General features: G+C 48.8%; 4 protein-coding genes and 4 long non-coding RNA genes across 19 annotated transcripts in view; 4 read left to right on the forward strand and 4 right to left on the reverse strand.

Moving 5' to 3' along the window:
* Window positions 1-947: 947 nt before the first annotated feature.
* Window positions 948-53,611, forward strand: BCO1 (beta-carotene oxygenase 1). Of its 2 annotated transcripts, XM_045381670.3 has the most exons (11): window positions 948-1,229; window positions 8,173-8,301; window positions 23,012-23,141; window positions 25,182-25,329; window positions 27,707-27,854; window positions 31,093-31,316; window positions 33,351-33,608; window positions 43,630-43,735; window positions 48,163-48,257; window positions 49,870-49,981; window positions 52,821-53,611. In XM_045381670.3, exons 1-11 carry the CDS (start codon window positions 1,166-1,168, stop codon window positions 53,048-53,050), a joined length of 1,644 nt encoding a protein of 547 aa, XP_045237605.2. In that variant the 5' UTR covers window positions 948-1,165; the 3' UTR covers window positions 53,051-53,611. The 2 variants fall into 2 exon arrangements, with proteins under 2 accessions (XP_045237605.2, XP_073883763.1); XM_074027662.1 differs by lacking the exons at window positions 48,163-48,257; window positions 49,870-49,981; window positions 52,821-53,611 and adding an exon at window positions 48,282-48,369.
* LOC141409302 (uncharacterized) lies at window positions 13,162-78,076 on the reverse strand. Its single transcript, XR_012429175.1, has 3 exons — window positions 78,034-78,076; window positions 26,732-28,032; window positions 13,162-13,533 (listed from the first exon to the last, which is right to left on the reverse strand). It is a non-coding gene; the product is annotated as an uncharacterized lncRNA (long non-coding RNA).
* LOC135968778 (uncharacterized) lies at window positions 22,114-25,920 on the reverse strand. Of its 2 annotated transcripts, XR_012429174.1 has the most exons (3): window positions 24,487-25,920; window positions 22,485-22,819; window positions 22,114-22,221 (listed from the first exon to the last, which is right to left on the reverse strand). It is a non-coding gene; the product is annotated as an uncharacterized lncRNA (long non-coding RNA). The 2 variants fall into 2 exon arrangements; XR_012429173.1 differs by lacking the exon at window positions 22,485-22,819.
* Window positions 78,077-78,214: 138 nt separating the features above from the next.
* Window positions 78,215-142,765, forward strand: GAN (gigaxonin). Of its 2 annotated transcripts, XM_005592632.5 has the most exons (11): window positions 78,215-78,532; window positions 115,310-115,424; window positions 117,860-118,210; window positions 120,251-120,468; window positions 120,686-120,807; window positions 125,690-125,802; window positions 127,289-127,438; window positions 127,713-127,849; window positions 128,075-128,203; window positions 139,805-139,914; window positions 140,001-142,765. In XM_005592632.5, the coding sequence occupies exons 1-11, from the start codon at window positions 78,366-78,368 to the stop codon at window positions 140,180-140,182; spliced, it is 1,794 nt and encodes a 597-aa protein (XP_005592689.3). In that variant the 5' UTR covers window positions 78,215-78,365; the 3' UTR covers window positions 140,183-142,765. The 2 variants fall into 2 exon arrangements, with proteins under 2 accessions (XP_005592689.3, XP_073883762.1); XM_074027661.1 differs by lacking the exon at window positions 115,310-115,424.
* A 34,037-nt stretch (window positions 142,766-176,802) lies between these two features.
* LOC135968728 (uncharacterized) lies at window positions 176,803-178,457 on the reverse strand. The gene is made up of 2 exons (XR_010583683.1): window positions 178,362-178,457; window positions 176,803-177,413 (listed from the first exon to the last, which is right to left on the reverse strand). It is a non-coding gene; the product is annotated as an uncharacterized lncRNA (long non-coding RNA).
* A 26,198-nt stretch (window positions 178,458-204,655) lies between these two features.
* Window positions 204,656-471,850, forward strand: CMIP (c-Maf inducing protein). 5 transcript variants are annotated; one of them, XM_005592633.5, is made up of 21 exons: window positions 204,656-205,170; window positions 365,716-365,841; window positions 380,195-380,245; window positions 411,826-411,987; window positions 417,375-417,416; window positions 420,496-420,558; window positions 423,956-424,036; window positions 429,645-429,748; window positions 431,773-431,877; window positions 438,050-438,403; window positions 451,879-451,944; window positions 453,264-453,290; window positions 453,541-453,589; window positions 456,663-456,770; window positions 459,706-459,822; window positions 461,671-461,811; window positions 462,649-462,696; window positions 463,963-464,109; window positions 465,636-465,741; window positions 467,153-467,223; window positions 469,889-471,850. In XM_005592633.5, the coding sequence occupies exons 1-21, from the start codon at window positions 204,871-204,873 to the stop codon at window positions 469,940-469,942; spliced, it is 2,322 nt and encodes a 773-aa protein (XP_005592690.1). In that variant the 5' UTR covers window positions 204,656-204,870; the 3' UTR covers window positions 469,943-471,850. The 5 variants fall into 5 exon arrangements, with proteins under 5 accessions (XP_005592690.1, XP_065393638.1, XP_005592694.1 ...); XM_065537566.2 differs by lacking the exons at window positions 204,656-205,170; window positions 365,716-365,841 and adding an exon at window positions 369,050-369,199; XM_005592637.5 differs by lacking the exons at window positions 204,656-205,170; window positions 365,716-365,841; window positions 380,195-380,245 and adding an exon at window positions 393,959-393,993.
* On the reverse strand, window positions 359,605-360,614 carry LOC123570498 (uncharacterized). Its single transcript, XR_006694707.3, has 3 exons — window positions 360,545-360,614; window positions 360,296-360,374; window positions 359,605-359,727 (listed from the first exon to the last, which is right to left on the reverse strand). It is a non-coding gene; the product is annotated as an uncharacterized lncRNA (long non-coding RNA).
* Window positions 471,851-490,839: 18,989 nt separating the features above from the next.
* PLCG2 (phospholipase C gamma 2) overlaps window positions 490,840-573,302 on the forward strand; it is a 239,221-nt gene continuing 156,758 nt past the window's right edge. For 3 of the 5 annotated variants that reach the window (XM_074027664.1, XM_005592638.4, XM_045382340.2), the window contains exons 1-2: window positions 538,743-538,877; window positions 544,907-545,147. Coding sequence is in view for 3 of the 5 variants with exons in the window: in XM_005592638.4 (XP_005592695.1) it covers window positions 544,955-545,147 (193 nt within the window). In the remaining 2 variants the exon portion in view is untranslated. Of the gene's footprint in view, window positions 491,008-538,742; window positions 538,878-544,906; window positions 545,148-573,302 lie in introns of those variants that run through there. The other 2 variants (XM_074027663.1, XM_065536926.1) reach the window with 1 other exon arrangement.

The raw sequence follows: 573,302 nt of genomic DNA on the forward strand, positions 1-573,302 counted from the left end.
GGCTGGTCTCGAACTCCTGACCTCAAGTGATCCACCCACCATGGCCTCCCAAAGTGCTGGGATTACAGGCATGAGCCACTGCTCCTGGCCCGTCTTTTTTACTATTCTTTATAGTTTCTGAGAAAAGTCTCTGGTTCCCATTCATTATTTTTTAAATGGGTACATGAAACATTTTATGTCTCCTTCTTCCAAAAAGAAAATAATGAATTAAGTTCCTCTTTATGATTATTAGAGGGGAGCATCAGGGTCTTTACTAAAAACAAAACAAAACATAAAACCTTACCTGTCTCTGCTGAAGGGGTTCCCTGCTGTGCACCAGACATTCGCATGATCACAGAGCTCACCTCAAAGCTCTCCTAATTCCCAGCATCTCTTATGGCCCCGACTGCCTCTCTTCTTCTTCTGATCATAAACATCTCCAGCTCTTGGATTACGTCGGGCAACATAACAGGAGGCACTGAATTCTCTCTGCTTTTTAGAACCTAGCCCAAAGCAAGATTTTTTTTTTTTTTTTTTTTTTTGAGACGGAGTCTCGCTCTGTCGCCCAGGCTGGAGTGCAGTGGCGCGATCTCGGCTCACTGCAAGCTCCGCCTCCCGGGTTCACGCCATTCTCCTGCCTCAGCCTCCCGAGTACCTGGGACTACAGGCGCCCACAACCGCGCCCGGCTAATTTTTTGTATTTTTAGTAGAGACGGGGTTTCACCGTGGTCTCGATCTCCTGACCTTGTGATCCGCCCGCCTCGGCCTCCCAAAGTGCTGGGATTACAGGCGTGAGCCACCGCGCCCGGCCTCCAAAGCAAGATTTTTTTTTGGTTAAGCCAAAAGTGAAACTGGAGAGGGAAAGCTGAGGGTACAATAAGAGGATTAAAGATTAGCTATGACACATGCCTTGGAAATTAACCTTTAACCAAACATCTTATAAATAACGCCAGCGCAGCTTCTCCTGTGAATGTAAAGAGATCCTGGGCTCTCGGAGAGGGAGAAGTCACAGCCAGCCAAAAAGGAAAAAACAAAGGCAGAAACGGCTTCAGGAGAGACAGAGATGTGAAGGAAGTGAGGAGCAGGAGAGCAGGAAGGAAACGCAGGAGGAGGGAGCAGCAGCTCCTTTGAACACAGAGGAGCATCTGTTTGCTGTTAAAATCAGTCTCCCTCGGCACCTTGAACGATGGATATAATATTTGGCAGGAATAGGAAAGAACAGCTGGAGCCTGTGAGGGCCAAAGTGACAGGTGAGCATTCTGATAAACACTGGGCTCTTTCTTCTGTTTATTTTATTTTGTTTATTATTTTTTTGAGGCGGAGTCTCACTCTGTCGCCCAGGCTGGAGTCCAGTGGGGTGGTCTCGGTGCACTGCAACCTCTGCCTCCTGGGTTCAAACCATCCTCCCACCTCAGCCTCCCGAGTAGCTGAGATCACAAGTGCCCACCACCAAGCCCGGCTAATCTGTGTATTTTTAGTAGCGATGGGGTTTCAGCATGTTGGCTCCTAGCCTCAAGTGATCCGCCTCCCTCCGCCTCCAAAAGTGCTAGGATTACAGGGGTGAGCCACTGCACCTGGCTTCTTCCTTATGTTTAGATGGACACTTTTTTTCCTGATTATATAAGTAATACTAATTGTAAATTACTTTTGGAAAGTCCAGAGAACAGTACAGAGAGGGGACACATTTTCTGTGAAAATGGTGTGCTTTTACACATTATAACTCCGTTTCCAAAGGGAGGAGAGTCAGTCTCACTGTTCCCAGGAAAAAAGTGCCGGAATGCCCCAGTGGGTACACGTACAATGGGATTAATCTGCATACTGCTGCCTGTCTCAGATGCATGATGTATTTGTGCAAACGTACGCATTCTAAATTAGTTTCAAAATGCTTAGGGGGCGTGCATGAGCTCCCACGCGTGCACATCCACCACGCACACTTGCAGGGGATTGCAGTCTGATGTGATTGTCTGTCAGAACTCACAGGTGTCAGCACCTGTAGAGCCTATAGGAGTAGGACTTTCTATCCTTTAGAGGCCCTGTGGCTCACTTCATCTTTTATATCTCTTGCTTTTTCCTCCTCTTTTGGGTTGCCACTTTCCTCGAACCATCTTGTTTGGTCTCCAAAGGGCAGTTCCTGGTTCTGGACTCCCGGAGTGGTACTCGCTCAGTTTTAAGAACAGCTGAGTCAGCTCAGGCCCGCAGACATTTTCATCTGCTAGATGGACTTCAGTTGTTCATAAGGAGAGGACAACTGTGAGTGATTTTTGTGAGAACATCAGATTGAAGCTTTTCAACTGAGCAATTGCCTTGGGAGTCTTTTGAAAGAAAAAAAAATAGCTTTTATGTATATTTTTTCCTGGTTACAAAGGTAAGGCACAATCTATAGCTATCAATCTGTATATACATATATAGCTGTATGTATATTATATATAAATTAATTAGGAGTGCAATTGAAAACATGGAAGGAAATAAAATCAGCTGTATTTCCAAATCTCTTAAACACTTAATATTTGGGTATATTTCCTTTAACTTTTTAAAACATAGGTAGATGAATCAATAGATAACTTTACTATATTTGTAAATAGTTTTTGGAAAAGCAAATATATACCGTTAAATTTATTTTTCTCAATCTGACTGTTCATCTGTGCATTTTTTATTTTTTAAAAGGACACCCAAGGCCAGGCACAGTGGCTCATGCCTGTAGTCCCAGTACTTTGGGAGGCCAAGGAGGGTGGATCACTTGAAACCAGGAGTTTGAGACCAGCCTGGCTAATATGGCGAAACCCCTTTCTACTAAAAATACACAAATTAGCCAGGCATAGTGGCACGCACCTGTAGTCCCAGCTACTCAGGAGGCTGAGGCAGGAGAATTGCTTGAACCCCAGAGGCAGAGGTTGCAGTGAGCTGAGATAGTGCCACAGCACTAGGGTCTTGGCAACAGAGTGAGACCCTGTCTCAAAAAAAAAATAAAAATAAAAATAAATAAATAAGTAAATAACAGGCACCCCAGCGGGTGAAACCCTGTCTCTACTATTTGGTTGATGCAAAAATAATCATGGTTTTTGCCATTACTTTCAATGTATTTTATTTGAAATTTTGTTTTAAATAAAAGCACAAAAATTAGCCAGGCATGGTGGTGCATATCTATAAACCCAGCTCCTCAGGAGACTGGGCATAAGAATCGCTTGAACCCAGGAGGCGGAGTTTGCAGTGAGCCAAGATCACGCCACTGCACTCTAGCCTGGGTGAGAGAGTGAGACTCTGTCTCAAAAAAAAAAAAAAAAAAAAAAAAAAAAAAAAAAAAGGCACCTATGATACCTACCTTTCCCTGCCCTGGAATGTTATGAATATTTTGTGCCCTTTACACCTCATGTTTAATGACTGCATGAAATCATTGGAAATGTTAGAAAACACGAATTCTAGAACATGAGAGGCTGAATGAACCCCAAAGATCGGCAGCGGTTCTCAAAGGTGTGTCCCCGGACCTGCAGCGTAAGCACCACCTGGGTACTGGGTAGAAATAAACATCCTTGGGCCCCACCCAGACCCATGGCATCAGACACTCTGGGGCTGGAGCTCAGCAAGCTGTGTGTTCACAAGCCCTCTGGTGATTCCAAGGGTGAGAACCATTCCTCTACATCAAGCCTCCCTATTGACAGATGGGAAACTGAGGCAGAAGAGCAGTGACTTGCCAAGGCCAGACAGCCTGCAGAGAACGGACCTCCTCACCCTCCGTCCAGGCCTGGGTTGAGCCTAATCAGTTGGTAACATCCATGGGCAGGCAGCTAGCTAAAACCTGTGCCTGGGTTGACGCATCCATGCAGGGAACACATGCAAAGGTTCTGGCTTTGTAACTGGCTGTGCCAGCACACGTGTGTTCTGAGACCTCTTTGGCAACTTAAGCATTTCCTGCCTCAGTGTTCTTTTCTGTCTGATGAATGTAGCCTGGCACGTCCCACACAGCATTGCTGCAATGATTAAGTGGTTTAATCCGCCTAGAACACAGTGGCTGGTGTGTGAATGTGCATAAATTTTCTTGTCCTATCTAGGGTTTTAATTAGATTCTCAGATGCCTCTCTCCCTGCTCTGTCTCAAGCCTGCCCCCTCTCCTGTGCCCTGGGTGCCTGTGCCTGGCGCCACGATTATGTAGGTGCCCAAGGCAAGAGACTTGACTGTCTTTTTTTTTTTTTTTTGAGACGGAGTTTCACTCTTGTCACCCGGGCTGGAGTGCAATGGCGCAATCTCCGCTCACTGCAATCTCCACCTCTTGGGTTCAAGCGATTCTTCTGCCTCAGCCTCCCAAGTAGTTGGGATTACAGGTGCCCGCCACCACGCCCAGCTAATTTTCGTATTTTTAGTAGAGACGGGGTTTCGTCATGTTGGCCAGGCTAGTCTCAAACTCCTGACCTCAAGTGATACACCCGCCTTGGCCTCTCCTCATGCTGGGATTACAGGCGTGAGCCACCGCGCTGGCCTTGGCTGTCATTTTTCAGTGTTCCACTCCACATCCCCCCATATTTAATCAAATAGAGGCCCATCAGTTCTGTGTCTTCCATGTATCTTTGTTCATCCATTTCTCTCCATCCCTGTGGAATCCCCGGATCCTCTCTCTGGTCTTCCTGCCTTTCTCAGAGGATTTCCCAGTCCACACCACGTGCAGAGAGAACTTTGGAAGCTCCAGGATCCTATTCCATTTATATCAGGGGTCCCGGACCCTCGAGCCATGGACCAGTATCAGTCTGTAGCCTGTTAGGAACCGGGCCGCACAGCATTACCGCCTGAGTTCTGCCTCCTCTCAGATCGGTGGCATTAGATGCTCATAGGAGTGCAAACCCTACTGTGAGCGTGAACCTGGTTGTGAACGCGCATGTGAGGGATCTAGGTTGTGCGCTCCATATGAGAATTGACCCCTAAACCCCACTGTCCATGGAAAAATTACCTTCCACAAAACCAGTCCCTGGTGCCAAAAAGTTTGGGGACCACTGATCTATATGGAATCCAGAACAGACAAATCCATAGGAAAATAGATGGTGCCTGCCAGGGGCTGGGGGTAAGGGGAGAAGAGGCTAATGCATAAGGGGGATGTCTTTTTGGAGTGATGGAATGTTCTGGAATTAGGTGATGGTTGCACAATATTGTGAATTCACTAGAACCCCCAGAGGTGTACACTTTAAAATGATGAGTTTTATCTCAATTTTTTTTTTAATTGCAGAAAAAAATCTGGTCCTGTCCTTGCCTATTATAACCATCAAATGTGCCCCATTCTTCTGAGGATTAGATCAGGACCCTTAGTGTGATCCTGTTGACCTTCATCCTCTGGACCCTGTTACTTCTGCAGTTTCATTGCTCACAATTTTCTTGCTTGAAAATGATGGTCCTGGCCGGGCGCGGTGGCTCATGCCTGTAATCCCAGCACTTTGGGAGGCCGAGGCGGGTGGATCACGAGGTCAGGAGATCGAGACCATCCTGGCTAACACGGTGAAACCCCGTCTTTACTAAAAATACAAAAAACTAGCCGGGCGTGGTGGCGGGCGCCTGTAGTCCCAGCTACTCGGGAGGCTGAGGCAGGAGAATGGCGTAAACCCAGGAGGCGGAGCTTGCAGTGAGCCGAGATCACGCCACTGCACTCCAGCCTGGGAGACACAGCGAGACTCCGTCTCAAAAAAAAAAAAAAAAAAAAGAAAATGATGGTCCAGTCTTACTAAACAGCTTGCCCGTCTCCTGGTCTTGATCATTCATTCATTCATTCATTCATTCGTTTATTTATGAGACGGAGGCTTGCTCTGTCACCCAGACTGGAGTGCAGTGGCGTGATCTCAGCTCACTGCAACCTTCCACTTCCGCGTTTAAGCGATTCTCCTGCCTCAGCCTCCAGAGTGGTTGGGATTACAGGCACCTGTCATCACACCTGGCTAATTTTTGTATTTTTGGTGTAGGCGGGGTTACTGACCTCAGCCTCACCTCCCAAAGTACTGGGATTACAGGCATGCCTCAGAGTGTCCGGCCTCCTGGTTTTCATCTTCTTGTTCGGGGTTCCTCCAGAGGCAAGAATTCAAGGCTAAGTGGTTTATTTGGCACTTGATCCCAAGAAACATCAGGAGGAACTCAGGGAAAAAGAGAGAAGGAAACCAATAAATGGGGCATTGTTGAGCCATTGGCTGCTGAGGCCATTGGAGCTAAATCCCCTGGGCGTGGTGTAAAACACGCCTCTTGTGTTCCCAACTGAGGGCAAGGCAACGGTGGGATTTGTCCCCGAATTCTGCATCCATCACCGGGTGAGAGCAGCTTCCAGGGGCATTACCTCTCCGAGGTGCTTCCCACTGTTCCTGCCTGTAAGCACAGCCTGCCCCACCCGCAGTCAGAACCAAGAACGCAGGCAGGGAGCTGCAGGCATTGGCAGAAAGCCGCCCGCAGGAAGAGATGAATTCTGAGACTTGGGTGGAGGCACCAACAGCTTCAGCTGCAGCACCCTGTCTCTAGAGCAGGGCTGTACCCTAGAAAGAGAACCCATGCCACACCCGCACTTTAAAATTTTCTAGTAGAAACATTGGAAAAATTCAAAAGAAACAGGTGAAATTATTTCAATGGTATATTTTATTTAACACAACAAATCCAAGATATTATCAGTTCAACATGAAATCAGTATTTTAAAAATTGCTGGCCAGGCGCGGTGGCTCACGCCTGTAATCCCAGCACTTTGGGAGGTCGAGACGGGCGGATCACGAGGTCAGGAGATCGAGACCATCCTGGCTAACATGGTGAAACCCCGTCTCTACTAAAAATACAAAAAATTAGCTGGGTGCGGTGGTGGGCGCCTGTAGTCCCAGCTACTCGGGAGGCTGAGGCAGGAGAATGACGTGAACCCGGGAGGCGGAGATTGCAATGAGTGGAGATCGCGCCACTGCACTCCAGCCTGGGCGACAGAGCGAGACTCCGTCTCAAAAATAAAAAAAATAAAAAATAAAAATAAAAATAAAAATTGCTAATGAGATGGTTCACTTTTGTTCATACTAAGTCTTAGAAATCTGGTGTATATTTCATTCTTATAGCACGTGTCATTTCAGACCAACCACATTTCAAGTGCTGATAGATACCATATTGGACAGAACAGCTCTAGAATGTTCTTTCCTTTTGCCTTTGTGAGGCAAATACCTACTCTCCCTCAAGACTTAACCAGGTTGCCTCCTTCAGGAAGCTGACCTCACCCTCCTGCTCTTAGCCCACCCCAGGGTGGGATTCTGTTTCACACAGAACCTTTTGCTATGTCTGTAGCATTGCCGCTATCTTTTTTTTATTTTTTTGAGACGAGGTCTTGCTCTGTTGTCCAGGCTGGAGTGGAGTGGTGTGATCACTGCAGCCTCGAGCTCCCAGGCTCAAGTGATCCTCCCACCTCAACCTCCCAAGCAGCTGGGACTACAGGCGTATGCCACCACAATGAGCTATGTTTTTTTTTTGTTTTTTATTTTTCGTTTTTTTTTTGGTGTGGGGAGGGGGGCATTTTTTGTTTTTTTTTTTGAGATAGAGTTTCACTCTTGTTGCCCAGGTTGGAGTACAGTGGCGCAATCTCGCTGCAACCTCTGCCTCCCGGGTTCAAGTGATTCTTCTGCTTCAGCCTCCTGAGTAGCTGGGATTACAGGCACCCACCATGACCACTAGCTAATTTTTTGTATTTTTAGTACAGGTGGGATTTCATCATGTTGGCCAGGCTGGTCTTGAACTCCTGACCTCAGGTGATCCACCCACCTAGGCCTCACAAAGTGCTGGGATTACAGGCGTGAGCCACTGCATCCAACTCTGAGCTACATTTTTTATTTTTTGCAGAGACAGTGTCTCACTTTGTTGCCCAGGCTAGTCTTGAGCTCCTGGCTTCAAGTGATACTCCTATCTCAGCCTCCCAAGGTGCAGGGATTACAGGTGTGAGCCAACGCACAACCAGCATTGCCTTGACCACAGTGGATCTTGGGTGTCTGTTTATTCATCTGTCTCCTTAATGGTCAGTGGGCAATTTGAGGACAGGGACAGTGTCTCCATCTGCCCGACATATTATACATTTTCTGGAAACGATTGTAGAGTAAATGAACAGATGCAAGGAGTGGTACTGGGACTACAAGTCTCCAATTCCTTTCCTTGAACATTTCTTCCAGCATTTTGGTTTGCAGGTGGAAATAGGAAACTAAACATTCTCTCTTTTCACAGGCAAGATTCCAGCATGGCTGCAGGGAACCCTGCTCCGCAACGGGCCTGGGATGCACACGGTGGGGGAGTCCAGATACAACCATTGGTTCGATGGCCTTGCCCTCCTCCACAGCTTCACAATCAGAGACGGTGAGAATACCCAGGAGTGTGCTGCCACTGCTGCAGCAAAGGACCGCAAATGCAGTGCCTTAAAACAGCACACATTTATTCTTTTAGGGATTGGAGGTCAGAAGTCTAAATCGGGTCTCGCTGAACTGAAATCAAGGTGTTCACTGGTCCACATTCAGTCCTGGAGGCTCTAGGAAAAAAATCCATGTTCTTCCCTTTTCTACCTTCTAGAAGCTACATTCCTTGGCTTGTGGCTCCATCTCTCTTTTTTTTTTTTTTTCTTCCTGGGATGGTGTTTTCCTCTTGCTGCCCAAGCTGGAGTGCAATGGTACAATCTCGACTCACTGCAACCTCCGTTTCCTGGGTTCAAGTGATTCTCCTGCCTCAGCCTCCTGAATAGCTGGGATTACAGGCATGTGCCACCACACCCAGCTAATTTTTGTATTTTTAGTAGAGATGGGATTTCGCCATGTTGGCCAGGCTGGTCTCGAACTCCTGACATCCGATGATCCACTCACCTCGGCCTCCCAAAGTGCTGGGATTACAGGCGTGAGCCACTGCGCCCGGCCTCCATCTCTATCTTTCAAGTAGCAGCAGAGCATCTTGTCTTGCAATTTCTCTCACTCCTTCCACCCTCACACCTCCTCCTCTGACTGACTTTCCTTCCTTCCTCTTATAAGGACCCTTGTGATTACACTGAATCCACTCAGATAATCCCAGGATAATCTCCCATCTCAAAATCCTTAATCACATCTACAGAGTCCATTTTGCTATGTCAAGTCACATATTCAACAGGTTCTAGGGATTTGGATGTGGAGATCTTTGTGGTGGGTACATTATTCAGCCAACCACAAGCACAGACTTTCCTAAAAAGAAGGCCAAGGTTCTTTTTCAAATAGTTAATCTTGCAAAATAATATACATCCTCAATGAGGTAGGCAAGAGCAGGTGGAAGAGTACAGGAATCAGACATGCCTAAAGTCGAAACAGGAAATGGACAGAGCTGGTGGCCCAGCGCGGTGGCTCATGCCTATAATTCCAGCACTTTGGGAGGCTGAGGCAGCCAGATCACTCAAGGTCAGGAGTTTGAGACCAACCAGGCCAACATAGCGAAATCCCATCTCTACTAAAAATACAAAAATTAGCTGGTCATAGTGGCACACATCTGTAATCCCACCTACTAGGGAGACTGAGGCACGAGAATCGCTTGAACCCAGGAAGCAGAGGTTTCAGTGAGCTGAAATTGTGCCACTGCACACCAGCCTGGGAGACAGAGTCAGACTTTGTCTCAAAAAAAAAAAAGAAGAGTACAGAGCTGGAAAGAGCAAAGCTTCATATACTGCCCATTAAGCAAGAGAGAGCCAGACCACTTATACAACAAGCCAAGGGGTCTCCCTGAGTGGAAAGGGAAATGGCTAAATATAGGGCATCACATAAGGCAAATTCTGAGTTCAGGTGTCTGGCTCATGGGTGGAATGTAAATTCTTTGCTGTTGACCATTGAGCCAGTTTATGCCATAAAATCATGAACTGAGTTCTTACAGAGGTCCAGGATGGATTTAGAGGGCTCTGGGTCACACAGTGGACAGATTTGTGTCCAAACGGTCCAGACTTTGCAAAATTTTTCTTTAATTTCTGTGTTCTAATGTGGGCAAACTGTGATCATGTTAAGTCTCTCAGCCTCAGTTTCTTCGTCAGTAAAATGAGCTTGTTCATCCTTCCCTGGAGAACTGTTGGGATCACTGGAAGTACTGGACATTCTAGCAAGGGCCTGACACCTGGTAGATGCTTAATAGATTAAACACCACCATTGAACAGGCACAGTGGCTCATGCCTGTAATACCAACACCTTGAGAGGCGGAGGCAGGAGTGTCACTTGAGCCCAGGAGTTCCAGGCCAATCTGCGCAACCTAGTGAGACCCCATTTCTATTTTATTTTACTTTTTATTTTTATTTTTATTTATGTTTTTGAGACAAGAGTTTTGTTCTTGTTGCCCAGGCTGGTGTGCAATGGTGCAATCTCCGCTCACCACAGCCTCCACCTCCTGGATTCAAGCAATTCTGCTGCCTAAGCCTCCCAAGTAGCTAGGATTACAGGGATGCACCACCACACCCAGCTAATTTTGTATTTTTAGTAGACAGGGTTTCTCCATGTTGGTCAGGCTGTTCTCGAACTTCCAACCTCAGGTGATCCGCCTACCTTGGCCTCCCAAAGTGCTGGGGTTACAGGCATGAGCCACTGCACCCGTCCGATCCCATTTCTATTTTAATTTATAAAAAAAAGAATAATCGATTAAACATAAAAATAAAACCCACCATCACCATCTCCGGGTTTGAATCCTAGCTCCACCATCGTAGCTAACATGGATCTAAACTGTATAACTTTGGCCAAGGTACTGACCCTGTCTGTGTCTCAGTCTCCTCCTCTGTAAAATGGACACATCAGTAGCATACCTCATAGAGTCGCTATGAGATCCAAATGAATGTGTAAAGAGCTCTGTATTATGTCTTGCACACAGTACCTGCTCAATAAGCATTTGCTCTTAATTTCATGTAACTACTGGCCAGGCACGATGGCTCATACCTGTACTCCCAGCACTTTGGGAGGCTGAGGCGGGTGGATCACCTGAGGTCAGGAGTTCGAGACCAGCCTGGCCAACATGGTGAAACCCCATCTCTACTAAAAATACAAAAAATTAGCTGAGTGTGGTGGTGAGTGCCTGTAATCCCAGCTACTCGGGAGGCTGAGACAGCAGAATCACTTGAACCCGGGAGGCAGAGGTTGCAGTGAGCTGAGATCGCGCCATTGCACTCCAGCCTGGGCAACAAGAGTGAGGCTTCCTCTCAAAAAAAAAAAAAAAAAAAAAAAAAAAAAATTTATATAACTATTAATTTCTTTTGAGCTAGTCAGCGATTATTTTTTGAATGTGTATTCTATGCCAGTGAGTTGCTCTAACATTTACACATGAATAGAGACACCATGGATGAAAGGCGCGCGCTCCAATTTTGCAATACCTTGCAGATTTTACTGTGACTCAGCTACAGAATGGGTGGGTCCATATTTTGCTGACAGCACTAAACCTTAACGATTCCTTTCTTTTCGAAACAGAAGTTCCCAATGATTCTTGGAAATAAATACTGTTCTGGATGAGGAACACAGAAGGTAAATGCACCAGTGGTGGCCGGGCGCGGTGGCTCACGCCTGGAATCCCAGCACTTTGGGAGGCCGAGGTGGGCAGATCACCTGAAGTCAGGAGTTCAAGACCGGCCTGGCCAACATGGTGAAACCTTATCTCTACTAAAAATATAAAAATTAGCCAGATGTGGTGGCAGGCACCTGTAATCCCAGCTGCTCGGGAGGCTGAGACAGGATAATTGTTTGAACTTGGGAGGCAGAGGCTGCAATGAGCTGAGTACACGCCACTGCACTCCAGACCGGGTGACACAATGAGACTCCGTCTCAAAAAAAAAAGCACCAGTGGCTTTCCTTCCATGAGGCATTGCTCCTCCAGGCTGCCAGCTCCTCCATGGTCTCTTCCTTTCTTTCTTTCTTTCTTTTTTTTTTTTTTTTTTTGAGACAGAGTCTTGCTCTGTCGCCCAGGCTGGAGTGCAGCGGCGCGATCTCGGCTCACTGCAACCTCCACCTCCCAGGTTCACACCATTCTCCTGCCTCAGCCTCCTGAGTAGCTGGGACTATAGGCACCCACCACCACACCCAGCTAATTTTTTTGTATTTTTAGTAGAAATGGGTTTTCACCACGTTAGCCAGGATGGTCTCGATCTCCTGACCTTGTGATCCGCCAGCCTTGGCCTCCCAAAGTGCTGGGATTACAGGCGTGAGCCACCGCACCAGGCCCCGGCGAGGTTTTTTTGTATTTTTACTAGAGATAAAGTTTCATCATGTTGGCCAGGCTGGTCTCGAACTCCTAACCTCAGGTGATTCATCAGCCTGGGCCTCCCAAAGTGCTGGAATTACAGGCGTGAGTCACCACTGTACCAGGCCGAGTCAGTTTTATTAATAATCTGGAATTAGCTGGGAAAACAGGAAACCCAGGAATTATGCCCAATGATTTGCTTTCCCTCCATCTTTCTCTTAGACCTAGGCCGGCGTCTGAGGGTTCATGCCCCGTTCTGCTTGGCAGGCATCACTTTACCAATCTCTGGCATAGGGTGGGAAGGCCCAGAGTCTGGGGAGCCTGCCTGAATTGTTGTATCTTCATCATCTAGCATGGGGCCTGGCCCAGAGGGGCACTTAGAAACTGTATATGGAGCTGAGATGGTACAGCGAGGCAGTCGTCGTTTCTGTAGACAGAGGCAATACTTTCCCAATAAAACTCTTCAATATTTACTACAAAGAGGGTTTGCTGGGCCCTGCCCCAAGTGTTTCATGCCCATCCACAACTCAGCCCTCCCTATCACTCCTGAGGAGGACAGCCTGGGGACTACCACAGTTTTACAGATGAGGAACTAAGTCCCAGAGAGGCCAAGTCACTTACCCAGAAGCACACAGCTAAGAGTTGGTAAAGGTCAGATATAAACGCAATACTCTCTAACTTCAGAATCCCAAGTCCTAACCCTTGTGCAATTCAGCCCTGTTCCCCCTTCCCACCAGCTCCTGCCTCCCCGTCTCTCCAGCCCAATCCTCTCAGTGCTGCCAGCTTGCCAATGCTGGTGTGGCACAGCCTGGCCTCATCTGTCCTCTCCTCTAGGACTGTGCGTGGCACCCCATTATCTAACAGTGGGAAGATACATCAGAAATGTTCAGTTCCATTCTAGCGGGTTCAGAAGAGAACACATGGGGAAGCTGGGGTCCCTGATATGCTGAAAACACAAAGCCAATAAATCTCAGAAGTTGGTTTGTGTGCCTCCTTTCTCAATGAAGCTTTTTTTTTTCTTTTGTTTTGTTTTGGTTTTTTTTGAGATGGAGTCTCACTCTGTTGCCTAGGCTGGAGTACAGTGGCGCAATCTCAGCTCACTGCAGCCTCTGCCTCCCAGGTTCAAGCGATTCTCATGCCTCAGCCTCCCGAGTAGCTGGGATTACAGGCATGAGCCACCATGCCCGGCTAATTTTTGTGTTTTTAGTAGAGATACGGTCTTGCCATGTTGGCCAGGTTGGTCTCAAACTCCTGACCTCAGATGATCCACTCGCCTGGGCCTTCCGAAGTGCTGGGATGACAAGTGTGAACCACCGTGCCGGACCGTTCAGTAAAGCTTTGAATCCTGAAAGCTGCACAGGGCTTGAGTGTGTCATAGTCCTAAAAGATAGAGACAGTGTTGGTGTTTGTAACACTCTTCCCAGGTGACCCCAAGCCCTCTGAGGTTTGACAATCCCTCCACAATGGGCCTCCAGCCTGGCTGCCCAGGTCTAACCAAGACCATGTTATTAATACTCATAATCAGAAGAACCATGGGTAGTGAACAGCCTTCGGTAATTTTTTTAAAGCACCCAGCTGATTCCAGTGTAGATGCGGTTTAGGTGCTTAAGACCAAACCTCTAACTTAGAGAAAAGACTTTGGAGCAAGAAACAAAAAGACAGAAAATCGCTTGTGGCCTTCAGCAGAGGCCACCAGAAGTTAATGCTCTCAAAACAAAGAGGGGACCAGAGGTTGTGGTTCACGCCTATAATCCAAGCACTTTGGGAGGCTGAGGTGGGAGGATCCCTTGAGCCCAGGAGGTCAAGACAAGCCTGGGTAACATAGAGACCTGGTCTCTACCAAAAAATCAAAAAATTGGCCAGGCATGGCGGTGCACACCTATAGTCCCAGCAACTCAGGAGACTGAGACAGGAGGATCATTTAAGCCTTGGAGGCAGAGGCTGCAGTGAGCTGAGATCACACCACTGCACTCCATCCTGGGTGACAGAGTGAGACCTTATCCAAAAAAGAATTTTAAATAAAAACATTTTTAAAATATCAAAGATGTGAACCAAAAAAGCAGAGTACAGAGGGAGAAGCTGGGTGAAGGGTACAAGAACACTGCTTTCTGTACATCTAAAATTATTTCAAAGAAAAAAGTTCTTATAAAGCAGGCATAGAGATTTATAAAGCAGGCATAGAGTGATTTCAAGTCTCCCTCATTTATGATATTTGTTAATTTTCCAATAAAATTAATGGGCAAAGTAATTGTCCCATCAGGATTGGAACATTGGAAAGTTTGCTTTTATATATATACACACATGTGTGTGTGCTTGTGTATGTATATATATATCTTCCCTTCTTCCCCAAAATATCAAACTTGACCTAGTTCTAGAAGATCCCAGGCAGGAACACGTCTGTTTGCGTATGTCCCTTCAGAAGGAATGTGGCTAATTGGGCTCTCCCGAAAGCAGGCTGCTGGGGAATGCATGCAGGCTCCTTCTTTAATCTCAGCCTCAAAGTCCAGGGTCAGCCTTGAGTAATTCCAGACACACATTTTCCTATGGTCACCAGGCACTCCATGCCCTGGGGCTGGATGTTGATAGGAAATGGGCAGCCTGTCCACCAACCAGCCTGGGTGCTTTGCTTTGCTTTGCTTTTCTCTTTCTTCTTCTTTCTTCTTTCTTCTCCTTCCTTCCTTCCTTCCTTCCTTCCTTCCTTCCTTCCTTCCTTCCTTCCTTCCTTCCTTCTCTCCCTCCTTCCTTCCTTCTTTCTTTCTTTTTTTTTTCTTGAGATGGAGTCTCGCTCTGTCACCCAGGCTGGATTGCAGTGGTGTGATCTCAGCTCACTGCATCCTCTACCTCCCAGGCTCAATTCTCCTGCCTCAGCCTCCCAAGCGGCTGGGATTGCAGACGTTCGCCACCATGCCCAGCTAATTTTTATATTTTCAGTAGAGACGGGGTTTCACCATGTTGGTCAGTCTGGTCTTGAACTCCTGACCTCAGGTGATCCACCTGCCTCGGCCTCCTAAAGTGCTGGGATTATAGGCGTGAGCCACTGCACCCAGTCAATATTTCAAGTGAACAGAATTCAACATTTCGGGTGAAGCACCTTAGCCAATGCCTTGTGGGTGGTGACGCCCAGCAAGAGTAACCAGTGAAAGGCAGGCTGGCTCAAGGGGAAGATTAGGGTGTCCTTAAGTGGGCCTGTGTCTCCGTGCAGCATGTAGCTGAGGACCAGTGAGTATGTGTGGCCTTGCTCACCCGCAGGTGAGTCCGCCTGCCACCCGGATTTTCTTGGACAATGCAGTTTCAACAGCCTTTGTTTACCAAGTGCATGCTGTGAGTCAATGCGCAGAACACCTTACATCACCTCATCTCATTTAAAACTGCCCACCTCACCACTTGAAGTCAGGAGTTCAAGACCCTCCTGCCCAACATGGTGGAACTCCGTCTCTACTAAACATACGAATATTAGGCAGGCATGGCAGCAGGCACCTGTAATCCCAGCTACTCAGGATACTGAAGCAGGAGAATTGCTTGAACCCAGGAGGCAGAGGTTGCAGTGAGCCAAGATTGCACTACTGCACTCCAGCCTGGGTGACGGAGCAAGATGTCGTCTCAAAAATAAAAAATAGGCCGGGCGCGGTGGCTCAAGCCTGTAATCCCAGCACTTTGGGAGGCCGAGACGGGCGGATCACGAGGTCAGGAGATTGAGACCATCCTGGCTAACACGGTGAAACCCCGTCTCTACTAAGAAATACAGAAAACTAGCCGGGCGAGGTGGCGGGCGCCTGTAGTCCCAGCTACTCGGGAGGCTGAGCCAGGAGAATGGCGTAAACCCAGGAGGCGGAGCTTGCAGTGAGCTGAGATCCGGCCACTACACTCCAGCCCGGGCGACATAGCGAGACTCCATCTCAAAAAAAATAAATAAAATTAAAATTAAAATTAAAATTAAAAAATAAAAAATAAAAATGATAAAACTGCCCATCTAGAAGGGGAGGACTATGTGATTCCCAACTTCCAGCCAAGGAGACTGAGGCTCAATGAGATTAAGAGACTTGTCCAAGGTCACCCAACCTGGATGAGATGAAATGTAGAGCCGAAGCCTTGATCACTCTGTCTACTGCATCTCAATACCCTACACAGCTTTTCTTGAGCACCTACTCTGTGCACAGTGCTTTGCAAGCCTCAAATGTCACATGACTCTGCAAGGAATGTGTCACGATCCTCATGTCACAGTGGAGGGGACAGATTCTTGACTCTGACCAAGGTCAAGTGCATGGTTGGTACCTGATGAAGCCAGGATTCATATCCATGTGGAGACTGAGCCTCCTTAGCAGCAGGAATCCTGGCCGTTCTGCTCATTGTTATATTTTCACTCCTGGCCCATCAGGGCACTTAGTAAGTAATGGCTGAAAACATGAACTCAGGGTCTAGTCAGCCGCAAAGCTCAGGCTCCTAACCGTTCCTCCATATTTCTTTCTGCTGCCCAGGAATAAATCTCCCCCTACAGAAATATCTCAGAGAGGATGGGCACGGTGACTTACGCTTGTAATCCCAGCACTTCGGGATGCCAAGGCAAGAGGATCACTTGAGTCCAGGAGTTCAAGACCAGCCTGGGCAATATAGCAAGATCCCATCTCTACAAAAAATTAAAAATTAGCCAGGCATGGTAGCACGTGCCTGCAGTCCCAGTTACTTGGGAAACTGAGGTGGAAGGATCACTCGAGCCTGGGAGATTGAGGCTACAGTGATCTGTCATTGCACCACTGCACTTAGCCTGGTGACAGAGCAAGACCCTGTCTCACAAAGAAAGAAGAAAGAAATATCTTAGTAACAATTATTCACACAGTAACTATCCCTGGAAAGATGTTTGCGTAAAGAGTAGATGATTGTCTGTCTCTTAGGAACACAGATAACCTCCTGAAGACTGGAGGAGGAACTAGCAGGTCTTTCATGATGTCCCTCAATTTATTTTATTGTATTTTTTTTTCCTTCTTTGAGATGGAGTCTCCCTCTGCCACCCCGGCAGTAGTGCAATGGTGCAATCTTGGCTCACTGCAGCCTCTGCCTCCAGGGTTCAAGCAATTCTCCTGTCTCAGCCTCCCAAGTAGCTGGGACTACAGGTGCGTGCCACCACGTCCGGCTAATTTTTTCTTTTTTTTTTGTATTTTTAGTAGAGACAGGGTTTCGCCATGTTGACCAGGCTGGTCTCGAACTCCTGACTTCAGGTAATCCGCCCGTCTCTGCCTCCCAAAGTGCTGGGATTACAGGCATGAGCCACTACACCCAGCATTTTTTTTTTTAATAGATGAAGGCTTCCTACATTGCCCAGGCTGGTCTCGAACACCTAGCCTCACCTTCTTATGTGCCAGGACAACAGGCCTGAGCCACCACTGCCTCCCCTCAATTTTCTTATAATTAGTGTTACTTTTTTTTTTTTTTTTTTTTTGAGACGGAGTCTCGCTCTGTCGCCCAGGCTGGAGTGCAGTGGCGCTATCTCGGCTCACTGCAAGCTCTGCCTCCCGGGTTTACGCCATTCTCCTGCCTCAGCCTCCCGAGTAGCTGGGACTACAGGCGCCCGCCACCTCGCCCGGCTAATTTTTTTGTATTTTTAGTAGAGATGGGGTTTCATTGTGTTAGCCAGGATGGTCTCAATCTCCTGACCTCGTGATCCGCCCGCCTCGGCCTCCCAAAGTGCTGGGATTACAGGCTTGAGCCACCGCGCCCGGCCTAGTGTTACTATTATTGTCATTGTGTCCATCCGAGTGCACAGGTGGGAGTCATTGCCACTGGAATGTACATTCAAATCCTTTGGCAGTGGACATGGAAACACAACCCCAAGAACAAAACAAATTGAAACTCTTTAAAGTCAAGATAGCGGTTACCCTGGAGAGGGAAGAGGTTAGTGACCAGGTGGATATATGAGGCTAGCGTTCAGGGGCCTGCTGTGGTCCTGTTTCTTTTCTTGAGGCAGGGTCTTGCCCTGTTGCCCAGGCTGAAGTACAGTGGTGCAATCTTGGCTTACTGTAGCCTTGACCTCCCAGGCTAAGTGATCCTCCCGCCCCAGCCTCCTGAGCAGCTGGGACTACCACGCCCAGCTGATTTTTGTATTGTTTGTAGAGATGAGGTCTTGCCATGCTGCCCAAGTTAGTCTTGAACTCCTGGGCTCAAGTGATCCTCCCCCCGGGCCTCTCAGACTGCTGGGATTACAGGCATGAGCCACTGCACCCGGCCCCAGGTCCTGTTTCTTGATCAGGATGTAGTTTGGGTGGGTAGGTCCCTTTTGTGAAACAGAAGCAGGCTGGACCTCATCGAGCTGCACGTTTCTGCAGGAGTGATTTCAATTGCAAGGTGCCGACAGAATAGTCAAACTGATTGTTCTTGCTGTGTTAGGATCTTGGTTAAGAGGGCCAGCTTTAGATGCTCATTTCTGGCCTTCGAATCCAGATTACCATTTGCTAGCTGTGTGGCTTAAGACAAGCTGCTTAACCTCTCTGTGCCTCAATTTTATTAGCTGGGAAATGAGTCTGCAGGGCTGTGAGTACCCAAGCCCTTTGTACTTCATTTGGTAAAAAAGTTGGAACCTGTAAGCACTGTTTAGATCTTGCTTTATTTTGCTGCTAATTAACAAATGACTTTATGTTATTTATTTATTTAATTTTATTTTTATTTATTTATTTATTTATTTTTGAGATGGAGTCTCACTGTCGCCCAGGCTGGAGTGCAGTGGCGTGATCTCAGCTCACTGCAACCTCTGCCTCCTGGGTTTGAGCGATTCTCCTGCCTCAGCTTCCCAAGTAGCTGGTAGCTGGGACTACAGGTGCCCACCACCATGCCCAGCTAATTTTTGTATTTTTAGTAGAGACAGGGTTTCACCATATAGGCCAGGCTGGTCTCAAACTCCTGACCTTGTGATCTGCCTGCCTCAGACTCCCAGAGTGCTAGGATTACAGGATTTATTAAATAAATGAATAAAGGCTGAGCCACCATGCCTTTATTTATTTATTTATTTATTTATTTATTTATTTATCTTTGAGATTGAGTCTCACTCTGTTGCCCAGGCTGGTGTTCAGTGGCACGATCTTGGCTCACTGTAAACTCCATCTCCCAGGTTCAAGCCATTGTCCTGCCTCAGCCTCCTGAGTAGCTGGGACCACAGGTGCCCACTGCCCCAGCTAATTTTTTTTGTATTTTCAGTAGAGACGGAGTTTCCCCATGTTGGCCAGGCTGGTCTTGAACTCCTGACTTCAAGTGATCCACCTGCCTCTACCTCCCAAATTGCTAGGATTACGGGCATAAGGCACTGCGCATGGTCGATTTTTTTTTTTTCCCAGTGAATGCATTTCTAGTTGGAGTATTCTACTTGCTTCCAGTGTTGAGTATGAAACCAGATAACACACATAGAGTGCCCAGCAGTGTTTAGCATACCGGTGCTCAACCAATGGTGGCTCTTAGTACTAGTTTCCTTTTCCTAAAATATCAAAAGGCACTGAGCGAGAATTTCTTGGAAACATGTTGTTTCGTCTAAACCCATCCCGTGGCAGTCCATATATGATGCGCATTTCTGAGGTCAACTTTTTGCTTATTGGAATGCAATGTCACTATGTCCCAGGCTTGGCTTTTCCGTGTGTTGTAATTGTACCAACACTGGAAGCACATATTGTACCACGAGAAAGAAATGTGTTCTGTAAAAGGAAAAAATCATAATGTCATTTGCTAATTAACAGCAAAAGACAATAAAACACTGCCTCCTTTAGACCCCACCCTGAGGTTTCAAACTGCCCACCAAATAAAGTTCTCAGGGCTGGTGCGGTGGTTCATGCCTGTAATCCCAGCACTTTGGGAGGCCGAGGGGGGCAGTTCACCTGAGCTCAGGAGTTCGAGACCAGCCCGGCCAACAGGGTGAAACCCTGTCTCTACTAAAAATATAACAATTAGTCGGGCATGGTGGCACATGCCTGTCATCCCAGCTACTCGGGAGGCTGAGGCAGCAGAATCGCTCGAACCTGAGAGGTGAAGGTTACGGTGAGCCAAGATCATACCACTGTACTCCAGCCTGGGCAACAGAGTGACTCATCTCAAAAAAGAAAAAAAAAAAAAGTTACCAGGCCTGCAAATCCAGTAGGACCCCCAAACCCATTTCCCAATTTCATTTCACTCGTGTCCTCCAAATCCCTCTCGAATGTTCCAGCCCAGCTGGACTCAGTGCCTGCAAGAAGGGTCTGCATTTTCCCAACTCTGGGCCTTTGCTTACGGACCTCTTAGCGGGTGAACGGGACAGCTCTGCCCTCTCTCCCCAGCATACTGCAGTCAAATTCTCATCCTTTAAGAGCTATTTAATGCACCACCTCCTCCCTGAAACTTCTCCTGACTGATTCCCAGCCGGGAAGGACCTCCTCTCACCCCTGCCCCAGGAGGAATCCATGGATGTGGGTTTGTTGTTGTTGTTGTTGTTGTTGTTGTTGTCGTTGTTGTTGAGACAGGGTCTCTCTCTGTTGTCCAGGCTGTAGTGCAGTGGTGCAATCTCGGCTCACTGTAGCCCCCGCCTCTTGGGTTCAGGTAATTCTCCTGCCTCAGCCTCCTGAGTAGCTGGGATTACAAGGGTGTGCCACCATGCCCAGCTAATTTTTGCATTTATAGTAGAGATGGGGTTTCACCATGTTAGCCAGGCTGGTCTCAATCTCCTGACCTCAGGTGATCCACCTGCCTCGGCCTCCTACAGTGGTGGGATTACAGGCGTGAGCCACCGCACCCGGCCTAGATGTGTTATTTTACATAGCAAAAGAAACTTTGCAGGCCAGGCAAACGCCTGTAATCCCAGCACTTTGGGAGGCCGGGCAGGTGGGTCACCTGAGGTCAGGAGTTTGAGACCAGCCTGACCAACATGGCAAAACCTGTCTCTACTAAAAATATTTTTTAAATTGGCTGGGCGTGGTGGCACATGCCTATAACAGCAGCAAATCGGGGAGGCTGAGGCAGGAGAATCACTTGAATCAGAGAAGCTGAGCTTGCAGTGAGCCGAGATTCCACCATTGCACTCCAGCCTGGGTAACAGAGTGAGACTCCATCTCAAAAAAAAAAAAAAAAAAAAAAGAGAGAGAGATACTTTGCAGATGTGATTAGGTGAAGCATCTTGAGATGGGGGAGGGGATCTGACATTAGGGATGGACCCAATGTAATCCCAAGAGAGAAGCAGGAGGGTCAGCCTCAGAGGAGATGTGATACTGGGACAGGGGACAGGGGTCACAGTGATGCAGCCATGAGCCAGGGAAGGCAGCAGCTTCTCAAAGCTAGAAAAAGCGAGGAACAGACCTCTCCTGGAGCGTCGAGAAAGAACTAGCCCTGTGGACATCTTGATTTTAGCTCTGTAATTTTCATTTCAGACTTTCTTCCAAACTCTGAGATAACGAATATGTGTTGTGTAAAGCCACCAGGTGAGGGGTAAGTCATTACAGTAGCAACAGAAAACTAACACAGGTCTAGAACCATCTGGTATATTTTCAGATTGGTCTCAATGGACTGGTCAAGAGATTTATGCCATGAGTTAGACTCTCTGAAGAATCTGGATGAATTACACATTGAACACAGGTCTGACCCTCTATTGGTATGCAGGATTGGGCATTAGGTCGCCTCCTGGTTGCCTTCACTATCAAACGTTACTCCAGAGAGACTGAAGTGATCAACTAGGCTTCTGGAGGCAGGGCTCCCAGGACTGAATGGGGCCCTGAGGAAACCCACCCCACATATGCAGCCTTCTAGATTAGTCCTCCAGCTCTGCCCCTTCCCTGGAGGGACACAAACAGGGTGGAAGGGATGAATGATTCCTGGTCAGCACTCTCTGACGGGTGACCCTGGGCAAGGCGATAGAATGTTTCCGAGCCTCAGTTCCCTCCTATGGAAAATGGAACTAAGAACAGGTATATTTTGCATTAGCACATTTTGCATTGCTATAAAGGAATACCTGAGACTGGGTAATTTATAAAGGAAAGAGGTTTATTTGGCTCGCAGTTCTGCAGGTTGTACAGGAAGTAAGGCACCAGCATCTGTTTGGCTTCCGGCAAGGGTCTCAAGGGCCTCAAGAAGCTTTGGTTCATGGCGGAAGGCAAAGGGGGAGCAGGCACATCACATGGTGAAAGAGAAAGAGAGAGAGGAGGGAGGGATCTTTTAAACAACCAGATCTTCCATGAACTAACAGAGTGAGAACTCACTCATCACCACGACAGCACTAAGCCATTCATGAGGGACCCACCCCATCACCCAAACACCTCCCCCTAGGCCCACCTCCAACATCAGAGGCTTCAACATGAGATTTGGAAGGAACAAAACATCGAAACCGTAACGCTTACCTATCAGGCCATACTGTTGTGAGTCAGGAGTGAGAAAATGTATGTCTAAAATTATATTCCAGGCCAGGCACGGTGGCTCATGCTTGTAATCTCAGCACTTTGGGAGGCTGAGGTGGGCGGATCACCTGAGGTCACGAGTTCGAGACTAACCTGGCCAACATGGTGAAACCCCATCTCTACTAAAAATACAAAAATTTGCTGGGTGTGGTGGCAAGTGCCTATAATCCCAACTACTTGGGAGGCTGAGTCAGGAGAATCACTTGAACCCAGGAGGCGGAGGTTGCAGTGAGCCGAGATTGCACTATTGTACTCCAGCCTGGACGACAAGAGCGAAACTCAAAAAAATAATAATAATAATTAAATTAAATTAAATTATATTTCAAATGCTAATTGTATCAGCCCTGTGTACTAAGTGAGCTTGTCCTGGTGAAATAACCACCTCCTTCCCCCAATAAAACCCCTAACTGACATTGATTTCAAAGCCCTGTAAAGCTGTCAGCCTGAGTATGCTGGTTCTTCTCTTGCAGGTGAAATCTATTACAGGAGCAAATACCTGAGAAGCGATACCTACAACGCCAATATTGAGGCAAACAGGATTGTGGTGTCTGAGTTTGGAACAATGGCCTATCCGGACCCCTGCAAAAACATATTTTCCAAGTAACTGCCTGTTTTAAATCTGAGCAAATTTCATGCCTTTTGCTCTCCTTGATGGCTGAAATAACCAGCATTTGCTCCTCTAACAATTCTCGTTAGGGTGTACGAAAATGCCACATGACTGCCCTTTAACCAGAGGTGCTACACAGTTCTTGATCACTGACTGCCAGAGAGGCTAAGAGCATTTGACAGATTATTAGAAGCCCTCCCACATGGCTGGTGGGAAAGGAATTTGGAATCATCTGTCAAAATTACAAAGGCACATTCCCTTCAGCCTAGAGATCTATTGCTTGCATACAAAATGATACATGCAGCAGGTATTTGTCATTTATGGCTGCATCTTTTGTTATAACACGTAGCTGAAAACAACCCAAATGTTCATTAAAAGAGGAGTGGTTAAATCCGTAACAGTAAAACTGTACAAGAAAATGCCATGTAGAAGTAAAAAGGAAGGGGAACGTTCTCTTTGTGCTCTACGGAAACATTTCCAAGATAGACTAAGTGAAAAAAAAAAAAAAAAAAGGAAGGTGTAGAAAGAGCACGTTATAAGACGTATTTTGTGTGAAAAAGCAGGAAGAAATCTAGATTAAATTTTGCTTGTACATGCATAAAGAAACTACGAAAGGATGCGTAGGGGACGTGGGGAAGATGGGTGGTGAGGAGAGGGAGAGATTTTTTGCTGTATATATTTTATTTCATTTTATTCATTTATTTATTTATTTAAGATGGAGTTTCACTCTTGTTGTCCAAGCTGGGTGCAATGGTGCAGTCTCAGTTCACCATCACCTCCGCCCCCCCAGGTTCAAGCGATTCTCCTGCCTCAGCCTTCCAAATAGCTGGGATTATAGGCACCCACCACCACGCCAGGCTAATTTTTATATTTTCAGTAGAGATGGGGTTTCACCATGTTGATCAGGCTGCTCTTGAACTCCTGATCTTAGGTGATCCACCCACCTTGGCCTCCCAAAGTGCTGGGATTACAGGCATGAGCCACTGCACCTGGCCACTGCATACATTTTAAATAATCTGGGTTAGGATCCATAAGAATGTGTTACATATTTGACAATTAAATTATTGGCCAGGGAATCAGGCCTGCCATCAGTATCTTCTTTCTGAAACTCTCTAGACATAGAAGAGTTATGAAAGAGTTGAAGGGTAGACTGGCCCAGAGATGGAAGATTGCTTCTGCTTTTTTAAGAACTGAAGTCAACTCTCCCATTCCAGTATCCAGCTCTAGGGCTGGCTCAGAGCAAGCACTGAATTCACATTTGCAAATAGGAAGTGTGGGGCAGGAGCCAGTGGGAAAGGAGGAGGAAGGAGTAAACGAATTTAAAACAACCATACTTACCTGGTAGGGGAGATACCATAATCAGGAATTTAAAACCATGACCTGGAGGTCCTGGAACCAATCCTCCTTGTTGTTCCAGTATTTGCCAGTAGAAGGAGCACTCCCCAGTAAAACGATCCAGGATTTGCCAATTTCACCACCGATAAACCCCTCTGGTTTTTCTTTCTTCTTGCTTCGAGTGTACCTTCTAAGCAAATGAGCTATGTGTTCTTAACTCATAATTAGTTTGTTTTCCTTTTTAAATTAAAAACTAATTTCCTGGATAAATTCGAGATAACCAGTGTGGACTCACGTTCCTGGCAAAGCCGTTATCAGCTGCCTTGTTAGGCTTTGGGAGCCGTTATGGGTTCATGTATGATTTCCGTAGCACTTCTTGACATACTTTGGAACAGTATGTCTTGCTGGCTCTGATGTCGGAGACCTTTGGGTTTTAGGGAACCCGAGAGGGATCAGCGGGTGACCATGGCATTCTGGCTGACTCACTTCTTAGCTGACTCAACCTGGGGGTGTCTTTGGGGAACTTGATATCTGAGTTCTTAGGATTCCTCAAGTGACCCATTGGGACCCAGTTGCTTTTTCTTTCTTAGTTGAAGTAAAGCATTTTTACGTTTTAGGAAAACGAAAGCCATCAAGGACAGACTCCTCTGGCTGGGTGGACACAGCCACTGACTCTGTTGATTTGCTTTTCTCCCCAGAGCTTTCACCTACTTGTCTCACACCATCCCCGATTTCACAGACAACTGCCTGATCAACATCATGAAGTGTGGAGAAGACTTCTATGCGACTTCAGAGACCAATTACATCAGGAAAATCAACCCACAGACTCTGGAAACCCTGGAGAAGGTATCAACACATAAGTAACCCAGCATCACTTCCTGACTCAAGAAAGGGAGGGTCGGGGACGGCCAGGGTGAAGCTGCTCAGCCTGCAAGGAGCTCACCAGAGGGGTCCCTCCTCTAACACGTTTGGATCCCGTGCCCTAGCGCCACACTTAGTGCTAGATGCTAGGCAGGGACTGTGTTGTTTTTATCTTTGTGTCTGTTTCAGTTTCCTGGGGCTGCTGTAACCAAGTCCTACAAAAAAGTTTGCTTTAAACAACAGAGATTGGCCGGGCATGGTGACCTACACCTGTAATCCCAACACTTTGGGAGGCCCAAATGGGCGGATCACCTGAGATCAGGAGTTCAAGACCAGCCTGGCCAACATGGTGAAACTCCGTCTCTACCAAAAATACAAAAATTAGACAGGCGTGGTGGCATGTGCCTGTAATCCCAGCTACTCTGAGGCTGAGGCAGGAGAATCGCTTGAACTCGGGAGGCGGAGGATGCAGTGAGCCCAGATTGCACCACTGCACTCCAGCCTGCATGACCTAGTGGGACTGTCTCAAAACAAAAACAAAAAACAACCAAAAAAAAAAAAAAAAAAAAAAAAAAACAGAAATTTGCTGTGCCACAATTCTGAAGGCTAAAAGTCTGAAACCAAGGTGTCAGCAGGGCCATGCTCTCTGTGAAGGCTGTAGAGGAGGATTCTCCCTGGCCCCTTCCTGGTTTCTAGTGGTTGCCAGCAACCCCCGGTGTTCCTCAGCTTGTAGATGCATCCCTCCAGCCTCTGCCTCAGTCTTCACACTGCCTCTCCTTACAGGTCTATGTGTCCAAATGTTCTGCCTTTTCTTTTTTTTTCTTTTTTTTTTTTTTGAGACAGTGTCTCGCTCTGTTGCCCAGGCTGGAGTACAATGGCATGATCTCAGCTCACTGCACCCTCCTTCTCCCGGGTTCAAGTGATTCTCCTGCCTCAGCCTCCTGAGTAGCTGGGACTACAGGCACCCACCACCACACTCGGCTAATTTTTTGGATTTTTAGTAGACACGGGGTTTCACCATGTTAGCCAGGATGGTCTTGATCTCCTTACCTCATGATCAGCCCGCCTTGGCCTCCCAAAGTGCTGGGATTACAGGTGTGAGCCACCGTGCCCAACCATGTTCTGCCTTTTACAGAGACACAAGTCATTGCATTAGGGCCTACCCCACTGCAGTATGACCTCATCTTAACTTAGTGACATCTATAAAGACCTTATTTCCAAGTAAGGTCACATTCGCAGATACCTGGGGTGAGGACTTCAATCTGTCTTTTTGCAAGACACAATTCAACCCATAACTGTGTTCATAATTCTTGGTACTGAGGGAGTTCAGTGAGAATTTGAATGAACGACTCTGTTGAAAGACCTGCGATTCTCAGCGAAATCCTACCTTCTATTGACCTGAAGAGGGAGGCATTAGGCAAAAAGCGAGGGCACAAAAATAAGTGCCCAAGCACATACGTTTCCTGGGAAGAACCAAGTCAACATTTTGGTGAAAATCAGTAGACCCACTTTCAATTTTCTCCAACTGGCTGTTCAAAAGTCCGATGTCTCTGCAATACGTTTTAACGATCTGTTGAAGAGATGAGGCTTTTCTTAGCTGTGAAATTATGTCCAGCTGCTTTTAAGCTAGATGGCATCAGTCCAACTGATGACATTTTCCACAAGGCTACAGAGAGGAAATGCTGGAAGAGAATGGGGTTATCTGACTCTGGGCTGGAGGTTGTGTATTTCTAGGGAAGGAAGGGCAGACAGTTGGTCTGCGGCTGCTCCATCATTCTGCAGCTGTGGATTGCAGAGTGAGGATGATTATTCAGCTCGTTCATCGAGCTTCACTTTGACCAAGTGTTTTTGTAACCTTTCCATTCCCAGAATAATCCTCTAAGAGAGGCCTAGAGATTTATGCTTCTATGCAATGCAAAACGGCAGAATTTAAGCCAGAATGACAGAGCTGTGGCCAAGATTAGCTCGAAGGCTACCTCTCTGCCCAGGTCATTGCTCAGATCTTTCTGCAGTGAGGAATCTTGTTTCCATGTTGAGGATTCCAGCAAGGTCAAGCAGCAGGATTGCAATGATAGCCCCAGAAGCACACCAGCTCCCTAACTCCCCTGCAACCTGTTAACTGTCTGAGCCCCTCAAATCCCCATGTGAAGTCGTATCAGGTCACGAGAGTGAAAGTCTTTAAAAGCAAATTCTGTAACGTTTTCAGATGTGCAAAAATATCCCTCATCTCTCTGAAGCTAGAATCGTCACGTTTTCACAGGATTTCAACCTTTCTCCTTTGAAAAACCAGTTGATGTCATATCTTGCAGATTGATTATCGTAAATACTTAAAAAAAAAAACAGGAGGTGTCATATCTTGCAGGTCGATTATCGTAAATACGTGGCGGTAAATCTGGCAACGTCACATCCCCATTATGATGAGGCTGGAAATGTTCTCAACATGGGCACATCCATTGTGGAAAAGGGGAAGACAAAATATGTGATTTTTAAGATCCCTGCCACAGTACCAGGTAGGCCACTCTGGGGAATCGAATAAAACACAAACAGCCAAGGCTGGCTCCTTCTGAAGAGTTCTGTTTTTCGTTGATGACACAAGACTCAGTGTGGTACTTTCTCCCATGGATTATTCAGATGACCATGATCTCAGTACTTTCCTTTAGAAGAAAAGAGGAGTTGCTGGGATTCCTCCTGGAAGAAATAAATCCCTTTACTATTCTAATTTCCTTTTATTTAGGCTCCAGGTTATTATTTTATTAGTTTATCCACCCATCTACCATCCATCCATTCATCCATCGTCTACTTACCATCTAATCATTCATTCATCTACCATCCATCCATTCATGCATCTACTCACCATCCATCTATCCATCATTCATTCATCTACTCACTATCCATCCACCCATCTACCCACCATTCATCCACCTATCCATCACCCATCCGCCATTCACCCACCTATTCACCACTTACCTAGCCAGCCACCCACCATCCATCCATCCACCACCCGTCCATCCATCCACCCACCATCCATCTACCCACCCATCTGCCCACCCATCATGAATCCATTTATCCATCTACCCATTCTCCCATCCATCCCCCCATCTACTTACCCACCATCCATCCATCCATTGAGCTACCCACCCACCCACCCTTCTGTCCATCATCCATCCATCCACCCACCCGTCCACCATCCATCCATCCACCCACCTACCCATTCACCCATATGCTATCCCTCCCTCCATCCATCTACCCACCAGCCATCCACCATCCATATACCCACCCATCCGCCCACCTATCATGAATCCATTTATCCATCTACCCATTCTCCAATCCATCCCCCCATCTACTTACCCACCATCCATCCATCCATTGAGATACCCACCCACCCACCCTTCCATCCATCATCCATCGAGATACCCACCCACCCACCCTTCCATCCATCATCCATCCATCCACCCACCCATTCACCCTCCATCCATTCATCCATCCACCCACACACCATCTACTCATCCATCCATCCACCCACCATCCATCCACCATCCATTTACCCACCCATTCACCCACCCATCATGAATCCATTTATCCATCTACCCATTCTCCCATCCATCGACCCATCCACTTACCCACCATCCATCCATTTAGCCACCCACCTGCCCATCCATCCATCATTCATCCATCTACCCACTATCTATACACCCACCATCCATCCATCTATCTATCCACCATCTATCCATCCACCCACCCAACATCCATCTACCATCTGCATCTACCCATCTATTCACTCACCATCCTTCCATCCACCATCTATCCATCCACCCACCATCCATCCATCTATCTACTATCCACCCATTCATGCACCCACCTACCCACTTATCGATTCATTCATCCATCCATCCATTCAGTTTTTCAGTCTCCTGACAAACCTTTCTATGGTAAGGTTATGCTACCTACTTTCATTCCCAGCCCCTGCAGCCAGGGTTCCAGGGCTGTTTAGGGAGCTCAGCCCTGCTGGGATCCACTCCAGATCCCTGTCCTATTCTCCAGGCCTTCTGGACCTCTTCCATATGGGGCTGGGATCTTGGAGCAAAGCCCAGACTGACTGTGATTGCATGATCCTGAGGGGGAGGAGGCGGAGGTTCTTAGCCCATGTTTGTCCAGGACCCTCCTGGGAACCACACCCAGGAGACTTAGGCCTGTGAAGACAGCTGACAGGACTCAGGAGACAGTGCAGAACTACAACAGTGCTTCCTCTGACCTTCTAGTTTAGGAAAAACTAGTTTCTGCCTGTGATCCTTGCTGCTCCCCCATCCCCCATAGTCTTGTAGAGCCCCCTGAGCAAATTACCAGGCTCTGCCTGGAGAGGTGAGCCTCCGAGGTCAGAAGGTACATGGAGTGTACTTGTTAAATAGAACTCTCATTAATTAAGCCAGTAAAGGGATATAGGGGTCAAGCTCAGAATCCTAGAATGCCATACCTGGGGATTGTCTAGGCATTTGCGATTGCCACCTTGTATTACAGAGAAGGACTGTGAGGCTCAGGGGATCAGGTGAGACACCCCAGTCACATAGCTCCCAGGAGCCACTGACATCCTGCAAGCAGAGATCCTCTGAGCACCTGCTCCATGCTGGTGGTGGCACTGGGACTCGCCGTAACCCGCTCCTCCCAGGCCACAGTGCTTTTCGTTTCAGTTTGCACTGTGTTCCATTTGTTTTATAAAGAAAATAACTATCCTACAACCCCACAGCATCCCTCCCACCAGCCAGCTGTTTACAGGGTGCACAGGTGGCCACAAGAGAGGTGGGGAAGTTTGCAGATAACTCATTATAAGCCAGCCGCAGGCCTGGGTGGGGAGGCCTTTTGACCAGTGAGTGACTCATGCTTGCAGAGGAATAAGAAAACTGAACATGTATTGAGCACCTTCCGTGTTTGGGTGCAGGGTGAGGCACATGGATGAGTGCTTTATTTTATTCTGTTTTCTACCTTCACTCTATGAGAGTCATAATCCCTGATAAAAGAGGAGGAAGGCGAAGGGAGCTGTGTTTTCTTGGCTTAACCCTGTGACTCTGACCATAATGACAGCCCATTCCACTAAGCCTAAGTTTCTCATCTATAAAATGGCCATCCTACAGCCTAGCTTGACTATCTGCATTTATATAAAACCCCTAATCATGGCTGGGCGCAGTGGCTCACACATGTAATCCCAGCACTAATCCCCAAGGCAGGCAGATCACCTGAGGTCAGGAGTTCCAGACCAGCCTGGCCAACATGGCGAAACCCCGTCTGTACTAAAAATGCAAAAATTAGCCAAGCGTGGTGGCGTGAGCCTGTAATACCAGCTATTCGGGAGGCTGAGGCAGGAGAATCACTTGAACCTGGGAGGCAGAGATTGAATTGAGCTGAGATTGTGCCACTGCACTCCAGTCTGGGCAACAGAGGGAGACTCTATCTAAAACAAACAAACAGGTGGAGGCAGGATTTAGCCCCCAAGCTATAGTTGAAGACCCCTGACCTGGAGGGCTCCCTCTTGGTTCGGTGGTTTTTAGATTGTATATGGGATGGGTGCTGAGTGGAAGGTCTCAGCCTGGCCCTCTGCAGCAGCCGCAGCAACAACCTCACTATCTGTCTACGTGTTGCTGTTTAATGTAAAGGTTCTTTTCAGCAATCAAGTCAGTTTGTAGGTGATGGTGGTGTGGTCTTAGGGGGCCAGCCATATCCTGCACAATTCCTGAGGCTTGCTTTTTGTCTTGCTAGAGGGCAAGAAGCAGGAGAAGAGCCCCTGGAAGCACACGGAGGTGTTCTGCTCCATCCCGTCCCGCTCCCTGCTCTCCCCAAGCTACTACCACAGCTTTGGAGTCACCGAGAACTATGTCATCTTCCTTGAGCAGCCTTTCAGGTTGGATATTCTCAAGATGGCAACCGCGTACATCCGGAGAATGAGCTGGGCCTCCTGCCTGGCTTTCCACAGGGAGGAGAAGGTGAGGTCTGGCTGGACTCTAGCCCAGTGGGTGCTGGCTGCCCGTGGAGGGAGGCCGGTCTGCAGGAGGGTGAAGGTTAAGGGGAGGAAGTGGCATGGAAAAGGGAGGAGGCTGCCAGAGGCGTCTACCCACCTTCCAGCGAGTTCTGGATGGTCCTTCAGAATGACCCCCAGGTCTTTGTACCCCCACGGTGATGAGTCATTGATGTGGCTGTCCAGGCAAGGGGGTGCCACCTTGGGCAAACGTGGAAGCCGTGGCAGTCCCCCTATGCCCAGCAGCAAAAGGAGTGAGTCCTCAGTCCTGATGGAGAACTGGGCTCCTCCCAGCCTCCGCCCCGCTGTAGCGTTAGGGTGGTAGCTGCCAGAGGTTTAGACATTGTAATGACAGTATGTTCCACCAGACGGTTCAATAGAAACCTCTCCTTCCATTCAGGTATACCTGAGTGCTCAAAGTATGTATGCATGTATTGCATGCTTGTATATGCACGTATGCATGTATATGTGTACATGTATATGTGCATGTATGTGCATATGTGTGTGAATATATGTATATATGCATGTGTGTATGTATGTATTACCAGTATTTATTTATTTGTTGGGTATTTTTTTTGGGGGGGTTGTTGTTTTTCAGACAGAGTCTTGCTCTGTCACCCAGGCTGGAGTGCAGTGGTACGATCACAGCTCACTGCAGCCTCAACCTCCTGGGCTCAAGCAATCTTCCCACCTCAGTCCCCCAAGTAGCTGGAACCAGAGGCACATGTCTCTATGCCTGGCTAATTTTTTGTTGATTTGTAGAGATTGGGGTCTTGCTATGTTGCCCAGGTTAGCCTCAAACTCTGGGCTCAAGTGATCCTCCTCCCTTCCCCTCCCAAAGTGCTGGGATTACATGTGTGAGCCATTGCACCTGGTCTTTTTTTTTTTTTTTTTTTTTTTTTTTTTTGCTGTTGTCACTTCACTTTTGTAAAATATCCAGTAGTTCTCAGTGTTACCTATTCGAAGAATATACAAGTATAGAAAGCCATGTATAAAATCCTCCCCAATTCACTTCCCCCTACCCTGCCTCCCGTCCACCCCATGTCTGAAGGGAGCCACCACTACCCACTGGCACAGTGTTACTCCACCTTCTCTGCCTTCACGTGCACTTTTAGTTTTTCTTTTCTTTTCTTTTTCTTTTTTTTTTTTTTTTTTTGAGGTAGAGTCTCACTCTGTCACCCAGGCTGGAGTGCAATGGTGCGGTATCAGTTCACTGCAACCTCCGCCTCCTGGTTCAAGCTTTTCTCTTCTCTCAGCCTCCTGAGTAGTTGGGATTATAGGCATGCGCCACAATGTCTGGCAAATTTTTTTTTTTTTTTTTTTTTTTTTTTTGAGACAGAGTTCTGCTCTTGTCGCCTAGGCTGGAGTGCAGTGGCACATTCTTGGCTCACTGCACCCTCCACCTCCTGGGTTCTAGCGATTCTCCTGCCTCCGCCTCCTGAGTAGCTGGGATTACAGGCATGCGCCATCATGCCTGGCTAATTTTTTGTGTTTTTAGTAGAGATGGGGTTTTGCCATGTTGGCCAGGCTAGTCTCGAACTCCTGGCCTCAAGTGATCTGCCCGCACAGCCTCCCAAAGTGCTGAGATTACAGCATGAGCCACTGTACCCTGCCAAGGCTCCAGTCTTAGATGGGACCTGGCACCTGGCAGATTCTCCCCAACTTGGTCATAGCCAGGAAGCTGGGATATCAGCACAATGGAACAAGGGGACATGCACACTGGAGAGTCTCTCCAAACACTGTCCTAGTGACTGCAAAGACTCTGGCAGCAAAGCGTCCCTTCTCTCCATGTGAAAGATACACTCATGGAAATACAATAAACAGCTCTCATTTTGGGGGGCACTTTTGCCTGTCTGGTGTTGTGGAGTAGACACAGAACGCAGAATGGGGACACAGTCCCGAGCCTAGTGCCTGGTGGAGCTGGGTTTTGTTCAGTCCCCAGATGCCACAGTGCCAGGCTGAGAGAGGGTGAGCTGAGCCCTTGGTGTGTGTGCTTTTTCAGACCTATATCCACATCATCGACCAAAGGACCAGGCAGCCTGTGCAGACCAAGTTTTACACAGACGCCATGGTGGTCTTCCATCACGTCAACGCGTATGAAGAGGACGGCTGCATCGTGTTTGACGTTATTGCCTACGAGGACAACAGCCTCTACCAGCTCTTCTACCTGGCCAACCTGAACCAGGACTTCAAGGAGAACTCCAGGCTCACCTCGGTCCCCACCCTCAGGAGGTTTGCCGTGCCCCTCCACGCGGACAAGGTAATGGCTTCCAAGGAGGTCCCTTTTCTTTCTAGAGAGATGTGGGCCCAGGTAGGAAGTTACTTTGGCCCTTATTTGATTGACATTGAAATCGAAAACGAACTGTTCTTGAAAAAGAAAAAAAAAAGGTTTCCTTATTTTTCCCAAAGTAGTACCGATTCATAATAAAAACTTTAAAAAATATAGATAAGTAAAAAGGAAAAAAAATCCCTGTAAACCCACCACCTGAGATGATCATTGTGGATATGTATGTTTGTCTCCCAGTCTCTCTCTCTCTGTCTTTGTGTGTGTGTGTGTGTGTGTGTGTGTGTGTGTATGACTCTTCCTTTTAATCATATTGTACATAATTTTTAACAGCTTTATTGAGATGTAATCGACACAGCATACTATTTGTCCTTTTATTTATTTTTTTTTATTATTATTATTATTATTATTTTTTAGACAGGGTCTCACTCTGTAGCCCAGGCTGCAGTGCACTGGCATGATCTAAGCTCACTGCAACCTCCACCTTCGGGGTTCAAGCAATTCTCTTGCCTCAGCCTCCCAAGTAGCTGGGATTACATAGGTGCCTGCCACCACGTCCAGCTATTTTTGTATTTTTAGAAGAGATGGAGTTTCACCGTGTTGGTCAGGTTGGGTTCGAACTCCTGACCTCAGGTGATCCACCCACCTTGGCCTCCCAAAGTGCTGAGATTACAGTCGTGAGCCACTGTGCCCAGCCTAATTTGCCCATTTAAACTGTTCGACGGCCTTTGGTATATTTTCACAGTTGTGCATCCACCACCACAATAAATTTTAGAACATTTTCATCACCTCCAAAACACACCCCATACCCCTTAGCCATCACCTTCTAGTCCTCCCCTCCCCGTCCCAGGCAACCTGTCATCTCCTCTCTGTCTCTGCGGACTTGCCCTTTCTAGACATCACATATAAATGGAGTCTTAGAATACATGGTGTTTTGTGTCTGACTTCTTTCACATAGCACAGTGTTGTCAAGGCTCATCTGTGTTGGAGTCCGTATCAATGCTTCATTTCTTTTTGTTGTTGTTGTGGTTTTTGCTTGTTTTGAGACAGAGTCTCACTCTGCCACCCAGGTTGGAGTGCAGTGGTGTAATCTCGGCTCACTGCAACCTCTGCCACCGAGGTTCAAGCAATTCTTGTGCCTCAGCCTCCCAAGTAGCTGGGATTACAGGTGGCTGCCACCATGCTTGACTATGTTTTTGTATTTTTAGTAGAGATAAAGTTTCGCCATGTTGCCCAGGCTGGTCTTGAACTCCTGAGCTCAGGCAATCTGCCTGCCTCCGTCTCCCAAAGTGCTGGGATTACAGGTGTAAGCCACTGCGCCCGTCCAGTGTTTCATTTCTTTTTATTGCTGAATAGGTACATACTATCTTACAGACTTCCTTCCTTCCTTCCTTCCTTCCTTCCTTCTTTCCTTCTTCCCTTCTTCCCTTCTTCCCTTCCTTCTTCCCTTCTTCCCTTCTTCCCTTTTTCCCTTCTTCTTCCCTCCCTTCCCTCCCTTCCCTCCCTTCCCTCCCTTCTTCCCTTCTTCTCCTTCCTTCCTTCCTTCCTTCCTTTCTCTTTCTTTCTTTCTTTCTTTCTTTCTTTTCTTTCTTTCTTTCCTCTCTTTCCTCTCTTTCTCTCTTTCTCTCTTTCTCTCTTTCTCTCTTTCTTTCTTTCTTTCTGATGGAGTCTCACTCTGTTGCCCAGGCTGGAGTGCACTGGCACAGTCTCAGCTCACTACAAGCTCTGCCTCCTGAGTTCACACCATTCTCTGGCCTCAGCCTCCCGAATAGCTGGGACTACAGGCACCCGCCACCACACCTGGCTAATTTTTTGTATTTTTAGTAGAGATGGGGGAATTCACCGTGTTAGACAGGATGCTCCTGACCTCATGATCCGCCTGCCTCAGCCTCCCAAAGTGCTGGGATTACAGGCGTGAGCCACCGTGCCCGGCCCAGACTGCTTTTCTACCTATTTATGTGTCTAAACATCTCTCCATGACATTAAATATTCTTTGAAACATCATTCTAAACATTTGCCTAATTGTTCATGGCAGGGATTCATCACCATTTGCTTACACAATTCCCTGATGTTGAAAAGCTCTGTTCTTGTGCTAAGAATGACCACCAGACCAGACATTATCCCCAATTAGGGTGATGTGGCCAAGGCTCTGGGCTTGACTTACAGAGACTTACAAAGTCTCTGGCTCCAGAACTCACTGACTTCATGACTTAATTAATTTAAATGAAACCAAATTCAATTCAATTAAATGTTGATGGCTTACATTGACTAAATACACATTATGTGCCAGGTACTTTGCTAAGCATTTTGTTTTTCTTACCTCACTTATGATCAAAACAACCTGTGGGAAACGTTCCTGTAGAAGCCTCATTTTGGCGATGGACAAACTGAGGCTCAGAGAAGTTAAGAAATGTGGGCAAGGTCACACAGCCCAGAGTGGCAGAGCCAAGACTGGAACCTGCCCCCCTCTGTCTCTAAACCCCCTTTTCTTTTTTGAGATGGAGTCTCGCTCTGTCACCCAGGCTGGAGTGCAGTTGTTTAATCTTGGCTCACTGCAACCTCCGCCTCCCGGGTTCAAGTGATTCTCCTGTCTCAGTTTCCCAAGAAGCTGGGATTACAGGCACATGCCAGCACACCCAGCTAATTTTTTGTTTGTTTGTATTTTTAGTAGAGATGAGGTTTCACCATGTTGGCCAGGCTGGTCTTGAACTCCTGACCTCAAGTGATCCACCCACCTCGGTCTTCCAAAGTGCTGGGATTACAGGCATGAGCCACCACGGCCAGCCCTAAACTCCTGTTTGTAACTACAAAGGAGTAGGAACTCTGCTCTTCTCCCCAGTAGCTCTAACTCCTAGGAAAGAGCCTTAGATGGTGCACACTTGGGGCTCTGCAGGCCTGGCAGATGGTCCTACAGTATCCAGGGAGCCTTCTCCCACCCTTACAACCCAGTTTCTCAGTGCAGGAATTCAGCCACCCTCCCAGCCAGCAGGCAGGGGAGCTGGCATTTGAACCTAGGTTTGTCTGACTCCAGAGCTGGGGTCCTCCCCCATCTCTCCAGTGTTTTCCCACCCATAGCCATTTGTGTATCTCTACCATGGTTTTTGTCATATTTTATATCACCTCTACTTAACATTTAAAAATCCATTTTTTTTTCATTTCAATCAATTCACTCTCTACTTAACTCATTTGAAAAGGAATACATCACTACCCAGTAGAAAGCTGGCAATGCTTGCTGCACAGAGAAGACAAGCATGAGAATAAAATAATGGAAATAAAGCAGAGGTCTTGAGCTCCAGCCAGAGGGCTGTGGCTTGCCAAGACCTGATCTCTCTGTGAAAAAGCAAAGTTTTAAAAGTATTAGGCATTAAAGACATCGTGGCACCTCATTGAGACTCTCCTTGACCTAGTCAGAATGACTGGAAGAGAAAATGGCATTGATTTTCTCCCCCATGTGACTCAGGGCTATTGGATGAACAGCCATGTCCCATGAAATCAGCACATGAGCCCTGGACCCCTGCACCGCTTGCTCCCGGAAGCAGCACAATGCAGCCCCTCAGACTGTCTCCTGGTTCCAGGAAGTACTGAGGGATAACAAGGCACAAAGCTAGTAAGTCTCAAGGCTGACCTCAGCCCAGGGATGGTACACAGAGAGGAACACGCTCCCTCCCACTGCCACACCGTGCAAGATTTTATAACCTTTTATCACACTCAAGAGTGCTTTGCTTCCTTGGAACCAAGCTAAGAATGTTAGCTTGTGTATCTTTAAAAGCCATCATGTGGTCAGGCACAGTGGCTCATGCCTGTAATCCCAACACTTTGGGAGGCCCGGGCAGGTGATCACCTGAGGTCAGGAGTTTAACACCAGCCTGGCCAACAAGGTGAAACCCTGTCTCTGCTAAAAATGCAAAAATTAGCCCGGCGTGGTGGCCCCTGCCTATAATCTTAGCTACTCGGGAGGTTGAGGCAGGAGAATCACTTGAATCCAGGAGGTGGAGGCTGCAGTGAGCTGAGATCCCACCACTGCACTCCAGCCAGGGCGACAGAGTGAGACTCCATCTCAAAAAAAAAAAAAAAAAAAGCTGTCGTGTGAACCATCTGCTGCTTTGAAACTAGCAAAGGAAAGCAAGCCCCGGGATGGGTAGCTCCTGCCACGCTTTTTAATTGCTACTTATTGTCCCTTAAATATGTCTTCTTATTGCACTTTCAAGTGGCTCCGCCTGCATATTGAAATCAGAAAGTCAGGCAGGTGGACCGAGCCTTACATGCTCTGATCCAGCGGCTCTGGCTCCATCCCATCCAAAGGTTTATTGGAGAAGCAACTTCAGGAAGATGCTGCCTTTACTCAGATGTCCTCTGGGCCTGAGGCCTTTGCAGGACATTGCTGTCCTCTCTGTCTGCAACTCTGTCCTCCTGGGCTGACACTCCTGCTCCCCCTGGCTGGCTGCACATTGGGTTCCCCTGGAGAGCCCTGAGACCCCCATGTCTGGGCCTTGGCTTCGGCCCAGACCAAGGAAGCCCAGGCCTGGGTGTGGTCTCAGAAATCCCCGGTTCTGCCATGCAGCCATGGGAGAGAACCTCCAAGGTCAGGGCTCGGCAGCATGACCCGGCAGGTGAGTCCGTATCCTCTAACTGCGCCTTGTAGCCCTTTGTCAACATTTATGTCAAGTGTAAGTAACTTGTTCATTTCCCTCTTCCTGTTCAAGCCTAAGTTCTGGGAGGACAGGGACTCTGTCTCATCAGCAGCTCATCCGCTGCACTCCGAGGATGCTCTTAAATACTTGAAATGAATGAATGAATGATGAATACATGAAAAATGGGAAGCAAGGTCTCCAAAAGGGCGCAGCATCTTCCTTTAGCCTTTGGAACCCGTCCCAAGTGAAAAGTACTTCCCACATAGAACAGGCAATAGCAAATTCTATTTAAAAGGCCAGGAGGTCCTGAATATCCCAGATTCTCTTGCTTTGGGGCCAGCTGGGGTCAAAGGAAGGTGGGGCCGGCAGGGCCTGTGGGCACCGTGGGCCTGTTTACACAGGGAGGTGTGGGGGTGCCTGAGGCAGGGCTCAGCAGTGACGGGGAGTGGCTGGGAGGGGTGTGGGCAGGGCGGGTCGTCTGGACCTTGGCCCTGCCCTGGTCCTGAAGAGCACTGTGTGAGGCCCTAGGTTCGTGTGCACCCGCGCCTAAGGGGCATTGACACGAGGAAACACTTTGGACCTGGAAGGGGTAGCTTTGACGACTGGATCAGTGGGTTTGATTTCTATCTCCAAATGCACAAATGCAGACACTCAAATAAGAGAAGCCACCATTCATGGAGGACTCCCTAGGTGCCAGGCTCTGTGTTCAATGCCTTTTCTGCTCTTAGATCCTGGCAAGAGGGGCCCCTGCTCTGGGTTTGGCACTTAGGAGGTCTGTGGGCCAGCCTTTCTTTCTCCAGCAGGACCCCTACTCCACAGGGTGAGTTCACAGGGCCAAGGCATTCTGCCTACCCAGAGGGGTGCCTCCACCCCCACCCCAACCGTACGCTGGACACCTGGGATCCCAGAAGCCCCTGAAGGTCCTAGCCTTGCTTCCAATACCCGTCTTCCGAAGGGCAGACTGTGCCACTCTGCTGTTACTGCCACAGTCCCACGAGGTGGCCAGGCTGACTGTTGCCTTGGTTGTGCTGGCTAGGGTACCCATGCAGTGAGGGATGGAGCCTGGGATAAGGCAGGAAGGAGCCAGGGGCCAGAGACTGCCTCATTCCAGCTCAGAACTCTAAGGAGTCCTGGGTTCTCAATTCACAGTCATCCTTTCAGACCAGCACGGTGCATTGCTGGAACATTCTGTCTATCCAGCACAGTAGCTACTAACCACGAGTTGTTATTGTACACTTGAAATGTGGCTGGCGCAGCTAAGGAATTGAATTTTTAATTTTACTTAAGCTTATTTTTAAATTAAATTTAAGGCTTGGCACAGTGGCTCACGCCTATAATCCCAGCACTTTGGGAGGCTAAGCCAGGCGGTGGATCACTTAAGGTCAGGAGTTCAAGACCGGCTTGGCCAACATGATGAAACCCTATCTCTACTAAAAATACAAAAATTAGCCAGGCATTGTAGAGCATGCCTGTAATCTCAGCTACTCAGGAGGCTGAGACAGGGGAATTGCTTGAACCCGGGAGGCAGAGGTTGCAGTGAGCCGAGATCGTGCCACTGTACTCCAGCCTGGATGACAGAGCAAGACTCAGTCTCAGAAAAAAAAAGTAAAATTTAATTTAATTTAAATCGCTACATATGGCTAGCGGTTGCCATTTGGGACAGCCAGCTCCACACCATCATGAAGGGCTGTGTGTCAAGACAGGGACAGAGATGGTGTTTGACTTAATTTGCTTGGTGTATTTAGACAGAAGGTTGGTGGGCCTCCACTTGTACGTTCCTTCTGGCTCCTGCGAAATTTAGGGGCTGTTAAACGCTTTGCTAATCTGCATCACAACGTTCTAAGTTATTTATGATCCCCCACATCTACGGATGAGAAAGTAACTTGCCCAACTTTGTAGAATTATTCCTGGGATTTGAGCTGCAACTGGAATGTATGCCCGTCTGGCTCACGACGTGTCTGGCCCTGGATCAGCCTGTTTTTCACAACCATTATTTAATTTAATCCTAACATCATGCTCAGATGCAGGTGGAAGCCACCTCACTTATACCCAGCACTACTCTAAAATATGAACCACTCCCCCGAGTTTACACAGACGGAGAAGCTGGCTCTGAGGAAGAGAGGTCTGCTCGAATCTGCATGGAAAACCACAGCGCTGAATTTCATAGGGCAGGCAGCATTCTAGGGGATGATGGTGATGGCTGCTTCTCGTGGGATTTCCCTTAAGTGTAGGGATTTCAGTGCAAGCTTGCAAGATGGTGCTGAATTCTGGCTGGAAAGTGATGTCTTCCTAAAACCGAGCATGCTGGCCACCGAAAGCAGCCAAGTCATGTTTGTTATTGCTGTGGATGGAAAAATTCATGGTTTATTCCTCAACCAGTCCGACCAGTTTGGGGCTGGAGTTATAAGATGTCTGTGCAGACCAACTCCCTAAGAATTAAGGCTGGAACGTGCCCAGAGGCCTGTTGCCGTCACATGCTTAGCAAGGTACCAGAAAGGGCCTCCCACCAGCTTGCAGAGCCATGCAGGTAGAGGCATTGAATGTTTGGTTTTTGTTGTTGTTGTTTGGTTTGTTTTGTTTTGTTTGAGACAGAGTCTCACTCTGTCGCCCAGGCTGGAGTGCAGTGACGCGTTCTCGGCTCACTGCAACCTCGGCCTCCCAAGTTCAAGCGATTCTCCTGCCTCAGTCTCCCGAGTAGCTGAGACTATAGGCACGTGCCACCACGCCCAGATAATTTTTATATTTTTAGTAGAGACGGGGTTTCACCATGTTAGCCAGGGTGGTCTCGAACTCCTGACCTCAGGTGATCCACCCACCTCGGCCTCCCAAAGTGCTGGGATTACAGGCATGAGCCACTGCGCTCAACCAAATGTTTCTAAGATGCCACCAATGGGCCAGGTGCTGGGCTCCTTTGTCTCTGCATTTCCTCTCATTTGATGCTTACAGTCACCCTGCAAAACACATGTCTTGCCCCTTGACAGCCCAAAGAAAAGCTGACTGAGTTGTGCATTCACTCATTAATTCAGCAATTACTTCCTGGGCACTAGGTGCCAGGCACTGAGCAAAATCTGGTCCCTGGCTTCTTGGGGCAGACAAGCTAAAAGAAGGAAAAGAGTTTCATAAAGAAGATAATTACAGCTCGGGGTCAGTGCCTTGGAGACACTGCAGATTCCGATGGAGTTGTTAGGGAAGGGGTGTTTCTTCCTAGACCTTCAGGGATGGGGAAGAGTCAGCCTCAGGGCCTTTGCACTGCCTTCACCCTCTACCAGCAATGCTCTTGTTTCTGGGCCAAAGAATCAATACAAAGGCCCCAGGCATAGGCTCTGCTTCTCTCCCTGTGACTTTGGACCAGTTCCTTTCCTTCTCTAGGCCTCAGTTACTTCTACAAATCGAGACTGAATTAAACTAATTTCTGAGGACCCTTGAGGTTCAGCTGCTAAGTTGCAGTAAACTTCTCATGCTCTCCAACACAAATGCTGCTATCCCTAAAATAGGTTGGTTTTAATTATAAAAGCCATTTTGAGCCAGGTGTACTGGCTCATGCCTGTAATCCCAGCACTTCGGGAGATCAAGAGAGGGGGATCACTTGAGCCCAGGAGTTCCAGACCAAGTTGGGCAACATAGTGAGACCCTGTCTCTACAAAAAACACAACAATTAACCAAGGATGGTGACGCATGCCTGTAGTCCTCCAGCTACTCAGGAGGCTGAGATGGAAGGATCACTTGAGCCTGGGAGTTTAAGGCTACAGTGAGCTATAATCACACTACTGTACTCAGCCTGGGTGACAGAGCAAGACCCTGTCCCAAAATAAAATACAAGCCATCTTGGAAAATGCAGAAAGTAGAGAAAAGTTTAAATGAGAAGTCAGCCATAACAATAATTTTCCGTTGTCTCGTTCCTCAGTATCTTCTAGAGCCTAACCTGTACTCACCTCCAGTAGTGGTGGCAGCTATAGAATAATAATAAGTGATAGTAGTAGTAGTATGGTAATGATAGTAATAATAATATAACAACAACAATGTCATCAACAGAAGCAGCTGACATTTATCTAGCACCTACTGTTAAGCAGGCATTCTTGTGAATCATTTGTACAGATGATGTCATTTAATCTGCACAATAACTCAAAGATGCATATGCTATTAATATACACATAAGGAAACAGAACTATAGAGAGGCCACGTGACTTGCTCAAGGTCCCATGGTTAGTACATGAGGGAAACAGGGAGTAGTAGATGCTCGATAAATATTTAATCATGCTAAATCCCTCTCCTCGCTTATACTGATGACAGCAAGATACTGAACACAGCAACATCTGATTGTAAATTGAAACCAAGAAATGTCCTTGAAGGTTGTTTTTCCACCGAATAATTTTTATTGCATGTTTGTTTTCATTTCTGCAGTGGTAACTTTTCCTAGGAGAAAATACTGAAAATACAGAGAGACATACAAAAAAGGAACTGAAGTCCCCCATAATCCTCATCATCTGTTGTATTTTTAATATTTGGTATATTTCAGGCCGGGCATGGTGGCTCATGCCTGAAATCCCAGCACTTTGGGAGGCTGATGGGGGTGGATCACTTGAGGTCAGGAGTTTGAGACCAGCCTGGCCAACATGATGAAACCCCGTCTCCACTAAAAAATACAAAAATTAGCCAGGCATGGTGGCATGTGCCTGTAATCCCAGCTACTTGGGAGGCTGAGGCAGGTGAATCGCTTGAACCCAGGAGGCAGAGGTTGCAGTGAGCCGAGATCACACCACTGCACTCCAGACTCCAGTCTGGGCAACAGAGCAAGACTCTATCTCAAAAAAAAAAAAAAAATTGTACTCACACACACACAGACACACACACACACACATATTTAGTATATTTCTCTGCCTCTTCTCAATGTAACTTTTTTAATGCAGTTGAGCTCAGACTGCATATGCAATTTGTCCTGATGCTGCTTTTACTCAGTGTTGTGTGATAAGCATTTCCCGTGTTGTTGTAAAGTCTTCAGAAGCATCCTTTTAATGACTGCTGCAGCTTTATATAGGTGAATCATGTAGTACTTTAAAAGTGAGAACTTACTCTTAGAAGCACATTAATTTTCCCTGTGAGGAATAAGGCAGGCTCAGAGTCAGAGAAAGGAGTCCTATCACCTTCCAGGTATGTGACCTTGGAGGAGTCACCTTAAATGGCCAATCCTCATTTTTTAAACCGAGACTAAGAATAACAACAGAAAAAGAACTGCTTCCTATGATTAATGTGAGGCTAAACCAAGATGACATGTATTCAAGCATTTTTAAAAAATATATACACTAAAGCAAATGTTTGCTCTGGATGACACGTTTTTGTTTTACTCTTTGAAAACTGAATTTTTTCAGAATGCAGAAGTGGGCTCAAATTTAATCAAAGTGGCATCTACAACAGCCACGGCCCTGAAGGAAGAAGATGGCCAAGTCTACTGCCAGCCGGAATTTCTTTATGAAGGTAAAATGCATCCTCTGGTCCTGAGATTAGGAAAGGGGCAGATTTTCGTGGGGACCCCAGAGGCCTCTTTACATAATACTTCCCTCCTGTGCACGTACAAGGGCCAAAAAGGAAAGGCTCCTGGGATGCCCCGATGAGAAGCATCTGGGGACATTTCTCTTTCCTCTATCTTCAGCAATGGGTAAGGCCAGCCATGGTGGCTCATACCTGTAGTCTCAGCACTTTGGGAAGCTGAGGCAGGCAGATCACTTGAGGCCAGGAGTTCGAGACCAGCCTGAGCAACATGGTGAAACCCCATCTCTACTAAAAATACAAAAATGAGCTGGGTATAGTGGCACATGCCTGTAGTCCCAGCTACTCAAGAGGCTGAGGCATGAGAATCGCTTGAGCCCAGGAGGCAGAGATTGCAGTAAGCTGAGATTGTGCTATTGCACTCCAGCCTGGGCAGCAGAGCAAGACACTGTCTCAAAAAAATAAAAATAAAAATAGGAAGGCAGTGGGTGGTTGCTGGGCCAGATGACTTCTGCAAATGCTGTCCCTTACTGAACAGGGGCTTATTGAACAGGCACAATACCTTTCCATTTCTACCTCTCAACATCCACAATATCCTGCAAAATAGCTGTTATCAGCTGCATAATATGAAGGAGAAAACTAGGCCTGAGAGACCTGGAGCTACACACAGAACGCAGACCCTCTAGAACAGGAGTCACACCCATGGAGCAGGGCTCCCCAGTCTGGGCACCGTCGCCATCTGGGGCTGGGTCATTCTTTGCAGTGGGTGCTGTCCAGGGAATTGTAAGATGTTTAGCAACATTCCTGGCTTCTACCCACTAGAAGCCCGGAGGACCCCTATCCTGAATTGGAGCAGCCAAACATGTCTCCAGACATTGCCAGCATCCCATGGGGGCACCATTGCCATGATGGAGAACCACTGCCCCAGAATATAAACCCATGAGGTGAGGATTGTGTTGCTGTGCTCACAGGGTATCAGCAGCACATGACACAAAGGCTGGCATACAGAGGTCTGTGTTCAATACGTCAAAGTACAGAATGAATGGACTTGTCCAAGGAGACTCAGCTAGAGAGTGGCGCAGTGTGCATTTAAACTGAGCACATTGGCTGGGTGCGGTAGCTCGCGCCTGTAATCCCAGCACTTTGGGAGGTCAAGGTGGCCGGATCACTTGAGGCCAGGAGTTTGAGACCAGCCTGGCCAAGTTGGCGAAACCACATCTCTACCGCAAATACAAAAATTAACCGGTGTGGTGGTGCATGCCTGTAATCCATAATCCCAGCTACTCGGGAGGCTGAGGCAGGAGAATTGCTTGAACCCTGAAGGCAGAGTAGTAAACTGAGATTTCACCACTGCACTCCAGCCTGGGCAACAGAGACTTTGCCTAAAAAAAAAAAGACTGAGAGCCTTCTTCCATCAGCTGCCCCATGCCAGGAAGTTTGGGTATCTGGAAGAGCACATCGACTTGGGGACTCTTTTAGGATGACCCTTGGATTTGACCTAAGAATCCACTTCTGTAAAAGGCATCCCATACATCCCATAACCAGTTCTGTGAGGGAACTCATACGCTTGGAGTCTTTAGAAATGAATCAATAGGTGATGCCAGGTCTGAAGGCATCCACCCCCATCCTTGCTCACCCACCACACCACATTTTTTTTCTTTCCTGAGAAGATCATGCTTATTTATTGTTGCAATATTGTGCACACTAAAAAGTGTAACAATAAACAAACTACCCATAATCCCTGCACCTGTGACAGCCCTTTGGGATACCCATCCAGTCCTCCCATCATGCGTGGATTGTGTGACATAGGCCGGGTCCCTTCCGGCGAATTCTCAGACTGCTCTCATTTCATCCCAGCAGTGTCATTCTGTTATTGTTGACATTAGATTTGTTCATGCACATCAAGGCCTTAGTGTGGGGTCTGGCCTACAGGGAGAGTCCGGCCAATGGCAGCAATATTAGAACAGCCCTAAGAAGCAGGTTCAGACAATTGCAAAATTTGCCAAAAGGCAGGCAGCAGAGCCAGGTTGTGACCCCAGCCTTCTCTTATCCCAAAGCCCATTGCCTCTGTATTTGTACTTTTGCAAAATACATTCCATATCATCTAGAATGTTCTGAAGCTGCCTTTTGCACTTAATGAATGTAACCTGAGTATTTTCCCACATCCTGAGGATTCTTCAAAGGACATGGCTATTAAGGACCAGGCACGGTGGCTCACACCTATAATCCCAGCACTTTGGGAGGCCGAGCCTTAATTTCATGTAACTATGTGCCAGGCACAATGGCAATTACAGGCATTACTCATTCCTGTAATGCCAGCACTTTGGGAAGCTGAGGCGGGTGGAGCACCTGAGGTCAAGAGTTTGAGACCAGCCTGGATAACATGGCAAAACCCCATTTCTACTTTTTAAAAAATACAAAAATTAGCAGGGGGTAGTGGGGCACACCTGTAGTCCTAGCTATTTGGGAGGCTGAGGCAGGAGAATCGCTGGTTTGAGAGGGGCCCAGGAACATCTTGGAAATCTCAGGCCTACTTTGAGGTCAAGGGCACACAACTTCTTCTTATTTAAGTATGGGAGTGTTCTATCTGCCTCACCTTCATCTGGGCCTGTCCCCTTGGAAGTTTCACGCTTCCTCATATGTGGGATTGGACATTTCCTTCCCACCTCAATAGTTCTTTCCTCTTCCTGCCCCACTGAACCTAATCAGCATTTATCTGTGGATGTATCTCTACTTCCTCTTCTCTTGGACATTGTATCTTCACCAGCAGCTGGTGGCAACTACCAGGAATATTTCCTAAGAGTTGAACATCCATTTCAGTATTCAGACTTAGAAATTCAATTTGATGCAGTAGGCATATATACATATATACACATGTACGGCCAAGCGCGGTGGCTCATGTCTGTAATCCCAGCACTTTGGCAAGCCAAGGGGGTGGATCATGAGGTCAGGAGACCGAGACCATCCTGGCTAACACGGTGAAACCCTGTCTCTGCTAAAAATACAAAAAATACAAAAAAAAAAAAATTTTTTTGCCGGATGTGGTGGCAGGCACCTGTAGTCCTAGCTACTCAGGAGGCTGAGGCAGGAGAATTGCTTGAACCCAGGAGAGGGCGGTTGCAGTGAGCTGAGATGGCGCCACTGCACTCTAGTCCAGGCAACACAGCGAGACTCCATCTCAAAAAACAACAACGACAAAAAAAAAACCATATATATATATATATATATACACACACAGAAAAAAATAAGATTTTTGATTATGTAAAAATAAGATGATGAAAATTTCTCATAATGAGAAACTTAGATTCTATCGTAGAAAGTGTAAACTATAAGGCAGTTATAACCCCAGCAATGCTTCCAAATTTTTTCTCTTCATTTGTAACCTAGTGGAGATACAGTAATTCTATAGTCAGCATTTTACACTTAACCTTATGGTATGGACACTTGCCCATGTTATTAAAATCATTATTAAATGTTATTTTTCCATAATGTTATTATATAATTCACCAGATTTAATTAACTATTCTCCGTTGACACCATTTTCCACAGCTTCCCATTCTGTTTTAGTTTTTAGTTTTTAATTTTAGAGATGGGGTTCTTGCCATGTTGAGCAGGTTGGTCTTGAACTCCTGGCGTCAAGCGATCCTCCCATCTCAGCTTCCCAAAGAGCTGGGATTACAGGCATGAGCCACTATGCCTGGCACAGCTTCCTATTTCTTTCTTTTTTTTTTTTTTTTTTAGACAGAGTTTTACTCTGTGGCCCAGGCTGGAGTGCAGTGGCACGATCTCGGCTCACTGCAACCTCTGCCTCCTGGGTTCACGTGATTCTCCTGCCTCAGCCTCCCGAGTTGCTGGAATTACAGGCATGCATCACCATGCCTGGCTAATTTTCTTTGTACTTTCAGTAGAGGGAGGGTTTTGCCATGTTGGCCAGCCTGGTCTCAAACTCCTGACCTCAAATGATCTGCCCGCCTCAGCCTCCCAAAGTGCTGCGATTATAAGCATGAGCCACTGCACCCAGCCAGCTTCCCATTTCTCATCACACATATGCACATGCATGCACACATCCACACATCAGCACTTTTTTGAAAAGAGCTTTAAGAAATTGCAGTAGCCTCTGATTTTAATCATGCAATTCTCTTTGATTTCTATCTTGGATAATTAAAGATGTTTATACACTTAAAACCTAGGTCTGTGGTATGTTGCTCCAGGCCTTTCTGATAGAGCTGGGGTAATTATCAGAGGCTCCGTCCCCTGTCTTTGACCACCTTTGATCCAATCCAGGCTCTAAATCAAGCTCAGGGATCTTGGTGTGGGAACGAATTCTGAGGAAAGGCTACCCAGTCTGACAGGAAAGGTGGATGCTCCCAGCCCCCAGTGATGGGGGCTTCATCCGCCTTCTAATTTCCTTGTAGGCTTAGAGCTTCCACGGGTCAATTATGCGTACAATGGAAAGCGATACCGGTATGTCTTTGCTGCAGGAGTTCAATGGAGTCCAATCCCAACCAAGGTACTGGTCTCTGTGTGTTCACAGGCTTTTCCTACAGTGATTGCGTCTATATGCAACGCTGAATTCTAAGGTTCTGAGACATTGATTAGAAAAGAGGAGGTCAGAGGGAGGTAAGTGTAGGATAAGATAAATTTGAAGTAAGGATGGAAAGCTGGGAGAGGGAGTGGCACCTAATGGGCTAAGGTTTGGGTAAGAGGTTATGGCTGGAGTTTATTCACTGATTTCTTTATTCAATACTTATTTATTGAGCACCAACTATGGGCTACAATGTGGTAGGCACTGAGGGTAAGGAAGTCAGCAGGGGGATGCCCAATCCCTGACCTAAGGAACTCACCCTCTCCAGCAGAGAGGGTGCAGCTGAAACTTAGAGGATTTATTTTGCTTCTTTTTTTTGTTTTGATTTGTTTTTTCCTTTTCATTTAAAAAAATATACAGAAGAGACAGGGTCTCATTGTGTTGTCCATGCTGGTCTTGAACTCCTAGGTTCGAGGGATCCTCCTGCGTCAGCCACCAAAAGTGCTGGATTACAGCCATGAGCCACGATGCCTGGCCCATTGTGCTTCTTAAGCTACCATTTGTGAAACACTTACTGTGTGCTGGTCACTGTGCTAAGTGCTGTGCAGGGATCACTTTTTTAAAACATCTTCATTTTTCATAACAAAATGGAAAATCTTTTTTTTATTGCAAACAGAGCAGAAATGTCCACAGCCAAAAATTAAGCCTCCACCCCTCCATACCCCAAGCCACTCTCCACTAATACCAAACCTAGAGGGAAATAGACCTGTTGGGAGATTAAGAGAGATTCAGGGAATTGCACTCTTAAAGCAACAAAGGGGTTGTATTATACTTTAAATGTTTGCATTGAATGTATTCATTTATTTAACTCATATAAAATTGCAGTGCAATGCCAAATATAAGATATAGTCAATATTTTAATTTTTAGACGGGGTGTGATGGCTCACACCTATAATCCTAGCACTTTGGGGGGCTGAGGATTGCTTGAGGCCAGGAGTTCGAGACCAGCTTGGTAAACAATAGCAAGACCCTGTCTCTATATTAAAAAATAATAATAAATTTAAAAATATTTTAATTTTTAAAAGAATTCCTTATGCAGTATCAGCTACATGGTGGCCGGAGGACCCATGTTTAAAACTGGGGGAGGAGGCTGGGTGCGGTGGCTCAGGCCTGTAATTCCAGCATTCTGGGAGGCTGAGGCAGGCAGATCACCTGAGGTCAAGAGTTCAAGACCAACCTGGCCATGGTGAAACCCCGTCTCTACTAAAAATACAAAAAATTTGCCAGGTGTGGTGGTACATGCCTGTAATCCCAGGTACTTGAGAGGCCGAGGCAGGAGAATTGCTTGAACCCAGGAGGTGGAGGTTGCAGTGAGACAAGATCACGCCATTGCACTCCAGCCTGGGTGACAAGAGTGAAACTCTATCTCAAAAAAAACCAAAACCCAAAAAACAACAACAAAAAAACCTTGGGGAGGAGAGTTAGCTCCTGTCCTTTCTTGGCTGTGCTCACCAGAGGTAGCTGTCATTGGGTGATTATGTCAAAAGTCTGTATCTGATGGGCTTCATTTCTGTGTTTCTCCTCGTTGGATGTACAGATAATAAAATATGACATTCTCACAAAGTCATCCTTGAAATGGAGAGAGGACGACTGCTGGCCAGCGGAACCCCTGTTTGTGCCCGCACCAGGTGCCAAGGATGAGGATGACGGTAAGACTCTAAGAAGCCAAGCCTAGTTGCTGCATGCTGCTGATGATCCTCCTTCCCACAGAGACACCATCTAGGGGCAGCTGAACCCCCAGCTCATAAAGGGGGTGGACTGGTGCTTTGAAGTCTACATCTGTCTGGGTCAAAGCTAAAAGGTTAGGGAGTCCCCAAGGCTACCTTTACTTCTTATACCAATTGCAAAGTTTGAGGGTCCCCAAGATACCCTTCGGCTTCAATAATTCATTAGAATCACCAACCTCACTGCAAGCGCTTATGCTCACAGTTCTGGTTTGCAGCAGTGAAAAGATACAGACTAAAATTAGCAAAGGGAAGAGGTGCACAAGACAGAGCCCAGCAGGGACCCACAGGAGCTTCCAGCTGCACTCTCCCAGAAGAGTCACAGATAGCACTGACTTCTCCTGACAATGCTGTGTGATAGTGCTCACAGAATATTATTGCCAGCCAGGAAGCTCCCAGAGACTCTGTATGGAGTGTTTATACTGGGGCTCAGTCATGTAAACATGGTTGCCCGCCTGTGTGTCTGACCTTTATTTAGTCTTCAGTCCTCCTGGAGATCAAGCTCATACCATGTGGCCCAAGGCCCCACCATAAATCCCACTGTAAGGGTAGACTGCCTGGTGTGGCCCAAGGCCCCCATGTATACAAAGATACTTGTACCAAGCAGGACATTTCACCAGTATAGAGGTGACCTCCCAGAAACTGAGGACAAAAGCCAGTCTCCTTTTTAGACAAGTTTAAGTTTTTTACTGCACAAAGTCCATCTCCTTTCCAGTCAGTGACACTAAGCTCTCTCAGAATGCAGAATCTTGGTTTTAAAATTGATTACAGTGGCTAGATCCAAAAGAAATGTTTTTAAGAAATGGAGTCTTGCTCTGTTGCCCAGGCTGGAGCGTAGTGGCATAATCGTAGCTCACTGCAGCCTCAAACTCCTGGGTTCAAGTGATTCTCCTGCCTCAGCCTACCAAGTAGCTGGAGCTACAGGGGCACGCCACCATGCCTAGCTCATTCTTTGTATTTGTTATAGAGAAAGGGTCTCACTATGTTTCCCAGGCTGGTCTCTAACTCCTGGGCTCAAGCAATCCTCCCATCTTAGCCTCCCAAAGTGCTGGGATTACAGGTGTCAGTCACTGCACCTGGCCTGGATCCAAATTTTTAACAATGCATAAGCACGTAAATGTTTCACGGCGCCCCTGGAAATGTGTATTTGTGGCCCACCTCTATTTTCTAGGTTTCCACTTGACTGAATGATCCTTCCCCTTTCATTCTCAGAAATGCTTCAGAAATGCCCTGCCCACAGCCCTGAGGAGGCTAAGGAGGGTAACTAGAACCATAGGTGGGGATGTCACCTGGCCACGCTGGCAATGGGGCTGCCACACCTGCAAGGAGGGCAGGCTGCCCCACTTGAGCCTGCCAGCTTCTTCCCTCAGGTGACAAGGGAGTGGTTTTCCACCTGGGTCTTGTCTTCCTACTGATCACGGCATGGCACGTCAGGCCAGCAACCCTGTGTCACTGTCATCTCCGAGGCGGGGGACCACTGGCATTGCCTCCTGCTCAGGCCGTTCTCCCACTCAGCGGTGTGGACACTTCCTTTACATTCTCTGTGAGGAGGGAGTATCATTATCTTCATTTTACCAATGGGATGCTCAGAGAGTGACCTTGTTGCCCAAGGTCACACATCCCATACATTCAGAGGTAAGATGTAAATCCAGGCCAATCTGACTTCAACGATGCTCCACTGCTCTTCAACCTGGGACCCTCTGGGGGCATTGAGAGTATTTGCAGGAAGTTGATATGCATTATTTCGTTTAACCATTGAAATGCCATTCTTCGAGCCAGGTGCAGTGGTTTCTGCCTGTAATCCCAGCACTTGGGAGGTCAAGGTGGGCAGATTGCTTGAGCCCAGGGGTTCAAGACCAGCATGGGCAATATAGGGAGACCGCATCTGACAAAAAATACAAAAATAAGCCAGATGTCATGTCATGTGCCTGTAGTCCCAGCTACTTGGAGGGCTGAGGTGGGAGGATAGCTTGGGCCCAAGAGATCGAGATTGCAGTGAGCTATGATCACGCCACTGCACTCTAGTCTGGGCAACAGAGTAAGAACCCATCTCAAAAAAGCAAAACAAACAAACAAAACAAATGCCATTCTTCAATGCCTGCAATAATTTAGTGTGCTTTCAAAATCCATCATGCAGGAGATACTCTCGGCAACCCTGTGAGTGTAGGTGAGATTATCCCACCTCTACTGATGAAGAGACTGAGGCTCCGAGAGGTCAAGGGACTGGCCCAGCCAGGGCTAGAACCAGGTTTTCTGGTTTCTTTGTTTGTTTGTTTTGAGATGGTGTTTCACTCCGTCACCCAGGCTGGAGTGCAATGGTGCGATCTCAGCTCACTGCAAACTCCACTCCCAGGTTCAAGTGATTCTTCTGCTTCAGTCTCATGATTCTCCTGCTTCAGTCTCCTGAGTAGCTGAGATTACAAGCACCCACCACCACACCCAGCTAATTTTTGTATGTTTAGTAGAGACGGGGTTTCACCATGTTGGCCAGGCTGGTCTCGAACTCCTGATCGGAAGTGATCTGCCCACCTCTGCTCCCAAAGTGCCGGGATTACAGGCGTGAGCCACCGCGCCCGGCCTACAGCCAAAGTTTCTGATTCCTAGTTTCCAGGCCTTTCCCTTCTATTACAGTGTCTCCAATTCACTTCCCTCCTGTTTTGGTTAGATACATACGTCTAAAGAGGGCGGAGAGACACGCTGAGAAACTCATCCCTCCGACTGAGGCCTGCACTTTTACAAAGTGTTTCTTTCTGTTTCCCCAAAGGAGTCATCCTATCAGCCATTGTCTCTACTGATCCCCAGAAGCCGCCTTTTCTGCTCATTCTGGATGCCAAAAGCTTTACAGAATTGGCCCGTGCCTCCGTTGATGTCGATATGCACATGGATCTCCATGGATTATTCATCGCAGACATGGACGGGGACGCAAAAAAGCAGGCCGCTTCTGAGGAACAGCGGGACAGGGCTTCCAACTGCCACGGGGCTCCTCCAACCTGATGGTGTTGAGGTTTGGACAGGGGAGGGAAGCTTGGCTGTCAGAACTCCATGGATACATTTCTTTGGATAGAGGGGAGGGCCTTGGTTACCTTTTGTACTTATTCTTTCTGTGGGTGCTTTCACAAGAGCATGGCAAGAGAGTTTGTCAATATCATTTCTTTCACTTTATTTTGGCCGTAAAAATTTTGTTTGAAAGTCAAATATTTGAAGATCAAATATATATTGATTAGATCCAGTTCTTCTAAGAAAGCTCCTTTCCTTTAACATAAAGACCTTGACCATGAATCGGAAATTATATTCAATGACATTATCATCATTTTTAGAATGAGCCACTAACCTGTTAGAGAAGAGACAGATAGTTATTTATCATTGTGCCTTCCTCTGTCTCTTTCTCTTTCCTTTGCTCCCTCCCGTCTTTCTAGTGGATTAAATTGTGTCTCAGGGAGTTCTTGCTTTCTAGCCAGGCCTGATGAGTTAAGTTATGTGACCAGGAAGGCATGCCACTTTGTGGTCATTCCATGCAAGTCATGGCATAATAGAAAATAATAAAAACTTTACTCAGACTTTTATTTTTTCATGGCTTCTCCCCCTGAAGGTCTTCTAAGGCAATAAAATAGTTGCAGAGCTTGGTGGTTCACAGCTAGCACGATGCCTCATTGTACAGGCAATGGGACTAACAGTTTGGTGTGGGACTCCTCTTTGCAGGAGGGGATTAATAGGTACTGGACATTGACCTGACTAGCCACAGCCAAGGGGCTCGAACCCAAGATTGAGTCCCAGGGCCTGGGCTGGCATGAGAGTTCTTCCCTACTGCTGAGAACTAGAGCAGTGAGCCGTGCCCATGTGCATAGGTAAAAGGAGTTTCTCCAAGCTTGTACGTGCTGCCGAGATAAACCAGGCATTTGGGGCAGCGTGGAAGGAGGCTGAAGGCCCCTGAGCCAGGTAGTGATGGGGATGGAGAAAGTGGGGAACAAGACAAGTGGGATACCACACCACTACCGGGAGCCCCAGAGTCATCTGAGTCTACAGTCAAGTGGGTGCCTGATGCATGGTGTAAAGAAACAGGCAGGCTGGATAATTCCCAGGTCATGGGATCGGGGAAGCTGGGCTTCACAGCCTTATTCCACACTTACCTCCTCTCCTGAATCTGGATTTCCTTCAGTCACCAATGGGGATTCGATGACATATCTGGAGGATGGGAAGGACTCTCTAGTGGCACGGCATGGAATCCCCCAGAGGGGCAGCTCCCTTCAGGATGGTCTTAGCTTTTGCCCTGCAACCACCATGAAGCCATACTTAGCTTCTACCAAAATGTAGGCTCCATGAGGCCAGGGAGTTAGGCTTTTACTTTTCTTTCTTTCTTTCTTTCTTTTGAGACAGGGTCTTGCTCTGTCACCCTGGCTAGAATGCAATGGTGCAACCTTGGCTCACTGTAGCCTCAACCTCCCAGGCTTAAGTGACCCTCCCACCTCAGCCTCCCGAGTAGTGGGGACTACAGCCATGTCCCACCACATCCAGCTAAGTTTTGTATTTTTTGTAGAGACAGGGTTTCATCATGTTGCCCAGGCTAGTCTCGAACTCCTGGGCTCAAGTGATCCTCCCGCCTTGGCCTTTCAAAGGGCTAGGATTACAGGCACGTCCCACCTTGCCCAGTCTTTTTTTTCTTTTTTCCTTTTTTTTTTTTTTTAATTTTTTTTGAGATAGAGTCTCACTCTGTCACCCAGGCTGGAGTACAGTGGCACAATCTCGATTCACTGCAACCTCCGTCTCTGGGATTCAAGCTATTCTCCTGCCTCAGTCTCCCTAGTAGCTGGTAATACAAGCACGTGCCACCACGCCCAGTAATCTTTGTATTTTTTTTTTAGTAAAGACGGGTTTTCACCATGTTGGCCAGGCTGGTCTTGAACTCCTGACCTCAGGTGATCTGCCACCTCAGCCTCCCAAAGTGCTGGGATTACAGGCGTGAGCTACCATGCCCAGCCAAGCCCTTTTTTTTTTTTTCCTTCATTGAAATTTTTATTGAGATAATTGTACATGCACATGCAGTGTTGAGAAATTATACAGAAAGATCTCATGTAGACTTTACCCAGCTCCCCCATTTGTAACATTTTGCTAATTTATATAGTATAATATCACAACCAGGATATTGATATTATCCACCAATCTTATTTAGATTTCCCAGTTTTACTTGTACTCATTTGTGTGTATGTGTATATAGTTCTAGACAAATTCTAGACTGCATCCACCATCACAGGCAAGATACCAAATAGCACGTCGGCATGAGGATCCCTCATGTCACTTTTTTATCACCAAACCTACCTCCCGCCCTCCTCGCCTCCCATCCCTAACCCCTGGCAACCACCATAAAATGGTGTCCTTTCAAAAATGTTATGTAAATGGCATAATGCGGTATTAACCTTTTGGGATTGGCTTTTCTCACACAGCAGAATTCTTTGAAGATTCATCCAGTCATGGTGGGTATTCATCCAAGTCATTAGGCATTGGGTGTGTCTGACTCACTATTTTATCCTCAACACTTGTAACACTGCCTCGTGTAATGTAGGCACTCGACACATACTTGTTGAATGAACGAATGCACCAGTTCTCCCAACAGATTCAACTCGTCAATGCGTCAACAAGAAATGGATGTCTTACGGGAGAGCTCCAGGGAGATGGGGAAGCAAATCCACATGGAGCCCAATGACAACACACGCAGTTCCCTGCTAAGGTTCCTCACTCCTGTTGTCCCTGACCACTCCCCTCTCTCCTCTCCTCCCTGTTGGTCCTGCAAAACCCCTCCTATCGTTCTCAGCATTTTCATTTTTGCCCTAAGCTTACATACCCTGTTCAACAAAAATGCAAGCCATGGAAATGGCAGGACAAAGACCATCTGCTCTTCCTCAGAATCGCCTTTGGGAACCTCAGTGCCTCCAACATTGATAAAATGGACAAAGGGGGACCAGGCGTGGTGGCCCACATCTGTAATCCCAGAATGCTGGGAGGCCAGTGCAGGCAGATCACGAGGTTAGGAGTTTGAGACCAGTCTGGCCAACATGGTGAAACCTTGTCTCTACTAAAAATACAAAAATTAGCCGGGCATGGTGGTGGGCACATGTAATCTCAGCTACTTGGGAGGTTGAGGCAGGAGAATCACTTGAACACAGGAGATGGAGGTTGCAGTGAGCTGAGATCGTGCCACTGCACTCCAGCCTGGGTGACAGAGTGAGACTCTGTCTCAAAATAATAAAATAAAATAAAATAAAATAAAATAAAACAAAACAAAACAAAATGGACAAAGGAGAAATGCCAACTCTAGTGACCTGAGAAAAACCTGATTAAGGGCTGCGTTTGGGTGGCAGGAATGGAAAAGAATTGAAAAATGTGACAAGCCCTCGCCCACTCATTCTTCCACTTTAAATATTTGAGAAGAGGGTAGAATTAAAAAATGCTTCCCCACCTCCTTTCTACTAGATTCCTATTGCCTAACAGTACCCAGAACTAGTCATGAAAAAGGGTGCAGTTCTGCGGGGAAGAAAAATATGTCCGTGGTTTGTTTATCTTGTTGAAGATGACAGGTAGAATACCAGACTGATGAGGGAGGCTGGCACGCCAAATCTTTCTTTCTCAGTTTCAAAAACACCAAAGGTTGATGCCAAGATATTCAATTTATCTGGGTCCTTAATTCTGACACATTTCGTATACAGACCAGGGTAATTAGCTCAAAACTCCACAAGAGCTATGATGCATGCTCCATTCTTGAAGGACCCACAAGACACTCCATCTTACCCTCTTAGCCTTTCTTGCTATGTTTCATGTGGGTGGAATATATGACCAGGAAGTTCTGCAGGAAAAATCACTCTGGATTTCTTTATTGCTTTGATAAAGCCACAGCATTTCTCAAGTGCTCTGTGCTGCAAGCGTCAGGTACACAGTAGGAAACCCAAATGTTTGCTGACCCACTAACTTTTTCCACCAAAGCTTTCTCTAATTTAATCCCAATTCTGGAATAAGCTGGATAGACACTTGGGCAATCAACTTACAAAAAATCTAAGTGTGTTGGCGCGACGTCTACAATATTTGCTCAAACACTTCCTCCAGAACAAAGTTCGGCCTGACTCCTTTAAGTAGGTTGCTGGTCCAGGTTAAGTATAAACACCTTTGATGGCTTCTTAAAAACTGTTTAAAAGACTGGGTGGTTTTTAAATGGCCAGGAGATGTCTTTCTCATGACAAATCAGGACATGCAGACCAAAAAGTCATCACCACCATTCTCAACATCCAACAATGATGAGATGTGTGGCCTCAGTACTTGAACTTCTTCCAGTGAGTTTAGACTCAGAGATCCTGCCCAGAAAAACAGCGCCGACTGCCCCAGCTCCTGTGCCACATCGAAAAGCATCCTTTGAGGTCCAGTCGCAGCTAAGAGGCAGATTTTCTTGGACACAACCAGCAAAGAGAGATGTGGCGGCACTGTATTCAGCCTGGGTGGGGAAGAGGACAGCTTCTTTCTTTCTCATAATTAAGAAAGGCTTTCCCAAGGCCGGGCGCGGTGGCTCACGCCTGTAATCCCAGCACATCGGGAGGACGAGGTGGGCAGATCACGAGGTCAGGAGATCGAGACCATCCTGGCTAACACAGTAAAACCCCGTCTCTACTAAAAATACAAAAAATTATATTGTGTTTTTTATACAATATAATTTTTGGGGGGCATGGTGGCGGGCGCCTGTAGTCCCAGCTACTCAGGAGGCTGAGACAGGAGAATGGTGTGACTCTGGGAGGCAGAGCTTGCAGCGAGCTGAGATCACGCCACTGCACTCCAGGCTGGGCGACAGAGTAAGACAACGTCTCAAACAAAAAAAAAAAAAAAAAAAGAAAGAAAAGAAAAAGAAAGGCTTCCTGATGGGCCGGGACTTGAGGACCTGCCTGAGTGGCCAGAGGGAACTGGCAAGGGGCTGGTCCTGCCAGGCTGGGAGTGCAGGGCAAGGATTTGGAGACAGACGTGGTTGCCTGAACAAAGCAGGTGCTGAGAGTCTTTCCCAAGAAAGAGCAGTGGAAAGAATCAGGCTTAGGGTTTTTTGTTTTTCCTGTGTTAAGTCTTATCTGTTCATTGTAGCACATCTGGATAAAGAAATAAATGAGAAAGACACCACAGTTACATTACCAAAAGGAAACCACTGAAATCATTTTGATATGTTTTTCTCCAGGTGTTTTTGAGTGTGTGTGTGTGGGCAGCGTTTACATATTAGTGATCACCAGTTTATAACCTACTCCTTTTCACTTAACATATGATGCAAGCATTTTCCCAGGTCACTAAATTCTTTTAATGGGTGCATATTATTCCTTCTTGGGGGCATGGCATAATGTAGACTACCCTACTGTTGGACATTTAGGTTATTTCCAATTTTTGACTATTACAGATAAGGCCCTGATAAGTAATGTCCTGCATAAAATTCTAGAGTTCATCCCCTACCCTGTATTTGGGTGGCTGTTACTGTTATTTTCTTCAGCTAGATTCCTGATTCAAAATTTCTGAGCCAAAAAGTAGAAAAACAAGGTAATGGGTGTTTTCTTGAAAGGCCAAAGGTTTGGCTTGATTCATAAGACTGAAACTGAGAAGACAATTTTGGATATTTGAGGCTCAAATGGTCAAAATGGTGGCAGGACTGAGAAAACCCATCTCTGAGGAAACTGAGAAAACATGGGTACATGGTAATATCATTTTAGTTCAAATCCTCCCTCCTTCCTTTTCCACAGTCTTTCCAATTCTCCATATTCTTCCACTCCATACAAATGCATGGTTTTTGTTTGGTTGGTTGGTTTTTGAGACGGAGTCTCACTTTGTCACCCAGGCTGGAGTGCAGTGGCACGATCTCGGCTCACTGCAACCTCCACCTCCCGGGTTCAAGCGATTCTCCTGCCTCAGCCTCCCAAGTAGCTGGGACTACAGGCATGTGCCACCACGCCTGGCTAATTTTTTTGTATTTTTAGTAGAGATGGAATTTCACCATGTTGGCCAGGCTGATCTCCAACTCCTGACCTCAGGTGATCCACCTGCCTCGGCCTCCCAAAGTCCTGGGATTACAGGCGTGAGTCACCGCGCCCGGCCACAAATACACATTCTTTTTCACGCATACATTCACACATTCGTTCACTTATTCAGTGATAAGACTGTGCTCACAGATAGTGCTGGAAAAAACCAGTGCCTCAGTGTGCTCAGGGAGTGTATGGCTTTGTGAAAAACCAACACAATACAATGGAATGGAGGTGAAAAATGGGTGTACCCTCTGCAGCCTTAGCCAGGGATGGCCACAAGGGGAAGGATGGTAGCAGTTGGCAAGGTGAAACAGGTGATCCAAATTTTAAAAGGAGTGTGTGCCTGGCCCTGGAGTCAGGGAAGCATATGAGAATCTTGAAAACCTGAACTGTTGGGCAGAAGCGGGGGCCACAGCAAAAGACAGCCTCAAGCAGACCCCCACTTTATCTGCACTCAGGTCAGAAATGAAACTGGCATTAACTAAAGGGAATTTTCCAAAGGTGGCTTCAAGGACAATCAAGGACTGACAGTCATTTATATATATATATATATATATATATATATATATATATATATATATATATATATATAGCTTTTTGGAGATCTAAGTCACATACCAAAAAACTCACTCACTTAAAATGTACAACTCAGCAGGGCATGGTGGTTCATGTTTGTAATCCCAGCACTTTGGGAGGCCAAGCTGGGAGTATCGCTTGAACCCAGAAGTTCGAGACCAGCCGGGCATACATATATAATGTACAACTCAATGATTTTAGTTTAGTATATTGTGAGTTGTGTAACCATCGCTACTACCTAATTTTAGAACTTTTATCACTCCAAAAAAAACCCCCTGTATTCATTGGCATTACTCTTCATTCTGCACCCCCCAGTCCTAGGCAACCACAAATCTACCTTCTGTTTCTGTGGATTTGCTTATTCTGGACATTTCATATAAATGGAATTACATGTGGGCTTTTTGTGACCCTCCTTTTACTAATTCTGTTTCAAGGTTCATCTATGTCATTGCACGAATTGCGACTACTTTGTACTGCTGAATAACATTCATTGCACAAATATACTACAGTTTGCTTATCCATTTATTTATCAATTGGTAAGCATTTAGGTTCTTCTTTTCTTTCCTTTTTTTTTTTTTTTTTTTTTGAGACAGGGTCTCACTCTGTTGCCCAGGCTGGAGTGCAGAGGCACAATCATGGCTCACTGCAACCTCCGCTCCCCATCTGCTGGGATACTCCTGACTCAGCCTCCCAAGTAGCTGGGACTACAGGTGCCCACCACGTCCAGCCAATTTTTTATTTTGGTAGAGACAGGGTCTCACTATGTTGCCCAGGGTGATCTCAAACACCTGGTCTCAAGCGATCCTCCCATCTCAGCCTGCCAAAGTGCTGGGATTACAGGTGTGAGCCACCATGCCCGGCTGCTTCTTCTTTTTGGCTGTCATGAACAGTGTTGCTATGAACATTTATGAAGAAGTTGTTGTGTGGACATGTTTTCATTCTCTTGAGTATATACCTAGGAGTGGAATTGCTGGGTCACATGGTGACTCTCTGTTTAACATTTTGATGAACTGCCTGTTTTACAAGGTGGTTGTGACATTTTACAATCCCACCAGCAATGTATGACAGTTCAGTATGTCCACATTCTCCCTAATATTTGGCAATGTCTGCTTTTCCTAGTTTAGCCAGCGTAGTGGGACTGAAGTGGCACCTCACTGTGGTTTTCATTTGCACTTCCCTCATGACTAATGACGTTGAGCATCTTTGCATGTGTTTATTGGCCATTGTATATCTTCTTTGGAGAAATGTCTACTGAAATCCTTTTTTTTTTTTTTTTTTTTTTTTGAGATGGAGTCTCGCTCTGTCCCTCAGGCTATAGTGCAGTAGTGTGATCTCAGCTCACTGCAACCTCCACCTCCTGAGTTCAAGTGATTCTCCTCCCTCAGCCTCCCGAGTAGCTGGGACTACAGGTGTGCGCCACCACTCCTGGCTAATTTTTGTATTTTAGTAGAGATTTTATCATGTTGCCCAGGCTGGTCTTGAACTCCTGATCTCAACTGATCCATCTGCCTCACCCTCCCAAAGTGTTGGGATTACAGGTGTGAGCCACCCCCGCCTGGCCTCAAATTCTTTTTTAATCAGGGTACTTGTCATTTTATTGTTGAGTTGCAAGAGTTCTTTATATCTGATATATGTAAACCTTCTATCAAACATATGATTTTCATATATCTTCTCCCATTCTGTAGCTAGTCTTTTCACTTTCTTGATGAAGTACAAAAGTTTTTAAGTTTGATGAAGTGCAATTTATCTAATTTTTCTTTGATCACTTGCACTTCCGGTGTTGCATCTAGGAAATGGTCATAAAGAATTACTCCTATGTTTTCTTCAAATAATTTTACAGTTTTGGCACTTACAATTATGTCTATGATCCATTTTGAGTTAATCTTTGTATGCAGTGTGAGGTAGGGGTCCAACTTTGTTCTTGTATACATGGATATCTAGTTGTGCCAACAAAAAAGTCACCATTTGGGGTTGAAACATCTTCCAGACAGGGCAAAAAAAAAGTTGCCCCTTTCCCTCCTACATTTCCTAGATTTTTCCTTCATTCCAAGAGAAGCAGTTGTAGGGCAGCTCTCTGCTGGCCCCAGCAAGGCTTAGTTCAAGACCAGAAAACCCAGATGGATGCGTCAGTGGTGGGTCCCACAGCTCTTTCTGCAGTGGAGATTTAAACGACTTCCTCTGTCTTCATCGCAGGGTCCTGGTGAGGTTCAGGTTAGTCCAGCATATCTGTGCTCCATTCAGAGTCACATGTGCTGGCGTGATTCACCAGTATTTTCTTTAGGTGAGTACATCCACTGTGTTCCAGAAGGACTGAAGGGGACTGATGTCCTGGAGTAGGTGGGAAATCTTGGGGGGTGGCTTTGGGATTGGTGGAAGGCCTGGATTGCCTGAAGGTCACCTTGGCATTGTGACTTTGTCTTCAGTCTGCCATTTGGTTGGGGAAAGCAAGAAGCCATGGTCTAGTTCAGAGTTCTTTGCATTACCATTGGAATTAGTGTAAGAGGGATAGCGATGTCCATGTTGTTTGTGCATCCTCTCTAGGTAAGGGCAGGAACTGAGCTTATTTATTACAATAATTACAACACCAATAACCGCTAAAGTCTATTGACAGTTCATGCTGGCCTGAGCACTATGCTTCAGCGCTTCACACATGAACACAAGTCTCCTATTGATGCAAAAAATTACTGCAAACTTGGTAATGCCTTAAAACAACATCAATTGATTTTCTTACACTTCTGGGGGTCAGAAATCCAAAATGAGTCTCACAAGGATGAAAACCCAGGTCTTAGCAGGGCTATTTCTTCTGGAGCCTCTATAGGTGAATCCATTTCCTTGACTTTTCCAGCTTCCTCCGTTTTTAGCTTGTGGCCCCATTACTTCACCCTCTCTCCCCCTGCTTCCATGGTCACACCCAGATAATCCAGGAGACTCTTCCCATATCAAGATCCTTACCTTGACTACATCTGCAAAGTCCCTTTTGCCCTATAAAGCAGCATTCACAGGTTCCAGGGATTAGAACCTGGGTATCTTTGGGGGTCACTATTTAGATGACCACAAGCACCCAGTTCTTAATGCACTCAATAAATATTTGTTGAGTGCATGAATGAATTTTAACTGTTTAGCATCGTTGTTGGCAGTCTCTTGGCTCAGTCCTTTCAGGAATGTGTGTTCTCCCTTCCATCAAGTTTGTTCGAATCTCTTCAGTGAGGATTTCCTGACCATAATTTAACATCACAGCTTGCCCCTCCATCACACACACTCCCAATCCCCTTATCCTACTTAAGTTTTCTTCTTCCCCATAGCTTTTTGTCATTTAATATATTGTATAATTTACTTAAGATGTTTGTTGGTATTTGTCCACCTTTCTCACTAGGATGTATGTTTCGTGGGGCAAGGAGTTTTCCATGTTTTAGTCTCAGATGTATTCTAGGCATCTGGAACAGTGTCTGGCACATGGCAGGTACTCAGTACATGTGTGTGGAATGAACGTGTGAGCTGAATGGCCTCCCCAAGCCTCATTCAGCGGCAAATCTGGTTCTTTATCTACGGTGGCCAATCTTGGCTTTCATGGCGATGAAGCCATGGCCTGTTGTGAAGCCAATCAATTGCTGAGTAACCTATGGATTATCCTGTTTACTGGGCTCCACCCCATTCCATTAACACACCGGCAATTTTGATCTCTAAAACACAGATAACCTCAATTCTCATCTCCACCAAGACTTGCGAAAGTCTGGGAGGGAAATGAATGGTTTGGCTTTGAATAGTTCTTGAAGGATAAATGTTTTAGAATTAAAATGATTGCAGAGTTGAGATAGTGAGTTGTCCCTGGCTGAAGTTGCCAGAATTTGTGATGTTGGGTGTTACTGTTTCCACCAGTGTGCCTGCAGGTAATGAGTTTGTGGTTTCTGGGGTTGGTTAGTCTCAGTTTGTTCACTGTAGAGGGGTCATGAGTACCTGAAGAGGTGTGGTGGAGGGGCTTCAGGGTGCCCGTTGGCTTCCTGAAACTGCATGTGAGTTTCTGTGTGCATGCGTGTTCTCAAGGAGAGTAGAATCCACAGCTAGCCTCGGATTCTCAATAGGGAAGTGAAGGACTTCTGCACTGCCCCAGCTCTGAGGATTCAGTGGTTCTGTGTCTGGGGATTTATAGCTGAAATTCACAGGCCGCACACAGCTCAGAAACGAAAGTCAGTCATGTGAAAGGTGTGTACCTTCTCCTTGTTCCTACGCCCAGACTAACCAATTGTGCTAAAGATGCCAAACCAGGTGCTGGTTCAAATCTCAAGTGGACTAATGTCATTTTTAAAAGACGGTGGGCATTTCTTGAGGCCTCTATTTTTCTCATAGGTGAAATACAGATACTTCTAATTTCTTTATTTTTTGTGTAAATATAAAAGTACTGGCCGGGCGTGGTGGCTCACGCCTGTAATCCCAGCACTTTGGGAGGCCGAGGCGGGCGGATCACGAGGTCAGGAGATCGAGACCATCCTGGCTAACACGGTGAAACCCCGTCTCTATTAAAAATGCAAAAAATTAGCCGGGCGAGGCGGCGGGCGCCTGTAGTCCCAGCTACTCGGGAGGCTGAGGCAGGAGAATGGCGTGAACCCGGGAGGCGGAGCTTGCAGTGAGCCGAGATCGCGCCATTGCACTCCAGCCTGGGCGACTAAGCGAGACTCTGTCTCAAAAAAAAAAAAAAAAAAAAAAAGTACTTTGAGGGTACAGAATACTAAAGAATTGCAAATAATTAATCATAAAGGGAATATATGCCGTTTTTTGTTATGTGGCAACAGACTGTCTTGTTCCCAACTCCATCCGTCCATCCATCCACTCTGTGAACATTCATTTCCTCACAGTAAGTATGAAAGCTACGATGTGTGTGACCAAAGCTTTATATGCGACACTTATCCTGGCAGGGCACAGTGGCATGCCCCTGTAATCCCAGCATTTTGGGAGGCTTAGGTGGGAGAATTGCTTGAGGCCAGGAGTTCAAGATCAGTCTGGGCAACACAGTGAGACCCCATCTCTAAAATTAAAATTAAAAAAGAACACTTATTCTCACAAAAATCATGACTAGACTGAGGTTCAGAGAACACAGACCACTTGTTCAGTCACACAAAACAGCCAGGAAGTGACTATGCAGACCTTGAACTGAAAATCTAATTCTATCTGATGCCAATGGCAATGTCTGTTAATATTACCCACCAAAATACTCCTAATGGTGGAGAACAGGGAAGTCACCTACGAGGGAAATGGAGGGAGAAGTCTTAATATAGCATCTTCAAATCTGTGTTTTACCTTAAAATGCATGCAGGGGTGCAGTGTACTCCATATTAGACCCATGCTTGTTTTCACATCAAAGAATTTCCCACCAATCTTTAAGTACAAATGATGCTTTTGAGAATGGGTGTAGCCTAGCATAGCTCTCTGTCACACTCCCCACCACACACACCATTTTTCCATGTCAGACTTTGGTGTTTCAGTCTTACGTCCTGTTGGATTGGAGGCTCCTAGAGGACAAGATCTCAATCTGATTCCTCCTTTCTCCTTCCCAAGACCTAGCCCAGTGTCCAGCATGAAACAAGTACACAGATAACGAATGTGGCAAAGACTTATTGCATCACTGCCTGAGTCAGGTGTCATGAGAGATACAGATGGTTACAACGTGGTCCCTGCTCTCAAGACATTTACAATTGAGCTAGAGAGGCCAAGCTTCCATTAATGAAAACGGTCTTCCCAAGACTCTTGGTACACAATTTTAAAAGCTTAGAACTGGCCGGGCGCGGTGGCTCAAGCCTGTAATCCCAGCACTTTGGGAGGCCGAGACGGGCGGATCACGAGGTCAGGAGATTGAGACCATCCTGGCTAACATGATGAAACCCCGTCTCTACCAAAAAAATACAAAAAAACTAGCCGGGCGTGGTGGCGGGCGCCTGTAGTCCCAGCTACTCGGGAGGCTGAGGCAGGAGAATGGCGTGAATCCGGGAGGCGGACCTTGCAGTGAGCTGAGATCCGGCCACTGCACTCCAGCCTGGGCGACAGAGTGAGACTCTGTCTCCAAAAAAAAAAAAGCTTAGAACTGTCGGCCCGGCGCGGTGGCTCATGCCTGTAATCCCAGCACTTTGGGAGGCCGAGGCAGGCAGATCACAGGGTCAGGAGATCGAGACCATCCTAGCTTTTCACCTCGTCTCTACTAAAAATACAAAAAATTAGCCAGGCATGGTGGCGGGCACCTGTAGTCCCAGCTACTCAAGAGGCTGAGGCAGGAGAATGGCCTGCACTCCAGCCTGGGCAACGAGCGAGGCTCTGTGTCCAAAAAAAAAAAAAAAAGCATAGAACTGTCATAAAGCAAGAGAAGAAATGATAGGTAATTAGACACCAGACAAAGTTCCATTAAATAGGACAAATTTTGTGAAAAGTGACAACCTGTTCCTCTGGAAATGCAGCATTGTGTCAATTAAAGAGCACACCTTGAAGTCGCAAAGTACAAATTAACGATGTTGAAACCATTGTTTCCCAAGAGGGAAAAGTTGAAAATACAGTCAGCTGCACTAGATGCTATCTGCTTTGCCAGAGATTCTCAGTCTTGGATTGATTAGGCTTGGAGGGTCACATTGAACCCATGATACATTTTGAAACACTGGGTAGGCTCTGGGCTTATCAAATGGAATTCCATTCATCAAATATTTCCCGAGTTCATTGTGTAGGCACTGGGGACGCACAGAGGGACAACGATATATGATGAATGGCTCATATACTTTGCAATGAAGCAAAGATTCAAAACCCTGGCTATACCATGAATTAGTTGAGGACGTTAGCACAGGACAGGGGTTCATGTCTCTGAGCCTCCATCTTTTTGTTTTTGAGACAGAATCTCACTGTCACTCAGGCTGCAGTCCAGTGGTGCAATCTCGGCTCACTACAACCTCTGCCTCCTGGGTTCAAGCATTTCTGCCTCAGCCTCCCAAGTAGCTGGGATTATAGGCGTGCACCACCACACCTAGCTAATTTTTGTATTTTAGTAGAGATGGGTTTTCACCATGTTAGCCAGGCTCGTCTCAAACTCCTAACCTCTGGTGATCTGCCCACCTTGGCTTCCCAGTGTGCTGGGATTACAGGTATGAACCACCATACCCAGCAAGCCTCCATCTTTTAAACCATAACATGGAGACCCTAATTCTTATCTTGTAGGTGGTTGCAAGGATTGAGGGTAATAAACATAAAGCTCCCTGCACAGGAAATTGCACTGAATAAGAACTTCCCAAAGGGTACTAGGGGAAGTGACATCCTAGAAGAATTAAGAAAAAGAGCTCTGATTTCAAGAAACTCCCAGGCTGAGGTGGGAGGATTGTTTGAGCCCAGGAGTCCAGCCTGGGCAAAATGGTGAGATCCTATTTTGAATTTAAAAAACAAATAATAACTAAATGTTAAAAACAAGAAACTCCCAGTCTGGTGTAAGGACCAAAATGTTAACAAATGTCATTAGTGTGATGGGTGTGACATTTTTTTAGACTAACACACACTGAGAATTTACTGCGTGCCAGACACTGTGCTACCCAGTTGTATCTGGATAAACTTGTTCGCTTTTTTTTTTTTTTTTGACAGCGTCTCACTCTGTTGTCACAGGCTGGAGTGCAGTGGTGCAATCTTGGCTCACTGCAACCTCTGCCTCCTGGGTTCAAATGATTCTCCTGCCTCAGCCTCCCAAGTAGATGGGATTATAGGCACCTGCCACCATGCCCAGCTAATTTGTGTATTTTTAGTAGAGATGGGGTTTCACCACATTGGCCAGGCTGGTCTCAAACTCCTGACCTCAGGTGATGTGCCTGCCTCGGCCTCCCAAAGTGCAGGGACTACAGGTGTGAGCCACCACACCCAGCCACACTTGTCCATTCTGTGCAAAACCATATAGAGCAGGAATTACAATTATTCCCAGTGAGGAACCTGAGGCTTGGGCAGCTTAAGTAACATGCCCAGTGTTGCAGAGCTGGAAAGTGATAGAAGCTGGATTTGCATCTTGCAATCTGCCTCCTGAGGTAGATTTCAACGCGCAAGCAAGCCGGAAGAGGCTTCACAGAGGTAATGCAGGAGCGGCAAGAGGTTTTTCAGGCATCAAAGTCTTAGCAGAGAAGTTCAGGCAGGAGTGAAAAGCAGAGACAAAGAGCTGGCAGGATGAATCAGCTGATTCTGTTCAGGAATTGGTGGGTCCGTGTGGAGGGTTTGGATGAAGGATAATGAACATTCAGAAAATGAGGTTGAGGAAGGAGAGAGGGGCCAGATGGTGGACACCTCAAGCACCAGGCACAAAGACCTGCACTTTTACCTGAGTAAAGGGTACCAGTAAAGGGTGTTGAAGACACGATCACTGGCATTTAGGGAATGGATTCCACCTGCCTATGTTAATAAAGGAGGTGACTCCACGCAGCATATTTGAATGATCAGGGCACATCAGATTTTCCAACTAAAGGACTACTTTTCAGTTATTGTTCATGTGCAAATCTCACTCCCTCCCCTGCTAGCCAATATGTTTCTTAAATCAAATGTTGATTCTAATTGCCTTTGGTTTCCCCTAAGTGCCTGGCGTAAGGTAGGTGCTTAATTTTTTTTTTTTTAAATGAATGAGTGATTAAAAGCAAGAGTGAATTTACATTTAGGCCTATGAGCCTCTGAAAAGAGATAAATTCTGAGCTGGATTCAAGAAAATGCATGTATTTGAGGTGGAGCATAGACCTAATTGTGAAAAGGAAAACAAAAAAAGCTTCTAGAATAAAGCAAAGGAGAATCTCATGATTGCCAAGATTTCTTAAACAGATTATGAAAAGCACCAGCCATAAAAGAAAATATTGATACACTGAACTTCATGAAAACTAAGACCATCTCTTCATCAAAGGTACCATTTACAGGGTAGAAAGGCAAGCCACAGACTGGGAGAAGAAATCTGTCTTTATTTATATATAATTATATATACATAATAAAGAACACCTAAATATTAACTTAAAAATCCAACTATTGGCCGGGTGCAGTGGCTCATGCCTGTAATCCCAGCACTTTAGGAGGCTGAGGCGGGCAGATCACTTGAGGTTGGGAGTTCAAGACCAGCCTGACCAACATGGCGAAACCCTGTCTCTACTAAAAATACAAAATTAGCCGGGCGTGGTGGTGCATCCCTGCAATCCCAGTTATTCGGGAGGCTGAGGCAGGAGAATTGCTTGAACCCAGGAGGTGGAGGTTGCAGTGAGCCAAGGCTGTGGTGAGCTGAAACTGCGCCACTGCACTCCAGCCTGGTAAACAAGAGTGAAACTCCATCTCAAAAAAAAAAAAAAAAACCAACTATTAAAAATGAGATAAAACTTCAGTAATCACCTAACCCCAAAAAGTCACCAAGTGGTCAAAGTGCATATAGAAAGGTGCTCAACATCATTATTCATTAGAGAAATACAAATTAAAATAAGACGCCCACCAGGCCACCTATATTCCCACCAGGACAGGCATAATTAAAAGACCACCAATTACTGGAGCATGTGAAGCTACTGGAACTCTCAGACATTACTGTGGGAGTATAATTTGGTACAACCACTCTGGAAAACTGTTTGGCAGCATCTACTCAAGCTGAACATATGTGCCTACCCTACAGCCCAGCAGCTGAACTCTTCACCATATCCGCCTGAGGAAAAAAGTGCATCTATTCAACCATATAGCTTTATTTTATTTATTTATTTGAGATTTATTTATTTATTTATTTATTTGAGATTGAGCCTCGCTCTGTTGCCCAGGCTGGAGTGCAGTGGTGCAATCTCGGCTCATTGCAACCTCTGTCTTCCGGGTTCAAGGGATTTTTCCTGCCTCAGCCTTCCAAGCAGTTGGGATTACAGATGCCCACCACCACACATGGCTAATTTTTGTATTTTTAGGAGAGACGCCATGTTGGCTAGCCTGGTCTCGAACTCCTGGCCTCAAGTGATCTGCCCACCTCAGCCTCCGAAAGTGCCAACCATATATTTTTTAATGTTCATAACAGCTTTATTACAATAGCCCTGAAGTGGAAATAATTATCTATCCATCAATAGGAAAATGGATAAGTATATTGTGGAGTAGTCACACAATGATATACTCACAGCAATAAAGAACCAACTATTATGCTACAAGCAACAAAACGAAAGAATTTTGAAGACATCATATTTGAGTGAAAGAAACCAAATGCAAAAGTTCAAGAACAGGAAAAACAAATCAATAGTGATAGAAACCGTAACAGCGTTTTCTTTTTTTTTTTTTTTCTTTTGAGATGGAGTTTCACTCTTGTTGCCCAGGCTGGAGTGCAGTGGTGCGATCTAGGCTCACTGAAACCTCTGCCTTCCGGCTTCTGGTTTCAAGTGATTCTTCTGCTTCAGCCTCCCAAGTAGCTGGGATTACAGGAACCCTCCACCCCGCCTGGCTAATTTTTTTTGTATTTTAGTAGAGATGGGGTTTCACTATGTTGGCCAGGCTGGCCTCGAACTCCTGACCTTGTGATCCGCCCGCCTCGGCCTCCCAAAGTGCTGGGATTACAGAAGTGAGCCACCACGCCTGGCCAGTTTCTTTTGGATAGTACTGACTGGAAACGGGCCTGAGGGAGCCTCTGGGTTGCTGGAAATGTTCTATATTTTGACGTGGCTGGGGATTTCACATGTGTGAAATGTTTCCACTTCACACGGAAACATTCATTCAGCCATACGCTTAAGATTAGTGCACTTTACTGTGTGTTATACCTCAATAAAGACATTTTAAAAAGCTAAATGTATTAAAGTATTAATTAGTTTCAAAACTTACTGGTTAAAGAAGAGGTCTGACATATTTCAGAAAACATAAGGATGGATTTAAACATTAAAAAAATAAATTAAAGGCAAGGAACTTCAATAAAAGCAGTAGACTGGGATGTTTAAAGCCCTGGAGTAGAAAATGAAGATATCAGGTGGAGTTAGAAAATAGATGAAATTCACCAAAAACCCAGCATTAATGTTAGGGAAAAACAAGCAGTGAGACTGTCGACCAGAACTTGAGGCGGTATCGCTGGTGGGCCCTGACTGGGAGGTGAAGAGACTAGATTTCGACTTGAAAGTCAACTAGAAGCTAATCATTTTTGAGCTAGGCGTCAGGCATGATGGTGGTGACAGTAATGACACATGTAACAGCTCTTAGCATTCACTGAACACCTGCTACAGGCCGGATCTTCTTGTCAGCACTTCATCACTGACGTCTCATTTAAGCCTCATAACCGCTCTGTGAGGACTGCTACGATTACCCCAATTTTACAGAGGGAGAAATTGAAGAAGCAACTTCTAAGTCAGGGAGAACAGACCAAGAGGGAGGTTGTTAGGAAATCCCTTGAGTTAAATGAATTTAAATGACTTCACAGATATTTAAACAAATCTAAGGCACAGGCAAATTACTTATGCGATGTAAATTCTGCAGAATAATCCAGCTCATCGTACACCCAGCAGTACCCTGGCTAGAATTCTAGGGAGAAGACCAGCACCTCTTATATGCTTTCAGGTGTATAAACTACATACAATACACAACTAAATTTAAAGGGTGAAAAGTGCAAAGTGGTGTACCTTGACAGGGGAGAATAAAGGTTCTTGCATGGGACCTAGCTTGAAAGAAGTTATTGGGGCAACCTATGCCCAGAGCTGCTATATTGTGAACTTCTAAGCTTTTCAAGTTTTATTTCAGGTCCTTTGAATCACTCTTGATAATTCATCTTCCTCCAAGTTGGCAATGTCAGGTTAGGCAGCAAGAGATGAAAAGGTCCAGGAAAATATTCATTCATTCATTCATTCAATAAGTAAATATTTATCGAGCACATACTATATGCCAGGCATTGCTTTAGAGGTTAAGAATACATTGATATATAAAATAAGAATCCTTGCCAGGCCTCATGAAACCTTATAATCAGAGGAGATACATAATACACTAATAAACATATATAATTTTAGGTAGTGATTACACGCAGTGAAGAAAGATGAAGCCGGTTAAGGGGAGGCTTTTTTTTTTTTTTTTTTTTTTTTTTTTGAGACGGAGTCTGGCTCTGTAGCCCGGGCTGGAGTGCAGTGGCCGGATCTCAGCTCACTGCAAGCTCCGCCTCCCGGGTTTACGCCATTCTCCTGCCTCAGCCTCCCGAGTAGCTGGGACTACAGGCGCCCGCCACCTCGCCCGGCTAGTTTTTTGTATTTTTAGTAGAGACGGGGTTTCACGGTGTTAGCCAGGATGGTCTCGATCTCCTGACCTCGTGATCCGCCCGTCTCGGCCTCCCAAAGTGCTGGGATTACAGGCTTGAGCCACCGCGCCCGGCCAAGGGGAGGCATTTATACAGGAGTGTGAGCCAAAGCCTTTATGAGGAGCTGACATGGCAGCTCTGATGTAAGAAGAATGAAAGAGCAAGCTATGAGAATCCGAGGAAAGAGAGTTCCAGGCTGAGCAGTTAGCCGGTGCAAAAGCCCTGAGGTGGGAATATACTTGGCTTGTTCAAGAAAGAGCAAAGAAGGCCATTTTGGTTGGTGCACACTGAGGGGGGAATGGCAGGAAAGGAGGCCATGGAGGGAGCCAGATCACGCAGGGCTTTTTAGACCACCGTAAGGGCTTTGGGTTTTTTTCCTAAGTTTGAAGGAAAGCCATGGGAGAGCTTTGAACCGGGAAGTGACTTGATCTGATTACCTTAGGAGGAGAAAACAGTTCATAAGGGGGCAAGAGAAAAAGCAAGGGGAGCAGTTAGGAGGCTGTTGCGGGAGAGCTGAATGGTACCTGGATCAGCGTGGTCTTGGAGGAGGTGGGGAGAACTGGCTGGATTCAGAAGTTAGTCTGCAGGGCCGGGCATGGTGGCTCACACCTGTAATCCCACCACTTTGGGAGGCCGAGGTGGGCGGATCACCTGAGGTCAGGAGTTCGAGACCAGCCTGACCAACATAGTGAAATGCCATCTCTACTAAAAATACAAAAATTAGCCAGGTGTGGTGGTGGGCGCCTGTAATCTCAGCTACTCAGGAGCCTGAGGAAGGAGAATCACTTGAACCTCAGAGTTGGAGGTTGCAGTAAGCCACTACACTCCAGTCTGGGCGACAGAGCAAGACTCCATCTCAAAAAATAAATAAATAAATAAAAGAAAAAGAAAAAAATGTAGTCTGCAGGAAGAGCTGCAGGATTCACTGGAGAAGTGGATGAAGAGTATGAGAGACAGAGGTCAAGAATGACCCGAAGTTTCTGCCCCTAGGTAAATGAATGGTGCTGCCATTTACTTGGAAAATGATTAGGTTTAGGGGTAAAATCAGGAGCTTTTGGTTTTGTTTGTTTTTTGAAACAGGGCCTCACTTTGTCTCCCAGGCTGCAGTGCGGTGGCATGATCATGGCTCACTGCAGCCTCGACCTCTTGGGCTCAACCGATCCTGCTGGGACTATAGGTGGATGTCACCACACCCAGCTAATTTTTTTTAAGTAGAAGCTTACTTTCTGAGGTGTTAAATTCTAGGTTTCTATTATTCAAATGGCAATGTCAAGCAGGCTGGTGAATATTTCGAGTTCATTGGGGAAATATGAAAAACAACATGTGAAATAATCCCTTGTACACAGAAAAATCTCAATTCTATTAGAATTCATTCCTTCAGCAAATATTTATTGGGCACCTACTGTGTGTCAGGCACTGCACTGGGTGCTGGGGTAGGGTACACGATGAATTTGGATAGGAACAGTTACTACCTTCATGGAGTTTCATTACAATTTAATTAGTTCACTGGTTTCTGAGACACATCTCTGAGTACTGTGTAAATATATAGAACCAACTCTCAAGCATTATAAATACTGAGATGTTCTCTGACTCAGCAATTTGGAAGAGCCTAGACTTTTTTTGGAAAGAAAAGAGCTATATATAGATTTGGACAAATGAAAGATTTACCCAATAAAATGTCTGAAGACTACCTTCAAATGAATCAGAAGAGACTGTCTCAAACAAATGAATGTTTATGACAAGTCGACTTGGTGTAATGGAAAAGCTTACAGGGCTGGAAAGCAGAAGATCTAGACCTCAGTCTGTTCTGTCCTGACTGGGTCACACCTATGACCTAGACTGAGTCATTTGCTCATCTGTACTTTGGTTTTCTCTTCAATAAGATGAATCAGTTGGACTTGATATTTGCTAAAGAATTTTCAGTGTTAATATTTTCTTTGCATTATTTCTCTTACTGGACTCTTTAGGTAGTTTTTAGAAAATAAAAGCCCAAATCCCCAAGTGGATTCCTCTCTTGAGGGCTCATTTTTCAAAGCAAAAGAAAGCTCTTTTTTTCCTTTTTTTGCAAAAAGAAATTGCTTTCTTGTTTTTTTAATGATTGTAAAAAATTATGCACGATCAGTACAGAAAATATAAATCGAGGAAGCACAAAGTAAAAGCTTCTAAAATAACACTGAGCTAACTGTGCTTTCACCATCACTGTATCTGTAGCAGTTATCATATAGCAGGTGCTTTAAAAACAGCTGCTGAATGAATTATTACTGTTAATATCTTGTAAACATCCTTTTTGGTCTTCAGACCAAAAACAAATACATAAATAAATCCTTTCTCTGGGTTGTTTCACCTCTAAACCAGAAGAGCTCAGTATAGCCACCAGAGACTAACACTGTTAGGACAATATCAAATCTCTTACATTGTAATATGTTTCACAATGACAGTTGATATCTGATGCCTATGGAATGCAAGGAAACAATAACATTTAATCCATCATTCTGAGAGGCACAATATCAAGGGTGGCTCAGTTTGAGCAATACCAGGAAAGGCTGCAAAAGAGTCCACAGTACTTCAGCTCAAGCAAGAGTGGCTCCGGCAGCACTGAGAGAGTAGGCTCTGCCTCCTGAATCCTTCTTCCCACACTTGGGCCCTTTTCCTGGCCCACAGCACCAGGACGAGCTTTCTGGGGCATGTGAATTCCACTCAACACGTTTTATTGGCAACCTAGCATCCATCTGATTGTCAACTACATTTTCATTCAACTAATCGTTTCCTGATTACCTCTGAACATGAATTATAGCCAGATCTTATCTGCAGACCCATGCTACATTTTTTCCCCCAAATGGAATTAGTTGCTAATGTTGAAAATCTGGAATATTCAAGTCAGTCTGAATTTTCAGAATCTCTTAAAAAGTTGTTAGATCCACCACCACTGGGCCCCTATCGCACAGAGCAATCAACTAGAGGTGAGGCGCATGTGCTCTTCAGCTCCCATAAGCCCACCTACCCCTATTGTCTGACATCCTGCATCCCATAGGTTGCTTTGCTAATTTACCTGATATGCTCCTTCTAATTATATTAAACATTCAGGGGGTACCTCCTACACATCAGGCACTGTGTAAGTCCTGGGAGCATAGGTAGATATGGCAAAGCTCCTGCCTTGGAGGAGCTCACAACCCAGCAGCGGAACTGACTTATAAACCAGTAAATTACAGTAGAGTGTGGTGAGTACAGCACAGCAGCAGGAGCATGCAGAGGACAGACCCACTCTGTCCTGGGAAGCCAGCTGAAGATTTCCTGAAGGTCATGTTTAAGCTGGGTTTTGAAGGATGAGGAAGAGTTCACTAGGCCGATGGAGTGGCGGGGAATAATAGGAACAGTGTGGGTGGTATCAAAAGTATTTATAAGGCCTTCTTCTGATTAGCTGCCTGTTGCACAGATGATCCTTTCAAGCCAGCAACTACCTTTCTCTTGATGGTCATTCCATTTCCTCCTTCTGTCAAAACAACAGGGGAGGTTCACCTCTACCTGGAAGAGCCTGCCTGACAAATCCCCATTCACCTCCAGTTACTTCAACTAAGGCAACCTTCCTACTCGGATAATTGGTTACCTGACTGTGATCCTATTACTGAAGCTCTTTGTTTTGGAACCTCTGTTATTTAAAGAATAGACTAGCACACCAAGCAATTAATAAGTACTTATCAAATATCTACATTGTGTAGAGAACTCTCCTTGGTTTTTTATCTTAAAAATGGCAAACACAAATTAACTATGAAGCAACAGAGAATACAGTTCAGAAAACATTTATTTATTTTATTTTTTATTTTTTTGAGACAGAGTCTTGCTCTGTCTCCCAGGCTGGAGTGGAATGTCGCGGTATCAGCTCACTGCAACCTCTGCCTCCCAGGCTTAAGCGATTCTCCTGCCCCAGCCTCCTGAGCAGCTGGGATTACAGGTGCCCGCCACCACGCCTGGCTAATTTTGTATTTTTAGGAGAGATGAGGTTTTTCTGTGTTGGCCAGGCTGGTCTTGAACTTCTGACCTTGTGATCTGCCCACCTTGGCCTCCCAAGAAACATTTATTAAGTGTCTGGTATTTAGGTGTTTTTCTTTTTTTTTTAATCCCTCCATCCATCCAACATTGAGTTAGCACTGTTACACACCAAGTACTGTGCTTGGCACCTGGAAATCATGCTGAGCCACGATAAACATAATATAGCAGGTGACATGGATAAATAAACCCATTACAATAAGTTTCTTGCTGGAGCAATGTTCAAAATACAGCAACTGCTTGGAGAAAGGAATGTCAGCTGCCCTGGGAGGTATTGCAGGACTCCCAGGGCAGCTGACATTCCTGGGCAGGTATCATGGAGAAGATAAGTCCGAGCTGCTTGTCTTGTGTGTTTCTTACCTTTTTAAATATATTTTTTGGCCGGGTGTCGTGGCTCACACCTGTAATTCCGGCACTTTGGGAGGCCGAGACCGAGGCAAGCAGATCACAAGCTCAGGAGTTCAAGACCAGCCTGGCCAACATGGTAAAAGCCCATCTCTACTGAAAATACAAAAATTAGTCAGGCATGGTGGCACACGCCTGTAGTCCCAGCTACTTGGGAGGCTGAGGCAGGAGAATCACTTGAACCCGGGAGGCGGAGGTTGCAGTGAACAGAGATTGTGCCACTGCACTCCAGCCTGGGCAATAGAGCGAGACTCCATCTCAAAAAAAAAAAAAGAAAAAGAAAATATTTTTCAACATCCACAAAAATATAGAAACAGTACAATGAATCTCCACATCCCCATTAAACATCCACAAAAATATAGAGACAGTATGACGAATCTCCACATCCCCATTACGTGGCTTTAACAATTAGTAACTTGTGGCCACTTTTGACTCATCTACACTCCCATCTGCTTCCCCATCCCTTTGTTGTGTTTTGAAGCAAATCCTAGACATCATTGCATCCAGGAATACTGAGCTGCATTTACAGAAGGAAGTGGAAATGCATGTGTCTTCCACAGCTGTTCCATTCCCACCTATTCTTCTGCTCTGAAAACAGTTAGATACCCAGATTCCTGCCAGTGACTCCAAAGCCTTGGCTGGTCTGGGTAAATACCCAAGACTTTATTGGAGCCTCTCAGTTGGTTGAAGGAAAAGACTGGGCTGCTTCAGTGAAAATCCTATCCTGTCTTGACTGGAATGCTGGCCACATTCTTCTGGTCCGAGGTCCTCATAAAATTGCTAATTTTTTAGAGGCTTATGGAGTACCTAACGTTTGCACAAAATGGTAGCTACATTCCACACTCCCATGTGCCCTGAGCAGCCTCCAGGGAAACTTCAGATACTGTGGGGCGTGGCCTGTCACAGCTTTGATCTTCACTGGGTTGGGAGCCTGTCTCAATCTAAACATCTGCTTCTCTACTGCCCACCCCTTCAGCATTTCCTAGCTCTCCCTGAAAGGTACAAACATGCATGCAGTTACTCAACCAGAATATTTATCCCTGACTCCCTCTCCCTCATAATTTCTTTTAAAACAATCCACCATTGTCCACCTCCCATCACCCTTTCATCCAGGTGCCCATTCCCTTCTCTTAAGTCCTGCAATACCTAAACATCGATCGCCTTTAGCACATTCATCCCCGCCTTATTCTCCACGCAGGAGCTGAGTGATCTGCACAAAACCCTCTGCTAAATACCCTTGCATGGTTCTTCACCCCTGCAGAAACGAACCTCCTTCCCACACCAAGAAGGCCCTACAAAAACTTAAGGACTCCTTCGGACTTCTCCAGCTTCATCTGCCACGTCTCCTTCCTAGCCCGCAACCAAAACCATCTTTTCTGGGTCTGTTTTCTCGGGTCTTTGTGCTCTCACCTGGGCAGCTCCTTTTCTCTCATAAATAAAGCAAGCTACAGCGACTGCGCCCTTGCTTCCATGCGTCATCTCATGGGTCCACAACACCACTAAAAAGTCGTTTTCATTTTGCAGACGGAGAAACTGAGGATGGGCACCTTATCCATGGCCACACAGCTAGTAAGTGGAAGAGCTGCAACCAGGATTCAAACTCGCGGCCCCAGAGGCCGCAGGCTCAACCACAGAATCCTAGCCCGCCCGCACATCCCTCCACCGCCGCAGGGACCTACCTCATCCCTCTACACCTTCCGCAGCACCCAGGCGGAGCTGGTCACGCGGGCGGATGAAGGAGGCTTCTGATTGGCTGCCTCCAGCGGCAGGGGAGAGAGGGCGGGGAGCGACGGTGCGGGGGCGTCGCGGAGAAATGACTTCATGACGCGGCTTCTTAAAGGCGCCGGCCCAGCGCGCCGCGGATGGCACAGGCGCGTTCCGGGGGCTCCAGCTTCTGTTCAGAGCGCGGAGAGCCGGGCCGGGCGGGCGCGCGCGCGGGACTCGGCGGCTCGAGTGGTCCGGCCGGGCGGTGTCGGGAGCCGGACCCGCTGGCAGAGGAGCGGGCGCCGCGATGGCTGAGGGCAGTGCCGTGTCTGACCCTCAGCACGCCGCGCGTCTGCTGCGAGCGCTCAGCTCTTTCCGTGAGGAGTCCCGCTTCTGCGACGCGCACCTGGTCCTCGACGGGGAGGAGATCCCGGTGCAGAAGAACATCCTGGCGGCGGCCAGTCCCTATATCAGGTGGGGAGGGGGCCGCGGCGGGCGGGCGGGTGCGGCGTTGCTGCCCGGAGCCGGAGGCGGGGCGGCCGGGCCGGGCGTGGCCCCCAGACCCTGTCTCCTGTCCCCGGCGCAGGGGTCCCCGCGTCACCGTTGGCGTGGCTTCCCTCCCGGCACGCGCCGGAACCCGGCCCCGCTGACCGCGTCCCCCGGGCGGCCTCTGTGCCTTCCGGGCCCGCGCTCCCCATGGGACCCCCGCGCCCCTCAGAGTTGTCCCCGGACCCAGGCCGCGATCCCCCGCCCTGTCCCTCCCGGTTCCCAATGCGCCAGCGGGCGCCCGGCCTCGGAGACCCGGAAGCCCCCAGATCCCGTCCTGGGCCGGCCGGGACCCGCACCTGCGGGCTGGGCGAGGCCGCCCTGGGGAAGAGTCGCCCCCTCGCCCTGGCCGGGCCCGCGGTCCCAGCTGAAGTTCGCCGGCCGGTCGCCTCCGAATTCACGCTCGGGGGCTGGGCCGGCGCCGCCAACCCGGCCGGGAGCGCCCTGCCCGCTGGGAGGCCGGACCGACAGCGCCTCGCGGGGTGCTGGCAGAGAAAACCCTCTCGAAGTTCTCCTTGGGTTGGTAGTCAGATCCCCCGGGCGAAATTCTTCTCCTTGCCAAACGTGTCTTTTCCGCTCCTTTCTGGTAACTGTTTAAAAGAAGAGTTACACGTTGAAGTAAACTGTGGCGAATTCTCAGGATGCTGTTACAACCCGAGGACCGTGAGAGCCTTGCGACTAAGGGCATTTTAATACTTTAGTAAAGCAAAACTTAACCTGATTTGCCAATTCAACTAACCAGGTTAATTAAAAGGTTGATAAGACAGTGCTTATACAAGTATATCAGATCTTGCAGAAGGCTATCTTTTCTTTTAGCAACCTTCTTGCAAACTAGGTTGCTGTTTTAATAAAAGGGAAGGGGGGAATGCTAAAAACTGGAGAAACTGCCCAGTAAGCTGGTTAAATATAGGCTAATGGTAGAGAATATCACTACAATTGACAGGTCAGAAAAAGCAAAATGATGTGTATTCTTAGCGCTTTGTCCCAGCAAAACCACCGCAAACGCTGCACTTTAACCTTTGAACTGGGGAGACATTTGTGCTAACTTAGAAGCAGTTCAAGCGCTCTTGTAACTTCTGGTTTCTCCTGGATTTGTTTTATAAATCCATTTGCGCTCTTTGGCGGTGAGGGGTGTGGAGTGGTGGGGGGGCGGGAGTGGGGGCCGAGGTATCATCGTTAGTACAGAATTGGGATTGCTAATGTGACAGACAGCTTCTAGCTGGCAGTTCAGAGGTTTGAGCAACCAATCTCAAATTGGAATCAGCAGACCATCTTCCCTGTTTGGGAAAATGCTGAAGAAAACTACTTTAGATGCGTTATTGTTACAGTTCTTTAAATGGCATCCGTTTGGCTTAAAAGAAGTACATTGCAAATCGCCTTGTCCTTGCTTGCTATCCTTGTTCATTTTTCTCCGTAGCACTTACCACTATGATGTACCCCGTATTTTACACATTTACGTTGATGGTCTTTCCCAACCACAGTGTGAGCTCTATGAGGTCGTGGTGTTTTGTTTTTTTTGAAACGGCGTTTCATTCTTTCGCCCAGGCTGGAGTGCAGTGGTGTGATCTCGGCTCACTGCAACCTCCGCCTTCCAGTTTCAAGCGATTCTCCTGCCTCAGCCTCCCAAGTAGCTGGGATTATAAACACCCACTACCACGCCCGGATAATTTTTGTATTTTTAGTAGAGACGGGGTTTTACCATGTTGGCCAGTCTGGTCTCGAACTCCTGACCTCGTGATCTGCCCTCCTCGGCCTTCCAAAGTGCTGGGATTACAGGCGTGAGCCATGGCACCCGGCGGTGTTTTCTTTTATCCACTGCTTTACTCTTTGCACCCAGAAAGAACAGTGCCTATCAGTTAATGTATTGAATGAATGACTGCCTTTCTTTCTACCACAGCAAATTCGGACATTAGCAAATTGACTCCATTACATTTTCATAGTAGATAGACACTGAGTTATACCTAATTGAGAAACGCACTGGGTTCAGAGTTTGAAGACCAGCTTTGTGCTTCCAGCTTTTACTCATGTTAGCTGTGAGTTGCTGGTAGATGACAAGGCTTCAGCTCACTAATCTGATGAGTGAGGGATAAAAATGAGTCTTCTCATTTAATCACTGACCCACCTGTGAAGAAATATGTAATAGTGTTTTGACACATCATAGGTCTGTTCCCAGGTTTTCAAAGGTAGTACCCATTGAATTAGGAAGTATCTCTAGTCCAGTTCTTTCACTTTCTAAATAAGAAAATAGGGGCTCAGTGGACTTTAGTGACTTGTGTTATGAGGTTATTAGTACTTAATGGTTGAACTAGGATTAGACTCCGAATTAATTGCACCTAGCCTTCTAACTACTCTTACCCTACCAAGTTAGAGCATCACTTGTATTTCACTGTTCTCTCTGTGTAAACTCTGTTAGCTGGCTTACAGTATCTTATAATTAAAATGCTTATCAAGCACTTTTATATACTGTCTCATTTTGGTTTCCATTTTCAACCATCTTTAAAGGCAAGGCAGATTTTTTTTTTACATTTTGTAGGTAAACATGAATCAGTCAATACGTGTTTCATCAGTGACAGATTAATTGCTTAAAGTTTATTTGGCTTTTGAAGTGATAGAATGTCTTGAGATTTTGAAAAAATTATCAATTTCAAAGCTGTTTCAAAGTAATTTGATGAATCTGTATTACTGACTAGAAATAAATTTGTTAATTTTTTATTTTTACTGGTAATTTTAATACCAGTAATATTAGGCTTTTATAATGTATTTGTTTTGTTTGAATAGCCCTTTAGAGAATTATATTGAAACAAAATGTATATATGTATTCTAGAACTTGATGTTTCTTATCTTTCCCTTTTGAAACTTAAGCATTTAGATCTGTGATGTCATTAATCTGTGAATTGGATGTTCAAAAGTTCGGTGATCTCTGAAGTTTTATGAAATTCTGATTTTGTTTAATGTCTGTGTTTGGCCTAGTGTTGGTAACTGACATAAGTGCTGGTGTGATTCTATGGTTTAGAAGCAATGTTATGACCTGGCATGGTAGCTCACACCTGTAATCCTAGCATTATGAGAGGTGGAGGTGGGAGGATCATTTGAGGCCAGGAGTTCCAGACTAGCCTGGGCAACATAGACCCAGTGTGTACAGTAATAAATCATATACATAAAAAAATAGGAGCAGTATTATGTGTTGCTTACTATGTGCCCAACGAAGGGAGCCAGTCCAACTCTGTCACACTGGGAATTAAAGTAACTTTGTTTGGCATACTATCTACTTAATATGGAAAAGTCTTTTGACTTACTGGTTTAATCTTTTACTCTACTTTATCTTTGATCTAGCTTTTGTTTTTCCTGCTGACTCCCTCAACAATCATACCATATTAGAAAGATTTTAAATATAAAAGGAAAAAGCCAGAAAACTCAACTTTGGCAGCACACCGTCATGATCAGCTCACAGAGGACTGGCATTCCCAGGTTATGTAGAGAGCATGTGTCATGCAGCCCTAGGGTGCAGCTGCTCCAGGAAGGAGGCAGGACCTCCTGGGGTCCCTCAGCTCAGTAAATGGCATGCATGCCCCTTTCCCAGCATGCTCCTTTCCCAAAGCTTTTCCTCCTTTTGGTTCCTGGGTGAGATTTTCTCTTTGTTTTGTTGGGGAAACTAAACCAAAAGTAGTTGACAGGCTGGGCACAGTGGCTCATGGCTGTAATTACAGCACTTTGGGAGGCTAAGGCAGGAGGATCCCTTGACCCCAGGAGTTCCAGAATGCAGTGAGTTATGACTGCCACTGCACTGCAGCGTGTCTGGGCGACAGAGTGAGACCCTGTCTCTTAGGTTAAAAAAAAAAAAAAGTAGCTAACAACCTTTATAAGAATGGCAAAACTGAATTCGTAGTCATAAGCACCCACAGAGTCTTTCCTTTCTCAGCAACTCTGAGACCTTCCGGGGAAAGCTCCCTGGCGCTTGCAGGAAATTTATTTTTCTTTTGAGTATTACAGTTTGCTCTGCTTCATGTCTGAGGCTCTTCCGATTCTGGCACAGTCCCATTGATCTGATGCAAAGTTCAGACCCATTTCTCTCCAGAGCTGTGGTTCTTGGGGAGTAATGTGTGTGAAAAGGATTTGAAAGTGAACTGCTATGACATTGTGGTGGCTCTGTACAGGTTCCCAGTCCTGTGGTCACTTGTAAAATTTAGGGTTTTCTTGAAACCTATTGCAACAAAAGTTTGTTTAGCTTTCAGTCCTGGAGAGAAAAAGAAAAAAAGATTCCTAAGATTTTTAGATCCTATGATGAGTCAGCTAAGAATGTAAATGGCTTTTTTTCCCCCTCTTATTTTTTGAGGTCTAGTGAGGATAGAGTGAGACGTTGGGCCTCAAATCCAGCCTAGGTCATCGTGAGCAAATTTTCTGGGCTCTAGCTTCCTTATCTGTCAATTGAGGTGGTTGGGCTACATGGACAGCAAATCCCCTTTAAGTCTAAGTTATGTAGCTCTGTGCTATTTTTGTTTTGCCTCTCGTGTATGTGTTGTGAGGAGGAGGACCTGTTTCTGTTTTTATAGCTTTATTGTATCATTTAAAGTTTTGTTTTATGTTAATGTTAAAGCATTTCTCTTCCCCTGTCATATAGAACTTTATTGGGTATTCCGTTGTATAAATCCAGGCCTGTAGAGTTGTATCGCAACAAGCATTTGTTTTATGCTGTTAATCTGGGTATGTTCCAAGGCTTAATTATTGATGAGCCTGTTTTGCCATTTAAATATGAAGTTTGACTCATAGATGATGCTGATGAAACTACTTAAGGAAACCAATATGATCTCTGTAGGAGGTCCAAGTTTCATAGTAACATGGACATTATTATTATTATTATTTTGAATATCTGAAACATACACTGTAGTTTAATGTCACATGGGCACTAAAGTCCATGAGTACTATGTGGTGTGTGCAGAGGCTGCTTTTCATTCCCAGTTTACTTTTCTTGATTAATTTATATGAATAACTGCACAGCCTCTTTTTAGATTCTTTGCTTCCCTGTTAATGCTGAAAATACACTACCGAGGCAGCAGCATCTACTAAGTGTTCCCTGGTAATGAAAGTCTGGCTGTGAAGCAAAGTGATTTCGCAGTAATGCTCAGTTAATAATGTTTTGCTTACTTTACAATATTTTCATAATCTTTTCTCCGCTTGTGCTTCGAGTTGATAGTCTTCCATAGCAGCTCTCGAATGATTGTCATAAGGATCTTGAATAGTGGTTGTAGCCTGTGAAGTTTCTTAGTGCTCAGGGGTTAGAAGCTCCAATTTCTGAGTCTCTTTTCAAATCCTGAGCCCTCTTAAAATCAAATTGACATTACCTATTTCTTGTACTCTTATGGTGATGGAAAATAAGCTGGGCCTGAGTCTCTTTTAAGGGATCTAGACTTCGTTTTTATCTACTTATTATAAGGCATTCCTAACAACTACTCAGAAGATGAAATTTGTCCAGAAGGTCTTGATAGTTAAATGGTTCTCAATGATTTTCCTTTTCTTTTTTTCCTTTTTTCTTTTTTGTAATCACAACCTTGTTTGATTAAACCCTATTCTTACTGAGTTTTTCAAAAGTGATAATAACTATGTTCAGTTTCAGAAGATCAAAGACATATTTTATCCAGGCTTCTAAGGAAACTGAGCACTTGTAAATTTCAGTTTAACACAGATTACTCATGTCAGTTTAAAGATGTTTGTTTATTTTATATAACACAGTGGTTGTCACTATTGGTAGTAGTAGATGTTCTAATTCTGGGAGGTTTTTGGAAGGTTTCAAATGATGAAACAAATCAATAAAATTCTTGTTAGACTAATACTCTAGCATAAAGGGAAGTGTGGGGTGTTCAGATTTATCATAGAACTTTCCCGAGGATTGTTACTGTGAGTAATAGTAATGTAATAGAAGTAAAACCTAGCTCTGGTTAATTTCTCTAGTGGGTAAGTCCTCACTCGTTTACCTATACTGTTTTTACTTCTGCCTCTTATTATAGTTTGCATTTTCTCCTGTGACGTCTCCTTCAATGTTCTTAAATTAGTTTTTGTTATATAATTTAGGATTGAAGTAAAATGCTCTTCCACATAGAAATTCTGGTTCCTGGCCGGGCGCGGTGGCTCAAGCCTGTAATCCCAGCACTTTGGGAGGCGAGGCGGGCGGATCACGAGGTCAGGAGATCGAGACCATCCTGGCTGACACGGTGAAACCCCGTCTCTACTAAAAAATACAAAAAACTAGCCGGGCAAGGTGACGGGCGCCTGTAGTCCCAGCTACTGGGGAGGCTGAGGCAGGAGAATGGCGTGAACCCGGGAGGCGGAGCTTGCAGTGAGCTGAGATCCGGCCACTGCACTCCAGCCTGGGTGGCAGAGCGAGACTCCGTCTCAAAAAAAAAAAAGAAATTCTGGTTCCTTAGGATTTATATTTGGATGATATAGACTAAGCATCCAGTTTATAAAACCGCCTTATCCATTGTTTAAAGTGTTAACGAGTTCTTATGATATCAAAGTGGGACTTAAAATCTATTTATAATTTGTAAAGAAAACATAATTAGGACAAATAAGGGTTCCTTTGGCCTATGAGTGCCATGCAGTAAGTTCTTCACAGGGTTGCATCATCCTTCTGAAAGATACAAGACTATCATTTTGTGTACTAAAGCTGTAATATAAATGAATGATTTGTGAGTTTGAATTCTGGATTAAGGGTGGAGATGCGGGGGTGTGGGGTGTGACAAGTGGCAGACTATGGTTGCCACCTTGCATTTGAGTGCTTCCCGTGGGTTCTCTGCCTCCTAAGCCACAATGAATCCAAAGAAGGAAGAAAATCAAAGGCTCAGGTAAAGGTGGCAGCTCTGGCTCTGTGGAGCATAAAGATTCTATGTGCATCTAGATGCCTGGACACTCTGCCAGAGTTCCTGATCCTGGTGCTCGGAAAAGCAGAGTTAAATCATCTTCCTAAGTACTTAGGGCCAAAGAGTGACTTAGCCATAGAATGATGGTCAGATGTTTGCTGCATCCATTTCTCTCTGGGAATAAATGGTGAATGCCCTAATTTCTCATAAAATTGTTACAGAAATACTGCGAAATAGAAATACGTAGTGCTTTGCCATTTGCTATTATAGTGAAGGGATTTGGACTTTTCCTCTGTTCAAATAAATTAGAAAAATGGGATACTTAGGGAAAATAAGATATTGGCGAAATGTTTTGTTAGTTATCTCCAGTGTTCACCACATACACAGGAGGTAAGACATCTCAGCAGCGGGTAGGTACCAGCAAGATGATGGCAACCAACTGGCAAGGCCACTGCCCTCCATTTCAGTAGAGTAAAGCCTAGAGGGCTTTCTGCCAGTAAAGCCCTAGATATGCCAATGCATATCATAAATGGAAGATGGGAGGACTAGTTTTTAAAAGGTGACTGTTGAATAATGGAATATAGACAAATTAAATATCTTTGGGGTTTTTTTGAAGTTGAGTTTTTATAGAAACTTAAATGTATATTTTTGCTCGTAGATATTTTGTGGTTCTCTCAACTACAAAGTGTTTCTGTTTTTAAGAACAATTTTAAAGACCATTTGATGCTTGTGATTTTTATGGTAACATATTAATATGAGTAGATATATTTTGAAACGTAGTTTTATGGTCATATTAGCATTCATCAGTAACAACTGCATACGCCTCTGAATAATATTAAATTGTTTAATTACTGAGCTCAAAATATTTGCACTTTTGTTACTTAAATTGTTTATATTGATCAGTCCCTGAATTGTAAGACACTTCATACTGAAACCTCACATTTAGGCTGTGAGTTTGATATGAGTCTTCTAACCCACAGAGAACATTCGCTAGAAGTGAAGCCAGAAGTTTAAGGACAGTGGGATTTTGAAGGACGATGAAAATCTTTAGAAGGGCCCCTGATATTCGTGTTTGCCATTCTCCTCTCCATGCCACAGCGCCTAGTCTACTTCAGTGATGGAGCTGGAAGCCAGCAGGACCCATTGGCTAATTATATAGTCTTCCATTTGGTTAGTCAAGGGAATAGTTTCCCACAACTTCTAGCTTCTCTTCCTTACATGAAAGTTGGTACAGGGATTTGACACTTACTATAACAGATGAGAGACTTCTCTCGGGATTTTTGGTGGGTTGGTTTGTTCTTCTGCTTGGGCTCCTTAACAGCTACTGTCTTGTGCTACCAAAGCTATCAACTTTATTTCCCGCCTAAAAATTGTAACCCCAGGTGTTGGTAGGAAAGGAATGGACATCTCATTTTTATCACCCGCTGAGTGGGGGGCGTGAGCAAAATAAGTTACCATTTCCTTTATTTACAGGCTTCTTTCATAGTGATTAGAAAAGGGGTTATGAAAATATTCACCGTCATCACAGGTCTTGGGACATCCTTAAGAAATGTCATCAGTGCCTTAACCCATATGCTGTGGGGATGTGTTTACCAACAGTAGATTACAGTTCAAGAATTAGCATTGTCTAAGGTTACTGAGATATACTGTGCATTGTTTCTTCACAGTAAAGGGGCCTTATATATAATTAGGGTGTTGTTTAGGGAGTTGATTACAGGTGTAGTCATTCAACACATGCAGAGGAGATAACTGGAGACATCTCAGCAGTGGCTGTGTACTAGCAAGATAGCAGCAACCAACTGGCAAGGCCACTGCCCTCCTGGAGCCTCCATTTCAGTCACTTACAGAGGATTGCGCCTTCCGGGATTCCATCCTCTTGTACTGCCTGCCACTGGAGCATGTATTCAGTGATCTCCCACAAAGAGTATCAAAACTAACACAGTATGTGGAGACCTATGTCAGTCTATTTATTTTTCTACCTCTGTGGGGCCGGAGAAGGAAATAAACATAAAACTAAAGATTTAAAGATTATGTTCGATTGCACTTATTTTTTTTTAGAACATCCCTGTGTTATGGGTAGTTTCAGAATCTCAAAAATGAGCAGAGAATAGATTTGCTGTGTTTATCAGAGTAGACACTTCTGATAGTCTGCCCTAAAAGAATTTAATTGGCTGATTTGACCATTTACTATTATAGTAGTTACCGCAATTAATCACATTTACAGAAACGACTTTCTTTAAGTAGAGAACATCAGTTCTTGGCTAAGCCTCTCTAATATGCTCGTTTGTTCATTGACCTTTCTAGATGGGGTGCCAGCATCCATGGGGGCTACCTGGGAAGGTGAGTGGTAAAGAGATCTAATTACAAAGCCATATGAGTGCACTGAAGGAAGTCCACAGAGGATGGGCATGGCTGCCGCTGTGGCCTGGGTGACGGGATCCCTGCTCCGAGGTGGTGCCATTGAAGCTGAGATCTGAGGAAGGAAGAGGCCTAGGCACGAGAAGAGCAGGGGGAGGCACCAGGACCAGGGGTGGCACCAGGACCAGGTCGCCTCTCTGGGATCAGAGCATCACATACCTGGGAGTGGTGAGGAAAGGGTGGGATGGCATCGACACAGATGAGAGGCTGGGAAGGCCTGTGGTCCCTGAGTTAGAGCTGGCATTTAGACTGCTTCCAAAGAAGATGAAACTTCTGCTGCCGCGTGGAGCTGGCTGGGGAGGTGGTGGGGTGTAAGAAAGGGACAAAAATGCAATTTATGGCATAGTTGAGTCTGATAGAGAATTTAGGCTTTTTCTAAATCCAGGGGCTATGGATGGGCAGTGATGTATTCTAAAAGAGGAATATAGCATCTTGTTTGTACATTGTTTTAAAGTCACTCCAATGTATTGCTGCTGGGTGTGCTCTATAAAAGCCAAGAGTGGAATCAGTGGCCATTTCAGCGGGCACTGCAGTTGTTCAGATGGAAAGTGGGATGGCCTAGGCCAGGGTTTGGCAGTGGAGGTGGACACAGCAGCTGGATTACAGACATTTGGCACCAAGACATGTTGGTGAGGAAAAGGGCAGACCAGGGATGGCTCACAGCCAAGGATGGCTCCCAGGCATGCTGTCGCCTTCTTCATCGTCACCAACAGATGATGTTCATCACACTTACTGTGGGCATTAAGTCAGGACAGTGTAGAAAGATTAGTGAAATACAGAGTCTGCTCTCAAGTTTTACAGCTTAGTTGTGAAAAAACAGAGTATAGAACAAAAGCTATTTTAATTATACAGATACTTCTAGCTGTAGGAATTGTGAAGGGAAGAACTACTTGGACCATCACATATGGAGGAAATGGTATTTGAACACAGCCTTGGAGAGGATGAGTAGGAGTAGGGTGGGTGAAAGGGGACAGCAGGGCCATTGAGGCAGAACAAAGGATAAATGTAGGAACATCAGGCACATGTTCAGGGTAGTGAATAGAAACAGTGGCTGGGAGGAAGGTAAGACATATTCTAGCATGCCGGGTTATTGGTTTAGATTTTTACTTTATCATCAGTTGGTGATCATGAAAGACTAGTACTATGCTGAAGCCCTACTTTAAGAAGGTATTTAGTTGCTGTGTATCTACAGGACCAGGAAGGGATGAACATGGAGCTACTAGACCGATTGAGAGCAGCACACTGGAACAGTGTCCTAGGCACCAAGGTGGCAGTGGGTCTCCAGAATTAGGGAGGAAATCAACTGAATGCTAATTGAACATGAGAACTAAGAATGAAGAAAAAAGAGACAACAGGTTTTGAGCCTGGCTGCCTAGGGAAAGTCGCAGAGATAACAGTCTGTCTTAGATGTGTTGAATTTGAGTTAACATTGCTGTTTAAACACCTTAATTATATTCTTCTAGTCCTTGACAGCTCTGCAGAGTACTTCACCTGTCTGTGAATGTGTTTTGCTTTCTGCATGTGTTTCTTGTCTCTCTGCCTTCCTTGACTTCCTACTCTTGCTTGGCAGATAATTTCATATTCATCCTTCAAGGCCCGGTTCAGGTATCTCTTTCTCTGTAAGATTTTTCCAACTCTGCCAAATAATCACTCCCTCCAGCAGGCTCCTTTAGTTCATGGTGTGTGCCTCCAGCAAGGTGTGCATCATTGCCTTTCATTTAGTGTGGAAAACCAGTAGACATATGGACTGGGTAATTTTCAAGCCCATCATCTTTTATGTCCAGGGCCTGGGGCACTCAGTCCGTAAGCAGAACTTTCATATGTAAGATAATTGAGTTGGCCAGTCGCCGTGGCTCACGCCTATAATCCCAGCACTTTGGGAGGCCAAGGCGGGCGGATCACCTGAGGTCAGGAGTTCGAGACCAGCCTGACCAACATGGAGGAACACCGTCTCTACTAAAAATACAAAAAAGAAATTAGCCGGGCGTGGTGGCACATGCCTGTAATCCCAGCTACTCGGGAGGCTGAGGCAGGAGAAGTGTTTGAACCTGGGAGGCGGAGGTTGCAGTGAGCCGAGATCGCACTGTTGCATTCTAGCCTGGGCAACAAGAGTGAAACTCCGTCTCAAAAAAAAAAAAAAGATAATTGAGTTGTCTGTGATACGTGTGTACAGTCAGCATTGCTTAATGGCACCAATACATTCTGAGAAATACATCATGGGGCAATTTTGTCACTGTTCGAACATCACAGAGTGTACAAACCTAGAGGGCATAGCCTACTACATGTCTGGACTATCTGGTGTAGTCTGTTGCTCCCAGGCCACAGACCTATACAGCATATGACTGTACTGAACACTGTAGGCAGTTTTAACACAGCAGTAAGTATATTTTGTGTATGTAAACATAGAAAAACCACAGTAAAAATACGGCACGATAATCTTACGGGTCCACTGTTGTATGTGCTATCCATCAGGGACTGAAACGTCATTACATGGTGCATGACTGTCCTGCCGAAAAAAGTAAAAGGTCAGAGTTCAGGATGCTGAATATACTACTTCCAAGTAAAGTTGAACTTTCTGCCATAACATTTTAGTATGTAGCTGAATACGTTTGTGGGGTAGGGCAAAGGGACAGAATAAACCATTTTACAACAGAGTTTAGAGTCTTAATTCTGGACTGTTTTAGATGGCATGGTCAGCTCCCACGATTTCAATTTCTGATGCCAAGAAAGCTGAGAGATGAAGAGACCGAATTCTTTATTCAGAAAGAGTAGCTCCGATGAGAGAGCGTTTTGTCTCAACATGACTAAAGAATTAATTGAGAAGCATTCATTTCCTTGACAACATTTTGGAAGACATTTTCAGCTTCAAGTTGTTTGGAGAAGTTATAGCAGTGGATTATAAATTAAGGAGGCGCCAGAAGCAAAAAGGTGGTTTTCAGACGGAGCTTAAAGATGCTAACGGGAAGTTCATCCTGGAGCTGCCTCTCTTTTATTAAAGGGAACTGGAGGGGTGTGTTGGGGGCTGTAGTTTTTGTTTCCCCTACGCCCACTATCTGCTTTCTAAAAAAGGAAAAAGGAGGCAGTCTCTTAACACTCACTTAATGCCTCGGTTTGAACTACACAAAAAGGACGAGTACAAAGACAATGATAAATTCACATGAATTCCTGCCTTCCTTTTGGATTCATTTAGGAGGTCTACTTTCTTCGAAAAGGCACAACATTTTATCTTCCTTGTAACTCTCTGCATTGGGCAAGAGAAAATGGAAAGTGAGTAGAAACGTGAACTCACTTCTGAAATATGGAGCTCTTATGGTATCTAAAGTGCTGCTTGTGTACTGTAGCAAAAAAAAAAAAAAAAAAAAAAGATGAGCCTGTTTTTAATTAGATAGGGGAGACTTATAAGAGTACCCCCCAGAGTGAAGGGGCTTGTTCTTGAGATGCTCATTTGCATGGGGTCTTAAGGTTAGGTAGAAAGAGCCTCTGAATAGCCTCTGAAATAGAACACCAAAGTAGAAAATCTAGAACTGTTTGACAGGTTGTGGCATGAATGCCTTTCTTTTATGTACCTTTCCAAAAGGTCAGGGTGTGACCAGAACAAGGAACCAGGCTTGTTTCATTCAAGCAGAATTTCTTGGCTTCACAAGTTGCTGCATCATCATTTTAATCGTCTTTGAACTCTTAAAATTTTAACATGCATTTTCAAAACTTGTCTTATAAGAGAAAAATTTTATTGACTGCTTCACTTTCAAAATTACATGAACTGGATTTACATTTTTAAAATCTATTTTATACACACAAAAAAATGGGAAATTACACTGGAGCTTAGTTTATGTTGCCCTCAATTTCTGAACAGTGTACTTAATGTATAGTTACAGTTGAAGTAGTTGAAATCTATATTTACATATTATTTACGGTTCATCTTTTTACTTGAATTCATTTTACATCTCTCTCATATCTCAGTGTAATGCCCATAGTTGTCATTTTTAATAGCTGTTATTAGGTCATATTACTGTTTCATATTATATGCTTCAGAAATGTCATTCCATTTGCCATTTAATTTGTAGGGTTTTTTCCTTCTGAATCATGACACCATAAACAAATCAGAAAAAGAGTTTGGGTTCTTTTTGTATTTTTTGTGAGTACAGGTAAACCTACTTTGGAGACTATATCCCAGGTCTGAAGATAGAAACAGATTTGTTGTTTGTTACATGAAGCCAGGTTATTGTCCAGGAAAACTGTCTTATCATATAAAGACCCCAGCAGTGTGTGTCTTACTTATGTTTTTTTTTTTAGATCTGTCACCATTTTTTAAGATCTATCAGCATTACTTCATCACTTTTGGAAATGATTTCTCAAAAATTGTTATTTCACATATCTGTTAGACTGGATTTTTAAATGTTGTGTGTTTGCTATTGTAAAAACATTCAGAGCAGGGATTGGCAGACTTTTTCTCTGAAGGGTCAGAAATAATTTTGTGCTTTGCAAGCCCCGTGGTCTTGGTCACATATTCTTCTTTGTTTTTGTTTTAACATCCTTTTAAAAATATAACAACCATTTCTATCTCCATGGCTAAACAGGCAGCAGGTTGTAATTTGTCACCCTTTCATCTACAGTATTAGATTTTTTAAAATCTGGGCATAAAATCTTGTAACTCTGAAGATCATGTTTAAAACGCTAATTAGACCTAATGATGATTTATATGCCAGTCTTCTGTAGAGCAAAGATTGATAGTCAAGGCCTATCCTCCCTGACTCTCTCATCTCCTCTTCCTCCACCCTTTTTCTCCTGTTGTTTATTCTCTTCCTTCTCCTCTATATTTTTTCCTTCTCTCCTGGATTCTTTGCCCCAGCAGAAAAGTCTGCTCATCTTTCCCAATGCCTGGCATGTAGGAGATGTGCAAATGTTGAACAAACGCATCTGTTAAAAGCAAACAGAGAAAGCATAGATTCATTCAGGGCAACTGGAATCGGTGTTCCTGGGTTGCAGCCCTCAAATGTGGCCAGATAAACTCTCTACTTATATTGGAAAAAAAAGAAAAAAGCAAACATCCTCTTCTAACAAGTGCATAATTTCCCTGACCTTGCAGCCAGGCTTCTTGAAAGAATAATATCTCTATCTTGTGCACAGTCTCGGTTCCTGGTTTTTGTTCAATCTGCAGTTAGGCTTATGTCTTACGACTCCATTAAAACTGTTCTTTAAAAAATTGCTATGTATAATTGCCAAATCAAGTGAAAACGTATTTATCTTGACCTGTCTGCTGTATTTATCACTGTTAGATCTTTTTGTTAATACGTTTTGTTGATACTCAGTCTCTCAAGGCTTCTATGGCACCTTTTGTCCCATGTTGCCCACAGCTTGCTTTTCTAGCTCTCCTCCTCATCTGTTCCTATTCCTTGATTAGGCATAAGATTCCATCCTCACCCTGCACTCTCCCATGGTGATCTCATCCACCCCAGAGATGCTACTGCCTTGACCTCTCTCCTGAGCTCCACACCCGCTGATACCAAGCCCGCTACATGGCCACCTTAAACCCAGTCAGCCTAGCTCCCTTCCCCCGCCAGTGGGCTGTCCTCCATTGACTTTGTGGGTTAATATACTACCAGACTCCCCAGGAGAAATCTAGGAGGCAACAGAGATACCACCACCTCCCTCACTCTCAGCATCTAATTGATGCCCATGCCTCTCGTTTCTACCTCTCACATCTCTGGAATCTGTCTCCTCTTCACCATTGCCACTGGCCCTGCCCATGCTCAAGTGCCAGCTTCCATCAGTTCTGACTTGTGGCAGGACCTCTCACTGGTCCGTCTGCCTCCCTGCTCAGCCCCCATCAGTCTCCACACTGCTGCCGCCAGAGTGGTGTTTCTAGAATGTAATTGGATAATGTTTAAAACTCTAATCTCCAGAGACGTGGCTGATTCAGTGCTGGGGCAGGAAAAAGACACAAAGAGGCTGGAGCATTTTGTGCCAGAAAGCACTGAGGAACTCAGAAGACAGAGGCTTTGTGCAGGGCACAGGAGCCACCCGGAAGGGACTCCCGGAGGCCAGTGCTTCAGCAATGTGAGCAAGAAAATAAATAACAATAGAACATTGCATTCTACTCCAAAGAATAAGATAAACACCCATGTGCCTGTGCATGGATAAATGAATAAATGGATGAATAAACTAATAAATGGAGGAGAGGAGATGGGTCTTTCTTATAAAAGAATTTCAATGTGTATATGTAGAAGGAATAGAGGATAGAAATCATCATTGAAGTACCACAGTTATTGTAGCAGACAAGATCTACTGATAGCTACAAAAAGGGTGAGATTTTGAGGAGAAAAAGATATTTATATATTCTCAAATTATCTCCTTTTGTATACTTATTACAAAGGGAAAAATTATAACTTAACAGTGGAGAAACCCGACAGGCACCACTTTAACCAAGTGACAAAGTTCAACATCACTAGTAACAAGACATAGCAATATCATGTTCTCCCTGGTATGATACAGACAAGGATACAAGGTCATTTTTGTAGTGTGTCTGCTAAAAATGCATAACCTCAGTGGAATTATGAGAAGTTAAACAGAACAAGCATGGTGGCTCAAGCCTGTAATCCTGGCAGGTATGCGGCTGAAGCAGGAGGATTGCTGAAGCCCAGGAGTCTAGACCAACCGGGGTAACATAGCAAGACCCCATCTTTACAAAAACTTTAAAAATTAGTCAGGCATGGTGGCGCATACCTGTAGTCCCAGCTACTCAGAAGGCTGAGGGAGGAGGAGCACTTGAGCCTGAAAGTTTGAGGCTGCAGTGAGCTGTGCTCGTATCACTGCACTCTACCCTGGGCAACAGAGACCATGTCTCCAAAAAAGAAGAAAGACAAATCCCAGTTGAGGAACGAGATGCGAAGTAATTGACCAGTGCACATCAAAGTGTTAAGGTTATCAAAGACAAGGAAGGAAGGACAAACTGTCACCAATTAGAGACATGACAGCTAACTGCAGGTTGGGACTAGATTGGATCCCAGAACAGAGAAAGGACACTGCGGGGGAGAAAGTGGTGATACTCGAATAAAGCATATAGTGTAATTAGTAGTTCTGTAACAATATTTATTTCTGAGTTTGGATAATTGTAGGGTGCGAAGGAACTCAGCACAATTTTTTAAAACTTTTTTTAGAATCTAAAATTGTTTCAAAATCAATAGGTGAAAAAAAGAAAACCAGATTCTGAAGGAGCGGCTCCATTTCCCTCAAGGCGAAGTCCAAGTTTGTTTGTGGGAAGTCCTTCAGGAACAGCTCTTCCCCATATCCCACCCTGTCCCCTCATACACATGGCTGCATTCCGCTTTCTAGCTTTGCCAAATTCCTTGCATTCTCTCATTCCTTTGTTGAAGTCGTATACAATATAGAGCAAATCTCTAAATTTAAAACGGTTCATTTGGGAAGCAACAATTACATTTTGGGACATATGCCCAGACTGGGTGGTCTTCAATACGTCAGAAGAACAAAGAGAAGACTGGGACATATTCTGAAAGAAAACTCTTGGAAGGCTGGGCGCGGTGGCTCATGCCTGTAATCCGAGCACTTTGGGAGGTCAAGGTGGGTGGATCACCTGAGGGCGGGAGTTTGAGACCAGCCTGACCAACATGGAGGAACCTGTCTCTACTAAAAATACAAAATTAGCCGGGCATGGTGGCGCATGCCTGTAATCTCAGCTACTTGGAAGGTTGAGGCAGAAGAATCTCTTGAACCTGGGAGGCGGAGGTTGCTGTGAGCCAAGATCATGCCATTGCACTTCAGTCTGGGCAACAAGAGTGAAAATCTGTCTCCAAAAAAAAAAAAAAAAAGACAAAAAAAAAAGAAAACTCATGAACTCTAGAGAAGCTTTCAGGAACTGGCAAGCAACAGTGTTGGATAAACCAGGTGGAGACGTGGTAAGTCATTTCAGCAAGCTACCAGGTCAGACTGGCTGTGGGGTTGCAGCAGGCTGTTTCAGCAGCTGGTCTTGTGGAAAAGTTAGTTCCTGGAGCAGGAGCTATGTGCCCTAAATGCTTTTTACCCTGGTCCTTGACTCAGATTTAATTGGGTGTGACTAGAATGACCCCAGTTTGTATGATCAACTTTCACACCTGGGATGTAGTCTTTTACTCTAATGCTTTTGCTGTCCCCCTTCCTTGGTGTACTTGCTCTCCCTCCAAGTATGCCTGCAAGTGCTCAGCCAACCCGAGTTGGGTGCCATCTCTGTGAAGCCTCCTGTGACCACTCTCCCGAGAGCTGATTCTGCCCTCTCTTGTACATAGCACACGCCTGCTCCACAGTGCTTACAACTGTCTTGTCTCCTTGGTCTCCAATCTGTGGTGGTTCCTCAGTCTTTCCTTGTCTTTCATGACCATAGCTCTTCTGGTGGGTACTGATCAGTTTTTTTATAGAATATCCCTTGTCTTGGGTTTGCTTGGTTTCTTATGATTAAGTTGGGTGGGAGGGGTGCATTTTTGGCAAGAACGCCACGGAATTGATACCATGTCCTCTTCGGTGCATCATATCAGGAGACCCGTGATGTTCGTTTGTCCCAACATGGGTATTGTTCAGTTTGATCACGTGATTTAAGAGGTATCCTCTAGGTTTAGGGCCAAGTGCAGTGGCTTACTCCTGTAATCCCAGCACTTTGGGAGGCTGAGGCAGGCGGATCACAAGGTCAGAAGATCGAGATCATCCTGGCTAACACGGTGAAACCCCATCTCTACCAAAAATACAAAAAAAATAAGCCGGGCATGGTGGCATGTGCCTGTAGTCCCAGCTACTTGGGAGGCTGAGGTAGGAGAATCGCTTGAACCCAAGAGGCAGAGATTGCAGTGAGCCGAGATCAGACTCCACTCCACTCCGCTCTGCTCCAGCCTGGGCAACAGAGCAAGACTCCATCCGCCCCGCCCCCCCCCCCCCCCCCCGCCAAAAAAAAGGACTCCACTAGGTTAATCTATTTTTCTTTTTATAATTAATAATTTGTGGGAGCAACACTTTGAGATTATGTAAATATCCCATTCTTCACCAACCTGCATTCACCAGTTTTAGTATCCACTTTTATTTTATAACTCAGTCATTCCTTCTGTATTTAATAGGTGGACTCTGAAATTTTAGACAAGCAGGTGGGTAGAAAATAGTACCATTTACTAATTAGGGACAACTGGGGAGGAATAGGCTATGAGCAGCCTGGGGGGAAAAGGATTTATGGAACACAGTGGATACTTTATATCATGAAACATAATGCTAGAGGCTTACATGACTGGATTAAAATCCAAACCAGAAATGATTCATAGCATTTCATTTCGTTGACATTAAGTCTATGGTTAGAAGTAAAAGTTTGTCAGCTCCTCAAGGGCGGAGACTACCAACTAGTTGAGATCTTATTTCCGAATCCATACTTAGTACCTAATATCTCACCTGGTGCAGTGAGGAGGCTAGCTACACAAAACAAACCACCTATCCACCAATCCAGTTTTCACTGGTTTGGTTACACTTTGTAGCTCTCCCTCTAGGGGTGGCTGCGTTCCTCCCTGGTCCAGTTGTGACTTATAGTTGTGCACGTCTACAGTCCCGGGGTGCTCTGTGACTGCTGTCTTCCTGCTTCCTGTCCCCCAAACACATGCACACTCTGCAGAAGTTTCATTGCACTGTCTTCCCATTTCATTTGTAAGTCACACTTGCCATGTTCTCTTTTCAGAAAACATAACCTTCCTTGAGATAAATTTCTCCTTTCTTCAAATCACATGACTCTCAAAGATACATAATTGCTATTCTCATATTTCTTCCAGATACAGATGTAATTGGACATGGTTATGCAGAGCAAAGCTAAATACAAAATGCTACATTATATTTCCTCTTCAAAGTGGATGATGTGATACCAAGAGGGGAATGGAAAGGTTTCTGTGGATCTGCCTGTGTTGTATAGTTGGGGGAAGGGAGGCTGTCGGGGAAGGATAGGACTGTGGCTGTGGCCTCCTGGGAGTTGCTTCTGCACCTCCCTTGTGAAGGTGGGTCTCCGTCACCTTCGTTACTGTGTTGTTGGTTGGTGGGATGAAGATACCTGGACAGTAAACCCTTGATTTTCCTGAAACCTTTCCTGACTTTTCACTACATTGCATCTCCGAATCTTCCCAGGCAGGGCATGTGTGATGTTGAGTAGAGAGCAGAGAAGTGGGCTGAGATGGTGTGCGACTATTTTATTCCCAAATGAAAGCCTCCTCCTATAGCCAGCCCTAGAGTCCAGTTCCCATTCGGATTATTGCACTGGGGACATTCAGGCAGCTGTGGATAGTGGAACATTTGAGCATTGAATTGAACTGCTGACTGTCCAGCACACCCTGGGTTGATATGGAGAGAAAGAATCCCCTTCTCATGGAGGACAAAGCAGCGGGATGGAGTGCGGAAAAGCTCACAACCGCTCAGCCAGTTCATGATGCCATTCCAAACAGTGTGGCCATTTGACTACAGAGCCACATGAGAATAGTCACCAACATCACGATATTAAAATCTACTGGTTCTTTAAGCTGGCTCTGTGCTCATTTATCAAGTCGATTCATATTTATCAAGTGCCCGTTCAGTACCATTTTATTTGGTATGGGGATAGAGCAGGAAACAAAACAAAGTCCCTATTTTCATGGATATTGACATTAAACAAATGCATCATACTAGATGGTGATAAATTCTATGGAAAAATAAAGCAAGGGAAGGGGGTTGGAAGCTTGTTGTTTTAGACATGGCGGGTACCTTGGCTGCTCTTTGGAGGTATTATTGGAGCAGAGACCTGGATCCAGGGAAGGATTAAACTGTGTGACTATGGGGTGGTGGTGGTGGTGGGTGGAGGGATGGTGTTCCAGGCATGGAGGAGGTCAGGACAAGCTGGGAACTTTTTTTAACATGCACATGCTTGGACTGGATTTGATTGGCCTAGTTTGGAACCTAGGAATCTGTTTTTTTGTAAAGCTCTCCTGAACATTCTGAGAAGGCAGACTGGGGAACTACTCTTAAAATCCATTCAAATGGCCGGGCACAGTGGCTCACGCCTGTAATCCCAGCACTTTCGGAGGCTGAGTCAGGCAGACCACCTGAGGTCAGGAGTTCAAGACCAGCCTGGACGACATGGTGAAATCTTGTGTCTACTAAAAATACGTGGCCGGGCATGGTAGTTCACCCCTGTAATCCCAGCCCTTTGGGAGACCCAGGTGGGCGGATCACTTGAGGTCGAGAGTTCGAGATGAGCCTGCCCGACATGGTGAAATCCCCTCTCTACTAAAAATACAAAAATTAGCTGGGTGTGGTGGTGCACACTTGCAATCCCAGCTACTCATGAGGCTGAGGCAGGAGAATCGCTTGAACCCGGGAGACAGAGGTTGCAGTGAGCCAAGATCACGCCACTGCACTCCAGCCTGGGCAACAGAATGAGACTCTGTCTCAAAAAAAAAAGTCCATTCAAATGATTCTAAGATCTGTATGAGGAAAAAGTGTTTATGGTGAGTAAAAACCATAATCTAGGTAAAAAGAATTAGTGGCAGAGAGAAATGAATAGAGGGAAATGAAAGGAAATAGTAAAGAGTCCAGCTCTGAGCTCAGTGAGAGGAGGTGCCCCCTGCAGGTTCCTGCATTTCCTCCCCTTCCCCTGCCTTATCCCCTTTGCTCTCAGTGCTCTAGTGTGAGGCTGATGGCGGTTCCCAGGCAGGTCACCAAGACCATCCTGTGTGGTGTTGTTTTCTCCTCCCCTCAGCACTCCACTAACGTGGCTTTGTCCAGTGGGAGAGCACCTTGGTATTAGCCTGCGTAGCTCATGGAGCTGTACAGAGGGCAGCTCACCTCTAGGCCCCTGACACCCAGTCCACACCCCACTGCCTGATGAGGGGCTTCCTTGGCTTTCCCTCTGAGACCTCTGGTTGTGTCTCAGACATCTGTGAAAATGCTCTTCTTCCATGTAGATGGAATTCTTGGATGGCAGGAACTGTGAGATAGAGGGGTTGATGTTTTCCCACCCACAAAAGTGGGCTGTAAACGCTTGTGTGAGACAAGGCCATCTGTTAATGGAAACATTAACTGCAAATTGATATTTCGTTTAAGTTGAATGGGTACTAAAAAGATCCTTTTTTTATTTTTATGTGTTTATTTATTTTGAGATAGGGTCTCACTCTGTTGCCCAGGCTGAAGTGCAGTGGCATGATCACAGCTCACTGCAGCGTCGACCTCCTGGGCTCAAGTGATCCTCCTACCTCAGCCTCTTAAGTAGCTTGGACCACAGATGTGCACACCACCCCAACTGGCTAATTTATTTTATTTTATTTTATTTGTAGAGAGGAGGTCTCACTCTGTTGTCCAGGCTGGTCTCAAACTCCTGGGCTCAAGCAATTCTCCCACTTTGACCTCCAAAAGTGTTGGGATTGGTAGGTGTGAGCCACCATGCCAAAAGCTTTATTTTTCAGAGCAACTTTATGTTCACAGCAAAACTGAGAGGAAGATACAAATATATCCCATGTACCCCCATCCCTACCCATGCACAGCCTCCCCCATTATCAATATCCCACACGAGGGTGGTATACATTTGTTACAATTCCTGAACCTACATTGGCACATCGTTGTCACTCAAAGATTGTAGTCGACATCAGGGTTCACTCTTGGTGGTATGCCTTCTGTGGGTTTGGACAAATGTGTCATGACACGGATCCACTATTACAGTATCACCCAGAGTGGTTTCACTGCCCTAAAAATCCTCTTCCCTGAATGTCTATTTTCAGGAGCTCCTGAAGACAAAAAAGCAGTTGGAAGGCATCTGTGAAACAAATTCCCCATGGGAATATGAATTATTAGTTTGGCGTAAGTGGGTACAGGAAGAAGCTACACAGGCCCCTCTTCAAATATCTCAGAGTCCGTTCCTGGTAGCGACACAATCCAAAGTGACATGATGACATGATTCATTTGAAATTGTATGAGTAATGCCCATGAATCACCCGCAAATTTCTGCAAATCTTGACTTCTTCAACATTACATTCTCTTGTTTTCTATTTAAATATGTTTCTTTGCTTCTATTGGAGACAAGCTTTTACATCAGAGGGGAAGAAAAGTCACGAAGACTTATTCTCTATCACTGTTACGTCATACCCCATTCAGTCACGTCTAAAATGATTCTTAGAAGACAATGACCAGGCCTATTACCTGGGTGGTTTGTTGTGGCATTCAGACACATTGAACTTTTCCAGCAGTTTGGAAGCAAGAAGAGGACTGTATGTACCCAGTGGATGACTTTGGCTCAATTTTAGTTACTTACAAGTTGTAGACCCCTTTCATGGATGTAAAACTTTGGATTTTTTTTTTTTGGTATCCACTGGAACATGGATACCAACTTCTTTTTTAGCTGGTAGTCAGTGACTTTTCTTATGTCCTTTTTTTCCATATTGTCAAGAAAATAAAATGAATATTGTTTTATTTTCTGTTCTACTGTAATAGAACAGAAAATTTTTTTTAAAAGTTTGGACAGAGGATGGGTGCTTGGGAGAAAAATAAATTTGGACCACATGATGTGCAAGAAGTATATTATAAATCCTCGAGTACTGATTGATTTGGCCAGAGTTAAGCCTCGAAGACTTACTAGGGTAGGTCTCGGGGCTGAGTCTCTGCAGTAATTCTATATAGCTCGTTTCAGCAGCTCAGTCAAGAAATGTTCAGGGATGGAAGAGACTGCAAATCACCTTAATCTCTTCTGTTTACAGTTGAGCAACAGGGCAGAGAGGGGAAATGTCTTCCCCTAGAAACGGAAAGCTGGGAACAATGTGTCATGCATGGTATTTGTATTTGAACACCTGAGATCCATTTTTATAATACTCTCAATTGTTTCTAATTTTTTTAAGAGTGTTGTAAAATTGTCAAGGTGGTATTTTAAGGTTGCTGCATTTTCTAAGAGAGTTTGTAAATTGAAATCATGTAATAATAAAAGAATATTAAGACTTCCAACAAATTTACATGTCTGATCCTGTAGCCTTCTGAGATGGGGATGGAGAACATAGAAAAGGCCTGTTGATTTGTAGGCTCACTCAAGGAAAAAATGATCAGTTATTAACCCTTTAGCTTAGCTCTTTTTAAATGATTATTATTCATTACTCATTCAGTACAGTTCATTGACTTCTCAGTTATATGTGGCAGAGATAAAAACAAAGTGCAAGATGAGAAAATTCTAGATAAAAAAGGGAAATCTAAGGCGAAAATGTTTTGGTAGGTATTAGAAAAATGAAAGTATATGGAAGGAAAGAAATGCAAAACAATGGAATAAAACAAAAGGTATATAGAGATTTAAGTTGGGGAGTTGGGGGAAAAGTGAAGACAGTAAGAATAAGAACAAGTTTGTGTAGTTACAAAATTAGAAAGGAATGGTGACTGTCCCAGAAATGCGGAAGAGAAATGGCTGTGAATGGCAGAAGGCTGTGGAGCAAGACTGCTTCCCAGTAGGTTTGAGTGACTCTTACAATCCACGACTGGAAGGAAGGGCTTTTAGAGGCCCTGATTTCCAACTTTCACTTCATTCTTGGCAGACAGATAGATGATCATCCAGCCTGATGCTACTAAGATGTCATGTGCAGGCTGGTGATGGTCTGCAAATTGTTAACCTGCCCGTGGTCATAGAAGCACAAGAGTTTAGAGACTCTGTTAGCAGTCTGACAGAGTAATTTATGTCTGTTGAATTTTATTTATCTAGGAATTAAGTCACTATGTTTTACAAAATATTCATCTGGGATTAATTGGAAATACAAAAAACATAGCACAGATAATTGGAGAAGCACATATTAACCCCTTGCTACTCAAAGAGTGGTTTGAAGACCGATAGAATCCTCATCACCCAAGAGCTCATTACAAAGGCAGGCACTCAGGCCACATCGCCAACCTTCTGAATCAGAAAAACCTTGTTTTGACAAGTTGCCAGTTGATTTGTATGAGCATCAAAGTTTGAGAAGCACTGGGCCTTAATCCTTTCAGTGTTGTACAGATACAGTTATTAAAAGTTCTTCCTAATTTTTGGTCTGGTTCAGCTTTGTCGTACCTGAGGTCTTCAGAAAAAGTCATATGTGACAGCGCTTCACATTTAAAGACTTGAGTGTTTAAAGACCACTGTCAGCTCCAAGTTTATTGTACATGTGATCATTGAACATCATCTTCACTTTGTAAACTGCTGGGCTGATTGTAAGCATACAGTGATAAAGAGGGCTCCAGCCTTAAGGAACTTGGAGTTTAGTAAAGGAAATACAGAAATACCATAATGTAGGCCAGAACTTGATATCCCATATGTCATAATAAAGTTACTGATAAAGTGCTGGGGAAATTTATAACAGGAATTTATTTTTACCTGCAAAGAGGTAAGGGCAGAGGTGCAGCCTGTGGCATGATGGAATGATCTAGGAAAAACCTGTAGGACAGCTGGCATTAGAACCGATCTTTCAAAGACGGGTGGGAATTGGGCAGGCAGAAATGGTATTGAGGGACGTTAAGGGCAGGATAGGATGATGGGAAAGTGTCAGGGGCAGATGTAAGTATCTGAATTTAAACCATAATTAAAGTTTTGTTATTTAACCTTCAGATGTTTGGAGACTTTGTACAGCAATTCATTTTTTCATGGGCTTTGGAAAGGATCACATTTTATGGAAGTCTGAAATGGTCCATGCTTATATTTCAGAAAGTCTCTTTTTCTGTCCTCTTAGCCATTGTGTATCCTCTGCCACCTGCTGAGAAAAACCTGTATTCTTTATATTTGTTCTTTTGTTGTTGTTGTTGTTGTTGTTGTTTTAAATAGAGATGAGGTCTCACTATATTGCCCAGAATGGTCTTGAACTCCTGGGCTCCAGCAGTCCTCTCACCTCAGCCTTACAAAGTCCCGGGATTACAGGCATGAGCCACTGTGCCCAGCCAAAATCTGTACTCTTTAAAAATGATCCTCTTTCATTGTGGAAACATATGACAGTAGAATAATCTTTCAAAATAATAATAATAAAACCCATCCAGTCACATGAGTCAAAAATAAAAATAATAGAAAACAATAAAAGGGCTCCTTGTCCGACAGACATCTCATACAGGCAGGTGCCACTCTGGGATGGAGCTTTCAGAGGAGGGATCAGGCAGCAATATTTGCTGTTCTGCAGCCTCCACTGGTGATAGGGTCTGGAGTGGAACTCCGGCAAACTCCAACAGACCTGCAGCTGAGGGGCCTCTCTGTTAGAAGGAAAACTAATGAACAGAAAGGAATAGCATCAACATAAACAAAAAGGACATCCAAACCAAAATCCCATTCGTAGGTCACCAACATCAAAGACCAAAGGTAGATAAAACCACAAAGATGGGGAGAAACCAGAGCAGAAAGGCTGAAAATTCTTTGGAACCCAACTCCTCACCAGCAAGGGAACAAACCTGGGCAGAGAATGAGTTTGACGAGTTGATGGAAGTAGGCTTCAGAAGGTCAGTAACAACAAAATTCTCCGAGCTAATGAAGCATGTTCTAACCCATCACAAGGAACCAAAAAACCTTGAAAAGAGGTTAGACAAATGGCTAACTACAATGACCAGTGTAGAGAAGAGCTTAAATGACCTGATGGAGCTGAAAACCACAGTATGAGAACTTCGTGAAGCATACACAAGCTTCAGTAGCTGATTTGATCAAGCGGAAGAAAGGATATCAGTGATCAAAGATCAAATTAATGAAACAAAGCAAGAAGACAAGATTAGAGAAAAAAAAAGAGTGAAAGGAAATGAACAAAAACTCCAAGAAATATGGGACTATGTGAAAAGACCAAATTTGTGTTTGATTGGTGTACCTGAAAGTGACGGGGAGAATGGAACCAACTTAGAAAACACTTTTCAGGATATTATCCAGGAGAACTTCCCCAACTTAGCAAGGCAGGCCAGCATTCAAATTCAGGAAACACAGAGAACACCACAAAGATACTTCTTGAGAAGAGCAACCCCAAGACCCATAATTTTCAGATTCACCAAGGTTGAAATGAAGGAAAAAATATTAAGGGCAGCCAGAGAGAAAGGTCGGGTTACCCACAAAGGGAACCCATCAGACTAACAGTGGATCTCTCTGCAGAAACCCTACAAGCCAAAAGAGAGTGGGGGCCAATATTCAACATTCTTAAAGAAAGGAATTTTCAACCCAGAATTTCATATCCAGCCAAACTAAGCTTCGTAAGTGAAGGAGAAATAAAATCCTTTACAGACAAACAAATGCTGAGAGATTTTGTCACCACCAGGCCTGCCTTACGAGAGCTCCTGAAGGAAGCACTAAACATGGATAGGAACAACTGGTACCAGCCACTGTAAAAACATGCCAAATTGTAAAGACCATTGATGCTATGAAGAAACTGCATCAATTAACAGGCGAGATAACCAGCTAGCATCATAATGACAGGATCAAATTCACACATAACAATATTAACCTTAAATGTAAATGGGCTGATTAAAAGACCCCGATTAAAAGACACAGACTGGCAAATTGGATAGAGTCAAGACCCATCAGTGTGCTGTATTTGGGAGACCCATCTCATGTGCAAAGGCACATATAGGCTCAAAGTAAAGGGATGGAGGAAGATCTACCAAGCAAATGGAAAGCAAAAAAAAGCAGCGGTTGCAATCCTGGTCTCTGATAAAACAGACTTTAAACCAACAAAGATCAAAAGAGGCAAGGAAGGCCATTACATAATGGTAAAGGGATTCAACAAGAGGAGCTAACTATCCTAAATATATATGCATCCAATACAGGAGCACCCAGATTCATAAAGCAAGTTCTTGGAGACCTACAAAGAGAGTTAGACTCCCACACAATAATAATGGGAGACTTTAACACCCCACTGTCAATATTAGACAGATCAATGAGACAGGAAATTAACAAGGTTATGCAGGACTTGAACTCAGCTCTGGACCAAGCGGACCAAATAGACATCTACAGAACTCTCCACCCCAAATCAACAGAATATACATTCTTCTCAGCACCACACTGCACTTATTCGAAAATTGACCACATAATTGGAAGTAAAGCACTTCTCAGCAAATGTAAAAGAACAGAAATCACAACAAACTGTCTCTCAGACCACAGTGCAGTCGAATTAGAACTCAGGATTAAGAATCCTACTTAAAATCGCACAACTACGCGGAAGCTGAACAACCTGCTCCTGAATGATTACTGGGTAAATAACGAAATGAAGGCAGAAATAAAGATGTTCTTTGCAACCAATGAGAACAAACACACAATGTACCAGAATCTTTGGGACACATTTAAAGCAGTGTGTAGAGGGAAATTTATAGCACTAAATGCCTGCAAGAGAAAGCAGGAGAGATCTAAAATCGACACCCTAACATCACAATTAAAAGAACTAGAGAAGCAAGATTAAACAAATTTAAAAGCTAGCAGAAGACAAGAAATAACTAAGATCAGAGCAGAACTGAAGGAGATAGAGACACAAAAAACTCTTCAAAAAGTCAGTGAATCCAGGAAGTGGTTTTTTGAAAAGATCAACAAAATGGATAGACTGCTTGCAAGACTAATAAAGAAGAAAAGAGAGAAGAATCAAATAGATGTAGTAAAAAATGATAAAGGGGTTATCACCAATTCCATAGAAATACAAACTACCATCAGAGAATACTATAAACACCTCTACTGAAGTAAACTAGAACATCTAGAAGAAATGGATAAATTCCTGGACACATAGAGCCTCCCAAAACTAAACCAGGAAGAAGTTGAATCTCTGAATAGGCCAATAACAGGTTCTGAAATTGAGGCAATAATTAATAGCCTACCAACCAAAAAAAAGTCCAGGACCAGACGGATTCACAGCCGAGTTCTGCAAAGAGGAGCTGGCACCATTCCTTCTGAAACTATTCCCATCAATAGAAAAAGAGGGAATCCTCACTAACTCATTTTATGAAGCCAGCATCATCCTGATACCAAAACCTGGTGGAAACACAACAAAAAAAAGATAATTTTAGGCCAATATCCCTGATGTGAAAATCCTCATCAATGCGAAAATCCTCAATAAAATACTGGCAAGCCAATTCCAACAGCACATCTAAAAGCTTATCCACCACAGTCAAGTTGGCTTCATCCCTGGGATGCAAGACTGGTTCAACATACGCAAATCAATAAATGTAATCCATCACATAAACAGAACCAGCGACAAAAACCATGATTATCTCAATAGATGCAGAAAAGGCCTTCAACAAAATTCAGCAGCCTTTCATGATAAAAACTCTCAGTAAACTAGGTATCAGTGGAATGTATCTCAACATAGTAAGACCTATTCGTGACAAACCCAGAGCCAATATCATCCTGAATGGGCAAAAATTGGAAGTATTCCCTTTGAAAACTGGCACAAGACAAGGATGCCCTCTGTCACCACTCCTATTCAACGTAGTATTGGAAGTTCTGGCCAGGGCTATCAGGCAAGAGAAAGCAATAAAGGGTATTCAAATAGAAAGAGAGGAAGTCAAATTGTCTCTGTTTGCGGATGACATGATTATATATTTAGAAAACCCCATCATCTCAGCCCAGAATCTCCTTAAGCTGATAAGCAACTCCAGCAAAGTCTCAGGATACAAAATCAATGTACAAAAATCACAAGCATTCCTGTATTCCAATAACAGACAAACAGCCAAATCATGAGTGAACTCACATTCACAATTGCTACTAAGAGAATAAAATACACAGGAATACAACTTACAAGGGATGTGAAGGACCTCTTCAAGGAGAACTACAAACCACTGCTCAAGGAAATAAGAGAGGACACAAACAATGGAAAAATATCCCATGCTCATGGATAGGAAGAATCAATATTGTGAATATGGCCTTACTGCCCAAAGTAATTTATAGATTCAATGCTATCCCCATCAAGCTGCCACTGACTTTCTTCACAGAATTGGGAAAAACTACTTTAAACTTCGTATGGAACCAAAAAAGAGCCCGCATAGCCAAGACAATCCTGGGCAAGAAGAACAAAGAACAAAGTCAGGAGGCATCATGCTACCTGACTTCAAACTTTACCACAAGGCTACAGTAACCAAAACAGCATGGTACTGGTACCAAACATACATAGACCAATGGAACAGAACGGAGGCCTCAGAAATAACACCACACATCTACCACCATCTGATGTTTGGCAAACCTGACACACACAAGCAATAGGGAACAGATTCCCTATTTAATAAGTGGTGTTGGGAAAACTGGCTAGCCATATGCGGAAAACTGAAACTGGACCTCCTTACATCTTATACACAGATCAACTCAAGATGGATCGAAGACTTAAACGTAAGACCTAGGGCCATAAAAATCCTAGAAGAAAACCTGGGCAGTACCGTTCAGGACATAGGCATGGGCAAAGACTTCATGTCTAAAACACCAAAAGCAATGGCAACAAAAGCCAAAATTGACAAATGGGATCTAATTAAAGAAATTCTGCACTGCAAAATAAACTATCATCAGAGTGAACAGGCAACCTACAGAATGGGAGAAAATTTTTGCAATGTATCCATCAGACAAGGGGCTAATATCCAGAATCTATAAAGAACTTAAATAAACTTACAAGAAAAAAGCAAACAACCCTATCAAAAAATGGGCAAAGGGTATGAACAGACACTTTTCAAAAGAAGACATTCATGCAGCCAGCAGACATATGAAAAAACGCCCATTGTCACTGGTCATTAGAGAAATGCAAATCAGAACCCCAATGAGATACCATCTCACACCAGTTAGAATGGCAGTCATTAAAAAGTCAGGAAACAACAGATGCTGGAGAAGTTGTGGAAAAGTAAGAACACTTTTACACTGTTGGTGGGAGTGTAAATTAGTTGAACCATTGCGGAAGACAGTGTGGTGATTCCTCGAGGATCTAGAACTAGAAATACCATTTGACCCAGCAATCCCATTACTGGGCATATATGAAGGATTATAAATCATTCTATAAAGACACATATACACATATGTTTAGTGTGGCAGTATTCACAATAGCAAAGACTTGGAACCAACTAAATGTCCATCAGTGATACACTAAGAAAATGTGGCGCATATACACCATGGAATACTATGCAGCCATAAAAATTGGTGAGTTCATGTCTTTTGCAGGGACATGGATGAAGCTGGAAACCATCATTCTCAGCAAACTATCACAAGATCAGAAAACCAAACAACACATGTTCTCACTCATAAGTGGGAGCTCAACAATGAGAACACATGGACATAGGGAGGGGAACATCACACACCAGGGCCTGTTGTGGGTGGGGGTCTAGGGGAAGGATAACATTAGGAAAAATATCTAATATAGATGACGGGTTAATAGGTTCAGCAAACCACCATGGCACGTGTATACCTATGTAACAAAACTGCACATTCTGCACATGTAACCCAGAACTTTAATAATAATAATAATAAAAGGGGCTTCTTGTAACCTTTTCCTTGATAGCCTAGTTTCCCCCATCCTAGTACTGTCTGCAAGACACATGCAAGTTTTCCACCAACAGGAGTTCTGGGGATGGTTTCAGGGTGTCACTGTTCCACCTCAGATCGTCAGGCATTAGATTCTCACAAGGAACGTGCAACCTAGATCCCTCACATGCCCAGTTCACAATAGGGTTTGTGCTCCTATGAGAATCTAATGCCACAGACGCAAACAAGTACAGCTAGCTCTTGTTTGAACCTGGGTTACTTTAAAATAAGAACTCTAATTTTAGCCTGAAGCTCCTCTATCCAAACATGTTTTGGAGATACCTCCTCTAAATTCGTTAGTGACTGTTAGTGTCCATCTGGGTCTAGTCAGGAGAGAGAAACCACAGAGCAGTTTGAACAAAGAAAATTTAATATAAAGAGTTAACTACAACAGGAGATTAGAGTAATGAGGGATTGGCCAGTAAGAAGTAAAGAAAACTCTTAAAAAATACAGGAATAGATATATGGAGCATCTGCTACCCCAGAGCTGACTTACTAGGACACACCCATGGCTCACTGTGTGGCAGAAAAGCCACATTGTGGAACTTGCTGGAAATCTGTCTTCTAAGGCACCAGTCCATGTCCTTAGGACTGGGCCACACGGAGGTATGTAATCGAGCTTTCCCGCCTGAGCTCCTGTCAGATCAGCGGTGGCATTAGATTCTCATAGGAGCGTGAACCCTATTGTGAACTGGGCATGTGAGGGATCTAGGTTGCACATTCCTTTTGAGAAGCTAATGCCTGATGATTTGAGATGGAACAGTTTCACCCTGAAACTATCCCCACAACTCCCATCTGTGGAAAAATTGTCTTCCATGAAAGCAGTCCCTGGTGCCAGAAAGGTTGGGGACTGCTGCTCTAAGGTGCCTGAGAAAGCTATTCATGGGAAGGTGCTTGAAGGAGGCTCTGGGGAAAACTTCAGGGTGTGGTTGCAGCTGTGCACTGTGGGAGCCTGGTGCTGGGGAGAAGACTGCCTGGCAGGAGGCAGGTCTCTTCACCAGAACCAGCAAGCAAAACTCTCACTTCCTGCAGTGTCTCTCCAGTGCCTTTAACTGAAGCTTAGCATCATGCCATTTGACAAAGGAAAATGATTTAAAAGGATCAGATCCATTTTTCCAAAGCAAGCAAAAAAGGGTGAATTTGGAGCTGGGAAGCTATATATGTTGATAATCAGTTCAGTGACTGAGAAATACAAATGGTCATGACATCCTAAGTGAAGACATGTCTGCTACCAAAAAGATTATATGATGCATTTCAAAGCCAGATACTTCAGTATTTTGTTCTTACCACTTACACTGTTTTCTCTCTTGATGGAGAATTGACTCAGATTCTTTCCTTCACTTTTAATAAAAGCATCAGGCAAATAGATACACCTAGAGGACAGCCAGTGGCAATGAAGTACCTTTTGAGTAAAATCATTAGTTCACTAGAAACTGTATGGGCAGGAATAGTAGATAACAAATACAGGGAGGAAAGAAAGTTGTCTAAATATCCTCTGTATACTGTCATACACATTACATATTCTGTGTTAAAGACCTACGAGGGCCTTCTGTCACCAGAATGGACTGGCTTCCTTCTGCTGGTACATAGCTGTCATCCCAGGATCATCCTTCACCATTACTCTGCATTCCTTTCACTTCCTTCCTGTTTGGATTACATCTTGTTAATATCCAGAATGTTCCACTTTCTTGATACATTCCTTTGTTTTGTTGGGGCACATTTTCTAACACCATCCCGAGAAAGGCTGCATGGGAAGTAAATTGTTTTGTGACTTCATATAGCCGAAAATGTCTTTGTTCCCTCCTGCCACTTGATTGATAGTTTGGCTGGTTATAAAAATCTAGGTCTGAAATAATTTTCTTTCAGAATTTTAAAGTAATTTATTTTTTGTTATTTAGCTTCCATTTACAAGTATGAAGCCATTCTGATTCTTGATCCTTTCCATATAGCCTATTTTTCTTTCTGAAAGCTTGTAAGACTTTTTTCTTTATTTCCAGTGTCCTGAATTATGATGATGATGTGCTCTGGAGTGGGTGTGTTTTCATCTGTTGTTGAGAGTACTTCCTTAGTAGTCTTATCTTTTTTGGTGGGGTGACATTCCTTTTTTTCAGATGTTGAATCTTCTGGACTGATCTTCCAGCTTTCTTAACTTACCTCTCCTATTTTCTTTTTTAAAAAACTAATAAATTTTTTAAAAATAGAGTGAAGTCTTGCTGTGTTGTCCAGTCTGGTCTCGAACACCTGGGCTCAAGCCGTCCTTCCAAAGCGCTGGGGTTATAGGCGTAAGCCATGTGTTCAGCCATCTCTTGTATTTTCTGCCTTTGTCTTTTTGCTCTTTTCTGGGAGATTTCCTCAACTTTTTATCTTGACCCTACATTAAAAGAAAAAACAAACTTTTTTTTGCAATCATTAACATGTTTTGCTGGCTTATGAATGTTCCTTTTTATATCATCCTACTCTTGTTTTATGTACACAATATCCTGTCTTTTCCCTCTGGGAAGATTAAGATGAATTTTTCTTTTTTCTTGAACTTTTCATTTTAGCATAATCCTTACTTCCTTTAAGTTACTTTTTTTCTTACCAGTTTTGGTCCTGTCTTTTATCTTTGTTAAATATCTAGTGAGTCCTGTTTGCTCAATTTTAATAGCAGTGCTCTAAAACAGTTTCTTAACCCATGTTCCCAAAAAATATGTTGCAAGTGTGTGAAGATACTGATGGCGTCAGTCTTCAGAGTAGCTGAGCAGCATATCCAGAGGCTGAGCCTACAGGCCGCCTCTATTTAGCCCAGAGTAATATTACGTTTTCTGTGTGTAATGTGACATGAGAAAGTTTTAGAAGTACCAGAGTCCTATAGGTAAGACTTGTTGAACACAGGTTTCGCTATTGTGTGATCAAACTGGGTCATTTTCTTAGGGCAGATTGATGTTCATGCCCTTGGGTCTGTACCCTTGGGCAGATCAAGTCATCCAGAAGTCTTTGTCTCTTGCTTGGAAGATATGTTCTGGCTTTCAGTATTTTAGGAGCAGAGTTGGGAGAAAAAGACTAATGGTCCAGCATTCAGTATGTAAACATTCTGTTAACTCTCAGTTACAATACACCTACCCTCAAATGTGCCTGGTGCTCCACTGTCCAGAGACCCTCAGTTGTATATTATTCAAAATATAAGTCATTTGTTTTTCACTGGAGCTAGGGAGAGTCTTACTAAGCTCTGAAGGGAAGAAGTGTATACACATGGAGGGAGAATCCGGAAATTCAGCTATTTCCTAAGACTTTGTTAATAGTTCTCTTTTTAGCTTATCTTTTACCCCCTGCCCCACCCCAACCCCGTCGTCACCTACCCAGTATTACCAGTTCCTGGAGCCTTTCGGGAGTCTTCAGTCCAATTTAGGTTGAATCTCAGCTTTGCTTACTGCTAAATTAGGATTAAGCTTCCTCAGATACTCCAAGTCAGTTACCCTTGTCTGTTTTCTAGCATATGAAATTTCAGTGACCGGGTGCGGTGGCTCATTCCTGTAATCGCAGCACTTTGGGAGGCTGAGGTAGGCAGATCAGTTTAGGAGTTCGAAACTAGCCCGGGCAAGATGACGAAACGCTGTCTCTACAAAAAGTACAAAAATTAGTTGGATGTGGTGGTGGGTGCCTGTCGTCCCAGCTACTTGGGGGGCTGAGGCAGGAGAATCACTTGTACCTGGGAAGAGGAGGTTGCAGTGAGCCATGATCGCGCCACTGCACTCCAGACTGGGTGACAGAGTGAGACCCTGTCTCAAAAACAAAAAAAAATGAAATTTTGTTAATATTATTTCCTATTCTCTTTGTATTCAGTCTACCAAAAGTCTGATTCTTTATTGACTTTATTATAGAAGTCTGAATGCAAATAATGAATTTAAATATTTGTTTCTAAGAAGTTCTCCCTGTAACTCACTATTTGGATTACCAGTATTTGAAGGTGTACTTTTCTTTTCTTAGAAAACATGGTTATTAGGTAGCAGGTAACACAGTGTCAATCCTGAGATTTAACAGAGTTATATTTCATGCCAACAGCATGTTTCAAAGCTATTTTTAAATTTCACTTGAATTTTTTTTAAAAACCTCAAATTTTCTTAGTAAAATATCAAGAATATCTGGGTATAAGTTCTTAAAACACAAAAAGCATTGACTGAAAAATTGTTCTTCAAATTCTGTATCACTTTGTTTAAGAAGTCTTTTTTTCACTTTGGGAGGCCGAGGCGGGCATATCACGAGGTCAGGAGATCGAGACCATCCCGGCTAACACGGTGAAACCCCGTCTGTACTAAAAATACAAAAGATTAGCCGGATGTGGTGGTGGGCGCCTGTAGTCCCAGCTACTGGGGAGGCTGAGGCAGGAGAATGGCGTGAACCCAGGAGGCGGAGCTTGTAGTGAGCCGAGATTGCACCACTGCACTCCAGCCTGGGCAACAGAGTGAGACTCCGTCTCAAAAAAAAAAAAAAAAGGAAGAAGTCTTTTTTTAAGTTTTTTGAAAGGCACCTTTTAAAAAGTTCATCTGTTAAACGATTAGTATCACAAATACATAAAGAACTCCTCCACCTCAATATGTGAAGGACAGTTAGTTAAAAAATGAACACGAGAGACATGAACGAATGTTTTGTGGAAGGGGAAACATGTGGCCACAAACATACAAAGAGATGTTCAGCACGTGGCTAGTAAGAGAATGCAGATGACAACCACAGTGAGATACCATATTTCACTTATTCAGTTGACAAAACTTAAGAAGTGTGACAGACTCAAATGTTGTGGAGTTTATGAATCAACAGATGCTCTTACACATGCATAGTATATGAGGCTGTAAACTGCGCCACCTACTACAGAGAATAAGTTAGCATAATTCTACTCCCCGGAGTAGACCCAAGGGACATTTTTTTTTTTTTTTTTTTTTTTGAGGCAGAGTCTTGCTCTGTCACCTAGGCTGGAGTGCAGCGGCGTTATCTCAGCTTACTGCAACCTCTACTCCCAGGTTCAAGCCATCCTCGTGCCTCAGCCTCCTGAGTAGCTGGGATTACAGGCGTGTGCCACCACTGCTCCCAGTCGATTTTTGCATTTTTAGTAGAGATGGGATTTCACCATGTTGGCTAGGCTGGCCTCGATCTCCTGGCCTCAAGTGATCCACCCACCTCAGCCTCCCAAAGTGCTGGGATTACAGGCGTGAGCCACTGCACCCAGCCAAAAAAGTATTTATCATAGTACAAAAGAGTCATATGCAGTAATAGTCGAAGCATCACGGTTCACAGTATCAAAAACCTGGAGACAACCCCAGATGCCCATTAACAGGAAAGTGGAGTATTGCACGGCAGAAAGAACAGAAGAACCAGTGTGATATGCACACCTCTATAAACTAAGTCATCTTTATAAAACAACAATAAAAAATGGATGATTAATAAATTATAAAACACCTTAAAATTTAAAATATGTATTTCATGGATGCAGTAATAAAGCAAGGAAAAATTGAGCATAGGATTTAGGATAATGGTTACTTCCGATGGTGGAAGCAGAGGAGTGGATTGGTGGGGAAGACCATCTGGTTAGAAGCGGGCTATTGACAAAGTCTTAGCTTTTGTTTTGGATGGCAGGTTTTTGGAGTCCTTGTTACATTATTGAAGATTAATTAGGTAATTCAGTCCATTAGAAAATAAGCCTAAAGAGACTGAGATTTCCAAGGTGAAATACAGATTAATGGTCATGTGGATCTTAGTTCTTTGCTCATCTGTTTTGTTTTTGTTTTTTAAGAAGTAGTATTTGGGATCCTGGGACCAATGTTTTGTAGTTGAAAGTTATAAAAATACATAGACCTAAAGTTAACGAACTAAATTTTCTAGGTGGGGATGCATGTACTGATAAGTATCTTATACGTTATAGAGTATTGAGTACATAAATATTTATAGCTATTTCTGTTCTTTCATAGAAATTTTACATTTTTTTCCCTTTCTTAGGACAAAGTTAAACTATAATCCTCCAAAAGATGATGGATCAACTTATAAGATTGAACTTGAAGGGATATCGGTAATGGTTATGAGAGAGATCCTGGATTACATCTTCAGTGGGCAGGTATGATGAGAAACAAAGGAAGGAAGACCTAAGTAGAGGCTTCTCAAGCTCAGGGTGAGGGTCTCCTTTCATCCATTATATGACAAAGTAGCACTGTCATCTTCATCTTCTGTCACTGTGTGCATTGACTGACATCTCCTACTGGTAATGGCATCCCACGTGTGTTCTTCCATGGCTCTGCTCCTAGAGAAGCAGATGAAGTAAGATCTTAGACCCAAATCCCAGTTTGTTGCTACCATTCTGAGCTCCACCTTCTCATATGAGATACTAAAGAACATGGGATGCTGCCCTGACTGCTGTCTTTTTGGTTTTTGCTTTGGAATCCCAAATCCAATCTTGCTTTGTATCCACACGACTGGGGATACAAAACTTGTTTTGTCTCCATAGCGTGGAAATAGGAACTTCCTGGGGCATTGTGGATTATTTGATAGAGACAGAGAGTTCCTTGTAGATCGTTCCCAGAGAAAGAGGACTGACAGAAACGACAAGCAGCTTATTCACGATGCCCTGGTCCTGTTGCCTCAGTAGTACCCACATCCCTGCCCCATCCTCATTCTCTCTTCCTGATGTCCCTTTCCTCTCCATGTCCACGTGAACTTCTGGAGGCTTTGTGACACCCAGGGAGGAAAATGATAAGCGATCAGACTTCTTTCTTTTCCTTTGCCCTCCTCCGACTACCCATTCCCCATGATGTGATTTCAAGCATAGCATGAGGACTCAAGAAAAATCTTCCATGTGAATCAGGGCTAGTTATTTTTTTTGTCTTTTGGTTTTTGGGTTTTTTTTTAACCGAAGGAAGAGGTCAGTGCATCTTACCTTTGCTGTGTGAGAATGCATTTCATCTTTATTCTTTCTGAGATCTTGTTCCCTACTCTCTCCTTTATTCCTTCTTCATCCCTCTTGTTTTCCTTTCTGTAGGGGCTGTTTCTCCTACATATTTTCTAAGTATTCTGAATGTATTGCTTTCTTTGTCTAAATATATTCATTCTGTCCAGAGTTAAACGCAGTGATTCTCATCCTTTTTGAAGCTTTTGGTTTGATTTCATGCTTTCTCTCTTCTCTCAACACTAGGGGGTGGGTATGTACATGGATGATTGTTAAAAGTAAATGAATTTAAGTTAATTTGGGGACAGCCCGGAGATACTCTGTAGCATCACAAAACCAGGCCTAAGACCAACCTCTGGTCCAACTTGTAAAGTCAGTCCAGCAGCAGTTATTAGTGTAACGAGTTATAAGCCAGTAAGAGCCTATTCATGTTCAGGCTTGGATTTGAAACTTGAAACCTTATTTACGGATTGACTTCTGTGATTTGTTTCCAATTTAAATTTAAAATGATAGTTGCAATGTAAGTTATAACAAACTCCTGAATTGGCAGTTTTGTTTTATTGAAATGCAATTCAGTGTTTTTTCACGTGCCTATATTTGAAGAGTCTACAGCTGCCTGCTGTCTTGTGGCTAAATGTAATGTCATATAAATGGAACATTTTCCCCTACTTGTGGCTTACTCAACATACTACTTTCCACATTTTTGTTGTTCAGTTTCTAAGACGATTGGCAATTATAGTTTTTAAGAAATCTGTGGTACAAAAAGTGTAAAATATAAAAATGTGTCTTGCTGTACTCTTCATGAAGTCTCCCTTGCATTTGCGAATGTGGGTGAAGTGCCCATGCTTTGGGGTCGTCCACTTAGGACTGTGGCAATATTTTGGAGAACTGTTTCTTTCCTGATGCTTTGGAACACTGTGAAGTGGGTGGAGAAAGAAGCATTAGTCAGAAAATTGAAGAAAATTAAGGAAAAGTAGATGTTCATAATGAGAAGAAAAAAAACTAAAAACACCCTTGTGTTAGGGATTTATTCCAAAAAGTAGTTTTGAGGCCTAAATGTATCTGTCTGTGAACCAAATTGCACTGCGTACAGAGTTTTGGGATGTGGAATGAGGCTTCTGAAACACTGTAAACCCTTCTCCCTTCAAGGGATTAGCATTCAGGTTAGCATGCCATTTAGCAGAATGGTGAACTTCATAGGTTGGGAGGCAAGATTTTCATCAGTTCTGATGCTGGTACTTAATCATATTGACTTTACCATAGAATGTAGAACTTTCCATTTCCCAAGCATTTGAGTCATTAAGGTTTTTCTCTGATTTACAGAAGTGAGCAACATGGACGGTTTACCCTAGAAGGGTGATTGGTGGTTGACATTGGTACAGCAAGGACAGAGCTGGGAAAAGTTAACCAAGCACACATTTGCTTGTGTTGGTGCCTTCCAACTCTTGGGAAAAAAAAAAAATGCTGGGTTAAACCATATGAAATTGCCAATATTCGATTATCTTTGATCTAAAATAAATGGAAATTTCATGTGGCCCAAACTAATAGATGAGTGGTTTGGGTTTTAAATGTACACATTCAAATATAAGATAATTATGCTACTTTTTTAGATCAGGCTAAATGAAGATACAATCCAAGATGTTGTTCAGGCAGCAGACCTGCTACTACTGACAGACCTTAAAACCCTGTGCTGTGAGTTTTTGGAAGGCTGCATTGCTGCTGAGAACTGTATCGGTATCCGTGACTTTGCACTACATTACTGCCTCCATCACGTTCATTACCTTGCCACAGAATACCTGGAGACTCATTTCCGAGATGTCAGCAGCACGGAAGAATTCTTAGAACTGAGTCCTCAAAAGCTTAAAGAAGTGATTTCTCTTGAGAAGTTAAACGTTGGCAATGAAAGATACGTCTTTGAAGCAGTAATTCGATGGATAGCACATGATACAGAAATAAGAAAGGTACCTGTCATTTATAACATGGTCAAATTTGCCTTTTTATTTCTTTTTAATTACAGTTATAGTTGTTTTATTTTTCTTCTTCAACGTGAAAGACTTACAAAGCAGCAATCTGAAAGATACCTGTAAAACATGTTTTCCTATATCATGAAAGCAGTTGGTTTTTGAGACCAGTCTGCAAAAGCCCATGCCACACAATAGATCAGTGAAAATATTAACCCTTGTAAGGAGTGTAATATCCTTTGCATGTTGTTTTTAATGGGAAAATGCATTTCAAGCTCAAGCTGGAGATTATAGAATTGCAGTATCCCCACCCTGGCTCTCAGCTTCCTGACCTACTACATCACTAGGCTAACCTCTGCCAGGCCTCAGGTGCCTGCAGCAGGCAGGGGGGTGACACGTGGAGCGCTGGCAGGGGTGGAGGGGCATGGGCCTGAGGAGCTTCAGGTGTGATTGACACCACGCGGGAGAAAGCAGGCAAGCTCTGGAGTTTGTGTGGCAGTGCAGTTTCGAGAGGGAAGGTCCTGGGAGTGACAGCCTGGAAAGAGGGTCTTAAAGAATATCAGCTGCTAGATCCAAATTGTGAATACCTTGGAGGAAGGAGCAAAATCACAGGACTTGAGGGTTTTGGGGGGCAGAGAGTCTCAGTCTGTCTCCCAGGCTGAAGTACAGCAGCCAGAGTGGCACGATCATAGCTCACTGCAATCCCAACCTTCCCGGCAGAAGCGATCTTCCCACCTCAGCCTCCGAGTAGCTAGGACCATAGGTGTGTGCCACCATGCCTAGCTAATTGTTTGATATTTGTAGAGACAGGGTCTCGCTGTGTTGCCCAGGCTGGTCTCAAACTCCTGTGCTCAAGCAATCCTCCCTCTCCAGCTTCCCGAAGTGCTGGGATTACAAGTGTGAGCCTCCATGCCCAGCCAGGACGTTAAGTCTGATTATTATAAATAAGACAGTAGCTCCAATTACTGTTTTCAAAATAAGAAATATATTAGGTGTTAGAGAATGGATCTCAAAATGTATAATTGTACTGTTAATTGTTCTTGTAAGTTAAAACTCGACTATTAAGTTTTGATGATGATTAACATAATTTTTTGAATTCTGTAAGCCCGGAAGTATGTATATTTAGAAACCATATTTGTAGTATTAGTTTTAATTGGGACAGGTAAGGACAGGTAGTGTTCTGTTCTCCATGTGAGTTGGGGAAATTGGTAAAGGAGGTAGAAAAATAAGAAAAATTTCTAATGTGCTCCTACTCACCAAGATCACAGTGGGACATGCTGCTCCTCACCAGCTTCCGTCCTGCCCTCTTCTTGCCTTAAAGCAAGGGACATGCTTAAGGTTGGCTGGTTGCTGGGGAAATGAGGCAGTTCTTTGTCCTTTGGTCAGTTTAAACTTCATGCTGTAAAGACAGTTGATTTTTAAAACTCACAGTTTTATTTTACATTTGTAAAGTACTTTAGTCGGTTGGTTCAAATTTAGTGATTGAGCAGTAAAAGGATATAATTCATATTAGTCGTGTTAGATATTTTTGAATAGTAATTACTGCAGAAATGATTATATAGTACTCAGGATTTTTTTTAAATTTGGCTTTTGTATATTTTTCTTGTAATATTAATGTTGATATATTATCTAAGTTTACCATATTGTATCGAGCTATTACTGTATATAATATTTGTATAAACATGATTTAACTCATGGCACATCCAAATGTGTGAAAGAAAGCAAATTATAGCTGGTATTTTCGCTCTCTTTTCCTATTGAAATGGGACTTCTTTAAGGTGTAAAGGAAGCTGCTTGAAACTTTACAGTGATACCTCAAACTGATGATTTTTAAAAATTAAACTTTTACTTATCAAGACTCTGGGCAGTAGACAGTCAGGGCCAGGAGAAGATGTTCAAGCAGGACCGATGTGTCTCACTTGCCTGGTAATAACCTGAGTGTTAACCGTTTGTTTTCCATGAGGTGGAAAATGTAGATTCTAAAAATGATGCGTTGCATTTTCCATTGTTTTCGCCCCATCTTTCTTCCCTCTTCTGCAGGTCCACATGAAGGATGTTATGTCAGCTCTGTGGGTTTCAGGGTTGGACTCCAGTTATTTACGGGAACAGATGCTGAATGAACCTTTAGTACGAGAAATTGTCAAAGAGTGTAGCAATATACCGCTCAGCCAGCCACAGCAAGGAGAGGCGATGCTGGCCAACTTCAAACCCCGGGGCTACTCCGAGTGCATCGTGACTGTTGGTGGAGAAGAGAGGGTGTAAGTATGAGGTGGGAGTTGTTTGAAAAGTGGTATATGGGAAGAGGTAGTTCCATGTAAACAAGAATTCATAATGTTTTTCAGTATCTAAAGCATAATTACATTCAGTTTTTTAAATGTGTTAAATATTCTTTAGTGCACTAAAACTAGTGATGGTTACTTATAAAAAGAACTGTACGAAGCATATTAACTACTGATCAATGATTTACTTCCTTAGTTCCCGGAAACCCACAGCAGCGATGCGATGCATGTGCCCTCTCTATGACCCTAACAGGCAGCTTTGGATCGAACTGGCCCCTTTAAGCATGCCGAGAATTAACCATGGAGTTCTCTCAGCAGGTACCGTTCTGTGGCAAATTTTCCTTAAACACCAGATCAAGTAATGTATAATCTCAAGGTTTTACAGAATGACTCAGAGCCTTTTAAAGATACAACTTTATTATCTCTACGTGATATTTTTAGTGTAGTTCTAGCTTTTGAGACCGTGGTTAGGAAAACCATGTATCTTCTGTCAGTCCTTATTTTCCACAGATCTTCAGCAAATAGCTGCTTTTCAGAACTAGTGGAGGAGCAATTACTTGATGACTTAATGTCAGGAGAGCAAACTTCAGTGAGGCTTACCACTAAGTAGCTGGAGGGCCGCACCTGGAACACAGCATTTCTTTGCACCATGGTAGTCCCATCTTTGAAATTCATGCAGCTTAGAATTACAATATGTAATTATATGAAATATGTTGTATAAGGCCGGGCACAGTGGCTCACACCTGTAATCCCAGCAGTTTAGGAGGCTAAAGTGAGAGGATCACTTGAACCCAGGAGTTCAAGACCAGCCTGGACAACGTAGGAGAGACAACTGTCCTTAATAAAAATCAAAAAAATTAGCCAGGAATGGTGGCCATGCACTTGTGGTCCCAACTACTTGGGAGGCTGAGGTGGGAGAATCTCTTGAGCCCAGGAGATTGAGACTGCTGTGAGCTGTGATCACACCACTGCATTCTAGCCTGGGTGATAGAATAAGACCCTGTCTCAAAAAAAAAAAAAAAAGAAGTTATGAGACTTTAGGAAATGCTACTTAAATAGGCAATGGCTTAAAGTTATTTACTACAGAAAATGTTTTACTTGACCTTTACAAGTTTGAAAACTGTACTTTATCCAAAGCTCTCCCTTAAGGAGGTGATAGAAAAGATAGCCATTGAGACATTGCCTTTGCTGGCTGCCTTTCTTTTCGCCATGGTCCTGCCCCCTTGTCCACCTGAGAAGTGTCATCTCACATCATTCTAATTATGGTCAGCAGCCCTCCTGCAGTCTTTATTTAATTGTCTTTCCCCAGCAACATTATCTTTAAAATTTTATTTTTTATTTTTCTTTTTAGAGATGGGATCTTGCTATGTTGCCCAGGCTATAACATTTTTAAAGCTATACTTTACCATTCTGTATCATACAAATGGCCAAGGCTCTACCATAGTATAGAAGTGGAGTCTTTTTATGAGTCCCGAAATTATTAAAGTTATTGTCAATAGTGAAGAGCTGGACAGAGTAGCCTGCAGGATGTAGGTCTAGTGTCCCTGTTGCATCATCTCAGAATTAGCTCCCTTACATTTCCCTCCAAAATATATACACATATTCCTAATTTTCACTCATACACACCTATCACAAAGGCTCCTATATCACTAATTTTTGAAAGTATCCCGGAGGGATTAGTGTTTCAGAAACTCAGCAATGGAAGGAGCAACTGTGTACAGTGGAATTGACGGAAACGGAAATGAGTGAATGAAGAGGTCCTCCCATTTGTCCAGCCTGCATTGTTTCTTTTTTTTTTTTTTTTTTGCCTTTTAAAAATTGATTTTGACTGTTTCTTGTCATTCAGTTTTTCTTCTCTACCAGTTTGAAGTTTACATTCTTGTTGATAGTCCTTTAGGAAGATTACCTTAGAAATTATAGCCTGTCTTAAATTAGCAAAGTCCAAAGTTAGTCAGTACCTGTGTTCTCTTCAGAAGTTTTCCTTCATTTTCCATGTTCTACACTCTTGTAGTATTAAAATACATTATTACTAATAAATATGTACAGTAGATCGCCCTTATCCATGAGGGGTGCGTTCCAAGACTCCCCCAGTGGATGCCTGAGACCATAGATAGTGCTGAACCCTGTACATACTATGTGTTTTTACTGTACATGCATACCCATGATAAAGTTTAAGTTCGGCACAGTAAAAGATTAACAACAATAACTAATAATAAAACAACGATAACAGTATACTGTAATAAAAGTTATGTGAATGTGGTCTCTCTCTCAAAATGTCTTACTTTACTGAACTTACCTATTTTCGGACTGAGTTGATCATGGGTGATAAAACCACAGAAACCAAAACTTCACATAAGGGGGAGCTACTATATACGCAATATGTGTTTTTTTGATATATGTTGGATGGATGGATGGATGGATGGATGGATGGATGGGTGGATGGACAGACAGACAGGTAGGTAGATAGATGATTGATTGATTGATAGATAGGAAGGCAGGCAGGTAGTTAGATAGATAGTGTTCATTTGGATTTGCCACTTTCCTTGTTCCTCCTCCTTAACTCCTCAGACTTTCCACCTGGGATCATCTCCCTTCTCTCTGCAGTTCATCCTTTTGAATTTCCTTTAATATGGGTCTTTTAGTGGACAACACTCAGATTTGATTGCCTGCAAATGTCATTATTTTGTCTTCATTCGTAAAGAATATTTTTGCTGAGTATAGCATTTCAGCTTGGTATTTATTATTTTTCAGCACATTGAAGTCATTCCCCTGACTTCTGGCTTCCATTGTTGTTAAGTCAGTGGCGAGTCTAAAAAATCTTTTCTCTGGTGTGTATTTAAAATTTTCTTACTATTTTCCATCTTTTTTCTCACTGTGCTGTTCTCTTCATTATTATCTTTTGATTATCTTCTACTCAATGACTTTTCTCCTTAACTGTGATGAATCTGCTATTAAATTTATCCATTGATTTTTTTTTTTAATTTCTACAAGTTCTTGTCTTTTTAACAGGAGAATAACTTAATTACCTTCAAATCCACTCTTATTTCTATAGTTCCTGTTACTGGAGTTATCTTCAAGTTAATTTTTATTTTTTAAACATGATAAGCATTTGTTTAAATTATCTTTCTTTTTTAAATAAATATTAGACTTTATTCTTCATCATCCAACTTGAAAAAAATCATCTTTCTGGTTACTATAATATTTGAAATCTTTGCAAGACTATTTCCTATGATCTACTTCTGCTGGTCTTTCCTTAGAGTCTAATATTTGTTATGTCTGATATCTGTGGCTGGATGCTGCTCATTTTATTAAACATTATACGTAGCAGCTGGGCGCAGCTCACGCCTATAATCCCAGCACTTTTGGAGGCTGAGGCGGGTGGATCACTTGAGGTCAGGAGTTTGAAATCAGCTGACCAACATGGTGAAACCCCATCTCTACTAAAAGTACAAAAAGTAGCTGGGTGCGTGGTGGCATGTGCCTGTAATCCCAGATACTCAGGAACCCTGGAGGCAGAAGTTGCAGTGAGCTGTGATCACACCACTGCCCTCCAGCCTGGGCAACAGAGCGAGACTGTCTGGAAAAAAAAAAATCGAAAAAAATTATTTGTAGCCGTAACTTTCTGCCTTAGATGTCCTGGGATGTTAGAATCTAAGGCTTAGATTAAGGTCCTTTCTTCCACAGAAGTTTGGCATTTGTCTCTGCCAGTTGCCTGAAAACATTACTAATTTGGTATTAACTGTAAATTAAATTCAAGGCTTATAATTTCCCAGATAGCAAGGAGGTTTAAATCTGAATACGAATTCTGGTTGGCCTTCATCCTGACAGTGTAGAACTTTGGAGAGGATCTCCTGCCAGAAGCCACATTTTCTGTGGACCTGGAGCTTAAACGTCTGTCTTTTTCATCCCGAGGACAAAAGATTTAGATTTTCCTAGATTGGAAATGCCCTCAGAGTAAAATGGTTTTCATGCTTGGTAACCTCTGTAGGTCCCAATTTTCCCCTCAGTTTTGCCTTGTTATTTTGTTGGCTTCTCCTCTTCTAAGAAAATTATTATTGTTACTATTTTTGAGACAAGATCTCACTCTGTTACCCAGGCTGGAGTGCAGTGGCATGATCATGGCCCACTTCAGCCTCACACTCCTGGGCTCAAGTGGTCCTCCCATTTCAGCCTCCTAAGTAGTTGAGACTATAGGCAAATACCACAATGCCTGGCTAATTTCATTACTTTTTGTAGAGATGAGGTCTTACTGTGTTGCCCAGGCTGGTCTTGAACCTCCTGGGGTCAAGCAGTCCATGTACCTTGGCTTCCAAAAGTGCTGAGATTACAGATGTGAGCCACCACCACCCAGCTAAGATTATTTTTTAAATGTTTTATCTGCCGGGCGCGGTGGCTCAAGCCTGTAATCCCAGCACTTTGGGAGGCCGAGACGGGCGGATCACGAGGTCGGGAGATCAAGACCATCCTGGCTAACATGGTGAAACCCCGTCTCTACTAAAAAATACAAAAAACCAGCCGGGCGAGGTGGCGGGCGCCTGTAGTCCCAGCTACTGGGGAGGCTGAGGCAGGAGAATGGCGGGAACCCGGGAGGCGGAGCTTGCAGTGAGCTGAGATCTGGCCACTGCACACTAGCCTGGGCGGCAGAGCGAGACTCCGTCTCAAAAAAAAAAAAAAAAAAAAAATGTTTTATCCAGCAAATTAAGTGTTTTTTGCGGAAGAATAACCTAATACACCATTACATGAAATCGGAAGTTCAGTTGCTCTTAGATCTTGTTTTGAATAGAAAGTGCACACAGGTGCTTCAGATCTGGGTATTCCTGGGGTTTTGAATGAACAGATGTGCGCTGTGGTGCGGACGCTGTATGAGAATCCCAGAGGCTGGGAGGGAGTGGAAGAGATGAACTGACATGGCCCAGAGCTAGCTGGTGACTGAATGGGTGACGTCAGGCTTCCTTTTTCATCATAGGGTGGTGAAAATCCACTCAAAGACAGTAATGAGTAAAGCGAAATGGTCAAAGTGAGTCACAGGTTGGGCTCCATCACCAAGGATCCAATGGGATGTAATAAAAGTCCTGAATCCAAAGAGAACATTGTTGTCGTCAGAGAGTTTCTTCAGATGCTGTTTCTATATATTCTATGGCATTTATGGGTGTTGAAGGCTCACATTTCATATTTCTTGTGTTTCCTTTGATCTTTGCAGAAGGATTTTTGTTTGTATTCGGGGGCCAAGATGAAAATAAGCAGACTCTTAGCTCGGGAGAAAAGTATGATCCAGATGCAAATACCTGGACAGCATTGCCGCCCATGAACGAGGTAAAACACTGGTTCGGTTTGTTTGATGTGTTTCTCTTTCCCCTTAGCACTTCTGTTTGTTTTGTGTCTGAGTTCAGGGAAGAAATAGCAGCCCTGCCAAGCCCCCGCCTCGTTTGCTCCAACCTCTCCTTCTAGTGCCCGTCTCTCCTCGCCTTCCTGGCCCTCACTCATTCTGGCCTCCTTCAGTTTCTGAAATCTTCCAGGAATGCTCTCGCGCCGGCCTTCCCGTTTGTCCTGCCCTGTGCAGATGCCAGCGTGGCCTGCCCCCTCCTCGCAGCACCTTCTCAGCGGGCCTCCCTCCTGCCTCTTAGCTCTCCTGTCCCTGTCTTCATACCACGTCTAACCATCTCATGGACCAGGCATTTTGAAGTTTTTCACAAAAGCTCTTTGATGGCAGAGAATTATGTGTGTTCTGGTCAGTGTTTCATTTTCAGCGCTAGAATCGTGCTTGGCACATAGGGTTCACTACGTAAATATTCGTTGACAAACGGACATGAAACACCTAGGGCTTCTGTGATCCCAAATAGCCTTGGCCTGACCCTGTCCTCCACAGCCCTTTCTGCCCTGGTCAATACTAACCTTTCCCACGTCAACCTGAAAATACTGCCCATTGTTATGCAAAAATAATTGTATTGAATCAGAGGTAACAGTTCATTTTCTTTTTGTGAGCTATTATGGGTTAAAAAGTGAGGATTTTCTGAGGAACTCACCATGTATTTCATAACCTTGTTTTGAGAAATGACTTTGGCCTCTCTGGCTGCTGTGCTGGAAGAGGGGCTGCTAGGGAAGCCAGAAATCTTAAAGAAGCATTACCGGGGCGGGGCGCGGTGGCTCACGCCTGTAATCCCAGCACTTTGGGAGGCCAAGACGGGCGGATCACAAGGTCAGGAGATCGAGACCACGGTGAAACCCCGTCTCTACTAAAAATACAAAAAATTAGCCGGGCGCGGTGGCGAGTGCCTGTAGTCCCAGCTACTCAGGAGGCTGAGGCAGGAGAATGGCGTGAACCCGGGAGGCGGAGCTTGCAGTGAGCCGAGATCACGCCACTGCATTCCAGCCTGGGTGACAGAGCGAGACTTCGTCTCAAAAAAAAAAAAAAAGACGCATTACCGGAGAAATGGTTTTGAACGTGTTACTTCCAGCTGGAACACTGGGAAAAAGAGATGTCTCTAATTTTTAAAAATAATTCCACCTTTTATTTTATACTCGGGGTAGGTATAAACCTACATGTGTAGGTTTGTTACGTGTGTATATTGCATCATGCTGAGGTTTGCAGTAAGATTAATCCAGTCTCCCAGGTACTGAGCATCATACCCAATAGTTAGTTTTTCAGCCTTTGCTCCCCTCCCTGCCTCCCTGCTCTAGGAGTCCCCAGTGGCTATTGTTGCCATCTTTATGTCTCTCTAATTTTTATGAAGTATATGAATATTAGCTTTTAATATGATCCTTGGCCTTGTGTGTTCAGAGATCGCTGATGTCGTTTCAGGCAAGACATAACTTCGGAATTGTGGAGATAGATGGGATGCTGTACATTTTGGGAGGAGAGGATGGTGAAAAGGAGCTGATTTCCATGGAGTGTTACGATATTTATTCTAAAACCTGGACAAAGCAACCTGATTTGACCATGGTCAGAAAGGTGAGGACCGCATTTTGTGGTAACTAGTTTGTGTACACATTGGATTTTAAACTTAATGTGTCTTCATATCCTGAATAAACCTTTAATATAACTGATAGTGTTAAAAGAATTAACTTTATAGAAGTCTGCCTTTATTGGTAGTTTGCCTTCCCTGTCATCAGCCACACACCAAGATAGGAAGGTGGGCGTGTATGAGAGTTTACCCTGGTGGTGGGCACCACCTGACCTGAATGAGAAAAGTTGCCTCTCCCCCACCATTGTTTTCTACTTTCAGATCGGCTGCTATGCAGCTATGAAAAAGAAAATCTACGCCATGGGTGGAGGCTCCTATGGAAAGCTTTTTGAGTCTGTGGAGTGTTATGATCCCAGGACCCAGCAGTGGACTGCCATATGTCCCCTGAAAGAGAGGAGGTACACGGATGTGGGTGAACTCTTCACTGGGTCTGGAGCCCTTACCCTTACCCTGCCTGGGTTTTGTTCTTTTCTTTCAGAGTAACCTTTTCTTTGACTTGGCATTTCCTGAGAAAGGAAGGCCTACATAGTAATGCTGCAGAGTTAAGCCAGCATAAGAGGAACGAGGGAGTGAGATCTCGCGTTGTACTGCTTGTGCCTGATACGCTGTGTGTGGCCTTTCAGGTTTGGAGCAGTGGCCTGTGGAGTTGCTATGGAGCTGTATGTGTTTGGGGGAGTCCGAAGTCGTGAGGACGCCCAGGGTAGCGAGATGGTAACTTGCAAGTCCGAGTTCTACCATGACGAGTTTAAAAGGTAACTAAGAATGGTTTCACGTAGCTACTGCAACTTTTTCTTTGTGCTTTCAAAGTTGTATTTTAGCTTTGTTTAGTTTTGTTTTCAGTCACTTGATTAAATTATGGGTTTAGGAGATATGTCTAATGCATACTAGGTATTTATTCAGTGACTTCACAAGTGCTAGTAACTTAAAATGTCTCTAAATAGAAAATGTTTCTAATATGTAGATCAGATCTTGACAGTTGCTTAAAATCATTATTGGCTCCCTATAGCTTTTAGGAAAGAGTTTAAAACTCCTTACCTTGTTGGGCGTGGTGGCTCACACCCGTAATCTCAACATTTAGGGAAGTAGAAACTGAAGATTGCTTGAGCCCAGGAGTTGGAGATTTGCCTGGGCCACATAACAAGACCCTGTGTTCTCCAAAGAAAAATAAATAAACTCCTTAACTTAGCATATGTGGCCTTTTGTGATATGGCCTTTGCTTTTTCTGCTACTAACCTGGATACTTTACACTGAGCCACTTTCCCCTGCGAAATCAAGTATGATTGTCTCAGCTCTGTGTTCATATGCTGCTTCTTGCCTAAAAGCTTCCTTCCCGCTGAGCATCCAGTTAGCTTGGCCTTTTTCAAAACTGCTTAGTTATCAAAACCTGGAGAAAGCCTTCTCACACCTTCTCCTCTGATTTAAATCCCTTCATCTGTGATCCCATGCACTCCAGACAGGTCTCTCTCTGGGGTTGTAACTGTTAACTGCAAGCAACTTCAGGGCAAGGTCCACCTTCGTCAGCTCTGTATCCTGGCTTCCAACATCCTACCTGCTTGTATCAGATACTTAGTAAAATGTTGATTAAGTGGCTAAAGCGTGGTGTCCGAGATTCTTAAAACCTCTGAAAAGTGCCACATATGTCTTGTAGAGTCGATAACATCCTTCTCGATGTCTTCTCTCTTTCCTCACGCATTTTATTGTTGTAACCACTGAACAGTATTTTTATTGCGGTAATATGTTTAAATCCTAAGGGGAAATGGGTATGCTAACCATAATTTTATTTGAGTAGTTCAGTTATGTTACCAGAAGAGGGTGCCATAACATAATGTTTAATTTCATGCTGTTTTAGATTAAGGCAGTCAGTGAGCAGTTACAAAGATGCTGGAAATGCATGTAAATGCTACCTAACTTGTATTTTAAATTTAGGATATTTGCGTAGCCTTTTTTTCTAATTATAGGAATAGACTATCTTAGGAAAGTTTATTAGAGAGCAATTTAGAGGATACTTGCTGTAGTGGGGCCGATTTTCAGACTTCTCTACATTTTTCCTTCCTTGTTACATGACTGGGAGGGCTGACGGCCCAAGGGATGAAGGCCGTTTTTTTTTTTTTTTTTTTTTTTTTTTTTTTTTTTTTTTGAGACGGAGTTTCACTCTGTCGCCCGGGCTAGAGTGCAGTGCCATGATCTCAGCGTACTGCAAGCTCCGCCTCCCAGGTTCAAGCAATTCTTCCCCCTCGGCCTCCCGAGTAGGTGGGACTACAGGCACGCACCACCATACCCGGCTAATTTTTGTGTTTTCAGTAGAGACAGGGTTTCACTATGTTGGCCAGGTTGGTCTCGAACTCCTGACCTCATAATCCACCCGCCTCAGCCTCTCAAAGTGCTGAGATTACAGGCACGAGCCACCACACCTGGCCTATCAGGTTGTTACATATTTGTAGTGGATAAGCTTTTAATACAACTATTACTTGCTTTAAGTTCATAATAATTAAACATAAGACTGTTGTTCCTTCTTTGCTATTTAAAAGCACTTCCAGGCCAGGCACAGTGGCTCAAGCCTATATTCCCAACACTTTGGGAGGCCAAGGCAGGCGGATCACTTGAGGCCAGGAGTTCAAAACCAGCCTGGCCGACATGGTGAAACCCTGTCTCTAACTAAAAGTACAAAAAAAAAAAAAAATTATCCAGGCCTAGTGGCACACGCCTGTAGTCCTGGCTGCTCAGAAGGCTGAGGCATGAGAATTGGTTGAAACCAGGAGGTGGAGGGTGCAGTGAGTCGAGATTGTGCCACAGCACTCTAGCCTGGGCAACAAAGTAAGACCCTGTCTATAAATAAATAAATAAATAAAAGCACTTCCAAATAAAATTCATGTATGTTTGGATCCTTATTCCTAAGCTCTCCAATGTTTGTAAATAGAATAAAGAAAGCTGTTAATTTATCTTATCAATGTAAGATTCTAACATGTTTAGATAACATTAAACACACATACAACACCAAATGCCATGTATTTATTTAATCTTCAAAACAGTACTCTGAAGTGTATGTAGGTACTGTTACTATTCCTATTTTCCATATGAGGAAATCACAGCACAGAAAGGGTGAGCGATGTGCCCACAGACAAACAAGGAGCAAGGAGCTGAGGCGGGATCTGAACTCAGGCATTCTGGCCCCAGAGTCCACCTTTTCAACTACCACACTAGGTTGACTTTAAAATGTAGGCTTTCCTATATTGATAGAACAAAACAACATGGAGGAGTAGTTTATTTCTTAAAAGATCAGATGCAGATGTGTTACATTGGCAGAGCGTGGAAACTGTAGTTGCCGGATGAGCAGTCCATATTCGATTGGAGACCGTGTCGATTGTTTTTAAGTAATCTCTTGTCTTTCCTGTCTTTGTTCCCTATTTTTAGGTTAAAACTTTCCGGGAAAAAAAGGCCATATCTTATTCTTTTCTGTTTTTCTGAATAAAAGCAAAACTGCTTGAAAGGGAAGCAAAGAAACTGCCATAAAGCATTACCAAGTCAGAGCAACAGCGTCATATACCCAGAATGACAGTTTCTCTATTTCTGTTCCTTGTGTCCCTATTCTGTTAGTAACACTGCTATCCTCCCAGTCATCCATGTTCAAAAAAGGGTCATCTTGGCCGGGCACAGTGACTGACACCTATAATCCCAGAACTCTGGGAGACCCAGGTGGGAGGATCCCTTGAGCCCAGGAGTTCAAGACAACCCTGAGTAACATAGTGAGACCTTGTCTCTACAAAAGATTCAGAAATGAGCTGAGCATGGTGGTCCGTGCCTATGGTCCCAGCTACTCGGGAGGCTGAGGCAGAAGGATCACTTGAACCTGGGAAGTGGTGAAAGCTGCAGTGGACCATGATCATGCCACTACACTCCAACCTGAGTGCCAGAGCAAGACCCTGTCTCAAAAAAGGGAGTCATCTTGAATTCTGTCTTGTACTTTGCAACTCATCAGTTGCCAGGTCTGGTCCTTTTTTAAATCTCAGTAGCACTTTTCACATTTCCCACCTTCTCTGCCCCGCTGCGCTCCTCACAGTCACTCCTTCATCTGTGTAGTGTCTTTAGCCTCTGGCCAGCCTTGCCTGTGCAGTTACTCATTTGTGGTTTTGAAAGACGAACCTGACAAAAACTTTTTGCTCAGAGTTTTTGATTGCCCTTCTCAAAGTTCTTGACTGTTTCCCATTGCTTACCAAGTAAAGATAATAGTACTTAGCCACCTACTCAGGGTTCTCCATGATTTGAAGTTAAGAAAAAGCTTCACCCTTTTTTAGTATCTTTCTTTCACATGTCCTATACTCCAGCTCACTTTTTAAACCCTCTTGTCTTTTACTGCCTCCATGCATTTGCTTAGCCTGGATGCCCCTCTACTTCATTTTTTACAGTATATGAGTTATATTAACTGTTCTTTGAAGTTGAGGTCTGTCAGTTTCCTCTTTTGATTCCTGAATATATAACTAGAATAGACATACTTGACAACTGCCAGAATCACCATACTGGTTCTCTGACATGGATTGGGGGCCACTGTGACAACAAGGGCTAAGTGGAAGTCCCTGGAACTTTCCTTCTCTACCAAAATAGAAAACCAGAAGCAATACTGCATCCTGGGGGAATCTGCAAACATTATGCCACCATCAAAGACTAGAAAATGCAGGAGAGGCGATGCCTATCACATCCCCACTTAATTCACCTAGAAAAAGTAGAAAAGTAAAATGGATCTCGGAAAATCTTAGAAATTTTTTATTTCAAACAGTATGTTATCAATTTTTAAATGTTTGTGTAGTTTGTTTTTAGGTTTTCCTTTTACTTGGGGTTTCTTTTACTCTTTTCTAGCTGCTTCAGGTAGAATTCTAGATTACTCATGGTAGATCTTTTGCTTTTTTAATGCACACAGCAAAAGCGTTCATAAACTTAATCAGGTGATCATACTGATCCCAGATTCTGTCTCAGACGTAATATCCTCACACAAATGTTGTATCTTTATGAGGCACAGTTCCCAGCCTTAGTATGGCAGCGATTGACATAGCTAATGTATTTTCTTCATGCCAATTTGCAAGGGTCACCAGAAGCAGTTTGCTTTTACTTGTCAGGGGCAACAGTACACCTGCACAGCCTTGCCTCGGGGCTGTGTCAACTAATATATAATGGGCTAATGTCTGCTGTGTAGTAGTCCACAGATACTTTAATCATCATGATGTTCCACAAAACATCTCATTGGTCTACCCCATTGACCACATTGTGCTGTTTGTATCTGATGGTTGGGAAGAAACAGGTACTTTCAGATGCCTTAGTAAGACTTGTGAACTAGAGGATAAGAGATGAACCCTACCCTGACCACATCTATTTCAGTCATGGTCCAGTCAAGAGGCAAAAACCACACCAGTCATTTGAATAGGGAAAATGTAATATATGTAATTATCACTAGTAAGAGACAGTCAGCTACTAAAAGACTCTGAAAACCGCAGAAATAGCTAACATAGGAAGTACAGCTGCTACCTTTAGGGCAGAGGAAAAACACCTGAGGAGGGAACAAATTAGAAAGTATCTTCCCCACCCCACCGGGCCGAGATTCATCCCATTGGAAGTGTGTGTGCTGAGGCCACTGGAGAGCAGAGCACCAGGGTGCCAGGGGCCAGAGAAACAAGCTGGAGAGTGTGCACCCCTGGTCTCCTGCAGGCTGGTAGGAGCACACACAGGAGGAGTGAGAGGAGGGCAGCCGACAGCGGCAGAGCGGCCCTTTCGCCCCCAGCCTTGCCGCAGTCTGCAGCCTCTGTGGACAGAAGACCAGCTTCTACACATGGTTCATTTCTCCATAGTATTTTCTGTTTCATTGATTTCTACTGTATTACTTCCATCCTTTTACTTTGGGTTTCTTTTACTCTTTTCTAGCTTCTTCAGGTAGAATTCTAGATTAATTATGGTAGATCTTTTGCTTTTCTAAGCAAACAGTGAAAGCCTTCAGCTTTCCACAGAGCACACTTTAGCTGGACATACTGATATGTTTTATTTTCATGACCATTCAGTCTGCAGTATCATTTTTCCTTCTTCAGATTGGATGGTTTCTGTTTCTCTGTCTTGTTTGCTGCTGCTTTCTTTTGTTATCTCCATCCAATGAATTTTTTTTATTTCAAGTATTATGTTAGCAATTCTAAAATGTTTGTGTAGTTTGTTTTTAGGTTTCTGAATTTTCTGTGCTGAAATTTCCTATCTTTCTATCACAAGCATATTTTTCTTTCTCATATTGAGCATCATTGTGGTCGTTGTGTTCAAGTCCTTGCCTGTTAATTCCAGTATCTGAGTCATCTCAAGAGTTGGTGTCTATTGATTGTTTGCTCCCTTGAGAAATGGGTTCTCATTTTTCCGGCCTTCTTTTGTTGAGAAACTCTAGACTGGATCCTGGATGTGGTTACTATTATGTTGTTGAGGCCTTGAATTTTCTTATATTGCTTTAGAGTGTTGCTCTGAGTTTTAGTCAGCAATTGACTTCGTTAGACATAAATTGCAAGCCGTGCCACCTGCCATGGATGGCAGCTGAAATCTCAACCCAGTTCTCGAAGCCTCAGTCATAAGCATACATGGTTCCAGGGTTAGTTGAAGACTTGAGATGAGTGGATGCGCACAAATTGAGGGGTGCTTCTCTACCTCTCTTCTTTCTCAGGTTCTCCACTCACACTTTGGAGATCCTGGTTGCCCCAAGACCCCTTTTCCTGATTGCTGAGTCCTGTAGCCAGAAAGATGGCTATCTTTTCTGTAGGGGTTTAGCTACCCAGAGCTGCCCCCATGAGGCTGCCTTCAGAGAAAGCTACCAAGAAGCAGGGAACTTAGTCCATACGGGTTGCTTGCTCAATCAACTTTCCATTGCTTTCCGGAATCTACCTGCTTTTCTTCAGTTTCCAGAGCACTCAGGTAGTTGTATTTTGTCCAGAGTTTACAGCTGACACTTGCAGCAGCTGAGGAGCCATTTGAAGAGTTTCTTCTGCCATACTGGAAGCAGATGCCTCACGATAGCTCTCTTTTTCTTTCCTCCTCTCCTTTCTCCTCAATTGATTGCCCTCTTTTCCTCTGTAGCTCTCTTCCTCTCTCCTTTCCTGTCATTCCCCTTCTACTTCCCTGTCTCTGAAGTTCACTGTTGTAATCCATGCTGTATTTTAAAGCTTCAGTCTCAGAGCAGTCTTAATTCTGAGTTACCAGAGGGTGCATCATTATAGCCCCCAAGTACTGACAACCCCATGTTTGAAAACATTGTAACTGAAGACACGATATTGCCTTGTTCATTGCAAAAATTACTATCGTTTAATGATACCTTCTAAGTACTAGAAACTATGCAAAATACTTTACATTGGTATTTCATTTCATCCTCACAACAATCGTTTGAGGTTGGTGACAGTATCTGGTATCTCACTGGACAGATGAGGAGACAGGCTGGGACAGCTAAACTGTTCAGGTCAGTGAGAGGATGAGTGGCATGTAAAACCTCATGGCCCTTTATACCTGTTTTATAAGCAGCCACACCTGAAGATGCAATTCAATTAAATTTTCAAATTACTTCTGTTTAATTTGAAGCCTCGTCTTTACCTAAAATAGATCACCTAGGCTTATTTTTCTGAAACCCAGGAACTGAATCATTGAGGTGCTTGGGAGAAAACCTGGTAGATCATCTATGTAATCCAGTTTCTTTAGCTTAATACAATCATTCCAGGGATGAACTAAGTTGGTTTGATTCAGAATCTGGGAAGAACTTAAATGCTGAGGTGTAGTTATTTATGTTTACGCCTAAAGACGTGAAATGTGAATAAACCAGCATTGCAGTTTGATGTTTTTCAAACATTTTCTTTCAAAGTTGTGTTCAGGGCCTCCATTTTCACTTTCAGCACAAGCTTTTAGATTTTTTTCCCTTTTCCATTTTATTGGAGGCATTTGGGAGGCAGGGGTCAAAATCTATATCCCAGTCCCAGCAAACTACCTGACACCTATCAACATTCACATGTTAGTTGAATCAAATATTAGATGAATGGCATTAGAAGCATGGTGCTTAGCTTTGTTTCTGAGTTGTTCTGTGATCATTAGGCTTCTGTGTTTATTGGAATTCTAAATGTGGAAGCTACCTGCTGTAGAAGAGTCTAGGAAGAGTGTTCATTGAAATAAAAGTAGTGCTGTTTGGGAAATAATTGTACATTTCTATTTGACATTGAGATGCCCTGGCTGCTTCACAGCATAGAGTTAGAGATGATGGAGTGATGACCATATGACTGTGGCCTCCAGTGAGGGTAGGCCTGGACCTTGGTTACTCTTAAGACCATTTAGATGCGTTCCCAAGGTCCTACTGAAGTCCGCTGTGACCTAGCTATGCCTTTTAGCTGTTAACAGATGATTGTTCCCTGAGAGAACATTATTATTACCTAGCAGGGTCTAGATTTACTCTTTAAGAAAAAGAAATAAAAAACTTTTATTTTCGAATACTATTATACACTTGTAGAAAAGTTGTAAAGTCAAAGAGTTCTCATTTCCAATAAGTCATTCACTCAGCTTCTCCTAGTGTTAACATCTTACATGACTGTAGTACAAGCATCAAAACCAGGATATTTACATTGTCCAGAATTATTAGGTAAACTACAGACTTACTGGAGTTTCACCAGCTTGTCCTTTAATGTCTTTTTTCTCAGTTTCCAGATCCAATCCAGGATTCTACATTGCATTCAGATACTATGTTTGCTTAGACTCCTTTAATCTGTGATAGTTCTTCATTCTTTTTTTTAAATTTTTTTTTAATTTTATTTATTTATTTATTTATTTTTGAGACGGAGTCTTGCTCTGTCGCCAGGCTGGAGTGCAATGGCACCATCTCAGCTCACTGCAACCTCCACCTCCTGGATTCAAGTGATTTTCCTGCCTCAGCCTCCCGAGTAGTTGGGACTACAGGTGCGTGCCACCACTCCCAGCTAATTTTTGTGTTTTTAGGAGAGACGAGGTTTCACCATGTTGGCCGGGATGGTCTCGATCTCTTGACCTTGTGATCCACCCGCCTCAGCCTCCCAAAGTGCTGGGATTACAGACGTGAGCCACCACACCCAGCAGGTTCTTCATTCTTTCCTTGAGTCTCACGACCTTCGTCCTCTTGAAGGTTATTGGTTCGTGGTTTTTTTTTTGTTTTTTGTTTTTGTAGGATCTCTTAATTTGGATTGATCTAATGATTTCTTGCAATTAGACTGAGGTTATACAGTTTGGCAATACCACAGAAGTCATATTATGCACTTCTCTGCATCATATCAGGGAGAACACATTGATGTGCCTTGTTGCTGGTGACGTTAACCTTGATGACTTGGTTAAGGTGGTATGTGTTAAAGTTCTCCACTGGAAAGTTAACTGATTTTCTTGTTGTGATTAATAAATATCTTAGTGGAGATAATCTGAGAATTTGCAAAACCATTTTCTCCTGAAACTCTCAAGCACTCATTTGAGCATCCACTGGTAGACCTGGCCTGCAGAAGTCATTACGGTGGTGTTTGCCTGATGTTGATTTTGTTTCCGTCACTCCCCTGCATTTATGAATTGGAATTTTTCAGTAAAGGAAACCTGTCCCTTTTTCCTGTTAATGTTTTCAAATTATTTATTGTATGTGGATTCATGGATATTTATTTTACTCCCTGAGTTATAAATCCAGCACCATCATTACTGATTTTCATGCTCACATAGTTCCAGCCTCGGCTGTCAGGAGCCGCTTCACCGTGGCTTCCTTGTCCTTTGACACACCCCCATCCTTTTTTAAGCACTTCCTATCTGGCACGACAGGATGCCCCAGACCCCTCTTATATTTTCTCTGCCTCAGCTCTGGGACCAACTTCTTCATAGAGCCTTAAATCTTTTCAGTGGTTATTAAATTGATTTTCAACAGAGGTGCCAAGACAATGTAGTAGGGGAAAGAAAAGCCTTTAGCAAATGGTGCTGGAACAGCTAGCTATCTATATGGAAGAAAGTGAACTGTGATTCTTGCCAGACACAAAAAAATAACTTGAAATGTATCATAGACCTAAATGTAAAAGAGAAAACTGCAAAATTTCCAGAAGAGAGCATAGGAGAAAAATCTTCGTATTGGGGTAGGCAAAGATTTTTTAGAATGACGCAGAAACTGTGACTGTAAAAGAAGAAAAGGATATATTGGAGGCCGGGCGCGGTGGCTGAAGCCTGTAATCCCAGCACTTTGGGAGGCCGAGATAGGCGGATCACGAGGTCAGGAGATCGAGACCATCCTGGCTAACACGATGAAACCCCGTCTCTACTAAAAAAAAATACAAAAACCTAGCCGGGCGAGGTGGCGGGCGCCTGTAGTCCCAGCTACTCGGGAGGCTGAGGCAGGAGAATGGCGTAAACCCGGGAGGCGGAGCTTGCAGTGAGCTGAGATCCGGCCACTGCGCTCCAGCCTGAGCGACGGAACGAGACTCGGTCTCAAAAAAAAAAAAAGAAAAGGATATATTGGAATTCATCAAAGTTAAAAACTTCTGTTCTTCAAAAGGTTCCATTAGGAAAATGAAAAGGCAACCTACATGCTGGGAAAAAGATTCATAATACATGTATCTAACAAAGTATCTGTATCCACAGGATATAAAGAATCTGACAATTCAATAAGAAGACAGTAAACCCAATTTTTAAAAAATTTAGAGACAGTCTTGCTACGTCCTTTTTGTTTGTTTGTTTTGAGACAGGGTCTCACTTTTGCCCAGGCTGGAGTGCAGTGATGTGATCTCAACTCATTGCGGCCTTGACCTCCTTAACTCAAGCGATCCTCCCACCTCAGCCTGAGTAGCTGGGACTACAGACAGATGCCACCACACTTGGCTAATTGTTGTAATTTTTGTAAAGACAAGGTTTCACCATGTTGCCCAGCTGGTCTTGAACTCCTGGGCTCAAGTGATCCACCTGCCTCAGCCTCGCAAAGTATTGGGATTACAGACATGAGCCACCACATCTGGCCCCCAGTTTTAAAATGAGCAAACCTTTTAACAGACATTTTATAACAGAACATAGGGCTGGGTATGGTGGCTCACACCTGCAATCCCAACACTTTAGGAGGCCAAGGCAGAAGGATCACTTGAGGCCTGGAACCTGAGATTAGCCTGGGTAGCATGGTGAGATCTCATCTCTGTGAAAAAAAAAATTGTTTTCATTAGCTGGGTGTGGTGGTGTGCACCTATGGTCCCAACTACTTGGGAGGGTGGGGTGAGAGGATCACTAGAGCCCAAGAGGTTGAGACTGCAGTGAGCTGTGATTGCACCACAGCACTCCAACCTGGATGAGTGACAGTGAGACCCTGTCTCAAAAAAAAATCTGTAAAATGACCAATAAGCACATGCAAAAATGCTCAACATCATTAGTCTTCAGGGAAGTGTATGCCATTAAAATAGCTAAAATTAAAAATATAATACTGAGATCTCACAGTAATACTGAGCAGTTGGAATTCTCACACATTGCTAATTGGAATGCAAAATTATGACATACCATGTTGAAAAGCAGTGGGGCACTTTTTTTTTTCCAGTAGAAAATACCCTTACCATATAGCACAGCAATTTCATCAGTCCACAAAAACAACTTGGCTCTCTAATGTTCCTGACAGCCTTATTCGTAATAGCCAAAAACTGGAACATCAACAGGTGAATGAATAAGAAAGTCTGGGGCTGGGCTCTGTGGCTTATGCCTGTAATACAGCATTTTGGGAGGCTGAGGTGGGCAGATCACCTGAGCCCAGGAGCTCGATACCAGCCTGGGCAACATGGCAAAATCCCATCTTTATGAATACATACACACACACACACACACACACACACACACAGGAATTAGCTGAGTGTGGTGGTGCACACCTGTAATATCAGCTGCTTGGAAGGCTGGGGTGGGAGGATCACCTGAACTGGTAGGTTGAGGCTGCAGTGAACCATAGTTGCATCACTGCTTTCTAGCCTGGGGCAACAGAGGGAGAGCCTGTCTGAAAAACCAACAAATTCTGGTACATCCGTATGATGGAATACTGCTTAGAAATAAACAGAAATGAATGACAGATGTAAACAACAGCATGGATGAATCTCAGAAACCTTGTGCTGAGCAGAAGCAGGTTGGAAAGCACATGCTGTTTATGACTCAATACATGCTTCATTCTAGCACAGACAAAACTCCTATCTGTAGCAACTGGCAGCATGTCGGCGATTACCTGGCAGTGGAACATGGGGTCGAGATTGGCGCAGTGCCTGATACTGCTGATGACTCACCAAGTTTGCTGTGTCAGTCTTCCAAGACGTTGTTGTCATCCTTTTGATTTCTTTAATTTTGTGCATCGGCTTTGTTTTCAGGTGGATCTATCTTAACGACCAGAATTTATGCATCCCCGCCAGTTCCTCTTTTGTTTATGGAGCTGTACCTATAGGAGCCAGTATTTATGTTATTGGAGATCTTGATACAGGTAAGAGTGTTACGGTGATTTTCTTGGAACTGTTTCCTGGTGATTCTGGGTACGTTTTCTCACCCTTGCTTATTTCCGTGGCTTAGGTACCAATTATGACTACGTGCGTGAGTTTAAAAGAAGCACAGGAACCTGGCACCACACTAAACCACTCCTTCCATCCGACCTTCGCCGCACAGGGTGTGCAGCCTTACGCATTGCGAATTGCAAGCTTTTCCGCCTGCAGCTTCAGCAAGGCTTATTCCGTATTCGTGTTCATTCCCCGTGAGGGGAATGAGGAAGCAGAGCAGAGAGCGAGATCCTGACCCAAGGGCACCATAACATAGCTACGAAAGGGAGAGCAGAGATGGCAGCTGAACTCACTCTGTGCTGGGCTTTGGTATGGTAACTCTTTGGTGGCTTTATGATGCTTACAAACTTGAGCTTCAGCTCTTGTTTGGGCGAACACGTAACTGTTGAAAAACTACCTGGGAGGAGTGAGTTCCTCCAGTTAGATGCGGCTGTAGACAATGGAGGCTAGTAAATATCAAAAGGAAAAGGGAGTGGGAATTGGTATCATGTAAAATATCAAAGTTAAAATACTAAGGTGCATTTTCCCTGAAGGGAACTCATGTCTGACTGCTGTTTTCAAATACGTAGCTTTGGTAACAAACAAAATCCATATATGCAAATCAACATATCCAAACATGCCAAGACTGCTTTTCCACTGCACTTGGAAGGATATATTATGCCTAACCCTGCCCAACAAATTAAGGTTTGTGCCTAAAATGTTAGATCGGACCGTATGCCAGTTAGTCTCCATTTATTCCTAGTACTCTGTCCTAAGAATCTTTTTAAAGCTATATCATAATGAATTGAAATGAAGAGAAAATTGCTCTTTTATAACTTTATCTTAGTAATGTAAAGCTTCAGTAAATTGATGAGTCAGGTTGCAGCCCTCATGTGAACTGAAAGAAGTTGCTCACTTCTGTGTTGACTTAGATCAAGACACGTCACGCATCCTTTCTGGGGTAGTACCTGTGGCGCTGGGAAGGGTCTCCTGCAGTGCCATTCTGCCTTCTCAATGAACAAAATCATTTTCTAAGTATGAAGATATTGGTGAGTAGGAGATTTTATAAAAGAAAGACCTGAGTCAGACAAGTAATAAAGGTCTGCTATGGCTAAAAAAACACAAACAAAAAAGCTCTCCAGACAAAATATATAGGGATCAAAAACTTTTTCACATAACCTGTCTGAAAGCACACAAAGTCTTGTTTACTACTGTTTAGGGTTTGAAAGCTTGTCTTAGAATGCGAATCTGTGTTAAGAATCTAGTCTTTGTAATAGAAGTTTCCCAGTGGCATTCGCTAGTGAGAGTTTTAGATAAATTGTGTTACGAGTAAAGTTTGGCTGGTAGAATAAACTACCTCAACTTGATTTCATTCTGTTCACAGTAGAGCAAATTAATCTTTTCCTCCTTCCCTCCTTTCCTGTCTCTCATTCCCACCTCAACTCAGTTTACCCCACTTCTCATTGGGGGAAAACGTCTTTTGTTCGTGGAACGTATCTTGTAAGATATTTTGTTTTCCACTTGAATTACACCACCCTAGTGTGAAATCGGGGACTTCAAAGTGCTTGATTACTTCCTAAATTAAATTTTATGCAATGTCAAATTTCTAATCAATTTACTATACAGTACTTCATTTTTAATTGTTTTCTACAGCTTTTTTTTTCCTCTTGGAATATGGCTGTAAGAAGCAGCATTTTGTCTTATTAACACATGTATAAAGGTATCCTTTGGTTGTAAATCGAGAACAGGAATTTCTTCCAGAAACTTCCTATATGGAACATTTGTATGCAATTAACATGCATATGAAAAACATGACTTATGTTCTCCCACCCATAGACATGAAAAAGGGTGACCTAACTGTGATTTTTTTTCTTATACCTGCCGGAAGTCAGTACAATGCTACAAAAGTTGCTGAAAGATGCTATGCCTGTGGGGTTCTAGAGAGTGCTGGGTGTGGTACATTAACTCTCCATTTTAACCAGAAGATATCGATAAGAGGAGGTGTAAGGTTTTTATCTTATGTACCAGAGGCACCAGGCCAGGTGTGCCGCAGAGTCATGTAGTTCGATAATGTTTAATATGTCAGTCAAAACCAAGTTCAGAATTGTTTTGTGTACCAGTCAGCTGTTGTCTGCACATTTTCTTAGTGACACTGTGGAGATCTTTTAATGAAAGCAAACTATGTGGCCTCTGCAAAGAAAGGAAGATTTTTCTTTTTTACAACTAGACATTAGTTTTAGAGGAAGCAAATAGCTGAAAAACTAAATTTGCTTTGGTGAAATATCCTGTACAAAACAGTACCTTGGCATTCAGCAGCTGCAATTGGGGAACATTAAAACAGTAACTGACATGCAGTTAAAGCCATGATCGTCAGCAATTCTCTTTTTTTAATTTCTGACATTTAAAGTTTTTTTTCCAGTCTACGCCAGGCCTCTCCAAGGAGACAGTTCATTATTTAGGAGTGAATGTGTTCCTCTTGCAATATTATCAGTACCTGCATGACTTGGTAAATTCATTTTATAAAAATAGTGTTGTTTTTTTTTTTAATTTCGGTTCATTGACACTGTAACTGCAGAAATTAGATCATGTTTTATAAAATAAATTTGCCACATAATATGGGATGCAATAACCAACAAAAGCTGCTAAGTGCCAAACTGTCACTTTACTCTATATCAGCATTCAAATACTGTGTTGAAGTAAAGGGTTGTATTTAATTTTACTATGCTCCAAAATTAATCATGACTCTTTTGTAAATTATAGTTATTTCAGTATTGTAAAATAAATTTTGACTCATTTCATGCAGGTTTGTGTTTTAACATTCCACTTATGCCTTGAAACATCATTTCTTGATAACTTTTTGATACTTCTTTCTTGATAAGTCACTTTTACCAGGTGTGTGTTGGGATTGGTGGCTCAGGATAGGTCTTAAATTTTACATACAAATATCTTTGGGGGAAGTGCAATTTATTTTCGGAAGGAAAGTTGTCTCAGGTTAGAATAAGTGAATATTTAAAGAATCTCTCCTAGGCTGCAGTCTAAAATAGGTAGTTTCTTTCTTTGTTTAACACATCCAAATTTAGATTTTTCAAAGATTTAAGTGTTTAATTTAAAGTGTTTTTTGTTTTGTTTTTGATAGTGCTTATATCCTGTGAGAAGAAAAAGTGTGAGAGAGGAGTGAGTGAGTGTGCGTGTGTGTGTGTGATACTATTTGACCTGATAAATGTATTGGTATGTGTTTACTTTTTGAATTGTAGTTCTAAACTACATATATTACTGTCTCCTGGTGCTTCAGATAAATTCTTGAACCTGTTGACCTTCAGTTTATACTACGGTGTCAAACTCATATTGAGTGTAAATATTGAAATATTTATAGTTTATAATAAGTTTTACTTGGTGTTCGCATTTCTCTTCTTTAGAAGGATCAAAAACAGTGTTACCAACTCGTAGTTGGTATACTGTCAAGATTTGGCTAAGAACTTTCTAAATTCATTGTTTAGCTTAATATTTCATTGCTGTAAGGAATTGATAGCTAACCGTAGGCTTTTTTCAAACTGTATAACAACCAAAAAAGAGCACTTGGGGGTATGTTGGATGTTGTTTTGTTTGTAAACACTTTGTTATATTGCACTACCACTTTAATGATGATACTTTCTTCATTGATGGTTTGGAAGTGTCATTTTTATAATTTATGAGTTGGGGGGATTCCCTAGTCAATGTATAGGAAATACATCCTTTGTACAAACATGGTAAAGAGAGGACTGTCTTTGCTATGGCACCTAAGCTACTCATGGGTAGTTAAGTTTCATTTCTAGAGAAATGTCTTAGCTACTGTGGCCCATTAGAGTTCCATTTGGTACATTCCTACCTCAGTGTACCAAACCAGGAATTCCAAAAACCTTCCAAGGAATTCTAGAAACACCGCAGTATTCCCTTCCAGAATGTTGGCATTCATGATTCAAGAGGCCTCCCGTGGTCAGATGAAGACCTTTGGTTAAATGGGGGAAGAGTGAGGTGACGCTTTGACTGTTTCAATTTAAAGATGCCGGAACCCCGTGAAAAACACCTGGTGGAAGGGAAAGGTGAGGCGGCGCTTTTCCACTGGCGGCTTACTGAGCACTGGAGTCCAGGAAGTCAGTGAGAAGAGACCAGCTGAGTGTAGCAAAACCCGCCTGGGGTCTGCCAACACCTGTCTGATGAGCACCCACTAGAAACTATGCTTGCCGTCCTGGGAGTTGAACAGTGAGACAGATGTCACACCACCCTCCCACTCAAGGTCATAAACCCACTATAGGATGGGCAAGGGCCCTGTCTTTGTCATCTGCCAATTTCAGTGCCTGCACAGAGTAGGTAGTCAGTAAACATTTGACAAATAAATAGAAGATTCTTGTGATCAAAGTAATGTTCTTCTGTTGAAAAGGGCGCTCCAAGAGTGACTGATTTTACTGGGTTTTCAGTGAGAAACTTTATATCCGGATGGGCCAGCCTCCTATACGGAGCCGAAAGTAGGATAGCATAAACAATGCCACGTGCCTCACGTACATGATGTACAATCCTGTGATCTCCGTGTGTTCTGCAGGTTTTTGAGACCCTCTGTAGACTCAGCACAGCTTGTAATGTTGATCATGTTTAATACTGGGCTTTATTGACTTCTTTTTATGTGGGTCTCAAAATCTTTCCAGGACATACCCCTTTGATCCTCACACCTCTGGGACAGGCAGGGCACTCTCCCCGTTGTACCAGGATAATCTTGGAGGCCTGATAGATACGGCTTCATTTCTCACTTTAGGGAGGAGCAAGAACCACAAGCAAAAGCCAGGTCTTCGGATGATCAGCTTACCAGTCAGCCAGCGAGGCTAGAACGTGATTTTTCTAGGCATACAAGTGTTTTTAATAATAGGATAATCATTTTTAGTATTAATACAATTTGAGCTCCCAAACATGTCCTTTGCTGGTTGCACAAGCATGAGCTGAAAGATCTTTGATTTTCTTTGTTAGTTAGCTGTAGGAAGGTTAAGAATTTACTAAGGGCGTAAGAACAGAAGAAAATGTGTTTGAAAGAGAAACTTTTTTATTTCAAAGAGCTGCATGTATACTTCCCTCTCTTATTCCTTGTAATTAGTAAGGGAAAATAAACTATGTCTTAGAATGTTGAGGAAAATATATTGCTAGCTTTTAATAATTCTTGAAATACTCTTTCCTCTTTCTGTAGTTTTGTAGAAATTACAGAGATTTATAGTGTTAGGATGGGAAGGGACCCATTTGCCCATATTCGAGAACACGAACTTGGATTGGGTGTCTGTCGTGCCTGCTGGCAGTGAAGGCTCAATGGTATTGACTGCTAGGCATTTCCTATATTTTTTGCAAGTTAGCTGGTAAAACTTGCTAAGGTTTTGTGTTTTTCAGAAGTAATCCTGTTATTATTTCCATTTTAAACATAGTTCAATATTGTCTCATTATAATAGTTCCATTTATGTGACATCTAAGGAATTGAGTCATACTTCCAAATGACTTGGTCTAATGCATACAGTTTAGGAAAGTTTGTTCTTTTTTATTTATTTATTTATTTTTAATTTCTTTTAGAAACAGGGTTTTGCTCTGTTGCCCGGGCTGATCTCAGACTCCTGGCCTCAGACGTGGAGACCTAGCTGGGACTACAGGCATGAGCCGCCATGCTCAGTAGAAAGTTTGTTCTTTTTTAGTTCTGTCATTGAAATTCTCTAAGTGATTGGATTTTTAAACTCCTTCCCTTTCTCATGAAATTAAACATCTAATAAATAAAACTGCATTATATAATTATTTAGTCAGAAATGTCTGTTGCCCTCTCTTTTTTTTTTTTTTTTTTTCTGAGACGGAGTCTCGCTCTGTCGCCCAGGCTGGAGTGCAATGGCGAGATCTCGGCTCACTGCAGCCTCCGCCTCCTGGGTTCAAGCAGTTCTCCTGCCTCAGCCTCCCCAGTACCTGGGATTACAGGTGCTTATCACCACGCTTGGCGAATTTTTTGTATTTTTAATAGAGATGGGGTTTCACTGTGTTAGCCAGGATGGTCTCGATCTCCTAAACCTCATGATCCGCCCGCCTCGGCCTCCCAAAATGCTGGATTACAGGTGTGAGCCACCTCGCCCAGCCTCTTTTTTTTTTTTTTTTTTTTTTGGTTTTGAGATGAGATTAAAACTAATTCTTTTAAAGTCACTACTCAACTGAAGTTTGGCCTGATTATAAATGTTGATATTAATTTCTTCCTGGGTCAACAAAGTTGTTGAGCTTCCTTCCCTGCAGACATTGAAAGAAAACCAGAAATTGTACATTCGTGATTTGAATTAGAGAAGGAACAGGTGGAAAAGGATGGCAACCCACAGAGTCCGCGGGACCCACTGCCTTAAGATAAAGTGAACAATTAGACACTGAATAGGATCCACGTAAATGAGCGGCCATTTCAAATCATTCACATCCCAAACGTAGGTTCTTCTGTCTTCTGGTTGGTGAATTATATTTATTAGGATCTTATTTTTAGCATTTCAGTACAAATAGTAGGTTTGGGTACCTTATTTTTATTGTTTTTACTCATCAGTTACGAATAAGGCATACCTTAGAACCTTGGGTTAAATTTTTTCAAGTTATACCAGTGAACTTGGTTTAAATACAACTGTAGTAACTTGCTTTATCATGTTTCCTGTTTAATTGGATGAGAATTACATGCACTCATTCACTTGTTCTTTGTGTTTGTAGGAAAAACTCTGTTCTCAGCTACCTCATTATGTCGTGTTGTGCTTGATCCCCTGCCAACTTAGAAGAATTCAACACATTCTGTTCTTTAACAAAAGCTTGGAAGCAGGCAGTCAGCGGCCTTGAGGAATACAATTCTCTAAGGCCTCTTCCATTTTACTACTTAAAAAACAAACAAAAAAACAAAAAAAAAAAGAAAAAAGCACTTACAACCAGGAGGAACAATAATTCTCCTAGAGTTGCTGCAAAATGATTACTTGAAACTCAACTTGAACTTTAAAGAGTCTTTAAAAGGCTGTGTTTTCATAATGCAGAAAAGTAGTATATTTAAATGCCACTGCTGTGTAAGACAGAGGGCTTGATTTCCATTCTTGTTAGCATCAGACAAGAAAATGTGTCCATCTGTCATCTGACCCAGTATTTGGGATTTGGGTACTTGAGGATACTGTTTTTTTCGTTTTCTATAAGGTGCTATTGCTTCCCAAAAATCTTTAATTTTGATGAAAATCTGCTCATTGCTAAGTTCCTCCTCACTCAAAGTGTTCCCTAAGTGCAGAGTTGAGGTTGGCAGAACTATATAGAGTTGGATGATACTTAAAATCATGAATGATGTGATTTGTTCCATGTGTCCATGGAACATCCCTCAACTTCCTCCAGTATGCGCCGTCTGCACCCCGCACGTGGTGGCCTCCATCCTCCCTACTGTCTGTCAGCTTGCCTGGTCCCCAAGTCAGGAGGAGGGAACTGAGGAGGCTCACCAGTGGTAGGCAAGACTCCTCCTCCCAGGAGATCTTGTAATGCCCAGTTTCAGGGCACAGTCGTACACAGCCCTACTTAAATGGAGGACTTCAGTGATGCCGTGGCCGAAAGAGTTATGCCCATTTCTAAAAGCCTGGCATACTTGGTATATTTTTCCTGGTGCTTAAGTTGTACCACGTATAGCCAAGTTTAACTGTCCTTAAGCATTAATAAGATTTAATTTTTATGTTTGTGCTTTTCAGAGTAAAGGGCTTGCTTTCAATAGTAGAATGGCAAAGCTTCTCCTCCAATGACAATCTGTTAGCACCCTGTTGACTTAGCTCAGGACATGAGACTGACTTAGCTCAGGACATGAGACATTTCCTGGAAGTGATTTCCATGAGAACAAAGGCTTATTCCTTTAACTTAACCCAGACTTTGTTATTTTAATTATTTTCAGGCAATCATCTTTATATACTTTCCTTGCAAACCCAGTGGTTGAGAGCGTAGGCCTTGGTGTCAGGTGCATCTGGGGTTGGGGGCTTCTGCCACACTTATTGCTCTGTGACTTGAGAAGCTCTTTAACCCCAAGGCTGTATTTCTTATGCGGAAGAAGAATAGCAGGAGGATTTACCTCTGTGGGTCGTTGGGAGGATTAACTGGGTGATGACGGTAAGCACTTGGGAGAGCGCCTGGCATGCAGTGACCGCTGTTGCTGCCACCATGATTACGTCACCTCTCAACATGGGGTGGTAGGAGGCCCTGTGGGTGAGGCCAAGGCTGCCTGCACTGAGTGTCCCGGGCCTTATAGCTTTCTGCATTCTCACATCTGCTGCCACATGATATACAAGTAAATGTATTATATGCTTGTGTTCATAAAATACTTTCTTATTTTTATTATTATTTTTTTTTTGAAACAGAGTCTCGCTCTGTTACCCAGGCTGGAGTGCAGTGGCGTGATCTCCCAAGTTCAAGGGATCCTCCTGCCTCCGCCTCCCGAGTAGCTGGGACTACAGGTGCGCACCACTATGCCCAGCTGATTTTTTGTATTTTTTTAACAGATGTGTTTTCACCATGTTGCCCAGGCTGGTCTCGAGCTCCTGAGCTCAGGCAGTCCACCTGCCCCAGCCTCCCAAAGTGCTGGGATTACAGGTGTGAGCTTCCAGCCAGAAAATGATTTACTTTCTAGACCCGTGCCACCTCTCTCCTACATCTCTCATACTTAAATTCAAGACAATTCTAGATAGCTGAAACAGCCCAAAATACATGTTTAGAATACATAGAATTATAAATAACCCTCTGTTTAGACTATGCCCAGTGAAATTCTCCAGTAATACTTAAAACTCTTTAAGTTGAATTTTTCTTTTTTTCATTGAAATAGCAAAGGTAGTAATCTATATTGGTCAAAGAAATTAGATATTTCCTCTATCTCTGTTTTAGATCAGTAGACCTAAACTATGCTTTCTTAACTTGGATGTGACATGAAATTTAAAAACAAATATGTGTTACAAGTACTTGTGTGTAAGTGCATGTGTGTGTGTGCATGTGTCTGTGCGTGTGGAACTTTCGTACCTTTGCATAAAGAAGGTTATTTAACAAAGTCGTACAAAAAGTGAACTACTTAATCATTCTATCATATCATACACATCTTTTCCTGGTTAGGTTATGAGACTGGCAGAGGTAGGAGTATATGATGTGCTCAGCTTGTCTCGATTTCAATAAGACATTTGATAAAGTCATTCTTGATCTCTGAATATGAAAAGGAAGTAGAACAGCCGGGCGCGGTGGCTCACGCCTATAATCCCAGCACTTTGGGAGGCCGAGGCGGGCAGATCACCTGAGGTCAGGAGTTTGAGACCAGCCTGACCAACATGGAGATTAGCCGGGCATGATGGCACATGCCTATAATCCCAGCTACTTGGGAGACTGAGGCAGGATAATCTCTTGAACCCAGGAGGTGGAGGTTGCGGTGAACCAAGATGGTGCCATTGCACTCCAGCCTTGGCAACAAGGGCAAAGCTCCATCTCCAAAGAAAAAAAAAAGAAAAGGAAGTAGAACTAGGATTTAACAAGGGACCAAAAAGTCGGTTGAACAGCCGTATTCAGACAGTGTTGGTAAGAACGGTTCTTTGGCAAGATCACTAAGGTGAGCTACTCTAGCAGCATCCTGTTTGACATTTTTGTCCATAACTTGTATAAAAATAGAGAAGGCAAAGAAGAGTGCTGGGCGAGACGTGTTGGGTGTTAGATCTGCAATACTCGTCACAGTCTAATGGCTAAATGTAAAGTCTTATGTCTTGGTTCAAGAAAGAACATTGCTATATGAAATTTCAGGAAAATGTTGTGGGGGGGTGGGTGGGATATTGAGCGTTTGAACGTGAGCCAGCTGTTTCTCCTGCCCTAGGGGAGGTTGGTGCGGCGACCTTCCCACTGTCCAGATCGGTAGCCTTGCTGACGGGGCACGTCGTCACCAAGGGACCTGATTGTTGTCATGGTTTTGTCTTGTCCTCCTCTCTGGTGAAAATCTACTGCAGTTTTACTCTCGGCTCCGGAGGAGAGGGCACGAGCCTCTGCCTGTGGGTCCTGACCCCTCTTGCCTTCTAAAAGATCTGCTCAGGCCGGGTGCAGTGGCTCACGCCTGTAATCCCAGCACTTTGGGAGGCAAAGGCAGGTGGATCTCTTGATGTAGGAGTTCGAGACTAGCCTGGCCAACAAGGTGAAACCCTGTCTCTACTAAGAATACAAAAATTAGCTGAGTGTGGTGGTGGACCCCTGTAATCCCAGCTACTTGGGAGGTTGAGGGAGGAGAATCACTTGACCCCGGGAGGTGGAGGTTGTAGTAAGCCAGGAATGTGCCACTCCACTCCAGCCTGAGCGACAGAGGAGGTCTCTGTCTCACAAAAATAAAAAATTTTAAAAAAAATTTAAAAAACAGATCTGCTCAGAAATAGGGGAAACACGGGATCGTGATCATAAGAGGTTTATAGGCTGAGGTGCAAGCCACGTCTTCAGAGCTTGCCCGCTGTGTCTTCTCCCCGTTTCCTTCACTGGTGAATGAGCTTTCGTTCGAACCAGCGTTGGTTTTTCTCTCCATGTTCCGCTGTGGCTCCCCACAGACCCTGCTAGGTGGAATCTCTGAGAAAACAGGCACTTCGCAGTCAGCGCATCTTTCTCTGCCGGCTTAGGGATTGCCGTCAAGGTGGAGGAAGGGTGCTTTGGCCGTGTTTGGAGTCATTGCTTTTACTCACTCTTCTTGGGATAGCTTTCCCACCCTGCCCTCTGCTCCTCTATCTCAACCCTCTTCCAGCCTGCTTTTTTAACTGCTTGAGTTATGTAACCAAAATAAAAAGGAAAAGAAAGGTGTGGTTGGGGCAGGTTGCGGGGGGTGAGAAGAGTAGCTCTTCTGGTTCCTCGGACCACATAATGCCCAAAGCAGGAGCCTCAGAGATCCCTAAGCAGACCTTCATACTAGCACTTTCCACAACCAGCTGGCCCTGGCTGGGAGAGTCAGATCTGTCCCCAAGGGTCCAGGTCAGAACTCAGGCCCAGGGCCTCTCCCTTCGGAGGCACCACTAAGGACACATCCCAGCCCCTTAGGCACCTGTAGGCTAGAATGACACCTTCTAGGCCAGCCCCAGAGGCCCTCAGGGCTCCCCTCCAAGCTGGGAGAGCAGGCAGGCAGAGGCCGCACTCACTACCTCAGCACCCTGCGCAACCCCGCGCTCCCAGACGTGCTCTACCCGGGTGGCCTCTTATGTGACAGGCCCTCTGCCACGTCCGTTCGCAGAGCCATGTGGGGAGCCTCCGTGTGGGTTCTCCTCTGTCCCTTTCCAGCGCGCATTTGCCAGAGCGGAGCGCGGCCCTTGTTTCCTTCTCTCCTCTTCAGCTCTGACTTTAAAACACACTGTGTTCCAAATCGTGGATGGGATCGGAAACTAGAACTACTTGCTTACGAGAGAGGCCACCTTTTCACATTCTTTTTAAAAGGAATTTGTGCTTCAAAAGAAACTTCAGAAAATAAATGTTAGTCTAGCGTATGCTCATTGAAATTGACTTACGTTTTGTTTTAAAAAATCATGTAGGATCTGGTACATGGGGCAGGCAAAAGGATATCATCAGCTTAAGAAAAAAGAAGTAAGCCTTCCATTTGTGTGGGTGATAACATCTTTTTCCTAGATCGTACCTCACAATTCAAGCTCTCCATGAGAACAAAGATAATCTGAATAAAAATTTTATGTTGGGAGATTTATCAAGTGGCCTTTAGTTAAGAAAAGCACAGGCTATTTATTAGCACAACTTGCTTAATTAAATAATTCGTGGCTTTTTCTGCCATTGGGGTTCTTTTCGTTTTGAATTCAGCTTTTGTTCAGTTCCTCTATCTTGTACCCCTTCAGTTCGCCGGTGACATAATGGTGATATCCCTTTGTTTTTTGTGTCGTACCTTCTGTGAATTGTGACAACCATCCAGTAATCACTGTGGCTTCAGCAGAAGTTTTGAGCAAGCTTTGCAGCCACTGTTGGGGTGTGTACCAGCAGCCTGGAAGTGATCAGCAGAGCTGACAAAAGCACCCCTCGCTCTGCCCACCTCCGCACAGTCCCGTCCTCATCAGAAACGGTATCGCAGATGCTCCTCAGGTAGGCGCGGGCAGACTCCCTGCTGTGTTACTAGTGACGGTGATGTCTGTACCGATCTGCGATCTGCGAGTGAAGTCCATTCATGACACACTAGAAGTGTGTACATTGTTTCATTTTCCATCACGGGTGTGGGTCTTCTGCCATGAAAGAGAACAGTCAAGGAAATTCTGAAAACAAGATTCGTAAATTCAATTTGACCCTCCCTAATTCAGGGCTGCTGTTTGCAGTGGTCCCTGGCCCAGCAGGTGGCTGGCATGGCTCCTGTTGGCTCATGCCAGTGTTGTGCTGGACCCTCGAATATGTGACTGTCACCTTTGTCCAAGACTGGTTTTAGCAGTCGTGGTTTGTCATTTTGATGCTTTGAATACTATAAGGAAAATGCCATGAATACCATATAAATACCACACCAAAACTCATCTTGTTCAACACAAACCTGTTGGACATATCTGTGTTTTCCGACATGGGACCTGCAGAATAGTATTTCCTTTAAATCCTGCAACTTGATTATCTAGTAGAATTCCAAATAGGTCTACCTAGACAGATATTCAGTTAAGATTATATTGTGTGTGATATTATCCTATCTTTAATAAAGTCCTACTCCTGAAAAACAGGGATTTGCAATGAAAATAATAGCTAAATGGAAGGCAGGTTTAGAAAGGTCAAAATACTGGAAGTGCTAGAAGGCTGCGACTTATAAAATTGTACTCCCCAAGTTCAGTAGGATAGTAGAGAAGTTGTGCTAAGTTGATTTCATTGAAATGTCACGTCTCACATCCTGTGGTCCAAAGGTATTAGTTTGTTTTGTGGAATAATTTTCTATTCACTTGCTGGTAAGAAATTTAGCAGTCAGAAGTAATTTTTAATTAACAACCTTTCTTTTAAAAAGTTGCTTTATGGTTTACAAGTAATACTGATGCAAAAAGCATTTGTTAACCTAACTGAAGTGGCACGCACTTTGTTTCCATGCTTCAGTATATTGTGGGGTTGGTCCCTTTTCATGAACCCAGGACCTGTGCTTGGGGAACGTTTTGCCATCATGCTGTTCTCTTGTACCAAGGATCAGTGAAAGTGTTTTATCTTTTTTATGTAGTTTGTATTGACTGGATTTTATAACTGTAAGAAAACAGAAACAGAGTGTTGTATTTTGATCTGAAATTTGTGTATATGCTAAACTAATTTTGTTTTATGTATTGGAAGTTCATTTAAAAACTTGAAATATTTTCTAGAAGGGTACCACACAAAATGAATCATCTTTAAGCTGTTTAATTAACCTAATAAAATAATTCGATGGGGAAGGCATTCTAATTGTTTCTGATTTTTAGAGTGGTTCCTGCTAAATCAGCATTATCAATACAGCTTGATTTAAGAATGGAACGTTGTCGTTTCTGTCATTTACACGGTGTGGGTGTCAGCTCCTAGACCCTGGCTTGTGATGTTAGATCCGTCCCTTGGCAGCACACCCCAGTCACTGCCTGAGCCTCCTCCATCGCTGACTGCCTGAGCCTCTCCACCGCTGTCAGCGTAAATCTCCTTGCTGTCTTCCCTGGAAAATGGTTTCAAATTGGCTTTCCTCAGAAGAGAGAAAGAAAGTAGATTTCAGCGGACTAGAGGACCTTGATATTAAGGGCTTAGTAACATGAGGCAGAATTCCATCTGCAGAAAGCAGAATTCTCGGTCGCTCCCTCTTCCTGCACTGTCCGGAGACAATAAACCTACGAAGACTGGTAGTACTTAAAAAAAGATAATTCAAATACAGATCTGCACTGAGGGCAAGGGGTAAAGAGCTTAGCAACTCTGCCGTAACGTCCAGGTTAGGTAAGGACAGGCAAGTGCACAGGCCGCCTGCAGACTCCCCCTGAAATCACATGAAAAGAGGCAGTATATTAATCTTTGGTCCCATAGCATGGCAGAGCGTAGGTGTGGCAAGTGGGTTTAAATTTTTTTCCACCTTTCATAACAAGGTCATGTGGTCCAGTGGCCTGTAGCCCTTTAAATTTTCATTTAACTTTGAGACAGGGTCTGGCTCTCTTGCCCGGACTGGAGTGCAGCGGCGCGATCTCAGCTCACTGCAACCTTCACCTCCTGAGTTCGAGTGATTCTCCTGCTTCAGCCTCCCAAGTAGCTAAGATGACTGGCACATGCCACCACGCCTGGCTGATTTTTGTATTTTTAGTAGAAATGGGGTTTCACCATGTTGGCCAGGCTGGTCTTGAACTCCTGGCCTCAAATGATCTGCTCGCCTCAGCTTCGCAAAGTGCTGGGATTACAGGCGTGAGCCGCTGTGCCCTGGCCTGTAGCCCTTTTATCTTTGGGGTGAGGGCGAGTTGCTAACAGAGTCTCCACCAAAAACCAGTGCCTGAGGCAGAGGGACGCTCTGTCTATGGAGGAAGGCACTTTGCAAGTGGAGAGGTGAGGGGTTGACTGTCACCATCCTTAACCGTGTTGACTGCTCCCAATGGTAATAACAGATCTCCTATTGAAAAACTACATGACGGAGCCCATCTTCAGCACCTCACATGTTAACTCACTTCATCCTTGCAATAGCCCTAAGAAGAAGGCACTATCATTGTGTCCATTTTACAGCACAGAAAACTGAGGCATTGAGAAGTCACTTTGCCAAACTCATGGCCCATGCGGAGAGCAGAGCTGGGATTCAAGGCCAGTTCCAGTGTGCACACCCATAATGAATGATGTCATAGTCCGGCCTGTCTCTCTGGAGACGGGACAGACCTTTTTTGAAACTGGCTCAGTTGTTGAACAGCCATGGGTGGAAAGTCAGACAGTATGTGGTAAAGGGGTCAGGAAATCCTGCTGGGGGCTGAGTCAGGACCACTGTCCTTCAGCTGGAATAGGAGCTGATGGAAGCAAAGATTTTTTTTTTTTAATACCAAGTTTGAGTGACTTCTTAGAGAAACCTGTATGTGTCTGGAGAACTTGAGGGAGTCCATCCATGTGAATTCTGCCCACTCTGGAGTTGGGGTGTGAGCAGGTCATGCTTGGGGTTGTCTCCATGGTTACTGGGCCAAGGGGAAGATTGGGTTTCCTCTGAAGATTGGGTCAGCTGGTTCCACTGGCCCCAGTCCACTGACACCAATGATCCTTCTCTACCAAGGGCACTGGACTTGAAAAACCCATTTCCTTAACTGGCTATGCAGAGGTGGGGCCAAGTGGTATCTTAGCTCTGCTTTTAAAAGTGAGGGATAAGCCCAGACACAGTGGCTCACGGCTGTAAATCCCAGCATTTGAAAGGCTGGGGCAGAAGGATCGCTCGAATCCAAGAGTTCCAGACCAGCCTAGGCAACAGAACGTGACCATGCACCTCCCCCGAACCTCCACCAGTCTGTACAAAACATTTAAAAATTAGCCAGGTGTGGTGGCACATGCATGTAGTCCCAGCTACCTGTGAGGCTGAGGTGGGAGGATTGCTTGAGGCCAGGAGGTCAAGGCTACAGAGAGCCGTGATCACACCACTGCATTTCAGCCTGGGCAATAGAGCAAGACCCTGTCAAAAAAAAAAAAAAAAAAAACATGAACACTCTCTACTGTCTTCTCTACTCTAGCATGGCTATAACTTTTTTAAATTTTAATAAAGCAGAAAATAGATGTTGGCAAGGATATGGAGAAACAGGGACCTCGTGCACTGCTGGTGGAAATGTAAATGGTGCAGCCACTGTGGAAAACAGCTTGGTGGCGTTACCATATGACCCAGGAGTTCCACCCCTGGACCTATAGACCCAAGAGAAGTGAAGACTCAAATAAATACTTGTCTCGAATGCTCATAGCAGCGCTATTCACAAGCCAAATGTGCCCACACAACCAGAATGTGCATCAGTGGATGAATGGGTAAACAGAACACAGTCTGCCCACTCAGTGGAGTATTATTCAGCCGTATGAAGGAATGGGGTGCTGACCCATGTTACAATAGGAATAAACCTGCAGCGTACCATGGGAGGTGAGAGAAGACCATCACAAAAGGCCGCTTACTGCATGGCTTCATTTATGTAAGTGTCCAGAACTGGCAGATTGCTAGAGACGAACCGCAGGTTACTGGCTGCCAAGGGCTGTGGAGACGGGGGGATTGAGAGTGACTATTCATGGGCACAGGGTTTCCTTTGAGGGTAACGAAAATGTTTTGAAACTGAATAGATGAATGCCCAACGTGGTGAGTGTGCTAAATGCCACAGAATTGCTCTCTCAAAAATGACTGACATTTGGTCAATTTTACCCCAATTTTTAAAAAGAGAATATAGGGGGCAAATAAGAAAAGTGATTAATATTCCAGTAGCTGCGTCGCTGGTGATATGAGGAAATGGAAATCCACTCTTTTTTTTCTGTCTTTATTTTTTTTTTATTTTTTGAGAGAAGATCTTGCTCTGTTGCCTAGGCTGGAGTGCCGTGGTGCAATCTCCACTCACTGCAACCTTCACCTCCTGAGTTCAAGCGATTCTCATGCCTCAGCCTCCCATGTAGCTGGGATCACAGGCATGCACCACCACGCCCACCTAATTTTTGTATTTTTAGTAGAGATGGGGTTTCACCATGTTCAAGACCAGGCTGGTCTTGAACTCCTGACCTCAAGCAATCTACCCGCCTCAGCCTCCCAAAGTGCTGGGATTACAGGGGTGAGCCACCACACCAGGCCAGGAGTCTACTTTTATACCTGCATTAGTCCGTTTTCACACCGCTATAAAGAACTACCTGAGAATGAGTAATTTATAAAGAAAAGTTTAATTGGCTCAAGTTCACATGGCTGGGGAGGCCTCAGGAAACTTACAGTCATGGACAGAAGGAGAAGTAAGGCATGTCTTACATGGCAGCAGAGGAGAGAGAAGGGGGAAGAGCCGTACACTTACCAGACAACCAGATCTTGTGGGACTCTAGCATGAAAGCAGCTTGGGAAACCGCCCTCATGATCCAGCCACCTCCCACCGGCTCCCTCCCTTGACATATGGGGATTACAATTCAGATTACAATTGAGATAAGATTTGGTGGGGACACAGAGCCCCACCATATTAATACCCAAAGTGCTGTTTCCTGTAGATGGTCCGGGGTGGCCCAGACTCCGGCTGGAGAGAGGTGGGTTAACAGCACCCGGAGGAGCCCACCCACGTGTGTACCAACCAGTGTTCCCCAGTGATCCCCCATCTCGCCCCAGCATCAGGGAATTGGGAGGAACCTGGGAAGGCAAGTCTCCTACAGCCTTTAAACTCATATTTCTGAATCAAATTCCGTAGGAGCCAACCTTCCAGTTAAAAGCTCAGGCCCTGGAGCTAACCTTGGGTTTAAATCCATTCTCCTTCACTAACTCGTTTTGTCAGCTGGGTCCCTACTCTCTCTGCCTCAAGTTCCCTGGGGACAGTGAGTGGCAAGGACCCACAGACTCAGAGCTGTGCCAGAACTCAGTGAGTTAATGCGTGGTAGTGCTGAGAACAGTGGCTGGTGCAGTCGAGACCTCCTCCTGCTGGCCGTTAAGCCTTGGGCGCTGAGCCCCAGCGATACTGATAGCTACAAACTACCCACTTGTGCACAGTCGCCACTTCCACACGGTCTCCACTGCCAGCCCAGCCTACATCTCCCCAGCTGCATCCCAGAACATGGATCCTGGAGGTGGGAAGACTCCTCACCCATCCACAGTGTGTACTCCTGAACTATTTATGGGGAAAAGGCAGTGCACACTCCCTTGGGTTAGAGGTGGGGTGCTCAGATTTCCCAGCCTGGGACTCTTGCCATAAGGGTGGATGTATTTGTATCAAGCAGGATATACTTATCAGCTGTGACCAGGAAAGGAGACACTCACAATTCCAGCACGGCCAGAGAGCAGTTGCCACAGCCGCCCCGTGTGTGTCCAGCACAGCTGTGGGGCAGGGCGGAAGAGGAAGAGGGAAGTGCAGCTTGCCTTGGCCTCCCTCCCCTCCCGTCCTCTGCACTCCCCAGCGATTGTCTAGGGCCAGCATTCATCAAACACCTCCCCTACCAGATCCCGTGGAGGGGTTGCTAAACTTAGTCATTACACTCAGAATATTCCTGAGATGAGACGAGATGGTCAGAAGCTATTAAGAAACTTGTTCCATGGCTGGGTACGGTGGCTCGTGCCTGTAATCCCAGCACTTTGGGAGGCCGAAGTGGGCAGATCACTTGACGTCAGGAGTTCGAGACCAGCCTGGCCAACGTGATGAAACCCTATCTCTACTAAAATACAAAAATTAGCCAGGCATGGTGGCACATGCCTGTAATCCCAGCTTGGGAGGCTGAGGCAGGAGAATCACTCGAACCCGGGGGATGGAGGTCTTGTTGAGCTGAGATCGTACCACTGCACTCCAGCCTGGACAACAGAGTGAGACTCTGTCTCAAATAAAAAGAAAAACAAACTTGCTCCAAGTCTCATGGCTTGTCTGAGGCAGAGCCAGGATTTGGACCCACATCTGTGTGATACCCAGGCCTGTATTCTCTCTCTGACTGTCCTTTGTCCTTTGTGCCATCTCTGTGTCATTATACACAGTACAATGAGGCTGGCACCAACAAATCTTCCTCTGCTCCAACGGGCCCCAGAGATGCAGCCAGAAGAACCTGGCCACGTTCAGGGGCCTCCCTTTCAGAGTTCTCACCTCTGCAGGAAAAAAACCTTGAGATTCCTGATCTTTGCCACCCCCCCCCGACCCAATTACATCTACACCCTACTCCTAGAGCCAGTGAATATGTCACCTGACACGGCAAAAAGGGCTTTGCAGGTGTGATTAAGGACTCTGAGATGAGGCAGTTATTCTTGATTTTCAAAGTGGGCCTGCATTTGTCCGTTCTGCATTGCTATAAAGGAATCCCTGCGACTGAGGAATGTATGCAGAAAAGAGATCTGTTGGCTCACGGTTCTGCAGGCCATACAAGCATGGCACCAGCATCGGCTCGAGAGTCTCAGGGAGCTGGTGGTCATGGCGAGAGGTGAAGGGGGAGCAGGTGCATCACACGGCGTCACATGGCAAGAGAGGGAGCAAGGAGAGGGAGAGGGGAGGTGGGAGGTGCAGGCTTTTTTTTTTTTTTTTTTAAGATGGAATCTTGCTCTGTTGCCCAGGCTGGAGTGCGTGGCATGATCTCGGCTCACTGCAACCTCTGCCTGTCAGGTTCAAGCAATTCTTCTGCCTCAGCCTCCTGAGTAGCTGGGACCACAGGTGCAAACCACCCTGGCTAATTTTTGTATTTTCAGTAGAGACGGGGTCTCACCATGTTGGCCAGGATGGTCTCGACCTCTTGACCTCATGATGGAATCTCAGCTGACTACAACCTCCACCTCCCAGTGATTCTCCTGCCTCAGCCTCCTGAGTAGCTGGGATTACAGGCACCCACCACCATGCCCAGGTACCTGTTGTATTTTTAGTAGAGACAGGGTTTCACTATGTTGGCCAGGCTGATCTCGAACTCCTGGCCTCAAGTGATCCACCCCACTTGGCCTCCCAAAGTGCTGGTATTACAGGTGTGAGCCACCATGCCCAGCCATGTGCCAGGCTCTTTGAATAATCAACTCTCGCGTGAACTCACTACCATGGAGAGGGCACCAAGCCATTCATGAGGGATCTGCCTCCATGACCCCAACACCTCCCACCGGCCCCATCTCCAACACTGGGGATCACATTTCAACATGAGATTTGGAGGAACAAACATCCACACGCTCTCAGGGCCCACTGCAATCACAAAGGTCCTTATCAAGGAGGCAGGAGGGCCAGAGAGAGGAGATGTGACAACCAGCACGGAGGCTGGAGCAGGGCACAGGGCTGAAGGCCTAGGATGCGGCAGCGCCAGAAGCTGCAAAGAGCAAGGAAAAGATTCTCCCGAGAGCCTCCAGGAGGAACCAGCCTTGCTGACGCCTTAATTTGAGTCCAGTGAGACCAGCGTTGGACACCAGACCTCCTGGACGGTGAGATAACACATCCATGTTGCTTTAGGCCACTGCGTGTGTGGGACTTTGTTACAGCAGCTGCAGGAAACCGACACAACCCACCCTCTAAGTTAGAATCTGATGAGTCCAGAGGGGAGGGACCCCGGAATAGGACCCTTCTCAGGACATCTTGGAAATGACCTATCTGCTGCCAGAGTTGGCCGGACATTGCCGTAGCTTTCCTTGGTCAGAGCCTGCTGGTCCTCTTCTCCCTAGATCTGAGCCACTCAAATGTCCTGCTCCACAGACACCACAGCTGGAGTCCCTGGGCCCACTTGAGCTGCTGGAGGCCCCTCCTTACCCAGGCTCTCTTGTTAGACAGCAGAGAGCGCAGGGAGTCCCGACAGACGCACCCTCCTGCCTTCACCAGCAATTCCTGCTCATCCTGCTCACCTTCTGTAAACTGCCCGCCCAATCCCGCCCCCTGCCTCTGCAGTCTGTTCCTCAGTCATCAGTGTCTTTGGGAGGCCCACCTTGTCACCCCCCAGCTCCAGGCCGTGGGCTTTTAACTAGAAAGCTGCCTCCCATTGAATCCAATTCAGAAATGTGGGTTTAAGGGCTGTAGGAGACTTGCCTGACCAGGTTCCCTCCAGTTCCCTGATGCTGGGGCAAGATTGGGGGGGAACCAGGAAAGCTGGCAGGTGCACACGTGGGTGGACCCCTCCTGATGCTGCTAACCCACCCCTCTCCAGCCAGAGTCTTGCACACCCCTGGATCATCTACGGGAAACACCGCTTTGGGCATGAAAATGGATTCCCCATTTCCTCAATACTGCCAGCGACGTAGCTAGTGGAGTGTTGATTGCTTGTCTTATTTGTTCCCTATTTTCTATTCCTTTTTTTGTTTGTTTTTTGTTTTGTTTTTTGAGACAGAGTCTTGCTTTTTTGTCCCGGCTGAAGTGCAGTGGCATGATACCACCTCACTGCAACCTCCACCTCAAGTGATTCTCCTGCCTTAGCCTCCCGTGTAGCTGGGATTACAGACACACTTGGCTAATTTTTCTTTTGTATTTTTAGTAGAGACAGGGTTTCACCATGTTGGACAGGCTGGTCTCGAACTCCCAACTTTCAGTGATCTGCCTGCCTCGGCCTCCCAAAGTGCTGGGATTACAGGCGTGAGCCACTGCACCTGGTCTCATTTTTTCTTTTTTTAAATTGAGGTAAAATTGCCCAAATGTCAGCCATTCTAGAGAGAACAATTCAGTGACATTTTGCACATTCATGGTGTTGGGCATTCATCGATTGAATTCCGAAACATTTTTGTTACCCTCGGGGAAACCCCGTACCCATGCAACCCCGTACACTCTCATTCCCCGCTCTCCCCAGCCTTTGGCAACCAATAACCTGCTGTTTGTCTCTAGGAATTTGCCAGTTCTGGACACTTATATAAATGAAGCCACGCAGTAAGTAGCCTTTTGTCGCGGTCTTCTCTCACTTCCCACGGTATTTTGCAGGTTTATCCCTATTGTCACCTGGGCCAGCTCCCCATTCCTTCACATGGCTGAATAATATTCCATTGTATGGCTAGAGCGCATTGTGTTTATCCATTCCTCCTTCATTGATGGACATTTGGGTTGCTTCCCCTTTTGGCTAATGTGAATAGCATTGCTGTGAGCATTTGAGTACAAGTATTTGAGTCCTTGTTTTTACTTCTCTTGGGTCTATACACCCAGGGGTGGAATTGCTGGATCATATGGTAACTCCATGTTTAACAGGAGGAACCACCAAGCTGTTTTCCACGGCAGCTGCACCATTTAACCTTCTGCTGCTGTCTCACTGCATTGAGAATGAAACCCAAACTTTGCACGTGCCATCTAAGACCCTGCAAGAAGTCCCTCACCTCCAGCTCCAGCCACGGGGCTCTCTCAGGATATTGGTAATGCATCTCCCCCTAACACTATTCTCAGCTACCAACTTCTCATCCTTCAGAGCACAGCATCAAAGTCACCTGTTTACAGAAGACTTCTCTGCCCCTCTCCTCCCACTGTGTATCAGAAGGGTTAAAATGCTGCAAAGGCCAAAGTGGTTACAAAAGTGAAGCAAAGGTGGAGAGAAATAACAAATACAAATAATCAAAAGCAGGCTCTTCTCAGCCCATTTTCACTTTCCACTGTGATTAGAGCCATGGGTTGGAGAGAGGTGTCACTTTCCTCTCAGCTCTACAGTCAGAACAACAATCACTGAGGGATTTTAATGGCAGTGGATGCACAGGCTCAGAGTTAGAAATCTGCAGAGAGAAGCCAGGGCTGTGGGAACCTGGGGAGCAATGCCCCATCTCCTGGGGACAGCTACTGCCCAGCACATGCTCTGCTGCCATGCAGAAATGTGGGCTCAGGATGGCCACACCTTCTGATTTTTCCAAAGAAGCTGGAGGTTTATGTGAAATGCTTTGGTTTCTGCATTTAAAGTTAATTCAACTTAAAAAAAATCTAAGTCTAATTGTTAAGACTAGTCCCTCTCAAGCCACCTGATGACAGAGAACTGAGGCTATGAATGACTTCAGAAAAGACCAGCAAAAGAACCACCCAGCTGAGCCCAGCCCACATTGCAGAATTGTGAGGAAATAAATGGAGGTTGTGTTAAGCGACAAATTGTTGGGTGTTTGTTATACAACAATAGATAACTGATACTCAGCCCTTATTATGGTCTTTCATCATCTTTACTTGTTTACTTTTTTGTCTCTCTTCCCTGCCCACCCCTTTCCCCACACACTCACTGGAATGTCAGCTCCATCAGCCCATGGACCTTGTCAGTCTTGTTTCTTTTCCAGTTCCCAGTGTTCATACAATGCCCAGTAGGCGCTCAATACATATCTGCTGAAGAGTGAATAAATAAATGCTTAGGTCAACAAACATTTCCAGTGCCAACCTCTTGTCACAAGACACCAGGCTGGAGATGAGGGTGATCCAATCTCTCCATGAGGAAACACGTAGCTTCCCAGACTTGTTCCTCATCTTCCATCATGTTATTTTATTTTACTTTATTTTTTATTATTTGTAGAAACAGGGTGTTGCTTTATTGCCCAGGCTGGTGTTGATCTCCTGGCCTCAAGTGATCCTCCAATCTTGGCCTCTCAAAGTGCTAGGATTACTGGCATGAGCTACCTCACCTAGCCAGTCATGGTTTTTTTGTTTGTTTGTTTGAGATAGGGTCTCACTTTGTTACCCAGGTTGGAGTGCAGTGGCATGAATATGGCTCACTGCAGCCTTGACTTCTCAAGCTCAAGAGATTCTTCCCACTCAGCACCCCAAGTAGCCGGGACTACAGGCACGTGCCTAGCTAGTAATAATTTTTGTACATTTTGTAGAGATGGGTTTTTGCCTTGTTGCCCAGGATGGAAATCATGTTCTTTTAAAGAGACAACTTAAGAACGTCTCTTGGGCCCCTGGCTGATGTTTCAGCCGCATCTTATTCTGCCATATTTCTAGTCTAGACAGACTAGAAAAGGTATGGATACCTTCACACTCCAACAAATTGTGCTTGGATTCTGGAGCACTTAACCCCGCCAAGCCACAGCTGTCTTTAAGTGGGGACCGGCTGATCCTGGAAGAGCTGCCAGGAGGCTCACACAGCAGCCTGCATGACTGTTGTGTGGTAGCCCCACCCCATGCAGCCCAGCCCCGTGTCATCATTCCAATCCTGAACCTACAGGGCATTTTCGGATGAGGAAATGAAGACACATTTATCATCCTTTCCGGGAGAGGGATTCGAGAAATTTGGCACGGGTGAGCCTGGACCCAAGCCCCAGGCAGGAGCTCAATGACCTCTGCTCAACCCCATGTCCTTGCTAGACCCAAATTTCCCCTTCGGGTGTTTTCCTGGGAATCCAGAGCCCCGCAGCCTGCAACTTTAGAAGGAAACAGGCGGGCTCCTTCTCAGCTCAGCCTTGAGTGGAACTTCCAAAGGCAGGGCTGGGATGACTTCATGTTTGGATTAGGGAATTTCAGAATGGGACAAAGCCCATCTTTATTTCAAGGCTGATGACCTAGGTCTGAGTGGGTGACCTCCCTCCTAACTGATGGGAGATGAGATCCAAACTCTCGATGCTGAGTAACAAGCAATGTAGACACCAAGGGCGACAAAGCAGCCCTTCAGCATTTCCTGACACCTGCCAGCTGCCACCCACTGTCCTGCGCACCCAGGACGCCAGCCCTGTGGTGGAGGCTCTCGCCTGGCACTTCACACCTTTGCTTGAACATGAGAAACACCTGGGGAGCTCCCACAAACACCCATGTTTGGGCTTCACCTGAGACCAATTAGAGGAGGTCCTGCTCTAATTGGTCAATTAAAATCAATCTTCCAGGTGGATTTGCAGCCAGGGCTGAGAGTACTAGGCTGGTAGGTAGTAAAATCCCACATTTTTGTTTGGTTGGTTGGTTGATTTTTTTTTTTTTTTTTTTTGAGACAGAGTCTTGCTCTGTTGCCCAGGCTGGAGTGCAGTGGCACAATCTCGGCTCACTGCAACCTCCACTTCCCAGGTTCAAGCAACTCTCCTGCCTCAGCCTCCCAAGTAGCTGGGATTACAGATGCCCGCCACCATGGCTGGCTAAGTTTTTGTATTTTTAGTAGAGACAGGGTTTCACCATGTTGTCCAGGCTGGTCTCTAACTCCTGACCTCAGGTGGTCTGCCCACCTCAGTCTCCCAAAGTGCCAGGATTACAGGCGTGAGCCACCGTGTCCAGCCCCCACATTTGCTGATAAGTCATCTTGTGCTAGGCTTTAAGGATTTTATTTTTATATATGTATTTTAATGCTTATTCTTTTCTTTTGAGACAGGGTCTTGCTGTGTCACCCAGGCTGGAGTGCAGTGGCACGATCATGGCTCACTACAGCCTTGACCTCCTGGGCAGCGATCCTCCCTCCTCAGCTCCCTGAGTAGCTAGGACTACAGGGGCATGCAACCACACCTGGCTAATTTGTAAATTGTTTGTAGAGACGGCCTCACTACATTGCCCACGCTGGTCTGAAACTCCTGGGCTCAGTGGATCCTTTGGCCTCCCAAAGTGCTGAGATTACAGGCGTGAGCCACCATGCTTGGCCAAGAATGTTATATATGTAAATATTAGTTCCTTTCCTCTTCACATGCTCCCTCTGAGGTAAGTGCTGTTATCATTATCTTATTTTACAGAGGAGGAAACTGAGGTGTAGCAGGCACAAGTGGGGGGGTCCCTGTGTGTTAGCCAGGGCCTACTATAGCTTTGCCAGGAGGGCTGGCAAGGCAAAAGAGAGCACTGGCCTCGGAATCTAGCCCAGTGTTGATCGAGGGCCTTGGACACGGGACTTAATCTTTGCCAGGGCCTCAGTTTTCTCATCTGAATAATGGGTTTGATGATAGATTTGGCTGGGTACAGTGGCTCACACTTGTTATCCCAGCACTTTGGGAGGCTGAGGCGGGCAGCTCACTTGAAGTCAGGAGTTCAAGACCAGACTGGCCAACATGGAGAAACCCCATCTCTACTAAAAATACAAAAATTAGTCAGGCATGGTGGTGGGTGTCTGTAATCCCAGCTGCTCAGGCAGCTGAGACAGAGAATCGCTTGAACCCGGGAGGCATAGGTTGTAGTGAGCTGAGATCATACCCCTCCACTCCAGCCTGGGCGACAGCGCGAGACTCTGTCTCAAACAAAAATAAAAATAAAAAAAATAGAAGTGAAGATTAAACTGGGTGATGGAGAATGGGGCATACCATGGCCACTCCAGGGGGAGCTGTTAGCAGGAGTAGTTCTGTCCATCCAAATACTAGTCAATATATCAATACATAAGCGGGAGGAGTACTTCCAACCATTAAAATAATTTGAATGATATTTGAATAATTTGAATACATAATATTATTTGAATTGATTATTGTGGGATCAATGAATCCTAAATAAAAAATGCACTAAAAGTCTGTAGTGGGTGATGGGGTGGGAGATTTAGGGGTTCCGACAGGGTAGACCCCTATTGAAAGGGGCACAAAAACTGGGAGACGAAAAGCATAGGTTCGTCTGCCCTGTGTCTTCTTTCTCACGGCAGGGGATCGGCCGGCCCTGTGACTTCCTCCCAGTCCCTGCACCAAACCCCTGAGGCCATCCTGGCATCAGACCGCAGGCCCTGAAAGCGTCCAGCAGAGGGCGCCCCAAACCCACGAGGGCCGCGGGGAGGAAGAAGGTAGCGGCCGCTGTCCTCTCCCATCCCAGGCAGGTCCGGTGCAGAAGGGACCACTGACACGGCGATGGTGGAGAGGCACGGCCGGCCGGGCCCCCTACACCCTTCATGGCCTTGACTCAGGGCTGCCCATGACCTTCAGCGTCAGAGCTCGGTCTGGTCCATGCCTGCCTTGAGAAGCTGCGCCGCCTCTGCACCCACCCAGTTCAGGGCCACCTTCCCTCCATTTGCAGCATGAGCAGGTCTGAGGTGGCGGTTCCAGGCTGAACAGAAGGTCCTGAGTTCTTTGTCCACATGTGAGGTTGGGCAGCCCCTGAACAGTCCACCCAGACACAAGTTCCCCTGTCCCCGAGCCGGAATCCAGCCCTGAGACCCCACAGTGCTGCCTCTGAAAGAGCGCTGGGACGTCTCTCTGAGCCGGAGCTCAGACTTTGGCGTCCTGCTGCTGAGGCTGGGGTCCCGCCGATGTGACCGTGGCAAGGGTTAGCTCTTTGTTCACCTGTGCCCTTACCTGTAAAATGCTGACTGTAATCACAGTGGAGCTACCCTAGAGGTTTGCTAGGAGGGTTACCTGAGTGGCGCCTGGCACGGGCCACAGAGGGTGGGTTGTACATGACTATTTTCCCCACTGCCCAGTTATTAATCCAGGTCATAGTTACTTCTTCCCCCAGCCCCACAGAAGATGGGGGCCACCCTAAACCCCACCCCATTCCAGATGAATCAAGCCATCACCATACCCCCCAAATGATCCATGCCACCATAATATGCCCTCTGGATGACTCAGACTGCCACTGCTCCCTCCCCAACACACACGTACGCCCTGATGGCCCCAGCAGTCTCCTAACTGGCCTCCCTGGCTCCAGCCTTGCCCCCTCCCGTCCACCATCCACTCTGCAGCCAGACTGATCTTTCTAAAATGCAAATCTGATCACATTACTTCCTACTTAACATCCATCAACAATTTCCCAATAACTCGGGATGAAATTCAAGCTTCTTAATGTTTGTTCTGAGGCCTTTCCTTATCTGACTGGAGCCTGGCACTCCAGCCTCATCCCTCTGAGTGACAGCCGGAGCCCAACCACGGGGGGCCCAGGCAGGAATTTTGACAGCCCCAAATTCCACTTTTAAAAATTTTATTTTATTATATTTTTAGTTTGAGGCTACATGTGTAGAATGTTCAGGTTTATTACATAGGTAAACGTATGCTGTGGTGGTTTCCTGCACTTACCAACCCGTCGCCTAGGTATTGAGCCCCCCACATGCATTAGCTGTTTATCCTGATTCTCTCCGTCACCTCACACCCCGCTGCTGACAGGCCCCAGTGTGTGTCGTTCCCCTCCCTGTGTCCACGTGTTCTCAATGTTCAGCTCCCGCTTATACGCGAGAACATGTATATTTGGTTTTCTGTTCATGTGCTAGTGTGCTGAGGATAATGGCATCCAACTCCATCCACGTTCCTGCAAAGGACGCGATCTCTTTCCTTTTTATGGCTGCGTAGTATTCCATGTTGTATATGTACCACATTTGCTTTATCCAGCCTGTGACTGACAGACATTTGGGTTGATTCCATGTCTGTGCTATGGTGAATAGTGCTGCAGTGAACAAACGTGTGTATATATCTTTATAACAGAATGATTGATATTCCTTTGAGCATCTACCCAGTAATGGGATTGCTGGGTCAAATGGTATTTCTGGTTCTAGGTCTTTGAGGAATCGCCCCATTGTCTTCCAGAATGGTTGAACTAATTTACACTCCTACCAACAGTATAAAAGCGTTCCTATTTCTCCACAGCCTTAAATATTTGCACATTTATCAAACAGGGAAACTACTTTTTATTATTAACATAGAAGATATTCCTCTCTATGGGTGAAAACAAGGGCTTTCGAACGTGCATACTATGAAAGTAACCTGTTAACTTACCAGAAAATGTCTTTTATCTGACATTTTCCTGCCCTCATCCATGGATGACGTTAGTCACATTCCTTGAAGGATGACTGGCGCTTACGTGGACCCAGGTTCAAAGTCTTAGTCTCTTTGAAGAGCCTCAACTTTTCCAGCCTGACTCTGGGTTGGAACCTGCGTGCCTGAGGTTCCTCTCAGGATCAGCGTCTCCACCGCCAGACATTCTTACGAGAATACAGGTGGGTTGGTGCTGGGCAAAGGTGCTCGCTAAGTTTCCACCTGGTGGAGGTGGTATGACTTGCGATTCCCGTCTCCTGATTCATCGCCAAGTCACTGATTCATTTCCAGAGAATCTGGACTGCTTATGGCCATCCCCCCAGCTGCTGCTGGGCTAGCTGGGCGCTCCAGTCGGCCCTGGCTCACACAACACATTCCTGGGCTCCTGATGCAGGGCCTTGCGAGCGTTCAGACCCAATGCTTCTTGCATAAACACATACACACACACACACACACACACACACACATATATATATGTATGTGTGTGTATATATGTGTGTGCATATATTTATTTTATATATAAATATATAATAAAATATAAATATAAAATATATAAATATATAATAAAAATAAATACACACACACACACACATATATGTGTGTGTGTGTGTATATATATATATATATTTTTTTTTTTTTTTTGAGACGGAGTCTCGCTCTGTCGCCCAGGCTGGAGTGCAGTGGCTTAATCTTGGCTCACTCCAAGCTCTTCCTCCCAGGTTCATGCCATTCTCCTGCCTCAGCCTCCTGAGTAGCTGGAACTACAGGCGCCCGCCACCATGCCTGTCTTTTTTTATATTTTTAGTAGAGACGGAATTTCACCGTGTTAGCCAGGATGGTCTTGATCTCCTGACCTCATGATCCCCCCACCTGGGCTTCCCAAAGTGCTAGGATTACAGGTGTGAGCCACCACGCCTGGCCAAAAATATATATATATTTTATATATATGGGTCAGATCCTGCCCCCATCCTGCCAAAATATATTTTTCCAAAAATATATATATATATATAATTAATCTGTTACTGTCACCCAGGCTGCAGTGCAGTGGCACGATCACAGCTCTCCTTATAACCTCAGACTCCCAGGCTCAAGCAATTCTCCTGCCTCAACCTCCCAAGTAGCTGGGATTCCAGGCACATGTCACCATATGCAGCTAATTTTTGTATTTTTCACCAAGATGGGTCCTTGCTATGTTGCCCAGGCTTGTCTCAAACTCCTGGCCTCAAGCCATCCTCCCACCTTGGCCTTCCAAAGTGCTGGGATTATAGGCGTGAGCCCCCACACCTAGCTAAAACTAATATTTCAAATGTTTCTTTCTATCCTGAAGTTGAATTCCCAGGTATACAATTTAGCTATTCGTGTGATTTCAGATACATCAATATCATGCCCTATTTATAATACAAAGGAGGATTAAAAGGAAGTTAATTTGACATAACATTGTATGTGGGGACATTAGACCCCCCTCTACCCCAGAGACATAAAGAAGTAGTGAGCCACTTGTTCCTGCTCAGAAATCCCCGGGAAGGCTACAGCCACAGCGCAGACGGCCACAGGTGTGCCTGTGGGTGACTCAAATATCACAGGCCGGCAGGCTCTCGGTGACGTGATTTTCCAAAATGGTGAGCAACTCTTGGTTAACGTCCAAATGAAACAAAGAACAACCTTGCCTCCATTTACGCTGTGGTTGTGCTCCTGGGAAATGCAGGGACTATGAAAACTGAGCAGGAAAAAACGGCCTTTTTATGTAAAGTGAAGTTAGATTCCAGACACAGATAATTTCAAGCAGGGTTTTCGCCTACGTGAATGTCCTGAGAGACGGCAGCCCATCCTGGGGGATGAGGACCCATTCTTGTCATCAGGGGCTGTCCATCTAGCCTTTCTGCCCGCTGCCACCACCAAATGCCAGTAGTTCCCACACTCACGTTTTGGAGACAAATTTCCAGCCCCAGTAGGGACAACCCCGTCCCCAGGAGAGCAACCCCGCTAGTGGGTCAGGTCCTGCCCCCACCCTGCCAGGTTTTCCCTCCCTCCCTCCCTCCCCTCCCTCTGTCCCTCCCCTCCCTCCGTCCCTCCCTCCTTCCCTCCCTCCTTCCCTCCTTCCTTCTTTCCTTCCTTCCCTCCCTCCGTCCCTCCCTCCCTCCCTCCCCTCCCTCCGTCCCTCCCTCCCTCCCCTCCCTCCGTCCCTCCCCTCCCTCCGTCCCTCCCTCCCTCCCCTCCCTCCGTCCCTCCCCTCCCTCCGTCCCTCCCTCCCTCCCCTCCCTCTCTCCCCTCCCTCCGTCCCTCCCTCCTTCCCTCCTTCCTTCTTTCCTTCCTTCCCTCCCTCCGTCCCTCCGTCCCTCCCTCCCTCCCTCCCCTCCCTCTGTCCCTCCCTCCTTCCCTCCCTCCTTCCCTCCTTCCTTCTTTCCTTCCTCCCCTCCCTCCGTCCCTCCCTCCCTCCCTCCCTCCCCTCCCTCCGTCCCTCCCTCCCCTCCCTCCGTCCCTCCCTCCCTCCCTCCCCTGCCTCCGTCCCTCCCCTCCCTCTGTCCCTCCCTCCCTCCCTCCCCTGCCTCCGTCCCTCCCTCCTTCCCTCCTTCCTTCCTTCTTTCCTTCCTTCCTTCCTTCCTTCCTTCCTTCCTTCCTTCCTTCCTTCCATCTCTCCCCTTCTCTCTCTCCCTTCTCTCTTTCTCTTTCTTTCTTGAGTTTCACTCTTGTTGCCGAGGCTGGAGTGCAATGGCACGATCTCGGCTCACTGTAACCTCTGCCTCCTGGGTTCAAGCAATTCTCATGCCTCAGCCTCCCCAGATTGCTGGGATTACAGGCGTGAGCAACGGTGCCCGGACCCTTCCTCTCTTTTTCATCCAGGAGGCTTCTCTTTCTTCAAGTCTCTATGTGTTATTCCTTTTTCCAGAAAACCCACCTGACCCCTGCAGGCTGGGGAAATATCCCTTCCTGCCACCGCGGCCCCATTCACCCTCCTTCCAGAACCCGAGAACCTAGTTACCTTGTCATCTTTGTACTCACACCTGCCCCTGGGAAGCCAGGAGCCTTGACCCTTCACCATCAACCCCCACTTCAGCCTCAGTGCCTGGTATTCAGCAGGTGCTCAATAAATGTCAAGTACATGAATCCCAGCAGTGGCTCCCCTTTCTGTGCTGGGCTCACTCCGTTCTCACAGGCATCCCATTAATTAGGACTATTCTCAGTCCCATTTTTCAGATGGGGAGACTGAGGCTCAGAGAGGTCAGGTGACACGCCCAAGGTCACAGACGGGACACAGATACCAATCTAGCACTTCAAATTCTCTAGAGAGTCTGTGACTGCCCCACTCAACACCCCCAGCAACTTTCCTTAAAAGACTCAAACCGCACACCTTCCCCCAACACCACCACCAGCCTCTTCAATCATCCAGCCCTTTCGGATGTACAGCCTCTGGGCTTCCGCAGACCTGCTCCCTGATTCCTGAGCACAGCCGCCTCCCTGCCTTTGCCTCTCCTCCCCCCACTGTCTCTAGCTTACCTGTCCTGCAAGGCCTATCTCAGTGCAACTCTCCCCATCCCAGTCCCCTCTGCAAGCTGTGATGTTTGAACCTGTGTCCCAGCCTTTGACATCAGCATCTCCCAGGCAGGGCTCAGGCCTTCCTCACCCCTGACTGCCTCCCTAGGGCACCTAGCTCAGGGCCTGGCCTATAGCCCATGATCACATGCCTGATCCCCCGACCTTTGCTGAGCTCCGTGTGAGCCGAGCAACTACAGATGCGAGGAGGGAACAGAGAGCAGGTGGGCGCTCAGGTGCACATGGGCCACCCTCTTCTTCCTCACCTCGCCATTGCTGCCAAGGCCATGGGCATCTGGTAGGGCTGGAGGCCAGAAGAGACTCCATGTCCAGTGGCCACCACCGAGCTGGCCCTGGTCCAGCTCACCCAGGACAGGGTCTGATTCTATTGACTTCAGCTCCTTTCTAGCCCCAAGCAGATTTGGAGTTGCCCTGCATTGGTTGCCACAGATGAGGATCAAGAGGGGGCACTGGGAGAAGCAGGGGGCCCAGGCATCTCCTTCCCAGGTCACTCAATGGCTACAAGCCAAAGTTTAGCCTCTCTGAGCCTCAGTTTCCCACCTGTAAACTGAACGTTTGGAAGGAAATGATCTTCAAGGTCTCCTGCGATTTTGATATTTTAAGATTCATCCAACAACTGTGTTTTTGAGCATCTTTGTGCCTCAAAGGCGAGATGCCGTTGGGGATGATGGAAACCAGCCAATCTCAGATTACAACCTCTCACTCCCTATCCTCCATTTCCATTTAAGCTTTCTCCTTAGTATTTAGCAACACCTAATAGACTTGTGATTTTATCTATTTGATTTGATGTATGTCTCTGTGAGCTCTAACCCAGCATGTAGAGCAGGGCTTGGCACATAGTAGGTGCTCAATAAATATTTGTTGAGTGAATGAAAAAAAAAGAAATGTTTTTTGAATCAAATGAGCTCCATGACATCCAGTGTCTTTATCAAACCCCAACAAGATTCCAAGAACAATCACAATAAAAACAATCTTTTGGGCCAGGCATGGCGGCTTACACCTGTAATTCCGGCACTTTGGGAGGCCAAGACAGGAAGACTGAGTGAGCCCAGGAGTTCGAGGACAGCCTGAGCAACACAGTGAGACCTGTCTTTACAAAAACAAACAAACAACAGCAACAAAATTAGCCAGACCTGGTGGCACACACCTGTAGTCCCAGCTACTCAGGAGGCTAAGCCAGGAGGATCACTTGAGCCACTGCACTTCAGGCTGGGCAACAGAGTGAGACCCCAACTCTTAAAAAACCAAACAAGAATAATCCTTTGAGGCCGAGCTTGGTGGCTCACACCTGCAATTCCAGCACTTTGGGAGGCCAAGGCAGGTAGATCACTTGAGGTCAGGAGTTTGAGACCAGCCTGGCCAACATGGGGAAACCCCATCTCTACTAAAAATACAAAAATTAGCTGAGCGTGGTGGCGTGCACCTGTAATCCCAGCTACTCGGGAGGCTGAGGCAGAATAATCGCTTGAACCCAGCAGGCAGAGGTTGCCATGAGCCAAGATCGCACCATTGCACTCCAGCCTGGGCAACAGAGCGAGACTCTGTCTCAAAAAAAAAACAAACTGTTGGGAGTGGGTTGCAATTAACAAGACATTCCTGTCATCTCTTTTGAGCTTCTGAGCACCTGCTCGAGGTTGTAGGCAGACCACAGTAGTGGTCTTTTAGATCCCTTTTAGTGGGGAGAGCACCCAGATGATGAGTGGGTGGCTAGGGCTCTGCAGGTGGCCAGGATGATGTTCACATTCTTCAGCTGCCACTATCCCACCCTCCCAGCCACAGCCAGTAACTCCCTGGATATTCTATACCTCCTTTCCCCCATATTTCTCTGCCTGTGCACGTGCGGTTCCCTTCACCTAGAAAAGCCTTTCCTCTTCCCCTTCCTCTCTGCCAGGTCCATCCCTGCTCTTCCTTCCAGACCCAGCAGATTGTGGCACAGGCCGAAAGCAAACCAAGTTCAGGGTCAGTGCTGGTGCCTGTGGCAGCCATGGAGGATGCATGCTCCATCCCCACCCCCACCCCGCCAGGCAGGCAGGCAGGCATGCGTGATCCCTGCCAAAATCCCAACTGCTGCTGGAAAGTTCCTGGGAATTCCTGTGTACCAGCTTTTTTTGTGCTAAACACAAAAGTCTTTTTTTGGTCATTGCACATCAAAGCATTTTTTAAAATGAGATTTCCCTAGCTCTTGGTAGGGGAATCTGCTGTCCCACCATTATTTTTTAATGTTTGATTTTTAATTTGTAAAACTTTGGGGTTTTTTTTTTGTTTTTTTTTTTTTCAGATGGAGTCTCCCTCTGTTGCCCAGGCTGGAGTGCAGTGGCATGATCATGGCTCACTGCGATCCTCCTGCCTCAGCCTCCAGGGTGCACCTGGTACCACAGGTGTGCACGACCACATCCGCTAATTTTAAAGTTATTTTGTAGAGATGCGGTCTCACTATATTGCTCAGGCTGGTCTCAAACTTCTGAGTTCAAATAGTCCTCCTGCCTCAGCCTCCCAAAGTGCTGGAAGGTGAGAGCCACCGCGCCCAGCCACTACTTATAACTTTTAAAAATCTTCCTTTATGCACATGACACCTCCCATTCAGCATAATCCATTCCAGCCTCGCCTTCAATCAGAAGCATTTTGCAAAGATGCAGGCACCCAAGGCACACATCATTCTTATTCTGTTCCATAAGATACTGCTTCTATCCTAAGAGTGTTCCATGTGGCTACACAGTCATCAAAGTGACATTTTCACAACAGCTGTGTAACCATGTAGGCAGAGGGCTCATGCGGTATGGAGCCATTGCCCTACATGGGCCCTTAACATTTCTTTCTTTTCTTTTTTTTTTTTTTTTGAGATGGAGTCTCGCTCTGTCACCCAGGCTGGAGTGCAGTGGCCGGATCTCAGCTCACTGCAAGCTCCGCCTCCTGGGTTTACGCCATTCTCCTGCCTCAGCCTCCCGAGTAGCTGGGACTACAGGTGCCCGCCACATCACCTGGCTAGTTCTTTTTTGTATTTTTTTTAGTAGAGACGGGGTTTCACCGTGTTAGCCAGGATGGTCTCGATCTCCTGACCTCGTGATCCACCCGTCTTGGCCTCCCAAAGTGCTGGGATTACAGGCTTGAGCCACCGCGCCCGGCCAACATTTCTTTTCTTTTCTTTTTTTTTTGAGATGGAGTCTCACTCCGTTGCCCAGGCTGGAGTGCAGTGGCACCATCTCGGCTCACTGCAGCCTCTACCTCCTGGGCTCAGGCGATCCTCCTGCCTCAGCCTCCCAAGTAGCTGGGATGATAGGCACACACTACCACGCCTGGCTAATTCTTTAATATTTTTAGTGGAGATGGGGTTTCACCATGTTGGCCAGGCTGGTCTCGAATCCTAACCTCAAGTGATGTGCCTGCCTCAGCCTCCCTAAGTGCTGGGATTACAGGTGTGAACCATCATGTCTGGCCTCTGATAGCTTTTTGAGAAGAAAGAAAAGGATAATTTCATTAGAATTGGTGTCCAAGCATACTCTTATTCAGCCAAAGAGTATGAACAATTTCACAGCATTAATACAAGTTGCCAAATTGCTTTTCCAAGGAGACAGTCCGCTCGATACTGACACAGGGGCTGCCTGGTCCTGCCTCACTCAGCAGTCCTGAGCAGCACTGATCATCAGCTACTTTCATCAAAAAGAACACACTGGGGGCTTCCTTGAGGTGGCTGCATGGTCTTCGATTTGTCTATCTTCCCCTCCCAGGCCACTACAAAACCCGACGGCCTGGCTTGCAACCCTTGCTCAGCAAGTTAGCCTTGGTCTAATCCCTTTACCTCCCTAACCTTGTTTCCTCATCTGGAAAATGCAGAGTGACCAGCTGTCCCTGTTTTCTCAGGTTAAGGGGGTCCCCAGCATGTGGGACTTTCTGTGCTAAAACCAGGCAAGACCCAGGCAAATCAGAACGAGCTGGTCTTCCTAGTAAAAGGCAGAGAATGCTGCCTCTCCCCAGACTCGTGCGTGGAAAAGGAGCCGAATGGATTAAAGGGCAGCTGCACAGACCCTCGGCCCCCTGCTTTGTATCCACGGCTGCTAAAAGCAAGTGGCAAATCAGAGGCTGCCAAATACCAGGGACCCGGACGCCCCGCACATGGACACCACGTGCGCCCTTCATCACACAGCTCCCTTATGCCTGGCATCGGGCTGGCACATAGTAGGTGCTCACTAAACTGATGCTGAGTGAATTAAAGGATGGTTAGCTCCTGCTTGCATGTAAACTTTCATCGTCCAGTTCTACTGCATCTTCCTAGCCTTGGGTATTATTCAAAAAATTGCAAATAGATTTGGGAGGCCGAGGCAGGCAGATTGCTTGAGCTTAGGAGTTTGAGACCAGTGTGGGCAACATGGTGAAACCCTGTCTCTACAAAAAATACAAAAAATTAACCAGGTCTGGTGGTGCAGGCCTGTAGTCCCAGCTACTTCAGAGGCTGAAGCAGGAGAATCGCTTGAACCTGGGAGGTGGAGGTTGCAGTGAGCCGAGATCACGCCACTGCACTTGAGCCTCGGTGACAGTGAGATTGTTTTAAAAAAAAAAAAAAGAAGAAAAAGAAACTCACGCCTGTAATCACAGCATTTTGGGAGGCTGAGGCAGGTGGATCACGAGGTCAGGAGATCGAGACCATCCTGGCTAACATGGTGAAACCCTGTCTCCACTAAAAATACAAAAATATTAGCCGGGTGTGGTGGCGGGCACCTGTTGTCCCAGCTACTCGGGAGGCTGAGGCAGGAGAATGGCGTGAACCTGAGAGGCAGAGCTTGCAGTGAGCCGAGATCGTGCCACGGCATCCCAGCCTGGGCGACAGAGCAAGACTCTGTCTCAAAGAAAGGGAAGGGGAGGGGAGGGAAGGGGAGAAGAGAGAAAGAAAGAAATTACAAATATAAACAAATAGAATAAAATGGTGCTTGAAACTGAGAATAAAACAAATGGAATAAAATGGTGCTTGAAACTGAGAATAAAATCTCAGTTTCATTGCTAGTCAACCGCCTCATTGCTGGGCACTCACAAATGGTCTGTGTCTGAGACCACCACAGGGAACCCCTGGGGAACTCCTTCTGCCTGGTCTCACACCCACACCCCAGCCTCCTGGCCTCTGACGGTTACCTGCTCCATAGAGCAAGTGCAGTTTCTCAGGGCTTCCCTCTTTCTTTTTTTTTTTTTTTTTTTTTTTTTTTGAGACGGAGTCTCGCTCTGTCGCCCAGGCTGGAGTGCAGTGGCGCGATCTCGGCTCACTGCAAGCTCCGCCTCCCGGGTTCACGCCATTCTCCTGCCTCAGCCTCCCGAGTAGCTGGGACTACAGGCGCCCACAACCGCGCCCGGCTAATTTTTTGTATTTTTAGTAGAGACGGGGTTTCACCGTGGTCTCGATCTCCTGACCTTGTGATCCGCCCGCCTCGGCCTCCCAAAGTGCTGGGATTACAGGCGTGAGCCACCGTGCCCGGCCTCTTGGCTTTCTGAGCTGACAGCTCAGGCAGGGACCCCCAGAGCCCTCTTCAGCTCCCCAGAAGCAACCCTGCCCTGGTTCTCTTGGTATATGTTGGGGTGGGGATCCTGGCCACACTCATTGAATGTTTTCCCATGAATTTGTTTATTCTTTGCATTTCCTCGTGGGCCTTCAGGGTCTGCAGGTTCCAGGATTTGCATATCTTGTCCGGTGGAAACGGCCTGGTTGTCTTGCTGTCAGCTTCTTTCTTTGGTGTGTTTTTGTTCTTTTCTATTACCACGAAGCGAAAGAGGGATCTGAATTGTCTGCTTCTTTATGGAAAAAAAAAAAAATAAGTGAGGAGAGAAAATTGCTTTGTTGTGTTGTTCTTTTTGATGTGTGTGTGTGTGTGTGTATGTGTGCGCTCGCAAACATGAGTAGATTGCTATTTTCTGAAATTCACCTTATGTGTGGAGAAACACAATGTTTGGAGAGGAGAAGGCAGTGGTATGTTCCCAAAGAGGGACCTTGAATTGAGAAGCGTTTGCTGGCCTGGCGCCGTTGCTTATACCTGTCATCTCAGCATTTTGGGAGACCCAGGCAGGAGGATCGTTTGAACCCAGGAGTCTAGTAGGCACATAGTAGGTGCTCCCTATGGGCCGGGGGGAGGGTGGGCAGGGGGAGGCAGGCAAGTGGCAGGGTGGGGGAGCGGTGCGTGGGAAAGTGGTAGCGGAGTGTCAAGGCTGCAGTGAGCTGTGATCACATCACTACACTCCAGCCTGGGCAACAGAGCAAAACCCTGGATTCTTGGATGCAATTGTGCATGGGGCTAAGCCCTGCCCCGACTCAGTAAACACTCAAATAGTATTTGTTAATCAAATGAATTCTAATTCTTTTCAATCCTTTCCAAGAAACACATTATAGAATACAGCTGAAACCCCTGAATTCAGGGGGTTCTTTTACATCCAGGTTTTCTCTCTCCAGGGATGTGTCACCACTCTCCAGATAAAACCTGGCATTTCTCTTCCCATGCAGGTTTTTGTTTATTTATTTATTTATTTTTATTCTACTTTAAGTTCTGAGGTACATGTGCAGAACGTTCAGGTTTGTTACATAGGTGTATACACGTGCCATGGTGGTTTGCTGCACCCATCAACCCCGTCATCTACATTAGGTATTTCTCCTAATGCTCTCCCTCCCCTAGTCCCCCACTCCCGGATAGGCCCTGCTGTGTGATGTTCCCCTCCCTGTGTGCGTGTTTTCATATTGTTAATACTCACTCGTGTTTGCAGTAACCAGATAGAGCATTATGTAAGTGGTATCATCGTGCCTGGGTCACCCTGCATCTTGCCTCTGTGGGTCACTTCCAGTCTCCTAGGGTATTCCATGGGGTGGGTTGTGCCATAATTAACGAGCCATTCATTGGGAGATGGCTGTGTTGGTTTCCCAGGGCAACCGTAACAGCCTACCACACACTGGGTGGCCCGAGCAACAACAACGGCATACTGCCTCGCAGTTCTGGAGGCTGAAGACTGCAGTCAGGTGTTGGCAGCATTGGTTCTTTCTGTGGGCAGCGAGAAAGGATCTGTTTTACGCCTCGCCCTGGGTTCCAGTAGGTAGCCTGGGTCATTCCTTGGCCTGGAAACGGCATTCCCCCTGAGCCTGTCAGTCATTTCCTTCTATGCATTTCTGTCTCTCTGTCCAAAATTTCCCTTTTTATGAGGACACCAGGCATATGGAATCAGGGCCCACCGTAATGACTCAACTTGATCACCTCCAAAGACCCTATTGCCTTTTTTATTTTTTTATTTTTTTTATTTTTGTTTTGAGACAGTTTCACTCTGTTGCCCAGGCTGGAGTACCGTGGTGCAGTCTCGGCTCACTACAAGCTCCGCCTCCCGAGTTCAAGCGATTCTCATACCTCAGCCTTCTGAGTAGCTGAAATTACAGGCACCTGCCACCATGCTGGGCTAATTTTGTTTTTTGTTGGCGTTTTTTGTTTTTTGTTTTTTTGTTTTTTTTTTTAAGATGGAGTTTTCCTCTGTCACCCAAGCTGGAGCACAGTGGTGGGATTTCAACTCACTGCAGCCTCCACCTCCTGGGTTCCAGCAATTCTCCTGCCTCAGCCTCCTGGGTAGCTGGGATTACAGGCACGCATCAGCACACCTGGCTAATTTTTTGTATTTTTTTTTAATAGAGAGAGGGTTTCACCACCTAGCACTGTGTGTTTCTTGAACTCCTGACATCAGGTGATCTGCCTGCCTTGGTCTCCCAAAGTGCTGGGATTACAAGTGCGAGCCACTGCATCCAGCCCCCTATTTCCAAATAAGATCACATTCACAGATACTTTGCTTAGGACTTCCATGTCTTTTGTTGGGTGGGACACCATTCAACCCAAAATAATGGCCAAATGGATGATTCCTCACTTTGTAACATTCAAAAACGCTTCCGTGAGTGTTTTAAACAGTCTCTTCGGGCCCTGACTTAGGCGGCATCCTAGAGCTTGTTCCCAGAGTGTGGTCCAGGGGCCAGCAGCATCAACAGCAGCTAGGATTTTGTTAGCAAAGCACATTTCTGGGCCCCAGCTCAGACCTGCTGACACTGTGGGGCAGGGCCTGGCGATCTGTGTTTTCCGGGGTCCTCCAGGGGATTCTGACGGAAGCTCAAGTTTGAGAAGCACTGCACTAGAGTGGCTCTCAAAAGCCGTGGCAGCGGGAGGGCGCATGGGTTCATCTGGGAACTAGGTGAAACGACAAAGGCCATGTCCCAAGGTGCCCGAGCCCCTGTGAGCTTTGAGGGCCTCCCAGGGGACTCACGGCTCTAAGACTACTTCCCAATCTCAGCAGCCCTTTAGAATCTTCTGAGAGCTTTTAAAAAATGCCAAAGCCCAGGCCCCAACCTGGGGAGTCTCATTTAATTAGGCTTCGGGAGGGCCCAGGTACAGTCTTCCATCAAGCATGCAGTCTGGGCTGGGTGGAGGATGGTGGCTTGGTTCCTTGTGCCTCCAAGTGCATTTCTCAGACCAGCAAAAGTCCCAGGAGCTTTTGAGAAATACCCAGTCTTAGCCCGAGCTCAGAACTTCCAGACCAGAATCTGAATTTTATTTCTTTTTTCCCTTCCAACTTTTTTTTTTTTTTTTTTTTGAGATGGAGTCTTGCTCTGTTGCCCAGGCTGGAGTGCAGTGGTACAATCTTGGCTCACTGCAACCTCCACCTCCCAGGTTCAAGGGATTCTCCTACCTCAGCCTCCTGAGTACCTGGGACTACAGGTGTGCACCTCTACGCCCAGCTAATTTTTGTATTTTTAAATAGAGACAGGGTTTTGCCATGTTGATCAGGCTGATCTTGAACTCCTGACTGCAGGTAATCTGCCCACCTCAGCCTCCCAACATGCTGGGATTACAGTCTTGAGCCACCGAGCCCAGCCTTCTTTCCAACTTTTATTTTAGATTCAAGGGGTACACATGCGAGTTTGTTACATGGGTAAGTTGTGTGTCTTGGAGGTTTGGTGTAGAGATAACTTTTTGTCACCCAGGTAATTAGCATAATAAGTGACAGGTAGTTTTTCAATCCTCACCCTCCTCCCACCTTCCACCCTCAAGTAGGCCCTGGTGTCTGTTGGTCCCTTCCTTATGTCCATGTGTACTCAATGTTTAGCTCCCACTTATAAGTAAGAACATGCAGTATTTGATTTTCTACTTCTGTATTAATTCGCTTAGGATAATGGCCACCAGCTCTATCCACATTGCTGTAAAGGACATGATTTTGTTCTTTTTTTTTTTTTTTTTTTTTTGACAGAGTCTTACTCTGTCGCCCAGACTGGAGTGCAGTGGTGCGATCTCGGCTCACTGCAAACTCCACCTCCCGCGTTCACATCATTCTCCTGCGTCACCCTCTGGAGCAGCTAGGACTACAGGTGCCCAACACCATGCCCAGCTAATTGTTTGTATTTTTAGTAGAGGCAGGGTTTCACCACGTTAGCCAGGATGATCTCAATCTCCTGACCTCGTGATCCGCCCGCCTCAGCCTCCCAAAGTGCTGGGATTACAGGTGTGAGCCACTGGACCCGGCCTGATTTTGTTCTTTTTTATGGCTGTATAGTATTCCATGGTGTATGTGCACCACATTTTCTTTTTCTTTCTTTTTTTTTTTCTTCTGAGACAGAGTTTCACTCTTGTTGCCCAGGCTGGAATGCAATGGCACCATCTCGGCTCACTGCAACCTCTGCCTCCTGGGTTCAAGCAATTCTCCAGCCTCAGCCTCCAGAATAGCTGAGATTACAGGCATGTACCACCACACCTGGCTAATTTTGTATTTTTAGCAGAGACAAGGTTTCTCCATGTTGGTCCAGCTGGTCTTGAACTCCCAACCTCAGGTGATCTGCATGCCTCGGCCTTCTAAAGTGTTGGGATTACAGGCATGAGCCACCGTGCCCAGCCCACATTTTCTTTATTTAGTCACTGTTGATGGGCATCTAGGTTGATTCCATGTCTATGCTATTATGAATAGTGCTTTGACAGAATCTGTGTTTTAACAAGACCCCCAGGTGATGCGTGTGAATATTAAAGTTTGAGAAAAGGCCTGGTGCAGTGACTCACACCTTAGGAGGGCTGAGGTGGGCTGATCGCCTTGAGCTCAGGAGTTTGAGACAAGCCTGGGCAACATAGTGACACCCCATCTCTACAAAAAAATACAGAAATGAACTGGGCATGGTGGCTCACACTTGTGGTCCCAGCTACCTGGGGAGACTGAGGCTGGAGGATGGCTTGAGGCAGGAAGTGGAGGTTGCAGCGGGCCGAGATTGATCCTACCACTGCACTCCAGCCGAGGGGGACAGAGTGAGACTCTGTCTCACTAAATAAATAAATAAATAATAAATAAATAAATAAATAAATAAACTTTGAGAAAAAGACTCACTGGCTAAAAGTCACAGTTAGGTTGAGGTGGGAAGATTGCTTGAGCCAAGGAATTCGAGGCTGTAGAGCTCAATGACCACACCTGTGAATAGCCACTGCCCTCCAGACTGGCAGCCCGGGCTACACAGCAAGACTTCATCTCTTTAAAAAAAAAAAAAAAAATAGGCCTGGCACGGTGGCTCACGCCTGTAATCCCAGCACTTTGGGAGGCCAAGGGAGGCAGATCATGAAGTCAGGAGATCAAGACCATCCTGGCTAACACGGTGAAACCCCGTCTCTATTAAAAATAGAAAAAATTAGCGGGGTATGGTGGCGGGCACCTGTAGTCCCAGCTACTTGGGAGGCTGAGGCAGGAGAATGGCGTGAACTTGGGAGGCGGAGCTTGCAGTGAGCTGAGATCAGGCCACTGCACTCCAGTCTGGCTGACAGAGTGAGACTCTGTCTCAAAAACAAAACAAAAAAAGTGCGTGGTGGCTCACACCTGTAATCCCAGCACGTTGGGTGGCCGAGGCGGGTGGATCACGAGGTCAGGAGATGGAGACCATCCTGGCTAACAGGGTGAAACCCCGTCTCTACTAAAAATACAAAAAAACTAGCCAGGCGCGGTGGCGGTGCCTGTAGTCCCAGCTCCTCGGGAGGCTGAGGCAGGAGAATGGCGTGAACCCGGGAGGCGGAGCTTGCAGTGAGCCGAGATCGCGCCATTGCACTCCAGCCTGAGAGCAACAGAGTGAGACTTCATCTCAAAAAAAAAAAAGAGAACAATACAGTGGACTTTGGGGACTTGGGGGAAAAGGTGGGGGAGGTGAGAGATAAAAGACTACAAATTGGGTTCAGTGTACACTGCTCGAGTGATGGGTGCACCAAAATCTCACAAATCACCAGTAAAGAACTTGCTAATGAAACCAAATACCACTTGTTCCCCAAAAACCTTTGGAAATAAAAAATTAAAAATAAATAAATATTAGTTAAAAAATACTTATATAGAAAAAATACACATAAAGTCACTATAGCACAGCTTTAAATTGAAAAATACCCTGATGCGATTATTACACATTTTATGCCTGTATCAAAATATCTCATATAACTCATAAATATATATGCCTACAGTGTATCCAAAAAAATGAAAACTAAACATTTTTTAAAATTTAAAAATGTGGCCGGGCGCGGTGGCTCAAGCCTGTAATCCCAGCACTTTGGGAGGCATTTTTTTTTTTTTTTTTTTTTTGAGACGGAGTCTTGCTCTGTCGCCCAGGCTGGAGTGCAGTGGCCGGATCTCAGCTCACTGCAAGCTCCGCCTCCCGGGTTCACGCCATTCTCCTGCCTCAGCCTCCCGAGTAGCTGGGACTACAGGCGCCCGCCACCTCGCCTGGCTAGTGTTTTGTATTTTTTTTTAGTAGAGACGGGGTTTCACCCTGTTAGCCAGGATGGTCTCGATCTCCTGACCTTGTGATCCGCCCATCTCGGCCTCCCAAAGTGCTGGGATTACAGGCTTGAGCCACCGCGCCCGGCCTAAAACATTTTTTAAAAAGAAAAAACAAAGTTGTCAGCAGGTTTGGTTTCTTCTGGAGGCACTGAGGGAGAAGCCGTTCAACACCTCTCTCACAGCTTCTGGGGGCCTTGGATTCCTTGGCTGTGGACGCATCACTCCTGGCTCTGCCTCTGTCTTCCTTTGCCTTCTTCCCTGGGTCTCGGTGTTGTTTCCCCTGCTCTTCTAAGAACTTGTCATCAGATTTAGAGTCTATCTAAAGATGATCTTTTCTTGAGGTCCTTCACTTAATTCCACTTGCTCAGACCCTGTTCCCAAACAAGGTCACAATCACAGATTCTGAGTGGACATATCTTTTGAGGGGGAAACCAACATTCAACCCACTGTAGGAACTGTTTGTGAAATGGGAAGGAAAGTTCCTGGTGACAATGGTGGGAGAGCACTCCATCAGCAGCCACGTTCCCTTGACACCATGCACTTCCTTCCAGCTCCTTTATTGGATAAATCTTGCCCAGTCTGCCATTTTCTTTCATTTCCTCCTGCTCCCCCAAGTGCAGTGATGAGTTCTCCCACTCTCAGAAATTTGTCTTAAGAAAATGATTCATCAGTATAGGGGAAAAAAATTCCCTCTCTTTGTTGTTGCATTGTTACTTATATTAAGAAGTTGGGGCCGGGCGCGGTGGCTCAAGCCTGTAATCCCAGCACTTTGGGAGGCTGAGACGGGCGGATCACGAGGTCAGGAGATCGAGACCATCCTGGCTAACCCGGTGAAACCCCGTCTCTAGTAAAAAATACAAAAAAATAGCCGGGCGAGGTGGCGGGTGCCTGTAGTCCCAGCTACTCGGGAGGCTGAGGCAGGAGAATGGCGTGAACCCGGGAGGCGGAGCTTGCAGTGAGCCGAGATCCGGCCACTGCACTCCAGTCTCGGCGACAGAGCAAGACTCCGTCTCAAAAAAAAAAAAAAAAAAAGAAGTTGGAAACAACTCCCAGGAGAGGAAGTAATTACTTAATTACTTCGATGACATTTATTCATGCAACATTAGTGAGAGAATGTGAAATAGACAGGGAAGGAGAGAGCAGAGAGCAAGAGACAGAAGTTGCTGAGCATGGTGGCTCACGTCTGTAATGCCAACACTTTGGGAGGCCAAGGTGGGAAGATTCCTTGAGGCCAGGAGTTCAAGACTAGCCTGGGCAACATAGGGAGACCCTGTCTCTACAAAAAAAAAATTTACAAATTATCTGGGCATTGTGGCACACACCTATAATCCCAGCTGCTTGGGAGGCTGAGGTGGGAGGATCACTTGAGCTTGAGAGGTTGAGGCTGCGATCAGCCATGATCACACCACTGCACTCCAGCCCAGGTGACAAAGTAAAAAAAAAAAGGGGCGGGGCAGGGGACAGAAGCTGTTGTCCTCCCTGGAAAGGGAACATTCAACATGTGATGGCCCAAACCATTGAGTAATGTCAATCAGGAAGTGGGCAGGAAGGGGAATCCCAAGTGTTACCCAGAAGTCTCAGCTAGTCCTTGGAGTAATGAAGGATGAGTTGAGTCCCTGAAGCAGGACTCACCACCAGGGACAGACAGGAAGGAGGTTCCCAGAGAAAGGGCAGCTTCCACAAAGACTCCAGGAACCATTCAACCTCCTGAGACCCATGTGTGGTCGTCAAAATGACAAAAAACATGGCAACAGAGAAGCTATAGTTAGGCAAAAAATACATAATAAAAATTAATTCAGGCTGGGTGAGGTGGCTCATGCCTGTAATCGCAGCATTTTGGGAGACTGAAGCAGGAAGATCACTTGAGCCCAGGAGTTTGAGACCAGCTTAGGCAACAACCTCACCTCTACAAAAAATAAAAATAAAACTAGCCGGGCGTGGTGGTATACACCTGTACTCCCAGGCACTTGAAGGTCTGAAATGGGAGGATCACTTGAGGTCGAGGCTGTAGTGAGCCATGATTGTGCCACTGTACTTCAGCCTGGGTGACAGAATGAGAGCCCCCCCAAAAAAATAAAATTAATTCAAAGAAGTGCCTAGAAAAATAGAAGTGCCATATGATCCAGCAATCCCCTTCTGGATATATAACAACAAGAATTGCAAACAGAGACTCCAAGACATATTTGTACACCCATGTTCACAGCAGCAGCATTTGCAATAAGCCAAAAGGTGAAAACAACCCAACTATCCATTGAGGGACAAATGGATAAACAAATTCTGGTCTATTCATACAGTGGGATAGTCTGCAGCCATAAAAAGGAAGGAAATTCAGACCCATGCTACATCACAAGTGAATCTTGAGAACATTGTGCTAAGGGAAGTACGCCAGTCGCAAAAAGGTATGTACTGTATGATTCCATTGACATGAGGTATGCAGTGTAATCAAATTCATGGAGGCTGGGTGCGGTGGCTCACACCCACAATCCCAGCACTTTGGGAGGCCGAGGTGGGTAGATCACTTGAGGTCAGGAGTTCGAGACCAGCCTGGTTAACATGGTGAAACCCCATCTCTACTAAAAATATAAAAATTATGGCCAGGCGCGGTAGCTCACGCCTGTAATCCCAGCACTTTGGGAGACCGATGCGGGCGGATCACGAAGTCAGGAGATTGAGACCATCCTGGCTAACATGGTTAAACCCATCTCTACTAAAAAAAAAATACAAAAAATTAGCCAGGCGTGGTGACACGTGCCTGTAGCCCCAGCTACTCAGGGGGCTGAGGCAAGAGAATTGCTTGAACCCAGGAGGCAGAGGTTGCAGTGGGCTGAGATCGCACCACTGCACTCCAGCCTGGACGACAGAGGAAGACTCCATTTCAAAAACAAAACAAAACAAAACAAATTAGCCAGGCATGGTGTAATCCCAGGGCACCTGTAATCCCAGCTACTCAGGAGGCCGAAGCAGGAGAATTGCTTGAACCCAGGAGGCAGAGGTTGCATTGAGCCGAGATTGTGTCACTGCACTCCAGCCTGGATGACAGAGCGAAACTCTCTCTTATTTAAAGAAAAAAATTTTTTTTTTTGAGACAGAGTTTCACTCTTTTTGCCCAGGCTGGAGTGCAATGGCGCGATCTCGGCTCACCGCAACCTCCGCCTCCTGGGTTCAAGCAATTCTCCTGCCTCAGCATCCCGAGTAGCTGGGATTACAGGCATGTGCTACCACCCCGGCTAATTTTGTATTTTTAGTAGAGACGGCGTTTCTCCATGTTGGTCAGGCTGGTCTTGAACTCCCGACCTCAGGTGATCCACCTGCCTCGGCCTCCCAAAGTGCTGGGATTACAAGCGTGAGCCACTGCGCCCGGCCTAAGAAAAAAAATTAATGGAGACAGAAAGTAGAATGGTGGTTGCCAGGGGCTAGAGGATGGGCTAACGGAGAGTTATTGTTTCACGGGCATGGAATTTCAGTTTTACAAGAAGAGAAAGTTCTGGAGATGGAAGGTACTTATGGTTGCATGACGGTGTGAATGTACCTAATACCACTGAAGCCTACACCTAAAATGCTCAAGATGGTACATTTTCTTATGTGTGTTTTCCTGCAATTCTTTAGAAAGGACGCCTAGTATGCTAGCTGATAGGAGGAAGGATGTTCAAATCCCAGCTATAGCTCTTTTTTAGTTCCTTTGTTCATTCAAAGAACTTTTTTTTTTTTTTTTTGAGACATAGTCTCGCTCTCTTGCCCAGGCTGGAGTGCAGTGGCCCGATCTGGGCTCACTGCAAGCTCTGCCTCCCCGGTTTACACCATTCTCCTGCCTCAGCCTCCCGAGTTGCTGGGACTACAGGCGCCGCCACCATGCCTGGCTAATTTTTTGTATTTTTAGTAGAGACGTGGTTTCACCATGTTAGCCAGGATGGTCTCAATCTCCTGACCGCGTGATCCCCCGCCTCGGTCTCCCAAAGTGCTGGGATTACAGGCATGAGCCACCGTGGCCAGCCAAGAATCTTTATTAATCCTGTTCGGTCTCCAAGACAACAGGCCCAAGAAAGCAGACAAGATGGCCGCCTTCCTGAAGGTTACAGTCAAGAGGGGAAGCAGGTGTTTAATAAAGTCAAGTCCCATCACCAACCCTTGACTTTACATCCGTTATTAGCGCTGTGACCTTGGCAAGGCAGTTCTCCTTTCTGAGTTTGCTTCCTTCTCTGTAAAAATGAGGACCGTGATGCTTACCTGCCAGAGTTGCTGGAGAATTAATGAGGCTCCTGTAAGTCATGCAGTGAGAGTGCTTAGCTCAGAACAGGCGCTCCGCATGCGTTACTTCCTTTCCGTAGCTCTACATCAGAAATTTATGCTCAAGGACACACTAGCGTCATTGGTGGTGCACAAGGATAGACTCATGCTGTATGTACATTTTTTAGTCATTCAAAGTCCTTTTATATGCAGAGATCTAGAAGGATCTCCATCAAGATGTTAAGAGGAGGTGGTGGGATTACAGGCAGGAATTTTTTTTTGTTTTTAATCTACATTCAGGGATGTGGTGACTAGGGGACTCTTGGGCAAATTACTTGACATCTCTAGACCTCATTTCAGTGTCCTCTTCAGTGTCCTCGGCTGCAAAATAATAGCGCCTACCTCATAGTTGTTTTTTGTTGTTGTTGTTGTTGTTTGTTTTTTTGAGACAGGGTCTCATTCTGTCACTGGAGCATAGTGGCATGATCATAGCTTGATGACAACTCACTGTAGCCTCTACCTTCCAGGCTCAAGTGATCCCCCCACGGCAGCCCCCAGAGCAGCTGGGACTCCAGGCACACACCACCATGCCCCACTAATTTTTGTATTTTTTGTAGAGACAGGGTTTTGCCATGTTGCCCAGCTTTTAATTTTTTATTATCAGAATTTTCAGCTGTTGACAAAAGAAGAAGGAATAGTTAATGAACCTCCATTATCCAGCGCCCATCTTCAACAATTATCAATGAATTGCCAATCTTGTTTCGTCTCTACCTCCCCAGCCCCATCCCTGCTGGTTATTTTCAAGCAAATCCCAAACCTGGAGACTCTGTTAAAAATTTAAAAATTTCTATGATATCATTAATACACGTACCATTTTTCTAAACAATTTCCTAATAACATCTAATATCTAATCACTGTTCATTCATCCTCCATTATCCCATAAATGTCCTTTTACACGTGATTTGTTTCAGTCAAGATCCACAAAGCCCTCATATTATGTTCAGCTGATAGATCCTCCTCCAAACGCCAGCATTTTATTAGGTCAATTTTCAACCTACAGCAAACGGGAATGAATTCTACAGTGAGCATCTGAATAAGCCCCTAGACGCAGCCATGAACCCATTACTGCACCTGCTCTGTCCTGTCCATCCATCTACCTGTCTCTCTACAGTCCGTAATCCTTGTAACTCTCTTTTCATCCAAAATACTATCCCCCCCTCACATTTTTTTCTTTGTCATTTATTTGTTGAAGAAACTGTGTCATTGCCCTGTAGAATTTCTCTTATTTTGAGGATCAAATAAGCTAGTATGTACTTGGTGTTTCGACTATAGTAGGTACCTAATTAATATTCATTAACTGATTATTATTGGCTTTTTAATTTTTCTGTATCTTCTTATTTTTCCAAGTAAAAAAATATCTCTCTCTTTTTTCTTGTTGAGACGGAATCTTGCTCTGTCACCAGGCTGGAGTGCAGTTGCACCATCTCGGCTCACTGCAATCTCTGACTCCTGGGTTCAAGCAATTCCCTTACCTTAGCCTCCTGAGTAGCTGGGATTATAGGCGCTCACCACCACACCTGGATAATTTCTGTATTTTTAGTACAGACAGGGTTTGTCCATGTTGTCCAGGCTGGTCTTGAACTCCTGACCTCAAGTGATGTGCCTGCCTCGGCTCCCCAAAGTGCTGGGGTTACAGGCGTGACAGCCTGGCCAAAAATATATCATATTTGAAAAAAAAAATTTTTTTTTAAAGAGTTCCTGGACTTGTCACAGCCACATTGGTTTGTGGCCACCAGGGGATCTGTCTGCACTCTTTGCTGGGCTTGCCCCAGGCAATTGGCCCATGGGAAGGTTTGCCAGCATCGGGCAGCTGAAGGTGGCAGAGCAAGAGGGAAGGGAGTGCGAACCTGAGCCAGAGGGGCTGCGGTGGAACCAGGGCAAGGGGCAAGGCTCAGAGCCTTCTCTAGGGCTGAGGATGGTGACGCCAGCAGGGAGGCCCAGAGGAAGCACCTGAAAAGGTGTGGAAAGCTGCAGAACTCCCAAGAGCTGGTGGAAGCAACAGCACACATCATTAGGGAGCAAGGCGGGTTTTAAGGGGCTGGGGCAGATGGAACAGGAGGAAAATGAACCTCCCCAGGGACTTGTCACCACGAACTTGGATGATAAGCAGATGGGTAAGAAATACACAGGACTTTGGCAGGCTCCATAAGAGGCCAGAGGAAAAAAGGAGGAGATCGGTTGGGGGAGGTCTGAGCTGGGGGCCAGGAATGCGGAACCTGGTTTTGCCATCTGTCACCTGTGTGGTCTTGGGGAAGGCTGCTTCTTCCCTTCTCTGAGCCTCAGTTCTCCCTACCTGCAAAATAGGCAAGGTGGGGCTGGGCACAGTGGCTCATGCCTGTAATCCCAGCACTTTGGGAAGCTGAAGTGGGCGAATCACGAGGTCAAAAGATTGAGACCATGGTGGCCAACATGGTGAAACCCTGTCTCCACTAAAAATACAAAAATTAGCTGGGCATGGCGGCAGGTGCCTGTAGTCTCAGCTATTCGGGAGGCTGAGGCAGGCGAATCACTTGAACCCGGGAGGCAGAGGTTGCAATGAGCCAAGATTATGCCACTGCACTCTGGCCTGGCGACAGAGTGAGACTCCATCTAAAAAAAAAAAAAAAATAGGGGTGGGCCAGAAGACCCCTATAGATTTAAAAAAAAATTTTTCTAGCCTTGGCAAGAAAACTGTTCTAGCTTTCTGATCTCTTGCTGGGGATGAGTAAGACTGACATGGCTGCTGGGATTGGGATGTATTGATGGCCCCTTTAGCACTTCTCCTTCCAAGGAGGTAAATACCAAGTACAGACTCAAAGCTGCAAGTTGCCTCCGTTCTCAGGCTAGGCATGGTGGCTCACACCTATAATTCCAGCACACTGGGAGGCTGAGGCAGGGGGATCTCTCTTTTTTTTTTTTTTTTTTGAGATGGAGTTTAACTCTGTCGCCTAGGCTGGGGTGCCGTGGCATGATCTCTGCACGCTGCAACCTCCGCCTCCTGGGTTCAACCAGTCCTCCCACCTCAGCCTCCCGAGTAGCTGGGATTACAGGCACCCGACACCATGCCTGGCTAGGTTTTTTGTATTTTTAGTAGAGACAGGGTTTCACCATGTTGGCCAGGCTGGTCTTGAACTCCTGACCTTGAGAAATCCACCCGCTTCGGCCTCCCAAATTGTTGGGAAAAAAATTGGGGAGGCCACTGCACCCAGCAAGGAGGATCTCTTGAGCCCAGGAGTTTAAGACCAGCCTGAGCAACACAGTGAAGCTCCATCTCTACTAAAAAACAAACAAAAAATGTTAGAGAAACAAAAAACATTTGTTTGTTAGACAAACAAAAAATGTTAGCCCAGACTAGTGCTGCAAGCCTATAGTCTCAGCTACTTGGGAGGCCAAGGCAGGAAGATTGCTTGAGTTTGGGAGTTTGAGGCTGCAGTGAGCCATGATCGCACCACTGCACTCCAGCCAGGGCAACAGGGCGAGACCTTGTCTCAAAAAAAAAGAAAGAAACAAAGGCCGGGCACCGTGGCTCACGCCTCTAATCCTAGCACTTTGGGAGGCCGAGGCAGGTGGATCACTTGAGCTCAGGAGTTCGAGACCAGCCTGGCCAACATAGTGAAACCCCGTCTCTACTAAAAATACAAAAATTAGCCAGGTGTGGTGGTGCACCTCTGTAATCCCAGCTACTTGGGAGGCTGAGGCAGGAGAATTGCTTGAACCTGGGAGGCCGAGGCTGCTGTGAGCCAAGATGGTGCCACTGCGCTCCAGCCTGGGCAACAGAGCAAGAATCTGTCTCAAAAAAAAAAAAAACATCCTGCAGGTCACCAAATCATGGTATGAAATGAACAGAGAATCTAATGTACACAGGCATGGATTCCAGTCCCCTGTGGCCTTCAGGGTTGAGTCCACGATTGATTGGTGGTGTCTGTCATGGTCGAAGAAATGAGAGTTAGCTTTCCCGCTTTCATACAGATCCAGGGTTTCTCAGCTGCAACTAACCTTTGAGAGAGATTTGCTTAGTTAACCCCTGAGTAAAATCTGCTTAAGATTTTTAGCCAAACAAAATAGAAAAAAAATTAACGAGGAGAGAAATAAACCACTTGCCTGAATCCCTGGCCTAGGACCCAGCCACCTGTCAACCGCTGCTATTGTGAAACCACTCGGGCAGAGGGGACACTGGCCAGCTTAGATTCACGGGTCATTGTCATCCACGCTGAATGAAACTCATTAGTCCATTGTGAGCTGTTCAGGTTTAATGCCTCTAAAATTGCCTGATGAAACTGGAGCGTGGTTGGGAAACAGACAATGGTCGGTCCGTCTGAACAAAGCCGTCCTAAGTGCTCAGCCCAGAGTCAAGTCAGGTCCCGCCCATGGCACCCGACGTGGAGCCTCAGAAATCATGACTGCTCCCTGTGAATGTTCTAGTGTGAGCTGGAGGACAGTAGGGCAGACTTGGGTCCATGCCTGTCCCAGATAAAATCGGGTGAGCGACGCCCTCGGGGCTGAATGGAGGCCCGGTGAGCAGGGCGTGCTTTGGGAGAACAAGCTGGGCTAGGGGCAGAACACATGCACTGCTGTGGTGGGCTTTGGGCTCTGCTGTGGATTGGATTGTGTGCTCCCAACATACAAGTCCTACCCCTCAGCATGTGACCTTTTTTGGAAATAAGGTTTTTACAGATATAATAAGTGAAGATGAGGTCATACTGGAGCAGGGTGGGCCCTGATCCGATGACTATGTCCTTATAAAAAGGGGAAGTTTGGACACAGACACACAGGGAGAACGCCTTGAACACGAAGGCAGAGATCGCGGTGATGTGTCTGTCTATAAGCCAAGGAGTGCCAAAGATCCCCAGCACAGAGAGGCATGGAACAGACACTTCCCCCACAGCCCGCAGAAGGAACCAACCTGCCACCATCTTGATCTTGGACTTCTGGCCCCCAGAACTATGAGAAAATACATTTCTTGTAGTTGTTTAAAGCCCCCCTAGTTGGCAGCAGTTCCATGGAACTGATTCAGAAACCTGGCTTTGAGGCCGTCTCCCTGGAAGACTTTGGGCAAATGACTTTCCTCTTTGAGCCTGGAGTTGGGAACCTGAGACTGGGGAGGCCTGGCTGTATAGAGATCACAGGCCCTTCGGACCCCTTACCCCTGACACTTAGAGGTGGAAAACTAGCAGATGGTGACCATTTCACCCTGGGCAACTGGGCTGAAGTGGCTGTTTGGGGCCAAGGGCCAGACACAGAAGCAGAGGCAGCCCATCAGGAAGGCGAGGAGCTGGACAGGCTCACAGAGAGGGCAGGAAAAAATACAGGAGAGAGGAGGCTGTCCGCTGATTCCGCGGTTCCTCCTCCGGTGAGGCCTGGTTATTCAGCTTTTGCGGGGCTCCCTAGTGTGAATTCCTTCCATCAATTACCTTCTTGAAGGTTTCATAGGGATGATATTTTAACTGATCTCTTTCCCTGTCTTTGGAAGAACTTTGAAAACTGTAGTGCGAGATACACATTTTCTCAGCAACCACAAACGGTATTAGCATTAGTGCCTGCTGTATGCAGATGCAGGGTAACAGCCTAGCAGCTCCTGATCTCGGCCCCAGGTGGTCGGCCCCAGGTGGTCGCAGGCCAGTGGGAGTGTCCCGGGGCTGCAGGAGACCCTGAGAGGCCCTGAGAACATGGCAGTGCCTCCTCCCTCAACTCTGCGTAAAAATAAAAACAGGGAGATGGCCAGCAAAGTGCCTCTGTGTTCCGTTGTTGGCTGTTAAATGCTTTGGTGAAATGTCACATCTCAGATTCTTCCCCTTCCTCATGTTTTTTTATTTTGAGAGACATGGGCTAACAGATGAATTGTAAAAAATATGACTGAGGCTAAAATAGGCAATATGGCATGGTGGCTGAGAGAGCAGGTCTGGTATCAGATTGGCCCAGTTCAAGTGTGATTTTGGGTCAGTCATTTAACCTCTCTGTGCCTCAGTTTCCTCATCTGTACAATGCACATGATAAACTTCATCAAGTTTTTATAAGGATTAATTTAAATGATTAAGTTAATCATTTTGTAGGATTAATTTAAATACATGCAAGGTGCTTACTAAAGTGGCTGGCCCATGGTGAGCCCTATATGGGTCTTAGCTATTGTTATTATTTTTTTCTTTTTTGAGACAGAGTTTTGTTCTTGTTGCCCAGGCTGGAGTGCAGTGGCATGATTTTGGCTCACTGCAACCTCCACCTCCTGGATTCAAGTGATTCTCCTGCCTCAGCCTCCTGAGTAGCTGCAATTACAGGCATGCATCACCACACCCAGTTAATGTTTGTATTTTTAGTAGAGACGGGGTTTCACCATGTTGGCCAGGCTGGTCTTGAACTCCTGGCCTCAGGTGATCCAGCCACCTCAGCCTCCGAAAGTGCTGGGATTACAGACGTGAGCCACCATGCCTGGTCATTATTATTATTATTTTATTTTATTTTATTTTATTTTATTTTATTTTATTTTAGAGACAGAGTCTCATTCTGTCGCTCAGGCTGGAGTGCAGTGGCGCGATCTCTGCTCACTGCAAGCTCTGCCTCCCGGGTTCACGCCATTTTCCTGACTCAGCCTCCCAAGTAGCTGGAATTACAGCACCTGCCACCACGCCTGGCTAATTTTTTGTATTTTTAGTAGAGACGGGGTTTCACCATGTTAGCCAGGATGGTCTCGATCTCCTGACCTCGTGATTCATCTGCCTTGGCCTCCCAAAGTGCTGGGAATTACGGGCGTGAGCCACTGTGCCTGGCCACCCGGCCATTATTTTTATTAATAAAAGGAAGAAATGCCCTGCCCAGTTCACAATGACCCACTTGACTGTCGTGTTCACCTGTAGGGGTTGATCACCAGCAACCATATTTGTCCAAGTTGGCTCAGATAGTGGCTGAGGTGGAGTATCTGGCCCAAGCCAAGTCCTTCCCTCAGAACTGGACTGAACAGATCCTAGTTCAATCTGGGATGCCCTCTCCAATGGCCACCTCCTGTCATGCAGAAGTAACATAGCAAATAAAGCCAGCCTAACCTAGAGATAAGCAGAAACATGAAGTACAGAGAAGGTCCATGGGTCCTTGGATCTTTGGCCTCTGTTGGGTCTGGCTATCTTCACACCACTGGGGCCCTGGGAGGCGCCCTTGACTCCTAACAACCCAAGTCTATTCTTTCTTTAGTTCACTCTGATTAGTTACTGTTGCAACAGAGACGTCTGGAGGCTTTGGCCTGCCTTCTCCTCGCTTCATTACATCTGTGAAGCTCTGCTCCCTGGAACTACAAGAAAATATCCACTCCTTTTTCCTCAGCCCAGGCAGGCTGGAGTCAGTTCCGACTTCATGCTGTAGTTCAAGAAAGGAGACCAAGGGTTGAGAAGCCATTTCCCCCTACCATTATATTGAGAACTGACTTCTTCCTATATCTTGTCCTGAGCACCTTCATGCATTACCTACTTAGCTCATTGTATCACCATTCAATCTCTGCTTCACAGATAGGAGTCTGAGGTTCAGAGAGATTAAGATATTTGGTTGGCAGAACCCAGCTGAAGACAATGGAGTCCTGGGTTTCAAATCTATGGTCTGTCCTCTTGATGTCTTTGCTTTTCTACCTGGAGTCCCTGGTTGGAGTTTCCGGCACCCCCCAACCCCCCGCTCTTGCTGTGGGGTTTTAGATGAACCCTTGACCTTGCCTCAGCTTCCTAATCTGCAAAATGGGGTGATATCATCACCCATCCCGATCTGAGGATTGTCTAGACTGACCCATGCAAATGGGGGTGTGGGTGAGTTTTGGAAGATCAGTACCTGCTCCACAAGTGTAAACCACTTCTCCTCCCTAGTTCCTTCTTTTCATTGGTTCTTGGCAACTGACTCAGAGATGATGGAGAGGAAAGAAAGGCAATCACATTTAAATTGGTAAATTTGAGCAGTCTCACTGCTAAAACTGGTGTGGGAGACAGATGTAATTAATCTGAAAAACACAGTGGATTTTTGTTCGTTTTTTTTTTTTGAGACAGGATCTCGCTCTGTCGCCTGGGCTGGAGTGCAGTGATGCAATCTTGGCTCACTGCAACCTCTGCCTCCTGGGTTGCAGTGATTCTTGTACCTCAGCCTCCTGAGTAGCCGGGATTTCAGGCGTGTGTGACCATGCCTGGCTAATTTTTCTTTTTAGTAGAGATGGGGTCTCCCTATGTTGCCTAGGCTGGTCTCAAACTCCTAGACACAAGTGATCATCTCACCTTGGCCTCCCAAAGTGCTGGGATTATAGGCGTGAGCCACTGTGCCCAGCCTCCCAGTGTTTTTTATTTTTAAAAATATGATCCATGGCCTTCCCTTCTGTGTAGCCAAGCCCCAGGTCCACGAGTCAACGGCAGCCTGGCATTTGAACTCTTCATAAAGTCTCTGTGAGTTTCCTTAAAAAATAAATGGCATTAAAAAAATTAAAATGAATTGAAAGCAAAACTTACTCATAAGAGGGATATCTGTGTCATGGATATATTAGTCAGCAACAAAACAGAACAGACAACGATATAAGCACCAATGTGGACAAATCTCAAATCCTTCTCTACCGAGCCAAAGAAGTCAGAAGAAAAGGAGTGCATACTTTTTGATTCTATGTATGTGACGTTCAATAAAAGGTAAAACTATCTACAGTGACTGAGGGCAGATCGAGGATTGCCTGGGGCTGGCGGTGGGTGACTAAGATTGACTACAAAGGAGCAGGAAGACATTTTTTGAGTCTGTGGGAAAGTTCCAGGTTCATGTCTTGATTGAGGTGATGGTCACATGTGTGTATATATGTGTCAAAACTTGTCAATCTGTTCTTTTAAAATGAGGTGGGTTTTTTTGTGTCTTTTGGTAGAGACAGGGTCTCACTACATTGCCCAGGCTGGTCATGAACTCCTGGGCTCAAGCAATCTTCCTACCTCAACCTCCCAAAGTGCTAGGATTATAGGCAGGAGTCACTGTGCCTGGCAAAATGGGTGCAGTTTGTTACATGCAAAGTATACTCCAAACATCGATTTGACTGGGTGTGGTAGGCTCACACCTATAATCTCAGCACTTTGGGAGGCTGAGGTGGGAGGGTTGCTTGGGCCCAGGAGGTAGAGGCTGAAATGAGCCATGATCACACCACTGCAGATAAGAGTTTTGCTATATCACCAGCCTGGGCAATATAGCAAGACTGTCTCAAAAAAATCCCCCAATGCCGGCGCGGTGGCTCACACCTGTAATCCCAGCACTCTGGGAGGCCAAGGTGGGCGGATCACGAGGTCAGGAGAACGAGACCATCCTGGCTAACATGGTGAAACCCTGTCTCTACTAAAAATGAAAAAAATTAGCCAGGCGTGGCGGCGGACGCCTGTAGTCCCAGCTACTTGGGAGGCTGAGGCAGGAGAATAGTGTGAACCCGGGAGGCGGAGCTTGCAGTGAGCCGAGATCGTGCCACTGCACTCCAGCCTGGGCGACTGAGCGAGACTCTGTCTCAAAAAAAAAAAAAAAAAAAAAAAAAAAAAATAACATTGATTTCAAAAGGAAAAGAGGCTGGGCACAGTGGCTTATATCTATCTGTAATCCTAGCACTTTGGGAGGCCAAGGGGGGTAGATCATTTGAAGTCAAGAGTTTGAGACCAGTCTGGTCAACATGGTGAAACCTAATCTCTACTAAAAATACAAAAACTAGCTGGGTGTGATGGCGAGTGTCTGTAATCCCAGCTATTCGGGAGGCTGAGGCAGGAGAATTGCTTGTACCTGGGAGGTGGAGGTTGCAGTGAGTTGAGATCGCGTCACTGCACTCCAGCCTGGGCAACAAGCGAGACTCTGTCTCTAAATAAATAAATAGACAACATGTTGCCCATAATCCCATCTCTCCGGAGATAACTACTATTATTTTGGTGTATGTAGGCAAAGCAATGAATCAACTGATTGTAAGAAATATTAGTTCTAGGAAAGCACTGAGTCCTCTGTAGTACTTTCTCAGCAACTCCAGAGTTAATTATTTGGTGACAGTGAGAAGGGAAGGGGGAGAGGCTGGCACTTCATGTTCCCTTGTTGCCCTCCCTCGTCTCCTAAAAGCAGAGAGGGTGGGGAGCTATCATTCGGCTCCCCAGCATCACAGGCGGCTGAATGTGAATCACCTTCCCCTCTCCTCCCTTCCCACTGCTGGAGCTAGAGAATGGGCTGGCTTCACATCAGCCCAGAAGGGGGAGGAGAATGTTCACCAACTTCACAAAACACGACTCCTCTTTTTACACCGGGAGAATGAGCACATTTTATTATTTGATCAGCACATTAAATGCCATCAGTACGGAGTGTCTGTTCTCTTATGCTAGTACCTGATGCCTGTTATAAATGAGACTCAGGAATGCTTTCCTGGCTGATGTAATTTTGAGACAGAATTTTCAGACGAAACTTCCGAAGAACCCCCCAAAAGCAATAGCATCATGGGTAGCTACGAAATTGGGACTGCTTAGGAACAATTTTGCTGCCTGCTTTTGGTGCTTAACATTTTATTACACACGCAGCCTCACGCCATTAAACGGACTCCAAAACCATGACTTAATACAAGTTGCATCTCATTCCATCCTGTGGGGCCCTATGTTCCTTGATGGTCTGATAAAGTTGGCTGGGAATGAGTTTGCTACTAGACCCTGTAAGTGGCATCTGAGGAGGAACGTGTCAGGGTACGAGTGTGGACAATAGAATCTCCCCGAGACTGTGACCCACAGGACAACTGATGAGGAGGTGGCTAACACCACAGCATCCTCTGCCAGCTGAGAGGGAGAAGTAAACATATTCCTTGAAACCAGGGGTGATTTTGCCTCCTAGGTGACATTTGGCAAGGTTCAGAGAAATGTTTGGTTGTTATGACTTGAGGATGCTACTAGCATCCAACAGGTGGAGGCCAGGGATGCTGCAGAACATCTCAGAGTGCACGGGACAGCTGCCTGCCACAAAGTGTCATCCATCCTAAATGTGAATATGGCCCAAGTTGGAAACCCTGCTTCCAATCCTGCAGAGATGATGTGTCTAGAGGGTCTATACCCACTTGCTGGGCAAATGGGAACGACTCAGAACAGTGGTCTAGATGGAGGGCCCATTGCAAGGGTCGTGACAACCACTGTTATTCTAAAATAACAGTTATTCTAAAATAACAGTGGTGATGTGAAATAGCTAACACTATTGCGAGTGCTTACTCTGGGTTCGGCTTGATCATCTCATTGAATTTCTGCGACCTGGGAGGAAGGTACTGTGACGACTCCACTTCACAGTAAATAAATCAAAGATACATACAGCTGGTAAGCGAAAGAGCAGAGAGCTTGTTTTTTTCTTGGCATACTTTTTTGGGGGGCGGTTGTGATTATTTTTTTGTGGGGGCGTCTGGCTTTCCCACATGACTGTGAGCTCCCATGAGGGCAGCATCATATGTGTGATGGACCTGTAACACCCAGCAAAGTCCTTGCCACTCAAATCGGTGTTAATAAACAGGTGTTTAATGGAATCAAAGAAAAGAAATAAAGAACGAAGCAGGGTAATGTAGTTTGGGAGTTAGGACATTGGCATCTCAGCTAGATCCAGCCATTCAACAGATAATCATGGTGCATTTACTTTGTGCAATGCCCTGGAGAAACAAGCAGCGGTGTCCTGAAGCCGACCTGTAATGGCTCATGACAGCTGATTGTTAATTTTTCAGAAATTTTGCAAGCTGGTTGCCAAACAGCCAGTAAAAAAAAAAAAAAAAAAAAAAAAAAAAAAAAAAAAAAAAAAAATTAAGTTATGTAAACTTACAATTAAATATCTTAAAAAGTAATACAACTCATCACTTCCTAAGTATTTTACTACATTTTGCTGGTATCTCTCTTCTTGAAGTTATTTATGTCGATTGTAGGGGTCGCCAGACTTTTTCTGTAAAGGGGCCAGAGAATGAATATTTTAGGCTTTGGAGTCCATGGGCTGAATCTGGCCGCTTGCTGGTGTATTGTATCTGTGTGGTGAAAACTCTGCTGTGGGGTGCATGTCTTCCTAACTCCATGTCAAAGGACACATGTTGATAGCTTGTATAATAATTGGCTACGGTGGTTGTATCTGCACCAGGGAAATTGTCCAACTTTATAGATCAGGCTTTTCTTTTTTCCGCAGGCTGACTGTTGAACACGACACTGGATACAGTGTTGAGCAAAACCAGAATGAACCCTGCTCGCTTGGAGGGTACAGTGCAGTGCACTGGGGTTTGTGCACCATTCTATGGTGGGGTGGGGCAAGGAGAGAGAGCTGTACAGCGGCTGGGGTGGATCTTCATTGGAGACCACTGGTTGTTAAACAGCCAGTTAAAAAAAAATATTTAGTTATGTAAAGTTACAATTAAATGAATAATATGTTTTAAAAGGTAATAAAACCCATCATTTCCTAATTATTTCAGTACATTTTGCTGTATCTCTCTTCTTGAAGTTATTTATGTCTATTGTAGGGGTTGCCAAACTTTTTCTGAAAAGGGGCCAGAGAGTGAATATTTTAGGCTTTGGAGTCCATGGGCTGAATCTGGCCCCTTGACTATAGTTGCTGATCCCCCAGGACAATAGTTGCTGAGGTCCCATGAGGGCAGCGTTTTATGTGCAATGGATCTGTAGTATCCAACACCATCCCCGGCTCTCAAATAGGTGCTAATAAACCAGGTGTTTAATGGAATCAAATAAAAGAAAGAAAGAATGAATGAAGCAGGGTCATGTAGCTCGGAGTGAGGACATTGGCATTGCAGCTAGATCTAGCCATTCAACAGATAATCATGATGCATTTAGTTTGCCCTGCTTCATTCATTCTTTCTTTTATTTGATTCCATTAAATATCTGTTTATTAGCACCCATTAGCACCTATTTGAGGGCCGGGGACCTTGTTGGGTACTACAGATCCATAGCACATAAAATGCTGCCCTCACGGGAACAGGGGAACATCCACTTACTTGTGCGGCTGCTGGAAGGCGCCTCAGCTCCACCTCTCCTAGGCTGCACCTCAGCTCCGTTGCTCTCCTCCCCAACAGGGACTTTGCCACCTCATCAAATTCCTTAATGGCAGCCTGGGTAACAGGTGTGTCTTTCCCTTCTGAGTTGGCTACAGGGGACACCTCAGAGAACTGGAGTTGAGACTGTGCCCACGAAGGCACTTTACTGCCTGTTCAGTATGGCATCCCAGCTCCCAGCACTGAGCTTGACCGAGTGAGTCCTCCACCAGTGTGGCCCGGGGTGACCCCACAGTGCGCTGTTGAACGAAAGTGGTAGTTCAGGTGAGGGCAGACGTCATCCTTTGGAACCTGGCTCACACAAGGAGACACCGCCAGCAAAAAATGCAGAAAATGACAGGTTTGTCTGGTGAACTGGCCTTTGGTTAGTGAACGAGCCCGCGAGAGCCCAAGGGGAGTGAAGGGTGCATGAACCGCCGTGCCCTTCCTGCTACTCCATAAGCTTCTCAAGTTCAGTGTTAGAAGGCGAGACTCTTAGGGGCTCAGACCATTCTTTGGAGGGAGTTCTGGGGCATTGAGCATGACTCGGGGACATGGTCCATTCACAGGAGCTCGATGGACTTGTGTCTCCTATAATTTGGGGAGCTCCAGGGATGCGGCTCTGATGGAGTCTGATGGCTGGATTAAGATTCCTTTCTAGGTTGGGAATCTGGGATACTGGAAGGTGGAGGGGCCCTGCAATGAGTTACCCAAGTCCCAGTCTAGGAGGCTGTGGACTCGACTGTCACACTGTCACAGACTGAGTACTAATGCCATCCCATCTCATCCCCCGCAACTTACTGACCTGATCCTGTGGCTGGACCTTTGCTAAGTACCAAGGAGTATGTGTTTGACAATCCATCGCTGTGTATTTGCTGTACCCTAGCTCTGTCCAGGCACTGAGCTAGTGCTGTTGCCAGACACGCGATTCTGGCTCCTGCCCTTAGGAACTTTCTTTGCAGTGTCTTGGGGGCTCCATTTCCCTGATTTGAAACTATATTCAAGAAATACTGTTATTTAAAGATGACATTGATTGAATTCAATACTTTTTTCCTGAATGCCTGCTCAGGACAACATTACAAAGATAGACATTTGTAATGTCTTCCTAAATTCCCAGAGGAGTGGGAACCACGTGGAATTTGAGGTCAAACAGAATCTGAGGTTCAAAACTCAGCTGGATCCTCATAGTTGTCTGACCCTGTCTGAGCCTCAACTTCCTCACTCTTAAGTGAGGAAGGTAATAGTTCCTACTTCCTAGGTTGGTGAGGAGGAATAAATGAGAACAAATATATAAGGCCTCCAGCATAGTATCTGGCATTGGGGTACCGGTCATTATCATGGTATGTCCTACTTAATGTTTACAAATCAGCCACTCTACTGCACTGCATTGAGGATGTCTGGAAAGGTCCTGGAATATATCAGGGATTTGCATCCTGCTAAATCTCCTCCTTCTACTGGAGTTTTATGCCCTGTATGGGTAAGGGCGTGTTCACAGATGTCCCTGAAGTGGACAGCAACTGCTTTGCCTGCCACTGGGCCACTCTGCTCAGGGACTTTGTGCTACCCCTTATTGCTTCCTTCTGTGGGGGGAGGTAGGGATGAAAGTCTCCTCACTAGCCTCCTTGCATGTAGGTTTCTCCTCTGCAACGCTCATCTGTGCCACACTGCAGCCTTTTGAAGATGCCGTGTACAAGTAACTCCTTTGCATGGCCCATGTGGTGTCTCCCCACTGCTCTAGTCCCTCAGTTTGCATTTCAGGGCGCTGCTTGCTCACCGCCTACATCTCTGTTCCACCTCCTCCAGGGACCTTGCACTCCATGGCAAGTGAGTTCAGTTTCCTGAACAAGCTGAGCATCCTCTCATCTCTTTGCCTTGGTAGGAGCCATTCCCTCTTCCTCGAGCACCTGTCCCCTTCTTTACTTGATTCCTAAAGAACTCTTAGAGTACCCTGGTTCCCCACACTGGGTTAGACATCGCCCTTTCTGTTCCTGGAGCACCAAGCACAATGTCTGTTATTGTTCTGGACTCTGACCTCCTTGCTTTGTGGTTGAGTATGAGGACAGCACCTACGTCATAGGGTGTGAGAAGAAAATGATGTGTGCATACAAAATTCTTAGCACATAGGAAGTCTCTGGCCACTGTGGTTATTATAGTCACTACTATTAATACCCTAGTGCCTGGCCTGTGACCAGCATACAGCAGGAGCTCAATTAAAAAAAATTTGAACGAAGGATCTATTCCCACCCCCTTAATGGACTGGGGGGTTTCTTGGCCACAACCACCCCCTAATACATACATATCTAGGTCTTGCCCCTTCATGCGTGGTGGTTTTCTCAAGGCTGTTCGAGCTCAAAACTTGAAGGAAATGGCAGCAAATTGTGGGGAGTTAATGAATTTCTAAATTTCTAATCTAATTGTGCCTCCCCCAGGAGGCATCTCCTGGGCAGGCTGGATGTGAGTCGTCTTTGATGAGGGATGCAGCCTGGGACCTGCCTTTCACCCCCTGCCTGAAACCCTGGCCAGGCTCGGGGAGAGGGTCCTCTGGGCAGCACCTTCACACTGCCTGTTCTTGGGAGAGGGGGTGTGAATAATTTCCACCAACGGCACAGATGCTGTGGATATTCCGCAGTGTTCACGACGCAGTTCAACACGCTGCACACATTCATGTGTTCACTACAGAGGCACCTTCACTTAAAAAGGCAAAAATCTGGGGTTTTAACGTTATTAGCTGCAGGAGCACGTGGAGGTAAGAAAACCTGGCTGAGGAGCTGAGCATTTGCTAGGTGGCCTTAGGTGCCGGCTGCTTGTGATGGCAGAAAGGAAGCTTTTTGCATCCAGGCTGCAGTTCCTGATGCCCCGGGTCACAAGAGAATGGAATATGGTTCTCTCGTGGGCTGGTGCTGGGCCTGTGAACTCAGATAAAATGACTAGGTGGGGTCCCAGGGAAGGTAAAGTAGGGGGAGCTGCTGGGGTGCGCACAAGACGGGTGGCTGTGTAGGTAGTGGGGGCTTTAACTGGGTTCCTAGAAGAGGCTCTGTCTCCAGGAGCAGAAGAAAAAAGGGGGATGGGGGGCCGTCCCCTTTCCCCAGAAGGTTTGAGAACCCCCAAGGCCAAAGCCAGCAGACGTCCAAGGCCAAGAGTTCGAGGCCTGCCGGGTCCCGCAGTGAGAGACAGGGCAGGGTGGGCTCATGATCACCGCGGGGACACTTTCAGTCGGGGAGGCGTCCGCGTCCCACGGCTCCATCTGGCCAGCCCGCTGGGCAGCCTGGACCGCGGAGGGGGCGTCGGTGGTCGAGGGTTCCAGCCCCGGTCCCTCCTACCAGCCCCCGGCCCTCGGGTATCCTTCTTTCCCCGTCCGAGTCCAGCCCGGGGGCGGCGGGGTGGGCGGGACGCTGGCCCCTCTCTTGGGCCGCCGGGCTGGGCTCCCGCCCGGGCACCCGCGGGGGCGCGGCTGGCGTGACGTCACGCGCCCCGCCTCCGCGCCCCGCCCCCTCCCCACATTCCGGGCGGGGCGGGCCGGGGCCCTGCGGAGCTCGCCCGCCCCAGCCCCCTCCCCAGGGGCTTCCCCTCCCGTCGGGCCGCGCCTCCCCATCATGGGCCGCGACCCCGCCCGGACCGCGGACTCCGCCCGCGAGAGGCCGAAGCCGCCGCGGCCGCCGCCGTTGCCGCCATTGACGTCAGAGGGGCGGGCACATGACCCCGCGGGGACCAATCGCGCGGGCGCCCCGGGCTCCGCGAGCCCAGTGCGCGGCCCGCCCCGCCCGCGGCCACTCTCGCCCGGACGGCCGCGCGGACACACGCTCCGTACACACGCGCGCGGCGGCGCGGGGCCCCGAGACACGCCCGCCCCCACCCCGCCGCCCCCACCCCGGCGCCCGCCCTCCGCGCCTGGCCCCGGCCCGCCCTCGGCCTCCCCCGCCCCTCCCCGCCGCCCGCCGAGCCCGGTCAGCCGCCGCGAGTATGCACCCGACGAGCTAGGAGGAAGCCCAGAGCACCGCAGGAAGCGCCGAGGCCGGCCCAGCCCGCCGCACGCGCCGCCCCCCGAGGGCAGCGCCCCCTCCCCTGCGGGCGCCCCCAGCCCCACACCCCCCCACCTTCCCGGGGGGTGGGGGGGTGCGGGCCGCCGGATCCGGGGGCCTCGCCGCCCCAGCAGCCCAGGACAGCCCCCTCTCCCCGCCCCCAGCCCCCTCCCCCGGCGCGGCCATGGATGTGACCAGCAGCTCGGGTGGCGGCGGCGACCCCCGGCAGATCGAGGAGACCAAGCCGCTGCTGGGGGGCGACGTGTCGGCCCCCGAGGGCACGAAGATGGGCGCAGTGCCCTGCCGCCGGGCTCTTCTGCTTTGCAACGGGATGAGGTACAAACTGCTGCAGGAGGGCGACATTCAGGTCTGTGTCATCCGGCACCCGCGGACCTTTCTCAGCAAGATCCTCACCTCGAAATTCCTGAGGCGCTGGGAGCCGCACCACCTAACGCTGGCCGACAACAGCCTGGCGTCCGCCACGGTGAGTGGCTCTGCGCGGCTGCTCCCCAGCCTCCCCTCGGGGCCCGAGATGCGCCCTCCCTGGCTGCCCCCTGGCGCTGCACCTGGAGCCCAGGGCCTGGGGGGCGGTGGGGGGTGCTGGGGGAACGGGGAGAACCAGGGCGCCCCGCTCCTGGCCTGCTCGCTGGGCTCAATTTTGGAGTCTGAAGCCCAGACCAGCCGACCGGGCTCGGGAGAGACCCTTAAAATTCTGGAGACTCGGCCCACCGCCAGGCTGGGTGCCCGGGGACCTTCTGCCCCCAGCTCTTGTGTTTCTGGTGGCTGGGACTCGAGGATGGACCCGACGCTGGGCCCTGATGGTGGTGGGGGTTCTCTCTCTGGAAGCCCCTGGCCCATCTGGATCTGAGGGGTGGGGGAGGGGAAAACAAAATACCACCCCTCAAAATAAAAAAAAACCAACACAACAAAACCTCCAAACCCCCAAACCCAAAGAATTTCCAGAAGCCAGTTCCTCTGTTTGGTTTACCCGTCCTTTATTCTCTTTCCTGCCAGGGCTGGCAGGCAGAACCGGGTGCTTCCCTTTCTGAAAATCTCATTCGTACATTGAGAGGTTGGAAGTGGAGGGGGAGGGGGCAGTGGTCCTGGAATATCTCAGGACCCAGCGGTGGTCGAGTTCTAGCCTGGAAGCTGCTTGGTCGAGCCCTGGTCCGGCATTGTCTGTAGAGTGTGTGTATACGTGTGTGTTTTGTTGTTGGAGGTTTAATTTTGTTATTGTTTTTAAATACATGGCTAGGACTGGGTCAGCTGGATGAGTCGGAGAGGAAAAACCATTGATCTGTTTCTGAAATCAGATCTGCAAATGGTGGCCTTGGTACGTGGAGAAAGACAGCTGTGGTGGGGTCGAGGGGAGAGTGGGGGTGGCGGGTAGGAGCTTGAACAGGATGCTTTGTGTTTTGAAACAAGGACAGTTTCAAATACCGGCTGTGGCTGGGGCCTGAGCTTTGCCGTGGGGGTCCCATCCTCCTTGGAGGGGTGACTTGTCTTCTCCAGAATGCACACTCCTCCCTGGGGCCACCGTGATCCTGTTTACTAAGCACAGTGGGAGGGGGCCGAATCCACTGCCTGCCCACACCTGTGCCAAGAAAACCCAGCCAGGAAACAGGGTGTCGCTTACATGGCATGTCACAAACGTGTAGCGTGTGTAGACATTTCCCTGGCATCCATGTTCCCTTGGCGGTGTGTCACAGGCCATGACACATTCCCCAAGGAATGGGGAGAGGGGAAAAGTTAGCTGAAGAATCCTACTCCTTGATCCAGTCCCCCACCCCCCACCCCAGAGCATTGCAGTACTCGAGGACTTTTATTCTGAATTTGGGGTCCGACATGCTTAGAGCACCTATTTTCTCTTTCCTGTGGGCACATTGGTGCAATATCTGCAAAGACTCCTTTCTCAGGGAGGATTGCTGGTCGCGGGGAGGCGGCCCAGTCCCCGGTCAGGCTGGTGCATGTTCTCAAGCCTGTCCCGAGCCACAGGCCACAGCATTTGGCTTTCCAATGGATGGAGGGGGAGAGAGCCTCTGAAAATTTGCCAGTAAAGAGTGTTTCCGATGTGGGGAGGAACTGGTGACCGCGGTGCCCCCTGCCTGGGATCTGGAGACCCAGATCTGGCTTCAGAATTTTCACCTGGCTCAGGGGTACTTTATTGGCCTTTTTTTTTTTTTTTTTCTCTTACACTCCACAAAATGAAGGGGAGTGGTGGTGGGGGTACGAAAATGGTTAGAAGGGACAGTGACCTGCTGTGGGAAGGCCAGGCGGAGCCCCTTCTCCCCATGGGAGAAGCCAGGAGCGAGTGTCCCGCTGCTGCCGCCCTCAGTTTACAGGAAGCCAGCTCTCGAGGCTAATGGCTCCCCACTTACCTCCAATTGCTCAAGAGGTCTGTCTGAGAGAGAGAGGGAAGGAAGAAAGACCTGAATAGCCAGAGGCCCCTTGCTCACCTTGGCCAGCCCAAGTGGGTGGCACCGTCGGTAGCGTGGGCCTCTCTGGAGAGCACCTGTCTAGTACTGGGGACTGAGGCTTATCCACGGAGCAAGATTCCTCTTGGCAGAGCCATGCTCTGGTGTTAGGAAATGTGGCAAGAGGAACTATAAGGAAGTGTCCGATGGGCGGGCAAAATCCCCTTTCCGCTGCCTTTCGTGACCAAGCACTGCAGGCAGGGGGTGTCCTTAAGTCTTGCCCTTGCCCTCTGGGGGACTCCAGGGAGCCTTGCCTCAGGGCCTGTGAGTCTGGAGGTGGGGCTGTGAGGGCTGGCCTGGCTAGAGGGCTGGCCTCTGGGGCAGAGGTGAGGTTGGGACTGCCACCAGGGCTCTTGTCCCATCATGAGACACCTGGTTGGTGTCCAGGCTCTCGGGGAAGCAGAGGAGCCCCTGTGGGGTTTCCCTGAGGCCTGGACATTATGTAATCCGTCTGCGTTTTATAGTGCAGCCTAAGCACTCTATTGAGAAATATGAGCCCAAATGAAACAAAGGTGAATTTGAGTGCAGTTCCCTACAACAAAAACCCTTTGCAGTCCTGTGGCTTCGCAGCAGCCCCATGCCCAGCCTTGAGCTCCTGATGTTCCGAGTGTGTTTCCTATAGAGTCATATCCTTACTTGAAATATCAATCATCCATATTTTAAGCCGTCTACACAGCCCAACTCAGAATCATCTGGTAAATATCTGGTTAATTGTATGGGCTTCAGGAACAAGACCCAGAGTGATTGATATGGATTAAAACCAGTAAACAAACCAAATACTCTTTTTTACCCAAACCTTCTGCAGTCTGTCTCTGTTGATCCAATTAACTGAATCGTGAGAGATTTAAGACCAGGCTTCCAGGAGCACATCTGCATCAGACTGGGATGCAGGCATACTGGGGCTCCCAGTCCCACCTGCTGGGTGACACCAGCTAGGGACACCTTTTAGTCTGGGGTCCAAGGGACCTGACAGCCCTCCAGGTTGTCTTACCAGAGGAGGCAGCAGCCTCACCCACCTGGCCTGCCTGTAAACTTTGCCTCCTGTGGGATCAGGTCAGAGCTTGCCCTGCCCTGGTCTTCTGGGCCAGTTACTGATTAAATCCTTACAGAGCCAACAGCGTGCCTAATGTGGCTTGTGACAGCTGCCAGGTCTGATGCACCCTGTGCTTGGAGACTTTGGATCCGAAATGCTCGTAAACAAAGGAGGAAGCAGACAGGCGACAGCTGACTTGGGAGGGGAGATGGGGAGGCCAGGGCCCCCTCCCTGGGGGACCCAGGACTGCACCTTTGTGAGGAAGGGCCTGTCTGCCCAGACTGTGGCCTGAATGTGGTGCCCCATACCCTCTTTGTACCCAAACTTCCCAGTCCCTGGGCCTCACTGGCTCTTCACGGCTGGTAGTGGTTGTGTTGGTTGTAAATGACAGCCAGGGCAGCCAGGGGTTCTACATAAGCAGCCGGATTCAGCAGGACCAGAATCCATTTTGCTGTTCTCGTCTCTGGGTTGAATTTGATCACCTGCTAGACATGTTTGTCCATGGGCAGAGGGCTTTGTCTGTAGGCTTTGTTTCTTCTGCACCAAAGAAGTACAAATAAGCTGCCTACCTTTTATTTCATCTTACTTTTAAGACAGTGTGGCACACGGTATTTCACAATGGTGGATCCAGTCAGAAAGTCCTTTATTCAGGGGTCGGGGCACAGGTGATAGTAGTGTTCTTTATTCTCAAGCCATAATTCATCAGTGGCTTGTTTTGAAATTTTCACCACTCTGCTGTTTGATTGCAATGTTTCCGGGCATCTCGTTATGGATGGGAAAGGAGAAGCCACCTTAATTCTCAGTGGTTTTTTTAGTCTGGTGTTTTCTTGGTGGGGAGCAGCTGTTGTCTGAACTCGGACTTTGTTTAGCACAGGCTTACTGCACACCTACTGTGTGTCACTTGCTGAGCTAAGAGTTACACATCCACATGGCTTGGTTTTTACTTGAGAATTAAAATCTGTGTCCTCCAGGGTGGTCACAGATCCCACGAGAACTCATCTGTGTCCACATGTACGCATGCTAATTGCTTTTTCACTTTTGTCACATACCCCCGCTCCCCACCTTGTGCCTAGCCTGCCTTTAATTTATTTGATGTTTCTCGTGGCAGTAAACACAGAGAATTTTTTTCCCCCTTTCCATGCCATTTGTCATAGGAGGATTTTGGAGTGTATCAAAATTGTTTCCTAGACAACTTGTCTGATTGGAGGTGGTGGAGGGGAGGGGCTGAGACAGAGAGAATAAAAAGTCAAAATTCTCTCTAAACTTTAAACGTGGTCTGCCTTCCCCAGGCTGTAATAAGTAAGTGCATTTTAAGGAAGGAGTAAGTTTTTTTTTATTTTTTATTTTTTTGAAACGGAGTCTCGCTCTTTCGCCCAGGCTGGAGTGCAGTGGCGCAGTCTCGGCTCACTGCAAGCTCCGCCTCCTGGGTTCACGCCATTCTCCTGCCTCAGCCTCCCGAGTAGCTGGGACTACAGGCGCCTGCCACCACGCTCGGCTAATTTTTTGTATTTTTAGTAGGGACGGGGTTTCACCGTGTTAGCCAGGATGGTCTCGATCTCCTGACCTTGTGATCCACCCACCTCAGCCTCCCAAAGTGCTGTGATTACAGGTGTGAGCCACCGTGCCCAGCCAAGGAAGGAGTAAGTTTTGATGCTGGCATTTGCCTGGTGCAATCTGAGATGCCTGTTATGGCCGTGGCAACATCATGCCAGTCCAGGTAGAAGGAATTTCACTGTGTGTGGCTGAGCTTTCCTGCAAGTGGGTGACAGAGATGGCAGTTGCTGCCGGCTTGGGCTGCTTGGCCCAGAGGTTGACTGGTGTCGCGGCCCTGCCTGCTCCTTAGTGTCTCACCGGGCAGTGAGACAGGGCACTTCTGGGGCATTGTCGTAGGCAGGGCTCGGGGGGACCTGGTAGAAGGCAAAGCTGTCCCAGGGCGCCTCAACTGCCGCCAGCCAGTACTGACTTGTCTTGAGGGTACCCGATTGGTGTTTTGTTGTCGTGGACATTGCAGGGGGTCAGCTTATACCTTTGATTGAAGGAATACATGAGATTAAGTGAGGCAGCCTGACGTGGGGCATCTCTGCTATGGGACAGAACAGATTTGGGTTTTGTGGTCTCATGGTGCTGGGTCTGGATTTGGAGGGTGCAGTTTCCCGGCTGTGTAACTTTTGGCGCTTTGCTTTCCCTTGCTGGGCCTTGTTTTTTCTTCATCCTTAGGGAGGAGCACCTCATGTCTAGGGTTGCTGTAAGGATTGGAGAGGATAAATAAACACCTACTAGTATAGTCAGCATGCAGTGACCAGGATTCCAACTCCTGTTTTGCTGATTGCCCTGAAAGAGCTTCATGACTTCTGCGCAAATGGAAGGAAGTATTGTTACCTAAAAATGGGTGGCCTCCAGGGAGTTCCCTGAGATGAATAGTGCATTGGGGAAAGTTAGGGGTATTTAGCAGGTCTCATAGGTAGGAAGGCAATGAAATTGTTGTAAGCAGTTTAAGAAAAATTCCTTGGGGGGCGTAGTCTAGTTTCTTAAAATAAATTACAAAAATTGAAATACTCATATATGTATCAGGTAGATTTGATTAGTATAACAAGGCATGTAATGAAAAATGAAGCTTCCCTTACTGGATGCCCACACAGCCCCTAGTGGCCCTCTTGGAGGCAAACGCTGCTGCTCGTTTCTTGTGTATCTGGACATGCATGCACACAGCTAGCTGTCCACCATGATTCTTCACTGGACAGAATATTTTGGAGACCCTCCATGCGTGTGCAGCTGCCTTATTCTTTTTCACTGCTGCATAGTGTTCTGTCATAGAAGTGTATCACAATAATGTAGGTTGACCCTCACCTATTGATGGGTCATTGAGGTTAGTCTCAGCCTCTTTGATATGGTTTGGATGTGTTCCCACTTAAATCTCATCTTGAGTCGTAGCTCCCATAAGTCCCTTGTGTTGTGTGAGGGACCTAGTGGGAGATAATTGACTCATGGGGGCGCTCTCCCCCATACTGTTCTCATGGTAGTGAATAAGTCTCACGAGATCTGATGGTTTTATAAGGGGAAAACCCTTTTGCCTAGCTCCCTCATTCTCCTCTTGTCTGCCACCATGTAAGACGTGCCTTTCACCTTCCACCGTGGTTGTGAGGTCTCCCCAGCCACGTGGAACTGTGAGTCCATTAAACCTCTTTATTTTGTAAATTGCCCAGTCTCAGGTATGTCTTTATCAGCAGCATGAAAACGGACGAATACACTCTTGTTCCTTCAAAGAAAACATTTTCTATTTTTATTCAATGGAGTTGTCTCTATTTTGATAGTTTGGATTTTCTTTTGCTTACTTCTTTGGGATGGGGGAGCTGAGCCTCTTTTTGAAGAGGGAAGGGCAGTGTTGCCTGGAGTTATTGCTACCTGGAGTCATGCTTTGGTGTGGCTAAAGGTCACCAACCAGGGATCCCCCTCAGAGGGTCTGGCCACTTGGTGTTCCCTGGAGCTGAAGGAACACAGGTGACCAAGGGTCTCCAACAAAGACGCGTGCTGACCTCCACCCGCAGGACAAGGGTCTGGGCAGTTCCACCTGAGGGCATTGCTTTTTGTTCCCCGACTTCCTGCTTTCCCCAGGATGGAAGCCAGGCCACCCAGCCCCATGGTGGAGAAAGAGAGGAAGTGAGAATTTCTCTTCCTTGCTCCTGGCTCTGGTGATGAACCACCCAGTGTATTCAACAGGCACCGAGGGAGATTGTGCGCATTTTGAAAGGAAGCTTCGCTTACATCAGCAGAGCCCTAACCGAAGGGTGATGAGATGTGTGTGTGGGGGAGGTGTTTGCTGTGTGTATTGAGGCAAAGGAGATGGCAGAGAAAATATTTCTGGTGCTGAAATTGGTTCCTGACTTCAGTAGCCATTTCCTTACCCCTCCCATGTGCACAGCACTCGCCCTGGCATTTGGGGTGTGCAGCGAGGCCACAGGAAGAGAACTCAGCAGACCCAGTGGAGTAGGGGCGTGAGGACCTGGACTTTGAAATCGGACAGGGGAGCTTAAATCCTGCCTCTGCAATGTCCCAGGTGGTGACCTTGGGCAGGCCCCTAGCCTGTGTCCTTATCTGTAAAGCGAGGATCAGAGGGACTTCCTCCTAGCATTGATGTCAGGGTAAGTGAGGTGAGGCCTGGCGGTGTTTTCATGCCTTCATTCAGCAGATAAGTGTCACCGTTCTAGGCACTCAGAAGAAAACAAGAGCCTGCCCTCGTGGAGCCTGTGTTGGTGGGAGTGGGTGACAGACAAACAACTAAGTTAAGAGCAAGTAATTATAAAATCCGATGACTGGGATTGTGGAGAAAAGCAAGCAGGGTGGGGCGAGTGGTGGGCTGCTTTGTACATAGTGGTCAGGGAAGGGGGTGATAGGACTTCCAGGGGGAAGAGCATTCCAGGTAGAGGGAACAGCAATTACAAAGGCCCTGAGGCAGGAGATGGTACTTAGAAATCACCCAGTAAAGTGGCTTGCACCTGGTACATGCTCTGTGATTATCAGTTTCCTTCCCTCTGCTCTCCGGAGCTGTTATTATCTGTTTAAAAAATTAATGAGTATGTAGAATGCGCGAGGTGCCGGGCACACAGGCAGCTCCTTGCCCTGTAAAGCTTCCATTCTATCGCTTCTGTTGTCTGTTTTTTCTTTTGTTTTTTTTTGCAAACCTGGCTACCTCCCAATAAATAGTGAAGAATAGCCCTGTAGCAGTGCTTTAAGAGACTCTTAAATGACAAAGCCCAGCAGAACTTTTAAAACCCAACTCCCTTCGTCCATAACTACATTGTAAGGATCCTAGAATCTAGAACACACTAGTGGTCTGATTCACCTCTGGTTTTGCCAGCTGGGAAGGGGTGAGGGGAAGTGTGTGGCCCAAGGACCCTTGCAGCTGGCTGAGCAGCCCTCCTGGGATTCAAACCCAGACTCCTGCCTTCCCGTGGCATCCTTTGTTCATGGCTCTGCTGCTTTCAAGCTACTGTCAGAAATGGTAGGGTGGACAGAGCAACTGAACTGATTGCACTGGGCGAACTCTCTTTGGAGGGAAGCACGTGCTCTGGATCATCCGGTCCCTGGGTGGATATAGGAATTGAGTATATGGAATCAGGCATCTGGGTGCTTCCCTTGGGCTGGGCTGGCTGCATCAAGCTCAGGTGGGGTTATTTGGAGAGGGAAGATCACACCGGGACTTCTGCTAGCTTCTCTGGGTATCCTGGGCCAGTGCCAGCTTCCTTAGAGGTCCAGAATATCTGAAAATTGGAGTACACAGTCTTCTGAGCAGACCCAGGCCTGGCTGTCCTCCCTCCCATGTTGGCTCCCTGTGTGGACTAGGCGACCTGTTTACCACCACACACATCGGTGTGAGGCTCCGCAGGGAAGGGGAGCCACAGGTATGGAAGGGGCTGTGTGTTCACCAGGCAGGCTAGCTGCCGTAACATGCAGCCCTGGCATCTGGGTGGCTTTGTGCAGCCCAGTTCTTGTAGTCCTGCAGGGGTCTCCCGAGGGTTCTGCCCCCTCTTTTTCTTGTGAAATGGTTCTGCCCTCCCCTAGGTCCTTCATTGTTGCGGGGATGGGGAGAGTGAGCACCACAGCCAACCTGTTTGTAGGTCTGGCCGCTTGGTTGGTCAGAACTCAGACACGCGGTCACACAGAGTGCAGGGGGAGACTGGGGAACATGGTTTACATGTGTGTCCGGGAGGAGGAGGAGAGCATGGAAGTGATGACTACTCCCACCCCAGGATCCCTGGGATGCAGCAGCAGACCTTGAGGTCTCCAGGGTACCAAGAGCAGAGGGGCTTCCCTAGAAAGGAAATTCACATGACCGTGGTCTCATCTGGTTCCTGGGTTTGAGGTTGGTGGCAGGTCGGCAAAGCTTGCAGTCTTCTCTGGTGGGGGATAAAGTAGGGTAAGCAAATCTGTTGTAGGAGATGGACCTAACGTACCTGGTTGGCAGTGATGTTTATTGTATCCCTACTGTGTGCTGGGCATAGTGCTCTTTTAATTTTCATAACAATCCTGCGGGATAGGTTTTTATTCCTGTTTTACAGATGCTCTCATGGAGTCTCAGATAAAGAGAGCTGGAAGGAAGTAGAGTTTAGTGTCAAAGCCAGGTCTGACCCCATGTCTGTGTGGGTCCGTCAATGTATATGCACCTGTTGGATGCACACGGAACTATTTCAGCCTCCTGCAGAAACATCTTAGGTAGAAATAAGTGAGCTTCTCAATTTAGTGTTTGCCAAGGTTGGTGGACATTCCTTTGTGATTTTGTCAGAAAAGTTAAGGGAACTGATGTGGGAAGTTGGATGCCAACTATTCGTAAAGGGTAAGCATTAGGTGTGTAACTTGAACACCAGATATTATTTGTGCAAAGTGAGTGTTCTGGGGTGCTGTGCTTGCATAGTGAGTGCTCTCAGGCATGGCACTTGGAAAGTCAGACATACTCTTCCCTCTCAAGGGACTCATAGTTAAATGGGGGTATTACAATTATGATACACTGTAGAACAAAGCACATTGCTTAGAGAGGTTTATGTCTTGTCCTGTGTTTGGGCGGAGGAAGAGACGCCATCACAGGGGTGGGTAGTTTCTTTTTTTTTTTTTTTTTTTTTTGAGACGGAGTCTTACTCTGTCGCCCAGGCTGGAGCGCAGTGGCCGGATCTCAGCTCACTGCAAGCTCCGCCTCCTGGGTTTACGCCATTCTCCTGCCTCAGCCTCCCGAGTAGCTGGGACTACAGGCGCCCGCCACCTCGCCCGGCTAGTTTTTTGTATTTTTTAGTAGAAACGGGGTTTCACTGTGTTAGCCAGGATGGTCTCGATCTCCTGACCTCGTGATCCGCCCACCTCGGCCTCCCCAAGTGCTGGGATTACAGGCTTGAGCCACCGCGCCCGGCCAGGGGTGGGTAGTTTCAAGAAGGACTTCTTTTTAGGAGACAGGTATCTGGATGGAGAGGTAGGATGGAGACTGATGGAGATGAGGGTAGCAGGTTGGAGGTGGGAATGGGCAGAGGGAACAGTGAGCAAAGGGACAGGCCAGAGCAGCCAGGCACACTCCGGGGGTCTGTGCGGTGTTTATGGGGTGGACATCATAAGACAGCATAGGAGTTAAAGATAGAGGTGGGTTCGCCTTCTGGAGCAGAGTCTACCAGCGTGGGGTGATGAATGCTGGGTAAACCCATGTACCCTGGGGCAGGTGGTGCTTTACGATGCAGACACTGAGGACTGGCTGGCCATCCAGGAGCCCGGGATGTCACAGATTGGAAGGCTTAGGAGTGCAGGGATCTCCGAGTGGCCAGGGCCAGGCAGTTAGTCACAGTAGTGACCGTGCAGTGGCCACTCATGTGATTAGTGTGTTTCCTCTTGCCAGGGGCTATGCTCTGCAGGTTCCATTAGTGATCCCTACAACCCAGCAAGATACTGTTACTCTCTCCATTTTACCGATGGGGACGCTGAGGCACTGCCCCTCAGCAGACATTGTTTGGATGAATGAATGAACAGCTTGCCTAGTTGGGAGGTCCATCCTGTTGGAGGAGGAGAGGGACCCACGGAGAGGGAGGAGCGAGCTCAGATCTCTACCCCTCCACTTGTAACCCCACAGGCCTCTGGCCCTCTGCATAAGAGCGAATTGTACCACTCCCCTGCTGCAGGGCTGTGTCCATACTGAAGGAAGGTGTGCGAGGGATTGCACGCGTGGTGTCTCCAACACATGGTCCAGCCATGGTGCACACAGCCTTTCTTGGTGTGGACACAGGCCCTAGGATTCTGAGCCCACCTCTGCGGCCTAGGAAGAGTGATGGTAATGGTGTCAGGCTGCTGGGCTTAGCCTGGTGAGCTCCTGGGGGGCTTTCTACCAGAGGCCCCTGCTACTCCAAATCCCAGGCCTGAGGTCTCCGAGCTGTGGCTCACAGGGCCCCTTTCTTGAACCTTCCCTTTAGGGAGGCCTGGTGGGAAGGCCCAGCTTGGGCCTGTGCTGTCTGGAAGGCGATCCCATCAGGCTGGAGCCGAGGGCCAGGGACACAGTTGGGCACCTTCTAGGTGACGCTCTGCTTCGTGTCTGCAGAGGGGGAAGTGCAGTGGGGTCTCAGCTGGTGGTTTTCGGGGGCAGGGCTGCCCGTTAGAAAGGGGAACGATGACTTGCTGACATCTGTTTGTTGCTCTGGTTGGTTCACGTTTCATGGCCCTGTGACTGAGGCTTGCTTCAGGGTGGGAAAATGAAAGAGCTCGAACTGTCCCAGCAGGCTGGTGGTGACTGAGCTTGGGGAGTCCCAGCAGGGCCAGAGCTCAGGGCCAGATGATATTCATGTCCAAGGTGGAGTGGAGGGGGCCGCGGGGTGATCATGATCATTTCATGCAGTCATTCTCAGACCTTTAGGCATGTGTGCATTGCATCCTCTCTTCAGCCCCAGGAGGCGTTAGCAGGGGAAACGGAGACCTTGAGAGTTTCAGGTTACACAACTGGAACCCAGGCAGCCTAACTCCAGAGCCAGTGGCCTCCACATGTCACAGTGAGTCCTTGGCTGGTGTGAGCACAGGAACTGTGGCAGCAAGGACCGAATCACCAGCAAGGCAACAGTAAGGACAGCGGACACTTACCCAGAGCCTATTGTATGCCAGGCACTACTCTGAGCCCTTTGTGCAGATAAGCACTCATCTAATCCTCACAGTGCCCTTGTGGGGTGGTGCTGTCGTTGTCCCCATTTTACAGATGAGCAAACTGAGGTCCAGAGAGGAGAGGTCCCTACTTACCCAGGTTGTGATGGTGGAGCCAGGATTTGGCCTCAGGCTATGTGGCTCCAGAGTATCACTGCATGTGGCTGGTGAGCAGGGTTTTTGGGCTGCAAAGCAGAATGTGAGAAAGGCCCCAAGCGGCCAGGCTGGCTGTGAGCTGAGAGGAGGGCCTTGCAGAAGAGGGAGTGTGTGGGCAGAGCGGAAGGGTCCACCCTGACTGGACTGGGGACCCTTCCGGGAGCTCCCTGGGCCAACTTCCTGCAGACCTGTCTCCGGAGGAACCGCGGCAGAGGATCGCTTCTCACCTGCCCTCGTTGGACCTGGGGTAGTCACCTCAGCCTCCTCGCCTGAGACCACTTGACCCTGCAGCCTGATCTGTCACAGCCGGTGGTGAGGACTTGACCACAGAGAGCACAAAGTTCAAAGTCCACTGTGGGTCGAGCCTCCTGCCCTGCCTGGCTTCTGGCCTCAGCTTCCCCGTGCCGCTGACCTTTCGCGCACGCGTCTTCTTTCTGCTTGGAACCCCCTCTGACCCGCCCCCCCGCGGTCAATCAGTGGTTTTCCAGGGCTGTCTTCCCCAGTTGGAGCCAGGGCTTGCTCCCCTGTGGCGCGGCACCACCCCAGCTGGGCAGCCAGGGCGCCTTTGCCTCTTTGCCTTCTCCACTCCACATTCACCACCCCTCTCTTGTAAAAGCAAAACTGAAGCCATCATACAGGGATGACGACAATCTTACAAAATCAAGAAGAAAAAAAATCCTCGCAGAATCCCGCCACCTGGAAATCACCCGTATTAACCTTGTGGGGTGTAGCCATCTACGCTTTCTCCTAGATGAGTGCCTGTGACATAGGTACGCAGGGAGCAGGAGGAGCTTTTCTTCTAGGTTGGCCTCCACCTACCAGATGCTGGCCCACTGCTCCCCACAGTTGTAACAACCCGTGACATGTAACAAGCAGGCTCTGCCACATGTCCCCTGGGGGCCACATTGCCCCTGGTTGAGAACTGCTGTGTTCATTCATTTAATCATCACACCCACCTCGTGAGGTCCCATTTTCTGGAGCAGGCACGGGCTGCCCGGGCTGGCATGTGACAGAGCTGGGAACCCCCGCACTGTCCCACAGTCACCTTGTCTCTTCAGAACTGGCCCAGAGGAGGTATGAAAAACAATGCAGGGGCCTTAGGAACCCTGTCCCTGTGTCTGGCATGGTGTGGGGCCGAGAGCCGGTGGGCCACGACACCCCAGGCGCCCAGAAGGAAATCCCGGCTGGCCTGGGCGTTGCCAAGCTCCCCCCTACCTTTGATCCGTCCCAACTGACCTCCCCCTCGCTGTCCCTGCCTTCGCCCTGATGACTCAGGACTTCAGAGATCTGGGTTGTTGAAAAGGGGAATTACATCATGCCAATAAGAGAGAGAGAGGGAGAAATTAGCATTAGAAAGTTTTGGTGTAAGGAAAAATGACTTCAAAACCTGCGTCTTGTGCCGTGTCTGAATTGAGGCAGGTTTCTGGGGGAGATTAGGGAGTGGGGAGGAGAGGGGATAGGTACCCTGGATTCTCATCTCTTCTAAAAAGGCCTTCATCTGTTTGACCCCAGACCCACCCACGGCGGGGCAGTGGGTCCCTCTGCTTTTTGTAGCTGAACCCCATCACCTGGAAAGCTATTAGAAAACAAGATTCTGGAGTTGGCATGCAGGTTCTGCCCGCAGGCTTGGTGAAGGGGTAGGGGTCAGGGAGCACTGCAAAGACAAACAGTCTGGGGTTCTTCTGATGCCTCCAGTGGTAACCAGGGCACCCTCTCTGGGCCAGCACAGCCCTGGCTGGGGGCATGACTAAGCGAGGGGATCCCAGCTGATCTCAGTCCTGCTGGCCTCCACTGGGTGCTCCTGCATAGGGCCCTCCTTGCTCAGCCATTCTGGGAAGCTTTGCTTGAAGGAGTCCTCCCTCAGGGAGGAGGAAACCCCCTGCCTCCACTTTGAAACCCGAACACCATTTCCCCATCATGTCTTGCAGGGAGGTGGAGGCGTTAAAGCTCCTGCCTGCCCAGGTCAGCCCTTCCCTAAAACAGGACACTGATCGGGCAGAGTGATTAGGAGGGGCTGGCCAGGCTTTTTTGATCCAGACATTTCATATGAGGCCATTTAACCAGTGGTGTGATCCAGCTCTCAGTTTCCTCATCTGAAAGCTGGGGATATAAGAGTAGCCACTCCCCAGGTTGTCCCGAGAATAAAGGAGAGAATACATGGAAAGTACTTAGTAGAGTGTGGACATGTAGTATGTGCTCAACAGATGTTTGCTACCATCATCATCATCATCATGACCCCTGCTATCACTGTCATCTCCACTGTCACCGTCACTACCATCACTGTTACTGTCATCATCACTACCATCACTGTCATCTCCTCTGTCACCATCACTACCATCACTGTCATCTCCTCTGTCACCATCACTACCATCACTGTCACTGTCACCATCGCCATCACCCTCATTATTGTGGCTGCCGCTTCTCTTGTGTTGGGTTTGCCCACCTGTATACCTTCCCCTGCTTCCTGCAGGACTGTGAACTTGAAGGCAGGGTTTGGGTCCATTTCTCCAGGAATACCTGATGTCAGTAAAGGCCTTTGAGTGTCTGTTGTTGCATGGTGGGAGACGTTGGCACCCCAGGCTGTGAAGGGACAGGAAAGTCTCACAGTTTTCTTAGAAACCTTCTCACCGCGCTTGGTGGCTCACGCCTGTAATCCCAGCACTTCGGGAGGCCGAGGTGGGCGGATCACGAGGTCAGGAGATTGAGACCATCCTGGTTAACACGGTGAAACCCCGTCTGTACTAAAAATGCAAAATATTAGCCAGGCGTGGTGGCGGGCACCTGTAGTCCCAGCTACTTGGGAGGCTGAGGCAGGAGAATGGCGTGAACTTGGGAGGCGGAGCTTGCAGTGAGCTGAGATCGCGCCACTGCACTCCAGCCTGGGGGACAGAGCAAGACTCCATCTCAAAACAAAACAAAACAAAACAAAAAAAAAACCTTCTGGTGACCTTGGTAGGGTGTGCCCGTGACCCTGCGCTGTGACCCCGCACCGTGACCCCGCTCCATGACCTCAGGCATCATTATTTGGAATGGGCTCTCAGCCCCTGTCCTAACCCCAGCCACCAAGTTCCCAACCCAAGCAAGATGGAAACCCGCCGTTGGGAGGATTAAGATATTATTGGTGGTTTTCACCTCAGCTTTCAGCAGCAGTGCTTGGGAAATAAGATTTTGATCTCGGAAAATATGATTTAAAAACAGAATTGAAAGTCACTTTTATTTTCTAAACGATATTGCCCCTGACGCATGCACTGCTTCTGACTGGTGGCCTCCGGTCTGAGCACACCCGTGGGGGAAACTGCATAGCAATTCCAGGGGTGTGCTCTCTGGATTTTATAGACCTCCACCCCGAGCAGGCCCCACCTTTGATTCCCCCACTTGGGTCTGCAGTGACGGAGCACGTGCTTCAGACCAAGCCCAGGAGGCTGCTGCTGCTGCTTCAGGGAATTGTCTCAGCCTTTCCCACTCTTAGGAGGTGGCCTTGCCAGCTGCCAGCTGAAGGGGTCTTCTTCCTCCCAGCCCTGCTGGGCTCACCTTTGAATGCCACAGACCAAGCCCATGGACCAAAGAGTCTTTGGCCACATCCCAGTGTCCCCTCCAGTGGGGAAGGGAAGTTCCTTTCCTTCTTGTTGTGTGAGGACTAGGGGCACTGAGTCCCCACAAGGCCTCACCATGGAGCCTCTGAGAGGTGAGGTCTGGCTCCCCTGGCCACCCCAGAGTCAACACAGGATCCTGTGTGTCTTTCTTTGCCTCTGGGCCCATGTTCTGTTCTTTCCAGCCTCTGCCTTGGAAACCCCACCCTCCATTCTTTTCTGTCTCCCCTGCCTTCTGGGTGGGTCTGGCCAGTGGAGAGCCTGGGGGAGATGGAGGATGGGAGGAGGTTGAGTGGGGTATTTATTCCTTCCTCCCTTTTCCTTCGGTTTTGCCATGGGTGTGTGGTATCCCTCAGCCACTCCTGCAGTCATGTCACCCCCTCTACCCAGGTTTTTCTGTAACTGCTCCTTCCCCTGCACTGTCAGGCCCAGGGATAGAAATACATGGGGGAGAAATGAAGTGACTGCTGTCCTGGTTTGCTCAGGACTATCCCATGTTTTTGCAATGAAAGTCCTGTGGCCCAGGAAGCCCCTCAGTCCTGGGCACACTTGGACAGCTGGTCACCCTAGGTAGAAAAACCATCTTTTGTGCTTCTCCTGTACGCCACCCACACCTTAATATATTGTCCTTTTGTGAACATTTCCTCAATTTGCACCGTTTTGCATCTGCCGTCTCTTTCCTCCCAGGACCCTGGCTGATACACCAGGAGCTTGAGGAGATGGAGTGGTGTTCAGAGCCTCCTCTTAGAGTTCAGAGCCACCAAACGGGCATCATGCTGAATGTGGGAGAAACAAAAGAATCTCTTGCACTTGAATTCTTTTCTGAAAATTTGCCCCCTGCAAAGAAAAATGGTGGTGATGATGATGGTGATGATGATGGTAATGGTGATGATGATGATGATGGTGATGATGATCATGGTGATGATGATGGTGATGATGATCATGGTGATGATGGTGATGATGGTGATGATGATGATGGTAGTGGCCATTTTTTTGCCTACTCACTGTGGGCTCGTTGTGAAGAACTTTGATGCCCTGTTGTGTGTGATCATTATGAGAATCCCGTGAGGTTTTTCGATGATGAAGGAAACTGAGGTTTAGAGAGTTGAAGTAATTTGTGAAGGCTCAGGTTGGGCAAGAGGTCCCGCCCAGCTTTGAACCCAGATGCAGCTCCCTGCGAGGTTACCAGGCTTCCTGATGAGGTGTTTTACAACAAAGGCTAAGCCAGGCAAAACCCATTGTTTTGCAACTTCTGGCTTGGATTGGGTGTCTTGTTGAGTTTGTGGGCAGTGGATCTGATGTTTTCCACTTCTTCCCATTTGGCAGGGCTGTGTGCATGGAGCGTGAGGGGCTGGCTGGGCAGACAGTATTGACGTGACTGAATTCAGCCATGGCCCATGTTGGAAAATGTTTGTTGATTTTTCCTTCTCTGTTTGCCCTTTCCCCCTTTTTTTTGTTTTTATAATTAGAATCAGAGCCAGCCATAGTCCGAAGAGAGCTTGCAGTTCATCTAGTTCTGGGATGGCAAATATGTGACACTTGTGCTGCCACTCCTCATTGCCTTGACCATGGTAGACATTGCTAATCAACCCTAGTGTACTCAGTCTTTCCAGTGAGCTCAGAGACAGCCACTATTAATCAATTGTTGTTGGCATGCAACGGGGACTGTGTTTGCCATTCTTGATGTACCCAGCTTCTTTCACTGCATAGATTAGAAACTTAAGGCCTAGAGTCGTTAAATGACCCTCAAGGGAGCCAGTGGAATTTCGAAGCCTTCTCCACACCAGAGTGTTGGCTCTTAAGAGATGATTTTGGGTTAAACAAAGTGTGATATAGAGGAAAGCTCCTGGGTTTGCAGAGCAGTGCCTGGCTCTGGGTTCAGATCCCAGCAATGCCTCTTATTGCTTATAACTCTGGGTAGATCACATGAGTTCTGTGACTCTCGTCTTGGAAACTGCAATTATGATCCCTACGTCCCAGGACTGCGAGAATGAATGACATGGTATATTTATCCAACATTCAGCACTATGTGCTGGGCACCGTTCTAGGCGTTGAGTGTTGCGGTGAGCTGCATAGGCAGCTCTCATGGAGCTGGCCGCCCTCATGAAGATGAGGATAGTTTTCTTCCTCTTTCCTTCTTGGAAACACATGGAACTGGGTTGTCGTCATCTTTTACTTCTTCTCTGTCATATCCACTTAAATTTTCGTCCAGTTATGCATCACATAACTTGCTTTGGGAAGTGATTTATTTTTTCTTTCATTCCTGGTGTCATTTCCGTTCTTATATCTGGGTGGATGGTCCGTGAGTCCTTTGTCAGTCACAAAAAATCAAAATGACAGAATATTCCCTACTGAATGGATGTTCTGGGATACTGGGTCTAGATTTGGGAGTGACATACTCCCTTTGAAAATGTGCTGAAAGCTATGGATCCTTGGGCTGGCAAAATGATAAGACAGAGCAGGACTTATAAAACTTAGCAACTATGTGTTTTTTTTTTTGTTTTTTTTGTTTTTTTTTGAGACGGAGTCTCGCTCTGTCGCCCAGGCTGGAGTGCAGTAGCCGGATCTCAGCTCACTGCTAGCTCCGCCTCCCGGGTTCACACCATTCTCCTGCCTCAGCCTCCCGAGTAGCTGGGACTACAGGCGTCCGCCACATCACCCGGCTAGTTTTTTTTTTTTGTATTTTTTAGTAGAGACGGGGTTTCACCGTGTTAGCCAGGATAGTCTCGATCTCCTGACCTCGTGATCCACCCGTCTCGGCCTCCCAAAGTGCTGGGATTACAGGCTTGAGCCACCGCGCCCGGCCGCAACTATGTGTTTTTTAACATCCATAATATAGGCATTCTTTGGGACTCGTGGACACTCCCCCTCCAGGGTAATAAACCAGGCCAGGGGGCTAGTGACGGTTCCCCAGCAGGAAATGGAGCTTTGTGTGGAAATAAACATGTGAGTGATAAAAAAAAAAAATTCATTAAGTAGAAAGATCAAGGTTTTTATTTAGAGTTCTGCTCCTTTGGCCAGGGAAGTGTGGGGCTTATCCCTTCAGCATTTTCCGCACTTGCTTGAGCTGTGTTTAGTCTTCTTGGTTATGGTGAAATATTTTTTCTTTTATCCCAGTCTGGAGTTTCAAGGTTGGCACTTCTTGCCCCTAAAATGTTTGTTTTAAGATTTAGAGCAGTTCTTCACTCTTTGATAAGGTGGAGCACATCGCTGGAGCTGCATTGTGGTGGAGTCCGATGCTGTTTTGCCGGAATCAGGCAGGTGGTGGCTCACTGCTCAGCTCTGCCCTGGCTCTCAGTGTGACCTTGGGTGGCCTCACCTCCTTGACCTGTAAAGTGGAGGGACAGAGTGACCACAAACCCTTGATGACCAACGATTGAAGAATACTAAGCATGAGAAAATACGCCCAGAGAGTATCCACAGAGGCCAGGGCAGTCTTGGCATTTGAACGCCTGGAGTTGGGGAAGTATGGGTCCTTTACTGAGTCTCTATCATGGAGGCTACCTGGCAAATTCAGCTGGTGTGAACGGAGCAGTGGACGATGGGTGCAGGTCTAGTGGCTTCCTCCTCCTGCATACCAAGGACTTCACCTTCAGCAAGGGTAAGCAAGCACCACTAAGAGAAGCCGAGGGTTTTCCTTGGTGGTTAACATTTTAAGGACCCCAATAAACGAGTTTCCTCATTGTCTTTGATTTTCCCCACATTAGCTGGCCCTGATCTTCGGCCGCACCCTAGAGCAAAACGTCACTTAAGTGACTAGAGAGGGACAGAGTTCCATGGGGCCATTTTAGATTTAGATATGAAATTTTTCTGGGATAATTCCTTTGCCATTGAATTTTGCATTTGCATGTTCTAAAGCCAAAAAAAGGAGTTGAACTTTCCCTTTTGTTTGCTTCATTGCTTCCACTGCGTTTGGCGGGATGGCGGTTGTGGTTTTTCTTCTTAGATTCGTTTTGATAAGTGTGCTGTGCGCGTGGAGTCCTCTCGCCTCCCTGAGGATTTTGTAGGGCGATTCAAGCCGGCTGCCTGCCCAGCTGGGTACCAATTGCCAGGGCTGGACCGGGTGAAATAATGGAACCCGCCGTTTCTCAGGCACCTATGATGTGCCAGGCACTTACTCAGCCCCCTGGGTGGGCAGCGTCCCTGTGTTACAGGAGAGGGGACAGGTTCCCCAGATCCCTGGCCTCCAGCGTCATGTGGCTGTGGGTTGTGGAGCCGTGATGCAAACCCAGGTCAGGCCGACTCGAGCTCGTGTGTCTTTTCCTAGGCTCCACTGCTTTTTCTGAGACCCCAGGGGACTTCCCAGATGTCCTTTATATGCCCACTCTTGTATGGTTCCACCTAAGGAAAAATGAAGTAGGTGTTGGTTGGACAACAAGGCAGGCCTTGGAGAGTTCTCCTTCATTTCTCCTGCTCCTCAGCCTCCTTGCCAAGCTTGGGTGCAGCCAGGATTTTCCTAGTCCCTTGAGTTCCTGGCTGGGGTGGCTTTTTCCAGGCAGCCAGCTCAGGGAGGAAGCTAGGCCTCCATCCTCCTCACCTTTGTGATCTTCTGAGGGAGCCGCAGCCGGTGTGTAAAGGAAGTGGGGGTACAGACAGTAGCTTTGTCATTAATCTCCCCATTTCGCAGATGAGAAAAGGAGGCTCCCAAGAGAAGTGGTGTGGGCACAGTGAGAGGTGGCCGGCTAAGCCAGAGCTCTTCCCAGTGGGGCTCGCTGCCCGCCTACCTGGGGGTGAGGGGTCACCTGCCAGCACCTTCCTAGAATTAGCTCTGAGGCTAACGAGAGGAAAGATGAGATCTGGTCACAGGCCACACATCTGGTCCGATGGGGCCGATGCCTGGATTTCACGGTTGGCGAAACTGAGGCCCAGGAAGACGGACTGCCCCAGTCGCTGTCCCTACCCCGGTACGGCGTGCTGTTTTCTCACTTTGTCTGCTTGATGGTGCGACCAGGAAAATCTTGATCAGGGAAGAGGGAAAGTCTCATTCATTCATGCATTCATTTATTCATTCATTCGTTTTGGCAGTTGAAGTTCTGAGGTTTCTTTAAACTTCTTTTTATTGTGGTAAAATATACATATCACAATACTTATTATTTTAACCATTTGTAAGTGTACAATTCAGTGGCATTAAATAAATTCAGTCACCACTATCTACACCCAGAAATCATCCCCAACATAAACTCTGTACCCGTTCTCTTCTCGTCTCAGCTCCTGGTCACTGCTATTCTACTTGCTCTCTCTATGACGTTGCCTATGAAGTACCTGAGCTCAGTGGAATCACATAGTATTTGCCCTTCTGTGTCTGGCTTATGTCCCTTAGTGTGAGGTTTTTACGTTCCACCCATGTTGTAGCACATGCCGGAATTTCCTTCCTTTTTTTTTTTTGTTTTTTTGAGATGGAGTCTCACTCTGTAGCCCAGGCTGGAGTGCAGTGGTGCAATCTCCACTCACTGCAAACTCCGCCTCCGGGGTTCACGCCATTCTCCTGCCTCAGCCTCCCGGGTAGCTGGGACTACAGGTGCCCGCCACCACGCCTGGCTAATTTTTTGTATTTTTAATAGAGATGGGGTTTCACCGTGTTAGCCAGGATGGTCTTGATCTCCTGACCTGGTGATCCACCCGCCTCGGCCTCCCAAGGTGCTGGGATTACAGGCGTGAGCCACCGCACCTGACCGAATTTCCTTCCTTTTTAAGGCCAAATAATGTTCCGTTGACTGGATAGACCACATTTGATTTGTCCATTCTTCTGTCGACGGATACTTGAGTTGTTCCCTTGTTGGCTGTTGTGGGTAGTGCTGCTGTGAACGCTGGTGCAAGCATTTGTTATCGTCCCTGCTTTTGATTCTTTTGGATATGCATCTAGGAGTGGACATTTATTTTTTAAAGATGTTCACTCCCCTTACCCATTACATAAAGAACTCAGATTTATTGTAGAACCATTAGATAATGCAAATAAACAGAAGAAAACAAAATCCACGTAGAATGCTGACACCCGGAGATAATAATTCACATTTTTGTAGGGCGTTCATTTGCATGCGCCATTTTTTCCATCTGTACTTGATGATGCTGTACCTGGACAGTCTTTGGTAGTGTGGGCTGGATCTTCATTTAGAAATAAACGAGGCCGGAGGCCCTGCGGTGGAGGGAGGGGATGCCAGCTGGACTTTCACTACCGCCAGGAAGCGTCCTTGATGGGGCAGGACGCACGCCGTGTCTCACGCTGTGTCTCACGCTGTGTCCTGCTGTGCTTGCTTCCTTTTCCTGTTCTCTGTCCCCAGACTGGACCCTGTATGTTTCTCACCGGTTCCTAACACTCACTGTCCCAAGAAGGCTGCCTCGCACAGTGCCTGGTCATGATTAGTGCTCAATAAGTATTTGTTGAATGAGCCAATAAGAAATGATCAATTGAGGCTGGGCGCGGTGGCTCACGCCTGTAATCCCTGCACTTTGGGAGGCCGAGGCGGGCGGATCACGAGGTCAGGAGATCGAGACCATCCTGGCTAACACGGTGAAACCCCGTCTCTACTAAAAATGCAAAAAATTAGCCGGGCGAGGCGGCGGGCGCCTGTAGTCCCAGCTACTCGGGAGGCTGAGGCAGGAGAATGGCGTGAACCCGGGAGGCGGAGCTTGCAGTGAGCCGAGATCACGCCATTGCACTCCAGCCTGGGCGACTAAGCGAGACTCTGTCTCAAAAAAAAAAAAAAAAAAATGATCAGGCCGGGTGCGGTGGCTCAAGCCTGTAATCCCAGCACTTTGGGAGGCCGAGACGGGCGGATCACGAGGTCAGGAGATCGAGAGCATCCTGGCTAACACGGTGAAACCCCGTCTCTACTAAAAAAATACAAAAAACTAGCCGGGCGAGGTGGCGAGCGCCTGTAGTCCCAGCTACTCGGGAGGCTGAGGCAGGAGAATGGCGTGAACCCGGGAGGCGGAGCTTGCAGTGAGCTGAGATCCGGCCACTGCACTCCAGCCTGGGCAACAGAGCGAGACTCCGTCTCAAAAAAAAAAAAAAAAAAAAAAGAAATGATCAATTGAATGAACAAATGAGAGAAATTCCCGAGTGAGCTGACCTTGGACCTGGCTCAGCTGAGCCATGAGAGGGCCTCTCTGGCTAGATCATTTCACCTGTAGCCTGCAGCAGGCGTGTTGGTGGAGGTGACTGGGCAGAGTGACCCAGCACGGTGAGCTGTCCTTGCTGTCACCTGTGGGAAAGGCAGGGGTTGTGTCTGTGACCCTGGCTCAGACAACAGGGCCCTGTGAGTTCCCTCACTCCAGACCTTCGCTCAGGGTCTTCTGGGTGTCAGGTGCTTGGCTGAGGGCTGGGCTGTGGGGTGAACCAAACACAGTCGCACTGGAACACCTTCATTCCCGTGGGGGAGACAACCCTTGCGGAAAAGAAGCTGGTAATTTCAGGTAGCAAGAAGTCAATGATGAAAAATACATCCTTATCCTCTGCTTTTTCTTTTCTTCTCTCTTCTTTTCATTCTTTTTTTACTGTTTATTTTGTCTAATTTTTTTGAGGCAGGGTCTCGCCCTGTCACCTAGGCTAGAGTGCAGTGGCACAGTCACAGCTCGCTGCAGCCTCAGCTTCCTGGGCTCAAGTGATTCTCCCACCGCAGCCTCTTGAGTAACTGGGACTACGGCCGTGTGCCACCACACCCAGCTAATTTTTACTTTTTTTGTAGAGACAGGGTTTTGCCATCTTGTCCAGGCTTGTCTTGAATTCCTGAGATAAAGTGATCCTCCTGCCTTGGCCTCCCAAAGTGTTGGGATTACAGGCATGAGCCACTGGGCCTGGTCTCTTTCCCTTTTTTTTTTTTTTTTTTTTTCTGGAGACGGAGTCTCGCTCTGTCGCCCAGGCTGGAGTGCAGTGGCCGGATCTCGGCTCACTGCAAGCTCCGTCTCCCGGGTTCACGCCATTCTCCTGCCTCAGCCTCCCGAGTAGCTGGGACTACAGGCACCCGCCACCTTGCCCGGCTAGTTTTTTGTGTTTTTTAGTAGAGACGGGGTTTCACTGTGTTAGCCAGGATGGTCTCGATCTCCTGACCTCGTGATCCGCCCGTCTCGGCCTCCCAAAGTGCTGGGATTACAGGCTTGAGCCACCGCGCCCGGCCCCTTTTTTTTTTTTTTGAGACGGAGTCTAGCTCTGTCGCCCAGGCTGGAGTGCAGTGGCCCGATCTCGGCTCACTGCAAGCTCTGCCTCCCGGGTTCACGCCATTCTCCTGCCTCAGCCTCCTGAGTAGCTGGGACTACAGGCGCCCGCCACCTCGCCCGGCTAGTTTTTTGTATTTTTTTAGTAGAGATGGGGTTTCACCATGTTAGCCAGGATGGTCTCGATCTCCTGACCTCATGATCCGCCCGTCGCGGCCTCCCAAAGTGCTGGAATTACAGGCTTGAGCCACCGTGCCCGGCCTCTTTCCCTTTTTAAAAGAATTACTTCATTTGGCTGTTTCTTGGTTGATTGGAGGCCAGGGATGTGCAGTTACTGTGTTTGAATCTTAGCTCCGCCACTTACTAGTGATGATCTTGGCAATGGTCTTGAGCTTGGCGAGCCTCAGTTTCCTTGTCTGTGTAATGAAAGATGGGGGTGTGTCTACCTCACAGGGTTATCGTGAGGCATAACCGAGATATTGCTCGGGAAGCACTTCTTATTGGTATTACTTATGAATGGGCCATTATTGCGTAATGAATCTGATGGCCACATGGTTTTGAAATTACAAAACCAGTGCCATCCAATTGATTGGTGATCTGCCCGGGATAGGAGCAAGTTAATGCATTGACCATGGGGGACTTAGCACAGCACCATTTCCCTGGGAGACTTTGGCTGAACCGAATTTGTTCGGCCAAAGGTTCTGCCTCCTCCCTGGGAACTAGGAACAAAAGAGCCTTGCTTGAAAGAGGCTGTTGTTCCTTCACCAAGTTTAGAAAGCCAAAGTTCGGTTTCTGCAACCAGTTCCAGGAGTTATGTGGCAGGGCCAGACTTTTTCCTTTTTTCTTGTGCCTAATTTTGGGCCAGTTCTTCTGGTTAGATGATTGAGATGACCAGAACATACAGGAAAATAAACAGAAACCCCTAAACCGCGCTTTGAAGCTGTCCATCCTCGCTGGGCAGGGACAAGGATCTTCTTGGGCTCTAGCAGTTTTTTTAGTGGAGCGAGTTTCCATCCCACCAGGCAAGGGGCTTAGGAGAGGTTGTGTGATGCAGGCCCACGCCCTCGGGCTAGACATGGACCCGCATTTGTCACCGGTCCCTAACATTCAACGCTGGGACTTGGGCACATCCCGCAACTGGTCTGAATGCCCCGGCCTCGTGTCCCCATCACAGATGAGGTGCTTGACAACCTCCTGCCCCGTTGGGAAGGTGGAACAAAGCCTGCCTAGTGAGGCAGGGGCTTAACATAGCCCCCAGTTTCTCTTTCCCCTGTTAAAGCTTGCTGTGAGAAGATGAGAGGACTCATGGTATAAAATGCCATTTATACCCCAAGTTTGGTCTGGAGAAAAGAGGAATTTAGTGTTTTTACTTTTCCTGGCCTCTTCTCATTTGCTCCTTTATTTTTTTCTTTTTCTTCTTTATTTGTTTTTGAGATGGAGTCTCGTTCTGTCACCCAGGCTGGAGTGCAGTGGCATGATCTTGGCTCACTGCAACCTCTGCCTTCCAGGTTCAAGCGATTCTTGTGCCTCTGCCTTCTGAGTAGCTGGGTTTACAGGCGTGTGCCACCATGCCTGGCTAATTTTTAAATTTTTATTAGCAATGGGGTTTCGCCATCTTGCCCAGGCTGGTCTTGAACTCCTGGACTCAAGCAATTCACCTGCCTCAGCCTCCCAAAGTGCTGGGATTATAGGTGTGAGCCGCAGTGCCTGTCCTTCATTTGTTTGTTGTTGTTTTTTTTTGAGGCACAGTCTTGCTGTATTGCCCAGGCTGGAGTACAGTGATGTAATCACGGCTCACTGCAGTCTCAGCCTCCCAGACTCAAGCGATCCTTCTGTCCCAGCCTCCCCAGTAGCTGGAATCATGGGAGTGCACCACCATGCCCAGCCCTTGCTCCTTTGTTTCTATTGTGGGGCTCCTGTGGTCCTCTTGTCCAGGTGAACAAGACTTTGAAATGCATGATCAGGGGCAACCTTTTGGGTAGCTTTTTGGAGCCCAAGATAATGAGGAGCGGGCCTTCCTGGGCAGGGGACAGAGGGCTGGGGAGGCAGAGGGCCATGGTTCTCCACATTCACCTCAGGCTCCCAATCTTGTCTTCGAGATATACTGTAAAGTGGGCTCATTCTCCCACTGCCCACTCAGACCCCCAGGTGATGTGTCCATTTTCTGGAAGTAGAGCACAAACTCAGAGAGAGGCTGGGGCCGGAATTCCGGCTCTGCTGCCCCATCTGCATGAGCCTCCACCTCCCTGCGGGTAAAATGAGGCCAAGGATGGAACCCTTCAGCACATTGTAGGGCGAGAACGAAGTGAGAAGTGAGAAGATGCGCCCCAGACCTCTCACAGTTGCCTGTGTGTGCCGTGCCCTCTGTGCTTTCAGGGTGTTCTCTCATTTAGCCGTTAGGCATCGTGCCTGAAGCATGCCCTTATGGGGCACCTACTGGGTACCAGGCATTATGCTAAGGGTTAGGAGTGTGGAGATAGCAGCCTGGGAGGAGAGAGTTATGGACAATCGATTCCAGTGCCCGCAAACAAGGGTGACTCAGGGTGGGCACTCATGGGAAGTGGCAGGGTCCCTGGAGAGAAGGCTGCTGATCCAAGAATGGGCCCGCTCGGGCCAGGAGGAGAAAGCAGGGAGGAGCATTCCGGGCAGAACACAGCATCGGAAAGCCCGAGGGGCCTGGCGGGGCCTGGCACATGCTCCATGGGCCTCAAGTGTATCGAGGGGGCTAGGGGTGGGTGGAAGTGTGGAGGGCGGGCCCAGTGAGCTGCCTGCATGCTGGCCTTGGGACTTTGGACTTCAACACAGAAGCCGAATTCCAGGAAGGCCGCATGAACGGCTTGTTCTTTCCTCCTCCGCTTTGAGAGGACCTAGTTCTTTGCCCCGATTTGGACCAACCTTAGGCCCAAGAACCTGGGAGTGGCTGAGCTGATCAGGAAGGTGGGGCCATTTCGTCGCCAGCAGGGAAATGGCCTCTGTCCCTCAACCTTTGACGTTGGTGGGGAAACCCAAAGGGGCTGGCAGCCCTTGTGGTCTTTCTGGACTAGAAGCATCTAGACCCAGGATAATGCAAAGAATTGTTTGTACAGGAAAACTGGGATCAGCCCAGGCCAGTAATCAAAACAGCGTGTTGGAAGTTGTACCTTGGCCTCTGCCACTTGCCTGCTGTGTGACCTCGGTCAAGTAACTTCACCTCTCTGAGCTTTTGTTTTTCATCAGTACAATGGGGCAGATCGCAGTGCCAACTCATGGGCTTCTGCAAAGGATTCAGTGAGATAATGCACATCTGGTGTTAACCTTGTGTCTGACACAGAGAAAGTATACAGGAAAAAGAGAGGGCTCTTATTACTGCTGTTACCACTGTCATTGCTACTGTTACCAAGATTACAGAGGAGGGGACCTGACTACACCTGAGGTCTAAGGGGCCAGAGAGGGCTTCCCAGGGCAGGTGATGTCAAGCTTTGGAGTCAGATGTTCTTAAGTTCAGGCTTTGCCTGAACTGTGGATTCACAGTTCTTTAGAGAACTCACTGTGTGTGACATTGGACAAGTTAGTTATTGAAATTAAGTTGAGCATGTTACTTACCTTCTGATTACCTTAGTTAAACTCTACCTGGAAAATGGGATAATAACACCCAACACCCAGGCTGCCGTGGGAGTATCAGAGCTACCAGGCCAGGTCTGTTTGAACAGTTTCCTGAATGTCTTGGTGGGTGGGATGGAGAGGGATGAGGAGGGCCTTCTTTGGGCTCCTCCTGTCTGCTGCACCCTTGACCTTGTCTGGTGTCTGACAGCAGCAGCAGGTAAAGAGCAGGGCCTCAGTGATCTCCTGCATTTCCTCCGGCCCTCGCTGGGAGCCCTTGCCTTGCCTAACAGTTCACCAAGTACTGTGTACTATCTTTTGCAGAAATCATGAGCAGGAGGAAGAACAAACCACTTCCTCTACAACCTTCAGATTTATCAGAGACAATTTTTGACAGTTTCAGTTTAAAGAGCATTTGAAAAGAAAGACGTTGAAAGCAGTAGGGAAATAAAGCAGCCCCTGGCCTCAGCTCTCTGCTACTTCCACGTTTGAGACGAAGGTGCCTCAGGGATGCTGGGAGAGGGCCCCGGCGGTTCAAGAGGTGCGCCATCCAGGCGCCCCGTCCAGGCGCCCCGTCCAGGCGGCTTGTGTCCAGAGCCTTCTTTGCACGTGCAGCCTGCTGGCCGTGGTGGCTGGGGTTCTGGGCATCTGCAGGGTGCTTTTCATGTCCTGGGAGTAGTGGCGTTTGCACAGAGGCCGGGTCACAGAGACAGATGTTTCAGAAGTTTGACCTCAAAACAGCTTTCTTTTCCCTTGGGTTGTCTGGAGAAAGTGCTAAAAATAAGGCTGGAGCTGAGCAGGCGCTGCTGACAGGCCGCCTGGAGGTTCGGGTCCACCATGAAGGTGGAGTCTTGGGGTTATGCTGGCTGGAGCCATAGGAAATTGAGATTTAAAAAAACTATTAAAAAAGAATATAAACGAGATCTTGCCCAGGCTGGTCTTAAATCTTGAGCTCAAGAGATCCTCTCATCTCGGTCTCCCATACTACTGGGATTACAGGCATGAGCCACTGTGCTCAGCCAAAACTGGGATTTTGTAAGTAGAAAATGATTAAATATTGGTTCCATATAGTTCGTAAGTAAATACAGTTCTTGACTTCCACATGTTGTCTCTTCGCTGTAGCCCTGAAACTCCTAAGATCAGTACAAAAAGAAATGCTTTCTTGGGAAGGAAAAGGGAGCTTTGTGATTGGTGTACATACACATAGGCACACACATATGCATACACACATGTACACAGGCACAATACGTGCATATAAATATACCCACATGCACACACAGGTACACATAAATGCATGTAGATATACACACACGTGCGTATACACATATACATGCATACATATGTGCATATGCACCTGTACACACAGGCACAATACATGGACGTAAATAAACCCACATGCACACACACATACATGTATACATACATGCACACATACACAAAAATACTATGCATACTTGCTTGTGCACACGTACACACAGGCACAATATATGCATATAAATATACCTACATTAGTACATATGTACACATACATACGTCTAGGTATACACACGTGTACATAGAGATGCATGTGTAGACGTGTGTATATATACATGTACAAATGCATACATACACATACACATGTACAAGCATATACAAGCATAAACATTTGTATGTGCATATGTACATATACACATGCATACAGACATGCACACAGATACATAGGCATACATATATACATATGCAGACATGTAATACATATATACATACCAGTGTACACACACACACACACACACACATATACACATACACACACACGCGCACACAGTTATACAGTAGTCCCCCCTCATCCTTGGGGGATATGTTTCAAGATTCCCAGTAGATAGCTGAAATGGTGGAGAGTACTGAACCCTACATAGACTCTGTTTCATCCTATGCACACATACTGGTGATTAAAGTTTATAAGTAAAATAAGGGTGACTGGAACACAAGCACCATGATACCATGACAGTGGAATTGATTACCGAGAGGGCTGCTGAGTGACTCACGGGCAGCTAGGGCATGCAGTGTGGACAAACTGGACAGAGAGAGGATTCACGTCCTGGACAAGATGCAGCAGGACAGTGTGGGATTGAAGACTAAAGAGTTGTCTGGAATTTTCCATCTAATCTTTTTAGACTGCGGTTGACTGTGGGCCACTGAAACCGCGGAAAGTGAAACCGCAGGTCAAGGGGCGCTGCTGCAGGTGCACACACAGATTCATGAACATGTACATGCATGTGCACTCAACGCATATGCCGTGTACGCACACATTCACATGCGTAGGTGCTCTCAGTATACACCTGTATGCACATGCACACAGGTACATCTCCACTGGCCATCTTTGACATCTCACTCACTGCATTTGTGTTTCTGGTGTATATGTAACTTTGGAAAAGTTGTGTGACGTTTCTGCCTCAGTTTCCTCGTCTGTAAGATGAGATTAGCAGCAGTGTTTATGACCTGGGATTGTGGTCAGGATTCCGTGAGATGATGTATGAACCAACTTGAGAACAAAGCTCAGAACCCCAGAAGTGCTTCATGAAGATGAGCTGTCCTTATTTCCAGTGTCCTTCGTGGTGGCTCATCCGGCCGCCTGTTCTGGTATCCTGTGTGTGGCGTGCCCCATGCGTGGAGGAGTGGCCCATCTCCCCAGGGGTCCCCTGGGTCTGGTAGGCAGTGAACACAGCCACTCACTTGACACCGTTGAGTGTCAGCTACATGCCATGCACTGTCCTAGGGTGCCCCAACATGGTCCCTGCTGTCAGGAACCTGAGCATTCCCTGGGGGTGGCACCCGCAAATGTGTCGGTGAATCACCCGACCCCTTCAGAGGTGGCAGATGCTAGGACAGTAGAGGGGCAGGGTGAAGGGGTGGAGAGACGGAGGCCCCTCAGGAGGTGGCCTGGAGGCAAGAGCCGGTCCTGTGTAGATGTGGGGAGGCCGTGGGGATGGTAAGTGTAGAGGCCCTGGGGTGTCTGAGGTGTGGAGGCTGGAAGGACATCCAGGGGCCCATGGTGGCATCCCTGGTGCTCTGCACCCTGCGCCCAGTACTTTGTCCTGTTCCTTTCAGGGCTTGGCCACACCACAGCTGCCCAGTGAGTGTCTGAGGGGCTGGTCTGTTTAACTGCTTGCCCTGAAGGTGGCGAGGACAGCCTGTTCGCCTTGCATTCAGTGGGCCAAGGTTACATAGGTCCCATTTCCTCTGCGGACCCTCAGCATCCTGATCTATAAAATGGGCGTGAATATAGGACCTTCAGCCACAGCACCAGCCTGCCTGTGGCCCACGCCTCCTGCCTGGCCTCCTCTGAGGTCAGTGCCTTCAGCTCCTGCCGCGCTGGTGGCCACCGCCTGCGAGTGCCTGGGTCAGCCTCTGTCTCTGCAGGACGACGTGAACAGGCTGCGGCTGTCACTGACGTGTCTTCCTTCGTGTTTGTCGTTGGGGGGGCATATAATTGCATTCCTCATGAGGGAATGACACAGAAAGGGCAGGGGGTGTCAGCAGGGCTGCTCTGTAATTTCCATGTCTGGGACGGATTTCAGGACTGAGCTGTTTTCCTCTTTGACCGGCAAAGGCTGTTGCCCAAGTCAACAGTGGTGCATTTTTGAATTTGTCTTTGTTGGTTTTCTTTTTCCCTTTCTTCTTCTTCTTCTTCTTTTAAAAATAGGTCTTTTTTTTTTTTTTTCCATCCTATGAAATAAAACTGGAGACTTGGATGTGGTGGGTAAGAATTAGCAGTTCCTGTCCTTTTGGTGTGGGAGTTGGGCGGGGGTTGACTTAAATATTTATTTCCCATTAAGAGGTTCATGGACTTGGACGCTTGTGTCGGAATGGGGTGATCTCAAATCTCACTAATGATTTTCGACCCCCGTAGGACTCGGGCCTGCCTTTGGGGGGACGCAGGGACGCGTCAAGCAGAGGCTGCAAGTGGGTGACCCATGGGCCAAGTCCAGTCTGCTGACGTGTTTTACTTGGCCCACACAGTGGGTTTTTTTTTTTCTTTTTTTCTTTTTCTTTTTCTTAAAGCTTCAGTATGTTGTCTGCCTTTAAAGTTGGGAGCATTCCCCTAAGATATTCCGGATTTCCACTTTCTAATACCAACAACAGAAGCAAACACTTCCATGTGACCTGCCACAGGCCTGGCTCAGCTCTAGACGACTCCCATCGCTTTGCTCCTGGGATCCCCAGACAGTTCCGAGGTGCTGCTTCCTGTGATCATCCCCATTCTCCAGCTAAATAAGCAGAGGCAGGCCTTCAGCCGGGCACTCCTGGTTGTGCCCATGTTCCTGTGTGGCCACCCATTTGGGCCAGGCATGGCAGGCATGGCCTCTCCACTCCCCCAGCCTCCCAGGCCACTGTATTCAGGTTCCCCCCTGCTCAGAGCTCGTGGGCGTGGACTGTGTACCCCCAAGCTTGGAGAGGGCAAGGTGGCTGTGGGAGTCCAGCTGCTGCTCCTTAAGTTGAGTCGTCTGTCACTGACTTACCCTCCCTCCCTCTCTCCCTTCTGTCTCTATCCTTTTCTTTCCCCCTTCTTTCTCCCACTTCCTCCACTCCTTCCTGCCCCCCTTCCTTTCTTCACTCTCTCTTTCCTTCACTCCCTTCCTCCCATTCATCTGGTGCTTACTGGGGGCCGCTGGGTCGGTGGGTCGTACACCACTTCTGCTTCATGTGAGGGGTTCGTGCCAGCTTCTCCCTGCTTTCAGACACGCCTCTAGTGGGAGGTGCTGCATTAGGATTCCAGGGGTGAACTGAGTCAGGTCAGAGGAGCAGGGGAGCCCCAGCCCCTGGTGTCTTCTTACTTTGTGGTCTCTTCTGTGTCACTGCACTTCTATGAAAGGGGCACGATGGAGGAAGTGGAGGAAGCATTGCCCGCCTGCGGAGGGGCGTCAGTGTTGGCCGTGCTCATGGTGCCCTCCTCCTGGGGCTCCCTCTCCTCTGGTCCTGCCTCTCCTGCACGCCCTTCCTGCCTCCTTGGTGCCAGGGGAGCCAACCCAGGACAGTCTCTGTGCCCAGGCCCTGCCAACCTGGCTGCCTTACCTCCAGCCATGGGGGATGGGAGGGGAGGGAGCCGAGCAGTGCTTGTCTTTGCAGAACTACTGGTGGACTGAATGCGGTTCTGGGGGTGGTCAGGCCTGAGGGTAACTCATTTTGGAAGGTTTGGGGTGTCCCTTACTTAAGGAGGCTTCAGCAACATGGAGTTTAAGTGGCCCTCTTCACCGTGGCCTTGTGGCTTCGTGAATGGAACTGCTGTGGTCAGCATGGCTGGCCCTCTGGAGAGGAGGGTGGGCCATGAGGAGAAGATGCTGTGTCTGGAGGCCTTAACCCTTTCCTCCCTTCTCTCCCTCCCTCTCTTCTGTGTCTTTCTCTCTCTCTCTCTTTCTAGGTGCGTAAAAAAACTACTTTCAGATAAAGTTGACATGCAATAAACTGCACATTCTCCCTTTGTTTTTAAAATGACCATCTGTTTCAGCCACACAAAGCAGGGTATAAAATAACATTTCAATATAACCACTCAGCGTAAGAAATGAACCATTTCGGCTGCAGTACCTGATACGCCTTTCTCTGATTTCAAACCCTTCCTTTTCTCTGTCCTGACTTTGATGTTTATTCTTATGCATATTTTTGTACTTTTACAACTACATACCCTTATAGGACACTCCATAATGTTTCCGAGATTTTTTGTTGTTATTGTTATTTAGCTTTTATTTCACAGCCGTAAACTTAACTCTGCAATCCAGCTAGGCATGGAAGGGAACAAGGAAAACATGGAGCCCAAAGGAAACTGCAGCGAGAGCACAAAGATTCTAGGATACTGTGAGCAAATGGGGTGGAGGGGCGCTCTCCTCAGCTACAGAAGGAACGGTCTGGTGGTTAACATAAAACACAGGTCGCTGGGGACGGTGTCTCAATCCTGTAATCCCAGCACTTTGGGAGGCCGAGGTGGGCGGATCACAAGATCGGCAGATCAAGACCATCCTGGCTAACACGGTGAAACCCCGTCTCTACTAAAAATACAAAAAAAAATTAGCCAGGCGTGGTGGCAGGCGCCTATAGTTCCAGCTACTCAGGAGGCTGAGGCGGGAGAATGGCGTAAACCCGGGAGGCGGAGCTTGCAGTGAGCTGAGATTGCGCCACTGCATTCCAGCCTGGGCGACAGAGGGAGACTGCTTCTCAAAAAAAAGATAAAACACAAGTCAAACTTATGCGAGTTGTCCACGGTCAACAATAGTAATCTTCTTGCTGGTGTCGACATTCCTGGACCCAAAGCGCTCCATGGCCTCCACAATCTTCATGCCTTCTTTCACCTTGCCGCAGACCACATGCTTGCGTCCAACCACTCCGTCTTGGCAGTGCACATGAAAAACTGGGAACTGTTTGTGTTGGGTCCAGCATTTGCCATGGACAAGATGCCGGGACCTGTATGCTTTAGGATGAAGTTCTCATCATCAAATTTCTCCCCATAGATGGACTTGCCACCAGTGCCATTATGGCGTGTGAAGTCACCACCCTGACACATAAACCCTGGAATAATTCTGAGAAAGCAGGAACCCTTATAACCAAATCCTTTCTCTCTAGTGCTCACAGCAGGAAAGTTTTCTGCTGTCTTTGGAACCTTGTCTGCAAACAGCTCGAAGGAGATGTGGTCCAAGAACATCGCTGACGTGGCTGATAGTACAGGGTTCCCGATGGCGTGGTGTCGAAGAACACAGTGGGGTTGGCCATGGTTGGTAGTACAGGGTTCCCAACGGTGCCAGTGTCTGCAGAGCGGCCATGTTTCCTAGATTGTAAAGTTTCATATAAATAGTATCATTACTTGGGCCTTCTTGTGCAACTTACCTTTTTAGTTTGCTTACATTGTGTATATGAGATTCATTGTATGGAGAAGCTGCGGCGTATTTATGCATTCTGTTGATGGCCTTTTAGATTGTTTCTAGATTTTTGCTGCTATAAACAATGCCACAGTGAACATCTTCGTAGATAATCTTCTTTTACAGGAATCCAAGCGTTTCTCCCATTTCTTATTTCTTCTCCTTCCCACTCCTTCTTTCCTTTTGTCTTTACTTCCCGACCTCAGCCAAGTTCAGCTTCTTGGGCTCCCTAAGAATCTTTAGGAGACAGTGAAAAAGAATGAGAAGACCTCAGCTGCAGCCTGGAGGTCAGGACTCCTGGGTTTCAACCTCAACTTGGTGGACCTCTTTGGGCTTCATCTATAATAGAACCATTTTTATCTCACGGGGCTAATTCATTCCACCTTGAGCCGAGCACCTGGGGCGTGTGGTTGGTGCTTGAAAAATGGCAGCTGGTTGTGTCTATCCTCTGATTTTGAAGAGACACATCAGGCTTGGAAATGTTGGCCATGAACTCTTTTTTTTTTGAGATGGAATCTTGCTCTGTTACCCACGCTGGAGTGCAGTGGCATGGTTTCGGCTCACTGCAGCCTCTGCCTCCTGGGTTCAAGTCATTCTCTTGCCCCAGCTTCCTGAGTAGCTGGGATTACAAGCCCACACCACCACACCCACGCCTGGCTAATTTTTATATTTTTAGTAAAGACAGGGTTTCACCATGTTGGTCAGGCTGGTCTTGAACTCCTGGCCTCAGTTGATCTGCCTGCCTTGGCCTCCCAAAGTGCTGGGATTACAGGCGTGAGCCACCGCCCCTGGCCTGAATTCTTAAGGGGTAGATAAAGGGCATGGTGACCAGGTCCCCTCCTTTCCCACTGAAGGCAGTGGGTGCCCTCCCTGTGTGAAGGCAGCTTGGTTGTCGTCATCCGCACTCAGACCTCCTTGATCTGCATGTAAGGCTCAGGGATCATATAATATTTAAAAATGCAGCAGCTTAAACACAGCAGAAGCTTGTTTTTTTCTCTCATATAAAGGAAATCCAGGGTCTAAGTCGTGTTAGGATTGCCGTGGCTGGTCTGTGGCTTTGAGGGCCTAGGACCCCTCCATCTGGCTGCTCCTCCGTTCTTAGCACCTTGGGTCAGGGGCCAAGAGAGGCTCAAGTTCCTGCCATTTTGCCTAGATTCCAGTTAGTGGGAAATGGGATCTTACCATTTCATTTGCATTCTAGATAGCACAAAGTGGGAGTGGCAGGGGAGTGGAGAAGGACTTTTGCCCTATTAAGGAGACTTCTGTTTTCACCTTACTGGCCAGACTGTCGTGTGGCATCCCCGGCTGCAAGAGCATCTGAGAAATGTAAGTGGGAGCCGTGAATCCCACCCCACAGCAGGATTTTATTACTGAGAAGGGAGAGGAGGACAGAATAGGCTGTTGGCATGGGCCACGCTAGCCATCTCTGCCACTGCCCTTCCCCGCCCACCCCAGAAAGTGTCCCAGGGCCAGTCTCCACTTCACTCTTGAGAAGGCGAAGGCTGGTCAGGGAGACATATTGCGTGGACATTCCCTCAAGCTTCCAGAACAGGCCATCCTTTGGAAGCCACTCACGTGTAGCACAGTGGAAGGAAGCAAGGCTTTTACAGGGGCAGAGGGAGCAGAAAGGTGTCAGCAAGGTGTAGAATAGAACAGAGCTGACAGTTCTGCATGGCGTCGGCAGCTCCTGGGAAGAGGTTGTAGGGCAGAGATTTTGGCTTCCTGTATGGAGAGGAGCAGGCTGCCAGAGGAGACAGTGAACTCCCCAAGAAAGCAGGTTTGTAAGCAAAGGTCAGATGGACATGTGTCAGTCAGGGAGGCCACCGAGTGCATTCTTGATCCAGAAAGCACGTTCGTGAAATTCCATTAAGGAATTACGTAAGGGATCTCATGCAGGGATGGCGAACGCACAGACCACGTTTGGTCCCCTCCACCCTCCAACCCTTGCTGATCCTCCTGGTGCCCTGCAGAGCTGCAGCCACCCCAGAGCCTCCCGGTGGGAAGAAGTTGACACCTGAGATAAACCCATTTGCCTTTCCCACGTGAATTCAGTTCTCTTGTTCCTATAGGTGTGGACGTTGAGGGCCAGCCTGGAGGTGCCATACCCAGAGGCAGTCAGGGAAGGGAGCAGGAGACTCAGGGCTCTGGGGTTCAGGTTCCTCTGTCACACCCTGCCCCACTTCTGGGTCTTTCGTCTTCCCCACCTCCCAGCCAGAAATTGCCTCACCGGGAGCAGGGTGGGAGGGCAGCACCTGCCACCTTTGAGTCTGGGCTTTGCTGGACGCCCAGGAGAAGCCGGGCCCTCAGGCACTCGAGTGGGAAGTGAAAGTGCGCGCCAGCTCTTTAGTTCTGCTATTGACCGGACAGGGTTTTTCCTGGGGGGAGGGGAAGGAGCTGCTGTGTTTTCTTTGCTTAATCTGGCCTTGCCCCACAGAGAAAACACATGCGTAGCCTCCATCCTGTTTGTAAAGAGGGCGGTCAGCTACTCGAAGTTGCTTGCCTGGAAAAACTGGGAACATGTCATCTCCTGTGTCAAGGAGGTGGGGGCTACAGGCAGCTGAGGTGGGCGATGAATGTCTTGAGGGACTGTCAGCATGTGACCTTTTTTAAAATGGTGATAAAATACACATAACCTAAAATGGACCATTTTCATCATTTTTAAGTGTGCAGTTCATTGAGTACATTCACATTGTTGTGCAACCATCACCCCCATCCATCTCCAGAACTTTCTCATCTTCTCAAACTGAAGCTGTCCCCATTAAATGTTAACTCCTAGTCCCCCTCCCCCAGCCCCTGGTAGCCACCATTCTCTCTCTCTCTTTTTTTTTTTTTTTTCTGTGAATTTGACTCCTTTAGGGACTGCATATGAATGGGATAATAGAGGATTTGTCTTTTTCATGTCTGGATTATTATTATTATTATTATTATTTTGCTTTTTTTATTGAGGTGAGATTTATATAACATAAAATCAATCATTTTAAAGTGAAGAATTCAGTGATACTTAGCCACTGCCACCTCTGTCTAGTTCCAAAACATCGTCACCCCAGGAGGAAACCCTGTACCTGTTAACAGTCAGTCCTCTTTCCCCCTCCCCTCAGCTCTTGAAAACCAACATATGACTTTAAATTTGATTTGAATTTGCATATATTAGGCCCTCTACAAATGTGTGCTGAATGAATGAAAGAAAATCCTGGCCAGCTGAGAAATAGTGATGAAAACTTGTATTTCTTGAATGCCTACTTTGTGCCACATCCACATAAGCATCCATGGTTCTCAGCCCTGGCCACATGATGAGATCACCTGGGGATCTTTGTAACCCCCAAAACCCAGGCCTCACCCCAGAGATGCTGATGGCTTTGGTCTGGGAGAGGTCTGGGCCATCGCCTTTTCCGAACAGCTCCTCAAGCGATTCTAACATGAGAATGACCGGTATGCAGTATTTCACTGGGTCATGGAACTCCTTTGGGGTAGGTAGTATTATCTCCATTTTATGGATAGGGAAACAGGGTCAGAGAGGTCAGGTAACTTACCCAAGCTCACTCAGCTTTAAATCTCCATCTGAGGCCAGGCGTGATGGCTCACGCCTGTAATCCCAGCACTTTGGGAGGCCGAGGTGGGCAGATCACCTGAGATCAGGAGTTTGAGACCAGCCTGGCCAACGTGGTGAAATCCTATCTCTACTAAACATATAAAAATTGGCCGGGCATGGTGACATACACCTGTAATACTAGCTACTCAGGAGGCTGAGACACGAGAATCGCTTGAACCCGAGAGGTGGAGACTGCAGTGAGCTGAGATTGTGCCACTGCACTCCAGCCTGGGCGACAGAGTGAGACTGTCTCAAAAAATAATGATAAAATCTCCATCTGAGTCCAAAGCCCTGACCCTTTCTGCTGCTCCGCCGTTTCTCTGTTTTGCAGGTGATTTTGGAAGGGGCACCTGTTGCTACTTACGTGTTTGCTATGGGATAAAATAATTAAAAACTATCTAATTGGGATTTATGGGGTACCAGCTGTATGCCAGGCACTGATTCATCTTCTCTCATTTTACCCTTACAGCCGCCTTGTGCAAGGGGACTGTTATGATGACATCAGTTTCCCCAACATTGTTGGGGAAGGATGCGGGCGGTTTCCCTCACTCATCATGAAGGAAGTCTGTCCTCTACCCTCCTGGTGGGGACTCAGCTGAAGCAGAGTGGGAGGGAAGACTGTGTGTGATGTCAGGGTGAGGTCCAAAGTTGAGGCTGGATGCGGCATTTTTGCGGGATGGCCTTGGCACCGGTGAGACCTGCTGCGTCCAGTTTGAACTAGTTGGGGGCCCCTGAATGGAGCTGGGGAAGCCGTGCACACCTCAGGGCTTTGGCCCAGCTGTCTCCCTCAACTGCACACAGTTTGTCCCTCATGTTTGCGTTTCAGAGTTTTGATGGCTGTGGGACTCATCATTTATTCAACAAATATTGTTGAGACCTGATAGCCAGGCACCGTGGGGGGCTCTTCGGGATATGCAGTGATGAGACTGGCACAATCTCCATTGTCCACAGACCTGATGGTCTTGCAGATGGTACAGATTGTAGTGTCACTCTTGTCTGAGCGTGCTGGGCCCTGTCTCTGCCTGGGCTCCCTCATTCCAGCCTCATGGCAGGTGTATAGGTGAGGGCCTGGAGTGACTGTGTGTAGCAGGTGAGGACAGGGCAGCTCAGGAAGGCTGAGAAGCTTTCCCAACATTACACGGCTTGTGAGAAGCGGAGAGTGAAATTGAATGTGAACTGATGGCTTCAGAGCTCGACTAAGTAACACTGACAGATAATTATGAAAGAGGAAGTCTAGGGAGCATCTGCGTGGGATGGGCCCATGCCAGGACCAGAGCGGCTCCCGGAGGGTGCTGTTTCAGCTGAGGGCTTGCGGGGGATGGGTACACTAGTTTCCTGTGGCTGCTATGACAAATGACCACAGGCTTTGTGGCTTAAAGCAACACAAAGTTATCATCTTACGGTTCTGGAGGTCAGAAGTCCAAAGTGAGACTCGTACGGGCTAAAGTAGAGGTGTTCTGGTCTTTCTGGAAGCCTGAGGAAAGGGTCTGGAGGCTGCTCGCATTCCTTCACTCATGGCAGCATCACTCCAACCTCTGCTTCAGTCTTCACCTCTCCTTCTCTGGCTCTGGCCCTCCTGCCTCACTCTTTTTTTTTTTTTTTGAGAGGGAGTCTCGCTCTGTCACCCAGGCTGGAGTGCAGTGGCACAATCTTGGCTCATTGCAACCTCAGCCTCCTGGGTTCAAGTGATTCTCGTGCCTTAGCCTCCCGAGTAGCTGGGATTACAGGTGTGCGCCACCACACCTAGCTAATTTTTGTATTTTTAGTAGAGACAGGGTTTCACCATGTTGGCCAGGGTGGATTCGAACTACTGACCTCAAGTGATCCACCCTCCTTGGCCTCCCAAAGTGCTGGGATTACAGACACGAGCCACCGGGCCTGTCCCCGGCCCCTCTTATAAGGACCCTGTGGTTACACTGGGCCCACCAGATCATCCAGGGGCACCTTCCATCTCAAGATCCTCATCTTAAGCAACTCTGCAGGGTCCCTTTGCTGTGTCAGGCTACATAGTCACAGGTTGGAAGGAGCAGGACGATTAGGGCCATTATTGTGCCTGTCATAGCAGGGGATATTGGGGCTGGTGGGCAGGGAGTCTGAGGCCTGGAGGTGAGTGGTTGCGTGGCTTTGGAGGGGTGCTGGGCTCCTGAGTGCCTGGAGGAGGAGCTCCTGGAGGGGAAGGTGAGACAGCGGAGGGCCTTTTAAGCCTTGGGGCAAACTGGGAGTTGGTCACCTGCTAAGTAGCTTCTGGAGAGAGGACTTCTGTTCCCACTTGAGCCTGGTGGACTTGTGTGTCCTAGCAGGAGGGTGTGTGTTGGGGAAGCCCCTGCCCCTCTCCGACCTAGGAGCTTCCCTTTCACAGTGACAGGAAGAGGGAGAGCTGGGAGCATAATGTGCTTTGGGCAGGAAATGCAGGCTGGAGAAGGTGACAAACTCAGTCTTCGGAGTCACTGGGGCCGGGTTTGAATCCAGGCTCCACCACATCCTAAGCTGAGCCTGTTCCCAACGTAAAATGGGGGTGAGATAGGGCCTGACTCACAGGGTCAGCCCTGGGGTCAGCGAGGCAAGTCATGGGATGCTGTTGGTGCACAGAGGCGTGCCTGCTTGCTCATCCGTTCAGCAGATGGCGGTGGAGCATCCACTGTGCACCAGGGACCATTGCAGGCACGGAACAAAGCAGGCATCATCCTGGCCCACTTGGTGCCCCCATTCTACTGGAGGAGAGGAAAATGAACACGGAAATATAGAATCTTGTCTGCTGCTGCTAAGTGCTGTGGAGGAAACCATCAGGCGAGGGAGGACAGGAGTATTGATATGAATGGGGAGGCTGTGGCGTCTGTGTGTGGTGGCACTTGGAGTAGGGTGACCCAAGAAAATCTGGTTGAGAAGTGACATTTGAGTGGGTTCGAAAAAGATGAGGAAGCTGTGCATGTGCAAAGGCCGTGGGGCAGGGGCTAAAGGAGGTAAAGGAGCCATCCACAGCATGTGCAAAGGCCCCGGGGCAGGAATTTACCTGTTTTTTTTTTTTTCTAGGAATGCAAGGAGGTAAATGTGGTTGGAGCAGAATGTGCCTTGAGGAGGGTGGCAGGAGGTGAGCTCTGTGAGTCACTAGCGGGGTCAGATGGTGTAGGGCCTTGTAAGAACTTTGGCCTTAACTCTGAGGGAAAGGAGAGAGCTGTGTCTGTTCTAGTACATTCAGGAAAGTGGCAGCTCTGAAAACCGAAGTGCCTGCTGGCTTGCTTCTCTCCCTCCCCCCACCTCTTCCTCTTCCTCTCCCTGACCCTCCCCCAGTTGCCCACTGTTTTGTGGGGATTCATTGAGCCCATTGAGGCCTGCTGCCTGGCGTAGCAGCCTTGCCCACAATCCAGTCTGGGGACCTTTCTCGGCTGTCCTCTCCTCCAGCTGTCCTCAGGGTTGGTCACTTATGGCTTTTGCTATTTATATAGCACAGTGGTTTATAAACTCTGCTTCTAGAATTTCGCAACCCGTCCTGCAGCATGTTATCTGTCCAGGCCAATAGTGGCGATCTTTTTCCAAATCAAAGGACCGAGATTAAGGGGATGCAATTTTCTGCATTTTATGTTTTCCACCCAACATATTTTGTCATAAACTGGGAACTTGTGTAAGGTGGCATCCAGTTTAGTTCAATCCTGTATGTCATCATTTCAAGCTTAATAAATTAGTTAATATTTGTTGAACACCTACTATGTCCTGGGGTTTCTGCTAGATGTGAGATTCATTGGTGAACAAACCAGATAGTGTTTTTGCCAGGTCAGCGAGATAGTTTTAGGTGTCCTTGGCCATCATTTTTTTCCACCAACTCCTGGTCAGCTCGGGACCTACCAGGTGGAAGTCGCGCTTTCCTGGTGAACCTCGCCCGTTTCCATTCCTTCTGGCAAAGTCAGATTTGGTGAAAAGGCCACAGCAACTGAGGAAGGATTCTGGGAGGCATGGGAAGCCAAAACTGCCTGTGAAGGAGGCCTGGTGTGCTCAGCAAGCCCTGGCTCTGGCCGAGGTTTGGGATGTGTGGCTGCCATGGCAATCTGCCTCCCCGACGCCAAACGAAGGGTGTTGCAGGTTGGGCTCCGTTTTGACTCTAGTGGAGAACGATTACCTGGCTGCAGAACCAAGCCTTCCCCCTTGGGCCACGAGAGTGGGGAACCTGAGGCAGGAGTGGGTTTTTGTAGTGGGGTCATTGGGTAATGATCTCCGGCTCTCTGCTGCAGTTGGTGCACACAGACCTGGCTAGTTTAAGGCCATTGACGGGACTCCTGTAGACTCCAAGCGATAAAAACAATGTGCGCATCCAATACTCGGAGGCTCTGGGTGGGGCTGGAAGATGCCTGGTGGGCTTCTGGAACGAGTGCGGGGTTCAGTCTACCTTTTTTTCTTTTTTTTTTGAGACGGAGTCTCGCTCTGTCGCCCAGACTGGAGTGCTGTGACGTGATCTCAGCTCACTGCAAGCTCCGCCTCCCGGGTTCTCCTGCCTCAGCCTCCTGAGTAGCTGGGACTACAGCCGTCTGCTACCACACCCGGCTAATTTTTTGTATTTTTAGTAGAGACGGGGTTTCACCGTATTAGCTAGGATGGTCTCCATCTCCTGACCTCGTGATCCACCCACCTCAGCCTCCCAAAGTACTGGGATTACAGGCGTGAGCCACCGCGCCCGGCCAAGGGGTTCACTCTACTTGTGATCCTTGCCTGCCCAGGTGTCCTCATTCATTTAACTCTCGGCTTCCTTATTCCTCTGTCCTTGTCCCCCTCCTAGGAGTAGGCTGTGCTCAGATTTACTGTCTTCCCTGCCTCTTTCCCTCCCTGCCCTCCTGCCTTCCTCCTCCTGCCCCTGAAAACCTCTTTTTTTCTTTTTCTGTCCAAGGCTTTCATGAGCGAGTTTAGAGCAGCAGTTTCCAACTTGAACTGCTCATCGGAATTACTTGAGGAGCTTAAAAAGTGTCCTGATGCCTGACTCCACTCTCAGAGGTTGGGATTCATTTGCTGTGTGTGGGGCCCAGGTGTCTTATTTTTTATTCCAACATCATCTATTTGAATAGCTGCGGAGTATTCTTTGCTTATGTATACCAGAATGGATTAAGCTAGTTTCCTGTTGACGGACATTTAAGTTGTTCCTAAATTTTCCTACTGTAATATGTTCTCCATGCATCTCCTTGTGAGCTCGTATCTGTCAAGAAATACTGCAAACGACTTTGAAATGGGTAGAGAGAGATTCCTGGTGTGTTGTCTAGCTCACCCATCTGAGCTGTTTCTACTTTTCATCGTCTTTGAGCTATTTTACAACTCTAATTGTGGAAAGCTGGTGATAATGCAAGTGGTTCTGGTTCATGAAAATGCAAACCAGCTGTGCCTGTGGACTGCTGGACGTCCTAGTTTGTAGACACTCCCCAGGTGATTCTACAGTGTGGCCTGGGTGGAGAACTCCCGTTCGGAAGACTGGAGGTAATTTCTAACCACAGCCCTTCTGATGTCTCTCCCGACTCAGTGGGAACTGATGGCCTATTTATTTGGCTCTATGTTTAGGCAGCCTGTGGAAATAACAGTAAGAGTTAACACTGAGCACTTATAATATGCCAGATCCGTTTTTGAGAATTTTGGGTGTTATTTAATTACGTGAGTACAATTTTTCACAGACAGGGAGCAACCTGGTGAAATAAGTAGTCATCTTATTCCCAAATGCAGAAGGGGAAGCTGAGGCAAAAGAGCTTGCTGGAGGTGGTATTGCTAATGAATGATAGAGCTGGGGTGGCACCACGTGGCCGGCTTGGACCACCATACTGTAGAGGTGGGAGTACCCAGCTCTCCCCTGGATTCTGCCACTTCCCCGAATGAGTCACTCAGGCGCTGTGAGTGTGTCATGGGCCGGTGATCCTAAGCTCCCAGACCTACTGTGGAGGGTTGAGGGGTTGGGCGTGAGAGCCTGGCACCTGGCCTGACAGGCAGAGAGGGGCTCCCAAAGGCCACACTCAAGGCTATCACTGTGTTCTTGGCGTGTTGGTTTGCATGTTCATTGCCTGCTGGTCAGAGTGAGCTGGTGTGTCAGACTCACTTGAATGGGCTTAGGGGAAGAAAGGGAGGCTTTTCCATCACAGCCAGGCTTTCTCAGAGATATTCAGGTTCCCAAGAAGTGACTATGAGATCTGGAGTTGATGGACTTAATTCAGAGACAAGCGTGCACACTCCGTGTTCAGGGCCTTGCATCTGTTTCATCCGCTTGGCCTCAGAGCAGCCCTGGGAGGTAGAGATGATCGCCCCCATTTGACAGATGCAGAAACCAACGATCATCCATTTGTTCTTGGGTTTCTTTTCTTATTCACCTCATACATCCTAGGCCCTGAGACTAGGAAATTGCACTTCGGGTCCTCGCTGGAATTCATTCAGGAGGGGTGCCCAGGGCCGGGCCACTTTGCACTTGAGTGCACATAGTGACTCTCCAAGCAGACCACCAAGTCCCTTCAGTCCACAGAGTTTCCGGGTGTCCTCAGCCACAGGAGGTGAGGCTGGAGTGGGCCGGCCCATTGCCCGGTCCCCAGAGAGAGCTGGACTCCCCAGGAACTAATTTCTTAAGAGAACTTGAAGGCTCTTAACTCCCTAAGCGAATCCAGCTGTGCCTGGTGGCCGGCGCTGTTGCAGATGTCTTGGCCAAAGCCAGCTTGGTTTGGAAGCCTGGCCCCAACAGCCGCCAAGTCTGGAAATGAAGTAAATGAGCGAGTTGTTCTTGGCCATTTTCCCCTCATCTCAACCCAGCTCAAATCAAACTGGAGCTCTGACCTCAGGCATCGCACATTCCATACTCCCCGGCCTCCTGGGGTTCAAAGGCGCACGGCAGGCGATAACCGCACTGGACGTTGGCGCGGCAAGGGAAGCTTCTGGAGGGAGCGTGGGACTGGGGTGGGGGCAGCTGGCGCAGCTTCGTTTCTCTGGACACCAGGCCTCGGAGAAACAGAAGGGGATGCCTGCCGGGCTGTGCTTGGCCTCTGGTCACGGGGGTCCCTGAGAACCAGAACAGGCCCTGCAGAGGTGAGGCTTCTAGTGAACCAGGGGGATGGGGGCTACTTTGGGGTCCCCCCCAGCCTCCTGTGCCTCCTGAGCCTTGCTGCTCTGCCTGGGAGCCTCAGCGTGACTTCCTGAGAAATGGTGGCCTCTGCTAAGCAAGGCTATCCCGGGCGGTCGCGGCGAGCTGGCACCTGGATTCCTGAGGTCCTGGGGAACCCGCTTCAAACCTGGGTGGTCAGGGCCAAGCAGGGCTCTGACTGCTGCACTCCCGAGGCCCCAGACCAAACCACACAGCCCTTGAGGGTGAATCACTTTGAAGTGAGGGGTTCTGGGCCTGTGGCCTGCCAAGCGGGCTGGCTTGGCGGGAATGGGCAGGCTGGGCAGCGTGGCCCACGTGGCTTCCAGGCAGCTCCTCCTCTCCCAAGGCGAAGGAAGCCAGAGCCAGAGTGCAAGGCTCTGGGCTTTGCGGTCAGAGAGCGGCTGAGTTCAGATGTCATTTCCTAGCTCTGTGACACTGGGCAAGTCACTTAACCTCTCTGAGCCTCAGCTTGCTTTATCTGCAAACTGCGGCTTCTTCGCACCACTTTTACAGGGTCTGTGTGAGGTTTAAAGGAGAAAACCCATGCAAAGTGTTTGGCTGGTGCCTGGCACAGAGTAAAGTCTCCAGAGCTGTGGTGCCAGAGAGCAGCTTCAGGGGGCTTAGCCCTGCAGCATCTCAGAGCCATCCCCTATCAACAGACAGAAAGGATGTTCCGGCTCTGCAAACACAGTTACTAGACAATCTTCGAATGCCTCTTCTTGCATGGAATGACTGCTCTCAGCTTCTGCTCTTTGCAATCTGGAGGTGCCATTGGGATGCCCTGGCAGCCTCGCATCTTACTTTAATTATTATATTTTATTTTTATTTATTGTTGTTTTGTTGTTTATTATTGTTGGCAAGATACTGTTTGCATAGTAAGCTGAGAGTATTATTATTATTTTTTATTGTCTGCATGACCTTAGCATACTGAAGATGAGTACATTGTTATTATCGGTATGGTTCTGATTAGCTCCGTGACTGTAGCACACTGAAGCCGAGAGACTGTGACCATAGCGGGTTAAGGGCTCAGATTCCAGAACCAGTCTGCATGGATTTTAAATTCCTCTTCCTCCACTTCCTAGCTGTGTGACCTTGGGTAACCTGCTCAGTCTCTGTGCCCCAGTTTCCCAGTCTCTAAACTGGGCATAATAGTGTCCACCTCACCAGGTTGCAGGGAGGATTAAATGAGTAATACGTATGAAGTGCTTAGAACTGGGCCCGATGCACAGAGGGAGTGTGCTGTTAGCTATCATTACTGTAGTCATCCACTCATTCCATCTACCAGTTTTGATTGTTGGCCTCCTCTGTGTCGGGTTCTCCCCAAAACAGTGGAGAAATGCGTCTCCTGGGACTGCTGTAAAGATGACGTGCCAGATGCTTCCCCCATCCCCTCTCTGTGTGCCCCTTCTCCTTGGTGGTGCTCCTGGGCAGTCATCAGCTCCCTCGCTTCACCCCAGCACGCAGGAGGCTCCTGTGATTTTCAGGAGAGCCTTGGGAGGGCACAGAACCTCTGTACTCCTCTTCGGAAACTCTCCCCTCAGCTCCTGGCTCTTCGTTGTTCTACAGGCCCAGTTTGATCTGGAAGATGTGGAGAGAATAATCTCTGGCAGAGCGATGTAGTTGCCACTGTAGAATGAGATGTGAGCCACTGTCATTGATGCTGGACTTTGCTTCCTGACTGGCAGGCACTGGGAGAGATGGCCTTTCAGTCCTTCCTGTGAGTTTCATTCATGCTTCATTCTTTCTTTCATTTGTTTTTTTTTTTTTTTTCATTCAGTCTGTTCCAGTTCTGTCTGCTTTCATTCATTCTGTTCGTTCATTCTTTTGTTATTCATTCATTTTTCAGTTTGGTTGTCTGCTATGTCCTGGCCACACTCTCAGGCACAGGAGATGTAGCCATGAAGGCCCAGCCTGTCCGAGGCCTTGGGGAGCTCACATCCCCAGCTGGCGGCATGAGGAAAGGCGGGCAAGGAGGGGTACGGCGTGCCCATACAGATGCTGATAGGGCACTCAGAGGTTGACTTGAGGGGTCAGGGAGGGCTTCTTGGAGGAGGTGACTTCTATGTACACAGGAGAGGAGGAACTGGAGTTGGTGGGTGTAGAGGGGAGGTGGTGCTTGTTCTGCAGAGGGGGACTTTACCTGCAGAGGCTCCAGATCCTGAGGAAAGGAGTGGGCTTCCAGACCCACAATACAGTGGTGCTTTTCTCTGCCGTGTAGTCAGAGAGTGTTATTCAGGTACCTCACTTGGGTGCAGGGGCTTGGATGAGAGACCAGCAGGAGAGGTCTCCTTTGTGAGTCCCTCTTTCCAAAAGTGCCACTGTACCCGGAGGTCTGGAAGCCTTTGCAAGTGTGTGACTTTGCAGAGTGCGGGAACCCAGCACAACCTGTCACCAAACAAACCCATGAGGCCACCATTCTCCCAGGACCCAGCCGTGGGATGGCCTTGGCTCCTGCTTCTGGTTTTGCGGAGCCCTCCTCCCTTCTCTGTGAAACGACGCTGCCAAGGCTAGTTCAGAGTGGGGGAGAGCTGATCTGCGAGGTGTGCGAAGTGCCCAGCGAAGGGCCCTTCACTGCAGGGGAGGTTTTGGCAAATGCCAGCTCTGGCGGGAGGAGGCACAGGGGAAGGCGAGTCTCGGGAACTTCCCCAGCTCTCTAGTGCTAGGAATTTGACCTCTTTTAGGGGTTCAGAATCCAGTGATGTCCTGAAATCTGCAGTTTCTGCTGCAGAAAGACAGTTTTTTGTGTGTTTCCGGTCACCAGGATTATTGATACCTTCTCAGTACCAGCCTTTGGACTAGTGCCCTTTGGGTACCTGGGGAGTGAGAGGGGAAGTGAGAGAGGGCAAGAGACCTGTGGACATGCCTGGGCCAGAGGCCTGCAGTGTCCCAAGCAGCCTGACATCCCTCAGGGACTGTAAGAGGTTAGGTGTAGCTAAAGGTTCCTGTTCCTTTCTGACAAAGTCGTCACTACCAATTAGTAGTTAATTCATTCGTTTTCTGTGCTCCTACTGTGTGCAAGGAATACAGCACCACAGTGAATGATCTTTCTGTTCTCATGGTCAGGAGAGCCCAGTGCAGAGGCCTGATGCTACTGTAACAAACCAGCATACAAATCTAGCATGGACCAGGCGTGGTGGCTCACGCCTGTAATCCCAGCACTTTGGGAGGCCAAGGCTCAAGACTGCTTGAGCTCAGGAGTTTGAGACCAGCCTGGCCAACGTGGTGAAACCCTGTCTCTACTAAAAATACAAAAATTAGCCAGGTGTGGCTGTGTGTGCCTGTAATCCCAGCTACTTGGGAGACTGAGGGAGGAGAATTGCTTGAACCCAGGAGGCAGAGGTTGCAGTGAGCCGGGATTAGGCCATCACACTCTAGCCTGGGCAACAGAGGGAGACTTTCTCAAAAACGAAAAACCAAATGCTTAGCATGTTGAGGGGAATAAGGGCCCTGAAGAAGACAAGACCCTCACAGGGTAAGGGGAGCAGGTTTTTGTGGCGTGGCCAGTCCTCTACCAGGCTAACACTTGATGTGAAATTTGAAAGAGGGTGAAGGAGGGAGCCACCCTGGGGTGTCTGGGTAGAACATTCCAGACCAGGAGAGCAAATGCATAAGCCCCAAGGAGGACATGGCGGCATAGGGAGCACTTGAAATGGACCAGGCATCGAACTGGGTGCAGATACACACCTTCTCCTTTTATCCAGTGACCCTAAGAGGTTCCCTTGTGTAATTCCAGTTTTTCTCCTGGCTGTGTGGAGGCTCCAAGGGATCCAGCCTGCACACAGCGGAGAAGCCGAGACTTGAACTGGTGACTGCTTGACTGCATAGCCTTGGCTCTCGTTGGGCTGCGGGGGCTGAGCTGAGAGACTGGGGTAGAGGTTTTGTGGTGGGTTCCTGTTCCTGACCCTTGTGGGGAAGCCAACATTGGGTCTGGCCATTGCCCTTGCAGGTGTTATCCTCGTGAGGGCTCAGGAACAGTGTCACCCATCACAGGGCGACGGCTCCAGAGATGTCTAGGGGGCTGGAGTGCCAGTGTCTGGGGTTGGCCTCACAAGAGCCCGGTGAGGACAGGGCTGAGGCAGCCCTTGCCTTTTGAGTCCCGTCTCTGTCACTGCATGGCGGTGTGACTCTGGGGAAGTCATACCCTTTCTGATTCCTCGTTTTCTTGGTAAAAATGGGGTTAGTAAAACTCCCTGCCCTGCTTGGGAGGCTCAAGGAAGATTATGTGTGGGAAAGCCCTCTGTCGGCTCCAAAGCCCTGGACGCGAGAATTCTGATTTTCCTTTATTTAATTGCAAAAACAGTATCAGTGGAACATGGAAGATAATTTCAAAGAAGCCGAAAAAAGCCTCTTCATACAGTTCACCCAAGTATGGAAATCCTACCCTACCCAAGTATACGCCAGCTGAATGGGTTTGGATGTATTTTCAGATAAATTCCTCACTCGGCGAACTCTTGCCGCTTGACGTCCCCAACTCCAGAACCAAATGGATCTGGATCATTTGGCACCCTTCCCCGTCTCAACTCGGGAGCTGGATGGATTTGGCTACTGAGGATTACTTGTATCGATTTTCCACTTATGCCTCTTGGTCTTGGCCCATCTGTACATGTATTTTTATGTCATTACAGGCACAGTGAACATGCTGGTTCCTTTCCATTTTCTCCTCTACCGTCATCAGCGGAGATGATGTTTTACCCAGTCTTTGCCATCGTGGAAGCTTTTTAGTGGCCACATGATCATCTTTTGTGTCGCACCATTTTTCATGAAACCATCTCCCTTTGGTCAGAGACCAAGGCCGTTTGCTGCTTTTCTTCCTCAATAGAGTGTGCCACAGTGAATATCTGCGTGCCTGTAGCGTTTTTATCCTTTCCTTTTGATGATGAAAGATCATTTGGAAAAATTCCCAGGAGGGAGATTAGTTGGCCACAGGGGTATGAACATTTTGATGGCTTTGGATATCGATGAGGCTCTCTTGCTTTCCCGCGGAGTGCAGCCCATCCGTAACGCCATCCATAGGGCGCGAGTGTCTTTATTTTAACACTGCCATGTCCGCTCTGGGTGTCATTGTTTTTCATTTTTTTCTTAAATTCATGGGTTGAAAATGGTGCAGTGTTCAGTGTTATTAGTCAACTGCTGGTTTCAAGACACATGCCTGAGTGCCTTCAGCTCCTGGCTGTGTCCTCCGTCCCTCTGTCCCTGGCCACTCAGCCATGAGCACTGCTGTTAGCAACGAAGATGAAAAAGTGTCCGTTCTGTCCAGGCTCCCCCTTCCTCCTCTGGCTGCAGAGCACGGAGGGGTTTCAGTGGCATCGCGGTGGCTGGGAGCGAGTGTGCTGGCCGGCTGGGCTTTGCTAGCAGGACTGGGCCTTGCTTGCCCGGCCAGGCTATGCAGGCCCTTGAGAGGGTCTGGGGACAAAGGCGCCTTGGGAGGAGGAGGCAAAACACGGGAGGGAAGGGAGGGCCCTGGAGAAAAAGGGAGGGAGAGAAACAAAGACAAAGGCTGGCAAAAATAGACCACAGAAACGGCAGGCAGCCGGGATAAGGAGGACAAGAGGCAGGATGTGGAAGAGGAGGGGAAGCGGAAGTTGTAGTGGAGGGTGGGGGAGAAATGGGGAGTCAAGGGAGAGTGGGTTACGGGGAGCTGGTGTGGGGTGGGGGTACATGGGAGAGAGAGACCCAGACAGACAGACACACAGAGAGTTCTAAGAGAGAAACCTAGGAGGAGGGCCTGTGAGCGAGAAGATGCACAGATGCCCCTTTAGTAGGAGGGCATCTCTCCCTGCACCCCTGGAAGGGGCTCTGGGCTGGCAAGGACCAGAGTGCAGGGAGGAGCCGTGGGCGGGGGTCACTGGAAGCTTGAGTCAGGGGAAGCTGCAGGTTGGAGCTGGGAGACCCAGGTTCCTGCCCCTCCAGAGTCTTGTACGTCCTCACGGAGGACCTCAGGCCGTGATCCTGGTCCCGGCACACGGGCACTTCATGGGCGATGGAGCCACCACGCCGAATTCTCCTCCAGGGCCCTCCCACAGCATCAGAGTCCAGTCTGAGGGCAGCAGTGGGAGCTGGACTGTGGCCATCTGTGCAAGGGGTTATTGTGCCCAGGCCCACAGGCCGGAGCTCCGGGATCACTCACCCTCTCTTTACCTGCCGTCCAGACCAGAAAGTGCAGATGGGAGTGCCGCCCACTTCCTCGGGCCTTTGTGAAGATTAAACGAAGCACGAAATAGAAAGCACTTGGAGTGGGGCACGTAGTGTGGATCGTGTACTGTGTGACCCAAGGGGCTCTCCTCTTTATGGTGACGATGACAAGGGCATTAGGACAACAGCCAGCGTGGCGCGAGCTGCCCGGGCCCAGCCTTGTTGAATCTTCCAGCAGTGTGGCAGATGAGGTCTGCTCGTTCCCACTCGCCACCTGGGAAAACTGAGCTTCACAGTTAATATAAACACCAACAGTAACAACAATGGCAGCAACAAACTGCTGAATATGAGGGTCTAAGAAGCAACATGTGCTTCGCAGAACCCACAGCTGAGGAGACCAGAGCCGAAAGGGGCGAGTCACCTGCTGGCTCGCACAGCAGCTGGGACCGGGATTGCAGGTGACCCACGTGGCTCCAGGGCCCAGGCCTGCCCTGCGACTCACACGGCCTGTCACCTACCGTTTCATGTTTCAGGCCTCGCCTGTACACTGGTGCTTCTCAGGGAGTCTTAGGGAAGATGACTTATTTATTAGCTGTTTTTAAAAAATCTCGTAATTAAAAAAACAACCAGTGTGAGTATGTGGAAATGTGATTCACCATGTGATCGGGGAGGTCAGAGCCAGAGTCCCTGGCTCCAAGGTAATACCCCTGTCCACCTGGATGAAGAATGTTCTGGAAGCTTCCCTCCAGGCACGGTCCTTGCCTGCTGAGCAGTCACCGGGGCCTCAGACTGTGGGAGCTGCCTCTTCCTGGGTCTCCAGCCGTGATTTCAGACTCATCTTTCATCCTTCCCCTCTCGGTTGCCGGCCCGGTGCTGGAGGGACGCAGGGCAGAGCCCAGCCAGCTGCGGGTGTTTCCAGGCATGTGCTGGGAACAGAGCAGATGCAGGGCTGAAGCTTTCCCCAGAACTGGCCTTTATTGACGTAGAGGGTGGGAAGGAAGCCACGTGGCTGCGCTGGGAGAGGGTGGGTCTCCTTATAGCCTGGACCTGGGAAGGGCCTTCTCTAGAACTCTCCAGGGATGCCCAAGCAGCTCCCCTTCCTCCTTGGGTTGGAAGCGGAACATGACACACTCCCTGTCGGAAGCACGGTATCAGAGGGGGTCAGGAGGAGCCCCAGCTGGCTCCCGTTCTGGGGAGGCACCTGTGGGCGTGAGGGACCCCTGGGGCCACCCCCCTGACGCCTCCGCTGATGCTCAAGGTCACACAGCAGAACGTGGGAGCTGGGTTCAAACTCAGGTCAGGCCAACTGCAAAGCCTGTGCTCTTTTGACTCCTGGATGGACACTGCCCATGTGCCCCTGGGTAACTGATACCCTTGTTCCCAAACAGCCCTGAATCTCTTTTCATCATGAATATTATTAATAACAATAAATAATAATAACTGCCATTTATCAAGAGCCCCTCGATGCCAACTGCTTTCTCATTCAGCCTGCCCAGGAAGCCCATGAGTTGGGCACCAGTATCCCACTTTACAGATGAGGTCATTGAGGTACAGAGCAGCTATGTAACTAGCCATGGATCATAGAGCTGGTGTCGGAGTTGGGACCCACACACAATTCTGATGACAAAACCTTACACTCAGGGACTGTAAGGCTTTGGGCACATTAGGTGACCTCTCTGAACTTCAGTTTTCTCTTCTGTAAAATGGGTCTCATCCTGCTGTCTGTGGCATAGGCTTGCATATGTGAATTAATGACTGTGAAGTACCTGGCAGTCAGTGTTAGCTGTCATCATCATCATCATCATTACTGTAGCATAGGGTCTCTCAGCGGAACAGACACTGATGGTCAGAGTGGACCTGTTAGCCTGGGGGAAGCAGAGGATGAACCCTCTGGGGCGGGGCCCTGGGCAGGCTGGTACAGTGATAAGCAGGAGCCAGGCGACCCACAGGCTCCTTGGACGGGCTGGGCGTGCATGGCACAGCCGTGTGAGAACAACAAACCAAGCCGGCTGGGCTGCCCCTCTGTTTCCTGTGAGGAGGGAAGTTCTAGATCTTCGCCCTGGCGTCCGGGGAAGGATGGGACAGGCTGCTGGGGTACGGTCCCATGTGGGGAATGACTCTGTCCAGCTTGAGGTCTGTGCCTAAAACCTCTCCTGCTACTGCTGACCACAGGCCTTTCAAATTCACAGGCCCACTTCTCAGAGGGTGGGTAGTTGTGTCTGCCAATCTGAGAGACCCCGGGCCCCTTCTCTTTTTATGTTTGTGGGAGGAATGGCTGAGACCCCAAAGCTGTGGGCTGCTGCTATTTGGAGGACTTGAGACATTGTGAGAGCTGTCACCTCCTCCTAGAAGCGCCTGCCTGCCGTAGTCAGCCACGGCCAGTCTGTCCTGGGGCATCTGCTGGCCTCCCTCAATGACTTGGCTGTTGGCTGTCATTTTCTTTCCACATCATTCCCCCAACGAGACAGGAAGCTGTCAGTCCTCAGCCTCCTTATCTGTAAAATGCAGTTTGCGAAATAATCCCCAGCTCCCCCAGCTCTGAGACTTGCAGGAGCAGAGAAAGAGGCCATGAAGCTGGCAGGGGTGCAGAGGAGGCAGGGCCTCATTCCAGGGAAGGGAGAGCAAGTGAGCCAAGGACTGAGGATGAGGCCTTGAAGATGCTATGAATCCAGGGTAGCAAGTGCAGCAGTGCCTTTGTTTTTTCATCTGTAGAATGGGGATAATGGGACTGATCTCTAAGGGTGGATATGAGTGGTGGGTGAGTTAACACATGTCACATGTAAACAGGGACTAGACCGTAGTAGGTGCTATGGTTACTGTTATAAATTGCTACATTTAGTTAATTAAAATAAGTATTAAATCAACATTTGTTGTGCCTGTTATGTGCTGAGAGTACAGCAGTGAACAAAACAAACAAACCCCCTTCATGAGGGCGCGCCTACTTGGGGGCGATGAATGGAAAACAAGAAAGTAAGTGAAACCTATTTAGAGTTTGTACGATGGAGGGGAGTTAACTGCTTCTCAACCCTGACACGTGAAAATAAAAATGAGCAGGACTTTGAAGGACAAAGACCAATTAAAATTTCAGCCTTTCAGCAAGGATCAAATCAGATTTATGGCTGTTTCATCCAGTGATAAAACCCTTTGAATGGATGAAGATGTCTCAGAGTAGCAAAGTGGGGTGCGGGAGGGCTCAATTTTAAATTCGGTAAGCTTTTGTTCACGTGCTTCCAGGGATTTAGTATCACAGCTCTCTCCTCCAACAGCAAGAAGAGAAGGTTCGTAAAGGTACCCTGTCCCAGTAGAGGCGAGGATCAGCCCCCTGTGGACCCTGAAGCCCTGGGAACACAGTTTGAAACCTGGCGCTCCATCTCTTGGGCTTCTTCCCAATTAAAATGAGCAGAGTCTTACATTCTGTGAAACTGAATGGGTGCCAAGGGGTCAAAGGACAAGTTGAAGAGGGAGAAGCCAGTGCCGCTTGGAGGGCAGTGCCCGGGACACCCACCCTTCACAAGGCTGTGAAGCCTTGCAGCCAGGCCATTTGCTTACTACTGGCTGGCTGGGGAGTTCAGCAGTTGGAAGAGGCCATAAAAGTGGATTGCAGAGATGCCCTGGTGCTGGGCCTCGCAAGGGGTGTCCGGGTTGTGGGGATGTCTAGGTGGAGAGGGAGGTGTAGACCCTGGGCCTCCCAGGCACAGTGATGGGGCAGCTGGAGCTGGTGGTGCCTATGCAATGGTCCACCCTCCGCCAACCCCTGCCTGACAGCCTTGCATAGCCTGGGGGGCTCAGTAGCTTGGGGCCCCCCTCTGCTCAGGCAGACCCAGGCCTCCGATGGCTGCCATTTATGAGAACAGCTGTCACTTGGAAGGACCTGCTACCTGTCTTCTGAGATGTGCTTTTCATACCTTGTACTGGTCCTCTCCACCAATAACCCCTCATGGGTGAGTGATTCTTACTGTGTAGGAACAACTTGGGACTCAGTGAGGTTGAGCCACTTTTCCAAGGCCACTTAGAGCTGGAGCTCATTCTAAGTAGGGGTCTCTAGGAACTGTTTCTAAAGAACCCCTGAACCCAGCTGGTGGCATCCAGAAGGGTCTCTGGAAGCAAGGTGACTGTCTCATTGTTTCATTAGCTTGAGCCCTGTGGGTCCTTAGGACACAGCCAGCTTGGAGAAGTCACTATAATAACCCATCTTGCCAGTGATGTCCAGGCCTCGGCAGACTGGCTCCCCGAGGGTGTCTGGGCCTTGGCAGCCAAGGTCTTGTTAACCCCAAATCCCACAGGACTCGCATAGAGTGCGGAATGCCAGTTTTCTGAATTGGTGCTGAAGGCTCAGTGGCCTGGCCCTGCTGTGAAGCCACGGGGCTTGTGCTCTGGGAGCCTTGGCCCACACAGGTGCCCCACTGTCTCCTCTGCTGCTGCAGCCTCAAGGGCTACAAAGAAAGCTCCTTCTGCCTGTGCAGCGTGGGCTCCTGGGTCACTACAGACCACCATGACTGCTGCTCCAGCTGCAGTCCCCCCAGAGGCTTCTCCAGGCAGTGCCTGCCGACTCTCCGGTGCTTCCCTTATTTTATTCCTCTTCCGGGCACTAAGTTTCGGTTTCCTTTTAATTGTTCTTTGTTGGTCTGTTCATTCATTCATGCATGCATGTGTTGGTTCATTCATTCATTCTCAGAGTAGCATGGTGGCTCTGAGGACAGAGGTCAGACCCAGCCGGGTTGGAACCTGCTGCTCCCTAGCATTGGGCCTCTGGGCAGATGTTTTAACAACCATAGAACTCAGCTTCCTTGTCTGAAAACGTGGGGATGACGCTCCTTCTAGGACAGTCAAGAGGGTTCAATGAAATGATGGATATGGAGCCCGGGACGTGACCTGAGGGTGGTGCTTGTCATGGTGGGGTCTGTGTCCCTCCCTTGGGCACACTCTCTCCTTCCTTCCTTTCCAGCTTCCTGAGCACGGTCCAGTGCCAGGGGCTGGGCACAGGCCTGAGTGAGATGTGGCCCTTGTCCCCCAGCCTTTTTGGTCTGGGTCCTCACCTCTGCACCAAGTCTCCCTGGGGCTGCTCAGCAGCTCTGAGGGGGCCACTCTGCCTCGCCCAGTGGTCCTGCTTTCTCACGGGGGTTATCAGGCCTCTGTTCCCCATGCCTCACTCTGAGAGGGTCTTTCCACCAGACCCACGCTCCCATCCCTCCATGCCCCTGCCCAGGTGCCTACACACATGTGCCCCAGAACGTGGCTGCACACACTTGCATACGCCACGTGCATACACATGGATGCATGCATACGCCCCATGGTTCTTGAGCAGACATGTCCTGGGCCCTGGCATGCACTCCCCCGGGCGTCGTGGATACACACAGTCCACACGTTTGCAAATGGGCAGACACACCTCCCTCTTGCACATCCGTGCACACCCAATCCACATCTTCCTGCCCCTGTGTGTGCGCACAGTCCCAGTTAGTCTACATGGCACACACCTCTCCATACAGACAGGTTCCCAGCTGTGCGACCACTCACCCACACGTATGCATTTATTTTTTAACACACACGTACGTATCATTTAGTAGGACACCAGATACAAACATATGAGTGCTTTACAAATTCAAATGTATTTAATCCCCCTGTCAACACTAGGAGGTAGTTTCTGTTAACTAGCCCCATTTCACAGTTAAGGAAACTGAGGCATAGACCAGTTAGATCGGTATAGAGAAGTTAGATCGTGTGCTCAAGGCTCCAGTCCAGGCTCTTGGCCCTGACACAATGCTGTTTGCCTGTTGAAGATGTGGGCGCATGCATGTACCATTCACACTGTGAACGTGTCCCAGCATGGCCACATCCCCTCGCGGTATACACATATGGCCATGAGCACTCAATCTCAAGGTCATGGATGCACATGTCTCACGCCTATGCATGGAAGGACACTCGGCACACATACTTGAGAACATACTTGTCTCTGCACACACACACCACTTGCACACTCATGTACACATGTGCCCCAAGCTTCGCCCCAATTTCCAGCTCCCTTTCAGAGTCCCTTCTAGGGTATTCTCTGATTTCTCCCAAGTGCCCAGTTCTGGAGGGAAGTGAGTGCACAGATCTGGACCTGGTGGTGACCTCTGGGTGGGAGGCAGCCCTGGCCAAGCTGTCTCCTCATCTTAGCATCCGCCTGTCCCAGCTCCCATGTAGCTTCCTTGTCATCCATCTTCTGGGCTGGCCCAGGGCACGTGCCCCCATCCCAGCCTTCAAGAATCTGGGAATGTCCATAGCAGACTGGGCTGGCATGTGGCCTCCGCCCAGGGAGCGGAGGTGGCTCCCCAAAGGCTCCCTGAGAAGTGGTGGAGGAAACTCATGCTTCCCCCTCCAGTCCTTTACCCCCACTGCACCCCAGCAGCGCCCTCTGAATCTGCAACAGTTTTGGGGGCGGCAGCTCCGGTCCTGCCCAGCAACTCGCAGTTGTTGCCTGTGGCATTCAGATTCAAGTCTGGGCTTGTCAGCCCGGGCGAGACTCTCCTATTTTGGCCCTATGGGAGGGATCCAAGCTCCTCTGCCCTTGCCTTCCGGGTCTCCCCACGCACTCTTGGCTTCACCTGGCTCTCTGCTTTGCTGGGGCGGCTGGAGGAGCCCTTTCTTCCTTCTCTTTCCTGATGCAGAACATACCCAGTCCCCCCGGGGCAGTCGGCCTTCAGCCACTCCTAGGGCTCTGCTCCTCTTTCCCTCCCTCCCTCCCTCAGTGTCCTGCCAGCCCCAGCCTCTGGCATCTTTTAGAGCTGGTGCACAGTCCTGCCTGAGCATCGGTGAACATGAAGCCATGGGCTGTGGCTTAACGATTCTTTTGGTGAATTTTGATTCTTTATCAAAATTTCCTTTCTTCCTCCCTTTTTCCTCCCTTTTTTCCTTCGTTCCCTCCTTCCCTCTTTCCTTCCTTCCTCCCTTCCTTCTTTCCTTCCTCCCTTCCTTCCTTCTTTCCTCCCTTCCTCCCTCCCTCCCTTCTTCCCTCCCTTCTTCCCTTCCTCCTTCCCTTCCTCCCTCACTCCCTCCCTCTTTCTCTCCTTCCTCCCCCTTTTCTTTCTTTTCTTTTCTTTTCTTTTTTTTTTTTTTGAGACAGGGTCTCGCTCTGTCACCAGGCTGGAGTGCAGTGGTGCGATCTTGGCTCACGGCAACCTCTGCCTCCTGGCTTCAAGCAATTCTCCTGCTTCAGCCTCCTGAGTAGCTGGGAGTACAGGCATGTTTCACCACATTCAGCTAATTTTTGTATTTTTAGTAGAGGGTTTCACCATATTGGCAAGGCTGGTCGTGACCTCCTGACCTCAAATGATCTGCCCTCCTCAGCTTTCCAAAGTGTTGGGATTACAGGCATGAGCCGCTGTGCCCGCCCCCCGCCCACTGTTTTCTTTCCTTTCCTTCCCTCCCCCACTCCCCTTCCTTTCCTCCCTCCCTTCCTTCTTTCTTTCCTTCCTTCTTGGAATGGGTCAAGGCAAAACCTGTGCGTCTGCGTCTTTGAAGGCCTCACGAGTTGAACTAACAAAAGAAGAAAACCCCAGGAGATGAGAAATCTTTGGATTGCGCAGGTGCCCTCTGCCAATTGGTTAGCAAGTTTTTACGAGCAAATCTGGTGGTTATCCTTTGGAAAATAAGCAAAGACAAACCACTTCCTGCCACTTCCAGGAGCTGCTCAAGTGCCGGAGCTTTCTAAGACCTACTGAGAATCTGAAACTTCAGGCCAGCGTCCTCCGTTTTCCTGGAGAACGCAGCAATTTGTGTTGGTGAAATTCCACTGGGCCCGATGGGGTTGGAGATTGCATTTCAGTCTTGTCTTGCTAAGGAATTTCTGAGATCGAGTAATTTGGCAAGAAGAGAAAAAGGAGAACAAGTTTGGGTTGTGACGCACGGGCAGCAAATGCCCGTCCTATTTTGGGACTGGTGCCTCCTGCTTTGCATGTGCCACACAGCCTCAGGAGACCCGAAGCCCCTCCTTGGCCCTGGGGGAGCTCTGGCAGTTTCCTGTGCCACGCGTTGTATTGGACTCCTTGCACTCCTTCTTACTCGACTTGTAAGGTTACGCTATTAAATAGCGTCATCTGTAGAACAGCCCTAAAATCTTGAATGGGGAGAGAAAATGCGGTAGCTGAGGGTGGAGTGGAGTCGGGGGCAGGATTGCAGGATGGATGGGGCATGGGCGTTGATGCTTAGGTTTGACTCTGGTTCTTTTTTTTTTTTTTTTTTTTGTGAGACAGAGTCTCGTTCTGTCACCCAGGCTGGAGTGCAGTGTCATGATCTTAGTTCACTGCAACCTCTGCTTCCCAGGTTCAAGTGATTCTTCTGCCTCAGCCTCCCGAATAGCTGGGATTACAGGTGCATGCTACCATGCTCAGCTAATTTTTGTATTTTTAGTAGAGACGGGGTTTCACCCTGTTGGCCAAGCTGGTCTCGAACTCCTGACCTCAAGTGATCCGCCTGCCTCAGCCTCCCAAAGTGCTGGGATTGCAGGCGTAAGCCATTCTGCTACTAACTGGCAAGTCACTTAAGTCCTTGTGCCTTCTTTGGCTAATTTATGGAATAGCAATAATCCTGGGGATGATGGGAGGACTTTTTTTTTCAGTCAACACATGTGTGGCTCCTACTACATGCTAGGCCCTATTCTAAGTGTTGCAACTTTTAAATAGAGTAGTCTGCAGAGCAGCCCTAAGGGGCAGCTACTGCCTTGCTCAGATGGGGAAACTGAGGCCCAGAGAGGTTAAGTAGCATACCTAGCTGCTAGGAGGCAGGGCTGGGCTTCAGACCGTGGAGTCTGGACCTGGGGCCTGCCCTGGCACTCTCAGTGTAACAAGGATTAGGTGAGATGTTGCATCAGTGAGGTGACCACTTGTCCTGTTTTGCCTGGGACAGTCCCAGTTTACAGTCCTAGTAAAGTGATCAGTGATGCTTCATTTCATTCATAGATTACATGGTCAGCTTATGTATTGAGTATTCAGGACAGTCCTGGGGACATGGTAGCACTGCCTCCATGTGAGCAATGGAGGGGGAGGTGACATGGCCACAGAGCACCCAGCCTGGCTCGCCTAGGGGTGCCTGGGTTACCTGGAGAACGGAGATGTCCTCATTCATTAACTCATTCACCCAGCGATCCATGGGCCTGTCACGTGCGCCAGGCATTTGGACGTCATGCTGATGGCCGGGCGAGGATGGGGAGAACCCAGACAGAAGACAGGCAGCAGGCTCTGGGAAATTAAGTCACTTCCAAGACCTGCCTTTCTGAGAAATGCAAAGTGTTACCGTTATCATCATACTCCCATTGCTTTGTTTGGCAAATTATGACAATATGGCTGTTAACCAAGCAGATTCTGATTACCTATTGTTTGAATGCAAAAAAAATAAAACAAAAAGAGAAACAAGAAAAAGCCTTCTGGTTATATGACCGGTATTTAGCAGTTTCCATTCCTGAACAGGCCTCAGGGCAGAGCCAGTCCCCAGGCGGTGCGGAGCCATTGCTGTCCCTGCGAAGCCGGGTAATCGCTTTATCTTTTATGCTGCAGCCATCATGCCCTGTCTCTCTGTCCTTAGATATGTTTGCGTGATGCCGTGGGATGTGGCTTTCCCAGGCAGTCTGTTAAGCAGCCAGAGGTCTCCTCTGGCCTCCTCGTTGATGTTTTATTAAAGAGCTGCCCTAGTTCAGCACATCTGAAATATTACGGCTAAAGAACACAGGCCCTCTAGTACGGTGACCAGTTTGTTCCGATTTGCCCAATACTGTCCCCATTATGCTGAAAGTCTTGAATTCCAGGAGATCCCTCAGTCCCAGGAAAACCGGGATACATGGTTACCCTGCTCTGGAGGGAACACTGCCCTGGGTCACCCTCTGGGGCTCTGCCGTGTGACAGCAGGGTGCTTGATGGTGAAGATTTTCCCCGTGGTGTGAGTAGTCGATGTTATCCCTGGTCTCAGTGGCTCACTGGGTCGCCTGCCTAGCCCCAGATACCTCTGCCCCCTTTATTTTAATTTTTATTTTTTGAGGCAGGGTCTCTCTGCACCCAGACTGGAGTGCAGTGGTACAATTATGGCTTACTGCAGTCTTGACCCCTCCCAGGCTCAAGGCATCCTCCCACCTCAGCCTCCCGAGCAGGTGGGACCATAGATACATGCCACCGTGCCTGGCTAATTTTTAAATTTTTTTGTAGAGACAGGTCTGTGTTGCTCAGGTTGCTCTTGAACTCCTGAGCTCAAGCGATCCTCCTGCCCCGGCCTCCCAAGGTGCTGGGTTTATAAGACGTGAGCCACCGCACCTGGCCTTCTGCCCCTTGACAAGGTACCAGTCTGATCACCTTATCTCACAGTGGATGTCTAGAAGTGAATTCTGAATCTCAACCCACTGCCGTGCTCTGAGGTTGCCTGAATCCCATGGCCCCCCTCCAGATCCCTGAGCGGATCGCCAGGCCTGTCGGCGACAGACGTTGTCACCTGGGAACAGAACAGGATATGGCTGAGTAGCTGACATATAATGAGGGCCTGTTCACACCTGGCCTTGTGCTCCATGGGCTTTATATTTAAATCCTCACATGCAAACTCTCATTTTATAAATGGAGAGGTGAGGCTTGGGAAGGTTCAGTTAGTTCACCAGTGTTAGAAGAAAAAGATCAGTGGGACTGGTCGCCATGGCTCACACCTGTAATCTCAGCACTTTGGAAGGCCGATGCAGGCAAATCACTTGAGGTCAGAAGTTTGAGACCAGCCTGGCCCATGTGGTGAAACCCCATCTCTACTAAAAAAACAAAAATTAGCCTGGTGCGGTGGTGGGCACCAGTAATCCTAGATACTTGGGAGGCTGAGGCAGGAGGATTGCTTGAACCTGGAAGGCAGAGGTTGCAGTGAGCTGAGATCGTGCCACTGCACTTCAGCCTGGGTGATAGAGTGAGATTCTGTCTCAAAAAAAGGAAAAAAGAAAATAGAAAATGGCCAGCAGAGCTGGGTGCCATGGCTCACACCTGTAATCTTAGCACTTTGGGAGGCCGAGGCAGGTGGATCACTTGAGGTCAAAAGTTTGAGACTGCCCTGGCCAACATGGTGAAACCCTGTCTCTACTAAAAATACAAAAATTAGCCGGGTGTGGTAGTGGGTGCCAGTAATCCCAGCTACTAGGGAGGCTGAGGTAGGAGAATCACTTGAACGCGGGAGGCAGAGGTTGCAGTGAGCCAAGACTGCGCCATTGCACTCCAGCGTGGGCGACAGAGTGAGACTCTGTCTCAAAAAAAAAAAAAGAAAAAAGGAAAAGTGGCCAGCAGGGCCTGGAGCCCACCTGTGCTGTAGTCCATGGTCTGTGCCATTCCACGAGTGGTTGGTCCCAGTCTGTGCCCCTCTGCAGAGCTCGTAACCAGCCTGTAGGGATAGAAATGAGGAGAGCAAGAGTGAGGGTGTGGAAACCTTTTAACATTTTGACATTCCAATGAAATTTTAATTATAGTTTTCAAAAATACTGGTCTACAGTGGATTGGAAATAAAATAAAAATGGGTCTTTTCCCACAGACAGTTTGGGAAGTGCTGCCTTAGACCCTGCTCTTTTGACCCCTTGAATCTGCCAGTGAGGCTGGGCTGTTGCCGCGGTAACAGGCAACACAGCTGCTCCACACACCTGAGGTTTATTTCTCCTTCGTGCCAAATGTCCATGGCACATCAGTAGGGCGCCTTGCTCATCTGATCATGCAGTAGTAACCCAGCCGATGGAGGGCCTGTCTCAACATGTGCTTCTGCTGTCCTGGAGTCAGGACAGGGGTGTGGCCACTTGTACAGGACACGCATCACTATTCATGATTCATTGGCCAGAGCAAGTCACATAACCACACCTATAACTTATAGGGGTGGGTGGAGAGGGAAGGAAAGTGGAATCCCCCGTGTTCTGAAAAAGGAGGGACCTGGGCCTGTGTGGAGGCCATGGTGCTGTTTCGCTTCTGCCTGTTCTTGCTTCCATGTGGGCTGGGTCCTCCAGACTCCACGCCTGGAGAGCTGCTGATCTTGTCTGTTTTGTCCATTTGCGCCCTGGTTTTCAAAGGCAGCAGAGTCTGTGGGCCCCAGAGCCTCAGCTGGGACCTGCTGGGCCGAGTTTCTGGTCCTTCTTGGAGCTTTAGTGCTTTATTGGTTTGGGAACTGAAAGGCTTGTCTACTTCCCTGAGACTGTGTGAAGAAAGTTACGAGTAGTGTCAGGGAACTCTGCACAGAAATTTTGGCCAAGATCATTTCCCTCTTGGACCCTGGGTCTCTCTTTGAGTCTCTTCTCAGTGAAAGAGTGGCTGGTTTAAACCAGGAACAGGCTGGGTGCGGTGGCTCATGCCTGTAATCCCAGCACTTTGGGAGGCCAAGGCAGGTGGATCACCTGAGGTCAGGAGTTCGAGACCAGCCTGACCAACATGGCAAAACCCTGTCTCTATTAATACAAAACAAAAAATTAGCCGGACATGGTGGCGCACACCTGTAATCCCAGCTACTTGGGAGACTGAGGTGGGAAAATCACTTTAACCCAGGAGGTGGAGGTTGTGGTGAGCTTAGATTGTGCTATTGCACTCCAGCCTGGGCGACAAGAACGAAACTGCATCTCAAAATAAAATAAAATAAATCAGGAACAATAAGAACTGCCGTTCATTGAGTGCTTATTATATGCTGGTCACATTGCTGAGCGGTTTACACACGTTGTCTCTATTCATCCTCCTGCAACCCTAACGGGTGGAACCCCTCTTAGCCTCATTTTATGGATGAGGAAACCAAGGCTCAGAGAGGTTAAGGAACTTCCTGCAGCTCACACAGTTAGAAACTGGCAAAGCTGATTGATCTACGCCTGTGTGATCCTGAGCCTACACTCGGGACCACTCTGATCTTGACCAGTACTTGCTGATTGGGAGTCTGAGAAGATAGTAATGAGCAAGGGCCCCCAGAGAAATTTTCTGACCTTCACAAAGCCCTACTGAGATCTTGACCTCTGTTCTTAAGAGGTGAATCTTGCCTCAGTTATGCTCAGCCATTTCATTACACAGGAAAACCTCATTCTTCCTTTTTTTTTTTTTTTTTTTTTTTGAGACAGAGTCTTGCTCTGTCCCCCATGCTGGAGTGCAGTGGCACGATCTCGGCTTCCTGCAAGATCTGCCTCCTGGGTTCACGCCGTTCTCCTGCCTCAGCCTCCCAAGTAGCTGGAAGTACAGGTGCCCGCCACTGCGCCCGGCTAATTTTTTGTATTTTCGGTAGAGACGGGGTTTTACCATGTTAGCCAGGATTGTCTCAATCTCCTGACCTCGTGATCCGCCCGCCTCAGCCTCCCAAAGTGCTGGGATTACAGATGTGAACCACCACGCCCGGCCCATTCTTCCTTTTATTGCAATTTATTTTTTTTATTTTTTATTTTTTAAAATCTGGCCTTGTATTATGGAAATAACATTGGAAAATGGAGATTAAAATGGGAAATGGAAATAACAATCAGTAACGGCTTAAGAACAGAAGCTTGATTGGGGAGAAGTCTTCCGAATATAAGGATGATCAAGTGGGAAAAAAACAAAGTGGAACTTTGAGGTTGAAATGGCTCACTCACGTCTATAATCCCAGCACTTTGGGAGGCTGAGGCGGGCAGATCATGAGGTCAAGAGTTCGAGACAGGCCGGGCGCGGTGGCTCAAGCCTGTAATCCCAGCACTTTGGGAGGCCGAGACGGGCGGATCACGAGGTCAGGAGATCGAGACCATCCTGGTTAATATGGTGAAACCCCGTCTCTACTAAAAAGTACAAAAAACTAGCCGGGCAAGGTGGCGGGCGCCTGTAGTCCCAGCTACTTGGGAGGCTGAGGCAGGAGAATGGCGTGAACCCGGGAGGCGGAGCTTGCAGTGAGCTGAGATCTGGCCACTGCACTCCAGCCTGGGCGACAGAGCGAAACTCCGTCTCAAAAGAAAAAAAAAAAAAAAAACAGAGTTCGAGACCAGCCTGGCCAGCATAGCTGAAACCCTGTCTCTACTAAAAATTAGCCATGTGTAGTGTCACGTGCCTATAGTCCCAGCTATTTGGGAGGCTGAGGCAGGAGAATCACTTGAACCCAGGAAGCGGAGGTTGCATTGAGCTGAGATCTTGCCACTTCACTGCAGCTTGGATGACAGAGCGAGACTCTGTCAAAAAAAAAAAAAAAAAAAGAAAGATCATCGGCTGGGCGCGGTAGCTCACACCTGTAATCCCAGCACTTTGGGAGGCCGAGGTGGACGGATCACAAGGTCAGGAGATCGAGACTATCCTGGATAACATGGTGAAACCCCACCTCTACTAAAAAAAAATTAGCTGGGTGAGGTGGCGGGCGCCTGTAGTCCCAGCTACTAGGGAGGCTGAAGCAGGAGAGTGGCATGAACCCGGGAGGCGGAACTTGCAGTGAGCCAAGATCGCGCCACTGCACTCCAGCCTGGGCGACAGAGCGAGACTCCGTCTCGAAAAAAAAAGAAATAAGGAAGATCATCCGCCCAGCTTTGGCTTTCTGGGGGTCTTGGGTACCCTCCCTCTGCAGATGATAAAGATTAGCCTAAAACTACGTTTCTCAAACTGGGATACGTGCAGCCTATGAGGGTGTCAGGAGTTTGAGAAACCATCGGCTAAATTGGGTGTATCTTCTATGTGTGCCCACTTGACTTGTGGATTCAGAGGGAAAAGGTTAAGTAATTTAATATATAATTTCAAACGTGGCTCATCTTCTCGGAATGAGCATTTTCCTTGAGGGGTGGAAAGGTTAAGTCATTTAACTGGTGGGTAATGTAAAACATGGCTCCCCTTTGTGGGAACATCCACTTTAGACAATTTGGTGAAGGGAGAAAAGGTTAAACCATTTACTTCGGGAGTCATTGGAGATATTATTTTGCTGTTAAAGTGTGCACAGATGTGGAGTGGAATGCAAATTCACGAGGCTTATTAAGATTAACCAGGAGACTGGAGTGAAATCTCCTGGTTGGGGTGTCTGCAGATCACTTTGCGTTTGCCCTGCTTTATATTTGGGGTTCTTGGGGGAACAAGAGGACTGGGTTCTGGGGAAGGGCTGTGAGGGTAGCGCTTGGTAGTCCTGGGGTGTGAGTCCCGTTGCTCCCTGCGACACTGGCCCAGCCTCCTGGGGCTGGGCTGATAAGGTGATTTTTGCCTTTCTTGGTTCATTTCCCACTTGGTTTTCCCAGGCTTTTAGTAAAGCCCCCCTGGGCAATGCCAACCCATCCACCCATACTTAACGGAGGACCCAGAGATGACTGAACAGAGAGGAACAAAGCAGGAGTATTCCTCCCCCAACCTTGTTCTAGAGACAAAGTGAATGCTGCATCCTCTACTTTATATTATTTTGAAGTATTAAATGTGTGCATTTATTTTTGAATAGATAGGACTTTCATATGATGCACAGCTCAGGAAATCTATGAGGAAATGCAGTCAAAAGTCCCTCTTGCCCTGTGGCCCAGCTGCCTTATCTCCTCCCCAGAGGCCACAGCATCCCTGGTTTGTGATCATCTCCTTTGTGGACATAATTAGGTACATGGAAGCAAATACATACAAATTTTTATTTCATTTTTTTTTTTGGTTTGTTTAAACAAATGATAGAATCCTGTGCACATTTTCCTGTAGTATTTTCTCACTAAACAGTAGTGAGGAATGGTTGTGTATCAGGAAAGCTTCCGCGTTCTCTTTTTGTGGTTACAGAGCATTCCACTCCATGGCTCTATTTAGTCATTTTCTTACTGATGGCTGTGTTTGCAGCCTTTTACTCTTTCAAGTAATGCCATGTGATTATCCATGTATATATATCTTTGAGACAAATTCAAAAATGTCTCGGAAAAATTCCTAGAAATGAAATGTCTGAGTCAAAGGTTATGCACCTCTGGAATATTGATAGGTGTTTGCAAACTACATTGGGAGTTTCAATACTCTCCATCAGACTGAGAAGGTGCTCCGTGAGACAGATCTCAGGACAGCTCGTGCAGGCCTGGGACGGTGTGCAGAATGATCTGATCATGCACGAGGGACCCGAGGAGGTCCCAGAATGGGGGTCCTCATGGTGTCTCAGGGCCCCCTCTGATGTATGCTTTTGTCAGCTGTGCACTGGGGTTGGGAAATGCTTAGGAGAGCAAGTGTCATGCCTGGAGTGGTTCTCCCTTGGCCTTGCCCGCCATTCCTTTGCCGAATTAAGCACATGGTGCATTCATTGGGAAGAGGCACATTGGGATCCGGTATTTGGAAAGCAGAGGCCCCTTCTTGCTTAGCATGGAGTCTCCAGCACTCCCAGGAATGAACTCTTGAATACAATTCAGGTTCCCTTTCACTTAGCCTTAAGAGCAGCAGCTTTTGTAATGGGAAGGGAATCATTCAATCATACTTTTTTCAAATAAAGATCTACTCTTCAGAGAGAGAAGTGCCAGCAGGTCCCCATGAAGAACAGATTCATTCAGGTATCTGCAGGTGTCACCAACACCGGGTGCTCCCCGCATGGCAGACCTCCCGTGTCCTCGGCTGTCATTGCCCTACAGGGCTCTCTTTAGCTCCATCCTATAGATGGGCAAGCGGGCGCAGAGATACGTGGCATGGGCAGGACCACCCAGCCGGAGAGCCCACCAGAATGATGCTGACGTGCCCTCAGCCTGCACGATTCCCTGCCTGTGTGTGTGTCTGGGGGCTTGCTTCCTGTCACCTGGCTCAGCATAACACTTTGGTGGGAGCTTGGCTTTGGAGATAGGCCCTTGGGTTTCACACTGGGGCTCCCTCCTTCCTGTGTGTACTGCCTCTGGCACCTCTCTAAGCTTCTGGTTTTTTAGCTCTGAAAATGGGAATGACTTTCATGTTGGTGCCTGATGTACAGGTGCTCAGGGGGTCAGAGTCTGGCTGTCTTTCCTTTCTGCCCACTCTTTCCGCCTCCTTCTGGTCATCCTGAGCAGGCTGGGCTAGGGCGGCCCTAAGCAGAGCTCTACCCTAGAGTTGGGGTGGGGGCTTCGACCCTGGTTTCAGGAATGCTGCCTGGACAACCCAAGGGCATGGTCTCAACAGATGTCTCTTGAGGCCCACCTGCCCCAGCTGCGCATCTCTGGGGCTGGGTCTTAACTGGGACCCAGACCCCTCAGCTTGCTGTCTTCCTGTCTCCCCTAACCGGAGGGAAGGGAACAGCTGGGGCTCCTGGTGGGCTGGAGCATGGAAGTGTGATGGATCTGATGCAGTGAGTGGCTGGGGGCCCCCTTCGTCAGGAGCTCCGGGCATCCTGCTCCCATGGAGAAGTTCTGCCCCAAAGGAATTGTGACTGAATCAGACCTGCCTGGCAAATTGAACCGCATTTTCTGATCAATTTCCATTAGGATTTTAGATGAGGATGCTTTTCCTGTATCTTTAATGGGGTATTTGGCAAAAGCTCTGCTCACTTTGGCTTTGACTTTGCCTCTGTGAGCCCCCATCAAGGTTTTGACGACAGTGCTGTCAGCATCCTACTGCGGGACTGCCATCCTCTTTGTGTTATAGTTCTCAAGGTCTGATTGGGGACGAGGAGATGTTCACTTCTCATAGCTGCCCAGGAGCTCCACGGAGCAGGTGTCAAGGCCCTTGTTTCCCTGGATGTGAGTCGCCCAAGTGGGACCATGATGGCAGCCCTCATCTCTGATGTTTTTTCTAATGATAATGATGACAATGTCAATAATGGTAGTATTATTCCCACCTAGCATATTATGTGCTCTCACCTAAGCACTTGGCTTGGATTAGTTTAATCCTTTGACAGTCTTATGAGGAAACACTATTGTTAGTAGCCCCGTTTAGGAGGTGAGTAAACTGAGGTTTAGCAAGCAAAGGGACATGCACAAAGTCACATAACCAGCTAGGCACAGAGCCAGGATTTAAGTCCTGGAGGTGCGATTCCAGGTCTTTTCAAAATTACACATCACTACCGCCTTTCTCAGATACTGTGTTGGACCACTCTAAGATCAATGTGTTTTTTTTTCCCTTCATTAAAAAAAAAAAAAAAAAAAAAATCACAAACCTTTGTTTTGGGTTTCTTTCTTTCCTTTTTTTTTTTTTTTTTGGTGAGACAGAGTCTTTCCTGTTGTCCAGGCTGGAGTGCAGTGGTGAGATCTCAGCTCACTGCACCCTCGGCCTCCCAGGTTCAAGCAATTCTCCTGCCTCAGCTTCCCGAGTAGCTGGGACTACAGGTGCGTGCCACCACGCCCAGCTAACTTTTATATTTTCAGTAGAGACGGGGTTTCACCACATTGGTCAGACTGGTCTTGAACTCCTGACCTCAGGTGATCCACCCGCCTCGGCCTCCGAAAGTGCTGGGATTACAGGCATGAGCCACTGCTCCCGGCCTAATTTTGGGAAAATTTTAAACATATACTGAGAGCATGGAGGAGTAAAACGAATCCCCATGTACTCATCATCAGCTTCAACAGTTCCCAGCACATGATGAGTCTTGGGGTGTAGCTACCTCTACGTGCTTCCCTCTCTCCCAGCCACTGTTTAGATGCAAATCCCTGACATGCTATTATTTCATTAGAAATGACTTAAATGGGAATCGCTAGAAAAATAAAGTATCTTTAAACAAGTAAATGTAATAACATCCTCATGCCTCAGAAACTAACAGTAATTCCTTGATATCAAATGTCCAATGTTCACATTTCCCTAGTTGTTTCATTAATGATTTTTACAATTGGTTTGCTCAGTGAAGATTCCGGACGTGGTCTACACCCTGTGTTTGCTTACGGAGGGTTTTACAATCTCTATAAGTTAGTCATCTGCCCTGTAGAATTTTCCATATTCTGAGTTTTGTGGATTGCTTCCTCATGGTGTCATTTAACACATTCCTCTGTTCCCTTTATTTCCTGTAGATTTCCTGCATACCTTGTGAATTCCTAGTTTCTTTTTAGACAAGGTCTAACTCTGTTGCTCAGGCTGGAGTACAGTTGCGTGATCGTGGCTCACTGCAGCTTCAACTTTCCAGGCTCAGATGATCCTCCCACCTCAGCCTCCCTGGTAGCTGGGATTACAGGTATACAACACCACACCTGCCTAATTTTTTGTATGTTTTGTAGAGATGGCATTTCGCCATGTTGCCCAGGCTGGTCTCAAACTCCTGGTCTCAAGCAGTCTGCCCTCCTTGGCCTCCCAAAGTGCTGGAATTACAGGAGTGAGCCACCATGCCCGGCTTATTTGATGAATTTCAATTCCTTGCAGTTACTATTCTTTTGGATGCTCTGGTTGGCCCATTTTTGGCTGGTGGGAGCTTTGAGTTTTGATTTTGACTCCTGGGCCCCTGGTGAAGCTTGTGAGTTCTTTCCTCTTCTTGGTAGGTTGGAAGATTTTCCCCCTAGATTGAGGTTTTTAGAGCGGGGCCTGCCTGCATCCATTGCTGCTCACCAGACCCAGAATGTGGGGCTTCCTGCCAACAGGCTATTCAGAGGAACCTCCTTTCTCTCTGGCCTGGTTGCCAAGGTCCCAGCAAGAGGCTGGGGTTGAGGAGACAGCCAGCGCGGCTGGCCCAGGCCCCACGCATAGTAGGTGTTCCGGAAACGGCTGTTGAGTGAATGACAGGACTGCAAGCTGATCCGCCACACCACCTGGCTGGAGTGGGCTCCCTTCCACCCCGGGATTCTCCAGGAGGCCAGTTTTCAAATAGAGCTGGCCTTTGATTCTGTGCCGTGTCGGGGACACCTTCCTGGGACTGAGCCGGCGTGGAGCTGGGACTGAACCTCTAGCCTGTGCTGAGGGTGCTGACTTGGGAGTCCCCCGGTCCCTTCTGGCCTGATTGATGTGCAGACCCGTGGTCTAGGCAATGGGGCAAGGGTCGGATGGGTCACTTCCCAGAGTGGAGCCGCCTCCTGTTTCCAGGCCAAGCCGTTTTGCAAGGGACACAGGCATGGCCCAAGCTGGCTCCTGACTTAGTGCCATTACTTCCTGGTGTGAATATTTAAGATTCCAGCTCTCGGATCCTCCAGGCTGGCTTTCATTCCACTGACTTGCAACCTTCGCCCTGTTGTCTTTGCCCAAACTGTATTTGCTGTGTTTCCCTCAGCCCGGGTGGGGCATTCTTGCCCCCACTGCCCAGTGCAGTCCTGGGGCTAGAGGAAGGCTTTGTGTTTTGGCCTCAAAACAGACCATGGGGTTTCCGTTGTGGTTGCTGCTGCTAGTTTAAAAGAAAAACAACAAAAGCAAAACAAAACAAAAATGCCGCCAGCTTTGTTGATGTCCAGGGAATCTTCATCCCTAAAATAATGCATTTGTTTATGGAGACTTGACTTCATGTATTTACTATAGAAGAGACTAGAATCCGGTGACACTTCCGGTCTATTTGAGGAATGGATTTGCGTCTGGTTTTGTGGTGAAGAGGGCAGATGTCCCAGCCCATGCAGTTGGAGGGGTGGGGCAGGCAGGGAGGAGGAGGGTGGCTGAGAAAGCTTCCCCTTTGCAGGGGCGTGTGGCCGCCTCCAGAGGATCAGGGTGAGGGACGCTTCCAGAAGAGGCATGAGGAGGGAGGAAGAAGCAGCCTAGTTTGACCTTAGGAACAAGGCTAACTTGGGGCACAGTGGTCAGGAGTGTGGTGAGACCATCCACGTTCCAACCCAAGTGGCTAGTCCATGACCTTAGACAAGTGGTTTGTGCTCGTCGATCCCCCGTTCCTCATATGCAAAATGGGGGTACTGTGAGGATTAGATGGGACAGCCTGTTAAGTAGGACTTTAGCATGGCTGTCAGCACCTCATGGGCACCCCTGATAGATCTAGTGTTGCGGTCAGTCGCAGTGGCTCTGGAGCCTGAGAGCCCAAGGGCTGGAGAAGGTTGTGGCTTCACCCCTTATAACCTGGGTCCCTGTGGGTTTGTTTCCAGACTTCTCCGTGCCTCAGTCTGCTTATCTGTAAAGTGGGAAGAACAGTATTTCCTGCTTCCCAGGGTGGTTGTGAAGATTAAGTCACTTAAGAGATACGCAATCCTTAGGCTGCTGCCTGGCCTGTGTGTGTGCTGTGCCAGTGCGTGCCATGGTGGCTCTAGCTGTTACTCATACTAACAACTGTCAGAGGAGCTACCTACAGACCGAGTGGAGCCCTGGGCTCCAGTCACAGAAAATGCGACCAACACTCCCCCGAGCATTGTTGTTCGAGGGCCTGCTGTGTGCCAGGCCCAACAGCCCTGGAGGGAGGTCATATCCTTCCCATGTTCCAGAGCCAGAGACTGAGGCCAGGAGGTGACCCGTGGCCACATGGCCAGTCCTGGCAGGAGTGCCCTCTCCCAAAGCTCTTAGCCTTTTTCCTATGCCAGGCTGTCTTCTCCCAGTTAAACTAGAAGCATGACTTCAGCAGAGAGAAACCTACTGGGGGCTGTGCTTTATTCTGGGCTGTAGGGATGACGGATTGACCGGGCAGGTGAGGCCTCTCACCTGTCAGCGAGGTCTCAAAATGACTCACAACTGAAAGGAACACCTTGGCCTTCTGATTCTCATCCTTGAAGCGTTGTGGTTCCTCACACTTCTAGATGGAAAAACACAAGGTCTGTGTTGGAGGGCACTGACGTGTTTGGGGATGTAAGGAGAGGCACAGCCGATCTTGGCTTTGAGGGCTCGGTGGGCGGGCACCACTGGGCTTCTGTTTCAGAGAACACACTATTGATTTACTGTTGAGTGCTTGGGAGCACAGGGCCAGGGCTGGGGATAAAGGGAGGCGCGTTTCGTCAGCCCAAGAGCATCATCAGTGGCCATCAGGAAATCACAGGGCTGGAGGGGCTCTCAAATGAAGCATCACTGGCTTTGTTTATTCTTTTAGCAAATGTGTATCCTGCATCGGGTGCTATTCTAAGGACTGGAGGTTGGTAGCTGTGCCATTCTGGGCCTGTTTGCCCTTGGGGTCCATTCCTTTCCTTCCTCTGGTCTGCTGGGTGTGGTCAGGGGCCAATCTCTGTAGGTGCTTGTGTCCCAGGTTCCTGTGTCTCTGGGTTCAACCCATGGGAGGAGCTGCTAGGAGGCTGGAAGGCAGGAGGAAGGGAGAAGCTAGTGTTTCTACCTCCCTCAGTCTCCAGAGGCCACTCTGATGGCACCTGCAACTCCTCCGTGGCTCCAGCTCCCACTGGACAGACCCTATGGCCTATCCTCTGTCGGCACCTCCAGCCCCGGACCTCAGTCCTGCTGCCTCCTCTCTGTCTCTCTGGCCTGTGGCTGGGGGCAGCTTTCTGCTGTTGCTAATCTCTGGGTTGCTCCATTGCCCCCGTTTGGATTCTGGGATCTTCTTCCTTATGTACCCAGTGCCTTGCGTTAGAGTTTCTCAGTTCCAGTGCCCAAATGGCTTCCATCTCCTGGTTGGACTCTGACTGATCTATCAATGAAGGGGACATGGCCCCAGCTTTGGGGTGGTTTCTAGTCCAGTCACCTGACATCAGCAGCCCATTTTCTCACTCCTGATTCCTCTGGGATTTTCTAAAATATACATGGAATCACGCTTCTCCCCCGTTTTAAACATTCTTCTGGCTCCCCAGGGTCCATTCATCCCCCTGAGTGGGATTGCAATCATGTTGAGCTGCTTTCTTTTCCTGAACGAGCTCTACTTTGGTTAAGCCCTTGGTTTCCGCAGCTACGTACTATGTTCCAGACTCGGAAGCCCTCCCCCCTCCCCTGCCTGGACACTCTCCTGCACTGTCCCTTGCCCTTGGCCAGCCTGCTCTGCCTTTAGGACTCAGCTCATCTCCATCAGAGGAAGCCTTCTCTGCCCTCCCAGCCTGGATGCGTCTCGTCAGTGTGCAGGCACTTGGGCGCCACTGCTGGGGACTGGCTTGCTCTGGGCTGATAGCTTTAGTTGTCTGCAGCCAAACTGTGGGCTCCCTGGGGGCTGGGACCAGGGCTGTCTAGTGCACCACTGTGTCTGGGTTGTCTGGCAATAGATATCGAAGCATCTAGGGATCTGTCCTCAGGAAATTCTCTTATATATGCATAGACACATGCCCAAGTATGTGTAAGGTAGCACAGTGAAAAATCAGACGGCCTCCAAGGTCACGAGTGCAAAACCAGACGGCCTCCAAGGTCATCAGTGAAAAACCAGACGGCCTCCAAGGTCATCAGTGAAAAATCAGACGGCCTCCAAGGTCACGAGTGAAAACCCAGACGGCCTCCAAGGTCAAGAGTGAAAAACTAGACGGCCTCCAAGGTCATGAGTGAAAAACCAGACAGCTTCCAAGGTCATCAGTGAAAGAATAGGTCAGTATGTCTTAGTACATTGATTCTGTGGAGTATGATGCAGCAATGAAAAAGAATGAGGTGACTCTAAAATGCATGGCTGTGGAAAGATATCCAAGACATGTTACTGTCTAAGACTCATCACACAAATGCATAACACAAAGGTATTTTTTTAATATGTATATGATTGCATAGAAAAATGAGACCAAGGAAACACCCTCCTCTGGCAAGAGAGTGGGCTTGAATTCAGGTAAAGGGGATTTTATTGCTTTTCACACTTCACATTTCTCTATTATTCAAATTTTAATGCCAGCCCTGTATTCACATATTAGCTGTGAAATTGCAAAATAAATAATAGGCCGTTATGAGAAAGACAAAGCCCCACATCTGAGCCAGTGTGTCCTTGGAGTCTCCCCCGAAAACACTAGGGAGGCAGGAAACATTTTTTCCCGAAGAAATGTGGAGCAGAGGCGATTCTCCGGGCGTGTTTCGGAAATGATCCCATCCTTTGGGAATGCCGATTTTGGAGTTCGACGTTCTCTGGAGGCTCAGGAGATGCAGCCAGGGTGCAGAGTTGGCAGTGGCTGCAGACATCTCTTTTCAATGTGGACCTCCTGCCACAGCCACGAGATTCAAGGATTTTTCTGGGAAAATGAGCACCAGTGGATGTGTGGAATTTTTTCACAAAGTAAGTGATGGGGTCCCTTTGCACTCCTCATGTCCCCGTGGTTAATTGTGTGTGTGCTGGAAGTGGAGGAGGGCGGTGGGTGGTGCAGCTGTTTGAGGACTCACCCTTCTTTGGAAGGCTGCGGTCAATGGGGTGCTGTTTCCTGAGTCGGCTTTGAAATGCCCATGGCTAAAGCCTATGGATCATCTCACTCCTGCGTTTCCTATTTGGCTCTCACATTGGTCAAAAGATAGCCGAGCGCAGAAAATCTGTCATAATTGTGAAAGTAGGACCTGTCATCCTCTAAGAGTCATCCTGGCCCACCAGGCTTGTTGATGCCTAGAGTTGGGAAGCAGAGAGATGTCGGGACCGTGAATTAACAGTGGCCACCACTTCATGGTGAATGGCATACAGACAACACCTTGACCTATCTGGGAAAGAACATAGGCTAGGCCTGGGAGAGGCTGTCTACTGAAGTCCCTGTGGGAATCCAGGCTGGACTATACCCCTCCAGCTTGGCAAGAGAGCCAAGGACCAGCAAGGGAAGTGATGTACACTGAGAACCGTCTGGGCGCCCAGCACGGGGTGGGGCCCTTGGCTTACAGGCTGTGTGTATTTCTGAGCAGCCCTAGTCAGTTGGCGTTAGCATCCTACCATTCACATTAGCCAGGTGGGACTCAAACCGATTAAGTAACTGTCTACCTGTTTCCTGTGTTCTTTGTCTGTTGGTGTTGATTAAAAAACTATAAAAGGCCAGGCTCATGCCTGTAATCCCAGCACTTTGGGAGGCCCAGGCAGGAAGATCACTTGAGCCCAGGAGTTCAAGACCAGCCTGGGGCAACATAGTGAGACCTGCATCTCTACTATATATATATATATAAATAAATAAAATATGTTTTGTTTTGGTTTGGTTTTTTTTTTTGAGGTGGAGTCTCACTCTGTCGCCCAGGCTGGAGTGCAGTGGCGCCATCTCGGCTCACTGCAACCTCTGCCTCCCGGGTTCAAGCACTTCTCTGCCTCAGCCTCCCGAGTAGCTGGGATTACAGGCGCCCGCACCACCATACCCAGCTAAAATTTTTGTATTTTTAGTAGAGAAGGGGTTTCACCATGTTGGCCAGGCTGGTCTTGAACTTCTGACTTTGTGATCCACCCACCTCGGCCTCCCAAACTGCTGGGATTACAGGCGTGAGCCACCACACCCGGCCTCAAAGTAATTTTTAACAAAAGTAGCAGGGTGTGGTGATGCCTGTAGTCCCAGCTACTCAGGAGGCTGAGGTGGGAGGATCACTTAAGACTGGGAGGTTGAGGCTACAGTGAGCTGTGATCGCGCTACTGCACTCCAGCCTGGGTGACAGAGTGAGACCCTGTTTCGAAGCACACAAACACACAAAAAATAAAATCCCTGTGATTATAGTCTTGCTAGTACTTGCTAAACTGTGCCTGCTTCAATTTAAGAGCAGAGTGTGGGCTGCCCAAGAAAGTCCTGATCCCTTAACTCAGAACTCAGTCAGCAGAGGAATTGGGTTCTCTGGACTGTTCTCTACTCAGGCATACCCTTGCTTGGCCTCTCATGCCCCTGGGCAGTCCAGGAAAAATAGTGTGTGCATGGTAGAGGGGAAGGACATTGACTGAGACCAGCTAGGGTTGGAATCTTGGGTCTCCTACTTCCTGTCTCTGTGATTTGGCCAACCATTTAACCTCACTTGAGGAAATTGAGCCTCAGTTTCCTCATCTGTAAAGTGGGGTTGTTATGACGATAAGACAGGATAAAACATATGAAATTGCCAGCATTTTACCATTTTAATCTACAGAATGGCAATTTGACATGGTTCACTCAAGTATGTCCATCATGGAGATGCCTCAGTGAGGTGCTGGGACATGGTAGACTCAGTAATGTTCCCTTCCTCTCCTCCAGCCCTCAGTGTTGAGGGCTTTGTCATCCTGAATGGCAATGAATGGGAAGTGGGCTCTGAAAGAACAAGCATTGTAGTTGTGGCTCCCTGGGAAGGTCCCATCTGCCTTCTAGGGGCTGTTCCTTAAAGCTGTCATGTTGGCTTTGCAGCAGGGGTGCAGCAGTGGCTGGTGATGCGCCTGCACCTAGGTAGCCCGGTGGGGTCGTTTCCCAGTTTCAAGGGTGGGAGGCCTTGGGAGACTATACTTAGCAGGTGGGGCCTAAGATTTGCATTTCAGCTGCCCAGGTAGTCAGGAAGCTGTATAGCAAAGCAGCTGTGAGCCCATTCTCTGGAGTCCTGCTGGCCGGGTTTGATCCCCAGGTCTGCCTCTTGCCTGCTGTGTGCACTCAGCCAAGTTACTTCATCTGTCTGCCTTGGTCTCTTCATCTGTAGTGGTTTCTACCTCAGAGACTCTGGGAGATACAAACAGGATCGCACTTGTAAAGTTCTTGAACAATGCCTAGAACAAATAAGCAATTTCTATGGTGTAGAGAGTGTTTGCTTACTTAAAACAATGCTTATTAAAAATTGGCAGGTGCAGTGGCTCATACCTTTAATCCCAGCACTTTGGGAAGCCAAGGTAGGAGGATCATTTGAGCCCAGGAGTTCAAGACCAGCTTGGGCAACATAGTGAGACCCCATCTCTTAAAGAAACAGAGAGAGAGAGAGGGAGAGAAAGAGAGAGAAGACAGAAAGAAAGAAAATCAAGATGAGCTGTGATGAATAAGTAGGGCCTGATTCATGGAACTTGGCATTGGATATAATTAAGTTGATCAGAATTTCTCATGACTGGAGAGTCAGACAGTCTGCCCGTTGTGCTGTGTGACCTTGGGCAAATCGCTTCTCTGAGCCTCATTCCTCTGTGAAATGTGTGTAGGAAGTGAGGAATTAGGTTTGCAAGTAGGGTTAGGAGGAGGAAATCAGAGGCTGCTCCTGAGAGGGCCAGCCCTGGTGCCTGGGTCTACCGTAGGAGCTGCTGCTGTCGTGAGTGTATGGCTGAATTGTGGGGAACTCCCTGGGTTTCGCATCCTCTTTAACTTAGCTGTGGCCATGCATCAGAAAAAGGACCCCCCACCCCCGAGCTCTTCACTGTTGCATTTTGCCCTGGAGCTTTTTGCAGCCCAGGAATAGCAATGTGCTTTATACAGGATTTAATTTTGAGATAAATTCTTGAGGAACAGGAGGAGGGCTTTTAAACCAAAGAATGTATTGTTCTGGAATGCTTTTCTCTGTCACTGCCCGGTCGCCGTGATTGTGGACCACAGGACCCTTTCAGCCCCGAGGCCTTTCGGCAAGCCTTCCTGAGTGGCCTCTGCATCATTGCTTGCTGAGCGGATGGTACTGCACGGTTGCCATGGTAGCAGCAGGATGTGGTTCCTATGGTGATGGTCGGCAGTGGCAGGAAGACAGCAGAGGTTTTAGTTATCTGGTGGCTTCGCATTTGCCACCCCCCCAAATAGCAAACACGAGCTGCCCCCGCTGTCGTTCTGCTCTGTGGAACGGTGACCGCCAAGGTCGGCCGCCTCCCTGAAATGCCACTGCGGGTTCTTGGAAGGACTGGGTTGCAACAATAGCATTTTTGCTTCCAGAAGAGGAGGGGGCTGAGTGTCTCGAAGGTACTTCAGCTAAGGGGAGGGTGCTTATATTCAAACCCTGAACCCAGCGGGCTGAGTCTGTGCGGAGCTTCTCCAAAAAGCCCCTCCCTGGAGTGGATTTTCTTTTCCTCCTAAGTCTTGCGTATTTGTAGGCAGATGTGGGATGATGAACTAACAGGAGAAACCAAGTGGCTTTTAAAGCTCCTATGATATGTTGTAGATTTCAAAATGGCCAGTTTAGGGGGTCGGTTGGGTTTTCAAACATAAGATACTTTTCTTCAGTTGGGGCTTGGCCGAGATTAGGGAAAGGAGAAAGGTATCCTGAATGTTTCCTTATCTTTTTGGCATCCCAAATCTTACAGATAGAATTTCTCCAAGAAAGGCCAGTGTCTGAAACAATGAAATGTAGGGTACAGAATATTGTTTTCTTTTTATCCAGGAAGGTGAGAAGAAAAGTGTCTAAGCAGGATTTCAGAGGTGCCGTTACAAGTTAAGAGTAAATCTGAAATTTAGGAGCCAAGTGCAGATGGACGAGGTTTCTGCGTGTCCATTTGCACTTGGTAAGGGCTGCCACTGCCTAAGACAAGGGGAATGTCAGACATCTTTGCTTCTAGCTGGAATCCTGTCAACCCAGTGTGGCAACACCGATTGGCCCATGATGATCAGGAGCTCCCATTGGCGATCGATGATGTCACTGGGTTTCCTGGAGTGTGATTGGTGGGTTGGACCCTGTCATCAGAGCCCTAAGCCAGGTGGCCACACCTGGATTGACACAGGAGGGACGCAGAGCTTCAGTGCTGCTCCGTCCACTGAAGGACGCCCAGAGCTCCCCGAGGGCCTGTGCAGCGCCCAGTGGAGTTCTCTTTCTCACTTGAAGTAGCCAGAGGTCAGAGGGGTGTCTTAGCAGAGCCAAGGGGTGCCTGGGCCAGGATTTTTGTTAGAAGGGTGCCATTTAGTGAGCACCCCATGCTGCGATAGACTTTTCTTTTTTTTTTGAGTTTGGAAAATTAAAAAGAACAAACACACAATTTCGCGTACCCCATCAGTGGGACATGTGGCTTCACCACCTACTAATGTCAGGATGCCTTCCAGGTTGACTAACAAATAAACAAGCAAACAGGAAGCAAAAGCCACAAAGATTAGTATCATAAAATCGCATTTCCACCGCCCCGACTAGAGCATTGTTACTATTTTGTCCTCTTTGCTTTGCCTTTTTTTTAGGTGAAAGAAATAAAACATTACTGGAAATGTCAAGTATAGTTACTTGACATTCACCTCTAATTTACTACCCACTTCCAGGTGCCCCCTTATTATAAGTCTCTTGTGTATCTTCACACTTAAAATATTTTTACAGACACGCACATAATCTTAAAACAATATATAATATTTCTTTGTGTGTGTGTATATATGTATTTTTTCTTTTTTTGAGGCAGTGTCTCATTCTGTCACCCAGGCCGGAGTACAGTGGTGTGATCACAGCTCACTGCAGGCTTGACCTCCGAGGCTCAAGTGATCCTCCCACCTCAGCCCCTTGAGTAGCTGGGACTACAGGCACGCACCACTACGCCTGGCTAATTTTTTGGTAGAGACAGGACTTCACCATGTTGCCCAGACTGGCCTCGAACTCCTGGGCTCAAGTGATTCTCCCGCCTTGGCCTCCCAAAGTGCTGGGATTACAGGCGTGAGCTACTGCTCTTTGCTTTGTGTATGTTTTTTTGTTTTTTTTTGTTTTTTTTGTTTTTTTTTTTTTTGAGGCGGAGTCTCCCTCTGTCGCCCAGGCTGGAGTGCAGTGGCCGGATCTCAGCTCACTGCAAGCTCCGCCTCCCGGGTTTACGCCATTCTCCTGCCTCAGCCTCCCAAGTAGCTGGGACTACAGGCGCCCGCCACCTCACCCGGCTAGATTTTTGTATTTTTTAGTAGAGACGGGGTTTCACCGTGTTAGCCAGGATGGTCTTGATCTCCTGACCTTGTGATCCGCCCATCTCAGCCTCCCAAAGTGCTGGGATTACAGGCTTGAGCCACCACGCCTGGCCTGCTTTGTGTATGTTTTTAAAGTTCTCTTGCAGCTTGCCTTTTTCTACCCTATCCGAGGATGCTCATGTGTTGGAGATCTCTCTGTTGATTCCTGAACATCGAGTTCATTTCTTTTGGTTACTGTGGAGTCACTCCCTGTTTGCCATCTTGTTCCATCTGAGCGCCAGGCCTGAATGGGGGACAGACTCACCCCCTGTCACACAGAGGGATGTGGGGCCCATGGTCACATGGCCGCGAGGTGGGTCTGGTACCCTCCCAGCCCGTTTTGGTTGGACTCCAGAAGCAGGGCTTCCCTCACAACACCTCAAGCTCACCTGGGCCCCGGCCAAGCAACTGACTCATCCAGTCTGACAAATTCAAGTTCTCGAGTCACCCAGCCCAACCGTGGTTGCCTCATTTAGATCCCAGCCAAGCCCCCTCCCCGCGAAAAGGCATGGTGGCCTAGAACGAAGTCTGGAAAAGAACCAAGAGGACATCATCTTTTGTCTGGAGACACTATTCCTGTTCCCCAACCACCTCGTAGTCCCTGGTGGAGCCTCCATCTTCCCCCGGGAGGAAGGTGAGCTGGATCACCACCAGGTAACCCTCAACCTCGCTCAGACGCAGCTTCCTTTAGCCAGGAGCCTGGATGTGACACCCAGCTCATCCCTCGGCTCCCTCCAAACGTCAAGGCCTCTTGAACTAAAGACCAGCTCCCGCACACTGGCAGAAATTTGCAGCTCCTGGCTCCTGAGTTGTAGGTATTTCTGCCAGGCGTGCATGTACGTGTGTACGTGTGCCCATGTGTGGGCAGTGTTTCTGTACTCCTTGGAGTAGGCTTATTTTTCTGTCTCTTAAACTGGCTCCCTTGGCCTCTGCCCCTTTCAGGGGTTCCTTACAGAACCCTCTGACCTGTGATGTGCTAGGCTTGTCACAGCGTCTGTTAGGAGACCTGAAAGACAGGATCCTGTAATGCCACGGTCCCTCGCTTATAAAGGAAACCAGTATTGGGGTCAGACAGAGCTGGATTCTCTCAATTGCTCAGCAAGTGTTTATCGAGCACCTCCTCTGTGGTGGGCTCTGGGGGTAACATGGCACATGCAACAGAGACGATGTCTGTCCCACCGGAGCTTAGAGGGACAGAGACCGTCTACAGGTGACAGAGAGATACAGAGAGAATTACAAGTCTGAGTTCTTCAGCCAGCCTGGCTCTGCTATGTCCTAGACAGGTGACTTTGGGTAAGTTAACTAAGTCATCTGTAACGTGCTAGACACAACCTACTAAGCTCATAGGGTTATCTGGAAGTTTGTGAGACAGTGTCTGCAAAATGCTTATCTCCAAGCCAGGCATGCCATCATTGCCCAAGGTACGGCAGCTGCAGCGATCATGGCCCTCATTTTGCAGATGCGGAAATTGAGGTCAGAGAGGTGAAGTAACTTGCCCAGGGTGGCACATCTCGTTGGTGGGTTTGGTGGCACAGGCCCTGCTCAGGGCCACCTGGTGACTCAGCCGTCAGCCACAAGTGAGGCTCTTCCTATTCTTGATGGTAACTGCACCTTCCCGTGTTCTGCAGGGAGCATTTTTCTTTTCTTTTCTTTTCTCTCTTCCTTTCCTTTCCTTTCCTTTCTTGTCCTGTCCTGTCCTGTCCTGTCCTTTTATTTTCTTTCGATGGAGTCTCATTCCTTTGCCCAGGCTGGAGTGCAGTGTCGCTATCTTGGCTCACTGCAACCTCCACCTCCCAGGTTCAAGCGATCCTCCTGCCTCAGCCTCCTGAGTAGCTAGGACTGCAGGCATGTGACATCACGCCTGGCTAATTATTGTATTTTTGGTAGAGATGGGGTTTCACCATATTGGACAGGCTGTTCTCAAACTCCTTCAGTGATCCACCCACCTTGGCCTCCCAAAATGCTAGGATTACAGGTTTGGGCCACTGCGCCTGGCCCCTATTTTTATTTCTTTAAATTATTTGTTTATTTTTAATTTTTATTTTATTTATTTATTTTTCTTGAGATGGAGTCTTGCTCAGCTGCCCAGGATGGAGTGCAGTGGCGCGATCTTGGCTCACCGCAACCACCATCTCCTGGGTCCAAGCAATGTTCACGTCTCAGCCTCCCAAGTAGCTGGGATTACAGGCACCCACCATTATGCCCGGCTAATTTTTGTATTTTAGTAGAGACAGGATTTCACCATGTTGACCAGGCTGGTCTTAAACTCCTGACCTCAGATATCTGCCCGTGTCGACCTCCCAAAGTACTGGGATTACAGGTGTGAGCCACCACGCCTGCCCCCTATTTTTATGTCTTTAAATTTTTTTAAAATAGGGTCAAATATATGTAACATAAGATTTACCATTTTAAATGTTAAAAAAATTTTTTTTAAGAGACAGAGTATGGCTATGTTGCCCGGGAACTCCTGTCCCAGCCTCTCAAGTAGCTGGGACTACAGATGTGTGCCACTGGCCCAGCCAATCATTTTTAAATGTTAAAGTTCGTTGAGTACATTCACATTGTCATGCAACCATCCACCATCGTCCATCTCCAGAACATTCTCATCTTCTCAAACTGAAACTCTGTCCTCATTAAATGATAGTTCCACATTCCGCCTACCCCCCACCCCTGGCAATCACTTTGCTGCTTTCTACGTGTATGCATTTGATTCCTCTAGGAACCTCGTATGAGTGGAATCATACAAGATTTGTCTTTTTGTGACTGGCTTATTTTACTTAGCGTAATGCCCTCAAGGTTCATCCATGCTGCAACATGTATCAGTCCTTTCTTTTTTTAAAAGGCTGGCTAGTGTGTGTGTGTGTGTGTGTGTGTGTGTGTGTGTGTGTGAGCGAGCACGCATTCGTCCATTCATTTGTCAGTTGGTGTTTCAGTTGCATCTCCGTTTTGGCTGTGAGAATAGTGCTGCTGTGAATACAAGTATCTGTTTGCATCCCTGCTTACAGTTTGTTTGGATCTATACCTAGGTGCAGAGAGCATTTTCTCATGGGCAACAAAACAAAGGGTACAAAAGAAAGCTCCTGACTTCCAGGAATTCTCAACCTTGGGTCCTTGGATAGAATTCAAGTGATCCGTGAACTTGGATGTGACATTTTAAAAAAGACATCTTTATGGTCACCAACCTGTAACTGAAATTTAGCATTTGTTTCCATGACGGCTGTAGGCAGTACCAACCACAGTGGTGTTAGCAGTGCCTGTGACTTGGTCACCAATAGAAATCGCGGGTGTTTGCATATTTCATTCCTGATGTTGTGGATATCTTGGAATATCATTACATTCATCAGTACCCCAACGTTCCAGTAGTTATCAGGCCCACAGCTAGGTCTTGGTATACGATGGATTAATAAAGAGGGCATCTGTTACTACACTGGAAATTTTAAGGGCTATTTTGATCAGCTTCCTTTCCTTTGCAGTTTCCTATGAATGTATTTTATGCTTTTAAGAAGATTGCTCTAAGAAGGGGCCCAGAGGCTTCACCAGACTACCAAGGGGTCCAAGGCACAAAAAAGCTTAGGAGGCCCGCTCTTGCCTTGTAGAGGAGCACCTGGGAGGGGTCACAGCGCAGGCCCCAGCCCGCCAGAGGAGCAGGTTTGCAGTTTGGCTTCTGGGCAGCTCTGTGGGAAGCGACCCAACTTCCTTTGGAAGGGCCCTGAGCCTCTCTCCACCAACTCTAATATAAGAAGAGAAATTTTGCTTTATAATTGGCAAGAGTCTTCTCTCAGTTCCTGGGATGGCTTTGGACATGTTTTGAGTTTGTTTGGATTCCCAGGAGTGAGCACACAGGGCGTGAGCTCGGCAGTTTGGGGCCTGGTTTCTGAAGAAGCTGCAAATAGGGTGATGGTGCAGTTCAGACAACATGCGCGGGCCAGGCGGGCCTGGACCTGAAAGGAATGTGTTTTCTTGGTTTTTGTCTGCTCCAGAATTTCTCAGCTCTCCAGTTCGTTGGCTCAAAGTGTGTCAGGAAAGGGGGTGCCGGGGAACAAGGCGATGGTGGAGAGTGAGGTTTGCAGACCCACCCTGGCTTGGCCGAGAGCCCACGGTGGGGGAGGCTGGCTGAGTGTGTGAGAGCCTTTGGCTTCACAGCCTGCGTGCCAAAAATATCATTTATCATCAGTAATAATGATAATGCCTGATGAATGGATAAAGGAATAAATAGATACCAGAAAAAACACCAACAGGGACATGTTCATTGTAGAATCTAGGTGGTGGGTGTATGGTGGTTCATCCATTCTTTTCTTCTTCTTTCTTTTTTTTGAAGTATTACTTTCTTCCAAAAGTACACAACCAAATGAACAGCTCCATGAATTATCCCATCTCATGGACCTGCCACCAGGCTATCAGCTGGATTTTGTTTCTACCCCGGAAGCACCGTCAAACACTTTCCAGAGACCACCCTTCATCCTCCTCCCCTGCGATAATTCTCCTGACCGCAGTGTCTGTGTTTATTTAGTTTTTTATAAGTTTCAACTTTATGGAAAGCAAATCTATGCGTGTTCTTTTATGTCTGGCCTCTTTGGCTCCACATGTGTTTGTGAACTTCATCTACATTCTGTTTAGAGCTGAAGGTTATTTATTTTTATTGCTGGATCACATTTTATCCTAAAAATATCCCATTCTACTGACGGTGGGCATTCACGTTGTTCCCTTCTTTGGCGTTTATGAATAATACTGCTAGGAAGTCTCTTGCATATGCCTTTTTGGGAATATATGCATGAAATTCTCTTGGCTTATAGTTAAGCATGAGTTGCCATTCGCTGGTTTTGCATAGATTCAGCTTTTGTAGAGAAAACCAACCTGTTTTCCAAAGTGGTTGTACCAGTTTACATTCCCAGGAGCAGTATGGGAGATTTCTGGTTGCTTCACATCTATGCCAACTTGTTACTGTGAGTCTTTTTAATTTTAGCCATTTTGGTGGGTATATAACAGTACTCAACTTTTCTTTAAGTCTGAAATTTTTCATAATAAAATGTTGGAGAAGAATATCCTTCACATTCATGACAACTTCATAGAAATATAGGATTTGGAAGGAAGTGGTTGAAATTGGCACTTGTCTGGCCTTACAGTAAAGACTTTTTTTTTTTCATTCTAAACAGCGCCGAGGCTGGCCCTACCTCCTGTGACCTTGTGGCTCCCCAGTCCACCGGCATGCTGGATACATTTTCAAAAGCTGAATGTAGCCAGAGACAGGGGCCTGGAGTGAGGTTGGGAGTACTTTGAAGCTGTGCTCATGCATCGAGTTGACATGACCAGAGGTGGAGCTCGGAGCTGGTTCCTGGCCTGGTAGAAATTCGTACACTTTTTGCTGGTCCCAGGGAGATGTATTTTTGAGTCATCCTGGAAAATTAAAATAGTTCATTGAGTTTTTGCTAATTCTGGTTGACAGTGTAACTATTCCTGGAATCCTCCTGGTCATTGGTTTGAGGTCACAGCTACCTGCTTGCTGGGGCTTCCCTCTCTGACTTAGCACAAATGATGCCCAAGTCTTGAGTTTCTTCCTCATGTTGTTAACTGCTCAGCTGAGTTCTTTCAATGTAAATGAAAGAAACATAGAATTAGGGTCATAGAGCGTGGTCCTAATTCATGCCTGCTCTCCCTCCTTTACCGCCATCATCAGCTATCTACTTACTTTCACTCAACAAATATTTAGTGAGCATGATATTTTTCTGTTAGGCACTCGCCCATGCTCCCTCCCTTCCTTTGTGCTTTCCTTCAGTTTGTTTGCCTACCAGTCCACACAACCCACGCATCCATCCACCCCGGCATCCCTCCATCTATGCACCCATCCCTCCGTCCGTCCCTTCATCCCTTTATCCATCACTTACTGATGGACTTACCCATTATAAATCAGGTCTTGGCTAGATACAGATGAATGAGCTGTGGTCCTTGCCTTTGAAGTATTCCCCCATACTGTGACAAATGATTAAATAGTTATTCCTAATGCAGCATGACACGGATATAAGGGGGGAAGAAGAGAGAGGTCTCTAGGGTGGATTGGGAGGATGAAGAAAAGCTTTCTGGAGGTCACGATGCTATTGCTGCATCTTGAGGATATCTTGGGATGGGCCCGTGAGGGAGGGTAAAGAGAGAGATTGGTGCATGGTTTCTCAGATGGTACATGACACAGAGAGTAGCCATACTTGGGACACTCAGTGAGCCCGGAGTCAGCAAGTGTGGGTGGGCACAGTGTGAGGGGCCGGGTGGCAGAGATGACTCTGGATCAGTCAGCAGTTTGGTTGGGGCTTGTTGGTCTTCGAGGAGATGGGCTGTGAAACTGTGGGGCACTGAGATCTGTGTGGCGGACAGATGCCCACGTCCTACTCCCCAGAAATGGAATACTCTGGCTGCAGGGTGAAGGGGATTCCACAGAGGAGAATGGGTTAAGGAACTTGGGATGGGGAGGTTACCCTGGATTATCCAGGGGCGCCAGTGTCATCACAGGGGTCCCCACCAGGGACAGAGGGAGGTGGGAGAGTCTGAGTCAGAGGAGGAGATGCGCGGAGGCAGAAAGCAGCTGTGCGATTTCTGGCTTTAAGATGGAGGAAGGAGCCACCAGCCCAGGAATGCAGGCAGCCTTGGAGAACAGGCAAGGAAACCCCTTCTCCTCTGGAGGCTCCAGAAGGAGCCAGCCCTGCCCACACCTTGATTTTAGCCTCGTGAGGCCCGTGTTAGGCTCTGACTTCAAGAACTGTAAGAGAAGAAGCCGTTGTGTGTGTGACCATTCTAGCATCTAGGAACCTGATACACGGGCAGGTGCAGGGACATCTGAAAACCTTTGTACAAGGGTCCGCATTAAGGGTGAGAGGATAGGGCTTTTGGCTGGGACAGTAAGACCATCACCATTGCGTGAAAACCTTCTCAAAGAGTCTATCTTTCAGTCAGGCCGTAACAATAGATAAATTGTTACAGTTAAGCCCGGGGGAAAATCAAGCTCATTCAGGATCAAGGAAGGTCACAGAATCTGATCCATTCCTACGGGGGTCCCACATATTATGAGGCTGGAGCCTTCTTACTAGAGGATTCTGATACTGTACCACCCCAGGCGAATGTGATTTGAGTACAGTCCTGCTTTTGGGGAAAATAAAATCCCAGTAAAGGTGGATCCCTCTGGGACCTGGGTGCAGTTCCCGTTCCTCCTGTCTCCCCTCTGTTGCGCAGGAAGGTGGGGTGTGTAGTGAGTATCACTGTAACCTGTACTTTTCTAAAGTCAAACAGATTTCTCTTGGTGGGAGGATGTGTCTTTTGTGGGATCGGTGTAGCCCGTCTGAGTCACTGACGCACCCGGCACCCCCGGCAGCTGACTTTCCTGACAGTTCACTCGAGTCTCTTGCCTCTGCTCACAAAAGCCTGTGCCTTTATTCAGCTTTCCTCCCTGTTTCCCAAGGCAGAGCAGAGCCTCTCCCGCCCCCCTCCCACGTCTCTCCCTTAGCCGGGGGCCCACGTGGCTGCTACCTCTGAGGCTTCTGTGTCACTGGGTAGTGGAAATGTCACCGAGTGTCAGAGCTTCGAGCCTCCTCCAGATCCATCCATGGTGGCATCACTAAGTGGCATTTGTGTGCTAGGCACGTACCCTCTTTTACATAGGTTATCTTCGATCAGTTCACCTCCTTCTGCATACAAAAAAATTCTCTACCATCCAGGGTGAATAATTGGAAAAGGGAAGCCTGAGTACTCAGCCCACCCGCCCTTCTCCTGCTGAACTCTCGGCTGTAACCACCAGCTAGCCTGAGCTTGTTCTGACGTCTTCTGGGATGGTCATTGTTATGGGTTGAACTGTAGCCTTCAGAAGGCATGTTCACGCTGTAGCCTCTGTACCTGTGAGTGTGACCTTCTTTGGAAATAGGATCTTTGCAGAAGCCGTCAAGTTAAGATCATGCTGGAGGTCATGCTGGAGGAGGGTGGGCCCAAATTCAGTGACTGTATCTGTAAAAAATGAGGGAAATTTGGACACAGAGAGACAGACAGGGATGAGCACCATGTGACAGCAGAGAAAGATGCAGCTGCTAGCCAAGGAACGCCAAGGGTTTCGGCAGCCCCAGAGGCTGAGAGAGGCATGGAGCAGAACCTTCCTCAGAGCCTCCGGAAGAAACCAACCCTGTTGACATCTTGACTTAGGACTCCAGCCGCCAGACCTGTAAGAAAACACATTGCTGATGTGCAGACCACCTGGTTTACAGTCTTTTGTTCAGGAGGCCCTAGGACACTAATGCACCAATCCAGTCTCGATTCTGCGACCCTACCCGTGTTTCATTTTTCACACCGGGCCGTCTCTACCCACATAGTTAGTGCTGACTAAGTAGGAAGTTGGGACACTTGAGGCATCTCTGTGACGTACTCACATGGCTTGAGGAGGCTGGGGCCACACCTTGAGGAGCAAGCCTGGGCCTGCCGTCCGACCTTTGCTTGGAGAACTGGGTTCACTGGGTTTAAGAATCATTCCTTTTCCTTCCAAGTTAACTGCTTTCAAGAGGTCAACCCATGTGTCATGGCTTTTCCCAGACTGGCTGATTCAAACCATGTCACCACCAGGAAGGGGGAAAAAGAAGATGATTGACTAAGAAACATTCATTTCTGTTGCAAATTACTAGTTGGGGCTGGTTGTTGATTATCTCACCTCCATTGCCATTTGTATTTAGAAATGGCTCATAACTTTGCTTACGTGGGTTTGGTTTGTCTCCTAAATGAAATGATTGCACTGCACATACTTCCAAAACCATCTTGCGATTTGATAGCTTCCATTTCATGGCACTTCTTCTGGATGTCGGGCACTAAGTTGAGCGCTTTATTCTGTACTTATAGTAATCGAATGAGCTCCGCTCTACAGATAAGGCAGTCAAGGCCAAGGACAGCTAAAGAAGCGACATGCTCAAGGTGCACAGGTCTGAAGTGTTTCTTCTGCTTTCAGACTGCAGTCCTGGGGCTCAGGAGTCCATGCTTTCTGCGTATTTTCATGCTGGCCACAGATCACCTCATCATTAGATGTTGAAGTTGAACAAGTAGTGTTCACATTCAGACGTGTGTTTGGTAGAAGTGTGTGCACCTGCATGTGTGTGTATGTTCCACACGCTGGTGCAGGAGGCATACGCACAGATATAATTGTCTTTTAGCAGATTGACTATCCCTAATTTTGAAAAATTTCCTGAATGACCTCTCATGCCAAGCCAATACATTGAGCCCAACAGATAAATCCCTGAACTTATTTGCAGTCTCTTTAAGTACCTTTAGAATCCCTGGGGTCGCCCTGAGCCTCCCCAGGGACTAGTGCTGTTGCCCTCGCTCCATCTCGCCACCACAGGAGCCCTCAGCTCCCCTAGCAGCTGAGTCAGGAGAACCTTTCCCAGGGCCCGAGGAAGCGGGAGGCGAAGCCAGGGGACCCACCTGGTGCCAGGGAAGAGCTGTCACCTGGGTCTTTCCTCCAGGAGCCTCCAAGGAGGGTGGAGGTGTGGCATCAGAGTGCTGGGATGTGGATGGGTGTGACTCCCCGGGATGCAGCTCTGTGCCCTGTCCCCGGCGTGCCATGCTTGACTGGTCTCGCAATGATTAATCATGTGACCTTGGACACACCATGTTGCCTCCCGCGCCTGTCTGCCCAGAAGGCGTGGCAAGTGGAAGCCTCCCTCCTTTACTGATGGTGTGATCTGGGCCACCTCCTTGGATACACCAAGCCCACTGTGCCTCGAGGACTCTGCCCTGACTGCTTCCTCTGCTTGGGATACCCATTGCCTAAACGCCAACACCACATGCTCCCTCGCTTCCCTCCTGTCTCCGTTTAGAAGTCACTTTCTCGGGCTGCCCTTGATCATTCCATCCATCCAAAAAGTTGGCACCCACTCCCACAATTTTTTATTTCTCGTTCCCTGACTTACATTTTTTTTCCCTTAGCATATGTTATCATCTGACAAACCACATGTTTCTTACTTATTTTGTTTATTATTTCATCCTGCTAGAAAGGCAGGGGTTTGCTTGTTTTTTCCCCACGACTGTATCCCCAGCATGTAGAACCTGGCCTGGCACCTGGTAGGTGCTCAGTACATAGTTTTGAGTGAGAGAACAAATGAATGAATCATCAGTCAGTCAAACTTTGCAACACCTCACTTTGTCCATTGGAATAAAGTCTGCCTGTTAAGTACTTAGTAGCCACTCAGTACATGGTAGCTAAGGTTATGTGCATGATTTTTTATGTTATTATCACTATGTGCTTTATTTTTTTAATTTAAATTTAAATTTTTATTTTTTGAGACGGAGTCTCGCATTGTCACCCAGGCTGCCGTGCAGTGATGTGATCTTGGCTCACTGCAACCTCTGCCTCCCGGGTTCAAGCAGTTCTCCTGCCTCAGCCTCCTGAGTAGCTGGGACTATATGCACACACCACCACACTCGGCTAATTTTTTGTATTTTAGTAATGACAGAGTTTCACTGTGTTGCCCAGGCTGGTTGCGAACTCCTGAGCTCAGGCAATCCACCTGCCTCTGCCTCCCTAAGTGCTGGGATTACAGGCATGAGCCACCGCGCCCGGCCTCTGTGCTTTATTTTTACAATCAAAGGGCTGTACTGGCAGATCCCAGAGCATGACCGGAGTGTAGTCCATGCAGGGCCACAGGGAGCACTAGTCAGAAGGAGGCAGTGAACTGCTCCTGCCCCTTCCTTCCATCTCCATCACCTTGAGCATCTTCTGGGCAGCTGAGTTGGCCGCAGATGGGAAGGAAGGGCCCAGAGATGAGCATTTTCTTCTCCCCACCATCTGGTTCCAAGCAGGGCAGGAGAGGGCCCTGTGGGAGCCACTGCTCACAGCTACTACGGCTGCCTGTGGGTCGGAGCATCTCCAGGCTGGAGCTGGGCCACACTGGTTCCTGCACCCAGGCATGTCCCGGGCAGCCTGTGGCCAGGCTGCATCTCAAAGCCAGGACTTTCAGGAATGCACCCTTCTGACCACACAGCAAGGCCACACGTACCCAATTGCAGTGGACTCTGAGCTCTTTAAAAGTGTGAATGTTGCCCAATGACCCTCAGTCAGGATTTGTTCCATTAAACCTCATCCACTCCCCTCATTTTATCGGTTTGTTGACTGTTTGCATTTGCTTTGCAAGTCGTTTATATTCTTTGTGTGTTTTATTTTCAATTATGGCACGTGCCTTTAAAAAAAAGATTGTAAGGGTTTCTTTTGAAATATAGAAAGCTATTAATCCTTTTTCAAATCATTTGTGTAGCAGTTATTACCCTCCAACTTTTTTTGTTTTTCTAGCCTCTTAATTTTGTTTGAGGTATTTATTGATATGTAGAAATTATATATTTTTCTGTGGTCAGAGTTGAGTGTCTTAATTAGTGACCTCTTAATTAGTGTCTTCATGGCTTAGAGAGTTCTTCCAAATTTTTAGATTGAGCAATCATTCCCCATTTTAAAAAACTCTAGAACTGTAAAATTAACCTAGAACTAAGCATCTACACCCAGGATAAATTTTTGGTATAAGGTGTGAGGCAGGGAATAATGCTATTCCTTCCCTCCAAATAGTTAACGAATTGTCTATTATCATTCACTCAATAATGTGCCCTTTTCCCGTTGCTTTAAAATATTGCTATTATCAGATACTAAACTTTTCAAATGTGGGCTAAGGTTCCTTTTAGGCTTTCTGTTAGTTACCACTGATATACTGTCCTTGCTCTACCACTGTGCTGTTTCATTCCAGATTCATAGGTTTTTTGGTTTGTTCGTTTTTTGAGACTGAATCTTGCACTGTCGCCCAGGCTGGAGTGCAGTGGCGCAATCTCAGCTTACTGCAAGCTCTGCCTCCTGGGTTCACGCCATTCTCCTGCCTCAGCCTCCCGAGTAGCTGAGACTATAGGCACTGCCACCACGTCCGGCTAATTTTTGTACTTTTAGTAGAGACAGCGTTTCACCGTGTTAGCCAGGATGGTCTCGATCTCCTGACCTCGTGATCTGCCCGCCTCAGCCTCCCATAGTGCTGGAATTATAGGCATGAGCCACTGTGCGGCCCATAGTGTTTTAAAATTGAGCCCTCTCCTTTTAAAGATGAAGGAACTGAGGCACCAGAGAGGTCAAGCAACCTGCCCAAGGTCACACAGCCAAATGCTGTCTGGTAATCCCACATCCCTAAAAATCCAGTGTATTTGACCTTCTCATGGGCTGTGTCTCATGATGCTTCCCTGTGCTTCTTTCCTGTCACTTCTGCTTGTGGTATAGGACTGGAATGCTATTTTTTTTTTTTAAACAGCTGTTGTAAGTTCTTTCTGTAAGAGGAGCTAGTCAGAAAAAGCTGCATGAAGTTACTTGCAAGAAAGATCAGACACGTGAATTTTGTAGTACTGTGCCTGGCATAGAAAAAGCCCTTAATCTATTAGTAATAATACAATTATTATTATTATTTCCATTGATGTTGACTTTTTGTAAGGTGCATCCTCACTTAATAGCATCAGTCAGTTTGGTAATCAGATGCCCCTGAGTGTTCAGACCCTCATTTACAGATGTTGGACCCTGTTACCCACCTTCCCCTCCCACCGTAAACTACCGAGGACACCCCAGACTCTGAACGGGCTGTCAAGCTATGACAGTGGTGGAGAGTTTTGCGCTTGAGCATTCCCGCAAGCTCCTGGGACTCCAGGTCAGTTTTCATGTTCCAGGCTTTTGAGAAAATCGTCCATGCTGACTTCAAGGCGGAGCATCTTGGATCTCCTCCCAGAGAGAGTCATGTCACCTGAGGGCCCAGGGAACCTTGGTGACAAGGGACCTCTTATCTGCTGTGTGCTACGGGTTGATGTGATCCCTATTTGCAGTGTAAACTCATAAGCAGGGACCCGAAGCATCCCCCGACCCCTGGCTTTGCAGAGCAGCCATAACTAGCCAGTGTGAAGATGAATTTCCCTGTAAAACCTTTGAAATCAGATAAGTGTTAATAACTGAAATTTCACGAGGAGAGGCTTGGTTGGTGTGAAGGCTTCCAGCTTGCTGAGGGTGACCTGGCGCTTGCCGTGAGGATGACCAAAGGTACTTGGGAGTGCTCCTTGCCTTGCTGCGGAAATGGGAAGTCTCCATCTTACCTTGCACCGTGCAGGGAGGTTGTGCCCTGGATGGACCCAGGTTGGCCTGTGTGCTTGCTATTTGGTGTTTCTCTCACCTGTCATTACCTCGGGGGCATTATAAATTGATCATCAGGATACGAATATTCTCTTACAGTTCATCTTTTTAAAAAAATTGTGGTAAGATACACAGAACATAATATCCTGTCTTAACCATTTTTAAGTGTACAGTTCAGTAGTATTAAGTATATTCACATTGTTGCACAACCCATCTCCAGAACTTTCTTTCTATAAATGCAGAATTAGGGTTGGCTACCCCAGGATGGACACCTAGTTCATGACCTTTAGATGAAGTGGGTAGAACTTACTTAGAGCAGGAGGCCAAGGGACAACAGCACCAGCCTTTGTGGTAGGTGTTAATACTGCCCATTTTTCAGATGAGGAAACTGAGGCACTGCTTATCTTTTTTTTTTCCAGTAAAATGTTGTTATAGAAACATACGTGCATCACATACATCCAGAAACATGCACACATACAGCTCAGTGAATTTTTGCCAACTCAGCACACACGTGTAACCAGCACCCAAATCAAGAGATGACATACTGAGCACCCCCCTGCCCCCTGCCCTGCACCTCGGGCCAACCGTTGCTCTCCCCAGGGGTAAGTGCTTTCCTGGCTTCTGTCAGTGTCTAATGGTTTTGCCCGCTTCTGAACTCCGAATCTCTGCAGTTGTTTGGCATGTATGATTTTGACTGGCGTTTTTCCCATGACATACTTGTGTAACTTTAAGAGTAAGTTTCTGGAAACGTCAGAACCAGTCATGGCAGAACTGGGCTACAGACTCAGAGCAGGGTCCCCCCTGCTCACCATCCTGGCCGTCACAATGTTCACGTGTGAGCCTGCATTGGTCTGGAGTGTCGGGGCAAACTGAGAAATAAAGTAGGATAGAAATACCCCAAATAGGCTGGGCACGGTGGCTCACACCTGTAATCCCAGCATTTTGGGAGGCCGAGGTGGGCGGATCACTTGAGGCCAGGAGTTCGAGACCAGGCTGGCCAACATGGTGAAATCCCGTCTCTACTAAAAATACAAAAATTAGCCAGGCATGGTGGCATGCACTTGTAGTTGCAGTCACTCGGGAGGCCGAGGCAGGAGAATTGCTTGAACCTGGAAGGCAGAGGTTGCAGTGAGCCAAGATTGCACCACCGTACTCCAGCTTGGGTGACAGAGAGAGACTCAGTCTCCAAAACAAAAACAAAAACAAACCAAAAAACCCAAATAGAGGCTGGGCACGGTGGCTCTTGCCTGTAACCCCAGCACTCTGAGAAGGTGAGATGGGAGGATCGCTTAAGGCCAGGAGTTCGAGAACAGCCTGGTCCATATAGTGAGACCCCCCCCCCCATCTCTGTTGGAAAAAAAAAAAGAAAAGAAATGCCCCAAATGGGAGTTTGGTGAAAGTTCAGTGGAGGATTAGCCATGAGGATTTCAGGAGCCTCCCGCTTTGAGCAGGGAACTACCCTGTGGTATGAAGTGGCAGCAAGAGATTGGGGTGGTGGGGGCTGCATGGGTGGGGTGCAGGGCAAGGGTCAGCTGAAGGTGCTGGGGAACTCATGGAGGGTGGAGAGAGCCCTGGTTGCAGTCTTGGCCGTAAGGCCAAGGCTGTTGGGAAGAGACCCAGCGTTCTGGACAGAACAATAACAATCATAGTTTCCACTTGCCGGGGGCTTGCCCTGCAGAAGACATTGTGCCTGATCCATTACACACACACCATAGTCTCATTGCATCCCCCGTAACCCTGTGAGGTAGCTACTATCATTGTACCCGTTCTTAGATGGGGGAACTGAGGCTCAGGCAGGTGAAATGACTTGCTCCAGATTAGGTATGTGGTAGGGAGTTAAGAGGGGCTGAGACCTGGGTCAGCCTCATTCTCAGAGCGACACCCATAAGCATGGGCTGCCTGCCCTTGGAAACTCATAGAGACACTTAAGACATAGGCAGCCCCCGGCGGTGGCTCCTGCCTGCAGTGGCCCAATCGCGTAAACACTGAGAGAAGGCTGCCGAATTTCACTCTAAGGGGTTGTTGGAACAAAGTTGAAATGTGGTCCAAAACGGCTTCATCATCATTAGTGAATGTGCTGTGGGTTAGCTGTTTTATTTTCTCAGTGGATTTGTTTGGGGCCAGCCTGTGTCTCCATGTTCTTACTTCATAAGCTGAGTAAGTTGATATCTGCAATTTAAGAAGAGCCTGGTTTTGGTAGGAAGTTGATTTGATTACCATTTTATAAGATTTTCTTGGTCTGGTCTTGATCCTGTGGATCTCTTGGTTTCAGTAATTTTGGGGTGGTGATCTATCCCCTGCCATTTAAGCCAAGTGACACTGATGTTGAGTCCACCCCAAAGAATGTGTTCGGATATTCTCATTCCAGGGAAATAGAAAAAGGCATTAAGGTCAAAATAGCACGTGATATCTCAAACCAAGACTGTGTTATGATCTTCTCGGGCAATAATATGATTATCAGGTTTTTTTTTCACAGGCAAGTTGATTCCGTCTAAGGTCATTAATTTTATCTGTATCCAGTGGAAATTGTGTTCATTTTAAATTAAAATAAAATGAACGGTGTCCATCTGTTTGTGGAAACCTGATCTGTTCAGGTTGATACAATCAGGCTATTTACAAGTTCACTGTGGGTCAAACAACAGTATTTATATTCATGCACACAGAAAATTCGATTAGATAGTGCCGAGGAGGAGCACACACCGATGGGCTGATTACCCTGAATTCAAGCAGCTCAGATTCTCCATTCGTTTGAATGTCGTATTAGCTGGGGATATCCCTTTTGTGACGCAGAACCTTGCAGCAAAACAGTTGGGTGTAGCCTCCTGCGAGAAAGAAATGCTTGCAGCAGGGATTTTCCAGGCAGGCATCTCAATTGCACAGAAAAACATTTTGGGAATGTTTCCATCAGCCCAGCAGTCTGAAGGTTTGAGTGGAATGGTGAGAAGGTTCTAACCAGGCGTCCTTGGGGGTGGAGGATGATGGGCCAGGGCAGCTGCACAATGTCTGGCTGCTCAGGGGGGCTTGAAAGCAATGTTTGCAGGCCCTGCGGGGATGGATGCACACCAGGGCCGTTTGAAGCACAGATCTGCTCAATCATTGTTTTCTGCTGGGAATGAGAAAAGGGCATTCCGCGTCTGTGCTCAAGAATCCTTCCTGCTTCACTGTTGCTTTTAGGAAACACTCGTTCTGATCAGGGCTACAGGGCTAGGTATGTTTCTGTCTGGCCCTGCCTCTCCCACTCTTACTGCACCTTTGAGCTCCTTACCCGGGAGTCCTGTTTCCTTTTCTCTGCTGGGGCCGCCTCCCTACCACCTGAGGCCTGCAGTTCCTTCTTAGAGCAAGACTAAGCTTCCCTCCTGCCTTCACTCACACATTCCTAATTCCCTCCTCATCTTCAGTGCCACCTCCACTGGACCTTCCATGACCGTTCTCCCACCACAGGACAGTCATTCTCTTTATGAAGGCCTGTGATTCACAGCACAATTTACATGAAATAATAACCAACTGCCCATTTGTTGCTTTGTGTCTCTCCGTATGCTCCATGTGTACAACTCTGCCTCCAGCCCTGAGCACTGGGCCTGGATGTAGCAGGGACCACCATGTTGTTGCTGAATGAATGACAGAAACAAACGCTGGCAGTGAACGAAGCCGAAAGTAGTTCTCTAATTTGCACAGTAATCTCAGCCACCTTGAAAGGTTGCTTTTAGTGTCACTTCATTGTGAATTTGTAAGACGTGGAGCACATCCATCCAAACGGAAAAACAGAGCAAGGGCTGGAAGTACTTGGTCACCAGGGCAGCTTAGTGACCAGCATTGCTGGCCTTTGTGTCTGGTCAGAGCACACTGATGTGATGAGTCCCCGGCTTTCCTTGGTCTTGCCTGTTGGAGAGCTCCATCCTGTGCTGCCTCTGAGCCATGAGATGGGCTTGCTCAGCCTGGCTCGGTCTCGCTCTGTTGCCCAGGCTGGAGTGCACTGGCATAATCACAGCTCACTGCAGCCTTGACCTCCCTGGTTCAAGTGATTCTCCTGCCTCAGCCTCCCGAGTAGCTGAGGCTACAGGCGCAAACCACCTCGCCCAGCTAATTTTTCTATTTTTTGTAAAGATGGGTTTTTGCCTAAGGGCTGGAACTCCTGGGCTCAAGTAATCCTCTCCTGCCTCGGCCTCCCAAAGTACTGGGATTACAGGCGTGAGCCACTGCACCTGGCCTGGCCTCTTCTTTGAAGCCAGTTACTTCTGTCTTATTTTGAGTGTTTTTTTTTTTTTTTTTGAGACAGAGTCTCACTCTGTCACGCAAGCTGAAGTGCAGTGGCGTGATCTCGGCTTGCTGCAACCTCTGCCTCCTGGGTTCAAGCGATGCTCCTGCCTCAGCCTCCTGAGAAGCCAGGACTTCAGACATGTGCCACCACGCCCAGCTAATTTTTTGTATTTTTAGTAGAGACGGGGTTTCACTGTGTTAGCAGGATGGTCTTGATCTCCTGACCTCATGATCCACCCCCTCTGCCTCCCAAAGTGCTGGGATTACAGGCGTGAGCCACCGTGCCCGGTCTTTTTTTTTTTTTAAGTTGCGTACTTATCAGGCTGTGGGCTTATTTGTTTTGGGTGCTAAACCCGTCTGTTAGGTCTTGATGACTAAATAAACACAACTCAGTTATATACTATATATATAAGTATGTTCTTCTTGTGAAAAGCAGTGCCTTAACAGAAAAGTCTGAAGTTCCCCTTCCTCCACCACCGACCCTGTTCCTACCCCATATCCCATCCTTGTAGGGTTTTTTCCTTTATATTTTCATTCAAACAGATGGTCCTATAGAAAGTGTATGGTATACTTTTATATGAGTTTCTTTATTTAAACATAAAAGGAATCCTATCGTATAGATCTTTCTGCAGTTTACTTCTTCTCTCAGTGAGACTTTTTGGAGATGTGCACAGTGGAGCCATGTAACCTGTGCTCTAACTTTCAGTGGCACAGGGCGGTGATGTCGTAGACCCGGCCAGTGTAGGCACTGCAGCCCCTGATCGATGCCCGAGGCTGGGAAGATGCTCTTGGGACCCTCACACACTTCTTCCGTGAGTTGAGCTGTTTGTTCACCAAACCTGGTTATGCGGGTGAGAGGTGTTACTGGATTTACACAGTTTGCTTGAAGGTTCCGTAAACTTATGAAATACAAGCGTGAAGAGAGAATGGCTGTCTTTATGAAAGCTGAATATGGAATGCTTAAGAAAGTCTCAGTGGCGTGGAGCGTCCCTGCACAACAACTGATGTTGTGGGTGAGAGAACTGTAAAAGAACGGGAAAAGGCCGTGATAATCAGACAGCCTTGAGGGGGTCTTCAGAGAAACAGAAGCTGCACCTTGTCAATCAGGCATCAGGCATGCGTTTATGTGAGAACGACAGAGAGGCCTTCTGCAAAGGTAAGGCCTCATCTCTACTACAAAAGACAGAGAACAGATATACCTTTACATGCTTTCAGCAAAAACGAAATGTCTGTTTCATGTTTTAATGTTTTTTTCCTTTAATGAACTTCTTTGGGTTCACTGCTCAGTCACTGGTTCTGATAACCATAGACTGACCTCATTCTGTTCAGCTGCTACATCAAATTCCATAAAATGGTAGTGCCCCACCCTGGGTCGATGGATGTGAAGGCCCTTTCTTATTTTTCACTCTTAAACGTTAAACACAGCCCAGGAACAAGCTGTCTTACCTGAGACTCTAAGGAGATGCTGAGAGGTAGACTTGCTGGGTGTGGCATTCCAGATTTTAAAAGCAGCAGGAGTTGGTTGATTTTGAAGTTGAAGACTCCCAGGCAGGGAGCTCTGTGAAAATGGGGCTAAGTCTTTTACCTGTGAATGATAATTAAAATGGGGGCCAGCTATTAAATGCTCAGATACTCCACCAGTGCTTAGATGTATTTGTCGCGCAGGCATTTCTTGAGTCCCAGCTGTATGCTGTGTGAGGCACCGAGGGTGGGATATTCGGAGCATGGCGTACGTGATCTTGAGAGGCAGGTGAAACTGACCTGTGTCTGGCAATGCGGTTGCAGGACTGTATTTTTCTGGACCTTCGTCTGAGGGTCGTATTCTTCGTCTGTGTTAGATTGGGCTGCCATAACAACATACCATAGACTGGGTGGCTTAAACCACAGATATTCATTGTTTCAGAGGCTGGGCATTCCAGATCAAGGTGCTGGCCTGGCTGGGTTCGGGTGAGGGCCCGCTTCTGGCTTGCAGACAGCCGCCTTCTCACTGTGTCCTCACATGGTAGAGAAAGAGAGCACTCTGGCCTCTCTTCTTTTAAGGACATTTATCCTGTCATGGGGGCCCCACTTCATGACCCCCTCAAACCCTAATCACCTCCCAGAGGCCCCACCTCCTCATTGTGGGCTCAGGGTTTCAACATAGGAATTTCCGGGGGACACAAACATTCGATCCATAGCACCGTCCCTAGCACAGGAAAGCAGAGAGAAGGAATGGTTTACAGTGGGGCAGTATGTAGCTTGACTTGCGGCTTCCCTCTCTGGGGGCTTGTGAATTCTGTGCCAGGCCTAGCGAGAGGCCAGTTCAGAACCAGTCCGTTCTACAGGGTACTGATTTGAGCCCTGCCTGCTGGAGCCCATGAGGTGGCAAGGACCCAGGCCTGGCTGGTGGCACTGTGTGTCACTCCTTTTCTGCTGATGACTTGCTGTGTGGCCTTGAAGTTGCTTCGCTCCAGGTGAGCGCATCTGAGAGGTGGGCTGGGTCTGGCTTTGGGAATCTCAAGACTGTGTGGTTCTGAGATGGCAAAGTGACACCTGTGGCCCAGCTTCCCGGCTGGAAGCAGAACGACACCCTCTGCTGCCTTCCGCAATCACGTCCAGTGCTACACGGCAGCTGGAGAGCGCTCTTCGCTGGTCCCGTGAGGACATTCAGAAACAATCGTACCCACCCCTCTCGTGCTGCTATTGCCAAGGCATTGCGTTGGCCGGTGTCCCCGCGTTGAAGTTCAGGGCCACCCAGGGCTCCGTGCTGCGTCCTGGGCCAGCCTGTGACCTCCCTTTTCCAGCACAGCAGTAGGACTGAGGGCGCTGAAAGGAAGGGGGTCAGGGTCGTGGGGGTAAGAGTCTGACCCTTGGAGCCAGACAGCCTGGGTTCAGTTCCTGGCTTTTGTCTATGACCTTGGGCAAGTCACGCCCCCCCGTTCCTCAGTTTCCCCACCTAGAGTTAAGGTGAGGATAAAACAGGCTGCTATCTTAGAACACTGCCTGGCTTCCGTATCAGGCACAAAGGATGGGGATTTCATTTTCTGAAACAAAGAGAAATTTTTATTTGGCTCAGGCAGTCTTTCCTTCCAAGGAAATAACTAAGTTTGAGTCATTGTTTAAAAAATCAACTTCCACTAGTCCGGCTATGACCCCCGAAGTCCCTTCCATTCCATCTTCTACTTTCTGTGTAAATAAGAGAGTTTGCTGCGCTAATTGCAGGTCTGAATGGTATTGTTGGGAAAAAGTTTATCTTACTTAGGAGAACACAGTTATTTTAAGGAGCTTTAGCACATTTTTATTGCATCCACCCGGCATGAGAAATCTCCATTGTGAGCCTCCTTGGGGTACCCACTCCCCTTAGAAAATAGTTCATCAGCCCAGAAGAGGGGAAAGGAGAGAGAGAAGGAAGGGCAAATGCTGGACATGGAGGGGTCCCCCGCCCCAGTTATTCATCATTTGTGGGGTTCCACATGCACCTCATGCACAGTGGCTGTGAACTCACGCAGACAGACTCTTAAGCCGTGTGCATGCGTCCACTGAAAAGTTCAGTGTGGGTGCTGGGCAGGGGGCTGGCTTTAGCTCTCAAATGAGACCGAGGCTGGAGAGTCGTGCAAGAGGAAGATACTCAGTTTTTTTATTACGAAGTCTCTTTGGTGCTCTGTGTGTGGCGTGAACACGTGAGGGCATTATTTTGAAAGAATTACCCATGGGACTCTCCTCATCGTCAGGGGGTAAGTGTGTGTGTGTGCATGTGTGTGTGCAGGAAACCTCTTGTTTTTAAATATTTCCTTCTCCAAACAGCCTGCCGCTGACCTTCCCGGCCTCTGTGTGTGGCTCTCAGGCCACCTCCTGATTGCTGTATCTTGGAGCCTAAGGACTCCCATTTCTGCTCTGGGTGCGGTGCAGGGTGCCAGGACTACCACAGGGGTGCGTGTGTGCGTGTGCCTGTGTGTGTGTATGTTTGAATATGTGTGGTGTGTGGGTATTGAGATGTGTGTATATGTTTGTGGAATGTGTGCATATGTGCATGTGTGTGTATTTGTGTATATGTGGAGTGTTGTGTGTGTGCATATGTATGTGTGGAGAGGGTGTATGTGTGTGATGTGTGTATGCCATGTGTGTGCGTGCGTGGAGGGCTGTGCTTCCAGTCTCTGGGGTTGAGTAACTTTATGAGTGGTACTTAAAACCCTTCTGTCATCCACAGGACAAAGTTCAACCCCTCATTTTTCTGGCAGAGAAGGCTGAACTGGGGCCAGACTCAATCTTTTCATTTTCATCTCCTGCCAGTTCCTTACCAGACACTCTGTGCTCCAGCCACAAACGACCTTTTGCTGTTGCCCAAAAGAGCCCATGATCTTGTGAACTCCTAGACTCCTAGAAGATGCCAGGCCCACAGCCAGGGTTCCCCTTTTTCGCTTTCCCTGCTCAGCTCACACGGTGCGAAACTCTCCCAGGCCTGCCCTCCTCCCCGCAGGGTGCCTTAGCTTCTTCCATCCTTTGAGACAGGCTGACCACAGGTACTGTGGTGTTTGATTTAATGCGTTCATTACCCCAGGATTTGCTGCGCTACTAGAGAAGTCCTGCAGACGAACCCGTCCTTGTATCACCAGTGCCTCGCATGGTACCTGGCAGAGGGTGGGTGCTCGATGCGCCTCACAGTGAAGGAGCGGAAGCTTAGATTCTGTACTAAGATGATGCTTGTATTGTGTAGCTAAAAGGGACCGTGCAAACAACAGTGACAACATCAGTAATAACATTGTTTATTGAGCGCCTCCTATGTGCGGAGGCTCTGTGCTCAGGACTCTATGAATGACATTTAATCCACACAGCTCTGTGTGGCGAGCTCCAGCATCCTCCCCCATCTACAGATGGAAGCATGAGGCTGGAGAGAAGTGACTTGGTCCAGACCTCACACCACGGGGCGGACCTACGGTGCTCACGGTGAAACTAGAGCAAGTTACTGCCTGACTGATCTGCTTCTGTTCTAGAATCCGAACCCTCCTCGGCATCGTTTCCAATTGATGGTGGCATTCAAGCTCCAAATGCCCAGCTTACCTGGGCTTAGAAGCCTTCCTGCCAGCCCTCCCATGGGCCCCAGGGTCTTTGCACAGGATTTCCACACACAGTACAAGTCTGAGTCTTGACTGAATGAGTGAGCACAGGATTCCCACGTGCCTGTAAGAGAATTGCTAAATTTGCTTCAAGCGGCATCACCCCCTCACTGCAGGTAGATCTAGTGAACGCAGGGAGAATGCACTGTGACCTACATCAGAAGGAAGTGGGACGGGGCGGTGGGTGGGGGAAACGCAAATGGCGCTCACCGTGAATAGCAGTGTTGGAGAACATCACAGCCAGCAGTCGAGGATGAAAGGCATTTGATTTATAATAGACTCTCAAATTCACCCTGGTTCTTATGAGTTATCGTGTTTCCTGAAACCTCCTGGGGGCATCCTGCTGCCGGGGCCAGGAGGCAGGAATGGCAGCCCAGGGAAATGAGGAATCCTGATCCTTTTCTCTCAGTCAAGAGAAGACAGCCTTGCCCTATGAAGTCCCATGGCGTCCTGGGGGAGCGGGAAGAAGGCACGGAGAAGGATACCCCGTTCGCTGGCGGCAGAAGCTCCCTCTCAATGTCAGGCAGGACAGCCAGCGTGCAGGGCGGCGGTCCCTTTAGCAAGAGGATGAACTGGGCGGGAGGTGCACTCAGGTAGCAAGAGGATGAACTGGGCGGGAGGTGCACTCAGGAGTTCACCCAGAGGGACTGTTTTCCTTTTCATGACGGTTTTCCTGAGGCTTGGTGGGGAAGGGGAAGAGGGTCTGAGTTGCAGGCTGTTCATTCATTCACCTATTAATTCATCTAACTTACATTTAGTAAGGGTCTCTGTCCCAGGAACCGAAGAAAGCACAGGTTACAGCAATGAGCGAGCACAGTTGTGTGTCTCCTGCCCGCAGGGAGCTGCAGCCTCGTGGAGAAGATTGAAATCAGATGATTATCGTGCGGGGCGAGAAAGGAGGGTGAGAACCAAGTGCAGTTCCCTCATCATTCAGTCATTCTCTCGCTCGGGGGCGTGGAGCACCGGATGGAGCTAGACATCGCTCTAGACCTGTGCTGGCTGGAAGAGTAGCTGCTGCCAGATGTGGCTATTTACATTCAATTAAAATTAGACCAAACCAAAAATTCAGCTCGTCGGGCGCATGGCCACACTTCCAGTGCTCTGTAGCCACGCATGGCGAGTAGCTCTTGTGCTGGAGTGTGCCGATGTAGAACATTCCCAGCATCGCGAGAGCCCGCTGGATGGTGCTGGGCTGTGGAGGACCCTCCCCCGGGAGTGCACAGCCTTGCGGTATTAAAGACCGGCACATATTCTGTGGCAGTACAGGGCAGTCTGGGCTGGGATGTGGGCACACAGATGTGGGATGTCTGAGCCATGCCTGGGCTCCTGGAGGCAGAGAGGTTTCAATGACGTTTTAATCAAGTGAGGAGGATCTGGGGCAGAGGAGGAGAGGGACAGCATCTCCGGTACAGGGAAGCACATGTGTCCAGTCCTGGCCTCTAGAAAGAGAGACGGAAGGGGTTCAGTGTGGCTGGGTCATAGACCATGTCATGTTTATGTGGCCGAGGGCATGGGGTGTGTGCAGCAAGGGCAACTCTGGAGGGGGACACAGACCAGGCTCCTACAGCAGGCTCTGCCACCTCTGCAGAAAGACCCCCACTCCAGGCTCCCTGCTGGCCCTTCCAGTCAGAGGGTCTTTGCAGACCATCTCTGGCTATGGGCACACTGAGCAGAGGGTCCCAAAGCCAGTGACAACCAAGTCAGAGGAGGGCCTGGTTTGCAGGACCAGGGCTGGACACCTTGCTCAGAGAGGTAGCTGGGCCTTGGAGACAAACTTACCGTTTCCCACAAAAGTGAGGGTTTGCAGGTGGAGGGTGGGAAGGGGGGAGGAGGGGGGAGGGGAGGGGGAGGAGGAGGAGGAGAAGAAAGGAAGGAAGGAAGGAATCTGCTCAGAGGCCTGCGGGGTCGGAGGAGGAGGAGGAGGAGGAGGAGGAGAAGGAGGAGAAGAAGGAAGGAAGGAAGGAATCTGCTCAGAGGCCTGCAGGGTCCAGACTGAGTGTCCATCAGTTCAGTGTACCCAAGAAAACACTTTAGGCTGAATTGCACTTCCTTTTCCCTTTGGGGAAGTGCAAGATGAAGAAGACTTGGAGAGACTGGCTCGTGGCTGTGGGGCAGTAAGGGGGAATTTGGCAGACACCCAAATTGGACACTGGGATCCTGGGCCTGGGACCAGCTTGTGCCCCAGGGCCAGGTGCTGTGGCAAAAAAGGAATGCCTAGGGAGCCAGGCAGGCCTCTTCAACTTGCTCTTCCTGTCACCCGAGCAACTCGCAACCTCTGATCCCAGCCTCCTCTGCAGCACGATGGCAATCATGTCATGCTGTAAAGCTGTTGGAACAATTTCCAGATCATTACAGCACTGACGTTTATCTAGGGCTTACCTTGACCCAGGCATTGCAGTATATACATCATGATTTTTCAGCCTCAGCACTGCTGACATCTAAGGATGGATCACTTTTTTTTTTTTCTTTTTTTTTGAGACAGGGTCTCCCTCTGTCCCTCAGGCTAGAGTGCAATGGCACAATCATGGCGCGCTGCAGCCTCGACTTCCTGGGCTCAAGTGATTCTCCTCCCTCAGCCTCCTAAGTAGCTAGGACTACAGGCACATGCCACCACTCCTGGCTAATTTTTTAAGTTTTTGTAGAGATGAGGTCTTGTTTTGTTGTCCAGGCTGTTCTCAAACTCCTGGACTGACGCGGTCCTCTTGTCTCGCCTGCCTCCCAAAGTGCTGGTATTACAGTGTGAGGCACCAGCCAGCTGGATCAGTCTTTATTGCGGGCACTGTCCTGGGCATGGTAGGGCGTTTGGCACCATCCCTGGCCTCCATTCACTGGATGCCCACAGCACCCTTCCACTCCGGCTGTGACAACCAAAAATGTCTCCAGGCCATGTGTGGTGGCATGCATCTGTAATTCCAATTCCTTGGGAGGCTGAGATGGGAGGATCACTCGAAGCTAGGAGTTTGAGGCCAGCCTCAGTAACATAGGGAGACCCTGCCTCTACAGGAAAAAAAAAAAGCCAGGTATGGTGGCATGCGCCTGTAGTCCTAGCTACTTGGGAGGCTGAGACAGGAGGATTGCTTGAAGCCGTGAGCTCAAGGCTACAGTGAGCTATGATCATGCTGCTGCACTCCAGCCTGGGTGACAGAGTAAGATTCTGGCTCTGAAAAAAAACAAAAAATAAAGCAAGCTGTGTCTAGACATTGCCAAGTGCCCCCTGTTGAGACCCACTGCTTTACACGTTGACTCCTTCATTCTCATAGCAACCCATTTCACACACAAGGATTGACTTGGCACCACAGCTGAACCATTGGTGCTGAGATTTGAACCCAGGTCTGTCTGCATGGCCCTGTACTCAGCTGCTGGATCTATTTCACTGTAGGCTTAGATGGAAAGGGTGTGGCCCAAAGCCAGATGTGTAGTAGATAGTCAGGAAAAGGGGCTTTTCTGATGATTTGTCACTGGCTTATTCAGTCAACAAACCAGACCCTAAGTACAGGTTGCAGGGTGAGGAGGGAGCTGCTCAACCTGCAGGAGCCTGGATGACCAGCCTGAGGGCTGATGGAGCCATTTGTATTTCTTAGGCAATGATTAACCTGACTGAGCTGGTAAATCATTCGATAGAATCTTGCCCTGGAAAATGCCGGGCTTGCAAATGGGGGGCCGTTGGTTTCACATCTGCTGTTTCTTCATTGGACTTTGTCACCCATGAGGTCAGGAGCCAGCAGCCGAGGACCGTTGGGAAATTCTCCTTGGGCGGATAGCTGCCACTTTTCCTTGCTAGCCTTGGTGTGCTGTACATGCCCCAGGAAACTGTCCCACGTAGGGGATTTTCATGGCTGGGCTCTGTGTGTGGCGGGGGCAGGGGACGGGGCATGTTGAAGAAGCGGCCTGAGTGAAATGCCAGTGGTCCTGAGAGGTAGGGCTGAGACCTCCTCTTTATTTGTTCCTCTTTGGAAATTGCACCATTTGTGGTGAAATCGCCTCTAAAGGACAGAGGCAGCAAGGACTGGCCTTTGCTAGACCTGGCAAGCTGAGAAGACTGAGCCCAGAGCAGGGCAGGGTGCCCCGCAGGGCACAGAGTGCTGACTGCTTCCTCTAAAGGCAACTGCACATTCTCTTCCCATGTGGTGAAACCGTGCAGATGTGTGTGTGTGTGCGCGTGCATATGCGAGTGTGTATGTTTGTACACGTGTGTTTGAATGCGCGTGTGCACAGTGTGCTGTGTGTACATGCATGTGCATTTGCATGTGTGTGTATGTGCACACAAGCCTGTGCCATCCAAGTGCCCGTGTGCATATTTAAATGTACTCACCCATGTGCATGGGCAAATGTGTGCACATCTACCTAGGTGTCAGAATTACTGTGTGTGTGCCTATGTGATGTGATTTCACCCCACCCCTGTGGCTGTAGGGCACCCTGCCCATGCCCCCGTTAGCATTCCCTCTCTCCTTACTGTTCCACGGTGGATAGAGAGAGATCTGAATTTAATACCCAGCTTTGCCAGCTACTCATTGCATGATCTGAGGCTGGTCATGCAAGTTCTCTGAGCCTCAGTCTTCTCATCCGTGAAATGGGAGAATAAGGAACAGCACTGGTGTGGAGTTGCAGTGAAGGTCATGGGTCATAGGTGTGTGTGTGGTTGGGGCCTGCCTTAGGTGGCAGTCGGTGAATGGCATGCCCTCCCAGCTTCGGGAAGGTCTGGGCCCTGTCCATGGAGGTGCAGGGGAGTCGCAGGGCTTTAGTTGCTTCACACCCCAGTTCCATCACACACACCCCAGTTCCATCACACACACCCCAGTTCCATCCATACACCCCAGTTCATCATACACACCTCAGTTCCATCACACACACCCCAGTTCCATCACACACACCCCAGTTCGTCACACACACCCCAGTTCCATCACACACACCCCAGTTCCATCACACACACCCTAGTCCATCACACACACCCAGAGGGTTCTGAGTAACCACGGGCAACCAAAAGCCAGGAAAATGGGGGGATTTCCTCTGCCTCCCAACTGTTTTCTGATTAGTCACTTCTAGCTAATTAGCAAGTGACAAATGGGACAATAAAGCTCTGGAAATATCCATCGGCTTCCTGGAATCCCAGCCACAGACATGACAGATGGGACCTGGCTGAGTAGCAGAGAAACAAAAAGACATTTGGGGTCCTGAGGAAGGAAGCACAGAGGACCACGTCGGGCCGGCCGTGTCAGCTTGTGGCTGTAGGTAGCTGCGGTGTGTGCCTCAAAGACACACTGGGGCCATGTGCAGTATGTGGGAGCTGTGGGAACCTGCTCTGTCTTCCGTTTTCCCTCCACACTGTCTGGAAGAAGTGATTTCATCTCAGTCAGTTGGTGACTAAGGCAAACTTCCCCCATCCGAGGTGGAAATTGTCGCAGGGCCCTGGGGACATCATAGGGATCTGTGTGCAAGGTGGCCTCTGCTTCCAGAGGTGGCTGAGGCCCCTGTTGTGGACGGTTCCCCCGGATGCATGTGGGTGATAGCTCCTGCTCCCATAGACGGTTCCCCATGCATCCTCAGATGGGTGAGGCTCTGCTGCTGTGACAAAGACTCCCCGATCCAGGGACTTGAAACAACTTTCTTCTTGCTCAGTTACCATGGACCCTGTTCCCCACCGGCAGTGTGCAGGGGGGCCCTGGCTGGTGGGGTCCTTCCACTTGGTGGCTCTGTGGCCTCCACGACAGGGGAAGGGAGGACTGGGGAGCCCAGCGCTGTCAGCTGCATCCTTTGGCTTTGGGAGGAACTTGTGTGACATCCTCTGACATTTTCCTGGCCAGGCCCAGTTGTGTAGTGGTGGCCTGGCTGCAAGGGGGCAAGCAGTTGGAATCCTCCGCATACCTGGCTGTGGAAGGAAGCCAGAGCACCGTGTTCATTGGTTGTTGTCTGCCTGTCTCTGACATCGGCTCACTCGGGCTGATAAGGGCTGGCTGGTGGTTCCCGAGGGTGTTGTGTGTGTAGTGGGGATGTTCGTTTCCTGTGGCCTCTGTGATGTGTTCCCTCAAACCCAGTGGCTGAAAACCGCACAGATCAATCATCTTACAGTCCTGGAGGTCAGAAATCCAAAACTGAGCCCCATGGGCTATGTTAGGCTGTTTTGTCCTGAGGTTCTAGGGGACAGAATCTCTTTCCTTGCCTTTTTCAGCTGCTAGAAGCCACCTGCATTCCTTGGCTTCTTGGCCCCTTCCTCCATCTTCAGAGCCACCTGTGTACCATCTCCCAGTCTTTCTCTGACCCTCTGCCTTCCTCTTTCACTGGGACCACCTCGACAATCTGGGAGAATCTTCCATCCCAAGGTCCTTAATGGAACCACATCGGCAAAGTCTCTTCTGCCATGTCAGGTGGCACATTCACAGTTTCCGGGGCTCAGGGCAAAGACATAGACGTCTTTGGAGCTGCTCTTGTTCCCACCACCAGGGTCCATCCTTAGTGGGAGAAGCCAGGCTACCTGCCTCCCTCCCCCTCTCTCTTTCTCTGGTTTTGTTCCTTCATTGCTGTAGCTGGGGACAGAGTGCACAAGAGGAACGAGGGCCCTGTCCTCACGGAGCTGCCAGTCCTTTCCAAGGGGAAGACTGACCTTCAGCAGAGACTTCCAGCACAGGGGGGTTGGGAGTCCCCTCCCTGGGGGACAGGAAAGTCTCCTCTAAAGATGTGACTTGTCAGCTGCTGCCTGGGGAATGAGGAGGAGTTAGGGAGGTGAGGTGGGGATAAATGTGAAGACCAGTTGCTCGGCCGCGTGGGTCCCAGCACCCAGGGCCTGAGTCTCCACTTGTTTCAGCCCCACTGTTTCTCAGTCTTCCCTCGTTTTCTTCCACCCTGACTGTGGCCTGCTCCGTTTCCCTGATCGCTCATCTCCATTCCTACTCACTACTTTTCTGGAAGATAGAGGGGCTGGCTTCCTCCATTCTGGCCTGGGCACTGGAGCGGGCCGTGCCCCCAGGAGGCAGGCTGGACCCGGCTGCAGGGATGTGGGAAATAGCACGCAGGACGGTATTTGCAAAAGCAACAAAGTTGAAAGCAGGACTGGGCAGGCTGGGTCGCTGTTTGCACTGGGGGAAGCGCTGGCCTCAGAGGTGCCTTCCTCCTCTCAGGCCAGAAAGGGTGATTGTTTCAGAGTTGTCTGATGAAGAGCATATATTCCAAACAGACCCCACTGCCTGTCCCGGTGCCAGCTTCAAACAGGGGAGGCAACTGTGGCACCCTGTGGCTCCCTTCACCCAGCAGTGGGGAGAGTGCTCAGGCCAAGGAGAGAGAGAGAGACCTCTAACACAGCCTGGAGAGGAAGGCTGGGCGCGCTCCGCCAGCTTCACACACACCTCCCTTGGCCAGATGCCATTTGTGTTTTCTCTTTCCCGTGCCCTCGCCCCTTGCCAAAAGCTATAGGCAGCGTGTCCAAGATTCCTCTATGGGGTGGGAAAAAATCAAAGAAGGAGGCATGAGCTTCTAATTAGCAACGATAGACAAATTGCTGGCAGAGGGACCACCCTCAGCTTTGTGTGCAGACACATGGCCCCCCCTACCCCGGCCCTTTTATATCACGTGCCCACATTCTTTGGTGGTGTAGCACCCTCCTAGGCGCTGGAGCCACCATGCAAGCATTTCCAGTGGGCTGTTAACAGAAAAGTAATTTTCCACATCAGAATCAAATCCTCAACAGGAAGGCGAGACTGCCCTGTGGTGGGCGGGATGTGGCCCTCTGTTTTCCATTTAAGGCATTTAGCACAACAATAATTATTAAATAATCATTAAGTTAATTGTCTTCCTTGCCAAACTCATCGAGGGCGGAGACCCAGTAACACAATCAGTGCCTAATAAATGTATGTTGAGGGGAGTCTACCTTTCCGTGAGAACTGAGTTTTATCTCTGAAATAACAAATGCCGGATGTGCAGTTAGCACTCAGAGCAAATACTCTCCTCTTCAAAAGGCATTTTTACCTATTATTCTCTATCTGAGCTCGTTTAATGCAAGGAGAAGTGAAGGAGCAGAAAGATTGAGAGAAACATCCTGCTTCAGAGAGCTGGGCAGGAGACTCCTGTAGCATCCGTTCTACCACTTCTCAGAACTATGCCCTGGCAGACATCAGTAATCAATCACCACTCTTTCATGTTGAGCCCAGAGGCAGCTGCAGAACCGTTCACAACACACCTCCAGGAGGCCACTACCAGGTGCTTGAGAAGTTTGCAGAATCCCAGACTGGCAAATATGGGTGTATAATTGAATTCATGTTTACCTCCAGATTTCTACTTTCTGGCTCAGAGCTGTCATTTCACTCTCTCATTTTCTTCATTCACCGTCAGCAGGTGCCTTTCTTCCTGCAGCCACTTCTCTGGCTGTGTGACCCTGGGCAGGCAACTTTATTCTTCTCTGGGCCTCGGTTCTTTGTAGAATGGAGATAATCGTTATATCTGGTAAGACTGTGGGGCCCAGTGAAAGCATAGAGTGCTCAGCATAGTGTCAGCTAGAAACTAACAGGCCCTGAAGAGGTGATGGCAACTTTAAAATATATTTGTTTTCACTTAAATCTTTAGCAAATTGAAGCCCTGGCAGCAGGTGTCATTGGGCTGGAAGCTCCCAGGGATGCCTGCCAGAAGCAGGGGTTTTGCCCTGGTGATCCTGCCTCAACTCACCCCTACAGTGGGAGGGGCACCCCCTGTCACTGTGGTGCCTCACCTGTGCCTTCAGTCTTCCCAGCCACAGGGAACTGCCCCACACACGCACGGCCTCATCTCAGGTCTGCAGAATCCAACAAAAAGCAGGAGGGCAAATAAAGCCTGTCATCTCCTCTCTTGTGGAAATCCACAAGCAGCATTTCCGATGTTGTCATTGTTATAATAAGCAGCAGGCCTCATCGAGGGAGGAGAAACGTGATGGTGTGGTGCTGAGATAGATACCTCCAGTTCCTTTTCCCCTGAGTGGGTCACCATAGATCTGGGGAAATCAAGAACCCCCCAGACTGTGGGAGTCCCCAAGTGACATCAGGTGCAGCAGAAAGCAGGAGAGGAATCAGGACCCATGGGCAAAACAGACAAAAGAATTCATGCTGTCACCGGGGGATGGGGGACAATGAAAGTACACCTGCCCAGGTAACACCCTACAGGATGCACACAGACCCAGTATGCGCCACAAAAGGGCCCAAGGCGTCATTCCCAGCTCAGCACACACTCTGTCCGCTCCCCGTCCAAGAGGGCCTTGCCATTTGGGCATTTGGGGCCAGACAGATCAGAGAGGACCCCATTTCCCTAGGCGGCCTGGCAGTGATGTGACCAAGTCTCTGAAGCCACCATCTTCATGGGTCCCCAGCAGGGTATACTCTGCTCCCCAAAGCTAAATCAGAAAGGAGAAACGTCCCCACCTGAGCCTGGGGGGATCTCCAGTGTAGGTGAAGCCTCTCCAGGCCGGTTATTACCATTGGAGTGTGTCTGGTCTGCCCTGACTGGGGGAGACTGATTCCTGCCAAGTGATTCTTCTCCCTGAACGTCGGTGTCCTCATCTCTAAAATGGATCAGTAATAATACCCACCCCTGGGAGAGCTGTGAGGGTGACAGCTAGGAGGTATACAGGAAGTGGTATACCTTGGTATACAGGAAGTGCCCAGTTAATAGGAACTCCTTTGTGACTGTTACTCACTTTTCTTAGAATATGAGTCCAGTCCTAGCCAAACAGAATCACCGTCTTCTCTGTCTGAAGCCATTTTTTCCCTGAAGAATGCAGACCCAGCGATGAGCTGTTTGTTCTCTCAGAGTTTCTGAGTCCTGGGAACAGAGGCCAGAGATCTCAGGAGTAGAACAGTCCACTTACCTGGCTGCAGGTCACCTCATTTTGCTGTTACGGAACCTGTTCTAGCCCTGGTGGGTTGGAAGGCAGATGTTGAACTGGTTATTATGGGGGAATGCCTTCTGCTGCAGAAGGAGGTGGGGGCGGGCGCCTGAGTTGCCTCCACCTTTTGGCTACTTAGAGTAATGCTTCTCTGAACACGGGTGCGCTGGTGTCCGTTTTAAAAGTCCCTGTTTTTAATTCTTCTGCATATATAGCTAGGAGTAAAACTGATGGATCATGTAGTAACTCGGCTGCACCTTTTTATATTCGCGCCAACAATGCATGAAGGTTCTGATTTCTCCACGTTGTGCCAGCACTTACTATTGTCCATTGTTTTGTTAGTGGCCATCCTAATGGGCGTGAGGCAGTATCTCTAGAGACAGAAAATAGAATCATGGTAACACAGGTAGAAGGAAGGGGAGCCGGGAGTTGGTGTTCAGCGGGGACAGAGTTTGAGTTTGGGAAGATGAGAAAACTTCGGAGGCGGACAGTGGCGATGGCTGCACAGCAGTGTGGATGGACCAAATGCCGCTGAACTGTACTCTTACAAATGGTTACAATGGCTAAATTGGACATCACTTATACACACAATTGTACATCATGTGTACACACACAAAAGCAGGTGCCACATAGGAGACGCCCAGTTTAAGGGACGTTCTGTACAGTGCCTGAGCGGCGCTCCTGAAAACTGTGCAGGTCCTCAAGGCTGAGGAAAGCGTAAACTGTCCCAGACCAGGGAGGCCAAGGAGACGCGATGACTCAATGTCATGTGGTGCCCTGGATGGGATCCAGGGATGGGAAAAGGACACTTGGGAAAAACTGGTGAAGTTCACATCAAGGGTCCAGGTTAGTTCAGCATCAGAGACCAATGTTGGTTTCTTGGTTGTGACGAAAATGTTCCATGGTCTGAAAGGTGTCAACACCAAAGGAAGCTGGGTGAGACGGCTACCAGAATCCTCTCTACGGCCTTTTCAGCTTTTCGGTAAATCCAAAAGTACTTTCAAATGAGAAGTTTAATTTAAAAATGAGAAGCCACCTCCCCCACGAGATCATGAAACTCCATGAAGGCCAAGGCCACGTCAATGCCAAATGCATGTTGGTTGAATTCACTGATGTTGAATTCACTCACATTGGTTGAATTCACTCCTTACTGTGTACTTACCATCTTGTTGGCAGCATTTTCGTTCTTTTTTTCTAATTGACAAATAATAGTTGTATGTATTACATATTTATAGAGTACAATGTGATGTTTTAATATATGTTTATAATGTGGAATAATTGATTAAATCACGCTAACAAATCCAAAAATAAAATAAAAATAAATAAAAATGGGAGGATTAGGCAACACAGTGAGACCTCGTTTCTGCAAAACAATTTTTAATTAGCCAGGCATGGTAGTGCCCATCTGTGGTCCCAGCTACTCAGGAGGCCAAGGCGGGAGGATCGCCTGGTTCAAGGCTACAGTGAGCTATGATGGTGCTACTGCACTCCAGCCTGAATGACAGACCAAGAACCTGTCTCAAAAAACAAGAAAATCGTGGTGAAATACACATAACATCAAATTCACCAAATCGGAAGTGTTTTTAACATACAGTTCTGTGGCATTAAGTAGATTCCCATTGTGCAACCATCACTACCCTCCATCTCCAGAACTCTTTTCATCTTACCAAACAGAGACTCTGTCCCTGTTCAACACTGACTCCCCATTCCCTCTCCCCGAATCCCTGACACCTACCATTCTACTCTCTGTCTGTATGAATTTGACTGCTCTAAGTACTTCATGCAAATGCAGTCACACAATATTTATCCTTTGTGGTTGGCTTATTTCACTAGACATCATGTCCTTAAGATTCTTTCATATTGTAGCATGTGTCAGAATTTCTTTCTCTTTTATGGCTGATATTCCATTGTCTGTGTATGCTGCACTGTGCTTCTCCATCTGTCCGTCCATCAGCGGACACGAGGTTTCTTCCACCTCTCGGCCGTTAGAGATAGTGCTGCAGTGAACGTAGGTTTACAGATACCACACCCAGACCACGCTTCCAAATCTTTTGGGTCTGTACCTGGTTTGGATGGAATGGCTGGATGATACAGCTCTTCTCTTGTTAAGTTTTTGAGGACCTGCCAGATTATTTTCCATAGTGGCTGCCACATTTTACATTTCCACTAACAGCAGTTAGGGACCAGGGATGCTGCTCAATGCCCTGCACACACACAGGACAGCCCCCACTGCAAAGATGACCCAGCCCCATTTGTCAACAGTGCCGAGGTGGAGACAGCCTGGGTTGGAGTGAGCGAGGGGCAGAAGGAAAGACAGGAGGCGTGGGGAGGAGGCAGGCCAGCCAGGCAGGCAGCTGGGAAAATTGTCCTGAGCACGTCTTGGAATGAGCACAGCCGAGGCACCTGTGAGTATTTGCTGCTTGGCACCCCAGGAAGCCTTTCTTGGATTGTCTCATTTCAGCCCCCAATGCCAGGAGCTTGGCAGAAAGTGTGTTGAGAGTGGCTGCGCACAGTAGGTCCGCTGTTCCTCCCGCCTGCAGGCATCCTGACTCTGTTCCCTTCAGCGTCACCTCCCCCACCCCGCCATCAGGTACTTTGTCCTTTGAAAGCGAGGTGCAAACACTGGCAGGCGAGCCCAGCAGATAAGATGTCTGAGTAAACACACAGCCCTCTCCTTGTGGGATCCGCATTACCCCGTGTTTGTGAATGATCGGGGGTTACCTGGCAACCAGGCCTGGGCGCCCCTCCTGCCGCCCAGAGCCACCAGGACTTCCTTCTTCTGTGTGCAGCTTCCAGCTTCTTGCCCTCCACAGGCAGGGCGTGCTGGGCACAGGAAGAGGGTGGTGCTCTTTTGTTTTTATTTAAAAGGGAACACCAAGCCTGGCTGAGCAAGCCAGACAGTTTGACATCAGACCCCGAACATGGCCTAGGTGGGCTTGGGGTAGGAGTGATGGTGAAAATGTATTATTACAGCAGCAACAGTGGTCACTTATTTCACGCTGGGCCAGCCTGGTGGTTCTTTTGTTGCTCTTCATTGAAAGCCTGTTGTGTTTCTCAAGCTGTTCTAGGTGCAGGAGATAGAGCAACGAACACAGTAGTTAAATCTGTTTTCATATTCCTAAGTTCAGGTAAGGGGAGAGAAGAGAAACATGGAAACAACAGCCATGCACTGCATAGTGACGTGGTCAGTGTGTGATAGTGGTCCCGTAAGATCATAATGGAGCTGAGAAATTCCTGTCACCTACTGATGCCATAGCCGTAGAGATGTCATGGTGCAACGCATTGCTCGGGTGTTGGTGGTGGTGCTGGTGTAAACCTGTCGCACTGCCAGTTGTGCAAAAGCACAGCACCTACAGTAGCACAGTGCATAAGACTTGATAGTAAACAACTAAGTTACTGGCTTGTGCATTCGCTATACTGTACATTTTATTGTTATTTTGTGGTGTACTCCTTCCACGTATTAAAAAAGAGCCTCAGGCAAGTCTTTCAGGTGGTATACAGAGAAAGGCATTGTGGGGCCGGGCGTGGTGGCTCATGCCTGTAATCCCAGCACTTTGGGAGGCTGAGGTAGGTAGATCATCTGAGGTCAGGAGTTTGAGACCAGCCCGGCCAACATGGTGAAACACCGTCTCTACCAAAAATACAAAAATTAGCTGAGCATAGTGGTGTGCACTTGTAATCCCAGCTACTCGGGAGCCTGAGGCAGGAGAATTACTTAAACCAGGGAGGCAGAGGTTGCAGTGGCCACGACCACGCCACTGCACTCCAGCCTGGGCGACAGAGCGAGACTCTGTCTTAAAAAAAGAAAAATAGTTATTTACAAATGTAGCGTAGCCTAAGTGTACAGTGTTTACGAAGTCTACAGTAGTGTAAGGTAATGTCTCAGGCCATCACATTTACTCACCACTCACTCACCCAGCCACCCAGAACAGCTTCCAGTCCCGTAGGCTCTGTTCATGGTAAATGCTCTATACGAGTAAACCATTTTTATCATTTATGCCGTATTTTCACTGTACCTTTTCTGTGTTTAAATATGTTTAGATACACAAATACCACTGTGCTACAGCTGCCTGCAGTATTCAGGAGAGTAACATTCTGTACAGGTTTGTAGCCCAGCCATAGGTGTGTAGTAGGCTATATACCATGTAGGTTTGTGTAAATACACTCTATGATGTTTACACAATGGCATAATCTCTGAAAACGCATTTCTCAGAACCTATCCCCATTGTTAAGTAATGCATGACTATTTTTTCTCTTTGGAGACAGTCTCACTCCGTCACCCAGGCTAGAGTGCAGTGGCGCAATCTCGCTTCACTGCAATCTTCGCCTTCTGGGTTCAAGCAATTCTCATGCCTTAGCCTCCTAAGTAGCTGGGATTACAGGCACATGCCACCACGCCTGGCTAATTTTTGTAGAGACAGGGTTTCACCGTGTTGACCAGGCTGATCTCGAACTCCTGACCTCAAATGATTCACCCGCCTTGGCTCCCAAAGTGCTGGGATTGCAGGCGTGAGTCACTGTGCCTGGCCATGACTATAGATCACTTAATATTTTAGGTGATCGTCGGTGCTTTAGAGAAATAAGGCAGGGGGACCTCAGGTGCACAGGACTTAGGGTGTCCTTTCCTGGGTTCAGGGACAACATTGAACAGAGCTGTGAGTTAAGGGACCCAGCTCTGCAGACATTTAGCAGATGTGTGGTGGAGGGAAGGGTGGAGTGGGAGTAGGCAGAGTATGTGCAGAGGGCCCTGAAGTAGGAGTGGGGCTGGTCGGGTTTAGGAACTTCAAGGAAGCCAGTGGGGGCTACTACAGAGTGAGGGAAAGAGGGTGGCAGGAGCTGGGGCATGAGAGGTAGAGCCAGCAATTACAGAGGGCCTCGCAGACAATTGCCCCGGCCTTGAGTTTTCTTCGGATTGAGGAGAGCTTTGGAGGGTTTGGAGCAGACAGAGGATAAAATCTGACTCTGGCTTTAAAAAGCATCCCTCAGCCGCTGTATGGACAGTATTCTAAACCTCCAGTCTAGTAGCCACTGGGCGTGTGTAGCCATTGGAATTTAAATTAATTGAAGCAATAAAGTTGAAAATTCAGTTCCTCAGTTTCAGTAGGTACATTTCGGGTGCTCAGTACCCAGCCCGGATACAGAACGTTTCCACCATCCCAGTCTTCTTCCTAGATGGTGCGGTCTAAATCCAGGCAAGTGTGGGAGCTGGGGTGCCTGCTGGGGGCTGTTGTAGTAATCCAGGTGAGAGAGGAGGCTGATAAATACCTTGGGCAGAGGACGTGACAGTGGTCAGACTCAGGACCTATCTGCTGGTAAAGAGGGCAGGACACATTCGTGGGTTAGACGTAAATGTGTGAGGGAGGGAAGCTGAGGGTTCCGTGGTTGTTGGACAGAGCCATTGGAAGGCCAGAAAGGTCATTTATAAGATGAGGATGCAGCCGACAGTTCTAAGTTACATTGAGTGAGCTGTGGTCTGTGCCAAGTACCGAGCCAAACTTGGATCTCCTGGGACCCTTGGCCCCCATTGTGCAGCAGAGCACACTGAGCCTCCACAGAGGGCCATCCCTGCCCGGGCTTACCCCACTCACGGTCTAAGCAGCCAGGATTCAAATCCGGGTCTTCTTAGTCCTGACAAGGGGGCCCTGTTCACAAGGAATGCCTCATCAGCATTCTCTCATCCCAGAAACCACTGGCAAGGTGCTGTATCCTTCTGCCCTCAAGCAAATCCATTTGAGGCTAACTTGTAGTGCTGACAGTGTTGGCAGGCACCCAGCTGCAGGCCTCTTGGACCAGGGTGATGATCCCAGGGCTGGAGCCTATGAGAGTAGGACATGTGGCAAAGCATGGCTGCCAGGGTGTCCTTTCCCTTCCTTCCTAGCCATGTCTGCCCCCATGCCCGGCGGATGGCCCCAGATGGGTGCATTGCACATTTCTTCTGGGGACCTTCTCTACGCCATGCTGGGTGGTTCATTCATCTGTCTAGTGCTGACTCTGTGCCAGCATCGAAGGGCTCCAAGTTCTTACCAAATACCCATCCAGTGAGGGATGTGAATATTTTCCTTCTTTTTTCAAATGTGGAAACTGAAGCTCAGAAGGGTACAGTCACTTGCTCAAAGTCACACAGCAGCCAAGTAGGAGAGGCAGGATTTGAACTCAGGGCTGTTGGAATCCAAAGCCCTTGCCCTCGTCTGCTGGTATCTGCCGTCTCCTGGAGCTGAGTAGGATGCAGAACTGGTGAGCAGAGCTTTCTGCCGAGGGTTGCGCAGTTTTGATTTTAGACCTCATCATGGTGTGGGGTCTAGTGGGCTGGAGTCTCATGTGCCCTGGCAAGGCGCTGACCTGCCCAAAGGAAAAACCGTCTTGTTTTGCACAGAGCCTCCCCTAGCTAGCTGGCCATGGCTCCCATCATCTGCCAAGAGGGGGCGTTGTCTTCCAGTTCCTGAAAAGGTGTCTACAGGCGAACTATAACCTGGCTGGCACCTGGTGGCAGACACAGAGGAACAACGAGAATACAGCAAAGCCTCAAGCTTGCCTTGAGAGGGTCATCTTGGCTTAGGGCTTGGCGCTCATACCTTGGAGCCAGAAGTCCTGAGTTCAAATCCCAGCTCTGCCTCTTTCTGCTTTGTGGACTCCAGGCAAGTCACAAACTCTGCCAGCTGCTGCGGTTTCCTTCTTGGTAAAATGGGAGTGATGATAATAGCAACACTTCTTTCCATCCAAGGTGTAGTCTACGGACCAGCAGCGTCGGCCTCACCTGGGAGCTTGTTAGAGATGCAGCATCTTGGGCCACACCGACACGTACCGCATTATAGTCTGCATGTTCACAAAACCCCCAGGCAATATATGTGCACATTAAGCTGAGGCACTGGTGTGGACTGAGCAAGGTGGTTCGGGTTCCATATTGAGCATGATGCTCTTGCATGGCAATCGGTACACTTCTTGGTTGGCATGTTCTCTTATTATCATGAGCTGTGCAATCTTGGGCCGTCTCTCCTAGACTCTTAGCTTTTATTATGGGGCTTCATGGTGCAGAGGTGCCCTGGAAAACAGATCGATATCTAGAAAGGCTTCTGCTTTTTAGCCCTGATTGTGCTGAGGGAGGGTCAGCACTATCAGGGCCATTAATGGCGCCTTGGAAGAGCCAGCCTTCCCTCGCAGACCACAGGCTGAAGAGCCAACCCCATGCTGCAGCCTAGCTGTCTGCAACAGCTGGTGCCTGGATCTGGCCTTCAGGGCCCGTCTTCCTGGGGTGGAAAGAGCTGCACAGCCTGAGCCCAGGGCCAGTAGGCCAGCCATTCGCCCATTTCGTCCTCTCCTTCTACCTAGCAGTTTTAGGACAGATCGATATATATGGTCTGGAAAAGCCACTGGGGCGGGTAGGAGAGAAGCAGATGGTGACATCACAGTGGAGCCCAGATTTTAGTTGGTCAGATACACCTGCCAGGGGAGAAAAGTGCGCAGCCCTCTCACCCAGGCAAGGAAGCTGGGCACCCGGGGGTGGGGTGCTGAGAATAGACATTTTTGCACTGGGGCCTTCTTCCATATCACCCCTACTTCCAACCCCACTTAAGGTGCCTTTCTTGGGGAAGTCTCTGATGTCTAAGATGTGCTCACGATGACCTCCAGAGACTTGATTTAAAAGTACATATGTGTCTTTACGAGTGTGTGTTACACATTTAATGCTCTCAGAGCAGAAATAAAACCACAAAGCTATTAGAGAGGAATCTAGTCTTCCATGTAATGTGCCTCTGAGCTCCTCCCTGGAATCCCCTAGGGTTGATGTGGGGGGAAGAGGGAGAATATGAGAATGAGAAGAAGCAAAGCTGGCCTGTGCCAGCAGCCAGGAGCCAGGAGTTCTCAAGCTCGAGGCTGCGCCTCAGTGCCAGGGAGCCTGTTCCAGGAGTGTGCTCTTGAGACAGTGGGGCAGTGGGTCAGGCTGCTCTAAATTTTAAACAAGCAAACCTGGGTGATTCTGATGCTGATGACCCTGCAGACTGCACGTTTAGAAATTGGGGACTAGGGGGAGATGCAAGTCGGGCACAGAATAGGTGTTTGATGAATATTTCATGAGTGGAGGCATGTATGTGGGATTGAATAAAACATGCGCAGGCTAATGGACGAGCATACAGCGAATGAATTCGCAAAGGAGAACATGCGGGGAAGAAGGCATCCTCGAAATGAGTGCGTGTGTGCCCAGGCGATTGTATGCAGGTGGGAGGCATGAACCTACGGGGGGGTGGGCATTGCAGGGCAGGACGGGATGGAGCAGGGGTCTCCAGAGGGGGTTTCATGAAGAGTTAGTGCTCGGGGGTGCCTGGTGAAGGACTAAGACCCTTCAAGAGGGGGCTTAAGACATTTTAGCTGATGGCAGGATCAGTTTAGGGACTGGGGGAATGGCATGGTAACCATGGCATTACAGAAAGCCCTCCTTCGGCCAAGGGATGCCCCAACCCCAAGGACAGGGCAGTACGTGAGCTTCAGCCCAAGATCTGGGCCCAGATGGATAGGAGGCATGTACCATGGCCCACCTTCCAAAGGAAGATTTGCCCCACTGGGTGGCAGTGGGCTTTCTCCAAGAAGCGGAGCCTTTCTCCCTGTTCCAGGTGCAGATCCCAGCGGCCCAACTCCAGGGGTTGTAGGCAAGCAGGTGGGCAGGGGCCAGAGCCAGCGACACCTTCATCCCTGCTCCTCTCTGCACTCCTGCGTCCTTCTCCTGCTCCTCTCCTCCCCTCCTGCTAACATAGGGCCGCCAGCTTCCCCTGGCGCAGACTTTGCAGCTCAGCATTGCCACGGAGACCATCTGCCCTTCTCACTCCAGTCTTCACATCCCTCAGAAGGAACCCCACATCGGTGGGCTCAGGCCGATGCTGACTTCTGGACATGTCAACTGTGGCTGCCAGGTGGGCTCATGGTACATACATGGCAGCCTCCTGTGGTGACTGTGGCATCTTTATGGCAGCGGGGCAGGGGAGATTCAGAGGGGCAGGGAGTGACACAAAGACAGCGGCTGTCTGCCACCTGCCCCCCACCCAGGAGAGGTTTGACTCATTCGTGCTGTCATTCAACACACACTGATTGGCTTTCCTATCTGCTTCCTTCTGGGGCACAGCGCCGCCTCCTTTGGGACGTGCCAACTCTCACCCAGCTTTTCCCAGCCCTGTGTCAGACTGGCACTTGGGGAGCGGGCACAAATGTCACGGGGGGACATGCCCCTGTGCCCTCCTTCAGCTTTCAGGACCAGAGCCAGAGAGTCTTCCAAACACTCATAACTAGCCCAGAGACTCCAGGCGAGAGACTTGGGAGGCCGGGGCAAATAGTTGGTTCTTTGAGGCTGAAATTGGGCAGCGGCGGACCTGGGAGACGTTGACTATCGTGTGTTTGGACAAGCGAGGCTTCTGCCACTCTGTCTCGGACAGTCCAGGAGAGACAAAGGTGCTTCAGATTGGAGGCTGCCCTCTCCTCAAGAAGGAGGGCGCGCCGGTGTGGCTGGATGAGTTGGCTTCCAGATAAAATTATGTGCTTGGGGTTTAGGTGGACTTAGGCCTTATTCATGCTTCTGTGTTTGCTCAGCCTACCAGGCCCCGTACCTGGTCTCCCAGCCTCCTGGGGACACATCGGGTTCCTTGCTGTTCTTTCAGACAGTGAAGGAGCATTCCTCCCTCACACTCTTCCTGTCTGCTCTTTCTCAGGCAGGTCCTGCTCATGGTACCCACCCGTGCCAGACTGGGTGAGGAGGTCATGGAGCTGGAGCCACGTACAACGGGTTTTGGTACCATAGCTTTGCTGTGTGACTCTGGGTACATTACTAGATCTCTTGGTTTTATCTTATACAAGGAGGCCTTCCTAGATTGCCTGCCTACCAGGTCTTGGCAGGGGTCTAATGCATTCATTCCTGCTTCTCCTAGACCCAGTGATTCTAATCCCAGTTCTGTTCCCAATAGAATTGAGTGCTTCTGTCTACCAACAGACATAAACAGGAATGTTCAGAGCAGCCTTAGTCATAGTAGCCTCCAAATAGAAACAACCCAAGTATCCATCAACGGTGGAACAGATAAACAAATTGTGGCCTAGTTATACAATGGAGTAATACACAGCAATGAAAAATAAACACCATGGAGAATCTCACAGACATTATGTTGAGCAAAAGAAAAGAAAAGGAGTACATAGTGTATTATTCCAGTTATCTGAAGTTCAAGGTCAGGCAAAACTACCCGGTAGTGATAGAGGTTGAAATGATGGTTAGTTACTTCTTGAGGGAATTGCCAAGAAGGGACATGAGGGAGCCTTCTAGGGTGCTGGGTGGTGGGGAGCCTTCTAGGGTGCTGGGTGGTGGTCACATGAGTATGTGCATTTATCAGGCTATATGCTTGCCATCAGTATGTATGAGCGACTTCTCGTACCTCCTGCACCCAGAGACAAGCATCCTTCAGCCATTCAGGTTCTGTGGATGCTCACTGGGTCTTCAGAGCCATGTGCCAGGCTGGGAGGAATCCCCCTGTCGAAGTCCAAGGCTTTGCCGCCTAGCGGAAACCCCGCACCACAGGAGCTTGTGCTGCACTCAGGGCAGCTGCAGACTTCCTTGCAGGGACTTGCTTGTCCTAGAGGCATGTCATGCAGTGAGACACGACTGCTACAGGTCAGAATCCACTTCTTTCCGTTCTTGGATGTGGCATCCGTGGCAGGTGTAGGGGGTGGCCTGGCCATATCCTTACCTTCCCCAGTCCCAGGAGCTCTGAGTCAGGCAGTATTTGGGCCTCAGGAAAGCAGTGTGGCACGGAGGGAGGCAGACTCACTTTGGAAATCCCCTCGCTGCACAACTTTGGGCAAGGGATGCCACGTCTCTGGGCCTCAATTTCCACTTCACACCTTCAGGGGTGGTGTGAGGATCGCCCAAGAGACCACATGGGAAGTGTCAGCCCCTTGCTCTGCTAGGAGCTAGGCTGAAATTCCCTTTTCCTCTCGCTGTGTGCCATGCTGCCCTCCTGCTCTGCTTCTCCACGCGCCGCCCCTCCCCTGCTGTGTCGTTTCCACAGAACCGATCACCTTCTAAAGGGCATTCACCTTATTTCGTCACCGCTTCTTATCAGCTCCCCGAAGCGCAGAGGTTCTGTTTATTTTGTTCACTGCTGTGTATCTCCAGCCCTGGGCACATAGTAGGTGCTTGATAAACAGTTGTTGACTTGACTTGGCCTTGACTTGTTAGCAGCTGGTAGAAGCTTCCCCTAATGTTTCATTCTCCAGGCTTTCTTTTGAGTGAAGTTGAAGCCAGAAAGCCTCAGTATCCTCTTCCAGGGATGCCGGGAGCTGTACGCTGGATGACTGTGAGCTGTTCGGTGTGTGATGTTTTTGTTTTTTGTTTTTTTTGAAGCTGGAAGAAACTATACAGAAAAGAGGCCCATTTTGCAGATAAGGAGACCAAGGTCCAGAGGGACCAGAGCCTTGCCTTATAGGGCACCTTTGATGGGAGAATCCCCAGACTTGATGTTGAGGTCCTTTGGTTTGTCTTTCTGCCTTTTCCTTGCAACTCCAGTGGGAGAGGGACCCTCTGGCCTCACCCTGGGCTCTGACCTCAGTGTGGTCAGTAGAGTCTGCCTTTCCCTCTAACTTTCACCTCTTTCTCCCCACTGCCTACATGCCTGCCCTCTGCCCACTGAAAGTGGGGCCATCAGAAGGGAGCTGTGCCCCCAACCCCCATGTGAGGGACAGCTCAGCAGAAGCCCCATAGTCCATGGGCCGTGTGTCTCCCATCTCCGTGCGGCTGGGGCCCAGGGCAAGGGCACCGTGCCTCGGTAGTGAGTCACTCTCTCTCTGTGTCAGGCAGGAGCTCCAGGGACTGGGGGTGACCCTAGAGTGAAGGCCTGATGGGGAGGAGGACCCGGCATGACAGCCGTTGGCTTGCTGGGGGAGGAGAGCGGAAACTTTTACATTTGTTTCTTGCTTTCAGCCCGATGTGTAGGAATCAACCTAACAGATCAGCAGGAGCCTCAAACCTTGGCTCATTCTCTTTGAGAAGGGGACAGAAACCACAAAGGCAAGGAGAGCTGGAATTGGCTCCATAACAAAGTGACCCTTGAGCGCAGAAAAGCAGACCAGCAACCAGCCTCGCCATAAACCAGTCCGAAAGGCGAGCGGTGACCTGGGAAAACGCACTTGTGGCCCCGTTGACAAATGAAGGGTTAAATGACCTTAATCAGCCAAAGTAGCTGCGAATCAGTGAGAAACTGTGACTGCCTCGAGGGGAAAAGGTGCAAAGAACAAAAGAGAAATACAGTGAAAAACTGTCAGCCTCTCAAAAATGAAAGAGATGTAAATTAGAACAGGGGGTTCAGTTTCTCACCTGGAGAACTCAGAGGTTTAAATAAGATCGTGCGTTTTACTAGGAAGGCATCTGGAGCACCCTTATGAACGCTTTCCCTTCTGGGTGCATCATTGCCCTCCTCTAAACTGGATGCTCTTGGGGTGACCTCACCTGGTTCTCTCTCCCCATCATCCTGTATCCCCTGAGAATATCAGTAGTGACCGCTCCTGAGCACCTCTTGTGTAGCATGCGTTCTATACATACTTTCTCATTCTGGGGGTTCCGTTGCTCCACTCTGCAGAGGCAAAAACTGAGACCCAGAATGATGAAATGACTTGGGCGAGGTCCCCCAGTAGGTAATGGAGCTAGCATCTGAACTTAGGGGTAGCCAGCCTCAGGCCCATGCTCTCTTTCTTTTTGCTTCTTTTCCACCACTGTTTGACCCCTGGCTCTCCCAGAGGGATATGGCACTGGCTGGGCCTCAGGGGATCCTGGTTTCTCTTGAATTCAGTGTTACCTTCCAGCAGCCGAGACCTGCAGGAACTGATTCCACAGGACAGTCCTGCCAAGGAGGCAAGCGGGCTAGAGAGAGGCGGCGGCATCTTTCTGCCGGGTGCCGGGGAAGTCCCGATTTGCAATGCTTGCCCGTTCCTATTGTGTAAATACTTCCACGGTGGCCAAAGTGAGATGCTTAAATGCAGAGTTTGGAAAAGATGGGCACAGTTGGCTTCTGGGAGCTGGTAAGAGCTGGCTTAGCCATAGCTTCACCACTGCCCGGGTGGGTGACTTTGACCTGGTGTCAATCTCTTTGAGACTCGGTTTTCTCATCTGTAAAATGGAAGCAGTATTTGCTGCATAGGGTGGTTGGTTGTGAGGATTAAATGAGTGAATGTGTCTGGTGCCTGCATCGTGGTAGGTGCTAAGCGTTCATTATTAAGTGCACTTAACTTTCATTCGTTCATTCATTCATTCAGTTTTCACTGATTTCTTCAGCCCTCCAGCATCTGTCCATCAAAGCTGACTGTCTAGCAGGCCTGTGCTAGAATCTTCCTTTTCCCTCTTCCCCTTGGGGAATCAACGAGGGAAGGGGGATGGCTTCACCCCTTCTGCAGAAGGACTTGTCCCGATCGTTGTTTGCTGTGATTTGAGCCAAGGGCAGCCATAGTTTTTTTGTCTTGTTTAGAAATTTCCACTTGTTTGACCACCTCCCTTGGTGTAGCCACGGACGGGGTGGAGAAGGCCCATCCTCTGGGGGTCGTGTACCTTCCAAAAGCCAATCCTAGCGCCCTGTGTTGTCAGTTCAGAGGCAGTGGCCTGGGAACTGGCAGTAGACTTCTGGGATGGCTGTCATGGGGCCACTGCTGTGCAGGGGAAGGGCACTGGTGTTGAACCTGGCTTGGCTGCTTCTCAGTGGACTGCCTTGGGCAAACCACTGCTCCATTCTGAGCCTCAGTTTTTTTATCTGTAAAATGTGCTAATACTGGCCTCCTGGCAGGTGTTGGAACGGCTAGTTTTGAAGAGCCAAGGGGGAAACGCCAGGGGGCCCCACCCTACCCCTGTGGGACACTGAGCGTCTCAAGAGAAGCCCCCTTCTTCCTGGAGGCCCCAGCAGGTCCCTGGGAGGAGAACCAGGGACGGCCCGAGGAAAGGCTCTCCCTGGCAAAAACGCTGTCCTGTTTGAACTGGGTTCTCTGTTAACATGTGCTGAAAGGAGACGCCGGTGCTCTGTCTCTAGCGAGCCCTGGTTCCAGGTCCCCATTCCGTTCCCAGTCCAAGCCTTTGGGTTGTTAGTCTTCCACCAAGGCCACCAGTGATCAGGACCTCCGTTTCCGGAGCCCTCCTGTGTCCCAGGTGCGTGACCGGGACAAGGCTGAGAAATGATCACAGCCCAGAGGAGCCTGCGGACATGTGATGACGAAATGTCCTATGGGATCGTGAAACAGAAAAGGGGCATTAGGGAAAAAACTGAGGTACTCTGAATCGAGTGTGGACTTTAGCAATAAAATGTTTTAATATTATTTCATTAGTTGTAACAAATTTACCACACTAATGTCAGATGTAAATAGTCGGGAAATGAGGTGTGGAGTATGTTTATGGGAACTCTGGGTACTAACTCTGCAGGTTTTCTGTAAATCTGAAGCTATTATCAAAAATAAAATCTCTTAAAGAAAAAAAGACAGCCGGGTGCAGTGGTTCATGCCTGCAATCCCAGCATTTGTGAGACTCAGGTGGGAGGATTGCTTGAGGCCAGGAGTTTGAGACCAGACCAGCATGGGCAACATAGTGAGACCCTGTCTCTAGCAAACCTGAAAAATTAGCTAGATGCAGTGATGTGTGTCTATAGTTCCAGTTACTCAGGAGGCTGAGGTGAGAGGATCTCTTGAGCCCAGGAGTTTGAGGCTGCAGCGAGCTGCCATCACGCCACCACATTCCAGCCTGGGTAATAGAGTGAGATCCTGTCTCATTTACGAAAAAGCCTGGCGCAGTGGCTCACACCTGTAATCCCAGCACTTTGGGAGGCCCAGGTGGGAGCCAGGAGTTTGAGACCAGTGTGGGCAACATAGTGAGATCTGATCTCTATTAAAAAAAATAATTAAAAAAGAGAGAAAAGAAAAGGGAAAAGAAGCCATCCAAAGAGTTGCCGGCTCACAGGGGTCCTGGTACAGACGAGCAAGCGGTCCCATCCTCGGAGTGCGTAGGACATGGCTTAGTGAGCACATTGTGCACCTTGCGTGTGTCCCATTCAGCACCGTGGCTGCTCATACCCTGCCTCAACTGTGCCCGGGAGCCCTGCCTCCCAGGCTGGAAGCCTCTCTCTAGATGCCCACGGAAAATAGCCTCTTGCACTAACAACACTGATCTATGCTTAAATTACCTCGTACCTGGTTCACTCCAACTCTCTTCCAGCCCTTCCCCCTTCCCCCGCCCAGCTGCCCTCAGCCTTCAGCCTCACTGGAGGAAGGTTGTCTCGAAAGAGTTGCATCATGAGACCCTTGGTGGACTCACTCACCAGGACAGCCTTGGCCCCGATCCTGGCACCAACCCAGGGTGACTTTGATGTCGTGTTCTGGCGTGTCCTTGGGCCCATTTCCCTCCTCTCTCCCAGGGGCTCTTTTACATGTTCTTCCCAAGGCTTCAGAGACCTTCAGCGCCACGTCTGAAGCGGCCATCTCTCTCTTGGATCTCAAGAGTGGTAATTTCTGGCAACTGCCTCGGGCTCCGTTTCTCGTCTCTGTCTACAAAACTAGCCTGGAGTTGGGCTGTCGGGTTTGCCCAGACATTCTCTGAGCAGTGATCGGTCCCTGCCGTGTTTCTGTGAACAGGGTCACTCTTGGAAAGAGCCCCCACCACCTTGCAGATTTGCTGGGGTAGGGTGGGGCTATGCGAGGTTGGATTAAATGAGACCTGGGGTTCTTTCCTGCAATCATTCCTAAGCAGTACGTCTCTGCATCTGACCCTTAATAGCGAGTGGACGGGGCTAGTGTTCTTGGAGCACCTACTGTGTGCTTGCTCTGTTAGTTCTTTGTTTCCTTCCCCGACGGGGGGTAGGCCTTGCCATCCTTATGTTATAGACGAGGAGACTGGGGCTCCAAGAAGCGACTTCCCCAGGGTGCCCGGCCTGCACATGGTCGAGCTGGGGTCTCAAATCCCATTTAGCCTTACTTCAAGTCCAGGCTCCTTGATCGCTGGCCCTGCTTGCCTGGTGGCCCACAGTCCCAGAGTCAGTGGCGCCAAGGTCCCTCACGCTGGTTGTGAAATCAGTTTGAGTGCAGAGTAATGGCGGTTCACATCGAGCCTGGTGACCACCCTGCTAGCCTGCCTGGGACTTCCACAACGTTAGCACCAGTGTCAGTCCTGCCTCCCAGAAACCCCCTGCGTCCCGGACACACCCCCATGATTGGTCCCTGCCTCACATCCCAGTTTCTTCAAATATCAGCAAGTTTCAGACTGAGAGAGAAATATAGATAACCAATAATAAAATGAAATGACCTTTGGCCCCTATTATCAAAGCCATAATAGTGAGATCACAAAAATGCACCTTTAGACCGGGCGCAGTGGCTCACTCCTGTAATCCCACTACTTTGAGAGGCTGAGACGGGCGGATCACTTGAGGTTAGGAGTTCGAGACCAGCCTGGCCAACATGGTGAAACCCCATCGCTACTAAAAATACCAATTAGCCAGGTGTGGTGGCGGGTGCCTGTAATCCCAGCTACTCGGGAGGTGGAGGCAAGAGAATCGCTTGAACTGGGGAGGTAGAGGTTGCAGTGAGCCGAGATGGTGTCACTGCACTCCAGTCTGGACAACAGAGCTAGACTTGGTGTCACTGCACTCCAGCCTGGACAACAGAGCTAGACTTGGTGTCACTGCACTCCAACCTGGACAACAGAGCTAGACTCCGTCTCACGAAGAGGAGCTGCCAGAATGTGAAGTGAAGTAGTAGTGTGGGAATCCTTTTAATAAGGAAAGGTATACCCTGCTATTCCTCTTTTAAGGTTTTGGAAAGAAGTGGAGAGGAACTCCACCTTTGACCTGGGATGCGGGAGACTGAGGACATCGAGGCTTGTATTTCATGAGTGAAAAGTGGGTGTTTGTGTTGTTTTAAAAATAAGTACAGGGGCCGGGCGCGGTGGCTCAAGCCTGTAATCCCAGCACTTTGGGAGGCCGAGACGGGCGGATCACGAGGTCAGGAGATTGAGACCATCCTGGCTAACACGGTGAAACCCCGTCTCTACAGAAAAATACAAAAAAACTAGCCGGGCGAGGTGGCGGGCGCCTGTAGTCCCAGCTACTCTCCAGGAGAATGGCGTAAACCCGGGAGGCGGAGCTTGCAGTGAGCTGAGATCCGGCCACTGCACTCCAGCCTGGGCGACAGAGTGAGACTCTGTCTCAAAAAAAAAAATAAGTACAATATATCTGTTACTTATTTAAAGTAGCTTTGTAGGTTGGGGGCCCTAGGGTGGGAGGAGGGAGACGGGGAGGTCTAGCCAGCGGGACGTCACCCATAGCATCAGGCTGTTGCTGAGAGAAGGGTTTTCCAAACCTCAGTCTCCTCATCTGTAAAATGGGCCTTGTTGTCATTCTTACCTCCCCGGGTGGCAGTGTAATGTACGATGTGTATTTGTGCCAGTTAAGTGAGTTAATGTGCTTCACTCATGTGTGGCCCAGAGGCAGTTGTTCAGGAATGTGAGCTGTCAGTGTCCTGATCCCTCTTGAGCAGTGAATGTGTCTCAGAAATCAGCCATGCTTCATTTCACCTACCCTCCATTCTCTGCCAACTTCTGGGGGCACCGTTTGACGCCAAATCCTAGGCTTGACCCCTGAGCCTGTACCTGGACTGCAATCTAGTAGTCACTAGCCACATGTGCCTGTTCTATGCTAAATTAAACTTAAGAATTCAGATCCTCGGTCACACTAGCCGCATTCTGAGCGCTCAGTAGCCACCTGTGGCCAGTGCAGATACAGAACATTTCCAGCATTGTAGTACGTTCTGTTGGGCAACGCTAGTCTGGAGGGATGCCCAGCGGAGGGCCCAGGGAGCCTCCACCTGCTGGCTGTGAATTTGATAACCGCACAGCCCCCTCCTCCAACTGCTTGGCTACCCTGCCACCTCTCAGCTCTTCTGGGGCTGCCTGTAGCCTGGCACCAACAACCTTCGCAGCCCCAGGAGTCCTGCTGGCTGGCAGGAGGACATGGCAGGGGTGCCAGGCTTGGCAACTGGCATTGTTTTCTCAGCAGGACCGGGCGAAGCCTGAGTTCTCAGCTGGGTACAGCCCTGCCCCAGGTTCAGGGCATAATCCATTAGGGAAAGGTGGAGATTTGGCAAAAGCTGGAAAGCTGTTGGAGGCTTTACTAATGGACAAATGGGAAAATTCAGTCACTAAAAACAGAGGGACAGAAAGGTTGTAGGTGATTCTGTAAGACAGAGCCTTTGAGTATGGCCTGAAATACAGTTCCTCACCCTTGCTCAGTTTTTTCTTCCACTTGCTTGTAGGTTTGATGTCCCAGATGCTGGGCTGGTGCTGGGGATACAGCGGTGGCCTCTGTGGACCAGTCACCATCGCTGCTCCCGGGGGGCTCACAGGCCAGTAGGGGAAACAGGCACATGAAGATGCAGCTCACACTTCAGCTGAGTGTCAGAGCAGACCACACTGCAAGATCACGTGGGCAAGGACAGGATTGTCCGCTGCGTATCCTAGGACCCGCCACATTAGCTGCTCATGAAATGATTGCTGGAAGAACATTTGCATAGGGCATTCTCTTGTTCTGAGCTCTTGCTCATTCCTACCTCATTTCATCCTCTGAGAGGGGATGGATACTCACTGCTCCCGTTGAAGGACACAGGTGTGCCCTGCTGCTTCCTGAACGTACTCAAAGACAGTTGCCTCGTAATATAATAACTAACTGAGTACTTACTTCATTCCAACCATATGCTAAATGGGTTACCCAGATTATCTCATTCAACCTTCACAACAAATGTACAAAAGACCTATTATTATCCCCGTTTTATGGAGGAGGAAACTGAGGCACAGAGAAGTTAGGCACTTGGGCCCGAGTCACGCAGTGATGGAATGGGGGTGCCTCGGGCCTCCTCTGAGCTTTACCAGGCTCAGAACATTCCTAGAAGCGGACGTGGACTGAATTGGCCTTCTGGTGGCCCCTTCCCCTCTCTCCCCACACCACCAGTGGAGACACCTGCGAAGCTGTCACTGGCTCTCCTTTTCTAGCAGGCTCGGAGCAGGGGCGGCACATGGCTACAGGGAGCAGAAAACATTGTACTGAGTCGAGTCTGTAGATCATCTAGAGCAGTGATCCAGGCCCCAGTAAGGGAGGTCCCACACCTAGGCTGATTTCATCCATTAGCTCACAGTAAACACAAGGGCCCTGGAGGCTGCAGCCAACACCCCCAGGACAACTCCCTGCTCCCTCTTGTATTGTTACCGCCTTGGTTCCTCTGGGGATGCTCTAATTACTGCCAGTGTGACAGCAGTGACGTCGTAGCCCGAGTCGCCAGCATGTAAACCTTGCATGTTTGGGCGGTGTGTGCTGGGCCGTGAAGAGCTCCGAGTTCAGGTCCTGCCTGTGGCCCTTCCTGGCCACGTGAGTCTGATGATGTGTGTGTGAGTAGGGGTCAGTGAAGGTCTGTAAGGGCAGAGAACTTTTTCTGACACAGGTTCTGGCTCAAAGTGTGGCCATTTTAATTCCTTAACAAACACTTGGATACATTTTGTAGACTGGCTAAACTGTAAGACTTTTCAAAATAAGAGTAGTTCTTATAATTGCTTACTTAGTGCCTGGGTGCGCTAAGCACTCGCTAGGTATTATCTCATCTACTTTCTGTAATAACCCTCTAGGGTAGATACTACCATTTATCATCAAATCTGAGATATCATGTAAGATACCCCATTTTCTTGCATACCTCTAAGAAAGAAAAGAATGTGGCTAGGCGTGGTGGCTCACGCCTGTAATCCCAGCATTTTGGGAGGCTGAGGCGGGCGGATCACCTGAGGTGGGCGGATCACCTGAGGTCAGGAGTTCAAGACTACCCTGGCCAACATGGTGAAACCTCATCTCTGCTAAAAATACAAAAATTATCCAAGTGTGATGGTGCACACCTGTAATCCTGGTTACTTGGGAAGCTGACACAGGAGAATCGCTTGAACCCGGGAGGCAGGGGTTGCAGTGAGCTGAGATCACAACACTGAACTCCAGTCTGGGTCACAGAGCAAGACGCTGTCTCAGAAAACGGGGAAAAAAATAACAGAAAAGAAAAGAATATGCCCAGAGACTTACTATCACATCAGTTTTAAGGGAGGTTCAGTTGTACATCTCTCAATTAATGAAACGCAGTATCATGTCCATTTTACAATGAGGAAATCAAGGCACAGAGAGGTCCAGTAGGTTGCCCAGGAACAACACATAGCCAGTGAGAGGCAGAGCCAGGACTTGAATGTCAGCACCCTGTTACTAGAGCGTGGTGTATCACCCACTGCAGTGTGCTTGCTGCAGAATGATGTCTCCTAAGCCTAGTGCAGAACAGTGCTAAAGAGCACAGGGTCTAGAGTTAGGCAGATCCAGGTGTGAGTGCCACTCCCATGACTTACTAGCTGTGTGGCTTTGAGATGTCCCAGTACCTCTCTAAGCCTTGGTGTTCTCATCTGTAAAATGGACGCATCATAGCAGGTATTAAATTTGGTGAAGCTTGAGAAGTACTTGGCCATAGTGGAGGCTGCTCTGATCACATCGTCAGCACCACCACAATCAGCAGCAGCAGCATCGTCACTATCATCACCACCACCACTCTTATCACCACCACCATCATCCCCATTACCACTACATTATTATCATTATCACCATCACCATCACCACCATCGTAACCACCACCTTCATCACCACCATCATCCCCGTTACCACTACATTATTATCATTATCATCATCACCATCGCCACCATCGTAACCACCACCTTCATCACCACCATCATCCTCGTCACCACTGTCACAGTATCACCACTGTCACCATCATCATCACTTAACTAAAAGTGAAAGACTTCACATAAGGTCTCTTTCCTGCCCTTCCTGGGGTCTTTGTCATAAAGAGTACAGAGTCCCGACTGGGCGTGGTGGCTCACGCCTGTAATCCCAGCACTTTGGGAGGCCGACATGGGTGGATCACGAGGTCAAGAGATCGAGACCATCCTGGCACACACAGTGAAACCCTGTCTCTATTAAAAATACAAAAAATTAGCCGGGCATGGTGGCGGGCGCCTGTAGTCCCAGCTACTCGGGAGGTTGAGGCAGAATGGTATGAACCTGGGAGACGGAGCTTGCAGTGAGCTGAGATCGCGCCACTGCACTGTAGCCTGGGCGACAGAGCGAGACTCCGTCTCAAAGGAAAAAAAAAGTATAGAGTCCCTTAATCTCTCCCTGGTCAATGGCAGTCCCAGCCCTGAGCTATGTGAGTGCTGGGTCTTGTTACTGTGAATTGTATACCTGAGCGAGGGGAAGAACACAGAGAGTTCACGCGATGTATTGTCTCTACCTCTCTCCTTCCTTCTCCAATCTTGGAACTTACATCTGAGAGAGCTGTCCTTGTGAATTTCCCCACCCCTTCCTCTGGTCCCTTCAGTCCATAAAGTATGAAATCTCCATGCATGGGCTGGTGTGTAGGATGTTCTTCTCAGCCACTTGGACAAAGACATTTTGTTGTTTTGCACTTGGGAGACGTCACAAAAGGCTGTGCATACATCCTCTGTGTCCCTCTCTGGGAACCATGGCCTGGAAGCAGCTGACACCTGCTCCATTCCTGCACTGGTATCAGAGAACTTCCATGGCAGATAAGCCCGTGCGATTGCAGGAAATCCTCCACACCGAAGCCGCTCGCTGCCCAGAGACCTGGCCTGTGAGGTCCAAGGTGGTGCCATGTGACCCCAGACACACCTTCTCCTTTCTGTGCTGGCCAGTGGGAAAGAGTAGAAGGAACACTGGACTAAGAGTCAGGAGACACAGTTCCGGATCTAGCTCAGCTTCTTCAGCTCCAGAAAGCAGTTTGCCTCTCCTGAGTCTGTTTTTCTTCCATAGAATCTCAGATTCAGATAAGAATTCCAATTGACCTAGGGCAAGCACCCTCACCTCTCTGTGCCTCAGTTTCCCATGCAGGGACATGGGGATGGCACCCCTTGCCTCCTAGGGCTATTGCAGGGATGATAAAGGGTCACTTCTTAATGAGGAGGAAGATGAAGGTGAAGGGCGGTGGGGGTCCTCGCAAGACAGAGGCCAGCAGCTGGTCCTCCTGGGGCCTCCACAGGGCAGCTCTCAGGTGTGGAAGGCATTCACCTCTGTCTCTCTGACTGGTACTCTTTGGCCCCAGCTCTGCTCTCTCGAGCCACCACAAATCCAACCCCTTCCTGTATGCACCACAACAGTCCTCCAGACCTCAGAAGCCAGTTTCTAACTGGACAGCAATCCTGCCCCTTAGTGTCATGTTCACCTTGAGCCTCCTCCTTAAAGGAAACCAGCAGAACCCTGCCAGGCCTCTTCTTGGTTGTCTCACTGGGAAGAGGGAAAACATGGACTTGGAGAGATTGTCCCTGAACCACAGCAGGTGTGGAAGAGGTAGAGGGGGCGCGGCCCAGCCTTGCTTCCCCTGAAAGCACCACCTTCCCCTGAGTGTCACCTGCCTTCTGTTTTAAGGGACTCTGGGCAAATATTTCATTTGAAAAAAGAGTTCTGCCACTTAGTGTAAAAATGGATCACGAGGTCAGGAGATCCAGACCATCCTGGCTAACACGTCTCTGGCTAACACGGTGAAACCCCGTCTCTACTAAAAATACAAAAAAATTAGCTGGGCGTGGTGGCAGGCGCCTGTAGTCCCAGCTACTCAGGAGTCTGAGGCTGGAGAATGATGTGAACCCGGGAGGCGGAGCTGGCAGGGAGCCAAGACTGAGCCACTGTACTCCAGCCAGCCTGGGCAACCGAGTGAGACTCCGTCTCAAAAAAAAGAAAAAAAAATAATATGACAGGTTTAAAAAGTTTGAAGCTAGGATAACTGTGGCTCAACTTGTCTTTCTGAAGAACGGATATTTCCAGTAAAATGGAACTGGTGTCTTGGGGCTCCCAAGAGTTCATTCTCCCCTTAGGATGGTGGCAGGGATTTCCTAACCTGCTTAGCTGCCTTGAGACCCTCCCTCAGCTCCCATTCCTAATCTCCAGCTTTACAGCAGCCGTGATGTAGGGCCTTGAGGGCAGGGCCATGATCAGACCCTGTAGTGGACAGACGGGAGTCAGAAGCAAGTTGCCCACTGTCTCCCGGCTCTGGAGCCTGTTTGTGACATGGTGAGCTACACGCTGGGCACTAAGCTAAGGTAGTTTTGTTTTTTTAATGGAGATAAATTCACGTCATATGAAATTATCCACTTAATTTATTTTGGGTTTGTCTTCTCTTCTTTTTTCTTTCTTTCTTTCTTTTTTTTTTTTTTTTTTTTTTGAGATGGAGTCTCACTCTGTCACCCAAGCTGGAGTGCAGTGGTGTGATCTCAGCTCACTGCAGCCTCTGCCTCCTGGGTTCAAGCAATTCTTGTGCCTCAAACTCCTGAGTAGCTGGGACTACAGGTGCCCGCCACCACACCCAGCTAATTTTTGTGTTTTTAGTAGAGACAGGGTTTTGTCATGTTGGCCAGGCTGGTCTCAAACTCCTGATCTCAAGTGATCTGCCCGCCTCGGCCTCCCAAAGTGCTGGGATTACAGGCGTGAGCCACTGCTCCTGGTTGCAGTGAGCCGAGATCGTGCCACTGCACTCCAGCCTGGGCAACAGAGCGAGACTCTGTCTCAAAAACAAACAAACAAAAAAGAGCATAGTTCAGCAGTCTTTAGCAAATTCGCGATGTTGTGTAACTGCCACTTCTGTCTAGTTCCAAAGCCTCTTCTCCACCCCAGCACGAAATCTCATGACCATTAGCAGTCATTCCCCATTCCCTTCTCTCCCCCTCTTCCAGCCCCTGACAGCCACCAATTTATGTCTTTTTGGGCTTTCCTGTTCTGGACTTTTCATAGAAATAGAATCACACAATACATGGTCTTTTTCAGCTGGTCTTCCCTCAGCGTCATGGTCTTCCCTCAGCGTCATGTTGTCAGGGTTCTTCCATGTTGTAGCTTGTGTCAGCACTGCCTTCCTCTTGATTGCAGAATGATACTCCATTGCCTGTATGTATCATTTTTCTTTCTTATCCATCCATCTATTGATGGACGTTTGGGTTGTTTTCACCTTTTTGGCTGTCGTGAATAAGCCACCATGAGCATTCTTGTACAAGTGTAGTCATGCATTGCTTCATGATGGGGATACGTTCTGAGAAGCGCGTTGTTAGGTGATGTAGTCACTGCACGAACGTCCTGGAGTGTGCTCACGGAAACCTCAGTGGCGTAGCCTACATCACACCTGGGCTGTGCGGTGCAGCTTATTGTTCCTAGGCCACAAACCTGTACAGCAGGTTACTCTACTGAGTACTGGGGGCAGTTGTAACATACTGGTAAGTATTTGTGTGTCTATAAACATATCTAAACATAGAAAAGGCACAGTAAAAATATGGAATCATAATCTTATGGAACCGCAGTCATATATGCGGTCCATCATGACCAGACGTTGTTGTGCAGTGCTTGGTTGTATTTGTTTGAGTCCCTATTTTCAGTTCTTTGGGGTATTCACCTAGAAGGGGAATCGCCGAGCTTGGCCTTTTAGGAACAGTGCTATCCTTAATCCTCACGATAACACCCTGAGGTCGCTACAGAGGGAAAACCAAGGCACAGGCCGAGGGAACCACTTCCTTACACGGACAGCTCTGGGGTGGCAGAGCTGGGGTTGGGACCCAGGGAGTCTGGTCCTCAGAACCCTTTAGTTCCTGCTCTTTTCCTTCTCTGCAAAGGGGCCTTATATTAATCAGTTCTTGCCTTGCTCTAAAGAATACCTAAGACTGGGTAATTTTGAGAAGAGAGGTTTAATGGGCTCACGGTTCTGCAGGCTATGCAGAAAGCATGGCAGCATCAGCTTCTGGGGAGGCCTCAAGCAGCTTCCAGTCATGGCGGAAGGCAAAGGGGGAGCCAGGACATCACATGGCTTGAGCAGGAGGAAGAGAGCTGGCGGGGAGAGGTGCCACACACTTTAAACCACCAGATCTCATGAGAACTCACTATCATGCCAGCAGTACCAAGAGGCATGGTATGAAATCCTGGGAAACTGCCCCATGATGCAATCACCTCCTACAGGCCCCGCCTCCAACATTGGGGATTACAATTGAACGTGAGATTGGGGTAGGGACACAGACCCAAACCATATCAAGTCTCTTCCCCACATGTTCAGCCCAGTGCCTCTGGGAACCCCTCCTTGGAATATTTGTTTTGCCAACTTGCCGGGGTGTCCCCAGTCTCCTTGAGCCTGAAAGGGCTGAGGCGGTGCTTCTAAAAGCCACTTATCAGACTGAGCTTGAGAAGGAATGTGTGGGGACTGGGAAGGGTCCGCAAAGGTCTGCCCTAAAGGACAGCGAGTGGCTGTTCATTGCTCCCTGGAGTCCAGTGGGGTGGGTTTTCCGTTGCAAGCACCTCTGAGCTTTGAGTCATCTGTGCACCTTGTTGACAGTAAACAGAGGAACACCCTGCTTATTCAGAGACCACTTTCCAGCAAACACTGCGAACCCAGCCCAGAATCCAGGTAGAGAAGTGTACCAAAGTCACGGTGGCGGCCACACTCTGACCCTTTGGTTGCATTCCCAGCAGGGCCTCACTCCCATGCAGGGCACAGTCCTGACAAGTATATTGCTTGCGTTTCCAAGACCATGAAACTAGAAGCAGCAAATTGGGATGAAGCAGGAGGGAGAACACTTCCATGAACTGCGAGCAGAATGCCCAACAGCACAAGGTCGGCGGGGGAACGAAAATGACAGAAAGAAAATGAAGATAAAGAGTGCACAGTAGCTGGGGACACCGTTCAGGGGCCAGCAGCTCTCCACTGCTTCAGGAGCTCCTGACGGTGGCAGTGTGCGGTAGCAGATGCTCCAAGGGACAATTGCGTCAGCAAGAAAGGGCAAAGGCTACTCCCCACCATCTGCTTAAAGCAAGGGAAGAAGGAGTGTTTCTATCTAAAATTATTTAAATTTCTCTAAAGGGCCTTGGCACTCAGAGGGTAAGCTCTGGCTGGCATTGCCTCTGACCTTGGCCGTCTGATCAGGCAGTGAAAGAGGGAATTGTTCCTGGGGTTGCAAGGGAGTTGCTGCCAACATCTGGCCTGCCTGGCCCCTTTGTCTCCCCATTGACGGCGACAGCGTTGGGCAAGTCCTGGGCCTCATGTCTGTGTGCACGTCCCCACCCAGTCACTGGCACTCACCCCCCCAGGGTCGGGGTTCTGGGCCTCTCATACAGCTGTGGCCCCGATGGTAGAAAAGGAGGCTCTGTTCTTTAACCCTCAGTGGGATCGGCCACTGATCTATTCTTGTTACTTGTTGAGCAACTGTCCTAGGCTAAATCTGAATTCTTTCACAGTTAGTGTCCGATTTTGCTTTTTAAAAATAAGTCATTGGGAATACTTGACCCTGGGCAGAGAGTGGGACCAGCGCTCAATGAAGCTTGTCAATAGAGTTTCTCACGGCCGGGTCACAGACGTGGAGGGAGTGACCAAGTCCCAAGAGAAGACCCACTGTCTCACTCACTGTGTTTCCTCTCGCTGTGGGCCCCAGCCAAGGCTTATTGGGGGTTCTTTGTTTCTCCTTTGGACCTAAAGTCCTCTGTCTGTCTCTGCAGAGGCACTTCCGGATACCCCCTTCCCAAGTGGGTTCTGGGAAAGATGAGAGCATCTGAAAACCTTATGGAGGCTACTGAATACAAGGCCAAGGGGGCTGGATTTTTCTCTGTAGGCAAATCAGAAATAGTCAAAGTCACTGAGCAGAGGAACAACACGGTTGAGTTGTGTTTTGGGAAGAAAACTCTGGTGACAATGTTTTGGGTAGAGAGGGAACCACTGGAAGCAGGAAATAAAGATTGGAAGCCTTTGGAATATTCCAGAAAAAAAATAAGAGGCAGAGCTAGGATAGAGGGCAGAGGAAGGTGTGGAGGAATTGAAGGGCAAGAAGCAGCTGGCTCTGACCCTGGTGACTCACTAGATTCAAGGGCTGGGAGCGCTGAATCCAAGGGAGAAGTGGAGTTGGAGTGTGGCCAAGCAGTAGGCATGGTTGCCATAGGCCAGGCCTGGGAAGACAGCCCCGAGCTCCCACCAGAACCAGGTGGTGGGTTCAGCTCGCATTCCCATCACTGGAGTGTAAGCCCCCTACTAGAAGGAAAACTCCTTGGAGGCAAGGAGCTTTTTCTGTTCTGAACGATGTGTCCATAACACCTAGAACATGCTGGAAGTACTTCGATGTCCCCCAGCACGCACTCCGTAAATATCTGATGAACGAGTAAACTGTGAGTCTGAAGCGTAGGAAAGAGACTCTTAATCCAGTTTTTAGGTTGTTGGTTTCAAGCTGAGTGTAAGGCCATGCTTGTGTATATGTTTTATGTGTGTAAAGTCATCCTTCTTTTTGTCAGAATGACCCTGTTTTTACCTCGAGTGGTCAGAGTTGTCTGTGAGAATGGCCAAGGCCAATGGGTCTGTTAAGAGTGTGCCAGCGTAGATCAGCCACAGTCCCGCACAATGACAGGAGCCTTGGTTCATCCTACTAGGAAGACTGAAGCTCTTGGAAATAAACATCAAACTAGCCCGGCGCCATCCATCATCCGAATTATCAACACATCGTGAGATGCCAGGAAATGACTTTCTGTTCTTGAATTGGCCTCTGGAGGACTCCCCTGAGACCCTAGTACTTCATTCTCTCTCTTCCAGTAAAGGAACACTTCTGCAAGGAAGGGGTTCAGGTGACCATGGGTGAAGCCTGCTGGGCCTGGACGCCGCCATGAGTCAACTCCGACTTTTCGGGCCCCTGTGAAGGGAGAGCAGAGGCTTTGAAATGGCCACTTTAATCACCCGTAAGTTTGGAAAATTCTTAGAATTCATTGCATTCGTTTGGAACTTCTTTTTCATTGAGGTGAAATTCACATAATGTAAAAACCACTTTTAAATGTACAATTCAGCCAGGCATGGTGGCTCACGCCTATAATCCCAGCACTTTGGGAGGCTGTGGTGGGCAGATCACTTGAGGTCAGGTGTTCGAGACCAGCCTGGCTGATGTGGCAAAACTCTGTCTCTCCTAAAAATACAAAAATTAGCTGGGTGTGGTGGCGGGCACCTGTAGTCCCAGCTACTCAGGAGGCTGAAGCAGGAGAATTGTTTGAACTCAGGAGGTGGAGGTTGCGGTGAGCTGAGATCGCGCCATTGTACTCCAGCCTGGGCAAAAGAGCGAGACTGTGTCCCAAAAAATAATAATAATAAATAAATGTACAGTTTGGTGGCATTTAGCACATTTATAATGTTGTGCAATCACTACCATTTCTGTCTAGTTCCAGAATATTCTCACCACCTCAAAAGGAAACCCATGCCCATCAGCAGTCAGCCTGGCTCCCCCCCTGCCTGGCTCCCCTCCTGCCAGGCCTTGACAGCCACCCGTCTGATTTCTGTCCTATGGATTTGCCTCTTCTGGACATTTCATACACGTGGATTAATTCCATTCTGAAGCCCTTTGTGTCAGGCTTCTATGATTTAGGATCACATTTTCAAGGTTTGTCCATGTTGTAGCGTGTGTCAGTACAAATTTGGAGGCAGACACCGCATGACACAGCACCTTTTGGCCAGTCCATTTCCCTGGACCTTAGAAATTCCTTTGCATCTGCTCGAGGATTGGGCTGGAGAAGAACCCTACCTGGCCTGACCCTGCAGCTCCAAATGCCCTTCCATGTCCCTGGCCCAGCAGAATCCTCCTCGCTTCTCAAGATTCAGCTGTGAGCAGAGTTAGTGGCTGTCTTCCCCTTTACTGCTGTGTAAGAGTCGCTGTCCCCCTCGTAGCACCTGTCTCACCAGCATTCATCACCTCCCCTGTTCTCCATGAGCTCCTGGAGCATGGTGCCCAGAGCGCTCCCGGCAAAGGCCTGTTGAGTGAGCGTGTGGTCCAGTGAACAAACACACAGCATTCTCACACCGGGACTCCATGGCTCCCTCTAGCTTCAGGGATTGGTCATGTTGTCATCTGTTTGTGCTCCTGTCTTTTTTTTTCCAGAAAGGATTTGGGGTGGGGGTGGGTCTAAACAGCTACTTGTAGAGATGGCCCCGCCCCACACCTACCTTCTGTCTTCAGACCCTACTTACCAGGCTCTTTCGGAGATGGGATTTTGGACCCTATTGATGGGATACTGAAATGGACAAAGCAACTTTACTACTATTTTGATAACACAGCTTACGGTGTTCACAGTAACACAGATAACACAGCTAACTATTTGATAATACTGCATTTAGAAATGCTTTTTATGGTTGTCGCAAAAATCAGTCCTTGGCCTGTGTCTCCGAAAGAGGGACCCACTAGAGGCGTGGTGCGTCTCTTCTTGCATTGGAGGTGGTAACTTGTGGTTACTGTTATCGTAGAAACAGTGATAGTAGAAAGAGATGGTTGTTCACTGCCTACCTGTGTTTGCAGAGACAGTAGCAACAGTGATCCTTGGGGGTCCAAGAGTCCCTCTTCCCAACGCCTGTTCACATACATTTACGTAGTGTCTCCCGCACTAGGAGAATTAAATCCTGGGTGAGCCCTCACGTTCCTCAGTGAAACTCCAAGCACTGGTGAAACTCCAAGCACTGCAGCCTGCCAGATTACAAGACTCTCTGTAATCGAGATTTAACCAGTTTTTATGACTCAGCTCCTTCAACTTCTCTCTCTCTGCCCAATACTCCTATTCATCCTTCAGAGCCCGACTCAAACATCACATACTCTCCGAAGTGTTCGTCCCACTTTCCCTAGGGCTCCTCCGCCTCCACACCTGCACACATACACATGGAATTCTACTAATCTATAGATATCCGACTCCCCACACAACTGTGGATGCTGGACAAGTGAACCAAGGAGGCATTTGCATGGGTGCTTAAAGTTAGGTAAAGGAGAGAAGAAAGTAGAGAACTCAAAGAGGAGAGATTGCTGGATTCAAATCTGGGGTGTTCCGGAATTCTAGGTATTCACCTAAGTCTGTTGGGACTCATGAGCTGTTTTCCCAATTTTGAATAGTAAAGAACAGGCTACATGCCATGAAATCTGTGTGGTTGGTTGGGTTTTGTTTTTTGATGCAGTGTATCTAGTTTGATTCTCTAATACCAGTTACCTGGTGTTGATTTGAAACAGAAGTGCGGCAGGGCAGGGAGTTTGAGGCGTTTATACAGGAGAAACGGAACCAGCATGACTCACTACCACAGGGCAAGGTCCAGGGGAACGCACTGGACACTGGAGCCAGCTTTACAGCTGGGGTCCACTCTGATGGGGCCGCCCGTTCCTGGGCTGTACCAGCTATTAAACATTTTAAATATCACCTCTGCTCATTATATGATGAGTGTGTTTGGTAGGCAGAATTTTGAAGGGTGGAGTGCTGTGGGCAGAATCGATGAGGTGGTCAGTCTGTGTCTGTGCCATATGTACTTGGGGGCCTGTGACCCGGTGGGGGTCCGTTTTCACCTCTGTTCAGCCAGAGCCACCACAAAGACCTTGCTTCCCCAGCTGCTGCACAGATCGCACAGATCGTCATCCCCATCGTGGTAAAGCTTTGAGGTGGATGTTCTTCTCATTCCCATTTTACCCGTGACAAAACCAAAGCTGCTGGAGGTGAAGTGGCCGCCAGAGGCCACTCAATGGGTGAGCTATAGCACTGGAGTGGCGATCTCAGCCATCTCTCCTCCATATTCCAGAACTTTACTCCACTGCTCCTGACTTCCTGAAGTGACCAAATCTGTCTCTCCCTCCTTCCCTGTCTTCAGGGAGCAGATTTCTCATGGGGATTTTAGAAGAGCACACGTTGATCCCCTCCCGAGGGTGAGTGAGAGCCTCAGAGGTTTTGGGCCTGACTGGTCCAGCCTCCTGGAGAAAGGTGGCCGAGTCTGTGTGTGGGCAGCCAGCATGTGGATGCATGAGTCGAGCTCCCTTGTCACATATCCTGGAAACCCTCCAGGGAAGCCTGCAGCCCCCAGGCCAGAGCTGAGACAGGAGCGGCCAGGGATTTCCCACTTGAAACACGCCATCTCTAAGGCTGCCGGCTCTTGCTTCCCCAGGAACTACTGCATTTGTGTTAAGATTATACCCTGCCTGCCTCCAAGAGGACTGAGGCTTTTCAGAGATGAGACACTGTGGAAGGAGGCAATTAGGATCAAACAGAACGAGACTCTCCGGATCCCAGGGCTGGGCCGATCACCGCCCTGAGCTTTGTTTGGCCGTCTTGGAGCTTTCTGTTGAGGTAGCAGAAAGGGAAACACAGCTTGCATAGTTTTTGTTTTTTGGCCAGAAAAATTACCCATGTCTGTCTTTCAAAGTAGATGCCTTTCTTCTCTCTTTCTTTTTCCCCAGTCCAAGATTAAACCTTTTTAAGAGATACGGGGAGACTTGTCCCTTCCAGTTGATTCTATGAAGGCAGAAGTTTTCTCTTGAAATTCAGAGCCTTGCTTGTGAGGTGTGGTCCCGGTGTGTCACTGTCCAGTGACCTCGTTTCCAGGCGGGGTGCTCTACCTTGGGAGGCACTGAGCAGTAGCCCCAGTGCTTCTCCACCATTGTCAGTGTGATGATTCAGTCATTACCTACTTCTTCCGAGATGACGTGGCCATGCCTTCAGTCATTGCCAAAACCCAACATCCTCTTTCTCTGTTATCTGCTTGGTTTGCTTTTCACCTATGCCTGTCATCACTTAGCATCCTGTGTATTTCGCTTATTCGTCTTTTCTGTCTGTCTCCACCACCATGCAGGAGACCCTGTGAAAGCCAGCGTGCTGTTTTGTACTGGGGTACAGTGGGCCCTCTGTGCTGCACATGCTGATGTTCGTTGAGCCCTTACTGTGAGCCAGAAGTGGACCTCCTGTCGTCTTCCTGTGGCCCGGGCGTCTCCTGGGCTCTATCCCTCCCATTTCACAGATGAGGAGACTGAGGTTCCTAAAGCCCAACTGGCTCTCTAGCTGGGAGTCCCACAGCCTGCAAGAGGCAGAGCTGAGATACAAAGTCAGGTTTTCTGTCCCCAAAGCTGTGTTCTTTACCATTACAACTTGAGAAAAATATATGAAAGGCCATAAACATATTCTGGTGCTCAGAATATTGTATTGCTTTTTTCTTTTCTTCCTTCCTTCCTTCCTTCCTTCCTTCCTTCCTTCCTTCCTTCCTTCCTTCCTACCTTCCTACCTTCCTACCTTCCTCCCTCCCTCCCTTCCTCCCTCCCTTCTTTCCTTCCTTCCTTGCTGCAGTGCAGTGGCGTGATCTCAGCTCACTGCAACCACTGCCTCCTTGATTCAAGTGATTCTCCTGCCTCAGCTTCCCAAGTAGCTAGGACTACAGGCGTGCACCACCACACCTGGGTAATTTTTCTGTTTTTAGTAGAGACAGGGTTTCTCCATGTTATCCAGGCTGGTCTCGAACTCCTAGGGTCAAGTGATTCACCCTTTTCGGCCTCCCAAAATGCTGGGATTACAGGCATGAGCCATCACACCTGGCCTTGTCTTGCTTTTCAACAAATTTATATTCATGACAATAGTATCTACCTATATTAGAAGCACAGCAGACACGTATATGCAGACGTGTGTGGGTTTTTTTTTTGTTGTTGTTGTTTTTCACCCTATGGCAAGTGCTTATGGGCAAGGCCAGGTCTCACACCCCATGGCACCCAGCCTGGCTCATGCCGGGCACACTGGTCTCTCTGTGGGACGACGCAGGCATGCGTGGCAAGAAAAATCCCAAAGCAATCCCCTGAGCCCCTGCCATAGTCTGTGTCCGTAGAGACATAACCATCTACATCGATGCGCAATGTAGTATTTTCAAAGAACACTTTTTGTTGAACCAGATAAAATGCATACAGAGAAGCACACATATTCAGGCTTCATAAAAAGTAGCCTTCCCTCCATCCCTCCCTCCCTCTCTCAACATGTCACGGACATAGCAGGTAAACTTAAGGTGCTGAGTGAATCCGTTTAGTGAAAAATATAAGTAAAATGACAAAGCGTGCCGCAATGGTGTGTGCAATGACAGGCCAGCGTCAGCCCTGGGTCCCTCGAGATCTCAGAGAAGACATTCGGAGATCTCAGAGAAGACATTCGGAGTCCTCTGCGGGATGGGTTGATGGGGCAGGGGGTGACAGCGGGTGTCCAGAGGCTGGAGGCCCAGGGATTGACTGCCGGGGCTGCCCTCAGGGCACAGAGCTTCTGAAGCTCACCGGGCCTCAGGAAAGACCAGCAGGACCCCTGAAAGGTGGAAGAGAGGCGTCCCTGTTTGCCAGCCTGGACACTTGGCTGGGGACCCTGAGAATGACCATGCCCCTCTGAGCCTCAGTTTCCCTCTGCACGTTGGGCAAAAACATCCCTCCCATTCTTTTCCTCCCTCCCATTCCTTCCTCTCGACCTCTTTCCCTGGTATTTTCTAGAAGGCTGTGTTGCTGGAAGGCACTGTCCCCAGCTTTCTTGACACTGTCAGAGGGTGTCCAAAGGAGGCTTCACTCACTCTGGCTTATTCCCATGATTTCAGGAACAAGGGAGAGATGTGGGTCACCTTGTCCGGGGTCCTGGCAGCTCACTTCTGGATCATGTCCAGCAGCCTCACTTCCTCAAGTGGACGTGGGTGTCCCTGGGAGAGAAAACCCGTGTCTCCCGGCTTCTGGGCCATCTGCTTTCTTTTAGGGATGGGCCCAAGGAATTTTTTGGCAAATTGGTCCTCTGGGAAATTTCTGCAGAACTTGTCTGATGCTTCCATAGAACTTAGGGATTGGGTTAAGGCCAGTTCCTAGGAGGGACATTGCAGAGATGAGGGCCTTAGGACGTCTCAGTAGGACCCAGTCCTGGTGTACACAACAAATAACAAACTAAACCACTCACCTTCATACCAACTGAAACATCTTTTGGTTCTCTGCAAAGAAAGCAAGGAGAGAACATTCTCGCTTTCTCTCATCCATCCATCCATCCATCCATCCATCCATCCATCCATCCATCCATCACATTGCTATTTCTTCTTGAATGGTTTAGATCAGGGTTGGACCCCTACTTGTCTTTGTAAATAAAGTTTTATTGGAACACAACCATGGTCATTTGTGTAGTGTCTGTGTCTGCTTTCGCACTACAACAGCACTGTTGACAGTTGTGCCACAGGGCATATGGCCCACAAAGCCTAAAGAATTTTCTCTCTGGCCCTTTACAGTAAATGTTTGCTAACCTCTGATTTAGAGTTATAGCAGGTTCAAATCCTGGCTTCATTAATAACTAGCAGTATGGCTTTGGAAAAAATATTCTCTGGGCCTCAGTTTTCTCATCCATAAAATGGGATTATAATGGTACCCATGGCCTGGGTCATTCGTGGGGAGGTGCCTTTGAGCAGTTGACCCAGTATCCGGCACACATGAGGTCTTTAATCAAGTTACATTACTCTGGTCACCAGCTAAGGTGCCAGGTAGAGATGTAGGGTGCCTATTTTTAGGATCTCACAACACAAACAGCTGGAGACAGTGCATAGAAGGCACTGGGGTTGAGGTGTGTCCCAGGCTTGTGAGAACCCAGAGGCAGAGTGCCCTTCTTTCCATACTGGCACCTGGGGAGGAGCACTACTTAGCGATTCAAAGACGAATGAGCTGCAGGTGCACACGGCCACATGGATGAAGCTCTCAGACATCATACTGGCCAAAAGAAGCCAGACACAAACGCGTATCTGCTGTGTGATTGCATTTATACATGTTGAGGAACAAGCAGAGCTAATCCATAGAGATGGATGTCAACACTCTGGACCTTCTGGGCTGGGAAGGAGAGCAAGGGAGCCCCCAGGGCATGGAGATGCTCCCCATCTTGGCCTGGTTGGCAGGTGCACAGGGGTGTGCATTGTCAAAATGAACCCACTGAAGATTTCTGCCCTTCTGCTCATTATGCATTTTATTGGTTTTCTTTCTTCTTCTTCTTTTTTTTTTTTTTTTTTTTTTTTTTGAGACAGGGTCTCATGCTGTTGCCTAGGCTAGAGTGCAGTGACACGATCTTGGCTCACTGCAACCTCCACCTCCCAGGCTCAAGTATCCTCCTGCCTCAGCCTCCCGAGTAGCTGGGATTACAGGCACCTGCCACCACGCATGGCTAGTTTTTGTGTTTTTAGTAGAGACCGGGTTTTGCCATGTTGCCCAGGCTGGTCTCAAACTCCTGGGCTCAAGTGATCCTCCTGCCTTGGCCTCCCAAAGTGCTGGGATTACAGGCATGAGCCACTGCACCTGGCTGCAGTTCACTGTTTCTATTTTAATTTTTTATGTACTTTACTGTTTACATCTTAATTTTTCATAAAAGAAAGGAATGGAAAGAGAAAACGAATAAGAGAGCGGATTCAGAAATGGGAGAAGCTTGGGCAGTCGAGGGCTATCTCCTGGTCTGTGTCCTGTCTCAGGCCCCTGCCTGAGACATCGTTGAACCCCAGCCTCCTCTGACAACTTCTCATTCCCAGACCACAGTCACACAAACTCTGGCTCCCTGCGCTTTCTGTTTCCTTGGCCAAGAATGCCTGGCGCTCCCCTGCTTACCTTGACACCTGACTCAAAGGCCGCCTCTGGGCAGCCCTCCCCAGTGTTCCAGGGTGCCCCTCCCTCCTGTCCTTGCCCTTTGTACCAGACCTTCCTCCTTCCTCCTGCAGTGCCTTTGGCACTGTGGTGTTGTTACTTTGCACTCCCCATTACTTTGCACTCTCCGCTCACCCTGCTTATGCTGGGGCTCCCAGGCCATTGTCTGGTAGAAGCAAGGCAGTACTCAAAATATCAGTCCTGGCTTCCATGTGGCCTTTCCACTGAGCGGCTGTGACCGAGGCCCACTGCCTAATGGACCCGAACCTCCTTTTCTTCCTCCATAGAACTGGGGAGTCTTAGCAGCACCCCTTTCCCAGGATCCTTGGGAAATATCCATGAGATGAAGATGGTCTTTGGAGGCTGCTTTGGTGAGGACCTGGCATGTGGCATGTGCCCGCTCCAGGCTGCCTGCTGTGGTCCTTCCAAATGCATGTGACTTGGTGGTTGGAAATGATGCTGAGTTTGGGGCATCTTTGTTTCCATCACCTGTTCCAATGACAAAGGTGCCCAATGGCACAGATGCCAAGGGCTGCACCCTGGGGACCCAGATTTTCATCCGTCTTCTCATGCCCACGAAGATGACTGTGGCTGGAGGGGTTTGAATGTGGAAATATCAGTCCTTTGCTCTATTATTAAACCTTGAGCCTTGTGGCCATAAAAGGGGGTGGCTGCCATAGCTGGTTTCATGATTAATGAGCCTATATCCTGCCTCTTGATGGTCTCCACGGAGCCCCAGGCACCAGCTCTGCCCTCCCGGCCCAGCTGCAGGCTGTGCTGCTGAGGTCTGGGCAGCAGAGAAGGGTGCCTGGAGGGTCTTTCTGTCGTCTTGATGAACCCATGACCCCTCCTGGGTCCCCAAGGAGAGTTGGGTCTTGTGGGCTTGGTTGAGATTGGCGAGAGGAGGTGTTGTGCCTAGCCTGGGGGGTTGGAGGGTGGGGGGAGTGTCTGCTGTGCGGCCCTGCGATGCGCAGGTGCCATCGGGGCTCTGACCCCAGGCCATCGAGAGCTGGTACAACCTGCTTGCCATCCGTCATGCGGAGCTGGTCGGTCACCCCATGCACCAGGCCGACTCCAGGCCGGAGCTCTCCTCTCCGCTCTTTTTGAGGTAATCTGTGGATGATGGAGGAGCTTGGCAAGCATTTCAGCAAAGCTCCTTTTTCTTGTTGAGGCTTGAAAGTAATTGCTTTCGTGCAGTGAGTGCCCGCCGACCACCTGGCGCGTCTGGGCATTGAGCTCATTGGCCCCTGGCACAAATGGATCCTCACCTCACCTGGTGCCTGCCTGAATCCCCTCCTGGCCGCTTTCTCACTCTTTCTCAGAGTACCCTCTGGAGGAGTCTGGGGGAGGGGGCAGCATAATCATAGTTACCTGTATCAGATGCTCACCTGTACTGAGCACGCCACACACCCTGGCCCATTCAGGTGCTCTCTGCAACCACCCTTAAGGCAGGTACAGCATTCCTTCCCTTCCCTCTTCCCTCTACCCTTACCTTCCCCCACCATACCTTTCCTCCTCCTTCCCCCTCCTTCTCTTCGTCCCACTCCTCCCCCTCCCCCTCCTCTCTCCTCCTTCCTCTCCCCCCTTCTCCTCCTCCCCCTCCCCCTTCTCCTCCTCCTCTCCCTCTCTTCCTCCCCCACTTCTCCTCCTCTTCCTCCTCCTTCTCCCTTTTTTGAGACAAGGTCTGGCTCTGTTGTGTGGGCTGGAGCACATTGATGCAGTATCAGCTCACTGCAACCTCCAACTCCCAGGTTCAAGTGATCCTCCCACCTCAGCCTCCCAAGTAGCTGGGACTACAGGCATGTACCATCATGCCTAGCTAAGTTTTGTATTTTTTGTAGAGATGGAGTTTCACCACGTTGCCCAGGCTGGTCTTAGCCATCCACCTACCTCGGCCTCCCAAAGTGCTGGGATTACAGGTGTAAGCCACCGTGCATGGCCAGCATTACCTTTTTCTTAGTTGTAATCTAATGCAAAGTGTACAGTTGGGTTGATTTCACTGTATAGCAGTCCCCGCTTTTCCACTGGGGGATATGTTCCAAGGCCCCCAGTGGATGCCTGAGACCTAGAATAGTACTAAATCCTGTATACACTATGTGTTTTCCTAAACATATGTATCTATGATAAAGTTTAATTTATGAATTAGAAAACGTAAGAGATTAACAGCAGCAATTTAAAAAATAGAACAGTTAGAACGATATACTACAATAAAGGTAATATGATGTGGTCTTTCCTTTCTCTCTTTCTCAAGACACCTTAATATTTTCAGACCATAGTTGACCACTGGTAACTGAAACATCTGAAAGTGAAATCTCAGATTAGGGAGGACTGCTGTATTCACCAGGTTGTACAGCAGTCACTAATTCTAGAACATTTTCACTACCCAAATTGAAACCCCATACCCATTAGCATCATGCCTCATTTCCCCATCCCTGCGCTGGAAACCATGAACCCACTGTCTGTCTCTATGGATTTGCCTATTCTGGACGTCTTATATAATTGGGATCATACAGTGTGTGGTCTTTTGTGTCTGGCTTCTTTCGCTTTGCATAATACTTCCCTTTTTTTGTTGTTTGTTTGTTTTTCTTTTTTTTTTTTTTTTGAGACAGAGTCTTGCTCTGTCACCCAGGCTGGAGTGCAGTGGCACAATCTCAGCTCACTGCAGTTCTTCCACCTCAGCCTCTTGAGTAGCTGAGACTACAGGTGCATGCCACCACAACTGGCTAATTTTTGTGTTTTTAGTAGAGACACGGTTTCACCATGTTGGCCAGGCTGGTCTCAAACTCCTGACCTCAAGTGATCCACCCACCTTGGCCTCCCAAAGTGCCAAGATTACAGGCTTGAGCCACCATGCCCAAACCTGCATACTGCTTTCAAGGTTCATCCGTGTAGTAGTGTGAATTAGACTCTCAGTCTTTTTTATGGCTGCATAATACTCCATTGGATGGATAGACTACATTTGTTTATCCATCATCTGTTGATGGATACTGTTTCCATGCTTTGGTTCTTATGAGTAATGCTGCTTTGAACACTTGTATGCATGTTTTTGTGTGAACCTGTGTTTTCACAACTCTTAGATGTATATCTAGGAGTGGAATTACCAGGTTATACTTAACTTTTTGAAGAACTACCAAACTATTTCACAGAAAGCTGCCTGCACCATTTTACATTCACACTAGTAGTGTAAGCAGGTTTCACTTTCTCCACCTCTTCTTCAACACTTTTTTTTTTTGTCTGTGTTCTTTTATTTATTTGGTTTTTCTCTATCCATCCTAGTGGGTATGAGTCTGATCTCACTTTTACCAGGGAGAAAGTGGAGGCTCAGACGTACCAAGTGACTTGCCTAAGGCCAAGTTGCGGAGTTTGGATTCAGCTCTAGAATATCTTATTTATTTATTTATTTATTTTAATCTTTCAGCCAGGCACGGTGGCTCACGCCTGTAATCCCAGCACTTTGGGAAGCCAAGGTGGGCAGATGACTTGAGGTCAGGAGTTCAAGACCAGCCTGGCCAACATGATGAAACCCCATCTCTACTAAAAGTACAGAAATTAGCTGGGCATGGTGGAGCACGCCTGTAGTCCCAGCTACTCGGGAGGCTGAGGGAGGAGAATTACTTGAACCCAAGGAGGCAGAGAGTGCAGTGAGCCAGGATCGTGCTATTGCACTCCAGCCTGGGCAACAGAGCAAGGCCCTGTCTCAGAAAAAAAAAAAAAAAAATTTTTTTTTTTTTCTATTGGGACACAGCATACACACAGAAGAGTACACACATTGTATACTGCTTGATGAACTTTAACAAAGTGAACACACTGTGTCACCAACAGCCAAAATCCAGACCTAGAATGCTGCTAGCCCTCCCCAGAAGCTCCCACTTGCCTTCTTCCAGCACCATCCCTCCATGGGGTAACCAGTAGGATCAACAACATGTCCTGGTTTTCCCAGGATTTTCCCTTGATAGAGTAATGACCATTCAGCATTCCAAGAAACCCTTTAGTCCTAGGCAAACCAGACGGTTGATCGCCCAATAGCCAGTACCCTGACTTCTCACGGCACAGACTCAGATGCACCTCTTTCTGAAGTTTGTATGAATGGAAGCACATGGTGATGTACGTTGATGACGTACTTCTGTCCAGCTGCTTTTGCTTCATGCTCAATTAGTGTAGGTCTGTGTGCTGTGCATGGTTGTAGATCATTCATTCTCATCATGTAGGCTTCTCCTGAATAGATATACCAGGATTTCTTTATTCATTCTTCTCTTGGTGGTCATTTGGGTAGTTTCCATTTTGGGCTACCTAATGCTCAGGGAACACTTGTGCAAACATCTTTGGGAGCACTAATGTGGGCATTTCTGTGGAGGAGGAGGATTGCTGGGTTCTAGGGGACTCATGTTCAGCTTCAGCAGAGCTGTCACAAGGTGGATTCACAATCTAACTCCCTCCAGCAATTTAGGATTCTGTTTGCACTGTATCTATGCCAACACTTATCGTTGTTCATTTTTTCCATTTGAGCCATTCTGCTGGTGTGATGGTCTCATACTCTAGTAACCCCTCGGGTCTTTTTTTTTTTTTTTTTTTGAGATGGAGTCTCACTCTGTCCCCGAGGCTGGAGTGCAGTGGCATTATCTCTGCTCACTGCAAGCTCCGCCTCCCGGTTCACGCCATTCTCCTGCCTCAGCCTACCTAGTAGCTGGGACTACAGGCGCCCACCACCACGCCCGGCTAATTTTTTGTGTTTTTAGTAGAGATGGGTTTTCACCATGTTAACCAGGATGGTCTCGATCTGACCTTGTGATCCGCCCACCTCAGTCTGGTCTTTAATTTACTAGTTGCCTGTAGACAAAGGCCAGGGCACGAAGTCCAAACATGTTAGTTTTCCTCCCAGCTCTCACACACAACTGTGTGTGGTTGGTCAAGTTGTGCACCTGCTCGGAGTGTTCATTCCTGGTGTGTCATGAGAGTGATGCCAAGTTGAACTACAGGTGTCTGGGGACCTGCTGCGCGGGACAGTAACAGAAGGCCGGTCCTGAGACCCCTGCCATGCTGGTTCCAGCCATAGCTTCAGCTCTGGTCCCAGCTCCTTTCTGCATAATATGTACTTGAGGTGTGTGAGCACAGAGGTACACAAATTGGAGTTTGCCTCTGGCCAGAGGAATTTGGCATAACAGAGGGATGAAAGTTGCTGTCTTGGGGGGTTATGAAATTGAATCCTGGGCCTGTCTTATAAGAGCAGGAGGCCTGTGTGAGACTTCCCCCACTCCGTGCCTCAGTTTCTTCCTCTGTAGCATGTGGATAACAGGAATAAAAACAGCCTCCCCGCCTTAGCATTGTTGTCAGGTTAAATGAGGGAATATATATAAAGCTGTTAGCATGTGCTGGCCACATGGTAACTGCTTGATGAATGTTAACCAGGGGCACGTGTGCATGTCCGTATTGTAGTGAGGCTAGCATCTGCATAGCAGGTGTCCTTCCTTCTGTCATTAAAAAAAGATATATGCCGGGCGTGGTGGCTTACGCCTATAATCCCAGCACTTTGGGTGGCAGAGGTGGGTGGATCATGAGGTCAGGAGTTCAAGACCATCCTGACCAACATGGTAAAACCCTATCTCTACTAAAATTACAAAAATTAGCCAGAGTGGTGGTGGGTGACTGTAATCCCAGCTACTTAGGAGGCTGAGGCAGGAGAATCACTTGACAGGAGGCGGAGGTTGCAGTGAGCCGAGATTGCACCACTGCATTGCAGTCTGGCAACAGAGCGAGACTTCGTCTCAAAAAAAAAAAAAGAAAAAAGAAAAGAAAAGATATATACAGCTGACTCTTCACTGTAGTCAAAAGTTAGAGACAATCCATGTGTCCATCAACAGACAAATGGCTAAACATGTGACCTGCCCATACAATGGAATGTCAGTCAGCCATAAAAAGGAATGCGATTCCGATTCATGCCATAGCACAGATAAACCTCAAAAACAGTAAGTGAAAGGAGCCAGACACAAAGAGCCACAAAGTATGTGATGTCATTTATGTGACATGTCCAGAACAGGCAAGTCCCACAGATAGATAGCAGGCTAGTGACTGCCTGGCGCCTGGGGATGGGGTAGCAGGGAGTGACAACTTAATGGTATGGGGCTTTCTTTGGGAGTAAAAACATCTCAGAACTAGATAGAGATGATGGTGACACAGCATCAGGAATGGACTCAATGCCACTGAATTGTACATCTTAAGTGATTAATGGTTAGTTTTACGTTGTGTGAATTTTATTTTGAATTTTAGAAATGCAGCCAGTGGAGGTGGGGGCTGAAGCCCGTTCTGCCAGCACAAGGCACTTTTGGCACCACTGTGTTTGCCACTGTGATGGCAGCCTCATCACTGGTACTGTTGTTGTTGTTGTTGTTGCTGTTGACTGTCTAAGCAGGGCTGCCATCCAACTTCTTGTTTCTCCTTTGGCGCCCCAGGGTGTGTGTGCGGGGCCAGCAGATCCTTCCTTACGGTGGGGTGGTGCCACGTGGAACCCGACTGTGCAGCATAGGTGTCCCCTGTGTGATGACTGAAGCCACTTCCATGTAGGAAGAGAGGGGACTTGTCTCCAGTCCAGCACTTCCAGCCAGATGTTAGGGCCACACATGCCCCGTGACACACAGCCTGCCGTTTTCAGCCCCATCCCCGACTGGGCAGGGTTTCTCTGGCCTCGGGAACAAGCTCATGGGAGGATTTTCCAGACTGGCTTCTTCTTTTGGGGTCCGGGAGCTCCTCCCCTCCCCTCCCTGGGACATGTTTTGAGTCAGCCTGGACGTCATGATTCATATTCTCTTTGAGAGGAATCCCCATGGAAACCAGCAGGCAGGTTTGGGCAGGAGGGAGCTGGCTCCCCAGAAAGGCAAGAGAAGGCGAAGGCTAGGGGCCTTCTGCCAGCATCAGGGGCGGGCCTGACGGGGGCTCTTTCTTGGGGGGTCAGCTGACCCCATTCCCCACCCACTCTGGGAGCAGGTCTGAGGCGGTATCTGGTTTGGAATGCCAGTTCTGAAGATCTCTGGGGGTTCACGTGGGACCCTCATGAGGTCCCTCTAGGCCCTCCTTTTTCCAGCCCAGATCCAGCATTGCGTGCCACCGGACAGGGGGCTTACCTGGAAACAGGCGGAGGCGAAGTATCTCTTCCTGGTCTGGCAAATTCAGGACCCCTCAAAACTAGCCCCATATCTGTCCCTAAGAGCAAAAAGACAAAGGCAGAGTTCACTGACCCATTCTCCAGCTTCCACGGAAGGCAGCGTCCCCAGGGGCCCGAACCCCAGCTTGTGGGCTGCCGCATCTCCAGTACCCTCTGGGCGCTGTCACCTTGCAGGCATTCAATTAGCCAGCGGGCCCGCTGAACCTACCTGGGTTCGCTCGTTGCTTCTCACATGGCCCTGTCAAGCTAGTGGCCCAGGACAAAAGCCCCTCAGCCTTGGCCAGGGCTCCCCGGTTCCCTTTAATATCCATTTAATGAGAGCAATTTGGCAACAATGTAAAACATGCTCTTGCCCTTTGTCCCAGTAATTCCATTTCTGGGAATCTGGCCTAAGGAAATAATCCTAAATATAGGGTAGAAAAACATGTTTCACAAGGATGTTCACTGCGGAGTTGCGCACGGCAGCATAAAATGAGACAGTGGCACTGTCCCTGAGGGAGGGGGTGAGAGCAGGGATGAAACTGATGGTGGCAGAATATTTTATAGCTGCTGCAGTGAGAGTTCTAGAGCTTGCCATTCAGAGCAGGGAAATATATGTGCGATGATGTGAAAAAAAAAGACGTTACAAAATTCTGTGTACCATATGATTTGGGCTTTATAAAAAATTATGTATTAAAATAATCAGGAAAGTCATACACCAGAGTGCTAATGAGTGGTCTTGATTGGATTTTTATGGGAAAGATTTTATTCATCACCTTCCAAATTACCTTCAGTATTCACACATTGCCTTTTTTAGTCAGGTTTGCGTTGTAATTTACATACAGTAAGAGTCATGCTTTTAGCATGCAGATCTGTGAGTTCTGACAAACGTATACAGCCAAGTAACATCGCCCCCACAGTCAATACAGAGTCCCCCCCAAGAGTCCCCCTGCCCCTCACCCGCCCCAGCGGCTGGCAGCCACGGGTGTGATTTCAGCCCCTGTAGTTTTATTTCAGGATGTCATATAAATGGAATCATACAGTATGCCTTACACTGCTCTTAACGTTTAGGAAAAAGAATTTTCATCTGCTTATTGTTCTCTTAGCTGTACATCTTAGAGCAGGATTCCCTACCATCCCTCAATGGAGGAGAATTTTAATGTTTTCTCTTATCCAATTCAGCCTCCTACCCCAGACGGGAATCTCCTCCCCTGGAGCTCTGGTCATCATGTTCAGCTTACCAGGGAATTATCAGTTATCTGTAAAGTCATCCCAGCAATAGGAAAGTACCCAGCACGGCAGAGGTGCCGGGGCAGTGTTAGCTCAAATCTGAGCCCAAGGAGCAGCAGTGTTCAGAGGCTTTCCATCCCAATCCAGCCCGTGTGCCCTGCAGGCCTCCTGCGTTCCTGCTCAGTGATAGCACTATAGCAGCAGCAGCAGTTTTGTTTTTGTTTTTAAATAAACATATTCTTTTAGGACAGTTTGAGATGTATAGGAAAGCGACGAGGATATTCCGAGTTCTCACACATCTGCAGTCTGCTTCTCCAGCTGCTAGCATCTTAGTCTGTGTGCTGCGTTTGTCACAACTCTCTTGAACCAGTATTGATACATGATTGTCAAAGTCCATATTTTATTAGATTTCCTTAGGTTTTCCGTGATGTCCTTTTTCTGTCCCAGGATCCCATCCAGGATCCCCACAGTACCTGTAGTCACGTCTCCCGAAACTTCCCTTGGCTGGGATAGTTGCTCAGGCTTTCCTCGTGTTTAATGAGCACTGGTCAGGAGTTTTGAGGAAGGTCCCTCAGTTAGGGTTTGTCTGATATTTTTCTGATGGTTAGACTTGGGTTATGGGTTTGGGAAGGAAGACCCCAGAGGCAAAGATTCCTCTTTCTCAAAGTAGTTCATTTGATTGCATTCTTTAGTTTGTTCCAGGTACTGTGCTGAGTCCTTGATAAACTGGATCTCCTCTAGTGCTACCAGGAATTCTGCCTATTAAATAAATTCTCATCATAACCAGTAGAGAAGGTGAGCTCAGAGAGGGGGAGTAACTTGCCAAAGGACACACAGTAAGTGGCCCAAACGCAGGTCTCCTTGGTCCTAAAAAGTCTGCTTTTGGCCAAATCCTGCTTCAGACAGGAGGCAAGCAGCTTGTCTGCTTTTTAAAAATAGAATGGGCTGGGTGTGGTGGCTTATGCCTGTAATCCCAGCACTTTGGGAGGCCGAGGCAGGAGGATCACCTGAGGTCAGGAGTTCGAGACCAGCCTGGCCAACATGGTGAAACCCCATCTCTACTAAAAATACTGAAAAATTAGCTGGGCGTGGTGGTGGGCGCCTGTAATCCCAGCTACTCGGGAGGCTGAGGCAGAAGAATCGCTTGAACCCAAGTGGTGGAGGTTGCAGTGAGCCAAGAACGCACCATTGCACTCCAGCCTGGGTGACAAGAGTGAAACTCCATCTCAAAAAAAAAAAAAAGAAAAGAAAAGGACCGGGTGCCGTGGTTTATGCCTGTAATCTCAGCACTTTGGGAGGCTGAGGCAGGTGGATCACAAGGTCAGGAGTTCAAGACCAGCCTGGCTAAGATGGTGAAACCCCATCTCTACTAAAAATACAAAAAAATTAGCCAGGCGTGGTGGCGGGCACCTGTAATCTCAGCTTTTTGGGAGGCCGAGTCAGAGAATTGCTCTGCCCAGGAGGCAGAGGTTGCAGTGAGCTGAGACCGTGCCACTGCAACTGGGCAACAGAGCAAGACTCCGTCTAAAACAAAACAAAACAAAACACAAAACAGTATGTATTTATTTATACACAACCTTTCCCAAAAAAGCCTTGGTTGCAACTTCAGATCAAAGCCACATTAAGACAACTAAGGCAGCGTAAGTGAAAGGTAGACTCACAAAGCCTCTCTCCAGTGTGTTGTGGGTGATGCTTATAGTTAAAACACGGATGAACATTGCCTTTTTTTTTCGTAAGGTGTTCATTCATTTGTTAGGAAATTAGTAATCACCTCTTAAATGTCAGACGTCATTTAGGCACATGAAACAGAACAGGTGAACCCTCCTGCTCCCATGGTACCTAAATAGTAGCAGGGGACACAGACAGTCAGTGAGCAACACAATAAGTATTTGAACGTGAATGAGGAAAATAAGCGTAGAACCAACCGCCAAGCCCTGGCTTCTCCGGCAGTGCTCAGGACAAGACATGCTGTTAGGGCTGAGTCATTTACTGCAGAATAGTGAGAACAGAACAGTGCACGGGCTGCTGGAATAGGCCAGAACGGTGAAGGGCAGACCCAGGAGTGTGACTTTGAGGCATGGTGGTATAAAGAGAACCCTCTTGGGTGGCACATGGCAGCCGCCGGGTTTGGTGGCCAGGGGGTCCTCTGAGGGGTGAGCGATGCAGTGGTGGAAAGGACGGGATGAATGCGGCTGCCTCCTCCCCTAGGTTACGGGGTCCAAGCAGCCTTGTCGCTCATCTCGACCTTTGCAGCAGCCTGCAGACTGTCCCCATCACCACTGTCTCCTTTCCAGTCTGTTTTCTGAGCAGCAATCCCTGTGAACCTTGGCTAAAGCTCCTGCAACCCCCGGGAGGAATCCCCGAGCCCCTAGGTGGACCTACCAACCTCCCCAGGAGTGGCCTGCCCTTCTCTCCAAGGCATCGCTTGCCCAGCCCTCTGTCCATTTCACCTTCTGCTCCTCCTCGAACACTCCCAGCTGTTCCCACCTCAGAGCCTTTGCACTGGCCCTGGGCTCTGGGACACTCTTTACTCCTGCTGTCAGCCACCTGTCATCACGCCCCATTGTGATTCTTTGTGCAGCACTTGCCACTCTCCAATAGTTTATTTATTTAGATATTTTGTTTGTTGCCCGTTTGCCCACTGGTCTCCTGTCTTACTTACTGCTAAATCTCCAGCACCTAGCATGGCGCCTGGAACATAATAGAAGCTCAGTAAATGTCTATCGGATGAATGAAGGAATGAATGAAAAATGAATTGATCAATCCCTTGTACTTTTTGAGCCTAGCAATTGATCACATCAGGGAAATTGAGGCAGCTTCAGCCATCAACCCTCTCTACCTCCACCCCCATCACCGTGACTCTTCTTTGGCAGACAGATACTGAAATTAACAAACCTAACGGAGGTCCCCCATCTTTATGGTAGAATTAACCTGTTGGCCTTAGACTTTGAATTGCCTTGGCCTGTTTCTTGGAACACAGGATAGAGGTCAGGTCTCTTGATTCCGGAGTCAGATGGCCGAGTTCAGTCCTTTCCATGCCACTCCTACCTGGATGACCTTGGGCAAATCACGTGACCTCCTGAGCCTCAGCTTCCTTGTCTGTATGATGGGATGACCTTGATACCTGTTCCACAAGACCTGTGTGAGGATTAAATGATTGCAACGTGCCCAGGGTGCGTGCAAGAGCTAGGGAGGTGTTCGCTGTTATTCTTCTCAGCTGTGCTGCACTCACCTGATTCTCCTGAAGTCTGACTTCCTGGAGCCAAAGTGACAAGGACACCTGCTCTGGCTCCTGGTGGCCATTATATCCCTCGGTCACCTGGTGCCTTCTCAGGACAGCAAGACTCACTCAGAGAGTGGTGGGTGACTGTGGATTTCTCTTGCCCTTCCCCTACTCCCAACGATGACCGATAATAATAGCCTTTCTCATTCTTTTCAACACGTGCTATTGAGCCCTTGCCATGGGCCAGGCACTGGGGAAAGAGTGGGAACCAAGACAGACCTAGGCCCCGATTTCATGGAGCTCGCAGCCTGGCCAGGAGGCAGACATCCAACAGATAATGACACAGAATAGAGATGCCGCCTAGGGGCGGGGCTGGGGGCACAGGGAGAGCAGACCCCACTGGGTCTGTCGATTGTGGATGGGAGTGTGGATTTTGTGGCTGGGCCATTGGGAGCCACTGAAGAATGTTGAGCAGCGGGGTGGGGATATGGAGTTTGCCGTCTTGGAATGTGGCTCTGGAGGCCGAGTGGAGGATACATATCCTTGGGGAGAGGAGGAAGGGAGATGGGTGCTTTCTGGGCAGGAGAAGGTGGTGGCTCGTTGCTGGTGAGGGATGGTGGGCTTCCGGCCACGCCCTGTGCTGGCCCCATGGATACCAAGAGCAGCAGTCCCTCAGTCCTTGCCCTCCAGCTGTTCCCACTCTGTTCCTAACTCTGCACCTCCAAACGTGTGGGTGGAGTTTTACAGTGAACCCCCTTGCAGCTGGATATGGCCAGCCGAGACAGGGAGGCTTCCTTTGGTCGCCAGAGGTGCCGAGCTCCTGCGCCAGCTCCATTTGCCTGTCGCTACAGGGGCAATGTTTCCAGGAACCATCCGAGATGCGGACGTCATGCCTGCTCCTGTAACCAATGCATGTCTCTTCTTTTCCTTTTTTTTTTTTGCTGCAGCCAACTGGGTACATGGAAAACTCAGTCTCCTACAGCGCGATTGAAGACGTTCAGCTGCTGTCCTGGGAGAATGCCCCGAAGTACTGTTTACAGCTCACGATTCCTGGGGGAACTGTCTTACTGCAGGTAGGAGAAATAAACATGAACAAGCAGTTTCTTCTCCCTCATCTTCATGCACTCGCCCCCCTCATTTCCCTTGGAGGGAGCCAGCCAACTATCAAGAGGAAAGGTTTAACTTTGGGTGGTGTTATTCCCCAAGTATAAGAAAGCTATAAACCGGGTCTGACTGGAGTAAAGGAAGAGGACTGTGCATGGTCTGAGCTCCTCCTGCAAACCTGCTGCAGTCTAGGAACTTTTCAGGTTACTCATTTAGTTCCCTTAATAAACCTGATAAATAAGTTTTATCTCCATTTTACAGATGAGGAAACTGAGGCACACAGGTGCGTTATTAGGCCCAAGAAGGCTGTGAAAAGCAGATGAGCAGTAGATACTAACTTTTTGCTTTACTTTGAGTGAGGGGGTTTCTGACATCTGGTTGATCTAAGTCTTTTGAGACGGATAGAATTATAACTTGTCTTTTCAGGAAAAAAAGTGCATTCTGTATGTACTGGTCAGGATGTTTGGTTGGAAATGACACGAACATTATTCCAACTAGTGAGACAAAAAGAGAGTTTAATGCTGTTAACTATTAAAATAACTGGGAAGTCTTAGAGAGGAATTCAGGCATTGCTGGATCCAGGGGTCAGATGACATCATTAATAGTGGGCGTCTCTCTCTCCGTCTCCTGGCTGTGCTTCTGTGTATTGGCTTCACTGGCAGAATCTCACCATGTGGTAGGAAAGAGGACCTACCTGCAGCCCAAAGCCACATCCTTGGAGGTTAGAGTCCTTATGAGTGAGCGCCCTTTGTGTTTCCAGTACCTTTTACAAAATCTCATGGAAGATCCGATCGACTCTGCTGTGTTCCCACTCAGCCCCCAGGAAGGCACTTCCCCGGATTACCCACCCACTCTTGACCTCAGGCAAGGCCCAGGTCTTGGATTGGTAGCCCCACCAGGTCCACACAGAGGCGGTGAGGTGGGTCCACCAAGAGTGGAGAAGTGACCGACAAAAAACCACGACCACGATCACACATCCATAAGACAGGTTACGTCACGTCGGGGAGCCAGCCCAATTTCCAGGAGGAACCCCGAGTCCGAAACCCCTCATGTAGAGAAAATTTACCCTCTTATCAGTGGGAAGAAGATCTGCCTCCATTTTTCTTTTGGGATCTTTTTATTCCTACCCTGTTTCTCCAGGGAAATCTTCTCTTAGCCCAAAGAGATGCTCTCTAAAAACGAATTTTCGATCTAGCGGCCACTGGATTGTGTAACAGGATTGGGCTAAGAGTCACCCAGTTTGGGCTCCAAGGAATGCTGAGCTCAGTGGCGGACCATCACAACTTAGCATTGTTAGAAAAGTCCTGTTTCTTACTGTCATCTCTCAGAGGACTCCGGAAACCACGTCTGCCCCAGTCTGCTTTCTTCTTAGTGAATCTCTCACACTCTGCCCTCTACGCTTTTCTTTTAACCCTGTCCCCACACCCCCACACTGTCCCTCCCCTGCCTTCCCACCGCAGCCAGCAAAGCCTTCCTCTCCTTTCTTTCTCTCCTCTTGTCTTTATGATAGAGGTCAGTGTCATCCTCCTGCCAGACACTTCTCCTGCCAGTTCCTTTGCCTCTTCACTCACTCCTTCTTGCCCATCCGATGGCTACATCACAGAGTCCATGAAGGGGGTGGTCAGTGCCAACCCCCTCGGGGTGGGAGATGGGGCAGGCAGTCACAGGGTTCCGGGGTGGGAGATAGGGCGGGCAGTCACAGGGTTCCGGGGTGGGAGATGGGGCAGGCAGTCACAGGGTTCCGGGGTGGGAGATGGGGCGGGCAGTCACAGGGTTCCGGGGTGGGAGATGGGGCGGGCAGTCACAGGGTTCCGGGGTGGGAGATGGGGCGGGCAGTCACAGGGTTCCGGGGTGGGAGATGGGGCGGGCAGTCACAGGGTTCCGGGGTGGGAGATGGGGCGGGCAGTCACAGGGTTCCGGGGTGGGAGATGGGGCGGGCAGTCACAGGGTTCCGGGGTGGGAGATGGGGCGGGCAGTCACAGGGTTCCGGGGTGGGAGATGGGGCGGGCAGTCACAGGGTTCCGGGGTGGGAGATGGGGCGGGCAGTCACAGGGTTCCGGGGTGGGAGATGGGGCGGGCAGTCACAGGGTTCCGGGGTGGGAGATGGGGCGGGCAGTCACAGGGTTCCGGGGTGGGAGATGGGGCGGGCAGTCACAGGGTTCCGGGGTGGGAGATGGGGTGGGCAATCACAGGGTTCCGTGGCCAACAGAGAGGTAGGGATGCCGGAGAATATCCCACCCTAGTGACTTTCCTGCCATCACAGAGCTTTGAGGCAGCCTCTCTCCTTTGCTGGAGTAGGCCCCATGTGTGAAGAGCCCCTCAGCCACTGGGGAGACAGGACCATAAACAAATGATTACTGATATAATGGCTAAGACAGAGGCAACCCCAGAGGACTGGGAGCCCAGAGGAAGGAGAAACTCGTTTGGCCTGGGGGGCCAAAGCAGGCTCCCCAGACCGGCAACATTAGAACTGGGTGTAGAGGGATGAGTAGGAGTGTGCCAGGATGGTGGGGTGGGGGGCCCACACTCCAGGCAGAGGGGATGTGTGTGCAAAGCATGAATGTGGGCAACCTGGGTACTTGCTGTAGCTGGAGGAGATGGGGAGATGGAGTTTGGGCTGCGGATGTGTCTAGATCTGTTGGGCGATGGCCGGATCACCCAGGCCTTGCCAGCTGAGTGAGGAAGCCTCAGACTCTTTTCCAAAGGCAGTAGGGAGCCACTGAAAGCTCTGAAGGAGTAGAGGGACACTAGAGGAATCAGTATGGTGGCAGGGCAGAGGGGCCTAGATGTGTGTGTGACAGAGAGGCAGGAGGGAGCCCCTTGAAACAGTCCAGTCGGAGGAGAGGAGGCCCTGAGCCTTCGCCTTCCTCCTCCACCAGCAAAGGGGCCTCATTCCTTCTGGGGCTGGAGGGGCAGCCCTGGCCCCCAAGGGAGGCCAGAGCATCACTCGTCCCATGGATGGAGGGGCAGTGAGGCTGAAAAGCAGAGAGGCAGTGCCTGGAATGTCCCTTTAACCTGGCCGTGGCGGCGGGCCCAGCTGTGATGACTCGCCTGGCCCCGCGTCCGGCAGGGCTTCAGGACAGAGCTGGCCCTGTGGCGCTGAGGAGCCGAGCGGGCGGGAGCCTCTGGCTGCTCCAGCATCCCACTTACTCACTGCCCGCGGCTCCCGTGGACAGCGCAGTCGGAGGCAGGAGCAGGAGAGGAGGAAGCAGAGGGAAAAGGAGGAGGAGGCGGCGGCTTGCAGCTCCTCAGATCCAGAGCTGGATTCCGAGCTAGGGCGGGAGCAGCAGACTCGGCCTCCCAACCCTTCCCCCAAGGGGAACCCAGGTGGGTGCAGCCCCTGCCCCTGGCGGCTGTGGTTCTCTCACTGGCTGCCATTTCCATCAGGAGAGGTAGGCCTGGATCGGCTTCTCCCTTGCTTCCCTCTCGTCCTCACCCCCACACTCTGCCCACCGTGATGCATGGGTGGTGTATAGCTGGCTCATTCTATAAACAGGACTAGTGAGTCTGTGTGGTTCTAGGGAGGCTGGGGCAGAGTGCACTTGGCCTCCGGTGTGGTGCCCAGGGCTTTCTTCAGTCCTGGTTATATTCCCGTGCCTTTTGTGACAGGTGGCAGGACCCTCTGCTTTGAGAGCCTTTACTTTGTCTTGATTCACCTACAACACACTGTATTAGAACCCAGAGCCGTGGTGCCACAGAGAACAACCCCTTTGGCCCTGGGGACAGATCTTCCCTGCTCCAGCGTGGGAGAGGGGACCAAGAAACAGCCAGGTGCCCTCTTGGGCCACGGCCCATCCGAACAGCATCACCTGAGTGCTCCTAGTCAGCAGAGAAGTGGAAATGCCTTAAACGGTGCCACCCGACACAGCCGCCACCAGCCACGCATGGCAGCTCGCATGTGGGTTTAATTTACTCAAACAAATTAATAACACAGTTCCTCAGCCCCCTAGCTACACCTCCAGGGCCCGGGGGCCACACATGGCTAAAGCTGCTGTGTTGGACAGCGCAGATAGAGAACATTTCCATTGATACACGAAGTTCTGTGGAGCAGTGCTGGCCTCAAGGCCTTTTCATTTTGACCTCATGCTGCAGGCACCTGGGGAAGATCGCCTCGGATCACAGGGGGCTCTTCGGTCCTGCAGTCTGGCTGTGCTGTCACACGGTCTGCACCCTGCTGCATTACAGCACAGCCATTCTCTACAGACTAGGGGAATGGCAGGGCCCGAAGAGGACCAGTGCCCCTTCCCTACCCCAGCATGCCTGATCTCTCTCCGTCTCTGTCTTTCAGGTTCTTGGCATCTGCGCGTGTCTGTTTTCCTCTGTCTCCATCTCTCTCCCCTCCTTCCCCTTCCATCCCCTCCTGCCTCTCCTCTTTCTCTCTCTTTAGTTCTTGCCGTGCTTCACTCTGGGCTTCTCTTGCAGGTCCTTCCTCCAAGACTCTCACTACCTCCGAGCCTGTCTCCCAATCCTCTCTGTGTGTCTCTCCCCTCTTCTCTCTTTTCCTCCTCCTCCTCTCTCTCTGTCTTCTGAGGAGCTCCTTGTAAAACTCTTGCTTTGTTAGAATTTGAATCAGTGCCTCTTGCAGACCTCAGGGAGCTGACCTGATCCTTCAAGGAAGGTAGAGAGGGCATTCAGGCCCTCATCCCCAGCTCAGAGACTGAGCAATCTACCAGCAAGTTGAGTTGCCAGACAGGGGCGCCCAGCCTTCCAGCATGGGTCCCATTGGTGTGTTTTGGATGCTTTGTGTTTTTCAGCATGAGCTCCCTTAATGCCATGTTACTAGAATCCCTGCTTGCAGAAAGGACCTATTTATCCTGTTTCCTCCATTAATGCCCTTTCTGCTAGCATTTCATTGTGGGGAGGCCAACCATGTAAGTACGTAAGTACGTAGACAGTGTCATGAAACCGTCCTGGGGTGCTCCTCACTGGCCCCTGGGATGGGGTAGTGTGCATTAAAGAGCAACACGGTGCAGATCGTCTTTTGGGGGATTCTGCCTAAAAATTGAGTTTCTGCCCATCAGCAAAAATCAGACAGAGCCAGTGCTCCACAAACAAGGCTTCAGGCAAGGTAAGAGCGGGGAGACCCTCCTCCTGAGAGTGTCTGCCTCTTTCTGGGATGGGTTCCGGGATTCCGCTCTTCTCCACCAATGTTCTGGAAAGTCCTGCAGGAGGCAGGGCAACTGTTTACCCCAAACATTGGCAGCAGGGCAGGGACAGGGTGGGTTCCTTTCTTACTGGAAGGTAGCGAGCAGGACTTTTCCGGTCTGGAAAGCACCAGAAAGGTCTCACTCTCTACCTTCCAGTAAGAAAGGAAGCTGCTTTTCCCTAAGAAACTGGGCCGGGGAAGGGAGCTTGGAAAAGGTCGCTCACAGCGCACCCTGGGCTGTTTTTCTCACCTCTCGAGACAATACAACAATGAGAAAGAACTTGGCAGGTTTGGGAGAGGAAACTGGGCAGCGTTTGCCTGGAACCAGGCCTTTTCAGCATTCCAAAGATTTAACACCAGAAGTCGGAACCAGCTGCACCGGCTTCCAGGGAACTTGGGGTCTGGCTGGGGACCTCTGCCATATCTGAATGGATTCTCCTCTGAGTGACCCTCAGGGTCGGGCTTGGGGACCTCTCCCGGGTCTGAATGGATTCTCCTCAGAGTGACCCTTGGGGTTCCAGCCGTGCCTTATGTTCCCCCTGGGCTGGGTTCTCTCAGCTCAGCCACCAGCAGGACAGTGTGGGGACTCTGAACAGAAGCGTGCGTCCTCCCCCGGCTGGAAAGCAGCCTGGTCAACTTTCCCTTTGCTTGGAAGCCCCTTAGAGATGCCTGTGCTGGGATTCAAGACATTGCCTAGCAGCCTGTATCCTTCCTCAAAAGTAGACAAGCCGAAGGAACGAGCAGTGTACAGTCCAGCCTTGTCCCAGCCTCTGTGGCTCCATCAGCCTCCGCCTGCTCTCCTAGAGGCAAGTTCCGGTCCTTCCCTTAGTTTCAAGGTGAGGTCTCCTGCGTGCCACATCCTTCCTCCTCCTGTTCCATCAGTAGGGCAGCTACCATGGAGAAATAATGCTCACGGATGTCCCAACCCAAGTCCTAAGAATCCAGAGGAGCTCAGATGCATTGCTTCATGTTCCAGGGCTGGATCGTAAGGAGGGAAGACTTTAGCGTCAGACAGAACTGAGTTCCTGCCCAGCTCTCCTGGCCACTACCTCTAGAACCTTAGACTCTAACTGGCTGTCGAACCCTAGGCTCTAACCAGCCCTGGAACCCTAAGTTTTACCACATTCTAGCTGTGGAACCCTAGACAACAGGAAGAACCTCTCTGGGCCTCATTTTCTTTATCTGTGAACCATACCCTAATATTTATCTCCTTGGATATTGTGAGGCTCATAGATATTACATGTAATTAGCACTGTGCCTGGTATATAGTAGGTGTTTAAGAAAACACTGCCATGATCATTTTTAGAGTCTTAGGCAAGTGCGGTTTAGGGAAGAGAGGGAATCAGAGCTGAAGGGTTCTTTTGAAGGTCTGTTGGGTGTGAACTTTCTTCACTGAGCAGAATGAGTATATGAATACCCCATTCATCCATCCATCTATCCGCTCACCCATCCGTTTATCCATCAGACTGTCTATCTGTCTTATCTGTTTTTCCATCCATCCATGTCTCCATCCATCCAATTCATTCATTCATTCATTCATTCATTCATTCATTCATTCATTCAACACTTCAGCCAGTCTTTCATTCAACAAATGTTTCTCCGGGTTTCATGGACGCAGTGCTGCATAAGTCAGACATGGTTCCTGACCTCCCAGAGCCCATAGCCTGCAGAAGCAGCACAACTAGACAGGCGATTCCAGGACAGTGTGATGCGTTAGGCAAGGCATTCTGGCCCGGTTTGGTGGGGGAGGGGAAGAGGAAGACACCATCAAGACAGTCATTGTGGAGAAGTGGCATTTCAGCAGGGACCTGAAGGGTAAGTAGGAGTGCAGCGGGCAGCGGGCAGCGGAGAGAAGGGGTTGACAGCAGAATGAATGTTCCTGGTGGGAGTGCACGCTGCATGGAAGCCAGTCTGAGAGCAGGGCAGGCTGCCACAGTCACAAGTGGCCACGCATTCTAGGTCGCTAGAAACGGCAAGGCGTTGTTTCTCACTTGTGCTGTGTGTCCACCGTGGGCCAGTGGGGGAAGGGAGTGTGCCCGGCGCTGCATGGGTTCTCAGGGGCTTCCATGCACGGGCCACGGGTCACTTCGGAATGACATCAGCTCGTTGGCGTTGGCCTGTGTGCTTGCCAGGAGCCTGGAGGGAAGAGAGCTGGAAATGACACAAATGACGACCCCAGCAAGTCTGGGTGTGTGTGTGGTGTCTGCGTTGCTTTCCCCAGTGGAAAAGTGGCAGCGGAGGAAAGGCTGGGTTAGATCTGGGTCCTTAACGTGTGGTCCATGGTAGATTCCAAAACTGTCTGCACAGTCCTACGGGTGGGACTGTGTGGTGTGTGTGTATGTGTGTCCGTATGGTTTATGTGTGTGTCTTTGTGGGGTATGTGTGTCTGTGTGTGTAGTGTGTCTGCATGTGTGCGTGTACACATCTGTCTCTGAGTGTTGATCTGTGTGTGTGTCTATGGTGGATATGTCTGGTGTGTGTGGTGTGTGTGCATGTGTGTGCCTGGCGTGTGTGTCTATATGTGGTATGTGTCTCTCTGTGTATATGGTGTGTATGCACATGTATCTGTGTGTGCATATGTGTGTGTGGTATGTGCATGTGTGTCCTGTGTCTGTATACGGTGTGTATAGTGTGTATCTCTGTATGTGGTGTGTGCATGTGTGTGTGGTGTGTCTGTGTGATATGTGACTGGTGTGTGTGGTGTATGTATGTGATGTGTGTCTGTGTGTATATGGTGTACATGCATGTGTATCTGTGTGTCTGAGGTGTGTGTCTGTGTGTATGAGGTGTGTATGCTATGTGTCTGTGGTGTGTGTGTGTGTCTGTGTGATGTGTGTGTATGTGGTGTATGTGTCTGTGGTATGTGTATGGGTGGTGTGTGTGCATGTGTAACTGTATTTGTGTGTGTATGGTGTGTGTGTGGTGTGTCTGTGTATGTGGTGTGTGTGGTGTATGTGTCTGTGTGATTTGTGTGGTGTATGTGTCTACGTGGTATGTGGCTGTGTGGTGTGTGTGCATGTGTAACTGTATGGTGTGTGTGTGTGTATGGTGTGTGTGTGGTGTATGTGTCTTTATGTGGTGTGTGTGTCTATGTGTGGGGTGTGTCTTTATGTGGTTGGTTGTGTGTGTGTGTGGTGTATGTGTCTTTATGTGGTGTGTGTGTGTGTCTGTGTGTAGGGTGTATGTGTCTTTATGTGGTTGGTTGTGTGTAGGGGGGTGTTATGTGTCTTTATGTGGTGTGTGTGTGGGGTGTTATGTGTCTATGTGGTGTGTGTGTATGGTGTATGTGTCTTTATGTGGTTGGTTGTGTGTGTGTATGGTATATGTGTCTTTATGTGGTATGTGTGTGTCTGTGTGTGGTGTATGTGTCTTTGTGTGTATGGTGTGTGTGTGTGGTGTATGTGTCTTTTTGTGTGTGGTGTGTGCATGTGTAACTATGGTGTGTATGTGTGTGGTGTGTGTGTCTGTGTGTGTGGTGTATGTGTGTCTGTGTGTGGTGTATATGTCTTTGTGTGTTTGGTGTGTGTGCATGTGTAACTGTGGTGTGTGTCTGTGTGTGGTGTATGTGTGTGTGTGGTGTGTATGCATGTGTAACTGTGGTGTGTGTGTATGGTGTGTGTGTGTCTGTATGTGGTGTATGTGTCTTTGTGTGTGGTGCGTGTGGTGTATGTGTCTGTGTGTGTCGTGTGTGCATGTGTAACTGGTGTGTGTGTATGGTGTTTGTGTCTGTGTGGTGTGTGTGTCTGTGTGTGTGTGTAGTATGTCTGCATACATGTTGACATTACATGGTTGTGAGTCCATAGCTTGTTTTAGGTTCTTAAAGGGATCTATAAACCCCCAAAGACTGAGAACCCCTGGACGAGGTGGTCTTTAAACTCCCTTTGACTTCTGATGGAGAGATGCTCATTGTTACAGTGGACAAACATGGCTGAAGCCTCTGCCTTCTTCTAAAGTGCAGCCAGCCCGAACGGGGGTGGGGAGGGGACCGTGGCCAGCTTTCCTTCTCGTCGCACTGGGGCAGAAGGAGCCGGGCATGGTGGGTGGGAGATCTTGGCCGTCTCTGCCTCCCTGGAAGGAGGCGCAGGAGAGTTCCGCATTGAGACTGTCCTCAGCCCGGCATCTCCATGCCTTGCCTTACATGTCATTAATTCATTCAGCTGTTTTTTTTTTTTTTTTTTTAACACCAGGCTCACTGGAGCAGTCGCAGTTAATCCTACGTGGATCCTGCCTCCTCTCCCAGTCCTGTGGGTGGGACATAAATACCCAGCCGGCCTCAGGGTGTGGGCCGAGGGCTTGAAGAAGCGGCCGCCAGAAGCTTCAGGAATGCGGAGGAGGGATGGGGTCCTGGCCGAGGTGTGGGGAGGGCAGGGACAGTCGCCGGAGTGTGCAGAGGCACCCCACTGCCTGCTCCAAGCCTCGGCTTCCTCTTTTGTAAGATGGGTGTATTGAGGAGGAGAGGAGGTGTGTGTGAGCATTTCTCGTGGTGTCTGGTACCGAGTAAGCACACGTGGTCTGTGGTTGGTAGTGACATGCGTCATCGCACATAGTTCGCCAGCCTGTGTCACATACCTGTTTAGCTGGGGTCTGCAAACTGCTGATGAACTGAAACCTGCCTTCTTCCTGGAATGCCACACCGACCTCCAAGAGTTGAGAGGATCCCAGAGGGAACGGAAGTGGCCAGAAAGCCAAGTGTGGCTGGGGAAGGGGGTCACACCCTCCCATGGGAGGAAAGGCTTGGAAACCCAGATGGCTCTGCCTGGAAGGATGGGGCTGAGAAGAGACTGATGTGTAGCAGCGTCTGTGGTCAGTGGCTCTGAAGAAATCCCTCCCACGCCTTTAGACATCGAGTGCTGCTGTGAGAGGCAGGCTACCGAGGACCCAGCCAAGACTGGAGGCTCATGCAGCTCAGCTCACGGAGGGTGTGGCCAGGCCTGGCAGCCAGGGACCAGGAGAGGAGATCTGGCAGCCATCCCTGCCAACGGCTAAGCAGTGGGCTGGACCCAGTCTGGCAGGGCCAGAACCACCTGGATGTGAGCTCAGGGCAGAGGAGATGCCAGGAGCCCCGACGGTGTGACCAGGAGAAGCCACAGTTGTAGAAATGCTGGTTCCTTCTGTAAAAACGCCTATGGGGCGCCGGGCGCGGTGGCTCACGCCTGTAATCCCAGCACTTTGGGAGGCCGAGGCAGGCGGATCATGAGGTCAGGAGATCGAGACCATCCTGGCTAACACGGTGAAACCCCGTCTCTACTAAAAATACAAAAAAAAAAAAAAACTAGCCGGGCATGATGGCGGCGCCTGTAGTCCCAGCTACTCGGGAGGCTGAGGCAGAAGAATGGCGTGAACCCGGGAGGCGGAGCTTGCAGTGAGCCGAGATCTGGCCACTGCATTCCAGCCTGGGCGACAGAGCGAGACTCTGTCTCAAAAAAAAACGCCTATGGGGCAAACACATCAGAACGTCCACTTTGAGAAGGAAGAAGATGCCAAGAGCCAGTAGGCCCTGCGGGTCCCTCAGGGCTCTCATGTGCCAGCAGCCGAAATGGGATCTGGCCATTCCAAGTAGGAAAGGAATGTACTAGAAGGATGATGGCAGCCTGGAGAATGGCCCGGAGGTGGGGTCAGGGGCATGCAGGTGGTAGTCCCATCACCACCGGTGCAGGAAGATGCAGGGCAGGACCCAGCTCCTCCCAGGTGAATTGTCCCTGCCCCATCTCTATAGCACTTGCCCAAGATCCAGAGTCCTGGGCAAGAACCTCTGCCTGGCCAGCCAGAGGACCGACTCACACACTGCTGAGGAGGGCTGGAAGGCCCCCTAAGACTTACCAGCTGGGGAGGCCCCAGATGGGAAGGGCTGGTCTAGCCATCGTGGAGGACGGTCTATGTTGGGTTTCGCCACAGATGCTGGGGAAGGGAGTCTCCTCTGGTCGCTCTACCACCTGTGACAGCTGGGTTGCTTTCCTGTTTCTTCCTTTGTTTCTGTGTTGATTCATTCCATTGTAACCAACCCTGGCCCAGCTAGGTACTGCTCATCTGGCTGTGCATTCAGAAATAAGACCCTGCCGTCAAGGAACTCCTAGTCCATTCATTCCTTTGTTCCTTCAGAAAACACCTGTTGGTCTCCTGGTGCTCCAGGCCCTGGGATACAGCGGTGGGTAGAGCATCCGTGGCCCCTGCCCTCTTAGGGTCAGACATATATGCAGGGCACTGTGGCGGGGCCAGTGGACACGGAAGAGGGAGGGGTGTGGGTGTCCTCCACCTCCTTCTTTTTGTCTTTGCTTGGCTATTCCGTTCAGCCAGTGGCAGCTTACAGGCACTGCCTGGGTCCACTGTGGACCCTCAGAGCCAGTGGAACAACTCACATCAGCGTTATACCAACCTGGTTGTACCTCCTGGTTTTATTTACTATTGCTGCTATGACTGGTTACCCCTAACTTTGCGGTTAAAAGAACACAGATTTAGTCTCTTATGGTTCTGGAGGTCTGAAGTCCAACACAGGTCCCATGGGGCTAAAACCAAAGTGTCAGGACCATGTTCCTTCTGGAGGCTCTCAGGGAGAATTCGTTTCCAGCTTCTAAAGGCTGCCCGCTTTCCTTGGCTCATGGCCACATCACTCTGACGTCTGCTTTAGTCTGACTCTGACCCTCCTGTGAGGACCCTTGTGATTTCATTGGCCACCTAGATCATCCAGGATAATCTCCCCATCTCAAAACCTTGAACTTGTTCACGTCCAGAGTCCCTTTGCCACATAGGATAACTTAATCACAGGGATTTAGGATGGAACATGTTTAGGGGGGCTTATTTTCCTTACCACCTCCTTCTCTCTCTGGCACCCATGGTGTGTGAAGAAGCACAGGAATGGATATAGACCAGGCATGCCCTGGAGCCAGCTCATTCCGGCTTGCACCTGCCCACCAGAGCCAATCGTGCATGTCTCTCCCCAGCTGTGGCCCAGGGGCATCCTCTTGAAGGTGTGGAATTGGCCAAGATGGGATTGTTCACAACACGGAAATCCGCACACGCTGGGATCAGGGCTTTTTGTTCCAGAGAGCCTGATGTTAAGCATTTATCAGCACGGCCCTGGCCATGGCTGCTGACACTGCTGGCCCCTGTTTGTGGAGTGTTTGCACGTGCCAGGCACCGTGCTGAGGAAGCACTTTTCATGGATTAGTTCATTGTTTGGGATCTTCGCACGGCTCTCCCCGAGCAGGGGTGTATTTTGTCATCCTAATGAATAGGAATTGTCACAAGACCAGTAGAGCTTGGGCAGTGCTGATGGGAAGGAGCTCAGCAACAGTCTCTCCAGGGGGCTGTTTTTCCTCTTCGGCCTCCGCAGCTTCAGGCAGGGGGCACAGGCTTGGGTCATCAGTCAACTTGCTCCAGGTCACATCACTACACATGGCAGAGCCGGGACTTGAACCTGCACCTGTAAGAGGCTCAGCCCTTGTAAGAGTTCCTGTGTCACATGGAGGGCTTGCCTTCTGTCTGCTTGGCACTTGGGCAGACTCAAGCTCCACCAGCCTTGGGGTGGCTGGTGTGGATTCGTCTAGTCCAGGATTCAAAACCCTGAGTCTCTGAACTCACCCACGAGAGCCTGATTCCTCACCACACTTGCTGCTGGAATGGATCATTTATCCAAGGCCAGAGATTGCTCCAGACCCTGACCTGGGAGAGCAGCTGATGTTTCGTAGATGACTTGGGGAGTGAGAGGTGGTCACCTGTAGCGTGACCTGGATCTCCTCAAACGAGGGTGAACCAAAGGGGCTACACGCTTGAGTTTGTGTGGTGTGTCTGTGTGCATCGAGGCAGAAGGTGGACTTTCGTGCTTGAAGAGAGGCTCCAGCCTTCATCAGACCCCTGAACCGTCAGAGGCAGGGCCACTTTGGAGAGAGGGCTGTGGATTCTGGTGGGGAACGCACACTGCATTTTGGCCCTGCGTGGAGTGGAGGGGTAGCCAATGGGGAACTCAGAATGGCCCGGTGTTGTGGTTTACAGCAGGAGTCAGACCACCTCGGTTCAGTTCCTGGCCCCGCACCACATGTCTGTGAACCCTCAGGAAAGTTTTTAACTTCCGAAGTCTCAGTTTCCTCATTTGTACCATGAGATGTTGACAGTACCGACTTCACAGGGCTGTCTTGTAAGGACTGAATGAGCCAGTCCACACCTAGGACTCAGAGCTGTGTCTGGTGTCCATGAAACACCATAGCTTTACTGTTCTATTAGCAGATCGAGAAAGGAGGTGAGAGCCGCAGTGATACTCATGAGGGCTGGGAGGGATGCCTTGGGCTGCATTTTGTTGGAAAGGACTTGATGATGGCAATGATAATGATAACAATAATAATAACAATGGGTGCATTTTTTGACCACCTGCCATATGCCAAGCATGGTTCTAGATGTTCTACAAGAATAATTTCTGGTCCTTACAACATCCCTGCAAAATCAGGGTTACTGTCCCCATTTTACAGATGGGAAAATTGAGGCTGAGATATCCAAAGACTCAGAACTACTGTAGGGTAGATCAGAGAAGATTTTCTTTCCCCCACTGTCATGTTTAGCCTAGGTCTGCTGGACGCCGTCTACTATGACCTTCTGCCATTGGCAGGAGAAGGTCATGGTTAAATGCACAGACTTGGAAGCCAGGCTGCCCTGGGTTTGAATGCACTTCATTGTGAGATCTTGGGGTCTCAATTTTTCCCTCTGTGACATGGGCATAATGGTAGGTGCCACCTCATAGGGTTGCTGTGAGGACCAAGGATAGACTATGTGGATAACAAAAGCCAAGTTCCTAGAACAGTCCTCATGCACAGGCCTCCAGCCAGCCCCCACCATCCTCACTTCGGGCCTCTAACCAGTTCATCCCAGCCCCTCCCGTGTCCCTAAGTCCGGCTGTGTGCGCAGTTAAAGCTCTCGAGTCAGCAGTGTCTGAAGTCACTCATATCCAGCAAAGGAAGCACATGGTGCTAGTGATGTCTTGTTTTGAGGAAATCCTCCCTGGCCGGTCCTTCTGTTTTGGTTTTGCACACAACAGCTCAGCTTAGCATATCTTTCAGCGGACTCGTTAGGGTCACAGGGCAGACACTGTCCACAGAGCAGCCTGGGGGGCTCACATGGCTGGCCTTGAAATGCCCTGAGATGCCGCAAGCTGATGACCGGACATTGCTGTCCTGTTCTTGTCGTTACAGGCTGCCAACAGCTACCTGCGAGACCAGTGGTTCCATTCCCTGCAGTGGAAGGTAAGTCCTGACTCAGTTGCTTGTTTAAAGTGACTCAGGCAGCGGTGTGATGGCTTAAAGGCAATCTGTCACCCAGAGGCATGAAAGTGGAGAACTCATGCCTTCCAGATGGCTCAGCTGAGGAACTTTGCTCCCCTGTCTAAGAGCCCCTGGCTCTTCGTCCTCTGCTGTTCCCATCCCCTGCAGTGCTGAAATGGCCTTCTCGCCCTGGTGTTCTCAAGCCCTATAGCTGTTTTCCTGCTTCAAAAGGATCATAGAACTTCTTGCTCTCAGAGTGAGGGTGACCCTGAGGGGAGTCCAGCCGGGGAGGCTGGACTTCAGGGTTCAAGATGCTTAGTTGAAAGTAACTTCCAAAGGCCGTGCCAAGTGTAAACTTAACAGAGATTCAAACTCCCGAGCCCTATTTCTGTAGTCTTCACTGCTTTTCAGTTGTCAGATTCTCTGGCCTAATTTTCTGATTCTAGCTCTGCATAGGATGGTTCAGAGCTTTCTGGCATGTAAAGGGAAATTCATCTTGGAGACCCAGGGGCGGATCTCCTAAGAAGGGTCCCCCAGCCACCCGAGGGGGAGCCCGAGTTCTGCCCCATGGCTTAGGCGATAGAAACCCTGACGTCAGGACCAGGGCGTGAAGCATGTACAGTCAGCTTCTCATTCCTGCCCTGCCTCCCTGTCTTTCCTTGTCTTCTGATCTTCTGGTTTAGAACAAGCTTTGACAGGCCCCGGGCCCCACAGCACCAGCAGGGTGTGGCTGGAATGACCAGTGTGTCGTAAGTTGTCATCCTCACAGTAAGCTGGGGAGCCGCAGGGGATGAACAGCTGGCCCCGAGCAGAGCTGGGTGCCGTATCACGTGTTGGGAGGACCCAGGGAACACTCAGGATTCCTCTCATGGCTCCAGAGCGGCTCCCCCAACTGCCAGGGTTGGGGGCAGAAAGACAACCCCAGAAAATGACTTTCCTGGTCCCAGAGAGGGCCCCTCCCCTCCTTTCCCGTGTCAGCGGCTGGTCCTCTTGCTTTGTGCTGTGGGGCCAAGTCTCAGAAACTGAGCTGAGTCTCCAAGTTGGGGCTGCAAAAGGAAAGAGAACTAGTGTTTACTGAGCTCCTACTGTGTGCCAGGACTAGCGTGTTTTGAGCTCCTGCTGTGTGCCAGGAGCTCTGCTAGACTCATCATGTCCATTTCACCGTCACCACAACCGCATAAGGTTGATGATTATCATTGTTGCCATTTCCATATGGGAAAGGTGAGGCTCAGACTGTAGTCCAAGCTCCCGTCGTTAGGAAGGGGCTGAGGCATGGCTCAGCTCGACCTTTCCAGTACCTGTATGTGCTGGAGATTTCTGAATGTAGTGGAGCGGGAAGGCACAGACGTCAGCCAAGCAGGTAAGGTGGTGCTCACCGGCTCGTGTGATCAGCAGATGCTGCTGAGAGCTCCGTTTCCACTGGGAGAACATCTCTGATACCTGATTCTCTCTACGTGCCCAGGTACGAGTGTGTCTTAGGACAGGCAGGGCGTTCGTCAGCACCTACTGGGGACCATCTGGGAGTCAGATGCCAGAGCAGTTGAGAGGGAGGACTGAGCGGTGGTGGTGACGGGGGTACCACCTCTTCCCTTCCCCGTGGTGTTTTGCTTGTGGGGCCTCAGTAAGTGACAGCCTTGCATTTTCTCTTAGCTCAGGACAGGGCAGAATGTACTTGGAGACATACTGCCTACCTGACAGGTTGGGAGAAAAATGCCTTGTTTAAAAGAAGGCCAAGATGAGTATCAATGAAGGCTGTCAGGTGCAGTATTGCACAAGGCTCTGTTTTCTGCCTTTCTCTGGTCTGCATTTTCAACAGTACTTCCACGTGCACCTGGAAGGCAGCATTTGTGAAATCTGTGAGTATTGCATAGCTGCAAGGGGCAACCAAGATGATGGGCACAGAAATGGACTTCAGGAGGCTTTGGCTAGAAAGATGATTTAAAAGCTCGGGCTTGAAACATTCAAATGTCAAGGATTGGCCAGGTGTGGTGGCTCACGCCTGTAATCCTAACACTTTGGGAGGCCAAGGTGGGCGGATAGCCAAACTCAGGAGTTCAAGACCAGCCTGGGCAACATGGCGAAACCCCATCTCTACCAAAAATACAAACAATTAGCCGGGCGTAGTGGTGCGCCCTTGTGGTCCCAGCTACTTGGGAGGCTGAGGTGGGAGGATCACTTGAGCCTGGGAGATGGAGGTTGTAGTGAGCTGAGATCGCTCCACTGCACTCCAACCTGAGTGATAGAGTGAGACTGCCATGCCCCACCCCCAAAATGTTAAGGATTGCATGTGGGATTCACACAGTTGATTGAGCAAGTCTAGAACTGGGATCACTGTTTCTAGCAGCTCTCATGAAGACCTGGATGTTTGCATTCAATTATGGTGGCATCCGGTTTATTTATGGTTGCTAAATTTAATCAACCAGTTTTTAAAAATTTCAGAAAACCTAAATCAGGATGTCAAGGAACTGGCAGATGCCTGGCTGCGTGCCGGCCCACTAGCCAGGCGATCAAGGGGTCTTCATTCTCAGGGTGTAAGCTTTGGCTGTGTCTACAGCATGCTTAAGATGCTAACAGTTTTTCCCCTTGGACTATTGCCCCCCAATAATTTAGGTATGCTGCCACCAGGTGGCAGTGATATTTAACTTGATTTCAATTCCTGTGGCTCTTTGTACCCAGTTTTGGTGATATTTGAGAAGGCATGCTCTCCTTCCTTTTAAAATGGCAAAGAAACGTCAGGTGTTTTGGAGGTACCGCCAGCTAGCAAAATGAGCTGGGAAACCTGAATTTGAACCCTGGTTCTGTGGACAGATTCCAGAACGTGTTCACCTAATTCAGATACCGTTAGTGAGTACCTATGAGACGCCAGGACTGGCCAGATCGTTTCTGGTTCGTTGTCGTTAAGCAAGTAAAAGAACCAAGGCTCAGAGAGAGCAAGTGATTTACCCGTAGTTACCCAGCAGATTTCAGTCCAGATCTGGGCGGCTGTCCTACCTCCTCCTTAATCAAACAGTGCCTTTCTCTGAGACTGGGACTCCGCAGCCCTCCCAGGACTTGACCCCTCTGCTTCTGCTGATATGGCCACTCTCTCCCCTCTTTATTTACAACCACCTATTTGAGGTTTTTCTTTTCTTTTCCTTCCTTGTTTCTTTTCTCTTCTTTTCTCTGTCTTTAACTGGAAAAAAAAAAATCAGTGGAACATCAAAATTGAGGACCTTTAGAAATTCCACCACCTCAGCTTGAATTTTTTAACTTTCTAAATGTTTTTGTCGTTTTCTTTCCTACACCAGTATACATTTGTTTCCTGTGGCTGCAGTGCACACACAGTCAGAACACATTCTTCTGTACGTAAAGAATGCCACCTCTAGCCTGGGGGAAAGTGCAAGACTCTGTCTCAATTAAAAAAAAAAAAAAAGAATGCAACCTCCTAAATACTGTGTTCCCATTGCTTAGTTTTTATCAAGTTGGACTTGCATCTCTACCGGCATTCCCAACAGGGGCCACATCACCCCTAACGGGACCAAAACTGGTTCTTTGAGATTTAAACAAATCTTAATGATTACAATAGTCTGTGGCCCTCCAAAGCTCCACCCTATTCAACGAAATCGTATTCTTGAGTATTTCTCTCAAAGGGAGGACACATAGGGGAGACACTAGAGCTCTTTATGCGGACAGTCATGAAAACAGGGTTGACAACTGCTGCTATAGAATCGACCTCAGATCGTTTTGTGGAAGAAGGCAGAGCGGGGGTAAAATATCCAGCATCTTGTTCACGCTCTTCCATCTGGGTAACAGTGCTGTTTTTGTGGCCTCCGCTCAGAACTTTGAGCTGTTCACACGCAGTCGTAGCCCCCGTGTTGGAGGAGTTTACTCAGCATTGGATGCTGCGTTTTTGTGAATTACTTCCTCTCACTGAATAGGTTCTGTTCCTATCGACATTTGCAGATGGGGAAATCTGAGTGTAGAGAGTATAAGTCATTCGCACAAGGTTCCAAGGCCACCAAGAAGGCAAGCGGGATTAGACCCTGAACATCCTTGCCTCTTTGTCCGAGCAGCTCTGCTCTTCCTCCCAGCCTTCCCGGCCTGGCCTCTGCCGTGTTGGTCTGGGAGATCTGAGGAGGCCTGGAGCCTGCGGGAGGAGGGCCAGGATCTCCCGGCCCAGGGCTGCTCTGCCTCCCAGCATTCGCTAGAGCCTGCAGTCCTGAGGGCCCCTGGGGAGGCCAGCCCTGTTTGGTTTGGGTGGTTCAGCCCTTGAGGCTAATTCCCAGGGGTGTGGAAGCATTAAACAGTTATTCTGGGTTAATGAGGCTTCATTTCTGACTCAGATGCACCTCCTGGCTCCCGCCCTGGCCCTCGGAGGCCAAGCCCTGTGGCAACAGGCCTGTCTGCACACAAGGCTATGAGGGAACAGGCCTGTGTACGCGAGGCCGTGAAGGCCCAGTTTGTGAGGCAAGGCCAAGAGCGTGTTCAGGCTGTGAGGAGACCGTGTGTGTTTACAAAGCAATGAGAAGATTGGCCTGTTTCTGTGTCCAGGGTTTCGAGGTGAGAGACCCAGGTATGCACAGCTGTGAGGGACAAGTCTGTCCATGTGAACAGGCCCAGGTGACAGGTCCAGGCTACCGGGCTGTGAGGAGACACACAGCAGGCTCCTAGAGGAGCCCTGAGAGGCCGGGATGCACCTGCTGTGGGAGCTGGGCTCCTGGTACCTCTCCACCTTCTCGCTTCCTGAGACGGGTTCCTCAGGCCGAGGCACACAAGTCCTGGAAACCAAAATGGTTTTTCCCTGGGGGAAGCGAGGTCACTCAGAACAGCCCCAGGGGCCAAGCCCCAGAGCTGGGGTTCAAGGAGCAGACTGTGTGTCACAAGAAGCTGGCCTATGTTCCTGTCCCAGGGCTGCCAGGGCCAGAGGAGTGCCCTTGGCTCTGGGAAAATCCCAGCCCAGGTTTGGATCCTTTCTGGCCGCCTGCCCTGGCCTCGCTGTCTTCTTCTTGCTGGGCAGATTTCCCAGCCCCCCAGGGGGGCCACAGCCCCTCAGTCACCCCATCCAAGCCCAGGCCTCTGTCCGTCCTCTGTGGAGAAGGGTGGAAAAGAATGTGGGGTGTGTGAGTGTGAGAGTGGGTGTGTGTGCGGGTGAGAATGTGTGTGTGTGAATGTAAGAGTGAATGTGTGAGAGTGTGTGTGAGAGCAAGAGTGACTGTGATTGTGTGTTGTGTGGGGTGACTATTTTATGAGTGTGTGTGGTGAGGTGACTGTTGTGTGTGTGTAGTGTGTGAGGTGACTACGAGTGTGTGTATGTGGCATGTGTGGTCACTATGAGTGCGTGTCACGTGTGGGTGACTGCATGTGTGTGGCATGTGGGGTGACTGTGTTATGAGTGTGTGTGTGTGACGTGTGAGGTGACTATTTTACGAGTGTGTGTGGGGTGTGGGGTGACTATGAGTGTGTGTGTATGTGTGGCATGTGGGGTGACTATGTGCTTGTGTGTGTGTGTGTGGCGTGTGGGGGTGACTGTGGCCTATGGGGTGACTATTTTTTGTGTGTGTGGTGTGTGGGAGTGACTGTGTGTGGCATATGGGGTGACTATTTTATGAGTGTGTGTGTGTGTGTGTGTGTGTGTGTGGCCTGTGGGGTGACTATTTTATGTGTGTGTGTGTTTGTGTATGTGTGCGTGTGGTGTGTGCGGGTGACTGTGAGTGTGTGTGTGGTGTGTGTGGCATATGGGGTAACTATTTTATAAATGTGTGTGTGTGGCATATGAGGTGACTATTTTATGAGTGTGTGTACATGGCATGTGGGGTGACTGTTTTATGTGTGTGTGAGTGTGTGTGTGGCCTGTGGGGAGACTATGAGTGTGCTGGTTTGGAGTGTGTTTATTTGGGCCTCAGTTTTCTCCTCTGTGGAATGGGGATGATCCTGGCGTCTCGTTACTGGGCCGTGTGAGGATCGAAGGCTCTGTTGTTTGTGCAGCTGGCAGAAGGGATCCTGGTAGGAGCCCACACGTGGGAGCCTCTCATGCGCCATCATTAGTGTGTCTCCGAGTGGGTCCGACATGGTGGGAGCAGCTGGCTCAGCCCCTCTCCCCGGCAGCCCCTTCCAGCCCCTGCTGGTGGTCCTGGCTGACTCATGGCCTGTGAGGGCTGGGGTGGGTGGGAAGCCCGCCCTCAGGACCATCTCTGCCTGGGCCTGGCCATGGAGCATCCCCTGTGTCCAGCACTATGTGCCCCTGTGCTCCTTTGAGCCCAGAAACAGTTCTGCGGGGTCCACATCCCTCCCCCATCTCATAGCGGAGGGGACCGAGAGTCCAAGGGGATAAAGGACGGTGCCAAAGCCAGATGCCTCCCAGCAAGGGTCACGATCTCGCTTCCACCTCATGAGTGGCTGCGGCGCCTCGGGAATGAGTCTGTTCCGTGTTCTGTGTTGGGAGCTGGCACTGGGGAACCACCACCCTCAAAGTCCCCAGCACCAAGGCAAAGTGCCTGGGGCTCAGAGAGGTAAAGCCCACCTGGCCGGAAGCTGAGGGCAGGGCCTGGGTCGTCTCCTCCCCACCTGCTGCGCCCTCAGCGGGGCGGGATCCGTCACCCACATCCCCGTGCAGGGGAAAGCCCCGGGGGACCAGGTCAGAATGACAGAGGACCGTTGAGCTGATGCCTCCCCTGGCCCCTCACCGAGGGCCATGCTAGATGGGGGGATCCCTAGGAAAGCGGAAAGCCTGAGGCTCCGGACCAGGCCACCAGTGGGGGCTGTCACGCCCGGCTCTGACCTTCCTCCCGGATCCCACCTCCCCTGAGTCACTTCCTGGTCATGGGAGCCTCCCTGGAGAAGAGCCACTCCTAGTGTCCTAGAGATGTGGCCCCAGGCGCTCTCTCCACCAGGCTGCAAATCCCTTCCCAAGCTCACATCCCCCAAGTCTTCATCCAGCCCAAGCCAAGCCCCCAGTTGCACCCCAAGGCCTCAGCACAAGGCTGGAGCTGGTCCCCGAGTCATGATGGACACTTACTCCTGTGCCGGGCGTGTGCCAGTGCCTCACTTACTCAGCTTGGCAAATCCTCACAGCCCTGAGGAGGTGCCTGTTTCTCCTGTTCTCCCATTGTACAGATGTGGAAACTGAGGCTGAGGTTAAATCACTCACTCAAGGTCACACAGCTATTCAGTGGCTTACCTGGGATTTGAACAGACGTCTGAGTGAGTCCAGAACCTGGGACTTTAGCCACTGGGAGTGTGGCTCCCAACTGCACCTGCACGCATGTACACAGACACACGCTCAGCAGACACTTCTCACACCTGATGTGCACTTGGGAGCAGCACCCTAGCTCCCACCTGTTCTCGTGGCACATCTGGGTAGAGCCTGGGTGTTGCTGGTGCCTGAGGCTTGCATGAGAGCTTTCCATTTTTCCCTACGTCTCCCATCACCATTAGGATTATGTGAATTGGCCAGGTGCAGTGGCTCACACCTATAATCCCAGCACTTTGAGAGGATGAGGCAGGCAGATACTTGAGGTCAGGAGTTCAAGACAAGCCTGGCCAACATGGTGAAACCCCGTCTCTACTAAAAATACAAAAATTAGCCGGGCGTGGTGGCTCAGGCCTGTAGTCCCAGCTACTCAGGAGGCTGAAGCATGAGAATCGCTTGGACCTGGGAGGCAGAGGTTGCAGTGAGCCGAGATGGTGCCACTACACTCCAGCCTGGGTGACAGAGTGAAACTGTGCTCAAAAAAAAAAAAAAAAAGAATAATGTGAATTGATCTCTGACTGGGCAAACCCCTGTTTCTCGTGGAGAAGAGCTGATTGCCTCATCCTGTCTTGCGTGACACCAGCGCAGCCACTGTCAGACCACGTCTCCCAGGCCTGGTGTCAAACTCAGGACTGACCCGCTTCCACATCTTCCGCAAACACACTGGCCGCTGTGTCCCCTGACTTTAAACTTGAGATTTGGAAGCCCACATCTGACCTTGCACCTGACTCCCTTGCTCCACACCATCCCTCACGTAGGTGGCTCCTGGCTGGGCCTATCCCCTCTAGCCCAGCTCATCCCTTGGTCTTCAGGGAAGACGTTGCCCTTGAACCCCACCCCACCTCCGTATTGCCCATCTAACCCTGTCTTGGTCACCTTCCTCCCTCTCTGTGTCCTTTTCTACCGTTTTTACAATCACATCAAGGTCAGTGCCCCCAGCTCCTGCCAGTTCTGACCTTGCAGTTCTCCTCCGAGGCTGCATCCATCTTCACGCGGCCATTTTGGCAGCTGTGGCCAGGCACACAGACAGTCCTGTGAGCCTCGCCAAGTCATGGCAGCTCAGACATCCCAGTGCCGTGCCACAGCTCCTAGGGGAGGCTTCCTAATGGCTGCATAATCGTCCACGAAGAGGCTGGTGCCGTTTACCAAAGGGCTCCTCTGTGGTCGCCATTTGGGTCGTTCCCAGCTTTCCTCAATTATAGATAATGCAGCCATGACCGTCGCGTATCTCAGCTTTCACTTTATTTGAATTACTTGTTTAGGGCAGATTTCTAGAAGTGGCTACTGGGCCAGAGAGAAGGGTATTTTTGGGTGGCTTTCACCACCTATTACCTCTTTGCTCCCAAAATAATACTTTCTACAGTGCTTCAGGGCCAGACTGCCCAGGTTCCAACCCTGATCCACCTCCTACTGGCTGTGTGACGCTGGACTAGTTACTTTCATCTCTGGGCCTCTTGAGTCAAATGAAACCAAGCTCACTGGGTTCTTATGGGGAGTAAATGGGTTCATAGCTGTTCAGTATTTAGAACAGCACCGCCATGTGGTACCCACTCAGAACATTCATTCTTCTTCTCTAATGAACAAGGACAGAGGGAAACAGGCTCTTGGTGCCGGAGGGTGCTAGGAGACAGGGCTGCAGAGGACGGAGGCACATGTGTGGCACACAGGCCACCAACTCGTGAGCCCAGGGCGGGCATCACCCATCAGCTACCACATGCTTTGCCCTGAGGCAGAGCTCTTCTCAGCATAGTCCCTGCCAGGCCACCCAGCTGACAGAGGCAGTGAAAGTGTCCTTCATCCTATGTGAGTGACCGCCCAGGCCTGTGGGGCGAGTGCTGCTGGAGGCCGGGGCAGTGCCACTGGCTCTGACTGTGCCTCCGTGGGACTTTCTCATGGAAGCTTCTGTGGAGCTTCCAGGCAGGCACCGTGGGTCCGTTCTTGGAGGGCCCTACCCTCCGAGAAGGAAGCAGAACCGGGGAGGGGGCAAGGATGGGCGGGAGTCGGCCTCAGTCCTCTTACAGGCCCGACCACCTGCCTGCTTTGTCCAGGTTGAAAAGGCAGGAATTCTATCCAGATTAATTTCTGGCACTCAGTCAAAGAGGGCTTTGTGACCTCTTAAGAGGGGATCAAAGGGATTCAGTGGGGAACTGTGAAAGGAGGGGCATTCCCCAGAGGCAGGGGGCCCAGCCCGCTCCAAGACTGCAGGAGGGGCCCTCAGCGGGAGGTACAGCTGGTGAGCAAGCAAAGGCCTTCAAGGCCCCTACAGAGGGGAAGCGAGTCCAGCCCAGCAGCCTCTTTATGCACATGTTCAATCCAAATGGGGAAACTTTTTGGGGCCAGGCTGCTGGTCCCCTGCAGCCTGCGAGGGCCACAGTCACCAGCGTCTCCCAGCCACAGCCCAAGCCCCACAGTGGGTCATCAGGGACCCCATAACTAGTAACCAGGGCTGCTTCAGGGGTTGAAACTAACAAGTGGCAGAGGGCCAAGAGCCTTGGGAAGGAGAGCCCATGCTCTTGAGGGCTTTCATTACAGTAGAGGGAGAGAAAAACAATTATTAGGCACCTACTAGGGTCAGGAGCTCTGCTGGGGGCTTTTCTTTGTATTATCTTGTGAAATCTTCTCAAAATTTGGTTAAGCCTGTCTTGAAGGAGGAGCTGAGTAAGCAGAGAGGCCTGTCCAGGATCACACAGCTAGAGACAGGCAGGGCTGGGAATTGAACCCAGGGGACAGGAGGATGGGTCTTTTGTCCTCTTCCGTTGGAGCCCACAGAGCTGCCACTTTGCCCAGCTGGAGCTGTTGTCTTTGGAAGAGACACAGGTCGTTTTTGAAAGACACAGGTCGTTTTTGAAATAAACTTCTCATTGAAGGATAAAATACATCTAGAAAAGTGTACAAATCAAAAAGAGTTGCCATTCACCTCGGCCCCTCCTCCCCACCATGGGCAGCCACGGCTATCCTGACTTCTAGCAGCGTAGATGAGCTTTGCGTATACTTGAGCTTTATCTAAATGGACTCAGACACTCTGAACTCTTTTGAGACTGGCTTCTTGTGATTTATCTGTGTTGTGTGTAGCAACAATTTGTCTATTCACTTTGCTGGGTGGTGTTCTGTTGTATGCTTAGTCTCTGTTAACTTGTTCATTCTATGGGTAGGTCTTTCCAGCTTGGGGCTGTTACCAATAGGCCATTGTAAACGCTGTAGTGCACATCTTTTGGTGAGCGTGTGTCCGTGGTCCTGTTGAGTATGTGCTTGGGGACTGAATTGTCATTCATTGACGCTGCCCTGCAGTTTTGCAAAGTGGTTGCACTAGTGTATACTTGCACCAGCAGTGTGCAAGAGCCCTAAGACATAGGGCATTTAAAAACTGGCATTGATTAAGTTTTTTAGAATACCAAAAAGGACAAAGAGAACTAAGAAAATTCCCACTATCCATAAATCTCTCTTAACCTCTTTTACATTTTAAAAAATCAAGCTGTTGTCTACATGTAACAAAATGTAATGCCCTGACTGTTGAGTGTGAGGTAGTTCTACTGTTGTATTCACCTGAGTAACCACCACCTGTATCTCTATCACCCAGAAAATCTCCTCGCGCCCCTTTCCAGCCAGCTCCTTGTCCTGCCAGACATCCTCTGCGAACATTTAAGAAAAATAAAATGCACGTGCCTAGGTGGTACTCCTGAAAAGTATAGAAAGGTATAAAATGAAAAGTTGGCCTCCACTCGTTCAAGTCCATTTTCCCCTAGGCAGTCACTGTTAGCGGCTGCACGGGGCTTCTCAGAAAGTGCTTATGAATATTCCTTTGTAAACACCACACAGATTTTATCATCCACGCTGTTCCATTCCATACTCCTTAATATATGTTGCGGCAGTGTCCTGCAGTAGCACACAAATCCATGCCATTTTCTTTTCCAGTTTCATAGTCTTCCCTTCAGGCAGAGTTTAAGGTGGATGGAACTTTAGATCCTTTAGGAAAATGCTGTCATCCACAAAGGGAGACTGAGTTTCTGACGGGAAGGAGAGGTTTATTGAGCATCTACTATCCACAGGCCAGAGGCAGTACAAGGTGGTTTGCTGCCCAGGCTTCACTGCCCCCCAGCTCGGAAGCCCGGAAGCACACCCCAGGGACCAGGGTGGAGTGAGCTGCCCCCGGCTGCAGAGCTGGGAAGTGGAGGTGCGGGGTTTGCACCATGTGCCTGGGTCACCCAGCCTTGCCTTGCACTCTCCTGTCCCTGGCCAGGGCTTCCTCCGCTCTACATAAGGGCCAGCCTTGGGCTTTGGGACATTCAAGACCCCCCCCGCCCCCACCTTCTGTGTAAAGGTCTTTCCTGAGCCTCAGAAATGACGCATTACAGCAGCTTCCCAAACTGCCAAGGAAGAAGTGGCGTTTGTGGGTTGTCATCGTTTCTTCTGGGCAAGGAAGGGGGGACCCGAGCGTTCGTGTGTCATGCAGCGCAGGCTTTGATGAGGCTGATGAGTCATCGAGCCATACAAGGGAGTTTTTCATGTAAACGGTTTGTGGGTGAACTTGTTTTTTGCCCTTTAAGGCAGAATTTTATGTTTTTCTTTTTCTCGCCCTTTAAAGACAAGTTTTTAAAACGTAAACGGGAGGTAGCGTCTTGATGAGCAAGATCTTTTGTTCCACGGGCGTCTGCAGTGGGTCTCTTTCGCCGCCAGTGGTGGGCAGTGGAGGCCCCTGGGCTGGGTTGCTAATCTGCACTTGTGGGACACGGTGTCCACCCTGGAAGAGGGAGGTGGCCTGCCGTCCTTTTGTTGGCCTCCAGGGCTCCCACCTGCTGGCCTGTTGGCTCAGAAACGAGGCCAAACAGACACTCAAAAAATAGCAGTGCTTGTCCCCACAGAGGAATTAGGCCCTTGCTTCACTGAGGGATGATCAGAAAATACCCAGCGGGACAGCCGGCTAAGTCTGGAAGGGAAGGTGTTTGGGAGAGAGGCTAATTGACCGCGAGATGATGCCAGAACAACTAGGGCCCTGGGGGCTGTTGTCCACATTCTGCTCCCCGGAGTACCCTGCTGCACTCTCAGAACCAACAGATTGTTTTGCAGAAACCCTTGAGAGGCACAGAGACCCCCTTTCGGAGAAACTGAGGTCACTCCTAATGGAGCCTGCTGGCACGTGGCGGCAGAAGGCCAGGGGGTTTGTGTCCAGCGGGAGCTGGCACAGGCTTGGCCCATTCCATTTGGAAGACTGGGCTGAACCTGACCTCTGTCCAGGAGTACAGGGACCTTAGAAAGCACACCCCAGACATCAGGGGCCAGCCTGACACCGGCTGGGCGCAGAAACAGACTCAGGCAGACCATTCATCGTGTCTGTTGACTTTTGAGACTTTAAGTCTGCAACCAGTCTTCCATCCCAGAGGGTCCTTATCATCCCAGGCGTCCTGGCCACTGCAGACCTGGGGATTTTGAACCAGTAGCTCAGTGGTTTTCAGAGTGAAGTCCCAAGACCGGCAGTATCTGCATCACCTGGGAACTCTCTAGAAATGCCAGTCTTCAGTTTCACAAACTCTGAGGTGGCAGGATGAGAGCAGCAAACTATTTTAGCACATCCTCCGCGGGACTGTGAGGCACTCCAGCGTTTGAGAACCACTGCAGTCGTGTGAAGAGAGGGGAAAGAACAATAAACCTCTATTGAGTGTCTACTGTTTTCCATCTGCTTTATCTTCATTATTTTCTTTAGGCTGCACAGTGTCCCTGGGTTTTATATCTCCATTGTATGAACACGAGTCTGACTCTCAGATTAACCTTCTCGTGCATCCAAGCCGGAATTCAGACCCAGAGTCTGAAGCCTCCTTCTGTAACCATTTCACCTTCTTACTGGGTTTCTCACAGCCTGAGATCAAGCATGGATGACTAAATGTGTCCATAGCTTTTGGGTTACTCTGCCAGAATCCCCTCCGTTTGTGCAGGACACTTAGAATTCACTGTGGCGAACACCATCGAACTCACACTCCTAGGACGTTGGGCTTCTGTGGGTGAGTAGAGTCCTCTGCATGAGTGTCTGAGGAGCCGCCTCCCCAGGGAAGGCACAAGTGAGCCTTCTCCTGTATTCAAGCATGACAGCATTACCTGGCTTGAAACTCACATTAGAGACTTACTGAACATTAATTTATTAAAGAACAGGATCCTTCTCCAGGATTCTCATAAATTAAGGCCCTTTGTAGTAGGCGCCGGTGACTCCTACCCAGAGAAGGCAGCCGGGAAGGATGGAGGCTTCCAAACAAAGCCATGAACAGATCAGATGTCCTTTGAAGTGCTGCAAGCACTAGATAAAGTTCTTAGTAAAATAAACAACAGAGGCCCCTGTGGAGATGCTACCGTCTTGAGGCCTGGCAAGGGAAATCCTTATTTGGGATAGAGAGAGTTCCCTTTATCAGGCCCAAAGGAAACAGAGCCTGTGGTGTGTCCCTCACTGTATTTCAAAAGGGTTAGGAAACTCGCCTGGGGCTGCCCGCCTCACACCACAGAGGAAGAGCAGGCTCTGGTACAGTATTTGCAATTTTTATTTATTTGGTGGGTTGCAATTAATCAGGGTTGTTTTCTGCAATGCCCTGAAAATGCCACCTTATATTAATGATTCATAAGAGGTGTTCCCCACCCCCACCCTGTAGTCTTTAATGTTGGGTGCAAATTCCTCTTTCCCTCTGGGTGGCCTTGGTCAAGAGGGGAGGGCCAGTTACTGAGGTTCAGGAGGCCAAGCTGGTGGCGTGTCAGAAAGACCCTGAGAAGGATCGGCACACAGAGCAGAGTCAGGGGGAAGGATTTGGTTGGCTTCATTTTACTTTTTTTTTTTTTTTTTTTTTTTTTGAGACGGAGTCTCGCTCTGTCGCCCAGGCTGGAGTGCAGTGGCCGGGTCTCAGCTCACTGCAAGCTCCGCCTCCCGGGTTCACGCCATTCTCCTGCCTCAGCCTCCGGAGTAGCTGGGACTACAGGCGCCCGCCACCTCGCCCGGCTAGTTTTTTGTATTTTTAGTAGAGACGGGGTTTCACCATGTTAGCCAGGATGGTCTCGATCTCCTGACCTTGTGATCCGCCCGTCTCAGCCTCCCAAAGTGCTGGGATTACAGGCTTGAGCCACCGCGCCCGGCCTCATTTTACTTTTTGAAAGGTATATCCTACCTCTGCTTAGTGACCCTTGAAGTGGGGAAAAGCACACAGACTGGGAAAATTGATACAAATTGATCTGGAGTAACACCCACCAGGTGTGAGGAGGGAAAAGCCAGATGCAGACGTAAGTATTGTGCAATGCCATTTGTGTAAAATGAAATGAGGACCCCACAAAACCTGTCTGTATTGGGTTGGTGCAAAAGTCATTGCAGTTTTTGCCATTGAAAGTCTGTTGCCAGACAAATAGATAATATATATTTGTATTTGATTAAACGTGACCATGGAGAAAGAGATGAAATGATAGACGTCAAGGGTCTACAAATGGTCTGGCCCAGCGCCTGTTTTTGTAAATAAGAGGTTTTCGGGGTGGCGGGGACAGCTCTGCCCATTTTGGGGGAGGGGGACACAGCTTTGCCCATTCCTGCTGTGGCATTACGCTGGCGGCAACAGAGATGGCATGACCCGCAGAGCCTAGACTATTATTATCTGGCTCTTAGGAAAATGGTTTCTGGACCCCAATATATAACATGGTCTCACATTTTTGGAGCTCACATGGTGAGCATGGAGTTAGCATGGATTCAGGCGGTGGCCGGAGGGAGGGCAGAGGTGAGGTTAAAAATAAGAAAGCCAGCATGTATGATGCAGCTGAAACTTACGTGCAGTTTTACATTGGGCTGGGGGTGTGTGTGTGTGTGTGTGTGTATGTGTGTTTAACTGGGTTGTGGGTGTCTGTGCGTGCACACGCATGCACCATGATACAAGTGTGCGGGCCGTGAGCTCTCCGTGCTTTAGTTCTTGTCCTCTGTATGATTCTGAATTTTTCAAAGAACATGCATTTCAAAAATCAGATTATCCATCTACTAGACCACTGAAAAGTCAAAAGTAGTAAGATCTCAGATCCCTTCCAGTTCTCTTTAAGAATATCGGATTCTGGCCGGGCGTGGTGGCTCATGCTTGTAATCCCAGCACTTTGGGAGGCTGAGGCAGGTGGCTCACCTGAGGTCAGGAGTTCAAGACCAGCCTGGTCAATGTGGTGAAGCCCCATCTCTACTAATAATACAAATTAGTTGGGCGTGGTGGCAGGCGCCTATAATCCCAGCTACTAGGGAGGCTGAGGCATGAGAATCACTTGAACCCAGGGGGCGGAGGTTGCAGTGAGGCAAGATTGCGCCACTGCATTCCAGCCTGGGTGACAGAGTGAAACTTTGTCTCAAAAAAAAAAAAAAAGAATATGGGATTCTGACCAATTTAAGAATTCTGGGGAAGCATATAATTCCATTACCATGATCCCAATTTCTGAAATCTTTGGAGAGTTTTTTCCTTTATTTCTCTTTAATTGAATGTACAACACATGAATGGCTTCCTGCAATAATTTGAAACATTGCAGATAAAGCTGAGCCCTACCCGTTGGTCCTCCCCCAAGCCACTTCCTTCTCCAAAGAAGACAGCTGTCACCAGCCGGACTTGGTCCCCACCCCCTATCCCCCTGAAGCCCCGTGAATTAGATCATCTATATGTGCACGTCAGCATAGATTTATGTATGTATTTGCTTCTGTTCTTAACAGCGTGTCGTGCAAATGGAATCCATGGCAGATCTTGTAACCCTTCTTCCTTCTTTTTAACTGCTGTGTGTTGTTGCAGTGTGGGGACCACAGTGTAAGCACTTCTCTTTTGATGGACATTGAGGGGGTTTCTGGTCACCCATTTTTTTTTTTTTTTTTTTTTTTTTTTGAGACGGAGTTTCGCCCTTGTTGCCCAGGCTGGAGTGCAATGGCGCAATCTTGGCCCACTGCAACCTCTGCCTCCTGGGTTCAAGCAATTCTTCTGCCTCAGCCTCCCAAGTAGCTGCGATTACAGGTGCGTGCCACCATGCCCAGCTAATTTTTTTTGCATTTTTAGTAGAGACAGGGTTTCATCATGTTGGCCAGGCTGGTCTCAAACTGCTGACCTCAGGTGATCTGCCTGCCTCGGCCACCCAAAGTGCTGGGATTACAGTTGTGAGCCACTGCACCCAGCTAGTCACCTTTATTTTTTTAAAGACATTAACTGTCTTTAGTCATTATCCTACTGAACTCAATAGGTGTCGTTTATCAAGCCTGAAATGTGACATTTAATTCTTCCAACAGCTCCAGGACGCAAATGCTACTATTATCCCCATTTTACAGATGAGGAAACTAAGGTTCAGAGAGGTGATGTAGTTTGCCTAAGGCCGCACAGCTCATAAGGAGCAGAAAAGAAATTCAAATGTAGATCTGCCTGACTCTCCATTTGTGATGATGCACACGTCTGCGAGCAAAAACACGGCTTGCTTGAGCCTCTGAGCTCCCAGGAGTGTGCAGGCTGGTGGGGGAGGCAGCTGGCCTATAGGTCGTAGAGTGAGCAGAGACTGGTGAGGGAGTAAGTGCTGGCATGCTGAGCATGGGGCTGGGACCTGCCAGTGTCCCTGCAGAGCTGCGATCAGAGCGGGAGACTGTGCAGCCCCTCCCCGGGGCACTGGTGGTGGCATTTGGTAGCAGCTGGGGCTGGGCCACTGTGGAGGCAAAGGCCAGAGTGGACAAGGAAGCCTGGAATTTCCCTGCCATGGTGTTCCCGGTGGGGTCAGTGTCCCAGGGCTCCCATGAAACAGCACACACTTCTCTCTCCAGTTCTACAAGGCCATGCACCCTCCGGGGGTTCCTTCCAAGTCTTACCTCTTGTAGCTTTTGGTGGCTCCAGGGATTCCTTGGTGTCTAGGCCTGTTCAGGCTGCTATAACAAAATACCCTCTAAACTGGGTGGCTTACAAGCAACAGAAATTCGTTTCTCACGCATCTGGAAGACGGGAAGTCCACCATCAAGGTAGATTGGTGAGGGCTCGCTTCCTGCGTCACAGAGGGTGCCTTCTCGCTGTGTCTCACATGGGAGGGGCGAGGGAGCTCCCTCAGGCCTGTTTTCTAAGGGCACTGATCCCATTCGTGAGGGCTGCACCCTCATGACCTAATCACCTCCCTGAGGCCCCATGTCCTAACACCCCCACAGTGGGGATTAGGTTTCAACAATGAATTTTTTGAAGATACAAACATTCAGACCCGAGCACTTGACTTGGCTTGTGGCCGCCTCACTCCGGTGTCTGCCTGTGTGGTCGCATGGCCTGTGCCTCCTCTGTCTGTCCTTTGTATCCTTTCTGGGGACACTTGTCACTGAATTCAGGACCCACCAGATAATCCAACGTGATCTGCCCATCTCAAGATCCCAAACTTGGGATGTGGCATTCACAGATGGCAGGGGTTTGTTGTGGACATAACTTCTTTGGGGCCACCTGTCACCTCATGACCCAGGCAGGAGTTTCCCTCTCTTAGGAAACGTGTCTCCGGGCACAGCCCTCCCCCCAGAGCATCTTGACACATGCACGGGCAGGAAAAAATCCCACAGCTCTCGGCCCACCCCCGCCTGCACGGGACTCTCCGAGGGGACTGTGCCTGGGATTTGATTAAGGAACCCTGAGAAACTGGCCTGTCCTCATCACAGCCAGAACATAACACACCCGAGGTGACTCTCCTTATTGTCCCTTCTGTCACCTCTCGTCCCTCCCCTTGTCCTCCTCTCCCCCGTCTCCCTCCTCCTTGGAGAAGACACCCGTGGCTTCTGCCTGCACCGGAGAATGTTTTCCCCTCTTTCCCTCTTTCTATAGCCTGTTCAGAATCTTCACTTGAAACCCGCTGAACTGGGTGTTCCTGCCCCGGTTCAGCCTCCTGTCTGCACAGCCTCGGGTCAGCCTCAGAGCAGGGAACCCAGGAGGACGGGAGGGGCGGTCTGGCTGTGCTGAGTTTTAGAATTCTGAAAGAGGGGCGTCTGTTCTAGTCCATGAGGAAATGCACTTCGCCAGGCCCACCCCACACTGGCCCACCCTTGCAGGCTGTTTTTCCACTGCGCTCAGGTTTCCTGGGGGAACAGCCCCCGCTGGGGTGAGGGCCACGTGCAGACCAGAGAGCCTTTCCAGAATGCCAAGGGCAAGTCCAGGATTGTTCCTGTGTGTGCGGCTCAGTCCCTTCAAGGACCAGAGCTCAGGACCAGGGGGTGACCCTGAGCCAGAGTCCTGGTTCCTACAGGGCCGGCTGTGACCTGGAGTGGGTTACCTTTTCCTCTGTGTGTTGTGGTCCTCGAGTCTGTAGCATGGGGGTCCCACCTGTTGACCCCTAGCTGTGCCACATTCAGATCACCTGGAGATCTTAAATATTCTCTTGTTTAGTGCGGTGAAATATGCATGAGGCATCATTTGAACTATGATTAGGTGGCAGTTCAGTGGTTCATTCACATTGTTGTGCTGCCATCACCACCATCCGACTCCAGAACTTTCTCCTCTTCCCAGATGGAAACTCTGTCCCCATTACCCCCTCCCCCAGCCCCTGGCATCCACCATTCTGCTTTCTGTCTCGTAAGAATTTGTCTACTCTAGGGACCCCATATGCATGGAATCACACAAGATTTGGCCTTTGGTGGCTGCCTTATCTCAATGCCTCATGTCCCAGGGTTCATTCAGACTGTGGCGTGCGTCAGGATTTCCTTCCTTTTTAAGGCAGAATAATGCTGCAGTGAATGGGTAGACCACACCTTATGTCTCTCTTTATCTATTGGTGGACCTGGGTTGCCTCTGCCTTTTGGCTGTTGTGAATGACGCTGCTGTGAACATGGGTGTGCAAATGTACTTTTAAATATACCGGCGCTCAAAAAAGTCCTGATGCGTAGGTTCCACCCACACCCAACACCAGTCTGATGGGACTGGCCTGGGGTTGGACTCTGTTCTTGGAATTCTAAGCCCCTCGGGTGGTTTTAATGTGTAGCCAGGGTCAAGAACCCTGCCTGACAGAGTCATCTGGGGCACACATCAGCACGGGGCCCAGTATATAGGAAGCCCTGGGCTGTTGGCTGGCCTGATGGTGGCTGCTGGTGTCGGCTGATGTGCGACTTTGTGTGAGAGGACAGCTCGGGGCCGGAATCCTCCCCGACAGCTCCTCCTTGCCAGGGACCCTGTGCGAGCCCCATGCTGACGTCCCTGCCTGAATTCTCTTGGAAGTTCCTCCCGTAGCCTCCTGGGTCTCCAGGTGGCTCCCTCTGACCTCACTGATGATGCAGGTGCCCAGATGTGCTGTTTCTGACACAGGGCAGGGCCAGGGCTTATGCAATCGGGTAATGGGCTGGGGGCAGGCCTTGGGGCAAAAGTCAGCATTTCTGTCCCCTGATGCAGCAAGAACAGAAGACGTCAGGCCCCCACAATGCCCCAGGGAAAGAAAACCCAACCAATTCCAAACACAGCTCACACCTTCCCAACCACAGTTGCAGAGGGCTCTGCTGCCCTCTGTGAAATGAGGTGCCGGATGGCTCAGCTCGAATCACTGCAGTAAGATGGCAGAGTGACTGGGACCGGGCGTCCTGGGGTCAGTCCTTGCTTGCTCCTTATAGCTGTCTGGGCTTCCAACAGCTGCTATGACAAATTTTCATAAATTGTGTTGCTTAAAGCCACAAAAATTTGTTCTCATACAATTCTGGGGCCAGATGTCCAAAATCAAGGTGTCAGCAGGGCCACGTTGCTTCTGAGACTCTAGGGGAGGGTCTTTTCCTGGCCTCGCCCAGCTTCTGATGGTGTCCAGCAATCCTTGATGCGCCTTGGCATCCAGGCTCTGCCTCCATACATGGAGGTCTCTCTGGAGTGTGTGTTTGTGTGTGTCCACATGGCCTTTTTATAACGACGCCAGCCATTGGATTTAGGGCCAACTCTAATCCAGTGTGACCTCATCTTAACTTGATTATATCTGCGAAGACCCCATTTCCAAAGAAGGTCATAGTCACAGATACTGGGCTTAGGACTTGGGCATATGTTTTGGGCAGACACAGTCCAACCCACAACACCAGCTGTGTGACCTGGGCAAGGTGTGAGCCCCTCCTCTCCTCCGCAGCATGTCCACCGTGAAATGAGGCATGTAGGTGAGAACCTTGCTTCTTAGAGGGCTCAGAAACATCTGTCTCACCTGGAAGCTGCTTGAATGCAGATTCCCAGGCCTTGCCCAGCTCTGCTGAGCTGGAATCTGCATGGTAACCAGACCCCTAGGCAATTCCTGTCCACATGAATGTTTGAGAGTTGCAGGGTAGGTGAAAGGATTTGGTGCAGGGCCTGGCCTAAAGCAGCACCTGACGCATGTTAGCCATCAATGCCAATTTTCATTCTCCCCACTGCCCGTTCTACCTGCAACAAACACCAAGAGCACCTTCCCTGGGTGGCTGCAGTCACCATCTAACATATCGAAGGAACAGGTGACACGTCATCCCTGCCCCTAAGGAGCTCCTAGCTCAGCGAGGAAAACAGCTACATACAATTTTTTTTTTAATGTGCTCAAACACATCCACATGATGATTGGATTTTGCCCACGGCGCAGCTGGCCTGAAGAGCCAGGTAGGATGTAGTACTCAGCTGGGAGCCTGGCACCAAGGCCAGCTCATCTCCTCAACAGCCAGGCACGTGGTTACCTAGGCAACCAGCCGATGCCGCAGAGACGGTGGAGCAGGACGCCCGCCTGAGTTCCCACTGTTTGTTTCCTTGGAAGCAGCATCGACCACCGGAGGCCACCACCGGTGGGCACTTGGGGCTGAGTGCCCAGGCGTTTTCCCCTCTTGCAAACAAATTGCCCATCTCCCCAGGAGCCAGCTTTTTAGGCAGGTGTCCACTTGGCACCCAGCTGCACCAGCCTGCAACTGCCGCTGGGAAGCCGAGGAGGTGAGGCTCAACTCTCCGATTTAAAGGCAGCAGAAGCATTGATCAAGGCCTAGAAAGTGCTCAGATTTGCCTCTCAGAGTAGCATGATGGTCAGGTGCTCAGGATCCAGAGCTAGACCTGGATCCCAATTCTGCCTGGCTCTTAGTAAATGCATGAGTTACCTCTCTCAGCCTCGATGTTCTCATCTGTAAAATGGGACTTACATTATACCACTCACCTCATTGAGTGGCTGGGATGATTTAAAATGTATTTATACAAAGTGCTTAGCACAGGACCTGGCCTATGGAGTGCCCTCCAGAAGCGATGGCTTTTCCGCTGTCTTGTCACTTGTCGTTCATCACAACCCAGTATGTATGGTGGTTGTTCTTGGAAAATGTCAGCACTGGATACGTAGTAGCCATTATGACTGTAATGAGTAGTTTTGTTAGAATGTTCTGTGCCCTGCCTCACCCTTCAGCCAGACGGGGAGTGTGCAGGGGCTGGTTTGTCTTATCTCTGTATGATTTCCCCCACTCCCCGCCCCTCCATAGAGACAGTGCCCCACTCAGCGTAGGCGTCCCTCCACCCACCTTGAAAACATGAGTCCTGAAAGGTAAGCATTGATTAATTCATCTGTAAATTAGTTGGACCAGCAGGTAACAGAGTTCAGTAATTGTGTGGGGTAAATCGGGGTCCCCTAAAAGACCCCTTACACGCTGTGACCCCTTACACGCTGTGCTGTCCTGTGGCAAAACTTAAACTGATTCAGTGCAGTTGAGGCACAGGGGCAGGGCAAAAAGCAACAATATATGTGCATAGCAGCACTCTTCGTGATAGCCTACGGTGGAGACAACCCAAGAGTTCATCAGCGGATTAACAGACAAAGAAATTGCAGTATATCCGCCGGGCACGGTGGCTCACCTGAGGTCAGGAGTTCGAGACCAGCCTGGCCAACGTGGCGAAACCCCGTCTTTACTAAAAATGTAAAAATTAGCCAGGAGTGGTGGCAGGTGCCTGTAGTCCCAGCTACTCGGGAGGCTGAGGCAGGAGAATTGCTTGAGCCTGGGAGGCACAGTTTGCAGTGAGTTGAGATTGCGCCACTGCACTCCAGCCTGGGTGACAGAGCGAGACTCCATCTCAAGAAACAAAGAAAGAAAGAGAGAGAGAGAGAGACAGAGAGAAGAAGGAAGAGAAATAAATTGTAGCATCTCCATGCAGTGGACCGTTAGTCATGGAAAGGGGTGAAGCCCTGACAGCTGCCACAGCCGGATGAACCTTGAGGATGTTGTGCTAAGTGGACAAAAGGCCACATCGTGTATGATTTATATGCAGTGGAAGACACATTTTAACCCACAACAGTTTTGGCAGACATGGTTCCACCCACACCACCAGCTGTGTGACGTGCGCAAGGTGTGAACCCCTCCTCTCCTCTGTAACACGTCCACCTTGTAGAGGAGAGGAAGTGGGGCATATGGGTGAGAACCTTGCTGCTTAGAGGGCTCACGGACATCTGTCTCACCTGGAAGCTGCTTAATGCAGATTCCCAGGCCTCATCGTGGTCACAAAAGGACACATAGTGTATGATTCCATATATATGCAATGTTCGGAATAGGGGAATCCAGGGACAGAAAGCGGATTGGTGGTTGCCCAGGGGATGGGGGAGAGTATAATAGGAAGTAACAGCTTAAAAAGGTTTCCTTGGAAGTGATGGAAAAGGTTTGGAAATAGTGGTGGTGGTTACACAACACTGTGCTAAATGCCACTCAACTGTTCACTGTAAAAGGGTTAATGGTGGCCGGGTGCAGTGGCTCATGCCTGTGATCCCAGCACTTTAGGAGGCCAAGGTGGCGGATCATCTGAGGTCAGGAGTTCAAGACCAGCCTGGCCAACATGGTGTGAAACCCCATGTCTACTAAAAATACAAAAATTAGCCGGGTGTGGTGGCAGGCGCCTGTAGTCCCAGCTACTCCGGAGGCTGAGGCAGGAGAATCACTTGCACCCAGGAGGCAGAGGTGGCAGTGAGCCGAGATCATGCCACTGCCTGGGTGACAGAGCAAGATTCCATCTCAAAAAGTAAATAAATAAATAAATAAAGTAAATGGTTAATTTCATGGTGTGTGAATTTTTCCTCAATGAAGTAAATCTATATGTATGTGTGTATAGTGATGGCAGTCCCCTGGTCCCTCAGAGAGCCTGGTTTCTCAGGCCAGAGTGATGGGCTGTGACTGGTGAAGCCCCTGTGTGATTCCCAGAGGCACTGGGGTTGTCCCTACCGAGCCTGGGGCAAGAAAAGAATCCCAATCGGAGAGAAAAAAAATAGTATTCAATCCAATCCCAGAAGCACCGTTGGACCCTAAAGCTCTGACCTATAACAAAAACAAACAAAACACGCATTTACAGTATTTCTTTAAGAATGAGATTTTGGGGGTGTCACTTTCTAGTGAAGTGGAATATCTTCTTGTCATTTTATACTCCACAATTAGATCACAGATGCCCTCCAGTCACCATGGTCCTGGCGCCCATGTGTTTCACTGGAAATGTGCACAGATAACTGGGACAGTGCTGCCTCCTTCCCTGGGAAATTGTAGCCAAAGCGCCGAGGCTGATTTAGTGACATGGATTGTGTGGGCTAGCAGGCGTGGGGAGTAAGGCCAGGGCGCTGTGTTTGACCCAGGGTGTCTCTGTGGGGGGTGCACCAGCAGGGAGCTGAGAGGTTATGAGCTGGTTTTAGGTGATGGTGAAGACTTGGCGGCCAGAAGGGCAGTTTGGGGGTAACACTTATGAGGCCTGCATGATATCTGAAGGTAACCTGACAGTCTGTGATGCTCACAGGATTGAAGGGAAGCTATTCTGGAGGACTCGAGAAGGCCAAAAATGCTACCTCGCAAGTGTCCAGTCCTCCCGGAAGCCATGGCTTGCTGGAGATAGCAAATTATTTCCTACACGCTTAGCATCTGCAGCCATAGCGAGTCTTGAATCAGGGAAGCCAGAGAAGATAACCAGCCAGTCATTCTCCCTGGGTATGCAAGGCACAATTGGGGACATTGCACATTGGTAGACCTTTTGAGAAAATTCCAAGGTGGGGTCCCAGTGAGATGGGGGCTTGGAGAGGGGTGTCTCCCATGGGAGGAGGTAGGCAGGGGCCCTTTCCTCTGGCCGAATGCAGTGCCACACACATACTAGACCTCAGCAATGATGGGAAGAGGCAAACACGCATGCTCCTGGGCCCCCCCGGGGGGCGTGGTGACAGGGACACCAAGGCTTTAGGATAGCACTGCCCAACAGAGCATTCTGCAACAATGAAAACGTTCTCTATCTGCGCCATTACAGTCACCACTAGACACAGCTGGCTACCGAGTCCAGTTATGAGTATTATCGAGTAATGTTACGATGCGATTGAGGTGCTGGATTTGTGGTTGTATTTCATTTTAATGAAGTTCAGTGTGAGTAGCCACCTGGGGCTTGTAGCTTCTGAACTAGGCAGCTCAGCTCTAGGACCTGCACTGGAAAAAGTTTTCAAAACCGGGCTGGCTCCTCCCTGGCTCATATTTCCCTGTGCGGTCCTCCTCCACTCTGCAGTTCCATGGGTGCGCCCATGCAGCGTCCTCCCTTCACGACAGGTGGTGGGGAGCATGCGTGCTTGTGTGTGTATGCGCGCGAGCCCTAGAGGCTGCGGCAAGCAGCAGAGCAGCAGAGCAGCAGCCCCTGGCTGGCGCGACGTGCTTCCAGTGCATTCTTAGTCACTCCTCTCCTGGCAAGGGGTACATTCCTGCTGACGACTTGTCTCCCGTGGAGGAGCAACAGGCTCTGCTTTCCCTGGCCTGAGAGCCCTGGCGTATGTGCTTGCCTCTGCTGGGAGAACAGTTGCCACAGTGATGGCAAGTGTTGCCCAGGTAACGTCCCTTCCTTGACAAGCAGAGAGGGTGAGGACAGCGCTGGAGTGGCTGACTCTGCCAGACGGAAAGCAGGAGGCTCTGCCTGCTGTCTCTGCTTGTTGCTGGCTGGTGGGGCTTGGGCTCGGATGTGGGGAGCCCTCCTGAGTTCTGCCTCCCCGGACTACTCCTTTACAGAACTTGGTAGGTGATAACAATCAGAGCTGCTCTTTAGCCAGGAACTGAGCTAAGTGTTTTATATATTATCTCATGGAATAGTCACAGCAAGCCTTTGACAGTAGTTATTCTTATGCTGATTTGCAGACAAGGAAACTGATGCAAGTAATAGACTCTAAGTTTCATGAGCACTGGGGCTTGTCTGCTTTCTTCACCACGGTTATCCTTAGTACTTAACATAGTTCTTGGCACATCATAGTAGATCTTCATGGATGATTGGATGGAATGGTGAATAGATGGATGAGTGAGTGATGGAAGTATGGATGGTAGATGGGTGATGAATGGATGGTGAGGTGGGTGATGAATGGATGGTGAGGTGGGTGAAGGATGGATGGGTGGGCGGGTGGATAGTTGGGTGGGTGGATCGTTGGGTGGGTAGGTGAATGGTTGCATGGATAAGTAGATGGATGAATGAATGAGTGGATGGATTAGTGGGTGGATGCATGGGTGGGTGGGTGGGTAGTTGGATGGATGGATGGATGGATAGATGGATGGATGGATGAATGGTGAGTGGATGGATGGGTGGGTAGATAGATGGCTGAATGGATGGATGGGTGATTGGGCAGATGGATGGATGTGTGGGTGAACGGTAGGTGGGTGGGTGGATGATGGATGGGTGGGTGGATGAAGTAGAGCTTAGATTTGATATGGAGACTGCTCATGAAGCTTATACTCTTTGCCACTGAGCCATACTACCATTGGTTTTATCTGATGACTGCCTCCCTAGGATAGCATTTTTTTTTAAAAGGCTCTATTGAAATAGAATCTACATACCATAAAATTCACCCACTGTGAGTATACAATTCAGTGATTTTAGTAAATTTATTAAAGTTGTACAACTGTCACCACAATTAAGTTTTAGAACATTTCCACCATCTTAAAAGATGCCCTCATGCTTGTTTGCAGTCTCATTCCCGTTCCGTGCCCCAGGCAATGAATGTTCCACTTTCTGTCTCTATAAAATTGCCTTTTCTAGACATTTCACATAAGAGAAATCATACAATATGTCTTTTGTGTCTGGTTTCTTTCCCTTAGCGTAGTGGTTATGAGGTGCATCCATCTTGTAGCATATGGGTAATTCAATTCTTTTTATTGCCAAATACTGTTTGGTTGAATGGCTAAACCCCATTTTGTTTATCCATTCATCAGTTGATGAATTTAAGTTGTTTCTGTTAAGAATGCTGCTATGGACATTCTTGGGCGTGTCTTTGGAGTTTGTTTCTCTTTCTCTTGGGTAGGTTTCTAGGAACAAAAGTGCTGGGTCATATGATAAATTTATGTATAATGTTTTAAGACACTTTCAAATGATTTTCCACGGTGGCTGTACCAGTTTACCTTCCCACCAGCAACACACAAGATTCCCAGTTTCTCCACACCTTTGCCAACACTTGGCATTGTCTGTCTTTTTCTATTATAGCCATCCTCGTAAGGCGAAGTGGTATCTCTTCATGGTTTTAGCTTGCGTTTTCCTGAGGGCTAATGACGTTGAGTCTTTTTTTGCATGCTTACTCCTAGGCTGGAGTTTGACTTTTAAAGCCAGAGCTTGGCAAACTTTTTTCTGTAAAGGGCCAGATAGCAAATATTTGGAGCTTTGTGGGCCACATTCGATTTCTGTTGCATATTCTGTGTTTATTTTCCATCATAACTCCTACAATTTATGAGAGCATTCTTGGTTTCATCGAACAAAAACAGGCAGGGGGCTGGGTTTCACACACATACTGTAGTTCACCAACCCTGCTCTAAAGTCAGCCCCTTTCAGTGAAAACACCAGGTCACGTGCCCAGCCACAGAACAGTTCCAAGGCCCCTGTGTACTTCCCACTTCAGAGGAATCCAGTGGCCTGTGGGGTCCATGCTAGACAAACCACCAGGCCACCCACCCCACCTGGCAAAGTGCACTCAGCAGGAAGACCATATTGCAAAGCCGAGGGCCAGCCTCCAGGGAGCCTGGAGCGGGGATTCCGGAGGCGTCCCTGTCCCAGCTCCACCATGATTCATCACCTGATGAGCTCATCAGAGTTCCTGGGATGAGGCGTGCTAATTTGTCACCTAGGGAGGGAGGACAGGGCCCTGTTGATCCTGGACAAGTCTCCCTCATCCCTGTGACCACCCTGACCTGGGGCTCAGAGCCTCTTCTAGGAACAGGGGCCTGCCTGCAGCCCGCACCCACAACGCTGTTGTGGAGCCCACCCTCTCCCTGCCACTTCCACCACCTTCTGGTTACCTGGCCTCCACTCTCAGAGCCTCTTGGGCTTGTTTCTGGATCTTGTCCCTATGCCACCAAGCATTCTTGACACCTCCTTCAGGATCTCTTGGCAAGTCTGATATCCTCTCCGCCTAACCCCGCTGGCCCTCACTGATGTGATGGAAAGAGCTTTGCAGTGGCCAGAGCCAGTTTTCACTCCTGGATTGTCCCTTTCTAGCTGCTTGACTCCGGGCAAGTTGCTTGACCTCTCGGGGCCATGATAGGCTTCTGTGCACAGAGAAACCAACAGTCCTCTGGCAAAAGCTGCAGCTGGCCACACCCTCAGCATCACGTGAGGGCTGCAGGCTGCTCACCATGAACACCTGGGACCCTGCGCGAGCGCATGCTTTTTGCTGGCTCTGGGATCACTCTGGCCTGGGCACAGGGCAGTCAGAAGGCCTGAAGAGTTGGCCTGGTGTGGTGGCTCTCGCCTGTAATCCCACCACTTTGGGAGGCCGAGGTGGGCGGGTCACGAGATCAGGAGTTCAAGACCAGCCTGGCCAACATGGTGAACCCCATCTCTACTAAAAATACAAAAATTAGCTGGTCATGGTGGTGCACACCTGTAATCCCAGTTACTTGGGAGGCTGAGGCAGGAGAATCACTTGAACCCGGGAGGTGGAGATTTTTCAGTGAGCCGAGATCTCACCACTACACTCCAGCCTGAGTGACAGAGCAAGACTGTCTCAGAAAAAAAAAAATATATATATATATATATCCCTGAAGAGTTTAGGGAACTGATGGACAAATGGCCGGCTCCCTCACTCTTTAGGACCGTCAGCTCTGAGTGTGATCTGCACTGTCCCCTAGAGCCCCTAGCAGGAGTGAGCCCTCATTGCCCATATCATGTGCTTGACAGTGCCCCGTTTATTGACCATCTTCTCTTACCCGTCTCACTTCCCCACTCACCCCACCAGTATTTCCTGCCATTCCCTCTCAAATCAGTAAGCCATTTGCACTCAGTCCCTTGTCTCAGGGTCTTCCCTATGACAAGCCCCAGCTCATGGGATACTGTGAGGATTGAGTGAGATAAAGCTCATAAGAGCTAGCACTGTGCCTGGCACATGGTATGTCCTCATGAAATGTTAGCCCTTGGTACAAGCCCTGGGACCTTCTGGCTCTGAATACAGCCTCTGCAGACTCTCCCATGGATGCCTGTGAAACAAGGGCTTGGGCCCTCCCGGGAAAGCTGTTGTCCTCCCCGCTCGAAGAAGGGGAGCTGTGGATGAGCTGAGGCTGGGTGCACCGACCCCGAGGGCTCGTCTCTGAAGCTGCGTTGGTGCCAGCATTGCCCACTGGGACCTGCTATGCCTCAGACTGGTCGCCTCTGCATCTTGAGTGGCGTCTGTGTGTGGAGAACAGGAGGTTGTACTCACAGCCACCCACCTCAGGGCTGGTTGTATTTTGCAAAGTTTAAATGAGACTTCGCTGGAATGATGTTCACCAAATATTAATGGTGGCTATTTCTGGGTTGTGGGATTTTTGAGGCCTTTTAAAACTTATCCTCTTCTTTGTGCTTTTCAGTATGGTTTAGATTTTTTGCAATGAGCATGCAACTTTACCAAAAGAATGAAGTCATTCATCTTTCAAAAGTAAATAATGTGCAGCTGATCAGAAGAGTCCACTTAGAGCCCAGACTCCATGCAAATCTGCAGTCTGCTGTGGGAAGACACGGGTGTGGATCACTGTGGTTTGCTTTGGGGCTTGATATATGGTGGATTTTGTGTGATCATTTCATGGTCTTTTAAAAATTAAACAATTCTCTGGGTACACACTGAAACCACAGACTCTAAGGCTCAAAGGAGCATTCATCCTCTGGAACGGGCAGGGTTCTTGCTTCAGACATGTTGTGTTTTGCACAGATTTCGTTGTGCTGCTCAGGCAGCACGTCCTGCTCACAGCACTAGGACAGGGCGGCTTCAGTTGACAGTAACTAGGAAGGAGGCTGGTTATGGTTCCAGAGACACCTCAGTGGACTGGGTACGTCTTGTCATTAATGAAGTTCAGCCATCATCAATATCAACAGCATGTTTACTCTTCACTGTACACTCACCCCCGACAGCTTGTCATGTTTCTTCCCGTACTTTAAGGGTCTCCAGTGGCTGGCAAGGGAATGTTTCTGGTCTTTCCCCTCCTGCTGCCTGGGGAATGCTGGGCTGCCTTGGCCTCCTTTGCCCTCCTGGGCCTATGAGAAGAGCTGATCTCTTTCTGATTCTTGATGTGGAATGGGTGAATGGGCAAAGAACAGTAAGACCAGGGTGCTGGAAGGAGGAGAAAAAGGTAGGCAGGTGGGTAGATGAAAGAACTAGAGAGAAGGAGAAAGGAGCAGAGAGAGGAGAAGGGAGAGATGACAGGAAAGACTGGGGTGATGGGGGGGTACTGAAAACCGCCCTTGGTGTGAGTTCATGGGGGCAACACTAGTGGCAATGAGTGTATCAGAGGCCCCAGAAAATCATGGGGTGTGGGAAAATAATGGAGAGGAGGAAGATGGGATGCCGTATTGGCCTAGGTTTTACACTTCATCTCCTTCAGTTTTTCAAGAGACAGATGCAGTCTCAGCGTTCCTTTTTGTTACTCTTGGCTGTTTTGGCTGGACTTTACTTTTGAATGCGACTCCATAGAGTGGACCACATGGGTCTAGGATGGGTAAGGGTTACAGATTGAAAGAGATACAGGTATTTTCGAGCCTGACTTACAGAACAGGACCCTGACGCTCAGAAGGTGAAAGTTTTCTAGGAAGAACCAGATCTTTCCAACTCAGGTCCACCTCCCGTCCCACCACTGTGCCTCACCGACAGAAGTAACTGTTCAACTTGGCATGGAATGTGTCCCCCAAATATTTCCTCGATAGCAGTGCATCCCAAGACCACTTGATAATTCCTAGCTCAGAAACTAAGCGGTCAGGGAGGCTCTGGCAGCTTGTAGGTTTCTGTTTGAGCCTTAGCGGTCAGCAAGGGACCCTCCTCTCCCCCCTCCTCTTTCTGACTTTGGCTCAGAGATTGTGACATGTCACCCCAGCTGGCTGCTGGCACGGTGATACTAAAATTAGGCTCTCCCTAAGGAGCAGAGCACTTAACGAAGGAGTTCATCCAGTTAGAAAGTCTCTCAGGCAGGCCGGGTGCAGTGGGGCAGGCAGCTGCAAAGGCAGGAGCCAGGGCGGGGGTGGAGGGAGCGCTTGGCCCAGACCTCCGCCTTCCGAGGGCCTCCGTTTCCATGATGTCAGAGAGGCGGAACTAACCCTGCCTCAAATCCAGGGAGGCGGCAGCCCCTGCCCCAACCACTCTCTGGCTTCGACACAGAGCCCAAGCGAAGGTGAGAGCACTCTTCTCTTCCTCGCCAGGTGGATGCGGAGGGCAGCGCCGGGTTTCCAGGTCTTCCTCGCCAGGTGGATGCGGAGGGCAGCGCCGGGTTTCCAGGGGAGCATTCTGGGTTTAGTCCCTACCTGGCTGGAGTTTAATTCCCAGCCTTAATCCTGTCTGTCATGTTTCCTAGCTGACTACCTGTCTTCAGGCGACCTCTTGGGAATGGCGTAGGCGGAAACAGTGCCTTCAACTCAGAGAAAGCCCCTTTGTGGACTGACCATTCCTACTGTTACTGCACTTGAATCCTTGGGGAATGAGTTTGGCAAAAGATATGATCTAAAAGAGAAATCTCCCCATTTTGTTTTTGAAGTCACTGGAAACTGTGTGGAGACAGTATAGTATGGTGGTGAGGGTACTGGCTTGAGAGTCAGGACACATGTTTCTGTCTCAGCTCTGCCAACTCTAGAGTCTTGGGCAGATTTTCTAACCTCTTGTGTACCTCGGTTTCCTCATCTTTTTGGCAAAAACAAAAACAAAAAACAGGAAAAGAGAAAAAGGTCATCTATCAAGGATTATCATCGGGCTGAAGTGAGCCTGTGTGGGAAATGGGTCTCTGGTGTCAGGAGGCCTGGCTGCAAACGCACCCTATGGCTTTGAACGAGACCCTTCCTCTCTCGGGGTGTCAGTTTCCTTATAAACGGGGACCGGGCCAAGTTGGCAGTTTCTCAGGGCCTTTTCACCCTAACCCATCTGATTCTTTGATTGTCTTCCATCTTCTGCCCTCCTGACATGAGTAACATGTTGCTGTCTCTTTATCTCTTTCAACCAGAAAAAGATTTACAAATATAAGAAAGTGCTGAGTAACCCAAGCCGCTGGGAAGTTGTGTTGAAAGAGATCCGGACCCTGGTGGACATGGCCCTGACATCCCCCCTGCAGGACGACTCCATCAACCAGGCCCCACTGGAAATCGTCTCGAAACTGCTCTCAGAGGTAAACCCCTCCCTCCAGACCCCTTTACGTTGTTTGCCTTTCCCTCCGCCGATCACCGGCTCCCCGCCAAGCAGCACGTGCAGGCAGAGCTCCATGTGGGCTGTGTTGTCACGCTGCTGCCGAGGGAGGTGAGCAGTTGCCCACCCAGCCATGTGTGGGAGTTGGTGAGGGAGGCTTGCCCCAGCTGCTTCCAGCTGTGCTGTCTGGGGATTGTAGCACGGAAGAGGAGGTGTTGCCCCGTACAGTGGGGGCCGGTAGTCCCAGCTCCATCTCTCTCTTCCCCCAGCAGTGGCCCACATGAGCTTCACGGGTCCAGGGGGACTTAGCTTTCTGCCCTCATCACCCCACAAAGCCTGTAGATGTGCTTTGTTTAATTTAAACACCATTTTAAAAATTAGGATATTTCACAATACACTGAGAATTTCCAGGTTCTCTTTAAAAACAATCAGAAAATCCAGCCGTGGTTTGCAGCTGGAGCTACCTGGTGCTACCTGTCGGCTGGGCTTCCTGTGCCATCTGCTTTGCTGGCCTCCCCGCATGTTGAATGTGTACTTTGTGCCAGGCACCATCTGGGAATTCAAGCAAAGACAAGCCCCTACCCCCCTGGAGCTTGTGTCCCGGCAGGGGAGACAGGCAGTGAACAATAAAACTCATCAGCGAGTCTGTCCCGCTGCTGGTTAGGCAGAAGGCGCTTCGGAAATGTGCTGCTTTCTGTTGTCTCTGTTTCAGATGCTATTCTAGGTGCTTTACAAATATTAATACTGCTCTCGTTTATTTGCTCACCTGGCCCTCTGGGAACACTGGAGTTGATGACTCCTGATTTAAACTGTGCACGGCCACCAGAGTGATGCTTCTGTCCCCCTCCCCTGACAGTGGCACCCCCGGTTCCTGAGTCACCCCCATCAAGCTCCCATGCAAGTGCCCGGCTTCCTGGAGCCCTCCCCTCTCTGGCCACTGCCCTGGGACAGGAGCCTGTCACCAGCCCTCTGTGTCTGCGGAGTAGAGAAGGCCCCTCATTCTGGGAGGAGGCGGCGTGGGAGGTAGAAAGTAGGTGGCAGTGACAGTCTCAGGCAGAGAGACAGAGGTCAGAGGTGGTGTCCTCACTTGGGAGACCAGCATCGTTCCAAGAGGAGTGAAAACCCAGGCTGGGAAATGAATCACAGAGTGGCTGGAATTCTGAGGCCGGGTGCCAGATGTCCAGCCCTAACTGCAGACTTCTCATCTGGAGAAGGAGTCCCTGCTCACCTGTAGTAAGCCGGGCAGGTGCCGGGTGCCACCCAAGCTGGAGTGCAGTGGTGTGACAGCTCACTGCACCCTCCGCCTCCTGGGTTCAAGCAGTTCTTCTGCCACAGCCTCCCAAGTAGCTGAGATTACAGGCGTGTGCCACCATACCCAGCTAATTTTTTGTATTTTTAGTAGCGACAAGGTTTCACCATGTTGACCAGGCTGGTCTTGAACTCCTGACCTCAAATGATCCATCTGCCTTGGCCTCCCAAAGTGAGACAGCTTCTCTTTTAAAACTCATTCTCTCTGAAAGGTGGTCCTTTCTGTCTTCACTTTGCAGATGAGGAAACTGAGGCCCAGTGATACTGAGTGACCTACTCAACTCACATGGCAAGTTTGTAATGGAGCTAGAAGCTCCACCTTAGAGTTGCCAAGTGCTTTTGAGACCAACTTGGCCACCACTTCAGCCCCACCAGGCTCGACCACCACCACACCCTTTTTAAATCAGGGCAGTGATGAGGGCAGCAGACGTGCCATGTTGCCTGCCTTGGGCAAGATTTTTTTCCCCTCTCAGATGTGCTTCAGGTGACCGCATGCCTGTTGGCCTTCACATCCCTCCTTGGGCTTTTTTTTTTTTTTTAATTACCAATGGGGTCTCACTGTGTTGCCCAGGTTGGTCTCATACTCCTGGGCTCAAGCGATCCTCTCACCTTGGCCTCCCAAAGTGCTGGGATTATAGGCTTGAGCCACCACACCTAGCTCCAGACACCTGGCTGAGGGTGCTTCAAAGTAAAAATCTCAAAGGCAGCTGACCCCTAAGTGCTAGGATGGAGGAATAAAGATATTTAAAGTAGGAAAATGGAAGAAGTTTCCATGTGCTTTGAAGCTACTGTGTCAGGCAAGGAGTCAGCATTACTCACCCTACGTTACTGAAGAGAGCTGACATTTCATGAGGGACAGAGCTGGGACTCCAGCCCAGGCTGCCTGACCCAGCATCCACTCATGCATACTCTGCAGTGGTTAGTTTGATGACCCTTAGACCTCCCCAGTTTCTCGCAAGGACCCTGCAAGGTAAGTATTAAAATACTATAGAGGAGTAACCAGGGGTGCCGAGAGGTTAAGTAGCTTACACGGGGCCATTCAGATAAGTGTTAGGCCAGGACCCTCACCCGGGTCTGCCCAATGGTGAAGCTTATGCCCCTGCACATAAATGTGTCCTAAACCTGGGTTGGTAGAGACTTTTTGGCAAGTATGTGACTGTGTAGATTAAGAGTGCGTGTTGTGGGGTCGGAAGGACCTTGTCCTGCGCTCAGTAGCTGAGTGACCTTGGACAAGTTGCTAGGCCTCTCTGTGCCCAGTTGTTTTCTGTAAATTGGGTCTGAGATGAGTACCCATTTCATAGGACGGAGGATGAGATGCTCTCATCCACATGAAGGGCTTGGCACTGTGCCTAACGTGCAAGGGCCTTTGATACAGGGCCACCTTTTCACTGTCATAAAGGATGGCTGTGGTCTGAACCCCGTAAGCGCCCTCAGCCAGGTGTCTGGAGCTAGTAGCTGGAAAAACAAACACCTGCCTTCGACCTCCGTGCCCTGTTTTGGGGCTGGGTTCTTTCTCTGTTCTGTTTACTGAAGTTGTTTGCAAGGCCTCCTCTGGAGAGGTTCCAGGCATCACCACACCGACTAGAAAGTGGAAGGATCAAGAGGGAGCAGGCAGAGGGGCATCGTGGAGGGAACTGTTAAGGATGCAAAACAGTTCTGAGAAAGAACTGTCTGTCCACCAGCAAAGCAAAGCTGGCTGTCCCCACCCTCCCAGGCCTCTGTTGAGTTATATGTAGAGTGGCCACTTAGCTTGAGAGTCAGGTGTTCCCTCTAATGCAGCGGCTATTAGTGGACATGCTCTACCGGGGGTGTAAAATGGCCCTGGTGGAGAGAAGGCTCCCTGTAGAATGCATGGGCTGCCCTGTGACTGGGACAAAGGAAGTAGTGTCCATGGTCACCAAAGCCTTCCTGAAAAGGTGTGTGGGTGGGGGCGAGGGATGGATGTGTCGAGCTGCCCTTGGCAGCCCAAAATAAGGAAGTGCCTCTTGAATGGGTGGTGGAGCACTGTAGCTCAGTGGCAGGAAATATAGACTTTGGAGTCAGGACAGACGGGTTCATATCCTCACTCCACCCCATATTACCCTGCACCTGCTAGTCACTGCATCCCGTCAGTCTCAGGCAGCTGATCAGTCAATGGGATAGTAGAGAACCTGTCATAATCAAAAGAAATTGGTGGCATGAGCAAAACAAAGCTCTTACACAGTGCCTGAGGCATAGAGAGCTCATCAGCAGTCATAACGAGAGACCAAGGCCAGGCTTCTCCCCCAGGCTGAAAAATGACTGATAGCTAATAATCTGCCATAAACAGGCTGCTCAAACTCCACTCATATCCACTAGAGAAAAAAGGGTGTTCAAATCCAAAAAACATCCTTTCACATGCCTGGAGTCTAGGTGTCTTGGGTCTGGCCTCACCTAGGTCAGGACGTCTCATAGGGACCTGTAGAGACTCGTGTTGTTCAGACGCTGACCCGGCTTCACGGTCTCCCGCAGCCCTCGGGAAGCCAGTTTATTGGGCAAAAGCCAATTCATAGCTCGCGAGCTTTTCTTTTGCCTTGGCTGCTGTCAACACATTAGACACCCCCATATGCCTTAAGCCTGTCTAGGTGGTGGGAGCCATGGGACTCTGTCTAGAACCAGAACAATCGATCTTGCCAACACTGTTCAAATGAGGGGTCTCTTTACAAGCAGCCAATGTGGCTCTGTTAGGAAATACGAATCGGCACCACTGTGTGTCCACCAAAACAGACAAGCAAAGCGAACACACCATGAAACTAGCAAGAAAGAAGGGCGAGCACTTGGGGTTTTCCCGTGATTCCTTGTTTATGGCACATCCGTCTCTTTCCTTGTTCACGTACTCACAGATGACGGCACAGGTCGAGCATCTCTAGTCCCGAAACCTGAAAAGCTCCAAAGTCCAAAACTTTCTTTTTTAGAGACAGTCTCGCTCTGTCACCCAGGCTGGAGTGTGGTGGCACAATCTCGGCTCACTGCAGCCTCCGCCTTCTGGGTTCAAATGTTTCTTCTGCCTCGGCCTCCCGAGTAGCAGGGATTACAAGTGCCCACCACCATGCCCAGATAATTTTTGTATTTTTTGTAGAGACGGGGTTTTGCCATGTTGGCCAGCTGATCTTGAACCCCTGGCTGGCCTCGAGCAATCCACCCTCCTTGGCCTCCCAAAGTGCTGGGATTACAGTTGTGAACCACCATTCCTGGCCCAAAGTCCAAAACTTTCTGAGCACCAACATGACACTCAAAGGAAATGCTCATTGGAGAGTTTCAGGTTTTGGATTCTCAGACTAGGATGCTCAACTGGTTAAGTATAATGCAGATATTCCAAAATTTTTTAAAAAATGGAAATCCAAAACACATGTTCCCAAGCATTTCAGTAAGGGATGTTCAACCTGTAACGGTTACCAATTATTTAAGAAAAGTCCAGATTGGGAAGGAAACAGGACCCCTAAAATTTCAGCAGATGTAATCCATTCAACCTAATTACGTTTTTGCAAGTCAGTTGCTAGAATTTGAATTCAGCTAAAACATCTCAGGCCCACTCACAGAACTTTGTGTTCCTTGGGAACTAGTTTGAGAAACACTGAAATCATATACGTGTTACTCCTAAAAGGCTGCCTGCCACAGCATTAGGACTCTTAAAAGGTCTGTTTCTTTACATACTTATTATGAACCTGCCCTCTGGCTTCTAAGCAGTTTCACTTTGACAAGGACCAGATCCTCTCCCAACAGCCTAATGAGGTTACTGGAAACCCCGTTTACCAAAGCAGAAACTGAGTCTCCCCCAGACTCGACTCACTCAAGGTCACATAACTCAAGCCCTGAAACAGGGACAAGAACTCAGTTCTCCCTGCCCTGAAACCATACTTTTTCCCCTTTCCCGACCTTGTCTCTGAGGGTGTTCAGATCTGTTTAATTAAGAAAAAATGATGGTGACAGTTGGTCTGTAACGCTGAAGATGTTTTAAAACTGTGGATCTTGAAATCCAAATGCTCGTTTTCTCAATTTTCTTTTGTTTTCTTTTCCTCCTGCTGTCTCCCTTCAATCCTTTAGAACACAAACTTGACCACCCAGGAGCATGAAAACATCATTGTGGTAAGTTCCTCTCGAACACGCACCCTCCACCCACCTCCGCCTCCTGGAGCCTACAACCCTTTTCCTGGTTTGGGGTAATTCTGGCGCCTGCGTAATCCACCAGCATCTGGCCTTGCTCCGTTTTGTCTTTTCTAGCAAGCTGGTCGCATCTCCCTCTGCCTTTGCACATTTCAGAGCCCCAGTTGATGGGAGAGGGAGTGTAATTATCTGTCTTTGAGGTTTGTAGCAAATGTATCATAATCGCCTCCTCCTTCCTGAGTCTGCCTAGGGAGTTGAAGGCAGGAGATGGCAGAGACCGTATAATTTATTCGGAGGCATCACCCCATTAGCTGAAAGGTAAACGTCCTCTTTCTTGCCCCAGGACATGTCTGCCAATTAATCCACAAATAGAACTTGGATTTAATTCCCTGTGATACATAAAGTGAGATGCTATTTTCTGGGACTCTACCATGACGTAAGCATTTTTGAGGTAAAATATCTTCCTGGATGACTTTTAGCTACGAAACCTAACTCTCACTTGAGAGAAGAAAGCAATGAAATCGCACCTGCTAGATGGTCAGCACCGTGCTGTGTATTTGAATTCAGATAACCTAGTCCCCAAGGAGTTCGTCATCTATTGTAAGAAGACAAAAGTGATCACCGCAAAACACAGAGACATTGAGTGCAGAGAGTAAGTAGAGTGATAAACTCCCCTGGGAAAGGAGCCAGAGAGCTTCCTGGAGGTAGTGATATCTGAGCTGGGTTTTGAAGGATCAATAGGAGTTTTCCAGGTGGCAAAACAGGATAAAAACATCCCAGAGAGAATAAACAATGTGCAAGGGCACAAAGATTTAAAGCAACGTGGTGCGTTCTGGAAGCTTCAGCATTTCTGGAGCATAAAGCATAAGGAAATGAGAAGCAGGCGGATGGGAGATGAAATAGAAGCAAGAGGCAGAGCCTTTTGTGCCCAGGAGGGGACCTTGGAACTAAGCGGCCTGGGATGTCTCCTGGGTGCAAGGTACAGAAGAAGAGCAGCATCAGTCACTAGGCCCCTCAGACTTCTTTAGCCGAATCGAGGCCTTAAGGGACCCACTCAGTCGGCCCTGGCAAGCCAGGCTGGTTATGGTATGCACAAAATGAGGTGGACCTCAGGCCTTTGATTGTAGAGAGTCAAGGCAGCAGCTTCTGCCTTTGCTGTCACCTCCAGTGTCTGGCACATAGTCGGCCCCCAGTGGGTGTTTGCTAACAGTATAGAGGTTTTCTCCATGCTCTCACCCTGACTATCCCTTGCCTTCTCTTGCCAGAACAGGAGAACACGTCAACCTGGGCACCCCCAGTCACTCACCACCACCTTTTTCCAGCATAGTATCAGTTCATCCATTCATTTAACGTACTTTGCTGAGCATGTGAGTTTAACTATGTGCCAGACACTAACTCTGTCCCACAGATAGAGAGCTGGACGAGACATGAGGCCGGCATTGAGGATTGAATGTATGCTGAGAGAACCTGGCGAGTCAACAGATAATACAAAAATAACATAGCCAAGGGCTGAGGTTTGTTCTGGGTGTTAGTGGGGGTGCAGAGGATAGGTACTTAACCTGTGTCAGGGAGGGTACTGGGAGGATGATGATGGAGGACTTCCAGGAGGAGGTGACCAAGCTGAATCTTAAAGGAGAGATAGGAAAATGTCAGGTAAACGGAGCAAGCTGGGGAAGGCGTTCCAGGCAGGGGGACTTCCATGTGCAAAGGCAAAGTGGTAAGATGGGCTGCTGCAGAACCGGAAGGAGGTACTGCTTCCTCTCCCTGCCAGCAACACCTGTGGGTCCCACTGGGTGCCTGGAAGCCCTGGATGGAGGACAAGGGCTTGCATTCAGGACAATCCTGGGAAAGAAATTTTGATCCGAGAAATCCAGGCTGCATTTATCCAGCTAATATGGCTGAACTGAACCCTTAGTTGGGTCGGGTTGAGCTTCCCGGCTCAGCAGGAATGCCTGAGAACAGGAAAGAATTTGATCTGAGGGTCTGACCCTCACCCCTGCGTTTTACAGCCTCCCCTTCCAGCATTCTTTTATTACTATTGCTGTTGTCATTATTGTGACGACTTCTGGAGCCTCCTTTCATTCCAACAGTTACATCCTCTTATTTGCCCTACTGGCAATTAGTCTTCTCCCATGTGCTTGGTAGTTTTTTTATGCACTAATTTTTCTACCATAGCTTGAGTTGGTTTTATTCATTCCATTGGCCAGGCAATAGTAACTGTTGTTGGTCTTGGACCAGGAGTCCAAACCCCAGCTGTGATCCGGCTCACTATGGAAGGCTCTCACCATGGTGGTGAAGAACGTGGGCTTAAAGCTGAATCTAGGTTCAAGTTTAGAATCAAGTTCAGACCCCGACCCCAGCCATACTAGCTGTGATAGAACTTTTAATTTTATTTAAAATATCATTTTGCAAGTATTTCTTTTTTTCTTTTCTTTCTTTCTTTCTTTTTTTTTTTTTTTTTTTTTTGAGACAGAGTCTCTCTGTCGCCCAGGCTAGAGTGCAGTGATGCGATCTCGGCTCACTGCAACGCCACCTCCTGAGTTCAAGTGATTCTCCTGCCTCAACCTCCTGAGTAGCTGGGATTACAGGGGTGCGCCACCACGCCTGGCTAATTTTTGTATTTTTGGTAGAGACGGAGTTTCACCATGTTGGTCAGGGTGGTCTTGAATTCCTGACCTCAAGTGATCTACCGCCTTGGCCTCCCAAAGTACTGGGATTACAGGCGTGAGCCACTGTGCCCGGCCAATTTTGCAAGTATTTCATGAGTATGAGTATGTTTTCATCAGGAAAAGAGGATGTCATCCCATCCCAGTGCCCTCTGCAGTAACATCTTGTTTTCAGGTGGTGACAAACCCACACAGACAGATATGGTTGTGGATTTTTTGGGTTTTGGGTTTTTTATTTTTTATTTTTATTTTTTGCTTTTAATATGAATGATGTGATGCACGGTGTGTCGCCCTGGATTTATTTTTCTCTCTTCACAATATGGCCTGGAGATTGTTCGAAGTCTTTTCGTGGCTGTCTACCCCACAGTTCCTGATCCTTGTTTGTTGTGTTTCAGGCAATCGCTCCTTTGCTGGAAAACAACCACCCACCACCAGATCTCTGTGAATTCTTTTGCAAGGTACGGGATTGCTGAGCTGGGGCTCTGGCTGCAGGGGGCTACCTCCCTCGGTGTGTGCACACTGGGGATCGGGTTTGCACAGAAAGGCCGAAAACCTGGGCCCCACAGTCTTGGGCCATGGTCCCAGACACAGGCGGAGGGCATGCCAGGCACCCATCCTTAGGGTTACACCCACCTCTCTGCGCCAGGTACCCATCCTTAGGGTTACACCCACCTCTCTGCGCCAGGTACCCATCCTTAGGGTTACACCCACCTCTCTGCCAGACAGGTGACAAACAGTCAGAGGGGGAACATCTTGCTTTTTCTTGGAATCACTTCCCGGCTGTCCTGGGAGACAGGTTGCTGCAGATTTCCTGGGCTCCTGACGTCAGAGCTGGGTTATTATTAGCCAAGGTTCCTCTGCGCAGTGGCTGGCCCACGGTGGGGTGCGGCTGTGGGGCTTTCCCTGAACATGGGAGGCAGCATGGTGCTCCAGGTTAGCTTAGAGGAGCCGTGGAGCAGGGCATCCACTGTCAGGCACCCGGCACCAGCCTTGCAGTGGGCTTCACATAGGACATGCCCAGGGCACATCAGGGAGCAGACATTTCTCATTCCCAGAGCACATCTTCTCGGCTCAGGCCGAACCAGCACACAAACCTGTTTTGTTCTTTGCTGTGTGTGGTTTTTTTTAGTGTAATAATTGTATGTCGTTGGAAAGACATGTTCTCAGCGCTCCCCTGTCATACCCCTGCTGCCCTGCTCAGCTGGTCCTCATCCCTCCACGCTCCCATTGCCTGCCTCCTGCCAAAGTCACCCGCTGTCCTTTGGAGAGGTGTGGGCTGTGTACAGCAGTGGGACCCGCCTGTGGGGTGGAACAGCAGGCCCCTGGGAGGAAATGGGACTGTGGTGCTCTTGATTTCCCTTGCCCGCCCCCGGCTGTGTGTGTCAGGGGATAGGAGCTTTGAAAGGGAGACAAGATTCTGTTGTCCTCCTGGAGTCTGCCTCCCTATCAGGATTCCTTTTCTAGCGACCCACACACCTGCTGGTCTGAGTGCCCAGGGTACTTGTCAGGGCCTGGAACAACCTCTACCCCTATCCTTAATGTCGGCATGTGCAATGTGTGCCCTCGGGCTCAAGGAGTGAATGCCCACGAGCGTGTGTGTGTGTGTACAGGTGTGGATATACACAGGCCCCTGGCTCCTCGGGGCACACGAGGGCCTTCTCTGCCCCTGGGCCTCAGGGTATCATGCCCCAGCAGACTGGAGTTAAATAACCCAGTATCCTGAGAGAACAGCTAGCTGCTCCTCTGCCTGTCACCAAAGGTCACCTCCTCCATCTCCTGTCCAGTTTAACCCAAACCTGCCCCATGCTTGCCTCTCAAGCTTAGGAATTCTCCCAGATCTCATGATTCTAAACTCTGGTTCTAGAACACTGGATATTTGTTGTAGAACAAGATACACTTGCCTCACTGTGGTTCCTACCTGAGGCTTCACTTGTCTCACTGTGTTTCTTACCTCAGCGTTCCTGGTAGCACAGTTTGGAAAAGGGTGAGGTAGAAAAAGTTATCCTTTTTGGCATTCTTTGCTATAATCCCGTGTGGGTGTTTCAAAGAGGGCCGTCTGCCTTTTGGAGGGGGGGTCCCAGCCACGTGGGATGCTGCTTTGGCTGTTTTCCCTCTGGGAGTTGGAGCCCAGAGAGGAGAGCTTGAGGGGACCAAAGCCTCCCGCGCTGCGTCTGCTCTGCCAACCTCCTGCCAAATTCCGAGATCTGAGGAAAGTTTATTCATCTTGCTTTCTCAGGGGAGCCCTGATTTCTCTTACCCCAGGTCCAGCATCCTCATCCAGGGGCCGGGTGGGTGATAAATGTGTGCAGGACACGAGGGAGGGGCCGGGCCTTGTCTGCACAGCCTGTGAAGGGCTTCCTTTCCAATCTGAAAAACAAAACGCCACGCTGGTGATGAATTGGGCCTGCAGACTGCCACCCGAGTGCTAAAGCCACCAACTGAAGAGTCACAGAATTTTCAACACCCTGGTGTTCAGATGCCAAAGCCCTGGTATTATCATACCCAATTTCCAAGGTCTTTCAGACCACACATGCAGAATCTTAGCTTTACAAAAGTCTCATTATATGTTAAATAAGGACATGTCAGGACGCCTATGTGTACCATCTGAAACAGTCTCAAGCTTTAAGGTCAAAATCAAACAAAAAGCAAACAAAAGCTCTCATCTCATCTACCTTTTTAACTCCAAAAAAAGAAAAAACTTTTAAGGCTATGGCACTCCTAGGTATTTCCTCAAATGAGTTCAACACACCTGTCCACACAAACATCTACATGTAGATGTTACAGCAGCTGTATTCATGACTGCGAGAACCTGGAAGCACCCAAGATGCCTTCCAGTAGGTGAATGGGTAAATGAACTGTGGAATGCCCAGACAATGGAGTGTTACTCAGCTAAAAAGAAACAAGCTAGTAGACCACGAAGAGAAAGGGGGAATTTTAAATGCATGTGAGTAAGTGAGAGGAGCCCATCTGAAGAGGCTGCACACTGCATGATTCCAACTACAGGACATTCTGGGAAAAGAAAAATTATACAGACAGTAAAAAGATTGGCGGTTGCCAGGGGTTGGGGAGAGGGAAGGATGAATTGGCTGAGGACAGAGGATTTTTAGGGAGTGAAACGACTTCCTATGATATTACAATGGTGGCTCCAGGACATCAGACATTTGTCTAAACACCCAGAACGCACAGCACCAAGAGTGAACCCTAAAGTCACCTGTGGACTCTGGGTAACAATGATGTGTCAGTGTGGGGTTATCCATTGTAACAAATACCCCACAGGGTGTACGTGCTACATTTGTTACACTGCACGGTCCTTTGGGGAGGCGTGGGCTGTGTCCACCAATGAGACCAGCTTGCAAGGTGGAAACGCAGGCACCTGGGAGGAAAGGGGACCGTGGTGCACTTTACCCCCTGCCCAGGGAGTCCTCTGTGTGTGCATCAGGGGACAGGAAAGGGAAACAGGATTGTGTTGTCCTCTTGGGCCCTGTCTCTCCACCAGGATTCTTTTTCCAGTGCCCCACATGCCCGCTGGCCTGAGTGCCCAGGGTACGTTTCTGGGCCTGGAACACCCCCACCCCATCCTTAATAGGAACATGTGCAGTGATAGTTGGGGAGGCCGTGCATGCCGGAGGAGGGGGTGTCTGGGAAAGCTCTCTACCTTCCTCTCCATTCCGCTCCGAACCTAGAGCTGGCCCCCCCTCCAAAATAATCTCATTTTTAGAAAACGGTGCAACGGTGTTCATCAAGGGAACCCAGGCACCCACAGCTGGGCTCACTGTCTCTAGCCCTGCTAGCAGCCCTGGGCTGTGGTCGGAACATTCTTAGGCCCACGGTAACTGTACCCTACTCTCTCCCCAGCACTGCAGAGAGCGGCCCCGGTCCATGGTAGTCATCGAGGTGTTCACCCCTGTGGTGCAGCGAATCCTCAAGCATAACATGGTGAGTTCCCCCTGCCCCAACACCCAGACCCCAGCGCCCAGTGCATGAGGCCCCGTGCACCTACCTGGCCTTTTGTGTTGGCACAGATTTGGGGGATAGGATTGGCCCAGCCTGACAGCCAGGAACTGGGGTTGAGATTCTGGTTAAGGAGTTTTGGGGGTTTTGTACAGCTTGTCCTCCATTATGGCAACAGGAAGAATCTTTTTGCAGTACATAAGAATTACAAAAAGACCGTGGCTGGAGGAGAAGAGGAAAGCCTCCCAGGGAGAATAGGCCCAAATAATGTCTGTAGATGCCTCGCCCTCAAGGACCCAGAACATAACTTCTCACTCCTTTAGTGTGGGCTGTGCACAGCGAGGTCCTTCCAGAGAGCACTATATGGAAGGGGGCAAGAGTCGCCTTGCAGTGGAGAAAACAGACACACCCAGACTCAGTCAGATGATCAAGGTCAACATCAACAACAATAAGCCAATTTGACATAATTTCTCCTTGATATGATGTATAAAAACTACATTTGACCTCTATGGTCTTCCTCCCAGTAACCCATCACCCCATTGCAATCATGAGAAAAACATCAGACAAATCCCAAGAACGGGACAATCTACAAAGTACCTGGCCAATCCTCCCCACGGTCAAGGTCATCAAAAACAAGGAGATTCTAGGAAACTGTCACAGCTCAGAGGAGTCTACGGGGCATGACGACTAAATGTCATTTGGGGCCCTCCATGGAGTCCCAGAATCGAAGAGGGACATGAAGGCAAAACTGAGGAAATCTGAATAAAGCATGGCCTTTAATTTTTTTTTTTTTTTAAATACAAAGGCAGGGTTTACTTGCACACTTACAGTGGGTGGGGTGCTTGTAATCTGTGTGGCCCCTTGGTGTTCCCTCATCATTCCAGGGACAGCAGCAAATGCCATTATTTGCCCTGTACGACACAAGGAAACTGAGGCTTAGCTAGGTCCACTAAGTGGCCACAGGGGCCACAGGTAGGAATAAGAATAACATCTTTTTGCAGATGTTTATTGAACACTTTCTTAGAGTCAAGAGTGTGACGCTCTTTGAGTGTATTGTGTCATTAACCCTCGTGCCCTTCCCATGACATCTGTGCACAGGAGGAATCTGGGACCCAGAAAGGCAGGACAGGAAAGGCAGGGTCTGATGAGCAGCTGTGGGTGCTCCTGGGGGGAGCTAAGGAGCAGACAGCCTGAGGCCAGGGTTCCTAGTCACATGTTGTACTGAGCCAGCCACCACCTTAGACTTTAGAGCCTCCTGGAGCGTGTGAAAACAACTGAAAAAGGGTAACCACAAATCATTTCGCTTGTGATGTAGCTTGCCTGTCTCCACATCATAGCCCTGAAGAATACTGTATCACCTACAGCCCCTTCCCCAGTCAGGAGTGGAAGTGCATGATACATGTGCTCCTCTACCCCTTCCATACTCATGGCAGACATCATTAATCAATTACAGCACTCTTCCTGTAGAGCCAGAGATAGCATCAGACTGTTTCCCCTCCTGCTTTCCAGGCCACCACTACCAACTGAATCGTGTTAGTACCATAATGAACACTATGTACCATTCTCTACCCTCAGCGATTGCAAACCATAATTGAATTGTTGCTGATTTCTGAGCCCCTCCTAGATTTGGGGTAAATTCATTTCTTGTTTTCAGAACACAGGGGAGAGGGACACCCTGTGCAGTTCTTTCTCCAGGACAAGGAGACTTCCCACTGGGGGATAGGAAGGGGTTTCTGCCTTAATTTGGGTGCTCATAGTTTCAAGGGGGAGATCTTTCTGGCTTTGGCCACGTGGGAGGAAAGGGGCCCTACTCGTTAACTTTAAAATCACTGCGGGTGTAGTGTATGGGGAGGGCCGTGCCATGTTGGAGTTCAGAGCAAAGGTTCTTCAGGTTTTCTTGCAAAGGACCTTAACTTGTCAATGGCAGAGCCATACCCCCAGGACATACTTGGCAGGGGAATGCCTCTTGAGGCACATAAACATTTTTGCATATTCCATGTTAGTCAATAAACCATTTCATAAGGGTTCTTTGGGGACATCTGACTTCAAAGGGAAAAAATTCAGAATTCAGACAGCCTCTCAGGGCTTCACCATACAACGCCTCTCTTGTATTTGGTTAGTTTTATGGGCCTGGAGTGTTGACCATGTAATAATTTTCTCTATAAAAATCAGAACAACTCTCGGCAGACCCAGAATTTATAGTATCTGTGGCGGTCTGGCAGAGAGTAGGGACCCTCAGCCATGAGTCCTCACCTCATTTGTAACGAGTACCCCCTAAGTGATCCCAGGTGTCTGGGGATGCTTTAACACACCCAGATCCCACCTTGTTCTTGGCGCCTACTAATTACACACCATGAGCGGTGGCGTCAGAGGAGAACTGCAGGGAGAACCGAGGAGGATCCGCCCCTCGTGTAGAAGAACAGACTGTATTAAACAGTGATTATGGCCATGCCAGGCACGGGAAGACCTGATCTCGTGGAATCCTGACAACACAGGCGGTGGGCGAGATAGAGCTTTGACATTCACTCATTGAATGCTCCCTGATGCTTAATGAGTGGCCATGGGTCAGCAGCACCGTTCTGGAGCTGGCGCGCTCAGCTGGTGTGGGGGTCAGGTCTCTGGCTAAGGAGCATAAGCCATGAGCCTGTTGGGGTAGCATGAACAGTGACTTCTCTTCACCCCAAATACAGTGTTTTTCCTTAAGGAGGCTCTCAGATATTTAGGAAACGGGGGAACATAGCCACAGTGCTGTTGTGGGATTTGGGGGCTCCCCCGTTCCGAGTGTATCTCTTGCAAATATGTTATGTGCCCCATTTCATGGATGAGCAAACTGAAGCTTTGAGAGTCTCAAAGAACGTTCCTTGCTAGACCGAGATAAAAAGTAGAAACAAAAGGAAGCAGTTCTTTAGTATGTTCCTCTGGAGATTCAATCCAAATAAAGCGCCAAACTGCGTTGTGAAGAACGGCCATGTGTCTCTGTGCCCCCATGCCCCTCGGGGTGTTCTTGTGGCAAAGGAGGCAAGAAGACATGGCTGTGGTCCCCAGTGGACCACCAGGTAATCTGACCTCCAGTTTTCCAAGGGGATTATATTTTTCAGAGGCTGCTGGATCCCTCTGTAAATGTTTATTTCCATGGAAATGACCTTGATTATTCAAAACTCCAGTAGCTAAGATGACAGTTACCTAAGTCTCTGTTGAAGCAGTTCATAGAATCATAAAACCCTAATGGTGGAAGGGGCTAGAGATCGCTTCTGTGGACCCTCATTCCATAGTGGGGACCGTGAGGCCCAGAGACGGGCGTGGCAGCCCAAAGCCAGATGAAATACTTGTGAGGCAGATGAACTGGCTCCGGGTCTCTGCTTCCCTCTTTATGTAGCGGGACAGGTGAGTGAAAGCTCTCTCCACTGTCTCTTGAGGACCCAGTTCAGCCCCTTTGACTCCACGTGAAGAAGCCTCCAGTGGCTCTAGAAACTCTCCTGGGAGCTCGCGGGAGGGCATGGTAGGAACGGGTTCCACTCAGAGCTTTCATGCCAGCTTCGGGGTCAGTTAGACCTGAAGGGGTCTCTACTTCTTTTCTACAGCTTAGAGTCCTGATTCAGGCTGCTCTCTTTAAAAAACAGGTTCCACTGAGATGGGTACAGAGGGACAGGTGTGGAGACTCTAGGCTCCCGTCCGTGTCTTGCTGGTCAGCCACATCACTTTTATGGAGGGTCTGGGCAGGGCCGTGCCGCTCCTGACTGGCCGGACACAGCCCGAGGGGCTGGCAGTCCCAGCACCTCCCCAGCCCTAGCCACAACTCTGGAAATGAATGTGGCAGCCAGATTCACAGGCCCCTGTCCAGCCCATGCCTCTCTCCTCTGCTCCTGGCAAGCCCCAAGCCCGCCACTGGGCTGGGTGCCGCCTTCCTGCCTCCTGGCAGAGCTCGCTGTGGCGTGGCCCCTGTCTTCCTGACACCTGGAAGAGGCCGAGCACAGCAGCCACCAGTTATGGCCCTCGGCCGGCACAGGCAGGGTCCCTGTGTCCTTGACCTGGCCCCTCGACAGAGCGCCACAGTGGACCCTTTAGTTCCGGGGGGCTGGTGGATGGAGACGCGCAGGCACTGCTTTCCCTAGTGTGGCACAGATGGGGCCTCCCACCAGGGCCGTCGCCCTGTCCCCTCATGATAGTGACACATGCCAGTGCCTCTCCTGCCACTAATGCCTGGTGCATGCACACGCGCCTAGGCTCCTCATTGCACATGCATGCCTCTGTCTACACCAGCCTCTCACAAACACACATCCATTCACACCCACCTCTCTCACTCACTGCCTTCCACACCCACCTCACACTTCCACACCCACCTCACACTCTCCTTCCACACCCACCTCTCACCTTCCACACCCACCTCACACTCTCCTTCCACACCCACCTCTCACCTTCCACACCCACCTCACACTCTCCTTCCACACCCACCTCTCACCTTCCACACCCACCTCACACTCTCCTTCCACACCCACCTCTCACCTTCCACACCCACCTCACACTTCCACACCCACCTCACACTTCCACACCCACCTCTCACAGTCTCCTCCTTCTACACCCACCTCTCTCACCTCCTTCCACACTCACCTCTCACCTTCCACACCCACCTCTCACACTCACCTCCTTCCACATCCACCTCTCACACCTCCACACCCAGCTCTCACACTCTCCTCCTTGTACACCCACCTCTCTCACCTCCTTCCACAGCCACCTCTCACCTTCCACACCCACCTCTCACACTCGCCTCCTTCCACATCCACCTCACACCTCCACACACACCCCTCTCACCTCCTTCCACATCCACCTCACACCTCCATACCCACCTATCACACCTCCACACCCACATATCACACTCACCTCCTTCCACATCCACCTCACACTCACCTCCACACCCCTGTCACACTGACCTCGTTCCACACCCACCTCTCTCACCTCCTTCCACACCCACCTCCCACTCACCTTCCACACCCACCTCTCTCCTCCTTCCACACCCACCTCATGCTCTCTTCCTTCCACACCCCACCTCACACCTCCTTCCACACCCACCTCACACTCACCTTCCACACCCACCTCACACTCACCTTCCACACCCACCTCTCTCCTCCTTCCACACCCACCTCATGCTCTCCTCCTTCCACACCCACCTCACACTCACCTCCTTCCACACCCACCTCACACTCACCTCCTTTCACACCCACGTCTCACACACCTCCTTCCACACTCCACATCCCCGTCAGAAGCACCCTCTCTTGTCTCCCCAGCCTTTCTGGCTCTCTTTTGTCTTTCTCATCTCATTTGTCCCGCACGTGCGTTTTGAGGGTGGCTTTCTCTACAGCCAAAAGCACCTGCTCATCAGATGGTCCTTCAGAGCGGAAGTGCAGGTGTCACGGTGCCGTTCTTTGAAGTAGACGCCACCTGTCCTTTCGAGAGGGTTGGCGTTTCCCCATTGCCTTCCCCATCGACAGCTCCAGGCAGAGCCGGGTCCTGCCCTTCCTTCCGGTGTCATGGCTGCCCTGGGCTCCTGCCCTGCCTGGCATCATGCCCTGACTCCTGTCCTCTGCTCTCTCTGCAGGACTTTGGGAAGTGCCCGCGACTGAGGCTGTTTACTCAGGAGTACATCCTTGCCTTGAACGAGCTCAACGCGGGGATGGAAGTGGTGAAGAAGTTCATTCAGAGGTGGGTCTTCAGCGCGACGCCCCTCTTTAGCCTCGGAGCCACTTTCTTCTCTGATCCTGTTTCCTCAGATATCCCTGGGGGCTGTTGTGTAATTAAATGAAGACTCCCTCTATGAGGAAGCCCCTAGCCCACTGCACGGTGCCCGATAGGAGCTCAGAAAACGGCGGTGGACCTCAGCAACACTACTGTTTCCTCAGGTCCCACGACCCCTCGGGCTGTGGGCGCCATGTGTTTAGGACTCACGCCCACCCCTGGTGGTCCCAGAGCATCGACGGGCGCTTGAACAATCACCCCTAAAACATAACCCACAGGAAGCCAAATATTCTTGCTCCTCACTCACTTTTGGTACTTGGGGTTGGTGTTTTGGTTTTGGTTTTTTTTTTTTTGGAGGAGGCTTGTTTTTGCTTTTTTTTAATTTTAAATTTTCTCTCCGTGCTCCAGTTTCCTCATCTGTAACACAAGAACCATAGTACCCATCACCCAGTTAGTGCGATGCTCCAGTGATTAGTAGACACAACACACAGAGAACGCTGCAGAAGTCTCGTGTCAGGCCAAGCTGCCATCATTCTTGTTCTTCTCATCTTTTTTGTTTGTTTTGAGATGGAGTCTCGCTCTGTCACCCAGGCTGGAGTGCAGTGGCTCGATCTCGGCTCACTGCAACCTTCGGCTCCCGGGTTCAAGCAATTCTCCTGCCTCAGCCTCCCAAGTAGCTGGGATTGCAGGCACATGTTAGCATGCCTGGCTAATTTTTGTATTTTTAGTAGAGACAGGGTTTCACCGTGTTGGCCAGGCTGGTCTCGAACTCCTGACCTCAGGAGATCCACCTACTTCGGCCTCCCAAAGTGCTGGCATTACAGGCGTGAGCCACTGCCCCCAGACTCTTCTCATCTTTTAAGAAAATCACAATAACCCATTTAAAAAAGTTCTGAAATTACATATTTCCTAAATATGCTCACCTGGAACTCACGAAGCCGTTTGAGGGTGGCTTTGTGACATGCCCTCAGGCCAGAGTCCTGGTGACACCACCCAGCTGTGGTTTGCAACATCTTGTCAGGTTAGGCCATTCTTAGTGACAGCAGCCTTGATGGCAATTTCCCAGAAATGGTACAGCTATTATCCTTAGGACCAGAAAAATAGCCATGACAAGTAATAATTAGTGGCACTTATTGAGGACTTATTGACTATGCTGCTGACTGTATGCTAAGCCGAAATGACCCTCATCATTTTTCTTCCAAAGCAGGACATGTTTGAAAGTAGAATGAGGTGTTAGGAATAATTATTCCTGAACCACCAGGTGTAAGCATGACTGTCCCAGGACATATGGCCACCATTTGCTAGGTCTGTCCGTGAATTAGAAAAGCTGGTGCCGGCCGGGCGCGGTGGCTCAAGCCTGTAATCCCAGCACTTTGGGAGGCCGAGACGGGCGGATCACGAGGTCAGGAGATCGAGACCATCCTGGCTAACACGGTGAAACCCCGTCTCTACTAAAAAATACAAAAACCTAGCCGGGCGAGGTGGCTGGCGCCTGTAGTCCCAGCTACTCGGGAGGCTGAGGCAGGAGAATGGCGTGAACCCGGGAGGCGGAGCTTGCATTGAGCCGAGATCCGGCCACTGCACTCCAGCCTGGGCGACAGAGCGAGACTCCGTCTCAAAAAAAAAAAAAAAAAAAAAAAAAAGAAAAGCTGGTGCTAACTGTACCCCCCGAGGAGGTGGCCGCTGTCCTCATTTTATAGCTGCAGAAACAGGGTGGAGAGTTTAGGAGGTTTCCAAGGCCACTCGGGTTTGAACCCAGGAACCCTGGATCTGGAGTGTACAGCCGGGAGCTTTGCCTTCTGCTGCCTGCACGTGGCACAGACGGGACCCAAATCCTGGTGCCACCAATTGCACAGCAAAGGCTCTCAGAGCCCCCCAAGCGGTGCTGGCAGAGCGGGCAGTCCTGTACCTGGCCTTCCCTTGTCCCCTTTCCCCTGTCTGTGGGCCTCACTCCTGCAGGCTTCTCACCCCGGCCCTCTGCTTTTTTCCAGCATGCACGGCCCCACAGGGCATTGCCCCCACCCCCGGGTCCTGCCCAACCTGGTGGCCGTGTGCCTGGCTGCCATCTACTCCTGCTATGAAGAGTTCATCAACAGGTCAGTTGCTGAACCACTGCCACCCAGAGGGCTTGGGAGGGGCAAACTGTCATCCCCATCATGGGCAGAGTCACCAAGAACTGACCAGGCCGGAGAGGTGGAGTAGCTGTTTACTGGGCAGACTTCATGGTGTATTTGCCAGTTCCCCTGGGCCCAGAACCCAGGGATGCTGCTGAAGAAGCAAGCACTGAGTCAGCACCGCAACTGCAAGGCTGTTAGAGCTGCTTGGCTTTAGGGACAGATGTTTTATGCTGAAGATCTCTCGCCACCAGAGAGGTATGACACACTGGTGTGTGTGTGAATGTGTGCACATGGGTATACAAATGCATGTGTGAACTGTACACATACATGTGACTGTGTGTACGTGTGTGCACATGGAGGTGTGAATATGTGCCTGCTGTTGGGGACAAGGGTTGACAGTAAGGTTTAGCCTGTCTGGTCTTGCCTTTGAGAACACAGGCTTTTGCTCATGATTTGCATGGTTTTATTTTTTCGATACAGGGTCTCACTCTGTCACTTAGGCTGTGCTGGAATACAGCGTTGATCACAGGCACATGCCACCACTCATGGCTAATATTTAAAATTTTTTTTGTAAAGACAGGATCTTGCTATGTTACCCAGACTGGCCTCAAACTCCTGGGCTTAAGCAGTCTTCCCACTTTGACCTCCCAGAATGCTGAGGTTACAGGCGTGAGCCACTGCACCTGTTTTTCTTGAGCGCCTGCCGTGTGCTTGACACAATTTCAGTGCTAGAGAGCGAGCAAGATCACAAATTCCCTGCTCTTTTGGGGCTTCCATTCTACCAGGAAGAGATCATGTACAAGTAAATGTGCAAGATCATGTCAGAGGGTAAGAAAAACCATGCGAGCAATAAAACCAAGTGGTGGGGTAGCAAGTGACCGGAAGAGGTGAGGCAGGGTCTCCGCCTGGCTTTGGAGCCTCCAAAAGGAAACTCCAAGACCAGCGTTTGGGTGGAAGTGGCTTCCTAGGAAGATGGTCCCAGGAAACACTGGGGGACAGGGAAGGAAGGACAGCAGTAAAGTATGAATTAATAAGCAGATGTGGCTGGGTGCGGTGGCTCACACCTATAATCCCAGCACTTTGGGAGGCCAAGGCAGGCAGATCACTTGAGGTCAGGAGTTCGAGTCCAGCCTGGCCAACATGGTGAAACCCCGTCTCTACTAAAAAAATACAAAAATTAGCCGGGCGTGGTGGCACATGACTGTACTCAGCTACTCAGGAGGCTGAGGCAGGAGAATAGCTTGAACCTGGGAGGCAGAGGTTGCAGTGAGCCAAGATCATACCACTGCACTCCAGCCTGGGCAACAGAGTGAGACTTCTTCTCAAAAATAAATAAATAAATAAGCAAGCAAGCAATCGGGTGACCACTTCGGGCAGCTGGCATGCACTCCCACTGTGCCCCAGGAGGCCATGCGGAGCACACTGAGAATTGCTGTGCTGAGATTGCTCAGCCGAGGCTGGCTCTGCTGGGGGAGTCACTCACCAGCTCCCATCCCTCGCTGGCTGAGAACTGCTCCCGGGATGCAGACTGATGCAGGTGCCATTACTTTATGGGGAACTTTCTGCAGTGACCTCTGGTGTCATTGGAGGGGATGTGACATGCAGAACGCAGTGGTCTCTGCTGCAGCCACCCAGTTGTTCAGGTGGTACACTGCACAACTCTAAGGAGACCAACATGAGTCCAGACCCTGCCAGAGCTAGGGATACGGCAGGAGGGTATTTCAGTCTTTTCTCAAAACCAAGGCGGTAGAGCATTCGGAGTCGCTGAAAACCTGGCAGGGGCCACTTCTCAAACAAATGCCATACTGCTGAGATCTTGGGAAGGGAAAGGCATTTGATAAATTGGGGGCTGCTTCCTTGCAGCAGGCCATGAGAGAGGGTCACTGTTTTAATGCCTTCAGCCTCAGGTCCCGACGTTCAAAGGGGACCATGTCCCACCTTGAATCACTTCCCTGATGAGAAAGAAGTGCAGGGACTCCAGGGGCCAGAATGTGGAGATGGGAGGCTGCCCATTCCCAAGGGCTTGTTCTGGAGCTGACAACACGGTGAGGCAAAAAGAGGAGAAAACGGAAGCCAGAGGGTAGTGCCAGGCCTGCACTTTTTACATTTTTAGTAGAGACGGGGTTTCACCATGTTAGCCAGGATGGTCTCAATCTCCTGACCTCGTGATCTGCCCACCTTGGCCTCCCAAAGTGCTGGGATTACAGGCGTGAGCCACCGCGCCTGGCCTACAGTATTTAAGTTATGCCCAGAGTGTGCAGGAGCCAGCTCACCCATTTCTTTTGGGAACACGTCGCTTCCAAGTTCTGTAATGATATCATGTCGGTAGCTTGAAGTAGCTGTGGTGGGAGTATTTACACAAAAGAAATTGGTAAGCACTGCAGATCAGGGCTTCTTCCTTTCTTTGAGACAGAGCTTTGCTCTTGTCGCCCAGGCTGGAGTGCAGTGGCACAATCTTGGCTCGCTGCAGCCTCCACCTCCTGGGTTCAAGCGATTCTCCTGCCTCAGCTTCCTGAGTAGCTGGGATTACAGGTGTGGGCCACCACACCTGGCTAACCTTTGTATTTTTGGTAGAGATGGGGTTTTACTTTGTTGGCCAGGCTGGTCTCGAACTCCTGACCTCAAGTGATCTGCCCGCCTCGGCTTCCCAAAGTGCTGGAATTACAGGCGTGAGCCACTGCCCCCGGCCAGATCAGGGCTTTTTTCTTTGGAGAGTTGGTTGTTAGACATTTACCAGCGTACCTTGGGTTATATCTCAGGTTTTTTTTAAAAAAACAAAGAAACAAAAGGGTGCCCAGGACCCTCCCAGTGCCATTCTGATTTAATTAGGATGGCCCTGGCGTCTGTTTTTGGAAGGAGCCTCAGGGAGGTGATATTTACGTTGATACCTCCTGGCTGTTCTCCAGGTAAGAAGCAGGAAGAAGGTGACCCAGGGAGAGAACCACACGGGCAAAGGCCTGGCAGTGATGGGTGAAGGTGCCATTGGTCACAATGATTTTGTTTTTGTTTTTTGGATTTTTTTGGAAACAGTTTCACTCTGTCACCCAAGCTGGAGTGCAGTGGCGCAATCTCTGCTCACTGCAACCTCTGCATCCTGTGTTGAAGCAATTTTCATGCCTCAGCCACCCAAATAGCTGGGATTACAGGTGTGCACCACCACGCCTGGCTAATTTTTATTTTATTTTATTTTATTTATTTATTTATTTGTATTTTTAGTAGAGATGGGATTTTGCCATGTTGGCCAGACTAGTGTCAAACTCCTGGCCTCAAGTAAAATTCCCCCCTCAGCCTCCAAAAGTGCTGGGATTACAGGGGTGAGCCACCGTGCCCATCTACAATGTTTTTGTATCTATGGGTCCTTGAACCACTACTTCAGAATCACCTGGACTGCTTTAAAATAGATTCCTGGCTGCAGTATTTCTGGGGTATGGCCCAGGAGTCTGCATTCTAAACAAACTGCACAAGTCATTCTGCTGCACGCTGAATGTGGAGGTCCCTGCGGGGGAGGAGCCAAAGGAAATCCAGTGTGACTGGAGCAGAGAGAAGGAAAGGGAAGCAAAAGATGGAGTTGGAGAGAGAAGCAGCGCTGGGCCATGAGTAGACAGCTTCTCACACCTCCTAGTGCCTGGGACTCTCTAGGGCTTGGCATTAAAATGAAGATTCGGATTCAGCAGGTCTGGGGCAGGACCTGAGACTCTGCTTGTGTCACAAGCTCTCAGGCGAAGCTGTGGGCTGGGGATCACACTGTAAGTAGCGGGGCTGTCCTGGGTTTCAGTGGCAGAACTTTTATCCTGGGAGCGTTGGAGAGTCCATAGTGGGTTGTAAGTGGAGAAGGGATGTGATGGGATTTCAGTTCCATTCCCCTCTGGCTGCTGCTGTGAGGAGGATGGAGTAGGGGGCAGATGTGACCCTGGGGAACTGTTAGGTGCCTGTGGCAAGGAGATGCCAGGTTGGAGGCTGGCGAGGGTGAGACAGTGCCTGCTGCCTCCCGCCCACCCTGGCTCAGCCATGCTGAGCCCCGTCGGAGCCCACGTTAGCTTGGGTTCCAGCTGATGCCATAAGTTTCCTGGATGTCACCCAGAGAAGCACGATACTGCCAACACATTTCTTGGGCTCAGGTCCATGACGCCCCCTCAGTCGGTCCCTTCAAGATAAAGCCCGTCATGTCCTCCAGGCCATCCACAGTGCTCTTTGTGGGCAAATGTACACAATGTACTCACACTGAAAAGAACAGACAGCTTGACCCAGGTTAGCGTGGCTCTCTCGAAAATCACCAATCTGAGCCAAACAGCCTTGAAAATCCACTTTTAAAACCCGGCAAAGGCAAACAAAGAGAAATGGAGTGTTGAGCACTTGGGGAGCAAATCAGATCTGAACCAAAGAATTTAGGTCTCTCCCCATCACAGACCACACACAAGTTTTTATCAACGATAGAATTCTCGGACTTCAGCCGGCGGATTATTTGTCCCAGCAAAGCTGAAAGTATATTTATTAAACACCCTTGGTGGGCTCAGCTCGGGCCTGGTTTCTGGCATGTGCTGGATCCACTCAGACCCTTCCTGTGCATGGGGCTCAAGTTCTGCACACAGCCCTTGGAAGGGCTACTCACAGGCTCCCTCCCACCCCTTCCCCCAGCCACAACAATTCCCCAAGCGGAATGCCCGCAGTGTGGCTCTGTCCTCAAGCCTGGGAGCCCCTTTAGAGGCACAGGATCCATGCCTGTGACACATCTGGGGAAGGACTAGATAAGCAGCTGTTCTCAATCATGCCATTGTGCTCGAAGTCTTGGATTAGTGGATCTCAACCTTGACCACACACATGAGGAACCTTAAAAATTGCTCATGTCCAGGTCCCACCCTGGAGATTCCTGTCTAACTGGGCTTTGGGATGTTTAGAAGTATACCCAGGGGATCCTGGTGTCCAGCCAGGGGTGGAAAGCTTTGGTTTAGGAGGAGTTCGAGGGTAGGAAGGGCAAGAGTAGCAGGAAGAAATCAAGGAAGACTTCCTAGAGGAGGGGACCTGCACAGATCTTGGGGGACCTTGGAAGCCAACCTAGTTAGAAGGATCCTGGGCTTTGGGGTCTGGGAGATCTGGTTTCAAATCCCATCTCCATCAACTCATGGGCTGTTTAATTCGGGGTAGATCATTTAACTTCTGAGACTGTCTTTCCTCGCCTGTGGCACACAGACAGGAATCACTGTTCAGTGATGTCTGTGAGCATCTGTATGACTGCACTTAGCACTGTGCCGGCCATGGGCACCAGCAGAGGAACCCACTGATGGTACTACTGTCCCTTACAACAATGCACCTCCCAGGCAACTGGGCACCTTGGGAAGCACTCAGTCAGAGGAGGGACTTTAACCAGGTCAAGGCTCTGACAGGTCCTGCCGTTAAGAGGCCTAATGTCATCTTGTTTGCCCCAGCATTTCCCTAACAAATGTGAGATTAATAATGCCATAGAGCCCCTTTCTGAGTTAACACCTGTTAACACCTTGTGCAGGCTTCTATTCCTCCGGGCAGTCAGAGATGCTGTGCCTGGAAGGTTACCCAGGAGGAGTGGGGGTTCTGCAGACAGGAGGGCTAGACTCCAGGGCCCAGACTGGAATTCTGGGGTTTGGGATCCCATTGAAGTGGGTTCCCAGGAGGAGGGCAGATACTGAGCTTGCTCACTTTGGGGGCAGGAGAGCAGAGTCCTGGAGGACATTGTGGCATGAGGTCAGGGATTGGAGGGTAGTTAAACCACAGGAAGCAACTAAAAGCAAAATAGTAGATCCCGTTGGCTTATCAAGAAAGTGGCCAGTGGTGTTTTGGTGGAGAATGCCAGGAGCCTTATGGCTGTCATGTAGAGATCAGCATCCACTCAGTCGGTCAGCAAATGTTTATTGAGCACCTGTTATGTGCTGAAGTGACAGCATGGACTGTAGAGACAGGCAGCCTGGGTTGGGCTGCCATCCCCACCTCTTCCTGTCTAGACCTTGGGCAAGCCGCGCACCCAGGCTGAGCCTCAGTTTCCTCATTTCTAGCACGGGGATGATGATAGTATTACATTGTGGCCTCATCCTGGGATTCAGGAAGGCCTTTAGCCTGGTGGGTCGTGGTGCATCATGAACGGTGCCTGTACTCATGTGCCCTCTCCCGCCTCTTCCCCCAGCCGCGACAATTCCCCAAGCCTGAAGGAAATCCGGAATGGCTGCCAGCAGCCGTGCGACCGGAAGCCCACTTTACCTCTGCGCCTTCTGCACCCCAGCCCGGACCTGGTGTCTCAGGAAGCCACGCTGTCTGAGGCCCGGCTCAAGTCGGTGGTCGTGGCCTCCAGTGAGATCCACGTGGAGGTGGAACGCACCAGCACTGCCAAGCCGGCGCTGACGGCCAGCGCGGGCAACGACAGCGAGCCCAACCTCATCGACTGCCTCATGGTCAGCCCCGCCTGCAGCACCATGAGCATCGAGCTGGGCCCCCAGGCCGACCGCACGCTCGGCTGCTACGTGGAAATCCTCAAGCTGCTGTGAGTGCTCCCTGCGTGCGCGCCCCCAGGGCGGGCGGGAGGAGAATGGGCTTTGCTGCTGTGTGCGGCTGTGTTTGTTGGTTCAAACTACGCAGGTAGAGTGGTGTGTGTGTGAGTGCACACAAGCTGGTGTGTGCAAGAGTGTGCATAAGCACAAGTGTGGCTGTGAGTACAGGCATACAGGGTGCATTTGTACAGGTGGGTGAGGGACACGTGGGTGTGTGCACAGGTGGCTGTGGTTGTGTATCTGTGAACATATGGTGTGTGTATACACACACGTGGGGTGCATGCGTGGCTTTGTACCTGTATGCTTGAGTGCCTGGGCACATGTGTAAGGTACATGCCCAAGCATACATGTGTACATATGTCTGCACGAGTTTGTGTGTGTGTGAGGATCTGGATACATCTGCCAGGGTGTGCAGGAGCACAAGGGTTCCCAAGTATGTCTGTGAGTATGTGGACATCTCTGGTGTGTTGGGTGTGTGGGATCCTCTGAGCTTGTGAGTGTCTTTGTGTGCGTGAACGGCCATGGGTGGATGTGGGTGCGACGGCACATGTGGTCTGCTGAGTGTGGGTGTTTATAGGAGATGGGTGTGGGCATGCATGTGGATTTCTCTCTAGGGGTGTGTGTGTGTGTGTTAAATGCACAAGAGTGGGTATGTCTACTCACTTGTGCTAGTTTTGTGCACGAGTGGCTGTGGCTGCATGCATGTGGGTATAACCACTTGTGCTCTAGGGTTGGAGAGCATGTGTGTTTCTCTGTATATGTTTGGAGGTATGTGCATGAGCCCATGTGTGTTTGTATTGTGTGAGCCATGTATGCCGTGTGTCTTTGGGGTGTGAGCATCTGTGCATATGTGTGTGTCTGAGTGAGTGAGGGGTCATGGGCAGGAGTGTGTGAGTCTGTCTTGGGTATGTGGCTCTGCGTATTTGTGCCGTGTGCCTGGGTGTCTGTGTGCGCGCATTGGTGTTGCGTGTGCCTGTGTGTGGGTGTAGGAGACCCGTGGACCCGGGGCTGCCCTGGGTGGTGTGGCTTCTGAGCTGGCTCCTTCTGTGCCTGTCCCTCCCGCTCCCTGAACCTCAGTTGTGTGACTAAGGTAGAGGGGAGTACAGTTCTTAATCCGTGACCCCTAAGGGTCTCTCCAGCCTTGCCATCCACACATTCCTCCTGACACATCTCAAACCCGTGAGCACCTGGTTCCAGGAGCCCCAGTTTGAGGGACCTCATTGACTGTTCCCTTCTGCCCCCCACAGAGCCATGTGGTTCCACAGACAAGCTCAGGTCTGCAGACACTCAGCAGACACCTCCCGCTCGCTCGCTCCACAAACTCCTTCCTTCGGAACAGGCTCTGCGCCACTCTCAGGAGCTTTGAATCCAGAGATGGGCGCCTTCAGATGCAGCTGCTTGTGGTTGCTGGACTTTTCGGAGGGGTTGGGGGTCCAGCTGTGTTGTCACATTTATCCAGTGCATGATGCCTGTCTAGAACCAGGGCTCCCGGGGCCCTCAGCCTGCAGGGAGACCACTTGGCAGCCCGGTGCCTGGGCTGTTGTCTTTGTGGGTGGGCGGGGTTTCCCTGAGGCCCTGTGTCGTCACGCGGCTGGGCAGCGTTTGTTCATTCTGTCGTGTGTGTGTTGCTCCTGGAGTCTGCTCAGGGTCTGGAGGGACAGAGGGCAGCTTCTGAGGGCCTGGTGAGCTGGAGAAATGGCTGGGAGGCACCTTGGGGTGCCCCCTGTGCTCTACTGGCAAGGCCTGTGGTGTCTGCGAAGGTGAACACATGGGCACACACAGTCATGTGGCGTTTGCTGGTTTGAAGGAGATCGTGGAGGCAGCGTCCCCACATAGCCTCCTCTGCCCTGACTGTGGCCCCGGAGAGGAAAGGGTGGGGTGTGCCCAGGGGTTCAGGACCAGCCCTGCCTCATGGTCCCAGCAGCAGAGGTCGGGTGAGGGCATAACTGCATTCAGTGACCTCCACCCCCAGCCAAGTGGAATTCCAGATCCCACTAAGAGAGTGTCTCCAAGAACACATCACAGACCTGAGTGTCTTCAAGACAAAGAAAAGTGCCAGCTCTCCCAGCGGCAGCCAGGTTAGGGCATCTCCCCGGATTTTTGGAGGGGTCTCCTTGCTCTGATGGAGATAGAAGCCTCCAGGCCAGAGACTGGCCCTGCTGTCCACTCCAGCTCCCCAATTCCAGCTGGTTTTTACAAACACCATGAACCTCTGGGCCTTCTGCTGTTTTGGGCCTGACTCCTATTTCTCATTAAGCACTAAAGGTTTGAGTTTCATAACGCAGTTGGCACACGTTATTTCCTTCTTCATAAACATGCTCATGAATGAGGACTCTGTTCTCCCCCATCTGCGTGCAGACCCCCTGCCTGCCCCACATCACCCAGCTGCCAGGGCACAGGTGGGGGTCGGGGCCATCGCCAAGGGCCCAGGACAGTCAGGGCAAGCCAGGAGGGGTTCTCGATGGGGCTAGGCAGAGGAGCAGCTCACGCCCAGCCCCAAAACCTCCACAAAATGGGATTATGCTTCCAGCAGCCTCTTCCACCTTGGGGGAGCGCAACACCGTTTGGGCCTGATAACTGTGTTTTCCCAACAACTTCCCTCCCCACGCCCAGCAGCTGCTTCAGTTGCTGGCTCATTGGAGGCCTCAAACTGGTTGGACCCAAACACCCCCAGCTGCTCAAAGGGCTCCAAAGTGAGATACATCAGGAAAGGCCCAGACTCAGAGTCAGACCGTGCTAGGTTCCAGTCCCACCTGTGCCACATACTAGTTGTGACCTTGGAAGGTTGGTCATCTTTTCTAGCCTCTGGTCCCAGGCTGGGAGGTGGCACAAGTATGGCTGCATCTGGCATTGGGAAAGAGATGGGAGGGGTCAGCCCTGAGTGCCTGGCACAGAGCAGACACCTCTGCGAGGTGAACACCTGGCCCACGGGAGTAGCCACCATTTATGATGCAGCTGTGTTCCCGCCACTTGACCATACTATTGAGAGCGAGATGCGTCATTGATTCCCTAACAGTGCTTTGAGGGATAAAAGCCACATGGCATTCATCGCACACCTGGATTGCAGGAAACTTGCATCTCAGCGTTGAGGAAATGCAGCCGCAGGCCTGAGCTGCTGTGGAACTGTGGCCAGTGTTCTTGGCTCCTCTGGGCTTCAGGTTTCGTGTCTGTAAAATGCGTGTCTTCTCGGAGGACTGATCAGTTGCCGCGTGTTCCCATAGGAAGGTCCCTGCATCATTAGAATTTGACACTTTTGAAAAGTAACCTAAGTTGCAAAAATTTCCTGGAGATCCTTGAAAAGGAAAACTATTGCAAATGCAGGTCGAGGCTGATGTGGAAAAAAAATCACCGCGTGAGGTGCAGGCGGGGTGGGGTGATGGAAAGAATGCAGATTCGGGAGGCGAAGAAGAGCTTTGGGATTTGTAGTCATTTAGAGTCCAGCTCTTTTCCTGCTGGGCACCTGTGTGTGATTCACACCTTCATTTATCCACCTATTTATTCATTCTTTCATCCAGCTTTTGTTGCATACCTACGCCAGGCCAGACTTTACGCCAAATACCATACTGGTCCCTGTACTCAGTCCCTCTGAACCTAAGTATTGCCAAGTGCTAAGAGCAGTGACATCAAGGGCTCAGCGGGGCTGCTGTAGAGCTCAGATGGGCAGAGTGTGGAACTGCAGCACACTGGGGCCACAGGGGTAGGACGCGCTTCTGATCGGCCCTGATCGGCTCCCATCTACTGCTGGGGACTCTTCGCAAACGTTAGATTTTAAAAGAGCCCTTGATGGGCTGCAGCTCAGCTGGAAGAGGCCCCTCCCTTGGGGAATTTCAGGGAAATGCCGATGAATTTGGGGTTGTCCTAATGACCGGGAGACAGGGCCAGGGGACTTATCTGCAGTAGTTCCGCTCACTGCAATTTCTTCCTCCAAGGTTCAAGCCATTCTCCTGCCTCAGCCTCCCCAGTAGCTAGAATCACAGGTGCCTGCCACCAAGCCCAGCTAATTTTTGTATTTTTAGTAGAGACGGGGTTTTGCCATGTTGGCCAGGCTGGTCTCAAACTCCTGACCTCAAGTAATCTGCCCACTTCAGCCTCCCAAAGATTACAGGTGTGAGCCACTGTGCCCAGCCTGTTTTGTAATTCTTAAAAAGTCTGTGATTCTTCTAGGTAGTTCTTTCTTATATGTACTTACTTTTTCTTTTTCTTTTTCTTTTTTTTTGCGATGGAGTCTCGCTCTGTCGCCCAGGCTGCAGTGCAGTGGTGCGATCTCAGCTCACTGCAACCTCTGCCTCGCAGGTTCAAGCCATTCTCCTGCCTCAACCTCCCCAGTAGCTGGGATTACAGGCGTCTACCACCTAGCCCGGCTAATTTTTGTGTTTTTTAGTAGAGACAGGATTTCGCCACATTGGCCAGGCTGGTCTTGAACTCTTGACCTCAAGTGATCTGCCCACCTCGGTCTCCCAAAGTGCTAGGATTACAGGCATGAGCCACCATGCCCATCTTGTTTGGAAACTTAAAACTGCTCATTCCTGGAGCACATGGTAACTCTGTAGAAACTCAAAGGTCCCTGGAGCATTTAAGGCTAGCAGATCTGCTGTGGGGCCTGGGAAGGTCCCGGATGGGATGACCGCACAGGTGGAGAGGGAGGGAGTTTTCCTGAGGTATCCCAGCCTCAGGGGTAACAGCCGCTGGTTTTCAGTCTGGGATCAAATCCCCGGACCAGTTGGTTTGTCTTTAAAGGGAGCACATATTTCTAGATGTCGCATAGTGGGAGCAAAGTGGTCTGAATGTGCTCCCGCATGAGCCTTGTCATGCCCCAGGCCTTCCCAAGCATCAGGCCACCCTGAGGCCACCACATTCTGCCCACACCTTGTGGGAGATTGTGTGAGTCAGGAAGAGCAGCGAGGCCGGCAGGAAGCGTCCTGTCCACAGGGCAGCACAGGGCTCTAGGTGAGGTGGCATCTTCTGAACTGGGTTAAAATCCCAACGGAGCTGCGTGAGGGAGGAGACCCGAGCTTTGCACTCACAAAGCCTTGTTTGGGCCCAGCGTGTCCCCCATTAGCTCTGTGACCTTTGACAAGTATCTGAACCTCTCTGGGCCTCCGTTTCTCATCTGTGAAATGGGGGTTCTAAGGCCCCATTCATGGGAGGGTTAAATGTGCAGGTGCCTTATGCCTGAGGCATGTTGGGGTAGCAGGATGCGTCAGGCACCTGCCTGCCTGCCCACCCCCTCCCTCCCTGAACTGGGCAGGGCGCAGCCCTCTTTCCTCCTTCCTGGGTGGGCAGTCAGGTCCCTCACACCCTGCCTGCTGCCTGCCCTCCCATCCCAGGCCTGGCTTGGCCAAGTGGGAGACTGCCCCAGTGGCCAGAGGCATCCCATCCTAGGATAACAGGCCCACCCAGAGCCAGGGCAGTCCCAAGGCAGGGACTCTGCTAGCCACTGGGGCCTGTGCCGAGGCCTGTCACAGAGAGGCCCATGCACAGGAGGGTTCTTCATTCCTTCCTCATGGGCCTGCCAGTGTGGGGACACCCAGCCTCACCTCCATGATAACCTGTGTCCAGCGCCTCCCATTCATCCACCAACCTGGTCAGACTGGGGTCACAGACTTCCAAGCTGGTCTGGGCCAAGGCAAGGAAGTCCACTTGCCCTCTCCCTCCTTCCCCTGCACCCCTCTTGGACTTGTGGGAGCTGCCAGGAAGTGGAGCCCCAGGCTGGGAGACCCAGAGGAGGAGGCTTCTGTCCAGACCCCGCCTCAGACAGGCCAAAGCCTCCCACTGGGCTGAGCACCTGGGAGTGCAGACCACGCTCACGGTTCACAGAACAGGCTCAGGAGTGACAAGTGACCATGGGCCTGTTGCTGGGGCTCATAGCTCCCCATGGGGACCCTGACTCCTCTGATTGTGGGTGACTTCAAATCTCCTTAGAGTTCTGTATTTCGTGACATTTCTGCCTAGAATATGCTTTATTTTAAAAGTAAACAAATGGCCGGGCACGGTGGCTCACGCCTGTAATTCCAGCACTTTGGGAGGCCGAGGTGGGAGGATCATGAGGTCAGGAAATTGAGACCATCATGACTAACACAGTGAAACCCCGCCTGTACTAAAAATACAAAAAATTAGCTGGGCGTGGTGACGGGCGCCTGTAGTCCCAGCTACTCAGGAGGCTGAGGCAGGAGAATGGCGTGAAACCAGGAGGCGGAGCTTGCATTGAGCCGAGATCGCGCCACTGCACTCCAGCCTGGGCGACAGAGCGAGACTCTGTCTCAAAAAAAAAAAAAAAAAAATAGTTAAAAAAAAACCTAAGTGCTCCCCTCCCTTTCGTTTTTTAAGATACTCTGTCACCGAGGCTGGAGTACAGTGCCACAGTTACAGGTCACTGCAGCCTCGAACACCTGGGCTCAAGGAATTCTCCCACCTCAGACTCCCAAGTAGCTGGGACTACAGGTGCACACCACCTGCCTGGCTTACTTTTTTCTTTTTTTAACTTTTTCTTTCTTTTTAGAGATGGGATCTCTTTATGTTGCCCAAGCTAGTCTTGAACTCCTGGCCTCAAGCGATCCTCCCACCTCAGCCTCCTGAAGTGCTGGGATTATAGGCACAAGCCACCATGTGCCCACCAGTGCCCTTGTGATATGGGGAAATCGTCGTCCTCCTCAGGTGTGAGCCGGGCCACCCTCCTTGTGAGACGTTGTTATTGAGATGGTAGAACACAGACGCTACGGCCAGGCTCCCAGGTTCAGACCCCAGCTCTCACCAGCTGTGTGGCCTGGGGCCAGGGCAGTCCCTCACTGTGTTTCCGTTTTCCTGCCTATAAAATGGGGGTGCCAAAAGCACCCGCCCAGCCGAGTTGCTGGGATTGCTGCACGGGCTGACGCATGGGGAGCCCTTGGAGAGCACATGGCATGTGGCAGGCGCTGCACACGAGGTTTGCTGTCAACTGAATTTCCGTTTTCTGGAAACCATGAGTCAGGGACAGGTGGGAGGAAAGGAGGAAAGTGATTCTTCTGGAGGGAACACAAGCTAGCTGCAACGACAGGTGACCCCTTGGAAGGGAGCGTGTGAATACGGGGACGTAAAGGGGTCTCCGCATCCTGACATGCGCCTGACAGGCCTCAGGCAGCTCTGAGACCCCCAGGCCGCGTGGCACCTGGGCCTTCCGCCCTTGAGCATGGCAGTCCAGTGGACCTGCTCTCAGTCCTCGTCCTGCCTCCCAGGCGCAGAGTTCAGCTTCCTCACCAGCACCCTCTGCCCTCATGTACCACTCTGGGGATTAAGGGAGCAAGTTGGGTAAGCAGTGAGTGAGCGGCTGCTGGCATCACAGTCAGGACTTATCTCAGGCAACAGGCTTTCCTGGTCATTCTTTTCTCTGCGCCTGGCATCAGAGCTTTTCCTCAGAAGCTTCCAGGGTGTGATCGGGGTTTGAAGGCTGCCACGCACGCTATCGTGGGTTTATTTGGAGGAAGGTGGGGCAGGAAACGCCCTCGCTCAGGGGTTATCTAAACGGCTCATTGTCGATGGGAGTGAACATTTGTCCTTGCTGGCTTACTTTTTTTTTTTAACTTTTTCTTTCTTTTTAGAGATGTTTCTATGTAGGGCACAGTTATACACACAGCACACAAACTGATACACAGTGCATCTGTGGTGAGTTGTATGTGGGTAGGGGTCCCGGGACCACCCCTCTGCCCAGCCCAGGTCTGAGCACCCGCTGGCCTCTCCCGTGGGTGGTGCCCAGGTATCAGTGGGGCATCTCTCTGCAGCACCTCCCCAACATGGGCCACTGGACAAGGGTTCAGATCCCACCTCCTGCCCCAGTCCAAGCCAGGATCTTAATCGGCATCCCACTCGATCTTGGCACCTAGTGGCACATGCTAGTCCCCCAGATGGAGACTCAATATCCCTTCTGTTCGGAAGCCAATCACAGGCCCCAGGCTCCGTCATTGGCCCAGTCCCAGTGTGCACTGGGTCTTGGGTTCAGCAGTTCCCTCCCAAGCACCAGCCATCCACCTGGCCCAGGGCCCCACATGGGGGATTCAGAGATGAGACCTGGCCCCCTCCCTGGGGTGGTCCGAGGCAAGATGGTCAGAGGCTTGGGAGCACCCAGGGACAGCTCTGTGATTCGGGTGGGGACTGCTCCAGCGGCCACCCCTCACTTTATGTGTCAGGGTTTTAAGCTTTGGGCCCTCAGAGGTGCCCAGGCCTGGCTTAGGCGAGAACTGACTACCTCTGGGTTTGTTTTCCAGCAGAGTCGCTACAGCTAGAGAGATCCGGAACCCAGGTGGGGGAACTGGTTATAAACACAGTGCAGGTGCTGGAGCAGAGAGGACCGATCGTGGTCTTAGAAGCACCTGAGGTCAGATCTCAGCCACTTGCTGGTGACTTGTGGGAAATCACAAACAGCTCTGAGCTTCATTTTTGTCGTCTGTAAAATAGGGGTTGTCATGACTGCAGTCTCTGGGGGCCGTGTGTGAGTGCTCTGCTGTGTGATACAAGCCCATCTGTACTCAGACTGAGACGCCGGAGAGTTCTCTGGACGCTCCTAGCTTTTGGGGCAAGAGTTGGCCAAAAAACTCCCTGTTTATGAAGCTGTGCTGGTAGCTGGTTGGGAAGCAGCCTGTTGGGCCTCAGGAAACTCCCGAAGCTATTACTTCCCTGCTGTGGCCTGGCTGTGTCACAGCCCTGTGGTCACAGTCAGTGAATTTCCATATTGCTCCTTGTCCGTCATTTGGACTCACCACACAGGGTCCTCTGGGCAGATCCCATGAGCGAACACAGGAAGTGCCCTTGGTTCAAGCCCCGGTGTATAGGCAGCATGGTGCGAATTGCATCTACCTTATCAGCAGTGCTAATACTGTTCTGTTGTGGGACAGTGGTCTTCCCAGGGTTGGACGAGAGTGACACCCTGGTGCCTGGCTTCACCACACACCGTGGTGTGGTAGAGCCTCAAATACCAGGTTCTGAGTCCAGCCTTACCCCTTCCTAGCTGTGTAGATGACTCGGAGTGGATAACTGACCTCTCCCGCTGCCTGTTCACACAGGAAGAAGGCTGTCTCGTGAAAGGATTAAGTGAAGTCAGGTGAACAGCGCGGTGCTTCCCGCACCTGCTCTAACTGAGGTTTAGCCCTCCTTCCTTACCCAAGCAGGCGCTGGCTTTTGCTAAGATCCCAGCTGTGGTCTTTCAGGGCTGGTGAGAGCCAAGGCTCTGCCATCACAGAAGCTTGTATTTGACTTCTCTTTCGCCACGGCCATGTGACCTTGAACCTCTGAGCCTCAAGTTCCTCATCTGTTAAGTGGGGTTAGTCACATTGACTTTATTGTGCTCTTATAAAGAGTAAATGAACTAAGGTAAAGCCCTTAGCATAATGAAGTGTGTGTAGAAAGTCTCCATGAAAAACAGTATGGCGATCCCTCAAGGATCTAGAACTAGATGTACCATATGACCCAGCCATCCCATTACTGGGTATATACCCAAAGGATTACAAATTATGCTGCTATAAAGACACATGCACACGTATGTTTATTGCAGCACTATTCACAATAGCAAAGACTTGGAATCAACCCAAATGTCCATCAGTGACAGATTGGATTAAGAAAATGTGGCACATATACACCATGGAATACTATGCAGCCATAAAAAAGGATGAGTTTGAGTCCTTTGTAGGGACTTGGATGCAGCTGGAATCCATCATTCTTAGCAAACTATCACAAGAACAGAAAACCAAACACCGCATGTTCTCACTCATAGGTGGGAACTGAACAATGAGATCACTCGGACTCAGGAAGGGGAACATCACACACCGGGGCCTATCATGGGGAGGGGGGAGGGGGGAGGGATTGCATTGGGAGTTATACCTGATGTAAATGACGAGTTGATGGGTGCAGCACAGCAACATGGCACAAGTATACATATGTAACAAACCTGCACGTTATGCACATGTACCCTACAACTTAAAGTATAATAATAATAAATAAATTAAAAAAAAAAAAAAAAAAAAGAAACTCTCCATGACATCAGAGCTGCTGTTATTATTGTCATCGTTTTTACCATCATTAGCATCAACTCTTTTTTTTTTTTTTTTTTTGATACTTTAAGTTCTAGGGTACATGTGCCATGTTGGTGTGCTGCACCCATTAACTCATCATTTACATTAGGTATATCTCCTAATGCTATCCCTCCCCCTCCTCCCACCCCATGACAGGTGCCGGTATGTGATGTTCCCCACCCTGTGTCCAAGTGTTCTCATTGTTCAATTCCCACCTATGAGAGAACATGCGGTGTTTGGTTTTCTGTCCTTGCAATAGTTTGCTCAGAACAATGGTTTCCAGCTTCATCCATGTCCCTACAAAGGACATGAACTCATCCTTTTTATGGCTACATAGTATTCTTTGGTGTAGATGTGCCACATTTTCTTAATGCAGTCTATCATTGATGGAGATTTGGGTTGGTTCCAAGTCTTTGCTATTGTGAGTAGTGCTGCAATAAACATTCATGTGCATGTATCTTTGTAGCAGCATTATTTATAATCCTTTGGGTATATATCCAGCAATGGGATGGCTGGGTCAAACGGTATTTCTAGTTCTAGATCCTTGAGGAATCGCTACACTGTCTTTCACAATGGTTGAACTAGTTTACAGTCCCACCAACGGTGTAATAGTGTTCCTATTTCTCCACATCCTCTCCAGCACCTGTTGTTTCCTGACTCTTTAATGATCACCATTCTAACTGGTGTGAGATGGTATCTCATTGTGGTTTTGATTTGCATTTCTCTGATGGCCGGTGATGATGAGCATTTTTTCATGTGTCCGTTGGCTGCATAAATGTCTTCTTTTGAGAAGTGTCTGTTCATACCCTTCGCCCACTTTTTGATGGGGTGGTTTGATTTTTTCTTGTAAATTTGTTGAAGTTCCTTGTAGATTCTGGATATTAGCACTTTGTCAGATGGGTAGATTGTAAAAATTTTCTCCCATTCTGTAGATGGCCTGTTCACTCTGATGGTAGTTTCTTTTGCTGTGCAGAAGCTCTTTAGTTTAATTAGATCCCATTTATCAATTTTGGCTTTTATTGCCATTGCTTTTGGTGTTTTAGTCATGAAGTCCTTGCCCATGCCTATGTCCTGAATAGTATTGCCTACATTTTCTTCTAGGGCTTTTATGGTTTTAGGTCTAACATTTAAGTTTTTAATCTATCTTGAATTAATTTTTGTATAAGGTGTAAGGAAGGGATCCAGTTTCAGCTTTCCACACATGGCTAGCCAGTTTTCCCAGCACCATTTATTAAATAGGGAATCCTTTCCCCATTTCTTGTTTTTGTCTGGTTTGTCAAAGATCAGATGGTTGTAAATGTGTGATATTATTTCGGAGGGCTCTGTTCTGTTCCATTGGTCTATATCTCTGTTTTGGTACCAGTACCATGCTGTTTTGGTTACTGTAGCCTTGTAGTACAGTTTGAAGTCAGGTAGCGTGATGCCTCCAGCTTTGTTTTTTTGGCTTAGGATTATCTTGGCAATGTGGGCTCTTTTTTGATTCCATGTGAACTTTAAGGTAGTTTTTTCCAATTCTGTGAAGAAACTCATTGGTAACTTGATAGGGATGGCATTGAATCTATAAATTACCTTGGGCAGTATGGCCATTTTCACAATATTGATTCTTCCTATCCATGAGCATGGAATGTTCTTCTGTTTGCTTGTGTCCTCTTTTATTTCGTTCAGCAGTGGTTTGTACTTCTTGAAGAGATCCTTCATACCCCTTATAAGTTGGATTCCTAGGTATTTAGCATCAACTCTTAGAAAAGAAGAAAAGCTGTTGTCTGAAAGCAAAAATAAAAGTATGCACCAAGGCCAGGTGTGGTGGCTCACACCTGTAATCCCAGCAGGTGTTATTTACTTTTTTGGGTTATTTACTTTTTTGAGACGGAGTCTCGCTCTGTTGCCCAGGCTAGAGTGTAGTGGGGTGATCTCAGCTCACTGCAACCTCCGCCTCTTAGGTTCAAGCAGTTCTCCTGCCTCAGCCTCCTGAGCAGCTGGGATTACAGACATGAGGCACCACACCCGGCTGATCCCAGCACTTTGGGAGGCTGAGGCGGGCGAATCACCTGAGGCCAGGAGTTCAAGACCAGCATGGCCAACATGGCAAAACCCCATCCCTACTAGAAATACAAAAAATTAGCTTGGCATAGTGGCGCATGCCTATAATCCCAGCTGCTCGGAAGGCTGAGGCACGAGAATCACTTGAACTCAGGAGGTGGAGGTTGTAGTGAGCTGAGATCATGCCATTGCACTCCAGCCTGGGCAACAGAGTAAGACTGTCTCAAATAATAATAATAATAATAATAAATTTTTAGACCGGGCGCAGTGGCTCACGCCTGTAATCCCAGCACTTTGGGAGGCCGAGACGGGCGGATCACGAGGTCAGGAGATCAAGACCAGCCTGGCTAACAGGGTGAAACCCCGTCTCTACCAAAAAAATACAAAAAACTAGCCGGGCGAGGTGGCGAGCGCCTGTAGTCCCAGCTACTCGGGAGGCTGAGGCAGGAGAATGGCGTAGACCCGGGAGGCGGAGCTTGCAGTGAGCTGAGATCTGGCCACTGCACTCCAGCCTGGGCGACAGAGCGAGACTCCATATCAAAAAAAAAAAATAATAATAATAATAAATTTTTAAAAAGAAAAAAAAGGAATCCAATAAATCAGGAGGTTTGATCCAAATTACAAACACACAACATGGAGTGTTTATTTTTTATGAATCCGTGTATAGAATTTCCAGTCAATTCTGATCACTGAAAGGTGAGAATGGCCCCAGGGTCCCAGCCTAAGCCCCCTACGTTAGTTTGCTAGGACTGCTATAAAGTACCATCGACCTCGTGGCTTACACAACAAACGTGTTTCTCTCAGTTCGGGAAGGCACAACCCTGAAATCAAGGTGTGGGCAGGGCTGGTTTCTCTGCAGGCCTCTCTCCTGGCTTGCAGACAGCGGTCTCCTCACTGAGTCCTGGCTGGTCTCTGCTCTGCGTGTCCGTGTTTCCTCTTCTTCTAAGGACATCTGTCTTCAGCCTCATTGTAACCTCATCACCTCTTTAAAGGCTGTATCTCCCAGTACAGTCGCATTCTGAAGTACTGGGGGACAGACCTTCAGTATATGAGTAGGGGGCAAAGTTCAGCCCAAAACACCCCCTAATGGTCCCAAAGAGGGAATGAACAATGATCATGTAGCCTTGGTTCAGGGGCCACTGTGAAGTCTGAGGAATAGATAGCTCACGCCCTCGGGTGCCATGAGGAAGTCTCTGCACAGGCCTGGTTGTGAGTCCTCGTGGCCACGCTGAGAACATTGACTTGCTCATCCTGGAGGTGGGAGTAGGTGGAGGAGTCGGTGCCACTGACTTCCTGCCAGGCTCTCATCCCATCTTTTGGCCCACCTGGGACAGTGCCGTAAACCTCTCCTTGTCCCAACCAAAGCTGACTGTCACCCTCTCTCGTTCTAGGTCGGACTATGATGACTGGAGACCGTCTCTGGCCAGTTTGCTTCAACCCATTCCATTCCCCAAAGAGTAAGTCCCATGCGCATCCCCGGAGCCCTCCCACCTGTGAGGCAAACCTCAGTTGTCCACCAAGGCCTTAGTGGGGGACCAGTCATGTTATGGGGAAGCCGAGTCACAGTGGGAAGACCCTGGAGACGTCGGTCCTAGCTCAGCCATGTTGTCAGCTGTGGGACCCCTGAGGAGGCACACCTCCCCTCCTCAGAAAAATGGAGACCTCAGGAGAACAGGGACGTTGTAGGAGCTGTCTGACTGCATTGTCACAAGGATTCATGAGCTAAGAATGCAAACAGAGCCCTCCCCACGGCGCCTGGCAGGCCGCGCAGTTAGCATTTTTTATTATGCACCAGATGGGAACCGTAATACCTGCCGCTCCTCTTCCAAGGGCGATAGTAAGAATCAAAAGATAATGCACGTGGAGTTGCTCGCTGTGCCGCACTGAGATGCTGGAAGCACTCTGACTACGCCCGTTACAATGCTCAGCTCAGGCTCCGCAGCAAACCTGGCCAGAGACAGACCCTCTGCCTCTCCCTTGCCGGCCCCTAGCACCGTATTGAAGTGATCACTGGAAACCAGAGAGAACGCTTTCTGGTGGATAATGGCCTGAAGAGAAGGCTTTGTCAGAATAACCAGGCCCTGAAATGCCTCCAGGTCTCTTTCGAGAGGTTGGAGGGAGCCAGCCTCGGGAGGCGGCTGGGGTTCTCCAAGGAGCTGATTAGTGAGCGTGTTTATGAAACGCTGCCTCTGTAAGGGCACATTACACGCGGTAATTGCCCCATTTGCTGGCTTGGCCAGTCCCCGAGGGTCCCAGGACTTGAGACCAGAGAAATCCAACTCCTAAGAGGCACTCAGTCTCGGCAGAGTCGTGACGTCTTTGGCCCCAGCCCCTGTCCCCATAGGCCTGGGTGCTCTTGGCTGTGGCAGCTGGCTTAGAAGAATGGTCCCTGATGGCCACTGATGTGTGCAGTAATGAGTGCCACCTGCCTTAATTGTGGAACAATTAATGAACACACCTGGGTCCCTGGAGCCCACGTGCACCCACACGTGCTCAGGCAGCAGCTTAGCCCCTCTTGTTCACAGGTGTGGGCCTAGGGAAGTTTTGGGAATGGGGGGCCCAGTCTGTTCCTGCTGCTATGATCTGTCACCTCCTCAAAGAAGGCCTTTGTTTTGGAGCTTTGAGTGGGGACAAAATATTGGCATTTCACTCAAATTCCTCTTCATTCTTTGAATCAGACATAAAGTCTAGACGTCCCCAGAGGTTAATCTTGGGAACACTGTGCTGTTTCCGACGCTTCTGCTAACTGCCGTGTTTTCCCCTGTTTTTATTACAGAGCTCTCGCACACGAGAAGTTCACCAAGTGAGTTTCTGGGCACCGCCCTCATTCCATTCTGGCACGCACGGCCTCCGTCCTGAGGTCTTCCCTCCGTGGCACGTGCATTCTGGGAGGCAGTGGTGGCTTCTCTTGGCATCCCTGATCCACCGGCTTGGATCCAGCAGCTTGCCCAGCTCCCTGGCCCATTCCTGCTTGACACCATCCCCTCCCCTTCCCACACCTCCCACTCAGTCCCAGACCCCGGCAGTAACTCTGGCCGCCTCGTCTGTTTCAGGGAACTGAAGTACGTGATTCAGAGGTTCGCCGAAGACCCCCGGCAAGAGGTGAGGCCTTTCTTTCTGCGTCTCAGGCCCACTGTCTCGGGACAGCAGGATGCACGAGGGCCCCTCAGAGGCCTTCCGAAGCTCTGGTGGGGCCTCCTTGTCAGCGACAGGCATTCGGAACAACTTTCAGAGACCCATTGCCTGTGCGGAAACACAGCCCCGCCTGGTGCAGAGCCCAGCCTGTGATGTCAGTGTTTTACTGTAAACGCCGGCTCACCAGGGGTGGTTTTCCACTGGCTGGTGGTTTCTCCCCACAGCCGAGGCCTTGATTTCGGGTTGGGCTGGCATGGCAGCTCCCAGCCAGCTCTGAGGCAGCATTTTGGTCCTGTCTGGTTCTGCTATTATGTGAATCATTGGGAAGAGCAAGGAATCGGAGCTGGGATCAGAGCTGGGTTTTTATTTCCTGGTCGTGGTGGCCAAGGGCTTCCCTGAAGGGCTGCTGTGTCCCTCACCAAAGCTGGCCTTCCGGGGAGAGGGCAGCCTTCTGCCTTCTGCCCCCAAGCCTGTGCACATGGGCAGGGACCTAGATGGGCAAGGAAGCCAGCCCGTAGCCCTGGGCCTGCGTCACCTGATAGTAGTAGCAGCAGCAGCAGCTGTCCTTTATGAGGTGCTATACCCCGGGTCAGACACGTTCCTTTTCTCATCCTCACAGCGTCCCTATGAGTATCTTCTATAGTATTGCCAGTGTTGCACGGCTTGTTCACGACTGAGGCAGGATTGGAGCCTGGTGCTGATAACCAGCTCACTGCGCTGTGTGCTGTGCCCTGAGATGCTCACAGCCTGCTTCTGTGTGCATGAGTTCTGGTGTGGTAGGGACCTGACTCCCAGTTGAGGACAGACCTAGACTCGTGCTCCCAGCAGAACAGGGGGGGGAAGGACAGGCAGAGGACAGAGGGCGTTATTCTCCGTGGAGCCCTCCCCAGGAGGCTTCCTGGAGAAGGTGGTAGTGAACTGATTGGACTTAGCTAAATGGATCAAACTGGACCTTAGTCTGGAGGGTGGAAAATGGTGTTTGAGAGGAATCTGAGGACACATAGACCCCAAGGTCTTGTCGTGTCCAACCATGGTGGGTCTCTCTGACTCAGAACCCGCAGTTTATCAGGCTGTAATTCCAGAAGTTCTAGATAACTGTTCTCAAACTATATTACCTGAGTAGCTTGTTCAAAAGGCAGACCCCCCCGCCCACCCCTACATTCCTTCCTGGTTCCAGCTCATGGGGCCTGGGTGGAGCCAAGCATATGCATTTTGACGCATTTTGAACAAGCATCCCAAGTGGTTCTGAGGGACTGGTCTCCAGGCCACACTGAAAAACCTAGTTCTGGAGGGGTCTTGAAGAATCTAGTTCCAAAACACCCCAATTCTAAACACCCATTTCCCCAAGGGATCCTCAGGCATGGAGGGAAAAAGGAGAAATGGTGGATATGGTGCTTTTAAATGTCAGGGACCAGTGAGTGTCTCCATTCTTCTTCTAAAACTTAAGTCATTCCTTGCCACCTGTGAAGACAGCATCTCAGAATTCTCCTGGGAACTGAGCCTTTATTCAAACCCAGACTTTGACGTTTGGAGAACAAAAGTGGTACCAGCTGCTTCTCGGAGTAGAGAGGCAGGGCCAGCTGCTGGGAGGGTAATTTTCAAACTCGGGTAACGTGCATGAGGCCCCAAGTGACCTGCAGGTCTGGAAGGAGCCAGCTCCCCTGGCCAAAGTCCCACACCCAGGCCCTTGTTCTCCTGTTTGCCTCTTTCTTTTCTCTGCTGATTCTGTCTCCCTTTTCCTCCTCACTCTTCTTTCTCCCTTCCCTCCTACCTTCACACCTTCCTAAATGAAGCCAAAGTTGTTTCCTTTAAAATTATTTGCTGTATTTGTTGAATAGCATCTTATACTCCTAAGTCCTTATTGCTTTGAAGTCAGTAAGTAAACCCTTGATATTCTTACAGCTCAGAGGGAAAAATAAAAGCCACTGCCTTTGTTTTCTGTGTGCTCATGTGTGGGTTGTGATCAGTTTAGTATCTGTGGGTAACTGATTCTTGGCAGCAAATTGTCCTTTCCTAAAGGAAATAATGAGGAACTTCTCTCAGCTTTCTTCCGAGGACGGGAGGAGGTGGGGAAAAGTCCTTTGTGTTTTGTGCGCACTCTCGCTCTCATGCTCTCTCTCCCTCACTCTCGCCGCTTTTCCCCCTCTCCCTCCTTCCCTCTCTCTCTGTGTAATCACAGCAGGGGCCAGAGTGGTTGTGGAATTCCTCTCATACGCTCACACATGTGTGCTCACATGCACAAGCAGGCCCATCCACACAGACACACAGCTCTGGGAAGGAATGTGAGAGCTCTGCTTTTGGCACTGAAACCGCCCCCAGCCATGGACAGAGATCCTTCAGTGGAGAGGGACAAAGACTCAGGGAAGGAAGTGGGGATGAGACCTAACGAGAGAGGGTGGCAGAGTCCCCAAGAAGAGGGGAGAGAGAGAGAGCTTAGCAGGGCAGATACCTGGAGGGGAGGATGGTGCCCACACAAGTCCAGAAAGGGAAGAAGGCAGACACCCAAGAGGGAGAGTCGGTGCTGGGGGCAGCAGAACGGCAGACAGATAGCAGGGAGAGGTTTCTAGCGAGAGGGCAGAGAGCACGGGAGAGGAGTTAGAAACACAGAGAGAGGGGGACGGAGAACCGGACAGAGGACGGAGACCCAGGAGAGGGCCCCGTCTAGAGGAAGGCATAGCAGAAGGGAAAAGGCGCAGGAGAAGGGGAAAGGGGGCTGACTGTGGGCGGTTGCTCTGGACATCTCTGCCTGGTGCAGCCGCAGGCCCGCTTCATTCAGATCAGCCTGTCAAGCCAGGGCCTGCCCTCCCTCCTGTGCAACTGCCAGCCAGTAGCCAGAATCCCCCAGGGTGTGGGGCCACGGTGTTCCCCAAAAGACCTTTCATGGCATTTGGTGGAAGGCTGGGGGGTTGCTGGAGGAAACAAGCGGGTTTCTTGACTGCGGGACTTGCCCGAGCCTTTCCCATTCGTGTGTGCAGATCGCGGTCGCCCTCGTCACCAGGGCTGCGTGCAGCTCACACTTGTGTCTTCCCCTGTCTGGCAGGTCCACTCATGCCTGCTGAGTGTGCGGGCCGGCAAAGATGGCTGGTTCCAGCTCTACAGCCCCGGAGGAGTGGCCTGTGACGATGACGGGGAGCTGTTCGCCAGCATGGTATGCAGTGAGACCCCAGTGGGGCGACTTCCAGGGGGCCCTGGGCTTGCCATGCCTGACTAGTAAAACAGCTGCGCCCATCACCTGGACCCAGCCCTGGAGTTTCCAGGCTTACACAGTGCTGGTCATGAAGGTGGTGGTGGTGGCTGTGACCGTCACTTACTCATTTCTTATCTGAGGCTCCAAGCCAAGTACTTGGCATCCCAGTTACACTCCGTCTCTCACAGCTCAGTGAGAAGAGGACACATGTCGTTGCCCCATTTTATACCCAAGGCAGCTAAAGCCTGGGGCGTTACTGCCTAAGGTCACACAGTTCATTGTCATGGTTATGTTCCTACAAGGGATTGAGTGCCCAGTAGGACCAGGGATTCTGGAAAGCACTGCAGGTCCACCAGCTTGTTTAATCCTTACAAGGAGGTGTCCCAGTCAGGGTGATTGTCCCCACCATCATGTGCGGTCTGAGGTCACCAAACCAACAGCTGAATCCGTGATGACTTTCTTTGTGCCCGGCATTGTATCCATCACTTCATGTGCACTATCCTTTTTAATCGGTACAGCATCCTTGTTGCTGAATTACATCTCTGTTGAAACAGAGGCCCAGAGAGGTTCGGTGGCGTGCCTGGGGTCACACAGGCCTTCTGTTTCCAAGCCCTTCCTTGGCCAGGTCCACATGCTTTCAGGAGTAAAGGGCCAGACTCTTCCTCCCCCAGGGCAGATGCTGCACCCTAGTGGCCAGCAGCCTCACTGACTCCACTTGCTGAGAAAACCAGCTCCATTTACTGGTCACTGGTGCTCCCACACTTGGGCTGGTAATTTGCCTCTGCCAGCTTCAGCCGCTCGTCCAGGAGCATCGCATTGACCCCTCGCGGTTACCATAGCGATTGCATGCAACAGGAGATGCAGGGCGCCCAGTGGGCCGGCACAGTCGCTGTTCAGAAATGACGCCAGTGGTGATTCTCGTCTCTGCTGGGTGGCTGGTTTGGCTCTCCGTACTGAACTTAGCAAAGATGTTTGTGCAGTGATGACAAATTGAGGCGCTACCCCTGGAAGCTTCTTGAAAGGGGCTTATTTTTAGGCCCTTTGCCTCATGCACTCCCTCTCCACTCCTTGCCTGCCACCCCAGGCCTCTCAGGGCCCTGCGCATCTAGGAATGTGACTACCACTGCCAGCCTGCACCACCTCTCTTGTGCTCTCGGTCACCACTCGGGTTCTCCGCTGATGTCACAGCTTCACCATAGCAACGCTCAGCAGCCCCACCCCCACCCTACAGTGTGGGGATTCGGTGCAAGAAGGCTCAGGGAGCTGGCGGCTTCCCAGCCCGAGAGGTTGCATTGGTATGCCAGAGCTGTTCATGATGGAGCGGAAAAAATACACACAAAGAAGGAAGCAGGCAGCCACTGGATGGAAGTGTGTTGTTGCCATGGAGACGCATGGCTTGGAAGCCGGCCCCTCGATGAGGCTGCTTTCTCCACCGCCAAGGGCATTTGCCATTGTGTGAAGTTGGAGGAAAGCCAGTGGGATGTCCAGGCCTCCCCCAAGCCCTGGTGGCCGGGGACCCCTCCCCTTGGGCCCCCATCACCCATGCATCAGAAAAAAAGACCGCCCAACATATAACCCGGGAGGGAGCAGGATGTGCCAATTCTTGGATTCCTGGGGCAGGCAGTCTCCCAAAACACCGTTCCGAGCTCACAGCGGGCTTGGCAGAGGTGTCTGGGCTTCATCACGTCCCCTACCCCGAGATGTACACCCCCCTTGCAAAGCCTGCCTAGAAGTTTCTGCCCGGTTCCAGCAGTGCCAGGAATTCAAAGGATCGACTGTCAGCAGATTCCCAAGGGGAGCAGGGAAGGGGGCCTTTTTGGTTTTGGCAGTAAAATACACGTAATGTAAAAGTTAGCATCTGTAAGCACACTGTTCGGTGACATTAAAGACATTCCCGTTGTTACGCAACCATCACCACCGTTCATCTCCAGAACGTTCTTATCTTCCGAAACTGAAACTCAGCATCCATTACACACTCACTCCCCCTTCCTCTCGTCCTCGGTCCCTGGCAGCCACTTTTCCTTTCTGTCTCCGAATTTCCCTATCCAGGCACCTCATGTAAGTGGAGTCGGAGTCATCCTTCTGCTTAAAACTTCAACGTAATCGGTGTTTAAAACATCAGAACTTTTATAATGGCAGGAGATTACATATTTAGAGACTCTGTTACACATACTTAAAAAACGCAAGGGCCGGGCACAGTGGCTCACGCCTATAATCCCAGCACTTTGGGAAGCCAAGGCGGGCGGATCACTTGAAATCAGGAATTCAAGACCAGCCTGGCCAACATGGTGAACCCCATCTCTACTACAAATACAAATAAATTAGCCAGGCATGGTGGTGCATGCCTGTAACCCTAGCTACTAGGGAGGCTGTGGTGGGAGGATTGCTTGAACTCAAGAAGCAGAGGTTGCAGTGAGCCAAGATTGCACCACTGCACTCCAGCCTGGACAATAGAGCGAGGAAAAAATAAAAATAGCAAGGGCTACATTTGTTTCAATCAATAGACTTTAAATTGCACTCTAGTCAGCTTTTACTGCGTTTAGTATTATAAATTTATACAAAAGATACCCTTGCTGAGATGGGGCTTGCAGTTAAATCAGGTCCTACTAAAAACCGTAAAAGGCAAAAGACAGAATGAAAAGAGGTATCGTGAACGTGACTTTCGCGACTGGCTTATTCCACTCAGCGTAGCGTCCTCAGGGTTCATCTGGGTTAGACCGTGTGCGGGGGAAGGATCTCTTGCATCCCCTGGGGGCCTGGTGATCCTAGAACACTGGCCATTCGGACAGCGTGTAGGCAGGTCTGTTCAGTGACTCTTGGGCTCACTTCCTGCCGGCATGCTGGAGGCTGGCACTGGGTGTCTCTGTCCCTTCACCTGGGCCTTCTTGCCTCACAGGTGCACATCCTCATGGGCTCCTGTTACAAGACCAAAAAATTCCTGCTCTCCCTGGCGGAAAACAAGCTGGGTCCCTGCATGCTCCTGGCACTGAGGGGGAACCAGACCATGGTGGAGGTAAGGAGCTGGTCGGGGTCTCTAGCGGGATGGCTGGCTCCCCGTCCCTTGTCCTTGCTGATAGAGCATCTGCTGGGAGCCAGGAGCTGCTGCAGGCACGGGGGGCAGTGGGCGAGGCACGGGGGGCAGTGGGCGAGGCATGCAGTCCCGGCCGCCCTGAGCTTAGCGGGAGCCTCGAGCCTTCATCACACAGTATATTTGTTTCTGGTGTGATCCAGCTGATCCATGGATCGGTGGGGTTGGGGTTGCTTCTGTTCTGCTCATCTATTGCTGTGTAACAAACCACCCCTAAGTGAGGGCTTTAAAACAAGATCGCTCATTTATTTCGCACATGGGCATTGGGGTGCCTGGGCACAGCTACGCACTTCTCACTTGGGGCCTCATTAGTCGGATGGGGCCAGGTTGGATGAGCCCCAAGGCTTCTTGCATTGGCCTGAGAGGCCTCAGACACTGAGGGTTTTGCGGGGTGGGGCTTCTCAGCCACACTCTCCACCTCATGGCGTCCGGGTAGTCTGCCCACCTGCCTAGAACACACACACCCAGCCCTGCAGGCCACCCCTCACCTGCTGCTGCTCCTCTCTCTCCCTGCATGCTCCAAAGTCCCCAGAAGCCTGGGACTCCCAGAGCGACTGTCCCAAGGGAACCAAGGCAGAAGCCTTATCACTTTTTAACTTAGCCTCCCTTGGAAGGCAGGCGGCATCACTTCTGCCACATCCTACTGCTGGCAGTGAGTCACTGTGGCCGGCCCTCAGTCAAAGGCGTGGGAGCTAGACTTCACCCTCAGTGGGAAGAGCATCGAAGAGTTGGCAGGCGGGGCAAAGCCATGGGAGCTCCCATGGAAATGAGAGTTGGGGGAGATGTGAGCCCTGGGGAAGAGGCAGCGGGAAGGTGGGAGCTGAGCAGGCTGTGGGGACAGCCCGGGCTGAAGTCCTGCACCAGGGAGGGCCAGGGTGGCTGGAACACAGGGAACCAAGGGGCAAGAGGTCTGGGATGTGGGTGGATGTGCATGAAGAGCCTTCTGGGTACCCAGAGGTGCTGGGAAGGAGTTTGGATTTAGTCTAGGCTGTCCTGTGACAGGGATTCGGAGGCCATGGGGGAGGGTTGAGCAGGGAGACAGGAGACAGACAAGAGGTGCTGTGAAAAGCTTGGGCTGAGTGACCGTTCCTTGGCGAGTGAGAAGTGCTAGGAGAATTGAGCACCATGGCATGCACCTGTAGTTCTAGCAACTCAGGAGGCTGAGGTAGGGGGATCGCTTGAGCCCAGGGGGGCGAAACTAGCCTGGGCGACATAGTAAGACCTCATCTCAAAAATAAACAAATAAATAAAAATAAGTCATTGGAAAGGGAATGTCAGAGGCAGGGCTGTCAGGCATGTTGACTCCCAGGCAGGTGAGCCACATGTACAGTCACGAGGCCGTCTCTGGAGCTGTGTGTGGTAGATGGGCCCAGGGCTGCGAGCCGTTCTATGAGCTTGAACACCTGCTTTGTGACAGCCACTGGGGAAGAAACTGGGGGGAGAAAGAGGTGTGGCTTTCCACCAGTGCTTAGGGGCCTGCAGACATCCTCAGGGGCCTGCTCCGTGTCCAGACACAACACGGTAAGCAGACGCCTGGGAGACTCCCATGTCCTTTGACGTTTGAACCCGGAGAACCTCAGTGCGTGGGCACTGGTGCTACCATTGCACAGGCAGGAAGTTGGGCAGGTGATTTGCCCAACCTCACACAGCCAGGGCTTCGGAGAGGGGAGAGTGGGGTTGCTGGTTTTCAAAACAAGACCCTTGGGATGCACAGAGTGTGCTTAGCTGGGGTGGCAGGCCGGGTCCATAATGCACCACTGTGGTTCTGGGCAGATCCTGTGCTTGATGCTGGAATACAACATCATTGACAACAACGACACCCAACTGCAGATCATCTCAACCCTGGAGAGCACAGACGTGGGGAAGCGCATGTATGAGCAGCTGTGTGACCGGCAGCGGGAGTTGAAGGAGCTGGTGAGTCCCCGGCTGCTCCGGACCACTCCCCTGCCCAGCAGGCCAGGGCGGGTTCCAGGGGAGCTAGTACTTGGACCTGAGTGGACCTCAGTCTCATTGAATTCTTCTCCAAACCCAAGAAATTGGTATTACCACCTGCCACTTTTCAGGTAATCAAAGAGAGGCCTAGAGAGGCAAAGCAACGCCCAGAGTCACGTAGCTCATTGGAGCCTGGCCAGGACAGTGCCCACCCTCCCTCCTCCATGTCCCTTAGACCCTTCCACTTAAGTGCATGGGGGCCCAACTTCCAAATGCCAGCACCCACACCTCTTTGCTGAAGGACTTTGTATGTCCACGTGCGTATACTCACCTGTGTGCACAGAAGGACAGAAGGGGCAGGAAATCGATGCCTTCTAATCTGCTGGAGCAGCCGTCAACCAGTGCCTCTTGGGAGAGTGTGTATAAATACCCCAGCTCCCTTCAGTGAGATATGTTTCACCCATTCAGTGAGATATGTTTGAGACATGGCTTCTCCACCATTTCTTAGAGTACCCTGGTGGGATGTGGTGCCAGTACCCATCTATCCAGTGATAGCTGGATTGATAACACCCCTTCCATTATGGGCAGCCACAGTGTCACTTCCCCACTCTTCTACTGGTGTTTCTTGGGGTCACCTTCTAATAAACCACCGGTGCTCAAACCCCGTCTCTGGCTTTGCCCCTGAGACCAAGACCACCATGTAGCCTTGTACAACCGAGAAAATAATGATGGCTCCATGAGTGCTGTTAACAGGGGTGGAAGTCCAGGATGGAAACCTGGGGAAAAGAATGGTTGTAACCAGCCTGGTTTCTGTTGCAGCAAAGGAAAGGCGGGCCCACCAGGCTAACACTGCCCTCCAAGTCGACAGTGAGTTGGTTTGGTTCTCTTTGGGGCTGGATGGAGAGAGTGGGTTGGTCCTCTCTGTTGGGGAGTGGCAGGTGGTGTCTGCAGCTGAGATGGGAGGTGATGGAGGGCGAGGCACAAGGACCCCCTAGTACTTAACACGCCAGCTCTTCCAGGAGGTAGCTTAGAGGAAGAGATACGAAAACCAAAAACAAAGTTAAAATGTGATATAGATCGTTGGTGATAATGGTGTTGATATCCAGTTATTAATAATACTGGGAATAATAGCAGATATACCTTGAGCATTTGTGTGCCAGATGCTATTCTATTAGTTCATTTTATCCTCACAGCAACCCTTGGAGGCTTGTGTATCTTACCATTCGCATTTTGCAAGGTCTTTATGGATCTTACTTCCTTCTATTCTGATGCCCGCATTGTATTTGATACATGGCTGCTACTTCCTGGACCAAAAGGGCTGCTCAGGCTCCAGCCATCTTGTTTCCATTCCAGCCAGCAGGAAGGAGGACATACCCCTTCCTCTTAAGAAACTTCTTGGAAGTTCTACTTGACATGTCTACTTACATCCCGTTTTCTGGATTTAGTGTGTGGGGCCACACTTAGTGGCAAGGGAGGCTGGAAATCAGCCTTCATTCCGGGCAGCCACATGGCCACTAACACTCAAGGATGGAGGGGAGTCTCAGGAACCTCCGAGTCCAGTGCTTAGGCATGCGCTGATGTCTTCAGGCGTTAGAGTTGAGTGTGGCCTCGGTGTTTGCATGAGCTGCTGCCTGGGAGTGAGACAGCCAGCCACATACCCTGATGCACACAGACACACACACACACACACAGACACACGGACACACCCACACACACAGGCATGCACAGACACACACAGGTACAGACACACACATATACAGACACACATGCGGACACACACAGATATCCACACATACAGGCACACACACAAAGACACACACGCACAGACGCCTGTGGGAGGATCGTGGCCTCGGAACACCCCGCTGGTGACTCAGGGTGTGAGTCACAGCACTGGAGGCTTTCTCCTCCGCCTGGCAGCTGTCATCCATGGGATGTGCGGCAGCCCCTCCCTCTCTGACCACCCCCTTGGCCCATCCCACCAAGCCGTGCCCCCACCTCGGCTCCTGGGATTTGCCGCCCCCCAGGAACAGCTCCCCGTAGGGCGAGGGAGAGGAGGAGGATAGGGGATAGGAGGGCCCAGGGTCTCAGGAGATCCCAGCAGGTCCCTCAGGCCTCTCCCGCATCTGCTTGCAGGACGCTGACTTGGCTCGTTTGCTGAGCTCTGGCTCCTTCGGAAACCTGGAGAACCTCAGTTTGGCCTTCACCAATGTAACCAGTGCCTGCGCCGAGCACCTCATCAAACTGCCTTCGCTCAAGCAGCTGAACCTGTGGTCCACTCAGGTACATCCTCCCACCCTGCTCTAGGCCCTCCACACCTCCTCCACCTCTACACCCTCCTCCCTGTTCTCCTGTACCATCTTCCTTTCCCCTCACCCTCCTCCTTGCCTCCTCATCCTCTTCCCTGCCCCCTCATCCTCTTCCCTGCCCCCTCACCCTCCTCCCTGCCTTCCACGCTCCTCCCTGCCCCCACCCTCCTCCCTGCCCCTTCTCCCTCCTCCCTGCCCCCTCACCCTCCTCCCTGCCCCTTCACCTTCCTCCCTACTCCCCACCCTCCTTCCTGCTCCCCTCACCTTCCTTCCTGCTCCCCTCACCCTCCTCCCTACCCCCTCACCCTCCTCCCTGCCCCCTCACCTTCCTCCCTGCCCCCTCACCTTCCTCCCTGCCCCATCACTCTCCTCCCTGCCCCCTCACCCTCCTCCCTGCCCCCTCACCCTCCTCCCTGTCCCCTCACCCTCCTCCCTGCCCCCATCATTATCCTTCCTGCCCCCTCACCCTCCTCCCTGCCCACCACCCTCCTCCCTGCCCCCCACCCTCCTCCCTGCACCCCCGCCTTCCTCCCTGCCCCACCGCCCTCCTCCCTGCCCCACCGCCCTCCTCCCTGCCCCCCACCCTACTCCCTGCCCCCTCGCCCTCCTCCCTGCCCCCTCGCCTTTCTCCCTGCCCCCCTCGCCCTCCTCCCTACCCCCTTGCCTTTCTCCCTGCCCCCCTCACCCTCCTCCCTGCCCCCCACCCTCCTTCCTAACTCGTTCACCCTCCTCCCTGCCCCCTCACCCGCCTCCCTGCCTACACCCCAGGCATCGCTTACCACATGACCCCTTCCTCAAGCTCAGCACACAATCCCTGAGGCTAGAGGAGGTTGAGGACCTCATGAAGCCCTGAGGCCCATTTCCCAGTTGGAAATACTGTGCCCAGTTCCGAGTCCTGAGGTTCTGAGAGGTGGAGCTGAGACGTGAGCCGGGCTTCACTGGCCTGCCCGGGGCTGCGCGGGAGGTTTCTGGGTCTTTTTGTTATAGTAACACCAGTGGCTGCTGAGTCCCAGCTCAGTGTCAGCTGCACCGCTCAGTACTCTGCACAGAGCAGATGAAGGGGCCTTCACTGCACGCCTGTGAAGTGCAGGTTCTGCCCTCACCCTCGTTTTCCAGAAGAGAAACTGGGGACAGTCCCTGCAGCCTGCCCCTGGCCCAGCCCTATCCTTCCACTGTCCACCCAGCAGGAGAAAGCCGCCTAGGCAGCATCTTGAAGCTAGGAAAGGACAAGTTCGAAGCCCTCCTTCGTGGAGGCAAAACTGACTCCCAGGGGCTCTGGCCTGGTTCCACTCCCAACAGCAGAAGCTGGATTCTAACCCGGGTCAGAGAGGCGTGGAATTGTTTAGGAGAAGCGAGCGCAGCCCAGACCCCAGGGCTTGGTGGGCCATGGGCCTCAGCGCAAGGCTCTGTCCCCATCCCTGTCCTCCACCTGTGCCCCAGCCTCCGAGTCACTTCCCCAGAGGTGGCCAGGAGAGGGCTGAGAGCTTCTGTGCCCTACAGTTCGGAGACGCCGGCCTGCGGCTCCTGTCGGAACACCTCACCATGCTCCAGGTGCTGAACCTGTGCGAGACCCCGGTCACAGACGCTGGCCTGCTGGCCCTGAGCTGTGAGTGCCTCGGGGGCAACTGGGGGGTGAGGGGCTGCTTTATTCATTCCTTCTTTGCTTCAACCAAACTGGCCAAGAGCTGACTTTGCACCGTGCACAGATAGAGAAATTTATTCATTCACGAACATGTGTTCACTGCACACCTGCTGTGGACCAGGCACCATTCCAAGGGCCAGGAACAACACAGAGAAAAATATCCCTGACCTCAGGGAGCTTATATTCTAGAGGCAATAGAAAAAATGAATAAGGCCAGCCCATGCCCTCCTGACACTCGCAGTCCACTGAGGGGTGAAGTTCAAGGATGGGGCTGTAGTATGTTGCCACTGTGGTCCCCCGACCAGTGGCGGCAGCGTCTTCTGGGGGCTGGTCAGAAATGTCCATTCCCAAGCCCACTTCGGACCTCCTGACTCAGACAGCGCACGGTAAGCAGATGTCTGGGAGACTCCCGGGCCCGTTGACATTTGAGAAGCCCTGTCATAATAGAAGGAGCCACAGAATTCTCAAGGAACCTAGAAAGGCCAATTCCTGTGTCCCAACCCCAACTGACTGAACTACCCTCAGGGACGTTGAGCCCCGGCTTCTGTATTTCACCGGCTTTCCCTATTCCAGGCCCACTGCTTTAAACGAGAAGACCCGTGGCTCAGTGGGAAGAGTCAGAGAAGGCTTCTGGGGGAGGTGCTGTTGAGTCTGGGTGTGAAGACAGATTTGTGGGAGTTGGCCAAGGGGGAGGCACCCTGGGCAGGGCCATGACTCCTACGGGGTCATTGGCAAATTCTGGATGGCTTGGGAGGAGGTGGGGGCAGGTGACTGGGTCAATGGAAGCAGAGAGGCAGCGCTCAGCCAGTTTGGCTGCAAATGCACATGGACTGCTTCCACTGGCATTCCCCGGGGGGCGCGGTCCTCATGAACAGTGCGGATTCCTGGTCCCCGCTGCAGCCCTGCTCAGCATCTCTGGGAGTGGGTGGAGGGGTCTGCTCTCCTTGTGACTCCTACACAAAGCAGAGGTTGAGGCTTGCTTTCAAGAAGCAGCACCCGAGTCAGTGACGATGGCGGGGAGCATCCGGGGTTCCCTTAGCGGGGAGATCTTGGGCCTGGTCTGGGGTGTGGCAGGCAAGCTCTGGGGACATCAGGTCCAGGCAGTGGGGGGACACGACAGAGGGACCAGAAGGGAAGGGAGACTCAGCGGATGGGAAGAGAACGAAGGCTCTGTTCAGACCAGCACATGCCTGAAACAGACTTTCAGGGTCTAGTAGGCCACCTATCCTGGCTGTGCCTGCGAAACCTTCCTCCCCAGCCCCATCTCCTAACAGGGGGCCTGGCACCTACGTTCAGCTCCTCCAGCTTGGCCATCCCATACCGGCATACCTTTGGGGCCTCACTCTCCTAACAACTGTATCTGTCTCTCGTACAGCCATGAAGAGTCTCTGCAGTTTAAACATGAACAGCACCAAGCTCTCAGCTGACACCTACGAAGATCTGAAGGTAATTCCATCCTTCCTCCCCTCTCTCCTCCCCTCCTTTCTCCAGCCGGCATCTGGATGCTGGTGCATCTGCTGCCCAGAGCTCATTCTCCAGTAAAAGACGATGACACCCGCAGATCAATACATAAATAAAGGCAGGTCAAAAGGAGTAACAAAGAGGAAGCAGCAGGGAAGTCATTGGAAATAGGAGGGCCTGTGTGGCCTGGGGTGATCAGGGATGGTCCCTTTGATGAAGAGGCCACAGGAGCTGAGACCCAAAAGGTAAGAAGCCAGAAATACAAAGGGCGAGAGGAAGAGCAAGTGTCAAGGTCCTGAGACAGAAGAGATTGGCAAGGCCTGGCTTTGTAGCAAATGTAGCCAGGAACTGAGAGAGGGAATGGGCTGGGGCCGGATGAAAATGCCCTCACAGGTCACAGCAGAGCAGTGAGTCACACTTTTCAAAGCGTGCTCTGGGTGTTAGGAAATAAATATTTTGAGAGGGAGCAGGAGTAGAAGCAGGGAGGACTGAGCAGGGTGGGTGCCTCACACCACTGAGGGCTGCACTGCACCAGCACTAGGCCAGCAGGTGAAATCAGGGAAAGAAAAAGGATCAGAGGGTAGAAGACAGGGGCGTTTTAAGAAATGCACTTGCACGTCTTGGGAAGGTTGGAGGAGCCAGGCCTTCAGTCGCCTCCTGTCATCCTGTCACCCCATCCTCCTGGGGCTGTACCAGCTGCCCCAGAAGGAGCAGGCGGGACCGGCAGAGGGCCAGCATCCTGGGAGAGAAGGGCTGGGCTCAAAGGTGAGAAGGCACAGATGGCGCCCATAAGCCATGCTGGCACCTCCGTGCCCTGGAAGCCACTTAGAGGGAATCCCCCAGCAGCCCTTGGCTGGGGCCCATCTCCTACAACCAGGCCTCCTGCCGCCAGGGCGTGCTCACTGGGGCATCCTCCAGATGCTTCTGGAGCCTCTGCTGTGTACCAGGCCCATGTCAGGGTCAGGGACACCAAGGTGTGGCTGCCACAGTCCCTGCCCGGGGGATAGTCCTTCCTGGCAGGCACAGGCAAGCTCAGCAAACCAAGGTGGGCACAGGGCCTGGTGGGGCCAGGAGGGACAGTCAGCAGAGAGTGAGGTCCAAGAGAGGATGTATGGGACGCAGCAGGTGGCAGGGGCACAGCCAGCAGATCACTCACCCCAGCGTTTAGACCTCAGCACTCAGGGTGGCATCTGCAGACCAGTGCCCTTGGCACCACTTGGGGGCCAACAGAAATGCAGGATCCAGGCCACCCCAGGTAACCCCACCCTGGGGGATCCCTGTGCACACTCATGTTTGAGAAATGCTGCCTCGATTATCTTGAGTTCAGAGTGCTGAAAGTCAGACACTACTGAGAACAAGCTGAAAAGAGGACATGGGGAGTGCAGGAAAGGCCACTCGGGAAGAAAAATCACTTTCAGTCGATTTTTTCATTTTCACACATTTGAGAGAGACATGGTGCCAACTTGATGCTGCCAGCCTGTGACCAGCCTCCCTGTGGAGGGGACTCGAGCAAACAGCAGCTGCTTATCCTTTGGAGGAGGAGCCTACACTCAGTGCCAGGCAGGCCACGCCCCACTGTTCACTGCCCAGTCTGGCCAGACCTTCCCATTTTTCAAGAGAACCTTGAAACCTAGATTCTTCTGCGAAGTCTCCTAATTTTGAAGGGCTGGCTTAGTACGCTTTATAGCACTGCAGGTGGCTGCAGGTCCCCACCTGTGACCTCTGCCTGGGCAGTGGGGAGCCATTGAGGGTTGTTGAGCACAGGAGAGCAGCAGTGAGGAATTGCATGTGCGTGTGTGTACATGTGTGCGTGTTCATGCATACATATGTGTACATGCATCCAAAAAGTATGCTGGCCAGTGTACAGGAAAGTTGGGAGGGAGGAAGTAAAGGCGTGAGGCCAGTTAGGAGGCAGCTACCTCTCTGTAGAGTGGAGGCTTGTTAAGAAAAAAAGCCAACTGTTTATAGAAGAAGAGTGGAAGTCTGAGTAGCAGAAACAGAAAGCAGAAAACAATGGAGAGACGCAGCAGGTGGAATCGTAGAGTCTAGCAACGCATCCAGCGAAGGGGAAGCCCCAAGTGGGAAGAATCTAAGCCAAACCCCGGGTACCTGGGACTTACTGGGATCCGCATCACTCACCCTGTCCATTTTCTGATAACGATGAGAATATCACTAACCGTAAAAATAAGAAGTTTCCTTTCATAGGGCTTATAACGGTGCCCTGGGCTGCATTTGCTATTTAACCCCTAGCCCTATCCTTTGAGCCAGGGACTAGAATCAGATTGGCCCACACAGGAAGACACTGAGGCTCCAAGAGGCTGGGTTATCTGCCCACGGTCATGCAGCAGCAAGTGGCAGGGCCTGGGTTCAAACCCCAGTGCTTCCACTTGCAAAGACAGAGCCCGAAGCCTCTCTGAGGTGGGGGCATGGGAGCCCCACTGCCTGGTTCCTCTGGGGCCAGGGCACATCCCACCTGTTCTGTTGTCTGCCTAAGGCCACCCAACCCTCCAAGAGCCCAGGGAGCCCACAGCACCAAGGTGGGGAGAGGGTGGCAGGGACCCCCAGCCGGCAGTGTGGGTGGAGTCAGGCACTGTCAGCTTCTGCAAGGGAATGGCCTGCATGTGACAAGGACCCTTATTGCTACCCCCAGGCCAAGCTTCCCAATTTGAAGGAAGTGGACGTCCGCTACACTGAAGCCTGGTGAAGCTCCCAGCTCGAACAGGAAGACATTTGCAACCGCGACAAAACAACTCTTGACTAAGCCGCAGAGCAGCCGGTCCTGGGGTCCTACCCTGGTGCCCTGGCTGTGAGATAGATGGGGAGTCTTTCTGGGGGCGGAGGGGGGAGGGGGTGGGGAGGGGGTCCACAAGCACGCCCAGCCCCCACCGAATTCTTTTAGCTTCGTAATTGGAACCTTTGACCTGATCTAAAGTGGACTTTGTAGCAACAAGAGGAGCATCAGCGGGTCGGGGAGGGGGTTGGGGGTGGGCTGGGGGGTGGGGGACCCTTTGTGGATTTTCTTTGCCTTTGTGTTTGATGCTGTCGTGTGGGAAAAGTCAACTCTGATGCCACCGTTGCGGGCCGGACGAAGGATGCTTTCTTCCTAGAGGCTCCGAGCTGAGCTGCGAACTCGCCCCCCGCCCTTGGGACAAGAAGACCCAGTCACATCACTGCACCCGTCCTGTGTCCTCACCATTGCTATGCAAAGTGATTCTTGTTGTACATAAGATTTAAATAATGCACCTATTTAAGACATGTTGACAAATTGCGGGTCTGGGACCCGCCTCTTATTTATGAAGTCTTCGACGGTCCCCCCGCCCCGCCCCGCCCCGCCCCGCCCCGGCGTGTAGTACTGTAGAAACCAGTCAGCTGTCGGGTTAGTGGTAGTAGTATTGTTATTTTTTTAAAGGAAACAAACAGACAACAAAAAGAGAAAAAAAGAACCTCCTTGGAACAATTAATTGTTTTTTCGTGATGGATTCTCTATGCTAATGCTCTCTCGTCTGTCTGTCTGTCTGCCCACCTCCCCCACCCACCACTGTGCGTTTCTGATTTCCAAATGTCTCCAGCTCCCTCGCAAGGTGGGGCTCAGGCTGGAGGAGGAGGAAGGATTGAGATCCTCTTGCTCCTCTAAGGCCCAAGCTCTTTCGGCACCTTTTAGACTTGAACGGGAGGCTGCTCATCCGCCCTCTCCAGTCCACCCCGGTGAAAGAGCTGTTCCCCACCCCCAGGGAGCTCCTGTCCCTGTCAGCCTTTGCTGTCCCCTGTCCCCAACGGAGACTCTGTCACCCATGGGCTCCCCCTGCCATCGTGTGCTTCACGTGGCCCCATGCATGCCCGCCTCTCTGCATGGTCTCTTGGGAAAAGAGATACGTTGCCTCCGCCAGCCCGACTGCCCTCCCCGCCCACCTTCCACATGTGACCACTGCAATGTGGACGCTCCTTCTGTCCCCACCTGTTCCGAAGACAAACCAACCTCCGTTTCTTTTATAAACAGTCGGCTTTTTCTTAACAAGCCCTCACTGTACAGAACAGCCCGTTGATGGTTTATTTGGGGTCCCCCTCTCCCCCCAGCCCTTTTTTCTGTTGGTTTAGCACAAATACTTCCCTCCTCCGGCACCTCCAAACCTACCCCACAGTCAGTGTACTTGTTTTATATATATTTAATCTTATTCAATGGAAACCATGCTTTTGTCGTTTTATACTTTGCTAGGTAGACTTTATTACCCCCCGACGATGCCCTCATTTTTTTAAAAAAGGAAAAAAAAAGAAATTGGGTTCCAGTCTTAATTCATTTTCCGTGCCAGGTTTTATTTCGTGTGTGTGCGAGTGTGTTCCGTTTTGTGTTTTGTTTTTTGTTGTTGTTTTTAGTTGTTTGGTTTTCTTTTTTTTCTCCCCGCGCCCCTCCAGTCCCATACTTCACAGCACTCTGGTGCAGGAAGAAGCAGAAGAAAAAAATAAAAAAGAAAAAGAAAAAAAAGAAGAAACAAGACATGCCACCTTTCCCCTCGCACTGTTGCTTTTCCTGATGGTTAATACTACTGTCACGTAGCTGTGTACAAAGAGATGTGAAATACTTTCAGGCAAAAATAAACTGTAAGTGACTCATCAACGTCTGGCCTTTGTGTGTGGTGTCTCGGCGCCCAGGGGGAGAAGGTCCAAGGAGGGGGTGAAGCCCAGGTGGGAAGTCCGAGGCTCCAACAGTACTGAGACGCCCTCACTTTCATCCGCACGCACTTCCTGAGGACCAGGGCTCGGCACCCTGGCTGCTGTTGGCTACTGGGGCCAGAGCCATCTTTGTTGCAGGGAGCTGTTGTGTTTGTTGCCAGACATTGAACAGCATCCTTGGCTTCTATCCAACAGTAGCACCCCTTCCCCATTTATGACAACCAGAGTGTCTCCAGATGTTGCCACATGTCCCATGGAGAACAGTTCGCTCCCCAGCTGAGACTCCACGTCATAGACCAAGGTCAATGCTGCTGTTCAGCAGGGCCTTACAAAAGCTCTAGCCCAGAGCTACTCCACGGAATGTGCCCTCCATCCACCTGGGGGGTCTTGTGGAAATGCAGATACTGATGCCACAGCTCTAGGTGGGGCCTGGGAATCTGCATTCCTGACAGCATCCAGGTGATGCTGTGCTGCTGGTCAGTGCCAGGTTCCTAGGCCCACATTTCAGCTGCCTACTCCCCCTAGATGTCTCCAGAGGCAATCTTGACAAGTCCGAAAAGAAATGTTTTATCTTGGCCGGGTGCGGCGGTTCACGCCTGTACTCCCAATACTCTGGGAGGCCGAGGCGGGCGGATCACAAGGTCAAGAAATCAAGACCATCCTGGCCAACATGGTGAAACCCTGTCTCTAGTAAAAATACAAAAATTAGCGGGACGCGGTGGCGCGTGCCTGTAGTCCCAGCTATTCGGGAGGCTGAGGCAGGAGAATCGCTTAAAAGAGGGAGGCGGAGATAACAGTGAGCCGAGATTGCGCCACTACACTCCAGTCTGGCGACAGAGCAAGACTCCCGTCTCAAAAACAAAAAAAGAAAAAATGCTTTGTTTTCACCCCTCTTCCTAAACCTGTCACCCTCCAGGGTCCCCCAGCTCAGCAGGGGTGTCCTTATCCTCAGCCCAGGCATGTCCTATCCCCACATGCTGACAGAAATCCAGGATGTCCATGATCCAGCCCTCTGCCTCTCCACTGTGGGCCTGGCCCGAAACCATCTCTCCAGAGACTCTGGCTGGAGCTGCCTCTGCCAGCCTCCACCCTGTCCTTCCCACACCATCCAGCTCCCTCTGCTACCTGCCCCGCCTGTCCACACCTCTCTCTGTGCCATGGTGGCCTCCTTCTAGAGGCCTCTGCCAAGTCTTTTTAAGAAAGGTGAGAGGCCGGGCGCGGTGGCTCAAGCCTGTAATCCCAGCACTTTGGGAGGCCGAGGCGGGCGGATCACGAGGTCAGGAGATCGAGACCATCCTGGCTAACACGGTGAAACCCCGTCTCTACTAAAAAAAAAAAAAATACAAAAAACTAGCCGGGCGAGGTGGCGGGCGCCTGTAGTCCCAGCTATTCGGGAGGCTGAGGCAGGAGAATGGCGTAAACCCGGGAGGCGGAGCTTGCAGTGAGCTGAGATCCGGCCACTGCACTCCAGCCCGGGCGACAGAGCGAGACTCCGTCTCAAAAAAAAAAAAAAAAAAGAAAGGTGAGAAGGCCGGGCGCAGTGGCTCATACCTATAATCCCAGCACTTTGGGAGGCCGAGGCGGGTGGATCACCTGAGGTCAGGAGTTCGAGACCAGCCTGGCCAATATAGTGAAACCCCATCTCTCCTAAAAACACAAAAATTAGCCAGGTATAGTGACCCACACCTGTAATCCCAGCTATTCATGAGGCTGAGGCATGAGAATCACTTGAACCTGGGAGGTGGATGTTGCAGTGAGCCGAGATCTCGCCATTGCACTCCAGCCTGGGCGACAGAGTGAGACTCCGTCTCAAAAGAAAAAAAAAGGGTGAGAGTGTCCGTCACTCAGCAGTGCCTTCCTCGGGTCACCCAGGGAACACAGGCACTATGGAAAACGACAGGAGGGCTCTTGACTGCGGGGGTGATAGGCAGGCCTCACCAAGGACATCAAATGAACAGTCCAAAAAGCCCTTGGCTCCCTGAGATCCCATCCTCGGACCAGATGACCAGCTACTGGTATAGACATGTGCATGCGTGAGCCAGACACTTCAGCCTGCTCCATCTTGCCCTCTCTACTGGCGTAGGGCCTGGCGTTCATTGCTCTAAATGTTCATTGCTCTAAGGGTTGGGGAAAGGTGCAGCCGGGGGCCACACTCAGCCCTCCTCCCTGCTCTGCCTGGCAGCAGCTGAGCTTCTCTGCCCACTGGGTGAGGCTAGAGAATGCAGGCTCAGCTGGTAATCCCAGCACTTCGGGAGGCCGAGGCGGACGGATCACGAGGTCAGGAGATCAAGACCATCCTGGCTAACACGGTGAAACCCCGTCTCTACTAAAAATACAAAAAATTAGCCGGGCGTGGTGGTGCGCGCCTGTAGTCCCAGCTACTTGGAGGCTGAGGCAGGAGAATGGCGTGAACCCGGGAGGCGGAGCTTGCAGTGAGCTGAGATCCGGCCACTGCACTCCAGCCTGGGCGACAGAGCGAGACTCCGTCTCAAAGTCTCAAAAAAAAAAGGGAGAGAATGCAGGCTCCCTGCTGGAAGAAGTAGGGGGTGTCTTCCCTGGCATCCCAGCCGCTGTGCCTGTTGTTGGCAGGAGTTGCCTCCCTCCGTGGGTTGCCCACCAGGATTCCAGCTCTCGAACTAATGCAGCTCCCTGTTTCACCCCTTCAGCCTTAGCCTGGGAACTGCCCCTTGCTGGTTCCTGGGTGCCTCAGCGTCCCTAACCCTGCCTGCACCTCTGCGATGCTCACACGTGGCCTGTGCCTCCTCCCAGCTGCACTGAGTTACACCGTGTACTCCCCTCGCCCTTCAACCCAGGAGTGGTAAGAGCTCCCCTCGGTTACTGGTGCCTGGGTGCCTGGGTGCCTCTGCATCCCTTGTTAATTACCTAGCCTGGAGCCCCACCCACCCTTCATAGCTAGCACTTCCTTCCTTTTCTCCATAATTCTCTTCTCTCTGAGGGGTCCTCTGCGAGGACCTACCTCAATGACCGTCCCCCACCTCCAAGCAAAACCAGCAACGGTTGGTGCCAGCCCCAGATGGGCCCAGTGAGAGTCCAACAGAAATCTAACCCCATGCCTGGGACAGGAGTATTAATTCAGGAAATTTAAGACAGACTCTGTCATTGGGAGCAGTGTGAAGCTCACCCAAGAGAGCAACAATTGGATTCTTACAAACTCAGCTCTGGGGCTGCCCGGCAATGCACATCTCCAGGCTGCCCCACTTACAGCGCCTGCCTTAGAATGTGCTGTTTTCCGGTCACTTACGCTGCAGTGTGAATGGCGCTCCCCACCGCTGTGCAACATGAGAACCTGGTAAGCTGAGCTGTCATTTGTGACTGACAGGCTGCTCTAAAGGTAGCTAGACTTTGCTAGAAGCTCCCCAAGAGCACACTAAGAAAAAAGAGGTCAGAGAATCTTGGAAAAGGGCTTGGCCTCGTTCATCCACTCATGCATCCAGCAATTCATTACTGAGGGCCCACTTCCAACAGGTCCAGGGGGAGTGCTAGAAAACATGTGAGAAGAAGCAAAAGACCTACAGCTCAATAACAAAAAAACCAAATAACCCAATTAAAAAACAGGCAAAGGGGCCGGGCGCGGTGGCTCACGCCTGTAATTCTATCACTTTGGAAGGCTGAGGTGGACGGATCACGAGGTCAGGAGATCAAGACCACCCTGGCTAACACGGTGAAACCCTGTCTCTACTAAAAATACAAAAAATTAGCCAGGCGTGGTGGCGGGTGCCTGTAGTCCCAGCTACTCGGTAGGCTGAGGCAGGAGAATGGTGTGAACCCGGGAGGCAGAGCTTACAGTGAGCCAAGATCGCACCACTGCACTCCAGCTTGGGTGACAGAGTGAGACTCTATCTCAATCAATCAATCAATCAATCAATCAATGGGCAAAGGTCTGTCAGAATTTGTTTGATAGAAATAAAAATGAGCAAAGGGGCCGGGCACGGTGGCTCATGCCTGTAATTCCAACACTTTGGGAGGCTGAGGCAGGCAAATCACAAGGTCAGGAGTTCAAGACCAGCCTGGCCAACATGGTGAAACCCCATCTCTACTAGAAATACAAAAAATTAGCCCAGCATGGTGGTGAACGCCTGTAATCCCAGCTCCTCGGGAGCTGAGGCAGGGGAATTGCTTGAACTTGGGAGTCAGAGGTTGCAGTGAGCTGAGATCACGTCACTGCACTCCAGCCTGTGTGACAGAGTGAGACTCCATCTCAAAAAAAAAAAAAGAAAGAAAGAGGCCGGGCGCGGTGGCTCAAGCCTGTAATCCCAGCACTTTGGGAGGTCGAGACGGGCGGATCACGAGGTCAGGAGATCGAGACCATCCTGGCTAACACGGTGAAACTCCGTCTCTACTAAAAAATACAAAAAACTAGCCGGGCGAAGTGGCGGGCGCCTGTGATCCCAGCTACTCGGGAGGCTGAGGCAGGAGAATGGCGTGAACCCGGGAGGCGGAGCTTGCAGTGAGCTGAGATCCGGCCACTGCACTCCAGCCTGGGTGACAGAGCCAGACTCAGTCTCAAAAAAAAAAAAAAAAAAAAAAAAGAAAGAAAGAAAGAAAAAAGGCACTTATCATCAAGGAAATGCAAATGAAAACGACAGTGAGATACCACCTGACACCTGTTAGGTGTGGCTATTATCAAAAACAAAAGATAACAAATGGCGAGGGTGCGAGGGTGCGAGGGTGCGAGGGTGCAGACAAAAGGGGACCCCTGGGACCTTGTCCCTGAGAATGTAAACTGGTGGATAGCTACTATGGAAAACAGTATGGAGCTTCCTTAAAAAACGAAAAACAGAACTACCATGTATGATCCAGCAATCACACTTCTGGGGACATACCCAAAGGAATTAAAACCAGGATCTAGAGAAGAGACCTGCACTGTCATGTTCACTGTAGTACTATCCATGACAGTCAAGACACAGAATCAGCCCAATTGTCCATCAGCAGATGAATGGATAAAGAAAATGTGATATATACACAATGCAACACCATTCCAAAGTGGTGTTCCTTTACGCCTTTACAAAGAAGGAAATCCTGCTATTTGCAACAATGTGGAGGAACCTGGAAGGCATGGTGTGCTAAGTGAAAAAAACCAGGCACAGGAGGACAGATACTGCACGATACCACTTAAATGAGGAATCTAAAATAATCAAACTCATAGAAACGGAAAGTGGAATGGTGGTTGCCAAGGGCTGAGGGGAGGACGAAGGGGGAGATATTCGTCAAAGGGAACAAAGTTTCAGGTATGCAAGATGGAAAAGCCCTTGAGATGTACCATACGGTGAACGATATTATAGTATATACTTAAAATATGCTAAGCATGGAGATGTTATTATCACACACAATCATAGTGACAAATAACTAGGGTGGGAGGAAACTTTTGAAGGAGATGGAAAGGTTTAGGGCACAGACTGCGATGTTATCCCCAGGAGCAATCTGGGGGAGGTTCAGACTCTTGGAGCCAGAGGCTGCATGACCCCTAAACTGTAATTTCTAATCTTGTAGCTAATTTGTTAGTCCTGCAAAGGCAGTCTGGTCCTCAGGCAAGAAGGGGGTCTTTCTGGGAAAGGGCTGTTAACAATTTTGTTTCAGAGTCAAACCATGAACTGAGTTCCTTCCCCAAGTTAGTTCGGCCTACGCCCAGGAATGAACAAGGACAGCTTAAAGGTTACAAGCAAGATGGAGTCGGTTAGGTCTGATTTCTTTCACTGCCATAATTTACTCTGTTACAATTTTGCAGAGGCGGTTTCAGTATGGTTTCGTGGCTGTATACTCGTCCCCATACTCATCTAGTTGTATGCGTTAAATACAACTAGATGAGTAGTTGTATACAACTAGGCTTCTTGTATGTAACCACCCAGCGGGTTCACCATGCCCACTGCCTAGACAGGGCCAATTTATCAAGACAGGGGAATTGCAGTGGGGAAAGAGTAATTTACGCAGAGCCAGCTGTGCGGGAGACCAGAGTTTTATTATTACTCAAATCAGTCTCCTTGAGTATTCAGGAATCAGAGTTCTTAAAGATAATTTGGCGGGTAGGGGCTTGGGAAGTGGGGAGTGCTGATTGGTGGCTTTGGAGATGGAATCACAGGGGGTTGAAGTGAAGTGTTCTTGCTGTTTTCTGTCCCTGGGTGGGATGGCAGAACTGGTTGAGCCAGATGACTTGTCTGGGTGGTGTCAGCTGATCCATGAGCGCAGGGTCTACAAAATATCTCAAGCACTAATCTTAGGTTTTACAATAGTGATGTTATCCCCAGGAGCAATCTGGGGAAGGTTCATACTCTTGGAGCCAGAGGCTGCATGACCCCTAAACTGCATGACCCCCTAAATTTTTTTTTTTTTTTTTTTTTTTTTTTTTTGGTGAGACAGAGATTTACTCTTGTTGCCCAGGCTAGAATGCAGTGGCGCGATCTCAGCTCACCGCATCCTCCGCCTCCCAGGTTCAAGCGATTCTCCTGCCTTAGCCTCCCGAGAAGTTGGGATTACAGGCATGTGCCACCACACCCGGCTAATTTTGTATTTTTAGAAGAGATGGGGTTTCACCGAGTTACCCAGGCTTATCTCGAACTCCTGACCTCAGGTGATCCACCCACCTCGGCCTCCCAAACTGCTGGGATTACAGGCGTAAGCCACTGCTCCCGGCCCTAAACTGTAATTTCTAATCTTGTAGCTAATTTGTTAGTACTGCAAAGGCAGTCTGGTCCCCAGGCAAGAAGAGGGTCTTTCTGGGAAAGGGCTGTTATCAATTTTGTTTCAGAGTAAAAGTATGAACTGAATTCCTCCCCAAAGTTAGTTCGGCCTACACCTAGGAATGAACAAGAACAGTGTAAAGGTTAGAAGCAAGATGGAGTCGGTTAGGTCTGATTTCTTTCACTGCCATAATTTATCCTGTTATAATTTTGCAAAGGCGGTTTCAATATGGTTTCACAGCTGTATACTCACCTTCATACTCATTGAGTTGTATGAGTTAAATATGTATGGCTTCTTGTATGTTGATTAGACTGCAATAAAGTGGTTTAGAGAAAGAAGAAACAGCAGCAAGAGACATGGCCCTTGTCCTCCGGAGGCTCAGCACCCAAGCATGCTGACAAGGAGTCAGTCACATACTGCATGACAAATGCCATGACAGGACACTATGGCAGGCACAGATGGTGGGCAGTGAACCCAGGCCTATGGGCATCACGGGAGACTTCCTGGAGGAGGTGATACTGTACAGAATGAAGAATGAAATGTTTGCTGAGTCACCAGAGAGGAAAAGGGAGTGTGCAAAGATTTGGCCACAGACCAGAGCTGGATATAGGCTGGGAACAGCCAGTGGGAAGTGCGATGGGCTTGAGGGGGGTGCTATTGTCAGGGTTGAATTGTAGCCCCCAAAAAAGATATGTTGAAGTCCTAAGCTGCAGTTCCTCAGAATGTGACTTTATTTGGGAATAGGGTCTTTACGGAGGTGATCAAGTTAAAGTGAGATCATTAGGGTGAGCACAAGTTTAATATGACTGGTACCGATTTGAGAAGGAGAATTTTTTTTTTTTTTTTTTTTTTTTGGAGTCTTGCTCTGTCGCCCAGGCTGGAGTGCAGTGGTGTGATCTCAGCTCACTGCAACCTCCGCCTCCCAGGTTCAGGTGATTCTCCTGCTTCAGTCTCCCGAGTAGCTGCGATTACATGCATGTACCATCACATCCGGCTAATTTTTTTTGTATTTTTAATAGAGACGGGGTTTCACCATGTTGGCCAGGCAGTCTCGAACTCCTGGCCTTAAGTGATTCACCTGCCTCAGCCTTCCAAAGTGCTGGGATTACAGGCGTAAACCATCATGCCCAGCTGGAAGGAGAAAGTTTGGACACAGAGATATACATAGAGGGATGTCAGAGTGAAGGGACAGAGACAGGGAGAGGCCACGTGAGGATGAAGGCAGAGACTAGGGTGGTACAGTCGCAAGCCAAAGACGGCCAGTGAACACCAGAAGCCAGGAGGGAGGATGTGGCAGCTTCCCCTTCACAGCCCTCAGAAAGACACCAAGACTGGGATTTCTAGCTGCCAGACTGTGAGAAGATGAAGATGAATCTCTTATTTTAAGTGGCCTCCTTTTGGGTACTTTGTTACTAAGTGCTTGGTTACAGAGTATATCAGTTGTAGCAACTTACCACGAACTGAGTGGCTTAAAACAATAGAAAGTTGTTATCTAGCAGTTTGGAGAAGCCTAAAATCAAGTTGTAGGCAGAGCTGTGCTTCCTCTGAAGGCACCGGGGAGGACCCATGCCCTACCCCTGCAGCTTCCAATGGCTCCTGGTGCTCCTTAGCTTTTGGCTGCAGCACTAGCCTCCACCTCCATCTTCACATGGCCTCATCGCCTGTCTGTCCTCTCCCTTCTTATAAGGACACATGCCGCTGGACTTCATAGCCAAAAACGTGGAAGCAACCCAGGGCTCGCCTGGATGATCCGGGATGACTTCGTCTTGAGATCCTTAATCACAACTGCAATCTTTGCAGTCCAGTCTCTTCCCCTCCCCTCCCCTCCTCTCTCTCTCCTCATCTCCCCTCCCCTCTCTCTTTCTTTCTGGGTCTGGCTCTGTCACCCAGTGGCACAATCGTGGCTCACTGCAGCCTCAAACTCCCATACTCAAGTAATCTTCCTGCCTCAATCTCGTAGTAGCTGGGACTACAGACGTGCACTACCATGTCCAGCTAATTTTTAAAAATGTTTTGTAGAGATGGAGTCTCACTATGTTGCCCAGTCTGGTCTTGAACTCCTGGGCTCAAGAGATCCTCCCACCTCAGCCTCCCAAAGTGTTGAGATTATAGGTGTGAGCCACCACACCGGGCCCCAAAGACTGTTTTTCCAAATAAGGTCCCATTCGCGGGTTCCAGGTGGATGTATGTCCTGGGGCCATCATGCAGCACACTGTTAGGGGAAGGTGGAGGTGAGACCAGCCAAAGACTAATGAATCATATTTAGGAGTCTGGGATTTGTCCTGAGAGGTATGCGCAATTGAAAAAAAAAAAGGTTGCAATTGTTTTACTCATTTTTAAAACAAAACACTTACATAGCACCCTCTGTGTACCAGGCACAGTAGGAAGGATTTTATAGGACTACACTGAAGCAAGCCTACAAGGCAGATGCTAACATGACCCCTTATTGACGGGGAAGTTGAGGCCAGGAAAGTCTGGATCTCTTGGTCAAGGTCCATGGTAAGCAGGGGAGAGAGCCAAGGTTATAACCCAGGCACTGTGGGAAGATCCCTCCGCTGTTGGTAAATGGATGGGTACGGGTCTGGGGCTTGCACCCTGTGAAGAAACACACAGATTCAAGGGAAGCTCAGGCTTAAAATGGCAACACATGGTGGCTGGTATGGAGGGAGGGTGCACACGGAGTCAAGGTTGACTTTCAGTTTCCTTGGCTGATTTCCTAAGGCAGGCTGCAAGGGCCTAGAATTAACACCTCTGCCCAGGCAGCAGCCCTCAACCAATGACATATGGGAAGTAGTGTATCAATACCCCAGTTCCCTCACTCCTCATGGGGAGTGTAGAGTTCTGAGGCCCATGTTCTCCTCTGGCTCCCAGGGTCCCTCCCTGGGATTGATCTCCAGCTGCCCTCAGTGCTCACAGGCTTGTTAGGATTTCCTTCCCTTCTCCACTTCATTTTCTCATTGTCCCATTGGTATTTCCTGGGACCAACTCTCAAATGAAAATCTTTATCTCAGTGTCTGCTCCTAGGAAAGCCCAGACTAAGACAATGACTAGCCATGTTAGAGGACAGAGGAATAGGTTGAAGGGGCAGCCCTTCCTGAGGCAGGCCAGGAAGACTCTACCAGGAAAACTGCACAGCCACCAGGTCTACCTTCCTGGACCATCAGTGACAGAGGGGCCTCCTGGCCAACCTGGTAGGGCTCTGCCATTGGGAGCCTGAGAACCAATCTGCATTGTTTTCAGAGATGGAGGTGGTTGCTGAAAGAAACTCTCATGCATCACTAATGGGAGGATAGATGGGTTCAACCACTTTGGAGAGCCTACCTACTAAAGCTAAACATATGCCTACCCTAGGACCCTGCAACTCCACTCCTGCATGTGCAGGAGAAGAGCTCAAGAGCACTGAGCTCATCCATCCACCAGAAGACACAAATAAGAATGTTTATAGTGGCATTAGTTATAATAGCCAAAAAGTGGAAGCAACCCAAATGTCCACTGTCAGAAGAATGAATAAACCAAGTGTGGGAGAGCCAAACAGTGGAGCAATACAAATGTCTCCATTAACGGGAGAATGGAAAGATAAACGGTGACGTATTCATAAGATGGAATTCTACAAAACAGGAGAAAAAGAATTGACAACTGATATGCACAATGACACGAAATAATTGGGTAAGTATTATGTTGTGTGGCAGGAGCCAGAAACAAAGGATTTGCTGTATGATTCAATTTGTAGAAATTCATGAATAGGCACAAATCATCTATGATGATAGAAGTCACAATATTGGTTATCTCTGTAAGGGGGGTTGTTATTGACTGGGAAGGGTGATACCATTAGGCTCTGTGTCCCCACCCAAATCGCATCTTGAATTGTAATCCCCAGGTGTTGAGGGAGAAACCTGGTGGAGGTGATTGGATCATGGGAACAGTTTTGCCGATGCTGTTCTCATGACAGTGAGTGAGTTCTCACGAGATTGATGGTTTTATAAGTGTTTGGAAGTTCCTGTCTCATTTATTCTTCTCTCTCCTGCTGCCTTGTGAAGAAGGACATGTTTGCTTCCCCTTCCGCCATGATTGTAAGTTTCCTGAGGCCTCCCCAGCCATGCAGAACTGTGAGTCAATTAAACCTCCTTTGTTTATAAATTAGCCAATCTCAGGTAATATCTTTATAGCAGTGTGAAAATGGACAAATACAAGGGGAGCAAGAACCTTCCACATCTTGATCTGTGGTTACACAGATGTTTACACATTCACAGAGCTCTACACTTAAGATTTGTGTAAGTTACCATATATGTTGCACATCAACTTTTAAAAAGTGGCATCAAGTGGAAACACTGAAAATTTTGTCCATTTACGTTGCCTTTAAAAGCAGAGGAAAAAATAAATAAAATTGTAAAAGAGGAGCCAGGCACGGTAGCTCACACCTGTAATCCCAGCACTTTGGGAGGCCAGGGCAGGTGGATTACCTGAGGTCAGGAGTTGGAGACCAGCCTGACCAACATGGAGAAACCCCGTCTCTACTAAAAATACAAAATTAGCCAGGTGTGGTGGTGCATGCCTGTAATCCCAACTACTTGGGAGGCTGAGGCAGGACAATCACTTGAATCCGTGAGGTGAGGTTGCAGTGAGCCAAGATCGCACCATTGCACTCCAGCCTGGGCAACAAGAGCAAAACTCTGTCTAAAAAAAAAAAATTAAAAGAGAAATTTTGTCCATCACAAATAAATAAATATATAAATGTGGTACACATAGATAATGGAATTCTATTTGGTCATAAAAAGGAATGAAATGCTGATACATTCTATGATTCAGATGAACTTCAAAAACCTCATGCTAGGTGAAATTATCCAGACACAAAAGACCACATATTGTAGGATTCTGTATTTGGAACATCCCAAACTGGCAAATCTATGGGGACAGAGAGCAGACTGGTGTTTGCCAGGGATGGGAGGGAAGGAAGAATAGGCAGTGACTGCTTAGTGGTTGTGGGGTTTTCTTTTGGGATGAGGAAGATGTTTTGTAACTAGAGGTGGTGGTCGCACACATTGTGAATATTCTAAACATCACTGAAATAAAAAATTTTAAATGGTTTATGTTTTATGTATTTCATCTCAATAAAAAAAGCAACATCAAAAAAGATTGGTTTTTTTTGTTTGTTTGTTTTGAGATAGGGTCTCACTCTGTTACTCAGGGTGCAGTGCAGTGGTTCGATCGTACCTCTTAGCTCACTGCAGCCTCCACCTCCTAAGCTCAAGAGATACTCCTGCCTCAGCCTCCTGAGCAGGTGAGACTCCAGGTGCACACCACCATGCCTTGCTAATTTTTAAATTTTAAATTTTTTGTTTTTAAGAGACGAGGGCCTCCCTTCATTGCCCAGGCTGGTCTCGAACTCCTGGATTCAAGTAATTCTCCTGCCTCAGCCTTGCAAAGTACTGGGATTACAGGTGTGATCCACTGTGCCCAGCGAGATTTTTTCTTTCAATGAAAAGGTGGCTGTTCCTCCTCTCTGTTGTGTCTGGACTCAGGAGAGGGAGTGGTGGCACCCTGACTTCTATCAAAGCAACACTTGCCCATCCTTATGAAGCCTCTTGATGAACATTGTGTCCCTTCCTTAAAACACTCTACTGCCATCTGCTGGAAAATTGTCATCATAAATATACAAACCTATGGTAGGGACGGATTCCCATAGATGTGGCATACTTGTGCAGTTCACAACCTGCACATGTACACATGGTGGGATATTTGACTTTATTTTTTCAGTGTACTCCATCCACATATAGACGAGGCCCTGAAAACCCTAGTGCTGCCTTTCCTTTCTGTCCGCACTGCAATGCTGATACTAACGAGAAATAGACAATTGACTGAGTCTAGAGCTTTGCTTCTCCACCTGTGATCCAGGTATGCACAGCCTTCGTATGGCAGGAGAGTTAGCTAGAAATGCAGTCTCGCCGGGCGCGGTGGCTCAAGCCTGTAATCCCAGCACTTTGGGAGGCCGAGACGGGCGGATCACGAGGTCAGGAGATCGAGACCATCCTGGCTAACACGGTGAAACCCCGTCTCTACTACAAAATACAAAAAAAAACTAGCCGGGCGAGGTGGCGGGCGCCTGTAGTCCCAGCTACTCGGGAGGCTGAGGCAGGAGAATGGCGTGAACCCGGGAGGCGGAGCTTGCAGTGAGCTGAGATCCGGCCACTGCACTCCAGCCTGGGCGACAGAGCGAGACTCCGTCTCAAAAAAAAAAAAAAAAAAGAAATGCAGTCTCAGGATCCACCTGGATATGACGAATCAGAATCTGCATTTTAATTATTTTATTTTATTTTTAAGACGGAGTCTCATTCTCTCACCCAGGCTGGAGCGCAGTAGCACAATATTGTCTCATTGCAGCATCCACTTCCCACGTTCAAGCGAATTCTCCTGCCTCAGCCTCCCATGTAGCTGGGACCACAGGCACCCACCACCATATTCAGCTATTTTTTGTATTTTTAGTAGAGACAAGGTTTCACCGTTTTGGCCAGGTGGGTCTTGAACTCCTGGTCTCAAGTGATCTGCCTACCTTGGCTTCCCAAAGTGCTGGGATTACAGGTGTGAGCCACTGTGCCCAGCCTAGTTTATTTTAGAGATAGGGTCTCATTCTGTCATCCAGGCTGGAGTGCAATTCAGTGATCATAGCTCATTGCAGCCTTGAACTCCTGGGCTCATGGGCCCCAGCGACCCTCCCACCTCAGACTCCTAAAGTACTGGGGTTACAGGTGTGAGCCACCACACCAGGCCTGAAACTACATTGGTTTTTTTGGCTTTTTGTTTTTTTCTTTGAGATGGAGTTTCACTCTTGGTGCACAGGCTGGAGTGCAATGGCGTGATCTCGGCTCACTGCAGTCTATGCCTGCGCCTCTCAGGTTCAAGCAATTTTCCTGCGTCAGCTTCTTGAGCAGCTGGGATTACAGGTGCCTGCCACCACACCTGGCTAATTGTTTGTATTTTTAGTAGAGACAGGGTTTTGCCATGTTAACCAGGCTGGTCTCAAACTCCTGGCCTCAGGTGATCTGCCCACTTCGGTCTCCCAAAGTGCTTGGAATGCAGGCATGAGCCACTGTGCCCTGCCCAATCTACATTGTTAGAAGGTCTGCAGCTGATTTGTGTGCACACAGAATTTGAGAAGCGCTGCCTTAGAAGCCTTGGCTACACATTGGAATCACCTGAGGAGCTTTAAAACCTACTGACTCTGGGGTGCGGCCTGGATGTGTGATGTGGAAAAGCTTGTTAACTGAGTCTCGTGTGCAGCCAGGGCTGAGACCACTGGTCTAGAAGCCTTGCTGCTCAATGTCTGGCCGTGGGCCGGCGGCATCAGCATTCCTGGAGAGCTCATGAGAAATGTAGAGCTTCAGGGCTCACCCCAGACCTCCTGAGTCAGAATCTGTGTATTAACAAGATCTTCAGGTATTTCTTGTGCGCTTTCAATTTGGAGCAGCCCTGGGCTCAGAGCTGGTGACGTCAATTGCAGAGCCCAGTGAAAAATGACAATGCAAGCTCCCTGTTCCAAAAATGATTAAGAATTTTAAGAAAACATTAGCAGAGCATTAAACCAAGCACAGGACCCTTTTAAGCTCAGTTCTGTGTGACTGCATAGGTTGCATGTACAAAAAGCCTGGACTAGCTTCCCTCTGATTTGTCAGGGAGATGTCTGTCAGCAAAGAAATCCACGTGCCGGATCCACTCATCACTGTAGTGAAACCTTCTCTGGAGCATTTTGGGTCATCTCTGCAGAACCGGAAGGATGAGGACAGGATGGAAGAGACTCCTCCTCGCTCCTGGTGACAGATCTCTAGGCCGTTTGTTCTGTAACTATGCCGGCAAGAGCAATGCACCGTTTCCCCCCAGAACACCAGGCATGTTCCTCCTCTTTGATTTGCCAGGGAGGAGACAGGGCTTTCAGATCCACTGGGAAGGAGGCTCTGCAATCCCACTACTTCCTGGGACCAGGATTACCCTGGAAGCAGCTCCTCTCTGGGGCTCTCCCTACCCATTCGCTGGCTACCGCTGGGCAGGGCAGGTGGGAGACTATGATTCCCTGTGGGCTGTTTTGTGAACAGCAGTAATGCATTTCACAGCCCTGGAGATGCATCCATCACAGATATGGGATGCTTCAGACCATACCTGTACCCTGTTTAAAAGAAATAAGACAAGCCATGTAGATAAAATTAAATGTTATGGTAGCCACATTTTTAAAAGGAGGAAGAAACAGGTGAAATTAATTTTGACAATATATTTTTCTCTTCTTTTCTTTTCTTTCTTTTTTTCCTTTCTTCCTTTTCTTTTCTTTTCTTTCTTTTTTTTTTTTTTTTTAAAGGAGTTTCGTTCTTGTCGCCCAGGCTGGAGTACAATGGCGTGTTCTTGGCTCACTGCAACATCCGCCCCCCGGGTTCAAGCGATTCTCCTGCCTCAGCCTCCCGAGTAGCTGGGATTATAGGCACCTGCCACCACGCCTGACTAATTTGTTTGTATTTTTAGTGGAGACCGGGTTTCACCACGTTGGCCAGGCTGGTCTCCAACTCCTGACCTCAGGTGATCCACCTGCCTTGGCCTCCCAAAATGCTGTGACAATATATATTATTTAACCTCATATATCCAAAATATTATTTCAATGTGTAGTCAATATAAAAAATGACTAATGAGATAGTTTATATATTTTTCCCCCATACTAAGTCTTCAAAATCTAGTGTGTGTTTCACATTTAGAGCATATCTCAGTTCACACCAGCTACATTTCAAGTGCTCTGTAGCAGCCATGTATAGCTGGTGGCTGCTGTATAGACAATGCAGTTCTAGAATTTCTATAAACCAGTAGCCAAGGCAGTGGCCATATAATAAGGAGTGCAGCACTGATCAGGTGCAGTGGCTTATGCTTGTGATCCCAACACTTCGGGAGGCTGAGGCAGGTGGAAGGATCTTGAGATCAGGCTGGCCAACATGGCAAAACCCCATCTCTACTAAAAGTAGAAAAATTAGCCGGGCGTGGCGGCAGATGCCTGTACTCCCAGCTACTTGAGAGGCTGAGGCAGGAGAATTGCTTCAACCTGGGAGGCAGAGGTTGCAGTGAGCCAAGATCATGCCACTGGACTCCAACCTAGGTGACAGAGCAAGACTTCATCTCAAAAACAAAACAAAACAAAATAAAACAAAAACCAAACAAAAGGAATTGGGGCACTGAGAGGCAGGAATTGAGACAGCATTTACATGTTGGTAAAATCATTTCTACTTAGCATCCATGTTCACAGAGAGGCCTTCCAAGCCCCTTGGGAGCACTGTCCCATCAAACACTAAGACCAAGCACTAACGGTCTCAGGCATGACCTCCTGGAATGAGTTCTGACAGAATGGACTTGCAGAGGTAAGATTCCCAGGTCTAACCCAAAGTCTCAATTGAGAACCACCATCTGTCTCTTGCAATTGATTTTTTTAAAAAAGAGTATATTCATTTACAAAGGACTTGTAGATCATAACCATGACCCTGTGGAATAAATGAATGAATGAATGAAAAATGCCAGTGTGAAGAACAGAAAGCAGTTCTTCTCGTGGAACGAGGGGCGGTGGGTAGGTCTTCTGACCTACATCTTTTTTTTTTTTTTTTTTTTTGAGATGGAGTCTTGCTGTGTCTCCCAGACTGGAGTGCAGTCGCACGATCTCGGCTCACCGCAAGCTCCACCTCCCAGGTTCACGCCATTCTCCTGCCTCAGCCTCCCGAGTAGCTGGGACTACAGGCGCCCGCCACCACGCCCGGCTAATTTTTTGTATTTTTAGTAGAGGCGGAGTTTCACCGTGTTAGCCAGGATGGTCTCGATCTCCTGACCTCGTGATCCACCCGCCTCGGCCTCCCAAAGTGCTGGGATTACAGGTGTGAGCCACCACGCCCAGCCTCTGACCTACATCTAAACTCAGGGGTTGGGCCACAAGACTGGTATTTTGATCTTGGGCTGCAGACCCTCAGAGATGTGCCTGGGGCAGGCAGTTGTAGACTCAGTCAGAGCTGCATCCTTATTAGACATGGATCCCAAAGTGTACCCAGAGCCCTCCTTTCCACTGCCCATCATCCCATCAGGAGAGGGCCCTGCCTTTGCTTCTCACAGCCTTTCATTCATCCAGTCACCCATTCATTTATTCATTGAGCACAATGTATCAAATAGAACCTTAAAAGTCTGTGCTAAGTGGAAGAAGTCAGTCACAAAAGTGCACATACTGTGTGATTCCATTTATACGAACATCCAGAGTGTCTATAGAAGCAGAAAGTAGGTTAGTGCTTGCTTAGGGCTGAGGGAGATGGGGGATAGAAGGGTGACTGCCCACAGGTACAGGGTATCATTTTTGGGTAATGAAAACATTCTAAAATCCAACATAATGAGGTCTGCACAGTTCTGAATACACTAAATACCACTGCACTGTACACTTTCTAAGGGTGAACTGAATGGTGTATGAATTATACCTCAATAAGGCTGTCTAAAAATATGTGTTGAGCACTCACTGTGTGACCTGCATGCTAGGGACTCAGGAATGAATAGAACTAATGCCATCCTCACCCTCAGGCCACATACAGTCTGGGGGTGGAGGCAACTGCTAAACAAATGATCATACAAATCAGTTTCCTTTTTGTTTTGCATTTTATTTTGTTTTTAACAGACACTGTAAACCAAAAATAAAATTGTAAGGCCCTGCAACCTTCTGAATGGACCCCTCCTCTCAGCCAAGGACATTCTAGAATTAACCTGAAAATCTAGTTCAGGCCGTCCTGGAAGAGGGGGTTGGACATTTCTCATTATACCCTCCAGCTTTAACACAGACCTTAAGTCTGATAAGAAACATTTACAACCTATTCTCTCTGAAGCCTGCTACGTGGAGGCACCATCTGCATGAGAAAACCTTGGTCTGCACAACCCATATTGCAACTCAGACATTTTCTTTCTTTCTTTATTCCTCCCTTCCTTTCTTTTTTCTTTCTTTTTTTTTTTTTTAGAGACGGAGTCTCTCTCTGTCTCCCAGGCTGGAGGTGGAGTTCAGTGGCATAATCTTGGCTCACTGCAAGCTCCGCCTCCTGGGTTCACGCCATTCTCCTGCCTCAGCCTCCTGAGTAGCTGGGACTATAGGCGCTGCCACCATACACAGCTAATTTTTTTGTATTTTTAGTAGAGACGGGGTTTCACAATGTTAGCCAGGATGGTCTTGATCTCCTGACCTCGTGATCCACCCGCCTCGGCCTCCCAAAGTGCTGGGATTACAAGCATGAACCACCACACCTGGCTCTTTTTTTCCTTCCTCCCTCCTTCCTTCCCTTCCTCTCTTCCTTCCTTCCTTTCTCTCTCTCTCCCTTTCTCTCTCTGTTTGTTTCTTTTTTCTTTCTTTTCTTGACAGGGTCTCACTGTGTTGTCCAGGCTGGACTGCAGTGGCGTGATCTTGGCTCACTGGAACCTCCACCTCCCAGGTTCAGCCCGCCTCAACCTGCCAAGTAGCTGCGATTACAGGCATGTGCCATCACACCCGGCTAATTTTTGTATTTTTAGTAGAGACAGGGTTTCACCATGTTGGCCAGGCTGGTCTCAAACTCCTGACCCCAACTGATCCACTCACCTTGGCCTCCCAAAGTGCTGATATCACGGCACCTGGCCATGACTCAGACATTTCTTACTACAGATAATAACGTTTTCAACCAATTGGCAAACAGAAAAAATTTACATCTACTTACAACCTGGAAGCCCCTGCTCCCTTTGGGTTGCCCCAGCCTTCCAGATGGAACCAATGTCCATCTTGCACATATTGATGTATTATGCCTCTCTAAAATGCATAAAAAGAAGCTGTACCTTGACCACCTTCGACACATATCAGGATCTCCTGAGGCTGTGTCACAGGCACGTCCTTAAACCTTGCAAAATAAACTCTCTCGATTGATCGAGCCCTGTCTCAGATACTTTGGGATGTCTCAGATACACTTGGCAATGGTACCTATTTATGGGTGTAACGCGAGGTTTCCATACATGTACACATTGTGTAATGATCAAATCAGGTTAACGAGCAAATCCATCACCCCAAACCTTGATCACTGCTTTGTGGTGAGAACATTCAGACGCCTCCTGTAGCTGTTTGGAAACACACAGTACTTCATTGTTAACTGTCCTCACCCTCGGGACAGCCACGGAGGGCCGAAAGGAAGTGCAGGCTGCTGTGAGCGCCTTTAAGAGGGGGCAGCACTGAGCTCACCTGCGAGCCTAGACCTGGAGAGAAGCTGGAGTCTCCAGCCCGAGGGGAGGCGGAGGAGGGAACCGCCTTGCAGGCAGAGGGAAGAGCATGTGCGGAGGCCCCGAGGCAGAGCCTGGCAATTCGGCGGCGGAACAGATGCTGGAAGGGAGGAGGAGGAGGAGCAGGAGGAGGTACGGGGGCCTGGGTCGCTGCGGAGAGCCGAGGTCTCTGAAGTCGCATTACTAGGGCAGTGGGAAGCTGTTACGGGGTAGACGCCCGGGATGGGGGAGGGGCTATATGATAATCTGGGAGTTGTTCTTTATTGTGGAGTAAAGGGAGGCAGAGGTGAAGCCGTCGAGGGAGCAGCGAGCTCATCACTCCCCACATTCTATTAAAATGCACATTCTCCCGGGAGGGGGCTTCCAGTTAATGAAACAGGAAGCAAGGTCTGTTGAGCTTGCAACCAGCTGAGAGCAATTTGAGGACAAAAAGGAAGGGCGGGAAGAAGCGGGATCTCGGGAAGTTGGCAGGCAGGTGAGAGCCCGGCTGGCCTGTTCACGCCTGTCTGCCCCTGGTGGCCGGGACGGGAAGGTCAGAGTACAGGGTCGGCGGCGCCAACCCCCCTGGGGGTCCCAGCTGCTGCAGATCCGGGCTGGGGCTGGGCCTGGCCGCTGCTGGGGGCGGGAGGCAGTTCCCAGCCCGGGGCCGATGACGTCAACGTTGTCATGGAGATCCGGCTTCCCTGCCCAGCGTTGCAGCTGCGGGAGCCCGGGGCGGGGAGGCTCTGCGAGGCTGAGGGAAGCAGAAGGCACAGACCTGGGTCCTGCAGGCGGTGCAGGCGCAGGCGGTGGCTCCACCTAGGAGCACAGCCCTGGCAGAGGCAGGATGCCCAGAATGGGAGGGCTCCCTGCTGCACCCAGCCCGCCCCGCCCCGTGTCGCCCAGACGTGGCTTCGACCTTGCACTAGCTCCTGGGGTAGCCGATGAGGAACCCCCTGAGATGGGGGCCCAGGCTTCCCCACCCTGGGGTCCAGAGACTTAGTCCCCAGTCTGGAAGTTGTCTTGGCAGAAGAGTGTTCTGGTATGCTCCTGTGCTCCCCCCTTTAACAGGAGTGTTTCCGGACCAAACTGAGGGTGGGGCTGCTTATTCTCCGGCCCAATAACCAGATGCAGATGAACGGGGAAAGGAAGGAGTTGGTTTCTGTAACCGGGTACAGGGAGAAGGCCTGGAGATTATCCCCAGACCAACTCAAAATTACAAAGTTTTCCAGAGCTTATATACCTTCTAAGCTACATGTCTACGTCTAAGTGTGCATTCATCTAAAGACATAAGTGATTAACTTCTGTAGCTAAGGTCTGAGTCCTGAAGCTCTTCCTCTGGAGCCTCAGTAAATTTAGTTCATCTAAATGGGTCCAGGTGCTGGGGTGATTACCCTTATCTTGTCTCCTACTAAATCATGGAGGTGTGGGGAGTTCCTTCAGACCCCCAGTAAACTTGTCTGTGGAGGTCTGGGGAGTTATTTCAGACCCCCAATAAAATTTGTTTAATCCTAAATGGGTCCCATTAAGAATTCCTTCGTTTTCCTGTCATGCTTCAAGGCCCAGGAAAGGCCCAGGCAAAACTCTTGGTGGGCTTTTGTGATATTCCAGTCTTTGTAGAAGGGTACTGGTTCTTTCAGCTTTTAATATTTCACCGAACCACTCAGTCAGTGCTGAAACCATTGTTATGAGGCCTGTGTTAGTGAGACCTGGCCTGCCACAGGAGCACACGAAGAGGGAACCAGCAGCCTCTTACTGACCTCCCTCCACTCCCCCTGTTTTGTTTCCAGTGCCTATTCACTAAGGAACATTGACCCAGTCCCTCCTTGTGCCAAGCGGTGTCCTGAATGCTTTATGAGGTCACGGAATCCTCCCTGTGGCCCCAGGACCTACAAGGGACATTGTGGAAGCTGCTGGTTTATTTATTGTGTTCACACATGTGTTCCCTGAAGCACATATGTGAAACGGTGTTCTTAGTGCTACGCGCTGCTCTGTCAGATCTTTCCAGTTTGTTTTTTTTTTTATAGATGTGTTTTTTTTTTTTGGAGATAGGGTCTCACTCTGTCACCCCGGCTGAGGTACACTGGCACCCTCATAGCTCACCACACTCTCAACCTCCTGGACTCAAGTGATCCTCCCACCTCAGCCTCCTGAGTAGCTGGGACTACAGGCCAGTGCTACCACGCCTGACTTATTTTTAAATTTTTTATAGAGAGGGGGTCTCACCATGTTGCCCAGGTTGTTTTCAAACTCCTGGCCTTCAGTGATCCTCCCACCTTGGCTTCTCAAAGCACTGGGATTACAGGTGTGAGCCGTCATGCCTGGGCTTTTCCAGTTTCTTAAAATACCTTTGTAGCAAAAGGTCAGTCTACACTAGTTAAGATTTTGGCCTCAAAACTATGTTCATGTTTCCTTCAGCCCCTCCCTTTTCTGAGTACCTGCCTCATTTTGCTGGTGTTGCCCTTGTCCTCCGTAGGCCATTGCTGCTTCTCTGGCTGACAGTGGGGATGTTCAAATGGTGGCCCAGGTGCCAGCTCTGGGAGAGACCCCATGAGGCAGGGGTGGAGGTGATGGTCCCCAGGCCATGTTCCCCCCAGCCCCTTCCCCCTGTGGACCACCTCCCACCTCCTGCTGCCCCCTGCTGGGTCTCTTTTTCCTTTCTGGGTGGGATAACAGGAAGCTGTCTCAGGCCTACTGCCTCCTAGTGTCCACGTGACTCCCAGAAACTCACACTGCCCTGACTTGTAGACTGGAGGACATTGCTGTGGTCACCTCTCCCCACCTAGGCACCTCTTGGCAACTCTTTCTCCTCTAGTCCAGGCAGGCAGCATGAAGATCAAGCATCACCTGCCTTGGGCTGGGGGTGGCTGGAGGACAGGAGTGAACCTGGAACCTGGGAAGGGTATTTCCTTATTTTTCTCTCCCTGCTCATGGACCTCCAGTCTTCTTTTGGAGATGGGATGACATCCGGAGAGAGTGGAATATTTTGCACTACTTTTTAATAGGCCCCGGGGGTCGGCCCTTGGCTTTCTACCTTTCTCTAGAATGTGGGGAACTCATATCTAGATGGTGATTTCAAGACTGCTGGAGAAGGCTCACTCAATCTCCTCTTATTTTGACCATCCATCCACCCACTGACCCATCCACCCACCCTTTATCCGTCTATTCTCCATCCATCCATCCATCCATCTGTCCATCCTCTGTCCATCCACCCTTCCATCTACCCACCCACTCATCCATCCATCCATCTCTCTACCCATCCATCTATCCATCCATTCACTATCATCCACCCACCCATCCGTCTATCCACCTATCCATCCACCCACCCACCCACTGATCTATCCATTCACCCACCCACCCATCTCTCTATCCATCCACCCATTCATTCATCTATTCATACATACATTCACTATCCATCCCCCCTCCATTCATCAATGTTGACTGTACACCTACTATGTGCCGGTCACTCTGGTGGATGCTGAGGATCTAGCTATGAATAAGCAAGACCAAAACTCCCACCCTTATGGAGTTTATGCTCTGGGAGGAGTCAGGCAATAACAAAATCAACAATGAAAAGATGTAGTGGGTCAGGTGTGGTGGCTTATGCCTGTAATCCCAGCACTTTGGGAGGCCAAGGCAGGTGGATCACTTGAGGTCAGCAGTTGGAGATCTGCCTGGCCAACATGGTGAAACCCCCTCTCTACTAAAAATACAGAAATTAGCCTGGTGTGGTGAGACCCAGCTACTTGGGAGGCTGAGGCACAAGAATCACTTGAACCCGGGAGGCAGAGTTTGCAGTGAGCTGAGATGGTGCCACTGCACACAAGTCTAGGTGACAGAGTGAGACTCCATCTCAAAAAAAAAAAAAAAAAAAAGAAAGAAAGAAAGGTGGAAAAAAAGATGTAGTAATTTAAAAGGATAAATACAGTAGAGAAAAATTAATCCAGAAAGGGGACTAGCGAGAATGGAGAAGGGGTATCCAAGTGGGGTTCACTGAGAAGGTGATATTTGAACAAAAACCTGAGGGAAGGGAGAAGGGAACTGAGTCAGTATTTGGGGAAAGAATGTTCCAGGCAAAGGGAACAGCCAGTGCAGAAGCCCAGAGGTGGGAGTGGGCACAGAGTGTGAAGAGCAGGAGGAGGGGATGAAGCCAGGGCAGAGTGGGCACAGGGGAGGAGAGGGGAGGGCCAGATCAGTGGCTTCTCATGGGCCTCTGGGTGTCATTGGTCTCACTGTCCATCCACTCAGTCCACAGTAGCTCCACATGCACTGCAGAACTTGCTGCTCACCGGGTCCTTTGCTGAAGGTTCCCCTGTGCACGTGTCATCTCATCTCCAAACTATTCTCGTCATTCTCATTTTATAGATGAGAAAACTGAGGCCCGAGCCTGTAAGGTGAACAACGAGGGAAGAGAAGGGAATAGGCTGGAAGTGGGTATTTGGGATGGGTCGGGCAGGGCCCAGGCCTGCATGACATTCTCTGGGAAGAGGCAGCCAGGTCTTTGCCAAAAACCTCCCTATGGCTGCCCCAGTTGGCCCAAGTTATTGAACCTCAAAGAACCCAAATCTTGTCACAAACTGTCTTGGAAGGGCAAGCAGGTTCTCTGTTCCCAGCCTTCCAGGATGACCAGCCCCAGCGGGTGCATGTGGGGTGGGGTGGGGGAGAGGGAGGGACAGAGCCAGGTTTTTCCTACCAGGCAGGCCCATGCAGCTTGCGTGTGGGTGGGTGAGAGAAGGGTGGGTGGTTCTTAGCAGAAGGGGATGATGCCAAATGGGCCTAGGAGGTGGCCAATAGCGTCCAGAGGCCAGAGCTGCTCTGGCAGAACCAGACACTGGTTTCATCTCACAGTGGTCCAGAGGCCACATTTGAGCCTCCCTTGGCCTGTCTTGGCAAGAAATGGAGAGCAGACATTTACAAAATGTTTGGTTCATTCATTTGACAAATATTTACATGAATCTACTGTGGGCTAGGCCCTGGGTTCTGTACTGAGTAGATGATGAGTGGGTGGGTGGATGGGTGGGTAAATGAATGAGTAGCTGGATCAATGGATAGATAGATGGATGATGGATGAATAGATTGGTGGGTGAGTGGATGGGTGAATAAATGGTTGGGTGTATAGATGGATGTGTGGATCGTTGAGTAATTCACGGATGGATGTATATTAGTTGTTTATTGCTGTGTAAGAAATCATTTCAAAATTTGTGGCTTAAAACAGAAAACATTTATTATCTCACCATGTCTGTGGGTCAGGAATTTGGGAGTGCCTAGCTGGGTAGTTCTGGCTCAGGGCCTCTCACGTGGCTGCAGTCAGGATGGTGGCTAGGGTTGCAGTTTCATACGACAGCTTGCCTGGCGCTGGAGGATCCACTTACATGATGGATCCCTTGCACAGCTATTAACAGGAGGCCTTGGTTTCTCATTACATTGGCCTCTCCATAGGCTACGTGAGTGCCCTCCTGACATGGCAGCTGCCTGTATTCATGGTCAATGATTCAAGTGAGAAAGAGAAAGACCAAGATGGAAGCCAAAGTACCTCTGATGACCTTGTCTCTGGGTCTTACACCATTACTTCTGCTTTTTCCTTTTTTTTTTTTCCTGTTAGAAGCAAGTCACAAAGTTCAACCCACACTCAAGGGGAAAGGAAGTAATTTCCACCTCTTTTTGTTTTTTTAAGACAGGGTCTCACTCTGTTGCCCAGGCTGAAGTGCAGTGGTGCAGTCATACTTCACTGCAGCCTTGACCTCCTGGACTTAAGCAATCCTCCTGCCTCAGCCTCCCAAGAAACTGGGACTACAGGAACATATCACCATGCCCTGCTAATTTTTTGGTATTGTTAGCAGAGAGAGAGAAGTCTCGAACTCTTGAGCTCAAGGGGTCCTTCCGACTCAACCTCCCAAAGTGTTGGGATTATAGCCATGAGCCAGTATGCCCGACTAGTTTCTACCTTTTGAAGGAGGAGTATAAAAGAATCTGTGGGCACAGTTTAATACCATCACAAGAGATAAATGGCTAGAGCAGCAATAATTCTTACAGAGTGCTGAAATCTTAGAATGATTTTACAGCAGAGATTCTCAACGGTGACTGCATGTTAAATTCCTCCGGGACACTAAGAAAATATCAGTTTTGAGAATCAGCCCCGACTTTCTTATTAGTCTGGGGAGAGACTTGGACATTGGCATCTGTGCTTTTGTTTAGTGGAATGATCTTAAGCTTTAATTGTGAAACCCAGCATATATGTTCCTGCTTTTTTTATTATAATGAAAATATAATATAAAATGTATCATTTAAACTATTTATTTATTTATTTTCGAGACAGGGTCTTACTCTGTCACCCAGGTTAGAGTGCAGTGGTGCAATCTCAGCTCACTGCAACCTTCGCGTCCCAGGTGTAAGCGATCCTCCCACTTCAGCCACCTGAGTAGCTGGGATCACAGGCGCCCGCCACCATGCCCGACTAATTTTTTGTATTTTTGGTAGAGATGGGGTTTCACCATGTTGCGCAGGCTGGTCTGGAACTCCTGAGCTCAGGTGGTCCAACCTCCTCAGCCTCCCAAAGTGCTGGGATCACAGGCATGAGCCACCATGCCTGGCCCATTTTAACAATTTTTGAGTGTCCCATTCAGTGGCATTCTGTACATTCACACTGCCATGCAACCATCCTCCTCAGAACACTTTAATCTTCCCAAAGGGAAACTCTGTGCCCATTAAACACAAACTCCCCATTTCTGCCTCCTCCCGCAGCCCCTGGCAGCCACCGTCCTGCTTTCCGCCTCTATGAATCGAATCTGACTGCGCTATGAGTCTCCTGTTTGCAGAAACTACAGTATTTGTCCTTCTGTGTCTGGTTTACTTCACTTAGCACAGTATCTTTGAGATTCATCCATATTGTACCACGTGTTCGTTTTGTTGTTGTTGTTGTTTGTTTGTTTGTTTGAGATGGAGTCTTGCTCTGTTACCCAGGGGAGTGCAGTGACGTGACCTCAGCTCACTACAACCTCCGCCTCCCAGGTTCAAGTGATTCTCCTGCCTCAGACTCCTGAGTAGCTGGAACTACAGGTGCACATCATGATGCCCAGCTAAGTTTTGTATTTTTACTAGAGATGGGGTTTCACCATGTTGGCCAGGCTGGTCTCGAACTCCTGACTTCAGGTGATCTGCCTGCCTTGGCTTCCCAAAGTGCTGGGATTACAGGCGTGAGCCACCGTGCCTTGCCACGTGTCAGAATTTTATTTCTTTTACAGTCGACTAATATTCTGTTGTCTGTCTAGACCACATTTGTTTATCCACGCACCCGTGGATAGACTTTAAAAAACCAGTGGTAGTTTTTAAAGTTTCATGGTGATGCTGCTGTGCAATCAGGGATGAAAACCAAGGACTGGATGGCACCGTGGCTCACGCCTGTAATCCCAGCACTTCGGAAGGCCAAGGCGGGTGGATCACTTGAGGTCAGCAGCTCCGAGACGAGCTTGGCCAACATGGTGAAACCCCGTCTCTACTAAAAAAATACAAAAAATTAGCCAGGTGTAGTAGTGGGCACCTGTAATCCCAGCTACACAGGAGGCTGAGACACAAGAATCGCTTGAACCCAGGAGGGAGAGGTTGCAGTGAGCCCAGATCGCGTCACTGCACTCCAGCCTGGGCGACAGAGCGAGACTCTGTTTCCAAAAAAAAAAGAAAAAAGAGGCCGGGCGCGGTGGCTCAAGCCTGTAATCCCAGCACTTTGGGAGGCCGAGACGGGCGGATCACGAGGTCAGGAGATCGAGACCATCCTGGCTAACATGGTGAAACCCCGTCTCTACTAAAAAATACAAAAAACTAGCCGGGCGAGGTGGCAGGCGCCTGTAGTCCCAGCTACTCGGGAGGCTGAGGCAGGAGAATGGCGTAAACCCGGGAGGCGGAGCTTGCAGTGAGCTGAGATCCGGCCACTGCACTCCAGCCTGGGTGACAGAGCGAGACTCCGTCTCAAAAAAAAAAAAAAAAAAAAAAAGAAAAAAGAAAAGAAAGAAAGAAAACCAAGGCCTAAGACCAGAATTTCGCAATCTTCGCTGCACAACAGAATCACCTGAGAGCAGTTTTAAAAAATGCGGATGCCTGGCGCCCGTCCTAGAGCAGCGGCATCAGATTCTGGGCCCTGGGAGGGGTGGGGCTGGCCGGGAATTGATGAGTTCCTTGCAGTGCCGGGCAGGGCAAGGTGTGCAGAATTATTTCCCAGTCTCTGCTGCCTCCTGGTGGCACGATTGACAACAGCCTGGCAGTGACGCCTGTCAGCATGGTTCCTCTTCCTCTCCAGGGCTGGCTTACCCAGCCCCAAAGGACCCCAGTACCGGGGGTCTGGGAACCCTGAAAAGCTCTTATCTGACCCCTCTGCCCACCTGCATTTCCTGGCTGGCCTTGCGTGACTCCGTGTTGTAGAAGAACCAATGAGTTTATTAGAGAAGGAAAGACGGCACTGTGTGACCTTGAATAAGACAGTTTGCCCGTGTCTCAGTTTCCCTGACTTTCACGTAAGGATCACCACGGTTTCCTCTGATAAGTTCCCAAGATGGCAGGCGAGCATGTGTGTTAGGGCTGGGAAGGCCATCATGGGGAGGTTTCGTACCCTCAGCACGATTGCCATTAGGGGCCGGATCACTGTGGTGAGGGCTGTCCCGTGCACTGTAGGGTATTCAACAGGATCCCTGGCCTTGACCTCCTACATGCCAGTGGCACCCCTGAGCTGGGATCATCAAAAACTGTCTCCAGATACGGGCAGTGTCCCCTGAGTGCAGGATTGCCAAATAAAATAGTTAAATTTGAATTTAACTTTGAAAATTTGAATTTCAGATAGACACATAATGTTTTTGTATAATTATGTTCAAAGGCTGCATTTTTATTTCCTAAATCTGGAAACCCTACCTGAGGGACAAAATCACTCCAGCTGGCACTGGCTAGTGCCCTTGTGAGTTTTTGGCACCTGTTTTAAGAACTCACAACAGGCTGGGGGCTAAGACGGCAGATGGGGAAGTTGTGGCAGGGGCGGAACTTGCCCCAGCCTGGCAGGGGGAGGGGTGCCGCCTAGAGGGAGTGGGAAGGGCAGGCCCAGGAGTGATGAGCGTGAACTAGAGAGTGCTGTGCAGGAGGAAGCTGGGGCCGCCGTTGGGCCTTCTCCCTCTAGGGGCCCAGGAGTCATTGGTACTCAGTGTCTGGGTGGGGGCAGGGGGAGTTTTTGTTCTTCCAGCACCTGGGGCTGTTGAGGCCAGAGAACTTGGTGGTCGACCACAGGCTGGGGTATTAGTTCGCCCCTAGCTTCTCCCCAGCGAGAACCCAGGGGATTAAACCTCAATCTGCTTATGTGCAAGAGGAAGAAATAGGCCCAGAGAATGACAGTGACAGGTCTACAGTCACACAGCCAACTTGTGCTTGTGGCAGTGGCAAAGTTGGTCAGTATCTGAGTCTTCAGGCTAGAGCTTTTTCCCCTCGAGTGGAGCCTGGGAAGTGGCCTCTATTTCTGGTACATTCTCTGGGAGCCCCCAGCATTTTCCAGACAGAGGGCACTGAAGACAGGCTTTGTGCTAAGGCTGGGTCACCTGAGGTCCAGCTGCTCCCCTGTACTCCTCCAGGGAATGGCTGGGACCCCTTCTCCTGTGGCTGACCCTAAAAGGACAGACTCTTCTGTGGAATGAGGAGAGGCAAAGTGCGTGGTGGTTAAGCACGTGAACTTGGAGCCAGACGGCCTGGGACTGAATCCTGGCTCCCAGCCTCTCACCAACTGTGACCTTGAGCAAAGTACTTAAACATCCTGTGCCTCCAACTCTTAATCCATGAAATGGGCATGATGAAATGACCCCTACTCCATACCGTTGTTAAAAGAATGAAATGAATTAATAAGTGCTCAGAACAGTGTGTAGAGCCGGGTGCAGTGGCACATGCCTGTAATCCCAGCACTTTGGGAGGCCAAGGCAGGTGGATCACTGGAGGTCAGGAATTCGAGACCAGCCTGGCCAAGATGGTGAAACCCCGTCTCTACTAAAAATACAAAAATTAGTTGGGTGTGGTGGCCCATGCCTGTAATCCCAGTTACTCGGGAGCCTAAGGCAGGAGAATCATCTGTGCCTGGGAGGTGGAGGTTGCAGTGAGCTGAGATTGCACCACTGTATTCCAGCCTGGGTAACACAGCAAAACTCCATTTCCAAAAAAGAAAACAAAAGAAGAAAACCAGTGTGTGGCAGGTACGCAGGTAGTAAGGTTCACTTTTCTTCTAGTGACATTTACCGTCTTCCTTAGGAAGCTGGTTCAGTGGGGCAGCCATGTGACACAGGCACAGTCAATCACTGCATCCCAGTGCATGGACCAGTCACAGGGTCAAGGGTGGGCATGTGACCCCCCAGCAAATGAGCACATCCCTGGGGTTGGTGTGCAGAGGCTCTGGGAGTCAAGTTTCCTTTTCCCTGGCCGAGCGCGGTGGCTCACACCTGTAATCCCGGCACTGTGGGAGTCCCAGGTGGGCGGATGGCCTGAGGTCAGGAGTTCGAGACCAGCCTGGCCAACATGGTGAAACCTCATCTCTAATAAAAATGTAAAAAATTAGCCGAGCATGGTGGCGTGCACCTGTAATCCCAGCTACCCAGGAGGCTGAGGCAGGAGAACTTGGGAGACATAGATTGCAGTGAGTTGAGATAGTGGCACTGCACTCCAGCTTAGGCAACAGAGCCAGACTCCATCTCAAAAAAAAAAAAAAAAAAAAAAAAAAAAAAACCCCAACAACAACAACAAAAAAACTGAAACCAAACCAAAACAAAAAAACAGCTTCCTCTTCCCACTGTGGGTGCAGAGGCCTGGGGCTGTGGTCAGCATCCCTGGCACATAGGACTTGAAAAGAATGAGACCAACCCGTTGAAGGTTCTCTTGAGTCCCTGGATCCACCTTGCCTGCCAGCCAGAATCCTCCCTGGAATTCCCACAGATGTGAGACCGAATCTCCCAGTTTGCTTAAGCAAGTTTGAATAGAGTTTCAATCCATGCGCCCTTTGTGCCCCATAGAGCAAGAGAGGTTCCCCCAAGGCAGCCCCTTTCCTCCATGGACCAGGGCTCTTGGCCTTTGTTTTGGTCCACCTGCTGCCCGACGTCCAGGCCCAGCCTCACACTGGGACACTGGCCCACTCTTAGGGAGGTGGGTCCTCCAGGTCTGATGTGATTAGAGCTCATTTACAACAAGAGGAAACAAACAAACGTATTAAGTACCTACTGTGTGTCAGGTATTGTGTTGGGGCTTTGAGGTTATTTTACTTGTATTTTACAGATGAGGAAACTACAGCTCAGAGAGGTAAAGTGACTTGTTCAGGCTCACACAGCCAGGAAGTAGAATCGCTTCTATTTGAACCCAGTCTGGTTCCAAAGCATCCATTGTATCATATGGCTTATTACTTGCAGGGGGGAGATTTTTTTCCATAAAAATATTTTACCCTTTGGATTTCCCCCAATTTGTACATATTTATGGGCTACAGAGTGATATTTTGATACACATATAAAATGTGTAACGATCAGGCTGGATGTGGTGGCTCACACCTGTGATCCCAGCACTTTGGGAGGCCAAGGTGGGCAGATCACTTGAGGCCAGGAGTTCAAGAACAGCCTGGCCAACATGGTGAAACCCCGTCTCTACTAAAAATACAAAAATGAACTTGGTGTGGTGGTGCGTGCCTGTAATCCCAGCTCCTTGGGAGGTTGAGGCCGGAGAATTGCTTGAACCCGGGAGGCAGAGGTTGCAGTGAGCTGAGATCGTGCCACTTCACTCTAGCCTGGGTGAAGAGAGACTCTGTCTCAAAAAAAAAAAAAAAAAAAAAAAAAGTATAATGATCAAATCAGTCATTAGCATATCCATCACTTCAAATGTTTGTCATTTCTTTGTGTTGTGAACATTCAAAATCTCTTCTGGCTCTCTGAAAATATACAATAAACCACAGTTAACCATATTCACTCACAGTGCTGCAGAACGCCAGAGCGCGTTCCTCCTACCTAGCTGAAATTTGTGTCCATTCACCAACTTCCCCCTGTCCTCTCCTCCCTCCTACCCTTCCCTGCCTCCAATACTCAAAATTCTACTCGCTTCCTCCGTGTGCTCAACATTTAAACTCAGATTTTAATTGTGGTAGAAGGCACACAAAAGTTACCATTGTGGGGACGGGGCTGGGGGGCGGTGGCTAAAATTGAAAAGGTAGCAGAGTACCTCTCAGTCAAAAGATGACCTAGAAAATCCATTACTCCAAGTACATGGTACCCCTGGAAAATAGGGGTTAGGTCTCATTCATGCATTCAACCTGCTGGGTGCCGGGCAGTGCTCAAGGAAGAGCCTGACTGGGATGAGACCAATGAGGGGCTCCAGGTGCAGAGTTGAGGGTGGTGCTGCTTCACAGGTGATGACCCTGCACATGTATGACTCTAAGAGTGACTGTCATCTTCTGTCCTACTCCTGGGGCCCAGCCTTTCTCCCTGGATCCCCAGTCCCCATGCAGGGTGAAGGAGGGTTTAGATAACGTGGCAGAGTCTTAGTCCAGCCAGGGCAGGAATGTCCCATGCACTACCCCTGAGAAATGATTCCATCAACAATGGTTTGAGGAGCACTTAGTATGTGCCAGGAACTGGGGTGTACAGGAGTGACCACAGGCATCCCACTGCTTTCAGGGAGCTGGTGGGGAGACTTCAAGACAGATGATAGCATATATAATCATTTGTTACCCCATGGAGGGTGTTATGAAGGAAAGGGCCAGGTGCTACAAGAGGGGAGTGAACCAGGGCTGGGGAGCCTCACTTCCCATCTGGCCAGATGTCCTCAGGTTCTGGGACCCAGCTTCACAGTCCCCTCCTCCTCCCAGCTTTGAAGTTCTTATCATTGGTCCCGCTCCTCTTGTTCTTCCAGACGTGTGAAGGGGGCCTGCTCTGTGTCATTATCAACTTGCAATACCTTAGTGTCTCATTTCATCTTTTTGGTTTTCAACACCTGCTTCACAGTTCACCTATTATGTTTTATCTGGCAAAAGAACCAGTCTAGCTGGGTTCGGTGGCTCATTCCTGTAGTCCCAGCACTTTGGGATGCTGAAGTGGGGGGATCACTTTAGCCCAGGAGTTTGAGACAAGCCTGGGCAACATAGCGAGACCCTGTCTCTACTAAAAATAGAAAAGAAAAGAAAGAAAAGGCAAGGAAAGAAGGAAGGAAGGAAAGGAAAGGAAGAAAAAGATAGATGGGCATGGTGGCACACACCTGTAGTCACAGCTACTTGGGAGGCTGAGGTGGGAGGATCACATGAACACGAGGTTGAGGCTGCAGTGAGCTATAGTTGCACCACTGCACTCCAATCTGGGTGACAGAGAGAGACTCTATCTCAAAAACAAAAACAAAACAAAAGAACCAGTGTGCTCTGTCTCTTGACTGGACCCTAACTGGCACAGACTTGCTGGAACACTGGTCACCCAGGCAAAGAGCCCAGGCAGAGTGACCTGCGTGGTCAAAAGCCAGGAGGCTGGAGGGAGTGAGGGACGTTCCTGGAGCTAGAGGCCAGACGGGCCAGAGTGGAGTGAATGGGGTGAGGTTGGGCTCAGGAATGGGCACCTCATCCACCCTGAGCTGGGGAGAGCCGGGCTCAGGGCTTTTATTGGAACTGGTGGGTTAGCAGATCCTCTCTCTTGTGGATGTGAAGCTGGGAGAAAGGAAAGCTGCAGTTATGCAGGGCTCCTGTGGGAGACAGCCTGCCTGGAGCTGAGGCCCACCCCAAGGGAGGGAGAGTGGCAAGATGAAATGATGTCGTTGGAGCCCCTTGATCCAGCTGTGACTGTAGCCCTGGGTTTTCAGTTACATGAGGGGATAACTTCCCTTTTTTTCTTTTTAAGACAGAGTCTTGCACTGTTACCCAGGCTGGAGTGCAGTGGTGTGATCTCAGCTCACTGTAACCTCCGCCTCGTGGGTTCAAGCAATTCTCCTGCCTCAGCCTCCCAAGTAGCTGGGATTACAGGCACCTGCCACTGTGCCCAGCTAAATTTTTGTATTTTTAAGTAGAGACATGGTTTCACTATGTTGGCCAGGATGGTCTTAAACTCCTGACCTCGTGATTCACCCGCCTCGGCCTCCCAAAGTGCTGGGATTACAGGTGTGAGCCACCGCGCCCAGCCAACTTCCCTTTTTGATTAAAACAGATTGAGGTGACTTTTCTTCTCACTTGTAACCAAAACAATTCCAAATCTTTTGGCACTCCATAAACAGCAGTCATGATGGTGAAGCTGGTGGGGATGATGAGGAGGCAAGTTTGTTTTTTTTTAAGACAGTTTTGCTCTGTCTCCCAGACCATGGCTGTCTGCAGACTTGACCTCCTGGGCTCAAGTGATCTCCCACATCAGCCTCTTGAGTAGCTGGGTCTACAGACGTGGGTCACCATACCCAACTAATTAAAAAATTTTTTTGTATAGACAAGGTCTCACTATGTTGCCCAGGCTGATGTTGAACTCCTGGGCTCAAACGATTCTTCCGCCTCAGCCTCCCGAAGTGCTGGGATTACAGGCGTGAGCTACTGTTCCCAGTCCAGGAATTGGAATTGTTGAGAGTATCTGGAGTGGTGAAAAAGGGGGCCAACAGGCTGGATGCTACAGGAAGGAAGGAGAAAGGAAGAAGGGTTGGTTTTTCTGGAGCCAAAGTGTCTCATCTTAACCCCAACCTGGACTTTAAAAAGACTGTTATGCAGTGGAACCTTTTTCCTGTCGATTCCATAAACATTCAGCAAAGAATATAAGATGATTAAGTGCTGGTTGTAAATGACCTCCAGCAACAGGGCTGGGTTTTGCATCCAGGTCACTGCAGGGCTGAACTAGAAAAGGTTGTGTTGGGTAACCCAGCCGCCCAAGATTCAATCTTGATTGGTCTAAGCCAGCGATGGCATTGCTAGTCCCCCTCCCACTGATTGGCTGGGAAGGGCATGTGACCTAGTGCTGACCCATGAGAGGTAAGGAGAGTTGCCAGAAGCCTTCTTGGACGACGTGTGGCCACAGAAACCTCTCTTTTCTATAAGTTGCAATATCCTTTAAAGTTGTCACCTAAAATCTTCATGTTTGACCATCCTCTGCCTCTCCCAAGTTGAATTTTGCTCAGTTGCATCCAAACAACGACTATAACTCAGGGTTGCTTTCAACATATTTAACAACCAAGATGACATGGACCCTAACTAACTAATGGCCACTGGCCACAGACTGCAGGCCATATGGTAATTACCAGCTGGATGTCAACCCCAAGTCTGCTTCCTATTGTGGGCTGCATGTGGTTGGCTCCTGGGGATACAGAGATAAATTATGCACATTTACTGTTCTCAAGGTGGGCAGTCTGGTAGCTTCTATAAGAAAAAGTAGGTTAAGTCTAGAATGCTGGTGTTTCGCATTTTTCCTGTAAATCTCAGGTTGTGACCTTGGCTGACATTAGGTTCAGTGGGGAGCTTGTCCCAGGCTGATTCAGCAGATCTGGAGGGGCATGGGCATGCATGCTTAAACAGAGTCCCACTTGGGAACCTCTGCTTTCAGTTTTCCATTCAGAGGCTGAGTTCAGCAGCCAGACTTTATTCCTGAACTTCCTGGCTGTCATATAACGAATGACCTGACTCTCTGTCTCGAGACTAGCCCATTCAAAGGTGCATCCTTCCTTTTTCTTTATTAGAAGGGACTAAATGTCTGAAGGAGGAAAAACAAAGATGCACCTCTGGAGACAACATGATGTCACAGAACCAGGGAAGGAATTTCATGGCCCCTAGAAAACTCAGCAGGCAAGACGATGCCAAAGTCGAATGGAACTTCTGTTAACCCCAAAGTCAGACAGGACCAGCCCATGGCTGCTCAGGGTGCTGTGGCCACAAACAGGGTCGGCCTCCTGCATAAAGTAAGGTAGAAACGCTTTCAGCCTCCACGGTGCTTCCCGGTTTATAACTTCATCTAGTTGTGCCACGTAGGGGGCCGTCGCCACCACCAGCAGGGTGCCCTGAGTGCTTGCGTTTTCACCCCTAGCACAGGTGGACACCACAACTCCCAGAAAACATCTGGGGCGGAAACGGAAGCATGCCCGCAGCAGTGAACGCACTGCATTCTGGGAAATGTAGTCCAAACGGCCGCCGGGGCGGGGTGAGCCCCAACAGTGGTACCTTCTGGGAAGGATCGTTTTCACGTAGTCCAAAAGCCAGGAGGTGGGAACCGAGGGGCTCTCACCCCAGCACCGGCAGGGGATGAACAACTTTTGGATTTTGAATTTAAGTGGATTTGGTTTTGTCACTCTCCATCCCCAACACCCAAGGAGGCAGAGAATAAGAGCAACACACACTTCTGTGATGCCATTCGTGTCTGAATTGATTATTTCTCACTCGAACTTGAGTAAACATGCAGTTTAACCTCCCAAGCATCTGTAAAGTGGGCATATTAATAATTCCCACTTCTCAGGCTTGAAAACATTGATCAGGTAATTGATACAGTGCCTGACACACCTTCATTGCCCTCTTCTCTTGGAGTGAGCAGAGCCTACAAAGCAAACAGATGTGCTTTGTAACCAGGAGTATGAATTCTGCTCCAGGAGAGCACAGGGGACTTTGTCATATTTTGGGAGTTATAATTTCATTGAGATTCCAGCCAAAATTCATAGGCAAAAAGGTAAGGAAATCTGGTCACTTACAGGGATTCAGCAAACGTACACCAACCGCCTTGCTAGCCAGGACACAGTTAAATGAAAGTTAAAAATGTATGACAAGCTTCTGGGTCAAGCATCCTCAAACAGTACTATTGATAGTATTAATGGGTTTATCCTCTATAAAGAGCAATTTGGCAATGGCTTTCAAAATTACAAAGGCATATATGTGCAGCTTCAGTGATTCCACCTCTAGGAATTTCTCCTGCAGACACACTCAAACATTTTCAAAATGACAAAAGTTAAGAATATTAATGGGGCTGGGTATGGTGGCTCACGCCTGTAATCCCAGCACTTTGGGAGGCCGAGGTGGGCAGATCACTTGATGTTAGGTGTTTGAGACCAGCCTGGCCAACATGTTGAAACCCCATCTTTATTAAAAATGCAAAAGGTGACAGGGTCACCATATTGGCCAGGCTGGTCTCGAACTCCTGACCTCAGGTGATCTGCCCACCTCAGCCTCCCAAAGTACTGGGATTACAGGCCTGAGCCACTGCACCTGGCTGAGGCCAGTAGTTTGAGACAGCCTGGCCAACATGGTGAACCCCCATCTCTACTAAAAATACAAAATTTAGCTGGGCATGGTGGCACATGCCTATAATTCCAGCTACTCAGGAGGCTGAGGCACGAGAATTGCTTGAACCTGGAAGGTGGAAGTTGCAGTAAGCCAAGATGGTGCCACTGTACTCTAGCCTGGGCAACAGAGTGAGACTTTGTCTCAAACTTAAAAAATAAAAAAAATAAAATAAAGAAAGCAAGGTGCAGAGCAGGGTATGCAGAATGCCGCATTTTTGTGGAAATGTCAAAGACTGAGTCTGAAAGGAGACACAAGAAAGAGGTGACTAAGGATGCCTCGGGGAGGAGAACTGGATTGGGGAAGGGGACAATAGGGGTAAACAGGGGACTTCTCGCACTTACTCTTTTAGTCCTTTTGAATGGCCTACGATGTGCCTGTATAAACTATTCAAATTAAAAAAAAAAATAACTTCAAAGAAGACTGTTTCTGGGAAAGCACTTGTGGTCAGAAAACCCCAGACTCGGATCTCCTATTCCTCATTTGTACACTTGACGGTAAACCCAAAACAGAAGGAAGGAAAGCCAGTGATATCTTTCATATCTGTTTCCACATCTTATCCTCATTGCAACCCTGTGAACCAGTTAGGTTTTATCTGGCACATTTGACGGATTAGGAAAATTGAGGCTCAGAGAGGCTTGGTGAGACACTGGCAGAGCTGGGATTGAAACGGAGTCTTGACTATGACTGAATCTGGCTCCTTCCCTCCTGCAGGGGACCTCTCCAGGCACTGTCGGGGGTGGCAGGAGACAGCTCAGGGTTGAAGATGAGGGTGTGGATTACTTCCAGGCTGTGATGCTCACTGAAGCTGCTTTCCACTGCAACTTTCACAAGGGGCCCCTCAGGCAGGAAACAGCAGTCTAGGATGCCGGCAGCCAAACCAGGGGTTTGATTTACATGTTCTTGCACAACTGGTTGGGTGGATTATTTGGGAGGCTAGGAGCTAACTCAGCCAAAGATCCTGTTCTCTAAACCCATCTGGGTTGCTTTTTAACATCTCTATAATCCTTGAAGAGGCAGACTTTTAAAAATCGCTTGATTGATTTTTGTCAAATTATATGCTTTAAACAAACTAGCCTTTTTCATTAAATAAATTATTTTTTATTTTTTATTTTTTTGTGATGGAGTCTCATTCATTCTGTCATCCAGGCTAGAGTGCAGTGGTATGATCTTGGCTCACTGCAACCTCCACCTCCTGGGTTCAAGTGATTCTCCTGCCTCAGCCTTCCCAGTCGCTGGGATTCTGTAATCCCAGCGCCTACCATCACACCCAGCTAATTTGTGTATTTTTAGTAGAGATGAGGTTTTACCATGTTGGCCAGGCTGGTCTCGAACTCCTGACCTCAAGTCATCCACCCACCTTGGCCTCCCAAAGTGCTGGGATGACAGCCATGAGCCACTGTGCCTGGCCTTCATTAAATAAAGAAATAGATGAGTGTTACCAATTCAAGCAATGAAGTATTTGGAGGACAATTTGGGGTTTCTATCAAAATTGTTTTGATATGTGTCCAGCATTTACATGGCAAATGATTTTCGTTTCCCTGTGGATATACTCCAGTGTTCAAGGATACATGTCCAAAGATTCATTGCTTATGAAGCAAAGACACAAACCTAGAAAGAGCTGAGATGTCCATCAATGGACAGCTGCTTCACTTAACTGTAATCCATCTGCACAATGGAATGCAAAGTGCCATGGCTGAGAAAAAGAAACTTGGCTGGATATGCTGACCTAGAAAGAGATCTACAATATACTGTTAAGTCAAAACAGCAGTAGAATAATATGATCCCATTGTGAAAAAAAAAGTTATAAACACATAGAGATATATATGTTTTAGTAAACATAGAAAACAATGTGTAACATCCAGCAGTTCGGCTGGGTATGCTGGCTCATGCCTGTAATCCCAGCACTTTCGGAGGACGAGGCGGGCCGATCCCCTCAGGCCAGGAGTTCGAGACCAGCTTGGCCAACATAGTGAAATTCCATCTCTACTAAAAATACAACAACAACAAAAAAATTAGCTGGACATGGTGACGGGCACCCATAATCCTAGCTACTCAGGAGGCTGAGGCAGAAGAATCCCTTGAACCTGGGAGGGAAAGATTGCAGTGAGCTGAGATCACACCACTGCACTCCAACCTGGGTAATGTCTCAGGAAAAAAAAAAAAAAGGTCCAGTGTAGCAATCCCACTTCTGGATATTTACCCAAAAGTTTTGAAATCAGTTTGTTGAAAGATGTGTGCACTGTCAGGTTCATTGCAGCATCATTCACGATAGCCGAATTATGGAATCAACCTAAGTGTCCATCAACAGATCAATGCATGAAGAAATGTGCCACATGTTTACAATGGACTACTATTCAGCATTTAAAAAGCAGAATTGGGACTGGAGAGTATTTATTTATTTATTTATTTATTTATTTATTTTGAGATGGGGTCTCCCTCTGTTGCCCAGGCTGGAGTGCAGTGGCGTGATCGGCTCGCTGCAAGCTCCGCCTTCTGGATTCAGGCCATTCTCCTGCCTCAGCCTCCCGAGTAGCTGGGACTACAGGTGCCCGCCACCATACCTGGCTAATTTTTTTTGTATTTTTAGTAGAGATGGGGTTTCACGGTGTTAGCCAGGATGGTCTTGATCTCCTGATCTCATGATCCACCTGCCTCGGCCTCCCAAAGTGCTGGGATTACAGGCATGAGCCACCGTGCCCAGCCTTTTTATTTATTTATTTATTTATTTATTTATTTATTTTATTTTATTTTTTTGAGACGGAGTCTCCCTCTGTCACCCAGGCTGGAGTGCAGTGGTGCGATCTCGACTCACTGCAAGCTCCACCTCCCAGGTTCACGCCATTCTCCTGCCTCAGCCTCCCGTGTAGCTGGGACTGCAGGCGCCCGCCACTGCGACCGGCTAATTTTTTGTATTTTTAGTAGAGACTGGGGTTTCACCGTGTTAGCCACGATGGTCTCGATCTCCTGACCTCGTGATCCACCCATCTTGGCCTCCCAAAGTGCTGGGATTACAGGCGTGAGCCACCGCGCCTGGCCTATTTATTTATTTATTTATTTAATTTATTTTTTTTGAGACAGAGTTTCACTCTTGTTGTCCAGACTGGAGTACAGTAATGTAATCTCGGCTCACTACAACCTCCGCCTCCAGGGTTCAAGTGATTCTTCTGCCTCAGCCTCCTCAGTAGCTGGGATTACAGGTGCGTTCCACCATGCCCAGCTAATTTTTGTACTTTTAGTAGAGATGGGGTTTCACTATGTTGGCCAGGCTGGTCTCAGACTCCTGACCTCAGGTGATCCACCTGCCTCAGCCTTCCATAGTGCTGGGATTACAGGAGTGAGCCACTGCATCTAGCCTGGAACTGGAGATTGATGGCCAAGGAAATTCTGTCATTTGTGACAACATGGACAAAGGTGGAGAACATTATGCTAAGTGAAATAAGCCAGGCCCAGAAAGACAAATATCACATGTTCTCACTTATATGTGGAATCTAAAACAGTCAAACTCATAGAAGCAGAGAGTAGAATGGCAGTTACAGAGGCTGGAGGAGGGGAAATGAGGAGATGGTGGTCAAAGGGTACAAAATCTCAGGAGGAATACAGGTTTTTTTTGAGACCTATTGTATGGCATGGTAAATGTCATTAATAATAGAGTATGGTACATTTCAAAATTGCTAAGAGAGTAAATTCATTCTCATCACAAAAAAGTTAAGTGTTGGAGGTGATGGATATGTTCACTAGCTTGGTTTAATTATTCCACATTGTACTCATAGATCATAATGTCACTTTTTACCCTATAAATATGTAAAAGAGGCCGGGTGCAGTGGCTCACACCTGTAATCCCGGCACTTTGGGAGGTCACGGTGGGTGCATCACCTGAGGTCAGGAGTTCAAGACCAGCCTGGCCAACATGGTGAAATTTTGTCTCTCCTAAAAATATAAACATCAGCTGGATGTGATGGCAGGTGTCTGTAATCCTAGCTCCTCGGGAGGCTGAGGTGGGAGATTTGCCTGAGCCTGGGAGGCGGAGGTTGCAGTGAGCCGAGACTATGCCACTGCACTCCAGCCTGGGCAGCAAAGCAAGAGTCTACCTCAAAAAATAAATATAAAAAATATATAATATATGTATATAATATATATATATAAAAGCTAGGATTTGAACCTACAACTCTTCACTGTAACGTAGGCCCCCTGTATCACGCATGAACTATGAGCCTGCTGAGTGCTGGGTGCTGAGCTGGGAGCTTCCACTGTTCCCCACCTCTGCCTCTCAGAGTTCCCTGATGCTGGAAGCCTGGAGGCCCTCAGAATTCTAGGGTGTTTTTAGAACATCATTGTGGGGTGAAAGCAGGTTCCAGCTTCCCTGGGTGGAAGGTTCCAAGAAGCTCCCGGCCAGCTCCGAGAAGCGCCCGGCCAGCTCCTCCACTTCGCCTGACGGGGAGGGGATTGTGAGGGTTGGGACATGTCCTCTTTTAAGGCTCTCTCTTGCTGGCTTCTGACCACTTCCTCTTTTTCCTGAGGCGGTGGTGGCTGGCCATGGCAGCACTAATAGCAGCTGGGGGCGGGGCAGGCCTCCGAAACCCTCCTGGAGTGGCTCAGCCCCTGGGCTGAGGGCAGCAGAGCAAGAGTCCACTTTAACTTCCATCACCTCTTCCCCAGAGGTCTCTGTGAGCCCCCAGAGGAGGGGCTGGGAGTGGTGATCCCCTTAGCTCCCCGTCCCCAGACGGAACAGAATCACTGACCCTGAGTCTTGGCCTGGCCTACATCTGCTTCCAGCAACTTCCATGAAGGACGTACCTGTAGACCGAGGCCCACTGCTTGCACAGCCAGAGCCCTCAGGATGCCCAGGGAAGTGAGGGCCAGTGCTGGAAGCTCCAGCTTAGCACCAGGCACCTCCCCAGTGAATGGCTGCTGGAGGCAGAGCTGCCAGCAGGGAGAGGACAGCTATGAAAGACGTGGCTCCAGGCCTTGCACTGCCTCCTGTCAACTGGGGGCTTTGGGCAGGCTGCTTTTCTCCTTTGGGCCTCAGTTTCCTCATCTGTGTAGTGGAGATCAACCATGGTACTTCGAAGGTCTGTAGAAATTCCTGGTACACAGCAAGTGCTCAATAATGGTATGAGCTACTATTAGCCAGTGCCTGTGGCTCGGTCTGAGCTGTTCAGGGTGCCCCACCAGCTTCTGCTGAGGACAGCCAGTGGCCGCTCAGCTCTGCTCCCAGCCTCGCACCATTCCACACCCCCGCGGCCCTGCCTCTCCTTGCCACCTCAGCCTCGCTTCCCACCTGTGGCAGGTGCGGCCAAGCTCAGGTCCACACAGCACCAGCTTTAGTTTTGCCACTCACAGCCCCATTGAGCCAGTTTGGTAAAACATCCACATTGGCCATTGGTGGGTTATGCCGAGTTCAGCATTGTGCTAAAGTTCTGGCAGGCTTTTGTTTGTTTGTTTGTTTTTTGTATTCTGGTTGAATATATATAACATAAAATTTACTGTTTTAACCATTTAATTTAATTTAATTTTTCTTTCTTTTTTTTTTTTTTGAGATAGAGTCTCACTCTGCTGCCCAAGCAGGAATGCAGTAATGGTATCTTGGCTCACTGCAGCCTTCATCTCTCAGGTTCAAGCAATTCTTCTGTCTCAACCTCGTTAGTAGCTGGGATTACAGGCGCACATTACCACGCCCAGCTAATTTTTATATTTTCAGTGGAGATGTGTTTCACCATGTTGGCCAGGCTGGTCTCGAACTCCTGATCTCAAGTGATCTGCCTGTCTTGGCCTCCCAAAGTGCTGGGATTACAGGCGTGAGCCACTGCACCCAGCAGTGCTGGCTTTTGGGAGGGGATGCGGGAACTCAGGTGGAGGTGGAGGTGGAGATGGAGATGGAGGCGGCAAACCTAGAAGTAGGTCCCTAGAACCTGTGTCACTGGGTCAACCCTGAGGGATAGTTACCAAGGAGTGAAGTCCTTTCAGGCCTGGCCTGGACCCTCCTCCTAGAATCTTCTCCCTGGGAGGGGGCCTGTGATGGCGGCCAGGCCAGGCAAAGGAAGACACAGGGCAGTGCCTCAACACGCGCTCAGCCTCCACCCAAGGTGGGACCGTCTGGCTCCACCATGGAGCCCTGGCTGTTGGTCCAGGGCTGGGGGAGTCTCACCTCCACAGCCACCTCCCACTCCCTAGGCCCTCTCTAAGCCCTCCAGCCCCTTCTCCTGGAGATAAAACGGCCGAACTCCCTTCATCTTTTCCCCATCCCACAGTCATGGCTGTGGCCTCTGCATTTATTGGCTGTGGCATCCTTCCCTCCCCTCCCCACCTCCTTTCCACCCTTCCCCACTCCTCCCCACTTCCTTCCCTTCCCTTCCCACCTCCTTCCCCCCTCATTCCCACCCCTCCCCACCTCCTTCCCACCCCTCCCCACCTCCTTCCCTTCCCTCCCCACCTACTCCCACCTCCTTCCCTCCCCTCCCCACCTCTTTCCCTCCCCTCCCCGCCTCCTTGCCTCCCCTCCCCACCTCCTTTCCTTCCCTCCCCACCTACTCCCCACTTCCTTCCCTCCCCTCCCCGCCCCTTTCCCTCCCCTCCCTGCCTTCTTCCCTTCCCTCCCTGCCTCCTTCCCACCCCTCCCCGCCTCCTTCCCTCCCCTCCCCGCCTCCTTCCCTCCCCTCCCCGCCTCCTTCCCTCCCCTCCCCGCCTCCTTCTCTCCCTTCCCCACCTCATTCCCTTCCTTCCCCACCTCATTCCCACCCCTCCCCATCTCATTCCCACCCCTCCCCACCTCATTCCCTCCCCTCCTTACCTCATTCCCACCCCTCCCCACCTCATTCCCCTCCTTTCCCATCTCCTTTCCTTTCCCTTTTGCCTTTACCTCATATCAAGCTGGGTGGTGATCCATTTGGAAATTCATAAAGCAGTGCACCTCACTTCACAGTTTGTCAAGGACCTGGTAAGGTGTAGGTGCTCAATACCTGCTTTAGTGAATGAGTGACTGTGAGGCCCCATGGCAGAGCTCACTAGTGGGAACCTCACGTGTCTCCCTAGCAATGTCAAAGGCCTGTCTGAAGTATGTGTGGGAGGGATCCCCAAAAGGGACACCAATACCTGCTCTGGGATATTTAATAAAATATGCTCTGAAGATTAAATGGAATAATGTGTAGGAAATGCCTGCTACATTGTAGGTATTCAAACTTTAGTTACCATTATTATCTTTTATTTTAAATAATAATCTGATTCTGGATCAGAAGCAGTGACTCCCACAAAGGTCATCAAAAAGGGAATGGTGCAAAGTGAGGGAACATTGGCAGAGGAAGAACCAGCTGTGTGTCCTTAGGCAAATTGCTTACCCTCTCTGAGCCCCCATTGCCTGATCTGTCAAATGGGTCTGGAAATCCCCACTTCCTCTGCTATTGTGGCAGGCATCAGATGAGATAAAAGATGGGTTCAGTCTTAGCAAGCGGGGAAGAGCTGCCCAGCTGAGCTGAGAGGCGGCTGACCATGGGAAACCACCCCAAGCTTGTTCCTTTATTTTTTATTTTTATTTATATATATATTTTGAGACAAGGCCTCACTCTGTCACCCAGGCTGAAGTACGGTGGCGTGATCATGACTCACTGCAGCCTCGACCTCCTGGGCTCAAGTGATCCTCCCACCTCAGTCTCCCAAGTAGCTGGAACTACAGGCATGCACCACCATGCCTGGCTAATTTTTGTATTATTATTACTATTTTGTGGTAGAGATGAAGTGTCACTATGTTGCCCAGGCTGGTCTCAAACTTCTGAGTTCAAGTGATCTGCTTGCCTCAGCCTACCAAAGCACTGGGATTACAGGCATGAGCCACCAAACCTGGCCTCAGCCTGTTTCTTTAACATCAGCTTCTTTTTTTTCGTTTTAGAGACAGGGTTTCGCTCTGTCGCCCAAGCTGGAGTGGAGTGGTCTGATCTTGACTCAATGTAACCTCTGCCTCCTGGGTTCAAATGATTCTCCTGCCTCAGCCTCCCGAATAGCTGGTGCTTGGGATTATAAGTGCTCGCCGCCACATGCGGCTATTTTTTTTATTTTTAGTAGAGATGGGGTTTCACCATGTTGGCCAGGCTGGTCTCAAACTCCTGACCTCAAGTGATCCACCTGCCTCGGCCTCCCAAAGTGCTGGGACTACAGGCGTGAGCCACTGCACCCAGCCTCAGCCTGTTCCTTTAACATCAGCTTCTGAAACTACCTCTGCAGAAGTTCTGAGGATACCCCTCACTCAAGCTCCGGGCATCAGGAAAAGAACATTCCATGAAGTCCATCTGGAAGATGGTCCTTTCCCTGGTGCCCCCAGGTAAGCACATGGCCTCCAACCTGTCCTCCACCAAACCCTGACTCCAGGTCAGTCAGCAGCACCAAGCCTGGCCTGTTTCCATGGAGACCAGGAAAGGCACCAGAGTGTCTGGGAGGAAAGACGGCTTCCTGTTCAAAACCACAGATAGGATGGCCATAAAGCAGGGTAGTAGAACTGTCGTTATTCCACAGGATCAAATAGGGTTGCTAAGCCCAGGAACCGTCGGGGAGGCCCAATGGATGGGCCACATTTCCCCTGCAGGGCCAACGGCCAAGTGTCCACTGCCCCCTACCGTCTTTCAGATAGGGCTTCTTGTAGGAGTATGCTGCTATGCCGGACTATTATTGTCAGTATTCACAGAGTGCAAAGTATATGCTAGTCACTGACCTCAGCGATCTGTAAGATTTATCTCCTTTAATCCTCAGAACAAACTTATGTCTTATACGGCAGCTATTATTATTAACCCCATTTTACAGATGAGGAAACTGAGGCACAGAGAGGTTAAGTATCTTGCCCAAGGTCACACAGTGGAGGAGCCAAGCCTGTATTCAATCCAGGTCATCTGAAACCAGAGCTTATGAAGGTGACCACACCATACAGTGTGTCAGGCCAGGGGAGGCCAGGCACAGAGGTGGTCCGGGAAAGAAGGAAGCTAAGTGCTAGGTACCAGGTCCTGAGTGAACACCTCATTAATACTGGTGTTGAAGAGGCATGGACTTCATAAGGAGGGTGTTACTGGCACTGTTTTACAGATAAGGAGCCGAAAGCCCAGAGAGATAGTGAGTTGCCCAAGCAGCAAAGCTGTGTTTGAACCTAGATGTGTCTACTGCAAAGCCTGGCTCTTCAGTGAGCTCGCCGCCTTATCCTGCTTCCTCAGCAGTTTGTTCCGAGTCTGATCTGTCTTGAGAACCCCACAGCCTGGGGCTCAGGCCTGGAACACACACACTGCGCCTCTGCACCCGCTTTTAGAAATTGTGTATGGGATTCCAGTGGTTCCCACTTGCAGCTACTTTGGGCAAAGGAGAGGAAATGTGGCAGGAAGTGTAGTGACTCTGTATCTTGGTGAGTGGTTTTTTGCCTGAGCTCAGACGCTGCTGGAATGGAGAGTTTTAAAAGGAGAATCATTTTGGAGTAGTTGCATCTCTGTTACTTTTGGGTGAGTTAAAGGAAAAAGGAAGCTCCAGGAGGGACCACATTGGAAATTCCATCTACCCACTCATCCACCCATCCAATCGTTCAGTCATCTCATTATCCAATTATTCATCTATTCATCCATCCACCCACTCATTTTCTGGGCTCCAGTCTTCTGCTAGGCCCTGGAAACAAAACACACAAAACGCCCAAACAAACAAAAAAACAAAAGAGTAAAAACAGCCTCATAGAAAAAATGCTGTTTAGTGACCAGCCTGGCCAAGATGGTGAAACCCTGTCTCTACTAAAAATATGAACATTAGCCAGGTGTGGTGGCAGGTGGTTGTAATCCCAGCTACTTGGGAGGCTGAGGCAGGAGAATTGCTTGAACCCAGTAGGCGGAGGTTGCAGAAGAACCGAGATAGCGCCACTGCACTCCAGCCTGGGTGACAGAGCGAGACTCTGTCTCAAAAAAAAAAAAAAAGAAAAAAAAAGAAAAACTGTTGTTTCATACTTTCCTTCAGCACTTTTTTTTTTTTTTTTTTTTTTTTTGGAGATGGAGTCTCCCTCTGTCTCCCAGGCTGGAGTGCAGTGGTGCAATCTCAGCTCACTGCAAGCTCTGCCTCCCGGGTTCACGCCATTCTCCTAACTCAGCCTCCCGAGTAGCTGGGACTACAGGCGCCCGCCACCACGCCTGGCTAATTTTTTTTTTTTTTTTTTTTTTTTTAGTAGAGACGGGGTTTCATCATGTTAACCAGAATGGTCTCTATCTCCTGACCTCGTGATCTGTCTGCCTCAGCCTCCCAAAGTGCTGGGATTACAGGTGTGAGCCACTGCGCCCAGCCAGCACTTTCTATTTTTTACATTTAGAAAAGAGCTTTATTGCGATATAATTCATATAATCATACAGTTCACCCATTTAAAGCATGATTCGATGGCTTTTAGTGTATTCACAGAGCAGTGACATCATCACCACAATCAATTTTTGAACATTTTCATCACCCCAAACAGAAACCCAATACCCATTAGGCAGTCACTCCCTGTACCGCCTTCTCCCACTCCCTTCAGTTACTCATCTACTTTCTGCCTCTGTGGATTTGCCTGTTCCGGAGGTTTCATGTAAGTAGAATCATATACTATGTGGCCTTTTGTGTCCGGCTTCTTTCACTGAGCATCATGTGTTGTTGTTATTGTTGTTGTTTTGTTTTGTTTTTTGAGACACTGTCTCCATCTGTCACCCAGGCTGGAGTGCAGCAGTGTGATCTCAGCTCTCTGCAGCTTCCACCTCCTGGGCTCAAGCGATCCTCCCACCTCAGCCTCCTGAGTAACTGGGGCCACAGGCGCACGCCACCAGGCCTGGCTAGAGATGAGGTTTCGCCGTGTGACTCGGGCTGATTGCAAACTCCTGGGCTCAAGCGATCTGCCTGCCTGGGCCTCCCAAAGTGCTGGGATTAGAGGTGTGAACCATTGCACCCAGGCTCACTTACCATTGCATTTTCAATGTTTATTCATTTTGTAGCATGGATCAGTAAATTGTTTCTTTTTATTGCTGAGTGATATTCCATTTTATAGACAGATCACATTTGGTTCATTCATTCATCAGTTGACGGACATTTGGGATGTCTCCCCTTTTAGCTACTATAAATAATGCTGCTGTTAACATTTATGTGTAAGCGTTGTGTGGATGAGTTTTCATTTCTTTTTGGCATTTACCTAGGAGTTGCCTTGCTGAGTCATACAGTAGCTCTGCGTTTAACCTTTTGAGGAACTGCCAAACTATTTTCCACAGCAGCTGCAACATTTAGTACTCCCACCAGCAGTGTAGGAGGGTTCCAGTTTCTCCATATCCTCACCAACACTTGTTATTGCCCATCTCTCTCTCTCTCTTTTTTTTTTTTCCTGAGACAGAGTCTGTCTCTGTCACCCAGGCTGGAGTGCAGTGGCACGATCTCGGCTCACTGCAACCTTTGCCTCCCAGGTTCAAGTGATTCTCCTGCCTCAGCCTCCTGAGTAGCTGTGATTACAGGTGCACACCACCATGCCCAGCTAATTTTTATATTTTTTAGTAGAGATGGGGTTTCACCATGTTGGCCAGGCTGGTCTCTAACTCCTGACCTCAGGTGATACACCTGCCTCGGTCTTCCAAAGTGCTGGAATTACAAGCATGAACGACCACACCCAGCTATTGTCCATCTTTTTAAATTTAGCCATTCTAGCAGGTGTGGAGTGATACCTCATTATGGTTTTAATTTACATTTCCCAGATAGCATCTTTACATGTTATTATCAGCCATTTGTATATTTTCTTTGAAGAAATATCCATTTGGATTCTTTACCCATTGTTAATTGGGTTGTCTTTTCATTATTGAGTTGTAAGAGTTCTTTATAGATTCTAGATACAAGTCCTTTATCAGATACATGATTTGCAAATATTCTTTCCCATTCTGTAGCTCCAGTTCCTTCTCATTGTTTTGTTTTATTTTTGATTTTTAAAGCATACATCCTCATGCTAAGATATTTGAAAAAGGCAAAAATGTACAAAGAGATGGAAAAAGAACCGCCCAGAGACCACTATGATTAATATTTAATCTTTTTTATTTGCCTTTTTAATAAACTTAATTGTTATTTATTTTTTTATAGGTAATATGTGCACTGCTGCAGAATTCTAAAAGTCTAAAATCAGAGATTCAGTGAGTCTCCCAAGCAGGAAAGCTGCATTTTCAATCTGAATAGGTCCACTGCAAAGCCTGGCTTTCTCAGTGCCTCTGCCACCATATCCTGCTTCCTCCAAAGTTTCTTTCAAGTCTGATCTGTCTTGAAAGCCCCAGTGCCTGCAGCCCCTGTCACTCAAACTCCTCCTGGGGACTGCTACTGTTGCCGCTTTCTAGACGATCTTCCAAGGATAGCTTGTAGCTTGTACATATGGACATATACTTGTCAAATTTCCCTTAAATTGTATGTTACCCATTCCACTGAGCTTGTCAGTAGCTCCTTTCCAGTCTTGTAGCTATGCAGAGTTTTCTTTCTATAGTTAAGAATACAGTGTATCTGTCAGTTGTGGGAGGCATAGCAGGAATTCATTCTAGTGTTAGGAAGAACAAGGAATTTATTAAAGGATATTAGGTGGCTTGGAGAATCTGGAGGAGGGCAGAGATCCAGGTCTGGAGTCTACAGAGCCAGAAACAAAGCACAACCACAGGTGGGATTGCTACAGTAGAGCAGTGCCCACTGCCAGGACTGGGCACAGAGCATGGCTGGTTCTGCTGGGCTCAGGGTGTGGCACTCTCTGGTTCTCTGCCTCCAGATACCAGGTGTTTCTGCCTCTACCTTTGCCAGGTATGTACCCTCTGACACCTGCTTCTCTTGTTGGTGGCTTTTGAACACAAGCCTGATGCTGGTATGTCTGACTCTGGGGCAGAGCTGACTATCCCTACCCAAGCTGCAAGGGAGTCTGGGAAAACAAGATCTGGCTTTTTCTTTGGCAAGGTGTGGCTTCATATGGAGAGGCAGTCAAACATAGGAGGGCAAATTTTGATGGACACCCAAAAAGAATGGCAGAGCCCAGTAGATAATACTTAAATGGGCTGGGCACAATGGCAAATGCCTATAATCCCAACACTTTGGGAGGTCAAGGTGGGAGGATCACTTGAGGCCAGGAGTTCAAGACCAGCCTGGGCAACATAGGGAGACCCCGTCTCTACCCCCCCAAAAAAAAAAATTAGCTGAGCATGGTGGCATGTACCTATAATCCCCGCACTTTGGGAGGCTAAGGCAGGAGGCTCACCTCTGGCTAGGAGCTCAAGGCCAGCCTGTGCAATATAGTGAGACACCTGGCTTAAAATTTTTGTTTGTTTGTTTGAGACAGGGTTTCACTGTGTCACTCAGGCTAGAGTGCAGTGGCGTGATCTCAGCTCACGGCAACATCGACCTCCTGGGGTCATGTGATTCTCCTGCTCCTCAGTAGCTGGGACTACAGGTGCACACCACCACACCTGGCTAATTTTTGTATTTTTTTTATAGTAACAAGGTTTCACTATGTTGCCCAGGCTGGTCTCAAACTCCTGGGCTCAAGTGATCCTCCTACCTTAGCCTCCCAAAGTGCTGGCCTTACAGGCATGAGCCACTTGCACCCAGCTACAAAAACATTTTTAAAGTTAGCTGGGTGTGGTTGTGCATACCTGTAGTCCTAGCTACTCAGAAGGCTGAAGCAGGAGGATCTCTTAAACCCAGGAGTTCAAGGATGCAGTGAGCTGTGATCAAGCCACGACACTCCAGCCTGGGCAACAGGGCCAGACCCTGTCTTTAAAATAATAATAATAATGATAATACTTAAATGTAAGTGTATTATAATTATGAAAGTATAATACTTCTGATTATAACAGCAGTACATGGGTGAGAGGTGACATGTTGTAATGGTTAAGCTTGGGCAGCCTGGGAGCTGACTGCCTGGGTTAGAGTCACATCTGTATCCCTCAGCTAACCTTTCGAACTTGAGCACGGCTTGAACTTCATTACGCCCCAGTTTTCTCGTTTGTAAAATGGGGATCACAATAGAACATCCCTCATGGGTTGGGTTGAGGTTGGGATGAGTTAACAGATGTAAGGCTTAGAACTGTATCTAGCTCATTGTATTTGCTATGTAGTTGTTTGCTCTTTTCATTTTTCCAATCTTTTATTACAAAAATTTTAAAACATACAGAAAAGTAAAAAGGGTTGTATAGCAAGCATCCATCTAGCCACTACCTAAGATTTCACCCTGAACATTTACTCTTTCTTTTCTTTTCTTTTTCTTTTTCTTTTTTTTTTTTTTTTGAGAGATGGAGTCTTGTTCTGTCACCTAGGCTGGAGTGCAGTGGTGTGATCTTGGCTCACTGTAACCTCTGCCTCCTGGGTTCAAGCAATTCTCCTGCCTCAGCTTCCCAAGTAGTTGGGACTACAGGCATGCACCACCATGCCCAGCTACTTTTTGTATTTTTTAGTAGAGATGGAGTTTCACTATATGTTGGCTAGGCTGGTATCGAACTCCTGACCTCAGCTGATCTGCGCACCTTGTCCTCCCAAAGTGCTGGGATTACAGGCATGAGCCACTGCGTGTGGTCCCTGAACATTTACTCTGTTTTATCACATCTGTCTATGCCTCTTTCCAATTAGTAATACATGTTAATTTTAATGCATTTCAAAGTAATGGCAAATGCATACATATGTTGCTATTATGTTTTTAAAAAGAAGTTGTCAGCTGTTAAACAAAATGGTCTGGGCATGGTGAGTCGCGCCTGTAATACCAGCACTTTGAAAAGCCAAGATGGGCAGATCACCTGAGGTCAGGAGTTCAAGACCAGCCTGACAAACATGGGAAAATCCTGTCTCTACTACAAACACAAAAACTAGCCTGTTGTGATGGCATGCTCCTGTAGTCCCAGCTATTGGGGAGGCTAAGGCATGAGAATCGCTTGATCCTGGTAGGTGGAGGTTACAGTGAACCGAGATTGTGCCACTGCACGCCAGCCTGGGCATTAGAGTGAGACTCCATTTCAAAAAAAAAAAAAGTATATAAAATTGTCTGTATTTTCCTTTAACATAAGGAACAGAGTCCTATAGGATGAAACAGAATCATTAGGTTGAGGGGAGAGTGAAAAGGCAGGCCAGGGACTTCCTGACAATGGGAACAGCCTGGGCAAAAGAATGCCCCACTGCGATTTCCCCCCAAACCCCCAAGCCTGGCTGATCAGGCAGAGCCCCTTCAAATGGGCATTAAAAATACTTGCTAATCTGAAGGTTTTGAGTGGCTAAGGCAGGAGGATCATTTGAGGCCAGGAGTTTAAGATCAGCCTTGGCAACATAGTGAAACCTCATCTCTACAAACAAATTTTTAATTAGCGGGAATGGTGGCACATGCCTGTAGTCCCAGCTACTGAGGAGGCTGAGGCAGGAGGATCCCTTAAGCCCAGGAGTTCGAAGCTGCAGTGAGCTATGATCATGCCACTGTACTCTAGCCTGGGCAACAGAGTGAGACCCTGTCTCTTAAAAAAATTAAATCAACAAAAAATAAAATAAAATACAAAAGATAAAAATACTTGCATATTCAGATTTGATTTAGAGGAGACTGAAAAATAGGCCTTATAGAAGGCAAAGAAGGAAAGTTCCGGATGGGAGAACCCAGCCTTTCCTCCACTGCCCCAGATGATTTTGCTATAGCCCAGATTTGCAAGCTCCACTCAGCAAAATAATCTCCCTGTATCAGCCATCATTTGCTGCATAACAGATGACTCCAAAATGTAGTGGCCTAAAGCAACAATAACTCAGATTTTCTCCTGGTTTCTGTGGGTCGGGCATTTGGGAATGGCTGGGAAGTTCCAGCTCTCTGCAGGGTCTCTCATCCACCTGCAGGTGGGTGCCGACCTGGGCTGGGGCCATCTCCAAGGTGTCCTCACTCTCACAACCTGTGCGTGGGCTGGGAAGACTTGAGCAGAGGTGAGCTTTACTGGTGGGGCTCCCTGGGCACCTCTCCAGCATGGTGAGGTCAGGGCGGCTTGTCTTCTAACGCCATCTTGGGGCTCCTAAGGTGTATGCCTCAAGCTAGGCAAAAGCTGTCACACATTGTCCCTTCTGCTACATTCTATTGAGGCAGCTATAAAACGTTACAAAGGGGGCGGGGTGTTGTGGCTCACGCCTGTAATCCCAGCACTTTGGGAGGCCGAGGTGGGCGGATCACCTGAGGTCTGGAGTTCAAGACCAGCCTGGCCAACAGGGCGAAACCCTGTCTCTACTAAAAATGCAAAAATTAGCTGGGTGTGGTGGCAGGCACTTGTAATCTCAGCTACTTGGGAGGCTGAGGCACGAGAATTGCTTGAACCCAGGAGGTGGAGGTTTCCGTGAGCCGAGATTGTGCCATTGCACTCCAGCCTGGTGACAGAGAGAGACTCTGTCTTAAAAAAAAAAAAAAAAACAAGTTACGTAGTTCTGAGGGTGGTTGCAGTGGTTCAAGCCTGTAATCCCAGCACTTTGGGAGGCTGAGGCAGGAGGATTGCTTAAGCCCAGGAGTTCGAGACCAGTCTGGGCAACATGATGAGACCCCATTTCTACAAAAAAATTAAAAAATTAGCTAGGTGTGATGGTGTGAGCCTGTATCCCTAGCTACTCGGGAGGTTGATTGGGAGGACTGCTGGAGCCCAGGAGGTCGAGGCTGGAGTGAGTTGTGATTGAGCCACGTGTACTTCAATCTGGGGGACAGAGTGAGATCCTGTCTCAAAATAAATAAATACATAATGAAAAGCAAAAAGTTACAAAGATCTGGCAGGTTCAAAGGAAGAAAACCCAGATCCCATCTCTCCGTGGATGAATGTCAATGTCGCACTGTGGAAGGGCATGTGGGATGGAGGAAGAATCAGGGGATGTGTCTTTGGAAAGTGCAATTGTTCACAGCTGGTGTCTGAATAGACTCACTCTCCTCAAAGACACTTTTGCCACACCGATCGCTGGCCAAGCATGCCCCGTGCAGGTCTCACCCTCCAGCCCATGCAGTTGTCTTTCAGCCACAGGCTGAACACTGGCCATCCCAGCTGTGTCAGAGGCCTTTGGCAAGCCTAATTTTCTCCATCTTGTTTATTACCTTGTGGATGAGGTTGAACAGTGTCCCCCAAATTTATGTCCACCTGGAACCTCAGAACACAGCCATATTTGGAAAGAGGGTCTTTGCAGATGTAATCAAGTTAAGATGCGGTCATATTGCATTAGGGTGCATCCTAAATTGATGAGGCTGGGCGTGATGGCTCAATCCTGTAATCCCAGTACTTTGGGAGGCCGAAGTGGGCACATCACTTGAGCTCAGGAGTTCAAGATCAGCCTGGACAACATGATGAGACACTGTCTCTATAAAAAATTAGCCGGTGTGCACCTGTGGTCCCAGCTACTCGGGAGGCTGAGGTGGTAGGATCGGTTGAGCCTAGAGGTGAAGGCTGCAGTGAACCGTGATCACCCTACTGCACTCTAGCCTAGGTGACAGAGTGAGACGAGACCCTGTCCCCCCCAAAAAAATAAATAAAAAATAAATCAGTGACTAGTGTGTCATAAGAAGAGGGACATTTGGACACAGAGACATACATAGAGGGAAGATGATATGAAGACAACACGGGGACACAGGGAGAGCACCATGTGACACTTGAGGCAGAGGCTGGAGAGAGGTATCTACAAACCAGAGTACACAAAGGATTCGCAACCACCCAAAGCTGGGAGAGAGGCATGGGACCATCTCCCGCAGAGCCTCCAGAAGAAACCAACCATGCTGGTCGGGTGTGGTGGCTCATGCGTGTAATTCCAGCACTTTGGGAGGCCAAGGAGGGCAGATCACTTGAGGTCAGGAGTTCGAGACCAGCCAGGGCAACATGGTGAAACCCTGTCTCTACATAAAATACAAAAATTAGCTGAGTGTGGTGATGGGCACCTGGAATCCCAAACCCGGGAGGCTGAGGCAGGAGAATCGCTTGGACCCGAGAAGCAGAGGTTGCAGTGAGCCGAGATGGTGCTAGTGCCCTCCAGCCTGGGTGACAGAGTGAGAGTCTGTCTCAATAAATAAATAAACAAGAAACCAACCCTGCTGACCCCGGGGTCTCAGACTTTTAGCGGCCACAATAGGAAGTTATGGTGTTTGTTATAGCAGCCCTGGGAAACTGACGCATGTTTTCAATGACGTTTTGGCCCCTTCTGAGTGGCGGTCTGGATGGCTGGTTGACAGCTAACTTCAGACCCGATGCAAAAGCTCAGTCTATGAAGGAAAGTCTCCTGTGGACAGCTGCTGTGTAGACAAGATGGGTTACCTACTAGGAAAGGGTCCTGGGGGCCCCCACAGGGTGCTTACTCTGTTGACGGGGGACCCAGGTGACAGATGCAGGCATTTGCTATGAGTCACAAGACACTGATGTGTGTTTGCTTAGTTGGGTATTTTTTTACTTTTTATTTTTTAATTTTGTAAATGAGGCTTAGCCTTCCCAGGTGTGTCCTACCTCTTCTGTCTCCTGTCTCCCATCTTTGTGTCCTGTCTCCCGGAGCTGGTGTGATTTTGTCAACATGGGCACTGTTTATGATGGCAACAGCTGTGACCTTTAGAGCTAAGAGGAAAGCTGCCTTTCTCTCCAAGTGGGGTCATAAACTGTTATTCACCAAAACATGGGGGAGGCAGAGGAGGGAAACATAGCCACTCCTAGGGGAAACCACTCTGTTTCTCCTCTGCAGGGCTGGAGACACAGGGGGGTCCCTGGCTGTGCCTCCAACCCTGCCCTCAAGCTCTGCACCATTCTGTAACCCTCAAAAGCAATCAGGCCTCTGTACTTGCTGAGTCCACTGCCTGAGAAGTTCATTTTCCAGGTCCTCACTTAGCCAGCCTCTCCTCCATCTCCTCCTCCTCAGGTCACCCTCCTCCAAGAAACCTTTGTGACCACCACACGCAAACCCAGCCCTTCCTCCCCAGTTATGTTCATCTGCTCTGCTAAAGTGCTCACCCCACTGGAAATGATCTTGTTTATGTGTTTCCTTGTCTATGGTCTGTCTTCCCCAGTAGAATAGAAGAGCCATTGGTATTTTGTCTTTTTTTTTTTCCTCCTTGTCCATTCTTGTACCCTCAGCTTCTAGAACATTTCCTGGAACACAGCAAGTGTTCAGTTATTGTTCATAGAGTGACAAATGTCTCATCCAAGAATGTATGATCACAGGGAAGAATGACTTGAATTGGTCTTGACGTTAACCTGCTTCCAGCCTGGTTCCCTTCTCCCACCTCCCTACAGCCCACAGAAGAACTTTCACAAACCAGAAGTCTGTCCAGGTCATTCTTCTGCTCTAAGGCTTTCAGTAGCTCCCCCTTATCCCCAGAAGAAAGTCCAAATGCCTTATCAAGTCTCAAGGGACCCTGGGTGAGCCCTGCTTTCCTTGCTAGTCACTCATGCACAGCTGAGTCCTGCCTCTGAGTGGATGTCATTCATGCTGTTCCCATTGCCTGGATTCCTGCTCTTCTCCACCTCATTCAACTGATAAACTCTTGTTTTTTTTTTATTTTTTATTATTTATTTATTTATTTATTTATTTATTTTTGAGACTGAGTCTCGATCTGTCACTCAGGCTGGAGTGCAGTGGCGTGATCTTGGCTCACTGCAACCTCTGCCTCCTGGGTTCAAGAGATTCTCGTGCCTCAGCCTCCCCAGTAGCTGGGATTACAGGTGCGTGCCAACATGCACAGCTAAGTTTTGTATTTTTAGTAGAGACGGGGTTTCACCATATTGGCCAGGCTGTTCTCGAACTCCTGACCTCAAGTGATCCCCCGCCTTGGCCTACCAAAGTGCTGGAATTACAGGCGTGAACCACTGGGCCTGGCCTCAACTGATAAACTCTTGTCCTTTTACTAGGCTCAGTTTAAGGACCATCACCTCCAGGAAGCCTTCCCAACCGGCACTTATCATTTCTTCTCCTTCTCTTTGGGATTATCACTTGTATTGTAATCAAATCTTGTTTTTTTCTTTAAAAAATATTATTTGCATTCAGTAAAATTCACCTGTTTTGATATACAGTTCTGAGGTTTTTTTTTTTTTTTTTTAGTTCTATGAGTTTTGACAAATGTATAAAGTTGTAATCTCCAACACAATCAAAATATAAAACAATTTCCTCACTCTTTCCCAATTCCCTTATGCTCTTTTGTATCCAACAACTCTTCCCACTCCAGCCCCTAGCAACCATGGTTTTGCTTTCTGTCTGTATAACATTGCCTCTTCCAGAATGTCATATGTAAAATCATGCTGTTTATAACCTTTAATGCTGGTGTCTTTTTTGAGGGGTTGCGGGGGGACAAAGTTTCGTTCTTGTTGCACAGGCTGGAGCGCAATGGCACAATCTCGGCTCACTGCAACCTCTCCCTCCCGGGTTCAAGTGATTCTCCTTCCTCAGCCTCCTGAGGAGCTGGGATTACAGGCGCCCACCACCATGCCCAGCTGATTTTTGTATATTTAGTAGAGATGGGGTTTCACCATGTTGACCAGGCTGGTCTTGAACTTCTGAGCTCAGGTAATCCACCCACCTCAGCCTCCCAAAGTGCTAGGATTACAGGCGTAAGCCACCATGCTCGGCCTAATGCTGGCATCTTTCACTTGGCTTACAGTCATGTGTTTGAGATTCAGCCTTGGTTTTGTGTGTATCAATAATTACTTTTTATAGCCGAGAGCTACTTCACTGTATGAATGTTTATCCAGTCACAAATGAAAGACATTTGGGTTGGTTCCAGTTTACAGTGGTTATGAACGAAACTACTATAAACATTAGTGTTTTTCTGTGGACATATGTTTTCATATCTCTTAGGTAAATACAGGTGAGTTTGCTGGGTCATATGGTAAGTGAGTGTTTAACTTGTTAAAGAAACTGCCCAGCTGTTTTCCAACGAGGCTGCACTGTTTTGCATTTCCACCAGTTGCTCCACATCCTCACCAGCACTCGGTGTTATGGTCAGGTTTTTTTTTTTTTTTTTTTTTTTTCCGAGACAGAGTTTTGCTCTGTCGCCCAGGCTGGAGTGCAATGGCACGATCTCAGCTCACTGCAACCTCTGCCTCCTGGGTTCAAGTGATTCTGCTGCCTCATCCTTCTGAGTAGCTGGGATTACAGGTATCCCCCACCACACCTGGGAAATGTTTTGTATTTTTAGTAGAGACGGGGTTTCACCATGTTGGCCTCAACTCCTGGTCTCAAACTCCTGACCTCAGGTGATTTACCCGCCTCGGCCTCCCAGAGTGCTGGGATTACAGCCATGAGCCACTGTACCAGCCTATCATCAGTTGTTTTTATTTTAACCATTTTAATAGGTGTGTATTTTTTTTTAACCAGTTGGTCTTCCCCAGCAGCCTGTAAATCCTGACACAGAATAAATCTTTCATCTCCTATCCTCAGCCTGTAGTAGTGACTGACATGTGGTAGGTGCTCAAGAAATGCTGTGGGCTGACTGAATGAGTCCATTCACTGAATGAATGAATTTCTTGACTACATGCATGAGGGATCTATTGACATAGCGCTTAAGGTAAGTTTATTCCAGATGCCATGTGAGTTTCTCCGCTCCCCCACAAAGGAACTCATTATGAGTAATGAGGTGGTCTTTCTGAAATGGTTGCTGCAGGTAAAACCCCCTTACCATTAAGGCTAATATCTTCCTATATCTGCCCAAAGTGCGAAGACTGCTTCTACCTCTGAACAGGCTTGCATGGGTTTCTTCCTTGTTGTTTCAATGAAAGGCACTGGTGCCCATACTAGAGGGTGCAAGAGAATGATAGCAGTGGGGGGCAGTTAAAAGGAGATCCCCAGGCCCTGCCCCCAGGTTCTGATTCAGTACGGCCAATAACTGGGTGCATCTCAGACTTTCTTAAGGCCCCCCAGGAGAGCTGAGAGTCCTCTGTAGAAGTGTAAGTAATCCTGGGTCTTGAAAAAGGCATGGAGCTTCAGATTCTAGTTCTGTCACCACTGGTGGTTCACTCCCGCCGGTCACTTAATGCCTCAGAGCCTCAGTTTTCTTATCTGTAAAACTATCTTGAAAGTAAGGCCGGGCGCGGTGGCTCAAGCCTGTAATCCCAGCACTTTGGGAGGCCGAGACGGGCGGATCACAAGGTCAGGAGATCGAGACCATCCTGGCTAACATGGTGAAACCCCGTCTCTACTAAAAATACAAAAAACTAGCCGGGCGAGGTGGCGGGCGCCTGTAGTCCCAGCTACTCCGGAGGCTGAGGCAGGAGAATGGCGTAAACCCGGGAGGCGGAGCTTGCAGTGAGCTGAGATCCGGCCACTGCACTCCAGCCTGGGCGACAGAGCGAGACTCCGTCTCAAAAAAAAAAAAAAAAAAAAAAAAGAAAGTAAAGCAGCTTCCCAATCTCATTGTGAGGATGAAATACATTCACTGCATGAAGGGCCCTGATGGAAGGTAGATACTCAATAAATGTTGTAGATTTTGGTAAGCCAAAAAGATTCCAAATGCTTTCTCTCCACCCCCTTCGCTAACTGCCTTGTATTTTAATTTTTATTGATGCATAACAATGCAGAGAAGTGTGCAGTTCGCTGGATCTTCACACACCGAACACACCCACGCCCACATAACCCACACCCCAGCCGAGAAACCAGCACCCTGAGGACTTGCCTGGGCGTGCTGCTCATCACCCCCTTCCCAAGGGTGACTTCCAGCGGCCTTGTTTTTGAAACAGTTTTAGTTTTCTCCTGACTTCCAGCGGCCTTGTTTTTGAAACAGTTTTAGTTTTCTATGACAACTAAGACATGCATAGTAAAGAATATTGAGAAAACACTGATAGGAGGAAAAAATCAGAGACATGTTAACATATTGAACAGCCTTTAAAAAATATTAATTTTTTGGCCTGGCGTGGTAGTGCATGCCTGTAATCCCAGCCCTTTGGGAGGCTGAGGTGGATGAATCGTTTGAGCTCAGGAGTTCGGGACCAGCCTGGGTAACACGATGAAAACTTGTCTCTACAAAAACATACAAAAATCTAGCCAGGCATGGTGATGTGTGCCTGTAGTCCCAACTACTTGGGAGGCTGAGGCGGGAGGATTGCATGAGCCCAGGGAGGGGGCAAAGGTTGCAGTGAGCTGCGATTGCGCCGCTGCCCTCCTACTTGGGCTACAGAGTGAGACCCTGTCTCAAAATAATAATACTAACTTTTTGTTGAGGTATAACATGCATCAAATGGCCCAGATCAGGCTGGGCATGGTGGCTTATGCCTGTAATCCCAGCACTTTGGGAGGCCGAGGCGGGTGGATCACGAGGTCAGGAGATTGAAACCATCCTGGCTAACACGGTGAAACCCTGTCTCTACTAAAAATACAAAAAATTAGCTGGGCATGGTGGCGGGTGCCTGTGGTCCCAGCTACTCGGGAGGCTGAGGCAGGAGAATGGTGTGAACCCAGGAGGCGGAGGTTGCAGTGAGCCGAGATTGTGCCACTGCACTCCAGCCTGGGCGACAGAGCGAGACTCCATCACACACACACACACACACACACACACACACAAAAGGCCCGGATCAGAAATACAGAGCTCAGTACATTTTCATAAAGTGACTAACCCATGTGACCACAAGATCAAAACCTAGAACATCACAGCCCTTAAGGTCCTTCCTTCTGCTGCCTCCGAGGCAGTGAGACTCACTCTTCTGCCTTCTTTTTGTGTGTGAGACAAACTCTCTGTTGCTCGGGCTGGAGTTTGGTGGTGTTGTCGTAGCTCCCTGCAGCCTTAAACGCCTGTGTTCAAGTGATCCTCCCATCTCAGCCTCCCAAGTAGCCAGGACTATTCTGACTTCAAAAAGCACTGATGAATTTTGTGAAACACAGCCTTGTTTTAGACAGAGCTTCTCTCTCCCTGGTGCTGTTGGAGAACTCTTGCTCATCCCTCAGGACCCAGTTCTGAGGTTACCTCCTCTGAGAAGTCTTCCCAGCTCCGTGAGGCAGAGGATTAGCCCTTGCCTGATTCGTCCCTCTAATTCCGCTCTTGCCGTTCTGTGAGAGTAAGTGCCTCTTCCTGCTGTCTCCGCGTTGACAGGTAAATAGGTCTAATCTATTTTCCTAATATAGGGTATAGTGGGTTGAATTGTGACCCCCCTGCCCCCCAAACAACAACAACAAATAAAACTAAGTCCTAAACCATGTACCTGTGAATGTAATCTTACTTGGAAATAAGGTTTGTTTGCCTGTTTGTTTTTTGAGATGGAGAGTCTCTGTTGCCCAGGCTGGAGTGCAGGGGCAGGATGTCTACTCACTGCAACCTCTGCCTCCCAGGCTCAAATGATTCTCCTGCCTCAGCCTCCCAAGTAGCTGGGACTACAGGCTGTGCCACTACGTCTAGCTACTTTTTGTATTTTTAGTAAAGATGGGGTTTCACCATGTTGGCCAGCATGGTCTTAAACTCCCGACCTTAAACGATCCACCTGCCTTGGCCTCCCACAGTGCTGGGATTATAGGTGTGAGCCACTGGTGCAAGGCTGGAAATAGGACCTTTATAGAGATAATTAAGTTAGGGATCTCAAGATGAGATCATCCTGGATTCAGGGTGGACACTAAATGGGAGGACTGGTGTTCTTACCAGAGAAAGGAGAGGGATGTTTGAGACAGAGAGCAGAGGGCCACGAGAAGCCAGAGGCAGAGTTAGAGTGATGCAGCTCCAAGGCAAGGAGCACAGGATCACCACCAACCACAGACCCTGGGAGAAAGGCATGGGGCGGATTCTCACCTAGGGCCTAAGGAGGGAACCAGTGCTGCTGCTGGCACCTTGCGTTCAGACTTCTGGCCTCCAGAACTGTGAGATGATATATTTCCATTTTTTTTTGTAAGTCACCAAGTTGATGATAATTTGTTACATCAGCCTTTGACAGGAAGACACGAGGCCTGGTATTAAATAAGGGCTCAGTGTTTGTTGAATGAATGAAAGGGGCCAGGCACGGTGGCTCACGCCTGTAATCACAGCACATTGGGAGGCCGAGGTGGGTGGATCACCTGAGGTCAGGAGTTCAAGACCAGCCTGGTCAACATGGCAAAACCCTATCTCTACTAAAAATACAAAAAAAAAAAAAAAAAAAAGCCAGGCATGGTGGTGCACACCTGTAGTCCCAACTACTCAGGATGCTAAGGCACGAGAATCACTTGAGCCCAGGAGGCAGAGGTTGCAGTGAACTGAGCTCCAACTGCTGCACTCCAGCCTGGGCGATTAAAAAAAAAAAAAAAAAAGCGAAACCATTAACATTAAACCAGAGGCTCTACCAAGCTGGCCACAGTTTAAATAGCAGAGGGGCCTGCCTTCCCCCTGCCCCCGGAAGCAGTGAGGCCTAACCCCATTGAAAGCCCGTTCTGGGTGGTACTTCCTGTCACAGAGGCCTGCCAGCCAGCAGCTGGGACTCGGCTCGTCCCCAGGGATGTGTGATTCTCTGAACAATGTTGGGAAAGGAAACTGGGCTCAAGGGCTCCGGGGCGGTTTCTGGTCATTTTGGTTGTGGGGGTAGAGGGGTAGGATTGGCGAGGTTCCCTGGGGCAGGGCGATGGACCTCAGCCTGGTCACTGCCTTTGGAGGTGTTGGTGGAGGAGGAGAGAGGAGGTCTAGGTTTGAAATAACCCTCTAAGAGTTTTTTTGTTTGTTTTTGTTTTTGGTCAGGGTCTTACTCTGTTGCTCAGGCTGGAGTGCCGTGGCACATGATCTCGGCTCACTGCCTGCACCCTCTGCCTCCTGGGCTCAAGTGATCCTCCAGCCTCAGCTTCCTGAGTAGCTGGGACTCAGGCACACGCCACCATGCTTGGCTAATTTTTAAAGATTTTTGTAGAGATGGCGGTCTCATCATGTTGCCCAGGCTAGTCTTGAACTCCTGGGCTTAAGTGGTCCACCCTCCTTAGCCTCCCAAATAGCTGAGATTACAGGTATGAGCCAATGTGCCCAGATCACAGATATTTTTCAAAACACCTTTATTGAGATATAATTCACATCCCATGCGACTCATCCATGTAAAGTGTAAAGTACAGAGACTTCAGCACATTCACAGGGCTGAGCAGCCATTGTCACAATCAATTTTAGAACCTTCTTTTTTTTTTTTTTTTTTTTTTGAGACGGAGTCTCACTCTGTCACCCAGGCTGGAGTGCAGTGGCCGGATCTCAGCTCACTGCAAGCTCTGCCTCCCGGGTTCACGCCATTCTCCTGCCTCAGCCTCCCGAGTAGCTGGGACTACAGGCGCCTGCCACCTCGCCTGGCTAAGTTTTTGTATTTTTAGTAGAGACGGGGTTTCACTGTGTTACCCAGGATGGTCTCGATCTCCTGACCTCGTGATCCGCCCGTCTCGGCCTCCCAAAGTGCTGGGATTACAGGCTTGAGCCACTGCGCCCGGCCCAATTTTAGAACCTTCTTATCATCCCAAAGAGCAGCCCTGTACCCCTTATCTGTTACCTTCTGATAGGCCCACTCTCTGCTTTCCTGGTCCTTGGCAACCACTGATCTACATTCTATCTCTATAGATTTGCTGATTCTGGATATGCCAAAGGTGGGTCTTATGATGGGGAAATTAGGTCCAAAGCGGGTGGCTGAGCAACCCACAGTCATACAACTAAGGAAGGTGCAGACCTGGGACTGGAGCCCAGATTCCCTGCTTCCCAATTTCATGCTTTCACAGTAGGTCTTCTTCCCAGTAACAATTCCTAAAATAGCCCGCCCTGGTTTTGCCCCATGGGGATGAGTGCTTTACCTCCCTCATCTTACAATCCCCCTCAGATGTAGGTACATTTCTGATACCCATAGGTATAATAATGAGGTAACTGATACCCAGAGAGGCTAACGGTCCAATGCACCATGGCCGCCAACAAAGAGAAGAGGGTAATAGGGAAAAGCATTTGCATGCTCAACGACTGGTGAGCAACACAGAATACAAAGAGTCAAGATGATGGAGCTTAAAATGTAATTTTCTTTCAGGTTTTTCTTTCTTACCCACCCACCCCCCTCCTTCTTTCTTTCATAGGAAAAGGAAAAGAAAGATTCCCCCTAGCCTTTGAGGTCACTTGCTGACCCATTTGTGAATCTATGTAGAGTGGCTACAAACACACATCTCCCTGCCTGAATGTCTCTTATTAATCTGGGGATGGGTGGCAGGTCACCATGCCCATGGGCTTTGGCACCAGACAGGCTGAGGTTCAAGTCTTGCCCCCACCACCCACTGACTTAACCCCCTCCAGCCCTCTGACAGCTAACCTGTGACAGGGTCTTTCTACCGCATATGTCTGAACCCACAGAGTGGTTTCTTTCTCTTTTTTTTTTTTGAGACGGAGTCTCGCTCTGTCGCCCAGACTAGAGTACAGTGGCACGATCTCGGCTCACTGCAATCTCCACCTCCTGGATTTACACCATTCTCCTGCCTCAGCCTCCCGAGTAGCTGGCACTACAGGCGCCCACCACCACACCTAGCTAATTTTTTTGTATTTTTAATAGAGACGGGTTTTCGCTGTGTTAGCCAGGATGGTCTCCATCTTCTGACCTCGTGATTCACCTGCCTCGGCCTCCCAAAGTGCTGGGATTACAGGCGTGAGCCACTGTGCCCGGCCCAGAGTGGTTTCTTTCCCTACCTATTTTATTCCTTGAGAAAGAATAAATTCACAGAATGATTCCTTCCCTCCCTATTATCCTTTGGAAAAGAAGTGTCATTTTACACTGGAGTCTTCCCAGAGCAGCGGCTGCCACCTTGAGGATGATGATGACCGTTATTTTTGAGATGGAGTCTTGCTCTATCACCCAGGCTAGAGTGCAGTGGTGCCACCTTGACTCACTGCAACCTCTGCCTCCTGGGTTCAAACGATTCTCCTGCCTCAGCCTCCCAAGTAGCTGAGACTACAGGTGTGTGCCAACATGCCTGGTTAATTTTTGTGGTTTTAGTAGATAGGGGGTTTTACCATATTGGCCAGGCTCATCGTGAACTCCTGATCTCAGGTGAGCTGCCTGCCTTGGCCTTCCAAAGTGCTGGGATTACAGGCATGAGCCGCTGCACCCAGCAGATTATTTTTATTTTGAACAACCAAGTTAGAGTTTGAGAAAGAGATGAGGGCCCCCAGTACTCTCTTTCAATCCACTGATTCCTTCAGTTGTTCACCTGGTGGAGCGGGATTGGGCTGGGAGTTGGTTAGCAAAAAATGAGGCAAGGAAGAAAGGGAATTAAAAACCTGAAAGAAAAGAGAGCAAACTGCCATCTACTATGACCATTATCTCACACACAATGGGCATTTTAACTCAAAAATGCTATAGGCTCACAGACATAGATTAAACAGAAACCTGTTCTTCATGTTCTTATTTTTTTGCTTGGTTCCCACAGATGAGAGAAAAATCCAGCCAGAATTGGCATCTGTCAAGATAGGCTTTTAGGAGCCACGGTTCCCTAGAGTGGTCTCCCCACATTCTCGTTTTGTCAGCAAGAGATTTAACCCACTCCCCTATCCATGTAGACTTTGTAATAAATTATACATATATATGACTGTTCAAATATATTATGTACATTATTTAACACATACTAAAACAAAAGTGTGAAAAAGATTGGTTGAAATAAATACAAGCTGAAGTTCTGAAAAAAAAAAAAATTGAGGCAAAGAAATTGTCCCTAGATGTAGCCATTTTTTCCTGGGGAATTGGCCCCCATGACTTCAAGTGACTGATGTCATGAGTACTTCCAAGATCTCTTTTAAAAGTTGATGTGTTAAGTGATCTGTGTTGATGAGCATGGGTGCACACCCTGGTTGGCAGTGCTGAAAGAAATGAATCCACAGATCTTGAGAAGTCAGCAAACGAATCCTGTGGCTTGGGATACAACATTGACAGTGATATTCCTCAATTCAAAAATTCTATAACAGGCTGGGTGCAGTGGCTCATGCCCGTAATCCCAGCACTTTGGGAGGCCAAGGTGGGTGGATCACTTGAGGTCAGGAGTTTGAGACCAGTCTGGCCAACATGGTGAAACCCCATCTCTACTAAAAATACAAAAAATTAGCTGAGCATGATGGCATGCACCTATAATCCCACCTACTCAGGAGGCTGAGGCAGGAGACTCGCTTGAACCTGGGAGGTGGAGGTTGCAGTGAGCCGGGATCGTGCCACTGCACTCCAGCCTGGGCAACAGAGCGGGGCTTCATCTCAAACAAAACAAAACAAACCTATAACACACCAGGTGCAGTGGCACAAGCCTGTGATCCCAGTGCTTTGGGAGGTAGAGGCAGGAGGATGCTTGAGGTCAGGAGTTCAAGACCAGCCTGGGCAACATAGTGAAACCTCCTGTCTAAAAAAGAGAAAATTAGCCAAGTGTGATGTGCGTCTGTAGTCCTATCTCTTCAGGAGGTGGAAGTAGGAGGATCGCTTGAGCTCTGGAGTTCAAGGATGCAGTGAGCTATGATGGCACCCCTGCACTCCAGACTGGGTGACAGAGACCCTGCCTCTTTGAAAAAACAGTATAACTCAAGCAACTTGGAAGTGAAATTCAAGTGCCTAACAGCTGACTAGGTGCCTCTGAAGCTGGGTCTAGTCACAACGAAGATACCTCCATTAAAGAGCATAGGAAGGGTTTGAATCAGATAGCTTCATGCAACATACGAATGAAAAAAATAAGTTTCTTTTTTTTTTTTTTTTTGAGACGGAGTCTCGCTGTGTTGCCCAGGCTGGAGTGCAGTGGCCGGATCTCAGCTCACTGCAAGCTCTGCCTCCCGGGTTTTTTTTTACGCCATTCTCCTGCCTCAGCCTCCCCAGTAGCTGGGACTACAGGCGCCCGCCACCTGGCCCGGCTAGTTTTTTGTATTTTTTAGTAGAGACGGGGTTTCACCGTGTTAGCCAGGATGGTCTCGAACTCCTGACCTCGTGATCCGCCCGTCTCGGCCTCCCAAAGTGCTGGGATTACAGGCTTGAGCCACCGCGCCCGGCCAAAAAATAAGTTTCTTAAAGAACATATTAGCTTCTTCTCATGAGATCAGGAAAACGGGACATCAGTTGTCTGGGGTTCTTTACTCCTGACTCTCTGGGGCTGGCACTGTGTTGATCACGTTTTTCAGCTGGGGAAACCGAGGCTGTTGGTATATAAGTGGTCTGCCTAAGGTAAAGTGTACTCTGACTCCAGCGCATCCTCAACGAGGGCTTCAAATTAGGGCCATGAATTGGCAATTCCTGGCGGGTGATTGTGAGGAGTATATTTATTTTTATTATTTATTTATTTATTTATTTATTTATTTTTGAGACGGAGTGTCCCTTGGCCACACCCGTCCTAGCTCATTGCTGCATCGAACTCTCCAGCTCAAGCGATCCTCCCGTCTAGGCTTCCCAAAGTGCTGAGATGACAGGCGTGAGCCCGGGCGCCCGACCGGGAGTGTGTTAAGTATACAGCAAACACCTGGACTGCGGCCGGCGCTCCAGGAATGCTGCGATATTGGTGCACTCCCTTTGCACCTGGCCAAGTGGCCTCGGGCAGGTAGCCTCCCCTCGGGCTGCCTCAGTTTCTTCCTTGGCACGCAGAGGCGGGGCTCCAGGCCTGGGCCGCCCCACGGCGGGGAGGGCGCCGGGACGCGGCGCTCGGGGTGCGCTCCGAGAGGCAGATCAGACTGGGCGCGCCAGGGGCGGGGCGGGGCGGGGCGGGGCGGAGCGGGGGGGCGGCCCCCGAGGATCACGTGGCGCGGGGCCGCGGCCGAAGCAGAAGTAGCGAGCGCCGGTGGCGGAGGGCGTGAGCCGCGGGGAGTAACCCGAGTCCGGACGCGGGCGGCTGCGCGCGGGACCTCGGAGCCCAAACCCGGGGCAGGCGGGCAGCTGCGCCCGGGCGGCACGGCCAGGTGAGCTGCTCGGCCGGGAGCGAGGCAAGCAGGGCGCCCAGGGACCTGCGCCCGTCGGGGACCGGCGCCCAGGGCGCTGTATCCGAGGGGGTCTGCGCCCTGGCTCAGCCGGAGCGGGCAGGGACGGGGCGCACCCTCCGGGACCCCGGCCCACCGTGCCCGGGTCCGTTTGGTGACGGCAGGGATCCTGGCTCAGCCGCCGGCACTTCCTCACCCGGGGCCAGCGCCACCTCTCCGGTCTGTGCGGTGCGGCGGCCCCAACTTTGAATGGGGACCCGGAGGAAGGTCAGAGGTCGTGCGGGGGCTGGCGTTCAAAACTCCTCTTTCCGAGCGGCTCTACGTGGGGTGGCGCCGTCTCTCCTGACCGCCCCTGTGCCCAGAGCTCTCGGACGCTCGGAGCCACACTTCCCCGTCTCACTTCGGTGGTTGCGGGTGGCGGGTGGGGGCGATACCGCGGGAGGCGCAGTCCTTCCCCGATACTTTTGGAGAGCTTGCAGGACACTCGCGATGCCCGCTCCACAACTCTCTGCGTAATTATGCGTGTGTCTGTGCGTGTTCCTGGTTATACTTTGGAATCCTAATGAGGGCATTGCCTGCACAGCAAGAGTTCAAGTTAAAGATGTGTCCCGTTTGGACAGCGAGCTCCTGGATTCCAGCAGGAGGGTGGGGCGGGGCTCTCTTGGTACCCAAATCTTGAACTAAGGTGAGAAACTATGGGAGGGGGGGTGGTGTTTAAAGGGGTGACATGCTCGAGGGTAACAGGTGGCCTTGTCCATCAGAACTTAATTTGAATTTCAGTTCCATCAGTGTGACCCTGGGCAAATTGAAGAACTTTTTTGAGTCTGTTTCGCCTTCTGGATACTGGAGCCACCCAAGCCTGTTTTCCAGGGCTGTGTCGAGATTATTGCTGTTCCACGAGGTTCGCTGAGAATCGGGGCGTATCCATGGAGAGTCCTCGGGCAGTTCCTGACTCTCTGGTTCAAGGGCATTCTGTGGGGGCATGGGCCCTCGTCCTTAGCTACAGTTCTGTGGGGAAGTGTTAGAGAATTTTGAAGTCTATGCCAGCCTCAAGCAGTTTCTCTTGCAACGGTGTGTGTGCACTCACGTGTATGCCAACTCAGGGCCAATCCTCATTGTGAGCCTCACTGATGTTTAAGTCACCTAATGATGCAGCTGCCACCCCCCACCAGCGACTGGAGTATGGGCAGTTCCTCTGGAAGAGGAAAAGCAGAGACCCCATGAGTAGCTGTTTTGCACTCATTCGGTAGAGTCAGTGAAAAACTGCTGGTGAAAAAACTTGTGAAAACACTTCTTGGTTGGGCGCGGTGGCTCACGCCTGTAATCCCAGCACTTTGGGAGGCCGAGGCGGGCGGATCTCTTGAGGTCAGGCGTTCCAGACCAGCCTGGCCAACATGGTGAAACCCCATCTCTACTAAAACTATAAAAATTACCTGGGCGTGGTGGGTTGAGCCTGTAATCCCAGCTACTCAGGAGGCTGAGGCAGGAGAATCACTTGAACCCAGGAGATAGAGATTGCAGTGAACCCAGATCGTGCCACTGCACTGCAGCCTGGGTGACAAGAGGGAGACTCCGTCTCAAAACAAACAAACAACAAACAAACACTTATTAATTTATAAAAGAGCAAGAACACAAAGAGAAAAGTTTTCCCGTTACATCATCACTTTACATGTAAAGTCCAAGTCGTATCCTCTACCCTCACCCAGACTCCAATAAATACTAACCACTCTCCTGGATTTACCAGCAGATCGCCTTTATAAAAATGGAATTGTATTATACTCATACACTTGCAACTATTGTTTGCAACTATTTTTTTCATTGACCTCACAAATCTTTCCAGATCCAATTGCTTATCCATCATCCTCATTCTTTCTGATAGCAACTGAGCATTCTTCAATGCGTGTGCACCATGGTTTATCCAGGAGGCCCCCCACATTGATGAGCAATTGTTTCCTGTTTTTTTTTTTTTTTTGTATTTCTATTGCAAATATTGCTTCCATGATTTTCTGTCATACATATTGCATCTTTGTGCATGTCTTTCTGTACATGTACAATTGCAGGATTGAAGCATATGCTTGTTTTGCTTTTTAATAGCTGCTCACAGGTTGCCCTAAAAGAGCAGGGGTTGAATTTACACTCTCACCTCCGGTGGCTGACACCATTCCTTTGAGAATAGTGTATCCCCTCTGATGCCACAGGATGGGTGTCAGGTGCAGTGGGAATGTCCCTTGAACTGTTGGAGGGCCCTTACCACACAAGTATTTGCCTGTGCCGCATTTTAGCAGAATTGTTTTGTGGGATTTTGGATGAAATGCTGTACCGGCTTACCATGCAGAGAGCACTGAAGAGGCAGAAACTTCCTTGATTTCTGGTTTGGGGTCCTTATATCTCATTTTATGCCCTTCTAAATAAGTTTATGAAATACAAGAACATGAATGAGCTTTTGAGATACAAGAAAATGTCCTTTAGAAAGACATGAAATGTAAAAATGGCAGAAATCAGTTATTCAAACTCAGCCATGTTTGTATTTACAAAATAAGTGATTTTATAGAATTACCCATTAAGAATGGGAAACAGGAACAAAAAAGGGATTTCAAGCCTTTTTTTTTTTTTTTTTGAAAAAACAACAACAAAAAAGCAGAAGCAAAATGGAAGTTGCTGTGATGGCTGGTGCACTCCCCTGGGGTCAAGGCCTTGGAGACCTCCCTGCCATAGTTGCTAAAGCATGGCACGCCGGAGGCCTGAGCTGGGTGCTGGCAGGATTTGAATGGTGGACTCCAAGAATCTTTTGGGCATGAAGATCTGTTTCCAATTGTATCTCATGAGCTCATTCATGTTCTTGTATCTCATAAGCTTCTTTAGAAGGGCATTTCATGAGTTACAAGAACCCCAAACCAGAAATCAAAGGAGTTTTTTTCTCTTCAGTGCTCTCTGCATGGTAAGCCAGTACAGGATTTCATCCAAAATCCCATAAAACAGTTCTGTTAAAATGGGGCACAGGCAAATACTTGAGGGGTAAGGGCCCTCCAATAGTTGAAGGGACATTACTACTGCACCTGACACCACCCTGCAGCGACAGAGGGGATACAGTGTTTCCAAAGGAACGGTGTCAGCCACTGTAAGTAAGAGTGTAAATTCCACCCCTGCTCTTTTAGGGCAACCTGTGAGCAGGTATTAAAAAAAAATTGGTGAGAGGCAGCATGGAAGAGCTGGTGTTTATGGCTGAGCTGATCCACTGGGCTTCCAAGCTGGAAGTAACTGGAACCCTGGGGAAGGTTAAGTCCAAGGCCTTCCCAGATGCAGGGCTGGAAAGAACTGAGGAGCCTGGTCCCTTGTCCTGGTTTCTGTCTAATTGAAGGTGTTATAATGGGGCTTGTGTTTCCTACTTATATTCCAGTGGATGATGACCTAGAGACCTGGGAGTGTGGAACTCCAGGATGCGTGGCTGGGGACAGTCAACATAGTGAAGAGCTTTGTGGTTGGCACCTGGGTCAATTCCAGTTTCAGCCACTGTCTATCTGTGTGACCTTGGATAAGTCCCTTAACCTCTTTTGAGAGGGGCAAGTATTGGCAAATCAGTTAATATCTGGCCAAATTCTGCCACAGGGTTCTGGACTGGGGGCTTGGGACTCAGGTGAGGGTTTTGATCTTTGTGCTGCCACTGTTCTACATGACTTTGATCAAGTAATGTGACCTCTTGGGATTTCAGTTTTCCCCTGCACTATTTCCCATTGAGATAAATGAGATGAACCAGACATGTGCTTGGCACCCAGGGAGGTGCCCAATAAACGGCTGCTTAACAGGGATAAAGTAGGCCATGGGGGCACCTTGTTCATCCCTTTGTCCTGGGTAATGATCAGGAGGTTATTTTAGGTTTCTCCTGATAAGGTAAGATGCACATTACTCTCAGCAGGGTTTTTAGCATACTCTGTTCTGCCTCGCGGTCTTTGCTTAAACTTCAAGCCGGTTCCTCCTGCTTCGTCTTTTTTGGAAGATTGAATTCAGATGCCTGCTTTTTTCCCCTGAAAACTTTTTCTGAGTCCTTAAAGTGCCTAGCCCCACTCCAGATTAAATTTAGGGGCCCTTCGTGATGTTCTCTGCCCGCCGCCTCCCCATGCATGCTTCTGCTGCTGCACTTGTAACTACATTAGAATTCTCAGTTAATTAGTCTGTTTCCACATGGGCACAGGGCAGGTGTAATTATCTCCTGTTGCTGGTGTGGTTGGCCGAGGAGGTGCCTTTGGTATGGGTGTGCAGTAGAGGGAGGTGGGGGCAAAGGGCAAATCCTGAGCCCCTCCCCATTCCCCTCATTTGCATCCTAGTCCCCAGCTCAGTGCCTGGCATAGAGTTGACATTTGATTAATGCCTTCCCCAGTGCCTGATTAATGTTAACTGAGACCCTGCTAAATGCTGCAGGCTGTGCATACCTTGTAGTTTTTCGTCCTCCCAGTCGCCCCTTGTGGACATTTAACCTCCATTTTACAGATGAGGGAAGCGAGGCACAGATTTAGAGCAGCTTGGCAGGAGGCTGAGCCGGGCCGGGAATCGTAGACAGCCCTGGCTGAACACCAGCTTCTCAGAACTCCTTCCTCTTTAGATCCTGGAAAGGTCTATCCTCTGTAACCTTGAGAGCTACAGAGTAACAACTCCAGGCATCTACAGGGACTTGGAGGGAAAGAAGGAGATAAGAAACAGAACAAATAATGGTAATTTTAACAATAGCTTAATCTAAGGAGTGCTGACTTTGTATCATTGTTTTAAGGGCCTGAGATACATTATCTTGTTTAAGCCTTACAAACACATTTAGATGGTGGATACTGTTACCTTCTTTTATGGGATTGGAAATGAGCCCAGAGGATCTAAGTAACTTCTTGTTGTGGCTGCGGCCTAGCTGGCAAGGGGGTCCCTGGTGGCTCAGCTCCAGGGCCTGGGGAGCTCCGTCACTCTAAGTCCTATTTTGGGGGCAGGCAATGTGTTTCTGGGGATTAGGGAGGCAGAATAAGGGGATGGTACAGAGTGAGGGCTCAGGGAATGACTACGGATTTTGAGCAGAGGAGTGACATGATTTGATTCATGTTCTAAAAGGATCTTTCTGGCTCTGGGTTTGAGAATTAACCCTAGCAGGTCAGGGAAGAAGTGGGGAGACCAGGATTAGAATAGTTCAAGTATGAGATCCTAGGAGGAGCCGGTGAAAGGGTGAGATGCGTTGGAAGTGGTCGTGAGAGAGTCCACGAAAGGATTCCTCCAAGATTTTGGGCCCAAGCACCTCTCTGACACCGCCCGCGAGCATAAACAGCAATCAAGGACACCTTCTAGGTGCTGGGCATCACCCCAGGTGCTTTGCTGGGGCATTTCTGAACACTCCCATTTAAAAAAGGCTGAAACAGGCACAGAGAGGTCAAGCAGTCTACCGAGAGCCACACAGTCAGCAGGAGCCTTCTCTGGGGTTTGAACTTGAAGCTTCCAAGAGCTGACATTTCCTGCCTTTTATCCTCATTTCTATGCAGAGGAACCATTTGCCAAGGTCTCCATGGACGCTTCTGAAGGCTTGGTTTGTTTTTTGTTTATTTCATTTTTTTGTGTGTTCTTAGTTTTGCTTAGGAAGTAAAGAGATGGTTAGCAATCTCTAGACAGGATAGAGAAGGATATTGGAGATCAGGGGTGAGAGATGGGAGCCAGGCTGGGTTGTTTTGGCTATTCAAATATTCTGTAGGATAAGAGTGGTTGGGGAGCGAGGAGGTCACTGCCAGGCCAGGGTGATTTGGTTATTCAAAGCCCAGGTAACGGTTGGGTCCTTGAGGCCAGGGGCTCTTCTCACACTTGTTTCCATTTAAACCTTTGTGTCCTGCCTAAGCTCTCTGAGTGGCCAGCAATGCCTTGCCACTAGAACCTTCTCCTAAAACTCATCCTGATTGACATGAGACAGGATTTTGGTTCCTGAAGTTCATGCCCTGTTACCTAAATCCCCTTCAATACTAAAGTCAGTTCACTCTTTAATTCTGCCCTTTCAGCCTCCTGATTTCTCCTGATTCCTTCCTTCCTCCCTGGAGTGGCCCACAATGTCCACCATGGTCAATGTGGATTCCCTTGCGGAATATGAGAAGAGCCAGATCAAGAGAGCCCTGGAGCTGGGGACGGTGATGACTGTGTTCAGCTTCCGCAAGTCCACCCCTGAGCGGAGGACCGTCCAGGTGATCATGGAGACGCGGCAGGTGGCCTGGAGCAAGACTGCTGACAAGATCGAGGGCTTCTGTGAGTACTCACTGGGTGGGGCAGCGGGGCAGTGTGGCCTGTCCTCTGGGGCCCTGGCCTGAGCACCTGTCCATTTTCCTATCTTGTCATTACTGTGATTGTTGTTGGTTTGATGTGTTCTTTTATTCTTCTGAAAATGAAAGCATTGCCAGTTTGTGTGGGTCTCTGATGAGGTTTACAGCAGGTGGAGGAAGTTCAGCCAGGACAGCCCTGGTGAAATAACAGAAGCCGGGGTCAGCCAACTTGGAAACGGCATTCGGGCAGCCCTCCTTGCCTGGTGGGTCTGTCCCCTATCTGACAGCATCAGGGCTCGTCTGCTTCCCACAGCTGGTCTAGTCGTCTGTCCTCTTAAGGGCTAACTAGCCCAAGCTTGCAGAAACTCATAGTGTGGTCACCAAATGCTACCGTGTTTTACTGCACACCACAGCAGTGAGGGGCCTTCGCTTTAGTCTCCAAGCAGGGAGAGTGAGTTGTTGAATGTTTTGTAGCTTTCAAATGCAGTTCTGGTCCTGGTAGCGGTGTCCGAGGTGTCCTTCCTCCCCCACCTCCTTTAGATTGGTCTGTTGGTTCAGATCCTAAAGTTTCTAAGACTGTTTTTAACTAATAAAGGCACTTAAGCAATTTTCAGTTGCAAAGATTTGCTCTAATTTGTGTTTTTAAATTAACTAGTTTTTAATTGAAATATATATTCCTGGGGGTTAAGGAGTCAACTCAAATGTTTCTCCTCCCCAGCCCCTAATCCATGCTACTGAGGCAAGCTCGTTACAAATTACTTTTATCTTCCAGAAATAGCCTATGCTTGCATAATGTGTGGGTTAAAAAAATGGGAACTCCTGTACACTTCTGCACCTTGACTTCTTTTTGTTAATTAATAATGATGTTGGCGGTGGTTTCTTATCAGCACACATTGATCTCATTCTTTCTTTAACACATGACATGTAATGGCACAGGCCTCAATGTAACAGTTTAACTCCAGAGAGGAGCATTTTGTGCTATTTCCAGGCTTTTCTTATTAGTCGAAGTGACTATCGTTGTACTCTTTTTTTAAACAGATTTAATTTTTTTGAGACAGGGTCTCTTTCTGTTACCCAGGATGGAGTGCAATGGCATGATCATGGCTCACTGCAGCCTCTACCCTCTGGGCTCAAGTGACCTTCCTGCCTCAGTCTCCCAAGTAGCTAGGACCATGGGAATGCACCACCATGCCTGGGTAATTTATTTTAATTGAATTTTATTTTATTTTTTTGTAGAGATGGGATCTCGCTATGTCTAGGCTGGTCTCGAATTCCTGTGCTCAAGTGATCCTCCCTCCTTGGCCTCCCAAAGCATTGGGATTATAGGCATGAGCCACCTCATCCAGCCTTGTACTGTTTTTTTTTTTTTTTTTAATAATAGTTTTATTAAGACATAATTCACATAATATACATAGACTTCACCCATTGTATGCAGCATGTATAATGTGGTGGTTTTAGTATATTTATATATATGTGCAAGCACCACTATCATCAAATGTAGAACATTTATATCACCTCAAAATGAAACCCCATACCTTTCACCATCGCCCCATCCCCTCATCCCCCCTACCAGACGTAAGCAACTGTTAAATTTAATTCTGTTTCTATAAACCTCCCTGTTCTGGACATTTCATAGAAATGGATCATATATATGTGGGCTTTTGTGACTGGCCTCTTTGACTCAGCATTTTTCAAAGTTCATCCTCTTTGTTGCGTGGATCAGAAATTTCCCTTTTTATGGCAGAATCATGATACATTGTATGGCTATTCCACAATTTATGTAGTCAATCATCTGTTGACGAACACTTGGGTTGTTGCCGCCCTTTGGCTAATGTAAATAGTGCTGCTAAGAATGTTTCTCTACAAGTTTTTGTGTGGGTGTCTGTTTTTATTTCTTTTGGGTATATACCTAGGAGTGGAATTGCTGGGTCTTATGCTAACTCAGTTTCATCATTTTAGGAACGGTCAGACTGTTTTCCCAAGTGGCTGCACCATTTATATTCCCTCCAGTGATAGAGAAGGGTGATCCTTGCATCATTCTTCATGTGTATGTATGGGTATATCCGAAGGACAGCTTCCTGGAGGTTTATTTCTGAGCTGAAGGCTATGGCATATTTTAACTTTAAAGGGAAGTTTGGCAGCACCCTGCAAAAGAGGTTGCCCCACTGTATGTTTCAGCTACAAGGTGTAAAAGTACCTGTTGCCTGCATCCTCATCTATGCTGCCTGGCTGCTAAACTTGGCTATCCACAGGTAGATTTTGGTAGCTTGGTGTCATCCTTAATTTGATGTATCCTATCATGAGTGTGATCAAATTGCTTTCTGAAAGGCTTCTCCTGGTTTCGGAGCAAAGTGGGTCTCTTGTGGCACAGAGCCAGAGCCCTGATTTGAAACTGCCCGTGTGGAGGTAGCTATCTTCCCTCTCTACTGTTTGCATTGGTCGGCTCCACCCCCAGGTGGCCCAGAAACCTGTTGCAGCTTGGGTGGCCACCCTCCCTTCCCCCACAAGTGGTGAGAGGGTTGGCACTGATGGTAAATACAGGTGGGCCACGTTGAGAGTAGACTGCAGGTTGTTCCTTTCTCTTCTCAACCTGCCCATCCCAAGCCTAGCTGCCCATCAGAAACACCCAGGGAGGATCTTGAAAGTATAAGGTATTACCATGGCATGTGTATACACCTAGGCAACCAACCTGAACGTTCTGCACACGTATCCCGGAACTTAAAGTAAAATAAAATAAATATATATATAAAAGAAAGTAGAGCATATTGGAACCTTCTTCTGAAGCTCATTCTGATGGGCATGAGATAGGATTTTGGCTTGAAATCTATGCCCTGTCATGTTCCCCTTCTGCTAAGTAATATCACTTCACTCGCTTATGTGGGTGCGCTCTCTTACTCTAGCTCTCTGTTTTAGAGACAGGGTCTTGCTCTGTTGCCCAGGTTAGGGTGCAATGGCCTGATCATGGTTCACTATAGTTGTGAACTCCTGGGCTCAAGTGATCCTCCTGCTTGAGCCATGCAGCTGAGTCTCCCATGTAGCTGAGACTACAGGTGAGCATCGCCATGCCTGGCTGGTATTTTAACTTTTGTGTAGATAGGGTCTTGCTATGTTGCCCAGGCTGGTCTCAAACTCCTGGCCTCAAGCAATCCTCCCACCTTGGTCTCCCAACGTGCTGGGATTACAGACAGGAACTACCATGTCTGGCCTCAATTCATTCTTTTATTTATCTGTTCAGCCTCTTTGTTTCCTTCTTCTTTCTCCCTGGAGTGACCAAGAATGATGATATTTCACCACTTTGGCTGGGGCGTTGTATTATAATAAATCCCCCAGATGGTCTGGTAACTAGGCAGGTTTCACACATATGCCACTGGAGAGAAACTGCCCTTCTTTCCCCTTCTCCCTCCTCTCCCTCCTTTTCTCCCTCCCACTTTCTCTTTCTTTCGCCTTCCCTTCCCACCTTTGCTCCTCTTCTTTGCCTCCCCTCTGCCGTTTGAATGCCTGCTGTAGGCACTGCCCTAGGCACTAGAGATATAGCAGTTATTAAATTGGATTCAAATCTTCATGGAGCCTATATTGCTTTATCAGGTATGAGCAGTATGGGGCTTGACTTCCAGTGCCATTGGATGAACTTTGCTGTGTGATCTTGGGCAAGTTACCTCCACTCTCTGAACTTTAATTCCCTTATCTGTGGAATGGAAATAACACTGGTGTCTACCCCACAGGGTCATGGTTGGGAAGAAGCAAATGAGAAGATGCATCAGAGAGGCTCAGCTGAATTCATAGCATGTGACAGGCACTCAGTTGTTGGGAACCACCACTGTCGTGATTTTTGCTGTTGTTGCTAACTAGTAGAGTCCAGCCTGTGTAGGGAATTAAAGTCTTGCTTAGGGGTTTGGACTGCAGGGGAGTAGGGTCCATTCTCAGGTTTTCAGGAGAGGGACGACGTGGTTGGATTTGTATCTTTGAACACACTGTGGAGGTCCTGTTTGAGATGACATTGTTGGTGAAGTGACAGGGAAAGCCAATTATGTGTGAAGAGCTTATAAATGATCCTTCCCCCTCACACCTTGAGAGAGCCTTCAGGCCCTGGGTGGGGACTGTCAGTGTCACTGCTCAGTCTCCTGCTGAGAAGGGTGACATTTCATCTCAAGAAGAACTCCCAGCTCTGGCAATTCATTCACGGGGTTCTGGTTAGGAACTTGCTGGTTACCCTGGGGTCTTCAGGGGCGGGTGCATATGAGAGGAGCACCGGTACATGGTTTTGGAATAGTTGGCAAGTGGTGTGTGACTTTTGGACAGGTGTTACAATCCCTGTGCAGCCCTGGGTAAAACACTGGGTCCTACTGTCTAAAGCAGTGCGTGGTTGTCAACCAGGGTGATTTTTGCCTCCTCCTCCCTACTCCAGGGTACGGAGCATTTGGCAATGTCTGGAGACGTGTTTGATTTTCTCACCTGGGATACAGGGTGCTACTGGCATCCAGTGTGTAGAGGCCAGAGAGGCTGCTAAACGTTCTACGGTGCACAGGACAGTCCCCACTACAGAGAGTGATCCAGCAAACATGTCAGTGGTGCAGGGGTTGAGAAACTGCTCTAGAGTCATGTGTTTGCTTTGCTCACAGCAATAAAATGTCACTGGGTAAAATAGGGTTTTGCTGTGAACCCTGTTTTTTTTTTTTTTTTTTTTTTTTTTTTTTTTTTTTTTTTGAGACGGAGTCTCGCTCTGTCGCCCAGCCCAGGCTAGAGTGCAGTGGCGCGATCTCGGCTCACTGCAAGCTCCGCCTCCCGGGTTCACGCCATTCTCCTGCCCCAGCCTCCCGAGTAGCTGGGACTACAGGCACCCACAACGCGCCCGGCTAATTTTTTGTATTTTTAGTAGAGACGGGGTTTCACTGTGGTCTCGATCTCCTGACCTTGTGATCCGCCCGCCTCGGCCTCCCAAAGTGCTGGGATTACAGGCGTGAGCCACCGCGCCCGGCCCAATGAACCCTGTTTTGATGGAACTTTCTCATTTGTTCAGCACATGTTTGCCATCATATTGAGTGCTAAACTCTGCAGAGAGAGGGAGGAGGAAGGATGGAGTCCCAGCCTGCCAGAGGGGGAGACAGACTCAAACTCACCCTTGCAGGATTGCGTGCTTAGTGCCATAGCGGGAGTTTTCATTGGGTATGGTATGAGGAGGAAAGGCTTTTGTCCATTTGGGTGTGGGAGAGATGGTGAGGAATGGGAAGGGCTCATTGTGGAGGAGCTGCTTGGGTGGAATTGAGAGAGATTTGCTAGGTAGTTAGCAGGGATGGCTGCCCTGATCCTGTGAGATTAATGGGTGTCATGTAATATAAACAAGTAGATTTGTGGGTCATAGATCTGGGCAGGGCTAAGCTGGGTGATTCTTCTACTCTTTGTAGCCTGGACTGAGGTCATTTGGTGTCACCTGGCCTCGAAGGTTCTGGAATCTTCACTCACACATCTGGTACCTTAGTGGTGATGGCTGGAAGACTGGGCTTAGTTGAGACTATTTTTTGTTTGTTTGTTTTTGAGATGGAATCTCTGTCACCCAGGCTGGAGTGCAGTGGTGCAGCCTTGGCTCGCTGCAACATCTGCCTCCTGGGTTCAAGCTATTCTCCCACCTCAGCCCCCTGAATAGCTGGGATTACAGGTGTGTACCATCATATACAGCTACTTTTTGTATTTTTAGTAGAGATGGGGTTTCATCACGTTGGCCAGGCTGATCTTGAACTCCTGACCTCATGCTATCTGCCCACCCTGGCTTCCCAAAGTGCTGGGATTACAGGCATGAACCACCACACCCAGCCTCAGCTGGGACTGTTCACCAAACACCTACCATGTGGTGGTCTCAAGCAGAAGAGTCCCAGGCAGAAGCTATAGGCTTCTTATGACAGCCTCATAAATCCCAGGACATCACTTGCACCGACTCAGATCAGTAAGCCCAGCTCAGCTTCAAGGAAAGGAAATTTCTCTCTTAGAGAAGGAATGGCATGCACATCGACGGTAGGCAGGAACTGATGGTGGCCACCAGCAGCCTAGCTCCCATATGAACATGTCAATCCTGATTTGTGATGCAAATCCCTGCTCTGCCACTGTATTAGTCCATTCTTATGCTGCTAATAAAGACATATTCCAGCCTGGGTGCAGTGGCTCACACCTGTAATCCCAGGACTTTAGAAGGCCAAGGCGAGTGGATCACCAGGGGTCAGGTGTAGGGGCTGGGTGTAGTGGCACACGCCTGTAGTCGCAGCTACTTGGGAGGCTGAGGCAGAGAATTGCTTGAATCTGGGAGGCGGAGGCTGCAGTGAGCGGAGATCATACGACTGCATTCCTGTCTGGCTGATAGAGCAAGGGTCTGTCTCAAAAACAAACAAACAAACAAACAAACAAAAAGACATACCCAAGACTGAGTAATTTATAAAGGAAAGAGGTTTAATTGACCCACAATATCACAATATACCTGGGGAGGTCTCAGGAAACTTACAATCATGGTGGAAGGAGAAGCCTTCTTTACATGGTGGCAGCAAGGAGAAGGAGATCTGAGTGAAGGGGGAAGCCCCTTGTAAAACTATCAGCTCTCATGAGAATTTACTCACTATCACGAGAACAGCATGGAGGTAACCGGCCCCATGATTCAATTACCTCCCACGACACATGAGGATTATGGAAACGACAATTCAAGATGAGATTTGGGTGGGGACACAGCCAGACCATATCAGCCACTTACTAGAAGTGTGACTGGATGCTAATTCTTTTGTTATATTTCTGTGCCTCAGTTTCCATATCTGTCAAGTGAGATAGTAGTTTCTGTTTTACCGGGTGAGAATTAAATGGATTTTATTGTATGTACTTTTTAAGATGTGGGAAATATTGTATAATAGAAACTTAATACAATAAGACCAGAAAGAAAAAAAGTCCCCCTAGTGAGGACCCCCAAGGCCTGACCTCTGGTAGAGAAGACTGAGTCTGAAGCATACCACCTCCCTTCCTGGCTTCTGGGTTCCCTGTTGCTTTGCAGGGGTGTTGGATAAGATGGTGCTGGGATTCCTTCCATCCCCAGCCTTCTGCATAGAGTTAAGGAGCTGGTTGTCTCTGAATGTAGGGAGGGAGCTTGTGGCACTGTTGGGCATGTTAGTTTTCCTTCCTTTCTGAGGGACCCAGTTGAGCAGTGTCCGGGTGGAAAGGGGTCTGCTCTGGGGCCTTTCTGAGTTGAGCCTTAGGTGTCCTTTTGCATCTTGTCCATTTGGGAGGCCTGGATTTTGTTTCAGGAGCCAATGTGGTGCCACCTGTTTGTGGGTCTGGCATTTTAGGGTCAGCTGTGGTGATGGGCCCCTTTGAGGGCCTGGACTGCGTCCATCTTAACTGAATAGGCTTTTTATCCTGACGCTTTCACTTTTGCTTAGGCATATTTTCTCTGTCTGCTTATTTTTGGCAAGTTGTGGCTGCCCATGAGTGAGGGATTCTCAAACGTGGGAGCTGTCTGTTTCCTTGGTATTAGGTTCTTGGGGTTCCCACTTCATAATGGTAATAGTGATACCATTGATGACAGCCTCTTCTCATGAATGCTCACTGTGTCCTATTCTCTGTGAAAGCACATCAGAGATAACTCCTTAATCCCCGCAGTGGTCCAGTGAAGGGGGAGCTATCCCTGCTTTATTCATGAAGAGATTGAGTCTTGGAGAGATGAGGTGACATGTCCAAGTTTAGGAAAGGGCAGAGCTAGAATTTGAACTTGTTTTTCCTACTCTCAGTCTCAAGTCTTCTTCCTGCTCTGTGGTGGTTTCTTCTCCTAAATTATCTCAAAGATGTATCAGTTCTGTGTGTCATGAACACCCTGCCTGAGACCAGGCAGCTTTGTTTAGACTTTCTTCACGACAGCAGGATGCAAACACATGAATTCCTTATGTGTGCAGAGGACTTGCTCTGCCAGGTGTTGGAAGTACCAAGAGAAAGGAGACCCGGTGCTCATCCTAGAGGTGCCGGATTAGTGGGGAGACGGCGGATACTGGGAAAAGACCACAAACACAGCCTGGAAAAGTGCTGTTGTGGACAAGGGTGCCGAAGCCAGAGTTGACTGTATTTTGGCTCATCCTGAAATCCACTCTTGGACTTCTTTTCATGGAAAAAATGAATATTTTTGAAAGTTGTTATTTTATCAAAATGTTTTTGAAATAAATGTGAAAATACTACTACTACTACTAATAAATAAGTAATAATATTTTCTTGCTGGCATCTCCTAAGAAGAAATCCATTGTCTGAGGGTGGTCCCCAAGCTCCTGCAATGAAGCATCTCATCAGAAATAAGACACAACCAATGCCTGAAGTGTCCATAAACTTATTTGCCTTTCAGTTATTGGTATGCGGTGATGGTATAAAGAAGGGCTATCAGATCCTGGCCCTGCCACTTGGTAGGGGTGTGACCTTGGGTCTCTCATGTCACCTCTTTGGGCCTCCATTTCCTCATCTATACAATGAGAATAATTGAAGAACACACCTCATAAGACTTGTGAGAAGTGAATGACGTGATATATGTAAAATGCTTCAATAGTGTCTGGCACAGAGGATGTGCTTAAGTATTTTTTGCTCTTGCTGTCATTGTTGTCGTCATCATCATCATCATCATCATCCAGTGTAAAGGCAGATGGCATTGTAGAAAGGATGGGATAAGTACTACATCTTCCATTTATGTGAGGATTTTCCTTCCTACACCCAATGGATTGTCCTACTCCCCCTGGGGCATGTGTCCTCCACATTGGAGCCTGCCAGTGTGAAAAGTAGAGTTGACATTTTTATTCTTGATGATGCTATAGCCCTACTCTTATGCTGGATAGTTGAGGAATTGCTTGTCTTGTTATTCAAGAGTCGTCTTCTATCCTGGATGACAACCTTAGAATATTCTTAGAATTTGTTCTTTTGTTGATTTAGCAAATACTCAAAGAGGACCTGATGTGTGTTGGGCAATGTGCTTGTCACTGGGGATAAAGTAGTGAACAGGACCCTGAAGATCTCTAGAGGATCTTACAATCTTGTAGGGAAAGCAGAAAAAGCCAAAGTAACACATTTAATCATGTTGGATCGTGATGGATGCTAGGAAGGAAAGAAACCGGGTACTGTAATAAAGAGTCATTAGCCAGGAACACTAGCTTAGCTGGGGAAGGCCTTAGGGTGGCCTCTCTGTAGAGGTGACATTTGAGCTGAGACTTGAAGCACGAGAAGGAGGGAGCCATGGGAAGCTCTGTGGGGAGAGCGTTCTGGCATATGGCATAGCAACAAAGCTTTCCTATTAGTGAAGGTAGCCTAACTGCAGTAACAAGTTATTTCTTCCTATAAGTTTATCTCTCACTCAAGTCATGATCCAGTGGGATTGGGGGGTGGGACTCTGCTGTCTGACCACAATGGGACTCTGTGCTATCATCTCCAAAGGTGTTGGAGGCTACCACAGAATCCTTTGCCTGACCACTGCATGGAGGAAGAGGAAGAGTGGCGGATGGCTCAGGGGGGTGGAGGTTTCTATGGGCCATACCTGAAGTGGATGTATCTCTTTCCTCCCACCTGCTTTATTTTTTTCCCCCAAGAGACAGGGTCTTGCATATTGCCCAGTCTAGAGTACAGTGGTGTGATCACAGCTCACTGCAGCCTTGAGCTCCTGGGATCAAGTGATCCTCCTGCTTTGGCCTCCCAAAGTGCTGGGATCACAGGCATGAGCCACTGTGCCTGACCCCCTCCCACCTTCTAATGAACAGAATCTGGCATGTGACCAAGTGCAAAGGATGCTGGGAAACGTGCCCTAGCCACATGCTAGAAGAACAGGACTTAAGTTGGGGGGCATCCTTCCAGGCTGTTATGCAACCCCTAAGTTTGGAGGGTACAGAGGCAGCTGTAGGTACCCCAGTGAAGGCTGATAAGTAGGATGATTGTAAGGGTTTGGGGGTCTTGTAGGAATCCAGGAGAATGAACAGTCTCATTGCTGGGCTGCATGGAAAGGGAAGTGGTGAGCCATTGGCACCGAGGACTTTCCCGTCTGTAACAAGAGCTGCTGATGGCAATGTCTCTTAGACAGCCTCATCTGCCCTCTTGGGTGTCTCTCACAGCTGTGGCCCTCCCCTCCTCAGCACAGCCTGTCTCCAAACCCTGGTTTTCTGTTGCTGCCCCATCAGTGACAGCTTTGGTTTTGCAACCTCCCAAGGATGGACTCCAGAGAGAGAGGTCTCCTATGGGCCTTGCCTTTTGAAGCCAGCGCACATGAGTGGGCTGCTTTGGAGACCAGTATCCCCTGGCATGGCCAGCCTTTCCTGGGCATGGGGATGGATTGGATGTGGTCTCCTGTAAGAAGACATCGTCTGGCTCCTTCTGGGCTGTGGGCTGTGGTAGGTGCCTGTTACGATTGAATTGTCCTTACTGGTTTCATATGTCAAGGTCCTAATCCCCATTCTCAGAATGTGATCTTATTTGGAAAGAGGGTCTTTGCAGATGTAATTGGTTGAGTTGAAGTTATAATGGAATACAGTGGGCCCTAATCCAGAATGACTGGTTTCCTTATGAGAAGAGGAGAGACAGACACAGGGAGAGAAGGCCATGCGTAGACAGACACAGAAATCTGAGTCATGCATCTGCAAGCTAAGGAACACCGGGGGTTCTCCCTCGGGAGGAACCAGCCTCGCCGACACTTTGATTTTGGACTTCTGGTCTCCAGAACTGTGAGACAAATGTCTGTTGTTTAAGTCACCCAGTTTTTGGTATTTCATGAGGGGCAGGCCTAATACACAAATGCACTCTCATGTAACAGGGGCCTAAGGGCAATGGGGTGAGTACAGGGATTGACCTACCCATTTGGTCACTGATACTGTGGATGGGTTGTGGTTTGTCATAATGGAATTTGAGAGCCCTTGCTTTCTTCCACGCATCATGTTGTTTTCTAGCTGTGTTCGTTCTGGCCTGGGCCCTGAGAGTGTAAGAGGGAATACAGTATAGTGGGTAAATGAGGGAGGCAGCATTTGTCCTTAGAAATAGCACCAAGTTCTGGGAATGCAGGTATATTTGGAGTTCCTGACAAGTCAGTGCAGGTCCAATGTCTTAGGGTTTGTGCTGAGTTGGGGGAGGGATCTAGTTAAAGATGTCCCTTGCTGAATCATTTTTGAAAAAAAAAAAATTATCTCCACCTGCCCCCAGTCCGTCTTAGATATAAACACAGGTTTTTGCATACCAGGCTCGCAAAATGATGTGTCGTGATTTGTCTTGGAAGAGACTTAGGTGCTGGGCAGTTTAGAGTTGAAATCAGAAATCCTGGGGTTGACTTTTCCTGCTTTCATGCAAGGCGTGATCTTGGGGCCAGGTCTTCGGCTGTCCTGACCCACAGACTATGCGTGCTGGGAGGCCAGGGACCCTGTCCATTCTGCTCATCGGGGGGACTTCCCAGCACCTGGCCCATATCTGGCCCGTGGCTCGTGCTCCTCAGATACCTGGTCAACAGGTGAATCAGGGAAAGGCCCTGGCTGCCGCTTTCAGCCTCGGACTTCCCATTTCTCCCTAACCATGGCAGTATCTGGGGTTGAGATAGGGCATCTCTGTGACAGCTTCCTCTTTAACCATACACCTTGGCTCCACTCTTGGTCCTGGCACTTAGTGACTGTGTGACCTTAGGCAATCTACTTGGCCTCTTTGAGTTTCAGTTTTCTTATGTCTTTTGTCTTTTTTTTTTTTTTTTTTTTTTTGAGATGGAGTTTCACTCTGTCCCCAGGCTGGAGTGCAGTGGCACAATTTTAGTTCGCTGCAACCTCCGCCTCCCGGGTTCAAGCAATTATCCTGCCTCAGTCTCCTGAGTAGCTGGGATTATAGGTACCCTCTATCTTGCCTGGCTAATTTTTGTATTTTTAGTAGAGATGCGGTTCCACCATGTTGGCCAGGCTGGTTTTGAACTTCTGACCTCAAGTGATCCACCCACATTGGCCTCCCAAAGTGTTGGGATTACAGGTGTGAGCCACTGCACCCAGCCTTAGTCTCAGTTTTTTTATCGATAAGATGGGGTAATAGTGGAGCTCACCCCATCAGATCACTGGTGGGATTAAATTTGTAAGTGATCGTCACATGTCCAGTATGTACTTAACACAGGGTGCCTCCCACCCATGCTGCTGTATGTCTTCTCAGGCAGCAGGTGCCTGCATTTGTGTTTGCGTGGGGTACATGGGATAGGCCGAGACATAGCTCGCATGTGTAGGGGGTGTCCTCCTCCTGCTCTTCTGTAGCACACAGCTAGGGGTCCTCTGGGGTTAAGGGCCCTTGGATCTGAGCCTGGATAGAAAAGCAGCCCAGCTCTTCTGGGAGGCTGGGGAGGCCTGGGCTTGGAGAAGGAGTGTCGACAGGGTGATGGTGAAGTTCTGGAACTAGAATTAGTGGTGATGCCACTTCACAGCCTGGGGGCCTCTCCACTGTCACAGCGTCGTTAGGAAGAAGCTATAAGGTGCTGCTTTCATCTACACAAGTTGTGCTGGTGGCCAGGGGTAGGCGTGAGTTTTGGGAGGTGAAGTATCTGTGTGTGTGAAGAAGGATTCTGTTCTGAGAAAGAAAGAAATGGGAACTTACTAATTTGTAGAATGGAAACTAGCAAAATTAGGCAGAGCATGGTGAAAGCATGTGCAGCAGGAAGAGGAGACCCCCACAGAGCTCAGAAGAGGTGGAGGAGGGGCTGTCCCCCTGGCCTCGGACTTCAGGGATCCCACTGCATCTTCTCTGCTCCTGCTTGGGCTGGATTTCATCAGCCAGGTGTCTCCCTCCTCAGGACTTCCAGCCACTCCAGGCTGTCCCTGGCCTGCCACCAGCCTCTGCCAGTGGGAAAAGCCCCCACACCAGCCAGTGGCATGGCTGAAGGAGGGCCCGTGTCCCTGGGGAGGCAAGAAGGGCCCAAGCCCAGGGTGGTGGAGAGTGAACGTTACACCAGTTTCCTGTTTAGACAGCTCTGGGCTGCTTCCCTCCGGCCTTGCATATTTCTCCTAATTAAAACAACTGCTTTTTCCCCCTCATTATAGAAGTAATATGCATTCATTAGTAGACACATTTTAACCTACTTCTGGGTGAGAAAACCTTTTAGCCTCAGGCTCTCGAGTAGCTGGGATTACAGGTACCCTCCACCTCGCCTGGCTAATTTTTGTATTTTTAGTAGAGATGGGGGTTCCACCATGTTGGCCAGGCTGGTCTTGAACTTCTGACCTCAAGAGATCTGCCCACATGGGCCTCCCAAAGTGTTGGGATTATAGGTGTGAGCCACTGCGCCCCACCACCCAGACAGATGTGTGTTAACACCTGGTGTCCAGATCTTTTTTCCCCACAAAACATATTCACAAGACATTTTCACAACATGTAACCCTTTCGTAATGTACTTTAGTAATCTGCCTTTTTCATTTTGTGCTACATGTGACCATCTTAGTATTATAATTAACTATTTTATTTTAGTTAATGAATTAATTTTTTGAGGCAGGGTCTTGCTCTGTCGCCCAGGCTGGAGTGCAGTGGTGTGACCATAGGTCACACTGTAGCCTTGAACTCCTGGCCTCAAGAGATCCTCCCACCTTGGCCTCCCAAAGTGCTGAGATTATAGGTGCGAGCCACTGAGCCCAGCCTTTTATTAACTATTTTAAATGTTGATGTTGGTTTAGAAAATAATATGACAAACCCCACATACTCAAGAGCAAAGGATCTAGGATCTGACTGCCTGGGTTCAAATCTTGGCTATGTCACTTATCAGATTTGTGGCCATGGACAAGTTACTTAGCTTTTCATTGCACTCATCTGTAAAATAGGATAATAGTGGTACCTATTACATTGGACTCTCATGAGGACTAGGGGAGTTAATTATGTATCATACTTTGTGTATCATAGTACTTGGCAAATATCCCAAGCACTCAATAAGAGCTACTATTGCTATTATTATTTTTTAAATTTGCTTTTATTGTAAGTTCTGGGATACATGTGCAGAATGTGCAGGATACATAGGTAAATGTGTGCCATGGTGGCTTGCTGCACCTATCAACCCATCACCTAGATATTAAGTCCCACATGCATTAGCTATTTATCCTGATCTCTCCTCCATCCTTTCATCCATCCCCTGTCCCCCGGACAGATCCCTTTGTCCATGTGTTCTCCTTGATCAGTTCCCACTTAAATGATTGAGAACATGTAGTGTTTGGTTTTCTTTTCCTGTGTTAGTTTGCTGAGGATGATGGCTTCCAGCTTCATCTGTGTCCTTACAAAGGACACGATCTTGTTCCTTTTAATGGCTGCATAGTATTCCATGGTGTATATGTACCATATTTTCTTTATCCAGTCTATTGTTGATGGGCATTTGGGTTGATTCCCTATCTTTGCTATTGTGATACTATTGCTATTATTATTTCCAACCCTTTATGATAGGCAGAATAAAGGCTCCCTGCCCCCAAAATGCCCTTGCCTTAATCCCTGGAGCCTGTGAATATATTACTCTATACGGCAAAAGGCTCCTTGCAGATTGAACAGATCTTGAGATGGGGAGATGATCCTGGATTATCTGGATGGATTTGAAATCACAAAGGTCCTTGCAGGAGGGAGGCAGGAGAGTCAGAGTCAGAGTGAGACTGGAAGATGTACCAGCTGGCTCTGAAGATGGAGGAAGGGGCCATGAATCAAGGAATGCAGGTGGCTTGTGCAAGCTGGAAAAGGCAGAGGAACTCATTCTCCCCTAGAGGGTCCAGAGAGAGCTTGTCCCAGTGACGTCTCGATTTTAGCCCCATGAGACTCACGACTTTTGGATTGCTGACCTCCAGAGCTGCAAGATAGTCAGTTTGAGTGAAGTTACTATGCATGTGGGAATTTGTTAGAGTAGCAATAGAGAATGAATACCACCCCACCAACCAACCTGGACAAGTTGTGGTATTTGCTTTGGATCTTTTTGGTTTTTAATAAAAAATCTGTATTAAATAAAATACAGATATAGTTAAGTTTTCATAAGTACCCTTCCCTCCCTAGAGAAATCAGTATCATGATTTAATAATTATAATTCCCATTTCTAAAATTTTCATCTATGATTAACATATAATATGTTTTGCAGGTCTTTACATAGAAGACACTGCATGGTGTGTATCCCTCAAGCAACTTGCATTTTTTTGCTTGACATCGTGAGGATTTTCCATATTGTTGTAGGTTTATTTTAACATCCATGAGCAATTTCACTCAACAGCACACCATGATGGATTGATCTGTCCTGTAATGCTGGACATTTAGGTTGTTTCCAATTATGATAATGCCCATTGCAACAAACATGTCTTCGCTGTTTGAAATTACTGTAGGATTCTGTGTCCGGAATTGGTGGGTTCTTGGTCTCCCTGACTTCAAGAATGAAGCCGCAGACCCTCGCAGTGACTGTTACAGTTCTCAAAGGCAGCGTGGACCCAAAGAGTGAGCAGCAGCAAGATTTATTGTAAAGTGAAAGAATAAAGCTTCCACAGCCTGGAGGGGAACCAGAATGGATTGTCCCTGACTGGCTCCTGCAGACTGCTTTTCATTCCCTTATCTGACCCCACCCACGTCCTGCTGATTGGTCCATTTTACAGAGAGCTGATTGGTCCATTTTACAGAGAGCTGATTGGACCATTTTGATAGGGTGCTGATTGGTGTGTTTACAATCCCAGAGCTAGACACAGTGCTGATTGGTACATTTACAATCCTCTAGCTAGACATCAAAGTTGTCCAAGTCCCCACTGGAATCGGGAGCCCAGCTGGCTTTATCTGGTGGCTTCCACACAGGGGCTGCAGCTGGAGCTGCATGCCAGTGCTGAATCGCGCCTGCACTCCTCAGCCCTTGGGCAGTGGATGGGACCCAGTGCCATAGAGCAGGGGGCGGTGCCCCTCTGGGAGGCTTGGGCCCCGCAGGAGCCTACGGCAGAGCTTGGGGGCTTGGACATGGCGGGCTGCAGGTCCTGAGTCCTGCCTCGTGGGGAGGCAGCTGAAGCCGGGTGAGAATTTGAGCATCTGGCAGGCCGGCACTGCTGGGGACCTGGCACACCCTCTGCAGCTGCTGGCCCAGGTGCTAAGCCCCTCACTACCCAGGGCCTGTGGTGCCGCCGGCGCTCCAAGTGCAGGGCCCGTGGAGCCCACACCCACCTGGAACTTGCGCTGGCCCGCGAGCGCAGTGCGTAGCCCTGGTTCTCGCCTGCGCCTCTCCCTGCACACCTCCCCGCAAGCAGAGGGAGGCGGCTCCGACCTCGGCCAGCCCAGAGAGGGGCTCCCACAGTGCCCTGGCAGGCTGAAGGGCTCCTCAAGTGCCACCAGAGTGGACGCCTAGGCTGAGGAGGCGCTGAGAGTGAGGGCTGCTCTATATTGTCACCTCTCAATTCTACCTTATTTTTTAAAAACCAGTCTCCTATTTTTTTGATATTATGTAGTTGTTTTTTTATTTTATTTTATTTTATTTTGAGATGGAGTCTTGCTTTGTTGCCCAGGCTAGAGTGCAGTGGCACAATCTCAGCTCACTGCAACGTCCACCTCCAGGGTTCAAGCGATTGTCCTGCTTCAGCTTCCCAGTAGCTGGGATTACAGATGCACACCACAACGCCTGGCTAATTTTTGTATTTTTAGTAGAGAAGGGATTTCACCCTGTTGGTCAGGCTGGTCTCGAACTCCTGACCACAAGTGATCCGCCTGCCTCAGCCTCCCATAGTGCTGGGATTACAGGCGTCAGCCATCACGCCGGGCTGACGTTTCGTTTTGAATTGGCTTCTAAAAATCTATGGCTGTGCAGGGTTGCCCACCAACTTTCTGTCTGGAATGAAAAGACTAGAAGCTGGCTCCTTCAGGTGGGTGCAGTCTTACTCCTGTGTGTACTTCCAGCTTCTGCTACCAAGTGTTCCCAGTAGGTGCTTACTAGTTATGTGATATTGCATGTATAACTAGTACCTTGAGCTGCCACCTTCTCTTCATGAGGAACCTATAGATTTGTTCCCTTCATTCCCCTCCCCTCCCCTTCCCTCTCTTTCCGTCCTCTCTTCCCATTCCCCTTCCTCCCCCTCCCCCCTTGCTCCCCCTCCCCTCGTCTCCCCTCCTTTCTCCTCCCCTTCCCTTCCCTTCCTTTCCCTCGTCTTCCCTTCTTTTCTGAGTGGAGTTTCACTCTTGTCGCCCGGGCTAGGGTTCAGTGGCGTGATCTCAGCTGACTATAACCTCCGCCTCCCAGGTTCAAGCGATTCTCGTGCCTCAGCCTCCTGAGTAGCAGGTATTACAGGCATGTGCCACCATGCCCAGCTAATTTTGTATTTTTAGTAGGGACGGGGTTTCATCATGTTGGTCAGGCTGGTCTTGAACTCCTGACCTCAGGTGATCCACCTTGGCCTCCCAAAGTGCAAAAAAAATTAATACTTTTATTGAGATATAAACATCATATACCATATAATGCACCCCTTAATGTATACTGTTAAGTGGTTTTTAGTACATTCAGAGTTGTACCAACATTATCATAATCAATTTTAGAATGTTTCATTATTTCGCCCAAATCCTATAGATCAGAAGTCACCTCTACTTCCCCCCATTCCTGGCAATGACAAATCTACTTTTTGCCTTTACAGATTTGCCTATTCTGGACATTTCATGTAAATGAAATCTCATAATACATGGCTTTTTGCATCTCACTGCTTTAGCCTAACGTGAGGTTCATTCACATTGTAGCATATATCAACAGTTCATTCCTTTTTATCACTGAGTAATATTCCGTTGCATGGATAGACCACGTTTTGTTTATCCATTCATCACTTGAGAGACATTTAGGTAGTTTTCTCTTTTTGGTTATTGTTTGTTCGTTCCCTCCTTCCCTCCCTCCCTCCCTCCGTGCCTTCCTCCCTCCCACCATCCCTTCCTCCCTTCCTTCCTTCCCACAGTTTGGTTACTGTTTGTCTCCCTCCCTCCCTCCCTCCCTCCCTCCCTCCCTCCCTCCCTTCCTTCCTTCTCACTGTGTCACTCAGGCCGGAGTGCAGTGGTGCGATTTTTGGCTCACTGCATCCTCTACCTCCTGGATTCAAGTGATTCTCGTGCCTCAGCCTCCCGAGTGGCTGGGATTACAGGCATGTACCACCATACCTGGATAAGTTTTGTATTTTTAAGAGAGAGAGGGTTTCACTATGTTGGCGAAGCTGGTCTCGAACTCCTGGCCTCCCAAAGTGCTGGGATTACAGGCATGAGCCACCATGCCTGGACTCTTTTTGGTTATTGTGAATAATGGTGCGGTGGACATTCATGTACAAGTTTTTGTGTGAATACATGTTTCCATTTCTCTTGGCTCTGTGCCTAAGAATGGAATTCTAGGTTATCTGTAACTGTTTAATCACTTAAGGAATTGCCAAGGCTGTTTGCCAAAGCATTTGCACCATTTACTTTACCACCAGCAATGGATGAGGGCTCTAACTTCCCCATGTCCTCCCCAACACATGTTAGTATCTGTCTTTTTGGTTATCACCATCCTAGTGGAGGTGAAGTGGTATCTCATTGTGGTTCTGATTTGTATTTCCCTGATGGCTCATTGCTTTATCTTACATAGCATTCATTGAGTGATTTTTAATTGATGTAATAATTTCCTTCTAAACATTTGCTTTTTGTAGACAGTGTTCTATTTTCAACTTTTCTGGGCCCCAGCATTGCCATCTGGCATGGGGTTGGTGCTGACTATGGCGTAAATGAGTGAGGAAACTCTGGATATGTTAGCTTGAAGCACATGGGCACAGACACTGATTGGCAAGGATGTGCTTGTTGGCCTGAGTCAAGAATCATACATTTTAACCATCACTTCTGCTTTTTTTGTGGCACTAAGGACCATTTTTTGAAGCTGGTAACCTGTCTTAGTTTCCTCAGTAGATGTTTGTCCAAATGTTGCGGTGAAGCATAGCACAGACTTTTCATCATTTCAAGGTTGAATGCCTCAGCCCAGGGGGTCTATATTTGGTGACTCTTTTCACAGAGCCCTGGAAATGCCTATTCCTAACTGTGCACTTTGAGCTCCTCTGCTTCCTGTTTGGCCATCAGTTACCTCCTAAGAGGAACCTGGAGAAATGTCACTGGGAAGTGCTGCTGACACCAGGTTGAGAGAGTGTTCTTGAAAGTTTGGGAGCAGTATTGAGCATCTGCCATGCATCAGCATTGTGCTGGGCACTACAAGCGCACATGTATCCATGTGATCATGTGTATGGGTATTTATGTGTAGTGTCTAGTCATTACAATCTGCCTGTGAGTTTTGCCTCTTTTACTCCTAAGTACAGCGAGCGTCAGTGATTTCCCAAGGTTGCCAAAGTTTTTAGAGGAACGACATCAGATACTTTTTCGCAGTCACCATGTGCCAAAAAACCTTTAGGTTAAGAGGTTAACAAGACAAGCCACAGACAGGGTAAAATATTTATGAAACAAGAACTGATAAAGGACCTGTATCCAAAATAGACAACTCTTAAAACTCAGCAATAAAAGGCCAGGCGTGGTGGCTCACGCCTGTAATCCCAGCACTTTGGGAGGCCGAGGTGGGCAGATCACAAGGCCAGGAGATCGAGACCATCCTGGCTAACACAGTGAAACCCTGTCTCTACTAAAAATACAAAAAAATTAGCTGGGCATGGTGGTGGGTGCCTGTAGTCCCAGTTATTCGGGAGGATGAGGCAGGAAAATGGTGTGAACCCAGGAGGCGGAGCTTGCAGTGAGTCGAGATTACGCCACTGCACTCCAGCCTGGGCAGCAGAGCAAGACTCCGTCTCAAAACATAAACAAAAACAAAAACTCAACAATGAGAAAACAACCCAATTAAAAAGTGGGCAAAGATCTGAACAGATGCCTCACACCCCCTTCCCCCACCCCACTCACAATGCTTTGCCATCCATGTCTCCATCCTGCAGTAGCCAAAGCTGGCTGCTTCTGGACCACTGCTATGTGATGGAAATACAGTGTGAACCACCAATACCAGCCATGTGAGTAGTGCTTTTTTTGTTATTGTTGTTGCTGCTATTGTTGTTTTGCAGCATTTAGGTAGTTTTCCCTTTTTGGTTATTGTTTGTTCTATTTGGTTTGTTCTATTTGATTTGTTCTATTGTTTGTTCTATTTGGGGCATGTTCTGGGGATAGCCAGGAGGCCAAGCAGGGTGATGGGGGCAGAGTTATGGGGAGGAAGCAGGGGTCACATGACCCAGGGCTATGGAGGCCTCCATAGCACTCCAGCTTTTCCTTCAGGGAGCCAGGGGCCATGGGAGAGTTTGCAGTGAATGATGGATGACTGATGTGGCCCCTCTGGCTGCTCTGGTTGGCCTTCTCCTGAGTCGTCCATTCTACCTTCTCGCCAAGGCTTCCTAGGTCATGTTTCAAGTCTGTTCAATGCATTTCCTTCTCCAGGTGGTCAGTGGGGACCTCACAGCAGAGGCCTATCTTGTTGAACGTGGTGATTCCTTTGGTGATTTCACAGGGACAGCTGCCCATGTCTTGTCCCGGCCTTGTCCTCCTCCTACATCAGGAGAGGGAGGGCAGCTCTGGGGCCCAAGAAGGGCAGGGTGCCCTGGTAACCCCTCTGCAGGCTTGAGGGATGGGGGCAGTGTGCGTATCTAGGAGGAGAGCACTGAGGAGAATGGGCTGCTCAGAACCTGGGCTCTGCCTTTTGGATCTGAGGTCTAAGTTGCAAAGGAAGAGCTGGTTTCAGGCCGAAGCGGCATTTTTTCAGCTTCATACAAGGCAGGAAGCCCATCAAGCTCCCACATCATCATCATTGTCATCACTGTCACCAACCAACACAACCATGAGAGCTGACATTTATGTAGTATACGTTTATGTATCTGGTACCACTCTAAGAGCTTTCCCTGTATTATTGCTTACTTAATTCCACAAGTGTATATGTTCAATACCCATTATTTCCATTTTACAGATGAGAACATTGAGGCACAGCCCAGGGTCACTGTATTAGTCTGTTCTCACTGCTATAAAGAGCTACCTGAGACTGTGTAATTTAAAAAGAGAAGAGGTTTAATTGACTCACAGTTCAGCATGGCTGGAGAGGCCCCAGGAAGCTTACAATCATGGTGGAAGGTGAAAGCGGGGCTGGCATGTGACATGGTGAAAGCAGGAGCAAGACAGAGAGGGAAGGAGGTGCCACATACTTTTCAACAGCCAGATCTCTCAAGAACTCACTGAGTACTGCAAGGGCAGCACCAAGAGATGGTGCAAAACCGTTAATGAGAAATTCATCCCCATGATCCAGTCACCTTCCACCAGACCCCACCTCCAATACTGAGGATTACAATTCAACATGAAACTAGTGTGGGGACAGATATGCAAACAATATTAGGTTGTTTTTACCTTTTGGCTATTATTAGTAGTGCTGCTGTGAACATTCATGTGCAGGATTTTGTGTAGATGTGTTTTCCTTTCTCCTGGGTGTACACCTAGGAGTGCAATTGCTAAGCCATACAGTAACCATTCATTTAAGCATTTGTGACTACATTTAACCTTTTGAGGCACCACCAGCCTATTTTCCAAAAAGGCTGTACTATTTTGCATTTGCCAAGGCCTGTTGGCTGTTTTGGAGGCAAACCCCTCCCCTTAACTTCCAAAGAAGTGAATCCCCAGTGTCCTGAGGTCAGAATGCCCAGGGGACCCTTTTAGAGAGAGAGGGAGGAGGGTCCTGGGAGATTGCACTGGATAGGCTGTGTGGGCCCAAGCCCACAGCACTGAGTTTGAGTCTCAGCTCTGCCACTTATCACTGTGCGATCTTTTTATTTTATTTTATTGTTTTTTGAGATTGAGTCTCCCTCTGTCGCCCAGGCTGGAGTGCAGTGACGTGATCTCGGCTCGCTTCAACCTCCACCTCCTGGATTTAAGCCATTCTCCTGCCTCAGCCTCCTGAGTAGCTAGGACTACAGGCGCCCACCACCTTGCCCGGCTAATTTTTTGTATTTTTAGTAGAGATAGGGTTTCACTGTGTTAGCCAGGATGGTCTCGATCTCGTGACCTTGTGATCCACCTGCCTCAGTCTCCCAAAGTGCTGGGATTACAGGTGTGAGCTACCGTGCCCGGCCACCACTGTGCAATCTTGAGCAAACTCCGTAGCCTCTGTAGGCCTGGCCTCTGTTTCCCCCTCTGCAAAATGGGGCTTATCAGAGCATGCTGGGGAGGCTTCCATGAGATCAGGGGAGACATGAGCTCGGTGTAGTTCATGGCCTATTGGACCTGCCTGATGAAGGTTGCTGCCTGTAAGGTTGGTGGTGTCTACCAGGCATTTTCCTCTAAAATATAATACTCCTATTCTAGGGGTAAGGAAGGAGCGTGGAGGTGTGTTGTGAGTAGCTCATGGGGGAGGGGGAACCTGTGCTGAACCAGGCCCCACTCTGAGCCCACTGGTGACTTGGACTGGTTGGTTTTGTGGCAGGGAACTGAAACTGTTGCAGACACTCTTGGTGCCTGACCTTATCCCCTCAGCACACACCTCTGCACACCACAAGCCACTTGCTGGAAACACCTGTGACTTCGCTAGCCTGTGGTGCAGGATAGACTGGGAGTGCTGGGGTGTTAGTGCCTCCAGAGGTGGCATGGCTGTGTGGGGAATTGGCAGATCAATACCCCAGCACCCTCGCTTTCAGTCAGGACACTCCTGGCTTGTTCTGCACTGGCTCCCAGGCTTTCCCAATGGACTTTGGCTCTATTTGCTCACAGGTGTAATAAGCTTGATGACACATCCTTTATTGCCTGTGCTTCCTTCCCTGTCCACCACCCCATTCCCCTTCCAGTGATTCCTGGGATACCCCCCCAAATAAACTCCTTGCATGTACATTCTTGCCTCAGAGTCTGTTTCTGGGGGAACCCAGATGAAGACAGAGACCCACTTAAACCCTTTGTGAGGAATCACATGGACCAGACTTGGGCCGCCCTGGGACTTGCTGTTTTCTCTGTTCCCTGTGGTATGTGAGCCTGTGTGTGTGCCTACACATGTGTCTTTCTCCTCTTACCTGTGATTGGCCAGTCTTGTCACTTCTGTTCTGATTCTAGAGAGAGTGTCTGATGCACCAGTTATCGCTGCCCTGAGCATTCAGGATTTTTTTGGCTTGGGGGCGGGGTCAGAAACCAGCTCAAGCAAAAAAAAGAGAATTTACTGGCTCGTGTGGCTGAGATGCATACTGTGTAGCTCACAGCATCCAAGAAGCAATGCCTTTCCCATGCTCTGTTCATATTTCTGCCAGTTTTTGTCCTTCAGCATGGTTCTCTCCCTTTTTTTTTTTTTTTGAGACGGAGCCTAGTTCTGTCACCAGGCTGGAGTGCAGTGGTGCAGTCTCAGCTCACTGCAACCTCCGCCTCCCAGGTTCAAATGATTCTCCTGCCTCAGCCTCCTGAATAGCTGGGACTGCAGGCACACACCACCACGCCCAGCTAATTTTGTATTTTAGTAGAGATGGGGTTTCACCATGTTGGCCAGGATGGTTTCTATCTCTTGACCTCGTGATCCGCCTGCCTCAGCCTCCCAAAGTGCTGGGTTTACAGGTGTGAGTCACCGTGCCCAGCCCATGCTTCTCTCCTATCCCAGATGACTCTAGTCTACAGAACAGGTAACGTGGCCGTGAGCAGCCTCATAAGAGACCGTTTTTCTCTCAGCGTGTATGCTTGGTCTTCGTTATTTGCAGCGTCAGTATTTGTGAATTTGCCTTTCTGCTCCAACTTACTTGCAACCCCCAGACCAGTACTTCTGGCCCTTCTGTGGTCATTCACGGTGATGCAGACTGGTGAAAAATTTGGGTCACCCATTCACACATGCCCTGCTGAGGTCAAACAAATGACACTGCCTTCCTGTTTTAGCTTTCTTTTTGCAAACAGGTGTCCTTTCTGTGGTCCACTTAGTGCCTATTTTCTGCAATTTTTTTTTTTTTTTTTTTTGCTGGTGATGTTGCTCTTTAAAATGGCCCCGAGCAAAGTGCATTTATTTCTCATTCATTCATTCTTCCTGTTATTGATTTGTTCAGTAACTATTTATGGATTATTTGCTGAGGGCAAAGCACTGTATTGAGTTCTGATAGAAGGAGACAGGGCCTTTAATTTCATTGACCTTATTGTTTAGTGGGAGAGGCAAGCAAAACATTGATCAAATAATTTTGTACATGACTATATTTATAATGAAAATGAAGGTAACTTTTGCTTCCCTCTCTAAGAGGCATCAAGGGAGGTTATGCACCTGACAGGAGCCCAGGGAACAGCAGCAAAACTGATCTAACAGTGGCCTTTCTGGCCCCAGTGGCTGTGCTTTGTGGTCCAAGGCCACATCTAAGCTGTGTCCCAGAGGGACATGAGTGTGCGCTTCCTGGAACGACCCTGAGGTGGTCAGTGTGCTGGGGGAGGTCATGTGGCACCACGTATGACAGCAGTGTTGGGGTTGAACAAGCCTGGGCTTGCCTCTTGAGTCTCCCATTCTGTCTGTGTGACTCCCTCCTTGGGCCTCAGTGTCTACATCTGTCAAATGGGCACACCGGTGGTGCCTTTCTTGTGGGTGGATGTAAAGACTAGAGATTGGGTATGTGAAACTTTTAGCGTAGTGCTCAATTATGAGCACTTTTGTTGGCAGTATCATTGATAGGGGATAGTTTTGCATATCAGGGTTCAGGACTCAAAAGGGAAGGCCGTCCCCAGTGTTAGTCACCTGAGAAGATGATGCTCTCCCTAGGCCTGGGAACAGGTTTTAGGATGATGTTTCTGTTTTCTTTTTTCTTTTTTTAGGTATTTCTCCTAATGCTATCCCTCCCCTTGGCCCGCAAGGTGTGTGATGTTCCCCTCCTTGTGTCCATGTGTTCTCATTGTTCAGCTCCCACTGAAGAGTAAGAAAATGAGGTGTTTGGTTTCCTGTTCTTGTGTTAGTTTGCTAAGAATGATGGTTTCCAGCTTCATCCGTGTCCCTGCAAAGGACATGAACTCACCCTTTTTTATGGCTGCATAGTATTCCATGGTGTATATGTGCCACATTTTCTTTATCCAGTCTATCATCGATGGGCATGTGGGTTGGTTCCATGCCTTTGCTATTGTGAACAGTGCCGCAATAAACATATGTGTGCATGTGTCTTTATAGTAGAATGATTTATAATCCTTTGGGTTTATGCCTAGTAATAGGATTGCTGGGTCAAATGGTATTTCTGGTGCTAGATCCTCGAGGAATCGCCACGCTGTCTCCTACAATGGTTGAACTAATTTATACTCCTACCAACAGTGTAAAAGGGTTCCTGTTTCTCCGCATCCTCTCCAGCAATTTTTGTTTCCTGACTTTTTAATGATCACCATTCTAACTGGCATGAGATGGTATCTCATTGTAGTTTTGATTTGCATTTCTCTAATGATCAGTGATGACGAGCTTTTTTCATATGTTTTTTGGCTGCATAAATGTCTTCTTTTGAGAAGTGTCTGTTCATATCCTTTGCCCACTTTTTTTTGTTTGTTTGTTTTTTGAGACGGAGTCTCGCTCTGTCGCCCAGGCTGGAGTGCAGTGGCGCGATCTCGGCTCACTGCAAGCTCCGCCTCCTGGGTTTACGCCATTCTCCTGCCTCAGCCTCCTGAGTAGCTGGGACTACAGGCGCCCGCCACCGCGCCCGGCTAATTTTTTGTGTTTTTAGTAGAGACGGGGTTTCACCGTGGTCTCAATCTCCTGACCTTGTGATCCGCCCGCCTCGGCCTCCCAAAGTGCTGGGATTACAGGCGTGAGCCACCGCGCCCGGCCCCTTTGCCCACTTTTTGATGGGGTTGTTTTTTTCTTGTAAATTTGTTTAAGTTCTTTGTAGTTCTGGATATTAGTCCTTTGTCAGATGGATAGATTGCAAAATTTTTCTTCCATTCTGTAGGTTGCCTGTTCACTCTGATGATACTTTCTTTTGCTGTGCAGAAGCTCTTTAGCTTAATTAGATCCCAGTTGTCAATTTTGGCTTTTGTTGCCTTTGCTTTTGGTGTTTTAGTCATGAAGTCTTTGCCCATGCCTATGTCCTGAATGGTATTGCCTAGGTTTTTTTCTAGGGTTTTGTATGGTTTTAGGTCTTATGTTTAAGTCTTTAATCCATCTTGAGTTAATTTTTGTATAAGGCGTAAGGAAGGGGTCTAGTTTCAGTTTTTTGCATATGGCTAGCCAGTTTTCCCAACACCATTTATTAAATAGGGAATCCTTTCCCCGTTGCTTGTTTTTGTCAAGTTTGTCAAAGATCAGATGGTGGTAGATGTGTGGTGTTATTTCTAAGGCCTGTGTTCTATTGGTCTATATATCTGTTTTGGTACCAGTACCATGCTGTTTTGGTTACTCTAGCCTTGTAGTGTAGTTGGAAGTCAGGTAGCGTGATGCCTGAAGCTTGTTCTTTCTGCTTAGGGTTGTCTTGGTTTTGTGGGCTCTTTTTTGGTTCTATATGAAATTTAAAGTAGTTTTTTCTAATTCTGTGAAGAAAGTCAATGATAGCTTGGTGGGAATAGCATTGAATCTATAAATTACTTTGGGCAGTATGGCCATTTTCACGAATTTGATGCTTCCTATCCATGAGCATGAAATCTTTTTTCATTTATTTGTGTCCTTTCTTATTTCCTTGAGCAGTTGTTTGTAGTTCTCCTTGAAGAGGTCCTTCACATCTCTTGTAAGTTGTATTCCTAGGTATTTTATTCTCTTAATAGCAATTGTGAATGGGAGTTCACTCATGATTTGGCTCTCTGTTTGTCTGTCATTAGTGTACAGAAATGGTTGTGGTTTTTACGCATTGATTTTGTATCCTGAGACTGCTGAAATTGCTTATTAGCTTAAGGGGATTTTTCTATAACAGTATAAAAACACAGGAGCTTAAAACAACAATTCTGTGGATCAGCAATTTGGACAGAGCTCAGTCAGTGGGTTTGCTGTTCTGTCTCCCTTGGTGTTGCCTGGAGTCCCTTACCTGAATATATTCAGCTGATGGCCGGGCTGAAAGTTCCCAGGCAGCTGTTTGGGCCACCGGTGCTCCTTTGTGCAGTGTCTCTCCCTGTTCTGTGGCTAGTTTGGGCTTCCTCACAGCATGGTGGTCTCACAGTAGCTGGTCTTCTCTGTGATGGCTTCCAAGGGACAGAAAGCAGAAGCCTGAAACTTTTGCTGTGTTAAAAGCAAGTCACAAGGCCAACCCTGACTCAAGGAAGGGAAATAGATTCTACCTGTTGATGGGAAGAAGTTTGTGGCTATCTTGAATCCACCAGAGATGGAGACCATGGTATCCAGGGGCATCTCTCCGGGCCTTGACCTTGGGTGTGTTGAGTGATAACACACTCAACACACGCCTGGTACGTGAATATTAAGAGGCTGCCCTCCCTAAGGAGAAAGGATGAGGGGCTGGGAACCCAGGCTGAGGTCTGTGTGTTTGTGCCAAACTTTGGGGCTAGGATACAAATGTCTTAAGATACAATGGAGGGATGGCCGGGCGCGGTGGCTCACGCCTGTAATCCCAGCACTTTGGGAGGCCGAGGCGGGCGGATCACAAGGTCAGGAGATCGAGACCACGGTGAAACCCCGTCTCTACTAAAAATACAAAAAATTAGCCGGGTGCGGTTGTGGGCGCCTGTAGTCCCAGCTACTCGGGAGGCTGAGGCAGGAGAATGGCGTGAACCCGGGAGGCGGAGCTTGCAGTGAGCCGAGATCGCGCCACTGCACTCCAGCCTGGGCGACAGAGCAAGACTCCATCTCAAAAAAAAAAGATACAGCGGAGGGGAATGGTACCAGGTCCAAAGGATAGGCTGTCTTTTTGCCTGTTTTCTGGTTATTTCACTGTTCTCCTCAATAGATAATAAGGTCTTCTGAGGGGACCTGCCTGTTTTAGCAGTGCTTCAGGAGCTGAGACAGGGGCAGAGATATAGTCTGGGGTTAGAGTGTTCAGGAGTGGAAGACCTGCAAGGTAGGGTGTAGCGGGGATTGGATTGAAAGACATCCAGGGAAACTGAGTGCAGTGGCTCATGTCTGTAATCCTAGCACTTTTGAGAGATAGAGGTGGGGAGATCACTTGAGGTCAGGAGTTCGAGACCAGCCTGGCCAACATGGTGAAATCCTGTCTTTACTAAAACAATACAAAAATTAGCCAGGCATGGTGACATGTGCCTGTAATCCCAGCTACTCGGGAGGCTGAGGCAGGAGAATCACTTGAACCTGGGA

Source organism: Macaca fascicularis, chromosome 20, assembly GCF_037993035.2.
Source record: "Macaca fascicularis isolate 582-1 chromosome 20, T2T-MFA8v1.1".
Lineage (NCBI taxonomy): Eukaryota > Metazoa > Chordata > Mammalia > Primates > Cercopithecidae > Macaca > Macaca fascicularis.

Bases quoted from the DNA above. Each gene is read 5' to 3' on its own strand.
- BCO1 (XM_045381670.3), top strand. From the start codon at position 1,166: ATGGATATAATATTTGGCAGGAATAGGAAAGAACAGCTGGAGCCTGTG. The intron at 1,230-8,172 runs GTGAGCATTCTG...CTCTTTTCACAG, and splicing joins TGTGAGGGCCAAAGTGACAG to GCAAGATTCCAGCATGGCTG. The intron at 23,142-25,181 runs GTAACTGCCTGT...TTTTCTCCCCAG, and splicing joins TGCAAAAACATATTTTCCAA to AGCTTTCACCTACTTGTCTC.
- CMIP (XM_005592633.5), top strand. From the start codon at position 204,871: ATGGATGTGACCAGCAGCTCGGGTGGCGGCGGCGACCCCCGGCAGATC. The intron at 205,171-365,715 runs GTGAGTGGCTCT...TTTTTGCTGCAG, and splicing joins ACAGCCTGGCGTCCGCCACG to CCAACTGGGTACATGGAAAA. The intron at 462,697-463,962 runs GTGAGTTGGTTT...ATCTGCTTGCAG, and splicing joins CACTGCCCTCCAAGTCGACA to GACGCTGACTTGGCTCGTTT.
- GAN (XM_005592632.5), top strand. From the start codon at position 78,366: ATGGCTGAGGGCAGTGCCGTGTCTGACCCTCAGCACGCCGCGCGTCTG. The intron at 118,211-120,250 runs GTACCTGTCATT...CCTCTTCTGCAG, and splicing joins ATGATACAGAAATAAGAAAG to GTCCACATGAAGGATGTTAT. The intron at 127,850-128,074 runs GTACACGGATGT...GTGGCCTTTCAG, and splicing joins TGTCCCCTGAAAGAGAGGAG to GTTTGGAGCAGTGGCCTGTG.